At 43.7% G+C, this 519,864-nt stretch overlaps 10 protein-coding genes and 2 long non-coding RNA genes across 40 annotated transcripts; 5 read left to right on the top strand and 7 right to left on the bottom strand.

The window, feature by feature from the left end:
- Positions 1-5,879: 5,879 nt before the first annotated feature.
- On the bottom strand, positions 5,880-135,410 carry dnah9 (dynein, axonemal, heavy chain 9). The gene is made up of 79 exons (XM_035612880.2): positions 135,267-135,410; positions 133,920-134,388; positions 132,488-132,684; positions 132,239-132,400; positions 130,796-130,926; positions 130,422-130,633; positions 128,848-129,081; positions 128,536-128,703; positions 127,950-128,066; positions 127,706-127,856; positions 125,642-125,756; positions 125,362-125,430; positions 123,137-123,263; positions 122,460-122,606; positions 121,384-121,492; positions 116,522-116,763; positions 116,228-116,363; positions 113,778-113,974; positions 113,388-113,650; positions 113,037-113,198; positions 112,222-112,444; positions 111,818-111,984; positions 110,106-110,249; positions 109,619-109,778; positions 108,605-108,760; positions 107,234-107,366; positions 106,881-107,158; positions 106,405-106,535; positions 106,202-106,328; positions 105,578-105,730; positions 104,916-105,041; positions 103,093-103,332; positions 102,741-102,901; positions 96,883-97,039; positions 95,820-95,924; positions 91,130-91,287; positions 89,924-90,062; positions 85,625-85,912; positions 83,355-83,565; positions 83,143-83,270; positions 82,744-82,852; positions 81,044-81,191; positions 80,381-80,555; positions 79,363-79,536; positions 77,782-77,989; positions 76,224-76,389; positions 75,241-75,343; positions 73,309-73,548; positions 66,069-66,230; positions 64,494-64,690; positions 62,120-62,282; positions 61,717-61,840; positions 60,478-60,620; positions 57,901-58,062; positions 57,431-57,664; positions 50,624-50,704; positions 49,808-49,987; positions 49,021-49,251; positions 47,887-48,081; positions 46,699-46,818; positions 44,746-44,934; positions 43,964-44,199; positions 43,750-43,872; positions 42,729-42,933; positions 38,014-38,178; positions 36,706-36,846; positions 34,273-34,443; positions 33,971-34,093; positions 31,446-31,639; positions 28,823-28,971; positions 25,747-25,874; positions 21,571-21,798; positions 18,713-18,904; positions 18,389-18,580; positions 15,845-16,015; positions 12,465-12,647; positions 8,635-8,888; positions 8,401-8,536; positions 5,880-6,772 (listed from the first exon to the last, which is right to left on the bottom strand). The coding sequence occupies exons 2-79, from the start codon at positions 134,265-134,267 to the stop codon at positions 6,545-6,547; spliced, it is 13,395 nt and encodes a 4,464-aa protein (XP_035468773.2). The 5' UTR covers positions 134,268-134,388; positions 135,267-135,410; the 3' UTR covers positions 5,880-6,544.
- A 12,693-nt stretch (positions 135,411-148,103) lies between these two features.
- On the top strand, positions 148,104-153,508 carry LOC118286966. The gene is made up of 4 exons (XR_007029807.1): positions 148,104-148,308; positions 148,718-148,828; positions 150,540-151,440; positions 152,160-153,508. It is a non-coding gene; the product is annotated as an uncharacterized LOC118286966 (long non-coding RNA).
- Positions 153,509-164,149: 10,641 nt separating this feature from the next.
- On the top strand, positions 164,150-270,571 carry myocd (myocardin). Of its 10 annotated transcripts, none has more exons than XM_035611614.2 (15): positions 164,150-164,361; positions 179,339-179,394; positions 218,291-218,512; positions 251,797-251,862; positions 258,182-258,337; positions 261,273-261,457; positions 262,031-262,135; positions 262,253-262,572; positions 263,678-263,834; positions 263,926-264,450; positions 264,820-265,320; positions 266,068-266,214; positions 266,628-266,756; positions 267,565-267,622; positions 267,827-270,571. In XM_035611614.2, exons 3-15 carry the CDS (start codon positions 218,347-218,349, stop codon positions 268,420-268,422), a joined length of 3,111 nt encoding a protein of 1,036 aa, XP_035467507.2. In that variant the 5' UTR covers positions 164,150-164,361; positions 179,339-179,394; positions 218,291-218,346; the 3' UTR covers positions 268,423-270,571. The 10 variants fall into 10 exon arrangements, with proteins under 10 accessions (XP_035467507.2, XP_035467509.2, XP_035467512.2 ...); XM_035611616.2 differs by having other exon boundaries at positions 267,905-270,571; XM_035611619.2 differs by lacking the exon at positions 266,628-266,756.
- Positions 270,572-270,615: 44 nt separating this feature from the next.
- On the bottom strand, positions 270,616-284,453 carry map2k4b (mitogen-activated protein kinase kinase 4b). 4 transcript variants are annotated; one of them, XM_035611626.2, is made up of 13 exons: positions 284,192-284,448; positions 282,406-282,441; positions 280,722-280,754; positions 279,394-279,499; positions 278,259-278,433; positions 277,643-277,762; positions 277,393-277,512; positions 277,241-277,292; positions 277,003-277,130; positions 275,902-275,979; positions 275,652-275,800; positions 274,436-274,481; positions 270,616-273,657 (listed from the first exon to the last, which is right to left on the bottom strand). In XM_035611626.2, exons 1-13 carry the CDS (start codon positions 284,301-284,303, stop codon positions 273,544-273,546), a joined length of 1,269 nt encoding a protein of 422 aa, XP_035467519.1. In that variant the 5' UTR covers positions 284,304-284,448; the 3' UTR covers positions 270,616-273,543. The 4 variants fall into 4 exon arrangements, with proteins under 4 accessions (XP_035467519.1, XP_035467522.1, XP_035467520.1 ...); XM_035611629.2 differs by lacking the exon at positions 282,406-282,441 and having other exon boundaries at positions 284,192-284,453; XM_035611627.2 differs by lacking the exon at positions 280,722-280,754.
- A 938-nt stretch (positions 284,454-285,391) lies between these two features.
- Positions 285,392-290,376, bottom strand: adprm (ADP-ribose/CDP-alcohol diphosphatase, manganese-dependent). Of its 2 annotated transcripts, XM_035611632.2 has the most exons (4): positions 290,358-290,376; positions 289,383-290,106; positions 286,618-286,740; positions 285,392-286,215 (listed from the first exon to the last, which is right to left on the bottom strand). In XM_035611632.2, the coding sequence occupies exons 2-4, from the start codon at positions 289,948-289,950 to the stop codon at positions 285,923-285,925; spliced, it is 984 nt and encodes a 327-aa protein (XP_035467525.1). In that variant the 5' UTR covers positions 289,951-290,106; positions 290,358-290,376; the 3' UTR covers positions 285,392-285,922. The 2 variants fall into 2 exon arrangements, with proteins under 2 accessions (XP_035467525.1, XP_035467524.1); XM_035611631.2 differs by lacking the exon at positions 290,358-290,376 and having other exon boundaries at positions 289,383-290,145.
- A 1,178-nt stretch (positions 290,377-291,554) lies between these two features.
- rsph1 (radial spoke head component 1) lies at positions 291,555-296,244 on the bottom strand. Its single transcript, XM_035613750.2, has 9 exons — positions 296,132-296,244; positions 295,378-295,601; positions 294,806-294,919; positions 294,516-294,621; positions 294,302-294,392; positions 293,501-293,636; positions 292,666-292,737; positions 291,860-291,968; positions 291,555-291,659 (listed from the first exon to the last, which is right to left on the bottom strand). The coding sequence occupies exons 2-9, from the start codon at positions 295,426-295,428 to the stop codon at positions 291,619-291,621; spliced, it is 720 nt and encodes a 239-aa protein (XP_035469643.1). The 5' UTR covers positions 295,429-295,601; positions 296,132-296,244; the 3' UTR covers positions 291,555-291,618.
- A 3,259-nt stretch (positions 296,245-299,503) lies between these two features.
- LOC118287826 (myosin heavy chain, fast skeletal muscle-like) lies at positions 299,504-312,059 on the top strand. Of its 11 annotated transcripts, none has more exons than XM_047327545.1 (37): positions 299,504-299,707; positions 300,454-300,597; positions 301,322-301,478; positions 301,600-301,627; positions 301,724-301,838; positions 301,965-302,057; positions 302,146-302,209; positions 302,289-302,387; positions 302,522-302,625; positions 302,709-302,847; positions 303,021-303,139; positions 303,335-303,484; positions 303,565-303,735; positions 303,815-304,130; positions 304,240-304,298; positions 304,429-304,516; positions 304,600-304,717; positions 304,786-304,909; positions 305,635-305,771; positions 305,900-306,155; positions 306,262-306,504; positions 306,588-306,764; positions 306,842-306,987; positions 307,076-307,166; positions 307,248-307,637; positions 307,720-307,846; positions 307,946-308,064; positions 308,589-308,785; positions 308,894-309,077; positions 309,286-309,451; positions 309,634-309,758; positions 309,849-310,157; positions 310,253-310,456; positions 310,673-310,798; positions 310,987-311,157; positions 311,256-311,456; positions 311,546-312,059. In XM_047327545.1, exons 1-37 carry the CDS (start codon positions 299,504-299,506, stop codon positions 311,864-311,866), a joined length of 5,982 nt encoding a protein of 1,993 aa, XP_047183501.1. In that variant the 3' UTR covers positions 311,867-312,059. The 11 variants fall into 11 exon arrangements, with proteins under 11 accessions (XP_047183501.1, XP_047183506.1, XP_047183497.1 ...); XM_047327550.1 differs by having other exon boundaries at positions 304,252-304,298; XM_047327541.1 differs by having other exon boundaries at positions 303,815-304,127; positions 304,213-304,298.
- A 6,635-nt stretch (positions 312,060-318,694) lies between these two features.
- gas7b (growth arrest-specific 7b) lies at positions 318,695-374,079 on the top strand. The gene is made up of 14 exons (XM_035612830.2): positions 318,695-319,094; positions 338,427-338,544; positions 347,386-347,463; positions 348,830-348,918; positions 350,801-350,854; positions 354,424-354,513; positions 357,513-357,628; positions 357,853-357,927; positions 362,023-362,101; positions 365,075-365,203; positions 365,864-365,987; positions 371,252-371,331; positions 371,749-371,847; positions 372,234-374,079. Exons 1-14 carry the CDS (start codon positions 318,915-318,917, stop codon positions 372,345-372,347), a joined length of 1,425 nt encoding a protein of 474 aa, XP_035468723.1. The 5' UTR covers positions 318,695-318,914; the 3' UTR covers positions 372,348-374,079.
- Positions 374,080-374,445: 366 nt separating this feature from the next.
- LOC118287535 (myosin-16) lies at positions 374,446-425,555 on the bottom strand. 6 transcript variants are annotated; one of them, XM_047327555.1, is made up of 23 exons: positions 425,407-425,555; positions 405,368-405,595; positions 403,787-403,891; positions 402,224-402,310; positions 400,409-400,554; positions 398,269-398,359; positions 388,895-388,951; positions 384,494-384,580; positions 383,193-383,438; positions 382,953-383,070; positions 381,873-382,000; positions 381,215-381,411; positions 380,982-381,114; positions 380,676-380,892; positions 379,837-379,973; positions 379,343-379,446; positions 378,946-379,138; positions 378,652-378,855; positions 378,424-378,549; positions 378,155-378,325; positions 377,053-377,253; positions 376,815-376,961; positions 374,446-375,933 (listed from the first exon to the last, which is right to left on the bottom strand). In XM_047327555.1, exons 1-23 carry the CDS (start codon positions 425,488-425,490, stop codon positions 375,784-375,786), a joined length of 3,357 nt encoding a protein of 1,118 aa, XP_047183511.1. In that variant the 5' UTR covers positions 425,491-425,555; the 3' UTR covers positions 374,446-375,783. The 6 variants fall into 6 exon arrangements, with proteins under 6 accessions (XP_047183511.1, XP_047183512.1, XP_035468722.2 ...); XM_047327556.1 differs by having other exon boundaries at positions 405,368-405,589; positions 425,407-425,549; XM_035612829.2 differs by lacking the exon at positions 425,407-425,555 and adding an exon at positions 416,150-416,303.
- Positions 425,556-431,254: 5,699 nt separating this feature from the next.
- pts (6-pyruvoyltetrahydropterin synthase) lies at positions 431,255-435,818 on the bottom strand. Its single transcript, XM_035613410.2, has 6 exons — positions 435,643-435,818; positions 433,746-433,825; positions 433,616-433,638; positions 433,159-433,215; positions 432,287-432,357; positions 431,255-432,196 (listed from the first exon to the last, which is right to left on the bottom strand). The coding sequence occupies exons 1-6, from the start codon at positions 435,726-435,728 to the stop codon at positions 432,073-432,075; spliced, it is 441 nt and encodes a 146-aa protein (XP_035469303.1). The 5' UTR covers positions 435,729-435,818; the 3' UTR covers positions 431,255-432,072.
- A 3,039-nt stretch (positions 435,819-438,857) lies between these two features.
- LOC118287838 (glucagon-like peptide 2 receptor) lies at positions 438,858-451,387 on the bottom strand. Its single transcript, XM_035613409.2, has 13 exons — positions 450,691-451,387; positions 448,045-448,144; positions 447,834-447,938; positions 446,059-446,180; positions 445,723-445,829; positions 445,059-445,215; positions 444,752-444,911; positions 443,597-443,657; positions 443,437-443,503; positions 443,008-443,096; positions 442,631-442,769; positions 442,493-442,534; positions 438,858-440,709 (listed from the first exon to the last, which is right to left on the bottom strand). The coding sequence occupies exons 1-13, from the start codon at positions 450,775-450,777 to the stop codon at positions 440,341-440,343; spliced, it is 1,605 nt and encodes a 534-aa protein (XP_035469302.2). The 5' UTR covers positions 450,778-451,387; the 3' UTR covers positions 438,858-440,340.
- A 7,158-nt stretch (positions 451,388-458,545) lies between these two features.
- LOC124849418 lies at positions 458,546-467,335 on the top strand. Its single transcript, XR_007029817.1, has 3 exons — positions 458,546-458,799; positions 458,910-463,182; positions 463,525-467,335. It is a non-coding gene; the product is annotated as an uncharacterized LOC124849418 (long non-coding RNA).
- The last annotated feature ends 52,529 nt before the right edge of the window (positions 467,336-519,864 follow it).

The following is a 519,864-nucleotide window of genomic DNA, read 5'->3' on the forward strand; positions in this document are numbered from 1 at the left end:
AAAAGAAAGAAGATTGGACAAGAAAAAAAAAAAGCGGAATAAGTTTGGGTTTCCAATTTGCACTCATCCTCTAGCCCATCACCATTTAAATGAAAATATGAGTCTGCAATCAAAAAGAATCTGTGGATGGGAGAGCAGCTGAAGCGTGAGAGCTGAGATGGCTACGGAAGCCTGGGACGAGCGCTGCAACTCAGGCGAAGGGAAGAAAGAGGAAACTTGAAAAAGAACTGCCACTTTTACATTCAACGATTAGCAGCTCTCGAACTGTCTTTCCAAATCACACCGGGCTTACATTTCGCCAACAACCGCATTCTATTTCTCGTCTCTTCTGCTTTGAATACAAACATGACCGGGGGACAGAAGGTTCCTGCGTCGGTTAAGAATTCGGCTTGCTCTCCCTGTACCTCCTCCGTTCGCCCCATTGCCTTCGCCGCCTCGGCTGGTCAGGAGTTTTTCGCTCCTCAGAGAGATTCGCAGTGACATTCAGAGGATGTAGTTTAAACAAACAGAGAGCGCGAGAGAGAGAGAGAGAGAGAGAGAGAGAGAGAGAGCTGTTAGCTCCATTCAGGATCTTGTCCTCCTCATTGAAAGCAACAATAACCGCCGTCCGGTGTGTCCGGGGAATTTCTTGTCCTGCTTTGTTGCCGTGCTCGAGGGGGAGTGTTCAATCTTCAGCGAGGTCGCCCCAATGGAGCCAGAAGCACGCGCTGCAAGGTCAAGACGACCCGTGGAGTAGATTGCATTGGGCAGAGACCATGAGAGAGCGAGACAGAGAGTTGGTATAGAGGTGGACGGGGAGCGACGCGTGGTTCGAATACACCCTGACTATTTGGGACAGGTGAGACTCTCGGGTTGCATTGCACTGTCCACCTGCGGTGGCTGTATCCATCTAGAAATCCCCTCGATATTGAGCTACTGCATAAACACCTCTGCACAAGACGTCCACGGTCTCCGTCCGCCCGATTCCCTGCATCAACTCCATCAATCTTTTTTTTCCCATTACATGGTGCTTCAGCAGAATAAAAGTATTTTCAAATGCAAAGCCGTTCTTTGGCGCTGCGGAACCTGCGTTGCTGAAGGTCGCGAGGACACGATCCACCACGTTGAGCAGACGGCACACTGCGTTGTTAAGTTCAACTGCGCTGCGTTCAAGTGCATCACTTGGGCACAACCAGGGTTTCCCGGGCCCCTCGAGAGTGTCTGGCAGCAAGGGGTCTTTTTTTAGTGCGCCACGCACCGAGCATGTAGCGTGCGGTGCCAATTGACATTGGCCGCATAAAAAAAAAAGGCAAGAGGTGCAGGACAGGCACCGGACACTCCTCCAGTCGCCTGTCGCACCGCTCACTGCTGCTGTTCAAGTTTCATCTGAGAGCACGGACAGAATGCTGGGTGCAGACAGTGCCCCGTGTTTTTTATGACAAAACACAGATATTGTATACAGACATGTTTGGTAGATGTCTCCTTCTGATGCAGCCCCTGTCATGGGTGTAGATTTATGTTACTGCCAGCGGGGGCTCGAAACGCCCAAAATGGGTCAAATGCACGCATTTCAGCGATTAACGCGGGTCACAAGTCGTGAAGCAACTTTCACCTCAGTGGACAGCTCCAAACAGATCTGATTGGAGATCGAAAGTTTGACCGACGGAACTTATGGAAAGTAATAATTAATGCAACCAGAGGATTTAGTGAAAAGGCTTACACGTACATAAATCACGTATAGGACGACGATGCAACTGGCATCCGACACCACTACAGTCCGCATCAACAGGCCACAACAAGTTAGAACGGGCCATCTAACATTGTGAAACACACAAAGAAGGCACACACATACATATTCAAACTGGTTCCTTTTTTTTACTCACCACCGTCGTTAATTATTTATGAGGCAAGCGTCGATTCCTTGACCCTGCTGGGTCCGGAGCAGTTTGGCAAATGCCTAATTGGATCGTCCGGAGCGTCGCTCTGATTGGTGGGTTACACACACACAGACACACACACACACACACAGTCTCTCCAGGTGATTCAATCTAGCATCAACCTCAAAGTTTAATATGAAATTAATGTAAATTTTAAAAGTTGCGTCCTTCAGAGCAGATGATCCTAAGACTGGCTAGCTCTGACACCCCACAGCTAAATACTGACGGTGAACGTGAACTTAATAAATGAAGCAGATTAGGAATGACCTTGAAATATGGGCGTCATCGCATTGACTGGATTTAAACTTTCAGTTGTGGCCCTTTTTAAGAGATGCCTGTGATGCTGTTCGCGTGCGCTTGTGTGTGTGTGTGTGTGTGTGGATTGTCTTATCGATCGCTGTCTCAGAGATCACCTGATTAGATAAAGATTATACAGAAACAGCTATAGATGGTCAAATACTTGCTGTTGTAAGCCCCCGAAAAATAAAAGGTCTTTCTTTTTTTGTATCAAAAACAATAATACTGGATAACTCACAGTTTTTCTCAAGAACTGTCATCTGTAAGAAATGGTCCATATAAAAAAACTAAACATAACAAAAATAACGATCAAACACACACGTTTTGCTGATCCTGAATTTCAAAGACTGGCTTTGATTACAGAATTTCAATTGGATTTCAGCAGATTAGAACTTCAAAACGGGACAGAAATGATAACTGCTACCGTGCGCCGCCGCAAAAAGAACTTCAGCGTGTGCTAGAACACAAGTGCCAGCTTGACTGTGGATGGAGATAATTATTGCCATTATGAGTCACAGCGAGCTCCTAACATGCGCACAGTGGGGGCCGTTGCCATGACTAGTTTCTGCCCGCGTGCTCCAAACGTGGCCCCGCACCACCGTCCATCTCCCGCCTTATCTCGCCGCATGCAGGGCCCAGCCCCAGTTATTTGCGATAATCCACAGATTGCAGGCGGCTAACCGGCGTTTGCTTTTTAACGACAGATGCCAGATTCAGATAAACATGTGATTAGCGACTCATCAGCTCTGTCAGAGCTAATTACCCCCAGTCTCCAGCCCGAGCCAAAAAAATCAACCAAGCGAACGTCTCCCCTCGCAGTCGGTGTGCACAGCGGCGGGATGCGCAGAGCCAGAGGCTGCGCGGGGCAGGGGGTCCTGGTGTCGTACCGGGACTGTGAGCAGCCCATCCAGCCACTCTGCCACAGACCGGCCTTCTGTCTTGAGACGTGCGTATGCACCAAGGCATCCCTATGGCGTTCACATTAGGAGCTTCTATGGACTGACCTGTAACCTAGCAACCGCCTGACGTACCACACAAGCAGATGATTAAAAGTGGCTATTATTTTTTCTTCAATCTGAGCATGAAGCCTTTCACAGAAACCCCCCCCCCCCCCCCCCCCCCCCCCCCCCCTCTTTTGACTCCAGCATTCTCTCCTCAGTAGCATACCAAACACGCTCACATCACCTACACACACTGCTTTGTAACTGCTGCAGTCGGCATACAGCTCCATCATTAACCGCCGACTGAAGAGCCGCTGAGCATCCGGCATTTCGACGTCACCATACAGTGGCTGATCTCCAGGGGCAGTCGGGAGGAATGTCTGGTCCAAAAGGGAAGCTCGTACTCCCGGGTCTGCGCTGCTTAATGAGCCAAAAAAGAACTGACGTATGCCGGTGCAAAAAAAAGTCTGGGAAATGATGTCTATTTTTTGGGGGGGGGGGCTTTGCAAAACCAAAAGCACAAGCGCACAACTGTAGGGAATAGGGCTAAAGCTACATTTTGTCCATTATAAAAATCGTTCAGCAGAGGTGGGGATATGAGGACCGGAAGGGGGGAAACCCCAGGCATCCTCCCTGCCCCGGCAAACCGCGCCCCTGATTGGCTTTCAGTAGTTACTTAGTATTACTTCCGAAGAGCATATCTTGAACGAACGGCAGTATTTCGTGGGATTGCACGCTGTAAAAATCCTGATTCTGGACGGCACCATCGAACGTGCACGAGACCCCGGATGCAACAGCATCAGAGTTAATGCAAACACAACGTGGCGTCAGCGACAACGAACCCTTCCCCTAAGCATCACCATAACTAAGCGCAGCGTCTAAATGCTTTCAAGGTGTGTGATACAAAAAAGAAAACGGAGACGTGATGTCATATCTTTGGAATTCCAGGAGACGTGACACACACACACAGTTCTGTGTCGCGCGTTTCATTAATCCTCAGTCAGCTGCCAGAGTCCAATCTAAACTAGCCCTACTCTCTTGATATATTATATGCCTAAACATTCTCACTTAGAAGTCCTACACCTAGAAATGAGAAGCTGCCTTTGTTGACTTCCCTGCGAGGTATCTGAGCCACTGTTCAAAAGTGAATGACAGCAGGGGCTTAACAAACGGCAAGTTGGGCAAGTTAGTGACATTTCATCACTTCAAGGCATCACATCTCCGCGGCAACACCCCTGCAGTAACAGCCGGGACATTCCTCCCGTGCCTGCGGCCGCGGCATGGGCCCTGTGTGTTTATGCAGCAGACGGGATCTGTTTTCCTAATAACACCTGAAGGTGTCATTTGGCAAATTCTACAAAATGTCTCAACCCTGCATCATTGCTGTCCTCCTCCTCCTCCTCCTCCGCTCTGTCTCTGGGGCGCATTGTTAAGGCTCACCAATAACCTGGAGAAGGAGACGCCGGGGAACCGGGCCTGAGGACCGCAAGAGAACAAGGAAGAGAGGACGAGGGCAGAGAGAACGAAGCCTTCTTTTTGGTCCGGTGTGTGCGTCTGCCCCTACAGTACACGCTGTCGATGAAACTCCGCACTTTCTGCTTCGGAGAGGGTTTATTTGATCTGAAATGGGGAGGAGGGGAGAAGAAAGGTGTGAAGTGGAAGGGAGAGGAGGGGGACAGAGTTGGTCTAAAGACTTGGAAAAGAAGAGGCAGGAGTGGGAGACTGGAGAAGGGAGATAGGGGAATGACTGCATACTGGCACTAAAATGGAAAATATTGAGTGCGTGAAAATAAACCACAATGCGCAATCTGGAATGACGAGATAAAACATCTTTATTCTGCACAAAGGTAAAAAGTGAACGCACAGTTACTTTTTACACGTGTGAAAAAATAATGTGTGGTGTTTATGATCAATTCAGACCCGATGGTGTTATTAATAATGCATGCACAGTGTAGGTCGTTTAACAGACCGCGAGTGAGTGAAAATGTGTGAAATCACCCATTAGGAACATTTATTCTGTGTTATTCCCCGACCAGCTACAGATTTAGAACACCTCCTCAAAAGAGTGACTCACAGATGCAGAGTGAAAAACAAAAAAAAAACATTACAGAAAATTTGTATTTTATTAACTTAGGAATAAAGTCTACAGACCAGCCGCGGATGAGTCAAACGGGCTCAGGCGTCTGCTTCAAAAGGCCTTTTGACGTCATGGGATTCTCAAAATAATAATTCCATCTTAAAACACAACACCCAGGAAGTCGGAACACAATGAGAGAGGGGGTCGGAGGGGTCTGCCGCTGCTGGTACCTTCTGTGGCCAGCGAGTGCAGCTCACTCACTGCTGTCATTGAGGGAACACTCTCGGAGATGAGACGTGCCACTTTGTGTGGGTGGAGAGAGATTTCCTGCCGATGGACGCGACACCAGGAATCCCACTGGGAAAACAGATGCACTTCAATGATCACATGATAATATACATGTCATTCGACCAGGCATTTGCCTCAATCACCGGATAATGGCACAGTCCAAGATTTACTCTTTAAATGTGATGTTCTGCATCTGAAAAAAAATGATTTTGCTTTGTGAAAGTAGATTAAATGAATAGTCAAGATATACAGGTCTTACCATACTTTTCCCTTGGCTGTAGTGATTGTTCCATGTGAGCTTTGCTGGCCGGACCCATTCAAAACGCTCCAAAGTGGAATGAGACTAGAAGTAGTCCACAATGTATACTGAGAATCTTTATTTGTTGTTTTACCACAAGGAATATGACATGTTGCTGGTAATAGTATGACAAGTAGAGAAGAGTAATTAAGGCATTAGACTGGCTCAGGGATGTCTGTCTTCAATTTGCTAACATAAGTGAACAACGTTAAGCTACTGGTCATGGTAAAACAAGTAAGGCTGTAACATATGGCGTTTATTTCGTTTCAAAACCGGAAACACCGCAGAACATTTTCCGTGAGCGTTAGACCATACTCGAGAGCGAGCATTTCCGCAACATGTATCATAGGCTTTTCGTGTGGACAGCAGCGGTTTATATGATCTGCGATGTTTGCAATTGCTACAGGAAAAAACTGACTCAGTGCATGAGCTAGTTATTTTCATTTTTCTTATTTACTTCGTGGATCATTATGCACACGCGCATGCTACGCTTGACCTGCATTCCCATATTATACGCGCATGTGCGAGTTTTCAAACTAAATAATAGCCATAGTCACACTTTTTTCAATTGAGACAGGGTGTGTTTTATGACTGACATATTCAAGTGTTTGATTTGTAAGATGAAGATTGTCACTTCTCGCTTTAAAATATTTGCTCCAAATGGGATTCTAACCCTCGACCCTGTTGGCATGAGCATCATTTTCATAATAAAGCATCCAGACTCGCGCTAGATCTGCAGAAGCAAGGCCACTCCAGCTAAGGCCCACTTGGAGGGGTTATCTTTGGTCTTCAGGTTGAAGGTCCACACATACGTAGGCCCCCTCTCACGGGTTTTGTAGACAGGACACTGGTACACGTTCCTGTTCTCCTGTTTGTCCACTGGGATGGCCCTGATGAACATGACTGGCATGGTCGGGGTGAGCTCTTTGAGGAGGGCATCTACAATCATGCCGGACTGAAAGAGAGAGAGGAAATACGTGAGGAGTGGGGGAGGAGAGGGAGGGAGGGAGGGAGGGAGGGGCCAGTCAACCACAGACAGAAACAATTCACAGGGCTAAACGGAAGTTATAAATTAGTTTGAGGTGCAGTGAAAACTTCATCCAAGCACCGTACTTGCCGTTGACACTCCAATGAATAATGTTCCTTTGTAGGAGGAAAAAAATGTGATGTTTGACTTATCATGGCTGGCACAATCGGTGCTAGACTTTCAGTTTGCCGTACACAATGTAGCGGCACCCTTGAAAAGTGGTGAAAGTCAGCAGAGTCTGAGTGGGAGTCAAGTCGCCCTGCGTGAGAACACACGCTCTCTAAAAACACCATGAAAAATAGTGGTCCGTCTCACTAATTAATCCGTCTGCACTCAGTGGCTGACAAATGCGGCTTTCTCCGTGAATGCACAGTGACTTTCAGGAGTGAATGTAAATCCTGATGACTTTGGAAAGCTCGGAGGACGGAGCCCTAATTGCATCTGCAATTACTATAAAACTTTAAAGACTTGTTAAATACCAATAACTTCATGTCTGTGTGTTTAAATACAAATAATGGGTTGGTTCAGGGAGGCAATGTGGGCTCATTGAGATTCATTGTAGATTTAGTTTACAGAGACTTAGGTATATATATAAATATATGTATATACTGCTACTGCTGTGACTGATATCTTTTTATTCTTTAATCTCTCAAGATATTGAGAGAATCGAAAGACGTTGGAGTATTCATCTGCGTTAAGCTGGAGTCCATCACACAAACAGACCAGCATTCCCTGTGCATTCCTATCACATCCATTCAGCACACAAGGTGTTTATCATACCCAGTATCTTTCTCTCTTGTCTGAAGCCATTCTGAATGGGGTCATTAATATAGATGAGTAGGCTTATCATAAATCTTTGACTTTTATTGCTGTACGGAGCTGTGTCCAGATGGAGTGCTGCTTACTCTTCTATTCACACTCGGCTACTCCCCGCCAGTGGCACAGAACTGGCCTTGGGGCTGAGAGAGGGACGTGAAGACAGGAGGAGGAGGAGGAGGGAAAGAGCGGAGGGGCTGTGAGGAGAAGAAGCTGCCCGGCCCGTCTGTCTGCCTGTCTATTTGCCTGCGTCTCCAACTTTAATGAAGAAAAAAGGAACCACTCCTCTAAAGGGTGTTCTAAGTGTTCCAAGTGCAAACTCTGCACATTTGCTAATTAAGAAGTCTACAGGGAGGCTCCTTGAAAGCTGGGTGCACATACAGTAGCGGTATGTATGCAGATAGATAGAGCCCTGGGAATCTGAGTAACGCGCTGTGAGCTGAACGCAAGCAGGATGCAAAGAAGAAAATTAAACCACAAAGGGAACGTGGCAGCCCCTTAGGGGGAGGAATATTAGAGTTGCTTTACTTGACTCAGTTTAAAGACACATTTTGAGGTTAGCTCAACCTGTGCTGCTCTATCATCCATCATCAGAAGTAGTGTGTCAAAGAAGAATTCTCTACAAGGTTCTTGTGAATCAAAGTGGGCGGTTTTTTGATTTTTCTCGCACACCCTCCCCAGAGAACACATGCCAACACAATTTTTTTTAGCCCGTGACAATCACAAAGCAATGGATGTACCTGTGTGTCCCAGCGAGCGCCCTCCATGTACAGCCCGTGTATATACGCCCCTTCGCGGGGCGGCGAAGTGAATTCCTCGCGATGCCTCTTGGTGACATCACTCTGCAGGCCCATGCTGTCCAGAGGCCACTCATTCCTGTCATCCACACACAGGGGGGACATTTGCGTCACACAAAGCGGTTTCCATCACAACCTTGGTGTATAAGGTCCTCGTGGAAAAAAAGCAAGCCCTACCTTCGTGCCATAGCCTGCATGATGGCTGTGAGGAAGGACTGGGGGTTGAAGAAGCCAGCTAGCCACACTACGGAGGGTAGGGCAAAGTCAGTGGACCAGGCCTCCAGCTCCTTGATCCTGACCAGGAGGTCAGTGAACCACAGGGCCATGGTGGACATCGAGGGATACGCCAGCTTGGTCCAGTTGTCAGGCACCGTGTCCAGGAAGATGGCATTCTGCAGGCTCTCCATGTCAGTGGTCATGGTTAACTCTCCCTTAAGGGTGGGGAATCACAGACAGAACGACAATTTAAGGCCAGTCGGAATCAGTCAAACAGAAACAAATCCAGATCTTTTGTGATCAGAAGGGCTCCTTTAAAGGGGCAGTAAGCAATTTTTGAGAAAGCTTGTTTCTCTCTTTTGTTGTTGTTGATTTTACTGTGCCGGCCAGGCCGCGGACCCGCAACCACCAGGCCAAATCCACAGAGTTGCAGCAGCAGCAGCTCCTAACGTGTCGATGAGCGGAGTTTACAAACTGCATTTGTAGTGTTGTGCGGTGCGACGCGAGCCATTTGTGTTGTTCGACTTACAGAGCCTGAACTGAGCCGAAGACCCAGATTTTGCGTCCGGCGCACACACAGGACCAACAGCTAACGGACTTTGAGGCAATATTCGCAGATTTTTCCGAAACGTTTATTACTTCAGCATCGTTTACTGCCCCCTGTAAGGCCAGGAGGGGTTCAAGTGGATTTTATCCATGCGTTTCTGTGCAGCAGCAGTGAGCAAAAGATCGCATTGCGGGACTAGTCGGTGAACAGCTGTAGCTGGAAAAGTAATTGGTCGAATGTGAGGAGCATGCAAGTGGACCGCACGAGCGCAAGTGGCTCACAACAGCTCTCTGAGCTGGCTGGTCTGCTAACTGAGAAGGCCCGAGTGTGAACATGAGTGTTTATTTAAGAGATGTTCTTGTGCCATTGACTCTGGTCTCAAGACAATGTGCAAACCCCCTTGTGAGACAATTTACACTCAGACAAGAGGAGCTTCACTAAAAGTGAGGCAACACAGCTAATTAACTATAATAGCATCTTCTTTTCCCACAGGCCAGCGCACTGCGTGGCAGCTGGCCTGCTTCTGGGAGAAACATGGCTTTGAACACTTCTGCGTACGGGTAGAAGAGCCAGGGATCAAACTGGCAACCCGGTTTGTCAGTGGGCCACCCGCTCCACCATGCTCGTTGAGCTGCAGTCGGCCCAACCATCAGATGTTATTCTTTTTTTCGAAACAATCTGGTTTTTAGAAGACACAAATCGAACATTTGTTTCTGTCTAATTGGCTTGGCTGAAGTTAAGGTTGAGGTTCTTCATTTTAAGGTGAAGCAGTTGACACTGTACAATAGCTCTGTCTCTGTGGGCTTTTTGCCACATGTAAATATAAATGAATATCATAGTCCATTGAATTTTTTTTTTTCAGTTTCAGCTGAACATAAATGTTATGACTTCTGGAATTGGACATTTCCTGAGTTTGCTGTACTTCCTTGAACAGGTTGAGTGTCGACATCAGTAAAATATGTTGTACATCTTTTGGCTCCATCCTCTTTCAGATCATGTGGATAATATCGGTTTTAATTAGGGCGACTGCTCTGAGAACAGATGCAGCCTCGTTCACGCAGGAGCTCTTCCCCGGGCTTGTGCATTTCCATTACAGGAAGGAACGAGGAGTTAAACGTGTCACTTCCTGTTTGCCTCGGCAGAGAAAACATTGGAGGTGACACCTTCCAGCAGCATAAGAAGTCGAACGGTAACAAACCCTCAGAAGCTACTGATGCATACATAAACATGAAGACAAGCATGCCATGCCAGATAAGGAGAGATGCTGTAAGATAGCTCCGAGACGATGGCACAAGAGTAATGAGACAACACAGTGAGTGAAACAGTGGTATCCTTCACCCGCTGATACTGGAGCTGATGTTTTGCCGATGTATAGATACCCATATTTGACAGTCATAACAATTCTTTATATGGGTGAATCAGATGTATCTACATGTGTAAGTTCGCCAAGCACTTTTCACCTTCGCAACACTCCTCAGTATAAGCCTGATCTCTCAGTTCAGCCGCAGTACACAGTATGAAGCTGCACCATCTCACCAAAGCTAGTATTCTGATTGTTCCAATTTATTCCACTATAAAGGCGAAATATGATTCCATTTGCGGGTACAATAGTCTACATGGCTTTTAAATCACTGAGCCGGTTTATTGAGGCTTGTAGTGTCAGGAGATCGAATCCTCATAACTCCTGACAAACGCTTTTACACATTTTTTTTCTACCCTCGTCTTTCTTTCCTTTCTTTGTTTGTTGTTAACACAGGAGACAGTCTGGCTTGACACACAGAGCGTAGACGTATCATTCCTTTGTGCTTCCCTGTAAGCCATATGTCTGAGTCACTCTTAAGAACTGGCTGCTGACAAAACAACAGATACAATGTTTACTTATGAAAGAATACTAATGCGGCAGCAGCCAAGCCGACGAGGTCGAGAATAACCGAGAGTCTGGTGGTGGAAGCAGGGGGATGGTTCACTTGAAGTTGATTTGTTTCGTGTTTGAGTTACTCGGCATTTCCCTGCAGGGAAATCGGTTCTCGAGATGCGATCTGTGGACAGCATAGGATGATCTATGTTTCCTGAGGTCCCCAAACAAATGAGAAATAAGCCCCTTTACGGGGGGACTTCTGGGACCTAGTACTCACTGTGCTCCTTAGTAATTCAACAAATTGTTCTGGATGGCATTTTAACAATCAGGAAATTACTGTTTATGGTCTGTGAAAAACATGGTCATTCCACAAGACAAAGCCAGCAGGGAACGCCAGAGGCCTCCCCCAGGGGGATGCAGGAGAGTTGAAATGGAGGCAAAGAACATAAGACGCGAGGCAGAGATACTGCATGAGTACGATCAAAATCACACTCCTTCTCGGGAGGTGTAACTCATTCAAATCTTAACACACAGACATGAAACACATATACAGTAGATTTCATTTGGTGTGATTTCTACTTCCCAAGGATATCTCTGATGTCTATCGCGACGAAGCGTCCATAAATCCCCACAGAATAAGAGGCCTCTGTGGTTTCCCGAGAATCATCATGTTCTCAGGTGTTCCACAGTATCAAAGTAACCCAATAACTGAGATATAATTCAGCACTTGCAAAGGTGTCAATGGGCCAAAAAACGGGGGCTGAGACTTGACATTACAACAGCAAAGGTCATAATGTTTCTGATGGCTTTAATTTTTTTCTGATGTCATATTTTGTTTCCAAATAGGTCTATATGCTAGTGTTCGCATGTTTCCATCTGTCCGTTCAGCAGAAACATTGTCGGCAGGACTGAGCTGAATAAAGGAACACGCAGCAACGGATGTAGCAACATTTAACTTTGCCTAATTTTCCTGTTTGTATCGAGTCTCAACCCACCGTGACGTCAGCAATTGGTTTGTGAACTGCCGTTATGAAGCACCGACTTTAGCATTTTGGCCAATGCAATGTTGGTTGTTTGAAACCAGAAATAACTATATTTGGAGGAGCGGGAGTTGGGCCTGACTGAGAGCTCATCCATCTACACCTGCACCTTTTGGACATCACAAGATGTCAATCAAAGGGCATCCATGACCCAAGGCATACAGTGCTTATCATCTATTTGCTGAATTGAAGAAGACATGAAACTGGAAATTGAGACCATAAACTCCTCAGGAAAATGTGGTGGAAGATTTACAAATACATTGCATAGAAAAATGATTTGACGATCATCATCATTATCACCACCGCCACCGTCTGACCTCCTCTGCCATCATCGCAGTCCCCTCACCTTCAATCCCAGGTTGAGCTCACGGAGGGAGCGTCTCATCTCCTGCGTGAGGAAGTTCATGCGCTCACACTCCTGCAGCGCCACCACCTGGTAGGGAGTCCTCTCCTCCGCTTTCTCCAGCAGCTCCACCATGTTGAACTCCTCCGGGAGTCTCTCCATGATGTCTTCTAACATCACACGCACCTGATAATGTGTGAAGGGATGGACAAGTGTGTCAGTGTGTGAAATAAATATCAATCTCACTGTTACAATTAAAGAAACTCTGGACCAGAAAAACAAATGGGGAGAGGACACAATAAAAGATAGATGAGCACATTGGGGCTATCTGTGTTGGATAAAGTCAGTGCTGCCAAAGCTGACAGCCTGAGAAACTAAGTGTTTTCAAATAGATGGCAGCATAAATATTCATGAAGATATATTTTGCAACAGCAGCTCTTTGTTTTCAATAACAGCCTAATCCCTGCAGAAAATCAATGCTCACATCATATTTTTGTGGGTAAGTGATGAAAGCTAATGTCTTGTGTCAACATTTTCCCAAGGCAACCAGCATTAGCGATCAATCAACGGATTAGGTGCCGAACAAAGGATATGAGGTCATCATATCTATGGATTTTTCAGTTCAAATATCTGATGTGGGTTTAGCAGCAACTAAGCCCGCTGAATAGCAAGTGAGCCTCATTGGTAAGCCCCGCATTGGTTGTCATCTGTTAGGACAGGAGTATCCAGGCTTCTGAGCCAGAAAGGTCACACATCATAATACATCAGGGAATGGACACACTCATACAGACTACACAATACATGCACTGGCTGAAACGTTTGAGACGACAGGGCTGTTTGATAAAGTACAATCACCGGTTATACACGCTTTACTTTGGTAAATCATCTTATTTTCTCACAAAGGGGGTTTAAATAAGCTAGACCTAAGTTACCATGGGATCTGTTCCTTCAAGATGCTCTTAGACTTTTTTTTAAACAATTGCTCCCATCAGTTGGATTTTGCTCCGTTTGTTCAGGTAACATATGGTGGGTTTGACTGGTAAGAGATTGCACATTAAAAAGAGCCATTTTTAGTGTAAATACACTTACTGTACACTTAAACAAAAAGAAAATGGTTCCTGGTTGGCAACTGGATCAGAAACACAGTCAAATTCATACCCTGCGCACATTATGTATATAGGCCACTACATATACACTATATATTCTATATTTGTCACGCCACTGTTTCATAATGAAACCAAAACTGGGGCTGACACTATGGAAATGCGGAAATTTGTTTTCACTTGTAATTTACAATGTTTTTGCACTCATCAAAATGCAATTATTAGGATTAGTAGTTTCTTCATTTATATTTGAGAACCACCTCATAATTAAGAAACTTCGGAGCACACGTGGTTATTTAAAATTAATTCAGAAGATAAGTTAGGGTGAAGGCAATATGTTTAATAAAGCAAATAACATAACTCACATTTTGCTGGTAGTACAGAGAGCATAAATGGCTTTTTAACAAAGCTAGCACTCAGACAACAAAGACCCATGTTTATTTATATTAAAACAGTGACGCTTGCTCCATTGGGGGAGTGTGCTAGGCTGAACTCTCTCTGACAGAATATTCGTTTGAGCTTTTACACTCAAATAAACTTTGTTTCAGGGTGCTGCTGAACCAGAAAACGCACCAGAAAAATCGCTGTAAAGAATCACCCTGGGTGCTGTCAGGCCCGAAACTGATGGTTTACAATTTATTCTAAATTCAGTGTGTAGAAAATGTCACCTGTTGTCATCATACATTTAAGATTTGGCACTCTTTCCCTGGGTTCAGTGAGACAGTGGCCTTCGTGAAAAAGCCCTGGCCTTACATATTTGCTCAGGATGTCTCCTGTGTATGGGGGCTTGACTGTTCAAGGCAGAATATCATATCAGAATCATAAGCTGGGTTCAGATGCTGCCATTACAGTATATGACTGACCTGCAAGTGATTTGCCATGACAAATTTATGCCCTGCAAAAAGTATTGTTCAAAACCGCAGAATCTGATTTTATATTCTAGTGCGGGTTCTACATAACACAAATGTCAAACTATATTTTGGGGAAAGTAGTATCAATATTCTTTGCTGACATATAGCAGCAATACGATAATATATAAATACTCCATTATAGGTGGAAGTCCTGCTTTCAAATTCCGGCTAATAGGGGCCGGTGTATTTCTAATTTAACAATGCAATGTATTTGAAAAAGGTTATCATATGTGTTGGATGTATAACATTGAAACATTAAAATAAATGTAATGCATTATGATACTTTCCACCACTGATAAAACGATGCACAAGACTAACAGAATATTTCCCATTGATGGATGAAAAAACATGGCTTAAATATTTACCTCTGTAAATATCACATAACCTGACATGTGACATAAATGCTGCAGCCAGATATAGTGGAATACGATTATTCTGACAATATTCAGTCTGCCTCACAATATTAATGGCTGAGAAAGCGTGACTTGAAAGCCATGCTCATCAGAGCATGCTCATTTGTGGATAAAAACCAACTGAAACAAGACTCTGATATTGGAACACTATGAGGAAAACAAGTAATCAAACATGCATCAGAGTTTTAAAGCGAATTGCGTGGTTTCACTTTACTTAGTTTGAATTAGTAGAGGAAATGTTAAAATATATTATTGAAATGTTTTGACTGTAAATATATGAAAAATGTATTAAACTTACTTAATGCTTCAGTATTGCAATGTATAGTGTACCTTTATTTTGAAGTAAACTGTTGTCTTTAGTAACGTTTTAGCTTCAGTGATGTTGTGTATGCTAGATGCAAAAATTGTTTTTTGTTTTTTGTCTGCTGCGTACTGGCAGGTCATAGGCTTCAACATCACAAAGTATTATGTATTTGATGTGTTTAAGCCATTGACAGTATGTAGCGTTTGGTGTGTCAGTCAAATCATATACAGGCTGCTTTTTAGGGTTTGGGTAAAGTGCATTATTTCCCCCCAAAAAACAAATACAACATGATAATGTCTGGTCCACAATGAAGTGGTTTCCCAGGGTGGACGAACGTGAGTTGCCTGCACAGAGTCAAGCCAGATGTTATCGCCCAACCCCAGTGACCAAATCCCTGCAGACCAAGTCCCAAAGTCGGGTGGAAAGCGTTCCCGGAGGAGGGGAAGCTGTCGTAGCAGCAGATTGACACTCTTGGTGTTGGACTGTGATTGCTGAACAGTCACATGTGAGTGTTAATGCTCTGGTGTCCGCATCCTCTGGTCCTGATTTGCACAATGAGCGACGAATAGAAAATACTGATATCAGGGGATACACATATCACCCCGTCTCCACACTGCACCTACAGATTTACTATATAAATCCCCCTTTTTACCTTCTCCTCGCGTGTCGCCCCGCCGCCCTCACCGGCTCCTCCGTCTCTGGGCTGCATCTCCAGCACTGTGCGGAAAAGCTTCTCTGAGGTTTGTGTGAGGAAGCCGATCTCTGCGTTGGGATGAAGGCCATACAGGTAGGGCGACTCAGGAGGTATGGTCTCGTCAATGTACTGAAGCAGAAGAAAAACAAAACAAACAGACAAACAAACTGTTGTATCGGTATGAATTTAACCCGAAAGTATTCTTGCTTTTGGAACGTTAACATAAGGATTTCACCAAAGGTTTGAAGCTTCATAAAAACGTTCACAAAATCATCTATAGAAGGGTTGCGTGGCTGTTTTTGATGATAGTTTTTCCTAATTCTCTCCCATGTTATTTTAAATGAACAGAATGAAGTTCGGAAACTCAAATGACTTTGTAGCTACAAACTACCAGTCAGGTGTTTCTTCTAAAGTACTGCTGACAAAGGACAATAATGGAACCATATAAATGATGAGATATTTCTGGGTGAGATTCAAACACTGTGGGATCAATTGACACTCTGCTAATGACCATAACCAGGGGGAGGGAAGTGTGGCATTTTCCATCTGCTGGTCCATAATGAATATCAATGCTTTTAAGTTAGCGTAGATGAAAGTGGAAGCTCAATTCAGACAGGCATGCTTTTTGCGGGGCACTTGAACAAAAACACAAAAGGAAAAAAAAAAACCCCTCTTCTAATCATAATGTCCTGATGAAAGTTTGGACGGAAAATATGTTGGCCTCTAATACAGAAACACTTTGTAGTCAGCTTGTTTGATCTCCCGTGTACTTGTCGACTAACTTTAGCCGACTGCACCTGAACATTGTTTAAAGAGGAGTCAAACTGCTGAGTCACTGGGTTTCTTCGTCACGTCTGTGCCACCTCTCTTCTTCCCCCCCCCCAGCCTGGGTGTGTGGTGACAGCCAAATGTAAAAAGCTCCAGCCCCTTCCCACCGGAGCCACTATGACAGGTCGTGCCCACTGAGCAGTGCCGCGACTGAGGGAAAATTACATACGAGTCGTACTCGCCACTCCCTGTGGCTCCCTGGGGACCACGGGGGGGTGGGGGGTGGAGGAATCTGGACTGTCTGTGAGAGCACATTTTCTGACCCACTGTTATTCATATAAATGTTGTCAGCTGTCAGTTTTTCTTAAGGGACACCGGTGAAGTGGTTTCCTGCTACCATAGAATGAAGTTAAAAAAAAAACACTAAATCGTGAAACGACATATGCTTGGTCTTGCTTGTTTATTCAAGGATGGCTTTCACGGTGCGCTGCAGCGGTTGACACAAAAAACCTGCCTCATTTCTGATTTCACCCTGTCAATCAATGCTCGAATGCTCAATGATGAATAACAATATATACGACAAGCAAGTTGAGACGGACTGAGGTGAGGCGGCGTTCCGATAACGCAGGAGCTGTCGCACGTTGTGTGTGTGTGTGTGTGTGTGTGTGGTGCTTTAAGGCAAAGTCATGCTCAATCATGTAAACATCATTAATGGTTATCACACAGGGGACGGAGCTGCAGGCATGCTGCAGCATGACGGAGCAGAAGGTGCCGGATTTGACCAAAAGTGGCATGGTAAAATTCATTCGGCATCCATGTGGACTTTATTACTCACATGTGAAAACAAATATTTGAGTAACAAATGAACAAAAAAAAACGAGAGCGAGAGATAGACCTTCGACCACGGCAACGTTGCTCTCCTTTTGCACAGCCGGCTCACCGAGGTGTGAAGAGGTTGTGAATGTCAGATTGTTCGTTTCACACACGGAAAACACGAATTCTACAGGGGAAAAATGTAGGGAACCTCTCCGACCATTTGACAAGCACTTAAGAGTCTAAAGCCGGTTTAAGGGTACGGAGGTTAGGATGGTGAACGGGTGTGTAGCATGTCCAGCTTCCCGTCCCATCACAGACTGGGATGACTATGAACAAACCATTAATAATTGTATTTTTATTAACCGTAACCACGATCGTTCCCTAAACCTAACCCGCCATCATTGTAGTGCGTAGTAATAAACTGTTGTGGTACATGACTCATCGAGTTCCACTTATTTTTGACTTTCATTCCTTTCCTGCTTTCCCGGCAAGACGACTTCATGATCTCAGCTTTCTAACGTTCGGGTTCACCAGCTGGAGTTACTGGCAAACTCTTTCGCCCCACCGAGCAGCTCCACCTCTGAGATGTGTTTATATAACGCAAACTACTAAATCTGTTATGTCCCAGGGACCCATATGGGAGGAGTTTTATTGTTATTGATATAGTAATGAATTGCAGAACTGTACACTGTACATGGGGAACGGTGATGGAAAAAGAAAAACCTTTTAATTATGGTGATTCATTTACAGCGGCATTAAACCGCCATTAATTTGGCCACAGAGAAGTTCCTCGGGGACCCCTGCTGGCCTAGGCGGGAGGAGTGATCCTAACATTTGCTTGTATTTCAACTCGGCATTCGTTGCCTGAACTCACTGAGTTTGTGTGGCCTCGTGCGGGTCGAACCTTGACTGCCTCACCTGGTGGTATGCGTTATAGTCCAAGTTCCCAGGCAGGGGGAAATCGGGCGCCAGGAAGAGCTCCCCGTCCATCATCTCAGGCTTGATATACTCCTCCAGGTAGGTCCGACACAGACGGCGGTCCCAGTCGTCCGTGATGTGACCGCCGTACATGATCTCGCCAAACAGGTAGCGCAGGTCGTCATACGGCACCTGGGGATTAAGGGACAGCGGGGTTCTTGCTTTTGCTAGATGTTGGGCCTGTGGTGTTCGGCTGAGCTCACGTGTTTTGATTCCCAACCGTCTCAAAAGCGCAGCACTCAAAGTCAAACAGAGACCGCGTACCTTCGGATTGGCCTCCAGGTAGTTGTAGAGGACGTTGATAGAAATGGTGAGGTCTCCGGTGTTAAAGGGGTACGATCTGTTCCAGCCTTGAGGACCGAACTTCCGCCTCTCTGCCACGACCGCGTGGAAGTAGCACAGAGAAAACAAAATACTCTTGAACTCGGACTCCTTCGAACACATTTCCAGCGTGTCCTGGAAAAAAAAGACCCACACAGACACAAAGTGACACATTTGACAAGGCGCAGGACTGATCAGCTGCTGAAGTGCAGCGCTGCACTAACCGAGCCACGCCGGTGTGTCACAGGTAAGAAGTTGTGGCAGGCAGCCCTGTGATCTCCTTTATTTTGCGAAGTCCCCAGCGGTGCAGTGCGCTAACAGACAGACGAGGAGATGACTCCATGGCAATAAACGCCACGGTGAGATTCCCTTTTAATTGTCACCACTTGTCAGACGCTTTCAGCCTCTAACCGTCTCCGGGGCTAATTATTCCAGACAAGGCAAATAATAAAACTGGACATAAATGGCATTGTAATCTCTGGGGGGAGAGACAGTTAAATAAGCATGCCAATAACCCCCCGATGGAAATAGGAAGGCAAAATTCTCTTTATTCCGGCATGTGTCATGGTGAGTGCCTCAGTGAAGGCCTCTCGCTCTCCCGGCTGCGGTGCCCTGGGGAGCTGACTCCTATGATGCACACGGACACACGCGCAAGTACAGTGCAGTGCTGACTACCACACACATACACACATATACACACGCACACGGCCATTTGGAGCTTTAGTTAATATTCTGCGCCGTACTCCTCTGCTCAAAACAGCTGAAAGAGACGCATAGCCTCTCTATTCATGACCCGTGGACTGGAGAGCAACGACGCGCGCAGTCAGATTGCAGAGGGAAAGACACATGGACACACACACAGGCGTGCACGTGCACTTCACATCTATGAGCGCACAGGCGGTTCAAGATTAGCATCCAGATGTGCACAAGTCTGAAAAAAAACCCAAAACGCGACAATTTGTTAAAGTAGATCGTTCAGTTTCCGCAAATCCCTACCTCATCTTATTTCACGACTGTTACAAAACTGTTATCTCAGTAAAAACTGAAACCGTTGCGCCAGACGTTAACATCGGCCCACTCAGACGGCTTCTTACGGGCTTCTGCGAATGGAAAATAGGCCGTGTGGCTGTACGCAACTCCCGGTGAAAAGGTCAAGAGGAAAGAGACTGTCATTTCTCCGGCTTAGCGCGGGCCTTGGCCGCGCGGGAGGGCTATTACCGAGAGTTAGCCTTACATTGATTAGCTTTCACTGAGCACACATGACTGGAATATTCGCCCCACTGTTGCCTCAGCAGACCTCCCTTGGGCTCCGCATGCAGCAAAGGCTCACAAGCACGTTGCACTTATCAGGGCAGATAGACATCGCCGGACGAAGGATCGTGGAAACGGACCGGGGGGGGGGGGGGGGGGGGGGGGGGGGGGTAGTCGAGCACTCAGGTGATGGCGCGGAGGAAGATGCGTTGGCAGAGAAGCAGTGGGATAATGATGTGGCTTAGATAGAGACGGACGACCGATAAGGTAAAGAAAAAGCCCGGAGAGGGCCACTGCAGCGGACTGGTGCAGTCCCACTGATACGAAGCCCGTAGAACGCCCCAGCAGCATGATCCTCTTTGGCCACTCACTTATATCGAACACAGAAAAAACTGTGACTTGTGATTTCTCACAATCACATGTACTGCCTCCATTTCCCCGCAGAATGGGACCGCACGAACTTTTTAACGAGAGCGTGCGTTACGTTTACGTCCGTCCTCTATGGGTCAGCGGCAATTCCAGGGCGAGCGAAAGGTGACTGCAACCATCTGCTACCGGCGACATTTCTGCAAATTGGCAACTTGATGAGAAATTTGGAGCGAAAATTGGCGTGTGTTGTCTCGACTGTTGCTCACAGCATGAAGGAAAATGAGTTCTTCATATATATATATATATATATATATATATATATACTGTATATATATATATTTATATATACATACAGTGCTTAACATACATCAGGTGGGAAGTGCATTACAGTTGTAATGCAGGTATGCATTATTATGATATAAAGTAGAAATACAGATATGTAATACTACTCCTTTACCATTACTGTACCAGTTCCAAACTTTACATGACATTACATTAACTCATTGGGGAGATGCAGCTTATCCAAATTGACTGTGGGACAACACTAAAGCTTCAGAAATGAAAATAAAAGATTTCCGTATACGGTATATTTTATCCATTTGCAAAAACTTCTTGAAAGAGGTTTTCACTTACTTATTGTGGATGACTGAGAATAAACAATGGAAATGTTATCAATTCATAATTGAATCTACCACACAGTAAAGTGTGCAAAAAGTGAAGGGGTCTGAATCATTTCTAAAGAGCAGCTTTTTTATAACATTTTTACAACTGAAATATTCTAAATACAGCGTTGACTTACCTGTAAAAGCAACATTGTCATATAATTACCCAATGAATAAACTGGCTTATAGATCCAGCAAACTAAATTCACATTTTTTTAGCTGTGTACTTGCCAATATTCTCGCTACTTTTAGCTCCGTTTGGTTTCCACCCACCACTTTGTGACAGCGTTCACATTTTTATACTGTTAGTTATTTTAATCAATAACCATCAATCTATTTTCATTTCCTCATGTTTTATTTCATATTTAAAATGTTGCACTTGTACTTAAGTATAAAATACTCAAGTATGATACCTCAAACTGTATGGAAGAAAATGTAGTGTTTAGTTGTTTCCCACCACTGATGAGTATATTATTCTTAGGTGATCACAAGCAGAAACATCGAACCTCAGTGTGTTACCTGGTTGAAGTTGTCCAGGGCCTTGTGCAGGTTGGCGTGCATGCCAGTGGGTGGTTCGTTTGTGATCTTGATGGAGTTCTCCAGGATGCCCTGTGGGATGATGTGGCCCTCACGGGTGGAGGAGGGCTCGGCACTGACAAACAACCGGAAGTCCTTGTTGCTTCCCTCCGCATGCTGCTCCAGAAGTTTCTCCAAATTGCCTAGCCAGCGACTCACCAAGTGGATGTTCTACGGGCGAAGGAACAGGAAAATGGGAATTACATGCATAGGTAGGCTAATTATTAGACAAAACTAAGTTTCCTTTGTGAGGGTAGAAAAACCTCGTCCGCACTTAGATCATGCTTTCTGTTGGATATCTGTGAAAATCTGCACTGTAATGGATAAACCACAATAGCTTAATCGGGTCCTTGATGCTGGTAATGCCCGTATGATTCATGTTTTCAAATGACAAACAGCAAAACGGAGCAATTAAAATGTTGCATATTCTCCTCTCTTCACTGTGACTTTGACATGGCACCAAATTAAATGGTACACAGCACTTGGAAAAACCCATTTGCAGGTTGCTGATATTAAGCGGCCATCCTCCAGCGTGACTTCAGCCCGACTTTTCTGCATATTCATCCGGGCGAAGACAGCAGAGCTGACTTGTACTATCACACAAGCATGGCTGAGCTCAATTTTCCATCTCAACTGTCCTGACACTTACAGGATATCCTGTGAATGATAAGGAGTCAGCCGAGCCCCCCACATCTCACCATGCAGCGCTGCCCATTCCCTAAATCTAATTACAGTACTAATAACTACAGTCATTAATTCATAAGCCTCTTTGCTTTCTCATTTCCCTTTGCTCTCCATATTTAATCTTCCTTATGATGGCTGAAGTTAGCCCTCTTTCCGAACGATAGGACACGACATGAAGAGTTACGTCAAATTTTTGGGAGAGTCATTGAAAAAAAAAAAAAAGGAGGAGAGAAAAGTTTTACATTCGGTGAGAGAGAGGTCCGGGAGGAGCTGTGGGAGTGAGAAGGGGATAATTTAAGTTTGCCTCTCGATGCCTTAGAGAATAATGAATGGTTTACAAATGAAAAGACTAAATTCAAGTGCTTTTTCATCAAGCCACAGTACAACCCTTCCTCTTGGCATGTAAATACTTTGGCAATAAAGGGAGCCCACAGAAGAAGTGAGAGACTGCCTCAGAACTTGTCACTGTAATGAAACCATTCATCCTCTGGCTGCAGGGGGAGAAGAGGGAGAAGAACAAACAGAGAGAGAGAGAGAGAGAGAGAGAGAGAGAGAGAGAGAGAGACACCAACAGGCTGACAGACAAACAAACAAGACAGAGGAGCAGCCCCTATTTTATGGTTTTTTAATTAACTTTCAGGTGCAACATTATTTTTGTTCCCTCAACGTCTTCTTGATAAGGGCCTTCCAGCCCCTGTGATGATGGTGCAGATACTACATCAAAGAGTCACCTATTTACATAATAATATAAAAGTTGAATCTAAAACCCATTAGAAGCCACCACTGGCAAGGTCTTTGATGCATCGCTATCACACACGACCTGAGGGAAAGCACAATGGCGCATCCAACCGCCTGTCACACACATGGCTCGAACAATGGCAAATATAAAAACGTGCAGGTGTGCGCACGCACGCACGCACGCACGCACGCACGCACGCACGCACGCACGCACGCACGCACGCACGCACGCACGCACGCACGCACGCACGCACGCACGCACGCACGCACGCACGCACGCACGCACGCACGCACGCACACACACACACACACACACACACACACACACACACACACACACACACACACACACACACACACACACACACACACACACACACACACACACACACACACACACACACACACACACACACAATCCATTTGTCAAGGAGCAGCACTGAGGACAGATGCACAGCTGGGCTCCAGCACAGAGGAGGCGGCCCTGCAGTGGAGAAGCCGTCCGACTCCAGACTGACACTGTGGATGGGACCGAGGCACCGTCAGCATCGCAGATGGCCCAACACAATATTAAATTGGTCAGGTTAAATATGTTGGATTCAGTTCACGTGCGTTTAAGATTTGGGAGGTAATGCTGGCCCCAAGCACAGGTGAGAAATAAGGAGGGTTAGGTGTAGGGCTAGCAACTGCTCCCTGTGTAAAAGCCAAAAAGTTAAGGAAAGAGAGCCACTGAACCACAGCCAAGAGACCAGCCAGCAGGCTTTTGGCCGAATAGCTCCTCGGTATCAAAGTCAAACAATCTCTGACATAACGTGAGGGGAAACATTTCCGTTTTTGTCATTAAAAACGTTTGAGGCGCAAGTCTGTGTACATGAAAACACAAGTCTCAAGGTGCATTTTGGTCAGAACCATCCAATGAGCACAGCTAACAACTGGTGGAAGCAAAACGTAACACTTCCTTCAAAATCAAAGTGAAATAGTTAAAAGCGTCATCTCTACATCAATAGTTAAAATGAACCTTGTCCAACTCTGAATGTAAGATTTCAAACAAGAGGAGTGTGCAAATCATTTACGTTTCAAAAGCCAACCAGAGGTATCTGGCTGAGTGAAGAGCGAGGACTTTTGTCAAACTGGTTCTGCTGCTCTCTCTTCTATCAGCATTCTCTCTGCCACCGGCTGCAAATGGGGCGGCTTGAGCAGTAAACATGCGGAGAAGCTGGTGAGTTCAGCCCACTCCATTGCCACTGCTTAGCCCGTGTGTGTCCAATGGGTCCGATTGATTGCCTCTGCAACCCCCCCCCCCCATCCCGATGGGCTGCTTTCGAAGTTTCTGCATCTCTGTCTCACAGGCCCTGTTCTGTAGTATAATTAAACGTCTGCGAAGGGGAATCGGCCATTGACCCGGCCCTCCACTGATGGAGCTGGGCTTGGCAGCAGGACAGTGAATGTGGACTGTGAGACAACGGGGGGGGGGGGTTAGGTAGATAGGTAGGAGGATGAGAAGGTAAGTAGGGGAGATGTAGCAGGTTAGCCAGAATCGTGGGAGGACGTGAGTATTGATAAGAAGGTAGCCGCAGTGCAGAAGTTGAGAACGCTAAAGTACTGTGGCGGAATGAACGGGTGGGAAGTGGTATAGGGGAGGCAAGATGGAGCATTTTAGCAGGAGAAAAATACTGTCGGTAAAACCAGGAGAGATGAGAATATGATACCTCCCCTCCCCTTTGGTTTCCTCTCCTTCCCCTGCCAGGGCCACGGGGGTGGCTCGCAGCAGGCACACAAACGGACAGCTGATGATGAAGCGAGTGGGAGGTTTGTTGCCAGGGGGACAAGGCCTTTTTAAGCCCATCGATCGGGATTCTTATGCAAAGGTAATTAAACAACTGCTTGTCTGTGCTACCCTGGGTGTTGAGGAGAGAGTGATGGCATCCCAATCGTTTTTTTTTTCCTTGGTTTTTTTCAGAATTTCTCTTAGCTGTGTAAATTAGAAGAAAAGGGTAGTGCCCAGTCTGCGGTTCATATCTGTCAATACGTCCTATTTAAATTCCACCAAGGTTTCCACTTAAAATGCAAAACGCCAGCCGTGCCCTCCAGATAAGAGAAGAACAGACACCCTGGCTGTTAGATATCGTACTGTATAATGGTGGAGCCCTCTGAGTTAGGAAAATTCTGCAGAAAATTAAATTCACTTTTCTATTGCAGACAAACCTGGGTGGAAAGCAAACATCCCATCAAGTATGCAGTGAAGAACAATGTGATAATACGACCGGACTCATTCACATCACACACACACACACAGATAAAGGAAATGCCACCTGAAACCATTCCTGAATAGAAAATCCTTTACATAAATAAACACTGTATTCATTTTCCAAAAGTGGTGTTTTCTTTAGTTTTTTTGCGTCACTTTTTATTGCAGAAATATTTTTGGATTTTGTGTACTTTATCACATAGGAAATTCTAGATCCAGAATGTTCAAACATTATATTCCAGTGTGACTTATACATTTTGGATTTTGTTCCAGTACCCTGAACCATAATTGGATATACTCTATATGATTGTTGAAACTGTGGGTTCTTAGTCCATGGGGAATTTATGTGGTACGTGTATTGATTGTGCACTAGATTAAATACCACAGTAAGATTGTTTTTGTCTGTTTTTGTTTACAGCATGTATAGCACGTGTATGGGTATACTGTACCTGCAATATGACCCAATGGCCGTGCTCAGCTGCCAAATTGATGGCTTGTTCCGCTATGATCTCCTGACCTTGACCCAGGGAAACATTATGGAAATTCTGGTTGTCGAATGTGAAGGCCAGCTTCTTTCCTGAAACAAAACAGATAAATATAATTTCAAACAAAAGCACCTTTTACCTAATTGGCAGTTGGAGCAGATACATATCAGTAATTTGACTGTGGTCACAGAAGCTGTTGGCTCTGAGCTCTGAGGCACGTTTATACATGTTTATCGTAGCTTAGCACAACAGCTAGAAGAAATGGTTAAGATCAAAGAAAAATAAAACATTAAAGTTAATAGGGCTGTTTATTACAATATATATAGAGAGTGATGAGAGAAAAGTGTATTGTTTCATTGTACTGTCAGAAATCACACAATGTGTCGACATTTATTTAATTCGTCATTTGGAGGGCACTTTAGGTTTTTCCACATGGCACAACACAGAACAGGGAAATTCTAACAGGATAAAGACTCCAACCAGGCAACACAAAACAAGGAGCTTGAAACCAAAAATATGAGTGACCAGAAAACTATTCTTAAATCATGTCACAAACTAGTCCCCACAACATACTCAAAACACCATTGACCTATTTCACAACCTGGGCAACAATCATGTCAAAAAGGAAGGAGAGTTATGGATGACAGTCTCAAAAGTAGTTGAGTGCTCAAAACAAACCCCAGACTCTGGCACTGCGAGAGGCTTTTGCCTGTGGCACACCATATGGCATCGAGTCAAGAAGCTGGAAGGAAGCAACATCTGCCATTGCTTACATCTTCAGAGACGTACCCCAATGTGCATGGTCAAAAAAGGTATATGAATTGCTATCTATATATCAAAACTCGGATATTGGATACGAGATTTGGGTCATATGGCAGAGCCCTATAATATTTAATATTTTTTGAAATTGTAACCACCGATATATATGTAGAACCAAATAATGTAATAATATCCAGATAATGTACTAACTACCAATAAAAAATACCTGCACTTAGCACCATCAAATTTCCAAAAATAAAATTCCAAAAACATTGGATAACATAATTAGTGGCATGCTACTCCAAAATCGGACCAGATATTACAATACTGGGAAATTATTACATTATTGAGCTCTGAAAAATAAGGTAAAGACATAATGTAACAACATCCCGATAATGTAATAATTTACAAATAATTTATTACATTATCAAGCCATTTTATTACATTATCGTAAAGTTACTCCATTATTGGGAAATTATTACATCATAAGGCTCGACAATATTTTGCACAGCCTTATAATATCCTTGGGTAATATCCTTTACCGTACAATACTTCTTTTCTGGTGGTACGTGTAAGATCGTTAATGGTCAGCAAAGCAATAATTCTGAGGGAATTCTATTGAAAATGCATAACTGCTGAGCTACTGACCCTCAAAACAGTGCAAGTACTGGCATAGCTTTGAACAGAACTTACGACATCACCAAAAATACTAATCTTACTACTGAACTAAAAACAGAAACCGCACCATTACTATTATGCTGCTAAGAGTGGTGAAAGTGATGCAATCTCTGACATGTATGAATGCTGATATGCATCTGAACATTTATCACCTAGTTTTTTATCATACGAACAAACTTCAACCACTTGTATTTAGATAACGGTGGTATTCATCTTTTCATCTCATTCTCAGGCAGAAATTAAACAAGGCAAATTTCCCCCAAATGTCACAGTGTGTGTTTAACTTCACAGCGAGCAGACGGTCAGTGACTCAGCCTCACTTGCTCACCTTGAGGTTTCATTCAAACGGTACAATTACATTTCATTAAAACTCCAACCTGAAACCAGGCAGATAGTGGAGGTCTGTCTCAGGGATATAAGTCCCCCGCAGAGCAAACAAAATCACATCATCTATCTAATGAATATCTAACTGAATTCTAATACCATTGTCACAGCTATAACCGAAAAGCACCTCTTTTCGGTGCAGGCTGCTGCTGCTGCTGTTCACCATCAACACACTCTCACATCTGCAGCGACTGGTTACTTAAAAGCTTTGATGTGATTGACTACGGTCAGAGTGAGGGTGCAGATAATCAATAATCACACCGCTCACAGGCAGTTCCAGTAGAAGTGTGCCCTATTATCAAATTAGGAGAGGATGGCATATTTCGGTAGGGGGTCGAAGGTCCGTCTACAGCAGGTCTACGGTTGATTTAACCACCTGCTGCTGCCTGCCTTCCATGTCTTTGTAAAGATTAGGCAACCCCCCCAAAAAATACCCCAAAGCGACAGTGCATACTGGTTAACAACAGCTGAGTCTGACTGTCATGTTGAAATGACTCTATGGTATAGATTAAGAAGCAGAAACAGAAATGCAAGTAAGTGAAAACCAAACATACGCAGTGCATTCATTTACGATAATTAACTACTTGAATACAGAAATGCAGACACCGGGAAATGCTCAGGGACTCGACTGAAATAGAAACTCTGGAAATCTCTCAGTTCCAGTAAACCGATACAATCCCCGCAATGTGAATATTTCATACAGCTGGCTTCAATTGCACACGTACTGAATTATTTGGCAGCAGATTCAAGTGTCAGGCTGCGTTCCAGGTCAGTACAAAAAGCTTTTGAATTTGGGCATATTTTTGGTCAAAAATCAAAACGCCACATCCCGCTGTCATCCGCATTATACATACGGAATGCAAAGTAACTTTAAAACCAATGACATTTACTTTCCACTGCCCTTAATACACCAGTGGCGTTGTCTCATATATTTGTGACCTTTAGTATAATCTCTTAAATCTAGCCGGAGCCTGGCAGTGATGGCTGATATCACAGCAGAGTCACATAGAAGAAACTATCGTGTGCCGTTAGAATCAGAGATGCAGGTATGCCAGCACTTAACTTCAATAGGCTTTTTCTGCTTAAAAACCCTGCATGTTCCCATGACATAAAGACATGACGGACGAACCAGCGATATGAAGGCTCTGATAAATGTGCAGAGCACAGTCTGAGGCGGGATCGCAAGGCTTATTGAAGATGAAACAAGTGAGAGTGTTACCGTGTTTCTCCACATCCTTCAAAGGGTCAACTCCAGGAGAGAGGATGAAGAACATGGGCGTAGCAGGACCGGACTCTTCAAAGGAGACGGCGAAGTCCAGCGATCTGCCAGCCACATACTTGGTTCCCAGTTTCTCCTCTACAAATTGTCTGTGGGGGAGAATATGACTCAGTTCTCCTCAACACTTTTCTGTTATGTTCGACCAACAGGCTGAATACTTTGAAGAATCCAATGCCTCTGTAGTGCAGTTGCATTGGATAGAAAGCTACTACATTAACTCCAGTCACAACTGTGTTGTCAGTCGCTCTTTTTAACCTCTAAATCTTAGGCCATTTCGAACATCACAGTTTTTTTTCTCCTCTTCTTTTTACTGTTATCCCGACCAAACCCGTATGTCTCAAAGAACTAGAGATAATACGCATTTTTCACATTTAAATCTTTGCCAGCAGATTTTATTTTGAAGATGCAAAGTTACATAAATGATATTTTGAGGGGTCCAGATGGGTGATGCGGGTTACTTTTAAGGGACTGCTATGACATAGTACTGCTATGACATGAAATGTCATAGCCCCTTCACACAGCCTCCTATGACATGAAATGGGAGGCTGTGCGATAGCCGTGCTAACTATGCTAGCCGTAGTGTTCTATAATGTAAGAAGCCAGTCACAGCCAGTCATTAGCAATAAATCAGCCAATTATTTGACTGATGAAATTACTTCACTGTCTTGTAATATTTTAGGTGTGGGGTATCAAGTACTCCCCTTTAGGAGCTGAAACCAAATCATTTTTGATATTCATGCTCAAACATATTGACTAAAACAAATATTTGATTAGTGAAACAGTTGCAGATTTATTTTCATTTATTGCTTCGTCAACTCATCATTGCAGCTCAGTGGTCCTTGAAAAGTTTCTTGGAGCAATGCTGCAATGTCAGGTACAACCTTTAAACCTCCGCCAAGGAGGTCATCTTTTCTCCCCTGTCCATTTGTTTCCATTTAATTTTTTTACTGAATGGATATCTACAAAACTTGGTGGGGCTAACATGAGTCAAGAAATAACTCAATTGATTTTGGCACAGATCAGGACAAGGAGGCGCATGAAGAAACAATTTTTCACTTTCTTCAAAATTGGAAGAAGCTTTTTGATTTTTTTTTCTAAGGGTGTTTGTTGACATTGTCAGATTTCCCTTGTAATAATACATGGATCTGAATGAAAATGAAAAATCTAGCGGATTTAAATGTGGGTTCATAAGGGGACTTTTGGGCCTTGGTGGAGGTATGCGCTCTAGTGTGTAACATTCTAGTTTGTTTTATTGTGTGCTTTTTCTTTGACCTACATTCGATTATTTATTGTATAACAAGTTCTTATCGCAACATATGTTAAACTTGAATAAAGTACACATATACAGTTGCCACATGGTAAATGGACTGTATTTATATGGCGCTTTTCTAATCTAATTGACCACTCAAAGCGCTTTATAGTAAACACGGCACTGCTATTTACTAGCTTTTTTTCTATCACGCTCACAAAGAGTGGCAATTTAGGGTTAAGTGTCTTGTCCAAGGACACGTCGGAACTGGGACTGGGCGAAGCTGGGAACGAAACGCCGACCTTCGGGTTGGTGGACGACCGTCTCTACCTTCTGAGCCACAGATCCCCACATCAATTAGACACAGCTGATTTTCAGTCCATCTGGTCAATAGGTGCTATATTTAATTCCTTTCTGCTTCTGAATTTTGGGGCTTTGCCTAAATTAATAATTTAGGCAACAAATATTGTAGCTGCTAAATCTATTAAAGTTTGCCTGTTGTTTGGTGCTAAGCAGGCAGCATGCTGTGGGTTTAGCAGAGAACTGCTGCCTGTTGTGGATGGGCAAGGGGCTGATGAGAGCCATAATAATAATAATAATAATAATAATAATAATAGATTTAATTTATAGAGCACTTTTCATTGTTCAGCAATCTCAACAGTAAAGCTGTTGGCTGGTAAAATCAAAAGCTGAAAGATATAAAAAGCTAAGAGGCACTATTACACATTATCAAGTGTTAACATAAAGATATTCATCAGTGCAGCTACAATATTTGTTGCCTATATTATAAATTTGAGCAAATGTTGCGATGGGATCACAATCGCTGCGAAACCCGTCAATATGTTTTTGTATTGACCTATGAGTACTCAGTCACCACAAACACACACACACACCCACACCAACGCACACACATACACATTCAGACAGATAGACAGACAGCCAAGGTGAAAACAATGTGAACAACACTGCAGTGCCTGATTAATATATGAGAATTTGCGTTGCCTTAAATTACTTTTTGATTTTCAATTTCAAATATAAGATATCCATGTAGAGCTTGTATGCACTGTAAATACCAGGTGGACATTGGAGGTCCAAGGATGTTATGATGACGTTCCCAGACAGGGGGTTAATGAGGCTCACCGATTGTATCTGTAAATCTGTGTTACTGCAGCTATTTCAGCAGTGAGCACAGGTGCTCGGACGATAGGCCAAAGGTTGAACTGTTTAACCTGTAACCTTTTACCAAACAGCACGGGTCAGTAAAATCCTTCACAGATCACAGAGCAAATGTCAAGCTACCATTCCACCTCTCACCTGATAGCGTACGTCATGCGGTCGGGCCTCAGAGCCCTCATCATGCAGAGCTTCTGCAGGGAATTTTTGTTCTTCCACTCCTGGGGGAATTTCTCTTTTTCCGGACACTTAGAGTCCACAAACTTCTTCCAGCTTGCGGCCGAACCTTCAATGTCTCGGTCCAGGTGTCCAAACTCCTCCATGGTGGACAGGGCCTTGTGGTAGAGGGAAGGAAAGTGATTTGCAAGGCAACAAACTGACGGCTCTTTTTTAAAGTGCTGCTAAGACTGTGATCAAGTTTTAGACCACTCTCGACCACCATTTTCGCACTACACAGCAAAAAAAGACTGACGATGTTTGCAAAAGTTGGAGGGAAAAAGAAAGAAACAAACAGACAGGAGTGCTTATCTTTCCTCACGCCTATATAAATAATATTTATTCAAACGGAAATGCTGAGTAAACACGATCCCTTTCAGAACGGGCCGGGGGGTGGGGAGGACTGAATATGCACCCGTCGCAGAACCAGTGGGGGTTTATTGTGATGCCCCAGCTGACAGACACCTTATCTCAGCTGCGGAGAACAGCAGTGTCACGCAGTGCCGCCTCGAGCAGGTATACGCCCTGACGAGTGCACACACACACACACACACACACACACACACACACACACACACACACACACACACACACACGGACACACACACACGGACACACACACACACACACACACACACACACACACACTCTCATGGCGTGCTGTCTGCTGCACTGTCTAAACTACGAGGAGGGTCCAGGACCCTTGCCACAGCAGACACATGGAGGACAAGGTGCCAAGGAAACAAAAATATCATGACACACAGGACCCGTGATTTTTCAGTCCTCCCACAACCGCACACCACTTCGAAAGGAGGTGGCGCGGTGGAGTGAGACGACAAGGGCTCAACAAACAGTCTGTCGCTTCAACTCAGTCTGCTTAATTACCGCGGGCGGCTGGTAACCTCTTGGTCCCGGTGAGGGGAGAACACACTTGGTCTCATGGGATTCCGGGCTCTGCTCGTATCATCAAGAGAGCCGAGCAATCAGACGATGGTATCCTTCCTTTCAAAGCTTTCCGACTGATTATGTTTCCAACTGCAATAAGGAAAATCGAGTGACACAATTTGATTAGCGGCGCTTTAAACATCCGCGGTGGGTTGGGAGCAGTTGGAGAAAGGGCCGTATGGGAATCCTCAGAGGGGTTTAGGTTAAGTTAATATTCTAGGCTGTGCAGATTGAAAAATTCATGAGCGCGAGAGGCTAAAAAAAAACATGCTACCGCTAGGGTTTAGTTTGCTGCTAAACTGATCTGACAGGCGAGGGAACCTCTGCTTGCTCGACGTCCGCAGCATTGCATCGCCAGACGGCCGTCCTTTAAGAGGAATTATCGGTATCGGGAGTTCCACTGCTGTTAAATTGAACCGGGGTCACGGAGCGAAGCCGGGCCCCAGAGAATCCCATGCCGTCAGACCGGAGGTTCGGGGTGAAACGGAGAAAATGGACTTCAATTATGCTGCCAACGCCTTAAGTGTGTTTTCAAGTTAAGGCAGAGTTGTTGCTGGGAGACAGGGCTGCACAAATTGCATCATAAGAGGCAACTCCACTCACTGGCTAGAGGAACTAAGTGCTAAAACAACTGGAGGGCAATCGTGGATTTTAGCCTCTCATGTATGACAGGGTGGACGAAAAGGCAAAAGAGTCAATTGATATTTTTTTAATACCAGAGACTATTTTTCCTGACAGTCAAGCATTGAGGGGCAGCTGGATGGGAGTCCAAAAATGGAGCTGATATACAATTTTAAGACTCTTTTCATGCATCTTTTTAATAAATCTCTATGACTGTCAGCAGTAGAGCTCTGTCTTTATAACATGTCATAGTATTTTGGGATGTAAGAGCAACCGGTCGCTGTGCTGTTGTGGCTGCCTTAGCTTTCCAGCTCAGGCTGTAACTCGTGGTTATTTTTATCACCAATGAATCTGCTGACTACTTGCATTGTCAGAAGAAAAAATTAAAGTTTTGAGAAAATATCCCAGGGTGACATCGTAAGTTCGAATTTCAGTCAAAAAATCAAGTTATTTCTCTCCGTCCACACCATGCACAGAGAACGTCCGCTCAAACTACTTCCTCTTTCGGACCTTTCAACATAAGCGTATCCTGCAATATATTGAACACCACACATTCTTTCTGACGTCCATCGTGAAAGTGACAATTCCGCGCGTGTATCGCGTATTTTCCTGTGTCACTTCTCGCGTGCGTTTTCGTGACAAAACGTACGTTGGAGACATTCTTCCTGGTGAAGACGGATCGTGTGGTGTGTGAACCCCCCGTCGCAGATGAGTCAAGTAGTGTGAACGGCACGACAGACAGTCTGCGGTTACAAGACAGCATGCGTCGCGTGGTATGACCGGTACAGCGATCTTACGACAAACCGTGTAGTGTGTCCGAGGCATAAGACAACATTTCATTTCAGTAGTGGCTAGAACATGGCCATCTCTGCCTCTTTCCATACCTTGATCCCTCCCCAGGAGTGGTGTGATAGGAAATCCACTGGTGATGTTAGACCCGGTTGGACTGGGTATCTCAGAAGGAAATCCAGCTCTGCAGGGTTTATCTCTTTATTCATCACAAGGATCTGGGGACACGACAAACATGGAAGACTTTGAAACGTTGCATTTTCAGCACACACCCCACTTCCTTTCCACCTGATTAGATCCCGACAGGTCCTCTGGTCTCAGGAACGGCCGGTTCGACGGCAAAGCATGCTCTCGAAAACAAACCACGCAGAAGATGAAACTGGCCTCGCTTTCCTACCTGGAAGGCGAGCTGAGCGATGTACGTGAGCTTGTCACACTCAAACAGGCCCCTGGTGGTGTACTGGAAGACTGAGGAGGTGATGTTGTCAATTAGGTTTAACACCCGCTGCTTCAGATCCTCGTCGGGCTCAGCCTTCCGAACGGCACTCTCGAAAACCACACTGAAGGCCTGGGGACACACAGCACACAGCTTTGAAAGTAACACGTTATGTACTGTAGAAACACTAACTGTTGTATTCGTGTGACTTATATTGACCTTCAGATATAAAAATGGATATCATCTGGTCAGTGTGACAGGATGGATATGATGTAGTTAGAACTGTGCACTCTCATGCATTTTTTTTCATTTCATGCACATTTGTATATATTGCTAACATATAGTATATTTTAATTTTTATATTTTTCATATTTTATCTTTATGCTGCTATTTATGCTGTTTCTTTTCTACTGCTGCACACTTCAGAGCTGGTAACAGACTTCCTTTGTTTTTTTTGTCAAAAACAATGACAAATAAGATCTATTCTATTCTGGTTAGTCGTAAAACATGAACAAATCAATACTACTTTGACTCTATGTGAAAAGCAATCCATACAAGTATGCATGACCATGTTATTGTACGTCAAAACGTTTGGATATCACACAGTGGACCAATACTGTATATTTCTAATTGTTAAATCTCATGAACAGTCAAAACCAACAATTAATGTGTCCTACCACCGCGTGCTGTGTTTGTATCACAGCTTGATATATAGCTCCATTGTTGTCCAGAGTCCATTAAAAATACATCAGTGAGCCGCACAGGGTGATATATATGTTTTCATTACCATGAACAGTCAAGCTGCATTTTATTTTGACTCACACACACACACACACACACACACACACACACTGTCCTTCTGCAAGAAATACTAAGTGGACGAACAAATGTGGAACGGCAGCAAACCTAGCAGACAGTGGACTGTAAGTCGTTGACACTTGGACGGTTTGAACTCTTCCTCAGTGTATGCCGTCGTGAGTATGCGCCATCTTCCTTTTTTAAAATCGGCCATTCATCAGGCCAGGAGAGTGTGTACATCACGAGGGGGCGTGTCCTCAAAAGGGCAACTTGCCACAGTGTGTCATATCATGCGTGTGTGTGGTGAAAAAAAAACGTATACAGGCCGTGCTCTGTAAATGGGGAGGGGAGGGAGCAGTAGAACCTTCCGCCGCCGGCCAGGCTGTGTGGAGTTTTGAACGGGACCGATTGGGCCTGCGGATGAGGGAGCGACGGTGACATTAAGGCCAGTGCATGGAGGGAATGTCTTCTGCCGGTGTGGGGCAAAGAGACTGACGGGGCTGGTAAAAACTTGGATGGATGTTTTGACGGCCCACGTCCCACTTGATGGCCAATCAGGATTTGTCCCAGCGGTAGTAGGAACTACCACTGAGGCGGTTTTGTCCCAAATTTGGCTGACTTTCTTACTAACTGCAGCTTCAGGTTCAAAACTTTTAGTGTGTTTGTCCTGACAGAGTTCTTTTACATTACAATTTGCCCCACTGCTAATATGAAGCCTTGATTAGTACAGCTTTGAAGCTTTACACCTTCAACAGGAATCAATGGGCTTGGGGCCGAGTGGCACGGGCGACACGAGGAAGTCGCAGTTTGGAGGGAAGGATTAACAAACTGTTGGTTTTGGTCTTTTCATGGGATTTTTTCTTACGAAGCCTGTCCTTGAAGCCTTGGCTAATGTACAGTGTGAGCAGTACATAGTCCGTTCACAGAGAAAGTTTAGCTCAATCACCCTTAAAATTGATGTTCTAAGATTCGACGTGTGACCAATCTCAGCTTGTGATTACTATGGTACAAATCAATTTCTTCAACATACCAAGCAGTGCAGGTATGAAGGCTTCCAAAACAACTAATCAAAGGTACTAATCAAACTTCTGGCCTAACTGTAATTCTTTGAAAAATGAGTGACTGTAACTTGAAATGTCACAACGGTGATAGAATTATCGTCTTTATCTTCTACTCTGAGTATTTCTGTCAATTTTCCAGTCACACTTTGCTCACGCTGGTTGTGGAGAACACATCCTGTAATGCATTTTAATTCATTCACAAGGTCAATGGTATATAAACTCTGAATGTGTTTTCATTTGATTACATTGGGAAATAACTCGGGTTGGGGCCGGCTACCTGCAGAGTCGGGAGTGATTGCAAACCATATCTCAGGCCGCCTCCTCTCGGCACTCGCCGGCTGACAATATGAAAGACATTATCCTCTACATAACCACATTAGGGAGCCACAAACGCAATAAGAGCAGGACAAAGAGCATAAAACATGGTGAGCAAACGAAGGAGTGAGGGGAGAAACAGAGGAGTGGGTGTAAAGAGGGGCCTCACTGGGGGCCCGGGAGGCAGGAAGGAAACATGGCAGGTCAATAGACAGTCTACCTTGAGAGAGAACTGGTACATGGGGTGGATTTTATCGAGGTCGTTCATTATGAAGTACAATAAGGAAGCCCGCGCTGCTGCCAGTCGGTAGTGCTCCCGAGCCTCATTGATGTTGGCCTCTGTCACCTTGGCGACTTTCACCTACAGTAAAGACAGAGCAAACACAAAGGGAATCACACTGGTGCACACCGCACAGATATTCATATGCCGAGGGTTCACCATTCAGCTAAATAATGAAATAACACGCTTTCCAGTAAAGAGCGGAGCTATTCCAATTTCACTGTGCCAGAGAAAATGTTCTCGTGTCGCGCGCAACGCGCCAATTATACGCCTTTTTCCTGGGGTTTTTTGCCAGCGAATGCCTGCCGCAATTATGCTTTAAGAAGGAACATCTGCGGCGGCAGCGCTCGTCTCCTCGCTGACAGGAGGCGCGCTCTTCCATCGTCGCACGGCACTTTCTCAGAAGTGCTCTGAAGTATCAGACACGTCGGTAATTCTTCCCCGTGGCAGAGATGATCTGCTAAGCTGACGTGATCTGATTTGCTGACCGCAGAAGGGGAAACAAAGCGAGGCAATCAGAGAGAAGGGAATGTGCTGCAGTTGTAGCTTCAGATTGCAGGCCACAAGAGACAGCGTTCATATTTTGTACATACAGGTAACTACTGAAATACTTACTGGATATATCTACTAGTAGGTACAAGGGAAGACATGCAGAGAAAACAGGAAACCAAGGACCTGGGTGTGCTAGTGCCATGCAAGTGGTACAAGGCTAGGGATCCATTTGTGTTATATTTGGCACAAAAAAAGAAACACCAACCTGCAGAGCCAGACAACTGCCAAACTTTACCATGAGGCATATATATATATTTTTTTTTTTGTGAACAAGAAAATGCTTTGCATATTATTTACTGTTCATATTTTGCCTTTTTTTTAAATGTCCAGGTGGATGGGTTTGTTTTCTGCTTGAACATATTTTTTGTTCTGATAGTCTAAACTGGGCTGAAGTATAGTATACGCTATACAAATTACAACCTTTCATACCCCAAATTTACATTGCAATAACTATAAAAAAAAATCTGATATCTTACCTACTATCAATAGTTAGTCAATCTGGCTATAGAGATTTTTAACGTCTCTATTAAACACAAATGTGTTACCCTCTAAGTATTATCCCCGTAAAGGTACCCACTTAGTATTGAACTGATCCAGTTATCTATTAGATACTTGCACTGAAATTTGTGGTCTTAAATCTAAAGTGTTGATGGAAAAGGATCTGTGGAAAGAACAAAGAAAAGAAAAGAGCAGGACCTGCTGTTCGATCTCGGCGGCGGTGCATTTTGTGGTCTCCAGGTTCTCCACCAGTTCTGTGTCGCCCAGGAAGTTCCCCGAAGCCGAGGACAAACGCGACAGCAGGTTGTCCTCCAGCGTTTTCAGAGTGATCTTGAAACTGTTCTGCTGCTTCGTCAGATTGGACTAAGGAACACAGAAACACACACAAAAAAACTTTTTTTCATTTGACGGATTCCGAGTTTCAGAGGATTCCTCAAGATACACCATGTGCAGGCCGTCAGGTTCTTTTCTGGCCCTATCATCATAGTCTGAAGCGTGGGGGGATGTTCAAGGTGTGGGTCAATATGAGGACGTGAATACTGAAGGGCAGCTCAAAGGCAGAACTAATCAATATGCTTTGCATCGGCTATCCGGACCCATAAAGGAAGCGCTCTGGGCTGGATTAGCCAGCTGCCGTCTGGTTGCCAACATCAAACCTGCCGAGCGACCCGACCCTTGGCGTGATGAGACCGCCGATTCGAGCAAGAGGCTGAAAGAGCTTTGATGGTGGAACCATACACACACACACACACACACACACACGCACACGCAGCGGATCATTTGATACATGACAATGTGGGTTTTAATTATGAACCAATGCAAGCATCACACAGAATATGCACACATGCACATGCAGCTCAGCCACAGGGCTTTACTCACACCTCACCGTATGGATTAGTGCATCCCGTCGTCTAATAAAGCTTAAACTCAAATTCACCGTTGTGGGTTTTTTTTTTCTGTCTTTGTTCTCCCTGAAAAAAAACCCAAAACAGAAGTCTCCGAGAGAAACTTTCACTTTTTTCAAAGGCTGCTGTTTGAGAGCCGATTGGAGAACAAAGCGGACGGGGCACGGTCGCTTCTCTTCACTGCCTCCTCCTGCTTTGTCCTTCATTATAGCCTGTTGCAGCTTCTTGTTTCTGCTCGATAATGACTCTGCTTTATTGAAGCTTCCCTTAATAGAAGCCTCCGCGACCTTTGAATTGTTGTAATTACGCGAGGGGTGGGCTGTTGTGAGATTTGCCCACACTCCAGTCAAGTCTGTGACTGATAATAGCTGAGGTTTTCTTTAATAATTTTTTCTTTTTTTGAGTGGTGTGATCCCAAACAGGCGCCGGTAATAACTTTCTGGCTGTGCCGTCCCGGCCCCCGTGCAATCCCCGGGGGAGCTGGTAGGTGGCTGCGGGGAGTGGGAGGTGGAGCTGTGCCTCGTCCCTGCGGCATAATGTTCCCGTGACAAAAGACATACTTAGTTCAGATCACGCTAGGGGAGCAAATAGTTGAAGAGATCACACTGCCTAATTGCTGTGCTTATGGCAGAAACTCCCATGTTGCGGTGAAGAGAGGTATTTCACACCATTGTTAAAACTAATTGAGCCTTTCCCTCGGTAAATCTTACATGCTTTGTGTTTGACCTCTTTTTCTCACTTCATAGCTTAAAAGTTCTCCCCTGCCAAAACGGCACGGCGGGGGGGGGGGGGGGGGGGGGGGGGGGGGGGGGGGGGGGGAATAGGTGTGATTCGTGGCACTTTGAGGCAAAGGCCTGACGCGCTCCGAGCACAGAGAAAAAAGTGCAGCAGCTGGTACGAGTGGTGGACATTTCACTGGAGACGTTTGCCTGTGTGACTCAGTCGTGACCTTCTGCTCGCCCAGACTCGGCGCTCCTGAGGGGGGGAACGCTCTCCGCGCTAAAACATTCCCAACTGGAGCCAGTAATGAGTCCGCTTTCTTTCTTTCTTTCTTTTTTTTTTTTTACAATTAGCTTTTCCGCCGGCACATTGTACTTGTAATTACCCTTTGCTTGCGAAAAACAAACAATTAACCAGTCAGCAGAACGCCCTAATTGGAATAAAAAACGAGATATTACATCTATCCTTTTTTTTTTTTTTTACCAGGCAAAAGACTACTTGAGTGCCACGGAGAAGCCCTGTTAAGGTACCTCGGGAGGTGGAGCCTTTTAACGCTCATTAAGGCCACATGCACGGGTAAGGATGGTTCCGGGGGAGCAGCCCGGGCTAGTTACTGTGGTAAAAAGGTTGTGGACCGATCCCTCCCCTGTGCGCTCCCCAAAAAGGCAATCTTGACATTTTAAGCTCCTTAGCCCGCCTTTCGCTCGGATAAATGAGAGCTCATTCACCCGGTACTCATCGTACGGCTCGGGAGCAGCGCTAACCTCATTAAGAGGTATAATGCCACCGAGTCATTCGGAGAATATGAACGGGTACGGGGCAATTTGCACTCCGCTATCAGTCTGGCGACTGTTATCGGTCCGGGTTGTTGACTGACAACAAAAAGACATTCAGGGCCTTGTACTCCGGGCCGTGTTTTGATAGCAGGGCGCTTGGAGTGTGTAACCCCCACCGGCACCCACCTTCAACTTTCACTGTTAATTAAAATGATAAGCGAGTTCCAGATCTTGTTTTTTTTCTCCCCCCCCCCCCCCCCCCTCGCCATCCGATCTCAGTGAAAAGCTAATTAAACAAGCTTCATTGAATCACATTTCACTTCTCCTCCATTGGAGTTTGCTGAGGGGACATTAGACTTAAAATAACTCCGGCGTTCCGGTGCTTTTTACTTCCTCCCCCTCTCACCGTTCATTAAAAATGCTGATTTGTGCATGGATTAAAGCCTACGGCGCTGAATAAAGTGTTGCCTACAGAGGCCCAACGCAAACAAGGGTGCCCTCCAGAAAAAGCCATAAAAATGCAAATGGTATTGTGCGAGCGTAAATCTGCCGGACCCATTAACAGAGTTCCCACATTATCTTCCGTTGTGATCTCTTAGAGACACCGCCGGCAGCCAGACGTGAGCCAAGAGGGGGTTTTCGGATTTTCCGTGGCCCCTCGACTAACAAGAGAAGCGTTTAAGGAAAACAGTGCAAGGTCCGTCAATGCGTTGTCTAATTGCCGCGGTACAGTAGCGCGCTGTTGGCCAGTCCATTTCAAACATCTTGACATGAAAAGAGCAGATTGCCGATGAGACGAACGGGAGGCATCGTTAGGCGCCGGAGCTCTGCTTAATTACGAACATTTACATTCACACCGCGCACCATGCTGCGGATATCCTAACTATCTGCTGCTCATTACTCCTTGAAAAAGTTGGCTGCCAGGGAACCTGCTGTACTGTACACAGTGTACCGGGCTGGCCATTAACTCTGACCAGCAGTGGCAGCGTTAAGCTCCTGCTGGTGACAGCGACACTGATCAAAGAGTGGAACAACAGCTTTCTTCTCCTCGCAGTCGAGGGGACAAGGGATGCGCAACAGAGGCAGCAACCATTTAAATAAAAAATAAAAAAAGGGGGGGGGGAACTTCACAAAGCGTCTAAAATCTGCCTCTGCTTTGATTTTGGAGAGGTGGATGTGTGAACATTAATGAATCTGGCAAAGTGATAAAAAAAAAAACAACCCAGCTGAACCTCCCTTGAGGACAGCGTCAAGACGCACATTCATGGAGCTTGATGATAAATGGAAAAGTGTCACAGGGGCATTCCCCCGGGGTGACGGAGACAGTGTTAAATTGTTAGTGCTTCAAAGTTAATTACATTTTTTGGGGGGGGATTATTAATGGATTATTGTCCGTATGGGTGATTCTTCGTGGCGGCCACAAGCCATGACAGTCAAATATGAATACTTTTTCTTTTGATAGTGTCTATTATCAGACGATTTAGGATGCTGGAATCTGAACCATCTCTTCGAAGCAACTCTTTTTTTTTTCATGTTTTTGCATACAACGTAATGTGTTCTTGTAACAGATACAGTAGTTTTGCTAAATGAAACAACATGGCTGGTGATAAAGACACGCATACAGATGACCACTTTCAAACATTATGTACAGCAATTAAAAAAATCCGTACTTTAGCTTAAGAGCAGTAAGTACATCTACAGTAATGTCCTGAATCTGCGCTGATATCTGCCACTGTCTGTGCAAGCGTTACACATGGTGTGAAAATGGGCACAAGTGTGTGCGCAGTAAAAGCGATGGGACACTGAACTGTAAATGCACCACGTGACCATGTCAGTGTGCCACGTGTAATGTGAAATACATCACCTGAAATGACAAACCCACAGAGAATCACGCAACTCTGCATCTCCATTTAGCTGCGTGGAGCGTTTTAGTGTCTTTCAGCTCATTGCCCGCAACTCTAACTTCACCGTTCGAGTTCACTCTCACTGTTCTTGTCGAGCCTTGATTTCAGCCTAAGCGGGGGAAGATGTTTTCAGTAATAAAGCTTTATGATAAAACCACGTGCCTCTGATCTAATGGCAGAAAGAGTTAGTGATCACACTGGAGTATGTAGCAGCTGTGTTTGATTCAACGGCACTAGCGAAAGCACGTGGAAGTCTAATTTCCAGAACATCTCACGTTCCACATGGACGTGTCACACTAACAAGGGCGCAGGCATCCGGGGTCCCAGTCTCCCTTAGGGCAGAATCCAAAGCCCCTTAATTATCACAAATCCACTTAGTTTGCCGTTAATCAAAGGCACAGGCTGACTGTTGTGGAATCAAAGGGCCTGAGCATGAAGCAACCTTTCGTGATTTTCAAAGAGAGAGTGTTTTCTAGCGCCCGGAGAGTGTGACAGGCACTTCCATGTCTGCTCAGGTTCACTTCGACAATTCCTGCGACACAGTGGTTGAATATCTCCGTCAGGTTAGTACCTCTCCCCGCCCTCCACTGACACTCTGACTGCCTCACCTTGAGCGTCTCCAGGTCTGGCCTCTCCATGCTGACCACGGCGGCGAGCAGTTGGTCCTCCAGGCCGTCTCTGGTCACGGTGAAATTGATCAGTGTGCACTGGGCCTGCAGTTCCGGCTGGTAATGAGGGTTGGCGAGCTTGGTGTGCAGGATGAGGCGGAAAGTGGGGTTGTACTCGCACTCCTTGTCGCCAATCTTTATGGACCTGTGCGGGTGAATGAGGAACGGAGATTTCTGAAGTAAAGATTCTGATGCCGCCGAAGCAGACACCAGTTAATGGGATTTCCTCCTTCACAGAAATCCTACAATGATCCGTCTCGTCTTTCAAAAGACTCCCCATACTTTCCTATTTCCATTCAATATTTTCCCCATTGTCAGCAAATCCAATTATAAGTGCTAAACCAAAAAGTCATTACTCCCTGACTACTTTCTGACTTCCCTGCTCTGTTTGTGGCTCTCAACCCCTGAGCACATCCACCATAAATCTTTACAGGGCCAGTGTGCAGGATTCAGTGGCGTCTAGCGGTGAGGTCGCAGATTGCAACCAACCCTTTCCAAGCGCGTATGAGAACTTTCAGGTACCGAAAACACACAAAACATCCCCTCTAGAGTCGGTGCTGGGTTTTTCCATCCTGGGCTACTGTAGAAACATGGCAGTGCAACCTGAAGGACTCTATGGAAGAGGAGCGACTCCCTATCTGGACATGTTTTGGACATGCTTCATCATACAATCATTATTTTCAATGGGTTTCATATTGGATTTTCTTTGTATGCATTTATAGACTTTGTTATTTGAAATCTAACCCCTGCAGTAACACGTCATTAAATTGAATGCAAAGGATTTTGTTTTTTATTTCACAACTGTCAACGGAAATGTAAAAAAGATGAAGAATCAGGGCAACGGTTTAATACTTGACAGTTTCAATAATGCAGACACATTTCAGCCAGTGCCAAAGCAATACTGAGATTGGATACGCAACACAATGTATATCCTTTTTGTAAAGCTCAGGATGTCTCTTACCTGCCCTTCTTTATGGTTTCTCTGCCCAGCAGAGGTCCAAGAACAGGATCCAGGTTTTCCTCCAAGTTCTCAATCAGAACCACGCTACCTGCTGCCAGTGCTCTTTCGATGGAATCCAGGTACCTTTCAGGGAAAAAAAAAGGAGGAATTCATCTGTCCAAAACCGTGTCCAACACAATAACGTTTTTTTGTATTCAACCATGAAGCCTCTTACCCTCTCTGTCCGATACGGATGACAAGCAGGTTCTCACTATATCTGTTTTTGATCCACTTGATGCCCTGCAGCTGGGGGTCCACCATGAGGGGCCAGCGCTGGCAGGAAGTGAGAATGGTGGCGTTCTCGGTGGACATTCTGTCAGCGGGCAGGCCCTCATTTTGCCAAACGGCAATGTCGGCATCGTCAGTTAGCATGGTCAAAGGGTCCAGGTCAGCGGTCACTGGGATGGGAACCTTACAGATGACATTGGCGAAGTTTGAATCATGTGTATCACTGTTATGGATTTACTTGAAAGTGAAACAAAGTGTTTAGTTAGCTTCAGAGATACATGAGCAGTTTCTTCTTCTTGTTCTTTCTTTTTCACCTTTTCTCCAAATACAATGTTATCCTTGACTTTGGCATTTACATTTACTGATCTGGCTTTTATTCAAAGCAACTCAGGGACCAGGCCAAAGTGTAGGAGATCAGCTAAAGTAGCCTTCAAGAGGTATTTCAAGACAGAGACGGGCGCCCCTGCTCTGACAGCATTTGCCAGCATGTTCCGCCATTGAGTTAGTACAACTGAAAACAGTCTGGACTGTGATTATCCTGGCAACTGATAAAAGGACTATTGTGATGCAATCAGACACTGAAGTAATCCTGTTTACATTCTTTCATTTGCCACGATTTCCTGGGTGTTTACAGAACACCGTGGGTGTTTATTTGAATGGTTGTCTCTGGAGTCTGTTTAAAACATGTCCGATCGTTCATCAATTTTTGATCTGTCCACTACTTCTGACCTGCAGCTGACTGAGATAAGGCCTCCAGGTGTCGTCCATGAGCTGCAGCCTGTAGCGTTTGGTGAAATATCCCAGGTAGGAGATGAAGGCAGTGATGAGGAGGACGTCCCCACACAGAGTCCTCTCCTGTATCTTGAAGTTTTCCACGGCCTCCGCCCAGCGAACTTTCTCGGATGCCAGACCTCCCACCTGAAACACAGCGACACAGACAAAAGAGATTTATTTTTCTTTTACTTCACAACACCAAATTCCCCTTGGAGTATCCTGTAAAATCAAATCTAAATTAATCCACGTCTGCCGTCGTCGATGCACAAACCCATGAACATCAGGAAATCTCCCGAACAACAACTCCCTGCTACCTTCAAGTCCTCTTTTTATTAGATTTTCATATCCTCTCATCACCTCTCTGCTCGTGTACCAACACCTCCAATCTTTACCGCAGCAATGATCCAATTTCCCCTCGGGGATCAATAAAGTTCACCTTAATATCTCATCTCTTCTAAACTTGGGAGGCCGCACACTTTGGTAGAGACTCAGAACGTGGAAGCACTGCTCACTTGAGCAAGTTCACTTTATTTACATCGATTCTTGTGATTGAGTGGCCAGAGTACAAGCCCTTGTTCTTGTTTTGCTCTCATCAGGCCCTTTGGAAGCTTCTTTTTGAATAATTGAGATCATCATCCCAACAGTGTCAACAACACCTAACTTAATTCTGCTGTGGTCAAAATTTGACTTTATGTGAGTGCATGTGTGTAAACATATGTATTTTGTACAACATACATCTATTTCAATTTTGACGAGGGAAGTTGTGAGAAATCCTCTAACTGCATGATGTTCTTTGTTTTCATTTATAATCATGTTTACTGTATATGTCAGTGCTTGGGAAGTTAAAGTCCTGCATTTAAAATGCTAATTCAGTAAAAGTACTGCAGTATCATCAACGAAAAATACAAATGGCACCTGTGAGTGTTATGTTGATAATATATCATATTGGATAATCATAGCTGCTGCATTTATGTGTAAGTTGCCTTTTTGATGTTGCTCACATTTAGTCAAGATGCAACATTTTATGTACTGTTGTGTGGTTAAAATTCAAAACGATGTAGCTATCAAATGCTGGTGACAAAGGTTGTATGTAAAAAACATATTATCGTCTAATGTGGCTTGGATTGTACCTCATTTGCTTCGGGACAAAAGCGAAAAAAGCTAAGTGAATAAATGTCAAATATTACTTTATAAAGAAGTTGTGAACAATATTATTTTTCTGAAATGTCGTGAAGTAATAATATGAGCAGCAGTACATAAGTAGAAGTAGCATAAAATGGACATACTGAAATAATGTACTTAGTTACTTTCCTCCACTGGTATATGGTCTTAGTTTAGTTGTTCACAAAATATACAAAACACAAAGAATACAACATTTACAGAATATTTTAACCATGTAGCTAAATTGATCAAATTATTTGATTCATTTTTCAAAAGCCTTTTTCAAAAGTCAATCTTGCACACAGTCCCTAATTTAAACTACTACAGTAGGTATTCAAGGTTCCAGGCTTCACAGTCAGATCATGAGATGCAACATCAGCAAAACTTTATCCTGCACTGCCCTGTGTTGTCTGTGTATTTTTGATTGGAGAGAGTTAGGACTGAAAGGACCTTGCGTGAAGATTGTGGCAAACTGTCAAATGGGTGGTCAGGGAGGGGCTGAACTTTAGTTTTAGATAGATAGATCGATCGATAGATATAGATCTGTATGTAGCGCATCTGTTTGTACCTAAATATCTTCAATACCCCTAAACAAGTAGAAAAAAAAGGAAGAAATAGCTAGGCCAACAAACAAATAACAATCTATATCGGAGGGAAAGAATGTGGCACAGCTCAGTAAGAAAGTGAGTTAGTGTGTGTTATAAGGAAGCTGATGCTCTGTGTGACCCCCCCTGTTGCCCTCCTCACCAGACGGTTGGCCAAGGAAATGGTGCTTGCGGTTGATTCTGCTTCCTGTTGGCACTTGAGCTTCTCACCAGTGGCTTTGTTGTACTGGGCTGTCAGCTTGGCCAGGTTCTCATCGAGGCGCTGATAGGCCACACACACACACACACACACACACACACACACACACACACGCAGAAATGGAGAAAAATTGGCACTTGTTTAAAATATGGCATGGTCGTGAAGAATCCTCAAAGACAGAAAAGAAAGATGACTAAAGTCTGCCTAAGAACGAAACTTGGGAGTGCGTGAGAAGTTGGCTCAAACCTATCATTCCTTCCGCTATGGATTTATTTGGCATATGGAAGCAATTAGCACAAGGACAAACAGGATTAATCGGTGGAGAGGCACACAGGTTCAGTAGATTAGTTTGAGGATTGCTAATTCCCCTTGGCTCCGAGCCCTGTCTCCGCTCGACCGATCTGACTGAGGGCTGAAAAATGACAGCGAGAAGCCATGCTGGGTCTTACCAACAGTCATCGCTCTGCACTCTGAGTGCCGACCACCGCTCTCTGGTGGGGCTCTCTCGTGCTCCGATGTGCTGAATGTCAACGCCACTGAGAAACAATTATTTACTGGCGCTTTTGTCAATGGCGTTTTTTAAGTCTGATGGATTTGGGTTTAGATTAATGAACAGTAAAATCCTTTAATAGCACTTACACCAGCTTTGTATTGATGGAATGCTGTTGGTATGTCATTACTGGCATTGCTCGTGTGTCAACTGTCACTCAAGCCTTGATAAAATAATTCATATCCTGAATTTTGGCTCCAGCTCATGGCGTCTGGTTGTTGTTTTTATTATGTTTTGATTTCTGTAGCATCAACTTTTTATTACACTGCATATCTTCAGGGTACGATTGATAGTGCAGTGGTGTCTCAGAAATCTTTTATTGCTAGGTGCTGAGACTGCCGGCTTTTAAAAGTCTTGTTTCAGCCACACAGTTTTTTTGTTGTGAGCACACTTTACTGTTATTCAGTGCATTTTTCTGTCAAAGAAATTACTAGAAGGCAAGAACTGTCATGCACCTATTTTAATGGCTATCATTTTTTTCAAGAAAATATCATCTGGACATTAGTTGTCTTACTTTGACATAGATAATTGGCATATAGCACATCAACGCCTCAACAACTCAGTCCAACACGATGGCTTACAGTGATCTTGCTCTTGATGGTGGCGAGCTTCTCCTGTGCAGCAGCCAGATCTGCATTGGCCTTGCTCAGAGCCTGGCGCTTGGGCTCCACCTCGCAGTACACCTCGTAGAATTTGACAATGTTCACAACCCAGGAACAGAGACCCGCCGCGGCCAACGACTTGGAAGCCACCAGTTCTGGTTCGAACTCTGGGTCCTGGAGAAGACCGAAAGGGACAAATGAAAAATAAAACATATAACAGTCCAGCAGGGGGCTGGAAATATATGTACTGCTATGCTCCCATGCAAAAGCATCAACTACATATTTGGACGTGAGTTAAGACCAGAATGTCTTTCTGACATTTGGTTCTAACCGTAACAGCCACCTAAGCCTCGACTTCACTTAATTAATTCACTAGTTAGCTGTGTTACCTAACCATAACATGTAAAGCACAGTATAGGTTTATCCATTAAGCATTTGTCGTGAAAATGTTAAAGGGAATGTGCAAGCAAAATGCAGTAGCTGCTGTAAACAAACAAAATGAGATCCTCTTAGGTTTGTTTACCTGAAACAGGAGCTAATGTGGCGAACATTACACTACTACTACAGGATTATATTAAAAAGCTAATATGTGCGATACTCGTCAGAAAAACTATTATCAGTTAGGCAGCAATGCCTGCCTATATCAAGTTTTCTATTATTTTTTATAGTTTTATATTAGGTAATATTATCATCCCCGAGTTACTTTATCTGCTGGAATGGGTGCCAATTAAAGTTTTTCATTTTAAAACCATAGTTAAAATCATAGGTGTTTATGACAAAATGTGAAGTCACGTTACATCAATCTGGAAACTGAATGTGGGTGGTGTACGCTGTGAATTTAGTCAGAAGTTTGGCTTTATCTGCTGCACTGACATACCTAGTTTCTGCTCCAGTGAACTTCATAATCAGGGGCGGCTGTTGAATTTGTAACGCTTAATTAACTGGTTGATTTTCTCTGGCTGTCATTTGGACACTCGGCAGCCATAATGTGTTACTGTCATTGCAATCACGCCCCTGCTCAATTTATGACTTATTAGTTGAACTTGCCTTGCAGAAGACATGGCGCACTGTTTGCGTTGACTTTAAAGAATTGGGGCTAATTGAAACGCTCACATTCAGGTAAGGCTGAATAGCTTTAAGGCAAGCCTCTGGGATGTTCTCTTTCTTGAAGTTTACAAGGGCATCCAGGAACGCGTCCACCTTGGCCATCATCGCCTTTGCAGCCTTCCAGCTGCGGTCCTTCGGGACTTTCCCACGCGGCGCCATCAGGACCATAACTGCCGCTGTGACGTTCGTCACCGCTAACACCGGAGAGCCAAACGACTTCAACTCCGTCAAGTTGTTCTGACATTGAAAAGACAGGGAAGCATGGATGAAAAATTAAAGGGTTATGATTTAACTGAGTTTGAACAACCGCATATTCCTGTGGTCTGCTTGGGGGGGGGGGGGGGGGGGGGGGGGGGGGATTAGAATAAAGGAAGAGGAACCTGTGCTGACTTTGAGAAGACAACAGAGAATACTAATTAGAGCATCTTTAGAGAGCTCCAAGCAGTGACTGAACTGTCTGTTCAGCTTGTTTGAGCAGAGAGCACCTTTTAAACACAGAGGGTGTTTTTTGAAATCCCCTAGGCTGCTCATAAACCTACACGGGATGAAAAGATGAAGTGAAATGCCCTCAGAGCATGGAGAATACATTATTTTCCGCAAAATCCCAGCTAAATCCTGTGATTCAATCATCAGGTCAAGGCCTGTGTGGACATAACTTATTCCGCTGAAGCTGGAAAAATGAAATCAAACAGAAAAAAGAACACAGACCCTCTTAAACTAGAACAGAACTAAAGAGAGAAAAGTATGATTGAGCAAATCAATAAGACACAGCAAGGGAGGGAGAGTAACCGACCTTATTAAGAGTATCAAGGGCACCCTGAGCAGCCAGGAGAGCTGGTTCGGCCTTGGCCAAGTCCCGCTCACAGTCTCTCTGTTTACCGGTGACCTCCACAGCGAAGACCGCCACCTTTTGCTCTTCCTCGTCAGCTACCGCCTTCTCCTTGGACACCTTGTCGGTTTCTACCCCGACCACCTGCGGACAGGACGCACCCAGTTATGGTTGGGTTAATGGTGCAAGTTCAGTCAGAGGCTGAGAGCTCTCACAGCATGGATGTACTGCGCAAAATATCCTTTCAAGCAAGCCATTCAGCAGCATTAACTAAGGAAGAGACAAAAAGAGGAATTGCAAGGGACTTATAATGTAACTACAAAATCTGCAGTAAGCAAAATTCAAATTTTGACAAACCCAGATCAGCAGTAAGAAAAGTTCAGTATGCTAATATTTACCCCTCCGACCTTACGGAGATCGATCTATAGGAAAAGCTAAAAGCAGATCAAAGGCTTAAGTCCACGTGTCCCTGGATTTCTCATCTTCTACTGAGCCGTTTCTACATCTAACACCAGAAATCTATCCAAGGGTTATCCAGGGACATCATTTCTGGAAGGACGAGCTGGTGCTGATTTTTTTAATTTTTAATGTCATTTCACGTCTTTGAGCACCAAATGTGAACTTGCATTCCCCTCCTTCGTTAAGCAGCCGAACTCTCTGAGACAGATATAGCGAAACCTGGGCAAATAAAACCAAACTCTAGACCACACCAGACGTAGTGTAAGTGGGAAAACACCAACACTAACTGATAGTTTGTGTAGTGGGAGAGCATGTTCTTGCCTGAATCAGTTCGTCTGCATCCTGGTTCTTCTGCGTGAGTTCCACTTCTTGGGCAGCCAGCTTGGCCTTGAGGTCATCCACCTAACAGAGAATGAGACATGGAGGACAGGAGGTCAGGGAGATGAGACGGGTCTGTAGGTCTGGATGAATGAACTCGAGATCATATCCAAAAGACCCTGTAGCAAAGAGACTTTACCTTTTGATTGTTATTAACTTTGCAAAAACTTCTAAAATCATATTTTCACTCGGTTATTATCCAAAATGGCATTTGCAATATAATTTACATAATTGTATCTATTTAACATTTATTTAAAATTAAGTTGTACTGTATGCGAACGTGTGTATGTAGTTGTACCCTTCAGACTTGAAGGTGTCTTCTGCACAGCAGTGGTGGTACTTATTGTCTATAGTTTTCCGGTATTTGCATGCTATTGTAACATGTTAATTGTTCATACATGTATAATGTTGTTATTGATTTTAGAGCCAGTGTGGAACTGAAGGATGTCATATTGTTCCATTTCAGTCACATCAGTCACATTGGGCAGTTTGAGTGCAGGGCTGTTTGTCATCTTTTTCATGTTTTGCTGCTTACACACCAGTGAGATACCTGCCCATTAAAACGTTTCTCGATCTCTACAGGTCAAAACATGTCCGATGTCAATCCTTTCCAAAAAGGAAATTGCCCATAAGTCCAACCGTCACTGCAATCAACTTTGTCCTCTACACACACACCATAGTTCTTTCACATCCAATAGATCGTGGGAAAAATCACAGCAATTAACAATGTATGTGTGCGCATTGGCTTATCACTTTATTGGCTCATACCTCAACATTTACTTAAGAATCAAAAGACTTTGATTTATTAAGTTATTTAGACTTTGGTGACAAAGAGGTTAACTTTGGCTCAGACAAGGACCAAATGTGGTTCTGATTGTGACCCAGGTGAAACAAAATATAATACATAAAAAATACATAATTATGCTAAACATGAAGCGATATGGCCAAACCGCACATGCACCGGACGGGGAGAATCTCCGCTGCACGCCCATATCAACCTGTTTCACCTATACAAAAATAAATTAAAAGCAACTTACATCAGCATATCGCCAAAGCACGATAACTGTACATGTCCACGATGTCCAAATTCATGTTAACAACTCAAGCTACATAACATGAGAAAGTTTTGAGTCCACAGATTCCCACGGTGCGTTTCTTATAACCCTACGACCCTAACCTTAACCGGCAGCTTTTTTTTTTTTTTAATGAATCATGACAAATATTATTTGTCATCTTGATGTAGGGAGGCCCCACATTTTTTTGGCAGCCTTACACTATTCTATCATGAGTCTCATCAATACAATTTAAGTATACTTCAGTCAATATTTCCAAACCCTTGACTGGTCTAACATAACCATGAATCAAATCTTAGATCAATTGTAGCTGTGACACGTCACAAAAACATCCTACAATAGCAGCACCTTCCATTGCATTAGCTTTTTTTCTCTTTTCATAAGCCTGCCATTGACTGCAAAGTATTTACTTTTGCTAATTATTTTTGAACGGGGAATATTAATAAACAGCACTGAAGTTTTTTTGGGGGGGTTTTGTTTTTATCAATGATCACTCCTGGGCATTTTTTTGTATGGTAGACACGATATTTACTCCGAAGATACTTTGTTGAAAAAACATTTTCTGCACGTGATAAGTTTGTGATTGGCCTCTCGACTCTAATGAGAAAGAAACTAGCTGAAGTGACTCGACTTTTTCGTGCCTATTTGGGGCGATTGGTTTGCTACCTTCTTTTGAGGGCAAAAGGCCAGAACACGTAAATTGCACCTATATTCAATTCAATTATATTTAATTTGTTTAGCGCCAAATCACAACATATCGTCTCAAGGCACTTTACATAGTGGGAACGAGGCATCATCAGATAACAGAGAAAACCCGACAGCTCCCCATAATTATGAACCCAATATTTATTTTCACTGTTTGTATTGTTGGATATTATGAGTGATACGACTGCTGATCAAGCTGAAAGGCAATAAGCTTCACACAGGTCCTGCGTTGCCCTGCAAAGCTGTGCCAGGACCATGCACATGACCTTTTAGCCATTATCGAAAAATACAGTCTGTCCAATAAGTTAAAGGGGCAGAAAAAGATGAATGGCATGCATATCTGTGGGGACAAAAATTTCAACTTTAGGATCAAGAACTGCTTTCAGCACACACACACACACATGCGCACAGACCAAGGACAGCCATAAAGAGAAATTAAAGCTGTTACAACCTCCTCATAACTCCCCGACAAATAGGGCTCTGCATCACCGTCCGACTCCATCAAAATGTTGCACTTGGGAAATAAAAACAGACTATTTTTCATGCCTGTCTTTCAGCTAATTAACAAACAGGAAATCAGGCCGGGGGGAAGACAGTCCTTTCGGGTTGCGACGATTCCACACAAAAGATTCAGTCGAACATTAGACGAGCACCAAGTGAGCCATCAACATGATGAATAGGTGGGGAGGGGGGAGGGGGGGGCGACTAATTGGTGGGAGACATGGGTGAGATTCAATACATCTGGGCCTCTGTGTTTATCTACTGCTGATGGAAATCAAGGCTGTCTCTCTGCTCCCTGACTGTCTTTATAAAACAGCCCACTACTGCTGCTACTGCTACTACTACTACTATTATCATTACAAGAACTACTACTATTACTACTATTACTAATATTACTACAACTGCTATCACTTCCTCTGCCTCTCTGCCCTCCTACTACTACCACTACAAATGCAAACACGACTACTACTACTACCACCACCACTATTACTACTTCTACCCCCACTACTGCTACTACTACAACCGCTAGTACTACTATAACTATTATTACCACAACAACTGTGGGTACGACTAATGTTATTATCACTACAACTGCTAACACTACTACTACTACTACTTCTACTACCACTACTACTATTACCAACACTACAACTGCTAGTACTACTACTATTTTTTACTTCAAGAGCCCAATACCACTTATGCTGCAACAAATACAACATTTAGGTGCACCAAAAAAAATCGGACCTATTATACCTTTTCTTGACAGTTCCCATATACATTGGTTATGTATTAATACATTATGGAAATAACTGTAAACAGGAATAAAAGGTGCTTTTTCAAGAGGATGATTTGAGACCAAAATTTAGCATATGCGACCAAAATGGTCACACTCTGAAGCCCTGATATTATTAGTTATATACTATCACTAGTCTTAACAGTACAGTACTACTACTACTACTACTACTGCAACTATTACTATTATTCACTTCTACTGGTACAGTTAGTCACTATCCCTTTACCACTCTTGATCTTGATCTGATTAATCCTACTACTACTAGTACGACTGCTATGATTACAATTTGTGGTTCTACAAATATTTTCAGTGGTAATACTTCTGCTACTATGAGCACAACATTGTCAAAAAGACTGCTAGTACTCTGTGTGTGCATGTGTGTATTCACACACACACACACACACACCACAGTACTAGCCAAGACTAAAGCAGCCTAAGGTAGGACACAACCTCCACAATGTTGAAGAGGGAAAAAAACACATGGAACTAATGTGTCCTCTGGGGAGCAGATGACTCATACACTTATACAGCATCTCTTACAGTCCACCCCAACACACGCGCACACGCGCACACATGCACACACGCACGCACACGCACACACACAAACAAACACACACACACACACACATACACACACACACACACACACAGACAGAGATCCATTGCTCCTGGTCCTTGTTTATCATGACCACAGCAGCCCCTGGTGAGCCATGGATCCTCTTGCACAGAATGTTAAATAACACTACTTATAGTTGTGTGGCCATCAGTGTGGATGCACTACCACACACAGGGCGCATTAACAGTGGCTTGCTGCTGTAAAGTGTGTGCTCTCTAATTAGAGGACTCCTCAATTACCATACAGCCTCTCTATTTGCGCGCGTGTGTGTGTGTGTGTGTCCTACAGGGAAAGGAGCGATATGGGTGCGATGGGAAACAGCAGAGGACACCGTGGCTTCCAATACATTGACGTCACCTACAGTGTCTGTGTACGAAGGTGTTTATGCATGTGCCATTTTGCGCGGGTGGCCGTGTGGGCATGTTTATGCAAAGCAGTGACTATGCATGGTATGTAAGAGGGAAACTGTAAGAGTGTGTGTTTTCACAGTCCGGTGTAGTCGACCATTTATAATGAGGGCCGCTTCCCATACAGACCCAGCGTTGCATTATTCATGGCTCTCATCGGCAAAATGTGCGTGGATGGTAAACATCCAAACAAATGGATCCGAGTGAAGATATTTGAGGTGGAAACATGAGATGATGCAAAGAAACATTTCACATAAAATAGAATAAAAAGGACAAAAAGTCAATCAGATATTTTTCTACTCTCCATGTACAGTAGCTCAGCAGGGATAATTGACGGTGTATGGCATAGCAAAGGAATGCTCCCTACTGATCTGTTTTCTCCGTCCTGTCATTTTGTTCACCGTCGTCCACCATTTGTCTAAGTCATCGAAGGGGGAAACACAAGCTCAGTGTTTACTCCAACAGATTTATCGCTACCATCGTTTCCCGTCTGATAACTTGTCTGCAAACTGCTGCTCTTTTGTCAAACAGGTTTTGCCCCGACAGAGGAGGTTAAATAGAAGTTAACGGTGCAAAGCATATAATAAGCTCCGTCATCATCCTCCAATTTGGACTCCGCAGCCCTCCATAGGTCAGCGCTGTCACGGCAGCTTGCTACTGGTCCACGGCTCACGTCTGACTGTTCACAGAAGTTGGACTAATCAAACATTCGCGCAAATTAATTTCCACTTCCTCCAATTAGATCCTCAGCGTGCAGCAATTCCATTTCACTCTCCAACTTCACATTTTCAAATGCTGGTGTGATCAGGCTTTAATACAAAGACGAGAACGGACTGTGACTACCACTATTGTTCAAACTATCTCCACGGCGACTTCTACGACTACTGTTACCTACATACGTATATTATCTACACTTCCTACCAATAATATATAGTATAATGGAAAGGAAATGATTTGCCATACTAAAATGAAACCATATGCGTAGCATTAAAGTCAAATAATAAAAAGAGAAAGAAAAAGAAAAAAGGTATCTGTAAAAACAAAACAAAAACAATTGAGGACTCTAAAGCTAAATATGATCATACTAAGCTCACATATAGAAAAGACAAACAAGGGAACGTTCACAAAGTAACATGCAGTCTGGTAGCAACATGACAGAGATATCTATTAGTCAGTTAGGACAGAGATTCTATAAACATTAAAGTGTCTAAATGCTCTGGAACAGATACGATGACTTTCCGCACAGAAGAGAGTTAAAACTTCACTGCAGGAAACAGGCTCTGGGTCCCTTAAAGCTTTGTACACAATTATCGAAGTGTAGAAATGGCTTGTCAAAGACGGTGACAACGGGCACAAAGAAGCCTGAGATCAGTTTGATGAGGGAAGCATTTGTTCGGTTTCGTGTCTGCAGAAATCTGCACAATTTAGTTGAGCTGCAGCTCGAGCATTACAGCAGGACAAGGTGATGAAGTAGCCCAGTGGGTCATTAAAGCATGTGCATTTGTTCTTACTCTATGTCAAAAGACGACAAAGCTTCAGCACACTGAGATGTAGAAACACTTCTGTCTACTGTACGATATTTCAATTTTGCATCCTAAATCAAGAAGTGCTGCCGTGATTCTGAACTGTCATTGTTTTTCACTTTGCCACTGTGTGAATCATCTAAAGTTTGGGCTATTTTTCAATCTGCTTCCTGTTATGTTCAGAATTGTGGTTATTGTGACGATGGGTCGCATTAACTTGACACTCCGACAAGTGCTTCTCCGACAAGTACACGCGCCGAACCAACAACGCACCATTCGCAGCGAGTTTGGTCACATCTCCCTTTCATTCAAACTCAAGTTGACAAGTAGATCTGAAAGGACTTCTGTAAAGCTGAGGTTCATTTGAAAAGCCTCGTGCCGCTTGCCCTGATGTGTACAGAGGTGATTGCAGAGTCAGCACAAACCCTTATCACAACAGATTATGAGAACCAGAGCCAGATGGAATAGTGCTGAAGTTTTTCTTAAATGTGAGAAAAATAGTTCAGTATAAGATAATTAAAAGTTTACGCACAGGACACACGCTTTCATTCATTTACCTCAAAGTCGTACAAGCTTTCGGGTTAATCTTTAGGGTTGATAGACAATCTATTTGGAGCTCCCTCCCTGTTCTTGAAAACAGAACAATTATACCATGGACAAATTTACAAGACCAGGTCTGGAGCTTTTGGTTATTCCAAATGATCTTCTTCAGCAGATGTTGGCCCCATTGTCATGTAATTGCACATGCTCAAATGTCCAGTGTTTTTATTTACGAAGAACATAAAGGATTCCCCACTCATGTCAGGTTAAAATATGCAACCAGATTAAAATTTGAACTTAATTAAAATAAGTCAGAATGTGAGCACAGCAGCTGCTAAATCAAGACCTGAGGTTGTAATGTCTAAACTAAGCTGCCCAACTGCTCAGGTCGTGAGTTCTGCGATGTAGAAGTATCGAGTCATTGGCCCCAAAATCAGAAAGTTAATTAGTTGCAAACATTTTTTCAACATTACAGATGTAGCTTGGTTCGATTTCCCTGCCTCTGATGGGTTGAGATACTGCTGTTTTTGAGGAGGTGAAGGGAAACGCATCTTTTGATGTCATCCATAAAGCGGATGCTGATGGGCGGTACCTGAGCGGAGGTGCTGTTGAGCTTCTGCAGGCCGTTTTCCAGCCGCTCAGTCTTGGTGGTGAGGTCTTTGCTCTTCTGACCCAGCAGACTTTGATACAGCTTGATCTGCTCCAGGAACGACTTGGGCGTGGTGTAGTTGTAGCGCCGCTCGTTGACCAGGTACTCCTTGGACGTCTGATTCACATTCATGTGCACGTACGCCATGAATTTACTCACCGACTCCTTCACTTGAGGCTGTGAGGAATTACAAGTCATGGAGATGGTTACTTTAGCATGAAAAGCCGACGAGTCTGCAGATTTAACGGGAAAGTAATATTCCCTGAGGCTTAGGCCGTGGATCTAATTTTGTAAGGTTTCCGGTCTTGCTCTTGAAATTAATATCGCATTCATTGTGTCACGGTGCCTGACATTTGAAATTATGTTTTCACAGAGCGGATAACGTTTTAGCGGCTGCTGTGAGCTGAACTCACGTCGATATTCTCCGTCTCCTCGAGGAACCTGAAGCTGACCGACTCCAGCGCCTCCTGTGGCCACTCGTGGAACCAGTCGATCGCCGTGCAGTTCACCACCGCAGGGAACTTCCTGCTGCGAACCCTCAGTTTATTACCCACTGGAGAGAAACACAGAGCCACCTGCAATATACACACACAAGATAGATACACACACACACACACACACACACACACACACACACACACACACACACACACACACACACACACACACACACACACACACACACACACACACACACACACACACACACACACACACACACACACACACACACACACACACACACACACACACACACACACACACACACACACGCGCGCGCCAAGGTCAAACAAAATTGAGAGTAAAGTCTGATACAGAAGCCAGATCGCGGCCGTTTCCTCTCAGTCAGATGGAGAAAAGAATTCTTGCGCTGATTGGCACTTCCTCAGGGTCAAGAGGGAGAACGGAAAACTGTGCATTAATTATTTGCAGCTACATCATTAAGCAAATAAAGCCCGCAGCAAGCATGTGGATTAAAAGTGCGTTGAGCTGCGGGCCGTGTCGGACTGATTTTCACCGTCGGAGACGAGCAGCTGGCTTGTTGAGACGCTCAGCCAGATGCTCAGGAGCATTAGACTGAAGAGGCAAACACACAGAGGGCCAGGGACACGACTAATGACAATCAACTGTGGGGAATTGGACAACAATGTTATTCTACATTTCCTGTTCTAATTTGTTGTGCACGCTGACTCACTTAGCTGCCTCCATCAGGAGGGGCTCTATGTTTCATTAAAATACCTTCAGGTTCAACTTGTACACACTGTAGAAACCAAAAACTTGACTTATTATGATCTTTTAATAAAGTGAATGGAAAATAATTGAATGGCTTTGTAAACTTCAGCGGAGTACTTGCTTCGACTAACTTCATGTGGCCTTCAATACTTAATTTAGCAGGGGGTTTCAAGACAAGTTGTTCCGGGCTCCTCCACTCTGTGGCCGAAGTGTCCTTGGGCAAGGCACTGAACCCTGACATTTTTAAGGTTCAGTGTCTTGCTCAAGGACACTTCAGCACACGAAAACTGAAGGAGCCGGGGATCGAACCATTGCTTCTTGTAAGTGGATGACCCCTCTCTACCTCCTGAGTCGCAGCCATCTGAGGAAAACCATCGAGGACCATATGGAAAACGTATGGAATATACTGGGTTAAATTCCCCCAGACCCTGGTGAGCAGTGGTACTAGAGTCCTTAGTATTTAGAGCTGAAAGGGTTATGTTTTAATAATTATGACAGATAAATGATCAGAACAAAAGAGGATTTGTTGATTTTCTTCAAAGCTTGAGCAAAGATTGCAAAATAAAAATAAAAATTGCTGTAAAGTGGTGCAGTAAGTATTTTTTCCCAACCATTTTTACAGTGTACACACATTTCACTCAACTTCTCCAAACACGGGGTTTCCTAACTTCGTTCAGCTTGTCAAAACAAAGCCGTGGCTACATGTGGCCCCTTGTCACAGGCTGCGTTACTGTGCATGCACGCGACCCTCAGGCCACATGAGCTGCCGGGCCCCAGAAAGTCAGATCCCTTTCACCCTGTTCTTTCCCCTCTCCACAATGCCTGACATGAAATATTACATAGCTCAAGGTTTTAAGGCGGAGCTGTATCTATTTTTATTATTTCCTGTGCCAGGAATTATCTGACACCCATTAAAAAGTGACAACTTCTGAGGTCCTGACCTCTACAATGGGAACCGCTGCTCCACTGATACTAGCCCTCATGCTTTTTCATTGTTGGCCTTTTGCCAACCGATTCTCAGCGCGCAGAGTTACACGCAGGGACACACCCTCGGCAAATTCCATGCCAACACAGAGAGTGACAACATCTTTCTAAGTGAGCGGCTCTTTCCTTCCAGACAGACTGATTTTGAGACAGAGAACCAAACAGTGAGAGATTTACTCTTTACAAGCCCGTGCCCATGGAAACGCCTTCCTCATTTATTCACTCTCAAACTCAGGCTTGAAAGCTGGGAGCCAGGCAGGGGTGGAGGATGTGGGCGGTGGTGGTGGTGGTGGTGCACACTGTAATAATGATAGGATGTGCAACCCCCTGGAATCCCTCTCTCCCCAGGGGGAACAAAGTGTCTTCACGTCGGTGAAAATTATCTACAACTACGCTGGCAGCTCTTCTGCTCACGCTGGTGATTTGTATTTTCTGCGTCTGCCGCTTCCCGACGCATTCAGGTTCATCTGAAAATGTCAGAAAAGACAATTGTCTGGGGAGAGACTTCATCATAGGACCAGATGTTTCTCCAAGTCTGAGGGTTGTTGTATTTTGGAACGGCAAATGAGAGTGTGGAGCAGCATGCTACTGCTACATTACGGGAGGATGGAGATCAAGTACAGACGCGGTTCTTTGAGAGAGATTAATGTCAAACTTCCCCCCCTGAGGAAAACCACTGAGAACGACTTTTTCTAGATGATCGGTAGCGAAATTCCACGGTAACAAACAAAAACCGCACATCTCTTTGTCCTGCACTTGTCAGACTGGTTCACCTTGAGTTGTCTGCGAACGCGGTCGATGAAGAACTTCCAGCAGTTCTCCCTCGAATCCATCAATCCCGAGGCGCGGACCTCTGCCCTCATGTTGCCAATGATGGTCTCCATCTCGTCGTCCGGGAACAGGTCCGGAATCTCTCCTTGAATGGATGAAGTGATGCACATTAACACAGGGAAGACGACCGCGACTGAAGGCCGCAACCCCGATGTTTTCTGTGAACGAACCTGTGAGAACTCTCTCAGTCTTTCTTATCCAGTCAGGATGTGAACCGACACTGAGACTATAGGTGTTTTAACAGAGCCGGGGGCAGCAAGGGTTCATACAGAGGGCTTGCTAAGCAGAGATGAGAAGAGCGTGGAATGTGTACGTCGACGTTCTACACCATAGTCTGAGTTCAGATGTTTGTACTTAAGTGCCCCCCCCCCCTTTTTTTTTATTCTTCCAGTTGCTTAATTTCAAATTGCTCAATTTTGGCCCTAATGCTTCCTCTCATCAGCACAAATGCTCCTCTGGATTGCTCAAACCTGCTCTGGCGTGAGATCGGAAAAAAACAACAACAAAAAACATGACAAAGTGAAAGCCATCGTGGCATTCAGACGGGATAGCCGTGTCATTTCACATCGTCACTCAGAACATTGAGTTCACGCAGCTGCCCGCCGAGCCAATGTCATTTTCTTACTTTCATCTGCAGGAGCAGTTTCAGGGAGGAGTTTGTGCTTTTCATGTTAAAATCTAAGAAATATGCTGATCCAAGTGACGACGGTCAAATTCAAAACAACCTCTGGCAAATGATGTCAACATTTCTAATCTTGAATCTTAGTTTGATGGTTGGTCAGTAGACAGTGAGAATATCCCCTCAAAAATATTCTAATACACAAGTGTGTAACTGTCTGCGCACGCCACTGTGTTTTATAGCTGCAGTCATTTTACAATGTCAGGACATATAACACATAACTCCAACACTGGATAGTGTGTATTAATTCTAAATGTGGGTTGAGTTTGTGTTACATTCACAAGGGATAAATAAAAAAATGCATACCTAAAAAATGTGTACCACAGAATCCAGAGCAAAACGAGGGAGCTGATGATGACCAGTTAAAAAAGGAAAGGATGCAAATGCATCACGTGGCACGGCGTGATTGCGGCTGATCAGTGATTTGTTGCCTAAGGCAAAGCAAAGGCATTTCTCCAGCTGCGAAGCGTGACGTGCAGTAATTAGCGAAGCTTGCTGTTACCCGATGCCAACAGATCGTTGACCAGAACGAGGAACTTCTCATCTGACACTTGGGCATCGGTCATCAGCAACACGGTGCCAATATTCTTCACGCCAGCTTTCATGTAAAGGGCTGCCAGGTCGGCCTGTGTGACGGGGGGAGAGAGAGAGAGAGAGAGAGAGAGAGAGAGAAAAAGATGGAGTGGGAGGGTGACACACGTAATGAGATTGGGCAGTGAGACCTGAATCTGTGAGGATGCTGTATGGATAACCTCCACTGTGTTTACATACCATATGGATTATGTCTCAAACTCACAGCCATGGTTAAGTTATCAACTTCTTAAGACATTATATGAGACTAACTGATTGGCTGCTGTTTTTTTTTGTTGCAGCGAGGCATGTTTGATGTGTAATCCCTCACACACCTTCAGGTCAGGGATGCCGTAGCCCTTCCTCAAGGTGATCTGGAAGACCTCCAGATTGGAGATGAAGGCGGCCAGTCGGGTCAGACTCTGCTTGCCGCTCCCGCCCACTCCGACCAGCAGCGCGTTGCCCCGCGGAGACTCCAGGATTCGGTTAACGCGGCAGCTGCATGTGGAGGTGCAGACAGCCGGGGGAGGGAGGAAGGAGAAATGTGAGGGAGACGATCTGACTCATAATGCAAACAGCGAGAGACCAACTACAGGTAGCCTCTGCCTCTCGCTGCTTGCTTACATACAGCCCACCTCCGTCACCAGCCCTCTTCATTAAGCTGCGACACAATGAGGCGTGTTAAACACTGGACTCAGTTGTACTGCGCTCCTGAGAATCCCCATGTCTCCTTGTTAAAACAAGATGAATCATCTCTTCATTTTGAACAGGTAAAATGATCTCCTTTTCGTTTCTGTTGCATCATTCTAAAAGGAACAAACTAACACACTTTCACTGATACTTCAACTGCTGCCACGTCTCACTTACACTGCTCACACTGCTTTGGTTGTATTAGTGTTTTCTTTTGATTTCTACTAATTTATGATAAAGTTTATGGTTGAACTAAAATATCAAGCCTCAATTACATTTCTTCGCCATGAAGGCTTGAAAACTACATTTTAGCAATTAATGACAGATAAAAATATATATATACATATATATATATGTATATATATACATATATACCAACCAATGTATCGGTATTGGAAATTTTGTGCTCCCCAATATCAATATCGGCATCGGCCCCCATAAATCCATATCGGTCGGGTTCCAGCAAATACTCCAGAATCTCTGACTGAACTGTATCTGCTTTCATCATTACCAGCTCAGCTGACATTCAACTGGCATGCTCTTCCGCCGCTTTCATCTCATACACCTCCAACGGCTTTCAGTCACGTGACGACGCATCTGCTTTCACTGAAATGTCAGTTTGCTCATCAACTTGCACTTCAGCTGCTTTCATTTCACTTTCACTGACGCCGACAGTTCAACCGCTTTCTCTTTAAATGCTATTTAAACTACATACATGCTGAGCGAACTGACCCCTAGACTTCCCACAAATCCTAAACCGCGCAGTTGCATGATCCCGCTCCGACACTGCAGCTGCACTACGCGTCACTTTTTACACTCTTAACTTCCGCTTCAGCTCAATTTAACTCCCTTAATATTTCACACACCTACAATTTCCAATGCAGGCCAGCACACTTTAAATTCCATTCAGAATAAATATTCAGCCTTTTGTACATTCATTCGATACCTTACTCAAGCTACATTCTACTGTATCTGCATTATGGAGTATTCTTCACCATGCCTACAAGTTACAAGAGTGCGGAGGAATAGATGAAAAGACCAAACTTTTCAAAAATAATTTGGTAGAGGTTTTCCTTACGTGACTTGTGAATGCTAATATATGGAATACATATTATCTGCTGTAGTCAGGTTTATCTTTAAAAGATCAAGCAAGCGTATATTCATGCAGACTGCAGGGATTTCTCCCTTAACCTTCCCTTTTCTAAAGAAACTAGTTCCATCTACGGAGGACCAAAAGTAATAGGGAAATATATGAATTTTACTCAATAAAATGATGAACTTATGGTGCTCCATATGCACCTAGTTCAACACAGCACATTATCTTTGATTTTATTAAAGCTCCTAAGGCTTTAGTAATTGTTCACATCACTTGTGGATTAAGGCTGGGTTATCCTATATTTTTATTTTAATCGATATCAACAAATCTCTTGAAAAGCCCGAAAACTAACAATGTGTAAATTTGTCTGTCACTACCATCTACCCTTAATGTTGCTTTCAGCCCCAAATCTTTCAAATCCGCTCACAAACACCTTCTTTCATTTTCTGTTTTATTTGACTTTAAACTGTGTATTTGGGGACTGTGGTTCAATGCATATTTGGGGCTCCGCTGTACGTGTACGTGTACGTGGGACTGGGTGAAAGTGTGAGTTTTCATTGTGATGAAAGAACGTCAGGCTCATTGACGTGTTGTTGTTTCTCTATGACACAGAGGAATAAGACACAGCTCCGGATCCTTGGATCTGGGCTTTGTTGACAGAACACGACCAGACCTTCCTACAGATTAAGTCACCTGTCGGTCAAACTCCACCTTCTGGCCCAAACGCATTTCTTCACTCAACCTGCACCATGCGCTTCTGTTAGCCTGTCACGATGCACAACCTGCATCGTGTTGTTTTATAGATTGTCCTGTCTGCTTTTGACAGTCTGTAAATGGAACTGTTCCTAAAACACCTTCCAGTTGACACCAGTTCCCCCCCCCCCCCCTCCCCCGGTCCCTGGCGTCTGAAACCTCCCACTCACATGTGAGCCATGGCGTCCTCAAACAGCACCAGGTTTAGCGTGGCATTGACGTCGTTGTAGTTGTCCAGCACCTCCAGCAGGGTTTTATTGAGGGTGCTCCACGATTCCACGGCCAAGTACCTGGGCTCCCCCTGCCCCTGGGAGAAGTGGCAGTACATGTTCATCTGCTTGGTCTGCTCCAGAGTCTCGTCCATGTCCTTAGGGAGGGACACACACACACACACACACACACACACACACACACACACACACACACACACACACACACACACACACACACACACACACACACACACACACACACACACAGACAGACAGACAGACAGACAGACAGACAGACAGACAGACAGACAGACAGACAGACAGACAGACAGACAGACAGACAGACAGACAGACAGACAGACAGACAGACAGACAGACAGACAGACAGACAGACACACACACACACAGACACAGACACAGACACAGACACAGACACAGACACAGACACAGACACAGACACACACACACAGACACAGACACAGACACAGACACAGACACAGACACAGACACACACACACACAGACACAGACACACACACACACACACACACACACAGACACACACACAGACACACACTCACACTCACACTCACACACACACATTGCAGTGGTAAACATACGAATAAACACGCTACCCCTTCAGCATAACATTAATGTTAAGCTTAAACCGTCTGGACAGGGACACAGCTGAATATCACAGCTGCGCCGCGGGTGACCTAGTTCATTTTCACCCAGGCCACTGTTGGGACCCCAATTATTTCACTGGAGAGATTCTGTGTGTCCCTTACGGATGCCCGCCCGCTCTGTTAAAGTTCCACTGGCGTGAAGCTGCAGTAGGTGTGATGAATGAGGCATTTTTCTACAAAATTCACGTATAATTCATGGTCCGGTGCAGTCTTCGCTTCCATTGGATCCAGAGCACTTGCTCAAAGTGCCGCGGGCTATAAAGATATTCTTGTTTGCGTGTAAAAAAAACATATAGCACGAAAACAGGCTGCACATTGCTCACTGGCACCGGCGCAAATTGTCATGAGTTTACAGAAGGTGCCAGCTTTAAGTAATGTATTCTAGGGTGGGCAGGATTATTATCCTCCTCCTCCTTCTCTTTCTGTGGGCGTCTGTACACATAGACTTGTCAGGTTCTTCATTGTGGCTTGACTGGTGTGCATGCAACGGAGCCAGAGAGGGGAGTGAGTGGAGCAGTGGACAGAAAACCATTAAAATGTTTTCCAATTTGCAGGGCTGACAGCACATACCCTGACAGCCAAACCCCCCATTCCATACTGATTAATATTCCCACTAACCCTCTCCTGGCCCTCGGTACCATCACCCCCCCCCCCCCCCCCCTCCCCCCAGCTCACACCCGAAAAAACACTCTTCTTTTCCTCCTCTCCTCTTTCCCCGCGCTGTGTTGACCACTGATTTCGAGGTCCAGACACAAGAGCAGGCAGTCTAATGATTTCCTCCAAGTCTTCTCCCTCCCCCCCTCCTCCTTCTCGTCTTCCTCCACTGAACTTTGCAAAAAAACTCTCACCTCATAGAACTTTTTCACTGTGTCCCTCTGCAGCTTATCAAAGGCCTGGAAGTCCTGCTCCTCCAGCAGCTTGTCTCTGTAGACCCGGTTGCTTTCGTGCAGGTAGATTTTCAGGAGGTCCGGGGGGACTTTCAGACATTCGGCGGTGCAGAAGAGAATCCCCTGAGCAGAGAGGGGGAAGTGGAAGGCTTAGAGTTTCATTCCAGAGGCTGATACCAACACAAGGAGGGAAATACAGCACAGTCACTGTGGCTAAATCAATGGATATTGAGTGGGCAAGCTGTTAGTCGGTGTGTCAGAGAAACACAGAACATAATGGCAGCGCTTTTCTTTCATCTCACTGTCTCAGAAGTGAGTTGCCGCATGTGGAAACAAGCTTTGCAGGTGTTGGACGGAAGACCTGAATTATGAAAAATCAAGGAACGGGTTTGCATGTGACTGCAATGCTTTCAAAGAGGGTTTGTTTTCAAACCATGTCTGGAGATTACTCCTTTTTAGTTGGAAGGCTATAGAAAAACTAAAAATAAAAACAAAATGTGACTATTTACAGAACATAAAATAGCACAAAGACATACCAAGCATTTAACACTGATATTTAATTTTCTATTTGTTTGAAAATGATATGCCCATTTTAAACTCGATGCCAGAAGCACGTTTCAAAAGAGTTTGAACTGTGGCAACAAAAAAAAACACAGGCAAAGTTCTGAAATACTAAACGCAAGACTTGGTGGAACATGTCACGATGAATTAGGTTAACTGGCATCGGATTAGTAACATGATTGGGTATAAAAAGAGCATCTCAGAGAGGCAATGTGTGGAGGGGTTTACCACTCTGACAGACCGCGCTGGAAAACAGTGCAACAATTTAGGAATGAAATTGCAAAGAATCTGGGGATTTCATTCTCTGCAATAAATAATATCATCAAAAGATACATCGTCTGAACACAGTTCATGGCTGCGTCCACAAATGCAAGCTGACACTCTACGATGCAAAGAAAGAAACCGTATATCAACCAGATCCACAAAAGGCCGCCGGCTTCTCTGGGCCAGAGCTCATTGAAGACGGATTGAGGCAAAATGGAAAACTGCCCTGTGGTCAAAATGTGAAATTCAGTTTGGAGATCACAGACGCTGCGTCCTCCTTGCTAAAGAGGAGAGGGACCCGTCGGCCGGCTGTCAGCGCAGTTCAAAAAGCCAGCATCTGCAGTGGTATGAGGCTGCATTAGAGCACACGGTATGGGTAACCTGCACATTTGTGGAAGCTCTGTTTAAGCTGAACGATACATACAGGTTGTGGAGCAACATATGCTGCCAAGATCAATAATTTTTTAATTATATTATTATATCTTTTTCAGGGAAGGCCTTGCTTATTTCAGCAAGACAGTGCCAAACCGCCACCCACTGAAAATGTTTGGCACATCATGAAATGCAAAATAAGACAAAGGAGACCCCGAACTGTTGAGCAGCTGAAAGCCAACATCAAGCAAGAATGGGAAAACGTTCCACTTTCAAAATGACAGAAGTTGATCTACTCAGTTCCCAAACGCTCACAGTGGGAGTGTTGTTAAAAGAAGAGGTGCTGCCGGAGAGTGGTGAACATGACCCTGTTCCAACAATTTTGAAAAGACTGCCCCCACCACCTAGGTCGTTTTTCAAGCAGCTCATCACGACCGCAGAGCTCTAGAGGCCGTCAAGTTTGTGTATTTAAATGGCTTTGCTTTCATTCTGCAAAGTAACGTGGATGATTCTCTGCCATGTAACCCTAACAATCACCTTCACCATGTCATTCAACGTGTTGGTAAAGCAAATAAAACCCCACAGCGCTCTCTGAGGCGAAACGTATTTGTGGCGTACCTCCTGTCACTGGTACAAAAAAAAAAGAAGGTCAATTTGTTTGAATTTTACACATACGACTTAGTTCGTCATATGAGTTGGAGGACTTGTTGCTTTTGGAATGCGTTACTCACACCAAATTCAAAATGGGCAGAACATTTTCACAAAATCAATCAAATTTCCTGTTTCGACATTTGATATGTTGCCTCGGAGCTATTTTCAATTAAATATGGAGTTTCAATATTTTGCAAAACGTCACATTGTTTTTATCTACATTTGACACAGCGCTCCAACCTTTTTGGAAGTGGGGTTTTATATATTGATGTGAAAAATACAACTCCATTGCATTTTGAAGATTTGAACATTACAGTTGTGTGACTTGTGTGACAGCTATTAATGACCATGCAAAGTGATGATTCATCAGCGTCTGATATCTGGATTCATTGCTCACTGCAGAGTCAATTACAGTGTCTGTTACATGGAGAGAAGTGAAGGAGGCACGGACCAGACTAAAGCCACGCTTAGCAGCTGGGTGAGGCTGCTGTGTTGACAGTCGTACAAAAATCTTTTTTTACATTAAGAATAAAGTCGAGAATGAACTTGAAAGTTCAAGCTATAAGTTGAACCTTTAAGAATATCTCAAACTAAAAATGACGGCCTCTACATACCTCTAAATGCCTCTAAATGCCTCGTGTAGATGAATTGGTGAAATTGAACCTCACAATGAGTTTTAGTAAAAAAGTGAATTCTCTCCTAGCACACTGCATGGCAATCTGTATTAGGTCTTTGAGCACATTTTCCTGAAAACTATCTGTTCAGAAGGAGCCTGGAAAGATGGAACACTGGCAGCTGGATATTTTGACTATATTCTCAAAGTGCAAATATTAAAAAACATATCTTCCCCTGATTTAGTTTGACTTTATTGTCAATGTTTCAACTTTATTCTCAACATTTCCACTTCATTCTCTTAATGCAAAAGGAGGAAAAAAAACTTCCTCCTATCAATATTCTATAATATTAGACAAATGGACATTTTTGCTGTGATGAAGGCACTAGATGGAAAATCAAGGGATCACCTCATTTATTGCAATTTATTAAATGGCGAGCTGAATGGCTGCTGCAAATTTCATCGCAATCCATTTAACAGTTGAGGAGACATTTTAATCAAAACCCAAATTTCAGCTTCGTGGTGGCACTAGAGGAGAAGAGATAAAGTCAGCAGCATTCCTCCTCTGGGCACCAGTTCTGTCAAAACATCTCACCAGAAAACAAATATGTCAGCCTCATGTATAAGACCCACAAACCCCACAACAACCCAAATCCACAGGATCGCGTTAATCTGTATCATATTTTATAGCAATATATACGATATTTGTTGTGTTATTTCATCAAAAACAGAAATGCCAAACTGATGGTGGCGCTAGAGGAATGGTCAGGGGTTCCTGAGCTCCATGAACGTCCGTACACATTTTCCCTCCAGTAGTCGTTGGGATATTTCCGTCTGAACTACATTGCGATTCAGAGGCCCACGACTTGCACGAAGATACATTTGCTTTTTTTCTGCTTGCAATTCATACTTCTCGTCCTCCCCGTTCAAAACAACAGAAATGAAAACAGAAAAAATCATGATTATCATCACGAGTCACGATCAAATGAGTGTTTATTGGAGGAGTGACGATTAATATGTCACTGGCGGTGGCTCGCGTGACATGTTGGCTTTCCCACACCGACCGTTCGTCAAGATAATCTAGGCGCCTCTCACGACAGGTGCCGTATAGGAGGAGGAAGGGGACGGACGGGCGCCCAGGCTCTGTTTGTTCCCCTCCGCGCACTGTCGCCCCGGAGGCTGAGGCGAGCAGATGCTGTGCGTTTCCCGCCCCAGAACTTATTCCAATCAACAGAATCATCTCCGGGGGTAGAGCCATGCTGAAACTGATCTGCCTTTATAACTGAGCCCACTGAATGTGACAATTGGCTGCTAAATCCACTGTGTAATGGTGCAGATGGGAGGTGTGCTGTGTGTGTGTGTGTGTGTGTGTGTGTGTGTGTGTATTTGCGCAGATGTGTGTACTGAACCAACATGACTGAACATTCAGACCGGGCCCGGATCGTCGCCGCTTCTCTACCGTAGATCTACAAACGTCAAGATGCTTTCCCCAAAGTAAAGCGTGAATGAACGGATCCTTTGACTTTTCCTATAGATCTCTCTTTCTACTCCATTTCGTTGCTTAATGGTGTCCATCATGACACCACGCATTTGTTTTGTGTGAAAGTGTGCCTGAGCAAAACAAAACACCATATGGCAAACTCTGCATAACAGTCATACTTGAGCCATCCGTCACGTCGTCGAACAGGCGGCAAAGTGCGAACACACCGAGAAGGGAGGACTTTTGTTTTCCCGCTCTCCAGCCGACTTTCTTCTCCCTGACTTTCCATTGCTTTGTTCAACTCAGATGAGAGGGATTAGAGAGTTCTGTGTGCCGGCATGTATCTGTCGGTCTGTCAGACGGTCTGCACTGGGCATGCTCTCCCTGTAGCCTGACAGCTGCTCAGAGCCCCAAACAATACTTCCAGCCTAACTAATGCACCCAGCTGACTATCCACACACCATCATGCAGACATATTGTGCAGTCAGTACAGTTCAGCTTCAGAGTCTCCCTGCACCGTGAGTCTCGTGTACTCCGCTTCTCTCTTTCCCTCGTCTCCGTCTCTCCTCTTTTGCTCTGTCCGTCTTTCCCCCCCTTCTTCTCACTCGCCTCTTGAGCATCAAGGAGCTCATTTGGGCTGACGTGCGGAGGACAGGCCCGCAGAAATGCCTGCTGGTCATGGCGGAGAATGAACACTGGCAAAACAGAGCTGCCTGACAACGCTCCCTGTCGGATGCGAAACTGTTTGTCTTGTCCTAACAGTGGAATTTGGCTACTGTACTTGACTTATAGTATGCATAATTTAAGATCCACAGGGCATGATGATTGCCCCAGTGCTTCATGTAGACAGAGTATGAATCACAAAGTCACGATAAGAAAGTAAGTGAGGGATCAGGGGACAAAGTAGAAAATGAAGTTGAGAAAAACAAGTTAAGGAGGAGAATTTCCTACAAAGCCCTAAACTGAGAATTTTGTCAGTTAATGACATTACCGACTCTCATAAAGATGCAACCTTGAGCGTTGTCTGTACCACTTCCTCGTGTCACATTTAAAAACACCTTTACTGTACAAAGAGAGTTGAAAACGGCGTCTCTGAGCGCATCTCTCTGCATCATTAGCGATGATCATAACGAGACGGTTACCTTTGGCCACATCTCCAACTCCCAAAGTTGTAGAAAAACAAAGTGAATCACCAAGAAGTACCCCAATTATTTCAGCTGAGGTAAACATCTGAGACGTCGAGCCGCAAAGCGCGGCGCGACAACTACTTAGGCCCGGCGCTCGGAATTAGAGGAGGCATTTGTTCTGTCGCACCGAATACTTCCAGACTTCTGTCAGGTGTTAAAGCACACACGTACGGTGGGGGAACTGCGGCTGAGACAGCTCTGTGAGCTGCCGCCGTCCTACGGTGCTCGAGTCAGCAGCTGATAGGTGGAAAAACTTCAAACGAGCTCCGGGAGTCCCTCTCTGAGGAGCGGCGGCAAAAGCTTTCATGCCGCTTCCTCTCTGTGGCTGTTGGACGTCCAGTCCACTGTGCAGGCTCTTGAAAACAAACAAAGACTTTGACAAAACCAGCAGAATAGTCTCTTGTGGCTGCGGTGTGGCTGAACTCTCCACTGCTTGAAGGCGGTGCTATGCGCGCTCTGAGTTCTGAAAGGTAAGTCTTTGGGTCATCGGGGGCCCGTGTTTTGGAATGGTAATTAGTGTAGGAGGCTTAAACCTGGTGCAGAGCAGCTCATCATAGTGGCTGAAATCCCGTCGTCACACAGGACTGCCTCAGAATGGTGGAAGCGGAGCGCTTGTTGGATGGCCTTACATCGTCTGAAACCCCTTCGCCAGTGGCGGAAATCATTCCCACATTATACGCAGTGACTCGCCCAGGTGTGGTGGCGGAGCTGTGAAACTGGGCGTCGTTGAATTTTCTTTCGCCAGCCCTTCAGTGTCATTATTCACACGGCTACTTCCATCACTCTGTGCGCATTCAACCGTGTCAAAAATGCGCAACGCCTCAAATAACACGTGTCGATGTCATGGGTGGCGGTACAGGATCTGATACATCATTGGGGCACTTTGCACTTTGCAATCAAAAGATTATACGTTGAGATATTTCACGTAGGTATTTTGAGTAAAATATCTCAACAATTGGACAGATTACCATGGAATTTGGCACAGCCAGTTATGCTCGTTCACACCGGACTGGATGTTAATTATTCGTGCGAGTAGATATCATACAAAGCAATTTTTTTGTGTCACCGACGCGATGTGACGCGAATCACACGGGGGGGGGGGGGGGGGGGGGGGGGGCACAGAATTCAGTCGAAATAGAAAATATTCTTGTGACGCGTTGTTGGATAGCCAGTTAGCGTTGAAATCCTCTCTCCTCCGTCACTGTTGTCAGACGTCCTGTCATTGTATCAGAAATGGAGGAAATACGCGAATAAGCACATATGTTCCAGCTACCAAACTCAGTTATTCCCATTGGTTCAAAAAGCTGCTGGCCTAGTGTTTGTCTTCTTTCAACACCGCCTGTTCACTGCATATTATACACAGAAATCTTGTGAGTCTAACCTATAAACAAGTCTAACAAGATACATTAATTTCATCCATTGTTAACTTTGAAAATACAAATTATTGCATATAAAGCATTTTGTCACATCTACAGTGGTAGATAATACTACATTGTAGTAGTATAGTGAGAGCCCATAGCTGCCTTTAAAAACTCATAAGACAGAATTATGAAAAATGAAGTTCCTATAGCTGAGTGGCTTAAAGCATTAATTATTACAACGGAGTGTGTTAAATGAGAGCCTGCCCTCCATGAAACCGTGGAGGATTTTGACAGAAATATTGCCCCAAAAGCTTCTCCCTTGACAGCCTGCGCACTTATATTCATTTAAATACATAAAATCACCACTAACACCCGTGGAAGTGCAAATCCATTCTATTTTCTGTTACACTTATCTCAGACTTATTTCTAGCTTTTCAGACTCGGCTCTTAAATCAATAATCATTTAGATGAGAAATTAGTGACAGAAGCCTGACTCTTTCCACATGAGAGGCAGAGCCACAGACACGGAGAGAGCCAGAGCTAAATACCTAACTCCTTGTTGGAAACGGTACAAGGGGGGGGGGGGGGGGGGGGGGGGGGGGGGCGGACTTCTGACATTTCATCGGGAAAAGATCAACCTGAGGTTGTTCTCTTTCTCATGGAACATCCACGTGGACAAGTCCCTCTAGTATATTCACTATCTGTGTGTCACCTGGAAGATGTTGGAGAGGTCTCGCAGGTTGAAGATGTAGTGGAACTTGACTGCGGTGGGGAGGAAGGAGGTGGAGATGCGCTGGTGCAGGGTCAGGGCCAACTGGACGAGGGTGGGACAGCTCTTCTGCAGGGCCGGGTGGAAGCCCTCTCCTTTCAGGTGCATGGTCAGGATGGAGGTGTAGATGGTGCTCAGGGCCTCGGCCCCGGGGAAGGACAAGGCAAAGACCGAGAAGTGGCGCTGTGGATGCAGGCGGAACACAAACGAGGCAACGTTAAAGGAGGAGTTCCTCAGCTGGTCGGTGTTTGCAGCAGTAAGCAGAGACTGAATAATGTCAGAATTAAAAGTCTTACACTTTCTGTGATCATTTCCGAGTATCCTCTACTCTCTGCAAAGCTAGTTCTACGTGTCGCTGTTTTTTCTTCCAGTCAACGCATGCTTTGCAAGTCAACCAAACTAATTTGAAGGAATCCATTTAAGTCTCTGTTCTGAATACAGTATCTTATGTTGTCACACAGAAACAGGTCCCATGAAGATGAAGATGCCTGAACGTCCTCTTCACGGAGACGAACTCAAAGGAAACGCATAGGAACTGAATCTGACATTTTTTTTTAAATAAAGGTGTTCTCTGGTGGACCAGCTATGTAATGGATACACTTTTTCAAAATAAACAAAAATATAAACATATATATTTTTTTAAATTTTCATCTTTGTACATGTTCACGCACATCAATATGATATATCAAAGTTAATTTGGCCAATGCCAATGCACAGTGGGCCTGAAATAGCTCCCCTGTCTGTAATTGAAGACAAGATTAACAGTCTGGCGTCTGTCTTTCACTTCACAACAGCAGTGCTTGTTTATTCTCCTAGCTCAAACCTATGATGTGTTTATGGCCTCTTGTGCTCTCGTTAATAATGACCGTCCTGTCCCAGCAGCACAGCCGGCAGTAATTATTATAGAGGAAACATAAAACTGCTTAAAAACAACAGACAGGTTGCACGCTACGGCATGTAAAACAATATAAAAACTTCAACACTGGTGACCAACAGTCAAAGTTGGTTCCTTTCAAGCATGCCGGCGATCGAACTTAATGATAAGTATTGCTTGTGTCACAAAAAACTAAATCAATGAGCCACACTGTTGAACTGGATGGCAATTCATCCACCACTGAGTGACGGTAAATGAAAACAATAGCGACCAGCTGTTCTTTGATTTCACCCAGCCATCTCAAAACATGGAACTACATATTTCTGATTCTTTATTAAAAATGTAGATCTTCAGAGGACACGCAAGGAAGTTTAAAAGCACTGAGAGACAGACTAACACATTCATGGATGTGGGCCTTTTGATGGGACTTGTTTTGACGGAAAGAAAAAAAGTAGAAATGAATCACAGCCTTTTCTTTATCATATTAACCCAAAAACCTGACAATAACCAGTATGCATGTGAACTTTATTTTGATCACTCTATTTTACTTTTGCTCCAAAGTTTTGATAAAAGTTTAATCTCAGATATTGCACAAACAAATGAATAAACAAATACAGTGTGTCACTGCCCCCAATGAAAAATGTCATTTATAAACGTAAATTATAATGTTGAGACGCAATTCACTATTCCTTAATGTTTAGTCAAAATCTAATCAGCTCTGCATGAATGCCTGGACAAATGAACAAACAAACATTTGTGCGGAAATATAAAAAAATATATAATTAAATAAAACTTAAAAAAAAACTAAAAATGTGGGTGTTGGAAATAAATCCCAATTTCATAAACAAATAGGAGTGGAAAGCATGACACCTAATTCAATAAAAAAGCCTTTCTATAACATGTGCAAGGGTAGTTGGTGCACATGTATCATCAGCAGTGTATTGCATAACCAGTGGAACACAATGTGCTGTAAGGATGTGTGTGCGTGCGTGTGTGTGTACCTGCAGTCGTGGATTGATGGTGAAGCTGCCAGCAGTGGGGTTCATGCAGGACACGTATTGAACGTTGTGTATATCCTTCAAAAGCAGTTTAGTACGGTCATACCTGAGAGTACACGCACAAAAAACAGGGAGAAAAAAAAACCCAGTATTTAACAGCCTTGCATGCACATTAAATGAACACAAACACACAGGCCGTGTCTCTCTCTCTCTCTCTCACACACACACACACACACACACACACACACACACACACACACACACACACACACACACACACACACACACACACACACACACACACACACACACACACACACACACACACACACACACTCACTCACTCACTCACTCACTCACTCACTCACACTCACTCACTCACTCACACTCACTCACACACTCACACACTCTGCCGGTAAGGCTCTCACTTAATCTGGCGTGGCTCAGTAGCATCCTCCTTCCTCTCAATTTCATACCTGAGATCCTCCCAGCATATCTCTAATGGGCTGACCATGTCTAAGACCAGTCGGCCTGTGTCTGACGCAGTGGAACCATGTTCAGAATGGCCTTGCTGTGTCCGAGAGATGAGCAGCAAAATCCTTTTAAGGTGAATCCCACTGACGCTGCTCTCACATTCGACTTTTGACTCTCATAAAAGTTGCAATCACATTGATACTGAAGCCAGGATCCGTGTGTGAATACTAAAGGGACGGCGCTTTTTCAGCAGAAAGGCTGTTCACGTGAATTATGAGGGTATTATACCTATCGGCTGCTGGCACTCCATTATCTGAATGATCCTCTTCTATGTTAATACATGGGGAAATTGTCTGAAACTGTCCATCATCTGAGCACTCACAATGAGGGACTGTGTTTTCTGAAAATCACCCAGAAAGACAGTCTTGCCATAATATTCCTCTTTTAAACAGCAACAGCATGTCCTCATTCCTCATACATGCAGTACATATCACATAGCTGCAGAGCCTTACCAGTGATTATAGTCAATGTGTTGGCGTATGAGTGTGTGAGGCTGCACCGTGCCGTATGGATCCACCTCGGGCATATTCATGTCATCTACGAAGTAGATAAGTTTCTTGCTGCCTGGAGGTCCGTAGTTACGCCCGGCTTTCTTCTCCAGGGGCTTTTCCAGCACCGCTGTGCAGGAGAGGAGTGACAGAGCAGACATGAGGGGGAAGAAAAAGAGCGAGAGATGAGAATTTCCCAAGTCATATTGTTGAGTGGTTGAGGTAAAGAGTTGGGGGAGCGGTGTCCAGACGTTTGATTTAAGAGTACATAAGGCCCTGGTCTCAAAAGGGGTCACAATGTGAAGCTAAGGCGTCAATTCTGCAACGTAAAATGTAGCTTTCATATCTTTCTTGCCTTTGAGGTTTGTATTTTGGAAAGTTTTACTACATGCAACGGGTTCACAGGCAAAGAGACTTTGGAACCACTGACACGGGTACCAATGCAGCCTAAGGTATGCCAACATAGTACGTACGTATAAAGTAATTTATTTATTATATTGTATTTTTCTTGCTTTACTAAAACACAATAGTGTTTTACAGTTACCTTGGTTCTGTATCTCTACAACATCCACATCTTCAACATGCAAATTCATTTCTGCCAGTTGAACAGTCAACAAATTAGAGATCTTAAAACCAGAGGTGTCCTCTTCCTATATTTCTAGCAATGTATAAATATATAACAGAAAAAAGGCTTTGAAAAACAAGGATGAGATGAAACCTATTCAACGACTTTAAAGCAACTTGGGGTCTAGCAGGCCCAACGCTGACTTGGAAGCCGTTGGAGGACCCAAATGGTGAAGAGCAGGTGGATTCAGTAGGGAGCCTGAAAGTCTGCTAGAGACGGTCCAAACAAACAAGTCCAAATGGGGAAAGGCCGGTAGATAGGGAAACAAACATGAAATGCAGACGTAAAGAAATAGGCTGGAAACCTAAAGTATACGTGCGCAGTGGGTTTTGAGCCGTTTTAAAGACGTCAACAGACGGGAGAATATGTTTTTTCTTTAGACTGCAGCAATAAAAAAACAACTAACAAGCACAAAATCATACTGATGATTTGCAGTAGCACGTGAGCATAGGCAGGTGCAGACATTACGGGAATTGGCTTCACATTGAACCACCTGTGCAGCGTCAGGTGCAGGTGGAAATGGCTGCAAGACGAGCACGATGTCACAAAGAGCGAGTGAAACTGAGCCTGTTTAAATGGAGGGAAACTAAGGGAAAGGCGAACAGGTGAGCAGGCAGGTGTAGAAAATACGGTGGTTAGGAAAGGTGGAGGAGTCCAAGGGCACCTGGTGAACAGGTGAGGAAAGCATGTCTGTAAAAGTTCTGTATACAGTATATGCAGGGGCATGGGGGACATCAGAAAGTGGCTGAGGGCGGGTACAGAGGACAGGATTACTGCACCAGTGTTATGAAAAGCTTAAATATAAATGCAGCACTCAACACTGTTCTTGAAGTAAAATCAATCAATCAGACTAATATTTCCTACAGCAGTTGCATTAAAAGCCTGAGTGGTTTCTACCTTGCAGCATAGCAGATGTGGTGTAATAGTTGAAGGGGACATTTTTAATAACATATTTATCCTGGTCCAAGGATCCCAGTTTGTCCCCCACCAGGACGGACTTCCCGTTCCCGGCATTCCCGACCAACATGACGGGCCGGCGATGCTCCAGGAGGCGATCCATGAAGTAACGAACTCGAATGGTCTCTGTCGTGTGGACCAAGCACGCCTGCAAATGGGAAACAAACACACACACAGACACACACACATTTGCACAATCCCCCAAGACCTCAAACAAATCTCTCATACATAAAAGCTGATACCTGTAATAAGCAGTTCACAATACTGACGATGCTGCAGTACTGGGGTTGGGAATCCCTGGTGTGAGGCGATACGATATGCATCTCGATACACTGTCAATGATTCGATGCATCAAAGGTACATATGGAGCAACTGCAGGTGCGATACGATACGATCTACAAACCGACCACGATGCGATTTAATGCAGTGATTCAACGCAGTGCGATTCGATACAATGTGTTTGGACGATACAAAGGAATGATGGGACTCAAATCAATGCATTGATTATTTATTAATCAACTGAAATGAAGACCTTTCACAGGGTTTTTTCACAAATTCTGTAAAAGTGTTGTCTGTCTGTTTTAAATTTAGAGTTCACACTTTGAATACGCCCTGCTCACACAATTAAGGACGCTCAAGATTAACAAGAACAATCAGGTGCAATATGAAAAACCATGCTTAACACTCAGCAGCAGGTAGGATGACTCTCCAGTGAGTAGCACAAACCAAATTTGATATTAAATTATTAAAACATGGAGGTGTTTGAAGCCTTTGTTCTATGCAACAGTGTAAGGCTTGATATCTTCACAAATAAAGAAGGCTATAGCCTCAGTTATTGTCTCTGATGGAAAAAACTCCATCACCACTAGTCTTGAAGGTAGTAGCCGTTAATGAATCCGATGCCAGTCAACTGACCGACGCCTCCACCGTGGACCGTTAACTCATCTGTTTACTCTAAACAAATGAGTTAAATACTACTAATCTAATGGATCGGATTTCACCAATGCAAGCATTTAATAAACAACGCATTTCGATTTTTTTTCCGAGATTGCTTCGATTCACAGCTGCTCTGCCGACACACTCCTGCTTGCCCGCGGGTGTTTGTGTATCGATACGAACCGGTTAATCTTCCCATCCCTATAATGTACTGGTAGGTCAGGCTATAAGTTACAGCTGCAATGATCTGGTCTAGTTTATTTTTTGTGATATGGGAGCTAAAAGCATAAAAATCACATTTTAAATATTAAGGTCGCACAGAGCTGGTATGGCTAAAACGTTAACAGACTTTGTCAGTGTGATGTTTGTCGCTGAACAGGTAGCGGATCTAACGAACACAGCCACAGCTGGAAACAATGCCGGTGACAGCTGTGGTACTGAACCACTGATGATTATATCCTCTCAAATGACAATTCCCCCCCCCCCCTGCATGACTGTATTTATAACGCAGTGGCATTTTCACGTGAGGATACGTCCTCATGCAACTGGGAGTGAAATCCTGGATGCAAGAACAAGCTGTTGTACCTGAAGTGGCGTATCCGCGTTCATCACAAACTTGGGCACCATTTTGGACCAGGGTTCAAACTTGTGGGTCTCGGGGTCGATGTAGTAATCGAACACAGTGCCGTGGACCGGGAACTTGATGTTTTTGAACTCGGTCACCCACCACTTGCTGAACTCCACTCGGTAGTCGACCAGCTACTCAAACAGAGCACACATGCAGAGACACAGACAATCAATACTCTAAAATGACTTCCTCTCTGCTCCCCCCACCCCCCACCTCCATACAGCAGCTATGGATCTGTGAGGTTCAGTCACACTGGTGTGAATACAAACCGGAGGACACATAAATGGCAACGACATAGAGACACAGGCGCAGCAGTTGAAGGGTAGAAAATGAGAGATGGCAGGCCTATCTATCCATCTGTCTGATTCAGACAGTGAAGTAGCCTCATCACCTGCTGGCTGGCAGTTCCTCGCCCTCCCCCCGCCTCTAGGTACCTGTGTCCTCTTTTCACTACCAGCTCTCCAGTCAATAAAACCACTTAGCATTTAAATGCATTTGTGATGGGAAAATAAAGTGGAGTACATTCGTACCAAGGGGAGAGCAGTTTTATCCCGTAACTTAGACGGACGCACTTACTGTACAGCGCTAACTGGATTGCTTAGCAACTGCTTGGCTCCCGTGCTCATTTAAATTCAGCCAGCCTGTGTTGAGCGGGAAGGGAGTCAGCTTCATTTTCAGATGGAGAACCCCCCCCCCCCCCCCACCACCTTTTTTAAAGTCTGCCATTTCCTCAACTGAGAAGAATTTTCAAATGACTTTTCATGAATAGAGTCACAAAGTTGAGTTCCATAAGCTTCATCGAGGCTTAAATAATACAAAGGAATACCCATAATGCAAGAAGAGAAAAAACTCTTTTAGGAAGGACTTATGAGGAGAGGGGGGAATCATTCAGCTGTTGCACTTGTGTCCCATTCTACTCTCTCTTTATGCAACCACTTAGTAAGCGCCTCACATGGCCAGAGGCCCACACAGTACCTGGTCCTGGAACATGGCTCCCCCAAAGGCCCAGACCGCAGCAAAGACAAAATAGAGCTCATAAAGTTCCTTGGCACAGTCGGGCGGGGTGTTTTCTGGAGTCAGGAGACACTCCAGCAAGTAGCACAGCATCTGGACCATGCTCTGCTCCGGGATAGGGATGATTTTCTTAAACCTGAGCAAAGACACACACATTAATCAATAGATTCGAAAAATGACCACTGTTGTGACTCATTTGGCAAGAAAAAGAGCTCAAACCAACGGTTAAATTAAGTTTTCACCTTATATAACCTAGAGTTGTATCACAAATGATAAATAGGGATAAAAAATACAGCTTCAAAGAAATCAGTACACAAATTTATAAGCTATGGCATAGTGATGCATTTTTCAGACAAAATATTCCTCCTCTGCTTCCTGTTTTTGTTGTCTGCTCCAATAGCAGTGGTGACAGAGGTGTTGGAGGAGGCGGGTGGTCCTGTACCACAGAATAGAATGCAAGACAGCATCCAGTTCTTCTGAGTCAGTCCCTGTTTGTTCCGATCTAAACCACCCACTTCTGCACCATCCCACCCCCCAAAGATATGTCACATCCTGCGTCAACTAGACAGGACTGCGAGCACGGCTGCTCATAGTGACACAGAGCAAACAGAGGAGATGCTTCACCTCGATCTGAGGACGTCCAGGCAAGGGGGGAGGTACTTGTCGAACAGTAATGCCAGGTTGGCCTTCTCTGATTGGACCTCCCTCTTGTCGATCCAGCTAAGTACCGGGGGGTTCCAGCCAAGGTCAGCTGGGTTTATGTACAGGATGCCTGGAGAGAAGAACACGGGCAAAAAATGTATTGTTGGGTCTTGTGGTTTGATTTTGACATGTTATTTATAAAATTACCACAGCAAATCCACACGTACAAAGAAAATACACATTATCTTGTGTGTTGTATATAACTTAGTTTCTATGTTAGAGTTGTTTTTAATCAAGACATTTTACACAGTCCAAAACCGATCATACTACAAACATGAAAAATGTTGGAATGCTGCTCAGTGTCCGGCGGTCTGAAGCCATTAGTTCAAACAGAATGTTTTTAGTCTTTAGACTTTTGAACAAATTACATCTTCCATGTAATTTTATTAGATTTATATGTCCACAATCCTAACTTATGTTGTAAAACTGAAGTGTACGACAAATCAATGTCAATTATTCATTGATCCATGAATATATCCATTAATCATTTAGAAAATAAAATGTCTACAAAATAGTGACAGGAGCCCGTTATACATTTACCAGACTAAGGTGAGTTCTGCTTCAGTTTGATATGAAACCGAACAAAACAATCCTTTAAGTTGAATCAGGGAATGTTAATGGGAAAATGCACTTAATGATTAATCAATTGTTTTCAATTTCAATTAGGAGAAAAGCTAAAAAGTAAAATTAGATTTTTGTTGATATCATTTGTTCAGGACGACTTTTCTAGTTTACTCCACGCTGCACTACAAGGGCAGTTATTGTGTAATTCATGACAAATTATTTTTGGGTTAGAACTAACTGATTAAACCTTTCACATTAGATGTCATTTTATACTTTATTTGTAAAAATACATGGTTGTAGCAGCTCTGTGGTCTTGATACTAGATGTTTATACAGAGCCTATAGCTAATTTACAGTCATGGTAGGGTAGTAACGGATTACATGTAATCTGGAATACGTAGATTTATTTGAATTTGTTTTTCGGTTAAATTGTCAAGGATATATATATATAAACATACATACATGTGAAGCAGCTCAGTCTGTATACACACTAGATATCGACTCATTTTCCTGTACATGTTAATACCCGCATCCTTTTGTGAGGTTAATTTGATTTTTAAATGCTGGATGTATAGTATAAGTATAACAGCAAAATATTTCTTAGTACATTACTCAACAATATATTAATTTGAACATTATTCCTCTCAGGTAGCCAGTTTGATTTTTTCTATGATTTATAGATAATGATATTGATAATTATTTACATTTAAAATTGAAGAAAGATTTTGGAGTGAGCTTTTTTGTTTTGTTTTGTTAATGCTGCGGTTGTGTCCATTTTTTTAGCAGGTTAGATTTTGATAGTTTGATTTTGAAATAATCCAAAAGTATTCAGATTAAATTACATTATTTTTGTAATACAATGCATTACGTTACTGATTACAAAGATTGGCAAAGATTGAACCAACCCTGTTAACAGTTAATGGAATTATGCATGAGCAAGATCCCTTTTGGACCTGAGGGTCTGTGGCAGTCGCCCACCTTGTCAACAGCAACACAACATTGTCCTAAGTGTCCCACTAGAGTGATGAGACAAAGACAGGAGGAAAAAAAGGGAACTACCTGCTCTGGATACTGTTGCAGGTGTTGCAGTGCGGAGGTGACTGATCTCGAACACCAGCCTCATGGTGGGGTTGAGAGGGATCCGCTCATTACTGGCCAGAGTCAGCACCTAGCAGGACAAAAAACACAGTGTGTGAAGACATCGCTGAGAGACAACGTGCTCCTCACTTAGTCCCAAGTCCGGACTGTGTTACCTGCTCGCCACCTGCTATCCTCCACTATTACTAACATTTACCCCGTGTCACGATGTGCACATAGTTGAACACACTCTTGCATCAGTGCCACTTGCCACATTCTCCCATTCTTATCTGACTGCTCATTTAGTGAACAGCAGACAGCTGAAGTGTTATTTTGATGCTGAATAAAAGACAACACACACACACTCCAATTCGCTCACACCTTGTTGTCATCCATGACTGTGTTGAGTGACTCGATCCACATCGGGTCAATGTCTCCGTCCAGAACGATCCACTTGGGCCCGCTGTGACTGACGATGGCCATGTCACGCATTATGCAGGAGAAAAGGCCTGTTGGGAGAGAGATCACACTCTGGTCACTCAGGTCAGGTGCCATTCAGTCAAACAGTGTTTCTGCACCACTCCTCTAATCACCATCTTTCCACTCTCTGGTCGACGGATTGATGATGCCGAAGAGCTCGTCGTTGGTAACGGACTTCGGATTGAGGTCGGCCCACACGGGCTTGCGCTTCATGTTCTGGTAGGTCCGCTGCAGTGATCTCATCACCTGACTCTTCCCAGTGCCGGCGTTCCCGATCACAAACACGGAGTGACGCACCGCCAGCAGCTCCTCCATTTGCACCACCTTACACATAAGCGGGATGAAACGTTTTTTGTTTTTTTTAGATAGGCCGATGACACAGTACACAGATTGTCAGTGAACCTTTTACACAGTGATGACGAATTCCGTGGGCCGCTACGCTGCAGCATTCGCTCCACTGTATCCTCTGTGTTATGGTTTTCAGTTCAATATAATGTGATGCAGACTGACAGGGCAGTGTGCTGTGCTACACTGCACTGCGGTGCGGTGCAGCAGTTTAGTACACTGTTCACACACTACAACAAATGACGGCAGTGGTCTTCTGGAAGGACGGATATCTGCACCTTCATTACTGTGTGACTGTGTGTGTGTGTGTGTGTGTGCGTGTGTTTGTGTGCACAACTAAAGGGGCATGGCACCGGTTTTACACAGGAAGACACATTTACATACTGTATCACAGAAAACAACAGTGCAAGCAAAGGATGTCGTCACATTTTGATTCAGGGAGGGTCTGAGGAGAGACACCTCTGTGTTGCATTACACAGCATCCATTAGAAAGGTTGAGCTATGCTCATGAACTCATCATACAAATGTATAAACATAGTCAAATGAGTTGTCTAAGAGGGAGATGGAAAAAAAAGCTGGTAAGCCTGAGGAAAAAGGAGAAAAAAACACTAATATGAATATTTCACACCTATAATTTACTGCATCAGTGCAATAACAGCAAAGTACGTACATTCTACTGAGCATTGACGAGAGGTTGGTTCGTCCCCTTCCTTTTTCTACATGGTGCTGTTCTTAATTCCAATCATCAGATTTTCAACTTTTTAGTTCATCTTTTCTCATCTTCAGTCATTTCAGTTGAGGTTTCCCCAGGATATTCTGCTCAGAATTCAAACAATCTCATTTCACACTGGTCTCCGTCATCCTCGACTCAGTGGGGTGACATTTTCTGTTAATTCAGGTATGCGAGGCTACACCACAGAGCAGGTAACAGAGAGCGACGGAAAGGGAAGGAGGGCAGAGGAGAGATTTCCTCCCCACCTCCCAGTCAAACATACAGATGGCGGAGCTCAATCAATGCCCATCGACCGGGCTCCTCGCTGCTCCCACTCCCCATCCATTCAGCCGGAGCTCAGGCGGCTCTACACTCTCAAAAGGCCCTGGCTGATTACCGCTTTGATGTGGGAAGGACTAACGCTAGCACAGGCTTACGTATAAAGGTATGCGGCCTCGCTCACCTCGTGCGCCCCCCCCCCCACAATCCGTTGTCTGAAATCAAAAGGTTGGCCACACAAACAAATACGGTAAAAGTTCAGGCTCTGCGTTTGGATGCTTGTTATTGACTGCCATGCCATTCTCTCTCCCCCTATGTTCCTCCCCTCGTTGTTTATTTCTGTGGCCGTCTTTCATAATGTCAGGGTTAAGTGGCGTGGTGCAGTGCCAGCCTGCGTTGATGGACTGTTATTATGTGGTTCCCGTGTCTATTTGACCGGAGGCAGATTGCACTTATTTCCCCTGGTCCTGCGTCCATGTCACACATAATGCCTGCATGTCTTTGTGTGTGTGTGTGTGTGTGTGTGTGTGTGTGTGTGGTGTGGGGGGGCTTGTCCTCATATCGTGGTGGAGACTTCAACATGAATACACACTAACCCATGGAGAACTGTGTCATTGTGGGAACAAAAATTGATGTCACCATGCGTAAGGAATGCTTGAGGGTCGGTGTTAGTGTTAGTGTCAGTGCATGTATGTGTGTGTGTGTGTGTGTGTGTGTGTGTGTGTGTGTGTGTGTATCTGTATACAATACAATGACTAGAATTAGGTCACAAGGTCAGCAGCTTGACAACTTGAGTGCCAGTTGTTGGTTTTATACAATATTTGCCCGATTCATCCAGATCCTGACCTTTTTTAAACTTGTCTGTATTTCACAGCAAGACGTCATGAAGCACAGTGCTACAACTGTAATATCCCTGTAAATAGCAACATTTTTGAGATTTACATCTTTTGAATCGTGGTCTACGTTAACAGAATTTTATAAACTGCAGCAGGCGAGCATGAGCTTGGACACTGTCAGCAGGCGATCGAGGAATCGTGTTTACTCTACCTTTAGTACAAAATTGTCCTCGGCCTGCAACCTCAAGTCCAGGATGGACTCCTTTACGTGCTGCTCAAAGTCGAAATCCCGCTTTCTGGGGACGTCCAGGGCAGGGAACAGATCTCCGATCAGCCCCATGAACACCGGCATGTCGTCGGTCACGATCTTGGGGATGTTGAAGTCTCTCAGCGCTCGCATCAGCACCTGGTCCTCCGCACGGCCGGGGTCCCCTCTCTTCAGGGAGCCAGCCACCACCAGGACTGACTTGATGGCTCGGAGGCCCCAATCATAGTGGTCCTTTGGTTAGGGGGCAAGGGGAAATATCAGTGAGCAGAAGAAAATACAAAAATACTCATGAACTTCATCTTTAAAATGTTATTTCATGACGGCATGTCATATAATTTCTTACAGGTTATTTTGAACAAATTTCTTTATGTGACTTCATCATCAGTATTGTATTCATACTAACCCAGTAGTTTTATGCATAAACATTTTACTAACCAAATAATGTAATAATCTTATAATAATGTAGAAAAAATCTCCACTTAGCTCATCAAAAAAGGTGCTGATGAGTTTTTGGTATTGGTGTATTGTACTAGGCCTAATACTCAAGACAGAAAAAAGATGTATGGTAACATATTAAGTATTATATGGAGATACAGCCGTAGATAAAAAAAAAAGACTGATCTATTTGGCTCTTCATGTTTAATATTATTACACAAACTCAAAACTTTTGAAAACAGTGACTCACTTTCCAAAGTATTAACACATAGTTGCTGCTACAAAATTGGCCCAGTTATTACACTATTGGGAAATTATAACATTATAGGCTGCTTCAAAAATAATAACAGGATAATTTTATACCTTCCTGTTAATGTAATAACTAACGTTGCATTATTGGTTAAGACATTTTATGACATTATGGGGAAATTATGACATTATTGGGTTCTACGGTCCCCACACCCTATCCTGCCTCTTTTCACTTTCTCTTTCCGGCCGACTGGAGGACATTTAGAGGATCCTGTTCTTCCCTCCATCTGTGCATTGTTCCCACTAAAACAAGCTTCACAACTGACAGGGTGCTCTTTCCATCAAATGCTGCTTGCTCCCCTCTCCACACACCTTTAATGGCTGTGGCAGAAGAACTGTTAACTTGACCTGTCAACTTGTTTTCCGAAACAACTCTGGAGGAAATGTCTGCGACCGAGAACACGGTACCAAGAACCAGATAAGAATGAGCTCGGTCATCGGTTCACCGCTTGCGCATGCACGTTGTCACTTCTCCCGGAATTCAAAAGATGCCGGGCAATGACGTAACATCTCACATATTTTCTTTGATTTGACACTTTTAAAAGCATTTTTAAAAATCCACTACATGTACCTCTCTTTTTTTCTCTTTTCCGCAACCTTTTTAACATCTGCCACTGAGGAAAGGGAAAACTCCTGAGCAGAAGGTGCCGATGATGCGCCTATTACGCTGGTTGCCAAACGCCATTAAAAACAATGAAGAAGAGTGTACAACCAATCACGTTGCAATCTCTTATCTGGCTGTTGCCCAAGAACACGGCCTCCACCATAGCTCCAGCTCTGTCTTACCCAGACGTTTCTGTTCTAACTGCGTCTGGAGGTCAGCGGTGGGATTTCAATCGGAGGCTTCTGCACAGTGGCTCGGTGCACCAGCCCTCCTGTGTCAGCTGACCCTTGCTGCAGCTCCTCTGCCGAAATATGTGGGGGGGTTTACTTATCCTTTCTACCCGGTAGACATTCAGTTCTATCTGAAAGTTTTCTTGCTCATCCAGATTTTGACTTGACTCCCATAGTTCCCCTTTAGTGCAATTTCCTATTGACCTATCCGACAGTGGCCATTTCTAGCTGGCAGCGCTTTGATATCTTTTCTTCTTTTTTTATCAATTAGCTGAATTTTCAGATCCCACCTTAGACGGTGAACAGATCTTTTCCAGTCCTAAAGCGTCAATTAAGGACTAAAGATGACCTTTTAATTACTTGTTATTTTTTATTTAATTAATTGTTTGTTAGGTTCATGAAATAAAAAAGTTAAAATAAAGTAGTTCATTAACATTTTGGAGATTTATAATCTCTGCATGCTGCTGGGGTTGTGTTTTATTTATTTTCACTGCATAAATCGACAACATCTGAATCTGCCCAGGGGTGGGCAAACCTTTGCAAACAACTCAATGTCTTAATATTAATTTATCATAGACTATCAGTGGATAGAAAGCACAAAGACTGCCCAGAGGCTCTCCGGATTAAGAGGGAGAGTGAGAGCAGAATACTCAAAAACCTCCATCCAACCCGGAATAAAAAAAAAACATGGGAGCACTAGTTCACTCATTATTTAAAGCGCTCTATAAAACCTCTTATAATATCCATTAGGAGACTCACAGTAAAAGTTATCGTCTGGTGGGGTTTAGTTTTCTCACAGCAGGCCTAACGTCCTTCCTGTTCTTTGATGTAACTTGCAGTAGCAGCAAAACATGTTCTCAACCAAGGCCGGGATCTTCAACCAAGGAAAGTGGTTAACTACCCCCAAAACCCCTATTTTACCTCCCTATCAATCAGCCGTATGCCATTGGATTATGTGTAAAATTGCATCACTAAGATACAGTATCAGCTTGGACATGATCTTCATGCCATAATCCTGTGGCCCTTGCGGTCCCAATGAGGGGCGTGGTATTAAAACCACGTTTTAGTTTTGTTTGTTTTTTTGTCGGAAACTGAGTTCACTATCATAGAACAAAAAAAAAATAAAAAATTAAGAAGCTGTAACAAGAGACGTATTGGGATGTTTTTGCTTAAATCAACTTCAACAATAACTCAATAATCCAGGCTTGATGTACAGTGGGAGAGTCAAATTCAAATTGTTTCAAGCGAGCCCCACAATGTAAATCTTCCCATCTACTACATGATGAGCTTATGTTATTTTCCTCCTCGTCTGTCAGTCTGTGCATCCTCGCCGCCTAACGGCAAAAAGATCTGTCTGCCAATCTGCAGCAATATATTGCTGTACAAAAGGCTAACTATTCATTATTGATTCAAGTCAGAGAAGGAAATCCTGACCCATAATAGTGTCAACTTGCTGCTGTGTTTCTACGCACACATAAATCTTCACGTCACGTCGATCCATCCTCTGTTCTCAGTTATTACACCGGGTCCAGACCTTTCTACAGTGTGGGAACACACCCAAGACTCATTTAGGCAGATTCGAGTGTAGCCAAATTCTTTTAGCAGCGTGAATGTGAACGTGTGCTGGGCCACGCCGACGTCCTCTGACCTGTTATTGTTTCTTAATGAACCAGAAATATTTTTTACACTCCTCAGCATTTCACAGCATTTCTTTTTTTACTCTGAAATTAGTAGGGAATTAACACATGGCCGACAAATATAGATTTTTCTATTTTCTTTGACATATCAAATGGGTTAAATCTTTTTTAATTGTGGTGCGCAGAGGATTGATTCACTTAGCCCCTCCTTGCCCCACTCCCCTACACTCACTTTCTTTCACTCACTGACAAAAAACCAACCAAATCAAAAACCGCGTTCAGTTTTCACAAACAGAAATGATGTGGCTACGCGTTTCCTGTATTTGCGTATAGAGCAGCACCTGGCCCGCTGGTGTGGGTCAGCCAACATATAACTACCTCCTTACCGTAAACTCGTGTCTACTCACCAGCAAGAAAAACAGCAGAGTCATACTGCACAGGACCCCACTGCAGGGCTTATATCATATTAAATCTACAATCATGAACCAGTTCTTTAACTTGAGACTGTAGCTCTCTGAATCACTTTCCAATCGATTTGCAGTTTCAGCCCTTGCGAATAGAGCTTAGAGAAGCAGTCGGTCCATTATCGCTTGATTTCATTACCACTAAGTTGCTAATGTTGGAAAACTTGCAATGAAACTCCGGCAAACAACTTTGAGAAATTAAGAAAAAGATGATATTTAAAGAGAGTTTCACAATTGCTTCTCTGTCATCTGAGCTCGATTATTTCTACTAGGCAGCACTATGGGTGTTTTTTTCTCTCCAAATAATTTAAATAATGTCCGGACATGTAAAACAGCACATGACTACAAAGAGATGGAATAACATCAAAACTCCCCGCAGCTTCTCATTCATATGCATGTAACACTTCACTCCGACAGTCAAGTTAGAAAGTCGCCTCTGATGTTGCTTCGGAGTCATTCCTTTATCAAATGCCTCAAATACGCAGAGAAGGAGCAGTGTGTCAGCTGTCGGGGCTCTTTTTTAACAACATCAGATGTGTAACATTGAAGAGATCAGATAGTACCTGTTTGGACAGCAGCTCTTTACACAGTGTGTAGAGCGTGATGAACTTCCTCGCAAGGACTCGGGCGCTAAGGAAGCCCTCAGCGACCAGCATGATTTCACAGATCAGCTCGAAGTCTGGCACCACCATGGCGCAGGGTCTGTGAAGAAGTTGGGAGAATTGCACTCAAACGAGCTCAGTTGTAGTTGCGAAATCATAACTTTGAGAATACACACAGATAAACACAACACAAATCTGCGAGATGGCAGCTTTAATGCACGTCACAATCCGTCACATTTAAATACCTCCTGTATATCATCGTATTAAACTGTATTAAACAAGCGACACAGCTCTGCTCCAATCATGCTACTCTTCCTCCCACAAACGTAATAATTACGAGATATTTTCTCGTAGATAAGGTGTCCAATTTTTTATTATTATTCAGTGCATGCAATGCGCTTCCGTAAGTGACATCACTTGAGCATATTTAGGAGATTCTGTGGCTCCACACAAAGTTTTGCTTAGTAGTACTCCCCAGTATCTGGAGATATACAGGGTTTGTAGATGTGTAAAATTTGGGACATTTCTCTTCAACAAAGTTTCTCTATGAAAGTGTGTATCAATCCATCTAGTTGATTTAGACATATTTTTAAAAAAAAATCTTTTATATACATAATCCTATAAAATCCTTGTGGGGGTAAGTGAAAAATTAGCCACCAAATCACCAAAGTCATTTTGATGCCTGGACCAACTTTAATTGCAATGCATCAAATGGCTGTTGAGACATTTCTGTCTCCAGTAATGTGGGATAATAATAGAACTGCTTTCTACTGAATTAAGAGACTGTTTCCCAATTTTTCATAATTTGGGTGTTACTCTTTAGGAGAGTGACATCATTTTGAGTACTGTTGTTTGAAAAACAAGCTTGAACAATTATGTAATTTGCTATTTCACACTGGAAAAAATTATTCAAGAATATTATGCAATTATAGAGGAAGTTTAAAAATAAATCCAATCCATTATTATACTGTGGCATTTGTATCCTTGTTCAGCAGTCGATCACATGGCAAGTTTAAAAACTGTACACTTATATTTTCAAGGGCCATTGTTTCCTTTCGTGTTATGTATTCATTAAAATGTAATGTAAATTGTATTTCTCTGGATAATCACAGGCGTCAAATACAGCATGAGACTAAATAATTGTTTGCTAATGGTCATTTTTCCCACCTGAACAGAGCCTTGAGGTTCTCAGGAAGCTCAGTCCTGCCAGCGTAGCCTGGATTCATTGTGATGAAGATGCCGACAGATGAACTGAGGTTCACATCCTCGCCCATGAAGTTGAATCTCGTCTTCTTATCTCGAATGGCATCCTGGATACTTTTGACCTATGAAACACACACACATCCAGAGCATAATGAACACAATCACTGCCGGGTATCGGACTTTTAATGTGTTTTTCCTTTCTGGTACAAAATACCGTGGCCATAGTGTAACAAGACTATGAGTCTACTGCCATCCAGCAGCTTTGTGATGCGTAAATCTGACACGCAAGTGTTTTGATCTAAAAGGTATCATCAGCATATGCAGCATCTACCCACAATGCAACTTGACCAAATGTGAGTATTGTCAGCATTATCAAAAAGTTCAAAAACCATACTCAGCACTCATCACTGACAATTAACACTCCCAAACGGTGCCGCCTACTAGAGCAGGTAAAGCCAGAAAAAGTCTGGTATCACTTATTAGCATGTCATTAACATTACACATAACGGAGTCTATTGGTAACAACCTGTCGGGGTAAATATGCAGCATGTTCACTCTCCTTGTAGCTCTGTTTTGTTCTAAACCCACTCCAGAGAAAAATACATTTAGCTGCTAAATGCTCTAATATTTTCACCTGTGGGTTTGTCACAGCTATTTTACTTTAAAAAAAAGATTTTATTCAACATTTTTTATGTTGGGATAAGTAGGAGCCAATTGGCAGACGGCGATTGAAAGGCAAGCAGAGCAGGGAATAATATTTAATCTGGGAAGAATATTTAACCATAAACAACATATAAACAAGTTCACAGTCCCTGAAAGGAAGGTAGGCATCCAAGCTAAAACCAAAACAGAAAATCAATAACTCAAAACGAAGGCAGCCCCATGCAAAAACTAAGGAACGGACCAGAAGCGAAGGGAAACGCTAGGGAACAAGCAAAAACAAAGACGGGCAGACTGAACATGACAGACATACAAACTTAAAGGAGAGACTATGGAGCACAGAGACTAAATACACAAGGGAGGCTGGGGAAATTGAACAAAGGTGAAACGCATCAGTGTGGGCCAGACATCAGGAGGGAACTCAGACAAATGCAGGAAGTAAAATAAGCAAAGACAAACAAGGAAATACATTTCAAATGCAAATCCCAGAACAACTCCAAACTAGATATCAAAAAGTCCACAAAGTTATTTAAAGTCCTGAACCATGAGCGGATCCCAACAAGTCAACGAGGCAATTTCCATTGGGTTTATCAGCATATCATTAACATCACTCAGCAATTACCAGTCTATTTTGTAACAGCCTGTCAAATTGTTATGCAGCATGCACCTGTTTTTCAGGGACGCAACTTTATTAATATGACAAAGCGATCAACCAGGGTTTACTGGATGGATAAACTGCCAAGGCTGGGTTGGCTACATCATGATTGAATGAGATATCAGAAATTAACTTGTGTGTGTGTGTGTGTGTGTGTGTTTACATGAGTTTTGGCCTAAAACTCTGACTCCCAGCCTGTAAGAGGCTTTATGAATTTCACATGCGTGTGGTAAAAGAGCGTAGCGAGTCGACATCTGGAAAGAGGAAGAACATCTCTTCATGGCTGAGTACTCGGCTACAGATCACTCATTCATACTAACACAACAGGGAGGGGAGGGGGAAATGCAAAATGCAAAAACAAACAGTGCAGCTGCGGCACAGAAAAACAGAAGAAAGTTTTCACGAGAACATCAGTGGGGCTTTTTATCGGAAGCGACAGCAGCCCACCACTGTTGTCCTACAGGGATGTGGAGGAAAGTAAAACAAGTGAAAGTTCAAGAACAGACATCGTTGTGAAAGGTGCGACCCAGTGGGATCTGGCGCATCTCGTTGCTGTCCTTTTTCCGAATGTACAGACTGGAACTAACATTGTCGCTCTGTTCCCAGTCCAGGCCTGTGCTGGCCGTGGCGGAGGCAGAACTTCGCCAATTCATCTCCATGTTGTTACGTCTGACGGCCTTCTGTTTGTATCTGCTTTATTTAACACGGAAATGGTCCCGCCACCTGTGTTAGAAGACCCAACCGGCGGTATGTCACCGTGCGACGCTAGCTGCTCCCTCTTTAAGAGGATGGATTAGGGATGTGTGCTGTGGGAAGAGATGGCTCCAGCGAAGCAGGCCGGCCACTGGAGCGGGCTGCCAGCTGTCACAGCAGGAGTCTGACGCGCCCCCCCCCCCCCCCCCGTTCTCAAGGTCTACTTCCCCATGTATTAGGCACGACAATTTATTATTCATTATGCCATGCAACACCAATTCATTCTCCTGGCACCTTGAAATTCTCTAGGCCCTGCGGAATTCCACAGCATACGGAAGGCGACTGCTTGAGAGGGAAGGGAGGATGGGAAAAGAAAGTGACTGGTAATTCTCGCGATGAATAACGGAACTTCGTCTCCATTATCATCACGGCCATAATCGGCCTTCTTCTACGCACATTCTGCTATGACAGCGTTGCCCATGCGTGGCAGCGATGTCTGGGGCTACGGCCTGCCGTTTTTGAATGCAGCTGAGGGAGTATCCGTTTGATCCGTGATGACTGGATGCAAGATAGCAGAAAAAGTAGCATCGGCTGAAACACAGAGAATATGTCTGATTTCTCAAAAGAGGCACATAATCAAAGAGGTGGCTTCCTGTGGGTTGCCCAGGGTATGCACTACTCCCCGTGTTGAGAATATGAAGCCTTTTGTGAGCCTTATCTGTCACTGTGCATGACGTGGACACAGAAAGAGGAGGGTGAAGGTGAAGATGCTGTCAGAATGAACTGTGCAGTTCACCCAGAGGTAATGATTCAAATTGAATGGAAGAAAGGGACTGAAACGCCTTCTTAACGTACTTTGCCACTCGTAAGTGCAAGAAACAGGCTGTAAATAGATGCATGGTAGCCTGACAGAGGAAAATATTTTGAGCCGCTAAACGCTCCGATGATTTCCGCAGCTTTTTTCTGCCTGTCGTTTGGTGCTAAGCAGGTCACCTACAGTTGGGTACGACGGCCGTTTCTCAATAAATCCCTTTTAGATAGAACGACACTAAAACCAAGTTAATAATGCTGTGAAGGCTTAAATAAGCTAAGATCGGAGAAAATCACAGAAACTATATTCTAACAGTAGATAATCCTCTAAGAATGCTGAGATGGGCTTGGCACAAGTGATAAAGGGAATTCATTTGAACTATCATTGGGACAATCACTTCACAAAAGAGATCCTTACTGCAGCTGGAAAATGAGAACCAATACTTATGTAGGTCCAAAAAGCAACCATAATGAGCTTCAAGACACTAAAGCGCTCAAACAAATTGCCAGGAACTGCAGAGGTGGGTGATTTTCTGTGCGTTTGTCACCATGAGCGACACCTTTGACATCACAAATAGTAATATGAGCCATAAAAGAAACATAACAGCTTTAAAGGCTTTAAAAAAAAAGGTTCTCAATTAACTCTTTCGCTGGGCAAGAATAGTTTTTATTTGATATCTGTTTCTGACAGGACATATTTCTCAATATAAAGTGGGTGAGTGTTTTTTCATATGTGTTGTTCAAAACGGTGAAAAGCAGAGATGTTTCTAATCGAACAGCAATCCACGAAAATCCTCCCTGTTGGTCTGGGTAATGCAACAGTTGGTAAAGTAGGAAACTGTTCACAGTCACTGCTGCCAGATTGGGTGGTGGGCTACTTCATATGTGATTGTGCAGCTGAAAATAATTTTAAAAAGGCTTGTGATCATCTGTCAGTCAACTCGGCACACAATCGCAGAAGACTGATGACAGACACATACGATTTCAGTTCATTACCGATGGACACTGAATTTCTTTGTTTCTTTTTACTTCCGTTTTTTCATAGCTGCTTGTGTGTAATTAATTAATAATAAAACAAACAAAACAACATAATTCCATGTGTAATTATGTGGAAAGGACAAAAACAAAACAAAACACTAGCACTAAATGAGATAAAATATTAAAAAACTGCCTATGTCTACGATAAGACGGCAGGTTCAAGGCTCTGTCTGGGCTATTTTTCTGTCAGCCAATTAAGACAAAGCTTGTTACTTCACCAACCCTATACATTTGAAAGCAAATAACGTCTTATTACAAGTGCAACTTATTTGTACACCACGAAAAAAATCAAGGTTGTGCTCAAAGCACTAACACTGAGCAAATATTAATTTGGCCAAATGATGGTAGCACCTCCTTTTAGAGTTTAAATCTGTCCATTCAGAGAGGCTGCTGTCGGTGCTGTGGAGATGTGAGTGTGATGCCCAGCACCACAGGCAAGCAGAGGAGGAGGGTCTCCATCCTCCGCTCTCAAATCAGATCAGAGGAGGCTCCAATTTTGAAGAAAGGCTCCGTGGTACAAAGGTGCCAGCTTTGGTGAATTAGTCTTATATCTGTGGCAATTTACACCTGCAATTGGTGATGAATAGGCTATTTACCTCTGCAGTCCTCTTTTCAAAGGCTTATTTCCACCACATCTTGATATGGATGAGACCATCACCAAAAGAAAATTAAATCTTTCACATTTAGGCTCTATCCACTCCGGGTGCAAACACACACCCACACAAGTGTCGCAACGGAGTATCAACCTGAATCGGATTTTGGTGGTACCCGGGGAAGAGGAACTGGACTCGTTCTCACCTGCACGGCCACCACAGACAGCACCTCCACTGAGATCCTGTTGAATTCGTCGAAGCAGCCCCATGCCCCCGTCTGAGCCAGGCCTTTGTAAATGTCCCCACAGGACTGGTGGACACAGAGAGAGAGAGAGAGAGAGAGAGAGAGAGAGAGAGAGAGAGAGATGTTCAGATGTCAGTTGGGCTCAACCTGGTCCAACTACAGTAAGTAATATGGCATGCGGTGAGGCAGACAGAGACGTTTTACCAATTAAGACAGAAGATATATGGAACAACAGGCTGAGGGTAGGCGAATCATAACAGGATGATATAGTGCAAAACAAGGTGCTGATGGCGAAAACATAAAATGACTACCACCCACATTCTAGCTTTCCTCTCAACTCGAGAGCAGGTGAACAGCCCTTTGGAGAGCAGCGAGACCAGGATGAGTCAGGCGGCTGACTTTTCTCTCCAATTACAGGGGCAAGGAAACCTTCTCTGACGCAAATCAGCGCTGACTGGAGGGTTGATCAAACTTGTGTGTGTGTGTGTGTGTGTGTGTGTGTTTGTGTGTGTGCCTGTGTGTGCGTGTGTGCGCTTAACTGAGCAAAAGTAACGGTGTGAGGCTCTGAAGCCGGCTACTACTGCCTGTGTTCCTCCTGGAGTGTATTAGCACTTCTCTCTGACACCTTGCTGCACAGTGTATAACCTGGGGTGCCGTACACCTCTGTATACGGTAATGATGCCCCCCGTCAGGGGGGGCAGGAGCAAGCTGCATCACAAGATTATGTTTATGTCTCCCTTGACCACTCTATATGCAGCAAGTGTTAGTGTAAGACTCTGCAAGTGTGCATAATGAGGCACAGAGGAGGGTGGATACAGAGGGCATTAAAAGAGAAATAGCAATCAGAGTTGAACTGATCATCAAAAGATGAGAAGGAGAGAGATGAGAAGAGAAGGACGCAAAGGTGGTTTGACAACTTCAATGGCAAATGCATACCGTACCGCCGACAGAGGCGAAGATGGTTAGGAACATCCTAGGTTAGGTTCAAATGCAAATGCGTGTGCACTTGTTTGCACCGGCTCACCTTGTAGTCCATCTGCTCGGAGCAGTTGAATACGTAGACCATGATGCCGAGGGCTCGGCCCAAGTCTTTGGTAGTCTCAGTCTTGCCTGTGCCGGCGGGCCCTGCTGGAGCTCCACTCATGATCAGATGTAGGGACTGGGTCAGAGTGATGTAGCATCTGAATATAGTAGAGACGTACGTACACACAAACACACACACACACAAACACACACACACACACACACACACACACTGTTGACGATTGCAGTCTGATGAAAAGGCCGGTTTATGACTGATTCAGCTGGCTTCTCGTCCATTTATAAAGATCAGGGCAAGGCCCCTACACTCATTCACCGTGGGGACCTTGTCTGTACAGGGAAATTTATGGTTGTGTTTTCTTTTAGCTATGTATTAGCATTGTTACCTCGGAGAAAGAAGATTGTGGGTGCAGTTCCTGGCAAAGACCTTTTGAGATTTTTTATGCCTGAAGTGTGCCAACACAATATTTTGTCAAGAAAGAATGACATTTGAAAGCAACATTAAATTGATAAAGACTAAAATGTTATAATAAAATCTTTAACATAATTTTGGGGAAATATGCTCGATGAAAGGACTGACACTTGTGTTTGCAAGTAAAGATAAGTAAGGATGTGATGAGCTTATTTTAGCATAAGGACTGGAAGAAGGATGTAGTTCACTGATTAGCACAACAAGTAACATGTGAAACTGACAATCTGTGCATTGAGGGACTGGTGCAGCATCGCTGCTGGTTGCTTGGCAACCACGCTATGACAGCTTGACTTACATGAAGTCACCATCTTCGGCTGTAGTGTGCCAAGATTATGCTAAGCATTACAGGAATGGGAACGGTATTGATCTTGCCATCTCATCTTGGAAATGATGTGGGGAAATGAACAATATAATGGCAGCTCCAAATTTTGAACTATTCTTTTAAAGACAGAAGAGGGGGGATTGAATAATAAATTGGCAAACCTAGATTTTTATTTAAAGCTTTTGATGAAAGTTTAATAAAATATTTCATAACCGCCTTTTAAACACTGACAAAGTGGCCCATCATTAGTGTGTTGGCACATTTACAAACTCCATGGTGTTTCCCTGTCTTCAGAAAAATGCATAATGGGAATAGAGGAACTGAGAGAACTATATGAATTACAGCATAACAAAGACTTTCATCCACAGTCCAAGTTCTGTAATACTAATCTGCAAAGATGGTTCAACAAGTGGTGGTGTGGTGCGGATCCGAATAAAAATCCGGATCGAGCGCATTTAAATGTGGTTTCATCAGGGGTCTGTTGAGTCTTGGCGGAGGTATGCGCTCTACTGACTGCCATTCCAGTTCCCTTCAAAATCTGTGAAAACGGCAAAAAATGTCTTATCTCGCAATGTTAAAAGGTCAGTAAGCATTTTTGGAGACGGCTTGTTTCTCTCTTTGTTGTTGTTGTTGTGATTTTACTGCTCCGACCAGGCCGAGAACCTGCGACCTCGCGTATGGGAGACCGACGCACTAACCACTAGGCCAAAAACCCCAGAGTCGCAGCGCCACCCGCTTGCACGTCTCTTGACGTGTGTTCAAGTGATGTTTACAAACTGCACTCGCAGTGTTGTGTGGTGCGGTGCGGTCCGCATCGTTTGTTTTGTTGTCGATTTACAGAGCCTGGGATGAGTTGAAAACCTGGATGTTTTTCAAGCGCACACAGAACTGACAGCTTACGGACGCTGGGGAAATATTTACAGATTTTGACAAAACATGTATTGCTTTAGAATCGCTTACTGCCCCTTTAAAGACAGTGATTCATTTAAAAAAAAAATCCTGGATCCACCCCTTTCTCTGGATCTGCGCCACATTTTAATGGGTTCTTTTTTTGGCCTCCCAGTTTTGCGGAAGGGTTCAGTAGTTTTTATGTAATCCTGCTGACAAACCTCCTTGGCTGAGGTTGTCATTTCAGGTCAGGTGTGTAAAGTTTGCCAGATGCTCCCATGTACCCAGTCAGATGTATTAAAACTAAAAGTAAATGCTGCCATATGCTGATGTTGAAAAGGCTCCAGAATCCGCGTAGCCCTCCATCAAGTTGCCCTGTTAAATTGCCCAGATTGACTTTAAAATAAATGCCCAATAGAATAAGATTTAATTTCTGTCGCTACATTACGAGAACTGCACACAATGAAAATGAGTTGACGGAGTCTTCTAACGAGCACTAACAATGTCTTGGTTTTGGCTCAGCCGTCATCATACATAACCTCATTATATGATAATATAATCTGCTCCTGTGCTTTGATTATCACGCGGGCTGATTAGTGACGCCAGTGATTGCTTCTCCCGCAGAAACTGTCAGCGCTAACAAACAGTCTGCCCATCGAGCATCAATAAAAAAGGAGCGGCACCATGGACGTGAACTGATGGAGACAATCAGGACTTTATTGATCGGGGCAATAAACACTATGGTTTCCCTTGCATATCAATACAGCAATGATTTTAATGAGCTGCTGGTTAATAGATGATGTATGGAAGAGGAAAATATTGGAAAGCAAAACGAGAGAGAGAGACGCTTCAGAGAAGACAAATGGTCCCATCTGTATACAGTGTATCATTCAGATACCAGTGCCAACAGGCTTTATGACTGTGCCTTGAAATATGGCCAAGAATCTCACAATCAGTCGTCGAGGAGGCTGGATGAGGATGTCTTGTGCGTAATAACTAAAGCCCGGTAGAAGACAAGAGAGTGAAACTAAACTAGGTGGTTGTGACAAGGTGACTTGTTTTATGACAGTGTTTTTGAAAGAAGCAGCTATATATCAGTCTATTGGTCTGACTCATTCTCCTTCCATTCTTCTCTCGCGGCCTGTATGAGTGTGTGTTCGTGCGTGTGTGTGGTTGTGCGTGTGTGTGTGTGTGTCTGTGTTTTGGTAGGGTAAAATATTCCTACCATTTTGCATAACGGTGCAGCTTCGGAGTTCCTGCTGTAAGTATTGAGCGAATGCTAACATGGTGCCGATAACACTTCCGCTGTTATAGATTAGCACAAGTGATTCCTCACACAACACTAAGTACAGTCAGCATGTAGTTAACAAACACATGCAGGTCTGTATTCATTATTACAGTATAATGTGTGGGAGCAGCATGTTTGGCTTCACACCACCTTTGTCTCCGCTGTCATTTACACCCATTTAGACTAGATTCATCATTTGAGCTGGTTTCCAGTGTAAAAAAATATTTTCACAAGTAGCTACCACAGTACATTTCAAACCAGCTCCCGATCGTCTGGGACACGTCCACTTACTGTATCAGGCATCAAAACGAAACATGGAGAATAATCGGTTTCTACACACCACATAATTTGAACAAACTCCCAGAACTCTGCTCCAACTGTTGGTTTATTTGAATGTTTTATTTCATATTAGCTGATGGTTAATTTTCTGTTATCTATTATTATTGATTTGAATCATATAATTATGTTTGTCTCTTTTTATTCCCTATGTAGTACATTGACATTTTATGTGCTATGTAAAAATGTCTGGTGGCATTATGTTGTCAGGTCGCCCATCCGTTCGTTTCGCGTGGGACAACTTGAGAGGATTTCCTCACATCTGGCAACATTTGCCAGATGTTTGGCAAACAGTTTACACACATTGAGATGTGATCACTCTGTCCAGCTCATGTTACCCGCCCCTCTCATTTGTGCAGGTCCAAAAACAACCCAACAAACAAAAGAAATGGTAGCCATCTTGCTTTTCGCTTGGTCTCGTACACACTCCATCCACAGGTGTGTCTGAGGATGTGTGTGAGGATTGAGCAGAGGACTGCTTCCTGTGTTTACTGGCCAGTTGCTGCTACCCAGGGAGAAAATGATTCCCTGGAATACAGTTACAACTTCAATTTCACCCAAAAAATAACTTACTCAATTCCTTCAAGTTGTTCAGCAGATAGTATATTATGAGTCTGGACAGACTCGTAAAATATATAGACAACTTGACAGGTTGGTCAAACATCCACAGTATCAGGCTTAAAAACAAGGCTTTCCTTTTCAAATACTGCGATGTTTGGTGTTGTCAGGTTCACGCTTGACAGCAGCAAGATGCATTCTTCTCCTGCCGACTGCAGTGCAAAGAGAGCAGTGCAGCGATATTGTGGGGCAAACATGTTTTTTATCTGTTTTCTCAAGTCATGGATTAAAGGATTTGACACCCAGCTCCCCCGATCCACGGTCCATTGTTGAAATGAAAGCCAGTGGCAAACTACGTGAGTCGTAGCGGGCCCCAGCGAGGGCACGCACCATATGGTGAAGTCTCGCTACGCGGCCGCTGATCCAGCCATCAAAGCCCATTGTCTCTGCTTTGTTCAGGCTTCAAAGGGAATACCGGTCAGTCTGGAAAGCCGCACAGTCAAACGCTGCGGTTTGCCAAAGGGCTCTGAGAGGCAGGTGTACATCTCTGTGTGGTTAAAACTTTATCAGGAATACTGCAGAAAGACACGAGTGTGAATAGACAACCTGCTGGAATGGAGCCCAGGCTGAGTTGCCCGAAAAGGTTTTGCTTGTGTTGGGTGGAATGTAATGATTCTATCTTCTACTCAGTTCTTCAGGTGAAAAGACATGTTTTAATTTAAAAAAATTGACTTTTGTAATGCACTTAGAATGGATTCTTGAGTACCTTGGTGCAAATTGGCAGCCTGGCAACTGCAGCCACAAACACTGCAGGCCTGTCCAGCCTGTTCATGGGACTGTAGTGAGAATGATACTTGCCATTTAAAGGGGCAGTGAGGAATTTTGGAGAAAGCTTGTCTGTCTCTTTGTTGTTGATGACGGTGATTTTACTGCACTAACGGGCCTCGAACCTGCAGCCTCAGTTAAGGGAGACGGACGCGCTAACCACGAGGCCAATTCAATCTACAGAGCCAGGGCTCACACAGACGCACGCACAGAGCCGACCGCCAGCAGACCTACCATGCCGGGTTAACTTACTAATTGAGCAACCTAACCCACTGTCACTTCAAGGACCCACAAAAACTACTGCTTCAGGTCAAGTTAGCTACTCTGTTCTGCTCTTTTCTATTGTGGGGAAAGTGTACACTCCAACAACAGAACCAAACATGCTGGTTAGTCCGTAGCTCAAAAGGCCTATACATTAAAAGTGAGAATATACTATAAAGCAAAGTCCAAATAATAATTGGAGGATCAAAAGTATGGTTTAGAAAGAATGACATTTCTATACTAGATCTATAATACTAGGACTAATATGCTAACCTGCAATACCAATGGCAAATGGTAAACGGACTGTATCTATAAAGCGTTCTTCTAGTCTTATCGACCACTCAAAGCGCTTCACAGTATAAGTCACATTCACCCATTCACACACATTCATACAGCGCTGCTTTCACCGCGCTTTTTTCTGTCACATTCATACACTGCCGGAAGAGGCGTCAGAGGCAATTTAGGGTTAAGTGTCTCGCCCAAGGACGCATCGGCATGCGAACTGGGGGAAGCTGGGGTCGAAACCGCCGACATTCGAGATAGTGGAAGGCCGACTCAACCTCCTGAGACACAGTCACCCAAGGACAACGGATGTTTTTTTTTTAATACATGGTCCTTTACATTGATCAAGTGGTGCGGTGAGGAGACAAAGGGCTTTGGCCTCATGAAGCCATCAAACACATATTTAAGACCTCAGCTGGAACCATTAAAATTTTGATGAACATACATTCATTGTAAACTGCCTATGTGACGTGTGGGAATGGACTCTTGGCGAAGCCACAGTAAGCTAACGGTCAATTGAAATCGCTTCCTCTGTCAGTCAGTTGACAGGCAATCGTTTTTGTTGTGTTCCCAGTGGGAACAACAGCACAAAGAAGGAAACCTCCATACCTGTCTGTCAGAGGGGTGATGACTAATCGCGGCGTGTTGCCCAGGTATTCATAGGAGTAGATAAACTGGGCATCGCAGATGTTGGAAAAACAATGCCCCTCCTCCTCGCCCCAGCGGTTTCTCAGCTGGGACAGCCACAGAAAGGCCTGGGAATTGTCCAACTTATAGAAAAAGAGAAGAGTTGTACAGATTGACAGGTTGATATTAAGCCCAAAATAAAGTGCTTGTCCTCCCTCAAAATGAGATACATTGCTTGATTATCTCAAAGGGAATTACTCACTGGAAATAACCTCTCTGTGTCTTTAAAAGGGCTTATGTACGTGGTCTTGGCCAGATTTTACCCCCTCCTCACCTTCTGAGTGATCATCTTGGCCACCACGTCTCTGGCATGGACGTCGATGGTACAGATGGTCATGATCTTCTGCCTGTCGCCCGTAGTGAGCTGGCCAATCAGCATGGAGATGAGGGTGTTGAGCTGGGTCACCTGTTTCTTGTAGCACTCCTTCATGGCGTTGTCATAGCCCTCCTCCAGACGGGCGAAAGCCATGCCAACATCAGACGTCCACCAGATCTGAGTGCAGGTCAATGCCACCTGAATCCGAGGTGAAGAAAGAAAAGAAAAATAGAGGTGATGGAATTGACGCGGACGGATTCCTGTATTTAAGTGGACTCGGATTCTCTTGAGATGTGTACTGGTATCCAAATTTAAAGCCAATGTAGGAACCAAGCCAATAAAGCATATGGTCTAAAAATATTCCCTAGTGTTTCATACATGAAATTGGCAACCCCTTGCCTTTAGAACCCAGAGTTTTCTCTGTAAGTGAGAGGACTTGGACTGAGATGCAAAGAAAAGTCTTGACAACCACGGCTCCTTTTTGCTGATCAGTGTGAAAAGTCAACTTCAGTGAACACGAGAGGTGCTGAGCAGGTTTTATGTGGTCTGACCATCAATCTGTCATGGGTGTAATTTCAACTGAGGGCCACTTCCTATTTTCAGCCCTCCTTTGATTTTCTTACTAAAATATTGCCAACAGTGTCCAGCTGTCATGATCCCCATGAGAGAAGATAAGAAATCTTGACATGCTAATTTATGTTACCTTATTCTATTAACGTGCTCTCACAGCAATAAGATTTTTTTGTGACCCATTTGAAGCCAGAGAAGAAGAGAAGGGTTGAACAAAGCACTGTGTCATTATCTGCATGTTTTTTTTCAGTGTGTGTGAGAAAAGAAACCATACTGTATCTATCTAATCGATGAAGAATTACGATGCACATCGGTCTAAAATGTGGCGGTAGAGAAAGGTGGTAAAAATATAAATACATTTTCATATAGTATTATTTTTCTATCAATGATTTGAATTAGGGTTAGTGTATTCAAATACAGGAATATACACAGCATGGCATTTTTATTATTTTTTTTGTATTAACATTAGTATGGAAAGCATGAATACCAACTTTGTCAATATGTGGTTAACTTATTTAAATGTATGTTTATTTTTTCGTCGAAGCATCCCCTGATTTAACGGCTTTGTTTCATTAATAGTTGCTTGTTGGAAAGATAGCTTTGAAAAAATGAATCCCTGTCTCAATCCTATAAACGCAGTCACAAATTCTGAACGCAATAATAGCAGAAACTGTACAGATTTACTGTCTCTACACAGTTTTTCTCACTTGATGCTCTAGTGGCACAGAAAATACGGACGGGTCACAGATTATGGTGCAACGTTGGATCATAAATGATTCGACAGGAAAGATTTGTTAAGGACATAGAATTTTTAAACATTTGATATATAACCAGCCTCAGAAATGAAGTGACTTGAAACTTTCAGCCATGTAGCGCTTGTAGACACACCCGAATCAGTGATGTCAGGCACGTGTTTCAGAGCATCAAATGCTTGCTTTCCCAAATTATAAGCATTTCCAAGTAGGGCTAGTTGTTCCATTATCACAGACACAAACCCATATTTGTAATCACTCCCTGTTACAACCTCTCTCACTGTTCAAAATACTGATACCTTGTGTACGCACTGGACTGAAATATCTACGAAAGACATGGATGTGAATTTGGTACCAATCCATTAGATGTTGGAAAAGGTGACTGATGGGCATAAATCCCCAAAGTGAGTATATTCAGTTAAATGGATGCATACAGTACATCCCACTGGGCCTGTTTACCTGAGCTGGATAATCAAACAGCCACTGCTCTCTGGGTTTTTCCTCATAGGCCACCACTGCCTCGGTCATCTCATGGCGAACTGTGGCACGCATGGTGTCCAGGACCCGGTTCAACCACATTTCCACCTTACACACACACACACACACACACACACACACACGCGCGCACACACGCACACACACACACACACACACACACACACACAAGCACAAAAACAGACCCATGAATACAAATGTAGAAACAATATTGCATTGTCTGTCACATAAGCACCAATGGGCTCTCTTATCAATGGACCCTAATGAGGTCATTAATAAGCATTAGAGTGGATGTGGAGTCAGGCAAATACTACGGGATGTAATGGAAAATTAATGGATTTATGGGCTTTGATATGCAAAAACCCTGAGGGGCGATGACAGACTAAATTTCATTTGTCTCCGTTGTTGCGGGTCATGATATCTGTATTTGCTACGTATTTTCCTCAATGTCTTCCCATTACAGAAGAGGGCAGGTGAGTGAATTTTCTCATCTATTAGATTCATCTACAGACAGCCACAGTGACACTGACAGCACCACGTCTGATGAAGACCAAGATTTATAAGTTATGGGAAGTTGTGGCTCCACAATTTTGAAGACATGACAATAGATTGCAGGTCTCCTTTACCTGTCCAGTGCAGTCACAGGGCTGATTAAAGGGGACATACTCGTCCTCTTTGCTGTACATGCCCAGTGCAATCTTCGAAGGATTCCCCTCGCCATCTGCTTCAAATTCCATCTTCGCCATGTTGTCAAACAGCTTAGACAGATGCTTTTGGACCTGAGCAAACAAATAGACACATTAAGCTCGGGCTCAATTTTACACTCAGCTCACGGTCTGGTATTTTCTCTGCCGCCGCACGAATAAATAACATTTCATTACTGTTTTTCCAGAGTTGTTAAGAGAAGGGCAGGACCCATGTTCTGCTGCATGCCTGCTAACTTCCTCTTAAAGAGATTTACTGGCAAGTTGTGCTTAACAGTGATTTATTTCCACGAGCTGGAAATGCATAGGACAATGTCCTGATGATGGAGGTTGGCGCAGGTGCAAAACTATGAGCGACATTGCCCCTGTGTGGGCACTGAGAGAACTACAGAAGTCAACAGAATTCATGAGTCAAATGGTGCAATAGAATATGGTTTTCCCAAACTATAGAGAAGTAACTTTTAGAAGGTGCTGCATAAAGACTATGTGAGCACATTGAACCATAAAAGTCATTGCTCTCCCTCAGGCAAAAATTTGTGAATCTACCTGGTGTGGGTTGGTCCCATTAGACAGGATGTCCAGCAGATCAACTGAGGAGACAAAGTAAAATCTCGGGAAGGCCAGACGCTTGGTGTCCAGGTATTCTGCCAGAGCTTTTTCACATAGAGACAGCCTGTACAGAAATACACAGAGTCAGTTTATTTGTCAGACTGCCCCTGGTAACAGACAGAAACAGAGAGCAACCTCACCTGCTCTGCATGCCCTCAAGTTTTTCAATCAGCCCTGGTTTGTTGGTGGCCTCAACCACGTTGGGCGTTTCATGCACGTTGCCTGCCATCTCTTTGAAATCGGTATCAATTTCCTCGAAGCGTTTGGAGTCCTGCAGAGGATTTCACAAGGGAACCCAGCCGGGGGATTTAGGTTCCACACAAGAGAGATGGGAGGTTTTCATAGCAAACATCTGCGTTAAGCACAGCTCGAACATTGTGGGAGCAATCAAAAAGTTGTGTAATCTCCGCTCCTAAACTGGGAGTATGGGCTAATTAATGCATTCCGAATTAACATATGGCAACAGCACAGGTGTACTGTAGGTTAAAGCCTGCATGCATATGAGCTTGTCACTGATGAATACCTGAAATATAGAGCTATAATTAACTCTATGTGCGCATGTGTGTGTGTGTGTGTGTGTGTGCGTGCATATTTGTGGAGGTGTTTGTCGAGTAACCTCAGGCAGCTGTGAGCGGATGTCCTCCGAGCCAATGAAGATGCTCTCGAGGTGGGTCCACGTCCGCTGCACGTCGAACCAGAGGGCGATGACCGAGTCGGCTACGGACAGCTTGCTCTGCCATGACGACACCTCATCCAGGAAGTGTGCAATGTACTTGGACGACATGAGGTTCTGCAGCTGGACTTGGTTGTCTTCCAGCGTCTCAATGAGCTCCTCGTCGGTGCGCAGCAGAGGCACCTGGGTGCGGTGGTGGGGCTCGTACTGGAACTGCATACCTGGACGGAATCAATAAACTCAGTCGACTGCTCACAAACTATGGTTGGCAAGACGGAAAAGTCCCCTTCCTGTACCTGTCCACGTGGTGTTGAGCTCAGAGAGGACTTTCTCCATCCCCATCTCTTTAACAGCCTTGTCCACGATCTCTCTAACCTCCTCTTCAAAGCTGTGCAGGTTGAGCTGCAGCAGGTCAGCCAGAGTTGTCTCCTGCTCACAGAAAACCACATCAGTACTTTACCCACACTTCATATAAGCTGCATTATATAATATGATACTAGTAGTAACATATCACAGGTGAGCAATGGCTGTGATTGCTGTTTTTTCAGCTTAATATGGACACACGCTGTCAGTAAGCAGTTTTAATCCAATACACTTTTTTGTAAAGAAACAGCACATATTTCCTCACAGTCCGCTAGCTGTCAGTTCTCAGCCCCGGTTCTGTCAATTGAAAACCCCAAACATTGTCCAGACTGCACCACACAACACTGTCTGCCGTAAACATCACTCCCTGACACCTTAACAGATGTTCTAGTGAATGACGCTACGTCACAGGGGCTTTGGCCTAGTGGTTAACGCGTTGGTCGAAATATTTTTTATATTTGATATAAAAAATTATTCATCATTCAGCTCTAAATAGTGCTATGTAAAGCAGAGAAGTCTGTCGTAAAAATCCTTAAGTCCCTACAAAAACAGACCAACAATGTCGTTAATCTTGGTAAGCGTCTAATGAAGTGAAAACAGTTCAACAGTCCCCTTTTACTTTTCTTTCCTTTAGCGAATTTTATAAGGTACTTTGCATTTGAAAAAAAAAACCTTGAGGGGAGAAAATAATTAAATAACTGGAGATAAATGCCTTGTGCATGTGTGTGAGTGTGTGAGTTTGCCCCCTATAAGCTCTCCCTTTAATTAGTTCACCCAAAACCATGAACAGAACTATAACAACAGTATGCTCTCATTGCATATCTTCAAAAGTGACATGTTATTCATATATCATATTGAGGTTCCTATTTATAATTTGGGTTACCTCTTGAAAAGGTTTACATGCTCTAATGTTCAGAAAAGGCATCAGTGTTCTCATATTGCCCATTCCCGCAGCTCCTCTTTTCACCCTCTGTCTAAAACGCCAGGATTGAATTTAGCCCCTACACCCGATAAAACCCCTGTCTGCTCTGATTGGCCAACTGGCCCAGTCTGTTGTGATTGGTCAACCGCCTTCTAAATGTGAAGGAAATGTCACACCCCTTCACCAGAAAAGTGGAGATTCTCAGATTGCAGGCGGGGTTACCCCAAAAGAGTCCCACTGTGACATCACAGTGGGAGAGAAATCTGAACCAGTGGTTAAGAGACAGGCTGTAGGGTTTAGCCAGCTCCACAGATACACACATGTATGTGCTCAAACACTGAAATAGTGACTTTTTGCATAATATGTCACCCAAATTGCAAACCTTGTCCATGGTGAAGCAGACTCCAGTGGCAGCCATTAGCTGATTCCAGTGCCGGGCTCGTATGGCTGGGTTTTGGAGCTCTGCCACAGCTCGGAGGGAGGTGAGGAGGTTTTTCACCTTGCTGTCCAAACCTGTGTAGGCCTCCCACCCTCTAACCTACAGGAGGCAAAGGCCAGGAATTACTACAAGGGTTTTTAGACAGATATTGAAGCAGCATTGCTCAAGGGTACGCGCAATAGGCAGAATATAAAGATAGGCGATACGTCTCCATTTCCTTCCGTTGAACAAAAAATGAATGCAAAGCATCCTGGATACGGGCGCAGAAATTTTGTGCTTTTGATGCAACCATGACCTAAAATGTGCACTTTGAATTTTTAGTTTTGTCCATGTCCCATCTGCTAAGACGGAGGAACTTGGGGTTTATGACTTATACAGCAGCCAGACACCAGGGGGCGATCAAGATGATTTGGTTTCACATTTTGGAGCTGTCAAGTCGTCTATCTTTCTTTAAAGTCTATGGTACACACTCCACTGACAAACAAACCCTTTTGCCTTCGGGCATTGCACTTAATTCCTAAACTTAATAACCTAAACTGTTACTAGCTGTTATAAGCAGTGTCATCCGACCATTCGTTCCAACATAACCATATTTAAATTATTATCTTACAGAGTATAGTTATACCTATTTTGAAACTATATTTTTACTTTTGCCATTACAAAAGTAAAGGCTATTAACATGACGACTAACCCATATGTTTAGAATTTTAATTCTATCCCGGGTGACATTGTCTGGGGTTGCTAGAGTTTAAACTTCCCCCAAATAAAACAAATTTCAGGACAGAGCTGTTAGTTTAAACTCTGAAATCATCCAGGATGAAGGGTAATTTACTGTTCGTGGAGAGTTTTACTGAATGCTCAAATGCTGAAAGTTAATTAGCCATCTCAGTTTTTCAAGATTAATTTCCCCATCCACCTTTGTATGTTAAATGTCCTACCACCATTCTCTCCCCTCACCTCTTTATCCAGGCTCCGTATATCTTTAGAGAGGCGTTTGCACTCCAGCTCCAGGTCCTCCACCTGGATCTCTCTCCAGGGAGTTGTCCTCCATGCAGCCATGTTAGCCTCCACCACAGTGATCATGTCCCACAGCTCCTTCAGCAGGCCCACCTCACGCCTTGGGAGATGAAGGAGAACCAAAGTGAATTCAAGTGAAATATGCAGACTGTGAATGTTAAATAATAACGCCGTAACAACCAATCACTAGCTTAGAATGGGTTCATCTTTATTATCATTGCACAGAGTGCAAGTACTTAGACGACGAAAAATGCAGTTAGTGTCTAACCAGAAGTGCAAAGAGAAGCAGTAACGTGCAGGGTATGTGCATGTATAGTAAAATATAAATCGGACATGTGCAGTATGAAGTACTGAAGTATTGGCAGGTATTAATACACTGAAGTTTGGCACAGGCTTGGTACTTTCTGCTTCCAGCTCTGGGCTTTACCTGCATTGTCGAAGCTGTTTGTACTCGGAGATGGTGACCTCGAACAGGTTGGCAGACTCCACCAGGGTGGCCATCACCGCCTCCCGCTCCTGGATCTGCAAGTGGAATTCGTCCAACAACTGGAAGGGGCTCTCGCTCTCAAACCTGGACGGATGGATGAGCGCACGCAAACACCCATCAAAACACACACACACACAGACACAAACACACACACACACACACACACACACACACACACACACACACACACACACACATTTGTACAAGACCAGTCATAAATCAGGCTGTGTTCATGAAAGGCTGCAGTTTTGCCAAGCCTGACTTGGCTGCGGCATAACCACAACCTAACTGCACACTGTGACGATTAACAATGACTGCAACGACATTAATGGGAAAATAATCACCAGGTTATTAAGGGACAAATTACACACATAACTAATCTGACAATTACGCATTATAACGGAGCATCTCTACCTATGAATTAATTACCATTATGTGAAGATTCAATTAGCCCTGTCGGATGCGAGAGCCCCAAGATAACGCTTCTCTATTATCGAGGGAGAAGGCGAGGCAAGGTGACATTCTTATCTCCTCAGAGCTTCTCTCTGAACTCGGTCAGTCACCAAGAAAAAGGCTATACTGTAAATTGTGTCGCCTTCACTGGCTGACTATGGAAAACTCCATTCAAACAGTTATTCTCTTCCTCCTATTGAGCATTTACAAGCAGAATATATTGTACATTAAACATTTATACAGTTCTCACAATACATAAAACATTAAGATAGGCAGACATGAGGTATTTTTTAACTGTGCATTAATGCAGTATTAGCACCTCTTATAATGCACATTATATTCCTTATTTAATACTGAAGTTTATTACTAATTCACATTAACTGTCAATGACTGACCATCTTCTAACAAAAGCCATACCCTTGAATGTAATCCTTCCCTAATAATACATGATTAGGAAACGTTTTTAATCAACAAATCTGTAAAATATTATTAGTATTTTGTTTTGAGGTTAAAGGGCAAGAGGTTAAGGGGCCACTTCAGGCACAGTGTTCTTTGACCCCAAATATGCTGATCTCCCTAACACACATTCAGCGGGATCATTTCTGATGAATGGAAAGTTGATAATATGAAGAAAATATGTACTGTAAAGAAAGTGAAAAAAAAAAAAGTTGTTTAATATACAGTATGTAGACAAAAAATAAATGTTGTATCTCTGCATTCCTGTAAATGTAATACAGGACATTGTAGAGAGCTTTATTAATGTCTAGGCTGCAAATTCACTGTTTTGGTTACCTCTCACTCAGCGCTCATAGCAGCGCTTTGTACAGTGCACGACCTTCTCAGTCAAAACAGTGAAACAATCATAGTTAAAGACTCGATGGTGAACACAATTGAGATTTAGGCAGATAAAGAGCCAGGTATCTCCTCCAGGTGCTGGCAGAGACTGAATACAGAGCTAAAATAGACCAAATATTCACCTTTCCATTCAGGTGACAAGAAATCCAGATGAATGATAATGTTGCTTCATGACGGCTGGGTGTGTATATTAGCAACTGTTCGTCAAATCAATTAAAAAAATGTCTGCTTGAAAAATAGTCTTATTAACCATTAATGAAGTGTTTATGTACTGCTCATAAATCCTCAGTATTTGGGGTTGAAGTAAGTGAATTGTTCCCTGTCAAACACAATATTTCTTTTACCTGAATGGCCCATTTTTGCGAAAGTGTTCCCTGAAAGTGTGCTGCTCCACGTCGAATGAAGCACATTTGCGACGCAGGCTCGCCACCTCAGTGGCCTGGAGCGGTGCCACCTGCTGCTTGACTATCACTGCATGCTTTTTCACGTGGTCCCACTTTTCTGGCAACTCCTACGGATGGACAGATAGATGAGATACAGAAAGAGGGAGAGAGGGGAGGAGAGAAAACAATGAGAGCAGGAGCAACAGATGATGAATGGACAGGAGAAGGGTGGTGCAACAGGGATGGAGAAATGGAGGACGCAAAGAAAAAAGTAAGAGGAATGGCTCTGTCTTCTGTGAAAGAAACAGAAGAAAGAATACACGCTGGTGAACGTGAATCTGAAACAACTGGTCATGAGTCCTTACCGTTAACTGTTTGTGGACCACATCAGGCAGTTTCTGGTCATACACCTTCAGCAGGGCAATGGTTTGTTGAAGAGGCTCAAACATGGCATCTGTGGAACTCTGTCTTTCTTTTAAAGCCAAAAGGTGACCCATGAGCCCCACCAGGCCACCGTAGTCACCCTCCTCGACCTTCTTGGCCAGGCCAGCATCAGCCACACTGATAAACTTCTCCAGGTCCGACAGACTGGGGAAAAACGGCTGTGATCATTATCGAGGTGCTTCATCAATTTCACAAGACCTTTACATGTCATGAGCAGTATTTCTCAAATTACTCATGATTCCATCCAGATGGTCTCAGTTTGTCCATGGAGATTACAGATTTTTTAACAACACTGCATCTGGTGACTTGCTTTCAGACATGCACCGAACTCTGGACATTGTCCCACACCACAGATGTCCACAGATGTTGCCCGGACATTCTCAACTCTGGAGAATGTCTGGAGCAACATCTGCGGACATTTGTAGTTTGGGACAATTCAGAGCGAGCGACTGGGCGTGTTGATATCTGCAAACAAAAACACTAATCTTCACAGTGGAATTATCGGAGCAGCCGCCTGCTGCTTCTACACAAAGGCCGCAGAATCTGCAGATTATCCTGCTGTTGAGAACGTATCTGATAATTTCCTGCTGCGCAATTTTTGCGGATATTGTTAGCTATAGTGAAAGCAAGCAGGGCAAGTGAGATACAATATCACACTAGCCAGAAGGGAACATGCTATCACACAAGTAAGGCTAAGTAGTACAAAAAAACCCAAGTGAATTGAATATTGCTTCACCTGTGGGTTACGTGGTCAATTAGATGCTGGATGAACATGAAGCTCCACTTTTTGATGATGTTGAGCAAGGCACTCTTCATGCTGCGGCCATCCACCCGCATCCAGCGTTGGAACACATGCACTGGCTCTAGACCCTGCGCCTCTTCGTAGATCTTCTCATACCTACAGTATGATTGACAAACAGATTTCAGTCAGGTAAATAGAAGGTAAACTTAGCCCTAAGGCTTTTCGCAACTAAAAAATGAATTTCTATTCCAACCCTTTAAAGCTAAGATGAACATAAAAATGACCAAAGATAGAAATCCAAGACCACACACATACATGCTTATACTCTGCTTGACCGATACCTACCTGTCAACCTGCTCCTTGAAGTTGTCCAGTGTTGGCGGGCTCTCTGGGACTCCATCATCACCATAAACCTCAATCTCCTCAGTGGTGAGAACATGGCCGTACAGGAGGAACTGACGCATGAATTCCTTCCTATCATCCACGTACAGGTAGCTGTAGGGCTCCAGAGAATCGCGAAACTCGCAGCACGTTGTCATGATGGTCCGCACGCGTTTCTTGAGCAGAGCAACCATTTCATCCAGATCGGCCATGTCCTCCATATCATCCTGAGGAAATGGGGCCACCAAACACAGCATTAAATCTGTGGTTATGAACATGCCGATGGAAGAGATATGCATTGAAGATTATACAACTCTATTGTAGATATTGGAGCTGCATCAGAACCAACAGTACCAGGTAGTGGGGGAATGGGCTGTGCTGGGCGAGGCGTGGCATCAGTGAGGACATTCTGAACACATCCGTGATGAGGCTGTCCACCAGCTCAGAGAAACTGCCCTTAACCCCAAACTCCAGAGAGGGAGTAAACACCATGTCAGGAACCTGCAGGCCCAGTTGAGCCTCAAAAAGAGGGGCCACAACAGATTCCTCGTCTGGACAGAAATGGAAAAATGGAAACTGTTGAAAAAACACTGGAAACACTTGTTAAAAAAAGACCATGACCAACAACAAACCCACTGGTTCACAGACATTGTGGAATCATCTCCACAGACATCTCCTCTCGGTACGCTCTGGTCTGTTGACATTTTCGCGTCGCTCAAGAGACGTCACATGATTTGTTGCTATCCAATTGAGTCCTGAGGCATTTTTACTCTGCGTCCGTTGGTAACGCCTCTTGGAAATCGAAAATGACCCAGAAGGTTCCAGACTAATACGCATTCGAGTATTCGTCTGGCTACGCCAGGCTAATGGAATTGGGGTTGACCCTGTACAATTCGTTCTTATTATTATTCATCTTGTGGGTTTCCGGTTCGAACATATGTGTCTGAATTACTCCCACGTTGCGACTTGCCGCTGTGTAGCGCAGAGTAGCCAGCACAACAGCAAACAAGCAGGGCTTGACGCTTAACCCTTAATTGCCCCCGATGGCTCTGCCAGACTGTATGAATGATGTGATGGAAAAAAACATTGTGAATAAAAACACTGCATGAATGTGTATGTAAATGGATGAATGGGACTTGTAGTGTGGAGGTCTTTGAGTGGTTGATAAGGCAAGAAAAGTGCTATATAAATACAGTACATTTACCATTTACATCGAGGCATTTTAAGGTCATGAAGGGATTTTTTCTATATATGTCATTTTGAGGAACAGAATATGTTATGAGGGGTTTCATAAGGATCTTTAAAAACTGTTTTATGTATTTATTTATTTATTTGTTTATGTGCAGCTTTAAATTTCTCTGGATGGATAAAAGATCTTGTGAAATTCCTTTCATTTAAATAAGCATAGTAATATATTTGTTAGCTCAGATACCGCACAGCATCTGCTCTTCATCGCAGCTTCCCCTGAGATATTTAAGGGTCAGTTCAGTGTTAAAAAGCTTCCTAATCATAAAAGACTCTCTGAACCCACACGAGGAGAGGGACAGGGGAGAGAGGATGATGAAGTAGAAGTGAACAGACAAGGAGGAGATGAATTGGATACAGTTACAGGCTGGCAACAATCCACCACATCTTGAACCGCTTCCCAGTTCATCTAAACTGGTTGACAAAACTCATGCCAGCAAACAAGTCCAGAAGTATTTCATGCCCACGGCCAATACAGGCGGACACTCAATTGACATCCAAAGCCCTGAGGACGTGTTGCTAAGAAGCTTTCCAAGTCAGTGCTGGCTGGGAAACAACGTTTTTAGTTTATAGTGGAATCAAAGTAGTGAGTAGTGCTTCATGTTCTGATATTACATTGATCGTTGGGGGCAACATCCTGGCTTTGAGATTGCAGTAGTAAGATCACTGACATCACTAAAGCGCAAAAAAAGCGCAAAATACTGTGGGCTCTAGTTTTTATCTTAGGAAATTGCACGAGTGCATTTAAGGAATGTTGAAATTCACTTTTGAAAGTTTAATGGGGTAGGAAAAAAAAAAAACGGTCACTGCGATGGGTCGGAATTGAATTAATCATGGGTGTGTTTTGGGTGTAGCATGCAATCGACCAATCAGAGTGCCATTCCCCATTCGCTTTAAAAGATGGTAGAAGATGCATTCCTATGTATCCACTCCCCTTTTAAAAAAAATATGGATGTGGGTATGTATGTATATGTATATGTGTTATGTTATTTTAAATTTGTATTTATCTATTTTTGGCAAATTTATTTTCATTATTACTTTGTGCATGTATATGTGTGTATATATGGATGTGCGTGTGTAATTATGTATTTATATAGTTTATAGTTTATGATGCTGGACATCTATTCATAGATATACCACAAGCTTATGTTGGGAATTTGTAAATATACGCACATATTTTTTTATGTATGTATATATAAATATATACAGTATATATGTTCTTTTATTTTTCCTTTTGCTCCTTTTTTTTCTTCTTTCTTAAAAATTGAAAACCTCAATAAACACAATGTGCTAGAAAGAGGTTGTAAGATAGAGTCTTTCTCTGTAGAAGAAAATGTTGTCACTTCATGCACAAGCAGAACACCTGTGTGAGTAACAAGCAGAGTGTACATGTGTTGTGTACCGACCTATGTAGCAAATGTATCCAGCAAAGACATTTGCCTCATGCCTCAACCCAGTGTAAAGCACTATTACACTGGCTGTAAGATAGAACCCTATAAGTGTCAGCGTTTCTTTTTGTGATGTCATTGTTGTGTACTTTTTGATCCTGAACACCCTACCTGTGTTATCCAGGAAGAACTTGAGAGAGCAATTGATGCTGTTGAAGAATCCGTCTATGATCATGTCGTCGATGTAATCCACATAGGCCATCCACATCTCAGAGGACGGCTCGGCTCTGAACAGCTCCAGATTGCTCTAAGACATAACAGAGAGTGACATCGGGACTGAATTACCATTTATACCACGTTTAAAAATGAATGTAAAACATCTCAAATAAGAATTCGCAGACTTTAGACATACAGAATGAGGAAATCAGTGTGACACACAAGCCCAGAGTATTGTCTTTTAACTACCTTAAGCAGGAAGTGGATCTTTTCTCCTGAGGACCGAATAAGACCATAAAAACTTTCCAGCCTCTCAGCCCTGTCTACCAGACAGAGCAGTGCATCGTGTTTGTCGTCCTTCCGGACAAACATGGGGTGGGCCCAGGACCTCATGCAGCTCTTGATCTCCTCCACGTTGTCTGTGGTTCTGTGCAGCCGGCTCTCCAGGTCACAGACGGAGTCTCGCACTTCCTGGATATACTCCCAAATACCTAAAGGGGGATGGATGACAGAGCAGTGTCGTTGAGAGGTCAAAAGGTTAGGAAATTAAAGGTGTGAAATACAGGAAGCCCCTAAAAAAGGGGTTCACCTTGTGTCTAATTTTCCTACATCATACAACCTACACTGCTCAATCATCCTGCAGTAAAATTAGCAAGTAATTAAGATTTGTTTGACTCCATTATGTCAACCTAACCAGAAATCCCACGCATCCCCCCCGGCAAATCGCACCCTGACGATATCCTTAAAGCAGGGGTGGTACCTCTGGAGTTTGATCTGGCCCACCAGACAATTCATAAATTATTAAAAAAAAAAGCAACTGAGAAATAACAAAAAAAATCTCATGACAGCTATTAATTCTTTCTGCAAAAGGGTGGTCCCTTCTGGGTGTATGCCTGTCAGGTCCCAGCCAGAGTGAACGAAACACACACGTAGCTGTTATGTGTCTTCACTGACAAACATCATGGCAGCTGTCAAGAAAAGTAGATGATGATGGAATGGAATGATGTGCTTTCCGAAAGAAACGAAAGATTACTTTTTTTTTGTCAAAGAGACGCCGGGTTGGCTGCGTTGCGTGGATGCACTCACGGTGATGAAAAAGTCAATCTCGGCGTCGTTACGGCTGGAAACGTACAGCTAAACTGGTTGAGCCGTGAAGACAAATGCTCTTGGATACAGTGAAAGCTGAGAGCTGATTCAGAAATACAATCTGTGAAGGAGCCTTGTTGCTGCTGCAGAGCAGCTTCAACAGGACAAAGTGCAATTGTTCCAAAGTGTCCCTTTGTGTGGACGAACTCTCGTGGAGCACATAACTGATATGGCACAAAGATAATGAAAAAACACTGAAGGACACCACAGGAAATTTCCAGCTGCAGATTCCTCTAAGACATGAGCAGAAACCACAGACTTCTTTATAAGCAAACAGAATGATGAAACTAGAGTGAAAGTTATTAGCCTATTCAAAATTTCACATTCAAATTTTTTTTTTGCATCCTTAAGCTTTCCTGTCTGGCCTGCGATGAAACAACAGACGACAAAAAACAAATGCTGCGCAAACATTTTTGTGTGTGGGATCCATGCTGAGTTTGAGACGAGGGTGAATTGCTGTCTGAACAAGCCACCATGGCTCTATCAAAGGTGAGGGTTTGTTTGAGCAAGATGTTTTGTTTAAAACCAGCTGTGAGTAGCATCTTCATCAACCTCATCACTACCAAAGATGCCTCGCCAAAGAGCAAAAGCAGTTCCAGTCATCTCATTAGAGAAGTTATAGTGTGATATGGTCAATACAGTAAGGGAGTAAGGTTTTTGTATCAGTGAAAGGTGTGATACAACGTGCTTCAAATCAATAATAAAAACAATATTAGGAAAAGCCAGAGGGCTATCAACGTTATGATAGGTAACTAATGAGGACAGAGACAAAAGCAAGTGCATAATATAATATATCTATATTTATAGTTCAAAATGGACAGATTTTGAACAGACTCTTCCATCTCTGTATGAATATTAAAGCTTTCAACCAAAATACAATCTGCCTACAGACTCATCTCAGCGTCACCTGTGCGAGCAGGGGGTGTATTAGACCAATCGACATCTGCGTGACTGAATTTTTAAAAACGCACTGGAAATAAATACAAAAACCTCTTCCTTGGTGACTGCCTCAAAACAACCCTGCATCTGACACATGGGGCACTTGGGGTACAGCGCTAACACACATGTGAAAATGATGTTATCGACCCGAAAATGGAACGAAGACTCTCGCTGTGACCAGATTCGGTAGCCGCATCCTTTCCGAGGCCGCAACTGACGACAGATGGCATCAAAGCTCCCTGACTAGGCTGACCCATTTTGAAGTCTCCTTCAAACGCAACGAAGGATCCAATGGGTGGGTCCCTCTTCTTGGGCCAAACCCATCTCGGGATTCGTAGTGTGCTGGCGATGGCGCTGACAAGGTAGCTATGCAGGGGAACCAGCAGTAGTGAGAGCAGCAGCTCAAAGCAGCTAAAGATGCAGAAGCAAGGGCAGGGCAAGCCGGTGAAGCAAACAGTAAATTATCCCTACGCCAGACCGTCTCACCATAGGCCTGCGGACCCTGAAATTGGACACAGCCTCTATTTTCCCACACATGGGAAATTTCAATTTTAATTTTTTTTTTTAACAGCATAATCAATTTTTTTCCTATAAAGGTACAGAGAAACTATTCATCCTATGCACTTACACCACATGAAACTAAAGTATCCACAAAATGCTCACACACTGCGCCGCATCAAGGAGACGGAGTGTGTGCTGCTACTGTGCGTTCTGCGCTGGGACTGTGAGTGTGTCCCCACAGACATCTGCATGCATTGGCTTTTACCGTACTCTTCTCATTTCCGCTACGTCCTCGTTCGGGGAATCCCGGGGCCGAAGGAACTAACAACACGCCAGCCTGCACAGTGTCAATCAAAGCTTATCAATGATTGAACACCTCTCCTTTCTGCTTATTTTATATGTTTTAAAATGCAAAGCCTCTCTGTCAATGTTTCATCTCTCAGCAGTCAGGCTCTGCCTCCAAATGACAAGGACAGAGGGAAATAAGGGGGGAACATTTCCATGATAATACGTGATTTTTCATACAAATAAATATTGGCTTGACCATTATGTATAGCTGTTTGTCCTCCTAGAGTCTACTGTAATACATAAACATTTTCAGATATGTTTACATTTGCTGCAGAGTTGGACTTCAATCTAACTGTCATTGTTCGGCATTCAGGATGACAAATGAAAAATCATAAAATTAAAATAATCCATAGTGCAGATTACCCCTTAACAGGATAGTTAAGCGTTTTGGGAAATTCCAGAGAGTGAGGTAAGAAGGTCAACGACATGGTTATCCTAGTTTAGCATTAAGCAGCATACCGACCAATTTATCGGTTGGCTGATAAATAGGCAGATGAAAGACTTTCACAGACATATCGGTTAAACTGCAAATATTAAGCCTCAAGTACATTTCTTTGTCATAAATAGGGCTGGGCGATATGGCTAAAAAACTGTATCACGATATAAGTGTTTCATATCGGTCGATAACCATAATTATTGATAATTTTTATGACCTAAGAAACACAAACACGAGCCAACGAGATGGCGCAACCAAACGTGATACTGTTACATGATTGGCTATTAGGCGTGTCACTCCATCCGTTGCTAGGTACCAGAGGACGAGTGCCGGCGTAGCAAGCGGCCGGCGTAGCTGGACTCTTTGCTCCGGTTTCTTCTAACGAGGAAAAAAAAATTATCGAAACATTCTATCCAACACATATTATATATTGATTACGTGTCTATCGCTATACATATCGTTATCATTTTATCGCCCAGCCCTAGTCATAAGGGTTTGACGACAACATTTCAGGGATCATTGCCAATCAAAGACCACAGACGACTGAAATCAGTGGAGAGGATGAAACAGAAGAAAACGAAATTGGACCTTTTTTCCCCGCAGTTTTTTTATAACCAACTTGGCAACCTAAGTGTGATGACAATACTGGTGAAGAAGGCACTGTGCCTGGGTGTTCTTCCCAAACAAATAGTATTAGTAACACCAGAGAAACCACAAACGATTGGAGATTGGATTAAACACGCAATAAAATGTGCATTAATGACATAGTGAGCTACAGAGATGTTGGCAGATGTTTGTTTTTTGTTTCACCACCTCCAATGTTGATGCTAAACTCCTCTAATCTAATGTCGTTATTGATTTTCCCGAGGAAAGGAAGTGAATAAGCATGTTAGCCAGAATGCTGCACTAATTATTCCTCAAAAGGATCCAAAACACTTTCCTCTTACAGGGAGTAAACGGTTACACATAGAGACATGGATTGTTTAGTAGCTGCCACAACACGGCCACACTGTGCGTAGCAACACATGAGTGGAGATATACCAAATTAACTATGACTGCTCACGTTTTCACAAACAAGTTTCTAATGTTGGTGAATATTGTAATTTGGGGGAAATAATGCTTTGAATGAATACATAAATAAGGCTTTTGGACGGCAGTAGCCTCCCTATCAGTGATCAAACCAAGCAAACCTTATCACTGTTGCACTACAGCCTTGTCTGAATAAAACAATGTAAATAGCCTGATCACATTAAAAACAACACTCGTCTAGTGTTGCAGAGGTGCTATCTGTGGTTGAAATCAAACTCGGAAGTAAAAAATCAAAACCTACACCATGTATCCTATTACCTCTCTCTGTCGACAACAACCTTGACGATCCACAAAAGAATCAATACATAAAAGCATTCTGTTAACGGTGCATGGGGACTATTGACGCTTTTCGGATTATGTTTCACTCTTTCTAGAAAGACACGTTGCAGCGGACTCGTTCACATGTAATTTGCCAACGCTGCGAGCACCACGCGTGAAATTCCCTCACCTCCATTGCACTGTGGTGCAGGCAGAAACTGTTCAACTTAATACCTGGACAGATAACACTAAAGCCACCGTCATGGCTGTAAGTGTGAAACAAATGTTTTCTGTGATATGGGTTTAACTGACCATTTAATAGTCAGAAAAAAAAAACGATTGAATGCATCATTTCTCAAGAGCTTCATCTGCTAGTGTGAGTGAGGGTCCAGACCTTGGCTGTTCCAGTTCAGACTCTTCTCGGCTTTTTTGAGCTGTGCGTCAATGTCCCTGAGGTCGCCCTGCACCAGCGGATGCTCCACGTCGAGCACAGAGTCCATCACCTGCAGTCGGGCAGTGGGAGAGGGGGTGGGGGAGGAAGAGAGAGATGTGATGTGATTTCCAGCTCCCATTAAGTGCTCACAGAAATATCATTTTAATAGAACTGCCAGTGGACGGCCAAACAGAAGCCCGGAGCACCAAGACGGGATGTTGTCCTCATTAAAGAATCTGTTTCTGGACCCGACCATGTTGCTGCGACTTAATTGGACTTGAAGTTTTCGCCACCTGAAGCCATGAAATGCTGAATTTTTAAAACTGAGGCAGCTGTGATACATGTGGCTGAGCTTTGCTGGAGCTGAGTTAATTCCATCAGAGATTGCTCCTATGTTGTTTTATGCTTCATTACTGCAATCGCCACTTTGGCCTACGCCCATTTCTCATTGCAAACCCTCTAACAGAATTATGTAGCCGCACATTTTATGTGCTAATTCTTCCGTTGAAGTCGTTGAGTGAATACACACACACAGGCCACATCCTCATTTGCATAATTTGAGGATCAAATTTAAAAAAATGTTGGTTTGTTTTCCCAGCGAGTGCACATGAATCACAGCAAGCGAGGGAGTTGCTGCAAATTTAGCACAAACTAAAATTTGGACTCATGAACTGATCAGATTTTGGTGGTCAAAGGTCAAACGGTAAAGCTAAGCATTCAAAGGTCAACATCCTTTATTAACACTTTTCTGGCCACTATTTAACTCCATAACTCAGGAACAATATGAGATATTGTGACCATATCTCCTTGACTTGATAGAACCATAGTGGAGATTTTTCTCACCTCAAGTCGAACCAACTACCGCACTAGTCAGGCACCGATGCTACCGTGGATAAAAGGCCTCAGGCTGCCATCTAGAGTATGACTTTTTATCCCTCCGGCTGCCAACTGTGAGTCCACCCCCATGCACTGATGTCACTGTATAATTCTCCATTCACACCGTTCCTTGTCTGCTTCCAGCTCTGATCTGCACCCACTTTGTTATATCTGCTCACTGCAAGCTCCAGGTTGGCCACATACTCCCACAGCTGCTTCCTGGTGGTGTAGATCTGCACTGCTGTTTCAGGGATGGCCTCAGTCTGTCTGGCCTCCAGGTACTTCACCTCCCGCAGCACCGACACCAGCTGAGGAGGGGGAAGACAGAGGCACTGAGCGACCCATCACCACATTCACAACTGGATAGTCAAATTGTGTTTTTGATCGGTACAGAATTCTAGATCTTTACATTGAAGCCCAATGTCACGGTAAAAAAAACAACACAAGGATTCAGAACTAGAGTTTTGGTGTTGGTGGGGGAAAACTTTCCGCTAATACTCAGATTAATGAGGGGCCAGTTTGAAACTCTTCAGGGCAACATGGCCCAGCATCACTGCCTTTAAATGAAAAATTGGAATACTGACTCGACTTCTTAAAAGGATGAATGTGCAGAGAAAACACAACTTTATTAAAGGATTTATGGAGCTGCGGGCAGGTGTATGACACTTAGTGGAAGATATTTAATGAGAGAGATCAGTTTGATATACGGTATAACCAAACTAATACATCACTCAGACCGTGTCCAGAGTTTCTCAGAGTAAAAAACTTTATAAGCAGTGGCACATCTAGCAGCATGCCTTGGATCAGCTTTTCAAGCATGGTGGCTCAGTGTAAAGACCTGTGGGCTGAAGTTGACTGAGATCAGCGCGGTGGCCGGGTCTCTGCTGATTAATGGCAGGCTGAGGTTGAACTGAGAACTCTCGTCCACGGCCTCCGTCCACGTCTCGTATAGGCTGGCGGAGTATCTGGAGGAAGCGATCACAGAGAACACAATGTGCGATCACAATCAAAGTTTTAAGTGTATATTTTACTACCAGGCCAAAAAGACAGGGGGGTTACATGTAGGCGAGGGTGTATGTGTGTGTGTGTGGGGGGCAATATGAGGATAAACGCTGATTCATCTGCAAGAGACTGGAAACAGACAATATGTCAGGGCTCTTTACAGCTATATCAATCTGTAAATAGCCAAGATTATGACGAGAGTTTAAGTGCGCACTGTGCGCTCCTTATTGGATTTCTGCTGTGAGCTTCATTTCCTGATAGTGGCACCGCAGACGCAGAGGCAATCAAATGCCTTGGTCATGGCCATAAATCACGCAGCATTTTGTCTGTGGGGGTAATGAGTGAGGATGCCCGTCCTGTCCCTGACTGGAATATGTATAATAATGGTGGCATTCACTCTCGGCAGCGGTGATGATTATTACAGCATAACAAGGGCTCTAATTTCTGATGGGAGTAAATTGAGGGCAAAGAACTGGTGTTGTTCATCATTCCAATACTCTGGGTTGGGTTTGTGGGGGGGAGAGAAGTGTAGGAGTTGTATTAAGTGTGTGTGTGTTCACAAATGACCCCCTCTCACGCTCACTGTGCGCACACTTTTTTTTTTACACACTTGCTATACTTGTAAGGACTCACTAATCCCTTTCCTAACCTTGTTCCCTATTGCGAATTCCATTTAAGTTAGCTGTAATCTAACTCTAATCCTTATCTCAGCTCTCAAACAATATAAAGGGCTGCAACTAATGACGACTGACATTATGAATTAATCTACTAATTATTAATGTTTTGGTAGATAGTCATTTGATCAATTATCCTATCCATTTTTTTGTCTGGCAGCAGTCCAAAACCTGAAGACATTCTCCTTACTATCATGTAACACTTTCGTCTGGGTCAGTGGAGACCTGGTTCCTTGGCCTGAGTCCGGCCCATGTACTGTACAGCGTGACTGTCCGATCCTACTTCCACATCTTGGCCAATTCTGGCACACATGGGCCATTTTCACACAAAAGGATAACAACCAGGGTTAACCCAGATGTAAATATTTTTATTATCCATTTGCTCTCGCAGATAGAGCCCCGAAAAGAGGGGTTTTGGCCAGTCACAACTATTTTTTTTGACGGACAGAAGAGTCATGCGGAAGCTTCTTCAATAACAACTAAGATGGCTGCCACTGATGGTAAAAAAAAAATTCTCAAATAACAAACCAAAAAGCATTTTTTGATACGATCCATCTCATCGCTCTGATTGGTTGCAGGTCTATCTAGTTGTGCCCAGAGGCGCTCTGGTCTGCAACTGTTGATAAGCTACCTTAGTCATCAAAAATAAACTGAGAGGACCCATTCGCTTATTCTAGCGATGTCAGAGTAGGGCCAGAATCAGGCTGAGGAGCTTGAGGGGTTTATTGGGCCAAAAGTTCCTGAGGTCCTGGAACCATGTTCCTGAGGAAATTAGGTTGGCTGAGCCAGTAACATTTCTTTTATTTTTTTTTGTCTTTTGGTGTTTATCTCTTCAAAAGTATAAAAACAGAGCAGCTCTTTCTCTCTGTAACGGAATTCAGTTTGATTCCTTACAAACAACATTTCCTACCCCATGGAATGCTTTATCTTGCAGGTTTTTGACGTTGGATGTGGTCTAAAAGGCCATTCCTCACTTGGCATCAGTGAGTAGCGACAGAACATATGGGATTATGGGAGTGCTGTGAAATAATCTGCAGAGCAGCGCCACAGTAATGAGAACATAAATCACACTCGGAGCTGCGTGTCTACATGCTATTCCACAGGGGCCGCGTTCATAAATGTTACACGCTCAACTATCAAAATCACAAATGTTCCGTTTGAAAACAGACTCTGTGTGAAATTACAGGAAGGAAGGGGGCCGGAGAGGGAGCTAATGTCTGATTCATGTGATCGGCTTTCACTGGAATTACCGTCCAGTAAAATGACGTCCCATTCTGTCACTGTCAATTCTGCTTAATCTTCCTTTCTGTTCTTTTATTCTGTCATACATACGTCTGAGCCTGATAACACATTGTGTAATACAGGGAGATAAGATCCACACACACACCTGTCCAAAAGTTGCATCAGCTCCTCATACTTCTTGATGACCTTGGCTCCTTTCGCAGACTCCAGGCACCTGCAGAGAAGATGAAATCCGACAACCCATGCAAAAGGTTTTATCCAATACCTATCCAGTGGCCGACATTCCACAATATAATTTTAATGAGGCTTAACATTATGCAAAAAAGGAGCCGTAAAAAAAGCGACGGATACACAATGAGACCGCTGGAAATGCACAACCACGTAAAAAATATGCATTCTTTTGTTGGCGATGAGAGGAGACTCACGGGAAGGAGATGTTTCCGAACTTGGAGAAGGGATTCTGGATCCGCTCCTGTAGCTCCTGGATCCATCTCAGCCCGCCAGCTACGAGTGGCATATTCTTACTCACCGGAGTCGAACCTGAGGTCGAGAGGGTTTGCCACACAGTCATTAAAGACTGTCCACATAGAGTCCACATAATGCACAAATGAAGGTTGCACCAGAGAAACGTAAAACCAAAGAACTTTACAGAGATGTCATAATTTCAACTCGCAGTACTGCTTTGATCAGACCTTGGGTTGGTATTATGATGGCATGGTCTGCGATTTCACTTGATTAGTATGATACATACTGTATAATATTGCAATGAACAAACATGTACTGATCCAGCACCAGCGAAAAACATGCCAGTGCAACTTCGACGGTTATGACACATATTTTTTTCATTCACGTGTGACGACGACTTTCACCTTGACCTCCTGGCAGTCAGATATCACCTCACTGTGGCGAGTGTTTTTTTAAAGCCATTTTCATATTGAAGCATTTTATCTTTATTTCAGTGAAAGTGCGACCCACAGGTCACTCAGCATCAACAGCTCTACTTTAGTCCGTCAATTAACTCCCGCTGACGCTGCTAAAATATAGACTTTCAGTTCAGAATCTGTGAACCGGGACTTCAATCTCTGATCTCATAAACTTCTCTTTACTATTTGATGCAGTTTTCATGAATGAACAGTTCCTGACATGGGGCAGGAGGCGTATCCTTATTTTGTCATTTTGGGGCGTTCATTATGCTAATTTGCTATCCTCATGTGCACTCGCTCAAGTACGCAAATGTGGCATTCATTGTGTTTACGCACCTAATTTACACACTTTTCCGAAAGTAGAAGTGTTTGATGAATCCATCGTGGCATGTTCGTACAAACTCACAGTACACTTCTACTTTCGGAAAAGTAAGAGAAATTTAGGACAAGAATACAAAAAATGTTCTTACATGAGGCCCAATGTATTTTTTCCCACTCACGTATTTTGGGGCAGTCTGAGTTCATGGTAGAGAGACAACAGGAAATGAGAGGAGAGAGATGGCGAACAGCATGCAACAAAGTTCCACTAGCTGGACCTGGGCTGGTTCACCTCTATCACCAAAAGAAATATATTTATCTACAGTGCTATCAAACCACAAAGATTGTTTTCATTTCATTTATCTTAGATTTGAGATATGTTTCTGACTTTTCTGCTGCCGCCCCAATACAATGAAATCAAAAAGCAATTTCTATCTGTCATAGGCAAAATATTTCAGCAGCCACAAAACCTCTCTCTCAAGCTGCTGGATTTTCTACTCCATGGCTGTGTCTGAAATCAGTGTGCTCATCCACTACTCCCTGTTTGTGGCCTATAGACACTCAGTGGTTTACTCAGAAGTGAGCAGCACTTGAGGTTTCAGGTACTTAGTGATCATCACTTAGCATCATCACTGGCAGCTACAGACAGATATGAGTATCATTTAAATATCCCTCTCTTTCATATCTAGAGAGTACATGGCAACGATGTTTGCTCCACTTTGGGAATTTTTGAGGCCAACATTAGAGTGGCCCTGAGAGCTCACAGGACTGCAACTTGAGAAAACACAGGCAAATAGACAAAACACAACCAATTAAGAAAAATTCTTCATCAATTTGACAACACATATCCAACGCAACATATTGAGAAAAAGCGCTCATAAGCCGCGACGAAACGGAAGTGTTTCTAGAGGACACTTGAAGGTGATGCGCACGCTTGTTTTTGACTCACAGCGCCATCAAGGTTCTCTTTCCGTCACTGGTGTTTGAAAATGAGATAAAAAGGAAGCCGCAGAATCAGCATTGTTCATTGTGACTATTATTGTTAAATAATAGTTTCCTATCAGTGCATATCTGCAAACATTAACGCGATACCAATATGCCTGGGCAAGGCTTATTAGACATCACACCCCAAAAAAATCAGTGGGGCTCTACTTCATACACAACATTAACAGTCTCAAGATTGATTTTTGACAATATTATCTGTTTGATCTCAATTGTAAAAAATAGAGGAATTGTACTGTATCTCACCCAGCTCCTCTGTACGTTGGATGTATCTGTCATAGAGGAGTTTACAGTCGTCCAGCTCCTTGTCAAACGCAGAGACAAGGAGAGGGTATCGGTCCAGAGCATCTGCTGCCACCAAGGGACGTTCCAGCAAGCCACCAAACATATCCATAACCTGCAGACAATAACAGATAAGTGAAATGATTTTGACACGTGTTTGTCACTATGTTTGTGTATTTATGAGAATTACAAAGATCAGTCCCCAGACCTTGAAGACGTGTTCCAGTCCGGAGGCATCCTCAAAGGCCTGACAGAAGATAGCTCCCAGTCGTCGCTCTGTGTCATCCACCTTCAGCTTGAACTCCCTCACATCTTCCTCAAACTCCTGCACAGACAGATAGCTCAGCTGACGCGGCAGCAAAAACCACAGACAGCAGGGCAAGCTAAGGCCGAGCCAGAACGGCATATTCCTTCACACATCTCACTGACTCAAAGGCATCCAGAGGGGGAACACTGGCTGGGTCTTACAAGCAAAATAAATTGCCTTTCTTTCTATTACTCAAAAACATCTTTGCTAAGCAAGTATGAACAGCATTGGGCCGAAAAATACTTTTTTGGTAGAAAAACAATTTGTTCCAAGTGACCAGGTCTTGTGGTGTTGTCTGCCTGAGACAAAAGGAGCATGAACTCAGAAGTAGGGGTAAAAATTACACTGAGCATGTGACCTGGGTTTTGTGTTTCATAAAATCATTGAAAAATGACTTTAAGAGTCACTCTACAAAATGACAGCTTATTTTCCCCTGCAGGCATTTGAGCAAAACCCTTGTGCACCCTGTGATCTTAACACTCCGTACCCTGTTGATCAGGTCCAAGCAGTCATAGGGCTTCTCTGTGAAAAGTTTGAAAATGTCCACAAACTCTTGGTAGAGCAGCTCGACCTGCTGGCTGAGTTCTCGGCCTCTGATACCTCCAATCTCCAATTTCTCAAGCTTCAGAATGTCCACAGCTGTTAACAGGATATCCTATAGGGAGAAAGTGATGGACAATTGAGGGAAATGAAGTTCAAAAGGCACAATCACTGCAGTGGCTGGTCTTATTTTCAAAAGTTTGAGTAGAGTATCTCAATCTGTACACCTTAAGTACTGACCTTTTGAAATATTACTCACCTCAATGGCCTTGAGTCTGTTGACAAAGCAGTCAATTCTAGAGAAAACCAAAAGAGGGGAAAAGTCCCATGGCAAAACCAAGCTCCCCTCCCTCTGGTACTGGCTCAAATTGGCCCTGCGGTCCTCGTAGGTGCCCTTGAAGAGTTGCAGGATCTCGACGGTCGTCCTCACCTTCAGAAGACTCTCAGCCATCTCTCCTGTCAGGATCTCCTCAGGAACTAGAAACACCAGGGCCTGGTGCAGGGCAGTAACATTTGTGCTTACAATACAAATGTGCAATAGTTACAGCGTAATGTTTGGCAAATAATCACTAGTTCCAGAAAACGTTAGCTCTTTGTTCTGAATTTTAAATGGACAAAAAGCAGGGCAACTCCCTGCAGATGACATTGAGCTACATCCAATGCACTTGGCTGCCATCCAATATCCAAGTGCCACAGGGTTCTCATTTCAAAACAATTAGCAAGTTAGCATGAAACCAAGAACCCATTGTTACAAAATTAATTGAGCGGTAAATCTGCCACCTCTTTTGAATTTTAGCATTGTGTGCAAGAATAAAAAGGTGGAAAGGTGTGGCAACAATAACTACGCAACTTAGGGAATAGACAGCTGTGGCACATAGTTATGGACATTAATAAGAGCAGTGGCAGTCCTCCTTGCTGCTGGTGTTGTGTTTTCATTAGAAACAATGGAGGCAATAGAGAATACTGCTTACAGTCAGTAAAGGGACTTCAAATGATCCATTAGCATGAGACAGGTCCCCGTAGATTATTGGAAATTCACAACACAAAAGCACATTTTTAAAATAAATTTAATGCTGAGGACCTTGAAGAAATTCTTCAACATTTCGGGAAATACATTAGGTTCCTTTCTTGACAAGAGCTGGATGAGAAGATCGATTCAAAGACAAGTAATCACACCCTGCCAAGAATAGTTCCAGCACATCACTCCCCATAACACTACAATCTACCCAAGCTTTATGCCAAAGCTAAGCCAATCATCCTCCTGGCACAAGCTAAATGGACAGCTTTTTGAATTTATATTATGTTTACATTATGAATATTCGATCAGGGGCTGTGTTAGATTTATTGCAAACTGACACGCAGAGATCATGGGTAGGATATGTATTCTAGGAGGGATTCAAGTAAATTGAAACAGCCCTCTATAGTCTGCTGTGTCACTGTGCCTGATGGGCACTTCAATGGAACAGGACACATACACACTCCAAAGACACAGGGAGGAACTTTGGAGAGGGTTGTGAATACTTTTGCTAAATGCCCCTCTAGAGGGTAGATCTAGCACCAGTGAGCTTGTTAGTCTTTCCCAAGAAAACTTTTCTGATGCACTGTACATTTCTGGTATCAAATTATTTTTGCTTCCAATAAAGTGAACTCAAAGGAACCGAACTGATCAGTGAGCCTTCATGGCTGAGAAGACAAAGAAAAATGGTCCACCCACAGACAGTGAACCTTCATCAACAAAAATCCAGCACAGTCAGAAACACAACGTTAGCAACAAAGATCGTTACTACAAAAAAAACTAAACAGGATTTGCACAGAGAAGAAACTGCTGCTGACCTGCTGTATGAGGAGGTTGCAAGTCTCCTGCAACAGAACAATGAGGCGCTGTGGGGTGTTGTAGTAACTGGAGTTGGCCCACACCAGGCATACTGTGTGCATCAGAGGGCCGATCTGACCTCTGATCTCAGGAAAGTCTGCACTCTCAATGTCCTCAAACAGCCGCTGCAGGGGGTTCAAATAGGTGCAGATGTCCTTGGCCTCCTTCAAGGCTGGCGAGTGAATGTGTGATCAAAGTCAGTTCAACCACAACATACCCCGTGTGAAAAAGAAGATGGTGATGAATCATCTTAAATCATGCCTCAACCAGACATGACGCACCTCAGAGAGCAAGTTTAATTTCTCTAATGTCCCAAAAAAATAGGATTGATTACCTGCCAGAATGTCCTGTTGCATGTTTGTAAAAGCAGGGGAATAACTGCTCTCCACAGCCTCCAACAGCTTCGCCATGTTATTCACCTTCGAGGATTTCAACTGGGAGTGGATACACTCCAAATCTGTATATCTTCAGGTGGGAAAAAGATGGAGGACAAAAAAGGTTTGTGTCACATTTGGGCCCGAGATAAACATTTTTTTTAATTCCTCCGTATGTCTGGAACAATATTCCAGGAATTGACAATAAAGTTGACTTGAATCTGATCTGACTACCTACTAAAGCATTTAGTCATCAAATGCTAGCAGTGTAGTATAATTTTGTAATTGTAACTGTTGTGAATTTTTCCAGTTTTCATTACTAAACAGCATTTCCATCAGGTTTAAATATGCTAACCATACTCATATTGGCAGCCGTTTATTCTTCATTCTAAACAGTTCATATATTAACATTAGCCTATACTGCAATCTAATGTTGTCATTGAGTTGGGTTAGTGAACAGTTCTACCTGGCAGCTATACTCGGTGTAATGCTGCCTTGAAATTGAACTTGTGAGCTCGTGGTTACGATGTGGGAAGTCGTATACACTGAGTGCCTGGCGAGATGTACGTGGTTACGTTTGGAGAAAACCACTGCTAGGCAACGGAAATGTGGTTGCTAATATTAACGTTACTGTTAGCGTCAGAGGCTAACGATTTAGCAAGCTTACGTTAGCGAAGGCAATCGACAGGGGGGAAATATGAGGCTGTTGGGAAAATAAAAGTTTCCAAAGGCGTACTGTCAACCATGGAGGAACACTTTGTGATTCAAATTGCAATCTTTTCACTTTCCATTTAACAAAACAATGTATCGCTATGGTCGCTGCCATTTGCCGTTTCTGAAAATGTCAGCAAACACGTCACCGCTCGTGACCTCTGAGCTTTAAGAAAATTCAGGGGTCCAAGCTCATGAATACCACTAGAGAGGAGTGTTCATATGGACTCAAAGGGTAGCATAAATATTGTGTATCAAACTTTTTTAAACCAGTGTATGAACTAGTAGGAGTAGTGAGCAATTTCTTTACAGCCAGGTTAAGTTTGAGCGTATCAAGAGTTCGCGCAGCCAAATTGGATGCACCCAATATCTCCCAAACAGAGAACAGATGGGAAAACAAACACCTTTGTCACATTTGTCCAAAGAAATAAACACATGGTGAAAGTGTAATTCTGCAGCGTTCGTCGAAAAAAGAAAGAAGAGAGCACTGGGCTCCAAATTGCTTTTCTCCCCTGTAAGCGCAATTGTTCCGAAAACCCAACAATTAGTAGCATCAGCAAAAGCCTGGAAGACAAACCAACTTTGAGGTCCTGCGGGGACTTTGTGTTATTTACACAGTCTCATCACTAGGACAAGTGTTTCTCGGGAGCTGCCAGTGGATACTTTGTGTCTGTAATAAGAGGGGCGCTGACCTGTTCTTCCAGAAGAGCAGCTCTGTGTGAGGTGTGGGGTTTTTGCCTTCCCTCAGAGCCTCGGAGGAGTCTTTCTTCAGGACGGCACAGATCTGATGGCTCCACTCAATCACCCCGGACTCCAAGGAGTGAATGATGTCGCCCTTATCCACTATTTCCCCCCTGTGTGGTCCCATAAAGCATTAGAATGTACAAGTAGGAGAAATGATGCATTGACACCAAACCTTTATGTCCCAGCTGTTTGTTTACCCTTTTTCCATCTCCAGGGCGGCCAGCTCCACTTTCTCGGAGCCCGCGGGGAGAGGCAGCAGGGTCTTGCCTTGGACTTGGCCTGACACCACAAACACATGGGTCTTGACTGAGTGGACGTGGCGCCCGATTTCTTGGGACAGTGCCGGTGGCCATTCGGTGTGGTTGCTGCTGTGGAAGAGCAGCGGGGCCATATCCTGGGGGAGCAATGAGAGTTTTTCAGTATAGAAAAGAGGTTTGCTTTTGAGTAAACTTTTAATCTATTCAGCGGTGGAGGAAACAGCCAGATCCTTTACTTGTGTAAAAGTAGTAGTGGATCCGAGGGCTCCAGGTCACTGTCGGAAAAACGTTTGCAGTAGTTCAATGAAGTACATTTAGACACCTAATATTGTACCGTGTGTTGCATAGAGACTTAGTTAAAATCTATCGTTTTAAAGCCTTAATAATTTGAGTTAACAGTGTCCACATACCGTGCAACCTTAGTTAGCGAACACTGAACCAACCACCAAGAGTGACTGGATAAATCTAATCCCATCAAGACATTTTTTGCATTTGATGAAGCAAATGTGCTTCCTCAAGTGAAATCTCAAATAAAAGTCAATAAAATAAAAGCCTCTTGGAATGAAAATATGTAACGAATAAAACAAGAAATGAACTAAGGTCACGCAGGTGTGAATGTGAGAGTGAATGGTTGTCCGTCTCTGTATGTGGCCCTGCGATAGGCTGGCGACCTGTCCAGGGTGTACCCCGCCTCTCGCCCAATGTCAGCTGGGATTGGCTCTAGCGACCCTTAAATGGATAAAGCGGTAGATGATGGATGGATGGATGGATCTCTATTTGGTAACCAACAGCAACATGGTAAAACTCTGGTACTGTCCCACCCATTGTGGGTCGATGGAGGGCGAAAGAACGTGGTTATGGGGAAAGTGGGAAGTGTTCGTGCGTGAGCAACGCTGTAGGTATCACGCGACTCAATGCGAGGAGATGGGACAGGACAGTAAGAGATAGCTGGATTCAAAACGAAAAATATACATATTGTAACATCCGGAAAGTGTTTGAAATTGTTCAATAAACATACAGTTGGACAAAAGAAGAAGTTGCCAGCCACAGTGTGCGAGAAGTAATGGCACAATCTAAAATATGGTCCGTCACAAGTAAGACTGGGGTTTTGGGTTTTTTTAATTTGTGAGGGTTATGGTGAAAGTTAGGGATGAGGGGGAGTTCAAAATTTTATTACTATTGTAAAAAAGAACATATGCAAAGTAGACTACAAGTCTCTATTTACTGTTGGAGTCTACTTGAATAACAGGGCTTGGGTGCGTGGACGACTGGATGCGCATTGGGTTGAGTTGGGGGCCCAAAACTTTTACTGTGGCCCCCACTCGGGGCCACTCGCAGCTCGGGCTCCTGCACACCTGCCAACTCCGCTCACCTGCACCAGGGTGGAACACTGCTCCAGCTGCGCGTAGCACATGTCGCCGTACACCAGGTTCTCCTCCATGCAGTCCGCGCCCAGCGGCGCGCTGCTCGGCTTCACGAAGAACACCCCTTTGCTCTTGCTGGCGGCGGAGAAGGCGGCGGCGGCCTGCAGCAGCCCGGCGCCGGTGACGAACACCACCAGGCTCCGCCGCTCGGGCTTCTCCAGGAACTCCTGCAGCACCTCGCGGTTCTCCGCGGCCGACACGCACTTCTGCCACTTGTCCTGCTTCAGCTTCAGGGTGCCCAGCACGACGTCGGCGATGAACAGGAGCCTCCGGTCGTCGTCGGGCAACTCCTCCATGTCGGCGGGGCCGGCCACGCGCGTCCCCCGCTCCCGACTCCAGGCAAAGTCCGACGCACTTCTGTGGAACTCCGGAAGCAAACGACCCGGGGTTCAGGGCCACACGTTCCCCCCGCTGCGCCTGCCCGCCAACACAGTCAAACAAAACAAACCGCTCTGTTGCTATGGTTACATGACGCCGCGCACACCGTCTCAATTAAGGGCGTGAATCATTCACAGCCAGGGCCGGCCCGAGGCATCAGGCGGACTAAGAGGCCGCTCGTGGGGGGCCCCCCGTGGCCACCAGGGGGCCCCCCCACGAGCACATGCAATGTTTTTGTTTTTTGAATTATGGATTTTACGTCGCCAGAGATTTTTCTTTCGCTGGTGCTATGGGTTTCCTCGGCGTTTCAGTGAGGGGGCTTTGAAAATTAGAGTTTCCCCTTGACACATGTACACATGTACACACACACACACACACGCACACGCGCAGATACGCACCCACTCCGCCGCGGTCTTCTAAGTTTGATTGTGTTTTTATTCCTTCCGACACACCCACGTCGCTTACTTTATTCTAAAACCCTTTTTTGTGCGTGTATTTTTTTTTTTTGGCCCTCTTTTCCTTCCATATTTTTCAACCTAGAAACTTTGTGAAAACATGGAAGCCTTCAGCTCAATTGGGACATTCTGGCTTCTATGCAAGTTTTCCTTACTGTCATATAAGAGAGAGGAGTGCCACCCAACTACTGCATTATACCAACATTTAAAGCAGGTAGGCAGTAACCAGCAATTAGTTGTCAACTAATCCTGAATACTCATAAGAACAATACATTTTAAAGGCCTTTATCATAACTCCATTTCTCCAGTGCTTGTGTCTGACTAAGACACATTATGCAAGGTGATGTTAATATATTTAAATATTGTCCTTCTTATGAGCTTTTTCTCTCCGAAAAGTCTGGACTAGAAAATCAAATCTGTTTCCTCTGCCATCGGTGGAAAGTTGGCAGATTTCTCCCTCACCTTCAGCTGCAGCTGATCGCTGACTCAATAGCTTTTTCTCCTTTTGGAGCAGATGGGGGACGTCCCCAGTTTTGTCTAGCACGCTGTACGTTTCTGCCAAGACTTCCTCGTGAAATTGCACTTGCCTTTCCCGGGTGGGCCGGTTATGTACTTTCAAATGTGGTCAAGTAACTCAGTGTCTCCTATAATTCAAAAGATGGGATTCTGAGAGGATTCACAAAATCATAGATCACAGGAGTGTGTGTGTGTGTGCGCCTGTGATCCTTTGAACATGGGACGACATCAATTTTTTCATCATAATGGAATGTTTTGAATTTTTTTATTTTTGTACATGACTCAAGTGATTAAATAAATCCATGGCATATCCTTTTAAAATATGAATGCTTAACCAAAATACCGCTTGATCATTTCCGTGAAAAGTGAAAAGGTTACTACAACATACGTTGTTTTTGTGGACACCTTGCCCCACTTCTAGTGGAACAGTAACTGGAAATACATCCCTAGTTGAAAAAAACACGTTCTTCACACATCCAAGGATGGCTTGTTCCTCGAATCTAATTTTAAAAAAGGTCACACAAAAGTTTACTATGTCTAACAGTCTAAGGTTACTGAGTGCACATTGAAGAGTTATGTATTCTTGTTAAAACAAACACTATACACATTTTATAGTACCTAGCTGCATTCAATGTTTTGCAGTTTCCGTCCACTGAATCCAGATCGAATCCGGTTCTACAATAACACTCCAGCCGTACATGTACTCATGGAAACGCAAGTTATGTTCCCGCTTGGTCCTGCCGAACACCAGTATGTCATCTACAATGAAATGTATTATTATTATTATTATTATTATTATTACTATGGCCGCCGAACAGTATGATAATGACCGAGAAGGGACGCAGGTCATCATGTAAGTTACCGTTGCCTGTGTATGAAAATGGTGGTCATGTGGATAAATATCAGTGGACAGGAGCGTGAGCAGACTCACAACTTGACAACCGTCCCATTCAGTTTCGTAGCTAATATTATAGTCTAATATGAATTCCAACCTTGGTTACATCAATCAACCCACTAAGAACACACAGGAGGAAGTAGCCTATGAGATGTGCTTTTTTGTAGTCCACCTTCAGAAATGTGTTGTTTCACCACAGCAGACACACCCCTCAATAACATCCGTCGCAACATCGCATAAGTACGTAGGGTATAGTGCAAGTGGAGTCGGATTCTCTTTGATTGATTTGAATGATTTCCACTGAGGTTAGGAAAAGGGCGATAGGATGGACTTTTTTCAATCTACCCCATGTTGGGCCGCTCTGCTGTCCTGAGTCAGTCCCGCTGAGTGAATGAACTGATTGTGTCTCCATGGCAACGCAGTGATTGCATTAATCAGGCTGTTGCCTAGCAGAAGTGGGCGACCTGGATCTGACCCAGGACCAGGGCATCCCTCTGACTGACAGCCATTGTTCCCGATCAGCCTTTTGTTCAAAGTGGAAGCTGTTGTGAAAGTGTGATCATTATAAGAATACAATTAACATCGCCTTTGTCCGACCTCCTCACAAAACAATGGTTTGCTCATTTTTACTTTAGTTGGATATTATGCATATAAACAAATTTGTATATATACTGTATATATACAATTTTGACATTGATGTACTAATCAGAGACACATATAGAGAAACAGATGAGATGAACCAACCCTTACTATTAAAAGTAGATTATTACCTCCACCAAGGAGGTTATGTGATTGGTTTGGTTTGTCTGTTTGTTTGTTTTTAGCAGAGCTTAAGTTATGGATAGATTTGTATGAAGTCTTGGCCATGGTAAGAGGTGATTACAATTTTTGGAGGGATGTGGATCTGGATCTGGATCTGGATCCAGGGCGATTCAGAAGGATTCTTCACCACTGCGAGGGGGGTTTGGCGGAGGTCTGCGCTCTCTGACCGCTCTTGTGGAGAAGTTCTTTACGGCAATTATGAAATTATGATGAGCTTCATAACTCTCCGGGAAAATGTTTGTGTTGATGTATCACATGCCAAGGAAACAGGAAGTTTGTTTCTCTAAAACCAACATCATCTTCACCATCATCACACTGGGCATGATTTCATTAGACAGATTAGGTTATTGATTTACCAGTAGCCTGAAATGGTTACAGACAGGCAGATAGAGAGATAGATAGATAGATGGAAAAATGATCAATGCAACCATTTGTTAATCTTTTAATCTTAGATGGTGGAGGTCCTGGTTGAGGATTGTTATTTTTTATCGCTGAGCTGGATTACTCAGAAAGATGTGATTGCCACAGTTGGTCACAAGGTGGCAGCACTGCATCTTACTCATGATAGAGGCACGTTTCAAACGATCAAAATCACTTCATACAACAAGTCTTGAAACATCATGCCCCCTGATTTGGCAGGTTCCTGGTTTACATCATGTATCCGGGAACCTCAATCACACAATCATCACACCAACTCAACTGACAGAAAGAGTTAAAAACAAAAAAAAAACCCAGTTCAACAGAATCCTACGGTATCGTGGCAGCTCTCGTCTGTGCCCCGTTGTCTCTGTGAACAGTTATGAAACCACACAGGTAACGTCTGATCTAATTTGTCTGCAGTGAACACAATGCGTGTGTATTCCGCCCAGTGCTCTGATGTGGGAGGCGAAACAGGATAATCGGTGACATCAAATGTTTTCCCCGCGACCTTTGTCTCGTGGAGGTGGATGTCACAGTGGAGCACATCAACAGACCTCCAAAGAAGATGTGACGTGCGTGTGCGTGTGTGCGTGCGTGTGTGTGTGTGTGTGTGTGTGTGTGTGTGTGTGAAATTAATGAGTATGCTTGTGTGCGTGTGTCTATATGTGTGCAGAGCAGAAGGTTTGAGTCACTCAGATTGTCCAGGAGTAGCAACTAAGGAGGTTCAGTTCCTCCGAATGGACTTTGAAGATTACGATGACAGACCAAAGAGAACCATCGCAGCCAGGCTTTCCATTTCAGAATCAAACGAGCCGCCTGCTCGCTGATATGATGGAGGCCACATCCGGCTGGGTGGCTGCCTGGACACTGGGATACATAAACCAGGAATGTCTGGCTCACCCCAAAAAATTGCGTTAGATCAGTCGGAAGAATTACAGTAAAACAGCTGGAGCACAAAATGGCAACGGGGATTTTCAAAGTCGTATATCGAGACTCGTGCACTGTGAGAATCTTTGGTTCGGCTCACAGGTTGCATGATTTATAAATATACAGTAGGTTTGTAATAATTTTTCCAAAAGAGGCCATCTAAAGAAGAATTAATGTGACAACAAATGCAGTCACACAAGTACCAAATTAAAACAAATGAAACCAGGGAATGTAGGAGTAGAGCCACCAACCAAGAGCGTTTAAAAAAATATCATAATAACACACACACAAACACACACACTTTACGTACATTCCTAATCACTGTCATTTGAAAAGGTTTTTATAAGCAGTCTACTGTAATTCCACTACTTTATGTTAAACTCTAATTATTGAATTCTCAGCACATGTCAGTGATGGTTTATTCATGTGTGAAACCTCATTCATTTCATTTCATTCAATCATCCATCCATCTATATCTAGATGGATATCTAAACATCTAGATATCCATTTAAATAGTTGGATGGATGATATAGAGCCCTAGTTTCCGTTTCAGCTAACGTGCATGTGGTTGGACTGAGGGAAGAAGCGGATGTACCTGGAGACACCGGGGAGAAGAACATTCCTGCTGTGAGTCGACAGTGCAAACCACTGCACCACCGTGCCGCCCTGCGTTCATCCATCGCTCTGGAAAACTTTGTAACCTTGTGTAAACCCTAATTCGACAGGGAGCAAACTATTAATTACCACCACCAGCCACAACCCTGTGTGTGCGTGTGTGTGTGCGTGCGTGCGTGCGTGTGTGCGTGTCTACATTTAGAAACCCATTTTAGACTAAACTAATTACTTGGGGACGGCTTGTCCACTTGAGTTCGAAGATGAGTCAGAAGGTCAACTGTCGGTCGTGGTGGTTGATCCCACGCACACACACACACACACACACACACACACACACACACACACAACGGTCTCTAGTTTGAGTTCAGTTCAGAGTGATGCAGCTGGTTGCAATTCTTACCAGCACATAATAACTTTCCAATGTTATGTCACAACTATCAAATATTTAGCGGGGTTTTATTTCAGCCTTAAAATACATTTTTCAGCAGGGCCCCACACATACTGAACATAAGGAGCAGTACTTATCCTGTCAAAAGTCTGAGAAAATAACAGGTTTGGGCTCGGAGACTAAAACTCGATAAAAGCCTGTATCACAAACTGGGGACATGGAGTTTAGAAAGACGTGTGCCCCGTTCCTTGTACGGCCGATCACACGATCTGGGAAACAGATTGTGTGCCGTCACACGTAGTAGGGATCTCAGCCCACCCGATGAGTGGCCATTAAACACAGTTGCCCCTTTAAACGCTGTCGCACTGCAACAAGCTAGTTCGTCTGAAGCCTGCTGAGGTGATAAGTGATGGAAAGTAAGTATGACAGGATTTTTCAGGAGGAGGATGAAAACGTTCTCAAAGTCGTCATTGGACAATGAATGACAGCAGGAAGGATGGAGTTTGACAACTTTGATGATCAAATGATGTGATTTATGAGCTTATGATGTGACATTTTGTTTAGATCTCTGTACAGGAAGCGTTTCCTCCTGTTGAGATTGGGAGACAGTTCCAAATTAACTGTGTGTAATTCACACCTCTTACCAGCAGGGGTCAGTAGAAGTTCTTAGATTATTTTTACGCTACTTTGAGGAATGAAATTAGGCAAAACACCTCATGATGTAGACTTAAATTTACTAAAAAGTAAAAAGAAACAAAAAAAAAACCCAGATTCTTCTTTTATTGTTGGTTAGGAGTGCTGTGTTCTTTGTACGTTCCACAGAGCCATGTGACCACAAATGTCTGAGTAGGTCAGATGTGGTCATCCTGTCCTCTGGTCATGCGGCACGTTCTCATAACATCTGCGTCTCTGTTAGTTTTAACTCGAAGCATGAATATTGATTATGACAACAGAAGTGGCATAACAGACGTATGGCAGTGACGCGTTCCTTTTTTCACGTCAATGCATCAGTTCACCTTTTCCTTTGAGCATTAGTTCACCGTGAACCAGCCTCAACTCGAGCCTTGTAAACAAGTTCAGTATAACATGGTATTTAGTACCTTGTTGAAATTATTTTTTCTTCGCAATTTGGAAGAAGGCTGTCTAGTTGGAACTTGAGATACTCTCTGTTGGCAAACCTGGCTCCCCATCTGTCTTCATGTGGTCTGAGTCAGGTAGGAAAAGAATTTCAGAAAATGTCTGCAGGTATAAGAACCTGAGTGATATGGAAGTTTGGGGACAGACGCTATTATTAGGGCCAAAGAAATCTCCAAAACTGGTATATCGGCCAAGATATATATCTTTTAATATTGGCAATGATTCCTAAGATTCGGTTATCAAACCCCTATGGCAAAGAAATGTTTTTAAGACATTTTATATAAACCATAAACTTTCCAAACAAATATACAAAACTTGAATTGAGAAAATAGACACTGTTTTCTTAACGTACAAATATTGATTTATTGTATTGATTTATCGGCCAACCGATATGTAAATCGCGATCCAGCATGTGTGCCGATTAAAACCTAATAATGCACTTTCGTTAGAAAGGTAATTGTGTTGTTGTCTACCCTGGGCTTTACTTTTGCAGTTTTGGCCATCATTCCTACAACTGTCACACTGACATTGAAACTACGATGCCACCATTGAGGACAATCGGACAGAACTCAAAATTCACAGTATGGAACTTTAAGAGGTCGTGCCTTATGTTGCGGTGCTCCCAGATTTCATCAGTTAGTACCAAATAAGAATAGTGATGCCCACCCTGTAGGCTTGATGCGTCTGTTCCGTACAAATGTACCGGAGCGAGATTTCACCCTGGAGCCCGCACACTGCATCCATGTACACTACGGTTCTGCATGTGGACCACCAGCGCAATGTCTTTCCAGGGAACGCGCACCAACACCGGCCCCACAAATAGCACTTTCAATTGCCACTGGGGGGGGCTGCAGTACAACACACCAACAGCGCCTTTTGACACACACACGTGCCCCTGCGAAAAAACCTCAAATACCCGCGGACGTTTCATGCCTGTGCGCCTCACAATGACCTCATACATGTGACGGTGAGGTGCCAGGGAAAACCGGCTCTCTCGGTGATGAGAGTTAAACACGCGGAGCCAACCGGGACTATTCCATTTCAAAGGAAGGCCTTTTTCGATGACCAGCAGTCGAAAACATTGGAAAACATTGAAACCACGTGCAGACCACAAGTGAACATAGAAATTGTGATTCATTTTGCATCCAGTTTCTCTCTCAGTGGCCTTTATCAGCTATTTAGGTGCACACACACACACACACACACACACACACACACACACACACCACACAACCACTAAACCAGTTCTGTAGCACGATAGCTATTAGACACCGATTCCAAGTCATTCCTGGCAAAGCGGGGTAACCGAGAAATGTGACACAGAGTCCAGCACTGAGGATATGCCACAATTCATGAAGGCGAGCATCTGTTCCAGTAGAAAGCGCTGTTCCTGGTGCGTCGCCAGTTGCCGCTCAAACCCCTCACACTCTGCCACGCCCGGCGTTCTTCGCGGGCCTGACCCCACACTGGCGGCACCTGACACCTGATTCTGTTTGCGCACGAGTGTGTTCGCGGGGGGGGGGCCTGGCGCGTGCCCCGGCCTCTCGGGGACGCCGGTAATCCTGCACGCCTCTGCGCGGTGCTTCGCGCCGTTGGTTTGGAGCGCGCCTGATTCATTTGCTCACTTCACGCGAGGAACAGCAGCATTAATCATACCCGACTCAGTCAGGAGTGAGGGGCGCAGAATCGGACGGGGGAACTATTCGTATCTTTGGCCCGTGCAGGGCTTTCTTTCTCGTATTCGTCAGATGTGAGGCGATGCTGCCTCTTCCCGAGAGCTGCACTGAAGTGCAGTGACAACGTGTCATTATGCAGCTCTCAAAGTGCGAGTGGTGCTCCCCGGACCGTCTGAGTTTACACACTTGGAAGGCAGCGCCACGGAGGCAACGCGACCCTACTTGCCCGTGGTGTCACAGCCTCGCGAGAAAGGAGAAGGGGGAGCACACCCGGGGGCAGCACGTCAGGCTATTTCTGAGCGCGACACCCCAGAGGGATGTGACACATTGAGCGAGGCGCGCGGGGGGGGGGGTAAAGTCCGGGCCAGCGAGTATGAGAGAAAGTGATAACAAGGCGAGAGGAAGCTGACGCTGTTTATCTGGGCTCGGTGCGTTGCTATAATCACCAGACCCTCGCGGTCGCGGAATTGTGCAGCCGTACAAATAACTCAAAATGACCCTGGTTACTTTGTTCCTCCGGGGAGAAGGAGGTGAGAGGTTTTTGTGGTCGGCGGTGGCGTTGGGCAGAGTTGTACAGTGCCAGTCGGGTCTGGCCTCTGAACGCTGATGGCTTTTAAAGAAGTGCGGGCCGTGAGTGGATGGGTAATTTTCATACTTTTGTGATTTGGTGGGGGGCCAAGAGCAACATGCTGGAGGCTCACTCTCTCTGAAACAGGATATTGGCTTAGTAATGGCTGTCAGGGGACCGGCAGGATGACATAAATGTGAGGCTTTTTCACACATATTATGGAGAGCTAATGGAAGTCTTAGCAAGTATGAAGCCAATTTTAGAGCAGGATAGGCAGGCACATGTTTGATCGGTGCGGCTCAGAGTTGAACAGTTAAATGTTGACCTCACACAACTCTGCTCGTTCCCCAATAATTAAGTGAGAGGATAGATTTTCAAAAGACACATTTACTGCTTTCAGAGTTGCATGCGCTGCCTCTGTAACGGCTGATGTAAGCGGCACAAATTGGCAGCCGCCAAGGGCAGATTCTGTGAGGATACCTTCGTGATGACAAACAAGACGTGCAGTCAAGCTGGAGGTAAGAGGGTGATACTCACTGGATGCGGGGACATAGGGAGGGGGGGGACGACGACGACGACACAGGATCACAAACAGGAACAAAAGAGAGGTCCGAGGAGAAAACATAGATGATCATTTTTATGATAATGATGCATCAAATGACAACACAATGCGTTTATACCTAAATTTGGCGAAAATGTTACCAAACTTCCTGAAAGTATTCAGAAGAAATGCAGTTGGAGGCGCAGCTCCTGCAGTCAGGCATCTTCAAGCGTCTGCAGAAGAAGAAAAGAAGATGACGCGAGCCAGTTCAACGTCATGAACTGATTTATCCCTTCATGTAATAACCAAGGAAAGGTTACACTCCTTCATCTTTTCATCTGCAACCATTACTCTTCTTGTCGCTGACAATTTGCGGCGGCGTGCTTAATGTGCGTCATGATTAATTTTCAGAAACGAACTATTAGGCCAAGCCTAATACCTTTTAACAGTATATTCGGTATAAAAATATATTTTTTCAACCGAATTTTGTAAATAGAGATGAAATGGGTTGCTTGTAGCGATGAACCTTGCAAACAATCTTCAGCCCTAACTGCAGCTCCCCTCTGCGGCCCAGTATGTAGCTGTAAGACACACACAGTTTCCTACGATTGTCATACTATCATTTCCAGCCGCAGCGGGCAGCTGTCATCATCAGAGAATAGAAGAAGAAAAACTAATAAGCCACCAGGCCAGAAACAGAGCTCAAAGAGAGTGAATATTGGACTTCACTTCATCAGGTGGCCAGAAACAAAAGGACTGCTTTATGTGTAAATAAGCAACTTATTGACAACATACATATGAAGACATATGAAGACATACAGTATCAAGTAGAAGTCATAGAAGTCAGTTGTTATTATTATGGTTAAAGTTAAAAGATAAAAGAATATAGTAATGACTGCCACCTCACTCAGTGGTAGAATTACAGAATTTTATGGTATTTTGTCAAATTGTTGAAAAAAAGAGGTTTCATGGAGTTTGATGAAGACACAGAGTCAAACATGCTCATGTATTATGGTACTAGCAACAAAATCGAAGAGGCTTATTTTAGTTTTATTCAAAAAATTGACTGCCCAAACTGTCCAAGAGGGAAAAAAAACATTTATCCATGCTTTCACTAAATCACGAGCTAGATACTGAGGATGGCATTCGTGTCTTTTAAACATACCTGATCTTTTTTCTAGATAACAGAAAGTGCAGGATACTTATTGTGATAAATTACTTTGCAAAAGAAATGTGGGTTGCTTTTTTTAAGAAAAAGTTATTCCTTGACAATTATCAAAAATGGTTTTACTTTTAGAGAGATTAACCCTGTAGAGGCTAAACTGTGGGTTCATTTCAGGAGGTTTCCAAGTCATGAGGATGAGATTTGTCCAAACGTGGACGGCTTGCTGACTTGTGCGGGCGGATTCTCTACCATGGTCCCTGGTTGACCGGAACGGAAGTTTTGATCTGGTGTAGGTGCTTTAATCATTTCAGTTTTTTCGACATGTTGATGTGAAAAAGGGTGAAGTGTGACCTAGTAAAAAGAAAGCCCCAAAAAAAGAAAGAAAGTCTGCATTGTTACAGACTACCGTTCTACAGCATGAGGTCGTTTTTAAATAACCACTCTGTAATCCTCTAAGAGCACTATTTATTAAGTGATTATCCCCCCCCCCCTCATTTTTAAATTGCATCAAATTGTACTCAATAGTAGTTACATAATAGCCTCAATTTTGCCGCTAACTGAAGGTCCACTGGGTCCTAGCCCTGCAGTGACACCCTTACCTGGGCTTCACAACAGCACATGGCATCGCTGTTAACCCGCCGTGAAGCGTGGCCCGGCCGGGTTCACGGATCTCTTCCTAATGGCCATGTAATGAGGCCCAATTAGGCGCAAATGAGAGGCAGGGTTTTCACCTATGAAGTCAGCGTCCACATCCAGATCTGGATGCTCCCCAGCTCATGGTTTTTTATAAATCATTTCTGAGGTTACGACAAGCGTGCGCTCGAGTAAGAGTGAAAACGATCCCCCCCCCCCCTTCAAGTTGAACTAAATGTAGAGATATAACTGGCAAGTCAAGCGTGCTGGAAATGGTGAAATAATATCTACTGTATTGCACACACACGCACACACATATATATATATATATATATATGCACTGACCTTTGAAGGTTTCGAAACAATTTAGGGATTTGGTTATGTCATGCAACGGCCGCATCTCAGCTCAGAGGCCACCAGGGCATACAGTAGTAAGTTTTTCTTACTACGAGTGGAAGGGCTTCACTGTTGATGAACAGATGTGACGTGACATTAAAAGATACTGTCTCTGGCGTGGCTGGTGAGTGTCCTTTAGCTCGCAGATTCCTGTGATACGGCTAAAGTAAATTTGGGCCTTGTTGTATATGCCTTACAGAAGTATACTGTTTATTTAACATCCCCAGTGTGCTGAGTTATGACTAGTAATGATTACTCAAATGCCCAGTGTTTGGGCTATTGTACCAGGAGTGCCTCCAAACAGGCCCACTGGTGTTTATTTGAATTTTCCATTTTATATTGCCACGTGTCATTAGGCTGTTTAGAGTTTACGCTGAGTGATGGATCATTTCCTTCACCCTTCTCCGCTCACTAAAAACCTGCTGGATGGCACGCGCTTGTCCTAAAGGTCGAGACTAACGTGTATGTGTGTGTGTGTGTGTGTGTGTGTGTGTTGTGTATTCATGGGTAGAGATAATGGCAGCCAGAGTGCATGACAGATGTCTTATTTCAATACACTGCAGACAACACAATCGTTACTATGTCTGGCCCCGAGAGGAACTTCTTCTCCAGTTTTCAACCTTTATCTATACAGAAGGTGGACAAAATAACATGAACACCAATGAAATCCTTACAATAAATGCTATACTTCTCAGAGAGGTGTGATTTGATCTAAAACCATAGTTTGTGGTGTTGGTGAATTGGATTGAATGAACTTTTTACATTTTAACAATGGATTTTGGAGGCTGCTCTGAGAAATATTACCAAACTCTGATTTCCTTTAGCTCTATGGAGTGTTTTCGCCTCAACTAGCTCAATGTTTTTGGTTTTATGGCCTACAATTTTAACATTCTTCTTCACTCTCAACATTACTGGTTGGTTAGGCAGATGCTTTCTACACAAAAAAGAAAAGAAGATCATGAAAGGTACCAGCCCACCAATATCCAAAATCCAAAACCAAAATCCCACTAAGGGATTAGCCAATCAGAAGCAGGACACGGGCTTTTGCCCTGATTGGACAATTTGACTGTCTGATTGGATGGTCAGTGGTCAATATGCTTATTGGCTAGTCGGCTTGCTTACCAGAACAGATGGGAAAAATTGAGTCTTCCTCTCAGTCTTTGTGTAGCCTCAAAGTTCAAAATATTCCGGCACAAATTTTAGTAACAAATGCACCAAAAAAAAATGTACAGTTTCAAAATATGTGTGGTCACAACTTATTTTTTTTTTTTTTACACGTGAACAAAATATGCCTACAGTGACACATCTTTATAAAACAACCACAAACTTGATTTCATTAGAACTTCTTTGTGTTGCAAATGCACACATTCAGATACGAGAGAGCAATTTTGTACACAGGCTGTGAAAAAGCCATGACCCTTATTTGACTCCATAGTTACTGTCGATACTGTCCAAACTTTGGAACATCCTTTAGCAAATCCATAGTATGCCGGACACCACGTGTAATGTTTCTTCCTTCACATAGGCCGAGAGAAATCCTGCCGCGACTCAGGCCACGCGTCATGCTGACGGCTGTGGCACGGGAGGTACAGCGGTCGGTGGTTGGATTCCCCGGCTCCTCTGGTCCACATGTGGAATTGTCCCTGGGCAAGACACTGAACCCCAAATGACTCATGGCGGTCAGTGTGCGAATGGATGAGTCATAGAGATGAGCAATATATAGTATGAATGTGGGCACGAATGGGTGAATATGACTCATAGTGTAGAGGGCTATACAGTATGAATGCAGTCTGTCATAGGTGTATGGATAGGTCGTGTATGTAAACCTGCCCCCGAGCATATTAACAAGTGTATATTTATGTATAATTGTAATGAAAATAGGTTTGAAAATCTGTAAAGTATTAAGTTACCATATGTTATTTGCAATATTAGAAAGGTTTTAAGACAACTGTAAAACTGTAACTACCTGCTGGCTCAAACACCGGGGGCTCAGCAGTGTTTCTCCTCAGCCCTGAAACTTCCACGTAAGACGAGAAAGGAATCCTAATTTAGTTCCCCCCCCCCCCCCCCCCCCCCCCCTGTAATCTCTACACCCCTGTCTGGCTGTCCCAAGATGTCCTCCGAGATTTAAAAGCAACCGCGCACTGTTTGTGTTGGCTGAGAAAGAGTATGCATCAAACTAAATTTGATGTATTAAAGACCCCGCTGGACGTTGCTTACACATGCAGGTGAAAGCTCGGCGGACGGAATCCTGTTCTCTCCCTGTGTGATGTCAACGCTTTTGAAGGCACAAAATCAATCTTAAGTCAAGATAAGAGGTTTGGGGGGGGGGGGGGGGGGGGGGGGGGGGGGGGGGGGGGGGGGGGGGGGGGGGGGGGGGGGGGGGGGGGGGGGGGGGGGGGGGGGCTTGGAATCACTGGATATCCATTGCGCGCTTTTTACGCATTGTTGGTGTTTTCAGTGGAAAATGGGCTCCCACTGTCCGACATCATGCGAATGAGTTCAAAGCGCGTCCTCCTTTGATTTCCCGACGAGCCGCGCGCGTGTCCCACGTTCATTTTTCAAGCAGAGGAAGACCAGAGAGCGTGTTGTCAAGCAGAACAATGCACTGTGTCTCTGGAGTTCTCGAGCACAACAAGTTTCATTTACTGGCAATTTGATCATTCTCTCGGACTTTGCCACATTATCAGGGACTCATTTGAATGAGTAATCGTTTGGCTGCCAGCGCTGCTCGAAAGATACGTTTCGAATCCTTCCACTGAATTGTGTTGGAGAACAAACTCTGTTTTGGAAGTCGTGCCTGATGTGAGGAGCACACTATGCCTCTCCTGTTTCATTTGCGACTCGGGTCGTTCAGTATGATGACATACATTTGGAGAAGCTCACTGTACAAGTTATGTCATGAAATATTCATGTCATTTGTGTAACGTAGGAACAGCGTGTTTGCTGTTGTTCTAAAAATAAAAAGGTTCTATTCTTGTGTTTCCTGAAATTCCGCCACAGGAACATGAGCAGCTTGAAATGAAGGGTGCTCAAAATGTGCACATTGCACGGGCTGCAGACAGAAATGCTCTTAACATAAACCCGGCTGCGCCGTACATGTTAGCGTTGAATTCTTTCACACGGTTTCAACAGTGAAACGCAGTAAATGTGATCGACATGAACCGTGAAGAACAACCACGCTCATTTTTCTTTTCTTTTTTTTTTTTGGCAGAACAAGACCTCATACGTTGCATATCATAGATGTGGACCATGCTCTGATTACACACCCATAAATCAAATTTCATGCCGCGGCGTGTGACACGTCTGTATCCTGAAAAGTCTGGTGAGGATGAAAGCCATTTCTGCATTGAACTGTGGGAGCGCTTTAGGAATTAACATACAGTGGGCTACTTACTATGCACCCTCGTCACATTATTAGAGCGGCGAGGAAGTCTGGGTCGTCCTGAAGGGGAAACTCAATGCAGCATTAATGCAACTTCATCAAACACATGTCAGCGCGGCGTTTGGATTTGATCGGTCTGTCTTTGAGTCAAACTGAAAAACAGAGAAGAGCATAGCACGATACGTAATTAATTAATTTTTTGCGCGGCCTTTGATTTGTTCCGTATCGTTTTGGATATTGAAAGAGTTTGGGTTTCAGGAATGTCCTTCCTTTTCCTCTGTCAGTGTCGTAAGGGTGCCGGTTTCAGGCCCCGCTGAAGGTATTAATACACACTGCGGGGAGACTCGGCATCTGTGTTTAGTTAGTGGGTTTGGGTTGAGTTTGTGGGAGGCGGCATGGTTCAGTCAGCGTAAGGAGGAACATCAGGGGTCCAAATCCACATAGTTAAAGAATAATTCTGATTCATGACGACGTTGGTCTTATTTAAATAGTGTTGGCCATCATTTCTATTTGTTATGATAACACTATACAAACCAAAGTAACTGCCGAGATATGGAATGCGGCCACATAACTATCATAAAGTTTGTCAGGGCAAAAAAACAACAAAAGAAGCCAGACATGTGAATGGGCTAAGATTGTAGCCAAATACATCTAAACCACTTCAAGTCTTCTCCTTGCACATTCAAAATTGTACACGCAAACGGCCACAGTTAGAATGGTATGACAAAGTTGAACGATCCACAGCAGCATGTGTAATAAACCTGACATCATATGGACACAGTGCATGTCCTCAGGCAGCAGGCCTCCAGTTTAACTCCTGGATGGTGGACCCAACCCCCCTCCTCTCTCCCTACGTGTCATTTCTCTCTCAGCTGTTACTGTCTAATAAAGGCAAAATATATACTTAAAACTGATAGAGAGGAAGGAAGGGCCCGGAAACAAAAGTACACCAGAATCATTCCCTAAACCGCAAGAATCAATATATGCCCTCTTGGGGCGGCACAAGCTGCGAGTACGACATTATCACATGAGAGGCGGGAGGAGGGATATTAACGTTCACTCTGAAATGTGTAAATATAAGGTTCAGCACCTGGTGAATGTACACTTAGTCCGACATTCACGCTCCTTTAAGCTAATGTTGGGTCTCCACCGCCTCCTGAGAAAATAAATAAGTCGTGTTGACCAGCTAGTCGCCAACTTTACTGTATCTTCATCGTCATTTGGTGCTAGGTAGTGTACATTAGGCGTACCAGTTGCCTGCTGTGACTAGAAACTGTAAAAAAACAAACAAAAAGAATGTGCTGAAATTTAACAAACGTGATTCAAACATTTAAAAGATTTGGGGGGTTTTTTCTTGTTCTTTGCAACAGGGCAGCTCTCTTCTCTGTCACGGTGAGACAAACACATATTTAATAATATTTTCAGGATATCCCATGCCAAGTGATTTTACTCCACGTTAAATGTGATCAACTGCTCTTGGGACTCAATATATGTAATAGTAATCCAGTGACGTACTCCTTTAACACCAATGAAATAGTATCCCAAGCTCAGTAAGGGCGTATGTCATCGTCTTTCCTTGCTTTTTTTCCCTCTATTAACATACAGCTACATGGATTCCCAACAATGCACTGTACTTTATTCACAAACGCAGGACGGAGTCAAAAAATGAAAATAAAGATGTACGGGTGTACGAGGGGCTCTGAGGAAACCCAGACCACCTGGCTCCCCTGGCTCTCTTGACTTCGCCGTGTGAACAGGCCCCGGCACGAACCCCAGTTTGTGTTTTCAGTTTGCTGCAGCGGCAGTAATGTATCTGGATGGGAACAATTGTGCTTGTTTTGCCATTACACTCCAGCCTGGGCCCGGTTCAACATACCGACGGCTGCTATTACGGCCGGATGACGGCGGCCCCTTCGCCCGCTCTTCAAGCACGCCGCGCTCACTCAAAGCTCCGCGGCTGAGGTAATGCCTGGGTCGCGGGCCAGAGCGCCGCGCTCGGAGGAGGGATACCAAATCAGACCTAAATTTAGAGGATTGTTAAGTAGACGCTGTAACAATTCCATCAATCAGGCAGGCTGACTTTCCCCTCTCATGTTTTACAAAAGCGGATTTTCGACATTTTGTTGCGGTGTGTCATGGGTTACGTCACGGCCGCAGCTCATGGGCAAAAGAGTTCTGCGGTGTCGCATGTTGGATGCCCGACTTCAACGTGATGTTGACGTCTCCGCGGTTTGAAGTCCACATGGCCGACAACTGAACCCCTCGTCGATAAGCGAAGGGAGCCATCACCCCCCCCCCCCCCCGGGAAAAGAGCCGAGGAGCAGGTCCATCGCTAATCCTCCGAACGTTTTGATGCTTTGGTCTCGATCTGGGGTGGACGGTACGAGCTCCTGGTAAATACCGAGCTGACTGTAAAATATTAGCCCTCCTCCTACAGGGTGTCACATGAGCCTGCCCCGGGGCATCGCTGAACGCTCTTAATGCCTTCCCGCCTGCTGCGATGCCACTTTTCCCAGGAGCTGGACTGTCTGTCAAACTGCTTCCTTTGAGAGGTAAAATCCTCGTGAAACTGTGTTGAAGAAAAGAAAATGGTGTTGATGTGGTAAAAACATTGGCTGTGATCGTACATTCATTCAAACAATTTTAATTTACACAGATTAATGGATACTTTTTTAATCCCAATGGGAAATTCTGTTCAAGTCACATGACAAATCAGTCAAGGACACTCAGGGACGATAAGCAGGGCCATAGCTATGATACTTTTATTTTTTTTTTTTACAGTTAAAAACTTTAATTTTAAAGGAGGATTCCAATCAAGAGAACTAACTACATAAATATGTCAAATCATTTTAAAACTTCACATAATGAAGAATCAACTACGATAAAATGACATTTATGAATATCAACTACTCTTGCAAACAGGACTGGACCGTGTTTTTCAATATACAGTACCCAGCAAAACACAGTACATGAGTTGTCCAGTATGGTGTTACTTCCAAAAACACATATGCACTAATTGATCATTTTATATTTCTAATGAGTGAAGTGACAAACCCTTTAGGGTTTTCCTCAATGCTATAGAGCATCAACCTTTTTTCTAATGCTTGTAGCCAAATGTGGTCAAAGTTCTCAGCATGTGCCTAGTGTTATAAAATGTGGGATTTATAGCCAGTCGCCTGGGGGTCTTTCGCTGTCGAACAGCTGAAGAAAATGAATTTTGTATTTGTATTTTAACGCACCTACTGACACTAACTATATATTCACGTTACAGATGAGGGAAAATTCTCAAAATGTCGAGTTGAACCTGCGCAGTAAATCCCTTGGATTGTCAACAGAGAGGTAGCCTATACCTTGAAAACGGTTCGGCAAGGAAAACAATAGGCGGACGGAGGCAAAGCATCTATCACTTGCGAGTGCAATTTTCCCCCACTTCGAACCTGAAATATTGTGGCCGGGTGAACAAACAGTCTGAGATCAAGGCAGATAGAAACGGAGGAGTGGTTGAGCCTGTCTGAACGATTACCAAGCCACTGAGCCACTGGAACTCATCCATTCCCAGTCGCTGCAATGCTCGTTTTATGGAAATCACTCTCCTGCGATGACCTCACTTCTCTATCAAATAACTCGGAGATAAGTGAGTGGAGGTAACATGCTGGGCTGCAAACAAAAACCCACATTATAAATAGCCTCACAGACTGCTTCAGACTGCTGGGAGGAGAGAACTCGTTGCTTTACACACACACACACACACACACACACACACACACACACACACACACACACACACTGACAGTTGTACATGTAGAGCAGCAACAGGGCTGGGTGAGGACACCCCCTTGCTGGATCAGGATTACCCCACTGCTGTATCACCGACCAGTCAGAGTGAGTTATGCAATATATCTATCTTCTCTCACTTTCCCCATCACAAGAAGACGAATGCTAATTCATAACCGAGCTAGAATTCTGGATGGTTCTGGCTTCCTTTTTATGCCGAACCTCTCATAAAGCGAAGCAATCTGGAAAAATAGAGCTAAAACATAAATAACAGTGAAATAATATTGTGCCGTGTCATTCGTAAAGGATTGCAAACCTCGCTTGTCCTCTGCTTGACGTCCAATTTTGAGTTCTTGTAACAGTTTCTGTGCTTCACTCCTACTTAGTGATCAAAGTGTGGTAGAAAAGGATGAAGATATTTCACTGAAGTATGCATTTGTGATACTGGCTTCAAAAGCATTGCAGTATTAAGATTCATAACGGCAGGCTTTGGATAGGTAACTTAAGATGATGATAATAGCCTGAGCAGATGTTTGGGGTGATGAGGCGAAGGTGAACTTGTTTGTCTAACTCGCGGGGAGAGGTGGCGATTAAAGCTTGTGTGGCGGAGAAAAGGCTCGTGGTGAAATTGAAAATGAGTTGGGGGGGGGGGGGGCAAGAAAATGGTGGGTGAAAGAGAGGTGAGATGAGGATGAAAGGTGAGAGACCCATTATGATGCAGGGTTTCTGGATTCCATCTCACACACCTGCTGCCTACTTCTACTCCACTGTTAATTTAGTCGACATAACTACGGGCAGAAATACCGCTGTACAGCTGGTTTTTTTTACAAAATAAAAAAGTTGACTCGACCATGACAAAATGTGTGACCTTTTTGGCAAATAAACAAAAATCGAACAATTATGTAAAAAGGAACTATGCACTAAATTCATCATTGTCTCCGGTAGTAAGACAATAATCAGAGGTGGCAACAAACAGCTTCGTCCAAACCATTCAAACAGACGAGCATGTGGTCGTTTACAAAAAGGTATGCTCACATTCCTCCAACTCAAACGACTAACTTTGTATGTGGTAAAAAAAACTCAGAGCATTGTGGGCCTTTATTTGCTTTACCAACGCACGGTTGATGAGCTTGTAAATGTAAGGGTGACGTGGCAGAGAATCAGCATGATTACTTTACTGAATATAAGGAAATCCATATAAAAACACAAACTAGACGGACTTACCAGGTCCACCGCTGACCTCTAGGGGCCACCCCTAGAGGTCAGCGCTCTTTAAAGCGACCACATACGTCCCAATGCGTCGCTTCACGAACGACCCTTTGGGTCGTCTTTTTGGTGGAGGACAATCTCAGGAAATACTGATGCAACTTTCGGTTCGCCACCTCTCGCACTGCTGTCAGTCGGGGAAAAGTGGAGGATTAATGTATTCAGTCAATCAATTGACTTGTTGCGCAGATGTCCGCTGCCTTCAAATGAGGTTGTTGTTAACCGTGTTCACGAGTCCATATGAATCCCTCCGGATTTCCTATAAGCTCAGATGTTCCAAGTGGTGGTGTGTTTGCTGACCATTTCAGAAATGGCGGAGGCCAGGGGAGTTGCAATATACTGCAATTCTAGTCAAGGCCGAGTTTGTTTTTGTAATTTTACAGCGTCAACATTATCAAAAGCCTCATCTTCTGACGCCATGCCTTTGCACTTCCTACATTTCGTTACCCACCTGCTCGCTTGCTAAATGACAAGCCTCAGCAGTAAAAAAAAAATGTTGTACTTGAACTGCAAGCATTCCGGCCACAAGACTTCCCATGTTGCGAACTTGCAAGGTCCATATGAAGACAGCAATTGTATTTTTGATATTACCCCAGATTTTAGCCGATAGCCCTCACATACCTATTGGAAATGCTAGGAAAGCTAGAATGACAGAGCGTAAGCAACTGTGTGCAAACAATCACAATCATAATCCGCAAACAACCTTGATGAGTTTGGGGTTGACGAGGGGATTTCTGAGGACAGTGTGTCCGTTGTGTTACCTGACAGCAGAGCAACATGGGCACTATTTGTGCCAGTCTAAAAAAAGGGGCAGCCCCGTCTTTTCCCGTTAACCTTGCGACACCTTGGAACACGGTAGCAGCACAAAACCAATATGGCAGCAGCTATATCCACAGAAATTCTTTTTTGGACAAAATGGGACCTCGATCTTACTGACCACGATCTAGTTTTTGACTAAAACTAAAACTACGTGTAAAAATTAAGTGGATGTGACCGACAGTTTCATCACGAGATTATGACTCGAGCGAAATCAAAGTCAGGCCCCAAAACTGAACGCCGATCTATTTTGGATAAAAATAAATTCTTAAATGTGAGGATTATTTTTTGTATGTCGACAAAAGAAGATTGCAGGTATGATTATCACTAGTCAAGAGTTCATCAAATATTGAGACCTACAGTTGACTTCTTGGCATTGGCAAGAATTGGGGGCCAGGTCGGAGGCCCCAGTCGGCTCAGGCACCGGAGGAGGGTTGTTTATAGAAGCGGAGACGTTCAGGAGGAGCGTATCTTCTGGGCTGATCCCAGGAGCCGGACCTAATTAGAAACAACTGCTCCAAATTCACTTCAATGGACTGCACGGATCTCTCTTTTTATGTTGCTTGGCCGCTCCTGCACGTTCATCAGCTGCACCTCGAGGCCCATCTCCATCTCTTAAGACTCCCCTGGCTGCGTGGTGTTTGTGGATTTCATGGATGGTAAAAAGAAATTCGAGGCCTGCCACCTAACTCCCCATTACTATCTCCTCTCTCTCTCTCTCTCTCTCTCTCTCTCTCTCTCTCTCTCTCTCTCTCTCACACACACACATATACAGGCCCTGTCTGGAAACAACGGGCTACAATCACACTTGTCTGGTCAAATCTGTTTCCAATTGGCCCTGGACTTTCATGTGTTTAGACCTCGCCCTGTTGCTTTTGAGAAACATTACATCATGGACCTGGTTTACTGTAGCTGCACTGTAGGTGCCTTGTAGCGTTTTAATCTCTCACCCCACTCATGTTTGGAGTTGAGTCAGTTATCGTTAGCGATGAGATCACGGAGGCTCCGCGCTTCGGAGAAAGATATGCCACCGCCGAGTTGTTCAAATCCGACGGCGTGGTGCTGACCGAGGGCACGCCATAAACTATGCCACAATGCAACATCCATACAGTGATTGCATGTCTGGCAAAATTGCGCTTTTGGCGCACACAAACCCAGACACGAACCCTTCCAAGCTTTCAAGTCAATCTAATCCTGTCATCGGACCGTCTCAATAAGCGGTTCGTCATTCGATTGGCATCCGAACGTTCTCTTTCAGACCAGCACTGGCAGAGGCAGGCTCTCATATTTGAACCAGGTGATGGAGTTTCACGTCATTATTTCTCGTGATATAGACTAAATAATCACAGAAGGTGCTGCCTCCGCGGCACAAGCTCGACCCTGCGTATGGTGTTGCTGCTCACAAAATGAGCTTTGTTTTTTCATCAGCCAACCTTTTTTAACGGGAGGTGTCTGCGGCTTTGTGTTCAGAGTGAAAATGAAAGAATTTGAGACAGGGCTGTTGTGAAATTGATGCGGGGATGTAGCGAGAGCGTGAAGGATGAGATTGCAGAAGATACATATACACTACAGAACAGTGCAGGGCAGTGCCGGTCCTGGAGCCGGACACTTGTTATTTGACTCGTTTGACATAACAAATGAAATCACAGCTGAAAATAAACTTTTCCCTGTTGACTACTGAAATAGTTTAACATTGTTATAACCATAGCACCTGGAATTGACTCTGTATTCCAGCCCAATCACGTACAAAATACATTAATACAGAGAAGTGCAGACTGCAGAGCTGGTCTGAATAGGTCAGACAATGGCAGAGCTGCACATTAATTCATACGAGTTTGCCAAGAGGTGGTTAGTAGTTCAGTATGCAAATACAGTTGTTATCAATAGGATAGGCAGTTGTACAGACAGACAACGGGACCAGTGTCATTTTACATTTTCAGAGAGTGATGAAAGTATAAAAAGTATGAGGAAGTATCAGGATGAGGTTGGAAGCTGTACTCAACTATTTCGGGGTGATTTGGTGAACTGTTGAAATCCGGGTTTGTATTTGGATACAGCAAAGTAGTATGCTTATTGAAGATTCTACAAACGGAAATTATTAATCATGAGATGTTTCCCCCACACCTACATTTATACCAGAGCCTTCCCGCTCCTCTTTCGGCTTGCCGGCCTGTAACTCTGCTGGCGTCAACTGTTTCCAGCAGCTTGTGGTGGAGACCAAAACAGAGCTGCACAGTATTGGATTGACATTTGTCAGTAAGCCAGAAAAAATGCTAACAATGTAAATAGGAAACTGCCAACACATCACAGCTACAAATCATGTGGAACATAGACCGTATAAAGATAAAGATAAAGTGACTAGATGCTGTATAAGTCATAAACCCCCTTCGTGTTAGTGGATGGGACATGGGCCACAGATAAAGATGATTTTTTTCTCAATTATGGTTTCTGTTATTTTAGGTACAGTTCTAATCTCACAGATGTAAAGTATGTTTAAGTGTTAACTTTTTCCGTTAAGTTCAAATCCAAATAGGGTGCATTGACGGGAGCTCAATACACACGCCGCACCACGCGGACTCTTGCTCTAAATGACGTCAAAAGCTCGCGCTGGGAGCGTCGTTATTTGTAAAACATGAGAAAGTGGAGACACGTTCATCTTTATATACAATCTACGATGTGTAACATCCTTAGGAAGGAAGGAAGGAAGACAAATTCACACTGACAGTAAAAAAATTGCAGATATTATATATTATATATATATATCAGTATCAGTATTATGTTTCATGCTCGGTATTAGAACATCATTTTTAGAAAACATGTCAACCAACATTCACATATGATGCAGGTGGACATTTTTTTCGAGCCGACCCGGTGGCTCTTGTTTGCTACAACATTATTACACATGCCACTGTGGGCTTGTCGTGTGCTGATGTCCTGCGTGGCAGATTCAGTCCAGTTTTCGTAAAACACACATTCCTCCGTCTGTGTTTGGGACAGAAACCGGCTTGAGGAAGTTGTTATAGCTGGGAGGCTTTTAAAAGCAAGTCAACCTAAACAGGGCTCCCTTTAAGCATCAGTGTGTGTGTGTGTGTGTGTGTGTGTGCGTGCGTGAGTGTGCGTGTGCGTGCGTGTGTGTGTGTGCGCGTGGTGATGGTGAATATCCGTGGTAAGCTGAAGAGGCTACACCGTGTCAGTTTAGGGAGAATGAGTAATATATTCACGCTGCCGTGATTCATAGCTCTCCATCTCCAGTTGGACCGCACAAAAAGAATTGGCGGTGAGAAATGATATGATTCTTGACCTCCGTCGTAATCACACAACGTGTTGGGGGCTAAGCCGTAAGCTTAGACCCAGTGTTCCCGGCTGAGGGGAGCCTTCCCAGACAAATGGTATCAATTTGCTTCCCGTCATTAGAGCACATTGTTGACTGGGATGACATAGTGTAGAGCCGAGCGAGCCGGGACCCCGAGCCCTAAATCAAAAAAACCAGCTTCCCTGCAAAAGAATGTACTCTGTGCCACTGCAAGAGGAGGCTGCGAGTTCAATGCTGTAGGCAACTGTGGGTAGTTTGCAGGGGATGATTGAAAAGGTTCCGGCTGCCAGATTTCCCCCCTCCATTTTCAAGGGGGGGGGGGATGAAAAACAAAACAACACATTCTCTCCTTTCCTCCTACCCTCCCCTGCTAACATGCACACCCCCGTAGAGAGCGCACCAGTGGCGTCCAACAGAAACACCCAACAGAAATAGAGCTGCTATTTCAGTCTGAACTGGCTGTTATTTTTAGAAAAAAAAAGTGACATGCTCTACGTTGAATTACAACATCATAAGGTCATTCCATACCTCCCTTCTCTTTTGGTTTCAGGCCCCAAGCCTTCAGCCTGTGACTCACCGCAAAGTATGTGGTGACGTTACCCCGAACTATCCAAACCCCATGTTCAGATCGAAAAATGTGATATTCAGCTCATTGACCTGATTCAATCAGAAATATGCTTCTAGTTTAAACACATGGTTTGATATTGCCGTCCCGCAGGTAAAACGGAGCAGTCCGATCGAGATGCTTATTATGTTTAGCTCAGATCGGTTTGTTTTATGCTTGCACATCGTGGACCGGCTCCACGACTTCACCCCCGCTTTTGACAGCACATCATAACATTTGTTTGCAGCATGTGAATGAAATGTAGTGCAAACATGTAACAGCATAAAGCGGCTGTTGTTGGTATGCCAGGCTGAGACATAATGAAACATGCAGAAAAAAACCCCCCGCCAACAACACATGCTTCCAATTTCTTACTCACTCTGGAGCTCCGGCCAACCATGATGTCGTCTGAAATGAAAAGGTAGGTAATATCCCAGACTTTTGGCGTTGATCACCAAGAGGCAAAGCAATCGCTGGTAAACCACAGGACGACCAAGGTTTGAATTTATCAGGAAATTATATTTGTAGACTATGAAAGATAGATTGAAAGGGGGATCAAAAGGAAATCGAACGGATTTCAAATATATATGTAAAATAAAATGAGGTATCAATCAAATGCAAGATGAAAAAAGGCGTTGGAAGAAGTGACCATAAAAGATGATAATGTATTCCCCGCTGGATGAAATTCCTCTGGCAGCACCTTTTATAGTCTATATGCCTTCAAGTCACTGTCTGGGCCAAAAGACACTAAGTGGTAATAAATATATCTCGAGACAGAAGAGCTTGTCGTTATTCAGAAAAATGTATTACCTATGCTAGCTGGATGGCTTTGTGAATGGTAGTTTGTTGGTCAACCACTCTGGTGAAGACTGAAATATCTCAACATGTTTTGATATATTCAAGACTAGCGCGAGAGGATGAAGCCCACTGACTTTGGTGATGCTCCGATATTTCATATGGCGCCACGAGAAGGTCATTACAAGGACGCTGGTGATCCCTACTTTACCGCGTGTGCAGCCCCCCTGAACACTAGAATGTCACATGAACGATTTTTCCTCTGTTTTCGTGTCTGATCTCCACCTGTGTCCTTGTATCTGCTTGTGTACCATGAATATTGAAAGGATGCAATCCTAAAAGCCTCGGAAAAGTGTACACGTTTTGTTTTTTTTTACAATGTACACCATGAGCTTCTTCCCCTAGTGCAGTGACATGCAGTTAAAGGGGCAGTAAGCGATTCTGGAGAAAGCTTGTTTTTCCTCTCCTCCTTTTTTGTGTTGTGATTTTTCCCGCTCTGGCCGGGCCGCAACTCGGGTCCTCGGCGCGGGAGTCCGACGCATTCACCGCCAGGTCAAAACCGCGGAGTCGCAGCGCCACCCGCCAGCACGTCTCTGCGCGCTTGCGGTGTTGTGCGGTGCGGTCCGCACCATTTTTTTGGTTTTCGATTTACAGAGCCTGGGCTGCGCCGAAAAAACCCGGATTTCTTGGCACACACGTAGAAACCGACAGCTAACAGAATGTGAGGAAATATTCGCTTTAAAATGACTTACTGCCCCTTTATGGCTAATTGGCAACTCTCAATTGCCGATAAGCGTGAACGTGAGTGTGGATGGTTGTTTGCTTCTATCTGTCAGTCCTGTGATGGACTGGTGACCTTTCCACGATGTACCCAGCCTCTCCTCCAATGTCAACTGGGATTGGCTCGAGCCCTCCTGCGCACCTCGAAGGATAAACAGTACAGATAATGGATGGATGAATCAAAACACCCTGACTTCATGTGGTTTGGACGCTCATTAGCTTTGCTCTCAAGTGTGTAGGAATTATTTTAAATTTTTTTTTGCAGTGATTGTTTACCCGTTGGCGAGAATCTTATTATCATAATTCAGTGGAATACAAACAACTTATCCAACTAATCCACTGCACCTCAGACCTTCCTGAGACGTGTGGAGACAACAGTGGAAACCGAAATACAAATTAGCTCATTAGAAATAAGCGGATGACAGTGTTACTCCATCTGGACAAACTCATTGACGTGGCCAGGGAGTCGTACCATTGACTGTAGATATGGTATACACCCTGAGAAAACTACGGATAATTCGTGAAGAAGAATACAAGATTCTTACAGATGGTAAAGCATTTGTAAGAATCATGTTTACAGTGGATTCAACACAACAATTCACATCAAATAGAGCAGAATCCGTTTCGTTTGGCTAAAAAAAAGTCTGTTAGCCTAATTGAGAGACCATGCGTTTGTGTTAAACCTTAAAAAGTCCCAATCTCAGCCAACCAGTCAAATATGTATGGGAGCAGCTACTGTAAATTCGCCCTCATGTTTAGCCAGGCGGGAAAAACCCTGACAGATGGAAGTAGGAATGCGTGGTGGCTATGTTCAAATTGATGCATCCCATGGGTCTCATGGCGGTGGCACTCCTAGGTGTCCTGCTGGGCATGGTACACTTTTATGGGAAATGATTTGGCCGGCTCCAATGACACATAAGCGTTCCAAGCATTTTCAAAACCAAGGACATTTTGCACCGTTACAGCAGCGTCCTGGTTGTGATATAGGGAAAGCTCTTGTGATGGATGACATCACATATGTCCATGCACGCAGACTGCGCAAACAATAAGGGATAAAAAAGCACAGATGAAAAACAGATGGAAGTGAGTGTAAATATATTTACAATAAGAGAGACAAAATACAACAAGAAGGGGGAAGAATTCATAAACGTGGCTGCGTTTTCCATTAGGTCGCTGACATGAATGCAACTCTTACGTTCAACATTTCTGACAACAGATGATGGGAACATATATGCATTCACATTCCCGCGCATGTTTTCCAATGAACTCACTGGCCACACGGGTCCACAACAGCGAAACGAATTGCTCTTTATAGTAATGTTATTCGCGAGTTAAAGGCAAACAAATGTCGAACAAAGTAGGACAGTGTGTCGTCCACAAACACCCGAATAACCCTGGTATGTGAGACAGAAACTGTGAAAGTTATTGATACGCGTTTGCACTCCTCCCATTTCTCCTCTGAAAGTACACCCCCTCTCAATCGCTCGGATTCATGGACCATGAGAAGAAGAAGGAGTATGGGATGAAGAAAAATGGTGACATCGTAACCCCATTTAACTTCAACCCGAATGGCTCGCAGTTGAGCGCATATATATTCTGCCAGCAGTCCCCTCAAATTCAATGAAGCTGCACTATATCACAGATTTCAGTCTCCTAAATATTTCAGATTTCCTTTTTCTCAAGATTCATGCATGAGAAAAAATGTTTTAAAAAAAAATCGCCTCGCATTGTTGAATCAAGTGTATCAATTCCTGAATCCGCCCCTTTTTCCAGAACCAGGCTAAAATGTAATTTTTTTTTTTTTCTTGATCCACGTCCCATCATTCATGGAAATCAGTTCAGTAGATTTAGCGTAGTCATGCTGACAAACCGACCAAGCAACAAAAGGACAGGGGTGAAAACATAACCCCTCCTCGGTGGAAGTGATTAAATGCACGTGCTCATCATGAGACAGTTGTTGGCCTGTTTTGCTGTTTCAGAATGTCTTGATAATCATGCACTTATTACCATAATGATTATAAAAAAATGCCCATATAAGTATACGATCAAATAATTCTCATACTTGGATTCATCGGTAGATAGGACTTCACAGTGAAATGGTGCTTTTTGAAAAGTATTTTTATATTCCACACACTGCCCCTTAGAAACCTTTAGTCTATAGCCGTGATTTGACTCTGAGAAAAAACACGAGTTTTCTAAGAATAACAATTTGACTTTTGCCATTTTTCACTATCTATAGATAGGATGTCAGTTTGGATTTTCATTTCTGTCAGCTTACGTTGTCTTGTTGCACATTTTCTTCGTGTTGACGACAATTGGGAAACTGCAGTATGTACAAAGAGACTAAACTGATACAAAGTCTGCAACCAACGACCGTGACAAAGCTGATTCCCAAATGTCCAGGTAACAGAGCATTACTGGGTTTAGTAACTGTAATGCCCCTCACACTACTATAAAATATAATCACATTACTGTATTGACCCAACACTGTTCTCAAGTACAAGTACCTGTCTCAAATGTTACTTGATGGGTGTTACATGCTTTTGCTAAAAGTAAGGGCCTTTTGTAGAGGTTTATATATACATATAAGGAATAAAAAAGTTATATATTGTTATATATTGCATCTCACTTGTGAGTTTTCTTTTAATTTGTTAGAAAACAGTCAAATAACAAAATTTTATATAAATCAACATAATTACGATTTTTAAAATGGCTGACAAATAAAATGAAAAAAACTGATAAACATATATTCTACAGTATTTACTTGAGTAATATGCTAGTTTACACTGCTACTACACAAAGTTTCAGAGGGAAATATGAGATCACTCATACTTAGATGCATCCTTCTGAGCTAACACAGATGAAGCCGCTTGCTCTCTGTTCAGTCTCACAACTCGAACACTGCCAGTTTATCTGTATTTGTTACTACAGTGTTTCTGACAACACTTGAATGCAGCATCCCTTGCCTCATTCCATTGGCATTATGTGTTTTCCAAAGAAAACCATTGGTCACTCAGGTCAACAATAGCAACGCAGATGACTATTTATAGTAAACCCTCTCATGACCTGAGCCACTCGCATCAGTTGAAATAGTTTCAGCGTGATCATTTCATAAAAGTTTTTCACAATAATAATAATGATCGGAAAATGGCAAGGGGATTCTCCTCTATTCCCTGTATTTTGAAACCATTCTCAATCTATATCTTTGTACACCAGTGTTTAGTGACCTGGGAAACAGCGATGTGAGTGGCCAAGTTGCAAACGTATTCACTTGCACTTGAAATGTCTGTAAACGTGTGTGAGTGCAATTTGGGCCAGAGAAACACATGCACTACTGTAAATGAAAAGAAACCCGGGTTAACGTTAAAATGAATGCTTCAATGATTATTCTTTTTGGGGGGATTACATGCCTTTATTAACTAGCTGACAGTTGAGACATGAGGGGAGGGGGTCAGGGAACCAGGGGCGTTGCAGGCCACCAGGACACTCCATCCATCCATCCATCGGATGCCGCTTTATCCATTTAAGGGTCACGGGGGGCTGGAGCCAATCCCAGCTGACATTGGGCGAGAGGCGGGGTTCACCAGGACACTCATGGACAGAATATTACTCAGGGATATGAATGACCATGTGGCTATGTTGCATGTAAAAATCATATCCCAAACATCAACGCTTAAGAACAGCATTGAACCCAGAACCAGGATACTAGCGTGCATGTCCAACTTTCTCAGGGATGAAATATTCTACAGTCCTTGGGTCCACACGATGATCACCCCCTCCCCCACGGCGTCATTATCAATATTCCAAGAGACTTCCACCAGCAGTGACTCTCGCAGCAGGAAGGAAGACACTGTCAGATGTGCATTATGCAAAGCGGCGTGGCGGCGGGCAGTGTGCTTTGCATGCTTAACAGTCGGTGGATGTGGGAGCGGTGCGGCACAGCGGCCGGTGTGAGGGGACAACTCTCTCCTCCTCCTGGGTAATTACTGCACAGGAAATTGGACATGAAACGCTCCTCACGTACCCGAAGTGAGTTATGGACGGAGCCTACAGTAGTGAAGCAAATTAAAACAAGTGAATCCAATTTCTGTTTATGGAAAGCAGCTGCCCAAGCAGCGCATGCCGGTGAGTCAAACTATGAGACTAATGTTGAGGCGGAGAGCTCTGCTTGTTTGAACAGTGCAATGGCTATTGGAGTCTTTGCGCAATGTAGGCCGACGAGCTGAAAGATGTCCGACGAACCTCATGTGTTGTGTTTTGAAGAATTCTAAAGTGTTCATGTGAAGAGCTGATGTCAGCTGTTTTCATTTTTCACGTCACGCTCCATGAGGGTGTTCTGATGTCATACTGATGCCATCACTCGCCTCTACGGATTTACAGAGAAACAAGGTTAGAGTGTGCTTTCGGTCGTGGACAGAGCCCTCTTATCCGGCGTGTTTATTTACTTACACCGAATCAATTCATCTGCGATACAGCCAACAGCCATGTACTGGATAAGCTTTCGTTTCAAAAACATTTGGATTTAATTATCACGGGGATATGATATCCAAACAATCTGGTTTCTTCCATTAATAACATGATTGCGGTGCGAGCCGAGGCCGTGGCCGTTTTCATATGTTTTCGTGGATTTGGAAAACTTGTTTACTTACTATTATGGGCATGGGGCAAAACTCAATTTAGCGTAATGACCCAGTTTACGTTTTGGAGTTTTAAAAGATCTCCGCGAGGAAGTGTCCTCGCTTCACAGCCTGCAGCCTCCCGACTGAAAAACAAACATTACCCGTGTGACTTTTCCAGAATCGAAAAAAGCAAGAAAAAAAGTCCCCACTTGCTTTGGCCATTTTGCAGGTCAGTGCAGTCGACATGGGGGAAAAGGAAACTGGCCAAAGCCTTTGTGTGACTGATAAGTGAAGTGCCGTACACTGAGGAAATACTAGGCCACAGCAGTGTGTCGCTCGGCAGATAGTGCACTGCAGAGCATGATGCTCTATTAATAGGCGTCATGGTGCAAAGTCTGAGGTGCAGGCTCTCCAGAAGTGTTTTTCTCCTCCTCCTTACTACAGTTTCAAACAGCAGGGCTGCACTGTTCCCTTTGGCAACGATTTTGATTTAGTCCAAGTCTTTTAAAGTAAATGCAGTTTTGTTTTTTTTTCCTTTTAGTTTTTGTCTGGCAGCGGAACGGAAGTGAGAGACATTGGAGTGTTTGTTATTTAAAATGTAGATCTTATTCTCATAATGCATTGTTAAAAAAAATATATATATATTTTTGCTCTAAGCACTCTACTGCTTTTGCCATCACTGATCTCAGCAGTTCAATCATTTTCACTGTAACGTTTACATTCATAGAGCCCGCGTCAGTCTGCTCTGCAGTAATGCAGTACAGTCATTTGACTTCGTAAACACAGTTGTCTTATCTCTGGCTCTTTAAACTGCATCTGCTCTCTCGAGGTCCCTCTTGCTAACGGGGCAGCCACTGCACCTATACCTGCGCTCTCCGCTGCCGAGCAATGTGATCGCTGAGGAGCTGTAACCACTTACTTGCTCATTTAGATAATGGCGCTCATGCAAGAACATGTTTATGTTCTTATCCTGAACTCTATGTTATCACCCTGGGCTCCAGTGCAGCCTGAAGCAGGGTAGTGTTCTGTGTGTGCTTGTGTGTGTGTGTGTGTATGTCCAAAAAACACATTTTCCAAGATATATCCGCAAATAGTGGAGACAATCTAAATCTAAAGCTTATTTTGATCCGATAATTATGACCTTATTAATATTATTATTACCATGTGATACCATGTGATAAGTGAGGTCATGAAGAAGTCACAAAGAAAATGTATTATGTATCAACAAGTCCTCCAACTCATATGATGAACTATGTCTTATGTGCAAAATACGACCAAATCGTCTGTTACCCTAAATTTGCACCTCACTGGCAACAGGAGGTACGCCACGAATACCGTTTATTATTATTATTTTTATTATATCATTATTTGCTTTAACATCGCATGTTTGATGAGCTTATACAGGTAAGGGTGATGGTTAGGGTTAGGGTGACATCGCCGGGAATCAGCACGATTACTGTACAGAATATAAGAAAATCCAATTACGTACACAAACTTGCCGGAGTAACCATGTTGACGGTACGTCCGCCGCTGACCTCTAGTGGCCGGTAGAGGTCTGCGCTCTTTAAGACGACCACATAGGTCGTAATAAGTTGCCTGGACATACAACCTATGTGGTCGTCTGTTGGCGGAGGGGGGGGCTCTTTTTGCGACACATCTTTTCATCCCGTGGGACTGTTGGCAGGAATAATCTGCTATCCTGCGGTAGGAATGATGTCATCACTTGGCCACCATGAAGTCAGAAAGTGACGTCGTCTGGTAGAATTAAAACATTCGCTTCTGCTACCAATAACATTAGATGCTGTCTATTTCTTATTAAGATTAACCAATCGTTTGGCATGAATGACGTCATGATGAGGGGCGATATGAAATGGCATTATTGGAGTTTAAAAATGGTGGCATTGCCTGATAGAATATGCTCTGCCCCTCCAGTTTCTTTTCACTTCCAGCCTGATGAAGTGGGTGAGCTGAGCAGTGGTGTGTGAGTAGTGGTGTTAGCAGGTTCAACACAATCAATGCAAATGACAATACATTTCAAACATTTTAATCTGTATTAGTTTTTAGTTTATTAAATACACGTTTTATGGCATAATTTTTGGTGACAAATCAGCGGTTTGGAGTACGGCACATGAGTTCTCAGACTACTGAATGTGTGTGTGTGTGTGTGTGTGTGTTTGCCTGTCTGTGATCTCAATAGGACACCGGTTGCTGAAGCACTCTGGCGAATGTTTGTCTCGTTGATTTAGTGTGAATTCCTCCGAGCTGAAGGAACAATATCGCGGTGCGTCATGTTTCCCTTCTGGGAGACTGAGGAGATAGCCGATATCTCACTTAGGTAAATCACTGCAAGTTGTTCAACTGAAGACACCGTGTATTCGACAACAGGCCACCAGTTGTGTTGGGCTCTGTAGATAGAAGCATGCAGCGGTCGGCGTCGGGTTTCACCGGGAGGCAGATCACTGAAATGGCAGGAGACAAATCATTTAGATAGTTCAGCTATATAATCGGTTGTCGGGGCTTAGGTTGAGTGCCGTGCTCGTATTTCAAAGAGCTCTCTTCTCGGATCTCAGTACACAGTGTCTATCTGGCCCGTTGGTCACCTTAACCCGCTAACTAACCTGCTAATTTCAGCATCTTGTGTAAGTCCCTGCTGGGTTTGAATGGCTCCCCTTGACCTGTCGAATTCGGAATTCACTTCACACATCATGTGTTGAGGTTTCCTCTCTTTTTCTGCGGAGTCACGTACACTATTCTGGCGTGCCGCTCGCTCGCTGTGGGTGGACATGCAAACAACATGCTGCTGATAAATGGGTTGAGGTGTAGTAAGTCAAAGTGTAGTCAGGATTACTCTGAGGATGATAAAAAATTAGAGCCCGACTGATATGGATTGTTGGGGGCCGATGCGGACACTGATATTAGACAGTAGAAACATTCCGCTAAAATATATATCAGCCGATGCAAAAAATGTCAATGATTCCTTAAAATGTCGCCATCAAACCAGAGTGAAGAAATGTACCTGAGGCTTGATATTACACAGTTTATAAACTTTACTATACATAATTAAGTAAAAAGAAAACAAAAATACAACAAAATATATAGAACTTGAAATTGATGTAGAAAATATACATAATTATTCCTCGTAAAATGTAAACATAAATAAATGCACATCTTGTCTCAATTGTTTATTCATGTCAGAATTGCTCATGAGTGATTTTGACTCATGGTCATAGTAGTATGGTACTAGTGTCATTAAGCCAAGTTTTTTTCCCACATCATTTCTATACCAGAGAAGTACATTTGTTTTGGGTCCCTGATATTGTGAGCGATCAATACAATTAAATCATTAAATCATTTTAAAGGTGAAATTATGAGGACATTGTATGAGACCACAAGTCAAGATACTTTCAATTCAAAATCACAACATTCATTGTCTCATTTTACATAGTGAGGTCAAGATTACAATATTACGGGGAAAGCCCAACAAATCCCACAATGAGCAAGCACTTGGCGACTGGAGGAGAAAAGCACTCCCTTTGCGTTTTGAATGTAAAAACAACATTTTTCATTACTAGTGATGATATCATCTTAATTATGTGTGAAGAGGTGAATCTTTGAAAAAATGTACATGAATTAGTTTGTCCCCCTCTTGCTTTAATGACAGCATATATGACACTCAAGCTGGCAATGACAAGTTTGTGTGAAACCTGCTGCCCATTGTTTCTCCAGCATGATCAGACAATGTTCCACAGAGGTTATGATGAAATCAGTAAGTAGAGATCTCTGTGGATTAACCAACCAATTCCGTGCACTTCTATGGGACCGGGGTGGCAGCAGGAAACAAAGAGACAAATCAAACCAAAACTACTGTGCGGCTAAATATCATTAAATATGAGGTGGGGAAAAAAATGTGGTCATTTGGTGAACTGGCGATTAAAGACTTACTGCATAGAGTACAGGTGGTCACCTGCGTACATGTAGTTCGTGAAACCGTGGTCAAGTGGGGGCCTTTGTGGGTTTTCACGCCCTCTCCCTCACCTCTCCCTGACAGCTCATGCAGCCGAATGCCACACAGACTGGCTGCATGTTACTGGGGGTTCCTCATGAATTAGCACTTGGACACATCTTACCACATGTGTCCAATTAGAGTTCCACTAAACTGAATTGGCACACGCACCCGAGATCTTTTGGGTTGCTGAAATGCAGCCTATGGCTTTCCCCTATGATGTCTAATTACATTGTAGGACACGAGTAATTGAAATAATAAGTAATGTTTTCAGGTTTTTGCAGAAGTCGGTCCAGATGTAAAACATCTGTTTTGATCCTGCAGTCGTGCTTTTGTTACTCTACATGGTATTGTGAGTGCTGCTGTCAGGTTTGTTCATATCTCCTATGTAAAGTTCAGGCTGTGAGAGCACGCGCGTGTGCCAATAGCCACATCTCTCCTCCACCTTCCGTACATATTGTAAATTCAAAGTGAAATGAATTGCATTGTCCAATTTAAAGCGGCGAGCACTTTTGGCTTGTGGGCAGGATGGAGGCACACAGTAGCATTATTGTACTGTATAATAGCCCAGAGGCTGTTAAAGGAGACGAGGGCTTTAGATCCCTTACGGAGTCAGCAGACTATAACTTACTTTATGGATTGTTTTTTGCTTTACATGTCACGCAACGTATGAGCTGACGCGTGGAGCGTATATTGGGCGAGAGGATGCCACCTGCCCAGTCAAGTAAAAACAACAGAGGGTGGGGGGATGACTCCCATGATCAGCAGCAGGGATACTAAAGTGAGGGAAAACGAAAACTACAGTATAAACGGATGTTTAGGGAGCCATCAGCAGGAAAGAGAGTGTAATGCTATCAGACTGCAGATAATCGACACAGGCCCCGCATCTGACCGGATCTCAGCTTCTACAACCATACGACCGTATGTCTCAAGTGAGGGCCAAAGTTGTTGTTTTCTTTTGTCGTTATTTATGTGTTTTCCGTTTCTAGTCACCGCTACGACAAAGCATGCATTCAAAGCTTTTCATATCCAAATTATTCCAAGGATGAGCAGGTGCATTCTTGTGCCTAATATGGGCACTGACCTTCAGTCGAAGAGGTCAGATGATGATGTTCCGAATAAAAAAACAAAGTTGGAACGGAGCATCAAAAAGCACCGGAGATAAAGGTAGAGACAGATCTGGCGTTTTAAGCAACACCTCTGCAAACTGTAATGATATTATTCTGCTGCTGTGCGCAAAATGGTTTTAAGATGTCATGATGAATTCTTGCAGCGGAATCTGTCTAACACTTTGCTGGGTTTGTGACATGGCTTAAAGGGATTGAGTTCATGAGACGTAATCCGCGTTCCGACCGGAGTCTTTCAACCTTTCGCTGAGTTCTCAATGTTTCCTGACCTTCACATTCATACCTGTGCAAAGTATTCGCTCCTGCGTTCGCGTCGACTTCAAAGGCTCAGATGTGGAATAATGTTGCTTTACATTTGCGCGGTAGATGACAGGATCCTGTTTGGTTTAGGAAACAGATTGGGTGAGCCTGCAGAGTATACACGAGAAGATCACTATTGTCAGCTCCATTTACTCTCCAAGCAATCAGGTTAACAAAAAACAGACACCACGCGTCTAAAGACTTGATAAGTTTGTGAATAAATCTGACTGTATTTTTGTTGTCAGGATCCCGCCACTGATCATCGCAAGCCATAAAATATGAACCTGACACTCTGAAATGTTGCCCGAGCTCCTGGCGACTTGGGACATGATATATTTTTTTTAATTTTTATTGATGGATCAGTCAACACAACACAAGTCAGTATTCTTTATGAAGTTATTCCAACTATTTGGAATATGTCAGTGATGAAACTACAACATGAAGCCCTGTGACGTGAAGATATTTCCTGGAAATGGAAAAGATATTTTTTCTTCCCCACTTGAAGTTTCAACTCATTGGATTCACATTGGCTCAGACTGCATTGTGATTCTATTTATAACTTCATATCGTTGACAGAAGCGTGTCACCGACTATTTTGCAACAGACATGAGTTTTCCCAAAAGTGAAGCCAAAACATTTCAACTGCCCCCTGGTGGCCGGCTGCAGTATATGTCATTAACCCTGCTTCCTGCATGTTAGTGGATGGGACATGAACTGAAAAAAAATCACAGTACAGTATCAAGTTTCTTTTTGAAACCTCTTATCACGCTGATTTCAAGCGTTAATTTTTCTTGTAAGTTTGGTTTTAATTAGCCAGTTGATGCCATGACAACAAGTTGAAACGTCACGACAGACAGCTCGAGACCGACTCACAATTGGTTCAGAAGCGTGTATCCGCGGGACCGCGATACCGTGGCTCTGCGCCTCAGTGAGAATTAGTGCTAATGCAAGCAGGCAAGGCCAACTAGCTTGCACTGGAAAAAAAAATGTAAGCGAGTTAGCAACCAGCAAACCACAGGCTGCCACGCAAAAATGCAATGTGTTTGTCCTCCAAGGTCAGCGGTGCTGTAGACACAAATGGGTCTGCAGAACGAGATGTGTCATGTCGTCCGGTATATTTTCTGGTGCTTTCGTGTAATTAGAGTATTAAATGCAAGGGAGGAATGGTAGAAAAAGCAAACAACAACCACAATGAGCTGTTAGACAAAGACCTCGAAACGATAGGCCCCGAAATGTGGTTTGTTCAAACCTACACATGTCCAAAACGTTAAGTTTGACAAAGATAAGAGAAAACTAAATCCAATACTGCGTCTGCTTCAGGCCCATTTTCGCCCCCAACTGTCAAAACATTACATTTTGACCAGAACTTTGGGATATAAACACTCAAACACAAGTGCTGTTACCACCGGTGACCACAAGTGTCGCCAAATCAACCAAGAGAAGCATTTGACCTCACCGAATTCCCTGAACATAAGAAAGGCATGCATCAAGATTTGAAGCTATTAAGTTGTGAAAGATAAACCTGCCTGTCATCCCTTGCAGCTACTTTGCTATTTAACAGACAGTGAGGCTGCTTTGACGGTGCTTTAAAAGCATATTTGGCATAACGATTAAATGGCGATGACTTTGATTTTTCTCTTAACATAAGAGTAGATCGATGTGATGATATTGGCTTCTCACTCGAATGAACATGTACTAAAATTTGCCGTTATAGGAATGTGCCCAACCATCTGGCCATAGTTACATTTATTACATTGATGACTATCCTATATGCTGCAATATACATATGTTTGCAATAGGATGCAGTGTTTATAGAACAGAGTTTAAGCGCCATAGTGACTTTGGACACGGATCTCGCTGATCAGATTCAGAGTTCCTAAGAAAAGTTGTGATGGAGTGACGAGCTCTTATTTTCTATAACTTGTGTTATTTTGCTCCTGGCTCGGCAGACCACCGCTTACTGTGCCTGATTAGACGTTGGTTGCTGTAATGCAACCTTTCCCTGAGGAATGTGATGACCTCACACATCAAGCAGATGTTCTCAATCAATATCTGTTGATGTGAAAACCCATTAGTTTGCTAATTACATTTGCATAAACATGTCACCATTTCATATTTACTACGCTAAATTGGTTTTCATACAGAGTTTACACACAGTGGCCCTCAAGTGCTTACACATGTTTGCTGTAAATACCGTTTGGCCCCGGGTAAGGTTGTATACACATACATGGAGCCAATCACATACTACAGTATGTGTGTGTATTCATGGCCACACACATACACAAACAAAGTATCGGCAGCGTCCTGCCCTAAACAGCTTGCATTCCCCACCAATGACTTACCTCAGGGTAAACAAACATTTATCTGCCTCTCTGGCAAACCAACAGTCCAGTGGTGTTGGGTGTTGGGTGGACACCCCGGTCAAGTGTAAACACGCTCTTGAACTTTGTTTAATGAAAGGTATGATTTGGACTTGTTAAGAGGGTTTTCTGCACTCGTCGCCATGTGCAGTCAAAGTTTGAAAACATCTCAATTGCATTGGTTTGGCTGGTCGTCATAGGGGAGACCCAGATAATGAATTGCTGGCAATAGGGGACTTCGTTCAGTGAAGGTCCTCATTTACAAGTTGCCCACATGTGGAATCAGGATGAACTGGCAAGCTGTGATTATAGTGAAAAGTACTTGATTTAATGACATATATATTGTCCGGTCAGACCATTTGAAAACAAAAGGGGGAAACAACACAGACAATAACTAACACAGCTCTTGGTCAGGCACATTTATTGGTCCTCTGCCACTTCTTTTGGCCAAACCGGTAAGGAGGACTGCTTCTGAGGGTACATGGTAACTCAAAGATAGGCTTAAGTAAAATTAATTTAGCGCACGCAGCTCATTTAGTAGTGTCACAATCAAGAGACGCCGGCCCTCTTTGAGGTAAATGCCACCGTCAGCAACGTGCTCCCATGTCAGCGGCGTGTGTTGGGTCTGCGTGATCCAGCAACGTATGAAAGGGGGAGGGCAGAACCTGGGGTCAGGTAAAAAAAGAGGAAGTAAAACACACAGACCCAACACAGCACTAAGGCCGTACTGCTATAGGGTACTGCATTGCCAACATTTGTCTTTTGGCGATAAAAAATGCTGTAAGGTCGTAGATCAGACGCAAACTGAAATTTTGACTCTGTGATTGGATTCAGGGATCCATCAAAACAGAGTGTCTGTAGAAAAATTTCATGGGAATACACCCAATAGTTCCAGAGCTATTTCAGGCTGAGTTGGTGGAATGAATAAAAAATGTTATGTGGCTGAAAACTACATGTTTCATCAGAAGTTCTTACAACACACCTCACCGCTATTTTGAGACTCTTCCTTAAATCATTGCTAAATTGAGGTGCAGATGTTCAGACCAGCTCATACCCACCGTCTCTTTTTTGGAGGTCTTTTTTAACATGGACACTTTAGCATGTCCTAGAAGGAGAAGTCCAGGTGCACTTTATAACAATAATAAACGATCGCTGCATTCCACTCAGGTACGTCGGTTCCAGCGCTCTGATTTTGCGCATGCTGTTTCACCGACATGTCTCTCTGGGACACAGAAATGGAACAGGGCCATTGTTAATGTAAGTAGTTACACCTGTCTCCGTGTCCGAATGCCTGCAGCATATTTCTGCAGCCCTTTTGAAAGGCTAATGCATCCAGTACAGTTTGTACTCGCTAAAAAAAAAATGGATACAATTTAATATCTCAAAGATTGCCTTATATCTTCAAAATAACTCAAAAGTCTGATGCTTCTTGTCTCAGCTACACTCTGAAAAGCTGGTTCATGCTTTTATTTCCAGCAGACTAGACCACTGTAATGCACTTTTTGCTGGACTGACAAGCGGGTATTAAGTAAAGTAAAGCTTATCCAGAGGCCTCCCAGACGGCAGAGATTTCTGTTAACAGCACACTTTATTCATTATTCATTGATTCAGTCATAGCTCATTCTCACTGTATGAAACTTTCCGCCATCACATACCTTCAGTGTACGGTGTAGGGAATGTTGTGATGTCAAGATACTATACCCTCCTCTGGTCTTCCTACCGCAAACACGCCTAATTCACTTGTCTGGTTGGCACATATTGCTTCATGATTTTTGCTCGGCCAGTTCTTTAGATGACCTCTGTGATGACGGGACACGTGGCTCCCAGTAGATTTGTGACCCAAGTGGTGTTTCTGCCATTATTCCGGCGGTGTACGGACTGAAGTGTGCTATGAGTCTCCTAGAAGTCTGGTTTCACTTCTTTTTCTTTTTTTTCATATGTCCGAGCCTTCATCGTTTGTCATATCACACATACCTTTAGAAAGTTTGCAAGATGTCAGGCTCCCTCCTTGTAACTGGTTTGTATTATTGGGTTCGCCATGTGACAGCAGTTCAGCAGTGTCAGGGACAGACAGTGGTGGAATGCTATGGAAAGTCTGCTTAAAGTATAAAAAGTAAATTTCACCAGTTGCAGGTCCTGGTGAAGTGGTGAATAAAGAAAAGAATGAACACCTTTCTGTGCCGTTTCACCACATGTTGTGAGGGACTGAACTAATGTGCCAGAAACCCATAACAAATGATCAATTCTTTTGTTTGCCATATCACATACGTCCTCCTTTGTCTGCCACCCTGTGAGTCCTCTCACCCTTGGCGGAGGCCTTGGAAGCTACACTAACCCTCTGTGTGCTCACCGCTCGGATTAATGGCTGTTTTGGCAACATATGAGCTCACGGGTAATTGGCCGAGGTGATGTTTCCTGTTGAATGCTACCTGGTTCTTTTGTGGCCGCCGTTACGGTCGGCCGATTCCCCCTGCCACTAAGACTGGTAATTGAGCGGCACTTTTGTGACCCCGCCTGTGATCCGTGATGAGGAAATGATGTGTTTCCTCTAAGTGTCATTGGAGAGAATGACAGGGAGGTATAGTTTTTTTGCACAGAGGCCATGTTGTGTCTATTTATACTGCAGCAGCTATATCCCTCACCATTTGATGACTGAGAAAATAATATGGCTTCAAATCCAGATACATTCTAATCACGGTATTTTTAGTACAACGCTATCGTTCATCAATGTCATGGCGACACCTGCACTGTTTCCCTGTCTTTCCATTCAACCTCACGGCTCTGTAAGAACACTTCCAGGCTTTGCTTTTCCCCACCTGTCCACCAGATGCCCTCAGAGTTTCTTACTCTTTGCCAGTCACCTGATCCTGCACACCTATCTCTGACCACCTCGCGGAGACAGCCTGTTCCTCTCTCTCTGTTCCGGTAGTTCCACCTCTTGCCTGTGTGTAGACCTGCTTCGTGTGTGTGACCGACCTGTGCCTCTGTGGAAGCAGAAAGGCTGGATTTATTTGGCTTTTTGATCTGCCCCCCTAGTTACGCTAAAAGGTGTCTGTCCCTTGGCTACACTAAAGCCCCCTAAATCACCTGCTCTGCTACAGATGACAGAGTTGAAACTGCACTTAATTTCTCTCCCCGAACCCCATCTGCTGATCGGCCTACACTGTTAGATGAAGTTTAAAGCCCTGAAAAATGGCCAGCAAGCAGACCCTGAGATAAACATGCCCTGTGGAGGTTTGGTTGTCTTTTTTTGAAAATGAACAAAAGCCAAATTTACATCAAGTGTTACTTGTGAATGTATCCTCAAGTTCTAACAAATGTGCTCTAAATCCAAGTGGTTTGAATCCAGCTTTGCCAACAGTTGTCTTTTCTGCCCCTGATGATGCATTGTTCCGCGAAATTTTGGAATAGTGTGAAACCATTGGCAGGAATGTGTATCGCATCACCTGCTTGTGTGCACACATACATGTGAGTTTTCATGTGCGTGCACAAGATAAACAAAACAGGGACCCACACAAAGAAAAAAAAGGTCTCCATAGTGCTACTAGAGGTCAAGAGGGAATCTTTAAGATTTCTTCTTTTTTTGTCTGACAACTTTTGTCAAAATAATGAATTCACCCAAATTCCAAGACCTTATTGTTCAAAAGTTGAGGACATTGTTTCCAGCATCAACAACAGTATGTTGTTTGTTTGACCATAACATATATCAAGCCTGTTTATTTTGTGTAAATCATATGCATTTGTTCACAATACAAGTCATCTTTTGAGAGTTAGTGCTGTAACTCTGTGATGCAACAGCTTGCTATCGGTCAACATCGCTAATTCACTCGAGTGTTCACCAAAGAACTCATTTTTGCTGATTAATTTCGCCTCCCTGTGTTGCTCGTCCCCAATGAACAATGGTTGAAGTCCTTGGTTGACCCTAAATGCTGACATCCCAGGAAGCTGGGTTCAACAACCTCTGTCAGTTCCTTAAACCTCTAAACTGACAATCATGCCCATTTTACATCGGCCATGTGTATGGAGGAGATAAAGGAGGCAGGATCTTATCTTCAGGGTCTCCTTTTTTCCCCCACATGCAGCTGTTTCATGACCTTTCATACACTATATACTAGAAAGTAAGACGCCATGAATTATTTTAATGAGAGATTGTCATATAGTGTGATTTGAAATAATAATTGAATTACCGCATCCACAAACACACAGCATATCCAATTAAGAAACTGACTGAGCTCAAGCAGAAATCTACTGGGCCAAAGTAGAAGAATGTGTTGTATTGTAATGAGAGGAGGCTCGGACTGGCAATCTGGCATTGCCAGATGGGCCGGCCCACTCTTGGGCCGCAGGGCCGATGTTGGGGGGAAAAAAATTGTCTGTGCCTGTTTTTCCTATGTCTATTGCAGCCAGAGCCCGTCTATAAAAAAAATAAAAAAATCTCTGTTGCGGGCAGCCCACTTGATGTTGGAACGGCCCATCTGACTTGGGTAACATGGTCCCAAATAGGCTAACTATATTGTATGGGCAGGTTGCCCGCCTCCTCCCATCCTTTCAAGTCCATCCAAAACAGAGCCGTCCATCCATGTGTAATGGAGGCAAGCCAGTCAAGTGCTGTGCAGTTTGTGTAAACCTCACTCCCCGACACCTTAAAGGGGCAGTGAGCGATTTTAATCCAATACACTTTTTTCTAAAATTCAGGACATATTTCCTCACGGTCCGCCAGCCAGTCAGCTCTGTAAATTGAAAACCAAAAAAATGGAGTTTGTGCAGTTTGTAAACATCACTCCCCGACACCTTGAGACACCTGCTGGCGACAAATGCTACGACTCAGAGGTTTCAGCCTCGTGGTTAGCGCGTCTGTCTCCCATACCCGAGACTGTAGGTTCGAACCCTGACCAGTGCCGTCAAAAAACCCCAAATATATATATATATATACATTCTCCAAAGTCGCTTACTGCCCTATAAGGGACGTGGTAGCGCTAATTGCCAGTGCCCATTGGTTTTAGACTCCTTGCTAGCACGTCCGTCTCCCAAGCCCGGCCTCCCCACATGATTATGACAACAACAGCAACGCTGCCAAGTTTAATAAAAATCTATTTAGCCTGTTAAATAGCCTAATACTGCAGTGCATAGGCGATGTTGGGGAAAAATTGCCAGGATCGAATTTTGTTCCCAGGCCGACCCTGAATGAGAGAGCTCTGATGTCTGGGTACACAATGTGCCTGTAATAACAATCTAGGTGGGATGAGGTCTTGGGTTCTCCTTGTTTGAATCCTCAGTCTAACTCTCCCTCAAGCAGCGTGCATACATAGATCAAAACAGGGCTGAAAAAGACCAAAGTAAAACTGTCAAGAATGGGCAATGGTCTGGATGAATGGGCATGGACAAGGCTGTGAATTCTTCCACTGGGTTATGGCCTTGTTGTCTGTATCCTGGAACAGATTATACACTAAATCCTTCACTCAAGGGGAAAAGGAAGTATGTGATGCCAAAAAAGACACAAATCTGTCCTTTCCAAATACATTCTGTGTCATTAGTCTTTCTCGGGTGTATTGACGATGGAGCAGAATACTTTCCTCCTGACCCTGAAGGTTAGAAGAGATGCTCCCGGTACTTGTACTCGTAGAGTATGAAAAGATCATGAAAACTGGAGGTTACTGCTGTTGCTGTTGGCCCTTTCTCCCGACAAAAATACTCAGTTCTGCCATTAGAGTAGCCGAGAGAAATGGCATGACTTCATGTCAGCGACATTTCCTTGGAAATGTTCTGTACTCCTTGTCCTCTTATCACATGGGAAAGAATTATGTTTACATGATCTATTAAACCATGCAGTCCAGAGTTGTTTCTTCAGTGATTCAGTAACGTAATAGATTACTATACATGAGGAAACATAGGTTTTTACTGTACCATTCAGTCAGGGTGATCTGAAATGACAAAGCTGAGGAAAAACACGAAATCTTGATTCATCTCAGTCTCTCGGGATATATATAAAAAAATGGCATCTGCTTCCATCTTCATTTTTCACGTGTCTCTGTGCTTTTTATTTCTGCTTGTGTAAGATAGTAAAATCAGATGGCTTGCACATCACCCAAACAATTAAGCTCCAAACTATGCCCTCCATTGTTTCCTCTCTTTAATTGACTGATATCACTCCGCCTCAGCATCAAACGTTAATGGATCCACATGGTTGCGCAATAAGCCGAGGCTTTCAGCACTGAGACGTAGAAATCAAGTCGTCTTCAATTAACTGGAATGTGGCCATTTCCCTGCCGCAGCCTCTCCCCGATCCTACTGGGACCGACAGAGCTGTTGGCGCTCTGTGAGATCAACATTAACTGTGTGAACATTCTTGTCGTGCTATTCTGGTGTATTTATTGGCTGCTTGATTACAGTACACGCATCTTGGCAGTTTGTTGCCCCACCAGAGAACAAACCGCAGGAGAACGCGCCCAGGCATCCTGGTCCACATCGGCTGGAGCCTTCAAGGGGTTGTGCTTCTTCGCTTTGATGCACTGTCAATCAACGGAAGACACTAAATGGATGGAGGCTTTTTTTCTCATCCCACTCCGCCACATCTCATGGGGAGCGTTGAGACTTATGATATTTTGTGCATGAAATATGACATAATACAGTAGACTTCTTGGCAAAGGTGAACCTAATAATGTTTATCATTACTCTATATCTTGTTTCTCACAGGTGGAGGACATTAAGCTGTGGCTCGACATAGGAATGCTCTGACAGCCAGTGAGCAGGTAAGACTTTTGTCCACTTCACACGAGCTTAATATCTTTTGGTCTTTGTCTGAATTATTAAAATCAAGAGACTCGCACAGCCAGAGCTGTGGCAGAGTTAGTTCAGTGGTTTTTTATGGTTGTGGATTAAAACAAAGCAAAAAAACCTTGGTCAATTTTTACTTGGGGCACAATGCCTGCTCCTACAACCAACTGCAATGACCAACTGAGAATTTACAAGCGTTGTGTTTGGACTTGGTCGTGGTTTCTTGGAGATGTTTCACCTTCATCCAACTTTTCCTCTGCCCATCATGGTCTGCTTTAGGGGAAAGGATTCATCAGTTTGACTTTGAAAATGAATGATTTTAATGCCTGAATAAATGTGTCATGAGGTGAGGAATCATGCACCATATACATAAAACCTAGTTGTAATGCGTGTCTGGGAGGTTATGTCATCAACTTAATCCCCGTCTATGTACCACATGGGTCTTAATCGATTTTCAGGCAGATGTTTTCCAGACTTCAATGTCACAGTAAAATTGAGCTTGTCAGTTGTAGTTTGGCTCCTCGTGTTGTGTTTTTTCCTACAACGTGATCAATAAAACCTCTTGTCAGCTCTCAGTCACTCCACCATAAGCCTTTAATATTCCTTGTTCTGCGATCCTCTCATTTTATACTTTATCCTTCCTCTAAGAACATAGATTGTCTTGTTTTCCCATAGTGACCTCTGTACTCAGGCCATTTGATCCCACGTGAAATCCAGAGTCATATACAGTAGAATAAAGCTCTGACACTCACAATGTCTCAGAATGATGATTTAATGGCTAGTTTGCAGGGATTTAACCAGTACTTGCCCCTCATGAAAAGTGACTATGTACATTTTTGCACCCCATAAAAGTTCACTCCCAAAATACCATAGTACATACTGTATCAATCTGCAGGAGCTGCTGTGTTTAGTCTGACTCCCAGTAGCAATTTTACAGACCTTCTGTGTGTTACCTGCTCGATGGTGTGCCTTTTGTCTGCATGAAAAACAGTTCATGAATGTGACATTTATTGCAGCCTGTCAAAAGGAACCTCAAGGGGCCTTTTTACTGTCACACCTAAGCAGCATGAGGCTTATTTCCAAACAGCCTTGCGTGTCAGGAGACCTGCAACATCAAACTAGTGTCACTGAAACATCCCTCTGGTTTTTGTGCATGTATTTTATGGTTTTTTTTCTTCATTTTCGTGGAATGATGCCTTACAGATAAGCAGCCTGTATGAGACCCTTTCTCGAAATAGACACGCATACTATATGACCACCCAACCTCATCTAATGGCACCTTGACGTTGTCAGGTTAGAGCCACTTCGGATCTCATGCCAGTGTTGTTTCATTACCTCACGACCGTTATTACCTTCAACTGACAGCAGATTACTTCCTATGGGTCGGAGTGGAAGGCAGGGGTCAAACAGAGGTCACGCTGTCGTTCCCAGAGCAATGTACCAAGTGCAACAGCTACACCGAGATTCTTTTGAATAAGACCTTCTGAAAACATCCAGTGCATGTCATGAGATCACACCATCTCTGAATCTTTTAAAAGGGATTAACATCTGAAGATATCTACTGTCTTTAATTCCACTGCTCGGGATGAATTGCTTGACCCATGACGGAGGGGAGAGCTTGCTGTCAGTGATGCCCATGTGCATAGCATTTTATGTCAGCATGGAATGGGTCAAAGGGATCAGAGAAAAGACTTAGAGGTAGCTGGTGGGGTTTAGGGTACTTTATCTTTACCAATTTATTGTCTGGTTAAAATTTTCTCTACGTCGGTCCATACATGGAGGTTTCAGCCACTTCTTTAACGCAGTCTGCTCAAGGACGAAATGTTGCACCTTTGTTGTACTGCCCTTTTGCCGAAAGCAAAAAGGCAGCAGGTATTCAGAGCCAAATGTCTGTGTTAAAGGGACAGGTAGAATGGCGGGACAAACGCTGGTGTTCCAGAATACCCTGATGCATTGTTAACGGTATGCCGGTGTGTTTGGTGGTATGTAAACAAGCAAAGGCAGCATAACAAGGATTATTCTGCACAATAAAGCGTTTTGAATGAAACGTGTTCATAAATTAAGGAACATTCATTTTACATATCTCATTCAACTATACCCGAAAAGAAAAACAATCCCCGTTTCAACCTTATCATGGGAACGTGTGCATAGCCTTTACTTTGAAAAATTGATTGAGCTGTGTAAAATAATTTTTGCTTGGAGGAATATAATATACAAGCTAATAAATAGTAATAATTTGTTCCCCCAATCGAAATATAAAATGCAAGTGGCCTTTAATAAATATTGTGGGCCGATTGGAAAACCATTCTAAGATATAGTCCTGGAATATTCTTGTTCGAGCAAAAATGTAATAAATAATAGAAATGCAGAGATGGAAGTATGTTTTGACATTATGTGAGAATATGTAAACCAGAACAATCCTGATTCCGGTTCAAGCCTGATTTTGTGACCCATGAATTATGTAAAAACACAAAAAAGACACAAGATGTACGTAGCCACAAAGGAGCGCAGTAATGAAGTGCAGGTGGCGGGGTAAAGCCCCGCTTCTTGTACCGCCTCCAGGCTGTGGGAGAAAACAGAGACGGGGCGCTGAGAGTGGAACAAAGTGTTTCAGTTTGATGCCCGTAAATTCCCTGTTGAAAGAAAAAGTCAAGCTGAGGTTCAGCTTAGTCAGAGCGAGGCTGCGCGAAGAGATAAGACGCGAGCAGCTCCGAATTCCTCTCAGTATGCAATCAAAGTGTTAAAAAACATTCATAAAGGCCTATAAAAAGCAAAACAACATCTGATTGAGCTAAATTCATTTTTGTTGTTGCCATAATTGACTGTTCATAGACCCACAGCCGAGAAAAGGGAGTAAAATATCATCCAAATCTAAATATTAACTGAACATGTCAATACAAAACAACTAAACTGGAGTGTTGTGAATAATTTATATAATAGAATGATCTAACTATTTGAACCCGAGGTGTCGGTGACACTACAGCTGTACGAATATAGAAATGATCCGTACTATGTGTGCTGGTGTACAATGGATAGGTGTAGCTCGCAGGGAAGGCCGGTGCTCAGTGAATTTAACACATGAGGTGAGCCACTTAGCCACATTGTCCTCTCACTGCTGCAGTTTGTTGCGCTCCATCTTGATGATCTAACTCACCGCATTATGCGCCGACGCATTCCCTTACATTTTGTCGGACAGTTTCAAACGGCCTTCGTATTATCACATTCCGGACTCTGTAGCAGTTAGACACACCGGGGCATTGGCTTTAGCCCGTGTAACTGTGGTTTAACCTCCCTCCATTTCATAACTAACTGCTGGCTATCGAGTGTCAACAGCCTCTTCATACCCATAAACCCCTTGCATTACAGGGCTGCTTCTTGTGGCTGATTGAGATTACCTTCTCACTCGGGGCAGACTGCGGGCTACTCTTCTTTAAAGACGGCCAAGAGCTGCATTCAGAGGCCTCAGGTGCATTTATCTGCAGCCATGCAAGTTTGAATGGAAATTGCTTTCCGATTCCGTTGCACCCCAGACTTTGGATAAACTGTGTGTTGGCCCTAAGAATACAAGCAAAAAAAAAACAAGTCGTGCATGAGGGTAAAAGGCAGTCTCATGAAGGTATATCCACGTTATCCGCGTGCCAGAGCTTTCTCACTTGTATTATCCAGGAATACACTCTGGGAATCACTACAGCTTGTGTTTTTGATTACTTAAAGCCAAGATAGCTGAGTGCAGTACAGGATCTGAGGCCCTGTCCCGTGACCTCTCAAATCAGTTTAATGCCTCGCCTCTGACCTCTGTCCTCCTGGTGCTGACCCGCACCCCAAATATCCCTGAAACTGCACAGATGAGATTAAAGGGGATTCCCCCCCCATCAACGACTCTCTGTTTCTGTTTTGCTCCTATTTCTGGGGATAATCTAGGTTCATATTTCAACTTTCCCACTGACAGTGACAGGCTTTAAAGGCAAGATAGTGTAGCTGAGAGGAGGGCTGTGTCATAAAACCGACTATTTGGTAGAGAATATTTCAATTCCTCTAAGAATTTCCTTCTGCTTGTGCTTCTCTGGGAATGATCTTGGAGCATGAGTGGGGGGGAAAGCTGCCCACCCAAGGAGGCCCCTCTTGTGGGGAGAAGCCAGCAGCGTTGTCTCCTCTCTGGATCACTGAGCTGTCCCCATGTAAACAGCCTCCCGGCAGTGGGAGGAGGCAGAGGCGGCAAACTGTGTTACTCCATCTGACAAAGCCATTCACTTCTGAAGAATGCAAATTTAGATTGTGAACGCTCCCTTTGCTTTATCACACTGGACAAACAGTGCTGAGTTATTGGGAGGATTATGAATAACTTTTTTCTGCAGTGGAAAAAGGCAGATGTGGCCAAGATGGAGTCATCAGAAGTCCCTAAAATAGAGTGCAGTCTGAGAAGGAAGCAGAGAAAGGTGAACAGCACTGGCTGGTGTGCTTCGGTTAAGCCGATACTGCTTCAGCGCCCCCAAAAAACCTGATTCATTTCAGTGGAATTCTCCCTTTTCTTTGGTGGATAGAGCCTGCTGGGGTTTTCAGAGATGCTTCAGCTTTGTAAGTTGCGTAGCATTATTGTTTTCTTTTAATAAATGGTCTTCTGTGTGGTGTTTAATGTAAATGTTTTTGTTGAAGTGTGCCGCGTGTGTGTGTGTGTTTGTGTGTGTGTGTGTGTGTGTGTGTGTTTACCTTGGCAATAATGGCTAGCATGCCCTTTTTTGTTTACAGGTCTTATTGGCTCTTCACTCCTTCACTTTTAATGCGATTTGCTTATTCCTCCTCTCACTCACCGCGTCTGAGTCAACAAGGCATCACCCTCAAGCACGAGCATGTGGCGAACCTGTGTGCAAGCCCTGGCACACGTGCAAACACACACACACACACACACACACACACACACTCGCACGCACATACAGGCATTTATATAAGCGATGTAAATAGAGATGCTGAGGGATGACGGTTTCAGTTATTCTGCTGAAATCTCCACAGACAGTGTAGCATGGTTCCCATGACAGGGTCGCACTAGTGCGGTGGGCGGCATCTGCCAGCCCCCCTCTTTTTTATTTTAAGACCAGAGGCTCATGGGAAAGCTATTTCGAGACCTTTTTTTTCCCCGTTGGCAATAGAAAACAGTGCCAGTGGTTTGTTAACAGGTGCAATGTGAGCAACAGGATTTTAAATATATAGCATTGTTTTGACTCTACTGCTTAAAATATGCTTGTAACTGGTCGGCTTTCACGTGTGCGTGCAGAAGAGAGGTTGGGGGGTTATATGGTTTCCTCGGTGGACTCATGGATCACATTTAGCTTTAATGTATGTTAGGGGACTTGGTGCGGCAGCATAACACTGTGATTTTACACTTCCTGTTGTATCAGCTGTAAAAAAGTCATCCGCAGTACCCCCATGCAAACGAATGACGTCTAAACATAGATGCTGTCAGAGGGTTGACGAATATGACCAAAATGAAATGTGAACCAATGGTGGGTTAAAACATAGACGTTGTCTCAACTTTTAAAGGTTATTCAATTTCTATATCCTGACCTGTTTTCTTAAAAACTGACTTTTATAAATATGTGACTGCAGTATAAATGATTCAATTAAAAAATAACATCTAAGAGAATGTCCGACTGTCTGCACTTCTGCTGCGGTCGAATACTTTTCGACCGCAACAACGAAGATATGATTATCACATTTCATGTGAGATGTTATTTGATATCAGGTAAAATAATGTTGGTATCATGCCCTGACTGCATTTATCACACAAATACAATGCACTGAGGGGTGTAAATGTATTGGTAGAGTTGGTACAGATGACACAAGTTTAATCATCTTTTTATGACAGTGAAAGTTTGCATATGAACGTATAATGTATAGTCTGTTTAGATGTTCTACATTAATAATTTAACAATAACTGTATAAGGACAATCAATCTATGTATACATACATGCACAAAAGCTAATATCCAGTTTGAATGATTTGTAAAATGAATAATATTCAGAGTGTTGCAATGAAGCTCTTTCAGTAAAACACTGAGCAAAGCTGGGAAAAGATGTGCCTACGGAATTATTCTAACGCTTGAAATGCAAACATAACTTTTAGGTTGCATGTAAAAGTATAACAGGTATAACACGATTTGAGAATAAATTTATCCTCAAATATTGAAATTTGTTTATGTTGTTCTGTGGTTTAGGTGCAACCTGCACCTCATTTCAACCAAGAGGTCGTGCCATAGACCAGCAATCATCTACCAGGTCCATCAAATGTTTTCAGGGATACTAATAAAACGCCCTTTATGCATAGTTTTTACGTTGTAAATATTGATTTAATAATGTAAAAAAACGAAATAATTCACAAATGTTTTGTAGATAGAGTGCATTCGGAACATTTTCACACCCTTTTACACATGTTGTTATGGTGCAGCCCCGTGCTAAAATCCTTTGAATGAATTGTTTCCCTCATCCATCTACACTCAGTAACCCATCGGTAGCCCATCAGTTTTATGATGGGGTACGATTAAATGATGATGCATCTTTTTTTCAAGTTTCAACCGAGGGTGCAAAATGATAAACTGAAGGCGCAATGCATGCTTTTGCACTCTGGTAAAGCTGTGGCACTAGCATCGAGGCAGTGTAATAAACAAAAGTGTGTGTGTGTGTGTGTGTGTGTGTGCGAACGAGAGGGTGGCCCTGCCGCTGAGGGGAAGGAATGAGTGAGAGATTGAGAGGACGGAGGGCCACATCTTTGGGAGCAGGACGACCCATGTGACTCGGCCTGCCCCTCTTTGTGATTCCCACACAGTCTGACATGACCGGAGCTTCGGCCACACCATCACATTCACAAGGACCTCTGTCTGCAAACTTCCCCCTACTTATGATTCATAGCCCAGTGAAAGGCATGATGTTTGCTTACGGTACTGCCAGCTGCACATGGCATCATCATTTTTTTAATACTCTCAAAATAAATCGGTCACTCCCTCCTTTTACTCGAGATCAAATAGCATTGAAGAGACTGTGTTGATATTTGTGCTAACATTCTCAGGATAATGGAGACATTTAATATTTCACTATGTCTGGTATATTTTAGGATCAGGAAGATGCTTTCCATCATTTTTGTTCTTCTATATGTTGTGTCTGCAGCCTGCGTTTCTGCACATGAGGGACTGTGGGAATTATCCGACAACACGCTCTCATATTTAGATACATCTCTTATTCTGGTTGTTGTTTCCATAGGAACAGGTGTACTTGTCTTTTCTACACAATCGGATAGAGCAAATTTTTCACTATATATGGCAGTTGATACAATATTTGCATAATTTCATGTTCAATTGAATCTATCTTTGTTGCTAAGGGTTCATTTTCACCCACTGCCTTCCACAGAGAATTCCGAGATGTTGAAGGTAACACAGATGCTAAAATAGTGCCTGAGCTATAGACTTAAAACCAGCTCAGTATACTGTACAAAATACAGTATCAGCAAGTGGAAACAGGCCTCGCTGGGAAGCATTTCTGCTCCGTGTGCACAGGCTCCAGATTACCTATGAGCTCGCAACTGCTCGACGCCCGCCTGCTTATCAGGTTGACTTTTAAGACGTTGAAGGCGAGAACAATTTGTCTCCGTTCTTTTGACGGGTCACTTTCAACACCAGATGCTCAGGTCCGGAGAGAGACCAAGATCCCATGTTTACCTAATGGATATATCCATAATAGAATATTCACTATCTTTACTTTTTCAGATATTTAAAATGGCAATATCTATTAGTAGAAATTCTACTGCAGATAGTCTTTAATATATAATTGTGTATACCAGAAATTGAAAAAAAGTGCCATCATTTGTCCGAAGAAGAATGAGGTTGTGGGTGTCTTAAACGTTGTTTTTCACCAGGAAGAAGTATGTATTTCATATCGAGTCATAATATATATATATATATATATATATTTTTTTTTAAATGGTATTGTGGTTTCATTTGTGTTGATCATGAATTAATTTGTGATGTTACAAGGAACTCACACAGGATACTCCTCAAGAATCCATTGTCGTCGTGCTCTTCAAGATCCCTAGTATGACACATGTAGGTACTACTAGACTACACTTTACAAATAATTTCTCACAATTTCCTTTTTAAAACACATGGCTTTCCTTTTTTATAAAGTCATGCAGTGTTATAGTTATGCACAATTTCTGTCTTTCACGTTTCTGTTTCCTCCACAAATATATGTTACTTTCATATATTGGATGTATTATAAGATCTTATTCAATGGTTAAGCTCCAAAAGTATTAAATTATTACAATGCTTCCCTCTGTGAAACACCATCTTCTCCTACAGTGACATGCAGTGTCCCTCCAATTGTTGCCTGTCTGGACTTAATTTGCCAGTAATAGTGGAGCATATCAAATGACACGTGGATTTTTGCCATTTATTACTCAGTGATATTTTGTCTCTGATCATTTGTTGAGTCTCACCGCTTTGTACCATCTAAGCTTTTCAGTTCATGACATGAATGTATAAGTATAATACATAAATACATTTTCGATGTTGAATTTTATTTAGAGAGGAACAATTTTTATATGGAAAACACCAAGAAGAAGAGACTGTAAAAACAAAAAAAAACAAAATTAAGCACAAACTCATGTCTCTAGATGCCGCTTTACTTGCTATGTTATGCTGCATACTTTATAAGCTGGGTATTGAGGGTGTTGTAGGTTCACCCTGATAATCAGCGTTGTAAATTAAAGACATGAAGATTGAAAGATGAAGGCATTCCAGAGGCAGGACTGGTCTAATAAATGATGCTGTTGCTTTGAGACTTATATAAGGGGCGGTAAATCAGGACGTCTCAATCAGTAATCCATGGGATTTTTAAATATATGTTACTCAGAAGTCATCCAACTTTCTGGTAATGCTCTTTTAAATCATTGGTTTAGCCCATCCATACAGCTGATGGTGAACAAGTCCTCCAACTCATACGACGAACTCTGTTACTTTACAGAATATAAGCAAAACCGTTTAAAACCTTGATGAACTTACCAGGTCCTCCGCAGAGGGAGGTAGAGGGCTGAATGAGTCCTTTGGAGAAGGAGCTCCGCTCTCTGTCCATTGTTTGGTGGAGAGGATGGTAATCCACCAAACCTGCTTTGTGGGATCTCTTGGAAATCTTGTGTAAAATTTGCCATCTGTTCAACAGAAACTGAAAGAGTCACTTTGTGTCAAAGGCAACATATTATGCTCATATTCAGGTTCCTAACGTTAATTTGGGTTATTAGTCGAAAAGGTTTACATCCTCGAATGTCCAGTAAACACGTCAGTTTCCTCAAACTGTCCATTCCTGCAGCTCCATTTTCCAGCTCTTCACACTTAAAGTGAAGCCACGAACACTTCTTACCCTCAGAGTCAGCTATCTTGGCTATGCATTAGAAGCGACATAGTTTCACGTTTTTGAAAATGGTGGCAGGACGAGGATATTTTGGTGAACGTCAATCAAAGTCAAACGTTGCCACCGTCAACTTCGGTGGAGGCACAGAAGCCATGTTTGATTCGGGCGCCTGTCGGAATACATCCACCAGGGGGTGCACTGAACCACATGTATACTCACTGGTGTAGTGGATGAAATACGGAGAGTGTGTGAGTGTGGTCACCGATTTGAAACGCAGCAAAAGCAATTGTCCTGCTTGAGCAGGAGCATGCCCAGAGCCATGGTCATAGTCGCCGACATTGGCACTTTGGCAGCATCCCCTCCCTCTGGTCCTCCACTCCCCCAGGGCCTCTCGAGAACATGGACCCAGCTTGTTTCCCATCTGCTGGGCTACAAACAGAACCAAACGAAATATGCTACCAAAGTGCTGCCAAAAGGCCCATCACTGAACGTCACTGCTACAACAAGCGCTGCTACTACAGCTGTGTGTCCATCGGGCCGGCCTGCAGTCACGGTCCCAGAATTTACAGGGGCTTTCCCCGCGGTCTGGGCAGCTATTTTCATCCACTGTCCTCAACCCCCCACCCCCACAAACACACACACACACACACCAGCGGCTCCTGGGAACGCCTCATTTTGGCCTCAAGCCAGAAGCATTTTGTTTAGCTTATTTTGAAATCCTTACTGGCCATCAAATAATCTTAAGCGAGATAATTGAATGATCCCGAGACTTCCCGGGCCAAGTAAACAGACAGTGTGAAAGTTCGCGTGGAGCCGCTGGACATCATATTGGATTTAGAGGGCTCATACTCACAGAAGTGATTTGTTGGTCCTCAGCCGCTCGGCCCTCATGACACAATCACTGTCTGCAGAGTTAGAAAGCATGGGATTTCCCATGCATCTGGCTGTGTTAGCAGCGGATCTGATAAGAGAGCAGTGATGTCCCTTATCAGCCATGGTGTCTCAATACCTTCTCCTCCTTTTCCAGATTTGTGTGAACTGGCTCAGTGGAGCGTGTAATCTATGATATATGTAGTCTCCCTCGTAATTAGAGGAATAATAGAACAGACATTTTGACTGGAGTGACGTATCAAGAGCCTCTCGCAGTGTTTGCTCTTGGCTTTAGCTAAATGTTGCAGCCGTGAGGCACCAGAGCTTCAGATTACGACATATATCAAAATTAAAATCACTCTGGGGAGCATTATTGCCATTCAACAATTTGTAGCACAAATCATAGTGTTATGTCATTGTGCTTGTGCAAATCAGTGAATCGGTGCCTAAACACGGGCCAGACCACAACCGCTGCTTCCAGCCAACCCCTACGAGACACAAACAGGCACCCCCACCCAAACACACAGCAAAGGGAGTGAGTGTGAGAGAATCAGAAAAACAAGAGGCGAGAACGAAGGCCAAGGCAGTGACCCAGACACAGAGCCAGGGGGTCAGACGGAGTCAGGAGAAGACATACAATCCAGCGGCAGAGAAGTTGCGGAGAAGAGCCAGCAGAGCAAAGTGGAGGTATTTGGAGTATAGGAACATGGCGTGATTCCCCCCGTCTGTCTCTCGTCCTCAGGGGGTCTGGGGATGGGAGAGGGATATGGGATACTGTGTTCCCAGCCCAGGATCCGGGCAGGAAACCTCCCCTGCATTTCTTGGCGGTCCTGGCTGCTCAGCTCATCCGGCATGCACCCACCTCAGCCCTCCACCCCACCTCTGCAAACCACAGACCTAGAGACCATCAGCATGTCTAGTCTCTGTAGGGGCGGGGGGGGGGGCCTCGAATCATGCATATACTCCACGAAACGAAACAGTGATTATGACTGAGAGGAGGGGGGGAAAAGTTATGAATTAAAAAAGAAAATTCGGAAAAAGAAACTGTCAGATTTTGCAGCAGGTATTTTAAAACAAAAGGTCTTTTAATTTCAAAGCATATACGAAGCTTCACTCCTCATTTGTATCCGTTGACAGCCCACTTAGCCAGGTCTAAGTGGCATTTGTCAGCTGTTCCTATAGCTCGCCGTAACCGCTCCCCTGAATTTTTTAAATATTATTATTAATGGTCTTATTCTTAGTATATTCAGTGAAACGAGATGAAAACCAACTGGTGAGTCTCACACACGTATTTTCAGAAAACTTCCCCGAATAGCACCGCAGAGAGACTTTCCCATGCAACGTATATGTGCTTCTTTTTAACAGTCCATGATTAATGAAACCCCAAAATGTATGTATTTAGCTAATAGTTTGCCGCCCCTTGACATTGGAAGTAACAAGTATGCTACTGGCTGCTATGTTACACTATTTTTACTTCTGTAGGCTATTGAACTGTCTGCTGCACTATTCTGTCTCACACTCTGTGCAAATCTTACGAGAGATGCTAAATCAGGGAAATGTGCTTGTCCAAATGGTGCTGAGGAGGAACGCAGACAGATGAAGTAAATTTTGAATGCGCAAGAACAGTTTCCACATGGTGGATGTGTTTGAAAAAAATGCAAGCAACATGCCTGATCTCAGTACAGTGGACGCAGAGACAAGGGTAACGTGTTAGATATAGTCAGTCCTCTGTCAGAGATCCCAGGTTTGTTCCTCAATGGGAAAAAGTCCAAAACAAGCTGCTGTCCTCTCTGCTCGGCCAAGGCCCCCGACTCCCATACGATAGATGCAAGGTCTAGGAGCGAAGCTAGCTTCCAGAGACAGTGGCCCAATCTCAGTGTCCACACTCACAAACTCACACACTTTGAGGCGCGTTCCCTCTAAGTCCCTTTGGAGCCCTTCATGCCGTAAGTCAGCATCGATGCAGACTTTGGCTGCGGGAATTACCCACAGTTCATAGCGTTGCGACGTGAAGCACGGGGTTACCAGGGGGAAACCCCAGAAACGTACCCAAAGAAAAGGTTAACCACCATGCTGGGAAAAAAGAGAAAAACGAATTAATTGTTAAATGGATTACTTAATTAGCAAATTGCCTCTCGTCCACTCTGTCAGGCAAAGACCCTGGAACATGTTTCGAATCCGGCCGGTTCCTCAAGTGCCTTGGTCGTGAATTTGGTCAAATACGGAAAATATAAAGTCCTCAACCCACCATAGTCAGCAACATGTTTTTTTCTTTTTCAGGGTATGTCCCATTCCTATTTATACCATTTCCGGCCTGTGCAGACTCTGCCACTCAGTCACTTACCAGGTGACGTTGAGTCTGTGAGGGTTCAGGGGTCAGAGGTCGGGGAGGAAAAAGAATCTTGGGCCATTAACCTGCTGCCGCCACAGATAGACAGCGTGAATTACAAAATGAATGCTAACAGGTAACAACAGATCCTGTAAGGAACACAACGCAGGTCTGAGATAAGATGTAAACAATCATATCGCTTCCTCTTGTATATTTTTAGCTTTAGCAGGTCAAGGACCGCTTGCCTTGATGGCACGCCACTGATTCGCAGCTTACAGTAGAGCAGCACCAACGCAGTGCATGCCTCTGCTCTTTGCGTCTTTGGTTTTGGACAAATAATGCAGCCATGTGGCCATCCATGCTGCCCAGCTATGTTAGCTCAGCTACAGTGTAATTGGATAGTTGCTGAGGGGGAGTGGTTTAGTGAAGCCCCACATTTTCGACGAACACCCGAATAAGCTATTTATTACTCTCCCCTACACAAAGTGCAAACCATAGGTTTCTAATCTAATCATATTTGGTTTTGACAGTATCAACAAGTGTTTTGACTGCCTCAGTCAGAGCCCATTACAATACGGTTGTGATCCTAATGGATGCCAACTGGATCTTCCTTTTTCGAAAATCAGCTGCACATGTTGACTTGAGAACCTTCTCATGCTCTGATTGTTAGAGATGTCGGGAGCAGCACACTGCCCAAAATATGTCAAATGGTTAATGGGGCTTTGGGACGTAACATGTGGTTTGCCACTCCCGCTGTCACTTGCAGTGACCTTCATCTCGGACCCTAATTCAGACAGAGCAGATCCAGGGTGGGAGGGGAGAGAGGGCTGAGAAGTGGTCGGGTGGGGGGGATAGTTCAGAAAATGGCCACGTAGCCTTGTTATACACTATATACAGTAGAAGAGTATATCTTTCGATCAGCCAGTATTACATAATTGGTATTGAGCATCACTTTCATAATTAGATTTCCTTTTCCTGGTTGCGGGTGGGAGAAATTTGCCTTTTGCAGCAGTTCCAGCTTCAACAGGAGGGAGTGCTTGCTTTCCCTTGATTAAGAGCAAGTTTTGTGTTTCACTCCTCGGCTCTGACTCCCTTTCGCTCGCCAAGATACCCAGAATTCCATTTGGCCCACAGCTCTGCTGGGTCTCCGCATGTGCTATGGGATATAATGTTTTAAATTTTAGTAGTCGTGATTTATTTTTTGACCCAGTAACATTGTCTGTCGCTGCGAACAAATGGTGACTTTTTTTTTGTGTGTGCGGTGCTTTCCACTGAAGCCTCAGAGCTCCTAATCAGACTTAACTGTTATTACTGCGACGATGTTCAGTGTTTTGCTGATTCAGTGTCTCCGTTGGCAATGCAACACTATTTGTCAGGGTCTTCCAAAACCAAGGCCACCACCATGTTGAGTCTCGGGGTTGGGGAAAGACTGCGGACTCCACTGTCATGGTTGAAAGAATCACTACTCAGAATAATGTTGGGGATGAAATGTTAACTGTTGGTAGGACACAGGAAACAATCAGCAGTCTCCCATGTTAACGTTTTGTTGACACATCCATTCGGCCTAACCTCCTTCCGCGCCTCGTCACAAAGTTTTAATGTTACAGAACAACATCCAGCGGCTTTCTGCCTTTGCTCCAAGATCTTTGTCGGGCGAACTTGTGTCTGATGCTGCCATTTTTTCTTGGGATTTCTTTTCCAGTGAATCCATTCACGTGAAAAAAAAGGCCGAGGAGGGATGTACAGGCAATACTCTAGGTCAGGCAAAGTCGAATATGCGGCAGAGCAAGGGGGCTGGTGAGGACCCAAAGGGTGGGAGCTTGTGAAAGTTCGACGTGGGCCATTGCAAGGCCAAAGAGGAAAATACAAAATGTGCAGGGCACGCAGAGGGCCAACACCAGTGAAACGGAGAACCCGGAGAAGAGGTCCAGCTGAAAGAGGCTGAGAATCCTTGAGGGCAAATGAGGGATTAAAGCGGACAGCTCTGGACGGGGCTGCGGAGCGTGTGCGCCGTAATTGAATTTCACGCTCGCTGCCTTCTTCTGAAGTCGTGTAGCAAAGCGATCATTTGAAAAGAAAGCTATTAGTCAAGCCCTCTGCTAAGCTGAGAGCTGTGCCATAGGAAATCTGGGATTACCCAGGCAGCCGGCTTCGGTGTACTCCGTCAAAACACAAGTGTCACGATGAGCCGCAGGAATGGAGGGACAGCAACACTGTATTATGGGCTGTAACGCAGTGATAAACACACACAGCACCCCCCCTCCTGCTCTGGTCAGAGTTCGCACAACTGACACAGTGTTTTTAACGTCCCTGCTGGGCTTGTATACAGAATGTGCAGGTGTTGAGAAGTATTCAAAAGCATCCAATTTAGATTCCTGAAAAAAGGAAAAGAAAAGGCCTTCGAACGTATTAACGAGCCTTAAAATTAAATCTCCAAAGTGTTTCAATATTTTCATTTGCGTCCTCGGTTGTGAAATGTTTTTGGAAAACATCGTGGGCTGTCGGGAGACGTTGCTGTTGTGACAGGATGTTGTTGCACACTAATTTGTGGCGCTTCAGTCTGCACTTTCAGAAAGTGATTTGATTTTTCATGGATATTTACATTTGGAAATTCAAGCCAAGTGTCATGAGCCTAGTCCCTCGCAAGTCTTTTTATTGCACCAGTATACTCACATATTTTCAGTGTCTCGTCCTATCAGGATTTTATGAGAGTGCTACATCAACAGTAAATGTTGTAATATTAATAATAATGATATAATTATGGTAGTAAGTTAGTAAACTTTGTGTAATAATGACAAGTACCTCAGTTGTACTGAAAGTACCATATGCCCTAAACACTGAGAATACGGTTTGAATCGTGAAGCAGATCTGATGAAGCTCAGAAATACAATCGAAGGAAACATGTCTGCTCACGTTTTCCAGGTACAGAAGAAAGAATGAATCGCTAAAACCTTGAGCTGATAGCGGGAATTAGTGTTAGTATTTTATCTTGGGCCCCGAGTAAACAGCGGTGAGGCTCAATAATCGTTTTTCATTAGTTTCCAGTCATTATCCACGTGATCGTTTTGTTTATCTGGGTTTGTTTTGTCGTAATTATTTTCTAAAACAACATTTTTATTGTTTCAGAAAACCCCTCAACATGTTGATTGGCAGGTATGGGAACAGAAATGCAGAATGGAGCAATTACTGGGCTATTTACGCGTGCTGAGAATCTCCTGTCGGGCAGCATGTTTAATTTTCTTCTGATCTGTGGAGTGATAAAGAGCTGCAGAACCGCATGCTTTCACCGCAATACTGACCGACATTGACGGAGCCCGGCCTCACTGGTATGATTACACTTTTATTTGGGGTTAATAAAATAATAACAAAAAGAAAATCCCGAGCTCTCATCGCGTGAAGTGGAGCGATGCTGTTTATTTGGTTGCGCAGAATCAGGGGAAAATAAACAATGTAACACACACACATTAATCAGAGACTGATCTGTTGCTTTTCACTTCCATTGTCCCAGAACCTGCAGCGGCAGAGCTACAGTGGATCACATCGTGACATGGCAGCTTTGGTCCTTTCATGTATTATTAGAATAGCTGGCTTCATTATTTGACACGTTTAAATTCCATACATGTTGAAAATCTTTTAACTTGAAATGTTTTAACCGTCGCAATTTTTATTTCTGTTAATTTTCTCTGAGTTAAAAAACCCTCAAATCTGGACATCAGACATTGTACCCCCTAAACCTTCTGCTCTGTCTCTTTGGGAGAAACACAGTCCTGTTGGTCATAGATAATTACAAACATAGTGTTGGTAATGAATGTTAATACATAATATATCTGTCCAATCCCAAAATGTTGATTGTATCTACTAATTGTCCACTGATACCATCTGTGCTTCCACATTATCCGCTCATACTGACTAAAACGTGATTGCCGTTGTAATGACAATGATTAGGCAACCCAGCTGTCTGTGCTCGGCAGACACACACACACACGCACACACGCACACACACACACACACACACACACACGCACACAGCAAATCACAAACACACCTGCACCTAAACTGACCCACACCGATTCTCCAGAAAAGCGGCAGTTTTATCACACGCGATCGGCACATCTCTGGTGGCAAGGTGTGTGTGTGTGTGTGTGTGTGCGTGTGCGTGTGTGTGTGTGTGTCGAGAGGAGGAGAGGAGGGAGTTGAGGAATAGTGAGTTGAAGAGGTAGGTGGTTAAGCGGAGACAGCCAGCACTTGACATTTTAATACAAAAAAGAAAATGAAAGATGATTGGGGCTGCAGATTTTTCATTTTCATAATCAAATAACAATAATAACATTATCATCGAGGCTTGATATTTTACAGTTCAACCATAAGCCTTGTGAGTAGCTAACAAAATATATTGATCTTCAAGAAAATGAACTTGATTCTTACATAAAATGTAAACCTAAATGCAAATCTTTTCTGCATTTTTTGTGCTGTAAATAAAAGTTCCTACCGGCAAACATAAAAACCAACGCCAATGTACCTGAGTGAGGCTATATCAGCCGATCATTATTATTATTTTATCAGCTAGCTATTAAGTCAGTCGGGCTCTAGACAGAAGTGAAGAATATCCTCCGTTATGTGCCTTCAAATGATGAGTATAGCATAGTGGAGGGGTGGAGCCGGGAGACATGGATAATACTGCAGGTTTGTCTAATTCATCTCACTATTTTCGTACTATGAACAGCTACATGCAAACATTCTCTTGCATCAAGGGTTCAGGCAAAAGTGGAGTTTAATTAACATCGGTTAATAATGTTGCACTTTGCAGTGTGGAGGAGTCTGGTGTGTGGGAAGCGTGGAGTGCACGCTGAAAGCTGTTTTTCTGACATTGCACAGCTAAGTTCACTGAACGTTGTCATGAATCACAGTTTCAGCAGATGCTTGATAATTGATATTCGCAAGTCCGTGTCACATCAAAACCCGGATTTTACCGCCACAGAATGTAGATGTGGCCTAAATAAATTTCTGTTTTCACAGTGAACGCGTCGCCTCGCCTCCCGCGCGTCCACAAGTCCGACTGTCAGAACCTGTTTAATTCGCAGCCGAACGGATTTAGGAACTGAACTTTCGAAAAATGCAGGAATGAGGCTGGATTACACTAAAGTCAACAGAGTTTGCTTTGGACGACGGTCTGAACCGTGTTTCAGAAGTGCTGCCGAGGGGCCAGGCCAGGCCGCTCAGAAAAAACGCGCCCCCCACACACGCGCGCGGGATCAGCGCGACGGCTCCTTTGCGGAGAGGAGCCTCCTGGTGAAATACAAGGTGACAGAGGGTGCTTTTGTCAGACTGTGTCGGCGGCGTCCTCGCACACTCCCGCCGCAGCTCCCACACCTCTCGGACACAAACACCTCCTTTGATCGGAATGTGTTACAGGCTCATTTTGCTGTTTCTCTACTTTAAACCTCTGATTGTGTGTGATCACATCGAGACCAATTATGTCCTGGCCCACATCAGAGTAATCTCAACACTACACTGTTATACACAATGTTCCCCCCCCACATCAAACTATGCGCATTATGATTTTGGCTGCAGTCTGGGACGGCAGCGCCAGATACTAGAGCATGACTTAAAATAACAAAGTTGTTGAAAAGCTCTGTCCCAAACAGCGACTTGGATTTTCCACTTTGGAAGTTTTCTGTTTGGAGCATTTAATACAAAAGTAATTGGGTGATTGGAGAATCTCCGGGAGGTCACATAATAAATCTGTGGACAGGTTCAGGTGTGGACATGTGAAGGATTATTATTATTTATTCTTTTCTTTTTTTCACAGTGCTCCTCCAGCCGAGTAAGAACCAGCAGGTCAGGCTCCGTTTCTAATTAGCGGCCAATTAGGAAGCGGAGGTTTCAGCGCGACACCCCAGTGTTTGTTTCCTGCGGCGGAGTGCGCGGCACCGACGTGACCCCGCGCCAGGGTCCGCGGTTGTGCCGCGGATCACTGCTCACATGGCCCTGTAACTACAGAGGGCCTTTCACATACACACACACACACACACACACACACGCGCGCGCACACGCACACGCACGGTGCTTTGTGTGTTGCTTCATACGCCCAGTGGCTTGAAATAGGATAAATCCGACAGGAAAGCTTCGACTTAACTTATTCCACTAAGGCTGGTGTTAGATGATTTTTTATTTCCGGACGATAATAATTTGTCTATTTATCTTGCGTCATATTTGCAAGTAACTCCGATTATAACATAATCAGATTATAACACAATCACTGAAATCGTGACCTTTAGTTTTGTTCAACTTTTGAACCGGTGTCTGAAGGACTTCTGAGGTCTCCTGTTGTCAACCACCGATGCCGCTCACGGCTTCTCCCACCTTCTGCCAGTGGTATTAAAACACGCTGAGGGTTTCTCCAGCAGCTCCGTTGGCACATGGAGGTCATGACTGACATTCCTTGGCAGCAACTGGTACGAGTCACCGACCGCCTGCGGAGAATCGACTAATAAACCAAACCTAGTGGAACTTATTAGCCTGCAGTGTTATGGTGCCGTGGTACAAGCACAGCAATGCTGACCCCGTGCTGGAACCAGCAACTGATATCATGAACCTCATCACAGTTTTACAGCTAATTAGTTTCATTTGGTGGCTCCGGTAACCAACTCCAATTCCTTTGCACTGAAAGTAATTACTCGTGAATGTGAAATTTGTGGTTAATTATTATATTCACTTGTCGTGAAGGACAGGGATGTGCTATTTAACTGAGCTGCACCTTATTAAGATGCAAGAGTCACCAGAGACAAAAGGGGAAAAAAGGTAACTTAGTTCATCGTCTGTCTACATATTAAAATATATCTTGTTGTTTTTTAGTGACTTCAGAGTGAGGTTAACATACATATACATATTCAACGGAATTCAGCTGAACATGTCACGTAGTAACATAGTATGTGTTGTCAAAAAAAATTGGGGGGGAGGGGCACAAAGGCCTCATGCCTGAGCTTAAAGGCCATCGGGTGAAATAAATGGATTTGAAGATTACAAAAAAAATATTACTTGACTTTCTGATGAAAAAAAAGGCAGGATATGAAAAACATTATTCACTCTCATAATAATAATAATAATAATAATACATATCATTTATAGAGCACTTTTCATTGCTAAAAGCAATCACAAAGTGCTACAACTTTAATAACTTGCGTCTGATTTTTTTTTCCCCACACCAAAACGTTTTAGTTACAATCCTTGAAACTGCATCTACTTCTCGCTCTTTCAAATTTTCAGAATCCATAAATGTGTAAGGGTTTGAAAGTGGAACCGCTGTAGGGCTGTCGTTCTGAGCTCACTGTCTCTGGTCTTGACACTAAAGGCACCATGAATCTCAAACCGGGCCATTGACGGTCGAAGCGGCATCGAAGATGATGTAGGAACCAGGTTCTTGCCCTCGGAAGTGGAACGTATGGAAGTAAAAACATAACCTGGATCTGCTGCTCAACTTTCATCGGTTTTTCCTAAGTTGGACACGGTCATTAGAGGGTGAAAAAATTGTTGAAGAGGACTTCAAAATTATTTAAAATGGTCACCATCAAGAGAAGATTGAGCCACAATAGTAAACCTGGTTGGATAACATGATGATGAAAAAAAATAATCTGAGTTGGGCTTTAGGAATCTTTATCGTGCCACTTTAGATTTGTGGGGTCTGGAACGGGAGACATGGTTTCTTTGTTTGGAATGAAACGTTATACGTTAGAATTTAGGTCTAATCTTTTTTTGGTGTCTTATGAATCCATGAGGACTGGGCACTTGAATGTACCTGACATAAACACATCCAGCCAAGACAAATGACAAAGTAGTATTATGGGGGGGGGGGGGGGGGGGGGACAAAGCATATAAGATTTCACGTTGTCTTTTCTAATGCAAATCTCAATCCCAATAAAAATTCTTGAACTGATCCTTGAAACGATGCTGTAATCTCAGAAACATTCCCCCTTGTATTTCTTCTCCTGTCAGACAACAATCGTAGAACCCCCGGTTGTGCTCCGGCCCGTTGATCCATTCAGGCCCATAACGGACAACTTTCTCACATCCCAAATATGATGGCCTCATCTCATTGCGGCCCAACGTGCCCAGATGACAGCTCCACCTTTACGTTCCCTTGTCTTCCTGTCTGCCTCCCCCTTCCACCCCGGGGCCAGACTCCTGCCACCCCGGGGCTCGGGGAGCTTACTCGGGTGCCGCCGCCCCCCCCCCCCCCCCCCCCCCCCCCCCCCCCCCGGGAGGGCCCGTCCAAGCCGCGTCGAATTCCACTGGCACTGGCTTTGCTTGTCTTGGAAATGCCAGAGAAAATCACAAAGGGAAAGAGCAAAGGAGATAAGATGGAGCACGCGTCAGAGCCCGTCTCTATTTTCCAAGTAGCGAGACCAGGCCCCGCCGTTGTTGTTTATGGCTTTCCTCCGTGAAGCCACACACTGGAACTTCACGGCATCTCCGTCTCGAAGGATGCGTTTCCTCGCGCGGCGCGGTACGACCGCTCCACAATTTGGCGAGACGTGGGAGCATTTTCTAAAGCGCACGGTGTGAGGCAACAGAGGGGAAAGAGGTCCATGTTGTACAGTCTGCGAGTCTTTGAGTCTTGGCTATTTATCATATTAGCAGCGTGCAGCCGAAAGAGCAGACTTCGATTTAGATGACATCATTCATTCGAAATTCCTGCCGCACTCATCTGCATTAGATCTCTCTAAACACTCATAGATGCGGAATTATTCCCTCTCCAATAAATATAACAAAGCGGCGCAGTTTGGGTTTTTTGGAACTATTTGGATATACGTGCAGTAAATACTAAGCACTCGCGCACCAGCTCACACACACACACACACACACACTCCGACATAACACATCTTTGACAAAAGACATTGTCCACATTCACTGTGCTTTCTGTGAAACAGTGAAAGTACACAGGGCTACATTGATCTGGGGCCTCGAGCTGCGGAAAAAAAAAGGAAAAGGAACCTTGGCCCGTCCGTTGCTAGTGTTTTGAAGCCGATGTGACACCTATTAAACAGAGCAGCCCGCTTGCAAGTCTCCTCTCGGCTTCCCGTGTCCGATGACGCCGGCACAGGCTCAGATCTCAGGGACGCCACAGTGCTCCGGGAACCAGCAGACACATCAGTCCTCCTTTTTTTTTCGACCGTTTGCTGATATACATCTATTCATAACCTCCTGGAAAAACAGGACATTTGGCAAAAAAAAAAAAGAAAAGCGGCTACACGGAGTTCGCGGCGAGGGTGCTTCTGCAGCGTGTCACGTTCAAATGTTTGATAAGAGGAATGCGCTGGTGTGCACCTCTGCTGCTCTGTGTCTCCACTGCTCCAGGGATGATAGAGAGTCACAGTGGGACGGGACATTTTGTCATAAAACGCAGTGTCCCAGCTCCGGCCGCCACGCCGCTGCCGGGAACTGGCCTCTCGAAGATACCGCCACGAGACGATCCAGCCTCTGCCGAGCTCCCTGGCCCTACGTGCGGGGCCTACCCTTATTGGCGAGCTCCTTCGCGTTCACCCGGCAACAATGAATTCAGTCCCCGCGGCGTACGCAATGTACACTCGAGTCGCATGTATCTCATCTCGTATGGACTGCAGGACTGGCCAGACTGCCTGAATAGGGATGTTATGGGGGACTCGTGCTTCCTCGGCCCCAACTCCCCAACATCTCCGGGCTCGGCCAGCTCGGACACATGGTTTCAGTTCTGGAGCGGCGGGGAGGTGTCCTCATGAAGAACCCGTGCTCGGGGCCACACGTCTCCGGAGCTGTGTCTTGACTGTGCTCTTGCGCTCCACTGGCGTCTCAGGTGCGCCGGCGCCAGTTGTCCACTAACAAGGGGACATAGCCCCGAGCCACGACCCAGGCCTTGCCTGTTAATGCACACACGGATGAACGAATAAATGAACCTGATTCAGATTAACGGTGTTATCTTTTACATAATCGATGCATACAAATGGGACCATGGTGGAGATGTGCGCCGGCCCGTCCTGGGCCCTAACGCCAGAAATGTGCCTGTGTCTGATTCCGTTTCTTTGTTGAGATTATATGCTACAAACACTCCCATCTGGTCCGCCGCACACATTTCTGATAGATATCGAGGGCTGCGTAACATCATTTTTATAACTTCACAACGCTAACAAGCCGACAAGTGCAGCCACTTCAGGCAGCGACTGGCCTGAAATCGGCGGAGGACTTGAACTCCCCACCCCTTGAGCTCTCGTTGCTCATTCTTTACACAACCACGTCTGTCACTCATCGCGTGTTTAAACAAGGCAGAGATCCTTTGGAGGACAGACTGTCCAAAAGCCTAAACCGTTTTCTCGTCCTGCCCTCGTCTCCGGTCCTATTTTTTATTGTTACCTTCGCAATGGGGGTTATGTTTTCATTGTTTGCTCGTGATTTCGGATCAGGAAAATGAATAATAATAAGTAGTTGGACCAATCAGGGTTGAACCTGTTAACCGAACAGGATCAACAGAAAAACAGAAGAAAAAAAAAGAATCCAAAAGAATTCAACAGTTTTGATTACAATGTCCATGTCTCATGTTGGATTGGGGGTGTAAGTGCTCCAGAAAATCTGGCTGAACTCTCGGCCCGCTAACAACCTCTGATGTCTCACCACTTCTGTCTCTTGCCGCGTCTGACTTTGTGGCAGTGTTCCCAGGTCTCAGCGATTACTGTGGCGGGGACCGTGTTTTCATACCTGCTACAAATTACGGTGGAAAAATACATATAAAGCAAGAGTCTTTAGACATGACATCTGTTGCCGTGTGTCATCCTTTGTGGCAGATTTCCCTAAATCGAACCAAAGTGTCGCGGGGCGTTTACTGCAGCGCGGAAGGTAGAAGCTTTTCCGCCTCGTTGTTTAGGATGTGCACATGTTTCAAAAGTTCACTAGTTTATGTTTTCAGAGAGAAAAGATCAACCCATTAAGAGTAAAGTGACCTGAGGAGAATGAGGTTTTCTTGGAGAGGACTTCTGAGAGCCGCGTAAAAGCGGTGAGGTAATGGCTGGCGGGCTTTGGCAGGTTTCATTCCGGAGCCCACCGTCACATGGGGAGACCCGGGCAGGCGGCAAATGTGTTCGCTGCCACTCATAATTACCGTCGGCCCCACCGCCGCCATTTCCTGGACCACTTCAGTTTGTTTTCCCGACTAAACGCATTTCAGAGGGGCGTTATTACATCAGCGCCGAGCGCCCCGAGGAATCTGCACGACGTGCGCTTTAACGTCGGAGGAGCGGGTGAACGAAAGCATCGGGGTCGGGGTGACATTTGAAGTTGGTCGCAGCTAAATGGAGTTCAGAGATGGTCATGGGGGGGGCTTTTTTCCCCCCTCTCTTCTTTCTACAACACACCAGGCGCTACCGTGTTCTTTTTCCCTTTTTTTATAAGGATGTCGCAAAGAAATCCACATGTGCTGAAGTGTCTACGTTACAGACTACAGTTGACATGGAGCAGATGTTTATATTATGTCTGGGATTTCAAGCTTTTTCCCCCCCCCCAACATCTTTCCATATTGGGGGGAAACCATATGAGCAGCACTTGTAATCCTCCACCCCCCACTATGAGTCAAAATGTTGCAATTTGATTTTCAGGAGGACGAATAGTCTTCAATATTAAGGGGACATTACGGTGTGGTACTGCAGGCTGTGTTTACAAGTGTGTGTGTGTGTGTGTGTGAGCTCCATAAATGCATATTACATAATCCAGGAGAGTGTGAGCAAGTAAATGTATGCAAACATATACAGCCTCATGAAATGTGGACGTTTGCAGCCAGGGGATATTTACATGTGTCTCTTCTTAAACCCCCTGACTGTTTTCCCGGCGCCGTCAAAGCAACAGTGAGCATTACCCAGAATACCTTTTTGACTCCCGAGCACCTAGTGTAATGTAAATATTGCTTCTGAGGGACGTGGCTTCCGAGAACTGACATCACGGAGACACATTATTATTAGCAATATCTGCAATGGGTTAAAATAACAGATCCGTGATGTGCTATCTTCTCTTTCCAGCTCATACTCGGAGCTATGTGCGCTCGCTCCGGTCACGGAGTGCACGCGGCGAGCATTTTGGGACTATTCCGCCTCCAAACACAAACAAAACAGCGATCACATTTGCTTCAGATGAAGTGAGTCGCTCCCATGAACACACCAGACTTTATTTGACTACCAAAATCTCGTTATTTTAATTCCTGAAGTAATACGAATGTAAAAGGAAATTTCCAAATGTCTCGGAATATGACAGTTGAGATGTTTTGGCGAACACTGCGCTCGCTTCAAATCAGAGCTGAGAGAGACAAGAAAAAAGAAACTGGAGCTTGAAAGGTGAGAGCCGGTGCTGCATTTCAAGTGATAAGACCCCGAGGTGAAGTTTCACTCCAGACCCGGCAGCAGCAGACTGACAGACATCAGAACAGAGCTGTGCATGTGCGTTATGGTATCGATGCAAGCAAAACATCCATATCGCCCTGTTTGACATTTTCATATCACATTCAGTTCCTCACAGGAGACGCGTCCTTTCGTCAGCAAGTGTCAAAGGAAAGTGGAAAGACCGAATCAGTTCACAAACATACAGTGGATATTGGTTTTGCTTTTGTGCATCAGCGCCATCCAAAGAAGTTCTACAGTCTGAGGAGGGACGTTATATGAGCAGAAAACATGCGTTTAACTAAGTTCAGCCAGTTTACTCCAAATCATGTTGTGCTATTGATGCTGGCCACTTTTAAAATCTGTCACAAATACACAGTTTTTATGGTCTTTCTGTGTTTTCCTATTTTAGAAGAAGAATAAAGGCAGACAGAAATGTTCACATTAACGGTGACATTTTATGCAAATATCACTTTTTCAGTGTTCTTGCATAGAAATGTGTAGATCCGTGGAGCCTGCCGGCCCACAACCTGTGAAAAAAGACCAACCCGTGTTTTTTTTTGTTAGCTGGCTAAATCCTGCAGCCTGAAGCTCCTAACCACTGGTTCAGATTTCTCTCCCACTGTGATGTCACAGTGGGACTCTTTTGGGGGGAACCCCACCTGCAATCTGAGAATCTCCACTTTTCCGGTGAAGGGCCGTTACATTTCCTACACATTTTGAAATCGGTTGACTAATCACAACAGCCTCGGCCAGCTGGCCAATCAGAGCAGACGGGGGTTTATTGGGAGGAGGGGCTAAAAGAAATCCAGGCGTTTTAGACAGAGGGTGAAAAGAGGAGCTGCAGGAATGGGCAGTATGAGAACACTGATGCCTTTTCTGAACACCAGAGCGTGTAAACCTTTTCAAGTGGTAACCCAGATTATAAATATGGACCTGAATATGAGCATAATGTCACCTTTAAAGAATCAACTGCAGCAAAAGTCACTGCGCTAAATACTTTCCCTTTATTTTCAATGACACATTCGATCCTCCCCCCCCCCCCCCCGGCCAAATCACGTGATTCTTTTCAACCGCTCTCGGCTGGAGGGGTTTTGTTGCTCGGCTGCTTTAAAATACCCCAAAGATGAGATGATATCATTTTAATCATTTTTGTTGTTGTTGTTCTTCGCTGGATGTGGCATCATTGTCGTGTTGAAAAAATCCCTCTCCAGCAACTTTGGTGCATGTTCTAAAGGGCATGGCGCAGGTGCATTTAGAGCGCCATCTCCCATTCCTTTTAGAGCCAGGTGCCTGTACAACATTTGGGCGCACGTGTAAACATGCATTCATAGAGCCATCTCTGTATGTCATCTCTCTTACACCTTTTGCCCTCAGGCGGCCCCATATCGACACACTCCCACCTCCATGTTTACTGGTTGGCACGGGGCCGTCACTGTGGGAGTCCTGGCCAGGTCCACTCCAAACATGCTGCACTTCGTCTGCTCCAAACAAATTTATTTTGGTTTTTGTCGGACCAACGAAATGTGCTGCCAGCAATCATCAGGCCTCTTTTCACGTTCTTCGGCAGAGTTTATTCTTTTGCAGTTTTGTATCTCTTGGGTTTTTCTCCTCGGTCTCCAGAGGTTAACGTCACGCAATGTCCTTTACACTGTCTGATTAATCACTGACACCGATGTCTACAGATAATCCCTTCAGTTTGTTTTTTTTATTAGACATACATAAGATCAAATACCCTGCACTCCAACTTACAAATACTACTGCACTGTACAATAACACAGTTTTCAATCATCGAACATTTAATGAAATTGCTCAGGAGTGTTCTTGTATTGAGTAAAGCAAGTGCGTTCAACAGATTTTTTGTCTTATAAGTCATTAGTAAGTATTCAGATTGCTCGTTCTGTGTGTCCACCTGTTCAAAATTTGCAAAACCATTACAATAAGCAACAGTAGAATACTTAAAGTTAAAATTGTTTTTTAGTTCGACTTTTCCTGTAGAATAAATTACCAGTGGGAAACACAAGACCGCGTTTGACCTTATGAATTGGAGAAACATATCCTCTTCACCTTCACGTTGCCTGGTTTACATTACGCGTCTTTAGTTGCCTGTTAATGGGTAACATGTCTTTACATACGTCAAAGCATATCCATAACAGACGTACATTAGGTATGTCACACCCACACTGTTGTGTCACCGTTATGTGAAGCTGGGTGGTTAAAGGGCCAGTTGCGCCACTTTTCTGCCTGGAAGACAGCGTGAATGAGATAATAACTTGCGTGGACCAAGCTTTTTTTTCAGAATGGAACATTTTCTGTTGCTTCGGAAGCAGTTTTTTCTCCTCCGACTTGGATCAGCCCAATTCTCGCTGGTGACACACGGCAGGACAAAAGCGAGGTAAACACACAGTAGCCTCTTACCTCGCAGCCTGACAAACAAAACGAGTATTAATGGTCAACGCGGGTTTTCTGACACGGGACACTAAAGGAAGCTGGGGAATGCATGGAAATGCATGAATGGAAAGTGGCAGAGTGGATTCCAGGGAGGTCTGTGGCTGTTTTGCTGCTGATGGGTATGGTGCGTTAAAGCTTGTCACACAAAGCCCGGCAGAAGTACACTCTCTGTAAACTTTCCGGGAGCTTTTTAAACACAGAGAGTGCCAGCCTACCCAGCCAGAGACGGAGCGGGAGGCACAGCCAAAATGTCACAGTCCGCACACACACACACACACACACACACACACACACACACACACACACAGTCAGAGTACCCGCGCGGCGTGTGAGATTATACCGTTCCTTTGTATTTATATTACCTTATGTATTTAGATTACATGGCTTCTTTGTGTTGAGCAAGTTAAACACACAGGCCATTATTCATGATGCCAGCGGTGAGTCTGGTCAGCAGCACCGGGCCTGCTGGGCCGAGGAGCAGTGATGTCAGAGAGGTTATTGCGGGACAGGTATGGGCCGACTTGTGTGCGAGCATCACTAGCTCCCTGATAGTCCCTTCAGCATCGCCTCTTGTCAAATGAGTAAATGAATATGTAATCAGAAGTCGACTGGCGATTTGTCCCAGAGCTGACACACTGCTACTTTAAATGATAAAACCGACTCATCTCAGGCTGCACTATCGCACAACATCTCTCTAAGCCACAGCTCCTCTCCTTATCTGTAGTCGTCATATAAACAGGCTGTACACACAACACGCTACCACCTCTAGATACACAACCACCTTCCGCGGAATAGCTTCATTGGAATAAACCAAACAAAATGAAAATCAAAAAGCCTGACACCAGCAGAGTAAAACCTCAAAGTCAGTCTTTGAGCTTTGTCCGCTGTCCTGCTTTGGTCCAACTGCTCATTCGCTCTCGTGGTGCGACTGGCCCTCCTTTCTCTTGTCCCCACTTCAAAGTAAGAATATACTTGGCATAAAACGCACAACAACATCAAGGCTCCTACATATCCACAGCTGCAATAGGCTACCAGTAGTGGAGAAAGCTTCAGTGCATCTAGGTCAGCCAAGCGACAACAACATTCAAATATCACTGCCCTGAAATATAATAAATTAAAAAACTACTGCAGGGATGCTAGGCTGACCATTATAAATCACCTTTACTTCAAACAATTAGCAGTGGTGGGCCACTTGCAGCAGCAACCCCCACGCTCCTCCAGTGTCAGGCCGTCTTAATAAAATTGCACGTCATACACTTTTCATAGTTGAACATGAAGTAAATAATTGAAATAAAAATGTGCCCAGTAAACACAAGGCCCAGACAGCAGACCACCATGTTATTTGGCCTGTTCATTTCATTGAAGACAAGTTCCAGTTTCTGGGTGCTGATTTTTATTGCTCTGAAAATTCTCACAGCTGGGTCAAGAGATGGATTTTCCTTCACGTCTTCATTTCTTTCTGAAAGCCTCAAACTTATTCAAATTGGTCCTCGGTGTTCCTGGAACTTAGATCGGTTCAGGCCCGGCTCACAAGAGGTCACGGTCACGGTCACTCCTCCTCGTACTTGTATTTTGTCCCTGTGTCTCTCATCTTGTTATCCTTTCTTTTTATTCTCTCACAGTTTGAGAAAGAATGTGATGAATTTGAATTATACTTTCCGCTGGTACTCGTGTGTTCGTGTGCGGCGGCAATACGATGTCTAAAACTTGTACATGGTTCGGTTGTAAATCCTCTGTCAACATGTGCGGTGGATGACGTAGAGGATGAGGCCTCGTGCACTCGGTCCCGAAGACTGAGGTGCAAATCATGCTCACTGCACTGTAGCTCTGACAAAACATTTCAAAACACGGACCGTTGAACTCCACTGCCTGTCTGTTTTTGTGTGTTGGTGTTTGTGTGGGAATTCCAATATTGGTATTTGGTATGTTTAGACCTTTGATCGCCTCCGGTTGTCTTCCTCTGCAGCAAAGTAGGCTGCCGCTGTAATGTTGCACCTTGTGGCACCAAGGCTGTCGCTAAAGAACATGCATTTCACTACGAGTACCTGATATTTTCAAATTTCGCCCATAAAAACGGCAACTCTCGTCCATACACATTGTGGAATCTCCTCTCTGCACGCTCTCGTCTGTTGACATTTTTTGCAACCGGAGGCCTTTTGGGTGCTATGCCTGAGGCCGAGAACAACATCAGGGTGAGCTTGTTCGTTGGTTCCCCGCCTGTGCATGTGTACTGTCACATCGCCTGGATTTCCAAAGATGGCTGGCAACGCCGCAACATCTCACATATCTTCTTTGATTTTACACGTTTAAAGCTTTTAAATGCTGCACCTCATTGGGTTAGGGTTGTGGATAGGGTAAGGGGTTTGTTCTCATGGTACATTCAATTTAACATCAAACGACAACTTTTTCGAACCTATCAAAATGAACAATATATCGGTTTTAAAAATAAATAAGCACTACAAAGTCATTACATCTACCGCTCTTCTTTCGCTTTTCCGCCACATTTGAATATCTGCCACTGTCAAAGGAAAGTAAAGGTAAAACTCCGGAGCAGAAGGTGCCGATAATTACGCTGGTTGCCAACCCCCATTAAAAAGGACGAAGACGAGTGTGCGACCAATCACGTTGCGATCTCTTAGCTGGTTGTGGCCCAAGAGCGCCGCCTCAACCATAGCTCCATTTTGGTTTGCGTCTGTTGCTAACGTCTAGTGGAAATCGAAAAATGAACAGAGAGGTCCCAGACTAATACACATTTGAGTATTAGTCTGGCCACGCCAGGCTAAGGTTGGAGGGACGTGAAAAGGAATCTGCTTAGCGTTGAAGAAAAAGTTCCTCATTCACCTCGTGCCACTGCCTCTGTATTTTCGTGAGCTCTGAGGGCCGGGCTGGATTGGAAGATGATGGATTCATAGAAAGCATGTTTTTCATAACACTGTGGTTACATCTGGCGAACCGTGAAATATTGACGGATCCCCTTCTCTGGAATATCTTAATCTCTCTTGACGTGCGCGACCAGACAGGACACCGCGCAAGCCCCCGGCCGCTGTGCGCCATTCCAGTTAATTTCAGTTGAATGTGCGCTTAAGTGGCTCTGGGACATCTCCCACTGTTTTCACTGTGAACAGTGTGGATGAAACGCCCATGGCTCGATTCCTCGCGTGATTGATGTGCATAAAGGCCGTCAAGCTAAACAATTTAAAGGAGGGGAATACTAGAAGCCCAGCTGCATTGACAAGAGTAGAAACATGTCGGAGCTGACTGCAGCTCCTCACTTACCCTCTCATACTAATCACTAAGTTCACACACTCGCTGCGGCCATTTGACAGAAGTTTGGAAGATGTAATGCAGCCACAATGCGCAACATCCCTTTAGGTAAAAATGAACACAAATCATTATCCGAATCTAGATGCAGTGCTGCAGCGAAGGGACACACTTCACCGAACTGAGACGCCGCAGATGCTGTCTTCGCTCAAATGTATCTCTGGTATCTACAGTTCTTCACATAAACAAACTAAATGAGACGAAACTTTGGAGCAAACTGCAGAAACTTTCTCCTGTACGAAAGGACAAGAGCCAGCCCCAGTGCACAAGAGGGAGGCATGACATGGGGTTGAGCCGTGATTTGGACTCAAAGGCCGCGCTCAGTCAAGAGAAGGTTTATCTCGGACTTGTAGTGGTGAGGGTTTGGGGAGCTGAGCCCGGGCAGACGGCAGAGCAGGGCAGACAAACAAACACGAGCAGCGACGGGCGATTGACTCGCGGCACAGGTTAATGTCGGATTAGGCTCAAGCCAGACAAACACATGGAAAACGTACTTGAGCTTGACTGTTCGTTAGTACCACCCGGCGAACAGCAACATCTGGTGAAGACTTGAGCACGACCATCTGAGAACTTTACGCTGCGAGCATTGATTGGTGGACGCATGGATTTCAGGTGGACAGGTGGATGGGTTGCAGAAGGGGAACCGGGGCAGCCTCGTCCAAACAGATAGAAAGAACATACTCATAAACATGGAAAAAACTGATCTGGGGACAAAGAAAACAGAGACTTTCTCAAGACTTTCCTCTTCCTAAATGTATGCAACCACAATGTGCTGCAGCAATAATGCACTACGACGCGATTTTCGCCTAAAAATCGACAACAACATCAAACACAGTTTTTGAAAAGGAGCAGAATTTAGTTTGATTATCAACTCAACCCCGTGCCTAAAACTTCCACTGCAAAAAGGCACAGCAAAGTAATTTTTTTCTATTTCTGTTTTTAAAGATTCAAAATAAAGAAATAAACTTCTGGCTTAAAACCAAAACTTACCAAATCAATGCCTCGATTCCACCGCGCAGTACTGTCATTGCGTCATATGGAAATACCTTAACAGATCAATTGAATCCGTTTTAAATAGTTAAGAGAAGTGTCCATGGCAAATACTGTTTATCTACCAAAAGTATTTTATGGTGCTTTTCTTTAAACGGTGTGCAAAAAAACCCAAACACTCCCCAAACCCCCGTCCCCCACCCCCCCGTCCCCCCAGTATTGTAGTCTTTCCTTGTTTATTTGAAACATTTGACCTTTCGACTTTCTGCAACGCTCTATCTGCCATAAGTTACAGCAGCTCTGTGTATGCATCGACTGTCACCCGCTGCTTTTAAGGGCCTTCTAGACTAAACCACATTGGCCATAAAATAGGTAAAAGTAACAAAAAAATGCTGGGCTTGTTTAATGCAGTTTCAAATGAATACGCTTAATAATCCCATGTTCTATAATAAATCCAATTGGAGTTGAGGCTGAGAAGGTGCAGCAACAGTGTGCGCCACTTTATCTTCATGTCTCATTGTTTTGTTTAAATTTTAAGGATTGCGGAGCAGCTAAGTTTTTTTTTTAGGTTTTTTTTAGTTTTTTTTACATCCTTTCCTTTGGTTTATTCTTTTTGTAGACATTTCTGATAATTCCTTCACTTGTTACCTACTTGAAATTGCAAGTCTGCACAGCACTGTAACACTGTCATAGTTTATAAATCCCGTAAATGGGGGATGAAAAAAAGGCCACTAGACCTTTTTTTTTTTCTTGGACAGTTCTTCAAAAGCAAGGCTCTGTGTTTACAGGTTGAGAAAGGGCTGGGCTCAGGGACGTGGAGCCTGCAGTCTTTTACAACGTTGTCTTGTCTGTCACTTGACAGTTGACTGCCGTACAGCTATCCCCCCGCTTAGCAAACAGTCCTGTTATATTTTCCATTCGAAAAATCCCAGGGGTCACCAGTGTGTCTGACTATGTTCGCCGAAGCCAGATGGGGGTTTTCCTATAAACAAGTGTACAGGCAGTATTTATACAGACTGTGGCACCTGACGCCATAACACTCATGACACTCTGTTTAGTGGCCAAAGTTGCCATAAGTCACTTTAGAGAATTAAGTAAATATTTTCACTATGGCCATGCTATTGTTTATTATAGAATGGCAAAAGATCTAAATCTTGCCAAATCCTCTGTTAAAAAATCATTGAATAACAACTTGTCGAAAGTGACCCGTCATGTACATAGAGCTGATTCCCTTTTTCACTATTCGCAGGTCTATTTACTTTCAAACAAATCCTGACACACCACCTGTTTCAACAGCGGTGTGAGCGCAGGCTCAGGTTGGACAGAGCGCCACACGAAGCGCGGACTGAAAACGTTGGCGCTTCCTCTGATTTTTGTCCACAGGAGGATAAAAGCATACCTCTGGCCTGTCGAGAGGTACATCGTCTCTTTCACATAGAATACTGTATGTCACCCATCGCAGATACAGGCTCGCATGCCTCTCTGCTAAGCATTATCATGCTGCTGGATTAAAGCGCTATGAGACATGAGGATGCGATGTACAGTATTGGATGTTGAAGTTATTGGAGATTACCATAGGGCTTGATAGTGGTGTGATTGTGGAAGAGGTCAGTCTTGGAGAAAAAGCCTTTGAGATTCCAGCAAAGAGCGTTGGTCAGTCTTACTTTTGGTGGAAGCCATAAACAAGAGGAGCTGCATTGTAAAGGCACTTAAGGGGATCTACAGTATGGTGCTCCCTTACAAAATGTGCAAAACAAATGTTATTAAGTTCATCTCAAGAAGGAATTATCATAATGGAGGATCCCCATATTGATTCCAGCATAAATTCACAATCAGTAGTTGGAAATCCTGGACTAACCCCAACATAAATATCGCAGGCCATGAAAGCCTCCTGTAAATTTGGCTCGCCTTCAGCTCAGCTGGTGGTCGCTCGCAAACCCCGGAGAGTGTGAGAGAAGTAGGAAAGAGACAAAAGGGAAGAAAACATATCAGATGTGACCACTCGAATGAATAATCTAGCAGTGAAAGACAACCAGTACCGATGAAGAGATTCCGTAAAGGCTAAACGTGTGAATCTTTGGCTCCAAGCATAGAAACCTAGAAATAAATAGAGTATAATTCATCATGAAATACTGCAATCTGCATCTTTAGTCCAAGTGAAATACAACAAATGCTTGATCACACTAAAGTCAGTCATGAAGGCCACAAGAAATCTTGTAATGATATTGTTTGTGCACAACTATACTATAATAGGAAGTAGACAACTGGTAACCAACAGGCCACCTTCGGTGTTGCTGTAATTTAAAAGCAGTTCCCACATAGTTCCACTAACTGTAACTGTCAAATGAATGAAGATGAGATAACCCCAGTGCTTTATGGCCCCACAAATACTTTTTGTCCTGTTTCATTCTGTAACTGAGCACAATGAGCAAGCATTTTGCGGCAGAGGAAACAACCCCCCCAACACACACAATTTAACAGGAAGAAACCTCCAACAGAACCAGACTCAAGGTGGGGGGATGATTGGGGGATGGGTTGCTATAATGGTAATAGTAATAGCAATAACCATAGATGTAATGGTGCCATCAATAATAACAGCAGCACTTATAATTACAACTAATACTACAACTAGAGAGGGAGAGATGCTTACTGCATCTTGGGAATTCTCCCAGCAGTCTAGGCCTAAGGCAGCATAACTAAGAGAGGGTTCACCTGAGCAGCACCAACTACAGTATAAGCTTATCTCACCTTCAATCAAGAGAGGAGTAGTGAACCCTAACTGGAAGCTAATTCCACAGGAGAGGTGCTTCCTTCTATTCCCGAGCAAGGTCTAACCTATGCCAGGATTTATTTGCACGCCGGTGACAAACTTTCTCATTGTGTGGGCAACTTCAGCTCCATTGCTAGGCGGTAACAGAAAGGGTGAAGTATGCTGGTGACGCAAATAAGAAATCTGCCATAGACCAGACTGTCTCATTTCAGTTTGGCCTTTGCGGTCTACTCAGCCAAAAAAGGCCACTCGCCTTTTTGTCGGCATGGTAGACTGCGTCTTCCAAATATATATATATATATATATATATATATATATATATATATATATATATATATTTATTTTTTTTGTGTCCTCCAAATAATGTGGCCCCTGAATTGGGACATAGAGTCTGCCATGTGGCACCACCATGTTTCTACAGTAGCCCAGAATGGACAAACCAAACAGCCACTCTAGAGAGGGCCTTTTGTCTTTATGTTACCTGAAGGTGACCGAAAGTATACAACTCCAAAAACAGATTTCTCAGCAAAATCAACTTTAACTGTGATTGAAAAGGTTACAGTGTCTCACCACAAATATTTTTACCTCACACCACTACATCACTGACTGAAACACGCGGTCTACAAGTGTGACATCACACAACCAAGTTCTGAGACTAATAACTTAAACACTGCCAGGTAATAAAGATTAGCATCCCACCATGCAGAAGATATGAGAGGGGTCGTAAACATCCTGAGGCAAGTGACAGTCTACCCCTCCAGTCACTCCTTAATCTGTGAGTCATTAGAGAGAAGGGCAGATAATACAGCAAAGCATTAGGCCTGGCCGAGGGAATCGATAAGCCGACAACTGTTAAGTGGGACCTACTATCAGCTCATCTCGATGGAGCTCCAAGGGCCACGTGTCTTGGCTCTTGTTGTGTTGACACAGACATGCAGGCCACCATTCACTCCACACCACGGCAGATAGCATCAGACTATAACCTGGCGCTTTTGAACACAGCCCTGTTTTCCCTCCCTCTTTTTTTCATCCACACTTTTGCCTTCAAGCGTCTCAGTGAATTGCCATCTTGCCTCAGTCAATCTTGTGTCGTAAAAAAGCAGATTCTCTGATAACTTCTTGTACCATGAGCTAATATGAAACATCAAGGTGAACTCGGGTGCCATTCTCGTCCACGCTTTGTCTTTGAGGCCGTGTTGTCCTCTGCCTAACTCCACCTTTTCCCAGTGGGGGTTGTCACTGTGGTATAAATTATCAGAGTGGGTCCTATCTGTCTCTGGGTGGGCTGTTAAGCCAGGCCCATCAGTTAAGGCTTCATTACAGAGGATCCTCCTGATGCTCCGTGGAGGAGTCCCAGTCTCCTCTAGCCTTTTAACAGAATATGATTTACTGTAGCTGTTGTCTTGTTTCTGGAGGTAAATGCACGGGTTTGTTATTATTTGCCCTGGCTGATGTTTATGCGCTGTATAGCGTGCAAACCTTTTTTGTTCCGTCATCCACACTACATGTAATCTGTGTGTCAAGATATGGTCTGAGTGGACGCAGTGTCGTCTGTATTTTTTCCTTAGAAGAGGAGACCCAAATCACAGAACAATGCCAGAGCACTAACATTTTTTTTAACAAGTGAACATGCCCACATAGATAAATTTGTTCAAATTCATGTCCTGTGCTTTTCAAAGATAGTGGGGCGGCTTTCAACTGATAACGCACCCCTTTTGCAGCATTGTTAGGGAGGTTTGGAAACAGGACACAACTAGCTGGTTGTATGGACACAGTTTAGCAGACTTCTCCACTTGTGTTGATCAAAGACTGTGGGGGAACATGGGCGTCACCCACAGATTTTCTCGAAGGAAGTTTTGAATCCTAGACTTGGGTTTTGGATTGACCATCATCTTGACTGGAGCCAGGCATTACACATGTGGGCTGATACCCAGGTAGCCTGCTGAGACGGGGCTGCCTTCGGCCCACATGTGGCTGCCAGATTTGGCTCGGTTTTCTGGTGGCCTGAGAATCACCTCGAGTTAGCAACACTTGGGCTAACTTTTTTGGCCTGTGAAATCAACTCAGTCTGGCAGATACTGGTCTATAATTCATCATGAGGCCTATCAGACTTGGGCTGCTGCTGGGCCATAACATTTTGGCTTCCTGCAAAGCAACTGGGGCCAGGCTAAAGAAGGGACGAGGAGGCAATAATCAGCATGGAGGTTTAGGGCCTGAGATATGTAACAGTCATGATAAAATGTACTGACTTTATCGCAGATATTAACTGTCCACCTTTAGTCATCTTAAGTCATTTCCCATTTGTTGGATGTGGTTGCCCATTCATTCCAACTTTACATGTGGCTTCATGATGGCCACAATGTTGGCTCCCGTTTTCATATGGAAATAAAAAATGATTTCACCACATGATCAATTTACTGCTAGCTTTTCAACCTTACAGCTAACAATCACCGTCCAGTCACTGCTGTTCATTATTAAAGGTTCCCTGTGGAGTAGTTCCCTATAATATAGTAGCGTCACAGAGGAGTCTATTTATTTATCCATTTAATTATTTCATGAGTGTGTCCCCCAGTTTGTATTGTACACATACACACAACGATGCACACACTCTTGTGGGTGAGGTAGTACAAGGTTTTTCCCGATGGTTTCACATTATTCCACCGATCTACAGGTGGTGATTATGGACCGGCAATGTCCGAATAGCAAACATGCATATAAGCAATGCGAAGGTTCCAGAAAATCCTCTTTGCAAATGTTTTATGAGGAAACACCATTCAACACAAAAGACAGACCTCAGCAATGCATGCAATGTGTCTGGAGAGAAGCGGTGAATATAGACAAAACTTTAGCGTCTTTGCAGGGATCTTCCACATGGCACCTTTAACTGAACATTTGCAGAAGCTGTTTGACACATTTTGCTCTGATAAAAAGTTTAGATTCTGAACAACAACAGTTTCTCATCTGAACTATATGCAAGTGGAGGAAGCAAAAATACCTGTACATTTGCAGATTGTTCATATTGAACAGCAGGAGGGATTGACTTCGATTTGATTAAGGTCAGTCGACCACAACCACTTGGTGTAGGTAATGAACTTGAAGGTTTTAACTCTGCTGTATGCCATCTACAGCAATGGTTTGTAGAAGATGTGGAATGTAACTGAAAGTTCTATGTTTGGCTGCTGACGATAAAGACAGAGGTGTAGTGCTATTTGTTTAAGTACCAGATCGCACCTATGACGTGTGCATTCACGCGGTTGAGCTGCAGCAGGTTATGTTATGACAGTTCACATCACACATTAGTCAACTACAACTGACCACATGATCAAATGTGAGACTGACTCTATGAATAGTTTGAGCTGTAGTAAACTATTAATTAGCAGTAGTAAGGATTGGATAGTCAAGCGATTCAAAAAAAGGGTCTCAGCGCCCCGACAGACCTGAACCTGTTGATATGAGGTTACTTATACTGTAGCCTTGATTCTCATTTGTTTTGCATCGGTAACGACTTTGCTGGGATCACATTTCTATAGTCAAAATGCTCGAGTGTAACTCTATGCTGTTTGATCTCAAATGACCATTTTTTTTTCCATTATAGCACAGATTCTGCAATAAAACTCTATCCCGAACTACTGAAGGAACCTGTCTAAATAATGTGCTATTTTTCCAAGCCCTTAGATACGCTCATGGGGGTTGTATTGTCGCGTAAGCATATGAGCGGTTCTCCAAACAGAGCTTATTAAAGAAAACAGAAATGTATGTTTGTGGGGCCGTATGGTGCAGGCCTCGGGAGGTGATGTAGTGTACGGGGCGCAGACGGGCTGCGTGGAAGTCTTTGGCTCGTCTGGGACACGAGCAAGAGGCTCATTTTTCACATCGACACCTTGTGGGGGCTCTCTGAGCTACTGAATCCACAGAGTAGATGTGTTTAATATTTGTTCAGGGGGTAGGAAGGCCTGCTCTTTGTAAATTGATGAATTGGCAGCAGCAGAGGATAGTGGCGGCTGACGGAGGGATGCATCCGTGAGGTTGAAAGTGGGTTTACAGCTCTGTAAACAAACAGACACGCGCTTGCCGTCCGCCCCGAGCCGAGATGGACCTCTGAAAGGAAACAATGCAGAATGTGGAACTTGTGTTGTATTCTGCAAATACTAACATGGCTCCGCTCCAGCCCCCGGCACCGCGGAGGAGTTCTCGAACGCAAACATTCAAGCGGCTGTTTGCTGTGTCTTTCGTGGGCTCGTTCAAACTCAATTAACTGGACTCTCTAACGGTTACAGCTGACTGAGAGTCAAGTGCTCTCACTGTGGTGTGCACAGAGCACGCTCTCTAATTGCCCTTCTTTCTTTTTTTCCTCTACGAAAGGGAAGCTGCGCTGACCCGAGGAGAGATGTTGTCCAGCGGGGAGTGACGCGTGAGCCATGAATGCGGTGATATGCCCCGAGATCCGCAGCAGCAGATCAGAGGACAGGCAGTGTCCCGGACACCCGCAGGGTTCCGCACAGGGTCATGCAGATACGCGACAGCTGACGGAGAGGAGAAACCACGTATTAAAGAAACAGCCTCCGTCAGCAGAGGGCAAGAATGGTGAGCTCCATTTGTTTTCCTTTCACTTGAAACCCAAGCTGTTCTTAAAACTTAACTAATCCAAGCTAATAGGATGTCAGCCAGTTTAAATGATCCTGCTGATTCTCATGCGATTGACATTACTCTTTAAACACACGTGAAGATTTGGGTACGTTCATCTATCTTAAATGTCAGTGTGCGTTTCTCTCACTAAAGGCAAAATGAGTGGAGAGTCAAAACAACGATTAGCACTGATATGATTGGCTGAGCGCTGATCATCTGATTAGATACTGTGTCAGATACTCGCACAGCTTTTTACTGCAGCTGCACAATAGTTCATCACTGAGATCCTGCATAAAGGCCCAGTCTAAACCGTTTTGGTTGCTTGACTCTTGAGAATTGTGTATTTTCTGTTGATTTATTTTTGTAATTGTGCTGGTATGTAGTGGGCAGGGCTCAGCAGGAAAAACGTGATGTCACACAACATTGTCACCTAAAAATGAGCAATCCATACACAACTAAACAGATTTCCCGGTTACATTGTGGTGGCGGTTTAATCATTGGCTGGATTATGTTTGGAGGCAACTTATAATTTTTTTTAATGAAGGAATGAATGAATGAATAAAATGTCAACAGTCACGTCTGTGGTTTCGGCGACAAAAGCACTTTGGTTAATATTAGGGACAGATGGACAACGATGTGTATGAGGTCAGTGTGAACTTTTTCAGTATTATACCTTCCCTACTTTCCCTAAATGCCTTAAAATGACATGTTCAGTCTCAACATATTTGTGACCTGACCAATGAACAACACATACTCAAATGTAATCCACTCGCCATTATGTTTCCTACACATTGCGCTCGCGCTTAAAGTTGCACATGAACATAACCTGCAGAGAACCGGCTTGTGTCACGTATTTTCATTTACCAATCAAGACATCTTCACATGAATCAATTTGTGTTGCTGCTGTAGCATTGGAGTATGTTGGCTTCTGTTGCTAGCCCTGGTTGTCAAATCTGGTGCAACCGCAACCACACAGTCCTGAGGTGTTAAGCTAAGTGTTAAACTCTTTATAATTGATGTACAAGAATAATTTTTTTTCTTAACTCTAAAAATAAATAAAAGTAGGATTTCTAAAAAACAAAATAAACATGGCACTGCCCTTAAAAAAATATTATGGAACGTGCAAGAAAACCCGAGCAAAATCTGTTGAAATGAAGCAGATGAACATTTAGCAATTACATGTATTCATTTTTTATTAGAATTTCAAACACATTTAGTTCATTAATAAATCCGACTTCATTTACCTGGGATTTAAGAAACAAACTCACATATAACTCAGATTTTTGTTTTGTATTATTCATGCATGTTCAGGATGATGTGCATAACTGTAGACACACAGCTGAACAGTGACAAAGGTGATAAACAGAAATAAGCAAACACCAAAGTAAAGCTATTATGTACAGGTAAGTTGGGTATGAAAATGATGCATATGTGCAACAACATTTACAGTAGGCTCTGTATAGTGAAAATAGTAAAGAAGTGACAGGGATGGCAGAGAGTGCCAGAGTGAACAGTGAAATAACTTCATATATGTCTTTGAACTGTAATGATTTTATTGTCTATGGAGAGTTTACACTGTTTTGGGAATTAGTATATAATCCAATTTTTTATGGTATCACATGTTCATCATCATCCGATCTCGTAGTTTTAGCAACATGTTTCTATCAGTACCCATAAGGAAAGTAGTAACTTGTGTGTGAGAATGAGTTATAGCTGTGAAAGAATTGCACTTTTGAAGGCTTGGCAGTAAGGACATGATGCCCTCACCAAAGCTTTGAAGGACCTAAAAGACCAACCTCATGTCTGGTCAACAGCAGTCAAATCCAGCGCTCCACATATGAACAACTTCCATTACCATGCCTATAAACAAGTGCTTATCTTTCCCTGCTGGCTCTGACCAAATAGCTAAACATTCACAGTTTCAGGGGCACTAATGGGATCCATCAAATGATTGATGAAGTTGTCTAGATCAATTAGAAAAGCAGAGAGTAAAACACAAACAAGCCCGCCTCAATTTAATATGCACATAATTGTTTATTATCTTTTGAAACTTTAGAAAATTACAGCCGTTTTTTGGGGTTTTTTTACGACAAAATCATGCGTACTAACTCAGCCAATGTACATACAGCAGGTGAATAGGTAAGTATGCAAGTCGCATGTGTTATCCAAGAAAGTCCCCGGGCCAGATAAAACAAGGTTGCTTGAACATTTTATTGAATCCATCTGATGATTAATCCGTGCTGAAATATCTCTGCTTTTCAGCTTCACAGTCCCAAATCAACCTGGCTTAAATGCCACTGGCATCACAGGGCCGAAGGTGGAAGCATCCGAGGAATCCTGTGATTTAAATCGTTATTTTTAGACCGATGTATCCCTGCCGACTCTCAGAATAGTGAGAGCAACATAGCGCTTCCCTCCGTGCGCTCCTAGACCTGACAAAGTTTTCCATGATGTCATGTGAGGCGCGGGAGTGAGGGTAATTGAAGAGGCAGATGAACATAAACTGGAATATCCTCCAATCCAGCCATTCATTTTTTATTCCCTTATTCTTCAAATCAGCCTGTAGACGGGAGGCGCAAGAGAAACAAAACAGCTCGTGTTCTTGCCAAAGACTGGACGACAGAGTCCAAACACGAGTGGATGATAAGACTGTAACTGACCCTTTCTCCACTCACTGGATACATGTATAGCAGAGCACAGTCTCCTGTTCACAGCCAGCAAACTGCTCCTTAATAGTCATAGTTTATCTGTTGTCTATTAAAGCCTAGATTTTTCAGACTGATGCAGAGTTTTGTTTCAAGAGTTAACAAAATATTCTTGTTATGATAACGCTGTATTTTATCAATGTTACTGTAAACACATAAGGGACTGCACAGAAATCCAGGTTTAGATAAGAACCCCCACCTTCAACACTTTTGAACCCTACATTCAGTTAGATTATTTTTATTTTCATATTTTGCAACACAATGCAATAAAAAAAATGAAGAAAAATAAATGAGTTGCCCACCCTGGCTGCCCTTTGCCCACCTTATCATTTTCATACGGTCTTCATCACAGATTTTTTTTCCCTCCTTTGGCAAGGACCCCTTAAATATGATAATTAAGAAACTATGACCAAGATAGGAAGTGAGATTATTTTTATAGATGAAAAATAAAAAAAATAAAACTATTTTTAACGACATTATTAATAATTATTAAAAAACAAATGTAACAATAAAAAATACATATTATGAATATATTCAATATTATTTTACTGTATTAATCAACTAAGTTGTAAAGTGTTATTATAGCAAATTAATGTTGAAATGTTTGCATATCAAATATACAGCAATAATATATTTGTAAATTCCTCCCTTGTTATTCTAATGCATCTGCGATTATACCAACCACAATGAACGGTACACCATAAACCAGGTATATATGTTTAAATTTACTGATAACAACAATGTTAATTTAAGAAACAAGAAAAACATATTCTTCATTGCATTTGGAACAGTTCAATATGTTCGGTTCTTTTTTATCCCAAACCCTTTGGTTTTGGTTTCTTGTCTGTATGCTTGTCTACTGTTGGAGCGGACCAACCTTGGGTGCACAGGGAAGACTTGGACTCATGTCCGCGGTCATGTCCCTATGTGGTTTTATTATGAGCAGGAATCAAATGAATGACTTCTTGATGGTCTAAATAGCATGTTACCAATCCTAGGCGCAGATTTTTCTGACTTTCAGCTGGGTGTTCTAAACAGTTCTGCAGGTCTACAAAAAAATTTGCCTTCCAAATCTTTCAAGTAGACAATTGCATGCATTTCAGCACCTTAGGAAATCAACTGTGAAGACCAACACGCATGCATGTTCATGGTGCTGAAAGTCACTAAGCCGCGAAGTTACTTCTAACTCAGTGGACAGTTCCACTCGTTCTCACAATCCATACAGTTTACCCCTCAGGGTCTGTTCGGGGACTGACAGCAACATAACTAATCACATGCCATAGTCCCGATACAAGCTACAGCAAAGACTTTCCAAATCCTTGTTTGCCGTCACAGCGTTGATATCTGGTGTCTAGGCTCCAACCTGCGCAGATGCAACAAACTCCGAAACACCCTGAGTGTGTGGTGCTGGGGCGGAAGCTGGGCTCACGGAATGATGTATTAAGAGCAGCAGTAGCAGCAAGGGGCAGCAGAGCCCTCGTGTGAGCGGTGCACCAGAGCACACAGTGCTCCGGCCACAATGGAAAGGATGCATTGGATGCACAATTTATTCGTTTCATATTTTACATCCTTGTATATTTTAGTTTGAGGAAAATGTCATGTGGAGTTATTTTCGACTGTTCTAAGAACAAAGTTATCATCAATAATTCATTGTGTGTGTGTGTGTGTGTGTGTGTGTGTGTGTGTGTTCGTGTGTGTGTGTGTGTGTGTGTGTAGTAAAAGAGAGAGCGAGATAAAAAGGACTTTGGGGCAGAAGCATTTCACAGTTCCTGGCTTGGCTCTTTGCCAGAGGTAAATGTTGAGAGTTGGTGTCTCATCACAGTGATGTTTTTGAATGAATGATCCTCATTTCAGTAGTCTTCACACATAAACTGGCCCCTGCCAGAGTCAGAAGGCAGAACACTGCAAAGCAGCACTAGAGATTCATATTTTGGCTCGTATTCTTTTGTGAAACATCTTTTTGTTGCTGACGACGAAGACCATTACGTCTCCCCTCTATGAGACCCTAAAGCTCTATAAGAGTTCACATGATGTCTTCATCAACACAACTCTGCCACGAGTGTTAAACGTGCTCTGCTGCCCGCTTGCACCTCCAACGGCAGCTCCTTCGGGAGTGGGCAATGTTGCTCAAAATCGTTTCATTCGTCCATGATCATATCCTGTTTCAGAGATTGAAAAAGGAAAGATTTAAACCGATCTTTATCGCACCTCTTACCATGAAATGGAAAGGCAGGAAAAGAGATACATATTTGATTCATTAACTATGGGGGCGGAGCCATTCCCAGCTGAACATCGGGTGAGAGGCAGGCTACAACTTGGACGGGTTACCAGCCTGTAACAGGGCTGCATGACCTTTAGAGAGAAACCACCAGTCACTTCACTATCTAGTTGCCAATCGACCGACCCTGCATGTCCTTGGACTGTGGTTGGAAGCTGGAGCACACAGTCCCACAATCCTCTTGCTGTAAGGTGACACACTGCACCATGAGCCCCCCCCTGACCTTTTGTCCTTGATATGAAATCCTGCTAAGGCGTGGTGATTGTTCAGTTTGTCCCTGCAACTACGTCCTCCCGTCCCGACTCTGACCTCACTCAACAGTCGACCCGTGTTTGCCTTTTGGCAGTACACGTTTTTCATGTGGAGGAGCGCAGTAAATATGTAATCATACTTCACTGGGCCCACATCAGAGACTCGACTTGGTAGTGTTCCGGTTACTCAGTTGAAGGTGGCCCAGCACCACTGTAATTCTTCACTTGGTTTGACATGAAAGCACGGGATTACCCGATACCCGTCTGGGCAATTCTCTCTTCATTTAGTCAAAGAAGAGGTCAGAGTGGGTAAGAAGGTTGTTTGGCAGCTCGGGAGTGTCTAACACCTGCGGCAAGAACAACTCTCATCGCTCCAGTCTGGCTTTTTCGTGGAGCACCTCTTCCCCCTGCAAGCCGACTGGATTCCACACTGATTTGATGGTGGCTGGAGTTGGGGAGATTACTCTCATCTGGAGGAGATTAGTCAGTAATACTGATAGACATGATCAGCCCAACACTTCATCATTTCATGCCGTTTAACATCGGCCATGTGCAGCTCGCCTGTTTATGCAGCGGCCGTGCCCCCAACCCGCATGATTCATTCTCATCAGAGGAAATTAACTTAGCTTTCTGATTATAGACAATCGTGCATTGTGCAACAGATTGAACTCCATGTCTGTAGTTAGAATTTTGAACCCTGCACCAGATCAGGTGGAAACAAGATTTTAAATGAACGTAATGAACAGATATTTCTTCGAACATGATAAGAACTGCCTGGTCTGTAAATACAACTAGCAAAAAAATGTTTACCTTCCTTTCCCCATTATCAAAAGTGTTCTGCGAACCTGCCAGGTATTTTATCTAAGCCGCCATCATCCATAAAATCTCAACACCATAGCAGAAACCAGTGGAGGGTTTTTTTTTGCGTTCGGCAACAGGTGGAATGTGTGCCGATGCATTTTTTTCCCCTGCTGTTGTTTTTAGCTCCTAATTCATGCATGAAATTACTCACATGTTCATTCATCATCCAAGTGGAAAGCCACAGAGCATCGAGACGAGAATCAGTTGATGGATAGAACATTTCTGAGGGCAAATATTACCTCAGTCCATACGGGCAGTAAACAGATTTATTATTTATCATACCAGTCTGTGTGAAAGAAAACAAAAACAAATGGGAGAGCATGAAATACTTGAATTCGAGGGGAAGGTTGGAGAGAAAAAAATGAACCCAGGGACTGTGTTTGTAGTGCCGACCCAAGTTTGTAATTGGTTTCATATTTAGTTATACTACAGTAAAACTTATTGAAAGGTATACAAGGGTTCTGTGAGCTCAGGCACATAAATAAATCTTTGTTACCTCTGCTGCAAACATGCAGCGTACCTCCTCATGCCAAGCGCTCTGTTGACTGGACATTGAGCGCTGTTTTTTTGTTTTTTCGTACACTTTGAAATATTCATCTGCCCGGGCCAAGTGCTGTTCACCTATCTGGAATGTACAGTTAAAATTGCTTTGCAGCTAATATAAATACAGGCCACGACTGTTGCAGTGCAGAGAGATGCCAGGCCCTTGTGTGGAGTGCGAGAAGCTCTCAGGCACGGGCTCTTCCAGTGATGTACAGTAAAAGGTGGTCATGTTCGCTTTTATGTTGATAAATCTGTAAGTGAGCGTGTGTGTTCTGCTCCTGCCCTCGATCACTGACAAGTAATTAAGGCAATGAGGTCACCGCTGAGAGCACGTCACTGTCTGTGATCCCCGGTGACAAACTGCTCCTTGGCCACTCGAAACCAAGAGCTTTTCATTGCACGCCGTTTCTCGAGTTGTGGTGTGGAGCTTAGTGTAAAAACGTAATTATGAAATCATTCATCACATGACTATATTGCATAAGATGTATTAAAACACAGGTCATATGGGAAGTGGCTTAAAACTGATTAAAACTCACCATATTCCTATTTTTATCAATATTCATGATAATGAGTTTTTATATTTTAGATTTTTTTGAACAGAAATTGTAATTTAACATTTTCCGTCGTCTGTTTTTATTTCATAGCGACTTTTCACTCATTGCCGTGATTAACTCAGTGAATAATAACAGACTGCGGTGACGTCCTCACCTCTGTCAATGCTTCATGTCAACTTTCAGCGTTTTTCCTTGACTCTCACCGCTCTTTTGGTCGCAGCAAGCCGCTTCTTTTCTTTGAAAAACCTCTCTAAACCACCCGTACGCCACCTGCCCCCAACAAAAGGGTTGGTTGGCTCCTTTTTGACAGTCTTTATGTGTTTTTACTTACTGAAGAACAAATTGCCCTACGGGGACACAAATAAATTTGAAGCTAATGTTAATAATGTAGCATTCAGCGGCTAAAGAGTCTTGGTGGAGACCAAAACATGAGCTATACAGACAGCGAAGTGTGGACTTGCATGCACCAGGCAGCCAAAAACCTAGCTCTGAATTTTTGTTTGGTATTTACTGCCATGAAGTTTGTCTTATCAACTTAGAAGGAGAGAATATGTCAGTGCCCATAGAGTGTCTAAAAAGCTATTGCAGGCTTAAGCAAGCAAGCTTATCAAATGTTAATACTTTTACTTACTGCTTAAATTGACCCTATTTCGCTGTACCTGTAACTAGTGCAGTAGATCTGAAACAACCCCTAGTCCACAGATACTTTACTGAGCTCTTTTAAAGGCCAAGGCTACAGATGCCAACAATGATATTACAACAGTAAGGAGAATTTAGGAGCGAATTAAAGAAACTGTCAGCAAATCATACATGGCAGCACATGATATTTCAAAAAACCAACACATAAAAACATCTTGACAAGCAGTGGAAGCTACCTGGTTAACAGTGTAGGGCAGTATCGCATGACTTGTTAATGCGTTACAGTGATGCGATTACTTTTTCTATAACTAGTAATTTAAGAGGGTATCATTTTTTTCGAATTCAGTTTTTCTGAAGATCGGGAATTCTGGGGAACTCTGTGCAGTCACTAACAAAACTGTTGTAATATAAAACTATAAAAAGAGTAGTTTTAATAATTCCTCAATAATTTGATAAATGACTATGATTTGCATATTACATACAATTTATTAAAGTTATTCAATTTTATGTTAAACACACCAGGCATCTATATTAGAGCTGCGGGAGAAATAACATTGTATAATCTTGTCAGCTGACTCACATGTGGACAGATTTTATAATAGATGTTATGATGATTTCATGGCTTCTGTTATTATGAAAAGGATTTTTGGATTTGAAGCTACTGTCCACTGGAAGTTGAATAAAACTCAGCCGGGAATAGCTGTCTAAACTTACCGCGATTGTCGCTAATGTGCGCTGGGGATATGAGCAAGGACAAATGTAATTTAGAGGGAATTAAAGGGGTTTAGCTCACAAGCCTCTCCTCAAAGTTTTCATTATTTCTTTGAATCGTCATGAAGGCAAGCAATTACAGGAGTGCCCTCTGTCCTCTGTCACCACAGATACCAGCCGTGTTTATTATACAAGCTATAAAAGCCTCTCTGGAATTAGTAGGACACGCTGAAGGAAAGGGAGGAAAAAAATCTCTCTATGAGGTTTATCACATGGACTATATGTTCTCAGAAGTACCGCATGATTTAGCACTTTGAGTTAAGAACAACATTGACAGCGATCTAATCTGCGGTCCTGTGTAATTATTCATTCATCAGCTGTTAGGCCGAGAGATAAAGTCTGTCCAGGATTAGCTATCTCTCCAAAACCCCGGAAAAGATTAGGTCATTGCATCCACTGGGCTATTTTTGGAGCCCTTTAACGGTGGCATATTAAACAAAACGCTTAGAAATTCAATTAAGAAACCACTCGTCCACAATGACCTGAAAATAACCCAGAGTTATTCTAAAACAAAAGGGGCTCTGCCGACCGGCCGCTGTGCCGCCTCACATGTGGTTTGGAAACAGGAGTGCTTAACACCACCGATTCTTAAGGGCTGCGGAGATTAATGAAGAGTTTCTTTTTCCAGGTGTTGTATTGTGGATACAAGAGCTTTGGGCGGTGAATTTCTACCAAGGGGAGAAATCCGCACGGTAGAAATGAAAACAGTAACACAATATACAGCTCAGGTCCAGCTCACGGCTCAGATGCAAGAGCAGGGGCGCATTCCAGACGAGAGGGAAGGGAAGGCGAGGGAAGACAGCCCGGGATCATTCTCAGATATCGATCACATACATTAATGTGAGTAGGGTCAATAAGGTCAATGCCATATATTCCCAAAGGAGCTATCTGAGTCCAGGGTAAAAGTCTTTTTCCCCCTTAAAACATTGTGTTTAACTTTAACTGTCTGACACCCTGACATAAATATCACTGAAAGAGACTTATCTTAGTCAGTCATGTAATCTTTTACATATTGGTCTGTCATCATCATCAGTGCTCCCCGTGGCTGTTAGTGATCTCCTGTTGCTTTCCTTGGCGCCACTCGCTGCAGCATGCCTTTTTGATTTGAAGTGTAAAACACTCACGTCTGACCGCCTTGTCACCGCGAAAGACAATCGGCGCTGCAACAGTGAAAAGTGGCTCGGCATATTGATTTGTCATGTTGGCTTTCATTTAATGACACTTGATGATTCGAACGCTGAAGGGCAAAGAAATAGATTTGATTTCATCAGCTGGACTCTGTCCGTAGTGGTAAAGCATTAAACCTGCTGCTCATCTATGACTTAACATTTTGCCATGGAATATACAGTATATATATATGTATATACATATATATACATATATATATATATCCATATATGTATTTACAATAGCTCCTATAATCTGAAACCTCTCTTCCTGAAGAGATCTCTGGACTTAACTGTCCGGGTATGGAACTTGATTTCTTGACTCGAGACCTCGTAGCAAACACTAGAGACTTACCTATCACTTGAAAAATAATATTTTCCCATCTTTAGTGTGCTGGATTGATTTATAAGGTTATGCTGTGTGCACTCCACATTACATTTCACTGGGTTGCCATTCAAATACCCCCCCCCCCCCCTCACAGCTGCTGATGTGCGAACACGCAGGCTGTCTCAAACTCATCTTGCATAACTGGAGTCACAAAACATGAAAGTATCAGATTAAAGCCTTTCTGCTCATGTGTTATTGTGCTCCGCGAACACAGGCCGAAAACCTAAATGATGAACAAATTAGAAGAAGAAGAAAAAGAACCCACACACCAAGATTTGGTTCAGCCAAGTACAACAGGTCCTGCTTCGAAATAGCTGTGATCCCAGTCACGTATGGAGGTACAAGAATACCGGCAAGAGGGGGGTTGCATGCAAGGTGATATCATTCTCAGCTCTGCTCCCACCTTGCTCTCCCGACCGTCCTCATGTGCTGCGAATAATAAAAGAGAAGAATTCATTTTACGGTTTTACCAGTCAGCAACCCAGGTATGCCTTTGTCAAAATAGGGGGAAAGTTAGAACCACATGTTAATTTGAATGGGAGGCACCTGGTTGCGATTAGGGCCATGCTGCGGATACTGGAAACACACAGTGGGCTGTGCTCGGGGGAGAGCACAATGGACAGCACAACACTGGCTCAAATCACAATGAGAACATTTATAAGATCTGAAAGGATTTGGTTTAATGAACGGGCTGACGGACGGGCGTGCCGAGGACACGCATGCCGCGTTTATGAGCAGATCAGAGCAGCGATGGACAGCAAAGCGTCCCCACACCAAAGGCAAATATTCCATAAATTATAATGTAATTTACTTTACTACTTCCCTCTCGGTATGTGGCCTTGATTGAGCACAGAGCTCTTTGCCGTCTCCGCCAGAGGCCTCGGAGGAGCCCGCGATGCCGCGTTTCTGAGACGTTATTCATTTGGGTTTTTTTCTCTCGAAATTTCGGTGAGAGCCAAACCCTTAGCAGGTGTTGGGAATAAAAGATGAGCAAAACACTGTTTCGTCACACATCCGCTTTTTGTTAAACCTTTCTGTTGTGTCGGAATCGGGGGCGATACAGAGCGCCAGCGGCTGAGAGGCAAAAAAAAGTAGATTGAAAAAGAGCAAGCATTCGGCGTAATGCAATAAGTTCACCATGACATAAAAGCAGGTATTTGAGGACGCCGCCAGATGTCGGGGATGGCGTGCTGGATAATGGGAACATAACAAAATCATCTGCTTGCATGCGTAATTAAATATGCGTTTTGGTGCTTATTGTAGCCGTCAGCCTAACTGTGATGGGAGAAGGTCAAAAGTGAGGAAAACCAAGTACAACCTGGGAGACCCCCTCCGAGAAAAGGATCGGAGGGGGCGAACGGCTGGAAATGAGGAACGATTAATGTGACTAAGTGTTGCTCCTCTGCCCAGTGGTGAAATGTGATCACCACAGCGGCCAATGCCAGTGAGGGCGCTCTGCCGCGTAGTGACATTTGACCAGGATGACAGTCAAGTTAGAGAAACTCCCAAAATAAGGTCTCACGCTGTCTCACACTGTCTGCACGGGGCAGCCGGCTGCCATGCTGCCCTCTGTGGCTGCTCTCATGTGCTGCGTGGAAAAAAGGAGGAGTTTCGATCAGTTCGATCATCATTCCACTTGTGCCTCAACTGACCATGAAATATGCATCAATATCTTTGAATAAAATACAAAGTAGAGTCCCCGTAACGCATCTTATTTTTTTTTTTTGTGTGTGAAAGCCTTTTATGGTATGATAGATATTTTTTTTGTTCATACAATTCAAATTTCTTTGCCCCTACCCCATAATTATGGCATCACTCCAAAAATAGCCCAGACAATTAGCTGTTGCCATATTCATCATTTTCATTTGTTGCTTAATTTTATATTTTAAAGTTGATTATTATCTATTTTTATTTTATTTATCTATTCAGCTTTAATAGCAAACTTCCAATTCAGTTAACTCTTTGTAAAACACTGTCTTTGTGTCTTGCCTTGCAGACAAAGGAAACGGGACAAATATGTGCTTTTCCTTTGTCCCAATGTTACAAAATTGGATCCCACCTTACAAAACACAACATACTATGTATTAATGTTCAGGTAGTGAGTCTTCTCACTTCTTTTTTGAAGAATATATATATGTACAGTATATTGAAGTATATATATATGGAAAATACACAGAGTACCTCAGTGTATGTGTGTACTGGGACACGAATGGGAACACTTCAGAACTTGCCTGAGAATCCACCTGGTTTTCTAAGATTCTTTTGAATATCACACTGGCAGTTGTCGGTGCGTCCATTGGTTCAAAGAAAACAGCAACATACATGTACAGTGTATGACATTTTACTTCCTGTTTTTTGTCAAATTGAATCTGTTCACATGTGAAACAACTTTTAACGTGACATTTTCTATCAGACAGATATAAACTGTCCTTCAACTTCCCTCATGCAGAACTTGTTCTCTCTGGTTGACTCATCCTTTCTCGCACACTTCTACAACTCGCTTTCGTCCGCTTCGACGCTTCCTACAAATGTCTCCTAAATGCAGCCTATCCCAAAGTCCAAGTATAACATAGCGCTGAGGGTCATATTTCTTTAGAGGTTTCAGCTACCTACTTTAATATTAAGATCAGGCTCAGGCCAGCGGTGTAGAGATTCCTATCAGGGTCATACAGATGTTCTTCAATTAACGCTCAGCGGAGCAATGTAGTTAGATCATGCTCTGGTTATGTACATTGTGCTTCATTTTCTGTACACCTTGGAAATTTCATTAAAATGAAGAAGAGCTAGAACAGGTATCTGGCTTTTGATCCACTGTTTGCTTTGGTCCGATGTAGACGGCTGTCGAATGATACTAATCACTGTGCTATCACTTGGCTTTGCTGTGAAATGATGAACTGGGAAGACTGGGCTGTAAGAAACCCCTTATTTTAAGGGAAGAAGGGGAGGCGAAATAAGTAAGTCCATATTTTATTTCATCTAAATGCATTAAAAATAGACATTTTTACATCTACAGGTTCCACAAAAAGACACATTTCAATATAGCCTTCCCACCATGCATCTCTTCTGGGAAGGCTCTACTGGTGTGACTCACACAAATCCAATATAAATGTCCAGCTTTCACAAAAGCGAGGGAAGTGAGGGAATGGACCGGTACATATACTGAAGGGCCGGTGAGCTGATGAGGAGAAGGTGAGTGTCGGGGCGTGGCAGGACAGGAGAATGGACTCAGCAGGTCATAAAGAGCGGGAGGGAGTGGCAGAGTCTGAAAAGAGTGTGAATTGAATGTTAGTGAGGCGAAAACAGGAAACAGATAATAAAGAAAAACTAAAGCCTGGCTGAAGTTGTGACAGTAAACGGATATTTCAGAGTAAAAAATGGCCGCTATGTTGGCAGACGCATTTGACGGGGCAGACGGGGCGCAGGAGGTAGAGCCGGTCGTCCGCGAACATTCAAGAGAAAAAGCGCGGTAATAGCGGCGCCGTTTGAATGTGTGTGAACGGGTGAGTGTGACTTGTCGTGTAAGACGCTCACGACTCCGCGATACGACTAGAAAAGTGCTTTATAAGTTACAGTCCATTAAAAAAAAAAATTGAATAGGCAACGATTCCTAAGAAGTCTCTATCGGACTCCTATGACAAAGAAATGTAATTGAGGCTTGATATTTTACAGTTTACCATGAATTTTAAGATGAATAACTATCAATAAAAAGATAACACAAATATATAGAACTTGGATTTGAGAAAAAAATTAACATAAATGCACATCTTTTCTGCATTGTTTTCATATCAGTGCATATAAGCGAACATAAACGCTGATATGTCTGTGAAAGGCTCGTATGGGCCATGTGCCTTAAAAGTGGACGTATAATGTTCCAGAGAGCTTTTCAGAATGTTTTGTTGTTTTTTTAAGTCCTAGACATTTTAAACCAACTGAATTTTCATCTGGATCACCTCTGGATTACTGTCTACACTATTTATTGTTAGTTTGTTTTACTGTGAACTATTATTAAAATGGTTTTGTTGGTGAGCTTTCTTGTTTTTGTCACAGTCACTCAGAAAATCTCAGATTTGAGCCACACAGGTTTAAACAACAATTGTGCCGCAAGCCTCAATGAGCTCTTTCGATTTGCATTCATTTCCACTCTCTTCAACAATGGACCTCTTAGTTTTTTAAATGTAAATAGACTTTTTCAAAAGAAAACAGCTTTCCTGACATCAACAGATACGGGTTCAACCTTTGCGTGACTCCAACCTAATCTGTGTTCCTCCGAATTTCTCTTGACAATATTCACCATGCATCATAGTGATTTGATCTTTGGCCAGTCCATGCCCACAGCCACAACCTTTACCATCCTGTCTTCTTGGTATGTGGCCGGTGGCCGACGTGATGTGAACTCTGACCCGCACTGTCTGAGCCAGCGGCGGAGCTCTCCGGAGAATTTCAGGCGGCCGTCCCCGCAGGCAGTGAGTGTTCCCGTCTCTGACAGGCGGGAATGATGAGAGTCGCTGGGCTGCACGTTCCCCATCGCCGTGAAGCCAAATCCCGCAGCGCGAAAACACAAGGTCGCGCTTGACAAAGGCAGAGTCGGTCCGCTCACTTCTCCCAGCAGGATCGTTGACATCCCGCACGTGTCAACCCATGGTCACATTGTGAAGCTTTTACGACAATAGGAATACTGTATTTGTCTGTCTTTATTGGAACAGAAAGGTTTCCCATGCAAGTGAAAAGGTGAAACGCTCAGCCAGAGGGAAAGAAAGTCTGTTTCATCTGCGCGCTAATGGGCTGATTAGGGGAAAAAAGGACACACTGATGGAGGGAACACCGGTGACCTGTCTGTTTCGTTCAGCCGTCTCCTGCCTCCTCGTCCGACGAGCCGGTTGCTGTCCGCTCCTGAGAGTTGTTTATCCGACAAGTTACGCCCTCGGACACGTCGAGGAGCCCAAACATTTCCCAGCCGTCAGTCAAGCTGATGAGCGGTCGAGGGGAGGGGGCGGACCGTTTGCAGGCCCGCGTGAAGTATGCGGCGAGTGAAAGTCCTCCTTGTCAACGCGGCGCTGAGGTGTCTCCAACCGCACACGAATACAGAGCGCGGGACCTGTGTGTGTGTCGGGGTCGGTGTCGGTGTGTGTGTGTGTGTGTGTGTGTGTGTGTGTGTGTGTGTGCGTAAACACATGTGCAGGCCTGTGTACGTCTGCGAGTTCAAGCCCGGCGTCGGTTTCTACTGCAGCCAGCTGTCAGCCGCAGCTGTCGTCTGAACTCTATTTGTGTCCGTTCAGTGTTTGTGTACAGTACGTGCCGTGTCATTTATATTTAACACGGCCGAGTGAGTCCGAAAACACGAGGCAAGGGACAGCAGAGCCGGCGGAAGACGAGGCGGATGACGGAGGGGACTTAAGAGAAGGGACTTAAATCCTCACGGTTTACACCTGTCGTCCCGGCCGTTTGCCAGCGAGATAATCAAAGAGTTTAACGTGGATTTGGAGATGACGTGGATTCGAGGGTCGTTTTAATGCCCAATCTTTGTCGGCTCAGGTTAAATGAACCACTGTCCCTTTTTTGTCTTCTGTTAGTTGGTTGGATGGTTGGTTAGTCAGAAGGATTGCACACAAACTGCTGAACAGATTTTTCCCCAAATATTTAGCGGACTGGTATCTATAAGTGTGGCCCCGGCAGAGTAATGCCAGGCTATTCCTGATGGAAGATATGCGACTTTATAGCGTAGCGTGTGCCAATCCTGGGAGGCGTTAAGTAAAGTTCTGTATTTGGTAACCATGGGAACACGTTCTTTGCATCAGAAAGTGGGCGCGGTCGATTTACCCTTGTCAATTTGATAGTGAGAAAGGGGGGTCAAACTGAAGTGCTGGAGTTTGGTTTCCGCACACAGATCTGCGGAGGTCAAAATGACTTTCACCACAACTGTCCAGTTTCCCGTCAGGATGGATGACACATCTCCACTTCCTATCGTTGTATAAAAATGAAGCTGAAATATCCTGGATATGGGTGCGGCCAATTTGCCTTTTTTGGTTTACATAATAATTTGGAAGATCAATAACTTAAGTAGCATACACACTAAGCACGCTTAACACATAGAAAGAAATTCTTTAAACTTAAAATCTAGTGTCCGTCCATTCTCTCTGGCAATTGTTTCCAAAAATCTTCCGTTTTTAATAATAAAAGAAAAAGTCTTATCATCCTTTTCACAGTTTGGATGTTTGTGTACCGTTTGTCTTCTTGGATTCAAATGTTCAGCAGTAATGTAATGAGCTGAGCTTGGAGTTAATGGGCTGCAAACTGCAGTTGCCAGGATGCTTGTTTAAACTCACAGGCGCTGGAATCACTGGCAGTCTCTCCGATTCCAGCACCGTGGCTGCGCGTCCCTGGACACTGTGGAGTTGTCTCGACTTTTTTCTTTTGCCATTTATTCTCCCTCCCTCCCCCGTGTCCCCTCCCCGGCTTGTGTGGAGCCCGTGAGTCCTCCAGCCTGTGATCATGGCTCTGGTCCACGACTCAGTGGACAGGCAGCCAATGACATCATAGTTCACTGTGGATATGTGTGTGTTTGCTGGGGGGGGGGCTGGGAGACAGAAAGTGACACCCCTGGTCACTGTGACACACTATCTGTCTCACCCACCGAGTTCTCGCTCTGAGTCAGATCTAATTGTGGCTATGAGTGTGTGTTGGTGTTGTGCTGGTAATCCACAGATCTGTGCCCTTTGGCTGCAAGACCTTTACGTTTCTGTACGTTTCCGCATTATGACCATACGGACGTAAGTACTCCCTCCACTAAGTACAGGGAGGAGTAGATTACAACTTCTCCCAGTGTGAGCATGTAAAAAAGCGAAGATGTTCAACGGCAATTGTCGGAAACATAATCTACACCTGATGCTCTGAGGTGAAACGGAATGTCAAATATGACAAACCACATTTCCGAAGACGACCCCTGCCATTCGGAGCATTTCGTTCCGTACCAGAGCCTGTGCACGCAGGAGCAAATGACCAAAAGAGCCAAACCTCTCATCTGTAATCTGTATGACATTTTAAATGGTTTGTAATAGAACCACTGTCACTTTCAACAACAGAGGCAATCCATAGAGGGTGTTCCGTGCAAACACTGTGGACACTGTGACCGTACACAGGGTGATCATCACTGCACGCGGAGGCATTTAGTGTCTCGAGGCTGTCGGCTCTGCAGTGAAATAAAGCTCCGTTGGATGTAAAGTCTCAAACCGACTTCCTCAGATGTCACAAAGTTAGCTGGCATTGACGATGAGGATTCCGTTCTTGTTTGTGCTGGTGCTTTTTTGTGTGTAATGCCACTGAATATGAAACTATCTTTATCATCTTTTTTGTTTGTCTTGATACCATACGGCATAATCCATGGAGAGAATGTTGGCTTTCTGGCTGCACTTAAAATGTTCTAATTTCCTGGCCATTAAAACACTAAACATTTACATTATAACAAAGCAATATCAATAACTAGTTCAGGCATCCATGTTGGCTTGCTTTTCAAGTCAAATCGAATAGATCAGAGCTTTTAGAAAAACCTCAGTGCCCCAGTGAGTTGGGAAATGGATGTTGGGGTGGACAAAGTTTACAAGTTAGAAGCTGGTAGCTGTGGCACCTCAATTTGACATGTCACCTGTGTTTTCCCAGCAGATGTCGGTTTGCTGCTGTGAATTCGCTGCTTAATTGTTGCAGTTGTGAATGAAAGATTGCACCACAGATGCTGAATTCATCCAAACGCCCTTCGGAATCAGAAAGCAACATTCATTTCAGCCGCAGATTGTTAAGAAGTCTCCGCCTGCTGCCAGTGCTGCAACGAACTAATGGGCAGTGCTAGAAAACAAGTCCTTGTTTACGAGCTATGGTCGACGCCGGCCGTGTTCTTGGGCCATTGGGCCTCTTGGAAACCGCAGACACACCGTGTGTAGTGCGCCGTATTTACTGTCAGCCATATTGTGACACACAAAAGCAGTGTCATGGCATGCAAACGTCTTTCTTGCCACCAGTTCTGTGATGTAGTAGTGCACATTTTATAGATGCAAACATTACAACTGTGTGAATCTACCATTGTCAGTCATCAGTGAGCGTTTGAGATCTCATTTCACTTGTCACTATAGGGTGAACTAATGATTTGATTCATTTGCGTTATAAAGACTGATGTTAGAGGAGACTGAGCCTTTGCTCTGACATCAGCCTGGTCTCTTTTGGTTTGGTCTAGTGCCCTCAGTGCAGACGGCCCACCGCGCTCCACAGCCGGGCTGCCTCCCGGGCAAGGAAATTGCCATAACCAATGAAGTAAAGGCAACAGTTTTTCACAGCTCACAATCCTGTTAGCTGAGTCAACAGCATCAGCTCCACTTTATCTTATTACTCGAAATCACGACAGTTTCCAACAAACCCACCAAGGCTGGAAAGGTGTGCTGGGGTTAAAACACACACACACACACACACACACACACACACACACACACACAAACAGCGAGAGACCACAAGAGAGCTAGATGTACATACACGTGTTCTCTTCCAGAACCCTAGAACAACATTTGATCATGACCCACTGAGCGTCCCTGGGGGGGTAAAAGCAGGCAGGACCGCGTAGCCGTCGGTGCCCCTTTGTTGTTTCAGCTTTCGGGATCGGGCAAGGAAGAAAAAAAGATGTCTGTCTGACTGAACTATACCTATCGCAGAAACAATAACAAAAAAAGGCAGCGTACCGAATCAATGGGTCGGTGTGATGATAGCGTAATATCTTACTGACGAGTCACATAAGTCAGGCCTCTCAACGTCCCGCAGACTTGAGGCAGTGCATGGACTGTGGACGTGTGTTTGGTTTGAGCGCGGAATGGCAGAAAATGTCACAACCTGATGAATGCCCCCGTGGTGCCGATAAGACGTACTCCCCTCTGGGTGAGCGTGCAAACACACATATGACACACGTGCACGCAATGGGCAGACAAACACACATACACACGGCGGCTATAAATAAATCTTCGGTCCTCAACGGTCAAGTGGAGCCCAGCCCGTGCAGATACCAGCCCCTTGTACCCAGGGATCAGTCTGTGGTCCATGGCAACCCCTGCGTCTGCTCTCCGTCTGTCAGCCAACTCCAGCGCCGCTCCTGGATCAGATTACACGGCAGCAGAACCTCCCCGGAGCTGTCCTCTGCGCAGGGACCCAAATCTGACCTGGAGTCGGTGTCTGGAGGAGCATGTTTTACTCTGTTGAACAGACGTCAGCGGGGGGGGGAAAGGAACGGTTATGGGGATGTAGAGAGGGGGGGGGGGGGGGGTCATACCAACAAAAACATGGCTCTGGTCGGTCCTCATTGAGAGAAAGAATGTGCTGGCTGACAGGCCATTTCAGCCAGGCCATTTGGAAGTGCTGGGCCGGCTCGGGGAGTTCCAGATAGCTAAATATTTGCACTATTGGGTCCTTTCTCTACGTCTCGTATCGGCTCTGTAACGATGCTGTGGTGGGTTTCCTTGTCAAAGTCATGCGATTGAAATTCAAATCTACTTTGACATTTTGTTTCATCACAGGATTAACCTGTTATGCAGTTTTCTGGCCGGGTGCCTATTTACTTCCACTGCACATGGCAGCTTGAATTTATGGTTTTTGACGCGGGCTCCCTCTGCAAGAGCAGGTGACGAAAGACCTCTCCTACCTGATTACTGAGCTACTTAACAAATCTGAAGTTAGTCAAAAGATGTACTGTACTCAAAACATTAGTGTAGATTCAACCTTTTTTTTTGGGGGGGGGGGGGGCTTGGATATCTGTAATGCAAATATACAGTGGAACCATGGTGATGGGACTTTCTGATCCTCAGTGCTGATACTGTAAGCTAATTGTCAATTGGCTTTTAAACAAGTGGGGTTTTGACATTTGTGTATTTGACACCAGCGACCAAATCATCTTTCAGGAGATGTAAATGGAGCGTAGCCGATGTGAGACTTTCACTACCAGGCCCGCAAGACCCCACATCACCAGCGCATGACCCCTTGACTGGTAGAGGAAATGTGTGGGGTGTCACCAATGGTTCTAATAAAATAAAATAAAAAATATATCCTCAAATAACCGTAGTGCATGTCACATGTGCACATACAGCACAGACAACAATCACAGGGTTTTATTTGTAAAAAGGAAGAAAGAAATCTAATAGGAAGAGATCTCTACTGTATGCAGAGGTGTGAACTCACTGGATGGACACAGCACAGTGTAGAAGAGGTCTTTTTTTTGTGTTTCAGTTTGGCAGATGCACTGGGGTTGTTCCATCCAAATTCAATCGATCGGGTCGAAAGGTCGAAGAAGGCGCAAGTGTCCCGGCCAGGTTGCTTCTGTGCTGCACGTTGACACAGCTGATCATCTCTCAGCCAGCTCTCTGGAACAAAAGCAGAGCTGTAGCACGCCACAGCTTCATCCGTTCTGTTTGGCCTGGAATTACTTCAACTATCGTCGAGTCTCTCCGCTTCAATTTTACAAATTTTGACTTAATTGGTTTCTCTTTATAACTCCGTCAGGCCAAATGAAAGACATTTGCTTGGCACGGACGGCGGTTGCTCTCGGTGCTCCTTTCATCTGGGCCCATTAGTCACGGACACACACATTAACAACAACAAAGTGGACTTTGAGTTATTAAATTTCTGATAGTGAAGTTTTGGGAATACCACATAAATCCTTGCCCGTAGCCCTTGGTAATAGGCAGGAGTTAAGAGCTAAGCTGTGGTGATGCGGGCCCGTCTCCGTGCTGAAGCCTCGCAGACATGCTCCCCTCCTTCCTGCCCACGCTGCGGTGGCCGCCCGCCAGCGCCTGCAGACTACAGCGGAGGCAAAGTCAATTGCCGAAATCTAAACAACCACAAAAACACAAAACAGTATCCCCCCCCCCCCCTCTGCGTTTTTGGAGGGGTTTTTACATGATGTGGAGGCAATCTATCTCCCTCGCACTCTTGTTGTGTTTTGGGATTCCATTCGGATTGGCGGCAGCGCCGGCGTCTCTCAAACGCGCTGACATTTCCAGCCCCGGCGGCAGACGTGCGCTCGGGCCCACGGGGCCCGCGGAGGCCCCGAGGAGAGAGAGCAAGAGTGAAGGTGACCGAGCCTCGGGGCAGATAGAGACGGGGAGAGGGAGCCGAAAGGAGGCATGTGAGAGGAGACAGGAGGGGAGGTTGCTGGCGCGGGCTCGTCTCTCTGTCACTTCTGGTTTGGACGCGGCCCGCTCCCCCTGGAACTTCTTCAGTGCGGACCGCAGCTCCGAGGCAGAGGGGGGGCGCGCCGAACCTGACTCCGCGTCTGGCCCGGTCCGCGTCTCCTTCTCGCTTTCCCACCCTCCTTCACCTCTCCTGCTCCTCTCACAGTATATTTCTGGCTCCCCTGCTCTCGCTCCTACACTGCGTGCCCTCGCTCCTTCGCTCCGTCCTCTTATATTCCTGTTTTACAGCTCGCCGTGTTTGTGTTCCCTGATCTCCCCGTCTTTTTGTTTTTAGCCGGTGTCGTGAGAAACCCCTCTGTCTTCTGATAAGACTGATTGGGGGCTGATAAAGGAGTGAATCACTCTCACGTCTCTCTATTGACTAATCCAGCTTCCGTCATCTGACCTCACGTCACCCTGTTAACTTCCTATGATTTTTTTCCCATCACAGTGGAGCTAAACGATAAATGATAGCTTACAAAAACACGGCGTCAAGTTCACTATATCACTGATTCAAAATACATCAAGGAAACTGACTGCGGGACGCCGGTGAACTCTGAAGACAAATCAAAGCCAAATGGAACTTGACTATCCGCACAGCCCCGCCCCCCTCGGACGAGGGCTGGACGTCCCAGGAAAAGAGTTTACATCCTCACCGGTGCATGATCGTGTCGGAGATTTTAGAAGTGTGATTTTACGATCAACATGTCTTCATTTGGCATGTATATGCTTTTATTCATGTATGTAGCTCTTTTTAACGTTGACCTTCGGCCCGAGATACAATGGAAGTTGTTGATGACCCTGAATGCGTCTCTCTCCAACTGGTGATTTAAACGCCGGCGTTCGCCTGAGAGCCACTGAACACACCGATAGTGAGCGGAGGAGAGCTGCAATCTAAACCGGAGCAGCATGATGGGCAGACTGATGCGACACAGCTGTTGCCGCTGGGGTCTGTCCCTTTACATAGACGCACACACGTGCAAACATACACACACTCGCCCTTGCGAGACCCCCCACCCATATCCTGTGCACTGCTGACCTGAGAGCCTCGGCTCTTGTCGACAAACTCTTTATCTGCACTCTATCAAACCTCTATCTCCCATCCTCCCCCTCGCCACACACACACACACACACACACACACACACACACACACACTGCTCCCTATCAGTTCTCCAGTCCATCCTTTTCTTCCAGTATCTATATGGTCCCCCACTACCCCCGGATTCAACTGTAGCAGAGCCTTGGGCAAAACATTTTCTGTTGCCTCAAATGACCACATACACTGAGCACACAGTAGACTACACACATTTCAGCTTCCATTACAGAGACCAAGAAACCAGCCAACACTCCCATGGCGGAATTTCAGTCTCTCTCTCTGTGTGTCACTCAGGTTCCGCCGTTATCCTGGACAATGGGGCGAGGCATAAACGCAAAACGATGAAAATATTCTACGTATATGTGACTGGCAACATATCCCACGAAAAAAACACGCCCAAAACACAATGAATGTATGCACCGAATGCGTATTAATCCTCTAAATGTAGTCTACCGTGGCTTATCGTAGCAGAACAGGAAGTCTGTCACTAATTTGCACCTTTCCCAAACTAAATGAAACACTGTTAACTCTCTGGAGGTCTCGGGGGCCCCGGGGCAGTTGGCCACTTTGCCCGTCGCAACCTCGCCCCTGCTCGGTCCGGTCTCCTCCGTCCTCCAATGGGAAGGAAGCGAGCAGGCAGGAGGAATGAGCCCGAGAGGAATGATGAAGACAGAGTGACGAAGGAGAGGTTTTTTCTCCCTTGCTGCAGGACAACAGCTGAGTACGTGCTCTTACTGGGCAGCTCCCTCAGTGTCCGGCACATGTTCCACGCACACTGCACCGGAGAGAGCATTCCTCGACACTTCCTCCTGCGACACTCGCTCCGGCGAATGGCTGAGGGAGTGCTGGATGCCAGGGATGGCACAACGAGCAGAGCTATTCAGAGCATTTACAAAACCCGTTCTTATCGGCAGCTCCGGCGAAGGGGACCTACATTCCAATGATTCATCATTTATTGGAACTGATCTGGGCGATCTTGTTAAAAAAAATTCCAGACACATCATATATAACAATTGTTTGCAATTCCCATGCTGGGAATTGTTTTGATGATATTTTGGGCATGTTTGGCCTTTTTTCACCAGTCACATCTGCTTTATTTTAAAACACAAGAAATCACACAAAACACTAACAGTCATTTTTTTGATCTAGACGTCTGCGCAGTCGGCCAATAAACACGTTCTGTTGCTCTGTGGAATGTGCGTTTTTTTGTTTTTTTTTAACATTGCTCTATACAAAGCCCCCTGATTCACGACATCACGTGACCATTGTTTTGAAATATGCATCATACAGCAAAGTAAAAAAAAAGAAAAAAGGGCCGGACCATGACACCCTGCTGCACGCGTACTGTATATATGATGTACAAAGTGTGCACTCAGATCTGTCTAATTGGTATATGAGCGCGACACACACACACACACACACACACACGCACACACTCGAGCACACACATGTACGGCTCCAGACAGTTCAGATGAGACTTGTCACGGCCATTGACATAGGGCCCAATTAAAGGGGAGGATTAAGCCAGGGCTGGGTGACCTCTTCAGGAATCTCTCCAAGACGCTGTGTGTACACTGTCAAACCCTCTGACAGACCTTCCCTTTAAGCGCTTTCACCTGCTAATTAAGACAACCATGCACAAACTTTCTGTGTCTGTGTGTGTGTGTGTGTGTGTGTGTGTGTGTGCGCCTCTGTAATTTGCGCGGGCACTGCACACACACACACACACACACACACACAAGACAAACGCACCAGCGAATGTCAGTGATAGATTTTCGGCCTGTGAAGCGTCTATGTAAATATTTGACTCGAGCATTGTGCGGGGCTTTTGCAGCTCGCTCCGGCACACGTCAGCGCGCCGGAGCGAGCTTGACAGCAAACAGAAAAGGGTGTGTCATTTATAACTTTAAATTGTCCGATGCTTTGGTTAGTGCATCTCGCCGGTGTGTGTAGTTGCCCGCGGCAACAAAAGCCGAGCAGTGTTTATGGTGTGAAGAGATTAAAATGGGACGGCGGCGGGGCAGAGGCAGTGAGCTGTTGCTGGACAGAGCTCTTGATGACTGATTAGCACTCTGCCACTGCGGTTTTTAGACAATGTGGAAGAAAAGGCCTGCGGTAATCACACTCTTCTCTTCGGTATTCTTTTTTATTTTGCAAACTGAGAAGGGCCAGGGTAGGAAGTCTGAACGCTTCAAGGGAATTACAACTTTTGGACAAAAGGCCAGATGGAGATGGGGCATATGGGAACACACAAATTAGACAAATAGATTACAATTAGAAAAATAAATAAATAAAGGTGCTAAAATCCTTTAAAGCTAGGACTGAACTGAAATATTGTGCCACAACCAAAATAATATTTAAAACAACACAACCTGTGAAACGTCAGAAATTCACAATAATGGTTCCATCAGATTAGTTCCTAAAATGTGAAATCCTCTTCTTCTTTACATTTAAAAGGAGGCTGGAACAGACAGAGAGGAGCCTAGTCACACATCCCTCTGTGGAGGCAATAGTCACCAGTGACTGGGATCTCTAGTGAAACCTGAAAACAGTAAAGATGCTATCCTCTTAAACTAAGCTTCACTAAACTTTCATAAATGTTGGACATAGTGTTTACACTACACCAGTACACAAAAAGAAAAAGAAAAACGAGTGATAAAATGAACTTGAATCAGTCCAGTGTTTTTTGTAAACAATGGTCTGATACTTTGAAGCTGCATTAATGGATTTTTTGGCAACTAATGGCAGAGCAACAAGCTGAAAATCCGCCACTGGAATATTATGACCTTATAAAGTTAACGTGGCAAATATTTTCGCAAACGTGTGCATCCACACATCAAGCAGACACAGAACCCATTGATTCTGAGGATTGTGAATGTGTTCGCCTAATGAGTGTAAGTCCTGTATTCACTCAGTTTTGGTCTCCACCATCGACCGTAGACAAATGAAGCCGAAATAACCAGGATCCTGGTGCCGCCCTTCTTGTGCAGCATCGTTGGTGGTGTGGAGCTGATGCACATGCTCGACATGCTGAATCGTGATGTTTCACCCTGTTTTCATAGCATCAAAATACTTATTAAAACCAAACTTTCCAGAAGCACCAACACTTGTACATACATCAGTGTGATAAGAACTACCTAAAATAACACTATCTTCGGTACTATGGCTTTTTAGTTTGGTCCATATCCCATCCACTAACGTGGTGGAGGCCGGGTTTATGAACTTCACTGCAGCCAGCCACCAGGGGGGCGATCAGGATGATTTGCCTTCACTTTTGGGGAGCTGTGATGCCGTCCATCTTCATAGGCAATCTATGGTGTCCACCAACTCCAAGGTATGTCCGAGGCCAACAACACAGTACCGACAAACATGAGAAGAATGAAGCTGTTCATTGGTTCCCCGCTTGCGCACGCGTATTGTCCCGTCTCCTGGAATTCAAAGATGGCGGACAATTGCCATAACATTGCATGCAATTTCTTTTACATTTTAAAATCATTTAAATGCTGCGTTTAACTTTGACCGGGACAGGGTAAGGGGCTGTTGTCGTTGCACACTAAAATATCAAACAACAACTTTTTTCATGACCTGTCAAAATGCCAAAACAAATCATCACTACATCTTTATAACCTCGACATAGTTACCTCTCTTCTGTCGCTTTTCCGACACGTTTGACTATCTGCCACTGTCGGAGGAAACGGAAATACAAACGTAGTGTCCAATCACGATGCGATCTCTTGTCGTGTTGCGGCCCTACAACCACAGCTCCAGAGCAAAACAACGGGCCCGCTCGTGACTAACTTTTTCGGTGGTGTGCGTCAGTTTTTTTTAACCAAAATCTGCTGCCTGCTGCTGCTGTGAATAGGTAGATGAGAGCAGTGAGACTGAACTGAAACGCTGAAGCTGTGGGCTGAATGAAACCAAAACAATGAGCTGAAAGGCGATAAAGGGCTCCATAGGGTTCAAGTTACTCTTGTTTTCAATTTTTCAAAGAGAAATGCGGTTGTTTGGTTTAATAACCCAAAGCAAACGGTGTTAGTCTATCATTTTTAAATAGGATAAGGAAAAAATGTCAGTATCCTAAAATAGACTATGATGACTGAATATCGAGTGGCCCATTGTGCTGAGTGTCAGGACAGAAGGCCCGACTGGTCCAGGGTTATGAACTTTATTTCCCTGTTTAGCCTCCCTTTTTTAGTTTCCATACTATGCTAACCCTTTATGAAGACTGGGTACAAACAACGGCAGACAAATCCTTGACGTGTCCAGCTGACGTCTCCCGTGTTGACGGACGTTTCGGAGGCTCTGCGGCGCACCGGAGCTGCAGTTGGCTAATGTCGTCCTCAGAGGAGAGTGGGCACAGAGCTGCGAGTTCAACTCGGACAAATGTTGGCCTGGTATGTGGGAGGTGGAGGAAGTGATGCCTCATTGAATCTAGGCTGGAGAATCTGGTGTCGTGCAGCTGATAAGATCAATCCTCCTGCCGGTCAGCTGCTGGGTGACCGACCCGGCTCAACTGATCGTTTATCGAACTGCACATCAGTGGACGAAAGTTTGGAAAGAGCACAACCAGCTGACAGAGGTTCATATAGAAGGTTTCCAAAAGCAGGACACCTTTTTGTTTTTTCACCATATGAATATTAACACAAACAAATCCTCCATATACTTCCTTTGTTCTAAATGCCCATTGTCCATCAGAGGCATTTCCGATACTGGTATATCGATATAGAAACATCTCTAATTTATGACCATATGGTACTTCATATCACTATGAATTTAGACAAATTATTGTATGGTGAAGTTGTAATGCATTAACTTTTGCAGACAATAACATTAGGCTGACATATAGCATATTACCACAAAGCTACCGTTTAGCTTCATGATTCTGCCTTGCGGATTAATCTCGGTCGCAGAAAATATCTGACTCCTTTTCCAAATCCTCCACCATGTTCGCCAGCTAGTTGCTCACTATGTCTTTCTGCCGTTCGGTGCTGGGGAGGTGGTGCGTGGTGGGTTATCTCAGCCCTTTCCGCCTGCTGCTGCTGCTGCTGCTGGGAACCGGGTGGATAAGAGAACGAACCGAGACGCTGAAGCACGTTTCACATTCAACGAAGTGATTTGTTTCACTGATTGCATAAAGGGATGTTGACAGTAGTTGGAAAAAGTACTTCGATCAGTTTCCAGATTTAGATCAGGGAGATGTGGTCACGGCAGAAGCTCGGCGTGCGATAATCTTACACAAAACCAAAGCGGCGAGATGAGGGCTGGCAGGTTTTCGTCCATCTGCTTTCAAAAGGCAAAAAGTGAAACTTGTTGCCATGCCTGACTTTTCCCACTTTCTCCCACCTGGCTGTACTCCTGCTCCACTAGCACTGTCTTTGTCTCTATGATCCCGCCCCCCCCCCCCCCAGTCAGTAGGGCAGATAGGCAGATATATTTATACTGGTGGCAGGGGAGGAAGAAGTCATCAGCCGAGCCCCGTCCAGCCTCCGGCTCGGGCAGGCGTGTCTTAGAGGAAACCCTGGCCGATTAGCCCCTCCCCAATCAGGGCATATCCCTGTGTGCTGTCCCTGGGCCGGCTCAGAGCCTCTCAGCTTGGATGGGACCAAAGCTTCACCGGCCCACAGACTCACTCCCTCCCACATCGGCCCCCAGGGGAGAGAGCAGAGACGAGGCAGCAGGAAGAGCCGGCAGCACGCAGAGAGAGTCGACCGCAGCTAGTGTGCACACTGGCTGAGCGAGATCCAACACTAGAGCCAGTGTGTGTGTTGTGTTTCTCCTCCTTACACTACTTTTTGCTTCTCAAGCCGTTGATGAGGCAGGCTCGGTCAGCTCCATCTCATCTCAGCCGGGGGTCCGGAGAGGTGGCTGGGGGGAGGTCAGAGTTCGCACCACTTCTCGAGTGACTTTATTTTGCAACTTTTGAACACTGGAACTCTACCGTAAGCATTATGACTCTTCTGGGCTCTGAGCACTCCATACTGATACGAAGCAAGTTTAGATCAGGTAAGTCCAGTGATGAGTGGACACGCACTCTCTATATGCACTTCCCTGTGTATGCATGTTGATTCGTGAGCAGCATCTGCCTACAGCTGCTTCTATTCCCAGGAAGTGTGCGAAACCGCTTGTGTGCCGACACCAGGGCATGTAGAGTCAACCCCCGTGTGCATCGTGTTGACACTCACGCTGTGCTCCTCAGTAACACCAGCAGGAGTGACAGGTGCGTGTAATGTACTGCGGCCGTGTGACGGCGCGATGAATGCCAAAGGGAGGCCAGCGTTAGTCCGAAAATCCCTTCTGGGTACCGAAATCTATCACAACGCGACCCCCGCCACGGTGTGATGGATTCACAGCGGGGGGCGCGCGTTCTTTGATGTTCACCCGCCAAAAACAAAAAACGCGACCTGCGAGGGGTGATGTCTCAGGCAGATCGGTGCACTTGCTCCGCGCTGCCGCTGAGGGAAGCCAGCGAGACGTTCTCGCTCTGTGGCTCGGTGCACGAGCTGGTGAAGGGGAGATAAGACGCTGGAGAGGGGTCAGAGGTTATCTGTGTATGGCTGAAGTGGAAGCTGATGGTGCTTGTGTATGTGTGTGTGTGTGTGTGTGTGTGCGCGTGTGTGTACCTAGGTATATCAAAGGAGGAAGGGGGTATGGACTACAGGACAGATTCCAACTCTCTCTTAACTTGCAGCAGCCGTTCGATCTCCATGTCATGTGTCTGTGAAGGTTCTCAGTCATCCGGCCTGGATGCGGATACTTGAAGGACGTTCCACCTTCATCCAACAGAACTGAAGACGCCTCTTGGATGAGAGGTGGAACGTCCTTAGGTATCAACAACCCAAGTCCCGTTGCTATCGATTCAACTCGTCCTGCATCTCCTTCACACACACACACACACACACACACACACACACACACACACACTGGAATGTCGTTCCTCTCCTTTCCTCTTCCCCTTAGTAACTGTCTTTAGTTTGAAGATACTTTCTGTGGGCCTAAGCATGTGTGTTTACGCTGCACTTACACAGCGTGTGTGTAGTCTGACCAACACTGCCACCTCCCTGAGGAAAACGTAACTGATGGTGGCAACATGGCTCAGATCCTGCTCTCTCTGTTGCAAAACTTGATGTGCACAACCCCACCCCCAAAACAACACAGCGCTTCACACTGCTGTGAATGTACCGTCTTGACGCCAGAGTGGCTTCCCTTCTTCCTCGTAGCTCTGCCTGTGAGATGTAATTGCGTTCCAGAAGGGGCAGGGGTAAATTGTGCTGTTCCTTTGAGTTGTTTAGAGCAGACCAGCCGGGTGGGAAATGAGTCCCGACCCCCCCAGGGAGCCCCGGGGAGGGTGGGTAGCTGCAACAAGCAGCAGGAGGCTTTTCCACCAAGGTTGCTCAGGTTCCGCGTCGCTCTGACGCGGCGTGATTTCTCGAGCTAGATAATGTGGCACAGACGCAGAGATACTGTCTTTATGATACATCTTGTTCAAAGTGTGCTTGACTTGCAGTTGCAGTTGGAGGGATTCATCCTGGGCGATACATGTTACAACCACCATGACCGCTTGAGCGAAAATTTATGAGCGCGTGAGTGAAATATTGCGCGTAAGTGAAGTGAAACTGCCCCGTAAATCTCGCTCTGATGAAAGCTGAGGACAGGCGGGGAGTCGCAGGCGATCTGGTTGTCGGAGATTTACAGTTTTCTTTAAGCCGCAGCGGCTCGGGTTACACTCGGTGCCCCCGTGGAAGGCGGCGAATGTTGCTGGGTTGTTTTTTTTGCACCACGCCGGAGCCACACTATCAAAGCCATGGGAACTGCGGCGGCACGACTGAAGTTAAAAGGAAAGATAAAGATCTCACTTAAGTGCTCCCCGCTGAGCGCCAAATGTTTTCGTGTTACCGACTAGTTCTCATGACGATTTCATTAACAGCTCCGTGGGCCAGCGGGCCCACGCTGTCAAGCTCACTGCAATTACATAACAGTATGACAGGCGGCCGGCGACCGTGACTCCGATCACTACTACGCGGTGTCAGCCACGTGGTGAATAGTAAACCCGGCGGCGCACACAGACGGCGCCCTCGCGGCACACCTGTGTTGGTGTCAGCTACCACACCCGCGTCCAGCATTTTTTGTGAAAAGGTATCTGTGTCTGTCCGACCCGCGGCGTCTGCCTTTCAGTGAACTGAGCTCACGCAAAATGGAGTAATCCAGCGAGCGGTGGGACATGGATAATCATGGCTGAAAAAAACTTGTGTGTTTTGATAAAAGGACGGACACTGTTGTGATCAGCGTATCCTCTCTAGTGAGCTTGTGAGGGCATGGGGGGTGGGGGGGGGGGGGGCCTGTGGCCCAAGGTCATCCACTAACCAGAAGGTCGGCAGTTTGGTCCCAGCTTCCCCCAGTTTGCATGCAATGTGTAAATGTGCGTGTGAATGGGTTAATGGGTTGAACAATAATTAAAGGAGATCCTGCAGCATATCTCTGGCAATATGTCTGACAAAGATAAGTAATAATATGGGAGGCAAAACTTCTACTGACAATAAATGCACTTTTTTTAGTTTTCCTGAAAATCCACAGCACCCCACAATAATCACCGTTCACCACAAGTCACCGTCGGCGGAGCAGCTCCAGAAACTGTATCTTCATGGTACAGTGTTGCCTCTTTGGCCCTTTTCACTGTCTGAGGCCACAGGGAGGAATTACACAAGGTCTGTTTCGAGGTGGACTTTCACCATTAGACCAGAATACACCTGACACGCCATCCGGGGAAATACCTGTGTGTCAGAAGTTACACAGTGGTGCTCGTACATCTGCAGCACTCGCCTTCCTTTTTGCCATGCGCCGCGGGAAAGTTCAGCGGGGAACCGCGCGACAGAAGCGGAGCGGCCGCGTGGGCGAAGTTGCCCGAGTTGGAGGGCGAGGGGCGCGCTGTTATTGTTAGCCTGTGTCTTGCTTTCTTGTGTGCGGTGGCTGGCGAATGTGTGAGGCACGCGGCAGGACGATAAATCAGCGGGTCGCTGCACATGGCTCGCGTGGTTGTCACCACTTCACCAAGTGCAAGCCGGGGCCAGACGATCATTTATTTACACCATCAGTCTGAAAACTTGTAAATGTGTCTGTGGGTTTGCACGTCCATTGTTGCAGAAGGGGGAGAAAGAAAAAGGAAAAAAAAAGCCAAAGTCAAAACAAATGTCTTCAGTTCGGAAAACAGCGAGAGAGGCAGAGCATCGCGTGGTCAGTGATCTGTGATTAGACCGGCCCGCTCGGGTCCTCGGCCTACAAGTCCGCAATCAGGGCAGACAACCCTCGGGTCTCACTGAAGCTCTTCAGGAGAAGGATCTGATTGGATGGCAGCGGCTGTGCCAAAAGCATTGATCAACTTTCAGGAAACAGAAGACAGGAGAATCGAGAATCGACCAACGCCGACGGTTCCGTTTCATCGCAGAGGAGGCTCACGCCACAACTGCCCGACTGCGACGTCGGCTCGTCCCGCGGTCATCGATCATTTGAACCACTTGCCTCGGTTCAGATTCATTCGGCCTTGATTTCCTTTTCATTTTTCATTTTTCATTTTTTTTCCTTTTCAAAGGTCGAGTCTTGACGGTGGGCCCGCGCGCGCGAGCAGAGCGGTCACAGTCACGAAGTGATCGCCGTTCCCGTAAACATGACACAGAGCAGTGTGGAGCCTCCAAATCAAAGCGGCTCCGCAGAATTAGCCAACACTAACAGTCACATTCCATCGCCACCTTGCTTTTTTCCATGACAGGACAGAGGGAACCTGCATGCATGTGAACACGGTTGGGTGTTCACTGTTGAAGGGAATCTGAAAAAAAAAAGAGGATGTATCATTCACACGTTTTGGCCATCTTTCAGTCAATGCCTACGTTTCCCCCCCTGTGATGCCGCGGCCAGCGGGTCACGACCCCGTCAGTGTAAACCAAAGCAGATGTCAGACGAAGGGAGGGGCCCGGTGTGACATAACGGAGGTGCTCTGCCGCGGGGCCGCCGGTGATGCGGCCGCCGAGCCCACTTGTTTCCGCGGAGTCATGACATCAAAGCAGGGGGGTTCGAGGGAATATCACGAAACGCTCGACACAAACCACCTGAGCGGCATGATTAACAATCGGGAAGACAGGCAGTAAGTAATTAGGGCCTCGCGGAAGAGGAGGAACATTTCATTCTTGTGTGTCAGACCCAGGGTCTCACGGAGAGACCTTCAGATAACAGCGGGGAGGGAAAACACACACGCACACACACACACACACACGCACACGCACGCACACGCAGACAAAGGGGGAAGAAGAAGGCAAAAAAGAGGCCACAGACATGGACAGACCAACAGACACGGGGGAGTCTCTATGTTTATGACCCCGCACTCCCACCTAGACCACGTCGACGCACACACGTACAGCACAGGCGGAATCGTGCACACGCGCCGCGGACCACACACTGCCGAGCAGATCTGTTTAAAAGCCAGGAGCTGTGTTTATCATTCCCTACATCCTGCTTGTGAGCAAGCAATGTTTTGTCCCCCCCCGTGTTTTCTGTATGCATATGTGTATATACCGTAGGACATGACACATGCGTAGCTTTTTCATTTCAGCCTGAGGGTGATGATTTAAAATGAATTTAATCTTCTGAATCCAACGGCATGTTAGAATGATGAAAACGAATTGAAGTTGGATTGAATTCTCAGACTCTCCTCCTGCTCTCTCTCTCTCTGTCCCTCACCTGTCCCACGGCACCTCTCCTTCATCTTTCCCCTTCTTCTTTTTTTACTCTCCCCCCTCCCTCCAACTTCAGTCCTACAGTTAAGACTTCAGCAGAGGAGGACACGAGAGCAGCTGGCAGACCAAGGCATCATGCCTCGTGAGTAGCACCTCCCAACACTGAGCTGCCGCACACGCAGGCGCACTCACTCACACACACTCACACACACACACACACACACACACACACACACACACAGGCACAGGGAAGCAGGACGAACAAGAAAGGGGACATGACACCTTGGTTTCACTTAGTAAAAAGAAGAAGGTGAAAGCTTAGTTCTACAAAAGAACCAAACTTTTCCCTCTACCGGGAAGTGATTTCCCCCGGCAGAAAACTTGCCGGTCCAATCACAACCGATTACATGATAATGGGCGGGGTCTATACCACGACGCAGAGGGAAGCGACTTCAACGAACAACCAAGGCTCATGAACTAGCACGTGACTAAGATTCTCTGATATTTTCCGATTTCTGCCACCATCACTCGTTGACGTCAACAGACATTCCGAGAGGTCCCAGACTAATACGCATTTGAGTATTAGTCTGGCTGATGTCTGAATGTTCCGCTTCCACCCAAAGACAATGAGAGTCAATGGAAATTTGTTCATGGCTCCTGAAAAAACTAGAACTAGAATGCCATTCAGTGCTGAGGCCCAACAGTCACAGACTCATAGTTGTCAGTCCCCTAGATATGCTTGGATCCAAGCATCCAGTTCCACCCGGTGGATGTAGGCTCAATATTCGCTCTCTTTTTACTCTGTGTTTGGTCTCCACCATCTCCTCAAGGAAAACTGCTTTCGCTGCCAAATTCTCCTCCACGTTCACAAACTAGTCACTATCTTTGTCTGCCTGGTGTGTGGTGCTGGGCAGGTAGTGGACAGTGAGTTTAGTAGAGCTTTTGTCACTAAAATGATGATGATGACGATGTTGACGATGATGATGATGATGATGATGATAATGATGATGATGATGATGAGAGCCGAGAGACTGAACCAAAACCTTAAAGTTGTGGTTTAGGTGATATTTCTGGGTAATTTGTTCCATAGCTGATGTAAATATATTGTCTTAGTGCAGCTTTGAATGTGCAAATAATGTAACCAACCACTGAGTGGACAAACAAACAGACAGTTTTGTCATGTCATTCAGCACCATAACGATCGTATAGACGTGTGTTGACAGTGCTGCAGAACAACATGAATGTGAAGGTTCAAACGTCCTGCCCAGTGTGGGAATTGTGAGCAGTTATTCCCTTTTCAGTTTTGCCCTTTAATCGCAGGTCCCCTTGGCTCAATCAGCATTACTTTGCAAATCTTGGAAGGCAGCCTCACTTTCCCCCCAAGTTTCACATGAATCGGATCATTGAGTCGGACGTATCGCATGACATGTAAAAGAATCCGACGTGTGATTGTCTTCTTGCAGTTTAGAATTGAAAAAACGATAAACTCCAGTGCCAGCTGCTTGTAAAGGAGCAAGGGAGGAAGAGAGAGGAAGAAGGATGCAGATTGAGGGTAGGATAGAGTGTTGCTGATCATTTCGCTGAACTTTAACCCCGAATCAGTGAAATCAGCTGCTGCGGTGTGTCTTTGGCGTCAAAGTTGCGGTGGAAACCCTGCACCTGAACCGTCTCCCACGCTTTGTAGAGTCAACGCCAGGCTACAGCAAAAAGGTAAAGGGAGAAAGGAAAACAAAACGAGACGATGGACGCCCTGCAGAGGAGCAGCTCCAGAAAAGCAGGCGACGGAGAAATCCACAGGGTAGTGACGGGTGAAGAGGTGGCGGGTATACGCGCCCTTGCAGGCAGCGAGACAGGCGGCCAAGCGGCTGCAGCCAGCGAGTAGGCAGACAGGTCGGTGAGTGACCGCCGAGGAATGCTCTCGAGCTGGAGGAGCCTCTCGGTCTCAGGAGAAACAAGAGTGCTCGGCCAGATTTACATAGAATGTACCTGTTTACAGCACCGCGGCTGCCGAGGCCTGCATCAAAGCAGGGGCGCACAACAAGGCGAGAGCACGAGCTGTTGCTTTCATGAAGGCCGAGGGTTCTTGTTGTTCGTGTGTCACACAAGACAATAGGGATGGCGCCGCGTGGACCCCGTCCGCACGGAGCGTACTCTTCAATCCGCGCCGTTGCTGCGATCCATGTCCCCGCGCGTCTTCTTCAGGTCAAGGTGGAGACTGCCGACGTGCCGCCCCAGTGCCGCGAATGTTCAAATGTCCGCGAGACGGCAGAGCGCTCCGTTTGTTTGGCGCGAGACGTCACGCAGCAGACGGCCACTTATAAACTGAGATCTTATCGGTTCCTCATACTTTAAAGCAGCGCTGCGTCGTCTTGGCAATCAACGGGGCAGTGAGTGATGCCAGGGAAGAATTCCTTTTTTTCTTTTTTTTTTGGGAGGGGGGGGGGTTGTCATTTGTAAGAACAAACAAGGGGACTGGGGACGTGGACTGCAGGCCAGGGATTTGTCGAATGATATCTCTGGCACCGTTTGCCATTTCACAGAGGCTCCAGCCTCCAGATAAACTTGCTTGGTAAGTGCCCGGGGGAACGGAATCCAGAGGCCCGACGAGGCCCTATCAGTTTCTGGGAGTCTGTCACAGATAAGGCGGCAAAGGTGAAACGCGATTGGCCAGCGCCTTTTTTAAAAAAAAAAAAAAAAAAAAAGGAACTTTCAATTGGCTGTTTATCTCGTGATTGCAGGCGGTGGCGCAGATGGAACGGCGCGGTTGGAAAAGACTTACTAGTAGTATTTGCCGGTGCACACTTTTTCTTACACCCGCACACTTGGTGTCTTATCGCTCTCCCAAACACCGTCTGTCCCCCCAGCCCTTCGCGTCTACTTGCCCCCCGACGCAGCATCCTCTCCCCTGTGCTGCCGTGGCCGCGATCCCTCAGATACTGGCGCGCTCCGCCTGGCTGTGTTATTCCTGCTGGGGGAGATGGACACGGCACAGGGTCTGTGTATATATTACCCTCTGAACATCTGGTGTTTATTAGGCTATTCAAGAATCCGCCCCAGCCTCTCAGGCCTGACTGGCGTGTGGCCTGCATAGGAGCACACTGTCTGCCTGCCGGCCGCGGGTCTGACTCTGGCGCGCGCGCACACACACACACACACACACACACACTCGCGTACGATCTAATATTTCCTCATAAAGATAATGGGGCCGTAGCTGCAGGTTTACGGTGCTTCTCCCTGTGCGCTCTCTTGTGCATAAAAACACCCCATTCTCATCTCCACGACAGGAGTCCTTTAATCCTGAGTGGATGGAAACACAAAGGGAATTATTCCGGGGCCTAATGCACTATACGTCTTGCCTCTTAGCGTGGTGTTTACATTCGACAGATACAGTCAGCAGGTACACGTACTGCGGTCGGTTTAAAGTGCGGGTATGTTTTTAGAACGGCCGCGGAGTGTTTAAACGTCCGTGAGCCGGCCTCAAGACTCGCCGGGTCGCCTTACATTACGCCAGCGCCGCCGCGCTCGGAACACGTCTTCAGGCACTTTGAGTCGCGTCGTCGGCTTAAGCACACGCGAAGCCCCCGCGTGTCTCCGCTGTGTCAAATCGGGCCTTGAATCAGGCCCCGCCGCTGACAGGCGAGGCGGGAGGGCGCTTCCGGGGGAAGCGGCTCAGCAGCCCGGTTCTGAACAGAAGATGAGGTCATCCCGCGGGGCTGGCAGCTGGCACTTCCCCTCCGAGGAAGGACACTGGATCCGCGGCTTCAGCCGCTGCCCTGCCACCTGTGTGGCCTTCGCTGCCTTGAGGTCTTTTTCCCTTTTTGTTTTGCTACACGGCTCAAGAGCTCTCCTCCGCTCCTCTCCTCATTTATCCTGAGTATCGTCTCCTTTCTTTTCTTCCCCTGTTTCCTTTCCTTCATCTGCCGCCCTCCCTGCAGCCCTGGTTTCTTCAAGTCTGGAGACTTTCTTTCTTCTGTTCCTTAGATCCAACATTCCTATTTCAATCCCCGTTTCTTTAAATGTTTTCACTTTCTTTCCTTCTTTCCTTCTTTCCTTCTTCCTCCATTGTGATTCACAGCCCTTTTCCACTTTAAACCCAACGTCTGCCTCCTTTACTTCTTCCCCTCTCCCCTGCCCTTCTGTGATTTTCATCACATCACTCTTTACTATCATTCATTTGTTTATTTCCGTTCTTCTTCTCTCTTATCTCATTTTGCCTCCATTATACCTCCCAAATATTGTTCTTTCAAATTTTCCATCCATTCATTTTCTACCCGCTTGTCATAAACCAAAAGACACCCCCCCCTCCCTTCTCATCCCTTTATCACATCTCTCAACTCTTTCTTCTTAGTTTTTCTCGACTCAGCCAAGTCGGATCTTTCCTTCATCCGTTCGTTCGTTCGTTCCCATTTCCCACCTCGACTTTCCTCCCTTGCTCCTTCAGTATTTTCAACCTTTCTTTCCTCTTTTCGAATCATCCGCTCCGTGTATCTATCTGATTGACCTCCCTCCCTCCCAGAGTCATGGCGAGAGAGAGATGTCAAATATGAAGGAGACATCCAGCCAAATATTTGCGGTATCATGGAGATTAAGAAAAGCCTAATGTTGGAGATTAATCTCAACTTAATTTTGAGGTTGAAATTATTGTTTTTTGAATTTCTTACGAGGCATTACATTTCCAGGCCGTTTTTCATCGGCAGTAATACTCTACCTGACTTGTCCAGCTCAAAAACCAGCATCGCTCCTTTTCACTCTGGCACCGTGTCCTGTTTCATCCCTCAGAAATATCCCACCAAAATCATATTTGACCAAATAAGTGCTGTTGCTCTTTCTCGCGCTCATATAATCAAACGAGCGCTCTTTCCCCGCTGCTCGGCAGTCAGTCCTGTGAGTGCTGCAGATGGATGGTAGGCCGGGCCAGGTTTCGCTCCGGCCCTGATTATTTGTTCTGGATTTGCCGGAGACAGATTGTGGAAGGTTGAAAATCTCACCTGCTGCGAGCGCTTTAATTACAGCCACCGCATTTATTTTTGCAGCGCTCAAGGTGTCTGACTGCGCTGGTAGCGGAGCGTCTGGACAGATATGACAACTAATCCAAAACAGAAGTAGTGATGATTGACGGCTGAGAGGAGCCGCGGGAATGGTTTTATTCTACAGCAGCTGGCTGGAGCAAGTGCATAAATGAACACAACAATGGCACATGTGACTTAAAAGATCAGATGGAGAAGAGAAAGTCCTCAACAGACGGGACTTTAGATATACGGTGTATGGAAAGATGAGCTTGATTTTACGAGGATGACTCAAGAGGAGGATATTAATAAGCGACTTCAGTCAAAATGTTAAGTTTGAAAATGCATTTATAAGACACTATATATATAGAGAATTCAATCTTCATGTTTAAGTGTTGCACAGCATCAATGTTACCAAAGTTTAGAATACAGTAAATGAAACATTTGTGTGAATTGATCATCCAGTACAGTTTATCTGAGTATTTGAATTCTTTCCCAAAGTAAAGGAAACCATTCCATGTTTCACATTTCTTTATTTCATTGTAAAAAAAAAAATACTACAACAAAAAGAAATATTCCACACTCACAGATTCACGATGTACCTAAAGCATCCAGGGCCATAACTGTTTGTTAAAAATTTGACCAGAAACCGAATTTGAAGGTGGGGAATATGAATTTAATCCTTTGGACGTTTGTTCTGTAAAAATGTTGTTTTGATCCAATGACCTCAGCAGCAGGGATCAGTCACTGTCGGCCATTCTAGTGACTTTTTGATGAAATGCAGCTACTGTGCCTTGTGATGTCTGTCAGGCAATTTAGGCACGGCGGATTTACACTACACACATTTTCGCCTGGTAAAATTGACTCTTGCACCGAGCAAAAAGCCGACAGAACAGGACAGATTTTATGACAACGTGGTCAGCAGGCCAACATCAACGGTGTTATTATCAGTCCCTGCTAACGTCCATTCACTTGCGCGGACCACTTCAACACTGACCTCTCTGCAAAGTGAATGAACCGAACATCCGGTCTGAGTGCAGCCACGACGTATTTCAGGATTAGGATTAGGGCCACGTGTGTCAAATCCAATGGATTAGCTGTAACTTTCCAATTTTCACAAAACTTCAAAACAGGTAGAGATCAGCAATTTGTCAGCGAATGCTCCCCGGCGCTGTTACATTGTTCTGTAGTGCACTGTATTATTACAAATGATACAATGTAAGGTAGCAACTTCGACTGACACATTGATGTTGTGGAGTCAAAATGAACGAGAAGAATAAAACTGCGTGAGTATGAAACGCTCTTTAGTTGAACTGTGAAGGTCAGAATGCAGTGTGCTCAGTCGCCCGTGCGAGCTGTGTTTTCCCTGGTGTTGTGCCGCGTCGCTGACGTCGTGGTCCCGCTGTGTGTGTGTGTGTGTGTGTGTGTGTGTGTGTGTTTGTGTGTGTCGCGCAGACCCGGCCTCGGCCGGCTCCTCTGTGGAGGCCCAGCTCAGGCTAAAGCGAGCCCGGCTCGCCGAGGAGCTGAATGAGAAGCTGGCCCTCAGGCCGGGGCCCCTGGAGCTGGTCCACAAGAATATCATTCCCCTCGACTCTGGCGACACAGTGACAGGTATCAGTAGAGAGACGCCGCTGCGTGGTTCTAACACACCATTAACACCCGCTGCGCCTCGTGCTGCGTGACTCCACGTGTGTGTGTGTGTGTGTGTGTGTGTGTGTTCGCTTGGAGGTCAGGTTTAGCCATAGAGGGTTTGTTTTAAGGTAAAAGGAGAGCATGTGTGTGTGTGTGTGTGTGTGTGTGTGTTAAAAAACTACTGTTCACTCACTAAATTGGAGATTGTAATCCACTCAAACACGCGTGCACTTTAGTGACTGCGCTGCCGACCCCTCATCATTTTGTCAAACGAGCACCGGTCTAAAGTATGAAAGTTGAGTGTATGAACGGCGTGTTACTGCGGCGGAGGGACACGACGTTCACGGACGTTCCCATTCATCCTGCGAATTGGCGTATAAAAGGGCCAGTGCAGACGAAGGTGCGACCGATTTTCCGGCCCGTGTCAAGTTTCGCTACTGCCTTTCTGGTGATGTAATGAAACCATCAAAAGTCACAAGGACAAAAGACATAACTGGGCACAATGATAATAATTTTTCCAGCTGGGATTTGAGCTTCCTCGCCCGTTTGTAATGGGTTTACAGGTTGTAAGTAGATTCAGGTTGGATGGACCACTTGATCCCTTTACTTAAAGCAAAGTCAGCAAACCTATGTAAACAAGGGGATGTTTCTCAACCTGGCAACCCATGTTTGTCGTGTTTATCATTCATCTGCTCTGTTACCAATATTGATAATCAATCAGTCACAACTTTAAACCGCCTTTGAATTGGATGTGACGCGGTGATTTCTGTCGTTGTCACGTCACGTGAATTGAACTTATTGGCAGTCCAAAAGATATATTTTATATATATATAATATTACATTTCTCGTCATCAGTCTGGATCGGCGAAAAATGTTAGGGCACTGAGAGGGCACGACTACTGTACGAATGTGGGTTGTGCTTTTGGGGAGCTCTCCCCCACTGTGCTTGATTTAAGGGTAATGCGCAGCATGCACGCCTGGACGCCATTGATTTAGTGCTGCATGAAGCGCCGGGGCTTTCGGCCGTCCCGCTGCGTCGCCCTGACCTCGCAGTGTTTGTCTTCCCGTGCCCTTCATGCTCCTCACGCTCTCCATAGCATTTCTTGGCAGCGCAGCCGGTGTTCCCTGAGACTGGTGTTTTAGCGGCTTTATGTTTGCCCCCTTGAGCTTCCCGTAAACATGTTGCGCAGAGGGGCCTGCGGGCTGCAGTCGGCGGGGTTTTACGCGACCTCTGCGGGAGGAGGGGAGCGCCATTTATTGAGAGCAACAGCAGCTGTATTTGGGCCCACCCTTCTTCTTTAGAAGTGCAGAGTGGACGTGTGTTTGAGCTTGAGTGCGCCCTTGTGTGTGTGTGTGTGTGTGTGTGTGTGCGTGTGTGTGTGGGCGTACCTGTGTGTATGTTTGTACCCATCTTCCTCCCCTGTTCTGTCTCTGCTTCGAACAGGCCTCTGCGGCCACAGTGAGCCACCTACAGAGCATCGTGACGGCACCAGGCTGTTGCGTTCCCCTCGCCTGCAGCATTAACCCCTCACCTTGAGGCTCTGTATCCCCTTGCACAATCGCTCCCGGCGATTGTTTCGACCTCTGCGCGGTGGTGTCGGACAACTATGCGACCCGCGCTGTCACTTCGGAACCAGCCACTTGAAAAGAGGAAATGTACGCGGCGCGCGGATTTCCTGCAATTCTGCCACCTCAATCTCCCGGTGACATCAAATTGGACACGTCGCGTACTGGACTGTGTGTAGCAGAGCAAGACTGGCAACTTCTGGCAACAGGAGCCTGTCAGTGTGTGTGTGTGTGTGTGTGTGTGTGTGTGTGTGTGAGAGCCTGCAGAGAGGGAAGAAGTTAAAATACGAACAGGTGGGAGGAAGTGGCATTTAGGACAATGCAGTGCACTGGTGTGTGTGTTAAGCTCTGTCAGTGTGTGTGTGTGTGTGTGTGTGTGTGTGTTTGTGTGTATTGTGGGGTCAGTGAGTTGCACAGAAAGAGCCTGGTGCTGTGATTGAAACCAGGGTCTGTTCCTGGCTGTCACATGTTTGGATACAAAAAGAGAATCTTATACCCCAGCACACACACACACACACACACACACACTCCAACCTTTACCACCCCCCCTCCCCCCCGGCGCTGTCCCTTCAGCTGCGTTAGATAGCCGCTCTCAGCTCCTCCAATGAAAGCTGCGTTCGCTATCAGCCCGGCCAATCGGGAGCGTGGCGGAGGTAAAGTGGGGGTGTCAGTCTCTCGCTCGCGCAGCGTAACACCTCCGTCCTGAGTGTGGTACGAGGTGTCAGTGACAGGGGACATACATTGTACACAACCAGCGGCGGTTTTGCAATTGTGCATCTCAGCTGCTTGTGAACAAACATGAGCAATCCCCTATTTCCCATTCATTGATTTTTTTTTTTTGAATACTGTAACTCAAAAAGACATGCATTCAAGAAATACATTATGATGTCGTTTTCTTGATCAAGACCTTACACCTTATGATTCATGCCGTCTTTGCAACAAATGTCACTGGCCGCTGTGGCCTTTACTTTAACTGTGGCAGCAGCAGCTGGACAGTAGGAGACCAACGAAAATGAAGAAGAAATTAGCCGAATTACTTGCGAGAGACAACAGCAGTGATCGGTTAAATCGATGGGAACCCCACTGTCTTTGCCAGAGTCCATCAGGTGGCTGCCGTCCTCGTTTCCGGCTCACTCTACTTACTCGTCCTGTACACGGCCTTCAACCAGAGCCACAACTGGGGTACGAGCATCTGTCACTAATTCACGTCAGGAGAAGGACACTTGCACACACTCCCGGGGAGCATCCCTCCGATCACCGCACGACCGTCTCCAAAAGCATGCTTTGTGTGATCCACCCCCACCCTCCTCACCTCCTCTGCGTCTCTGTCCGTCTGCCTCTCTTCCAGTAAACCATGGCAAGTTCCCCAAGCAGGAGGACTCGTACGCGTTCGAGGAGGACAGCAGCAGCGAGAGTCTGTCCCCAGAGCAGCACCACAGTGACGAGTCGCAGGGCTCAGCCTGCCCTTCGTCCGAGGCCGTGGGCAGCGCGCCCTCCTCCTCGTCCTCCCCTGCCCTCACCAGCCCGCGACAGGTAAGAACGCACAATGATGAATTCCGGCGCTCGTGTCACTTTGAAACGTCGGTCAAAGACACAAACCATGGTGTCGCCGCGCACCGAATGTCATCGAGAAGAAATCAGTTGTGCGGGTGAAGCAAGGAGATTCTATGCCATCGAAATACATCAAATTCGAGACGGTGAAATCACTATTCAGTGTATACCGTGATCTGTTTAGCGTCGTTTGGCACGAGGCGTTTGTTTCGCCGGGACATTATGAAATCAACCCGATGGATAAACCTGTGGGAGTGAAACTCAGTTCCTAAAAAGAGCAGTTTACTAAATCCATATGCATAACAAAGCGAGAGCATACTGTAAAATAGTAGGGAACAGCACTCTCAATATGCACATTAGTTGTATCTTCCTTGTATTCTTCATACGCAGTTGGAGCTGAACAAGGAGTCGTTCATAATGTATTGTTAGAATTCACAAAAGATGTGCTATTCCTGTGCCTGTGTTGTTCACTTCTCTCCCAGCTTTTGTGGTTTTGTATTATCTTATCTATATGACTTGACAGAATCAAATATCTTGTTTTCTATCTGTGGACAGGGCGGTGCAACCAGAGACCCACCTGACCAAAGCCACGATGAAGGGCTGTCCGGTGCCAACAACAGCCTGGCTACTCCTCCCATACCTGTTCCTGCTATTGTCAAGGTCAGTCCCCTCTCGAAACAGCAGCGAGCTTGTCCGGACCTAAAAACATTTGCACTGGCCCAGTGCCGTCGGCGCCGCATGCTCACACGGTCTCGCCCCTCTTCTCCCTCTGCACAGTCCAAGACGTCAGACAAGAACCGACACAAGAAACCCAAAGATGTGAAGCCCAAAGTGAAGAAGCTCAAGTACCACCAGTACATTCCCCCGGACCAGAAGGCGGAGAAGTCCCCTCCGCCCATGGACTCGGCCTACGCCCGACTCCTGCAGCAGCAGCAGCTCTTCCTGCAGCTGCAGATCCTGAGCCAGCAGAAACACTCGCACGCACACCCGCAGCAGCCGCAGCCGCCGCAGCAGCACGCACACACTCCGCAGGCCCCGGCCCAGCAGAGGCAGCCCGCGTTCAGCTACCAGCCTCACCCAACAGCCCAGCCCCATAAGTAAGTCCCACTCGCTCGAGGGCAAAGTGATGAGAAGAAAAAAAAATCGATCTTGACTCAAGGTTCGCTCAAAAGCTTTTTCCGGAGCTTTCGACTCGTCGCCACCGGTGCAGGGAGCTTGCCGAGGGCCGCGCTCAGATCACAATGACGTCGACTGCGGGGCAACTGGGCAAAAATTGCATTTACTGATGGAGACCGTGTGACGCTCTAGAAAGAGCTTGTGTGAGGACCCTTGAGTCAAGATGAGTTTGTCAAACGACTGTTGTCAAGGTAACGTTGTGAACTTTCGCAACCAAAGTAAACAACATTGAAGTACGACTAAGGTGTTTATGATACCACTTCTTTTTTTTTTTACTATGAAGCATTGATACTTTAAAACTAATGGCTTTAATTAATGATTTTCTGATGCTTCGTGGATCAGTAATGGGCAGAATTCATGGCTTATTAGACAGAACTATTCATATTTATAGTAAATATGAATAGTTCTGTCTATGTCTATGATATGATAATTATAATTAATATTATAATGATAAATAATAAGGGGCCGATACAACCATCCCTCATGTCTTGAGATGTAAACGTTGAATCTGCATTAACTGATGTTGACCACATGGGGGCAGCAGAAACACGCTGCAGACACAACACTGACACCCATATGACTTATTATTTTTCGGTAAACATTATAATTAATTTGGAGTCATGATGCTGCATGTTTTGCTCCCTTTTAGCTCTGTCGTCCAAGTCCTGAGAAAAAATGTGTCTCTTTAGTTGCAAAAGGCTCCACTGTGTTAACCAGTTAGTCCCCGGTGCCAGACTGACGTTGTACAGTGTTTTTTTTTTATTTTATTATACTGAAAAACTGGATACAACACAGATGGCCGTAAAACGAAAGCAGTGAGCTGAAAGACACACTCCGGAGCGCAGGGTTTCTTTAAAAAGGTTCAGATGGGTTGTCAACGCAAACCACGAAATGTATGTAGAAATAACAATTCTAACAGCTTTACTGAGTTGGTGAATTGATTTGTATGACATACACTCTGCAGGCCTTTTGAGAATGTGGTTGAGATGGCATATTGACTGTTCCACTTCGACTGTGTCATTCTAGAGGATCCAGTGAGCAGATATCAGCCTGTGGCTCCAGTGGCCCGTCCAGCACAGTCAACAGTAACTCCTCCTCTCCGGTCAAGAGCACATATGCCAACCAAAGTAACATCTCACCAGTCAAACCTGGGCCCCTGCCAGCCAATCTAGATGACCTGAAAGTAGGCGTTGATGGAAATGAAATTCAGTTGCCCAATCTGGACGTTGAAAGAAATCTAATCCCATCCGTATATTTTTCTTTGTCTCTTTGAGGTTTCGGAGCTCAGGCAGCACCTGCGCATTCGCGGCATGCCAGTCTCCGGTACGAAGACCGCCCTCATAGAGCGACTCCGGCCCTTCAAGGACTCCCACGCCGGCTCCTCGCCCTCAGGCTCCTCCGACATCACCACGGTGACCTTCCCTGTCACACCCACCGGGTCCCTGTCCTCCTACCAGTCCCCGTCTTCCTCCAGTGCCCTGTCTCAGGGAGGCTACTACCCTTACCCCAGCACCTCATCCACCCCGCCCATCTCCCCGGCCTCGTCGGAGCTCTCCCTCAGCGGCTCGCTCCCGGACAGCTTCAGCGACGTGCCCATGTCCTCGCCGACACAGTTCGCCCTGCAGCCGTCCCCGGCCCAGCTCGGCATGGAGGACGGCCTGGGAGGGGTCAACCCGGCCAGTGCAGGCCAGGAAGGTGGATTCATGGATGGCCTGGATGCTGAAAAGGATAAAATGCTGGTGGAAAAGCAGAAGGTGATTGAGGAGCTGACGTGGAAGCTGCACCAGGAGCAGAGACAGGTGGGTGTCAATCGGTGTATCGGGGCTACAAAGGTTCCACATTCAAATGACAATAACATGCAAAGATGAAACATAAAAAAAAGAAAAATTAAGTTAGAAACAGCTTTTGAAAGCAGTAGTTTGAATGGCTAAATTAATATTCCATAATTCATATAGTGTGACATCATGGAATCTGTCAGTGAGGTACTGTAACTGTAGCTCCAAAGCATAATCGAAAACAGTCCCTCTACTTCTTCTGATCTACCATTGGATGTGTGCTTGGAACAAATGAAAACACATTTTGCCACGCTGTTGTTTTGCTTGTAAAGATGTCACACATATCATTTCACAAGGCATTGCCATGTTCCCCTTTGTGACCATGCTTGTCAGGTGGAAGAGCTGAAGATGCAGCTCCACAAGAGGAAACGCTGCTACGGAGCGACACAGGACACCGTCCCTCCTCCATCTCACCCCTCCATGCACCACCAGCACACTCCCGCCATGATGGGACAGCCCTTCTTCGGGGTGACCATAAAGCAGGAGCCCATGTCCCTGTCCTCCAGCTGCCCTCTGTCCTCTCCCAAGCAGCTCAAGAGCCCTTCTGGCAGCTGCATGGAAGATATGGGGCAATGCAACGCTGCCGTCTCAAATCTGGGGGGCCCCGTTGGGCCACAATGCATGGACACAGCCGCTTCCTCTGGCAGCCCCTCCGCCATGTCCGCTTTCATCAGTGCACAGTGCTCACCGCAAGACTCTCCCAATGGGAAGCCCTCCAGTAGTCCCCAACCACCGTCTCCCAATAACCCCTACCTGCTCTCCCCACCTCCGCTGGGGAGGGACAGCTGCGGTCACCTCTTCACCACGGGCAACACCAGAGTGCGCAGCATGCAGGTACCAATCGCCATCCAAGACTGATCAGTGGAGGAGCGAGCAAATTCATCCTCTATGCAATTATGCTGGAGCAGCAGTGTTGCCTGACAACAAACAGCCCAATCCGAGTTGAAAAAAACAACATTTTTGTATATGTATTTGTAATACAAGCATGCAACTTAGTTAAAGTAAATATTCCACATTTATTATTTACCAGAAAATCAATGTAACATGCATGTAAGTAATGACTGTCTGTGGTGCTGAGAAGGAGCCTCTGCCCGTTATGCTTAGGGTCTCTTCATTAGCACAATTATAAAAGGCAAACCCCACATCACTGTACAGTAATAAAAAAAAAAAAATCTCCGCCAGTTCTTTTGAATTAAATATAAAGGGCAAAATTGATTGATTAGTCACTAGAAAAAATGCCAAATCATCCGGATCAAATAAAAAGGCAGCCAAATTGGGTGAGGAAACTTGGCGCAGCTTAAGCTGAACGCTAACGTGACGTTAGACTTGATGGTGCTGGATTGAAAAGAAGGGGATAATCATAATTATGTAACAAATTTCAAAAATATTTCAGTCTGGGTCAGAATGGTGGGTCTGCCATTGTTGAGTTTTTACCTTGACCTTATGGTTAGCCTCCCAATTGTGAGTCAGGTGACATACCCTCTGCTACACAGCAAAATAACTGTGACCACAGCATATGTCAGCGTGGCCTTCATGTAAACTCTCTCTCTTGTGTCCCATTTGATCGTTGGCTAACTCCAGATCCAGCAGAAGTGTGGTGGCCCGGCGGCGAACTGTTCCTACACCTCTGACCAAAGAGGCCTTCAGGCGGACTTTCCCAACTCGGTTGACTGCGGCCTCAACCACAGCAGCTCAGCCAAGGCCGGCAGCCAGAATGTGCCGCCAAAGGTAAATGGCATGTCTACCTCAAGTGGCTTTGCAGCGGCGTCACGTTGGTGACCGCTGTCCGGATCACCTCGCATTCACGCGGCCGCGTTTTTCTCTTTTCCATTAATTTGTGATCTGTCTGACTCCATATGATTGTCCTTGGTTCGTGAGGTTCATTGTCCCTCTTGTCATATCTCCACTCTTTGAAGAGTTCATCCGTTTCCATTGCATATTCCTTCACATCGGTGGCTCCTTCACAAGAACACAACGCCCCAAAAAAAGAAAAACGTTCAATATGATGGGATTATTTGAACAAGACGGCCTTATTTATAAATTGTTTTCTCTTTTTTTAAACTGAAATACGCTGATTTTTTGGTGAGCTCCCCTGTTCTCATTGGAGGGCTAATGTCACTTTTCACCTATTTCTCATATAGATGTCAGTATTGCCCTCTCCTCGCCATGTTGGCCAAAAAAGCCAGGTCGCTTCCCCTGCCTTCAGTAGCTCAGATTCAGATGCATCTGACTTAAGACAGCCCCCATGCTATGAGGATGCAGTGAAGCAGGTAAACTCAAATCCGTGATAAAATTCACTAGATAATGGCTGGCCAAAGATTTTTATTTTACCTATCGGCGTTGCTGTAACTCCACTTTTTCTCCTGTCTTCCTCTTTACTTGTCTCTCAAAGTACGTCACCTCTGTTGCACCCATTTCATTCATCCGTTTGCTTTGTTTACGGCACTAACTTTTCACCCTTTATCAAGTTTGACGCACACTGGTGTTTTGGTTGCATAAAAGAAAATTTGGCAGCAGATGTAACGCTTATTAGTTGCATTAAACAAGTTTTACAGTCCAACCAATACATTGAGCGGGCTGAGATTTTAGCGTATTACTGAATATCAGCAGCGAAACAAAAATGTCAAGTGTATGTTTGAAAAGCGTTTCCACCATTAATTTTTTCCATGAAAGCAATAGTTACATTTTTAGACTGTAAAATATCCTGTACAGGACATATCTCATCTCAGAATAGAAGAAAAAAATGGAAGAAACTGCTTCTAACAGTTGTTAATGTTATGAGTTTATTGCAAAAGATATTGGTCAATAAATTGTTATTAGATAACATATAGATTGGTCTATATTTTTGTTATTAAATCAAAAGAGCATTTAATAGCTACCTGGTCAAAATATCTCGCCCTTAATTAAAAGATACTTAGCACTTCAATTGTCTCCCAAAATAGACAAACTCTATTCTGCAAGTCTGAGTAAACTGCTTAAAAGCTTGCATCCCATGTGAAATCCTTGAATGCATAACTGGATTCAATTTCAACTGGTAAAACATTGTTCAGGCGATAAAAGGAATTTCTTTTTTTACAGCAACTGACCAGAAGTCAACAGATGGATGAACTTTTGGATGTGCTCATAGAGAGTGGAGGTAAGGTGAAGTCCATCGAATAGTCACCACGGTAGCAAACTGCAGCTGGCACTGCGAATGCATGTCACTGTAAAAGTCTATATGTAAATCAACCAAGTGCACTGGCTTTAAAATGCCACCTTTCAGTCAGAGTCTTAGCGCTCACATTGGTTTCAGATCCCACTGCCTGCTGTGATCCTCCCTCCTCTCCTCTTTCTCTTGAAGAGATGCCAGCTAACGCCAGGGAAGAGAGGGAGAGGTCCTCTGTAACCAAAGTTGTGCCTCACGTTACTGTGTCCCCAGGGTATCCCGGCCTACTCGTCCCGAGGTGCCACCGTCACTATGAGCACCTGTACCCCGCCCAGCCCCCCTACGGCCACTCGGCCAACCACATCACCGAGAGCCACTTGGAGACTCTGCTGGGGAGTCCGGCCGGCCGGGGCGGGGAGCTGGCCCTTCTTAAAATGGCTACGGAGGACGGGGGCCTGGACGACGAAGGATACCGAGAGGGCGAAGGGTACGGCAGCCCCCACAACCACCACCGCCACCCTCACCACCCCCCACAGGAGAAGCTTGTGCCCAACAGAGATCAGATGGACACGCCTCTGTCGCCCATCTGTGCCAAGGTGTCCGCCTTCCCCGAGGTGCAGGGGATGGTCAGCGAGACGCCGTGGGAGACGATGGAGTGGCTGGACCTGATGCCACCCAGCTCAGCCAGTGTCCCTCCGCCCAGTGGCCCCAGCATCTTTAACTCAGAGTTCCTGGATGACACAGACATTAACTTGAACTCGGCTATGGACCTCCCCCTAGAGCACTGGTGAGAGCAACAGCTCACGTGTGCTGGCGGACGAAAAAGCAAAGCCATTAGCCGTCACACACAAGACACCAGCTTAAGGGTATCTGTGTGGAGCGCTGATATCAGCTCAGAGCATACCAAAGAACAATCGAATTCAGCAAGTACTAGAATTTGCTTCTTGTTATAATACAGTGGGATGAGTAGACCATTAGCCTACAGCCAAAGATTGAGGGCTCAGTCAGAAGTTGAACTACATAATTATATTTTTGACCTGTTTTCTCAATTTCCTCGAAAATGAGATTCGTACGCTGTTGTCAGACCCAGAATCCAAAGACAAGATGCTTTTTGACATGATCGCTCCCCTTTTTGGACGCGATGTGCACAACTGCCAAGAAGGTATCACAGTGGGCACATGAAGGATTTTTCTAGATAATTGGGGGGAGTATGATTACAGTGCTTTATACCAACACTTTCTGCAATATCAGTGTTATGCCACCTAGACTTGAAGACACATTTTGACAATCATTGTATACTTTCTGAGTCTATGTTTGTATTACTGGAAAAAAAAAAATGCAAGGAATTACAAGGTGAATTAGATCGCTCGGTACGGCCATTTTGTAAATATCATAACTATCTGCACTGACAAGTTGACATCTGCATATTTTGTCAGCGGTGTGGAAAAAAGGATACAAACCACAAATCAAGTGTATGTTATTAATTCCTTATTTGATGTAAATATGACCAAAAGAAAATCTCACTGTGCACCTCTAGCTTTATACACATTTGTCACTGTTTGCTTGAATGTAGTATTTGTGTAGAAGTGTTTGTCATTCCTTTGAAGGTCCATTTTTTTTTATACAAGTTTCTTTTCACTATTTGGCCTATTTATCCACAGGACAACATGATGGAGAGAAATGAATGTCTTTGAAAACCTTTGGTCTTATCGCTTTAATCGGCAGACAAACTGTGCCTTATTTGCAACGGCTTTTTATTATATCATTTTTATACCTATTTCCCCTTTACAAATTTATATTCCCTGAAAACCATTGACAGATATTATTTTTATTATTATTGAAAGCTCCAACATAAGTCAGTTTTATTTTAGCTGCAAAATCCAAAGAATGTTAATGAAAAATACAACTTCATCTCTATTTTAAAGTACCTTTTTTTTTTTTTTTTAAATCACCCTTTCTATCTCCAGACCAATCACAGTTATTTATTTTGTGTTTTTATATTTATGCTACCTGTATTTATACTGGCATTCCTTTCTAATAGATCGGGGTTCTTTTACGATTTACCGGAAATCTCCAGTGCTACCAAACTGACCACAGGCGATTTTCTCCGTAAACCGACTCTCTTAAAAAATGTGATGCAAAGCCAAGGAACCACTTTGAAAAGCCATGCTTCCTGAAAAACACTTTTTTCCTTAAAGACTCATGTGAAGCAGAAAATGCCCATTATTAGCACTTGTGAATAGGAAAATGTAATATATTCAGACCTTTACTGTGAATACTGCATATAACACAGCACGAACATGTACCCGGGGGGGGGGGGGGGGGCTAAACACACAGTAGTTATTCAAATCACCTTAGTTAAACCTTAGTTCTGGTCAGTAATTGTCTATTTTTCACACGTGTAAAAGAACATGTAGTCAGTTTTACATTTTGAGATGTACACTTATGAGGCTGGGGTGAGTCTTCTCATCTAACTCTCCGCAAAGAAAAGTGAACTAGCGTCGTTTCCCAGAATGTCACACTATCTAACTGCATACATACATGTCTTTCATTTAGTCATGTCCTCTGTAAACATGGGTCTCACTTTGTGTTCTGTTTTGACCAATTATTGCTTTTTCCTCTGTTACTTGTTAAGTGTTGCACTTATTAAAATGGGTTATATGGTTACCTGTGGGCTTATTAATGCCCACCTTGAGTATAAGACAAAGCTGATTCTCTTCCTGTTGTAAGAATATCCACTGGCCTTTAAAAAAAAAAAATTTTTTTTTATCTGGGTTCATTTCACAATAATTTTCCCTAATCAACCAAATAAAAAGACACGTCTGACAGAAGCTTCCATGTTGCTTGGCCACTGACTTGCTTTAATATTGTAAAAGCAAATTGCCTGCATCTCTGTATACTACAGAAAGAAAAGCAATAAACTTATCACAGCAAAAATCATTTCTGCAGTTTTCTTTCATTCATGAAACAAGAGGCACACAGTACAGGTTTTGTAATCCTTCCCACGGGAACTTTATTTTTAACGCTCAATACAGATACAATATAATATCCATTGCCCTTAACATTATCTTCTAATCTAATATGAACATTCTGGTAAATTGCAATTTATACATCGTGTGCCCTGGAGATTCATGGTCACCAGTGGTAAGTTAGCTTCCTGGAAACCTCCCGTGAGAGAAGCACAGATCTGGAGACTGCATTGAAACAGCCTTTTTGGTAAAACGAGGCTGTCGTAGGGGTTTGCACCGTTTCACATGACGGATAGAAATGGACAGAGCGGAGTCCAACCGGTCTACAAAGCAACTCCACTATCTTTGTTTCAACGTGTCACCTTCCCGGGTGAGCCCCGAATATTCAACACGTTTGTTTTTTTTTAAACGGGCAATCACGACGCGCCCTAGAAATCGTTCTCCAACATGGCTGAGGTCTGTAGAGGCTCGTGCCATAGAAATGTAGGTAAAATGCAGGGGGCCACTGAATTCACACACGAAGCTCAGTTTACAGTCTTCTAGAAAGAAAAGGAAATAACCCTGACAATGTCTTGACTGTTACGGCAGAATATCTCAGCCTCTGCTTCATCAATTTTTACCATCCGCTTTTTTCCTGCTGTCTCTTTGCAAGACTCCAAACTTTATTTTAATGCAATGAGACATTTACATTAACGGTATTACAATGTAGCCAGCCTTATCCGTTAAACTAGCGATGTTGTGTTCGTGGGATTTCTTCACAATAGAGAAAATATAAAACAATACTTTATAGTAATTTATTACATGACAAGTCTGTACAGTGTCCCAGTGTTGAAGGATTACCATCAATACAGTCAGTTTGGTTATGTAGCTAACCGTCCACTGCCCCTGCCTGGTAGACGTGGCTTTCTAGGAGGGACTCGCGGAGGGTGGATCAATAAGTCTCAAATTCGCAGCTTCCCTTTCCCCTGGCCCATTAATGGTACATTTTAGAATACAAGCACCAGTGGACGAAGACAGGTGAGGGAGTGTGTGTGTGTTTTAGACCACGCAGACGCATCCCACGTGTAAATCATGGTTCGGAAACATTCCATCATCAGTGCGAGCCAGCGAGACATGCGGAGTCACCGGGGAACATGCTGAGGTCACGGTGACCTTAAGGGTCAAAGAGCAGCAACTACCCAGGGTGCGGCCTTCCCTCCTCTCCTGACAGTTTGTGTAGTTGGTGGACAGTATTGGCATTTAGCAGCATTTTCTCAACGGGAAACACTCGCCGGGACTTGTGAAGGGTAGTTAGTGCGGTTTGCCTCCGTGTGGCAGTACGGCGGATCTGTGATCAGTGTGGGTGAGCAGTTTAACTGTACAGTGCTATGACAGGCCGATGAAGAGCGCTAAGGCTCGCTCTCCAACTGGAGCATGCGGACGCGTTTGTCTTTCCGCAGCTCCATCTGATCATCTCTCGTGTTTCGGAAATGAGCCTTAGCGGTCAAGCAGAACTCTGCCAGGAACAGCAGATTAGATGCACTATATACATACACATTTACATCGAGGGACACGATGTCCCAAAGTTACTTTACATCAGGCAAAGTAGCATTGGCTTAGCCCCCGTTTGACTTTCTTCTATTATCATTGTTTAAATTATTATTATTATTGCAATTGAGTCTCAGAAATTAGCGTCTCTTTTTTCTGCAAGATAAATTGTTGATCTCCGGTAAAAGCCATTTAACGACACTTATTTAATATGAATTAATAAATCAGATCTGTTACCAGTGTAAAAACTGAAACACCATTTCAACTTCCAACAACTTAATGATCAAGCTCCCTGTAAGCCGAAGAACCAGATTTGCAAAGCACTGATTTTATTATTCATGGATCATTTTTTATTGGCAAAACATTGAGGGCAGCCTCTCATTTTAATATAGTGCTGACTGTTATTTTTAACAAAAGACACATTCAAGTTATTCGTAACTTAAATCTAATTTGGATTAGCTTTCACCTTTTGCAAATGATTGGACAAAAGGATTCGTATTCACTGAGTGGATTCAAGGTGATGCTCCTGAACAGCAACCAGACATTTCCGGATGACGTGTTTTTTTGGGGGTTGGGGAAACAAGAGTTACAACTAAATGGGTTGAAGTCGCAAGTGTTGTTCAATGACCTTTCGGGTCTATTAAAGCCCATCGAGGATTTATCTTTCACGAAAGCGGAGGCTTAACTCTTTGACGCCAATGTAATGATAACATATGAAAGGCACATGCTGGGGCTTGGCAGTGGATGTGAGAGACTGTCCCGATCACGTGCCGAGACAAGCTCTCACAGATTGCATATAGGATTAAAACACGGAGAAAGGGGTAAAGCCACACCACCGTATCCATGAGCTTTCAGAGAGAAACACTGATGCATACTCGTTTGTCTACCTTGAGTGCAGGTGCCGACAACAAACATTGTGTGTGTAGGTGCTAGTCGGCATAGATCTGTGCATGTCCACAATACAGAGGTGAACACACATTTGCATACATACAGTCCCCGATTTTGTTCATATGTCGTGTGTCACTGTTGAACATTTTATTTGGTAGATTCTATATTGGTGTACAAGTTCAAGTATGTGTGTATATATTTATATATATATATACACACACACACACACACACACACACACAAACAAACAAGCGCGCGCACACACACACACACGCCTGTATACTCTAACTCCTTTTTCATCACATAAAGATTCATTGCATTTTACTAAGACAATGTCCTCAGTTTTTATCTGAAGGCTGAAGATGGATGATAATATTTCAAGTTTCACTGACTCTAAATGAGATGATGGAAGGTGGAAGTGTTTGCTTTTAACAATATTCATCTTACTGCACTGGAGAATTTGGACTCAGTTCCTTCGAAGTTCTTTGGAACATGCGACTACACAAGCGATCCTCCGTAACTCTGAGGTCAGTCCACATACATAGGAGATGTAGGAGAGGCGGGTATCAGATCCAGGATGCGACATACGTAACTGGCGACGTCCACGAATCGCTCTTCGTACATCAGAATGAAGGGATCTTTCTAAAATGGTAAGAGACACAGAACGTTGAGGAAACATCACTGACGCCATCAGTCCATCATCCAGTCACAGCTGATGCTCCTGATAGGAAGCCTTTTTGACGCTAGATATGAATTCTAAAATATGTATTCAACGGAGTGCCAGGAGGACAAGATAAATCATAATGCATGTCCATCCTCCATCCATCGATTATCTATATCGCTTATCCTGTAACCTTAATCTGCATGTCTTTGGCATGTGGGAGGAATTCGGAGAACCCACACCATAATGCATGTACTTAAATGGGCAGTAAGTGATTTTGGAGAAAGCTTGTTTCTCTCTTTTTGTTGTTGTGAATTTACTGCTCTGGCTGGGCTGCGAACCTGCGCCTTCGGGTATGGGAGACCGACTCGCTAACCACTAGTCCAAAAGTTACAATATGCACTGGCAGTGTTGTTGGTGCGACCGGAGCCATTTGTTTTTATTTCGATGTACGGAGCCTAAACACTAACTCCCCCTTGAACATTTTTTAGAGGGAGCAACAATTTTGAAAAGCTAACAGTTCAGTTTGTAAAACATATTTACCAAAAATGGTAGACGTGTTCAGCAAACCATTTACACATCCAGCGAATCTGGTTACTAAAAAAAAATCAAGTGCTGAAAACTATGCTCTATCTAAATAATGCATTCCGTAGATGGGGGACGTGGCAGCAACTTTAAAACAATAACATGACTGTGTTCAATCTTAGGTACTAATTGGAGAGATAAGTGTTGAAACTGTAGAGCAGTGCAGGAACTTACCAGAAGCTCCCTGTACTTTGGCCTTTTTGATTCATCTTTTGTAAGGCTGGACAGAAAAGGAACAAGAGCGTCGAACACCGTCAGCACAAGTATTCGGCGGCAGGCCACGTTGCATTTTAAGACTTCCATGTAAAGAAGCAGCTAGAAACTCAACTCTCAGGGGTCTTAAGCTAATTATAGTCAAATGTATCTAAACTGTACATCCATGGTGAAAGTGTGAAATGGTAAAAGATACAGTAGGTAATGTACATCCTTTTTGTTCAATTCCAGTGAACACAGACCTGTCCACACACAAAAACAGTCCTTATATCTCTAAACAAACCAATAAATAACTACGTTCTCACGTCGTCATATTTCTAAATTTATTTTAAAATGATATGGGAAAACAATCTTAACTGAAAGGTCCACTTGCGTCTTCCAGCACTGTAAACTGCTTTAGAGCTAATGAGATATATACAGACAGATGACTTTGTTCCACACTTGAGAAAACCAAGCAGACTCAATCCACTAATGAAGACTGGGAGGTGTGGTTGAAAGCTGGAGAAAAGTAGCGAGTGGATCTTGAGTGAACTACGATTCCCAAGGCCAAACGTCCAAGTTCGCACATTTAGGCCAGTCACGATAAGTATAACAATATTATTGTAATTCTAAGACCATCTTTTGATCCTGAATCATGTGAGCTTGCAGTTTAGGTCTATTGGTCATTGCATGTGCAAGTCCTACACGATTTGTGTTGCTGCTGAGAGAAATGTTATCCAAAGTTTAGACTCGCATTTCGGCCTCAGACAAAACAAGCAATTTGATGACATGGTGCCTTTAGAAAAATACTAATACTAAAATATATTAATACTTACATTTTCTGACATTTTCTAGACCAAACCAGTAAATGATTAATCAAACGACGAGAACTGATGAGAGGATAGAAGCAGCGAGACTTGCTGGACTGTTAACTGTCGACATTTATCCTTATGGCAACAAATACGCATGTAGACACAATGGTTATTGTAGTCAATACAAATTATTGAGTTCATCTTCATGTATTGTACGATAAGTCGATACCGTAATTATTGTGACAGGCCTATGCACACTCAAGTTTTAAAATGTTATTCACCGATGGAGGATGTTGAATTGTTAATTTCATACACTACACTGATCAGAAGAAGCCTTTGTATATATTCCACAGATTGCAGGTGCGACTGAATGCGACGGTGCTTACCACAGGTTAACGAAGTTGATGAACTTAGGGGAGAACTGCCTCTCCTCCGAGTTGCTGAGGTGAGGAGGCTCTCCTTTCACCACTTGTGTCAGCTGGTCAAAAACACTGTTCCACTTGGGATAGGGAAACCTTCCCGTGGCCAACTCATACTGAAAGCAAACACAAACCAGGGTTTTTTCGACAGACCGACTGACAGACTCTTCTTAAACATAACAATGGTTCAATTTCCTGACAGCCCCACTTGTCTTACCAAGGTGATTCCCAAGCTCCACACATCCGACCGGACATCATAGCCTTGTCTGGAAGCACTGGGGTCTATCCTCTCGGGCTGAAAACATAGACAAGAAGAGGCTTTGACTCACTGAGATACTTCACTGACTCCCACTGGACAGTTTTTCACCGTACCTTCCTTTGGAACAGAGCCCTTAATGAGCTCAAGGCTCAAACTAGAATTGGCACTCGATGGAGCGCGTACCACCACTGAGGCCGGACAATGCCACACATGATTGTCTGGTTCTTATAGTTGAAATAGAAAAGAAAAAAGGAAATGGTCTTTCATAAGTGGCAACCCACCGCGACGTCACCCGTCGGTTTGTGAGCTGCCTTTCTGAAGCCTCGGGTGTCACATTTTGACTAGCGCCATGTAGTTGTTGTTGTTGAAACCAGATGTAGAATTTGGGATGGGGTCTGTCTGAGAGCGCGTCCACTGTGCGCCCACCTACGCCTGAAACATGCACTTTTTGGAGAGACAGGCTGTAAATCACGGTGTATCCACGCTACGGTGCTTTATCGTCCATTTTACTCCAAATGAGACTATAATTTACAAAGTGACCCTGATGTTGTATTGAAGAAGACTTGAAACTAGAGATTGAGACCATAAACTCCTCAGGAAAATGTTTACTGACGTTGTAAAGCAAGACAGAAGTAGAATCATTTTCTTATAGACTTCTATAGTGATGGACTTCTTTTTACAACCAGTGAGATGCCCTCTGCTGGTGATTCCAGAGAATACAGACTTCAGGCCATTTTTATATACAGTCTATAGTTGTTCCCATGCACAGACCCCAGCCCTCCACCGTGTTTTATGGAAATCGGTTTCAAAGGCTTTAAAATAAACCAAAAACCAAACCAACCAACAGTGTGTGTGTGTGATGTAAACATGTGTGCTTCTGTCTGATTTCTGCTTCTGCTGCATTCACACATCATGTGTGAAACATTTCTAGGCAACATGACAAATGCAGAAGAACAAAAGGAAACTCTGAACTGTGATGAAAGATCCTGACGTCTGAACGTGAGGATCCCTTTGAGAGTGAGCTCAGGGTCCTTCACACCTTGGTGGCTGTGGACTCACCGCCATGTAAGGCCTGCAGCCTGCGTCTCTGGTCTTGGCTATGGAGTCCACCAGCTGACCACTGATGCCAAAGTCGCACAGCTTGATGTTGCCCCTTCTGTCCATGAGAATGTTGGAAGGTTTGATGTCTACCATGACAGAAAACACACAAGGCGCACAACGTGAAATAAGTGGGATTTGTCCAATTTCAGGTTTTGGGTGAATCTAAATGATACAACATCCATCTATAAAAACTTACCTCTGTGAATTATTTTCAAGTTTTCTTTTAAGTGGTTCAGTGCTTTAACGGTCTGTGGAAGACAAAATGAAACACTTCTTGGTCATTGTTTTCTTGAATGATTAAGAAAATGGAATCAAAATAAATGAGGAAGAAGTGAATCGTCAACTAACCGCTAATGTTATTTTGCCTAATATTTCCTCTGGAATGACTTCATCTAATGCACAGTATACATATTTGTAGAATTTGTCTAATGAGGTAGCCATGAGTTCCATACAAATCCAACAGTCCCCCTGAAACACAGAGCCAAAGGTTAGTTTTCCGTTTCTGTGACCACCATGAAGTTTAGGACGACAATGAGAGGATAATCATTGCAACATTAGATTCCAGAATGTTGCTGCGGGATGGGGGGGTTAGTCGGACCTCTCTGAACAAAGCGCCGTAGAACTGAACAATGTAGACACAGTCACTGCTCCTCATCACCACGTCCAGATCCATCAGCAGCTGCTTCTGCTCCTTCACATCCACGGTGGAGCGAATCCTCTGAGGGACAAGACGACATGGACACACGTTTACACTTCTGACTCCACTCACACTGCCCACAGCCATTTTTAATGTGTTGCTATGGCTACACATTTTTGATTAATCTGATTTTATTGTCATGAATTAATGAATCTTTAGTCTGTCAAATGTCAAGAATAGGTGGAAGGGAAAAAAAAAAATGACAACTCCCCAGAGACTGAGTGAGGTGATGCCTTCAAGTGTCTTGTTTATGACCTCAGAAATACCTCAACTAGTGGAAAAGGACATTTTTGAATTAAAAAAAATACAATTAAAGGGGCAGTAAGCGATTTTTGGGAAAGCGTGTCTCTCTCTTTGTTGTTGTTGTTGTAGTGATTGAACTGCTCTGGTCGGGGCTCGAACCCGCAGCCTGGGATATGTGAGACCAACACGCTAACCACGAGGCCAAAACCCCTGAGCAAGAGTTTAGATTCAGGTATGGTGTGCCTATTGGAGTAAGAGTCGTTCAGCAGGTCACCTTGACAGCCATGATCTGGCCCGTGGGTTTGTGGACCATGTTGTTGACGGAGCCGTATGCGCCACGACCGATCTCCCCGAGGTCTCTCAGATCCTCCGCGGTGAAGTCACAGTGCTGCTCGGGGGAGATCTTCAGCTTCCCCGACGACTCGATGCTGTGTGTCAGTAGACGCTCTCTGGGCAGAGAGACAGAGACGAAACTGAGCTTTTTTACATCCGGTAGGGAAAGTCTAAAAAACAATAACAAACACGTGGATGAACACGTCCCGCCTCAGCCCCCCCAGAATTATGAAGGAGGTGACGATGGAGGTTGTGTGGCTCATGAAGGGAAGAACACAGGTGTCGTCTACTACAATTGACACAGTCGTCTTTGTACACTCAGAAGTCATAATCTCGATACTCTCTCTGTACATCTACATCGTCTCAACTCAACTGCTTTGTGACAGCGCCGCCTAGTGGTACAAAATAGCAGATAGAAATGATAAGAAGAAAAAGGATGCAGAGCAGGAAATCCACTGATTCTGTCCAGGGAAATTTTCATGTGTGTTTAAATCATAATTACCTCCACCAAGGAAATTATATTTTCACCCTGTCCGTTTGTCAGCAGGATTACACAAAAACTACGGACTACATTTCTACGAAACTCGGTGGAAGGATGGGACATGGGCCAATAAAGGACCAATAAAATTACGGTGCTGATTGTTAAGCATTTTCTTATTGTGAGATTGTGGATTTTTATAGAGGTTGCCGAGGAAATAACTAATGGATCTTGATGGAAAAAAACCCGGAAAAAAACATTCAGGCATATTTAGGGGACTGATTTTTTATGAGTGTGTGCCATTTGGTTTGGTTTGATTACATTTAGGGAGACTGTCGAGCCCTGGCAGAGGTATGTGCTCCACTGAGCGTCATTCTGGTTTTGTTTATTTACAAAAAAAAATCCACAGATTACTCTTAAACTTTTAAAGGCTTTCATAGTAAAAAAAAAAGACAGAAAGAAAGAATCAACATCAGTTTTCAGCCAGTTGCAACTTGCTCGTTCCTGGAACCTGCCGCAAAACAGGATACACTGCTCTAGATGGAACAGAGGCCGACGACAGAGATGTCGGGACGTCCCGTCCCTCGTCTGTACTCACATGTGAGGGTTTTGGAAAGACGGGGCTGGCGTTGGGGGGAGCGGGAGCCTGGAGGCCGGTTTCACAGGGGGGTTGGCGAAGTTCAGCTTCAGCGCCTTACGTTTACCTGGCAGGGCCGAGAGAGAAACAGATCCAGATCCCCACGACATGCACGCTACACTGTGTGTTCAACCAAGCAGGGGATAAAACGTCTCATCTCAGTAACGCCTGACTAAACACACTTGAGATAAGCCTTTGTTGTACATGTGCAACAAGCAATATTTAGCAATTGAATGCCATAAAACTCTGGTATGACCAAAGTACCAGCACATTATCGTTTTATTATTATAGTATTATTATACTAATAGGTCACATAGAGGAAAGTGTAACTGTTGTGGCGTCAACGTGGTTGAAAGATTCAGCCTGTTTTCATACAGGGACTGACGTCTAGGTTATCTCAAGTTCAGAGGAAGCACAAAATGCATTTCGAACACAAGCAAAGTGCCCAAAGTGCCCATGTGTACAGAGGTTCCCAATACTCACACTCTGCACCAGTTCTATTAGCTGTATACAAAGTGCTAACCACTACACCACCGTGCAGCCCTATCTGTATACATATATGTAATGTAATTATTTGTTTTGCTGCGGAGGCAAAAGAACTGGTGAATTGCTGCAGGCGACTGATATTGGGAATCCCAGTCCAAAATATTTCCATTAAGAACTTCTTTTTTTTTCAAACCTGAACACTTCCTGTCGGACATCAAAGTGACCCAACACCTGAGACAGCACTTGACTCAGATTTAAGATTGATTCAAATATAATCAAAGTCATATTTGTTACAGCTGAAGTGGACTGAAGTGCGTTCACAGATGGTGTAACCTGTGAGTCTCTTTAACATGATGGAGCTCCAGAATGTCACCGGTAACTAGTCTGAGTGCTGCGTTCAAGTGTTGAGCTCTCTTTGCCGTGCCCTGTTCAACCACCCCTCGAGCGCAAACAGATCCGTTAACCTTCGAGCCCCAGTGCACAGGAATCCCCCTCGACCATTGGCTGAATTTGACAGTTCATAGCAGTGAACAGTGGACAGACTCCCCAACTACCAGAGCACCACACAGGCCGCTTCAATAGCATACAGTGGTTTCCCTTCACCTGTTCCGTCCGACTAAATTTGAGCGTGATGAACACGTGAACTAAGAATGTGTGGAGTTGAACAGCAAAGCAGATCAGACTGAAGAGAAACATGGCTTTGGCTGAAAGGCAGCGAGGGAAGGAAACCACTTTAGACTACTGAGGTGTACCCACAAATAGCAGAGAGGTCGGTGTGCTTTGTGTGCGAGTCTAGTGCTTACTTTGGGATACTCCAGACAGGCTTATCTGAAACCCTGAAGTAAAGAAAAAACATTTTACTACATTTTCTCAGGGCCCCTTTATGTGCCAAGTGGGTCATACTTAGCAAGTGCCATCCCATCAAGAGTCAAAGCTGAAAGCAGAATACGGGGGCAGGTTACTTTCAGTGGGCTTCAGCCCATGTGAAAGAAGCATCGTTATTATGGAGGGTCCGGCTCAGTTGCACTGCCACCGACTTGATGTGGTTCCATTGTATTCCCATCAGAATGAGCATAAGCTCAGTTTTAACAGGTTCTTTCATCACTGTCACCCCCTCCCCCCTTGCAGTTATCACTTCATTGCTATCTCACATTACATGACAAAAGTGGCTTGTGGCGTGCCGCTCCTGTTTTAGTGGTATAGGCGTTTTCTGAGTGGTTATCATGCTGCTGCTCTACTGGCATATGGTGCTTGTGAGCAGCACTGCCCATCAGCCATGTTCCACTGGCAGACAACGATGCGGGCTATCAGCATGCCGCTGCTGTGTGCCACGCTACCCGTTCTTGTTTCATGGCCACTGCAGAAACTATCTACATTAGCGTGGCGTTATCTCTGTGGTGTGGTGATGTGGGACATTGATGCTCTGACCTGGCTCTACGTCCACATTGGTTATGTTCACTTCCATTTCTTTGGATAAAAGAGACATAGCGGCTTATTACTATGGAAGAAACTGATGGGGCTCGGAGCATTTCGGATTGTTCATCACTTCACCTCATTTTGGAAGCCCCAGAATCAATAAAGTAGCCAGCTCAAATATGCTACTGCTCGTTATCACAGGCCAACTTTTTTCCAATTGTCCTCTCCTACCTTGGTGGTAGAGGGCAGGTGTGTAACCATTTAATTTATTTTTTTCCAAAATCCCTAGGAAAATGGAGGAAACCCACAGCATACGTCTCCCTCTCACAGAAGCTGGCTCAGTGAAGGCCTGAACAGGAAGTGGCCCCCACAATTTACACATGGTTTGAATGGGAATACTAAAGCTAATCTGGGCATTGTCGACGCCAAAAAAAGACTCACAAATATCAGTCCTGGCATCGACCACCAAAACATCCGTATCGGTCGGGGACCCAGTAAGAACTGTCATTTGCCAGTGGAACAAGAGCAACATCCGATTTTTACATATGGCGTACCAGTCGGACAGCAGTGATTTACCACTAGTAATGAACCGGTGGCAATAAAACACGGGGGGCACAGCATTAGGAGAGTTGTGTCTATTGATAGCACACAAGTGATAATCTGTCAATGAGTGGCACACAAAAAAAAATGGCCACATTTTGATGTCTGTGCAGCTGACGGGACGGGGCGGGACGGGACGGGGGGCTGCTCGATGCAGTGTCTCATCAGATGGGGTCTGTCTACTGTGTCTACGTGGGGTCACTCTAACATGGACACTAGGTGAAAAACATGCACATGAGTTGATACAAATGGAGGTTTCCTTCTTTCTTTCTTTCTTTCTTTCTTTCTTCTTCCCCCGGAACAGAAAAAGGAAAGAAAAAAAGGAAGGGATCAACAGAAGAGGGGGGACAGGGAACATATTTCAAGGGACGCCTTCGCCAGGACGGGGGCCTCGGCAAACACGGTGTGACACGAAAACAATTACCTCCGACCGCAGACTACAAACCTAGTGAAGGAAAAGTGTGGAAATACCTGTTTCATTCTGACATCTCCAGCAGGTGTTGGGCTCTGTGAAGGGTTTAGATGAAACATTTGACACAACACATCTGGCACAGAGCAACAACATGCAGTACCACTGGACACGAGACTGCTCTGCTCCTCACTAGGTCCAATCAATGGGAATGCTGCCCATTGTCAACACATCCATTATCGGACACGACCCTGCCTGACCGTGCTCCCCCCTCCCCACCGGTGGAATTCTCTCTCTCTCTCTCTCTCTCTCTCTTCTCTCTCTCTCTCACTCACTCACTCACTCACACACACACACACACACACACCTCCACGGCTTGTTTAACGTGTGGATAAACAAAAAGGTGTGGTGTGCGAAACGCTGCTAATTCAACATTAGCTGAAGCTAACTTGACACGCGCCGAGCTGCAGCCAGGAGCCTCGTTAGCTTTACCAGTCCCCACCAGCCGGTATTTGTCGTAGCTTTTTTTTTCTTCTTTTTTTTTTTTACATTTTAACGGCTGTTACTTAAAATTCGAACGAACGACAACGAAATTTAGTGAAGTTAGCGCTTCTTTCGGCCGCGACCGGGCTCTGGGCTTCCCCCTGTCCGATAATGGATGCAGAGTGTGTACTCTGGGGCTAGGGTTCTAGCTTAGCTGGAAACGTCGTCCAGGCACGTGTGCATGTATATTGACGAGAGCGATACATAAATCGTGTTGGCGCACGAAAGGCGCGTTGTTTCGTCACAGACGAGTGGGCCGTTTGTGTTTTCATGTCCTCGCGTTGATGACACGGGGCTGACGTCTCGTTAGCCACATAGCAGGCGTCCGGCACCTCCGGGACGCCGACGGCTCTTTAACGTTTGGGTCTCAGCATTCGAACGCGGTGGCTTTAATCTACGTATCAAACTCAATGGTGAAGTTATCGAATCGTTGTTGGGTTTTTTTTCCAGCTCCGGGCAGAGCACGGGGGTCTGGGTGAGGACGGGCTTCTTCTTTTTTGTAAGTGTAGGCCTTGGTTGTACTTTGTAGCGCCAGCCTTGGTGTCGGGACGTCGCTGAATAGACATGTATTGAATTCCGCCCACAGAACGTCCAAACGTTGGGGTTTGGGTTCGGCGTCTTCGTGAGCAACATGGCAGACTCGGACCCATGAGAGAGGGGAGACTTCGCCGGGCCCGTCGGCTCAGCGGCGGGGCGGCTACGTCCCCTGCTAACCCGGGACACCAGCCTGTAGCGGCGTCACTTTATTTTTTCAAAGGAACGCAGGGCGATAGCGGATAAGGCGAATTTTCAGCCTTCAAAATAAAAGCGCAGCGCCGCAAACCGTTCACTACACTTGCTGCATGAACATGTCAAATTGACGGCTGTGAATTGATACTGAATTATGATTAGAGGCTGTGCATATTCCAATACTGGAACGAGTGCAATGCATCATATTACAAATAAAATGTGTAGGAGACACCCACCTATAGGATAGTTTTCTGTACAACCGGCCATAAGGCTTGGCAAACCTAAACCAAAGTCTGCAATTTGCTTAAAAAAAAAAAAAATTAGCAGCTCATTAAAACGTACGTTGAGTTTAAAAGCTATATTTACTGTACGAGCTCGATTTTGTTTTATTCATAAACGACGAGTGCGCCAGAACTTGAAGAATTTGATAGTTCTGACCGGAAGTACTCAATCATTGTGTCCGTCTTGACTGTGGTGTCGCTGCTCCTTGGTAAGCTACAAGCTACCTTTCCCTCCCAACCGCGGCGTCTCCAGTGGGAACGGAACAAACATGGAGTACAGGCCGGTGTCGCCCACCTTGCATGCTGCTGCTCTGTGTCTGCTGGTGGAGTTGGTGCGACGTGGATCCTACGACGCTGCCGCGGTTGCCGGAGCCCGTGGAGTTGCTGTCAGGACTGAGAGTCGCCATTGTTGTGTTGGACTCCGGCAGCGACGCTGCGCTGCGCTCGGTCTGCCGTGCAGAGAGTGAAACTTCGCCCCCTCTGTCCGCCTCCAGATGGGACAGTGCGCCGCTTGAACGCAGCAGCGGCACCACGGCCACGTCTGTGCCGCTGCTGCCTTCAGGGGCTATCGGAAATACAGCGAATCACTCTTCGCATAATGCCTTCCCTTTTTTTTTTATCTCATCACACTCCCACGTCGTATATTGTATATGAGGTATCATCTCAAATCCCCACTTATACTTGTTAGTCACCAACATAAACCAGTTAATCTATCTTGTTACAGTGGAGTAGCTCTTTGCATATTAGGTTTTTTCTTCTTCCTTTAATTTCATTTTGCTGTTGCATTATTATCACTGATAAATGTGCAATTGTGTCATCGTATGGTTAATCCAAGGTTCACATACAAGCGTGTCAAGAAAATCCACATCCGCATTTGCCTCGGAGATGGCTACAAATACGAAATTGCCCCCTACAACTGCCTGTCGTCAACTTTACTTGGGCAACTCCATGTGCTAGTCAAGACAATGTGATTCAGATGAAGCTCCCAGCAAAGGCTTGTAAATCAAATTGACCTTGAGTTAATATCATGTATAGTACCACCAATCGACCCAGTTCTTACTGTTTGATGTACTCCTTATGCAACTTTTTCTGTTTGTCATGTTTTGTATTAAGTTTTAGTTTTTGTCTTTATCTCTTTGTCTCTTTAGTTAGCACACAAAACAATTCGCTATGAAGTGACCAATGACCTATTATTACATTGTCATCTGGGACCAAAAAACCCCACAGTTCACTGATCAGAATTAACACTACAGAAGCTCCCTGTCATATTAATTATCTGTAACAGTGTCAAGAGACGTGTCATGTTCAGTGTATGTGCATGATCAAACCTGACTTGATATTTGTCTCCTCAGAACTCAAGTCAACTTTTTCCCCCCTTTATTTCAGGTAGAAACTTTGTATCTACCACGTTCCTGTGTAACCTGAATGCAACACAGAATGGCAGTGATAAGACAGAGACATTCAGCTGGACAGGAAGGTGCAACTACTGCTGATGTGAAGATTGAATTCATTTTTTATTCATTAGACAGTTCTACCTTATAAATACTGTTTTTCACTTATCTTGAGGGCATATATGTTTATCAGTTATAGTGAGCAGAACACTGCTCTTATAAAACGTCTTATTTGATAAGAGAGTCAGATTTGTGCAATAAACAAAACTTGCCAAGAGGCAGAAATAGAAAAATCAATTCCTCCTTAAAATACATAAATAAATATAAAGCTTTAATCTTTAATTCCCCACAGCAGCTAATGTATGGACAGATTCCAAGGTCTGTCAGCAAACATTAAAATCAAAACTCAAGTGCAATAAAATATTTTAGGTACTAGATTTGTTCTGCTGAGGTAAGTGCACATGACAGCATGTGTCTACAAAACACAGCAGATAGTCTGTGTCTGTGTTTTTGTAACTCTTAAGGCCTTTTAAATTTAACTAGAAGGGTGTAAAGTAATAGGAGATAAAGTCCAAGGCCTCTGCTATGGGATGGGATGTAGATGCAAGTCCTCTATGATCCAAGTTACTTTGGTGTCATGGAAATAGAAACACTCGATCTGCGATCCTCCCGCTCCCTTTCAGCACCATCCTGTCCTCGTACACAGACACCGTGCCGAAGGCGTTGCTGTCAGGCGGAGTCTCAATCACCCCCTCCAGCGTCAGGTGGTGCACGCCCGTTTCCTTGTCCTGGCAGTATCCGCCCTCATGGTCGTGTCCGGCCATGAAACACACCACACTGCTGTGAGACTGTATGATGGCCAGGAGCTCATCGTAGTTCCATGCCAGGCAGATGGGGTCCGTGGAGGACGGGTGGACAGGGAGGTGACCTGAGGAAAAACAAAGAAATACATATTGCTTTTTATTGAAATGTGGTAACATAACTGCACATATGACATCCACAGATTCAGTACTATTGTTGCCCAATAAAATTTACCTTTCAGACACAGTGGCATGAAACAAATTCAAACTCTAAGACCAGATGTTATCCTCCAAAAGGAATTTGAACCCGTTTCAAAAGGTGGACAACAAACAACTACTGTAGGGTCCCTACAAATTTCCAAACACACATTTGGTTTTCAAAAGTCTACTTGCTGATAATTAAATACAAACCAATTTGTTTCAGTTTTAATAGGTGTGTCTGTGTGAGTAAACTATTTACTGACTCAAATGGAGAGATGCCAGGAATAACAAATGATCAGATTTTTTTGAAAGTGACAGGTTTCACTTACTGACAATAGTGACTCTTTCCCGCTTCTCATCAGCCGAAGACAGCACAGAATCTAGCCAGTCCAGCTGCTCTTTACCGAACCCACCATTGAACATGGTAAACCTCCGCTGTAGGCCGTAAAGTTCTGCAACGAGAACAAGAAATTCATCATCTGCTTCCTCATACACTCTTTTGGTGTGTGCACACGCAAATTTTTCAAATGGCGAGAATGAAATATTTGAACTTGAGCAAAATATTTCCATGACGCGATGTCGTGAAAGCCAATTAACGATGAGATACTTTAGCGAGTAATGCGACGCTAAAATTCACTTTGCGTTTGGGGTGAACGCAGCATTAAGCTATGTCCTGATTAAAGGGCTTCCAGCTTTAAAGGCTGCATTCAAAGACTGATTGCGCCATAGCAACGCGACTTGGCTGTCCCATTTCTAATGCTGCGTCTTCGCGTTATATTGACTTTGTATGTGATCTCGTTGAGCAAACAAAGACAGCCGTCAAACACGTCCCTCCAGTCCCGACCAACAAAGGATCTAAGGGCTGGATCCTTCTCAGGCCAACCTATCACGGGATTCATTGAGCGCCACGGACAAAGCTAACGAGCTAGCTATGCTGGACAACCGAATTGTAGTAAGTGAAGCAGCTTAAAAAGCAGCTAACGTTGCAATGGTAAGGGCAGGACAAGCTGGTGACACAAATGGAAAATCCTCCACCAGTTCTTCTAAATATTACACACTGTAGCTTTAATGGTTAGATAACTTTTCTTTGATACATACAGTTTGTTATCTGAACTGTCCCTGGGGTCTCCATGTTACTCTAGTCTTTGGATCGTAATGTGGCGTGAATGAAGACAGTGAAATCACAATTTCGTCCCTCCGTTGTCACAAATCTGACACTGGTTTAAGCCAGGTTTGGCTGCTACTTTGATGCCTAGTACCAGTTTGTCAACGTTGAGCGGTGTAAAAACAGACAATCGGCAGATTGCACGTGGGTGAGGCAAATCCCATTCCTGCCTAAGATTATCATGTTGTTCCGATGAACGACTACTGGTGGCGGTAATGTGTAAGGAAACATAGTGATGGTCAAGCTTCAATTCAGGGGCCACATTCTTCGAAGAACTCGGTCTTCACAGAGTAGACCATGAAGGACAAACTGAAATAAGATGGTCTGGTCTTCAGAGGATTTCCTATTTGTGGCACCAGTTTGTCCTCCCCTTACTATGGCAATGTTGGCTGCTTTGAGCGGCTGCACAGGTAGCTCATTAGCTTCTACGTCCGCGTGCAATAAACCCTGGGACAGCTTCACCTAGGAGGGATTGGAACCCCGGTTTCTCGGGAATGGAAGGACACAATTCTGGGCCGCGTTTGAAGGAGCCATAGAGATGGACAGCCTAGTCACAACACTGTGAATGTGATCAGTCTTCAAATGCAGCCTCCGAAGGATGCGGGCCCCTGAATTGGAGACACAGCTACCGATGGAAGAAAAGCACTATTTAAAATAAATGATGATATGGTTCATGGTGGATAGTTTTCAAAGCACTGGATATAAACAAAGCAGTGTTTCTCAACTGGCCTAGCCTCAAGACCCACCTTTCACCTTAGACATGAAGTTGCGACGCAAATTTCTGAAAATTGTTACTCACCACAAAATCCGTATTTAATGTATTCTGTGTCATATTTTCATTTAGCTGGTTTAGCAATTTTTTCAAATTCTCTAGAAGCCCGTGTTACTCTGACCCATGCGCACTTGCTGGGAAACGTGTGATGCGCCACATCAAAAATGTTTTTTCTTTCATGTTATTCTGTAGATTTGTTGTGTTTTGTGGATCATATCATTTATGAGGATGTTTTTGTTGTGTGGTTAAATTTAATTAGAGATTAAAGGCATAAATGCACGACCCACTCAAAATGGCCCTCCGACCCACCAGTTGAGAATCACCGCTTTAGAGTGATTACAAGAGGTAACATGGTACATGTTCAACCACATGTGTAACAGGAGCCCAGATAAAGGAACTCTGAACTGTTTCAGTGACGTCAGGTACATATTCCTTTCCTGACATTGTGAAACCAAGCAACTGATCACACAAGACCAACGAGGAGGGCTGTAGCAACAAAAACCCTGGCTTTATCTGAATAAAGCAAGGTGCTTTAAAATGCTTATCTCCTTTTTATTTGAAAATAGGGGAGACAATGTTATAATTTCTCTTGAAAGCTAGTCTCCAAGGGCTGCACGGTGGTGTAATGGTTAGCGCTTTAGCCTCACTGCAAGAAGGTTCTGGGTTTGAATCCCGGTTCAAACCAACCAGGGCCTTTCTGTGTGGAGTTTGCATGTTCTCCCCGTGTATGCGTGGGTTCTCTCCGGGTTCTCCGGCTTCCTCCCACAGTCCAAAAACATGAAGAATGGGGTTAGGTTCATTGGAGACTCTAAAGTGACCGTAGGTGTGAATGTGAGAGTGAATGGTTGTTTGTCTCTGTATGTGGCCCTGGGATAGGCTGGCGACCTGTCAGGGGTGAACCCCGCCTCTCGCCCAATGTCAGCTGGGATTGGCTCCAGCGACCCCCCGTGACCCTTGAATGGATAAAGCGGTAGACGATGGATGGATGGAGATAGTCTCCAAAAGCCAACGTCAGCTCATTATTGGAATACTAATCAAAGCAGAATAGAAATACTTGTACTAATGTACCACACTGACCCTGTTTATTAATATGACGATGCGCTGTTTTGTATAGGCTATGAATAAAACGAAAGTTGGGAGTGATCGGACCAGCATACCCGGGGGGCAGTTGAGGTCCTCGTTGTTGTTGTGCTGTCTGATCAGCTCCATCGCGCTCCTGTACTGCTCGCTGGACTCCTCTCTTCCCAGCAGGCTCACGTCGTAGGCGTCCAGCACCACGAACGCGAAGCCGGGGAACGGGCTGAAGCGGTAGGCGTAGATGTCCGCGCCCGGGCCGCCGTCGGCGCGGGGCGGCGCCGTGTCGAGCCTCGAGCCCAGCAGCGCGCTGCGGCGGAAGTTATAGAGCTCGTGGTTGCCCCACACATGGTGGACCGCCGCGGCGCCGGGGCCGGAGCCGAACGCGCCCAGCACGGTGTCCAGCGCCCGCTCCGAGGCGCCGTGGCCCTTGTTGAAGCCGTCGACGATGTCGCCCAGCTGGAGGATGAAGTCGGGCTTGACGGCCGAGTCCGCCCAACTCCGCTGGGCGTTGCCGAGCAGCTGGAGGCTGCTGCGGTAGTGCCGCCGCCTCGAGCGGGTGTAGTTGTACCCGTCGTCGATGTCCGCGTACTGGATGTCCGCTATCACGCCGAACGTGAACAGCGGCGTTGGCCGAGCGCGGTCGTCCATTCTCGACGCGGTGTCCGAACTGAGTGTTCGGAGGGAGTCTGCTGCGACTTGGGAGACACTCACCACCACGAGCCGGTTGCCCGACAACCTGGCCGCATGATGAAGAGCTGCCAGGCCCGCTCACTTTTCACGTTCCTCTTTCGTCTTTCAGAGTGACTGTAATGTAGCCAACGCACAAGGGGAAGTAATGATTACACACACAATAAAAGCAACAACTTCCGGTCCTGTATCCTTCAAAATAATGCCGCTTCAAAAACCTGACGGTAAAAAAAAAAAAGTGGACGATGGTGTAGCAACACGGCCGCACACTTCATCAAAACAACTTTTATTTCTCCAGGTAGGTTTCGAAGAGTTTTTGTGGGGTGTCCTAACTATTACAGGAGTTTTGTCACCGTTGTTATTTTTACCTGCCCGCTGCGAAATGATCGTCGCAAATGTCACTTTACCCTTCACGTTTCCGGTTGATTTCTGCTCTGCGCACAGCAGAAAAAGTTGTCAAATATAGTGCACCTTAACCTTTAGTTTCTGTATTGGATCACCTCGTATTATCAGTTCATATTTAATTTGGGGCAACCTTGTGCCGTTCATTTCCCAGAACCCAATTATTAGACAGGAAGTGGATCCTGAGCCATACCAAAACCAGACATACCTGTATTTGGTTGAGCTGCAACAGTTGGTCGATTAATCGCTTTGTAATCGACTACTAAATGAATCGCCAACTATTTTGATAATCCATATAATTGGTTTGAAGTGTCTTTTTGACAGCATATGTAATGATAGTAGTTGATGAGGTCCACATCATTTGTTCTTTGGATGATTACTTCAGGGGCCTCTTGATAACCCTTTGACCTTTCCTTTGAAACGCCCTCTAATCTTCCTTTTTACCATGCATGACCAGATGTTGCATAATACCTTCTGAAGTCCTATATAAGTCTATGTTTTACGAAGTGTGGACAGAGTTGTCCCTTTGGCTGGATGCTCTCCCAGCTCTGCAGGGCTTGTATTGATGCTGGTGTTTTTGTAATAAACCTTTATGTACAATCAAGACGGTGTCGGCGGACTTCTCTTCAATACATCTTCACATCATCGCTACTTAATATACAACAAGTTCAAGTATGGAAAAAAGGCAAAATTCTTGGATTTCAGCTCCTTATATGTAAATATTTTCTGGTTTATTTTTTCCTCTATGACAGTAAACTAAATATCTTTGGTGTGTGGACAAAACAAAACATCATCTCTGGATTTGGGAAACATGATCGATATTTTCACCATTTTATGGACCTAACAATCGAGGAAAACAATCGACAGACTAATCGATTGTGAGAATAATCGTTAGACACAGCCCTAAACTGATGGTGTTTTCCTAATTTGCTTGTGTTTGTGCGTGTCCATGTTTAGATTTCTCTCCAGGTTTTACAGAATTAAGATCATGTTTCACCAAACCAATTAAATGTCACTGAGGAATAGTAATGTTATTCCGCACAGCGCCACAGGAGGCAGCATCTGCATTACACTGCACTTTTAAGACGGTGTGAAAAGTAGACTGTATGCCCAGGATAGTTGCAGTTTCTTATAAAAAGCATCAAAAACACAGGCTTGACAGATTGTATTTACATATGAATACATTTATTTAGGTGCAGGATAGTGGATTGATCACAGAGCTCAGTTCTATTCTCCCTCCAGTGCCGAAGATTTTTCTTTTTCCCCAGCTGAAAAAACAAACAAAAACGCATTGTCAGGAAATGCAAAATGCAGTTTAAAGAAAATTTGAATATAACAAAATGTTATTTATCTGATCTTTGAACTATTTTGAAAATATGGTTGCCGCGTAGGCTTCTGGGTAAGATTGGACACAGCATTTCAGTATGGCAGTGTTGCTGACTGCCATTTTTGGTTTGATAAAGTTCACCTGACATCTCTTTGCCCAGATTCCATGGCGACCGGTCTGTGATACACTTGGGAACCCACTTGAGGACAGTGGTGGAGGCCGTCTCACCCCAATCACCCTCAGCCCGGTCCTACCAAGATTGAGTTAGTAAAATCTTAAAATCTTGGCCTGTCATACACCCTCAAGCAAATAATGTTACGCTTTTGCAGGTCTTCAGTGTTGCTACACGGACTCCAGCTGAACAAAGGTGGGCCTGACAAAATTTTCAAACTTCAGGCTCGTCAACGATGAAACAACGTCGCGGCCTGCATCTCAAACACAAGTGTCAGATATCTTCATGCATCCTGAGGTTATAGTATAGTCAAAGATGACCCATCACACCATGCATTCAATGCTGAACGTGTCATCAGAACAGGCGCGTGTGCACACGGGGAAAAAAAAACATTCCAGTAGCAACAGCATGAATGCATTCATACACACGAAAATGCCACAAAGTCGTCATGCGAGACACTATTTTGACCAAGTGATCTATGCAACCGACGAAAGTCACAGCATCAGCACTAGTTCACTTCACAGGCACAGTGGCAGCACCTCCTCTGCTCCCCTTGAGGACCCTAATGTGACATAGGTCTTCCTGGGGTGCGGGTAGCGCGACTTCTGTGCTTTCGAGCTTTAACCGTTCTCCTCAGTGTCTGCTGGCTGGAGGTTCAGTGTCAGTTTAGTTGGAGTTTCACAGTGCAGCAGAAGTCAAATGTAAGGAGGAAATGAAATCAGTTGACACACTGAACCGAATACAATAGGGGGTGTGTGTGTTGATGTTGAATTACCTGCTCTATTTGGCGGTATTCACCGTGTTGCTCACACCCGATATCAAACACGTACTTCCCCGGGCCGTAGGGCTGCAAAAGGAGAACAGGATTACTGGAAACACTACCAATTCATTATTAAAAGTGGATGAAATTACTTTGTCATCCCCTGCAGTTTCCCTCAACTCTATGAAGCATATTGGCATCTTTCAGATGAAAGCTTTAGTTTATCCAGCCACTTGTTTCGCTCTGGATGAGTGAAAGAATACGAAACTGTTTGCTGTCTCATTTGCCACAGCATCTTTACAATGTGACATGTCAGCGTTGTGTTCTGCTGCCCCCGACTGGCCAAAATAATTAATTTATCCGGCTTTAAAGCTGCATCAATCAGTCTTTTTGCTTAAAATCACTAATGTGGCCTGGTAAGGTTGATAAAGCTAGCATGTTAGCAAACTAATGCCTATTTAAATATTGCCTGTCATTTGGAGACACCTGACGACCGCAAGTCCAATCATTACTAAAGGGTTTGGTCTCCATTAACTGAGATAAACATCTTTCTAAGTTTGCTCAATGCTTCACTATGTTCGCCAGCCAGTTGCTAATTTTGTCTGGTGTCCTATCTGGTGTGGGGAATGTAGCACAAAGGGGTTTATCAGAAATGATTGGAAGGCAAACTGCTAAATGCAGGCTGTTAAAAAACAACAACACTTTCATGGACATGAGGGGAACTGCAGAGTTGGGCGATAATGAGCTCCAACCTGCCTCGTGCCCCTCCACAGTCTGTGATTGGACCAAAATATCCCAAACAGTTCTAGTCACCACTGACTAAGCAACAAGTCATGAAAGTAGAACTTACATTATTGTTGGCAAAGTTACCGTCGTATCTGTGGTTAGAGTGGACGTACTCTCCAGCCGCATCCATGTTGCCGTGAGCCCATGAGCCCTTGTACTTGGAGCCAGAATCGCGGTACTGGTAAGTGCCCTGACCGTGCCTGGGAATCAGACAGAAAAAAAAGGAAATTAAAGCAATTTACTAGTTTTTAAAGTTCCATTTTATGCACCGATTTATAACCGTGCAGGTAAAAAACGTTCATCACACAGATATCGTTTGACCTGCACATCAAAAATCCACACATACTGGTTAGTTGTGGCCCACAGAAGTAAAACTACATGAGAGGAATCATATTTTCATGTATTAGTCTGTATTACTGCTACAGATGAAGGATTTACATATAGAAGACAAAGCGGAAAGTGGCTTCTGAAAACAGGATTAGAGCCCGACCGATATGGAATTTTTGGGGCGAGAGCTAAGTTATGGAGTACAAGATTCCCGATAAGAGATATATATATATAGAATTTTTTGATTCTAAGATGTCGTTATCAAACCTTCATGACTTTATCATAAATAACTATAAATTGAGAAAAAATTACAAATACTATCAGATAAATAGAATTAAGAAAATAAACATTTATTTAACCTAAAATGTTAACATAAATGCACACTTAAAGGCTTATATCTGTTGGCCAATAATATTGGTCGGGCTCTAAACAGGATCGGACCTCAGCCCAGCAGGAATGTGTGCTTACAGGAATGAAAACTGACAAAAAAAACGTCTCAACGCCATGCACTTTGTGTTTTCCAAAACTGTGGAAGAACCTCATATGTTGCAGCCACTCTCCGTCATACACGTCTCCGTTGGGGTAAGTGTAGATGCCGTGACCCTGCCTCAGGTCCTCAACCCACGACCCTGATGGACAAAAGAACGGCAACAACAAGTCAGCTTCTGTAGCTCTGCATCAGGACTTCAAGCTGAAGTTTATAGCTCAAAAAAAAAGGAATCTAAACTTTGATGAAACAATGTGGGATATACCTTCATATTTTGAGCCGTCTGGATAGTAGAAGGTGCCTTGTCCATGTTTCATGTTCTGGCTATAGTCTCCCACGTATCTCGCCCCGTTCTTGAAGCGGTATGTCCCCTGTTCCGACCGAACAGTCAACAAAGTTAACATCGTGAAAACTTCCTGGCAATAACCAGAATACTATTTTCACCTGCAGGCTGGATGCGGAACGAAGAATAAATATATCGAAAAACAATGTGAGTGAATTCAACGTGTACATTGAACTTATTGATGTAGTCTTGGATGTGGAGTTTTGTCACACCTGTCCATGTCTTTTGCCGCACTCGTACTGTCCCTGATAATTGTCCCCGTTGGGCAGAACAGCTTTACCGACTCCGTGCCTCTCTCCGGCTTCATTTCTGTCCCCTTCATATTCCTGTGCCGGTCAAAAAGACACCCATATATATATATATATATATATATATACACACACATATGATATATATATATATCATGGGCGGGGTAAGTGTTGCTGGTTAATTTTCTAAAATAATTTTCATAACAAAATCTTGGTGTTGCTTAGGTTGTTTGAGATATATATCTATATATAGATATATAGATATATATCTATATATTGATATATGTATCGATATATATATTGATATATATATATTGAAATACATATGTTGATATATATAGCAACACCAAGATTTAGATAAAGCAATAGCAAGATTTAACCATGTATATATATATATATATATACACACACACACACACAATGAACACATGCACGCGTGCGCGCGCACCGCTGTTACCTGGTGACGGTCAGCTAGTGTAAACAGAACAGACAACAGACCGCAAAGATCACCGAGCTAACTCAACACATTCGCTCACCCCGAGTTTGCTGCCTTCTTCCTCAAACTCTTCCGAACCCACGTCCGACATTGTTCTGTGTCAATTCAGGAACTTCGCCCGGGCGAAGTGTGAAGTTTTAGTTTGAAGCCAAGCGGTAGAAAAGATGCGCAGCTCAACACGCGCGTCTCGGCAAGAAGCTCTGGCTTTGATGTGGAGCGCCGCCGGAAATACGTCACCTCCACTTTGATAACATTAGATTCCGCCTGACATTCAAGGCACATTGGTGATAAGGATACATTCAATGAAGTAATAGAAAAAACATAGTAAAATTATATATGTGTGTGTGTTTGTGTAAAAATAACATGAATAGCAAAATAAATAAAGCATTAATGAGAAATGAGTCTCCCTAAATGTATTAGATATCATAGAGTTCAGTCATCAAACTGGCTTACAGGAAACATACTGTAGTTAATTCTAAAGTTCTTAATTTTGTGAGTCAGAAAACAATTGAATGATGGCATTTCAATTTGGTCACACTGGTTACAGCGTATCATTGGTGACTTAAGAGTTTGTTTGAAATTCCATCAGTTAGAAAGTCATTGTCATTCAATTGAATGCTGGGGTAAATCTGTCACATACAATTGTTTATCTATGTTTTGGACTAATAGTCTAACTGAGGCAGAGATCACTTTGATCACTTTATCAAATGGAGCATGTGTAATCTATGTCATATTTCCAGAAGTTTTCATAAGACAGCCAGTATCCCTGATCATTAACTACATGTGATACAGACCAGATATTTCTAAGCATCCACTGCTTTAGTGTGGCCGTGGATCAGCCAGAACCTTCTTGCTCTCTGTGGTCTATGGTTACCGTGACAGCAGTGCCTGGCATGTGGCCAAAAACCGGATACATGAAGTTTGACTGTTGAACTGTTGTGGTTTGGGTTTCTCAGCAGTGTCACTCGGGGGCGCTGTGGACCACTTTTCACTGGCAGGGAAAAGTTCTATTCATTATGATTCTCCTGTGGGATCATCATACAGGGACTTAACTTAGGAATTTATGAATATTTGTGATGGACAATTTTTTGTCATTTGTATTCATGAATATTTGTGTTGAAATCCCCTGGTAAACCCTCCCCATTAGGCAAGGCCCTAAATGCTACCTGCCTACCTCTGATATGTTACCGATTATTGTAAGTCGCTTAGGACAAAAGCGTCAGCAAAATTAGTGTAATGTAAAAGCTATGACCACCAGCAGAACACTTTGATATTACTCTTGCGTGATGGGAAAAACAAAACAAAAACAAAAACAGCAAATTTCTAAAAATAAATAAAAATAAATGTACATACGTATCACATCAATTCAGTTTATCAAAATGTATTGCTTTGATATGTATTATCAATGATAATTACTAAGTTCTAGTTCAGGCAGCACCAATTGTCAACAGCTGTCGATCAAATGATATCAAAGTGCATCTCTGAAAGATAATAGACGGACTAACCTCTGCTTAGCAGCCCTTTATTTAGACAACTTGAACTTCACTTGACATTAACTCATAAGCCATGAGATTTTACCATCTGTCGCATTAAAGATTAGAATGAACTCCGGTTGTAACCCCCTTGCATTCACTGTGGCTTTCTGAGACTCACGAGGAGGTGATGTTCAAAATGTCTGAAATGAGAGGCGGTTTGTGGCTTCAGCGATCATATGCATTGCATCATCATCCCCAAAACTGACTTACATTGTCCCTTGGAAGACAGTCCCTAAGAATATGTCACTTCTGATTAATTCCATAAAGAAGCCCACATTAAAGATGGAGGCAGTGTCAGTCCCAGGTTCATTGGTTGCTTGTTCATGATTTAGCACCCCCCTTGTCAGTTTACAGCCTTTAAATCTTCCTCTCATCACACTGACGGCAGTTTGAAGACCTCAGTTCACTCAAAGCTCCTTGAGTTGTTTATGTCCTGTCACCTAGTTCACACCTTACAGTATGTAACATGAGGTTGTTGGCATCTGTCTGCATGTAGATTCAATTTTCACCGATTATCAAGACAAAAATCATTCTGCGTGTTAAATATAGCTGGAGCCAGGACATAAAGACTGAAAGACGTTTAAAAAATTAAATTTATTCTAACCCTATAAGACCTCACTGACCCCTGACTATGCTAACCGGTGCTTAAAGGGGCAGTAAGCGATTTTACTGAAAATTACGTTAATGAACAGTTTATTTGTTTTTGTTTTTTTAAAAGAGATATTACACATAACTCTCCCTATGACCAACTCGTGTCTTTTTAACTTTGGACAGAACCATGCTAGCCTCTTTCCATTTCCTCCAGACTTTATGCTAAGCTAGGCTAACCACAGCCTGGCTCCAGCTCTGTGCTTGATGCACATGCATGACACTGGTATCGATCCTGTCGTCTCACACTTGGAGAGAATGGAAATACTTCCAAAAATGTTAAACAGTTTCTCTAAGCTAAGTCCTACAAGTATTACTGTGAATGATTTTATTTTCATTGTTCTCTTTATCCAACAAGCTTCTGTTGTTTTTATTTGTCACTGATTTTATGTATTTTAGGCGAAGTGTTTTCTTTTGCGTTATTTTTGACATTATTCTTAATTATTGTCCTGTTAAAAAATAAACAATTGAAATAGCAGCCCTCTCCCTGTGTCAGCTATGTTTTCCTAACATGTCACTTTCCCCCTGGTGAGTCTGGTGAGCCTCAGAGTTGATTCTTTGAGAGATGATGACAGGAGAAAAGAGAAAGCTCCAAATCTCTGACACGACCATTAGCCCACTTTAATCTCTGAAGGAATTTCTATTGAGGGATTCATCAGCAATGCCTTTATTTATAAGCCTGTCAAAGCAATTGCAAGGGTCATGGATATATTTTGTGTTAAACCATTAATAAGCCTCATAGGCAGTGGTATTGTGTGCTTTACTTCAACAATGAAATTTATTCATTTACAAACAAAACCATCCAGTTCAAAATAAATAAATAGAGAAAGCGACTTTGATTTTATCTGTTGTATTCGATTTTATGAAGTCAAAATTTTTGCCGTGACGCAGAAAGCAGTTTTGAAAGCAGAATTTGTCTCCGGTTATGTTTGAAAGTGATCATAATCATGCAATATATATGGGAAAAAACATATTATATAGAGTTGTGTCTGAAATGTCACACACAGTAAAAATGTATGTAATAGTTTAATAGAACTAATTGATTAGTACATTTGAGGCTGGGTTTGGTTAGCCTAGTCTACCAACACAAATAAACTGATTTAGTAGTTCAGTAGTTTAATCCATATACAAGAAGAAACATGAAAAATGATCATTGTTACTTATCAAAACCGTTTCTTGATGTGGTAGTTTCTTCTGCTGCACAGCAAACAAGATTGTAACTGGAATATTTTTAGCAGTGAACAGCCCTCTAGTAACGCTAAGCTAAGTTAAACACAACCTGACCTTACCCAGCAAATTTATTTAAACTTTGAGTAACTTCAGACCTATATTAAGGACTGAAATGGGTAATATGATTATGAATATATTACCCATATATTAATACATTGCTGTCCTTAATCAGGGATATGTTTTTGTAATCTCCCCAACACAAGCGATAGAGATGCTAAACAAATGTTGGGACGTGTCCCCATCCGAGTCAGTGATGTATCTCTGGCAGAGGTCACCCTCCCTTGGAATTCATTCTTTTCTTGAGCTGCAGTTGCTCCCCACCACCAATTTATAACAAAAGCTCAGCGACATCTCCATGATATATCGCATGCCAAACTAATCAGACTAATCAGACTTTTCTCCACCCACATTCATTAGAGGCTTTGACCTAAATATAGGTGTTTGCTGTCTCTCCTAATGCAACAAGAGGGGACCTTATAAAAGCAGTAAGGGTCAAAGCTGTCCACATTTTTCAGCGGGGACTTCTGCTGGTGAGGGCATTGATCTGTGATATACACGGACTCTTCTGGTGTAGGGCTCCATCTGGTTTCTGATCATACAGGTGTCTCTTGGTGGAGGATACAGGTCTGTAGCACACAGAGGTAAGAGTTTATATGGATTAGAATGACTGATATTAGTTTTAATGTTGGTAAGATCATTCCTCTAACCTCCAGCACTGGAACTTTTCAGTCCCTTCCAGGGTGTGGTCCAGAGATGAGTTCGGACGCTGAAATGAGTGTGTTTGGGGAGGCTGCCCCGTACCTGAGGAGGCCGGAACGAGAGAGAATCGAAGCCCAGAACAGGCCCTTTGATGCCAAAACTGCAGTGTTTGTAGTGGATCCAAAGGAGCTGTTTGTGAAAGGCACTCTGGACAACAAAGACGGTGGCAATGCAACCGTTAAAACTGAGGCAGGAAAGGTACAGTATGCAGATGTGCACGTGGGATTTTTAAGAAAAGGATTTTGCTTTTATAAGCCATATTACACATCCTTTCTTGTTTAAGTCTGTCCTTTCAACAGCTTTTATCAGGAAAAAATCAATTCTAATTTAAATTTTCTTTATCAGCTGTACTTGCAACTTGAAAATGAATGTATATCCCAACTCGCTCACTCAACTTAAAAGTTTTTTAATAAGTACACCGGATATGAAATAATGCAATACGTTTAGCATAACACTGCAGCCCCTATAATAATGTGTTTTTGTTGTGTAAATTAAACACAACTTTTTTAATTAAGTGAACAAGAAAGTGAGTACTGATCATATGCACAGAGAACCATTGAGTATGAACATTTACAACCATTTTGTTTTTTTAATTCAGCTATTAAAGTATATGCAAAGCACACAATGTATGGGTTGTCAATTGACTTTGAATTAATTGGGCTATATTGACGTCATATATTTAAGTAAAATGAGCTCAAAGAAAAATAATTGTTGACTTAACATAAACATTTTTTTTATGTCAAGCTCACTAGGAACAAGACTTTATGTCAAGTAAACATAAAGTTTTTACATCAATTTGACAGTCCAGAATATTTGTGTGGACTTAACAATACACTTTTATGTCATGGATGGATTGGGGTTTACAGTATACAATAGGTAAAGGAGTGCTGGCACACTCCATATTGTTTTGCTGATGAAGGGCAAGTCTCTCTTCCCCATCACAGGTTGTAACAGTGAAGGATGATGAAGTCTTCCCCATGAACCCGCCCAAGTACGACAAGATCGAGGACATGGCCATGATGACGCACCTCAATGAGGCTGCTGTGCTGTATAACCTCAAAGAGCGTTATGCTGCATGGATGATCTATGTGAGTCATGCAACATTCAGCTGCTGATGGTCATTCTCGCACAATGACAGAGGAGCTGCTGCTCAACAGAGACCATGTAGAGCAGCTTCAAATCTGGAATAGGTTTGTGATGTATGATATTGCAAATGCCTTATCTTGGCTGCCAGACAAAGGAAAACGGCAAGAGCAACATTTTCTGGCGTTTAAAGGTTACATAAAGTAGGTCCTTAACTGCATTGTTGATACTATCATCAGAACATCAGATTAACTGTTGTAGTCTTTACTGTTAATGTAGCCACTGTACTTGGCAGTGTTTGGGAAATGTATACCCTAGTAAGCATTGAATTGGGTATAAGTGGGTCAAAATATATCTACAATAAAAGATGGCAGTCTCTTTTTGTTAGATATCTCAGAGGCTCAAGAGTATAGAAACAGTCATAGTTGACCCACAGAAAGAAATGTATATAATACCCATGGTTCCATAGAAATCAAATCTTCTTGGCATGGTTTTGGTCCACACTTGTACTTGTTTTTAGTTCCTTTGGCTTGTCCTAAGCCATTCGTTTTGAACACATTAACACTTACAATAACAGATTTGAATATGTAAGGACATAACTTACCACAAGTTATTGCCTGACAACATGGATGAGAACATTTTAAGTTTAATCTCTTCCTTCTCTTCTTAACATACAGTATTTTATCTGTACTTTCCATGCTTACTCAAGTGTTTTCATTCCATTTGTAGACCTACTCAGGGCTCTTCTGCGTCACTGTGAACCCTTACAAGTGGCTCCCGGTGTACAACCAAGAAGTCGTGGTGGCCTACAGGGGGAAAAAGCGCCAAGAGGCTCCACCACACATCTTCTCCATCTCTGACAACGCCTACCAGTTCATGCTCACTGGTAAACTGAAATTAGGAAAAAAACAAACATTATATTGAGTTTCCTGTCAGACTCTGATGCAATGCATGGCACCTTTCTAATATGACTGTGTTGTTGTTGTTGTTGTTTTTGTTTTTTCTAGACAGAGAAAATCAGTCCATCCTTATCACGTAAGCAGAAGCTGCAAATAGATATAACTGCTGAACTTATCTTTGAAGCTTACTAAAGGACAAAGTAAGACATTTCTGGTGTGTGTTGTTCTGTAGTGGAGAATCTGGTGCAGGGAAGACTGTCAACACCAAACGTGTCATTCAGTACTTTGCGACAATCGCAGGGTCTGCGGACAGGAAGAAAGATGTTAGTGTCTCTGGAAAATTACAGGTGAGATTGTAATGTTTTTGTATATTTCAGTGAATCGAAACTGCTAACTACAAATGAACGTTAGCCAAAGGAATAATCAATGACTTCATTATCAGCATTTATAACATCCTCTTTCTGCTGCTGTAGGGCAATCTGGAGGACCAGATCATCTCCGCTAACCCTCTGCTAGAGGCTTTTGGAAATGCCAAGACTGTCAGAAATGACAACTCTTCACGATTTGTGAGCGAGGAGATTAAAACGTTGTTATTACCCATAACTGAGTTTGTTATTTTGAGTCCTAGATTATTAACTTGTTTTTCCCTTTCAGGGCAAATTCATAAGAATACACTTTGGAACCACAGGAAAACTCTCTTCCGCAGACATTGAAACTTGTGAGCTAGATTTCAATGAGACATGCAGTATTGTGTTGTGAGAGTTCCATGATGCAGGGAGTCTTGTTTCTTTTGGTAGATTTGTTGGAAAAATCCAGAGTTACGTTTCAGCTGGCTTCAGAGAGGAGTTACCATATTTTCTACCAGATCATGTCCAACAAGAAGCCTGAACTCATAGGTAACAGTTTGAGCAATTGTCTTGTTGATCTGCATTTTATTAAACCCGAAAATACATTTTTATAGGTAAATTTCTATTCACAGTGTGTTCATATTTCATGATTCAAACGTTTTTTTTGTTATATTTCCTTCCAGAGACTCTCCTCATCACCACCAACCCCTACGACTACCCATTTGTCAGCCAGGGGGAAATCAGTGTGGCCAGTATAAATGACAGTGAAGAACTGATGGCCACTGACGTAAGTCACATTTGCAATTTTCTCTTCTTTTCCATCACTGCTAACATGATAGTTACAGTACATCCGCTGCGATGTGCCTTCAGAGCGCTATTGAGACCCTCGGCTTCACTGGAGAGGAGAGGATTGGCATCTACAAGCTAACAGGTGCTGTGATGCATTATGGGAATATGAAATTCAAGCAGAAGCAGAGAGAGGAGCAGGCAGAGCCAGATGGAGCAGAGGGTAACTGTTATTCATAAAATGCCACTGTTATCTGTTGATTACTTTTTTTTTGCTTCTTATAATGATAGTCTTTTTTAATGTTCGGTATATGTGCAACTATTTTTCTTATCTAACTTTACATATTATCATGCTCTGCTTCATATTTCTCCTATTTTATATTTTTCTTTAAACAGTGGCTGACAAAGCAGCTTACCTGATGGGGCTGAACTCTGCAGACCTGCTGAAAGCACTGTGTTACCCAAGAGTGAAGGTTGGGAATGAGTATGTGACCAAAGGTCAGACTGTTCAGCAGGTATGTTTACGGATTTTATGTTACTCAATAATCACATTCACAACAATAGATCTATGCTGTATTTTTAGCTTTTAATGCAGGTTTAAGAGGAGATTTGACCCCATCGTGTACAATAGGTCACATCGTATTACAAATTGTTAAGAGTTTTTTCCCCCCAAATGCGTTGCAATCTCACCGGAGCATGCCATTGTGCAGGTCTACAACTCCATGGGTGCCTTGGCCAAATCAGTCTATGAGAAGATGTTTATGTGGATGGTCCTGCGAATTAATCAGATGCTGGACACCAAGCAACCCAGACAGTTCTTTATAGGAGTCCTGGACATTGCGGGGTTTGAAATCTTTGATGTAAGTTAGCATTGAGCAGTGCATTCTTTGGGAGTCATAATTAACAATGCGGTTGTACTCTAAAATTATTTGTTTTACAGTATAACAGTCTGGAACAGCTGTGTATCAATTTCACCAACGAGAAACTGCAACAGTTTTTCAACCATCACATGTTCGTGCTGGAGCAAGAGGAGTATAAGAAAGAAGGCATTGAATGGGAGTTCATTGACTTTGGGATGGACCTGGCTGCTTGTATAGAGCTTATTGAAAAGGTGGGTCTGTTCAAATAGCATATAACTACATGCATAGTGTTTTTGTGTAACTCATGTTTTTGTTTACCACCTTTAACAGCCAATGGGCATCTTTTCCATCCTTGAAGAAGAGTGTATGTTTCCCAAGGCATCAGACACCACCTTCAAAAACAAGCTGTATGACCAACATCTTGGAAAATCAGGCAACTTCCAGAAGCCAAAGCCTGTCAAAGGCAAGGTTGAGGCTCACTTCTCCCTGGTGCACTATGCTGGCACTGTGGACTACAGCATCACAGGCTGGTTGGACAAGAACAAGGACCCCTTGAACGAGACTGTAGTTCAGCTCTACCAAAAAGCTGGCCTCAAACTACTGGCGTTCCTCTATTCTACCTATTCTTCAACTGATGGTAGGGGCTGTTTAGATTCTAAACATTTATTTATTATGAAGGTCCTTCTTCAGCCTTACAATGTAAATAAAACCCTCTCTTTTTCTTTTAGAGAATACTGGTGGAGGAAGTGGTGGAGCTAAGAAAGCAGCAAAGAAGAAGGGCTCATCCTTCCAAACCGTGTCAGCCCTCTTCAGGGTAACTGCATACTAAAATAATATTGACTGGTCATAATTGCTCAAGAATAATTTTGCTACAAACTACAAAATATTACAACGTTGGTTGTGTTTGTCTGTAGCAAAGTAATGACAATGATTATCCCTTGCAGGAGAACCTAGGAAAGTTAATGACAAATCTCAAGAGCACCCATCCTCACTTTGTCAGGTGTCTGATTCCAAATGAAACAAAAACTCCAGGTATTTCACTTCATGTTGCAAACATTATCAGACTTAAATAGTTCAGCCAGTTTGATTATGACATTGCTCTGATGGACTTTTAGGGATTATGGAACACCATCTGGTTATCCATCAGCTGCGATGTAATGGTGTGCTCGAAGGAATTCGAATCTGCAGGAAGGGCTTCCCCAGTAGAATTCTGTATGGAGATTTCAAGCAAAGGTAAACAGCAAAGACTTGTTTTTATGAGAAATCAGAGAAATTTTGTCTCATTAGAGACTTTTTTGTAGGTACAAAGTGCTGAATGCGAGTGTAATTCCTGAGGGTCAATTCATTGACAACAAGAAAGCCGCTGAAAAGCTCTTGGGGTCTATTGATGTGGATCACACCCAGTACAAGTTTGGGCATACCAAGGTAAGTTATTCTTAATGTGACTAAAGGCCTGAATATTTAAAAACAGGACATATTCGACTGTCAAACAGCACCTTAAATTCTGAAAGTTAAAAAAAATTGGCATTTGGTAATACAATTTTGGTAACTCTTATAAACAGGCCACTTGACAATGACACACCAATTGTCCAGGTGTGTGGAGGTGAGAAAGTGGGTGGAGTTTAAACTTGACTCAAGCTTTCATCATCCTTGAAAGAACTGGCTGTACAACACAATGCAACACAGCAAATATCTTCCAGAAGAGTCTTCCTCAAACTGTGCACTGCTCTCCCCACATTTGAGCAATTTCTTTATTCTGTGATTATCTGATAATGAGTCATTCGACTACATTTGAGTGCAAAACCGTGAATGCCTTCCAGGAAAGACTTTTCCAAAAGTCTAAATTATTATTACTTCTTTCAAGATGAATTGCTTGAGATTATAAAGAAAACAAAAGACACACAAAGTTGAGGGGGTAGTGTGACGCATCGAGAAAAATCAATGGCACACTTTTTGCTGCAGCCTCTCGTGAAGCCATTCAGATTAGGTGTAAACACATTTGCAGATGACATGTCATACTAAGTAGTTTATTGTAAGGTTACTGAACACTTCTGGAAAAAAACTAATGTGAACTGACTTAGAGGTTTATTGATTTGAAGTACACTAATTGTAAGTATCTTATCGTATACCGAAATTTGTACTTTTTGTAGGTGTTCTTCAAAGCAGGACTCTTGGGTTTACTAGAGGAAATGAGGGATGAGAAACTGGCCGCCCTCATCACTATTACTCAAGCCTTGTGTCGTGGCTTCCTCAGAAGGAGGGAGATCAAGAATATGGTGGACAGGAGGTAATAAGAATTATGGTTTTTGATCACATATATTCAGGGACATGGACATCAAAGACTGTGGGTCTTTATCCATTGCATGTCGCTGAAACACGTTGAACCCAATAACTAAGAAAGACTTTCACTTCCAGAGAATCCATTTACATTATCCAGTACAACATTCGCTCTTTCATGAATGTAAAACACTGGCCATGGATGAAACTCTACTTCAAGATCAAACCACTCTTGAGGAGTGCTGAAACTGAGAAGGAGATGGCCATCATGAAAGTGGAGTTTGCCAAGTGTAAGGAGGATTTAGCCAAAGCTGAGGCCAAGAAGAAGGAGCTGGAAGCCAAAATGGTTTCCCTGCTTCAGGAGAAGAATGACTTGTGTCTGCACATTCAATCTGTGAGTTATTGCAAAACATATGGACAAGTCATTTGTGTTTAAGTAAGTCATATGTAAGAAGACCTGCATTCTACAAAAGTGAATATTGGGTTTTTTTATTGAATAGGAAAGTGAGAGTCTGGCAGATGCAGAAGAAAGGTGTGAAGGTCTGATAAAGAACAAGATCTTGCTAGAGGCAAAAGCCAAAGAACTCAGCGAGAGACTAGAGGACGAGGAGGAGGTGAATGCTGAGCTGACTGCCAGGAAGAGGAAACTGGAGGAAGAGTGCTCTGAGCTGAAGAAAGACATTGATGACTTAGAGCTCACCTTGGCTAAAGTAGAGAAGGAAAAACATGCTACTGAAAACAAGGTACCGTGTGTATTATTTGGATAGTTATCTGACCACCAAACAATCACATATATAAACACCTTTACATCGTCTTACACATTCAGGTGAAGAATCTGACTGAGGAAATGTCCTCTCTTGATGATACCATCGCCAAGTTATCCAAGGAGAAATTGGCCCTGCAGGAAGCCCATCGGCAGACACTGGATGACCTGCAAACAGAGGAGGACAAAGTCAACTCTCTGACCAAAGCCAAGATCAAGCTAGAGCAACAAGTTGATGATGTAGGTCTAAGGTCATTAGCTTTTGGAAATCATTGCATGCGGCTTGAGAATTTTGCTGAAAAATGTGTGCATGTTAGCTTGAGGGCTCTCTGGAACAAGAGAAGAAGGCCCGGATGGATGTCGAGAGGGCCAAAAGGAAGCTTGAAGGAGATCTTAAACTCACCCAGGAATCCATAATGGATTTGGAAAATGACAAGCATCAGCTGGAGGAACGCCTTAAAAAGTATGCATGGTTGCATCAGTGCTTTAAAAAAACCAATGTTATTTACTTAACACCTCTTCTAAACACATGCTATGGTTGTTTACAACAGTAAAGACTTCGAATTCAGTCAACTTGTAGCCAAAATTGAGGATGAGCAGAGTGTGATTGTACAATCTCAGAAGAGGATAAAGGAACTTCAGGTATTTCAAGAAATATAATTTTTATAATAGAAGTTTCAGCAGGTCAAATTATGATATTGACTTTGGTTGGTTTACCTACAGGCCCGCATTGAAGAGCTGGAAGAGGAGATCGAAGTGGAACGTGCTGCGAGAGTTAAAGTAGAAAAACAAAGATCTGATCTGTCCAGGGAGCTCGAGGAGATCAGTGAGAGGCTGGAGGAGGCCGGAGGAGCCACTGCTGCTCAGATAGAGATGAACAAGAAGCGAGATGTCGAGTTTCAGAAACTGAGACGAGACCTTGAAGAGTCAACACTCCACCACGAGGCAACTGCTACAGCTTTAAGAAAGAAACATACTGACAGTGTGGCTGAGCTGGGAGAGCAAATTGACAACCTGCAGAGAGTCAAACAGAAGCTAGAGAAGGAAAAGAGCGAATACAAGATGGAGATTGATGACCTCTCCAGCAACATAGAGGTCATAGTCAAGGCGAAGGTTAGCTGCACCAGTATCATCATAAGTTAATCAAAATGAAATGGTAAACAGTGTAATTTATTTATTTTCTCAATGATATTAGGTTAATTATGAGAAGCTGTGCCACTCTTTGGAAGATCAACTAAGTGAATACAGGACGAAACATGATGAGAACACTCGTCTGATCACTGAAATAAATGCTCAAATGGCAAGACTCCAGAATGAAAATGGTATGCACCTGGGAAAACTATATACCTCATTTGATAGATTTTTAGAGTCAAACACTTCTTTCTTTTCTAATTTTTTTCTACCTAATATCTCTTAACCAGGTGAGTTTTCTCGTCTTCTTGAGGAGAAAGAAGCTATACTTTCTCAGATGTCAAGGGCTAAGCTTGCCTTCACTCAGCAAAATGAGGAACTGAAAAGACAGGTTGAGGAAGAATCAAAGGTAATTGTTGCATTTCAACAGCCAATCGGTGCCTGTGATATCGATGATTTGTGGAGGTCGGTTGGCTAACTGGCTACCTTGTTTGAACCTGGTAGCTCTCATAGTCTAGAATAGATCTAACATTGTTGGAACTACATTGATTTGCTTTCACACAGATGACAAATTTGATATGCCTATCATAAATATGAATCTAGCGCCTGCAGGTCATTAGCTATTCCTCCGACAGCTCCTCAGCACTATGCGAATTGTAGTAAGACATGTTGTTTAATCTGTATACAAGCAGAAATGACAAGTTGTGGTTTTACAGGAAGTCACATACTGCAACTCTTTGCTGTACCGTTGCCAGTTGTATCTCCCTGCTTCCAGTGTTCATAATAAGCCAAGCCAATTGTCTGCCAGATGCTCAAACGATTCCTTGAAGGAGGAGATTCATAAGAACAAGATTATTTGAACTTGAAAAAATTATTTAAGATTTTTATACAACTATTTCTTCAATTAAAATCCATGTCTGCATTGCTGTTAAGGCTAAGAATGCCCTCGCCCATGCTCTCCAATCTGCCCGTCACGACTGTGATATGCTGAGGGAGCAGTTTGAGGAGGAGCAGGAGGCCAAGGTTGAGCTGCAGAGGGCAATGTCCAAGGCCAACAGCGAGGTCGCCCAGTGGAGAACCAAATATGAGACTGATGCCATCCAGCGCAATGATGAACTGGAAGAGGCCAAGTGAGAGTTGTTCTAACACAGTACACATATATACATATTTTGACCGTTGAGACATTTGAAATGTAAGAAATGACAACCATTATTGATAGTTCAATTCACGGCTCGCAGGAAAAAGCTGGCTCAACGATTGCAGGAGGCTGAGGAGACCATCGAGACTGTCAATGCAAAGTGCTCTTCTTCGGAGAAGACGAAGCAGAGGCTGCAAGCAGAGGTGGAGGACCTCATGATTGATGTGGAAAGGGCAAATGCTCAAGCAGCTAGCTTGGACAAAAAGCAGAGAAGTTTTGATAAGGTAACAAAGGCATCTAAGTTAATGCTGCTACATTATGCTAAACTGCATCAATTCACCAATAGTAACTTTTCTTTAAAACTGTCAAAAGCTATTGTTTATCTCATAACCTCCCAGTTTATAAAAGCCTTCATCATGTGGTTTGTCACAGCAAAATCGACGTTGGGCAACCATTTTTATCCAAACTAATATTTTTTTTTGTTTTCCTCAGATTCTGTCCGAGTGGAAGCAGAAGTATGAGGAGAGTCAGGCTGAGCTGGATGGATCCCAGAAGGAGTCTCGCTCGCTCAGCACCGAGCTCTTCAAGATGAAGAACTCTTATGAGGAAGCATTGGAACACCTTGAGGTCCTCAAACGAGAGAATAAAAACCTGCAACGTATGTATATTACTACAATAACATTGTTTTCTTAAAAGATAGGGGTTCATCCTTGTCCTTTACATGATTTGCAATGAATCATGATTATTGATAAATATCAACAGTGCCAGGGGTGATGCTTGTTCACACATCAAAAATGATAAAGTTTGTGTAAAGAGAAGAAAAATGATTCATTTTTTTAGAGGAAATCTTGGATCTGACTGAACAGCTTGGAGAGAATGGCAAAACCATCCATGAGCTGGAGAAGACGAAGAAACAAACCGAAACTGAGAAGGCAGAGATCCAGACTTCTCTGGAAGAGGCTGAAGTAAATCTATGTGATATAAGAAATTATCTATTTCTTGCAATCAGATTTTCTTTGGTACATTTAAAAAAAAAATCGTAATCTATTCTCCAGGCTTCTCTGGAGCATGAGGAGTCCAAAATTCTCCGCGTTCAGCTGGAGCTCACTCAGGTCAAGGGTGAGGTTGATCGCAGGCTGGCTGAGAAGGATGACGAGCTCGAGCTGAACAAACGCAACCACCAACGTATTGTGGAGACCATGCAGTCTGCCTTGGAGGCTGAGATACGCGGCAAGAATGACGCCATGAGAATCAGGAAGAAGATGGAGACTGATCTCAATGAGATGGAGACCCAGCTGAGCCACGCCAATCGGCAGGCTGCTGAAGCCCTCAAGCAGCTGAGAAACATGCAAGCCCACCTCAAGGTGAATTATTGCTCAGCACAAGGTCATTTCCACAATGGCTTTCGGAAGACATCCTGGATAGCCTACGGAGCTTTCACCATTATTTCTCCCCGCAGGAACAAACCCTTCACCTTGATGAGGCGCTGCGCAGCCAGGAGGAGCTGCGGGAGCAGGTGGCCATGGTGGAGCGCAGGAGCAGCCTGATGCAGGCGGAGGTGGAGGAGCTCACGGCTGCCCTGGAACAGTCAGAAAGAAGCCGCAAATTGGCCGAACAGGAGCTCGCTGATGCCTGCGAGAGAGTTGGGCTGCTGCACTCTCAGGTGAGGCAACGTTCCCAGAAGCAGGTTTCTAGCATTTCTCAGGAATCGGTGGAGAGAGAAAGAAGAAAAATGTGTAAATGGGCAAAAGATTGCGAATCGTTCAGCCAGAACAAGGCTACCACTGACTTGTCCTTGACTTGTGCTCTTCTGTTTAACGAGCTTAACTGTGAATTATGGGTAGATGTTGTTTTTCATCCTACTGTCATTTGGCTGCAGAACACCAGTCTCCTAAACTCCAAGAGGAAGCTGGATGCCGATGTCAGCCAGCTGCAGGGTGAGGTGGAGGATGTAATCCAAGAAGCCCGCAATGCAGAGGAAAAGGCCAAGAAAGCCATTACTGATGTAAATATCAAATGTTTTTTAAATATTTATTTAAATGGATGATTAGAGACGTGACAAAATGAAAATCATCAAGCAGCCCTTATCAATTCAGGCTCTTGTATTGTGAGATCCATCGTGACTGTGACCACAAGTTTTCTATTCGTAATGACCAAATGATATCATACTCTCCACTTGCTGCGTGAATGCAGGCAGCCATGATGGCGGAGGAGCTGAAGAAAGAGCAGGACACCAGCAGCCACCTGGAGAGGATGAGGAAGAACCTGGAGGCCTGCGTGAAGGACCTGCAGCACCGCCTGGTTGAAGCCGAGTGCATGGCTCTGAAGGGGGGCAAGAAGCAGCTGCAGAAACTGGAAGCCCGGGTATCACGCTCATCCAAGTGTGAGATTTGCGTAGCGTCGTCGAAAACAATGATTGCGGCTGACGTTGTGCTTGGGGTGTGTTGACTTCCCCCTTGTAGGTGCGCGAGCTGGAGGGCGAGGTGGAGAGCGAGCAGAAAAGAGCCACGGATGCCACCAAGGGAATCCGCAGGTACGAGAGGAGAGTCAAGGAGCTCACTTACCAGACCGAAGAGGACAAGAAGACCACTTTGAGACTTCAGGACCTGGTGGGCAAGCTGCAGCTCAAAGTCAAGGCATACAAGCGACAGAATGAGGAAGCCGTAAGATTCTTCTCATCAAATTAAGAAAGTTCGTCACTTTTTGAAAAGTCATGACGATACCGGAGCTTGTTCTGTTTTCCTTTGTACAGGAGGAGCAGGCCAATGTGCATCTGGCTAGGCTGAGGAAGGTGCAGCATGAGCTGGAGGAGGCACAGGAGCGGGCAGACATCGCCGAGTCCCAGGTCACCAAGATGAGAACCAAAAGCCGGGACTTTGGAAAGGTACGTTTGGTTTGGTTTGTTGGGATTCTTGTTGACTTCACACGATGCATCACCAGTGGATCAAAAACACCAACAAACTCTATTATTGTAAATAATGTAAATAGTGTATTGTTCTTCCCGAGCCGGCGTGGGTTCCCTCCGATTTCTCCGGCTTCCTCCCACATTCCAAAGACATGGAGTTACGCTTAATTTCAATTGGAGACCCTGAATTGCCTGTAGGTGTGGATGTGAGCGCGGATGGTTATTTGTCTCCGTACGTCAGCCCTGTGATGGACTGGTGACCTGTCCAGTGTGCATCCCAATGTCAGCTGGGATTGGCTCCAGCCCCTCATCCCACGCCCCTCAAAGGATAAGCGGTATAGATAATGGATGGGTGGATGGATTACAGTGCCCGAGCACAGTGGCAGCCCTCACATGGACGGGAACATTCTGTTGTACATCTCAGTGGCTGCAGAGGGAAATGTTTTGTGGCTCCGTCCGACCATACTGAAACTTCCAGGATTGATTGAGACAATAAAACAAAAGGATCAAATTCAAAATTCGATGAAGAACGGAGAAATATCTGATCCAGAAATCTAAATGGTTACAAACAATATTGTTAACTCTATGTACATTGCTATTTAATTTGTTTTATCTAAGGAAAAAAAAATGTTTCTAACACTAAAATATCTAAAACATATTTCCTTTCCTTTCCTTTCTCAGGCTGCTGAATCTGAGTAGACCTGTCAGTGATGGCACTTCCTCTATGCAAGTTGAAGCTCAATAAAGTTACCAAGCTCATTGATTTGCAGTGAAACTGTAGCAGAATAAAGTTGTGTGAAGCATATGCTTTGTTCTTGTTGTCTCCCCCCCCCCCGCCTTGCAATCTAATGACATCTGACGACAGCGTCCAAAATCGTGTTGTGATTTTCCAGCAGCCCGTGCAATAATCAGACCATTTCTCGTAGCGTGAACGGAAACTTTCATCATAGCCCTTGCTGTATTACCAAGCATGATTGTTCCAGTATTAGCTGTGTGGTGCTAATTAGTTTCTTAGAAGGAGTGTGCGCTTTATCTAAGTCTCGCTCGGTGGGTTCAGTTAGCGGAGATCAGGGCAGATCCCCGCAGAATGCCTGCTGACCTTTACAATCCCGAGTTGAAATAGCCGCCCCTGCTCCACTGTCACTTGTCCCGCACGAAAGCGGTGGATTAACCACGATCACACCAATTTAATCGAAAGGACCCTCGTGGACCAATCAGGAGATGAATTGAAGAGGGAGCGTGTCTCTCCGTCCCTGGAGCGGTCTGTTGAGCGCCTCGGGCCCTGTGCTGCTTTGTTTGTGTTTCTTTTTCAGGCTCCTAAAGTCCTCATCATCAGAGGAATTTCATTCGTCCGGGACCCGGATTAGGAGTTCAACGTGTGACATGGAAATACGCAAGAGTTTTCATTTGGCAAAATCAAAATCGCCCCCGCCAATCGCCTGCAGAATGTCCCTTCGTGTGGAAACTTGTCACTTGTTCTTACCGGTGAAAACTGAAGCGACTCGATGTCAGTTCAATGCGAGCCTGTTGCGTGTCACAGTGCCCTCAGTATTCTGATACCGTGTGACGCGCTGCAACACCTGCAGCTAGAGGGCTCCCTCCAACAAGAGAAGAGGCGCGGAGGAAGCAGAAATCCCCAGGATGAAGTGATCACCCTTCTCTGCTGGCATTTTGTTTGCAGAGAGTCATGAGGGATACATAAATGCACCATGAGCTCCAGGGCCAACAATGACAGCAGGCCCCTTTTGATACCCCAGGCCTTCCAACTCTCTGTGCATTGTGTGTGCATTAGTTATTAATTAGTCATTTGATTGTACAAACATAACATCAACATGGGGCATTTCATTGGACCATGATTTACTCATGCAAAAAGCTGCTTATGTATACATCCGGCAACCCGAAGCATTGATTTGGATTTGTCTCTGTGTCTAACATTCACTCTCCTTTAAACTCCGCTTTGCTTTCCTCAGATTGCCACTAAATGCGATATTCCGTCCACCAGCTACGCAGTATAGCTGTTTGCTTACAACAGCAGTTTGGGGGCAGTAAACCAGGTTGATGAGAGTGATAAGACGAAACCAAAACATTAAATGTGCAGCTCGCAATGTTGTGACGATTCTCTGGTTTGTGACCACAGGAGGCACCTTTCAAATGTAAATGGAATACAACTTGTCAATAGTCAATAAAATCAAATACGCAAACAAGAAATCCACAAAGAAAGTATAGAGGGTCTTTATACTCCTTACATTTTATAAGATGTATCCAATTTTCATGAGTACGATTTATTATAGATTTTATTATAGAGCTCATCTGATTTACTCCTCATTCATATTTTTTTTTACATTTTTTCATCCTCTTTTTCAAGAGCATTTAAAATATGACAGTCTCAAATGCAGTTGCAGGAAAGCCTTGTAAACTTTGAACAGTACCCTCAATTTACCAGTCGCCTTTGCGAGCCATCACAAAGCGCACATCTGGAGTTTAAAGGATGATATGTTAAAGAAAGGAATCATAAAAAAAAAAGCTTAACTAAACTACGACGTTTTGTAATGGGCAGCACCCAAGAGCAGACACAGGGGCAAGCCAGGTAAAGTAGATCGGGGCAGGCAGATGAACTGACAGTTCCAAAGAAACACCAAATGGAAAAGACAGAGACAGGGTGACAAGCGGGAGTAAAACGGAAACAGAAGAAGAATCAGAAGCACAAAGCCGACAAAGGGAAACACCGAGAGGATGCACTCAAAGGGAGGGGGGTGGTCCTACCAGCACAGGTGTGACACATCGGGGCAGGTGTGGAACAGTCCAGAGAGCGGGAAACAGGACAAAGGCAGGAAGTAAATTTACAGAGACACGCATGGTACATAGTCTCCTCATAAAACAGGAGATCATAAGCTATGGGACAACCTAAAGAACAAGTTCACGTGCTGCAAATTCAAAAATAAAGTCCAAACACAAGGGTTCACAAAGTGAAAAGAGTCCAGAAAGATTCATCAAAGTCTCGCAAACGTTCCAAACATTGGGCCGAATGGGGACATGGACAACATTAATGAAGCGCCTTTCGGATCGTAGGACTGGTATTTTTTTCAAAGTACAAATTGTTTAATAGTTCTATTAAAGCATCTGGAATGACCACGTGGTCCTCCTCAGCACACAGCTGATGGAGGGAGGTGGAGGGTCACGGAGCGGTCAAATAAATCCTTTGCGAATGACTTTCGCTGACGTGCAGATACTTGGGAGACGAGCCTTGGGGCAAAGACAGACGAGCAGCCGCCGTGTCGGCCGGCAGTTTGCCGATCTCAGAGCTGGCAGCTTTGGTCCTTTTCTCTCAGAGCAGAGGTTGAACCTGAATCCCTCGACGGACCCTCTGTTGCCAGAGGTTCTGTAGCCTTGTAAACCTGGGAGCCAGTAAAAAAAAAAAAAGAAAAGAAGCTGAGCAGCTTGTTGGACAGGTGGCAGAGGAAGTTCTGTACATCCGGCTTTGATTGAGGGCGGATCACTGGCAGAATTATTATTTGAGGGGCCCTCCATAGTGATGAGAGAGAAGGACAGTAGAATTTTGAAAATGTGACTCACAAAATGCTGGGCGTTATATGAAACTCCCGTCTGAGCTGCAGTGGAAGGCGTTTCTCTTCCTCAAGTTCCTCCATCTGATTTAGACAGAGGCGCCTCGCTGAAACCAAGGCCTGTGCACGTCATCGTCATCGAGTGTAGAAATAATGGACCTTTCTAATGAGTGATCAAAGGGGTTTTTTTCCCAATCAGAAAAATATTCTGAAAAGGTTCCCGCCGATACGCACGCTTGACCAATCACGAGTCGCACTCGCAAGCCAAACTCACCGAATAACGAACAGTTGATAAAAATGACATAAACCATTTTTTGAGAAAAATGTATTCAGAGTGTACTTTGACTTATTAGTTTGGTCAATGTGCCATCCACTAAAATGGAGGAGGCAGGGTTTATGACCTGTACTGCAGCCAGCCACCAGAGGGTGATGGAGAGGATTTGGCTTCCCTTTTGCGGAGCTGTCATGGTGTTATAGTAGAGAGCCACTGAGAATATGGTAGAAGACTCATCACGTTTTACTTTTAATGTTAAATTCATGGAGGATCATTCATTGCTTAAGGTCGTCAGTCTAATTATGTACCGTTTGTTGCGCATATTTATTTTACAGGTGACACTTGACTTGACACACACACACACGATGCAAATTTCAAACCTTATGGAAAGAAAACAAAGTCTTTTTATTTTCAGCAGAAGCTAAATAAAATATATTTGTCAGGATTCACAAAACTTCATTGCGGCCACATTAAGAGAACATTTTTCCGTGTCACTTGTGGCTTGAACTGATCATTTTAGTAACCGGCCAACGGTGTTGGGCAAGTTACTCAGGAAGGGTAATAAGTGACTTACTACTTATTACTCTTTCAAAAAGTAATTATATTACCTTACTTATTAATTGATTGAAGAAATTAGTTACGTAACTCGTTATATCACTTTATTACTTTTACGGGTTCTGTATATTCAGTCATGAGAGCTGCAGCGAGTATCTGATGGTTTTACAGAACATAAAACGTTGCATGACACCCGAGCTGATATTGTGTCCAGCTTCTTGTTCTGTTATTTCTGCCCTGGCATGTTAAGCAAGGTCCTGATGTTCAGAAGTGAAACAACGATTGTATGTCATCAGCAGAAGCTTCTCAAACAACTTATTTACGATACACCCAGTGACGAGCTTCTATGGATCTCTGTCATCCTCCATCCTTCGTTAAGCGTTTTGGCTCGTACTCATATAATAATATGTAATGCATCGTTACTTGGATCAGTAACTGTAATTTAATTATTATTTTGGAAATTGGAATCCCTTACACTCCTAGTTACTGGGGGAAGTAATTAGATTACAGTAATATATTACTTGTTTACTTTCCAACACAGTCGGCCAAACAATAAACAGTAAATGTGTCATAATGTTGAGCAACAGTACGAAAGGGGAACTCACCAGCTCCTGTGTTCTCAGAAAATTTCCTGTTCATGATCAAGTCAGTGTTGACTCACAGCAAAGTTTCTTTGTTTGAAATGAATTGGTGTAACGTAAAAATAATAAAACATTGTCAGTTGTTAGATGTAAAAGGACTTTAAAGAGCATCATCATCACTTTCTGCAGCTTCTCGTGTGCAGTTGAACAATTACAAAGCCCTCTATAAAAGAGTTATAGGCGACAGCATCAACATGAACAGAAGATAGATGAAAGTAGTAAAATATGTCCATTCAAGCGAATATGAATATTATATCATCATCATCATCATCATCCTCATCATCATATTGAGTGGGTGGACGAAAAAGTGGAGAGGCGACGAAGGGGAGGATCGCACCCGAGTGAAGTGTACAACAAGAGAAGGCAAGACTTCCGGTTAATCATTTCAAACTAAATCACGGTGAGTGTGCATAGAACCCACATGCCAAGTGGAAAATAAATAGTCTATTTTTCCACTAAAATCACCAAGAATCACCCACACACTGGTTATTGTGTGTAATAATAATGAGTCTTTAGTCATATTATACCAGGGCGAGTGTATTTACATGGCCTGTAGCACAAGTCATACTCTGAGGGAGGTTCATAGTGAGTTACATTCTCTTTAACTATGAAGGAAATGAACAACAAACTATACAATTACAACAATATATAAATAGTCCTTTTTTTGCTGCGCGACTACTTGAGTCACACAACCATTTACTGTTTCTGCAAATTGTTACTGCTACTTTTTAGAGCAATTTTAATAACTCCGATATTTTTGATAGCAGTATAGTAAAGGCCGTCGTAGCTGTCGACTGAAAATAAGTTTGAGCGTTGAGTTTAGCGTGAAAGTGCATTCATGATCCATGGAAAAATGGGCCTGATAAAGTAGACTAAGTAACCACAAAGAATGGATTCTTAGATAAGATTTTATTAATCACACGCCGGGGAAATTCACTTGTTATAGCAGCAGCAAGAGTCAAAGGCATCAGAGGTAGAATAACAGAATACAGCAAAATACACAATAAAATAGAAAAAAAGACTATAAAATGTTATATACTACATTATGTTCTAGGAGTGCAAGTATTGCCTTGTGGAAGAAGGCTAAACATATGCAGTGGATAGATTGAATGAAACACATGACTGATAAGCACAGTGTTGTGTACATATTTATGAATATATTGCACAGGATGAGAAAAAAATTGCACCAGTGGGGCGGATATAGACGGATATATAGATATAAACACGGAGGATGATGATGAGCGGTGACAGCATAACAGCAGCAACACAAATAATAATGGTAATAATATGACTACAAATATCAGAAACTAAAAATCATATTCATCCCCCCCCCCCCCCCCCCCCCCTTGGGCTACAATTGCTGGGGCTCAGAGAGGTTCGGGGAGTTTAGCAATGTACGACGCTTTGTGCCGATTCAGCTTCGCTGTCATGAGGACGGCTACAGGAAATCTTTCCTGCCACACGCCAGAAGTCTTTACAACTACTCACCTCTGACAGAAAGACTCTGGAGTCCATTTAATCTAAATTAGAAACATAAATCCCGGCACATTTGCACCTTCGTGTTACCATGTTCCTCTGCACACTACTGGTAACTTCTGCACTATTTCCACTATTGATATTCATGTCAATTCTTTATATTTATTATTCTTATTCTCCATATTTTGGCAATTCGCATATTTTCACATTTGTTTGAGTATATATTGTATGCATTTTTTTTTGGTGCTGTGTGAAACGTGCTGCTTGTTACAACGGAAATTGTCCCCAGCTTGGAATAAAGAAAGCAACTGTTCATGCAGAGCTATCTATCTTATTTTGAAGGGCACATCCATCTGACTTCCGGGCCCTCCCCCGTCTTGCTCCGTCGGGCTTCACGCAGGACGCAGGCTGGCGAGCAGCCCGGAGGAGCAGAGCGGTGAGGGCCGTCCTGACAGCAGCAGCAGCGGCAGCGGGAGGAGGAGAACCTGTCCACCAACTTCACACACACACACAAGTTTCACTCCGCTCCTCCACGAGCAGGGAGCCGCGGCAACGAGCTCCACACTCCGACTCACACTGTCTCCTGAGGTTGTTTTTGTTTTTTTTTGTGCGGATTTATCCTTTTTTTTTTTCTTTGTTTTTGTTTGGTTGCTCCCCCCCCCCCCCCACACCCCCTCCGGCCCACACTCCTCAGTTTCACGCCGGCGATGTCTGGATCGTACAGCAAAAGTTTGTACCCGTTCAGCGGCGAGCAGCACCAGCAGGGACTGACCTTCGAGGCCGGGGAGATCATCCAGGTGGTCCAGGCGGTGCCCGGAGGCTGGTGGGAGGGAGAGAAGGATGGAGTCCGAGGATGGTTCCCCTCCAGTTATGTCCAAGTGCTGGAGGTAAGGCTCTGAAGAAATATTACGAGTGTTATGATTCTGATTGTTATTGTTATTATTATTATTATTATTATTATTATTATTTCATCTTATTTCTCATTTGGACTCAATTGGATCTTAATTGGATGAAGACTTTATTTCAGGGAGTTTGACTTTCTCACACACACACACACACACACACACACACACACACACACACACACACACACACACACACACACACACACACACACACACACACACACACACACACACACACACACACACACAAAGAGGATATAAAGGGCAGTATTGATTGACGCACTAATAAATAGTTTTCCCGTGCTGTGTGCTTATCAGATTAACTCCAACCTTCCCAGCAGCCCGTGATGCCTGCTGCCCGCCGGCCCGAGCGGCCGCACACTTCCCCATTCCACACATTCCTCTGAAATACTCAGGTCTCCTGTCGGTGCGCCTGAATGCACTGGGCATTCTGCTCTCTCACCCCCTCTCTCTCCGTGGTCAGCTCCTCCCATCCCCACCCAGCGCCCAGCAGCCTCCCCCTTCTTCTTTCTAACGCCCAAGTGAATTCAGAAACTCACAGAATATCTCTCACATTTTTTTCTGTCTGTCTTTCTTTTGACTCCAGCATGTTTGGCTGTGGGAATTTAATATCGGGGGGGGGGGGGACGACATACATACATACAAGAGGCATGATTTGAGGCCCCGGTGACAGCAGAGTAACGTGTCCCCGGTTCTGGGCTCATGCTGATTTTTAGATGCCTCAGGTACCATTTAGACATTAAAATATGATGCGGGAAGTCCCGTTCAACAAACTTCTCTAGGAATCTGAAGGCTTTTGGAACACAGCGTGGTGGGTTGCTATGTGGCGTGGCAACTTCTCTATCTTTTGCCGTGGCGATCGCGAAGGCAAACAGTCGTAATAGTGTTCACGTCACAAGGTGATCTCCTCGGAATGGGAGCTTGCAAGTATTTGATCGGCCGCCGCCGCGTTCCCCGTAGTCCTATCACGACACTATGATACAATACCTGCCGGAATATCACAACACCAGCACTGAAACTGCAATATCTCAAATGTCAATATTGGCCTCCCAAAAAAATCAGGCGTTGTGGTTGTGCTATAATCTCCATGACAACGGAGTGAACTCCGTCAACTGAACTCACACTAATCCTTCCGATGGGTGCGATGCCTCCTTTCTTTTTCTTTGATGAGGCACAGATGCAAAGCTAGATAATTGGAGATAGACCAAAACAAGCAGCAGCAGCAGCAGCGTGCTGATCTGATCTTGGTGTCTGTTTTTATCACAAGTCGAGTCTCTGCGGTCTGCAGCTTGTTTGTGGTGTTGCGGGTTCAGATGCTAATTCGCAGCACCCACCTTTCCTGTTCCCTGGGTTTGTGTAAAAATAACCGGGGGGGGGGGGGGGAGAAGGAAATGACATAGTGGTGACTGTGGTTGCTCGTTGATTGAATTTGTCGGCATTGACCGGTCAGCTTTACCTGTTCCACCAGGCAAACCGCACGAGTCTTCATGAGCAAGTGGAAGCTCTAGGAAAAGCTAGTAAGAGAGGACCTTCAGTCAAGATTGTGTTGGCAAACTACTTTAGTAGACTTAAAGAGAGAAAAAGGAATTCCAAATATACATACAGAAAATATGCCCAAAAAATGAAAATAAAAAGTAATGCAGATTTTTACAACTTTTTCTGACTTGTTTTTGTCTCGTATGTCATACATGCCGATACAGCTGAAGACATCAGCTTTGATATATTGATAACCCTTCCTGGGTTGATGACGTTTTACTGTTTGACTTTGACAATTATCAGGAGTTAATCTGGAGTGGAAAGATCACATACTGTAGGCAAATCACACATAAGGAAACTGCAGTTTTCCTTGAGTGTGTAAATCGGAAGGTTGCTCAGACCTGTTGTGGAGGCTGCAGGAGGACTAAGTGGAACAAAAGGGCCACTTCTCCATTTCCTCATTCTGGTAATTCACTCGAAACTCCGAGCGGCTTTGCAAGGAAATCACCGTCGCTCTTTCGGGCTGTTGGGCAATAACTCAGTTGCCTCACTTCATATTATTACTGTACAAACGATGATAAATTCGGGCTGATGCGTTAATCACCAAGACAAGGGTTTGTATTGCTGGCCCATCTGACAATGGGGCTCTCGTCTGGCTCTGTTGTCATCCTCAGCGCTGTGGCTTTGTTCTACAAACAGCCTCATTCTTCCGAGCATAATGATTCATTCAGGACCTGTTGCTGCCTGGTGCTTCACCCTCCAGCTGATTCTCACAGACCAACGCTTGGTGCTGCTTTAAAGTTAGACTGTACTTTTTTTTCAAGGCACAATTAACAAGTTCTCCCACTTAAAAATGAAATTTTCAACTCACAAACCCCCTTGCTTAGTACACTCTTGGGTTTTGCTGCTAAAGATAATCCTTTATTCGTGGGGGCATTTGGGATGGTCCGGTAGCTTATGGTGGCTGATGTTAGCAAATTTATGATCGCGTATTAATGCGTAGCGGACATGGGTCGGTTCTCCAACTCTCTTCCACCTCTTCTTGACTTGTGCTCTCCTCACACTACGTAGGTGCGACACTGGCCCCCACCAAAATACGAGCCGATATGTCTATTTTTAAAGCAGCTTGTTAGGACGTATGTGGTCATTTTAAAGAGCGCAGACCTTCGTCGTAGTTCGTTGTATGAGTTGGAGGACTTGTTGGTAGGTGCATTATATCATATAAATTGTACCTCACTTGTGGCCATACAAGTTACACAAACTCATTTTAACGGAGGTCATTTGGTTTATTAAAATTTGAGTCTTTTTTGGAGTTGTCAGTTATGGTAACGTTGCCCTGGCCATTGCAATTGTGAAAATGTGAGACCACAATGTCATCGATATAACCTTGTCAGACTGAGTAAGAGACAAGCCATCAGACAATTGGACAGGCTGTAAACAAGCTCATATTTCATTCTAAAGCCCAAATGTTAATAATATTTGTGCTGTCTGATGACAAAATCTGGTAATACTCATGCTGTTCACCTTTGTTTTCTATTCTTCACTGACCAGGCTGGTGGCGACTGCTCAATTGATATTACGAACAAAACTATGAGAACAAGTCCAGAATTTGAAGAAATTCACTATTATCGTTTTGCAAAATAGTTAAACATTTTGGCATATACACTTAAACGGTCTTTAACGCCTAGCATAAAGACCAGAGGCAGCAGGAAATAGTCCTGCATGACTCTTAGAAATTCTCTTTGTTATCCTTGAGTTTGTGTACGCATTAAAGAAACAAGACATGAGCTGTCCATTGCTGAGCTTTGGCATCATTTTTAAACCTTTGGAGAGGCTAGTTTTCTCCCAATGCCTCCCACTAAGCTAGGTTAACCACTTTTTGACTCCAGCGCTGCACTTTAAGTTCCTCTCCTGGCATTGATTAACCTCCTAAATACTAATATTTGTTCCTCAAAATGACATATCCTATACACAATCTATTTTTTGTGAAAAAAAATCCCAGTATGGCCTTAAAATGGCTTGGATATAACTGTGTAAAAAAAAAGAAAAAGAAGTAGAGTTAAGTGTTAGAATATGAGGATTTTTGTAAGGCTGCAACTAACGTTTAGTTTCATTATCGATTAACGTGTGGATTATTTTCTCCAATCAATTGATATGTTGTTTGGTCCAAAAAATGATATAAAATGGTGAAAAATGTCAATCGTGTTTCCCAAAACCACAGGATGAGGTTTTGTTTTTGTCCCCACACCAAAGATATTTAGTTCGCTGTCATAGAAAAGCAAGGAAACCAGAAAATATTCAATTAAATATCCATTTATAAAGGCTGATATCATAGAATTTTTACTGTTTTTCATAAAAAAAACACTTAAACCGATTATCAAAATAGTTGGCGATTCATTTAGTGGTCGATTAACTGTTGCAGCTCTAGATTTTTGCGCAGTTATCGGCTGACGGGAGAGCTCGGTTCAGTCACCGTCCTTGGTGTCTCTTTCAAGGTATTTGAGAGAGAACCCCCTGCCTTTTTCTCAGTGGATAGTAGATGTAGAATGAGATTTTAAAAGTGAGACTCTACAGTTTGAACGGTTATCTCATGTCTCATATCTTGCTGAATATTGTATTCCTGTATGGATTAACCAACAGGGCCTGAGCACCATGAGTCATAAATGACAGCGAGTGATGTCGGTGTTTGGCTCATTAGTCCCTCACTGTTCACCTAATGAGGAGGAAATGAAAAGAAAAGCACTGAGAACAAAAGTGGGTAAAAGCATCATCATCATCGTCATCGTCATCACAGAGTCCTAAGTGATGGCTTGGTTACTATGGGTTTCTGCCCGATGACACCATGACGTCACCTAGAGCAGCTGAATGGAAGATATTGACCAAAACCGAGTGGAGTGCTTTTATTGGATTGATTTGGTCTTTTAATCAACCTGCTGGCTTGAAGACAATTTCTCAGCCACCCTGTGGTGTTTGGAGCTTGTCATCACTGTTACCTAACAGATGTTTAAATATATATTTTTTATGTCTGGCTCCGTGTTATTACTCCATCATTCCATGGAGTAATGTCTTACTGCCATTTTCCGTCTTTTAACACGTCAAAGAGGGCATTTTTTTTCTCTGAAAGAAGGATGCCTCAGATGTAATTGGATTTTCGTGAAATGTTGTCCTTGGACCGAAGGACAACTCTTTTTGCCATTCTTCAGCTTCTATTTTGAAGTAAGAACTCTGAAACAAATAGAAATTTGATACCATTGAAGGTTGTTTTGCTGGGTCAATAAATTACTGAGGATTTATGTGATAGGGCCGATGGTTTGGGTGCAGAGTTTTGTGCTCACTGACTGCCACCTGGTTGCTACTTTTCAGTGGATCAACCGTGGCAGGTTCCTCAAAGACACCTGGCATCATACAGTAATTATCTTATGGATTCTGCACTGTATGACTAAATCCACACGAGGCATAAAGCCTGTATTAGCTGATAAAGATAACTGCTTGTCTGCACGACCTTTGCCCAAAATGGATAGATGGAATTGGTCAAACGTTTGACATGCCAAGTCAGAAATATATGTTGCTGTTTGCTATTAGCCTGCCATCTCATAATAGTACTCACTGTCATAATTTGGAATTAACAAGTTGACTTAGTGAATACAATTTTTAAACAAATTTTTTCCCTGTAGGATTTTAAAACTTTTATTGTGAGCTGAAACTAGCAACTCTGATCATTCATAAAAGTCAATTTTATTCAGTGAATATTGTTATTTTCAGTCCTCTGTGATTGTACGTTGAATATCATTGGGTTTTGGACAGTTGGATGGACAAAGCAAACGATCTGTACACAACAAGTTGTGCTGTCAGAAATGGTGATATTTTCCTTCATTTCCTGACACTTAGCACACCAAATAATTCGTTTTTTTTATAAGTAAAAAATCATTTGCCAATTAATTAATAATGAAAATAATTTCGTACTATTTTTCAACTCAGTTTGGACTAAATACTTCTTGAAATTCTTTTAAGAGAAAAGTAAATCCCAGTTTGGCAGGTATAATTGATGGTATGTCAGATCATGATGTGAAAAGACGTGGCACCTTCAATTTAGATGTGAAATAGTAAAACATCAGCGAACCTTAAAATACCTCTTTTCCAAATATTCCATTTTGTTCAGATCCACGTGGCTCAGCAATACAGTTCACTCACAGCTCAGAGCAACACTCACAGCCGGGCTGTTACTACTCATTCTGAGAATGATTCATGCTACATATATTAACCTGCCAACACAATGGAAAAGGCTCCCAAATCACATGTAGGCCTACTTTTTAAAAAAAAATCATTGTTTCCAATTGAGTGAAAAGAGGTAGAGGTATGTTTTGCGTGGAATATCCTTTTTAATTTGGTAAAACTTGTATATTACAGTCTCCATAAAAAAAAAAATACCATAGATCATGTTGCCCACCCCTACATATTTTAGTAACATATACTAGTTGGAAATATCAACAGGGGCAGTTAACATGTTCTGTAAGGCCCTGCAGCTGGGCTTGCCTGGGGGCATCTGGAGGGGACCCCCCCCCCCCCATTCCTTCATATGGATAAAATATGCCAGTGCAAGTTGCTTTTATAGTACAATTTGCTGTGTGCCATTATGTCTCCGTGCAGCCAGGGGAACTACTGTAAGCAATTTGCAAATGGCTGCAGATTACTGAGACCCACTTTGTCTCCCTAATGCTTCTGCTGGTAGAGTGTCAGCTGTGTTTATTATGAAATTGTAGAAGTGAGAGTCAGTGTCGTGGAGTTTGGGTGTGGGGGGGGGTCTTCAAGCGGAGGTTGAGATTCTGATTTAGCCTGGTAAATCCCTGTAAGTGGAATTCGGGGGTCACACCGTCGCTGAGGTGTAGGCCTCCAACCCACAGCCAGGTGCTTCCCCTGCACGCTGGAAAACTAACGGCAGCCCTCCTGTGCTGACGTCATATATCAAAATGTAGTCATTTCTCTCAGTGTGTGTGGAGCTCTGAAATATCTGAATGACTGAGAATCACCCACTGTGCCATCTCTGACAGCACCTTGTTAACCACGATCTTGTGTTTGTTTTGACACTGAAGAATAGATTTGAGGTTTTCACACATCCACCAGCTGTGCTGTCACGGAGGGCCGTAGTTACTCGCTGTTTTGAGACTCACTACATAGCAACGGGTAATGGGAAGTAGAAATGCTCAAAAAAGTCTGCTGTAGCACCAGGTCAGTTTAGGGACGTTTGAAGTAAGTTAATATAATAAAGCAAATTTGTGACGATATATAGGTAAGAGTGGCAGAGGTTACTATTTTAAGCAAGGGGGAACAAAAAGAGACCTGATCAAGTGACAAAAAAATCCACAGCCTTCCACCCATTTGTATTAATCTCTGTTGGGCCGAGCTGAGCTGAGGACTTTGAGTAACAGCACTGTGTGAAATAAATTGGATCTGAGCAAATGATCATGCCTGCTAATTCAGGAGAGCGCCCGCATGGAAACCAGGCGTGGGTGGTGAGAGTGAGTAGTACATCAAGTGTGTGTCTCCCATCGTTGATTATTCGTTTTAAGGGCATGTCCAGGCCTCATTGGAGGCACTGCTTTTTTTTGTTGCGTTGGTCAATTGCTATATTTCTCTGGATCTTCAGTTGTTCATTCAGACACCGGGCTTGACTCTCGAATTCACTGCGTCTTTAATTAATATGTTTTGAATGCTTTGAACACAATTCTTGCTTAATGCCTTTTTCTTTGAGAAAATGTGCGCATCAATCCATCCATATTTCTGCGGGTCATGGTGGTATCAGGATAGGCATTCCCTGGGCAGATGGGTTATATATTATACCTCCAGAGTTTTTTCTGGGTATATCTCAGGATCTCCACCCAGTTGCAGCCGTCTGGAATACCTACAGTGCGACTCATGTGACTCTGTGATGCTTCCTGCTTAGCTACTAATTTACTTCAACTGACTCAATGAAATGCAATGGAGCAGTGGTTACACTTTAAGGCTGCTTACAGACCTGCGTTAAAACAGTGCAAGGGGTTGTGTAAGAGGATGTGTGTTGTTTTACCGGGGAGATCAAGGGAGTCAAATCTAAGTAACACATTAATGTGGTAAAAGGTTATATCCGAGAGCAAAACCCTCCACAACAATTTGTAATGCTCACAGACAGTATTTAATAACTCAGGGTGGCAACTTTTTAATTTTTCATAGCAATGATCTTGAGTTAAACAAACACTGACGAAATTCACGTTACAAAGCCGGTTGACACATTGCAGCAAAGGCTGATCCCGGTTTAACTTTTATCCCAGTTGACCCTGGGTTGTTCTGCAGGAGCCACCCACTTTGGCACCCCTGCTGCGTCGGCGAACTGGCTCAATTAAAACTAGAATGGCACTCAGTAGAGCGCATACCTCCGCCAAGGCCCAACAGTCCCCTTTAAAGTCCATCAAGCTGCACCAAACTGCAAAAACTCATAGATATCAGTGCCGTAAATGTGCCTGTTGTTCTTCATCAAGATGGATGGATTGATCCCTGGGTAGTTGGTGAGCATGAAAAAAAACAGGCCCATCTCTATCTCTCATATCTATGATAAAAGGGTGAAAACAAATGGATCCACGCCTTTGTCTGTATCTGTACCAATAGGTAAGGGGTTCCTCCTTAGCCCATGTAACATCCTTCCACTAAAGTTTTGTGGAATTCCGTTCAGCACTTTGTCTAATTGTGCTGAAACCCAACCAACCAACCGGCATGGGCGAAAATATAAACTCATTGGTTGAGTTGATTACTAAGGGACCTACATTTTTTTCACACATGCGTAAAGTAGGTCTGAATGTGGCCTAAGGGTGTGCGGAGACAACCCCAAAGGAAACCCATCTTCGTTGCCTGTATCTGCAATCTCATTCATTTGGTGAACAGTACGATACAACGCCCACATTATTGCCAAACGCTGCACCAAACCACCCTACCCTCACTTGTGAACAAGACCCCCGAGATCTCGTTGTGAAGTCTTTCGCTTTGGGCAGCTACTAGTTCCAAACTTCAGACTTGGAGGTGTTTTGGGCTCTGGTTCAAAAGTAGTTGGTTGCTGTTGGAAAGCCTACCGTCAGTGAACATTTGAACCATTGCCTGCTCACCTTATAATGCCCCTGTGTAGTAGAACACCACGCAGTTGTGCAGAAGCCTGCATGTTTCGCTCCTTCTTCCACCATGACCGTAGGACTCCCACATTACTTAAATTTGATCTTTAACATCTTTATTCCTGAGCCAAAGGGGAACAATCCACCATTTTCTGGCAGGGCAATGTGGCCTCACACTTGAAGATGCTGACTCTCATTTTGGCTGCTTCACACTCAGCTGTAAACTGGTCCAGGAGTTCACATGCAGATGAAACCAGGCAGAGCTAGAACATCTGCGAAAGCTGTGTGCTCATGTGTGAGTACTGTATCTATTAATCTGCAGATGAACAGCAATCCAAATATCAAATACATTAAAGCATGTGACTCATAACTTACACCAGGCTGGCTTTTTTTCTTCTCGAGAAGAATGGTTGCCACATGGGATGTTTGGAGGGGAAATCTAGATCAGGTGGTAAAAACCCAGATCAATCACAACCGCAGAAGTCTACCAGTTGGTATTTCACAACAGTGTATACACAGTCTTAACCACTGGCATGCACGTTCAAGAAAGGAAGCTGCATCTCTTTAAAATAGGCAGACATGTTTTGGGGGAAGGACTGTTTGCTTTAAGCTAAACCCTGAACTGACATAGATACAACTACGACTTTGGGTGTTGCAAAAGTGTGCTTAACTGGCCCTGTGAAGCCGTCATCCTTTACTGCTCTGTCCCACAATGTCTATTAAGTGCTCACAGCGAGAAACGTAAGATGCTGTGGAAAGAATCAGTGAGTTCAGTGCCCGAGTGGTTAAGCAGAACAGTGGATTGACAAGATGCAATATCGGATACTGAGAATATAAGCAGGCCTGGGGAAATCAGACCTGCACACTGGCGAGCACGCTCCGTCATATGCGCAGTGCATGTCACCGTGGTCCTGTCTTGGTCACGCCGTCTGTATGGCTGAAGTCGGAGCTCAGAGGAGAAACAAGGCCTCGAAATATTCACATAGTGGAGGGGGCGGGATGTGACAAAACATTCTTTGTTGGCCTGTGCGGGCCACTCCAGCCTGCTCATGCACACACAAAGACGCATGCAGCAAGTGCTCCGGCATCCAGCAGACAATAATGTCAGTTTGTGTGAGCAAAACGTCCATGCGCCATATCTATGTGTGACTGACTACATGCTTAAACACGCATGTGCATCCTTCCCCCTCCTCCTCGCCTGAGTGTCTGAAGTGTCTCTCCATCTGGGAATGTGGCTTCGCTTCAGGCTCCCACATCTGCCCAAACCAAAACAATGTCTCCCAAATAAAGATATGGTCCGCAGCCCCCGTCCCTCGCTTTCCCTCTCCCCTCGTCTCCCTCCGAGGACTACTTCATTCTAGCTCCTCCACTCACTGCCGCTCAGTTTTGCCACATCTTAACAAACATTCTGCTCATTTTGAGACATGTCTGCCCTGCTGTATTTCGCACACGAAGCCTAAACTATTGCTGAGTGATCCCAGAGGGTCGGCAGCTCAGAACTCTTGGGCAACAGGTCAGTGTCACCGTCTCCACTGGGGCATTTCAATAACAGTGTTGATGAGATTTACCTAGTCTCGAGTTTATGCGGGAGTCTATTTGTTAGCATGCCCTTGTTTTTGGACGGGTCACTGGAGGGATCTTGACACCAATACTGAGATATAGGACTGAAGCTGCTGAACAAATAAACCACACGTCAATAAATACAGCTCATAATCCAGAGGCAATAAGGTTTTTATTAAAGCTGAATAACCTAAACTGTTTTAACCGGACTTTTCTTATTCTCATCAAAACTTGCACCGTATCCTCTTAATTTATTAATCAACCAAATCAGGATGCACAGATGTAAAACACTTATATCATTACCAATTTCTCCTGAGACGTCCATCAGGTATAAAAGTCCATAAATGAGCTTAACCATCACATTAAAGATGTGACTTACATTAATATCATCTTAAATTCATTAGCCGTAGGCTTTATCACTATGTAAGTAAATTGGTAGACAGTGCTTATATATGAAATGTCTATCATTATGGGTTATGTATTTCTAGGACACAGATACTCTCCATACTGACAACCAAGAAAACCATCTTTCTTTAGTGACATACACCGAACCAATCACATGCCTAATGTAGTAATGCCACAGTCCAAAGTTCCCTTTTACTGACACCATGATGTTCCACATGCATTTCCATATTGAGCATATCTTAAACTGCATGTTATTTAAAGTTAAGGAAAAATAGGTTATATTTGCTATTTTGTTCTCATGTAAGACCATGTTGACTTTGGCTTTGTTTTTTTCTTAATAGGTTTTGTCAATTTTGCATTTGTGCGAGCATACTGTCACTGTGAGGGGGCCGGACCTGGATGCGTTTGACATTGCATTGCTCATATTTTGTTGTTGTTTATGGGCACAAGTCAATGCGTTGGTATTCACATGCAGCAAACAGTCATTTACTGCAGTGACTCTCAACCACATCAAATTTATGATTCAGATGGGGGAAAAAATAATTTAAAAAAAGAAAGGAATGAACATGGTTGTTCTTGTTTAGAAAATAGCACACATTTGTCATTGCTTAAATGAAATGTGCCTATTTAGAATACTACAGTCCAAAATGGAACAGACTGGTAAAAATTAAGTAAGTAAAATTAATTGTTTCGAAATAATTCATTGTTTGAGTAATCCATAGAGCTCCGTGCTTACTGGACAACCTGACCTCTCTCTCATAACTGGAGATTCAACAGGCCTCAGATATTTATTAAGCATTATTAGTTGTTGCGGCTGACACTTAGTTCTAAACCAGTGTTGCATTTGTGCATCACCATTTGCCCTTGGGTGTTGGTGATGATTGGGCATCTGCGTCCCCTTTTCGCTCAGGCACTAGCATCAGCAGTTGTGTGTGAACTTCCCAGTAACCCAGGTTGTGCAGCTATGACAGTGTTGCCCCAGAAAGGGAAGGTGGGGGCATTTACGAGTGAATAATAGGAAACAGACACTTCCCCTGTCCGTCGCACCTCTGTTCCTGACGACGAGGCAGCGAGCAGGGCGAGAACGTCACAGTATCCACTGTGTACCACCGCTGTTATTTCAGTAGAAGCTCCCGACAAGAGATGCCCCATGTTCTCTGTCTGCATCTCATCATGAACATGGCTGTGTGCTTATGGCTGTTTACAGCTCTGCTCCAGTATGTGTGCAGCTGGAATTTGTTATAGAGTATGAAATGTCTTCAAATTGCACAAACAGGGCACTTATATTTTTCAGGAAAGATCTAAATGGAGAGAGCGCATGATGAGGTTTGCACTGAGAACATATTGTGGTCAGCTCTTGGGCCTCATTTGTATTTTTTTTTATATCTTCGGTAGGGACTAAAGTAGAACCTAATCGATTAATTACTTGGGGAACTTCAAACTGGGAGGAATTAATATCCAGAACCAAAAGGTTTGAAACGGTTAAACCTTGCATATGTTTTCTGACTCATGTGTCATGCCCTCAGTAGGGGATCTTCACAAATTGCCAGGGACTGACCTTTGTTCCACATGACAGCACCAACATCATTCCTCTTTCACTTCACTAACAGCTGTCATTAGGACACAAGTATTTTTTTTTTTATCAGGTCCCAGATATCGCCACGTCGTGCTACACAGGAATACAGAACTGTCCTTCTTTAAAATGCAGGTGCCACTCAAACACTTTTTGCCTTGTTAAAACCCCCAAAAAAACCACCTCTTCCTCCATCAGCCCAACAGAAAACCATCTGAGAAGTGATGTGCGAAAGCATTTTTCCATTCAACACCACACAGTAAATAGTGGATGAAGTTAAGGCTGTTTATGACTTCATGGCAAGTGCCCTACGGTAATGCTTGGTTGCTGTTGAGCAGCAGAAGTGTTAATTTGTCAAAATAGTTTAAGGTCCGGTTTTGTGGGTTGCGTTCAATTTAATTTCAACAAATTACACGTTGGTTTGAATTTCACCTCTCAACTTGATTGAGAAGTGACAGCCCTTCGGCACAAAATGGCAAAATGTTGCACCCGGTGCTCATTTTTGTCCCTGACGATGTCAACAGTCAGAATCACGTCGTCAAATTCAACTTCATAGGCAATTCAAACTAGTACAGGTAGCATCTCTACGTCTGGATCCCCTCCATTGAGAAGTTTTAAACTGTTACCCCAACTGTACTTGCTTGATTGCATTGTCTCCCTGGTAGCTTAAAAATAAAATAATAAAAAGCCAAATATTAAAGGCAGGTCTGTGAGTTCATATGAAAAATCAGTTGCTCTACAACCTAAACCTCCACATTCTTACCTTCTGCTTCGCTCTGGGCTTAAATGACGGAGGATTCAATTTGTCAAATATGAATTAAATTCCTTGAGATATTGATATTTTTCACATTTTCACCTTGTGTTCAGGAAACGTTGTGTCTTTGGATTTCTCTATCTGGAAACTGAATAGATGCTCTGACAGACCTTGACCCCTTACTGACTGTCCCTCTTCCCAGATCCAGATGTTTCCACAGGGCTCAGCAGAGGTCAGGTTCACTTCACACACACTTGGCGAACGAGACGTGGCAAAAAACTTTTCACACAGTTACGGTGTACGACACACATATGCGCACACGCCCTGTCACAAGTCAGGAGGTACTGAGTCACTCAGGCATGTGTGAGGACAGCTCAGTGTTAGTCCTGGCCAATAATCCAGTCTGTTGAAACTCTGGACCACTGAGGCTGCACATTCGTCCTCCTCCACACAGCCAGTGTGTGGGTGACCAGTATTTCACAAGCCATGTGATCTCAGACGGCAACAGTTGCATCTGATGACTCACCTTTTCAGGACAATTATTGTCTGCGTTGCGACGGTGCAATCCTGCCGACAGCAGACGGAGGGATTTGTTACTCGGCCGGAAGATCTGTGCTAAAGACATCGTTGCTCAACGGTGGAAACTGCTCAGAATCTTTTCTGCCACAGACAATTGATTCTCTGGTGCCACTGGGAGATTGAACTTCATCGGTTCGTTCTCTATGTTACAGCAAGCCGAGGTTATCCCAGGGATTTGAAAAAAATAAATGACATGATACTCATGAGTTATGTTTATTTATAAACTCATTTAAATATCAGGATGCAGTCATAAAAAAAGAATAATTTCTCTTTTCCTGACATTTAAATTAAGCCAGTTTTTCAAAGTGAGCATCCTGTCTCAATCTTACGTCTCCCGATGTTAAGTAAATTACACATTTTCTTTAGAAGTTAAAAAGAAGCCTCAAGTTTAAACTTCTTTAAAAGTCTGTTAAGTAGGAACAAGCAGAATCTTTACTCCTGGTCTCAGCTGCGGCTGTTGAAAACAGGTGAAAAGTTCATTCCCAAGTTTACTACACTGTTATTCTCCAATGGACCTTAAGATGAAAAAAAAAAAGGCCTGGTTATTTATTTAAAGGCATTTTCCAAGGGAATTTAACATATTATTCTCCGTTTTCCAGGCAGCGAGCCAGTGTCACTGAAATAGAGAGACCATGAGGTATTTTGTTTTCCATAATAAGATGCTGCCTGCGTTTGAGGGTGTGTGGGAAATGTCTGTAATCTGGAAGAAATTGCTGGGATCTGTTTATTATACCAATGAAGACCAGTGTAGTATTTGGTTACTTCTTTTTTGTAGCATCACAAACATTTCACTCATCTCAGTTCTTCAGCTGCAAAATGTTTAAGTTTATGTAAAGCTACAGTGTGTCAAATTTAGAAGAACTTATTCACAGAAATTGAATATATTGTCCATAACTATGTTTTCATATATGTGTAATTACCTGCAACAAAGAACCAAGGTTTTTTTCGTCAACTTTGAATTTAAAGTATAAAATATATTTAAATATAGTTACATGAGGTGGACGCGACCTCCGTCTAAGTCACCATGTTTGCTACGTCCTGTTGAATACGGTTTGCACAAAACGGTCCACAATTTTCAGTGCTGTCGGAAACCGGTTCATATACAGTATATGTATACAATAGTAAAAGAACAAGTGTCGATGTCAAAATGGATGAAGGCTACGTTATACTGTATTTAGCTGCTTACATGTCAGCCTCCTGGTGATGTGCATGCTGGCTCACTGTCACGGTTTTAATTGGGACATTCAAACAGAACCAGGCCATCGCTGTGGGTCATTCTACGAAGTTGCTCGAAACTGCTTTCCCACAACCAAAACCCCAAATCTCGAAAACATATCGCAAATCTTAGATGTTCACTAAGCTCCACACATGCATGCACTCACGGACGCACACACTCTATCTTATTGCCTTTCTTGGCAAGAGTTGAGATGAGAAGATCTTTATCACTCTTGTGTCTGTGCAGAAAATAGATGGAGCTTGCAGCATATTGGCTTAGCTTTGCATAAAGCGTGGAAACGGGAGTGTGTAATATAGCCCCATAGCTGCCATGAGACTGTTCTCACCCGGGTGCAAACAGACACTTTCAGAATAAAAGCACAATTCACCAGCTCACAGGTCATTGGTAAAAACATTATTGCTCTTCATGTTATTTTAAAATGACAAAGGCCGTCAATTGAAACCGGAGCAATGACATGTTGGGATGATCTGCAGAGCAGCAGTGATTGTTGTGGGCTCTCTTCAGTCATCGCGGCCTGGGACGAGTCCTTGTGGTCTCTGCCAGGGGCTTTTTTGGCATGCTGTGAATGTGGAGCCAAAGGCAGTCTGGGGTTTAGAAGGTTAACCATCTGGAATGGTGCATTATTTAATGTTGCATATGCCGAGACAAGCTGGCTCAGAGATCCGTCACACTCCCCACCACCAAGGTGCTCCCATTCTCTCACTCATGTCTGATATATCCCGGTTTATGACAGGGCTGTCAGACATGTCAGAAACTTCAGCTGGGGAGGAGAGTTTTAACCCGGGCTCATGTTGCTCAGTCTTTAATTCGATGGGGTTTCCGAGCAGGGACGCGGACGTCTCGCGAGAAAGAAACGCAGGAGATTCAGAGGGAATGTGTGATTTTGCAGTGCTGGGAAATGAACCATGTCAACAACTTCAAGTGTTTTCATGTCCCAAGATTTTTGCATATTATTTGTTTCCTTCAACCATTGCAGCCCACTCCCATCTGTTTTCGCTTGCTTCGGTGATGCCATATCTGCTTAGCTCAGAGAAAAACAATACCGTGGTACTGTTTCATTGATGACGAACATGTGAGCAAACAACGGTGTGTCTTGAGGAAATCTGACAGTGAAGTGAGCAGGAAATGCAGAGAAGGTATCTGCGCTACATGGTAGCCCTGAATCGGGATTAACGTCTGATAGAAGTAAAACAATACACTCAGGTGTTCATAACAATTTTTTATGGTACAGTAGAATTTTTTTGGCCAATGAACACATGGGGATTTTTACATCAATGTGATGGATTACCTATAATTCCCGAGTAATACTACTTATGCAAAATCTATTTCTAGAAAATGTAGTTTGTAATTTAATTTTGCAATTTATAAAATTGATATACAGCAAATATCAGTTATGAAATTCACATCACCTAGACAGTGGATTGTAGGCAAGCTTCCTAAGATGAAGGAACAAATTTGAAAATCCTCTCTCCTGTCATGTTTTCACCCACTTGTACCATATAATAGCATATAATAAGCCATGTTGTTTGACTAAGGAACAACATGTGTGGGACAACTGAAAGGCCCCTTGCCTCTGCACACATCCATGTCCTGCAGCACTCAGCTCTACTGTAACTGTATCTGTGGTTTGGCAGTGGTATTGACTTTTATTTCTCCTTCCATTTCTTTTTGTTCAGTACATAAACATGTGATCCTGTGTCACCGATGTTATTGGAGATGGCTCAGATTCTCCTTTTAATGGCATGTTGTTTATCCATCGTTACACCCGTGGCTATTTTTCATTGCTGCAGGAAAATACTGGTGCATTTAAGCAAATGTGCCTCTCAAAGGCGCACAAAGGACAAATATAACAGTGACCACCAAGACCATCAAAGGGGAAAACATTGCTGCAATGCTGTCGGAGACTGTGTAATTACGTGCAGTCGTAAGTCGCTGACATGGATTCATACTGTCCGGCCCCGTGGAACCAATGAGCCCTGGGGGTTTCCTCCCTTTGCGTCCTCCAGGGAAGCAGTTACATATAATGACTTCATTCTCTTAGGTGTTGCAGCTTTTATGTCCAGGGAGTGTTTGTTCTTAAATCAATAGTTACTACTGTTTGATCAGCACTAAAAATGGTAGATGAGATAGTAAATATATATGAGGAAATGTTTGTGGCAGTATGTAATGATAATGAAAAGCGTTCATTATTTCCCCTCACCCACCGAGATGCAAACACATCTCCACATTGGCCTTCCAAGACTTTTGAGATGTCAGAGAGTAGCCAGTTACTAGTTTCTTCATTCCCCATCAGAGGTGTAGTGCTATGTCTTTAAGCACTGGAGCGGGTGCACAGTTAAGTTGTGGCTCGTTCGGAACCTGGAACCTCGTTATGTAACCTCTGTTCCTATGGAGGCAAGTAAACATAACTTAGTCAACTAACACTGACCACACAATCCAATGTTAGACTTCATGAATAGTTTCGTCATGCTTACAATTATTAACTTGGCAGGCATCTAGCTGAGTAATGAGATAATACCATGGATTTAGTAGGTTGTAATTAGCATTTAGCAACGTAGGTGATATCATGAACTTACCAATGGGGCCTCAATCAAAATGTCCAATCTGGTAACACTTATCAATCAATACACCATGAAGTCAATATGACAACTTTGACCATTCCATTTGATTTTGTTTGGCTCGTGCAGGACCTACGCTTTAGTGTTGACTAGATCTTCAAGCACTTATAAAAGATGTGAATGATTTTCAACCAGATAATACAAGCTGCGAATATTGTATTTTCCTAGTTATAGTTCTGTTGCGCTGTGACAGCACTAAACCTATGTTCCCCATCATTTCCATTTCGCCGTTCACATGCATACATACAGCTTAACTGACTCTGGGTTAGGGTTAGGGTTAGTAGTTCCATCACTACAGTTACTGATCCTATGCTCTGTCTATGCATTTCACACTGATAATGGAGACAAATTTATCACTTGAAAAACCAAAATTATTTTTGATGACTGATATGTCTGTTTCTGCCAGATTTATCAGCCATAGCAAGTTAGTTAATTAAGTTAACATTAGCTCCATTGGCTGCCTGAACTCTAACGTTAAAATGTTTCTAGCAGACTCGTTTTTAAATAAGAACCTTCTGAAAAGGGTCTTCAATAAATATTATATTACTATATAGCCACATATATGACACCATTTTAACAGACTGTGGCTAAGGTTTAATGTCACACGCAAAATGTAAGCACGCTCACCAAATGTGAGGGATTGGTATTTTGTATAGCAGGGTAGATCTACTCAGTACCAGTATTATCTGACGAATAACTGTCACGTCCCCGTTAACAAAGGCCTGAAGGACAGGGGTCGCAGGATGGGAAACTAAGAAAATACTGAACAATAACACAAATACGGGTCAACTAGTGGGTTTCGAAAAGGTGACTGGAGAAATAAAAACACACTCAGCCACTGATTCTATCAAAATGACAGATAAACAAATGAATTTGACCCAGAAACAAAAGATGAAGTGTGAGTCACTGGACAGGGGGAACAAAACGAATAAAACACACTAATGCCGGTCTTACATCTAATGACCTTCAAGCGATTTCACTGTCGTAGACCAATTTCCAATGTCTGTATAAAATCAAATGAGATTTACGCTAGAGTTGAGGCGCGCTCTCGTCATCTCGATCGTTTGGTGTAAGGTGGTGATCCGAGCTGTTTTAAGTCAGACTTTTTCTCGTCTTGACGTTCCGATAAAATCAACCGTGTTTGATATTGTCGTAAGTTTTTAGTATTCGCTCACGCAGATGGTGACGTGAACATTATCTACAACCAATAGGTGAGCTCTTTCCAGAACCAAACAGGAAGCAGAAAAAGCGTGAAGGGGAATACATGCTGCAACATCACAATAGCTAGGGTTTGGCGAACGGTCAGTCATGTCCATAATTGCTCCAAAGCCTTCACCTTCTCCTACTGTATTCTGTCGAATTCATATCCAGCCTAATCCTAACCCAGACAGCGTATATCCGGTTTCCATGCGGCTACCCAAAAGTAGCCTATTCTAGATGCGCTTGAACGACATTGGATGGACCCCAATAACCAAACTGTATCCGATTTGGAATTTCATCGGACTTTCTCAAATCTCCAAGCAGCATCTCCAGAGTGTGTCACAATGGTCCCAGTCTGTTATGTTCTTGCTAATCTTTAGCAGATGTGCACTGATGATTGCCTTCATGCTCTCAGACCCATGTTCTTCAGCTGTATGTTGTGTGCACATGCGATGGCTCCGGAGATCTTGGTCTCGGTCCAGCTGCATGGCCGTGCCAGTTTTCTTGTACGCAGCAATGCTCTGCTCCCATGTCTTTGGTTGCTGGTTGTGAAATACTCTAGGAAATGAGAACCTCACTGAAGCCAAGCTGAGCGCTGCCTATTTCTCCTGCATTGCTGGTTTTTATCTGATTGTATTTGTTAATCTGCAGCAATTAAGGTCAATTGTGACAGAATAAATCTTTTAGCGCGTTAATCAGCCATGATTATTGACACCAAATAATGTTTGTTAATGTAATCGCTATTTGTGTTTTGACAGAGGACGGCATCTTTGAGTCAACTCCCTGTGGAGGACCTCAGAGACCCCCTGCCTCCCCACTGGCGATGCTACATGTCTCCACAAGGGCGGCGATACTACGTCAACACCACAAGTAATGGTAAGGAGCTATTTTGCTCTCAATGAACATTTTACGTATCTGCTGTGAACAACGAATGAGTTCAATGAATGTGAAGATGGAAGTTGCCAAAATATCTCGGATACGGGTGCTGCCATCTTGCTATGCTGACATCATCTGCCATGATACGAGTCAAAAAAATTGTAAGTTGCTTTGGATAAAAAGCATGGGTGACCAATCATAAGGCTGTCTTCGCTGTCTTACATCAGCGTGATAAGAACTAAAATAACAGAAGCAACATTTGGAACAAAAGCTTTTTGATGCGTATTAAGATGATTTCCTTTCTGCTAACAGAGGGGGCAGGGTTTATGACCTTTAGTGCTGTCATGCTTTTATGGTTAACTGAATTGTCTCCTGAATCCACCCCCAATATTAACACACAGACAAAAGACTGATATTGTCTCATCCCACTCTCAGAATGACAGTGAATTAGCAAATGCCCCATATTGTTGAGCCACTACTTTAATGCAAATCATTCTGATACGAATATTCAGTGTCTGGCTGTCTTTTTTCTAACATGGGCCTTCATCTTTTGCCCACGTTCAAACAAAACAAGTCAAAAGCATGACATTGTGGGCCACAGGATGTACAATGCTGTCTTATGGATCATGTGATTTAAACTGTAGGCTTGTGACGAAGACACCTTCGCTGATTGAGGATGGCACACGGGGACACTAAATGGTCACACACACATTGTTCCCCTCTGTCGGTGTGGTGAGTGCACGCATCGCTACTTTACGTGCATCCACTGAATATGAAACGTGTCGAAGAAATGGAACACACTAACTAAATCATTATTCAGTAAGTCAGACTCATCTCACAAACAAGGAATTTGCCTGATGTTCCCCTCTTTCTAAGCCCCTGGGTCGGAACCAGAGCAGCTGAGAGCGCTGCCTTATATAGAGGTCCCACTGATCACACACAAGTGTGCTGATGGCGGAAGATACCATGTCCATCCTGGCCATGGGGTACATGAACTAATCGATGTTACTGTGTTCATGTTTTGGGGTTTATTCAAAGTGTTGTGTCTGGAAAGTAGTGATTTCTATAATGAGCAGTATTTTTTCGATGCGGGGACTGGCAGTTAAATTATCGAGAACTGACAGTTAAGTTATCAGAGCTAATTGATTCATCAGCACATGGTTGGACTGGGGGAGGGGCTTAACGGTTATAAGCCTCTGACCACCGTGCTACGCGAGAGTTAGTCTGAGAGTGGCTGTAAACCAGACTGGTGTTTTTTTTTTTTTTTGTTGTTGTTGGTTTTGCTGTTTTGTCGTTGTCGTCCCAGTTCTTAGTTTCCTCACTGCCTCAGCACCTCAACCCCAATTTTTGCAACTCGAGCCATCTTGTTATTTTTCCTTAGACTGTGGACCCACTGGTCTTCATAACAAGGGCCCAACTGTTGGAGTGTCATTGTGTATGCCATTGTCTGTGCATTCAGTTCCTACTGAGTTAGAAAGTCAGAGAAGGAGGGCCTTTTTTTGACGCAAATTTTAGCAGTCGCTTTCACCTCAAGCTGTACGCCAGGGTGCCTTCCCACCAACCTGGTTTGGTCGGAACATTTAGTTTACTCAGTTTGATCCAGACAGCAGATGTGAAAGGTGAAACTAAATAATGTTTTGGTTCTTTTGCTGTGTGCAAACAATTTTAGGGATGACTCAGACTATGTCGAAGCAGGCGTGTCGTCCAATTTCCCAATAAGAGAAGAAAAACATTTCTTATTAAAATAATAAGAGATGAACAGATTTGCTGCAGTAGCACACAAAGAGAGGAGGAGACCAAATATGTAATCGTACTAGTCAAACAACCAACTCAAAACCCATGGAAAATATGTGGTAAAGAAAAAATGATCTGTTCATTAATTTCTCTCCATTGATATTGAAAAGTCCATCCACCTAATTGACGCTCCGTCAGATGCATACCCGTCTATAAAACAACCAATCGAAAGCACAGGTCAATAGGGCCCAGGTGTCATGCGGAGTTTGTAATATTTTGCAAAACTGCAATGTGAAACCAAAACTAACTGGATCATTGTTCTTGTTGTGTACACAATGCAACAAGAACATTGGTCCAGACGGACAGGATCTCACTGAACAATCGTCTTTATCAGGTGGATCAGACCATCCTTTAGTGCAGGTCGACCTTTGTTATTTGAACAATTTTAAACACGTCATTTCTTTCCGATCAGATATTATGCAGTGCACGGACCAAAGAGCCAAATTATTTGATCATCAAAAAGTTAAAGTGTGTTATTGTCAGATTAATTTATACCTTATATTTTCCTCTCTCTCTATATATACATAGCCATATATATACATTACATATATTTTACAGTTTGAAGTCGTCACTTTGCACAGAAAAACATGACCCTGCCATGCAAATAGAAGTATGTGTATAAAAAAACATACAGCAATGATTTTCATTGAAAGTGGGGTTTTTTTTTATCATGGAGCTCTTGAAAAACGACACCTGAGCAATTTCACCGCTCTGTAGTGTGCAGAGTTAAACTCCCGCTCAGTGTCTGTACAGCAGTGATGGTACCAGAGAGAGACAGAGGGCGCAGGAGAACCGATACTGCTGATAGTGCCTTGTTTCTGTCAACACAATCACCACTCAGTGTCACCCCCCCGAGTGTGGACGCTCACACACACACACACACACACACACACACACGCGCGCACACGCGGAGAGTTTAGTACCCTTCCTCTGTTCCGCAGACAGCTTGCAACAGATAGATATCGGATAGCTACATAGCCTGCTTTTATTATCCCAGGGTGAACTCACTGTAAAAAAAAACCCCTGACTGATGGCACCAATATGTCTTGGCACTGTGGGCGACTCCCGTGAGCCCTTTGACTGGAGAATGTAATGAAGGCGAGAAAGTGCACTTTAGTCGGACACAATGTTCGCCTGTCACACAGACGGCAGGTGACATCGGTCTTTAGTCTCCCGGTCGACTGGTTGATTTGGTCGGTTGATATTCTCCTATACACGCCAAACTCTCACAGGTGTTATTTTCATAAGGAGAAGTGCCACATCCATAGTCTTTCAGGATCAGTCCATCATCCATCCCCCGCCCTTCTGGTTTCAATTAACCAAAATTCAATTTCATTTGTATAGCGCCAAATTACGACGTATATTATCCCAAGGGCACTTTACATAGTGACGATATATTGAACTACTGGGCACCTTTGTATATCTCTGACATGTACAGTCGTGCAACAGCACTTTTCACATCTGTGAAATGCAGCATGGGTGAAGTTAGTGCGGGAACACAACGGGGGAACTAACTTTTCACACTAGTTTTGGTCCGGCTGAGCACAGTGTTGGCGGTTGCCAAATGTAAAAAACAAGGTCTCGGGCTGCTGCGAAACTGTGGTGCAGTTCATTTTCGATTGGAGAGCAAACGCACCGACCACAAGATTTTATGACGGTAGATGTGTGATCTTGGCTTGAATTCTAAAGCTACCTAAAAACTACTATTACATCCATCAGCTGTCTCCTGGAAGAATGGATACATTGAACTAAATACGTTTGTAAGTGAAAGAGTGTCGTACTCCTGAATTTGAGGAGTCTCTCTTTAAAAGGGGGAGGGGGGAGTGGAATATGGCAACATCGCAGTATCCTCCCATCATAGTACAGTACAAACTACTTCTCTCTTTGTTTTTCACTATTTATATGCAGTGTGTGGTATGGGGTTTGGTTGGCCTTGATTCATAATGCCACAATTCATTGATTCTCCGTGGCCTCAGAGAGAATAAATGAACACATACAGCGCCGTCAGTCGCCAGTTTTACTTCAGTCCATGTGGCCCTGATGATGCAGCCATCCACTGAATGAGTCCACGGGACTCCAGGCCCACAGCTCTCGGATTGCTTGCGTTGTTAAATGTTCCTTTAAACATGAAATCTCTTCTTTTTTTTTAAAAAATGTTCTTACACGAGGCCAAGTGACGAAGGTGCACCTGTATCCCTCCTATGACTGTCAGTGTGGCTCAGCAGTCACTTGAAGAGAGTAGCCAGCTTCACATTAGAGCGGTTGACATCATGGTCGTCTCTGATCATGGTCGCAGTGGTCACGCTGCGGCCATGACAGGGGAGCTAAATTTAGCCGGGGGGCTCCACCCAGGCACAAGGCCGGGGGAGTCGCTCCACCTTTTCCTCTCTTTCTCTATTTAGATGAAAAGTAAAATGCTAAATATGCCAAATGTCAAAAGAGCTGAAAACAAACCAGGCTCTCTGGGCTACGTTCACCATCTTAAATGTGTTATTATGATATTCTTTAGATAACTTAAAACGTTCTCATTCCCCCCCCCCCCCCCCCCCCCCCCCCCCTAGTAGAATTTGGAATCTGGAGGCTTGTCTTCAGTTGTGAAACTGGGGATAGTCCAGATGGACACAGTCAGAAATGACAGGAGTGGCGTGCTGGAACGAATTTTCATTTTTTTTTATAACTTTCTGTATAAAATCAAACACATCGGCACCATCTGCATTCTGGTTCACAAAGAAAGCAGCGTTGTTGCTGTGTGGTGTGTCGGCGTTTGGCCTCTGGGGGCAGAGAAAAACCCCCCAGGACTTATTTTCTGTGTCTCTTCTGCTGCATGATCAGTAAATGAAAGCCGAGACAATGCTCAGTCGTCCCAACACACGCCGACTGTACCGCGGGCCTGTAGCTAACCTCAATCTCACCACGGCAGCAACTGTACCCAAACAAAGCCATCTGATAACATTTTTGTTGAAACAATTGGTATGTATAGCATCATCTGCTATTTTCGCTGCGCCTCCCTTTAGTTACGGCAAAGTTCAGCTAGATTAGATACTGTCCTGTGTGTGTGTGTGTGTGTGTGTGTGTGCATTTTGTGTTCCTGCATCGCCATAGAAACGGGGCAGTGTGCGTGGGTGAATGCTGAATGTCCTTGTGTCAGGGCTTGTTTTCGTTTTTTCCCTAAGAGTTTTTCCTTCCTGTGTTGCTGGGTGCAGCGGTGCTGGGTGCTGTGGTTTGTACCAGTCGTCTCCTTGGACACTGTTCTCATCCCAGCCTGACCAGGGGGCTGCTTTATGAACACACACCAATGCGAAGTGCTCCGACGGTTCCAGTACACTTACTTCATTTTTGAATTGAGTCTGTATCATGAACTTAAGTATTTAAAAAAAAAACAACGTTCCGAGCTGTGAATGAAATGGAGTCCGATCTGCCCTGTAAATTACTAAAAAATTAGCGTTCTTTTTCTAAAGAAGAAGAAAAACAGACATGAGCATATCCAAAAGGATGAATGTATATTCAGAATATATATATATATATAGCTAAAAAGCTAATGAACAAAGGTGTATTTGTCACAGAGATTACTGCAACAGCTTCTTCCCCCAAGATGTCACATTCCTAAACCCTCTGTTGCCATCATCAGCAGTAGATAACAGCACTGTCTGAATGTGTGTGAACGAGTGACTGTGACTCGTACTGTGAAGCACTCGATAAGACGAGAAAAAGCGCTCGTCCGTTTACCATTTGCACATTTGAGATTATTGTTCCATTTTCCTTCTTTATCCGTGATAGATTTATCAGCATCAATATGCTGTCTTCCACCGCTCGACCCTGCTTTGTTTTTAAAAAAACAAAATCTCTGTCCAGTCAAATGGGATGCACCACACAGCATACGGTTGAACGAGGTTGCGTCGGTGGATTCGGATATCGAATTTGGTCTCCTTATTTTTCCTACTGAGCAGCTTAAAAACTTTCAGAAAATGTTAACGTTGGTCAGTTTTGATACTGAATAGTGGCTCTTATTCGTTATTACCAGTGGTTAAAAAAAAAAGAGGTTCGTCCTCTGCTTGTAAGCTCCAGTGTCCACCAGACCTATTTGCACATTCTATCTTGGTGCCCCATGACAGCTCCGCTGTCAAACACTGACCTGCCCGCTCACTATTTTTGTGATTTTTTTTTTTTTGTGACTGCAAAATCCTTTCAGTGGTAACTTTTCTTCCTCAATAATCACAGTGTATCTCCTGCTTTTTTCCTTGTTTTTTCCTTTATTCATTTAAGCACCTGTCTGTCACAGGTCTTTGCTCTTCGGGATAATACAGAGTGAATGGGCTTTTGATTGATAAAAAAAAAAAAAAAAAGGTGACAGGAGGACGTTAATGCATCAGGGACCAGTGTCATGAATGAAATATAGCAGTGGCAGAGCTAACTGGGACATATCTTCCCCTCTCAGAATCAGGATGCCGCACATCACTCGCACCATGGTTGGTGCCACAGACACTCGGGGTGCAGGGTTATTTTTTGATTTTCGATCTGCCGTTTTTCGACGGTTTTCATTCATGCATTCACTTGTGCACATCCGCCACAACCACGGTCTCCTGTTGTCAGCCACTCTCTGCTGAGTGCAACACTCTGGTGAGCCGGAACCAGAGATGGATGCAGAGTGAAATTTGTGGTTGCAACAACCTTTGGGGAATCAGAAAAGCAATAATTTATGGTACTTAAAAGAACCCCGTCCTCACACTGTCATTAGATGCTACATACAATTATCGATAACAGGGATTCACATCGTTGAGATCGGTGAACAGGCCTGAAAAGAACAGATGCACCACTCTGCAAATGGGAAAGTGGCTAAACTGGGTTTATATTCCACAATCAAGACTATCAAAGCAATTTTAGGGGGACTTTTTAGACTTCAGCTCGTCTGTGACAAGGCGGTTGATGAAAATTACTCCTGCTGCGTCTACTATCTGGAGCTATGACTCTGGCAGGTGACAAGACTGATCTCTCATTTTGAGAAAACCGCGTTCGACGGAAACGATCAGCAATTTGCATTTCAAGAGCCGGTTGCCTAGAAACCCGAACATTGTAGTAAATTGGGAATATTTCACAAACTCATTCCCACAGTGACTTGTACAAAAGGTAAGAGTTGTGATATGATTTTTTTTTTTTTTTTTTTTCAAATTATGATTTTATTGTTATCCCTCTGGCAATGAAAGGCAGTCTCAATACAAGGCAATTTCCCTGAGCTAAGTACATTATGCTCCATGCTTCTGCATTAATAGCCCATATTTCTCGCAGTATTGATTTGTTTATGACATTCTAAGAGGGGGAAATCGAGGCATTTGGGGCCAGTGAGTAACGGACCAGTGCTGTTGTCGTACATCAAACCAGAAGGCGCAGCCTCCCTCCGTTAGCCTGCTGCCAGTTATCCTCTCCATGCGTGTCATTGGAGCTGATGGGCTTGGCTCAGTTGTCTCCTCTGCTGAGCACCACCACATAGAGCAGCGCGGGCCAAAGAGACCCAAATGAAATAAAAGCTCTTTAAATGCGTGTGCCTCTTCTCTCTATAGTGACAGTAAAGGGCAGATTGAGATCAGTGCCCTCGTGAAAAAAAAAAAGGTAATTTTTTTTTTGGATCAGTCATGCTTTTTGGATTCTCATTCTCCAGCATCTTTAGCAGTGGGAGTGAAATGGGGACAGATGATGGAAAAGTATCAATGGCTCTATGGAGCTCAATTACACTTTAGAGACCTAGACAAAATTGATTTTTACTTTTATTTGGTTAAAAGTTTTTACGTCTGCTGCATTAGGTTTACTGCAAAAGACAACATATTTTAGTCACTCAGAATGACTGAGGACGGGACTTTCTTCCTAACTGCTAGGCTACTTTTCCACCCACATCCAGTATTTCAGAATTGAAGGTTTTCCAGCATATATAAAATAGTTTGTTTAGTAGATACTGGAGCCACGAAAGCAAACCAACAAGCCACAAGCTCTGTGAGAATCACCTCAGGTGACTTATTGCCTGAGACACTAGTCAATCAAGTCTCGCGTATTTCAAAATACTTCAATCCTTAATATCTTACATGGAAATACATGAACAGCACCCAAAAGTACCCCAACAAATGAAGTGGAAAAACTCTATTACTACAAATGTTCGAGCATGAGGCGAATGCAAGAGTTTTATTAACATCCGTTGTTCATTCGTTCGTTACAAGGGGTTACTCATTTAAATTTGTTTTCACCAAAACACTAAATGATTAGAAATAGAAATACATCTATTGTAATCACCTGTTCAAAAACATTTATGCACTTAATGACTGATAAACTGAAGTAAAAATTATAATTTTTTTCCATCACACTTTTAGGGGAGAATTGATAAGAAATGTGGTGACCAAGAGTTTCCATGCATTATTATGGGGTTTATGTCTATGACTGTGTTTTCAATGACCTATGACCTTTGTTCCTGTTTTGAGGAACACACACACATACACAGACGAACAGTCTCCATGACTTCAGTGGACATTACATTGACTTACGTACATTCCCCATAGCGACTTACTCTAATTATAACTATGACTACTTGCCTAGCCCTAACCTCTACCCAACTGCATCTACAAATAACTTGCAGTATTTCACAAACAATTTTGCAATTATGAGGAATATTTAACTAACATTTTAGAATTTAAATTATGCAATTGTATAGATATGCAATTGATCATCAATAACAATAACCAACAATTTGTAATTAATAATTACTGTCATGAAGGGAGGCTTCAGCTTGACCTTCAGTTTGTGTGACCAAAGCTGTATTTTGACATAGCCAGATTGTATCCAGATCTGTGTCTGGACAGAAAAATCCACATGAAATGAATTTTTTGCTAATCTGTGAATTGTGATTCCAATTGGATCTCTACAGATACATCTCAGACCATATACCCTGGCTGTGTCTTTGCCTGGATCACTTCTTCAAATTGTTGTCCAGAAATAGTTCATATGACAGCTTATATTGCTCTCCTAATATCAATGTTTTTCTTCCTCTCCTTCTCAACACTTCATCAGAGACGACATGGGAGAGACCGTCCAGTGTACCTGGTACCCCCAAAGCCTCGATCCGGCACAAGAACTCCCTGCCAGCAGGTACTACAGCTCTATCTCCCAACATCTTCACTCTCCATCATTTCAACTTCCTCAAGTTCCTCTAGTGCCCTAGGGCTGTGAATTCTCCTCAACTTCCACGGTGGCACAAAGCACCCACTCATGGACACCACACAGTACCACAGCCACTTCCTGTGACTAATTTTATCTGAGGCCTTCTCTGTCTGTCTTTTGGCCCTGCTCCTAAAAGCCGACAAACGGAACAACCCAGTAAGGTTTGAGGGTTTCCCACTCTCTAATGGTCAAATGCTGGGAGCAGCTTTCATTGCATTTGCATCACTTCTATCATAAACAGTTACTTATTGGTTTCACGTTAAAACAAACAGCAAATTGCTAAATTTCGCTGAATTATATTCTGGTAATTGTCCTGTTGAGGATCTTCTTCTCAACTTTGCTTAGTTATAGCGTCAAAGTGATGTTTATGACTTAATTGATGTTGATAACACCACACAAACCAGATCTTATGTAGAGGGTAGTTGTCACTAATAACTGAACAAACTGGACAGAGAGAGAATAGTGAATATGGAATAGAGAATATGGAAAATGGTTAACATATCTGACCTGAAAATTTACAATTTTACATATTACAATATTGTTAAGCTTATTACCATAAACCAAATGACCGAATAAAGTGGGGCAGGTTATCTTAACTAGGCTTTCTTGTGGATGATAGAATCTATTGCAGCTGGTACAGCTTAGTGGGTTACACCGCTGGCTTTGGTACTGAGGGGTTGGGGTTTGATTCCAGGTCATCCCAGTGTGGGCCTTTAGGCAAGGCCCTTAATGCTACCGGCCTCAATGATTGTAAGTCTTTTTGGACAAAAACGTCGTCAAAAAAATGAATGATTAATGTATTGCACTGACTCTGGTCACATGGCCATTAGAAGTGAAGCTAATGTCTTTTCCTTATCTATCATCATAAACATGACCTGCTCCAAGGGGCTAAAGCGAAATGTTAGCGGAGCACGTAGACGCCACCAACTACAGAGTCAAAGTCTGCTGTTCCACAATGTTCTGTTTCAATCTCTATCTTAATAAAAATGTTTGCCGGGGTTTCACTTCCTAAATTGTACAAAGATAAAGGACTGTCTAAAACATTTGATCTTAGAATTGGTGTCCTTGGTGATCTTAACAAAGTCAGACCAGCTAGTGCAATCTCTGCTTTTCACTGTCAGTTAAGTAGTTAGAACATCAAGCTACAAAAAACAGAAAGTACAGAACTGCAGTTGCTCTTCTCATAGCGATGTAAAATTCTACTGGATCAGCACGACACACTTGAGAAATGATGTCATTAAATTTCTGTCCGTCTGTCTTTATCTCTCCCTCTCTTTCTCGTTTGTATTTCCAGTCAATGGATTTCACCCAGGTGGTAGTCCCGTGCATCACCTGGAGCATCCCCACAACAGTCTGGTTAGGAAGAGCAGTACAGAGCCACAGGTAAAGCTGTCTGACTATTCCTGAACAACATGCTCCACGCCCACCACTGCATTTTGTTGAGTGGGCGTAGAGTGAAATTTTCCATTGAGCCATGTTAACATCATCATACTCCTTTTTTTTTTTAATTGTAATTTTGGCCAGAGAATACACTATTCATTCATTTACTTAACAAAACGTGGGAAGGTGGTTCGTGGTGCTCTCACACTCTGTCACTTTGACTTCTGATCAGAGATTCATTAATAAATATTCAAATATTTGGTCTCTGGAAGGTCTACACACACACTGAAATTTCAGTTTTTATAAATTCTTACACGGAATATTATCAGTTGATTGTGGTTTGTTGTGAAGTAAAGTTACGGAAACCTTTACACAGCACATAGGTGTCCTAGCTGTCCACTGTACAGTCTTGGTGTTGTCAATATCTTTAGAGCTGAGACAGTTTCTTAATTCGTGGTTTGTTGAACAAAGCATAATTACATACTTGCAATTTTAGTAATCACCTCTTTTAATTGTCTCGTAAGAATCTAATGCAAGTACAACTGTGAAAATACTACTTTGCTCTGCTCGTCTGTCTTTTACATCACCATCATTACATCATGATCAGAAAATAATAATCACTGAATCAGTATATATAATAATCAGTAATAATGGTTGGATGCAGACTTTCACCAGCAGTCATTTAAATGGCCTAATTTCTTTATTTCTATTGATTCATTTCCCTTTAAATTCTCTTCTTTCTTTGTATGTTATACAGTCATGTCCGTGCAGCAGTCACATGTAAAGGCTTTTATTAGACAGAATAGCACTGCCAGGTGAAACTTGGGTCTCTGTTATTATCTGTTGTGGGTGATACAGTATTTCTCCGTGGTTTTGCCAGTACAAGCAATTCCTTTCATTTTACATGTGGTAGTTTAATTCATTGTTTGTATTAAAATGTTGATTAGTGCAGCTTTGATAAAGCCAGATAACAATGTAATGATTCAAAGTAAATCAACACATGAACAGTAGAAAAACAACTCTCTTAATAGCATCTGTATGCAGCTAAGATAAATGAGATATTATAACGATATATGATGAAGTCTATCCACATTTGGGATGATCAAAACCCCTCTTTCTTCCCCCTCTCATTATTAATGGAGAGGCTGATGGCAGTTATACCAGATTAATCCCTCCTACAGTATCTGCTCTCTTGATCATAATTAAGCAGGCAGCCATGGCACAGTTATACCGGATCCACCCACCACTTATCATCCTCATTTCTCTCCTTCCCTGCATCTTACAGTCCTGTGCTGACACACACACACACACACACACACACACACACACACACACACGCAACAACAACAAAAATTCATTCGGAAAATATAATCACACTTCTGCTGCTAAGTATCCATGGTCTTGTTCCCCCATTTCACCCAGGACAGCAGGTGTAATTCCCCTTAGCCTACTTCTCAGCCCACTTTAACTTACTGTATACGGATATCTTTTAATACACGCACGCACACACACAGTGTTGGTTTATGCAAGAGACAGGAAATTACTCTCCATTTTAAGCTCGAGTGTTCGAATTATCTTTCACACACACAAACCAACAAACACACCCATACACACAGAGAGAAAAGCCAACTATGCTTTGCTTTGCTCTGCAGAACTATGCTCCCTACGCTGCACAGCAACACACACACACACACACACACACACACACACACACGCGCTCACACACCGGCAGTAGCAAGAGCAGAGAGAGGACCAGACAGACGCTCGCAGCGCTCGTCCGGGAAACAACTGTTTTGTGTGCATGTTCCAGTGTCTGTATGTCGAGCAAATCATGTCGGACACAGAGGACGGTGGTTTTGACGGCGCGTCCGCCTTCTTTCTGCAGAGCCCGGGATCAACGTCTCCCACCAGGAAACAGAACAAGGAGACCACGGTCACGGTGAGTGGAGCAACTTAGGGGAACTCCTATTAACTAACTATGAACTCTTGGTTAAGAAATAATGATACGGAAAAATACAGCTTCCTAGACTACAGATTTCCTTTTTTTGTCAGATGCTCCTGCATCTTAAAATTCAAATCACCTGTGGGAGGATCGTCAAAACATATATTTTTGCTATTGGTTCATTTACATTGGGACAATATACAAACTAAAATCTCGATTGCATGACAGCTGTGTCCATTTTTCATTTTTTTTGTCTGTGTATTCTCTCATGTGAGAAGTGTTTGGTGCTTGTTTTCAGTTGCTAGCATACAGACAAACACAGTGACATCATCCTCTCTCGCATCCAGATCGTTTCTCTTCTGTTGTCAGACCGTTGCATCCTGTTTGGCCTCCTGCTTGGTGTACAGCAGAGGTTCTTTTTTTCTGTGACACTGTGGATTTGTCTCTGACTCTTATTTTCCTAGGACCTTGTTGTTCATTTTAAACCACTTAAGATTGGGGGGGTGTTGGGGTTGGGGGGCCGCTATGTCTCGGCATCCATAGCAACCAGGGTGATGCCATTGATAATCAGGTGGAAAACACGAAATCGAGTGAGTTGGGGAGAGTCACACACTGCTACTGATACTATAGGACTTAAAGAGGTTATTTGACCCTTTGTCTCGCCAAGAATATGCTGCATATTCTTTTTCTTCTGAGTATGGCAGATTTACACCTTGAAATTCTTAGAATCTTTTTCCAACTTGTTTTCAGACAGAATGAGTTTAAACGGAGCTTCTCTTTTTAAGGTGGTAACTTTTGATTTTACCCCCTGAAAATACAGCTATAACTCGCAGACTTTAACAATTTTAGCTTAAATAATATTGATTTTTGTTTTAATACTTGGCTGGAAACTGTAGTGTATGCGAGTTTGGCTAAAACAAAAGCTGATTTAGTCATTTCTAGACGTGGACCTTTGATTTTTCTTGCTGTCATGATGGAGTCATTCATATGTTCCAGGGATCCTATGTTCCCCAGGTTCATATGGCACATATCTGGAACGTGACTAAAGATCCTATGTTTTCCAGGGTCCCATGTTCACCACAGGTTTACACTGTAGCACATAACAGGGACCTATAAAAAAAGAGAAAAAAGTCCTCCAACCCCGAATTTGCTTAATTTGACTTGGGCTATTGTGGGAACTTGTCAAAGGGTTTCCTGTTCCCCAGTACTGCCATATGGCTCTCAGTGTAATAGGCCTACACTTGAGGAAACGTATCAAATGAATCCGGGATGTTGTGCTTGTATAGGAGTATAAAAGATTAAATATGTTAACCTAACAGAAGTCAAGTTTGACAGGACACAGGACCCGGTGAAAAAGGTATATAAGTCTATGTAAAACATACCTTGGCAAACAAATTGAACGTGTTATTTATCTTTTCCGGTTCACATTTTCAAATATTACGATTCATTAGTACAAGCGAATGGACTCTTGCTTACATAATAGCGTATCATGAAGTTTGGCTGAGCAACATCCAGTAACAAAGGAAGTTCCGGTCCTGAACAAGTTATTCTTCTTATTCAATTTTAACCGTACTAAATAGTGAAGCTAGCTACTGTAATGGCATGCTAACTTGACTTGGAAGTAATGTTGGTTATTTGTGTGTAGTAGTGTGCTAGCTACCCAGACGTGCTAATGTTTACAGCTTGGGTTAGGGCAAATAAAACACACCGTAAAACCATTACTTGCATATTAACTCTTGTGTTTTTGGTTTTTGAAAAAGAGTAAAACCATCCAAACCCGGGATGCTGAATTTCGTTTATGTCGTGCACTCTGCTTTAACATTCGAAGGAGTCCAGTTCTTTACTGAACTGCCATGCCATAGTATTAAGCCAAGACTGGAATTCAGGGTTTATTGAATTGTCAATTGTTGAGGTCACCAAAGGTCAGGAAAGAGAGAGCTGGAAGCCGTGTGTGTGTGTGTGTGTGAGATTGCAAACAAACAAAGCCCGTCGTTAGAGAGTGTTAAAAGTCATCTTTACCAACGGAAGCGGGGGTCAGCCTGCCTTTCTGTCAACCGCTGGACCTCAGCAGTGATTTCCATCCTCTGTTTTTGAAAAAATTAAAAATAAAAAGAGTTCGAATAAATAGGAAGCCATTCCCTCAAACAAATTATACACTTCGTAAGCCAAGATAAGGTTGAATTAAATGTCTCTTTCTTTTTCCTCCTGCCATTTAAATCTGAACATTGGACCTGGAAAAGTCATCAGTGAAGCCGTATTGGTCGATCTGCTCTGAAAGGCAAGGCTTTGGCATTCGATAAGGGTCGCTCTCTGGTGCCCCTGACAAAATAGAAACCGTGAATCCTCACTGCAGGCTGTTAACCTCCAGAGGTTAATTGGAATGAACGTGAGGGAAGATAAAGGTCCTTTTGTTTTTTCAAGGACGTTGGGTGTGTTTGTGTTTCTTTAATCTGAAGACGTGCCTCTTCATTTATTTTCTGTCCAAGAAGTCGGATTTCTCGCCTCTTCCCATTTTCCTTTGAATCGAATTGACGGCGGAATGATTTGCAGAGATAACTTTTCTCGTTTTTCATGGCGAAGCCAGAGTTTTTGTTCTGAAGACTTGTCGAACCCCTGACCCCTGCAGTATACAAAGCAGCTGGGATTTCAGACAGCTTTTTTCACAGCGTGTTCTACAAACTGAAGCGGTTAGAGGGGATTCAGTCGTCGCAGAGTTGCCTTCCACCCGTGGAGGTTTCAAGAAAAAAGGGACTAGCACCAAGCCCCTGATCACAGAGAGAGAACTAGAGTATCATGTACTGCGTACAGTCCTGTTGAGAATAACCCCAGTCCCTTTCAACATGACTCTATGAACTACAGGAGACAATTAATTGCAGCGGGATAATTAAAGGCAGTGTTTGGGAGTCCGTTTTTTTGCTGATTGCTCTGGGCCAGAGTTCAGAATGTTGGAATGTTGAATGTCGCAAAGCGGCTGGGAACCTCAGAGGCTCTGTATCGACAGTGGCGTCCACAAGGAAAAGTGAATGAACAATGGCGGGTCAGCTGGAGATGTCTTCTTCACTTTGTTGCGATCTCCGAGCTGCCAAGATGAGAGTGTTGCCAAAGCAACAGAGTGCAGACAACCTTGAATACCAGAGCAGAACTGTGTGTGTGTGTGTGTGTGTGTGTGTGTGTGTGTGTGTGTGTGTGTGTGTGTGTGTGTGTGTGTGTGTGTGTGTGTGTGTGTGTGTGTGTGTGTGTGTGTGTGTGTGTGTGTGTGTGTGTGTGTGTGTGTGTGTGTGTGTGTGTGTGTGTGTGTGTGTGTGTGTGTGTGTGTGTGTGTGACTCGAGTCATGGTTAAACTTAGTAAGTCTCCCCGAAATGATTTTCAGTCAATGTGATGTCCTCTGAAGTCATGGAGACACGACCGTGTGCGTCCATAAACGGTCTGTGAACACACGGAGCACTAATTGTGCTGCTGTGCTGTTGCATCAAAGTAAAGTTTTCTGTTCTTATTTTTTTTAACTGCCTCACTAAACTGCCCTCCCTGTGGTGCTGTCTCTCTCCCTCTCCTCTCTCTCTCTCAGATTAACTGTGTGACGTTCCCGTCGCCTGTATGCATGCCCGAACAACAGCTGCTGAAACCAAACGAATGGAGCTACTGTGACTACTTCTGGGTAAATACACCTCACCATTCAAGAGGCTGTAAATCTGTTGTCTGTCGCCCAACAGTTGTAAGATATATCTGGGTAGATCAAAACCAGGAATTCGACCTCGAAAAGTCGAAAATCAAAATGATCATTCCCCTTTTCTCTCCTACTGCTGGAGTCGGCAAAAATCCTTCTCTTTCTCAATGTTTGTTGAAGATTAAAAATGAATCTATAAATCTATAAAACCCTAATATTTTTCATTTTCAGACTTTAAATAAGTACCCTTTTTTGTTGTCTGATCACCAAAGTGATATCAGAGTGTAAATTGGAACATCTAACAGGTAATGACTGATTGATCACCCAAAGCATGATGGGAAATGTAGTCAATAAGAACCTTAACCCCGCTCATTATAAATGGACCAAAGGAAGCAACAACAAAGGTTAAACATGAGCCTCTTTTTTTGAGACTACTAATATGTCCAATGTGGCATCAACGTTGATCCTATATTCCTTTAACTGTGGAACACTAAGACACTTGTACAGTTTGCATTTGTCTTTCTCTGGTGTTAATAATTAATCAAAATGTCATTTTGTTGATTTTAAAAGTAAAATCCCGTTCAATTCCTGCCCCTTTTGAAGGATTAGCCTCGTGCAGCCACTGTAATGTCCAGGCGTTGCACTGCACCTTCCCAGTTGGGTTCAGCCTTTGTCCATCAGCTTAACTTTATTAACAATGTTAACAAAAATGTACATGTACATTTTCTAATGGGAATTGCAAGCAGACCATTTCTACTGATATGTCCTGTCTAGTTAAGAGATGTTGTGACTACCAAAAGCAACGTCTGACCTTCAGAACTCCCTTCTTAGTCTTTTCAGTATTTTGCTTGGTGACTGATGATGAGAACTTCACAATGCAGGGAGGAAAACACAGGCTATTTTGTATGAGACCGTGAGAGAGATGACTCGACAGTGGTGAATAAGAAGAAAAAGAATATCTACATGAGGACTACCTTGAATGAGAACATCTACAAACCACAGAAAGAAACCAAAGACTTGTTCTTTCCATGTCGACACCGCTGGTCTGCCCAGTATGTTATTAAATGAACATCCCCAAGAATCCATGTGGACAAAGAACAGCGCTGGATCCTTTTCATCTTTTAACGTGACTCCATATTTATCTCATGCTAGCTGCGCCGCACGCAGAGAATCAGCGTCGGCTTTAACAAGATCCAACTGACGGCCTAGTAGGATGATACATTACATGTAAGTGAGTGGAGCGGAGCCAGCCAGCTGGCCTCTGCTGCTCTGTTTGGACATCTCCCACCCCTGCAGTGTAATCTCTACCAGGTGTGGTGTGTGGGGGCTCACACACTGTAGTCACACACACACACAAAGTTGACAACACAGTGAAAAGAATGAGTGATGGGGGAAAGTTGAAACCAGAGTCAGGGGCACGTTTTGATGAAAACTAGTCCATTTTTTTATGAACCATGCAACTCCCTGACCTCCTAGTTCTGTCCTCCGTTCTATTGACTTTATGAGATTGTGTGTTTACATGCACTCGACGAAGCAGTTTACTGCAGTAATCTGTTTTCTTTAACCTCACATAAACAAGAACCCTGTAATCAGCACCAGGGAAACCTATTAGGGCAGAAGCACTGCATCCTGGGAATCCTGGGAGACGGACCCGTTTTCAAGGTTTGACCTCGGCTACCGTCAAAACAGGCTGGTCACATTTCCAACAATGTCAAATGCAACGAGGAGAAATATGCACAGACCTATGGATCTCCACATCTTTTGTGTATTCGTTTGTGGTATTATAGGGGCAGAAAGCGATTCGACAGCAATACACGTTTTGTAAAAATCAGCATCTGCAGTTTGTAAACATCACTCGTCGACACCTTAGGAGACCTGTCACGCTGCTACTCCGCGGTTTTGGCCCAGTGGTTAGTTTGTCAGTCCTTCCATACCCGAGGTTGCGGGGATAGCGGCCCAGCCAGAGCAGTAAAAATCCCAACAACAACAAAGAGAGAGACAAGCTTCTTCCAGAATCGCCTACTGCCCCTGTGAGGCAGAAGAACACAATTTATGTTTATGGGCGTGAGAATGAACAGGAGGAATATGGAGATTATGACTAAGTGCCACACTTCACCACACTGTTGAATGTAAATCACCCACATGCTGGCATCTCTGCCAGTAGTTCGGACACACTTTGTATCGCCATTATGAACATATTTCCATGCAAAGCTGTCGGCAGACATCGGGCTGTAAGTTAACTGAGGTGGCATAAACTCCGTCTGACACAGAGGCTCTGACACTGACAGGACTCTATAGGCAGCGACATGATGGATGGATGAGACACGACAGATCCATTTTGCAACCAGTCTGCATCGCAGCTCACACAAAGTGATAGTTTCCGCAGCACAAGTACAAGTAAAGTGTATGCACTCAACTAGATCATATTCATTGTATTAGAGCAGGACTTTCCTCACTGTCTGATCATACCTAAGTAAATGCAAAGCTTAAAGGGGCAGTAAGCCATTCTGAAGCAAAACACGTTTTGTAAAAACCAGTGAATATTTCCTCACGGTGTGCGTGCCGGAAAAAAAATCTGGGTTTTACGACTCAGCAATGGCTCTGTGAATTGAAAACAAATGAAATGGTGCGGACCGGGTTACCCTAACCACCACACGACACTGAGTGCAATTTGTGAACGTCACTCGTGGACATTCTAAGAGCCATGTTTTTGGCCAGGCGGTTTGCGCGTCGGTCTCCCATACCTGATGTCCCTTTGTTCGCGGCCCGGCCGGAGCAGGAAAATCACAATAACAACAAAGAGAGAGACAAGCTCTCTCCAAAATCGCTTGCTGCCCCTTTAAGTGATGTTGCTGCCAATTACTCTCTGTATGTGAGGGAGTAATTTATTTCCCCGAGCTGGTTGGTCAAGGTGCGATGTTCTCATGTTAGTTGCTAAGTATTTGTTTGTTCAGTGTGTTTCTCTCGTGTGCCTGCTGTGTTTATCTCAGACTGATAAGAAGGATCCCCAAGGCAACGGCTGCATCACAGGATTTGAGGTTCTGCTGCAGAAACAGCTGAAGGGGAAACAGATGCAGAAGGAGATGGCCGAGTTCATACGCGAAAGGTATCTGCTTTCGAATCGGATGTCTCCCCCTTTTCTGTTTTGTCACACTGGTCGGCCTCAGGTTACCATGAAAACCACGCAGTCCTCATTAAACAAACCATTTCCCCTTTTTTCATGCTCATTCATGCACATCGCTGAGTTGCACAACACAGAAAACGCACATGGAAACAGTCAGAGTTGCATAAAAGGCTATGTGGTAATGAAACTCTCTACTTCCCTCTCAGGATAAAGATAGAGGAGGAGTATGCCAAGAATCTCTCCAAGCTCTCGCAGATCCCCCTCGCGGGCCAAGAGGAAGGGTGAGTGTACTTCAGAAGAAAGGCAAACTCTTCCTTGTCATAGTGGAGCTTGACACACACACACACACACACATGGCTGTATATGGAAGATGTGAATTAATTTTTAAATTAAAAAACCCCCAAAAAAACTTGAAAGCAGTCTGCCAGACTTTGCACTATGCAGCTGCTTTGGAGATGCAGGGGCTGTAAATTATGCATATTTGGGCTCCTTCCTCCTCAGTATATTTTGTTTTAATAACAATGACGTGAGACGTTATTGTGCCATTGAGGGCATATTCCTTCATACAAAGGTCAAAGGCCAGGATGACATATAGAAGAACAGACGTGGCGCTGGGAGAATTATTAAAAAAATGATATAAAATGATTAATCAGCTAGTCGATCAGTTAAACGTCCAGTATTCACTGGTCCCAGCTTCTCAATCGTCAGAATGGTCTGCTTTCAACTTGAAAATGCTCTTTTGGACTCATCCCATCATATCTGGGAATTTTATGGACAACAAAATGAATTAGAAAAAATAATTGCAAATTCGATACACTGTCATAACAGTTTACAAAGTGAGTTGAGAGTTGTAGTGCAAACACACAGTAGCAGCAGTTTCGGCAGATATAATATTTTTAATAATATAAAAGTGAGCCTTTTAGGCTTTTGCCAGCAGTAAACCCTATGAACAAATTCCACACAGGACGATAGATTGATTAAGTTGCTCTGTCTTTGGTGTTTGTTGCTATATTCTCTTTTTGGGGGCACAGTGGTCCAGTGGGTAGCACTGTCACCGCACGGCAAGAAGCTTTTTGGTTCGAATTCCGGTTTCGGACCAACAGACAAGGGCCTCTCTGTGAGGAGTTTGCATGTTCTCTACGGGTACTCCGGCTTCCTCCGACAGTCCAAAGACATGCAGTTTTGGGTTTGGTTGCCTGCAGGTATGAATGGATATTTGTCTCTGTATGTTGGCCCAATGTCAGCTGGGATTGGCTCCAGTCCCCCCCCCGCAACCCTTAAAGTACAAAGGTATAGTTGACCGATGGATGGAATTGTCACCAGTGCGCTATGAATCCTGGGATAGGTTGGCCTGAGAAGGATCCAACCATTGGCTCCTTAATTGAGCAGGAATGGAGTTGAAGGAGTCTTCGAAATTGTACAACCTAGTCACGCCACTATGACGCAATCGGTTTCCAAATGCAGCCTCCGACAAAGGAAGAAGAACACATCCTGTTCTGTTTTACTTTGTGTTAAATAACAGCTAATATAGGAACGAGCCAGCCAGGCAGACTGCTCCTCGGTGAGCCAGCCAGTCAACTAACCATCCAGGCAAAACAGCCCAGTGTGAGTCTGGCTCTGGAGGCCCTGCCAGTGATGCTGGGAAACAATGTGGTCCTCCTGTAAATCACTGGATACTTTGATGTCAGTCCTGCAGGATACTTCAGAGTTTAAGAGAGAGTGGAGGAGAAGAGGGAGGGAGCAGGAGAGGGGTATTGAGGCAAAGGAGGGGTGGCAAGAGTGAAGATGAGGGCAATGAGATTTGAGGAGACAGATATTCAGTTGTGTGAGTGTGTGGGGTTGGAATGGAAGGAGGGAAGCCCTGCAGGGAGAAAGGGGTTTGCAGCCAGTCCTTTCTCCAGCCTGGCAGCAGAGGGGATATCATGCTGAGGGCAGCTCTTTGTCTAACTCGCCGAGGGGACGCAGGAACATGGAAAGTAGAGTAACAGGGAGCTGAGATGGGAAAGGCCAGCTTAAGAATTCCCCAATGCGAAGAAGCTGTGATTTGTACAGATCCCGCCTACAGTGTCGTTATTAAACTCATTTTTATTAAGAGATTCCTCGAGGGCACAGTGGGAGTGCATGGCCATGTGACTGAATGTATGTCAAAGTGTGAAAATCGTCAGTCTGAAAACACATTAAAAACATAATCTAGTATTTCCCTATCATGAGGAATGGGTGGGTTCTACTAGCTATTCATAAATCCTTTATGGAATTTATGTGTACAACTTTCAAGTTTTAAGAAGGGAAAGTAGAAAGGCCTTTTAAGCCTGGAACCAAGCCAATAAGCTACGAGATAAATCGTTACCATAAAACGTTTGATTCGGAGCAAAAAAATAATTGGAAAACGGAACAAAAGGCAAAGATACAAGACTGTGTACATAATTATTTTAAGAGATCAGAAACTATTCGTCCCATACGACAGTTTCCAACTGGTAACAGTGAACTCCACCAATCAGAGACGTCGGTTTTACACTTTAGAATTGTGGGGCGTGTAGGTAGTGTGATATTGCGAATATAACATGTTTTTCTTAAAAGAAGGTTGATTTCATGCAGACTTGTGGCTTCTACATGTGCATATACCGTCATTTCTCAACCTCTGAGCTCTTGCTAAGTCTACCTTGGATGGTTACGACATTATGGCTAATAATCAAAATGTCAATGGAGAATGTGAATGGGACTTTCACTCCCGGAACCTCACTGTTGCGCTCTACTACACACAATAAAGCAGTCACATTGCAGCTAGTCAGAGCTAGTATAAATATTGTATGCTGTACAACGGCTGCACAACAGGAACACCTGACAGTTGCTACCCTCTACATTAGATTCATCGTCTGTATCTAATTCTAATGTGACGTTTTACTTGCTTCACTACTGTTAAGCCAAATTTTACTGCTCATGTAAAAACCTCATTGAAATGGAGTGTAGACTTTATCTCGTTAAAAGGATTTACATTGGACCGGAGAAGTGGGCAAACTCAAATGTGCAAACGGGGTCTAGCTCGGGCTTGCCCTCCCCTGCGCTGTTTGCATGCACGATAACTCCTGTTCATATTTACGCGGCAATGGAGGGCTCGAGTGGGAAGGAATTGTCCCATATAGAATCCAGATTATGCCAGCCAGCTTAGTCTGCCCACACCCAGCAAAGTGCGGCACAATGCGTTCATTCTTCTCGGCCTCGGGCCGCTCTGTTGTCAGACAGCACAATCGCTGTTTTGTTGGTCAGTTCCTACCATCCGACCGGCCACAGCCCAGAACCAGCCGCCTATTTATTCCTGAATTTACCATTTGTTTGGTAGAGATGTAGCTGCGAGGCATGTGACCACTCTGTGCTGCTACCCATCGTGCACTCTGTCAGCTCTGTGGAATGGTGGGAGCACATGGAGGGGAGAGTCATTTTCCCCAAGATATCGCATTCAGTTGGATTGTCTGTCACTGGGGGACCGTACACGACATATGTAATTCATTACGTGTGTGTGACATTTGGATTTCGATGCAGCCTTTCGCAGCTTGGAATCATTGGAGATATGAACAGAGGCTACGTCTCCTCTAGTTTCTCATATGTTTTATACGAAACGCACTGTATGAGCTTTCAGTCTGGCCTGACTTGAACCACGTTCAATTCCTGTTGAAACAACATGTTTTGGTGCGACGGGAGAGAAAAAGCAGGAAACCGGGATGAATCATGCAGGGCACACTACAGCACGGCTACATCCAAACAGCCAATACCTTTCACAACCTGGACCGCACACGAATGATTCAGTCCAATGGGACTGTGAAACTCGCTCTTGGTATTTGCAGCAAAGGTTCGTCGTCGGCTGTAGGCTGTGGAGTTGTTCCTGAAGGGGAATCTTTGAGCCCCGCGGTTTGCTGCCGTAGAGCCGCAGGTGCCAGACTTTTACTCTGACAGCGTTGAGAATGTTTGGATGTCAGTCTGAGGGAATTCCACACGTGTCTCCATTCAAGAGCGGTGCTTTGAAGTGACCCGCTTACACACACACACACACACACACACACACACACACACACACACACACACACACACACAGCCAGCTCTAGACCCAGAGCCTCGCGGCCGTCACCCTCTGCTGGATGATGGTTTTACAGGCCGCATCTCGAGGAAATACGAAGAGGATTTTTCTGTCGCTTCTCTGCCATGGCCAATTGCGAATCATCAACGACATTGTCTGGCCTCGCAATTATCACTCTTCTCCCTGAGACTCTCTGCCCTTCCTCCATGTCTGTACCTAAAGTAAATGTGTGTGTGTGTGTGGTCCTTTCTGGTGTCAAGATATTAAACGCAGTCACACGCTCTCCCGCCTCCTTCTCTGTTCTCAGGACTCTGGGCGAGGCCTGGGCCCAGCTGAAGAAGAGCCTAGCAGACGAAGCTGAAGTTCACCTTAAGTTCTCCTCCAAGGTAATGCAGCACATTCTGCTTCATCTCTGAACACGTGCAACCGGCCTCACGAACCCACCTGAGGTCACGGTCACGACGAACGAATGCAAAGTGGATATCCTCCTTATTTTAGTGGCTGGAATCTGAAGGTTGAATCGGTTCACGTTTACTCACAGCTACAGTGCGGGTGTCACCAACGTGTGCATCTGCACCGTGTTGGTGCCACAGCGTAGCCTCTGGTCTCAGAGTTTACCAGGTACTCCAGATCTTTCTGAAACTCACATGACTCACATCTTCACCTCATTCATTTTATGCGCAGTTGTGCTGCCTCTAAATGTTTCATTCAGTCTGAACGCAACTTCATTGGATGTTTTGATTCAACGAAAAGAAAATTAGGGGTAGGGAGATTGGTGCTGTAATATTTAGCATATTTACCGTATTTTTGTTCAAATTCTTGCTCTTACATATACAATTAGTAAAACTGGAAAATGATGACTTTTCACAAAGTTAACACAAAATAGCGCAAATATTAAACAAACATTTAAGCATCATGTACAACATGAAACAAAAAAGGAGATGCCATCACGTCGCTTTACGTGTCGCATAGAAAGTTCTTATTATCTATGCACAGTGAAAACAAACAATCGCAGTCCGTCTTCCACATCAAATGATGCTGTTTCCTCACTATCAATGGAGGCAATCGAAAATGAGTAGTAATCGGAAAACAACTGAGGACGCCTACTTTTTTAAGGATTTTGGCATTATTCATATAAATAACATTGTACTCTTATACCTCACTGTTGGGATATGAGAACACAACAACACCACAAGACACACATGCGGTCGGATGTTCAGAGAGGCTGTGTCGGCTGAGGCACATACTGGTCGTTTGACACTGACACTCGGAGTTGGTATTTATCAGCCACCACCTTTCCTGTCATTCTAGTCGCGATGTCCTCCTCTTCTTGGGGCAAGGAGTACGAGGTCCTCTTTTTCTCACTCGTATCCCCGGCTTCTCTTCTCGGTGCATTGCACTTCGTCTGCGGCTGTGAAGATCAAGCATTGGACGAGTTTGTTTTGGGAGGGAAGACGAAGGCGGGGTTACAGCTGGACCGACGGGGGCAGTGGAGTCGGTGATGTTATCCCCCAGAGATGCACAGATGTGTGCCGCAGTTCCAGGTTTCTTGGAGGAGGAGGAGGAGGACGGAGTTGAATGGAAATGGGCTTCAGGAGGGAAATGTAGATCTCATACGAAACTGACAGCTGGGACCAGGATACCTGCTGGCTTTTTAGGATCATATAACCAATGACAATCTTTCTACTCACAAGTTCATCATTTGAAATAATAATATCATCCTATCGCATTCTTGGACCAGTGCGTGTTCATCCCGCTTGGCATTTTAGGTTACTTTAAGCCTCTTTTTTTTTTAACCTTCAGAGAGCTGTGTCTGAAATGGAAGATAATCATTGTTGACATCTTTTGTTCTGGTTGTTGTTCGGCTCCATAAAAGCAAACATTTCTCATCTAAACTAGCACAATATGGGAGGATGATGACATCATGTAGAAAGCGGCTGAAGGGAATGGAGCTAATTATGTGTTTTAGATAATTAAATCAGATATTTAGACGGGGAATTAAAGTGATTTCCCTTTTTTAAAATTCATTACTTTATCATCACTGACATTTTAAATCTTAATTCTTTTCATAACTTGCTGCCGGAAAAATGATGGGGCATTTTTGCTTCAACACTACTTTATATGGATGCGCGAGTTCCTGTTTCTGCACCTGGATTCATATCGTCACTCAGCACTTGAAGCTGCCAGACAGATTTATTCTTTTCAGTTATCAGGAATGGGAAAGTAATCAAAAGTTGCACATACTTTGGACAACCAACACCATACGGCATGGATCACTTACTGACACTGAATTGAAATTCAGCTTCACAATGCACTGAATAATACATTCCTTCTCTGTCCCACCACAGAGGAAACACAGTTGTATTAGAAAGAGTGAAAATGACTTTCCCAAGGCATTCTTCTTCTTCTTCTTCGTCTTCTTCCATATTTGTCCTGTTGCAAACTCGCTGTCCTCACACGACACTGTTTGAGTACTGCTCTGGCCTACTTTATTTCAGCTTCAGTATGACAGATGAGCATGTTGAGTCTGTTGTCGCCGCACAATGCGAAGGGTCCAACTGCAAACCTCACTCCTAGCGCAGGACTCACACGTACGCGTTTGGATGCTTCAATGGAAACGCTGCTCATTCACTTTGAATGGGGTGACATCATGCGTTGCCAAACTGCATTGTAGTCCTCCTGCTTTGCACACACACACATACACACACACACACACACACACACACACACACACACACACACACACACACACACACACACACACAAATGAAGCAAATGCAGCAGAGCCTGTAGTCTCTACAATCACCAGCAGAGGGCGACTACCTGGTTGTAAAAAACATCAGTGAACATTGTCCTGAGGAGTTCATGGTCTCAATCTGTAGTTTCTCCTTCAACACTGCATGATGTTCATTTAGTAAACAATGCCAATCCACCCCTGGTTGCAAAAGAAATAACCTTGGCGCCGGTCAAAATGCGTAAACGGTTTTGGTAGGGGTTTCAAGCAGCAGCGCAGGCAGCAGCCACTCCTGTTGGGTTTACACAAATACCCAAGCGCAGCCAATCAAATCACGTTAATGCCAATGCAGAGATCGTTCCTGACATGGAACATTAAAATGAGCCTGAAGAGGGGCGGCGGAAGCAACTGCTGAACGTGGTACGTGTTCTTCTGGCTGTCGAGGTCACTTGCAGTGTACTTGGACAGCTAGAAAATTGGCACGTTTGTCCCGAGCAGCAAAATGTGATTGGATGTCGTTGTGGCAATCATGCCAGCACCTGCGTCAGAGAAAAAGAGAACTAGCCGTTCATTGTCTTCTGCTGGCCGGCGTTGATAGGTTGTCGGTTGTGTTTTGCTTGAGCAGCTCCAGAGTGAAGTGGAGAAGCCTCTGCTGACCTTCAGGGAGAACTTCAAGAAGGACATGAAGCGGTTCGACCACCACATCGCAGACCTACGGAAGCAGCTGGTTGGACGTTACGCGGCAGTGGAGAAGGTACACACACACACACACTGGAACACAGAGTTAAGAACAACTGAAAGGACGTGCAATGTAACTCAGTCATTTGGCAGCGACAGAATTTCAGGAATCATCTTGCTGGTGATTAAAATTCCACAGCCCCTCCATGAGCAGGCGTCTGTTTCCTGTCGCTGGGAAGCTCTTTGCTTTTTTGTACATGTACAATGAAGAGCTCTTGGCTGAAGCCCTGAAGGCAACTGCGAAATCTGCCTCACATCATCTGTCATCTGAGCGACATTCGCCCCCCCGAGAAGCGACAGCGCACATTTTTTCACTGATAAAAACGCATCTGATAGACTACCGAGCATTTAAGGCTGCTCAGTAGTGTAAGACACGGGCCTTGTTGGCTTTAAAGAAGCAGCTTGAACAAAGGTTGTTGGATGAATGCCTCTACAGTGCGTCGCAGACTGCATCTGAGTGGACACTAACTAGACCAACATTAGAATAACTTTCATCACCTCAATTATAACGACGTTCATTTCCAGAGCAATGCAAAATTGCTAAAGAAGGCGTTTTCTGCTCTTACAGTAGTGTAAGTACAAGTTTTTGTAAAACGAAGCGTCGTGATTTTACACATTGGGGTGGTTGTCTGAGACCTGAGCTTGATTTGCCTTGGATACTCTTATCTGCCACCAGGCCCGCAAAGCTCTGGCTGACAGACAGAAGGAGCTGGAGTTGAAGACTCAGCAGCTGGAGATCAAACTCAGCAACAAGATCGAAGAAGATATCAAGAAGGCCCGCAGGAAATCCACACAAGCAGGTCAGAGGTCAAATGTCAAACCACAGGCAACAGTCTGTCATTTTTAGATGGGAGGGAGTGCTGGTCGGCGTTTTCGTTTCGTGTCGCCGTTTCGAAACTCCCGCTGGATAACGTCCTCGGCGAAAATGCTCAGCAGAGCCTGCACCTCGTCGTCGGCCCATCTGTCGTAGCTTCTCTTCTGCGTGTCCATGACGAAGCGCGGTGGGGAGACCAACAAACAGTAGCGGGCTTGCAGCTGCACGCCGGCTTTTAAACATGGCGGGTGAAATAAAATGTGACGAGTACTCGACCAATCACATTTCTTCAGCACTGCAGCCCCGCCCCCATACGTCCCGTACCTTCGGTTAGTACTACCTCCCGAGCAGGGTCTTCTTCCGAGGGTAAATAAGTTACCCAGGAACTAAATTTAGAGCCTGGTTCCTCCTTTATTTCCTAGTTCCTAGGCGTAGTTCCCTACGGAAAGAGCACATTGCGGCCACTTGTAGCCACAATCTCATTCTAGCGGTCACTACCAGGGGCTCGTGACCAGGCAGGTTAGGGCTGGGACGTACATTTACCGGTAAGTCGAAAGCTTTTGCCCTCTGGTTCGGCTCCCTGTTGGAACAAGGTCCCCAGAGAACCGTGGCCCTTAGACATTCCGGTCAGCGATAGCTGAAATATGTTCATTCTTGACCTAAGAGTTAGACAGGCCGTTGTTCAGTACTTGTAAAGCTTTGTGTTCTCTCGTGGTTCTGAATAAAAATGTGCAAAAAAAAGAAAGAAATACTTTTGAACACGGAGTCTCTCCATGCAGCAGACATGCGGATCTGGATTTCATCATTCACCCTGTTAAAGTCCCCACCCCCGACCCAAATGCAGGATTCTCGCCCGAGCGCGATCACCAGTGGTTTATGTCAGCGCTGCCCCGCAGCTACAAATCAGACTCCGCTGGCAGGCGGATCTCATGCAGCTCAGTAAATAGTTAACTTACTGCACAAAACTCGGTGTCCTCCTTCGGTGTTTCTCAAGCCCTTCGCTGGAGCGCCCCTACGAAGGGCCCGGCTGTGAACCGAGATGCTGTGTTTGTCTTTTTCACATGAGTCATGGGCTTTATCAGCACTTGGAGGCCAGACTGGGAGTTCTCTTTTTCATGAAGGGCTGGGAGCGGAGGGAAGAAGAGGGGTCAGAAACATTCTTCTCTCGACTAGTCTGTTCACACCAGACCGACAGAAAGGCGTGGGCGTGGACTAACGCCATAGCCCCTGGGAGCACCACACACACACACACACACACGCACGCACACGCACACAATGTGACTGCAAAAAACATCCATCCCCATAAAGTCACTTATCATAGAGATTAGACTGTGTTTTTACTGGTATATATGGAATTAATCGACTGAGATAATTTGACTAATTCCAAGGTTTCAGGATCTTGTGGTCGGATTGCTCTGTTCGAATGATAATAGAAACGCGAGAATGTGTTTTCTGTGAATCCATCAGATGAATATGAGACTGAGTGGCTGCTTATATCCACACTGCTGCTATAGCGTCATTTTCTCTGGTATAAGCATTAGCTTATGTTATCTAACTTTCACTGAGATATTTACTGAGACACTCTGTGGACTTTGTGAGTGTTCTCTACTTGTGCGACTGTTTTGTCGCAATAGCTATTGTACCACAATCGCCACTTGGCTCTGAATGAGGGAGTTTGAGTCAAACTTTGTTGGAGGCGTTAAGAATATGAGAGTCATATTGTTACGGTAGGGGGGGAAAAAAGGACACGGCTGCTAAAATACTAAATTGTCCTTATTGTCAACACGTGCACTCCGTCTTCTGGCAAATTAACATGAACGAGTATGAACTCATTGTTTACCTGCAGGCAGTGGAAAGTGCATGTTAACCAGCAGTTGTATCCCAAGCCGCTGCTCCGTGCTGATAAAATCTCTGTCTCATAATGAAGCCACGTCATCGGAGACGAAGCAACGTAAATCCAAGTTAATGACAACAGCCGGGCTGCGTATTTGGCTACAGCACGTAAAATAAATGATGATTTGATTGATGCACTCACAGAGGCTGCTTTGTCGGAGCCCGTTTTTTAGGGCGACACAAACGCTGTTTCAGTCTGAGCAGAGGTTTGGACTGGTGTGAAAGAGATTAGAAAAAGTTCTGTGGCTTAATGTGGATGTACTTATTGGAAAATGGTGTTGTCATGTCAGTCAAAGCACCCCCACACAATTCTAATTAAAGGAGATTAACTGGGTTTTTGCCTGTTGAAACCTAATTAAACAAATAATACTCAAATATTTGTATTCGTCACCTTAATGTTGTTGTCAGGAATATTATTGATGTAATGTTACAGAAAAGAAGAAGAAAAAAAATCAAATAAAAAGTGATTATATCAGCATAATATGATTATATCCTTTCAGTTTTTTAAAATAGCATTTTTCCTAAAGCAGTCTTTTCAGCAGTCCTCACTAAAACAAGAGAAAATGTATTTATTAGGGACTACTTTCACCGTGGGCTGATCTACATTTGGGGCTGTAGTGAGTATCTGGGGTATCTTGGAGTTGTGTGGGAGCGTGTGTTCATGGTAATGAAGGAACATGTGTAACAGTGTGTTTGACTGGCGGACGACAATGGAGCTCAGTGGCTCCGAGGAACTAGAGTGTGCACCACCGCAAAGACCCAGCAGTCTCCTTAAAGTGTGCAATATTTAGAAGAACTTATTCACAGAAATTGAATGTATTGTCCATAACTATGTGTTCATATATGTATGTTCACCTGCAACATTGGATGCAAGTCTCCATGTTTGCTACGATGTGTTGAGTACGCTTGTTGCACAAAACGGTCCAGAATATGTCGCATTCGCATTGAATTTTCACTGCAGCCGGAAACCGGGAATGGAATCAGCCTTGCGACACCATGAAGTGTCCGTGTCGGTCGCTCGGTTGGTTGCGGGTTGTGACTTTCCCATCAGATGCCGCCAGAAAATTACACACTTTGGCTTTAAATTCAATCAAGCCGCGGCACATTGCCGCACACTCACAGACATCAGTCCCCTAAATATGCCAGATTTTTTATTTTATTTATCAAGATCTATGAATTATTTCCTGGGAAATTGGTAAAAATGGCCAAAAAAAATTGGGGTTGTAGTTTTGTGAAAGTTTTGAATAGGTCACCGACCTGGAGTAAGTGACTGTCTAACAGTAAACAGATGTAGACTGTGATGTCATGACTCAACCAGGCATGACCACATGCTGTGTCACACACAAGTACTCCATCCACACTGGCTTTCCACACACACACACACACACACACACACACACACACACACACGAGAGTCCCCCGTCCCTGCGTGCTGCTTATGCAACTCCGGGGAGAAAAAACAGCAGCAGTTGTTGACGGTGCTGGTGGCGTCTGGCTGCCAGCGATGACGAGTGCAGTGTGAGGGAAGCGGAGACGACGCTGATGCCAAAACAACTAAAGCGCCGCATCTGTCTGCTCACAACAAAGGCTCATTATCGCTTTGAGCGCTCCCTGCATCGGACTAGACACGGCCCAGGCTCATCTATGTCTCCTTATTCCAGGGATGTCCTAATGTCACCTGAGGCCATGGTCCCCGTTCTACGGAGCCAATTACTTTTTCCTTCACAATAGAAACCTCTTTTGCTTTTTACAGTTGATGGCCTGAGATGAGGCGCTTATCTGCGGCACAACCAACAGCTCGTTTTTGCATTTTTCTCCCCATTTTCTCTTCGGTTTCTATTACTAGAGCTACAATCAGAGCTCCCTCTACTGTAAACTGGACTGCCCCAGCGAATACTGCTACTTGTTTTGCTGAGCTAGCTACAACATGACATCCCCATAAAAATCCAATTAACCAGATCTGTTCCTTTTTACTCCTTCAAGTCCGCAGACCCTCCAGTGGGTCAGTCATTATAAAGTCAAGCTGTTCAAACCCACAAAACTTTTACCAGATGTGTCAGGCTGAGTTTTGGGCACGCGTAAATGAAGCGATGCTCTGATAAGCTGATATAGAATATACTGCAGAATCTGTAGATAATAGAGATAATACTGTAGAGTGGGAAAAAAATATTTTCTAAAATTCATGATTCTTACGCCTGCTTGAATCAGTAACTTATTACAACCATGAAGGGGAAAATCTCTATATGTGATGTGAAAGGTGTCGACTGCAGTCATGCAGGAGTTGTTTGAGACAAAAGAAAGGAGCTAAAAGCAGATTTGGAATTACCAGGTGGCCAAAAATAAAAAAAGAACAACAACTCCAAAACAAATAATGTATTTTACAGTAACTACAGCAAACTGTCCGGCCTGACGTACAGCATACAGCTGCCAGCTGATCTGTGTCTGGAGGGGGTTATTTTGTTGGCTTTTGCCCTTGTGAAACCGCAGTGAGTGACGCGTCTGCGCAACAACATTTTCAGTCACTGTAGTAGCAGTTGCCAGGTTCAGCTGGCTTAAAGGTTTTTGTGATGATCGACCGAATAGGCTGTTTTAAGAGTTGTTCATTCTCTAACTGGATTCACAACAACCTGCGCAGCAGCACACCGCCTCATCTCATGGCTGTCACGTGGCGTTTCAGTGAGTCGCTGGAGGATTCAGATGTCAACCAACCAGGCAACAAACTATGAGCAATGTCTGTTATTTAGTTGTGGACGTGTTTGACGTCCCCATTAGGACCTCAGTTAGTCCCTATAGACTCCACACTAGAAACTGTCCTACACTAGCTGTGATCTGTTCAGCTGTCCTGATTAAAGTACAAATACAATATTAATATGCATATGTAACAGCAGATATAATAGTCAAAGATTGAGGCTCATCTGCTGAAGAGGGGGAACGATCAGCATCATTTCCCGCTCTGATCTAATCTCACGCATGATTAGTGTTTGTTTGTGTTGTCAGCAGGATGCAGGCGGCAACGTTAATGGCAGGACTGATGAGGCCCTCTCCTCTTATCGTGGATTATGTAATCATAATGACATCTATTATCGGTCCAGATCGTCTGCACTGTTTGGGATAATGGTGTCGGCCGGGTGAGGTGGAACAAATGCTGCACACTTGTGTTGTGGTGACCCGGTCGGCTGAGAGGGAACAGTTGGGCAGCAGCGCCATCTCGTGGAGACGGTGTGCACTACAAGCGCAGTACTGTATATCCCGGGGCAGACACTTTGTCAGGCCTCACAGCTGTTGCAGTCGCCAATCTGCGCATGTATTTCCAAAATAAAAGCCTCTGGTCACCGTGTTTTTACTCTTTTGCCACAGGAGACGATCTGATGCGCTGCGTCGACCTTTACAACCAGTCCCAGTCCAAATGGTTTGAGGAGATGGTCACCACAAGCCTGGTGAGAAATCCTGCGTTTGATGGTTGGATGTGTGCGAACTGTGGCTTTGCTGCAAAGGTCAATTACTTCAGGGCTTTTTTTTAAGTAAGTGATTGTAAAATACTGCATTGGATTTTGTGACAGGTGACAAACAATAAACAATGAGACATTTTTAATAAAAAGAATGAATTATATAATCTTAAAATGAATGAGGAGAAAATGAAAAGATCTTACACATGATAAAATTCAGTATAATATACTGTATATTAACCATTTTTGACTTAGAATGTGTTAATGTAAACACCTATATTTTATAGATTGCTTAATAGGGAATTTGCAACAGATTTTTGCAAGTCCCGTTATACCAATCGGCGTGGACAGATTGAAATGTGACTCGGGCGTTGACACACTGTTCTTCCTCCTCCTCCTCCTCCTCAGGAGCTGGAGCGGCTGGAGGTGGAGCGGGTGGAGATGATCCGACAGCACCTGTGTCAGTACACCACGCTTCGGCACGAGACAGACATGTTCAACCAAAGTGTGAGTGCAAGTTCAACTCATGTGCGAATGACGTATGTATGTCCGGCAGTGGCAGATAATGAAAGGCTTAAATGGTTGAATCAGGTGCGTAGTCTCACCGGTTCTTCTGGGAAATCGTTGAAATGACACCTCGCTGCATGCTTTTAGTTCAACGTTGTCCAAGAGGAATGACGATGACATGATTTGATGACCTTGCAGAATTATTTTTTTTAAAACAAAGAAAAACCGGTATGTCGATGTTAAGTTGAACATGTCCTAACTCCACCAGCAGAGGGACCCAGAGATGTACTGTACGAGAAGTGAGAACACGGGAGTGTGGCCCGAACGGTAGCAAAGAAAAGGCTTTTTGTGTGTAATTCCTCCGACGCTGTTCTCTGTCCGTCCAGACGATGGAGCCCGTGGACCAGCTCCTGCAGTGTGTGGACCCGGCCAGAGACCGAGAGCTGTGGGTGCTGGAGAACAAGACTGGAGAGACCAGGCCGGTGGACATAGAGATCTGATCTCAGTGCAGTCTGAGGACACTTTAACCCGAAGAGCACAGGCAGACACGCTGACCCAGAGCCCACATGCCTGAGGACTAACTGGGAGATGAACCCCCCCCCCCCGCCCCCGCCACTACTGACCCGTGTGACTCCCAACAGGCTGAGGGGATGAGCAGTCCCCGGCTCGTCACCTGCCGAGGACCATGTCAGTGTTTGGGCGACTTAGTGAGAGCCCCAAGGGATGAATGAAGCTGTCCAACGGGTCGTTATTTTCTCTTCTGAACCGGAGCCGTGAGAGTGAATTCTTTACAACGGGCCACTGATGAAGGAGCACCAACAGTTAACATGTGTAGACGTTGTACAGCTTCATGTCCCGGATGCTGCTAAGCAAAGTGTTACATTACTGTGTACCAGAATGAGGCAAATGTATTTCATTATAATATCAACCATGTGCAAGTATTGACCGTTCACTAACCCCCCCCCCCCCCCCCACAAAAAGATAAGGGTGCCAGATTTACCTCTCGGAATTTGAAGAAGTATTTTGATCTGTTTTGGATTTCACACAGAAAGTAAAGAAAAAAGTCTGTTTCTCATCTCCGTCTGTTGACTGTTGTCAGTCAAATGACGACTCTTTTATCTGCAGTTGACTTTTGAAAGTTTCCAATTTTGTCTTGAAGCGAGAACCCAGTGAATGGGTCTTAAATGTGCAAACGATGGCTTCATACATGATGTTAAAAGACTGAGATCGAGATCACGAAAAAAAAAGTCACAATGAAGTCAGAAAATGACATCATTCATATCTGCATTCTGTAGGAGTAAAGACACATCCTAAAGTTTATATAGAGTGAAAAATAATCTGTATCTTCGGATAACAATTAGGCATTATTATCAAATCATTTGCCATAAGGTATTAATGACGTAAATGACAGGAGGATTGGGTTATATACAGCGGGACCAGGTTATGCATGACTTATCTGATACTTTAAAATTTTTCCGACTATTAATTGTATTGCTCAAACGAGAGCAAAATTCAAAATGCAAAATTCAAAGCTCGACAGGCCCGGTGCATCGGGGGTTAGTGAACGGTCAGTTTCTCCGGGCTGACATAACAATTCCTGCTACACTTCTTATCATCGCTGAGAGAAAGTTTCATTTCCATCTGTTGCTTTTACTTCATTCCCAATAATAAGTCACACTCAGCCAATTGCACTTTATGCCCAAGTGATTTGTTTTTCAAAATAAACATACTGTAAGTCGCTGTTCGTGTGAAAAGTATTGTACAGAGAACTTCATTCTTTCACATTTTTATGACTAATGGAAGTGAGTGTTTTGGCTATGTGCAGCGTGGCCTGGTGTAAATATACGAGATGTGTGATTTGCTGGCGGACGGAGCGAAGGATGTAAAACACAACAAACGGGAGAATCTTACACAAAGACGTGATTATACAGACATTTGGTACTGATAATATATGAAATATACAAAGTGTTTTATATACAACAGAAAATGACAGACCCCCCGTGATTATTCTACAGCTTTGGGAAATATGAGTCAGTTTCTTTGGTTGGCTTCCGTGTGCTGCTGCCCGCAGAAGCTAAACGTTGTGCAAAGTGCTCTTTTACTACCACGTCTTATCCAGTATTACTGCCTAGTATTACTTGACCACTGAGAGACGGGGACCGGGAAGTTTTTGTACATTAACAGCTTAAAGTTGGCATATTTCATTAATAAAACATAAATATCACAATGTCATTATCCTTTCTCTGGTTTGTTTTGGCCGGAACCACAACGGCGGGGGCGGACCCATTCTCTCGCTGACTTCAGGGATGTGACGCTGTCGGCTGGACAGCCAAGTGTTGGAGTGTCCCCTGTTGGCGGTCGCTCTTTTGAAATAAATGTTCACATTGTGTGTTGCATCACGGGGGGGGGGGGTTCACAGGCGTTGTCGCCATCGTTGAAGCACCCTTGAATTGAAAGTAGTCCACAATTACAGTTTTCAAATGAGTCCAATTTTGCACATTGCGCATAAACTGCCATGTGCTAGGTCCTGACCTTGTGTTGTTGCTTTGTGTGACAATTGTGTGTGATTACAAAATGGGAGGAAAGACGGAGTACATATTATAAATGAAAAAAGTCTTTATTTCAAAAAAACAACCCAAAAAACAAAAACATTTTCACATTCAACAATGAATTGATTTGGTCAAGCCTTGTTACACATGTAGACAGTGGCAATTAAAACATGGTTAAAAGTTCAGAGATACACTTGCACATTATCGAACGGGTGAAATACACGGACAATGTATTTCATATTACTGACCTTAAAAAATACAGTAACCCCTGTATCGATGGCACCTTTTTGCATATTTTACTTGGTTACACTTTAATGACTGGTCATAAGTCATGTATAAACCGTTAGCTAATGATTGACAAATAATTTGTATATGAATTTTTAATTTACAGTAATTGATATTTTATCTGTGATATACTACACTGCACTTTACACAGTTGCCACTCCGGAACGTGATTGAACATTAAACATTGCAAGGGTCTCCAAATTGAACCCGGTTTGCCATAAGGGAGCTGGTACTGTAGCTAGCGGTATTGAGTATTGAAATATTGTCTACATAAAGTATTTTGTAATTACAAAGGTAGATAATTAAGTTGACGTGTATGCAGTTTATAGTTCTTCATGTTCTTCAAAATGACTCCTGGACAAACCTGCTAGCCTAGCCTTGTTTGCACCCATCACATTTGCTAGCCTCATTGTTCCGTCGTGCTAGCAGCCGGTATAAAATGCTATAAAAGTTATTAATTATTGATTGTTACAGAACGTGGTGCTTATCACATTACAAAGCCAAGCAGACCATAGTTGCTTGCAACAACAACAAAAAAGGAACTAGCTTGCTAGTGGACAGATGAGGTTAGCTAACTGCAGTTAGCTTCTCCAGGGTCCTAATTTCATTAAGTTATGTATATCTGAATAAATACATTTGCTTTTTTATTTCAGTGTGAGCAGAGACGACATTGTTTGGCCAATTTATTGTGTTGATTAAAAAGCTTCAAAATGTATATAAATGCAAATAAATGGATTTGTTCATTATGTCTGCCATAGTGGAATTCCAGAACACTTTTAGTACGGCTTTCCATATTCAGTCTGTTTTTTTACATACAAATATTACATTAATTGAGTGAATATAAAAGTGTTGGATTAAAGCTGGAGTGTAGTAATCGAAGCTGTGATCGTACAGACTGCAGTCATAAAACTCAGAGTACATATCAGATCAAATTTGATGGAAATGCTCAGTGATCATAAACGGGTGACGCGCGGATCGGTTGGTTCATGACCTGAAAGTGTAGTGAAACTGAAGTTTCAAGCCCACGTGATGTTTCAAATTTCATATACTACCTGCAATCTCTCTTGCATGACGTGTGATGACCACCATGACCATGATCTTACTAGTCAATCATGAGCTTCTTGAGGGAGTTGAGATACGCCGGGATGAGGGAGCTGACGGACTCGTTGTCATCGTGAAGGATCTTGTCGCCGACCTCTGAGCCCACGGAGCTGGGCGACCTGACCCGGCCGGGGTACGGCGTGCTGTAGCCCTGGTGGAGCACAGACATGCCTCGGTCATATATGCTAAGCAATCACACACATGTTGTACACTAAAAAGGAAACCTTGGGCTTTTTTAAATCGTCCTATTTCCTAGGATTTAAATTCAGCTATTTAGAGCAAAGATTTATGATACTATTCCTCAAATTCCAAATAAAATGAAAGTTATTTTGTTGTATAGTTAAAAATTGGCATGGATGTGAAAGAAACAAATAGCCATAAAGATTCAACATTTAACATTTAGATTTAACATTGAAATTATTAAAAGCTGTTTTATGAGAAAAAAGTAATTATGTTGAAGTTTACAAATGTAAATCTGTCTACAAAAAAATTCCCACCACTTTTTAAAAATGTATTGCGGGATATGAAGAAATGTTGCTGTTATTTTCGGTGAGGGCCACTTTACGAGCCACTTTACGTGTTTAATCCAAGAACCAATCCTGCGTGGGTCAATAATATTCACATCAAATCTCATAGCAGTCACGCTGGTAGAATATTTCTCTTTACCCAACTGTTACCCCCAAGACTGATTCAGTGACATGTTCTTATTATTTAAAAAAAAAATAGTATAATTTACTCTTTAAATCCATTAATTTTTTGGTCCTTCTGTCATTTAAAATCAAAGATTTGGCAAGCTATATTGGTTGCAGCAAAAGTATTAGGTCAGTTTGAATGGGCCATTTAAGGTGAATAAATACTTGCTTCCATCTCTATGGCAAAATAAAAAAGTTTTTTGTTTTTGTTTCTCTTAATCTGAATAATAACAGAATAACAAGTACAAACCTTATTTGTCACAAAATGCTAAAGCAGGACCTCTTTGATTTGACAGGATGTTGGATGAGATAAACCTTTGCGAAGTATTATGATACTCACAGAGGAGTATCCTTTGCCGAAGCTGCCTCTGTTCTTGGTCCGGATCTTGGTGAGTGCTGACTCGGCGATATCCGCCCGCTCCTCGGCATCATCCAGCTCATTGACCGTCTTCCTGTACTTCGCCAGGTTCATGTTGGCTTGTTCCTCCTGCGGCGACAACGGCGCGTTAGTGTGCGAGCAAAGGAACCTCACCGACAGATACATGGGTTAGCGTGGTTTTGGAACGAGAGTGTCGTACGGCCTCCTCCACTTGTCTCTTGTAGGCCCTCATCTTGTTCTGCAGCCTCTCCACCAGCTCCTGCATCCTCTGCTGGTTCTTCTGGTCCTCCTCCGACTGGAACAGCAGCTCTTTCAGCCGACGCTCGTTCTTGCGCAGCGTCTTCACCGTCTCAGCGTGCCGCTTCTGCTCCGTGTCCAGCTCCAGCTCCAGCTCCTTCACCTGCACGCAGACGCGCACCACTCACTGACTGTAGCTCTGAGTGGAACTGTCACTGAATGTGTGTTCATATTGACATTACATTGACATGTGTTCCTTCTACACTGTAAAATGTCAATCAACTAGTTCCAAATCAAATTCCACTACTCATAAAAGTTCACAATGCACTTAGTGTGCTATGTATATTGAAAACTGGTGGAATACCCCTTTAAAGATTCCTTGTATGTCACATATATTTCTCATACTTGAGAAACTCGGGCGAGTTTAAATGTTGAGTATAAACTTTGTCCTGAAGATGGCGCCAAATAAAAGCTCAGTCTTAAAGCAAGATGTACTGTTTTCAGACCCCGAGGCACCTCTCAGCCTCCACATTCACTTTGTGGCAAGATTTTTTTGTGGTAATTTGATTCATTGCTAATTCTATCTAATTTGATTAGATTCTTTTTTGGGGGGCAATTCACTTAAATACAACTTAAGGTGTGTTTTGCATTAAACAAGACATTCATCTCTCGGCCCGGTGGCCTTATTATTCAAAATCTCATCACTCGAATGATGTATGCTGCTAAGTGAATGTGTATTTAATTTTTTTAAAAAGTTTTTCTGTCAAAGTCACAGCATAGGATCAATGTTTTAGCCTAAAGCGAATGCATGGGAACGCACATATACATACACATACAACTGAAATGGTCTTTAGTTTAGTTCAGGATTGTATGAATAAATATTTGCACATGTTTGCACCAGTGATTATAAGCAGATGAACATGTGAGTGATATTATGGGGAGTGGTGCCAGTGGTGTTGTTATGTTTAAGGACCCACTTTTCTTTTTGTGCATTGTTTGTGTCTTGTCCTATTTTGGATGTATTATCTTGGGTTTGGAGTGGTCCTATGTTTGTGACTCTGTACCTTTGCCTCCAACTTCTGGATGATCTTCTTCCCTCCCTTCAGGGCCATCTGCTCGGCCTCCTCCAGCCTGCTGCTCATGTCTTTGATCTGGGCCTCCAGACCTTTCTTCACCCTCTCCAGGTGGAGTGTGTGCTCCTGCTCCAGACGCAGCTCCTCCCCTACTCGTGCCAACTGACACGATTACACCAATAATTGTGCGTTAGACTCTGCTGCTATAATATCTGTATGAATTACATGGTCTTAGTCGTCTTGACCGTGTGTTTTTTTACCTCACAGCTGGCCTTCTTGGCCTTGTCTGTGAATCCCCTCAGCTCCCCCTGTAGCTCCTCGTGCTCCTGCTGCAGAGTCTGCAGATCCACCTCCAGCTTCCTCCTCCCACTCAGAGCCGACTGGAACTGAGCAAACGGGGGGCAAACATACATAGTGTCACAACCCTGTGGGTCAAATTCGACTTTTAGAGCCTGCCGGGCATCAAAGCAGAAGACACTGTGTATTACCTGGTTGTTGAGGTCGCTGTACTTCTCGCTGGCTTCCTGAAGCTCCGTCTCCAGGGCCTTGCGCGACCTCTCGGCGCTCTCCAGGGCCGCGCGGGTCTCCTCCCCCTCGCTGACCAACAGACCGCAGCGGCGCTCCAAGGCCGCCTGCTCCTCCCTGCGCTCCTCGTGGCTCCGCACCTCCTCCTCCAGCTGAGCCTGCAGCTCCTGTGACACCAATTGGACACACCTTTTCTGTCAAGGCTGTCTAAAGCACAGCTGTAGAAGAAAAATCACACTCTTGTGTCCTGGTCAGACCTTGATCTGCTGCTGCATCTTCTTGCTGTTCTTGCTGAGCTCGGCGTTGTTCTTGGTGAGCACGTCCAACTGCAGCTCCAGCTCGTTGATGTCGGCCTCCAGTTTCTTCTTCAGCTTCAGTCCCTCTGCTCTGCCCTTCACCTCCACGTCCAGAGTGGCCTGCAGGGACTCCAACGCCCTCTGGTGGGTTTTCCTGACAGGGGGAGGAAATGGATGAACATGTGTTGCTGCACAGACAGTGTGGCAGAGTTTGAACGGAGGGGGCAGTTTAATGAAACAGGTCTTACCTCCGGAAATATTGTACTTTGTAAAAGGGAGTAAAAGGAGATAGAGGACAGGGTGAAAAAGAGCATGAGTGCTGAGGATGAGAAGACTGTCCGAAGGGCAGATGAGGTACCTCACAGCCTCGGTCTCTTCCTCCTTCTCCTGCAGTCTGCGCTCCAGGTCTCCTTTAGCCTGAGACAACTCCAGTTGCAACCTCAGCACCTTGGTCTCCTCCACCTGGGGGAAAGAGGATAAAATCGATATATTATAATACTGTATATGATAATTAGTGAGCAATATCTGGAGGAAATGGTCTTTATCTCAACTTAGCCCTAAGGACCTGCACTCCTAAGCTACCTCTAGTTCACAATACCTGTGATCACAATATTTATTCTGCTGATATGCTGATGATGCAATGATGTATTTGACCAGAAAACCATCATAACTGTAGAAATAGAAGAAAAAGCTATTATAAAACCAATTTTGACCATGTTTGATTGCTTTTGATTTTACATTTATATACCGTGCCGATGTTTGTTCTCTATTATTCATATCTACACAATGGACCTAGACACAGCACGTGATTTGATCATGCTGACGTAATCTGCAAAGCTGAAGTCTCCGTACCTCCAGTGCTGCCTCAGATTCCTCCAGGGAGCCCTGTAACTCTTCCTTCTCCATCTCGATCTTCTTCTTTGCCTTCTGAAGCTCGTGGACGCTCTTACCTCCGTCAGACAGCTGGTCTGTAAGGTCAGCTATCTCCTCTGTCACACAATAATAATAATAATTACTGAGTCTTTTAATACACCAACCAACACCAGCTAAGAGCAGGTTTCACGCATTTTTTCATCCCTACACAAACAGAAACGGGTCTCTCTGCGGAAACGTCCATTTTTTCCGTAGCCTTACCACCTCTTATAGTTTTTATTTGTATTTTAACAATGTTGTTTGGACAATCATACCTCCCTGAGTCATCAAGTTATTTTTTTTTTCCTTAGTTGTACTATTGTTAGCACCACAGAAGAAATAACTATCAATAATAAAATGCCAAATCTAAATCATAACATGTGTAATTAAAATTGTGATCCGTCCCCTGCTGTTGTGTCAGTGGTGTTATTACAATTGATGGCAACTCATTCCCTGAAGATCTATCAGAAAAGACCATAATACAACCGCTATCTTTTTTCAGTAATCAGAAATGTTCTCATTTATCGTACGAAGCTTTCAGTTGAACTCACTTCATTGTGATCACAACACACCACAACTCAACAAAACACGACACAAGGTCGATGTGTATCGTGCATTTTAAATCTTCCTGAATAAGATTCCGAGCCAGGCGTGTGTGTGCAATATGAAGCTGTGGATGTCAATGGTAACATGATTTTGATTTAACATAATTAGCCATATTTTTTTCTCATCTGACAATTGGCAGGAAGCGTATTTCCCGCCCATGTGTGTAGTCATACCCTGGTAGGCCTTGTTCTCCCTGCGTAGAGCCTCCAGCTGCTCCAGAGACTCTTCATGTGCCGTTTTGAGTTTGAAGAGCTCACTGGCGTGCTGCCTGCTCTCCTTCTGGCAGCCCTCCACCTCGGCCACCATCTCCTCACACTTCTGCTTCCAGTCTCCGAGCTGCTTCTCCAGGACCCGCTGCTTCTTATCCAGGGCCTGACCGCAGCTGCCGGCCTGGGACACGGAACATGTGTTCAAGGAAAAACAGCGCTGAATTGCGCGGCACCGCAGCGCACTCAGTGCGGCGTGTCCCCTGCTCTAACCTTCTCCAGGTCCATGCAGAGATCCTCCACCTCCCCCTGCAGCCTCTGTTTAGTCTTCTCCAGTGACGAGCATTTGGCCTGGGTGGCTTCCACGGCCTCCTCGGCCTCCTGGAGCCTGGTCGCCAGCTTCTTCCTGCGACACACACACACACACACATCGTTTTATCGCACTGCGGTGCATTGAATAAAAGTGCAAAACGTCACCAGGGACGGCCAGCATCAACACCACGCACTTGGTTTCCTCCAGCTCGTCGGCGTGCTGGATGGTGTCCGACTCGTGTTTGGTCTTCCAGTGCGTCACCTCGCTGTTGAGCTTGGAGACGAGGCGCTGCAGCTCCAGCTTGCTCTCCTGCTCCTCCTCCAGCTGCTCCTTCAGAACCTCGCACTCCTGCCGCACTGAGCCCAGACTGCTGCTGACCGCCTGCTTGCACTGGCAACAAGAACAACACAGGCGCAAGTCAATACACAAACACACTGCAGATGTTTTTTTGCTGCATTCATCCCTTTCAAATCAGGAACATATTCTGAGTTGGAAATACTTAATTTATACACTCATTTATGGGGCATTGTTTACATAATAACAGACCATATTTATAAAGTTTTATTCCTGTTGCACTATGACCTCATAAGGCACCACACTGAGCAAAGAATATTTAGATTGTGTTAAGTACACATCAACTTCCTTACTTGGTAATTAAAGGCTGTTGAGGGAAAATTCCAAGTTAATGGACAAGCGGTTGTTGAATAGGGTCATGCAGAACAATGTGTAGTGTTTTATGAAGACTAATAAAGAAACAATATGTTAATATGTGCATACTAATAATCAACTAGTTAGTTAACTGTATATTTGACGTATATTTGATGTTTCCATGCTGAGCTGAAAGCACCGACCTTGACCTCCTCTTCCAGTTGTTTCTTCAGCTCCTCCACTTGGGTTTGGAGCAGAGTTTTGGAGCGCGTCAGCTGACTGGCTCTGCCCTCCGCCTCCTCCATCTGTCGACTCACGTCCGCGTTGTCCGCTGACGGGACACACAAGAAATCAGTCAAAGCGCACGTCAGGTCCCGTGATGCTCACGCCCTTAATGCACGATTCATCAAATCTATAGTCTTCACACATCAGCACCGGATATCACAGAGGTCACATGTTCAAACGCAACAAGTTTGTCTTGAAAATTTCAAACGATCTCTGTTTGGCTACGAAAGCATTGCGCCATGTATGGTGCACTTACGCATGCATATGTAAAGATTTACATTGTAAATGACACATGTGCACTTTGACAATGCAAAGGATTTGATGTAGATTAAGAAGTTACAAAGAGAAGAAATATTCAGATTGGCATAAAAAGCATAGATTCTTCTACTTTCTTCTACTTCATAATTTCTGATATTGTGTGATCTCATGCAAGTGTTTACTTGTTTGTTTATTCATTAAACAAAATCCATGTTGGAATAATATCAACCTTTTTGTGTCTTTGTATGGACAGAGTAAGAAGCCAACATAATATCCTTCTGTAGTCTTTTTATTTACTATTAATGAGGTCCTTGTATCGGGACAGACAGCTTTCACAGCCGGTTCATATTAGACACCACGTGGTTGGTCTTTCAGTGAGCCTGCGAGCCTCGTCTCTGGAGAAACACTGAAAGCAGTATCTTGGTCTTCTACGGTAATTCTATTATCCAAAATAGTATTCTGGATCCGAATACTCATGGTACGAAGTATATTTTTTTTACAGCTATCTTATATACAACACCAAAAATGTCTCTCTTTTTTCAAATTTACAATACTTTATCTGTATCTGGCTCTAAGAAATATGAAGCCAATACCTTCTACGTCCCAGAAGTGTAGGCATGCTCGACTTGAAAAACCAATACTGACAAATGTGAATTAGTTTGAATGATGAGAGCAAATCTGAAGACCAACAGCCAGAACACTGGTGAGAACCCAGCCTCAGTGGGTCTAACACCAGCTACCTGTGAGTCTGTTCTTGGCCACGCTGAGCTCGGTGAGCGTCCTCTGCAGGTCGTCTCCTCTCCTGTTTGCCTCTGACAGCTGCTCCTCCAGCTTCTTCATCTGACTGTCGGAGGACATCTGCAGCACAAGCACACCAGCGGACATCATGCCACAGTCACAGGTCACACACACGGTGCACACGGTGTCGTTGGTTTGTTTTAAAAAATGATAACATCTCGACAGCAGATGCGCGTCGTGACCTTGGCTTTCTGCAGGCTGTCCAGCGACCCCGCCAGCTCATCCACCTCCATCCTCAGGTTCTGCTTCTCCTTCTCCAGTTTGGCCCTGGCCCGCTGCAGAGCCTCACACTGCTCGCTCAGCTCGGCCATGGCGTCGCCGTGCCGCTTCCTCAGGGACACGGCCAGGGCCTCGGACTGGACGGTCGTCTCCTCCAGGTCTCTCCTCAGGCGCTGCAGTTCAGCCTCTCGCTTCTTGTTCACCTCCATCTGTTCATGTGAAGGTCGACAGGATGTTTGTTAGCGGTGGCAATGCAGCATGGTCCACAATTGCATGTCGTAACTTGAGCAAGTTCTTTGGAGACTCAGTTTGGAGCAATTGATTCGAATATGTTGCTCAGAGTTTTAATTTTATGTGGTTATTACAATTCACAAATGGTGCCTGCCCCCCCCCCACCGCCACATATGCTTGATCGAATCACACAACTTCTGTAGATCTAACACACCTATTAGCAATTTAATTAGTTATAGCTGTGTTGCTTATATTATACCAATGTCAGTCTCTATGCTTCTATGTTTATTCATCTTCAAAAGTAGCCAACTCATAATGGTCCAGTGTTAATTTAAAGTGATACAGTACTGAGAGAAATCTAGCTATTATATATTCCTAGCCGGTGAATGTTTATGGTAAAACAGTGAAATTAGTCATGCATAGTCTTTTTTTATGACATTGTCTTTATCTTTAACTTTATGGGCGCCCTAGGGGGCCAGGGGGGCCCTTAGCAGCTGCTTAGTTCGCTTATGCCTTGGGCCGGCCCTGGTGCCTGGAATATTTAAAATAACATGTTGTGTTTGTGTGTCATTGGTGTCACTGAGACATCATGCCCCAGCTCCACTTTGGGATTAATATTGATACAGTATGATGGTTATATTTGAATCCACTATCAGATGGAGTACCATTAAACTAGATACAGTTGCTCAAGGTGACTTCAGCCTCAAACTTTTTACCTTCACGTGTGTAGCTTTAGTGAAATGTCTCAATGGGTGGACAGACATGTAAAAGTGGTTTAGACATCCAAGAACACCCCACACATTTTATATATTTATAAATACCTTAAAATATTTTTGGGCTTATGATCAAATACCTGCCAAACTACTGTTATTCCCATCAGACTGAGCTATACTCGTGTTTAGTTCTAATTAGCAAGGCCACTAGCATGGTGTCTTGTCTTTTCTTCTAGTATTGTGCAGACTTGTAATAACTTGTGAAATTGTAACAGTACAATGTGTGTGTGTGTGTGTGTGTGTGTGTGTATACAGTTTACCTGTGAGGCCGTGACCCCTCCTGCTTCCTCCAGCCGGTCAGTGAGATCGTCCAGTTCTCTGGTAAGATCTGCTCTCTGCTTCTCCACCTGACAAACACACAGGACAAAGGTAGTGGACAGGAAGAGTACAGTACATGTTAAAACGACAACTTGCTATAGTAAACCATGACGTTTTCTGTCATGGTAGACTGACGGTACACATGATAACATTTGATCCTCTCTGGAATCACAGTAATGTACATCCCCACTCCACTAGAAGGCAAGTTGTAGTAAATTGTTAAGTCTCTGAGTGATGACTGAGTAAAAGGCCTGTACCTAAATGTGTATTAACATACCGGAGTCCAGCAGCCTCCTTCTCAGTGAACCTCCAGTACATTAAACATCGGGATGAAGATGTACAGTATTCTGGCTCTAAAGCAGTCCCACCTGACAGGACAGTATATCCCCCCCCCCCCCCCCCCCCCTCAGGAAAGCGAGTGAGCTTTCCTGAGGTCAGAGGTCAGGAGAGTAGCTGGTATCCAATCAGAGCAATGGAGGGGAAAGTTGCCTAATATTGTATGCAGCAGACGTGGCGCAAAATTAGAATTGTTTCACTGAAAACGCTCAAAAAGGGAGGGTCGACCAACCAATTTCGAACTTTTGAAACTGTACGGACACGGCTTCGGGGGCAGATGGTGGCGGCTAATTCTATGTCGTGTGAAACAGGCGGCACGCACAAGCAAGTAAAAGGCAGACGAGCAGATCAGCTGGCAAATATTTCAGCTGGGCAACAGTCACAGTCAGGGCCAGATCCTGGTCCCGTGAGGCCCCGGGGAACATGTCTTTTGGAGCCCCCCCATGAATGACCAGCAGAGGGCGACTCACTGGCTGCAAAAAGGAGTCAGTTTCAATAGAAGTCTATGAGAAAATGACTCTACTTCTCACTTGATTGATAACCTCAGTAAAATTTCTCCTGAGGAGTTTATGGTCTCAATCTCTAGTATTAAGTCTTCTTCAATACACCATGATTTACATTTGTAAATTGTCCCCTCAAATAGAGTAAAAGAGACGATAAAGCACTGTATACATTGGAGCGTGGATACAGCTTGATTGACAGCTGGTACCGTCCAAGGTTGTGGGTGTAGGCGAGCGGGCAGTACGAGCTCTCGGGCAGACCCAGCTGCTCCTCATTCTGGTCGAAAAAACATAAAACCATCGCGCTGATTAAAATGCGAAATCGAGGCTTCAAAATGACAGTTCAGAATGGGTGGCGTCACGGCGCATTGCCTCTTGAGACACAACCAAGCACACTAGGCGCGAGCCGAGCCACTAAAGCAACGAGCTGAGTGATGCTTAAAACTCTGTGGGACCGAGGGGAACTGCGGGTTTGTCAGTTTGATAGGTCAGGAAGCCTTACAAATCAAAAATAAATATATATATATATATCATCACATGTATCATACTTAAAATCCACACTGGCTCCGCCAGTATCATAAAACTGGATACCAGTGTAACACGCAATGCAATAAAATGCGATACATCAAATGAAGTATAAAGTACACAACCGTGCAAAACAAATAAAGTATGGAAAGCTGCTGAAAGGCCCACAGTCCTTCTCACACTCCATCGTAGCCGAGCACACACATGGAGACGGTTTATGATGCGGGGGCCGTTACACGCACAAACAGCCAGCGCGCTGTGTAGTTAAAGGCACTTGTTGTTTTTATGTCGGCCTTTTACAGCTGGTTTAAAGACGGCCGTAGCTGTTGAGACTGGTCTGTAAAACGCTGCAGTCCCGGGCCTCCCTCGGAGCAGCAGTGAGCCACAGCCATCAACACACCTCAGGCAGAACAAGGGAAAACAGATGACACTCACTTGGGGCCTCCTGGGGCCCACCACCTCCCCCAGCCGGCCCCGCCCTCTGTGTCCACAACCTGGCGCTGTGTTCGGGGGTAACACCGAGCGCTCGGTTGACTCATCGCTCCCCTCCGCTCTGCTGACTGAGTCAACAGGCCCCCTGGGTCAGCACCACCCGACACCGCTCGCTCCCATTCGCATGCCGACGGGAAGGGTCAGCGCTCCCACAGAGCGTCCACCCGGAGGAGGAGGGAGATTCATCTTCGTTTGCAAAAGAGCGTGAAAGAGCAGGAGAGTGCCTCTGTTCACAGTCAGTGCCAATACATGCCGGTGTACATAACCAAAGTAGTTTATCAGTCCACCTATCAACTCCAACCTCCAGTGTGTTCAGGGTTCTTCTAATCTAATCTAAAACAACGTTGACACCCTAGTTGGACCCGTCCTGGATTTCTAAACATCTAAATCTAAAGGTGGTGTACAGGTGGTTGTCTTTCTGACATAAATGTTCATCTGTCTTCGCTTCCATGAACTTGTTGAATATAACTCAGGTTAAATAATGTAAATCATTGCCCCAATTAATCCAAAGGGCATCTCGCTGTAACTACACGAAGATAATCCACAAACTTTTTCACAAAAAAAAAGAAATGCATAGAAGAAGAAACAAGTCGGGTTGAGTTCGGCCCACGTCGACATTGATTGTGCACAGAGAGAAGCGCAGACAAGGTCGCAATAAAGTCCTGTCCGAGGGAAAATATAAGACTATTCTATTCTTCTTACAGGCAATAGAGCAGATGACTAGATTCAGAAGGCTATGAATAACTGCCATTGTGTGTGTATTGTTACACAGAGGTGGAAATAGGGAAACGTATTTGTTCACCCAAATCATAAAAAAACAAAACAAATGTTGTTGTTTTTTGAATGTAATTCTTCAATAGTCTGAGTACAACACATGAGATCCAACAAGTCCTCCCTAGTTGGAGCCAGAAACAAACACCGAAGCTGACGCCCCTAACCCCCTAACTATTTATTTCGAATGAGCCTGTGGTCACCGAGTGGCAGTATGTCACAGCAAACAATACACTGCCATGATATCAAGTTCATATAAGGAGTGTGACACACAGCAACCTGTGTGCTGTGGCTGAGAAGGATGCCGCTCACCCTGGATCGCGTCATTGTGCAACGATACGCCAGATAATATTTTTGATATTAAAAAATTGAATCAGGTGCTTCTTTAAAGCTCCTGTTCTTGATATAGTTATAGTGCAACCTAATGTAATGTTGTCCCATTCAACTAACCAGATATCTGCATTTTCCTTATAGATTACGGTCTCTGTGTGTGTGTGTGTGTGCGTGTGTGTGTGTGTGTGTGACAGACCGGCTGGCATTCCAGCTGGAGGAAGATCCCATGGAAAATAGTTGCTGTCTGTCAGCCTCTATCTCCTGATGATATCTCCCCTGTGTGACCTGAGGAGCAGAGCCTAACAATGGCGGGGGCCTGTCTGCAGCGGAGGTATGTCGGATCTGAGGTGCTCTGAAGACGCAGGGCTTGCGGAACAGATAAAGACCTGCGTGTCTCTGCCTGCCTCGCTCACCGCTCCGTGGCTTTGGGGACCAGTGGTGGTGGGGAGGGGAGACCCTGCTCCAGCACCATTAAGAGTACCACCCAGAGTGGGGAAGAGGTGTGCCAAACACACCCTGGGGCCGGCTGTCGCTCTCTATTCAACACTCGGGGTGAAATATGTTCCTTTTTGCATTTTTTTGCCTTCACCTACTGTAACATGGGAACTGGAGTCGGGGCTTAAAGAGGGACGACGTGGTCCTCGGGCTTAACTGCACTCACACACCCGCGCTTTAAGAGCGTCTCCGTTGAGTCAACAAGCACTTGAAGCGCCCACCATGGTAGATTAGCTTTACATGAACCAGGCGTGCTGTACGGAAATGCTTTTTGACATTACAGAGAAGATGTCTGGGAGACGGTGCTGCGTTAAAAAAAAACCCCAAAAAAACCAGACCCTTTCTTCCGATTTGCTTCTAAAGGAGCGAGGCGGGGGGGTTACAAGAAACAGAAGGTGCACTGGTGTGTGTGTGTGTGTGTGTGTGTGTGTGTGTGTGTGTGTGCGTGTGTGTGTGTGCGTGCAAAAAGGAAAGAGAAAGTTTAGGAAAGACCAAGAAATAAGGATGTTGGGGTCCCTCGACGCCTCTGGGGTTGCCCTGCATGTTAATCAGAAACACAAGGTCTCTCCCCTCACGTTTATTATCACAGGTGCAGATGGTTTGGGGGTGACCAACACACGTACCCCACCGGCTGCCAACACATCAGCGACCCCCCCCCCTTGTTTTTCCCTCCCTTGCAGCGTTCCCTTCAATCCACAAACTGCTCCTCCGCACACCAGGCCACAGGCCTGGAGGTCAGAGCCCCGCCAGTTCCGATTCCCCGAGCATCCTGTTGTCTGGCCTGCAGCCTGACGGACAGACAGATTTAAGCCTCGTGTGCTCTTTAGTGTTGCATTGTGGGAGAGGGGAGATGTTACGCAGGGCCTCATTGGTGGTGGAGATACACCATACCTTGGCTCGCATGGCCCGCTCCGCTTCCAGCTCCTCCTCCAGCTCCTCAATGCGGGCCTGAGAGAGAGAGAGAGAGAGAGAGAGAGAGAGAGAGAGAGAGGGGGAAAAAAGTGGATGTTGAAATGGACTCCTGTGAAAAATAACAGTCTGCTTTCACTAAAACTATGAAATACGACTAGGATATCTGAAGTTGAGCCGTTACCCTCTGCTTTCACAGTTCCTATATCATCCTGACAGAGAACAAATGGGGCGTCCCCTCCGCAGACCGTTTGCTATTTCAGGGCAACACTTGTGTGTGGTGAGGCCCGGCCGCCTCACACACTCGGCTCCCTCTGGGGATGTGGCACGCCCCCGGCTTTTTTTTCCTCAGGTAGCAATTTAGAGCAAGAATGTCTGCGGCCACCGTCATTATCTGTGCCGTGACCCAGGGCTGCGTCTTGCAGCGTCCAGGCAGCGCGACCGAAAGGCATCGCTGCCGCTTTCGACGACATTCGAGGAATTTTTTCGTTGCGTTCTCCGCTCCCTCTCGCTTTTACAGTCCTTCATGGGAGAAGAGTGACGCTTTTTGACTGAAGATGCACTCCAATCAGATTGTTCTTTCCTTGTTTTTTAATGTTCTTCTTTCCTTTGGCTTTGTTTTCATGAGTGATATAATTTTTTTTTTTTCTATTGCTCTGGGTTTTTTTCCTAAAGGGAGCGGAGGTCCATTGGATGAGCCTGGCATCTCCTAACAAATGTCTTATTTATTTATTTTTCATTATCTGAAGTTTTACATGTGCACATAAAAAAAATCATTTGATCTAATTCAGTGAGTCAAAGCTGCGTATTCCTTAAACAATGTTTTATGTGCGACGTGCTGCTTTAATTTTGGCTCGTAACACACTCCTGTAATATTTCAGTCCAAGTCAGGACACTCCCTGGATAAACAGACTCATATATTATACGCTCTATATTCAACATCAAACTATTTTGTAAGTAACAGAAAATAGTTTATATGTGCAAATCATCCACAAGGTATTTCTTAATGTGTTTGGAATATATTTTATTCCATAAAAAAGTGTTATACCATGCACATCTGTGTTATAGTGTGGTGTTAATGGTTGATATACATTCATAAGGAGTAAACGTTGTTGACAAATATGCTTATAAACAATGAATGCCCTTTTATCTGCCTCCAGCTAAAGTGTAAATAAAAAACGAATAATTTAGTATTATAACATGATTATATATGCTGAATAGATTAGTCTCGTAAATCCGGTCCCAAATGAGAAGTTAATTCGTTGCTTACTTGCAGATCTGATACTGTAAATCTCAACATTTTGATATTAAATTTTATTCAAACTGAACGAAAAGTGATGGAAAGTAACTTTGGATATTTACTCAAATACTCCACACATTTAAAATTAAGGTGTCTCCATTTCATGTTACTTTATATCTCTACGTGAGGAGCAAAACGGGTACTTTTATCTCCACTACTGTTACTCAACAACTATGATTTACATGACTTTCATCAGCAAAGCACCCCCGCCAAAATATCAGTCACAGTGACGCTTCACTATCTACTTTACAGATGAAGATTTTACATACAAAACATACGTTGCATCCCCATTAAATGTGATGCTTTATTGTAACCACAACAACAAAATGCTGCTTGCATGTCCATGCATTTTGGTTATTTTGAATGCTTTTGATATTTTCTTGACTGTAAAATGGTGATTGAAAAAGGTAAGCGATGTGAAGTCTTCCTCCACCACCATCTGTGTGCACTAAATTATCACGAATGCAATTTCATTTGATTCCGCTCCAACATTTAAAAAAAAATCTGCACAATCCAACGTAAATAAATCACCGGCAGCACATTTCTGTTCCGCTAATCCCGTGCCAGAGTGATGTTTTGTGCTGCTGGTTAAAATTTATTGCTATAGTTCCCCAACATGGCCACATCCTTCCAAGTTGTATCATGTTCTCCGCTATCTCCACTTTCTATCTGCGTCCCGGTGTCAGGAAGTGTGTCTGACATGGAGTGAAGCCCGGGGCCATTCGCAGCAGCAACACCTCCACGCACTGATGTGGTGAAAGCCGAAACGCCACTCACCGACTACGCAGCACCCCAAATCTCCCTGAGCGTGAAGCTGTCAGACATTATGGCTCACAATAAACACATGCACAAGGAATTACTGTATCTTATACAGTATTTAATTCATTATAACTCAATGGGAGCCAACCTAAACACAAATGTGCCAAAGGTGGGCTCAGACATATCGTAGACAAAAAAATAACACATGAAGACATCATGTAGCCTCGCCCTTTTTTTTAATAACTTTTCTTTATCAGCTTTTCAAAAGTGGAGCTTAGACAGAAGAGCAGAAAAAGTCAAAAATAAAAACTCACATGCCAGCGCAGCACCTCTGCAGAGAGAACAGCCATGGTGAGGCAGCAGCAGCCCAACTGACTGACTGGCCGTCCCACACACAGACACACACTCAAACGCACACACACACACACACACACACACACACACACACACGCACACACTGTGGATCCCCTCCGGCATTTCACTGTCCACACCCCCTTATGCATGCACAGCCTCTTTCTGTCTCCTAGTTCCCCACACACATGTCTGTTTCTTGTTAAATTCCTACTTTCCCCAGCCTCAAAATAAATATTGTGGCTCTAATACAATTGTGGAATAGCAGTGTACTAACAGTGTTAAGATGTCTGAGCCAGACGGCCTGGATAAACGCAATTTGGACCACTTATCCATGGCAGAAGGAGTTTATACATTGATTTTGTGCACTTTTTTCTAAATGAAATTTATTCTAAATTATCCCACATCAGCCTTTTCTACTGTTGGAACAATGTGGGGAAATAAGAAAATTAGCCCGTCGTTGCTGAGAATGGTTGGAGGGTTTGATCTCCGTAATTGTATGTGCTCGTAAGTTCTTGTTTTTTCCCCGCTGAACTCTGAAACTATAATAATTGTCCATGAATTGCAATCAGATGTGGCCTCTTAGCCGATGTCTCCTGGTTTGTGTGTCTGAGGGGATGTTCAGCAGCGTGGGCAGTTACATCCTGTCAGACCCCCCCAGCCCATGACAGTCGGAGCTATAGGCAAGAGCAAGGGCCAAACAATTTGGAAGCCCTGCCCCTGCACCCCCTGCCGAAGAGTCCACCATACTGTCCGCACATGCTCGCACAATTCAGGTCCCTGCACCGGTGCAGGAATCCGCATTGCTTTGTTCTTTTTAAACGCCTTCAGATGTCAGAGTGCGGCTTCCGGCGGGAGAGGTTGCAGTTTGTTGGACCGACAGGGGTGATGACAGGGCCCGTCGACCTGGTCAAAGCAACGCTCCGTAGGCGACGACCCGGCACAAGTCGGTAACATTGGAGCCGCCTGTTCAGCACAGGTGCCCATTGTGCAGCAGCCGTAGCTGTACCGCATAGTCAAATGAAGACATCATTGACCTCTGCTTGTGTTGGTGACTTTACAAAATCAAGGCGGCCACAGGAAATGCATCATTAAGATACACTCCCTGATTTTCTTGCAGTGCTCAGGACCGTTTTCAAATCCCACAATTCCCCTCTCAGCCTACTCCCCGCTGCTGTTGTAAAAGTCAGCTGTGAGCTGGGAGGAAAGTCGGTCGTTCGGGGACAGTGTCGGGGGTCATGTCATACCCAGGATAGGTTGTTGGTTTTTTTTCTTGTGTGAACACAGCCGAGTCTTTTTTTTTCTCATGTTAGAATTACAGTAATTGTGTACTGGACAATGAGCTTTGCCAAAATGCAGGCGATATGAAAAAGCAGCACTGTGCCTGAATGCGTCATGTGGGCACAGTGATGGAGGGCTGAAGATAATTCTGCTGTGTTATGTTTAATGTGAGTCTGTAACAGCCACCGTGTACATGAAATGTCGGGAGAGTTCCAGGGCCAGTCCATATTTGACTCAACACATCCTTCTGAAAGTCTCCTGCCATCTTAATAAGAGGAGCTGCTGATGGTCAGAGTCCAGTACAGTGTGAACACATTGGAGCTGAAAGAAACAGCTCATACAATCTTTTTTTTTGGGGGGGGGGGGGGGATTTACTTATTTGCTGCACCGATCATTCTGTCAATCTCCCGCTCATGAACACTCAGCACCTCCCGCTATAGTGCAGGTTGCCAGATGAGGTCAGTGAGTGCGGGTTTTAGTACGGGTCTTTGTACAGGCCCTATGTTCCAGAGCCTGGCAAATTCACTGAAATGAATACCTCCACATGACTCCGCCTAAATGTAGCAAGTTTTTTTTACTGTCACTTTATCTTTGGACAGAGCTTAATGCTAAACTAGACTAAAGTAACACCCTGACTCACAGATAAGAGATAACGACCTGTCCTTTCATCTTATTAATAGTTATATTTCCAAAAAGGTTGAACTATTTCGGCCAAAATGTTTAGTAGTTGCACACGAGTCAGCTTGTATCAGCCTGAAGGCAAATTGGACACTGGAAACTTCAAACTGATGCTTTAATGTTGATCTGTTTTGGTAGTTTAAACAGGCAAAAGCAAATGTCCAAAACTTTACAAAAAGATGTCAGTGTGTTTGTGTGTTTTCTGCCGACCCAAGCAGAAGAATCACTATAAAAATGTAGCAGTAACGCTAACAGAGACATGATTTTGTAAAACAGACGCCGTTGCTGTTGATTTCAATCAATGTATACTTTCAGTTCCCTCAGCACCTCGAACTAAAGACAGATTTTGCAAAAGGTGGACAAATGAGTGCACAATTACCTGCGTGACTAGACAGCACAGAGGTGAATGAGTAAATATGAAAAAGCACCACCTGGAGGTTCGACTGTCAGTACCACTGGGGGCACAGTCTGATGTAACATCTGGCATAAACCAAACAGACTGCAGGGTATGACTGAGCTCTAGCTCCTCACTTTATGATAACGTTTTACAGCACTGTTGCTAAGTATAACTGCTTTACGGCCATGCGATATAACCACTAAGGGGCACGGGGCTGTTGTAAGGAATCAGCACCGCAAGCCTGTGACCTCCAGTACCCTGCTTTCAAGCCAACAGCTTTGAATCGCGGCACGCTGAACACGGCGAGGTGTGTCAGTGTCATCATCACAGACAGACAAAGCTGTCTCTTTGATTCTACCACAGACTAAATGGACGTGTGGTCACTGGGTCCCAAAGTGAAGCCAATGCTGAAGTGCCTGTCGCATGTATTCTCTGGAATCACCAGCAGAGGGTTGCAAAAAGAAGGAAGTTTCTATAGAAGTCTATGTGAAAAATGACTTTACTTTTCATGCGATTTACATGTAAAAAGCATGATGTCCATTGGAGCAAGGATACAGCGCGATTGACAGCTGGTACCGTCCAACGGGTGCATGCTTGCAGGTCTTGGTGGACATGCCGTGGGCGACCTCTCAGTCAGACCCACCCCGCTATCCTCCAAATATGGTTGATTGAGGTCCCAAAAAATCAAGATGCCACCTGTCAAAATACTTAAAGGGGCAGTAAGCGATTTTAAACCAATACACGTTTTGTAAAAATCGTCATGATCCGCTAGCTGTCGGTTCTCTGTGTGCCCTGGCTCTGTAAATTGAAAACTAAAAAATGGTGCGGACCGCACCTCACAACACTGTTTGTGCAGTTGGTTAACATCACTCCCTGACCTTTTAGGAGACGTTTTAGCAAATGGTGCTATGACTTTAGGTTTTTAAGCCTAGTTGTAAGCGCGGCGGTCTCACATACCCTAGGCTGCGAGTTCGCTTCCCGGTCAGTGCAGAAAATTCACCATCATCAACAAAGAGGGAGACAAGCTTTCTCCAAAGTCGTTCAATGCCCCTTTAACTCAAGGCTTCAAAGCAGCAGGTCACGAATCAATGGGTTGGAAAGTGTGTTGCCACCTGGATTCTACTAAAACTCATGGATACATTCATGTGACCTTTACGTCAAAACCAGACTTAGAGGGTGACAGAAGTGGAGGACCATCCAGTCTATTGGCCAGCCACCTGCGTCACACACACACACACACACACACACACACACACACACTAATATAATGGTCTCATTGTGAGATAGGCAGAATGCCAAAGCTACAGTAAATGTGAAAACATGTCCAACCCCAAAGACACACAGATCCCCTTTCACTCCACAATGACGCTCTTTATTCTTCACCCGACAAACCTCTGGAGGAAAAATCAGGCTCCCGGAGGCCTCGGCAGAGCCACCTGAACTTTTAAATTGCCATCACCTATTGTCCTTCTTTCTCAGTGCCTCTCTCATTTGTTTTTGCTCTGAGGTCCATCACAAAGACCGACGCAGACAAAACACATCATCTACAGCGTGCACCGGTGAGATAACGTCTGTCCTGCTTGATTCTATCTGGATGGCAGGGTCAGATGCACAGAGAAAGTCTCAGTATAAACTTGACTGCCGTCTGTACAGAGGCAGACTAAACACCAGAGGAAATAGAGCACTAACACCAATTCAAGCCAATATCAAATGAAGCTATCCTGTGCCACAATGCCTTTCAGAACCAGAATAATTAAGATTGCTTTTTAAATAGCAACATCTTTAGTGGACTATCTCAGTGCTTATTGCTGTGGTGGTTTTCCACTACACACACCAAAATGATCTTGTTAATAACCGGTGTGCCCGCTACTGGAATGACTTTCTCCTTAACTTTGTTGCTCTTTGAGGTTCAGTTAAGTGGCACTGTTTAATTCCACATTTAAAGCCACAGCGCGGTTTTAGCCAAAGTGCCAGTCACAGTCACTGATGGGTTTTAAGATTTCCAAAACCAAACACACGTCAGGGAAAGTGTCTGGGGAACGTCTGTCTTGACATTACCATAGGCAACTTTAGCATACCTGGCTACCTAGCTTACTTTCTGCACAGGTAACTGGCGCTACTTCCAAGGCCAAGAGTTAGCATATCATTAGCCACCTACATTATTTTGTGAGATTACGTTTAAAAAGCTCTGACTCAAGCACTGAATATACATTTGATCCACGCCAGAAGTCAGAGCATAGGTTTGTAGATTATAGTCACTAGGAGTCATCCTCTGGGGACCATGAATGTCACCAAAATGTATCACCCCCTCCAATCCATACTTGATAAAATTGAGACAGTATTTCACTTTTAACGAAACTATGATTTCATTCACTTCAACACAAAATACTTGTATACTAGTATGAATACTATGTATGCCATCACCATATTTGTTCAGTATGGGCAAAGGCTTCCTTTTTTTGTATTGCGTTATTGTATAACACGTCTAAAAGTGCACCTTAGGTTCATTTCAGCAACCTGCAGTGCTTCCTTGACAGAAACATTAGTTAAATAAAAAAGTTGCCATTTTATCTTGGTCAAATATTGTCTCACTGTCTTATGAGGCAGCTGCGCTCTCCGTCTCTTGATCACTGACCCTCTAAACATGTGCTTTTGTTTCAGTTACACAACGCCAAGAAAACGTCGATGACATCATCACATTTTCACAACATTATGGCAGTTGTGGACGCTGGATAAAGCAGTGGTGATATGGATATCGGTCAGATAAAGTACACTAATCACACATTCAGTCACTTCTTCCCTTGTGATGGAAACAAACAGAAAAACACATATGAAAGTTATTTAGAGGCCTAAAAAGAGGGAATCTTTATACAACATCTGCACCTATAGTGACACCGTCATAGGGGAGCAGGAGATGGTTATCAGTTTGGGTGTAGGCGGTGTTTTTTAACCATCTCCTGACAGGCATGGAGCTGTGAAGTGACTGCTCCAATCACAGAGCAGAGCCCAGCAGCTCTGCTGAAAGACAGGTATGCGTCACTCCACTCTCCTATACGTACGCTACAGCTCAGGTCCCTGAATATGTCCCATAAGGAAACTGATTTCCTGACATTTACCAATCAACACCACAGGTTGTCATTACAACAAAATATTATTCATATTATATACTGATTTGTTCGTCTTTTCTAGTTAAAGGTGTTTTAAAGGAAAACCCAACCTTTAAAAATGATTTTATTGTCACTGCATATGCTACGTTATGCTTTTTCCTGGTGAACTTCCATGTAGCTGTGATTTCCAGTACTGTACTGTAAATCCTGAGAATGCTACAATCCGTGCTCCTGTGCTCTTTATGGACTGCAATGATTAGTCTTGGAATCCAGCTGCAGGTTGAGCAAGATTTTATCAAGGTACATAGCTTATATTGGATGAGACGTGTAATTTTGCAGCTCTTTGAAAAAATTTCATCACATCTTCTCAAATTACAGGCTGCAGATTGAAGACACATACCAGTCCTGCTGCCTGGCAGATGACTATCAACCAAAAAAGAGAAGGACTTCATATGCTCTACATGCTGCTGTGGTGCTTGGACTAACACTGACTCAACAGCATTTCATGCATAAGGAGACAGATACTGTAAATGTTCAACTCTGCAGGGAAATTGCATGATTCACAGTACAAAATAGTCCTTGTTTATCTAAAACTGCCTGTCACCCAGCCCCTCAGTTGGTCCTTTGACTAAAACAGTCAATATTGGCTTAGGCCAAATTTCGGAAGCCTGTTGAAGGGACAGTGCACCAACTCCTGCTTCATCCCTTTACCAGCGTGGAGGTTCTGAAAGCTAACTGTAAAACTACCAAGTAACACAAAAACCACTCAATTGCCTCCGTACATATTTGAGCCCAAATCCCAACCAACAATGAGCATGGACAGCAAGAACATCAACAGAAAATAAATTACAGCAGGACATCGGTAAACATTTCTTAAATATTATTGTATGAAATAACAGTGTTTAAACCTTTCTATATATGCCCCAAGTGATAGTTATACATGTGGGAAATGCAGGAAAATGCTGACTGAAGTGAAAAAAGCTGCTACAAAAGCTACAGTTTCCTTGTATTCTGCTGTCACCAAACGACTATTTGTTAAACCTGCACCATTTTAGTTGTGTACTGGAGAACATGAAGTGAATATGATACTATTCCAGTCGACAGAACAAGCTGCGCTTGGAGCAGATGACTGTATCGATGTAACAGTATATGACAAAAAAGAAAGAAAAATAAGGATATGTCCCCTTCAAGGAGTCTACTGAATTATAACATGTGCTAAGTTTTCCTGTTTTTGAAAAGAGGAAACCTGAAATAGCCATATTTGATTTTCTAGTGTTTGAATGGAACCATCTGCACCAACTAACAGCACAGTACAGAGCATGACTCCACGTTGTGCCAGATGAACTGGTGTGGCCACCTCAGCAAGATTTGCATACACGTGGCCTCCTCACGATCCATGCCTCTTGAAGAATTGAGTGCTGGAAAGCCTCCGCAATGCACCAAGCACCATCACACGCACGAGATGATTTCTGTGTATTCTTACCTGTAACTCTTTGCTCTTCCTCTGCAGTTCAATGTTAAGGGCCTCCTCTGCTTCGAGCTTGGAGCTGGTACTGCTGATGTCCAGATCCTTCCTTCACAGAGATAATGATATTTGAACCAAAATCAGTCCCATTCACGGAAATTCGGTCGGTTCAAAACTTCCATGTTATTAACCACTACAAAAAGACTATTTAATCGAGCCGCATAATTACTATTCTTTCCACAGCTTGCAGCTTACATTTCACTGTCTTCCTCAGGAAACAGAGTTTGCTAAAACTAAGTAAACTGGAGCAAACTTCCTCCAGTTAAGATTCATCCAAAATCAAACAAGCTATATCCATAGAGGTAAACCATGAGATGAGCTTGAACGCTCTGGAAAAAGCTGGAAAAGTGAACCTTGGGTTAAGATTATTTTCGTCTATCTAAAAACTCTGTACCCCAACAAATGTGACCTGAATAAGACTTTCATTGCAACATAAAAAAAAAAATTGTTTGTATCAATTGTTCATTTTATTGTACATGCCATGACAACATATTTTTAATCCATACATCCAATCATGCCAGAGAAGCTTTGTTGAAACTAAAAAGGAGTTTAAGTGAGTGAAAGATTCTCCCCCAATACAGAATGATAGAAAAATTCCACCCTAGCAACGAGGTGAGTCGCTCTCTGTATTGATGTTCAAGACTATTGATGCCCAAGACAACAAGTCTTCACTGCATATCTGTGGCAATGTTTGCCTTGCAGCAACATAAAAGACAATCATGGAAACGTGTGTGTGTGTGTGTGTGTGTGTGTGTGTGTGTGTTCTCTAACAAAAACAAGCTTTCTCCAAAATCGCTCACTGCCCCTTTAAGTAGCTCAACAACTTTTGAATGGATTACCATGAGATTTGACAAAGACATTAATGATGCCCCCAAGAATACATTTTATTATCTTTGGAGATCCCTCAATGGTGCATCTAGCAACAGCTCAACAGCTGAAATGTTCTATTTGTCTTAACTTTCTTTGGTTCATTAGAAATACCTGCAGGTAAAGTACAGTGGATGATTCAATTTACTCTCTTATTACTGAGGGGGGAAAAACAATCAAAGGGAAAATGTCATAGAGTTTTTGAGTGAAACAGTATTGTGAGTATTGCATGCTAACATGATCACAATGATTTTTTAAATCATTTTCATATATCTTTAAAAAAAATTTGCATGGCTTGGGAATGTCATTAGTCTTGCAGGTATTTGGCCATAAATCAAAGTATTAGACGCTGATGATGGTGCTAAATGAAAAGTTGTGGATCCCCAATGTGATTCAAAGTCATCTTGATGGAATCATGAATGTCTTCAACAAATTTTATGGCAATCCAATAGATTGACGTTGAGATACTGAAATGTTCAGTGTGCAGGATTTAGTGGCATCTAGGGGTGAGGTTGCAGATTGCAACCAACTGAATACCCCCTCGCCTCACCCTCCCTCTGAAAGCGTGTAGGAGAATCTATTGTGGCCTTAAGGCAACATGATAACAAAGGGAACTCCTTAGAGAAAGTGTTTGGTTTTTCCATTCTTGGCAATTGTAGAACTATTGTGGCGCAAATATGGCGAGCTCTGTGAAAGACAACTCATTCTCTATGTAGATATAAAGGGCTCATTCTATTTTCAGGTGTTACACTAATGAAAAATTAATCATGAATATTATGTTTGCACTAGATTACCAAAATCATTAGGTTTTATCCTCTGGGGACCATGAATGTCAAAACCAATTTCATAGTAGGTCAAATAGTTGTAAAGAGAGTTCATTAAATCTTCAAAATGTCAACCTTACGCTGTTGCTTGAGGAAAAGTCAGCAGATCACAAAATCAGACGGATTAACCCTCTAGGACTATGAAAAAAGAAAAAACTAATTCCCGGAAAGCCATCCAACAGCCGTTGAGATTTTCCAGACTGGACCAAGGCAGTGGTCTGTCAGACAGACCAAAATTGCAATACATAAAAGATATTCAAGATTGACTGACAGAAGAATATAACTTCTGCTTCAAAAAAAAGTATTTTCTGTCTTTTGCTGCTCAATTTTGTGATGCGGGCTGCAACACTTGGCTTTTTCCACACACTGTAAAATCCAAGATAGCAGTGGACGTGTTTTTGACCGACCTTCTGATGAGGTCTTCCAGACCACCCCTCATCCTCTCCATCTCTCCTAGACTATCCTGAGTGGATCGGCTGTCACCTTCCAGCTTCCTCCGGCTCTTCTCCAGCTCACTGCACTGACGGCGCTCCTGCTCCAGCTGGTACTCCAACTGAACGCAAGCGATGTTACAGGAAGGAGAAAACATGGGATTCTCTGATCATAATGTCATGCAGCTGTCGGATGTATAGTTCAAAGTTCAACTGAATTAAGGTTTTGAAGACTAAAATGAGTACTAATGCTTTATTTTATCGATAATTCCCAGTAGTTAAAATATTTTGTGCCAGCAATAAATATCTTTCATATTGACCATTTATTACATTTGACCATTTTTATGCGTAAAATAACATGTATTCAATGTTTCCACAGATTTGCCAAGGCCTGTTGGCTAACAGGGTTACAATTAAATTCAATAATCTCAAGTTTCCATTCCACATATCACTGTCAAATAGTCATTTCATAACCTTAATATTACTGCAGTATTTAACATGTGTGTTTCTATTGGATGCTCAAGTTTCAGCAATATGGTCTTACATTGATATTTAATCAAAAATCATGTATGATATGATATAAGTAGGTTTAATCAGCTGCTAAATTAGTGAAGTACTTATTCAGTAAAGACGAGATTAGCTGTTGAAGAACTTTGTGTTGTCACTTTTTCTTTGTCTCTGTGCTGTGTTGATTTTTGCAGTATAAATGAATGACTTCAAAGGTGACAAGATGTCACTGTTGTGGCAACAGCTTGTTCCAGCTGCCAAGTGTGCAAGACATCTGTCGACGAAACTAGTTTTCTGACTTTTTCACCTCTCTACTTTTGCTTCCAGTACGCTATGTTTTAGCAAGTCAAAACCAAACGTTTCAGTAAATATAAATATACCCTAAGTTATATCTTTATTGGCCATTGGGAACAGCATAATAAACGGAAATATTTACTATAGTATCCAGCATTGCCCCGAAAGAGCAGCATTCAGGAAGTTTCGTATTTGTGGCCATGAAAAAAAGGAGTACAATGTTCTTTTACCTTTTAGCTCTGTTTTGGTCTCCACCAATGTCAAGGAAACAAAAATTTCTTTTTAGGTGCTAAATCCTTAACTTTGTTCTTTAGCTATTTGCTGTTATTTGGGGCTAAGCAGGTTTTGAACAGTGGTTTTATGTTTTTTAAAATGTTAAAAACACGTGCGAAAAAGGAACATCACGAGACCATTTACGTACATTGGTCATGTCTCATTTGCATGCTAGTGTAAATAGGAAGCAGATTGTCTACTCTGCAGATGTTTGCTTAGTCACAGAAAAAAATGCTGAAGACAACAATGGCCAAAATTAAGACCAGGGATTTCTTTGGTTGGACTGACGACAAGGTGGAACTGATACCACTGATACTGACACAAAGGTTTAGCAACGCTTGTAATTTGTTATAAAGGTCGAAAGATACGTCAGGAAAAAGATACGTTGTGATTGATAAGTTTCTCCCTGTCCAGACTGAATCACAGTTTTCAAACTAAAATGATGCCAGCAGTGTGTACAAGAGTTTCTGTTTTAGGGGCTCTGAAGCTCCGGAGTAGTGTGGACACCAGGCATAGAGTAAATGTAGCAAAAGTGATGCATTTCAAAACAAAACACATTGGTGTAGATGCAGCCTTCGTTCTAAATACCACTCACATAACTATTTGTTTGAAAATGTTGAATTAAATGATAGACAATATGACCAAAAATATGACAATCTTCTGAGGACGCATTGTAGGTACAGTACTAGACCATAGAAAAACAAGATATGCACTCACACTCTCAGCTTGCATCTGGAGCTTGGTTTTCTCTTTGGTCAGCAGGTTCACTTTCTCCTCTTCGCTCTGTAGGTCCTCAATGGCCTGCTGTCGGGGTGAAACAAGATGTCTGAGCCTGGGCTGCACGTGTCCCTGAATCACAGATCCTCAATCACACTGCTTCACATCCATCTGCATGCCACATTGGCGCTTGGAAAGATGGGTGATGTTCGGTTGCAGAGAAAAATGTCAGAATCCATCTCCAGTTTGATCTGAGGGATCAGAGATTTTCTCTCCTTCCTCCCCAACGACTGGGAAGGAAAGCATCGGAACACCAAAGTCAAAGATCACTGAAACAGCTGCAAGAGGACGCAAGGAAAATCCATGTTATATGTTCTTCACAAGTTTCCCTTTGTATTCCAGGCTATCCATTACGTACTGTAAGACATGTTTAACAAACAGTAGTAGGAAGATAATGAGGGCTGATGCTAAACTGCTCCCACAGATTACACAATGAAGCAGGCTGCTACTGTTGGTGAAAAAGTGCCTGGGAGGAATTGGTGAAGCCTCGGCCTCTCACAGAGGCATGAGAGCATGATGGGGTTGTTAAAGGCTACAATTTCTCAAGATTTCAAAGCATCTGCTCTGCCTTTGAGAGTATAGTGTGTTGTATGTGATAGGCAGCACATTAATCACGAGAGCCACTTTTGGCAGGTCTTCAGGTCATATGGTTCCGTTTTCCTCAACGCATGTTTCACTCTGAGTCAAGCAGTAAGTGAGGTATCTCTGTGCACACTGACAAAGGAGACAAGGCCATTGACTGCACTAACAAACAATTCACAAATGAAGCCAAGCAGCAGGACACGCCGTCTAAGAACGGCTTTAGTTTACATAGTGAACACTGGGGCCTGACGAAAAACGTTATTGTAAGTGGTTTGTGGTATCATCGGTGGATGGTCATGCTTTGTTCTTGAATTTGAAAACAGTAGTATGACAAAAAAAACAAAAAACTCAAGGTCCACCTACCATCTTTTTCAATCACTTTTAGCTGCATGCCCTGGTCTTCATCAGTTTATAGAGTTTGTTCTGTTGTCATGGAACTTCGATGTTACGCATACTTAGGTAACGTGATGACAAGTGAGCTTTCTGAACCTGGGCTGCACGTGTGTGAATGCTATCTGCTGAGGGGACGCGTCTGAAAGCAAATAGGTAGACCATGAGTGAACTGTGTTCTTTTCTGTGTGCGTTTGTGTGAAAGATCTATGGTAAAATGTTGGTCCATGTCCACCTGCTAACATAGAGTAGGTGGGCTGCATGAGCTTTATTTCAGCCATCTTACGGGCGGCGGCTGGAGATGTTTTGGCTTCACTTTTTGCAAACTGTCATGTCGTCCAACTTTATATACTGTCATTGTTGTAGATATGATTAAAGTTATGTCTTGATTCAAGATAGCTAATCCTGCATCTATCTATTATCTATACCACTTATCCATTGGGGGGCGTGGGGGCCCTTTACAATTGTATTACTGCGCACAGTGCAGCAGCATGTTACCCCGACGCTCTACCACACCCGCTGCGCTCTCACCTGGCTGAGCTCCACCAGGTGCTCTTTCTCCTTCTGGAGCTTCTGCACCGCCTCGTCCTTGTGCAAAAGCTGCTCCGACAGCCTCCTCACCTCGCTGTCCATTGACTAGAAACAGAGATGACATGAAGAAAAAAAACAATGCAACATATTCTGAATCTGAATCACATATTGGACATATTAATGTATTCTCGGCGCACGTAAGATTTCTTGCTGATCTAGCTCTGCTAAAAACCCTTCTCTCTGTGGTTATGAATGTTTTCCTCTCGGGCGAGCAGCCATGACAGACACAGCATTCTCAATCTGCAGGGTCTGACTTTTCAGCCACGCCGTGAAAACGAGTATCTCCTTTCATGACAGAAACAAATGTCATTTGCCTCCTTATTATGAACATTATAGCTTGATATTTGCATGTGGAAATTCAAGCTGCTATTGAAGACATGAGGACCCTAACGAGACATGAGGGAGAGTTAAGACCGGGGGGAATGAGGGTGGCGCTTTGTATTCCTCCCCCTCAAAAAGGGTTTTACGACGAATTTCGGGATGAACAGATGGGCAAATTTCTTTCAAAGTTTTTGCTGCTTTGGATCAAACACATCGTGTCCAGCTGTTAATGACTGTTATGACAGCATACCACAAACGTTAGACAGGGTCACGTCATTTCTTTTTTCTTTTTTGTCAAAGCCTTGTGTCAACTCCGCTCTCAAACAGGCCTGGTCATGTTGCATGTACTGTGCCGGGGTCCTCTCACACCTCTCTCTTACAGTACCTTTCCCACGTGGGAGACCAATTAGCCAAGAAAACCCTCATACAACCAGAGGATCAAGATCTTAGCTTGGTGACCCATACCGAGTGAATAAGTGTAAATTTGCAGAGGCTAAATCAACAACATCTTGTGCCAGTTTTTTTTTTTTTCCATCTTCACATGCAGAGAGGAGAGTACAGTACATTCTTGTGACATTCCTGAACTGAGATAGCATCTTAATCCTTTAATACCCCTCAGTGGAACAGATAAAGGGGTTTGGTGAGGGGCTGTGATGGAGATGTCAAAGCAGCCCCCTGCCTGTTAGTGTCCACACAGAAGACACAGTGCGTCATCATTAAACATTTTGTGTGGTTTGTGTCTTGTTTACCACTTGATAATTATTCTGTTTCTGACTAGTACCAACAACTCATCTGTCCATCATCCATCTTCTCTCTCTCAGTGTCTACACTGCTCAGAGGCGACAGAGGCAGGGGAGCCTATCAGTCCAGTTGCTTTTAGTTAGCCTGAAGTTTGAAAAACAGGAAACAAAGCATATTTAAACTTAATTCTAATGCTGATCTAATGCTAATTCAGGGTAGGGTTGGTGGTGATGGGGGGTTGTGAAGTGAACTTCTAAAACACCCTTAAATCCGGTGCTATCCAACCTATATTCACAAATATCCATTGCTCTCTTTTTTTGAGTTAAGATCACCGTGCAACTTTAATTTATGGTCTTAAATTGACTAAAAACATGCCAGTGCAAACAAAATAAGTAAGTCTGTGTTGGCATCATGAGTGTGAGGAGTCTATCCTGTGGTGAAGATAACACAATGTTCTACCTGTTTAGTCTGCTCGGCCGCAGTCAGGGCGCTATCCAGTTCATCCACGTCTCGCCGCAGGCTGCCGCACTCGACCTCCAGCCTGTCCCTGTGGAGGACCAGCTGGGCTGAGCAGGATTCCTCCTCCTCCAGACGGTCCGACAGTCCCGACAGCTGCCGCTCCAGCTCCCGCCGGGCCTTCTCCAGCTGGACACACCGCTGCTCGGATGCCTGGGCACTCTCCTGCTCCTTAAAAACCCCCCACAGAGTTACGGTTAGTCTAGTTTGGTTGTTACGTACAGTACTACGCACACTTGCTTTGAACAAGTTTTTATCGTAGTGCACCATATAATTCAGATCTTGGATTGGATGGAGAAAAAAACTACAGTGAACATATCATACTTTTTTTCTTTCTAGTTTTAATGTTCTATTATTGTTGAGACCCTGAACCCTGGTCCTTGATTTTAAAGCAGTTAAACCTCAACAATAAGGACATTACATTTAAATCTGCTGCTTCATGCAGTAACATCAAAATTGTTCCATTTCATCTTGACATATTTCAAACTAAACTGTACTGTAGTTTTGCAGAGGATTTAAAAAAAGGAAAAGATTAAGTTCAAATGAGAAGAAAAAGACAGAGAGCATTAGTGGAAGATAAGGGAAAATGTAAATTGCAGGGGATTAGTTGAAGAGGCTAAAGAAAGACAATCAATTCATACAAAGAGGATCTTACCGCAAGTTATTCCAAAAGATGAAAATAATCTTCCCCAAAGTCAAAAGAAACCTTCCTTAGTTAGTTTGCACTTGTCTTTATATAGTAGAACAGAAAAGGCAACGCGGTGACGTACAGTGTTGACCAGATAAGCGAGTTCTACCAAACTCCAGATCGACAGCCATCCATAACAGGAGTGAAAAGACCTTACTGAGAGAGCCTGCTCTGGTTACTGTTACTCTCTTATGGACCAGTCATCATGGGCAAGGCATTTGGAACAAGCTAATAGCATACCCAAATATCTGGGCTTTTGTGACATGATCAGGAGACCACATTTCCATCTGCATTTATTTCCATAAAAGTACTTGGTTTGAGTTCCCTCCCTGCCTTTTTGAAATTCACATTATTTTCTCCCTTGTGCTAAGCTGTTTGCAACTTTAACAAATTGACCCTGATGACAACCCAACAGGTGGTAGGTAGGTATGAAAGTAAGACAAGATCATCACGGCTTCAACACACAGAGGATACTGTATGTACACACAAATGCACATGTCTGTACATTCAGGTTAGTGTTTCACAAACAGCACAGATTGTGTAATGTGAACATACTAGCAGCTCATTTCTTCCATTTGCGTCTAAACCATGAACTATATAAAAAAATGGACGAGGCATCTCCACATCGTCCTGCTGTGCAAAAATTAACCTGAAATATCTCTAATACAGGTGCCGCCATCTTGGTCTGGTGACGTAATTTGGAGTTGGGTCTGCTTAGCAGTGATCTGGTAATGGAGCTGTGGTATTGAGGTCCGGCCGATACACGCTGCACCAATCATTATGCAATTCATAACCTCACTATGGTGTTTCGGTGTAGCAACCAGTTTTCTAGAAGAAGTTCTGCATAGCAAAAAGCAAATCATAAAAAAAGCTAGTAGTCTCAAGCGGTTATATATTTCTTGTCTTCTTTGCAGTCTCAAGTTTGATTTGAGTTTAGTCCTAGACAAATATGACCAACATGCCTGAGAGGGGTCTGGCTGCAGACCGCTGGAGCTGTGGAGCTGGACGCCAGACCGGAAACACGTGACCTCCGTACAATAAGGAGTAGTTGGGTGATTTTCATTTTAAATTCTACAAAAGAACTCAATAGTGTTATTAAATCCCTTTTCACTATCTCAGATAAACGTATGTAATTGAGTAGATATGAGAGATTTTCTGTTTTCGTTTTTATTATTATCTTCATATAGTAAATGATAGCGAATGTAATCCACACTCCATACCAGTTGGTGGCAGTAATGCTCAAATTTGTTGTTTGCCAACCGTCAAAAAAAACTCAAGAAGATTTTAGTTTTTGAGAGATTTCAGAGCGCTGCATCTCACACATCAGTGAAGTTGTCGGTAATCGGTTACATGGAGAAAATCAAACAAACATGACAAATTTCAATACGTTTCAGTACATTATTTGCGCACTTCTGAGGGACGTGAAGGTCACGTGTTTCCGGTCAACTGTGGAGCTCCACAGCTACAATGGCCAGCAGCCAGACCCTCTTGACATGCCTTGCTACAGGGAGGCAAGTAACCCCATACCAAAATGTGAATCCCTTATCTAAATTTGATGTCTACGCTAGTAGGCCGAGATTCAGGAAGTAGGTTTTTGTTCAAAACTGGAGGGTATGTATGAACCCTGAAGCTTCACTGTGAGGATGGGATGTCAGAGGTCCTATACATCCACTAGAACTAAGCTAGCTGTTAATAGTCGTAAACAACTTCATATTGATACACATTAATTACCTGAGATTTGATTTGTGGGTGTGGATCCTATGGCGTTTGCGCGACTAATTGACAGCAATACAGTAGCAACTTGTAGTTTTTTTTTTATATGTGGTGTGAAAATGATCACATTTTTTTCAAGTAACTCACCCAACAGGCAAGTGACAGATGGTTCAACACCGAGTTGAGGCAGTTGAGTTGTTAACGCTAAATTTTGATACACGTTTGGTTTTGACACAAAGCAGAATAGCTAACCAAGTTTATGTTCCAAGTTAACGGTAGATGCATTAACCTACATCTACCTGTCTCCATTACATGCATGTTGACCTTCATGTAATGATCATCATTGTCCCAGGATTTTTCTCGTCCCAACAGTCAATCAACAATCAAACTTTTGGATTCACAATTCAACCACACAAACTGTGTTCACAAACCTACAAAGAGTTACCCACAGCTGCTAACCGGTGCTCCAGTGTTGTGCTAAAGCTATCCCAGTCCAGTTCTTCGGGTTCTGGTTCTGGTCCAGGATCTGCATGGTTCCCAGTGGGCTCCTCGGCCTCATCGGACAGGGAGTGGCAACGCTGACGCTGCCTCACAGACATCATGTTGAGGATATGCTTCCTTGAGAACTATGTTGCTGCACAGACCTCACCTCTTTTGGCAATGTAGCAACTTGCCCGCCTGCTCTTACAGCGCTTCTGTAGTACTGCAAAGAGGCTTGATCACTTCTTTTTCTCTTCCTTCACTTGGTGCACAGCTGTGCTGGTTGTTCCAGTTGGATTCCGACAGGAGGATTAGATCGCAGATCCTCTCTCTCATAACACGCTTTCGGCTCTGCTCACCTCTTCTTTGCCTTCCTCACACTACCCAATCTTTCAGACTTGTCTTTCTGTTTCCCTATCTCTCTTGCTCTGGTTGCGCTCAACCAGTCATCTTTACATTTTGAGGGTGAGCTGAGATAGGCTACTAAAATCCAAACATTCCTACGTACTTGCTTCCAGCCAGTCCACAGCCTGCGACTGCTACTACTAACCGTATGCAGGTAGCCACTGCTCAGTCCACTCTTTGACTGTGTTTTCCCACAACGAGATTTTCCACCGTCTGCTTTCCCCGCACAAGTCTCCTCCCCCAGAAACAGGTGCCTCCTCGGAGTTTCGGGGGGATCCAAAGGTGTCCCACAGGGACGGTGGTTGGTGTAGTATGTCAGTTGAGGAGAAAATCCTTTAGCGCTGTGCCGTCCTGATCCAGAGAAATGTAGCTCTCAGCTGTGTCATCAAAGCCCCACCACAGAAAGACCAGAGAACAAGGGCACTTTTCCAGAATCAAACATGCCTTTTCTCCTCACATTCTACATTATGATTGACATGAATGTCGTATGCGCCCACGCCCACATGGTCCCCCACAATGCCACGGCATTCATCTTTGCAAGAACAACGAGGTATATTGTGCTTTGGAATCAAGTGTGGATGTTTTTCTTGAATGAAGCCACCAAGACCCACAAAGAGTAGACTAAGTATCACCATATCTAGAGTTAACATCAGGCTGGGTTGCAAGATGGGGTGATGATTAAGATTCGATGAAACGAGGTGAGAAAAACAGACTATGAATACATTATAATTGTGAAAATAGGGGCATTCAATGGTTTATAATTAAGTCACAAAAAGAAGTAAACTTAAGAAAAAACAAAGAAGTGGACCTTGAGTTGATTTATTTTGTCCAAGTGTATAATTCGTGTATGGAGAATTTAAAGAGCTCTGGCGGTGTTAGGTCAAAACAGTGAATAATGCACCATAGGAGATAAAAAAATACATCCAATATATAACCATATAAAGTATTGGAATTAGAAGATAACTTACAGCTACTAGATTTGCAAAAATTGATTTCTTTAAAGATGAATTGTTCCACTGGGGGCCATACTGTGTACTCTACAGAGTGTCTACACATGTAGATGTGTACTTATATAGACCTTCAAGATGTATGCACTTTATTTTTAGTATGTGTACAGAATTAACAGATTTGTGGCAAAAATGTCAACCTGCAATGGTGTAAAAAAAATTTAAATAAAACTACATTAATGTTTGTATACAAACCAAGGCAAATTCCTGCACATTCATTGTACAGCAATAAGGTTTCTCACCAGGGTGTGTGGAAATATAACATTTCTAAATTATATAAAGCTGGAATAACACAGAATCTAAACCGGCCGACAAGTGGACACAGTTATATGAGCAAGGATAAGCACTCTGCCAATGCCACTGAGCCATGGACGACATCCAGCCACCAAAAAGACATGAAAATACAGGATTTCTGAGAATTCAATTGTTTTATTTTGACAATGTGGTCTGGGTTCTTTTGCAGAGAGGCAGCACAAGAGATCTTTTTCTGTGACTCCCACATACTCCCAGAGAGAATCAGCTCGCCCAGGCTGCCTCTTCAGACACCGCTCATGTCCAACACCAACACGCTCATGTCTGACAAGAAGGCTGCCACTGAATCAGATATGCAATTCAAACACGCACCAGGTTTCTCATCATCAAACACTCTATGGCTCGGAAGCAAGAAAGACGTAAAAGGAAAGCCAGTTTCCTGATTACACTGCTGTTTCGAGTCTTATTCATTCAATCATCAAGAGATCTGAATCACAGTTGATCATGATTACAGAGTCATAAGGTAATGTCAGGTGATGGTTACAGTAGATGAGAGCAGCACAGGGAGACGCTCTGGTTACACAGATGATCTTTGCCTATGTGCGTCTCCTTCCTGCTAAATCAAACCCATATTCTGACTGCGTCATTGTTCAAAACAGTGCCTCCATTAAGGTTGCCAGCTGCCTTTTGGCATCCCAGAGGCAAGATGAGCGATAACACCAAAGGGAAGAGGAGAATGTGGGTTCAGCTGCCGGATGCTTTTAACCTAAGATATATATCTGCCTTTTTAAAAAAAAAGAAAAGAAAAAAAGAATCTACCACCATGTTGGTGGCTCTTTGAGGACAGAATGATGTTTTGAGTCCATTCGAATTTCATGGCATCTGTAGTTGTTGAGATGTTAAACTAAAAGTTCAACCTCTTGGTGGCATTTGATGAAAAAGCAGGGCTTCACAAAAGTGTTTTGAATATATAAATATATACAGTGAATATATGTGGAAGTCATACATGTCTGTAGAATCTGGAACCAAACCATTTAGTGGTTGTTGAGACAGATAGACAGACAGAGAGACACTGCTGTTCCTAGAATTGTGCTGAAGCAAGATATGCAAATATGCATAATCTCCACAGAAAATCTAATAACAGAGTAAATCCAAGCTCAAAGCACACCGCACCGGAGTATTCAAACCTCAGAAACCATCATCAGCAGCGTCCTATTACCCATGCAGTCTACCTGACGGTCTCTTATGTAACTTGTTGGCCTCCACATTCACCTCAAAGTTCATCTCGCCTCACCAATTTGCTCATACTTTCATTTGCCTCCTCACCATTGCCTTTGAACGTCAAGTCAGTCCTCCATTCCCTATCCTCCCCTCACCCTCCTCTTTCCTCCTCTCTCCATGCTTATTCATCTCTCCCAGCCAGTCTTTTGTCCCACAGTTCGCCTTGGGCCCCAGAAACTTCCGAGCCAAAAGTTTTTCCACTTGCAGAACTGGGGCATCTGGATAGCTCTGCAGGAACACTCCACATTTATTTCCCATTAACAGTAATTAAGGGGTAAACAGTGGACTTTTTTTTCCCTGTTTATACCCATTTGTACCAAAATGGTCGGAACAACAGCAGAAGAAGCAAAGAAAATATTTTCTCCCCCCCTGGTCTTGCAGTGGTAACCCTCAAATCCTCATTTTGAGTCATTTGTTTTTATTGGTGTTTTTGTGTTTTCTGCACTTCTGAATGTGGCAGTGGGCTTGTCAGGTCTTTCAGGGGGTGGCACATTTTAGCTGTGCAATGGCTATGGAGGGCAATATCGGTCAGTAAACGGGACTAATGATGATAACTGAGGAATCTTTACTTACCCTGTGGTACCACCACGAGGCGGATAATTGTGGTATTTAGTGATATGTCTGAATAAATGTTAACTATAGGAATTGCCATTCAATTTAGTACATATATTCACGGTTCCCAGAATATGATCTGAACAAGTATTGTGATCACCTGAATCTTCATTCACTGTCGCTCCACCATCAGGTCCAAAAATGTTTACGTGTTCAATAATTTTGTTTTGTGAAATGTGATGAAACAAATGTGTGCATGCAAACGCACTAAACTAAGACGATGAATGTGGTAAACATGCTACCTGTTCATCACAAGCATATTAGCACTTTGCGAGGCTGTGCTTTTAGCTAAATGCTAATGTAAGTAAGACAATATTATCGCAGCAGAGCAGCTAAACGGGGCTCGATTAATGTTCAGTCATGATAACCGCCAAACTCCCATGTTATTGAATCGGGCTTAAGGAGCCATTATATACTCCATTAACTCTTCTGATTCCTGATGATACCCCCATAGCCAGCGAGGAGGTCTCTGGATATGTACCTATGGATTGAGTCAGTTTCCACGAGGTCTATATAATTAGAGTTGTGAAATATTTCCTAAAATAACTATTTTGGTGCTGCAAAGATGTTGTACAGCAACAAGATCACCGACTTTTTCATCTGATCACCGGCGCCATTGCTAGTGTGTGGGTGGTTGGAGCGAATTATCTAGTGATTAGTGAAGAAAAAACTTTACCCAACACAGTGTTTCTATCATCATGTCAACAAGCCGGAGAGGCAGATGAATCCGCCAAAGTAGTGTGATATAGCCAGAGAAGTTTATGAGCATGCTTCAGTGATCAAAGGTCTCAATTACATTCCAAAGTGTATATAAATCGGATTTTAACTTTCAGAACCGCCATCCAAGCACATAATTCATCTCTTCATTGAGATTTGTTGATCGTGGTTGTTCCTCTCATGCCTTTTGATGTCTTTGTTGTCAGTAGGCGGCAGTAATTAGCTGTAAATTCACTAGAAGCCAGAGCCATTCTGGCTCATAAAGCAAATTCAAACAAACTACACTGTCGCTAACTTTGTCTGTCTGCAATACCAGCAATGACCTCGCAGGACGGTGCAGCATTAAGGCTGGTTGAGAGGCAGGAGTTCATCTTCCCCCCTGACGACAGATGTGTGAGGGGTCCCTCCAGCCTTACCAAGCGATAACGGGGATAATGAGGAACGGGTTAAAACTTCCCTTGGAAAACTGGAAAGCTTCCTACAGGCAACAGCAGCAGCAGCAGCAGCACTAAATAGCTCTGACAAGGAGTCACATTTCTCACAGCAGTCCAATCAGACGGGCTCCAAGTTATGAATTATACTGGCTGATCTGTCTCCTTCACAGATTAACTTCATTAATTATGGTTGGATAATCTAAGCAGTGAAGAACAGGCGCAAATGGAGCCAGAGCACACCTGGTGATTTTGATAAAAATGATGAAAAATTGTCTCTAAAACTGCAATAAAAAGAAAAAGAGGGGCAACAGACCACAATTTATTTCAACTGAAATTTAATCTGTTAATTATTTTTAATAATATTGAAGAAGAAATAGACTTGCAGTGATCTACGACCCAATCTAACCCACTTTTTTTAAGCTGATTTGTATCAGTTAGGAAAAAAGATACAGTGAAAGATTTTCTGACAGTAATTGGATGATCGTCAGCTGTAAGTCACCTAACCCACTGGCTGTGCAGATGATCCCTGCTAAAGCCCGCTGCAATCAAACGCGGACGAACATCAGCCATGACACGTGAATGTGTCACATCGAGACAGCAGTAAAATGCAGAGCAACGAGAGCTGCAGTCCGACTCCGTGAGGCGGTTTACGATGTGTTCCACTGAAGTCGCCTGAAGAGTCTGCTAAGGCACTCAGCGCCGGTAATGACCGAATCCCGCGGGCAAGCCTGGAGCGTTTTCCACAAACATTGGCAACTGCACCACCGCTCCACACTCTCACACTCATTCCTCTGCCTCCGTGAGAGATTCACCCACACACTCACTTTCAGACAATATTCCACCCAACTCAACTCTCATCAAAATCATTTCTACTGTCAACGCTGAAAAGTTATCTAAAAGCAAAATAAACAAATCAGTGCTTCCTCACTGCCACAGAAAGCAACTTATTTTGCCACTAGGATTTAGTTTGTCATGTCCAGATATAACAAATATTTTTTACACTCAGTTCTGCGCACAAACAAATATGAATACAATTAGGATTGTGCTTTTATGCAGGAGGTCGAATTGTATTTCAGCATTAAGTTGTATTTCTCTTTTATATCATTCGATTTCCAAATAGGTTTGAAGGTTAAAGTCTGGCATGATTCTCTATTGTTGTGTATAATTCTTGACCTTTAGCAGTGTGTGATGAAATAATCTCAGCTGAAAGGACCTTTAACTAGCTTGCAGAGCTAGCCTGTTGAACTCTGGTCACGAGTTTGTCCCTGTGTGACCTAAGTTTCACCTGCAGGTCATGTGATGACACTCGAGCCATCTCCATTTGTTATACGAGGACAGTGACGTGCAGCTTGAAGCTCCAGAAAGTTGTTAACTAGTTGTGGACTAGTTCATTTCATTACATGTATTTTTCACCACCACACTAAATTGCAACCTGGCCCTAAACATACTGAACACCAGGTGTTTGACTAAATATCAGTCAAGGACTGGGATTAATAAGAGGAAAACTATTTCTCTTGTTTTCACATTGTTTTTGAACATTAAAAATTCAAGGCCCTTAATGCTACCTGCCTACCTCTAATATGAGTAAAAAATGTAAATGCAAAATGACTGTAGTGTAATGTAATATATCTTGAAATCCTCTTTACATCCTGATACCAATGGATACATTTAAAAGGACCAAGAATCCATCATCCGCTAAAGCCGAAATGACTTTAAAAGGCCCATTCATTCACGTTATTCATCCCAAATGTAATGATTGGACGGCCCATCTGCCTGTTAACCTAACCCAATCATTTTCGCCTACCTGCGAGCACTCTGCTTATGCACTCATCGCACGTGACCCGAGTCTTCAACAACGCCAGGCAGTCCTACCGTGTCTTTTTGGCAGAATCTAGTGATCCAGTTGCACAAGCTTTCAGTTGTGATGCTGTGCTCCTCCTCCCAGCACTCTCACCTGAGGAGGCCTCCAGTAGTCAGGCTTTGCATGTCACATGTAAATGTGAGTCCTCCAACTCATCAGACGAACTATGTCGCGTGTGGTAAATACGACCATATTGACCGTTTCCTAAAATAGCGCCTCTACTGGCGACAGGAGGGCTTGGATTTTTTTTTTCTGGTTGCCTACCGTGTCTTTATGGTTGTTTTATACAAGGTGGTTATTTGGTGCACACCAGACAAATTTAAGTTCAATATCTGGTCTCCATTTATCTCTGTTTTGGTCTCCACCAACTCCCAAAGGAAATATTTGGCTTAAGATGCTAGATGCTACTGTACACAATTCACACACTTGTGAATGACTTTGTACTTTGGTGCTGGTCAGGAAGTCACTGGATAACACTGCCTGCCACAGGTTCATAAGGAGAAGTAAAAAAAAATTAATACATTCAAGCTGTGGGCCAGAGTACTGAAAGTCTGCCAGAAATTGCAGAGTTGGTTGTTAGATCTTTGTCGGTTGATGACCACGATCAACAAATTATTTTTATATTACAACTAGTCATTTGGTCTATTGTTTACACAAAGATATTGTTCAGTGCAGTTTGAAGTCCTCATCATGATGCATAAACAATGTTATTTGCAATTTAATGGATTCCTGTAGCTCAAACTTTGATCTATTTGGCGAATCAAGTTACTTGTGCTCTGAGCAGGATCGCTGGTTTGTATTTCTCACAGTAAAAACTTGCGGTAACGCCGCCTCCCAAAAGCAGGGGACGTGCCACTCACCCGGTCCTCCTCGCAGTAAACCAATCAGTCATGCAAGCACGCCTCCGGCCAGGAAACGGCGCGGTGCCTCGCGGCACTGTGACAGCAGTGCTCTCTCAATAAAACGATCAGCTGGAAAATGGTCAACGCAGCAGTAAAAACCCGCAGCATTAAAACAAGCTCGAACACAGTGACTGCCGTGGTGGCTGCATCTCCCTCTCCCCCATCTGCCACAGGGTATCATTATCCACTTAATATCATCACTGGTATAATGACCACGTTCAAAATCCCTTATCGAGCAGAAATTCAGACCCTAATCACAAATCCTGTGAGTTCTAAAGTATCAAGTGAGTGAAACAAAAGAGGAAAGGCGAAAAAAAGAAAAAAAAAGGAGAAAAGAAAAGGAGAAGCAAAGAGGCAGATGCAGCAGACTTACAGCTTGGTATCTAGTGGCCACCTCATTCTTTTCCTTGTTGAGCTGAGCGTTGTGCTCCTCCAGCTCCCGCACTTTGGAGAGGAGTCGCTCGCTCTGCTCTATGGCTCTCCTCAGCTCCTCTCTCTCCCTCATCCCTGCCTCCTGTGCATGAATGTGCTGCTGCAAGGACAGATACTCGACCTGGAACCGCACGCACACACACACACACACACACACACGCGCGCGCGCGCGCAAAAGGTCTGATATTTCAGCTTGGATTGCTGGCTCTCCGACTGAGTCTCTCTCACTTTTATTCACTTCAGTCTGGAGTCTGAATTGTAACCCCCTCTCCCCCCCCTCCCCTTTCTCCTCCATCCACATAAACACACACACGCACGCACACACACACACACACACACACACACACTTTCTGTCAAAGAGCTTTGCCCTCTAAAAGACATCCACATGCATCTATGAATGCACGCACATGTGCCCCCATTTCCTCCCCTCTCTCCAGACTGCCCTCCTGCTGGTCTCGCACTAGAACAATATCAAACTAACAAAGACATTTGTCCCATCCAGCCCCGCGGGGCCAAGTAGAAGACAAATGATGAACAACATTTTTAAAGCTACGACTGGTAACCCTACAGTGTATCTGGTGCTGGTGGGCCTTTTGTTGGGTTGGGAGAGCTTCTCAAAGGGTTCTGAATCTTGATAAACTTGCTGACTCCAACTGACTGACAACAACCGGTCGACTGATTCAGGTGTCAGGGAAACATCCTGGTCGTGGTGAATAGTGTACATTATTATTGAGTTCAGGTTAAGGGAAACACAGGTATCCACGTCCTGGCTTCAGCGCTGTATCCTGCACCTATTTAATTACATGTCCTGATGTGCACATGCCTAGTATGCTGTATGAAAACTTTATGTTCAGGAGGCATTGAGTTCATTACTCACTGTCTGAGCTGTTTTGCTTAAAAACAGCTGTCGCTGGAAACAAGACTGAGGAGGGAGGTGAGAAAAGAGAAAAACGATGAGCTGAGAGACGCTAAAACGAACTCTGTAGGTTTCTCATTACAACATAGTCATACTGTATAATCTATGTTTAATCCAAATCTCTACAGTACATTTATAATCTCAAGGTACTTTACAGCGTAAGGTTATAGACAGAGAAGGGGGAAAAACTCCCTATACAAATGACCAACAGTGCAGGCTTAACAGGGGCCTGTAAAAAAAATGTCATATACCATTTGCAATCGGATTCAGGTTCGAACATGAATGGATTGATTTTGAAAATTGTAAATTCCGACCAATTACCTTCTGTTACTGACTTTTAGTTTCTAGTTACTTAGTTTTACAGTTTGCTTTCAGAACCTGCACACTGGTAAAATTATGAGGAAGTGCTCACAAGCAGGCCGCGCAATAATATCCCTCTGCAGTCCAAAAGACACGGCCACTGCATATAACACCTACAATATGTTTTTTGTTGTTTTGTTTTATGCCCAGTTTCATTCAAATGTATAACCCAATCTCTATTTTGTTTGGTGTTATCTGGTAAGGGGGTCGTGTTACAGTCAGGGTTACAATAAGAGAAGTACCAGATATGCGCCCTGTAACATTTTAGGCTTGCAGTCCACAGACAGCCGCCCCTCAGAAGGCTACCGGATGTTCAGCCAATAAAAAGAAAGTGGGCTTATAGTGAGCAAATATTGCCTGTTTCAGTCAGAGACTCATCTGGGCAGTTTTCATATAAATAAGGATATAAAAAAAAGAGAAAAAAGAAGAAAAAAAAGAAATTTAATTGTAAAATCATGCTTAGCAACTCTACTGGAGTCCCACAGAAAAAAATACAGAGCTGGAAATGAACACAATAGCAGCTCCCCTTTAAACAGCTCACTTCCACCGCCCTGGCACTCCGAGCCAGTTAAAACAAACACAAACCCGAACTGCCAACATTCTTTCACCCTGGCCAGATCACTGCATGGTACAGAGGCCAAAGGTCAGAGGCAGAGTTCAGCCAGCAGTGTTCAGTTGATCGGAGGCAGACAGTAATGTAGAAATATTGTCCGGACCTCCCCTGCACTTTACTGCAGGGGAGAACTGGCCCGAGACCTGTACGCCCCATCACCAACACACACTCACCTGTCCACCAGACCACATGGAACCAGACTCGCAGGCAACAGACGCCTGTCAAGCTCTTAAGACTGATGTAAACACCGGTAATGTTCCGCACACACTGTGACATGGACCAAATACAGTGGAATTCAGCTCAACATGATGCCTGCCCAGTCTCCCCATCATGATATCCAAAACAGCTGGTGGTTGTTTCATTTAAAAAAAAAAATTGAATTGTACTCAATATTATTCAGTAATAAGACTTGTTAGTGTCATAGTACTTAATGCGTTTTGCTATTTCGAGAAAACCGCAAACTGAGTGATGTCATGTAAAATAGGGTCCAAATAGTCTGAGATCACTTTCCCATTCATGCGAAGAAGGAGACGTTTTGGACCTCACTGTACATGCACTGTACCTTTTATTTAATCAGGCAGTCTCGCTGAAACCAAGATCTCACAAGAGAACTGAGATTGAGAAATATTCCACGTCAGGTAACCACACAACCAGCATTCAAGAGCAAAATGCAAGGCAACCAGCAATTAAATAACCAAAAATATCAATTAGATCAAAATATTAGGTAATTAACCTTTAAAGCGACAGTGTGTAATTTTTGTACTTTTCTGGTGGCATCTGGTAGTAAAGTTGCAAACCGCAACCAATTGAGCACCCGACAGGGGACACTTTACGGCGGCGCACCGCTGATTCAATTTCCGTTTCTTCCAGCAGCGCTGAAAAGTCAACGCGAATGCGACGTATTCTGGACCGTTTTGTGCAACAACCGTATTCAGCACGACGTGACAAACATGGCAACTTACACGGATGCGGGTCCACCACATGTAACTATATATAAGTCATTCAAAGTTGACGTTGAAAAACGATGTTAAAACCAGAAAAAATGACTGTCAGTGCTTAAAAGAGGTCATAATGCGTCACTTGTGGTGACAAACCAAAGATATATCAGCCATCTCTGCCGTTCCCCCACTGAGCGTTTAGCTAAAGTCCTTAGCTTAGCTTAGTCTTTCTGCTCATTGGCCTTGGTTTCATCCCCCACAAGTTTAATTCAGACTCGTCACTCTGGTCGGTGTCTGTTCCAGCCCGCAACATGAAGTTGTTTTTCAGCCACAACAAAAAAAGCTTGGACCCCAGCCGTGCAGCTCCACAAAGGAAGAAAGTCATCGTTAGCAGCTAAGCTGGTGAACATAACGTAGTAATTAGCGGCCAGAGAGCGAGATGGTTCCCTCGGGAGTCTTTCAAGTGGCCAGAAACATGACTCATGATAATGATCAACATGATAATTTGACCTGGTATAGTGATAAGGTCGCGGCTACTCTTCGCTGACAGGTTTGCTGTATCAACTTTGTAAGGTGCTAACAAGTCAGTGTTGAGTTTACAAATTATTTCTGCAGTTTCTTCATTTGGGGGGGGTAATGTTGAATATGAATCTTGAATGGAAGTCGTCTGTCAAGCCAAACGTAGAAGCTCGCGTAAATGTGGAGAAAAACACGTCTTAAGTTTGCTTGGCATAAAATTATTGATCAAGTATTGATGAGGAAGCATAATCTTATTTAATGAATAATAATATCATACTAAGAATAACTTTTTTCAACAACAGTATTTGCAAGGCCTTGTAAGCCAAAAACCCCAATTCACTGGATTCAAACAGACGTTTCCTCTATTCACAATCCAAAGCAACTGATGCATCTTGCAGTTAGGAGTTTACACCTCATGCAAAAGTGAGAGTCGGAATCAGTCTCTTATTTTTCTCTCCGCACCTAACAAGATTCTACAAGAAAATTTGGCTTTACTTCCAAAGCGCAGAAAAACAAAGTGCAGTTTCCGTCCCTGGAAAAACAGATGTGAGCGGATTTTTTTTTTTCCACTGTGAGATCTGAAGAAGAGGTTTAAAAAGGGAAATCTCTGTCATAGAAAGACGCGCGCACACGCACGCACACACACACACACACACACACACACACACACACACACACACACACACACAGCGTTGGTATCTGTGCCGTTGGAAAAGAGCTGTCATTAGCTCAGCTCTCCGAACCCTGACGGAGAGTTTACCTCTGGAAGCTGACAGGCCATACAGTTTGTCAGCGGGCCAAATTAGACGGGGAAATTTGGTGTCGTCTTTCTTAAGCGTACGTCGGTAATGGCCATGTTATCCAAATATGATTTAGGACAAGTGCGCTTTAAACTGCCTTGAGAATCTTGCCTGCTGACACACCTGAACTTCCTTTGCCTGCAGTCACGTTAAACACATGATATATTCGCCTGTCAGCGCAGGATTTACCGTCGCACTCAACATCATTCTCCACACTGACGCCAGGGAAGCGCAGGAAGATTCATTTGACACATCGACGGTTCACCCTTCGCATGATCACAGGGCTCAACCTCTCAAGCCGGCGCCATTGTTCCGAATGCATAAAAAAGCCCCGAAATGCTCGCTTTGTTGCCACCCAGTCCCTCCTTGCATGATGAACACGAGTTACACTCAAGCAAAGTTTTTCGTGTTTCGACTTGAAGGCCCGGAGACCTTTCCTCCGATCAAACATGCGGAGCGAAAAAAACACACACGCGCACATTAACGTTAGCGGCAAGGAAAAGACTGTTCTAGCTGTCTTCACAGCTCCGTGACAAGTTTTAAAATACGACTTTCTTTTCACATTTCCTCTAGACAATGCAGCAATTTTCCCAAATAACAACCTCCGATGCCTGACATTCCTAGTCTGAGGAGGTAACCGGGATATTAATCCCATGATCTCAACTCCTCTCTTTTATTTGCACAGCTGTCCGTGATCTGGACTCCTATTTGCACCTGCAGGTGGTTCACATGCTACTGGCTGCGGCCTCAGGCCCGGAGTGCGCGTTCTCCCCACACAACGTTCAAACGGCCCGGCTCCGAATCTTTGCACGGGCGACGCGCCGCTGCCGAGCTGCGAGGCCGCGCGTCGGACTTGGAGAAATTGCTATTTCCCGTGGCTGTGGATCACACATCCGCGCGTCCGCGTCCGCCAGGGTGCAAACGGCCGCTGTTGTCTTCCCTGTTTGCGGCAGAGGCCGGACCGTGGCTGCAGGGTCCAGAGATGTTCAAAGCGATTCTGTGACGCGAATCAGTTCATCAAAAAGATTCCCCCCCCCCCCCCCCCCAAAAAAAAATATAGTGCGTCAAATTGTTCAGTGCTTAGCTCAGACCACACGTAGTCCAGGTCACTGAGGTGAACTGAGGCGCTGCTGAACGGTGTGAATTCCTTTTGATTCCCGGCTCCCGGAACCAGAAATGCCGTTGCTTTGACGAACGCGCCAAACTTCCATGCATTATTTGTGTTCTCTTGAACATCTCCTCATTGAATATCGGAGATGAGCGCCGTTTTTTCAACGACCTGCAGGTAGATCTTTAACTGATCTACAGTTTGGCGTCACTCGTGACCTGGGTGAGTGTCTTGAGCGAAACAAATAGCTCGCAGTAACATGCTGTGAGCCCGGTCTCGTCGCAGCTGCGGCGGCACCGTTGGGTCTTTACATGCTCACGTGCGCCCGGGGAAATCTATTAAAACAACAGGGGAACTTGAAGGTGTGCGTTAATGTCCACGTGGCGTTGTCAGTGTAGCCACGTGAGGAACTAGGGCGTTCATTAACTTTTGCCGAATTTGCCGCTAGCTCGGAGACAACGATGGCCTCCATGTGTGCGACATACCTGCAAACGAAACGACTTGAATCTCCCTCACTCGGAGCGGGGGGGGGGGGGTCATTTCACCCAGATCATTCGTTCATGAACGACACAGGGTGAGGAGAGTTGTACTGGCTATGCATGCCTGGTTTTGGCTCCTATTTGTAAATCATACTGTTCCTGTGCTGCATTTGAGTAGGAGGTGATTGGGGCCGCAGGGTGAATGCCTGGCCTCTGGCTGAACTCGGGATCCAGGTCATGGCGGAAGGCACGGCCAAACTTTGATCACTGGAGCACCTCACATTTCACTCACACTCCTGTGGTCGACTGGCGCAAAGTCAGATACAATAATCACCAGCTTATAAATCATATCAATGACGCGATTGTTGTCGGGTAATTGCGCCAAAGAGATGACTGTTGACATTATAAACACAGTGGAGGGGTTGTTTTTGTCCTGATGCGGCCGATTGAAATACCTCGCGTGGTTGGACCTCAGTACCAGTTGATCGTAGCAAACATTAACTGTAGTTATGCTTATCAGAGAAGACCCAGACATACTGTTATCGATCCTTTGAATCTAGTACCTTTCAAATGTCTTACAGGTGTAATGATGACCCACATGAGACCTCATCAAAGGAGAAAAAAACATGCTTATCTCCGTGTCTTTCTTGGCTGAGCGAGCTGTGAATGTGTGTGTGTGTGTGTGGGGGGGGGGTGTGTGTGTGTGCGCCACATGTGTGTGGCGGTGAGAAGATACAAAGGGAGACAAGAACAAGAGATCAGACCAGCGTCCGTGCACTGAAAGAGCCATCATGGTCCGCTGTGGTAGACGTACATCAAAAAACCGACAGACAGTGAGCAAACGTGCCATTAACAGCAGTGGTTGGATAACATGCGGTGGTTTGTCACAGGATACTCGGCATGCATGAAATATGGGATGATCGTTCTCGTAACGGAGGTTACTGTCAAACTGGTTCCCACGAGTTCAAGGCGCGTGACCCCTCACGAAGAAATACTTGGGTGGAGGTGGCCACATGTGAAGCTACTGTATAGTCAGAGCAGAAATCCAATGCAGACTAAATTATACGATGTCAGCATTTCAATCCCTCTCTCTCTCCCTGTGTGTGTGTGTTGCTCTGAACGAGGGTAAGCGAAAATCATGCGACTCCGGTTAAAGCTCCTTACTTGTCGAACCGCTCATGAATGATGGATGGCACCAAACTCATCGTGGAGATGACTCACAGAAGCTGTATTTCTTTTTCCTTTTTTTTTGCAAGGGAAAAGGCCTGGGAGGACGTTTCCACAGCTGTTGTTGCAGACGGTAAATAAAATATTATTTTTTATCATTCCACCTTTTCCATTACAGAGGCCCGGTTGTCCCCCCTTCTCCTTAAATCATGTCCGTCACCCCAGAACTTTTCATTATTCAGTTCAAGTTTCAAGTCTTTTCTGTCATAAATAAAGGGCTTCACACACCAGCTGAGTGACGAATAAACAGCGCAAAAATGCCAAGTTCGCTCAGAAACTGTCTGTACCGACAGCGAGGCAAATTTTTGCGACAGCTGCAGCGCTTTTCCAATAAACTGTTGGATTGGATTTGCGCTAGATGCGAAAAAAAAACAATGACTTCAATATCTTGTCATCTTCGGGCGCCAAAATGAAGAAGAGGTAGAGAAGGAATGTTTGTCCCACTGCCTCATGCGGGAGCCGAAGCTCCGCCACAGCCCCCCCGGATGCGGGACATGTTTCAGGATTTCGGTGGGTGTGAGGTCCTGCTGGGGATTCTAGGGCAGCACCTGAGGAATCCGAGGACCCTACTGGGATCCTATAGCCTGGGACCTAGACCAATTGTGGGACCTCATTTAAATTTGCCCTGCCAGACCACAGTCTGGAGCCAATCACAACTGATTACCTGATTATGGGCGGGGTTTATACCACGACTCACGCGGAAGCGACTTCTGAAAACAACCAAGGCTGACGCTGACAGACGAGCATTTGACTTAAAGTACCCGATATTTTTGGATTTCTCCCACAAAAACGGTCGCACTCGTTCACAGACATTGAGGAATCATCATCACAGACATCTCCTCTCGGTACGCTCTACTCTGTTGACACTTTTCGCGTCGCTGAACAGCCGTCACGCGATTCGTCTGCGCCCGTGGGTAACGCCTCTTGGAAATCGAAAAAGAACCGAGAGGTCCCAGACTAATACGTGTTCGAGTATTAGTCCGACTGCGCCAGGCTAGGGATCCTAGTGACACAGTTGTGTTACCTTTTCTTGCGATGATGACAGTTATTGGTTGATGGCTAAGAAAAATCGACTTCCTGCTGAAAAAAAATGGCATTGCGTTTTCGGTGCGTACTCTTCACCTTCTGCTTGAAAGTACTTAGGGCGAAAACAACAACAATTCGCAAAAAATATATTGACTATAATATATATTGCACAAAAGAAAAAACACTGACACTGTATGAAAACCTATATTCAGAAATGTATATATGTGACGTAAATGTTCAGTATAAATTGTATATAAAGATGGACGACATGACATTGGCTTCCCCAAAGGTGAAGCCAAATAATTTGGGTCGCCCTCTGGTGGCTGGCTGCAGTACAGGTCATAAACCCCGCCTATTCCATGTTTGCGATTAATGCACGGGCCCAAACCAAAAAGTCAGACTTACGCGGCAAAATATTTTTTCGATGGTTAAAGATGTCGTTTTTCACACTGATGTATGTCCAAGTGTTTTTTTTTTTTTTCAAAAGTTTGGTTCTAATACGTTACCTGATGCTAAAAAAAAAAACGGAATGAAATATCACGATGGACAGCTGAGAATCTTACGGGACCTTGGTACCGAGGCTGCGCTCCACGGTCACTTCTGCGCTTCTGAATCTGGCAGCTAATTATGTCACGAGTGCAAGATGGCCCGGCACCTGAATCTGGAACATCTCGGCTTCATTTCTGTTCAATTTTAGAAAGTGAAGACGCATCCTCCATCCTTATAATAATAATAATAAATGCTAATGTTTAGCAGGTGTAATGTTTACCTTGTTCAGCATCTTAGTTTAGTGAAACCTAATGGAGGGATATTCTTTTGCTTTAGGGTTGCACGGGAGTGTGTGTGTGTGTGTGTGTGTGTGTGAGAGAGAGAAAGAGAGAGGCTAGTTTATGGCATGAGCAACCCTTTAAAGCTGTTCAGCTGGAATTGGATGAGTAATCAGATTCATTTTAACCACTAACATGTTCACCACAAACAGTATCCACACACAAACAATCCTATACCCTCTGACGCCCCCTGTTGAATGGAGCGCTCCTCTTTTTACAGAGGTGCGGGCCTGTGATGAGGAGGAGCCCCGGCTAATGTAACAGTAATGCAGCGTGGTGGAGAACACAGTGACGGACAGAGAGCAGGCTCGGAGAACGAAGGAGAGGGAATCAGGCAGAAAGCACTTGGCTGCAGACTAAAGATGAGCGAAAGGAGGTTTCTTACATGTGCCAGGGGTCTGCTGTGCAGAGCGATGGTGGGTCTGTACTGGTGGAAGTCAGTCTGGATCACACACACTCTCTTCTCCATCCTCACAGCTCAAAGCCGCCCATGCTGTCTTCACCCGAGCGGGCTCTGGGGAGGAAGTGAAGCATGTGCGTGTGTGTGTGCTGTCTTAAGGCTCTGGGAGTGTGTGTGTGTGTGTGTGTGTTTGTGAGCGTGTATGTGTGAGAGAGAGAGAAAGAGTGTGTGGGGGGGTGTAAGTGTGTGTGTGTGTGTTGCTTACGCCTGTGTGTGTGTTACGCCTGCTACCTGACCCTGAGACAAGCAGGAGGGAGGCACAGGGAGGGAGGTGACGAGCAAAAAGAAAACACGAACGAGCTGGAACAGACCCCCCCATCCCACACACACACACACACACACACATTCTCCTCCCTCCTGCCTTAAGCCACACCACGCTCTGACAGCAGTACAACACAGGGAAACAGCCTTCAGCAGAACAGTATGAAAGACATGCACACACACACACACACACACACACACACACACATTCCTGTGCAGAGAAATAACACTCTAATTTGCAACTAAAATATGTGAGACATTATTCATAAAAAAAACATCAGTATATTCAGAATCACCAAAATCTACTTGCGTTTAATAATTGACTATGGTATCCAAAATCAATAAAAGTTTTTGCAGATTTTGTACAAAAATAGGACACTTACATATAACCACTACCGGTTACTGTATAAAACCCACTCCATTACAAGTTAAAGTCCTGAATTCAAAATTTTACTTACAGTGAATAAAAGTTTTTCTAATCATTTTTTTGGATTTGTGAAAATTACATTTTTAACGATTCTTTTTTTTTTTTATCTGAATCTGCACGGTTATTTCGAGTATACATCAGCTGGAAACTTTTCCTGAAGTGAGTGCCGAAAACTGAAGATGGCAATACACCTTGAACAGAAAACGTCTTTTTTCAAATAATAAGCTATGTGCATGGGAAAGGGGAACGACTCAGTGAGGGTGCTGCAGTGGCTTTAGAGAATGTAACATCTCTGCAGCATCATAAAAGCCCTGTGTAACAACCAAGCGGAGAGAAGTTGCGCAACCAGAAGAGGAGTCTTGCTGAGGCAGTGTTTTGCTAAACCCTGTGAAATCAAATTATTCATGTGGAAGTAGCGGGTCTCACAAAGGATTCCTCGAATAATGAGCTGCTCTTAATTCTCAACCGCTGACAGTGCTTTTCAGTTCCCCCGCCTGGCTGCCTGCATGTGTCAATGTGTCAGTCCCTCACCTTCTCACCAAGGATCGTGGCATCAACTGGCTGCAGGCGGGGGGGGAGGGGGGGATCATGCACAAAATTATATGTTTACCTGGCAACAGAGGGGAAAATGACAGCGGAGGACAATTGATCTCGTTTCATCTTTTGCAACGGGTCGGTGAAGATTGTAATCGGGCTGCCAGTGGAGACTTGGGTGATTCGTTGTCGGTTTCTGGCTTGTGCTTTCGCAGATTGCCAAGTGGAGCAGAATGTGTGCAGAGGTCAAGAATTTGATCCGGTGCTCATGAAAAATGCGCATTTCTGACTTCAAGATGCTCCTTTCATAGATGTGATGGGTAAATGCATTCATTTTCTGACAGTAGTCCTAGCATTTGATGATGCTGTATTTTTTTCGATGAGCTTTAGGTCAGTGTCTGTAGTCCTGTCGGATGCAGAGATACCTTCTTTAACCATTCATGATGCCACTTATCATATGATGGGGAATATGTTTCTGATCAATATCACCTTTAGATCTGTTTTTCTCACCATATTTTTGTTAACCATCACTTTGACCTTTGACCAATCAGCTCCAAAAGCTAATCATCTGGAGGTACCCCCCCACTTGATAATCCCACTAAGATTGGTGGAAATGTGTGTGCTGTGGAGTTATTTGGCACACACAAACACACACACACGCACACACACACACACACACACACACACACACACACACACTGAGAGCTCGTCCATTGCACGTCCACCCATTGGAGAGTACTAGCTGTCGATGACGCTCTAAGCCCCAGTCCATCTGATGCTTTATCGTCTATTTTTTTCACAAAATGAACATCATGCTGTATTGAAGGAGACTTGAAACTACAGACTGAGACCATAAACTTCTTTGGAAAATGTTTACTGACGTTATAAATCCAGTGAGGAGTGGAGTCATTTTCTCACTTCTCTAGAGACTCTTTGCAACCAGTGAGTCGCCCTCTGCTGGTGATTCCCAAAAAGAATAAAGGGATTCAGGCATTTCTGCTTTAGCCTCGTTTTCCGGACCCGGTGACTAAGTCCAATTTGTGTATACAAATTAATAGAACAGGACGAGCTATTAATGACGCGAGGGTCACATTAAAGCTGCCGCATCCATCACTTTTTATGCAAACAATGGATAGAAGGATTTGATTTTTTTAATGCGAGAGGGGTTGCTCGTGCTGACAAACAACTTCTGCTCCATTTCCCCTATGATTATGAGAACTTTAATTCCAGATGTGCTCTGTCATCTTTGACCACGCACCCCCCAAATACATACTCTCGCCTTCTATTTAAATATCGTGTTGAGTCGGTACTGGAGGAAAAAACAGGTGTACTTAAAACAAGCAGACAGTTATTTATTTTTCCTCCAAAACCAATTCAGCAAAAGAAATCGGTCGTTTAAATCAAGCCATTCTTTCCTAACCCTTTTGCGGAGCACGTTGCTTTTCAGATTTGAGAGGAACTACTGTGTCACAGCCTCAGCGTTCTTATAGGAACTCTGGGAAATTCCGGTGGCTTTCTCGGAAACATGCCAGTTTGGGATTAATAGAGTACATCTATCTGTCTACCTACCTAACCTACCTTCCCACTTTTGTATGTACGAAGCAGTTGGGTGGTCGTCAATCCATATGTAAATCCATAAATCTTAGCTCGTGAAAACTCAGAGTACGCATTGTGTTGGAGACGGCAGATATATATCTATGGCCACATTTGCCAAGACAATTAGGGGATGTAATCTGACTCATCTGCCTTGCTATGGGCTAAACACGCACACACGAAGACGCACAAAGTAGAGCACAGAGTCGCTGCTGTCAGAACATGAAAGCAAATTTAATTCTGGATCAGGAGGTACAGTGAGAAATACTTTTCCATGAAGCAGCCGGATAATCACCGGCTTTTACCTGTTGATTGCAGTAATCCCACTGCCTCCTATCAGATGGTAATTATAGAGGTTGATTCCTCGTGCATCTACCCACCGCCGCATGAAGTCTCCGTCCACATGGCTGGATCTGGGTGCAGATCCGGGATCGGCTAACCTGTGCTGGGATCCGAGGAGGAGACAAAGAAGAAAGGAGGGCTGATTCTGATCTGGAATCAGAGTATTGAGGAGGGGGCGGGGGGGTTATCTCTACTCGCTCTGTCTTGCTGCGGCTTGCCCGCGGCAGGACGTCTGCCCGTGTGTGACACACGTTTATGGAATTTGATTAATTGAAGGTGTGAGTTGACGGCAGAGTCTTGACATTAAGATTACATATTTGGCACCAAAAAGGAGACCCCCCCCCCCCCCCCCCCACTACCCTGTTATCAGTCGTGTATGTGCATACAGTGACAGTTCACACGTTGCGGTCTAATTTAACACAGGTATTAAAGGGATCACACACGTCAAGCGTCAATACGTCAAGGACGGTGGTTTCTGGTGTGATAATGTCGAGAAGACTGACTGACAGACTCAGAACCACTGTGTTAAATACAACAACAACAACAACAAAAACACCAGCAACACTTGAAGTATAAAGAGCAACTTTATTGTCTGACCAACTTGTTTCAGCTTGTTGATCAGGGTCCTGATGAAGGACCCTCAAGGGCCCTGATGCAAAGATACAGCCTGCAGCCATTCTGGAAAAAGGGAAAATGCAAGCCTGGCACTGCGTGAGGGTAACAAAACCCACCTACCAACATCTCTAAGGCTCAATTAAATTTAAATTTTTAAGTCTATACAATTTTATTTTTTTTTGAAGGACAAGCTGTCATAGGGTCGTAGGGTCACTGTGTTCCAAAAAGTCCAACTATTCATTCATGGGCCTGAAAAAAAAGAATGTAATTTAGTGGAATGAGGCAAAAATAATATGCATGACCGGAAATCTGAGAATTACATGTTATCGTAGGGCTGAGAAATGGCTCGTGCCAACGGATCAGTAGTAACACTGCTCGCAATGCATCAGATTCTCCATGATGAGTTGTATTTACACTGTGATTTGTCACTGGTGTTTTTCAAATCCCCACAGAGACAGCGGCGGGGTTACGCGTCTGCTACAGCGAACCCCGGGCAATGAATCAGATTGCACATGTTATCCTATGTCTGGAAGACGGAGTGTCTGCCTGCTGCTACCGACTGCTCTGCTACGACTTTACATAGTGGTGAGAATTTTCTCCATAAATTATGTGGCTCTGTTCTGTGGGATGGGAATATGTATGTGTGGAAACAGCTGGGACAAATAGAAAATGACATTAACACATCTGTGGAGGGGTTTTTTTTATTGATAAAGTATGTAAAAATATCTGTTCAGTCAGTATTGCTACAAAAGAGTCAATACTTATCTGACCTTATCAACTTATATATGGACATTTTGTAGACACACTACTTTGTCATAATGCCTGGATCCCAAACGCAAACTCGGTTTATCTCGAGGTAATATGTCGCCATCTAGTGGCTAAATATCTCTGATACTACTCTCTAAAACAATTTGTCACCTGCAAGTCCGTTTAGCAGCTCCTCCAAAGCTTTTGAGCATTGGACATGTAACATTTTATATATTCTTTTCAACCATCATTCATTCATTCATTCATCGTCTACCGCTTTATCCATTTAAGGGTCGCGGGGGGTTGCTGGAGCCAATCCCAGCTAACATTGGGCGAGAGGCGGGGTACACCCTGGACAGGTCGCCAGCCTATCGCAGGGCCACATACAGATACGGACAACCATTCACTCTCACATTCACACCTACGGTCAATTTAGAGTCTCCAATGAACCTAACCCCATTCTGCATGTCTCTGGAGTGTGGGAGGAAGCCAGAGAACCCGGAGAGAACCCACGCATACACGAGGAGAACATGCAAACTCCACACAGAAAGGCCCTGGTTGATCTTTTCAACCATAATAAAGATTAAACAAATAATCTGGGATAAAAGGAATGAAAACTTATTCAAACCATATTTTATACCACTATCTTTTTTGACATCAAGAGGAACATCAGATCGTTTGAAGTGCTCTTTGGATGGGCTACAAGTAGACATCAAAATCCATGTAAACCCAAGGACCTTTAATAAAAAATAAAAAATGAATTACCTTTATTATCATGGCAGGCTTGTATTGAACCTCTTTAAACAGACTGATGAGTTTTTTATATTAAGAATAGAGCTCTCTTGGATTTTAACAAAGTACATATTAATATTTGTGTATTAAATTATTTTTAGTTTTAAATGCATCAGAGCTGCCTCAGTTGGACTTAAAATTGAAAGCAGAAGGCCTCTGAGCATAAGTCAAATTGATATAAAGCAGAGAGGGTCCAACAAATGATGGAATCATGTTGCATCATGGGAACTGCGGGATTCAGTGTTATTTGAGCTCAATCCATTCAACGGACTTAAAATCAATATATCTTGGCCTACAGTTCATCTTGATTGTCTGTTCTACGCCCACCCAAGTTTGTGGAAGTGCAATATAAAACGGAGTACCCTTAAATGTGTTGGAATAAAGGATGGGTCATGTACATGACCTGACACAAAAACAAAACCGTCCATCAACTGATTTGGAATTGCAGAACAAACACAAAAACTATCTTCAGATTTTATTGTGAGGAACCATTGCAGCAACTAGTCAGCACTACTTCACAGTCTTGTTTTATTACCACAACCTGAAACATGTACAGTTTCGTACCACTAGATGTCAGTGTGACTGCTTGGTGAGATGAGATGATGAAATTCATGGTCCCCTTTAAACATTTTGGTGAGTCAGTCTTTACAGTAACAGCTGGAATACTCCACAGGAAAAAAGAATACTATCAAAAGGTGTAATTGTGTGTATTGAAAAGGCACCATTGTGATAATAATGGGGACTTATTCACTAAAAATTGGATGAATGCAAATGTAAAAATGTTATAATATCCTGCACGTATAAAATCTGTCTGAATTATTAGAAGTTTGAACTTCAGTGGGAGGCCTCAATAAGGCGTCCCGTGCATGTGGCACACTATGCATGGGACGTTTCTCCCGAGCTTTTGAAAGCAATTCAAATAAAATTTAAAACAAGAAATAAAATGATCTTTGGTTACAATCTGTAGACAAATGCACAAATGTTTTTTTGCGTAGGCAACGAGACATTGCTACGTTTCAGGGGGTCATGAGCCAGAAGGTTGGGAGTGACCTCGCCTTAACAAGAATACAAATTCGACAAGCACACTTAACATTTGGATTTGCGACATCTTGAGTGTATAAAGTGCAAGAGTATCAATATCATCTCTTTCTCATCTTAAACCTGAATCAGTCTTACTAACCGGAGTCTGCTCGGTCATCCTTAAGCAAACAGTGAAGCTGAACACACTGTAACTAATGGCACTTTCACACAGTCAACGCATTACTTCTCCACTCTGACGTCTACTCTCCTCGATATACGATGATGTTCTTGTCCGTCTCGTGTATCTTTATCTCGTAGAGCACGTTGGACTGGACGGCCTTCGCCATGTTGTCCCAGATGTAAACAGCCAGGTTCTCAGTCGTGCTGACAGAGGGAAGAAAAAACAAACGAGTTTTCGGAAGAACAAATGCGCACATACGGTCCGTAGAAACTGACGTTAACAAGCATATTCACCTGACAACGTTGGCAAAGTATGGGACGTCCTTATCCAGGTTTTTATGGTCCAGTGGAGTCATGATGACGTCCTGCAGCACAGGATCGATCAGTCAGCCGTTAAACTTTTCAGAATAACACTTGCAATAAAACATTACATGCAGCACATGCAGCACAGACACAAACATAAACACACGTAAACATGAACTGTTGAAAGGCAGACAAGAATGTCGACGGGAAAGCCACTGAGGCTAAAGCTAGTGTCCAACTTCCTCGCTCTCTTCCTGCCGCGCCCTCTCCTACCTCGCCCGGTCACGATACAAATAGCAACTCGTGTCAAAAAGCTGAGGCTGCCCACACACAGCGACAATTGTTTCATCCTCCACGTCTGATACAAGGTCGGGACGTCTGACGGCAGTGAAGTGGGGAGGATCTCAGCGCTGATTGGCTTTGGCGACAACGCGTCACGCAATTCGCTTGAGTTCAAACGTTTCAATATTTGTTAGCAGTTGGCTGGCGAACATACAGGAACATTCGGCAGCAAAAGAGCCAGATACGTCAGGCGACCAAAATAAAGCATCTGCTAAATGTGTAATTAGGCTACTGTTTGCTGATGTGACCCTATTGCCACCCCCCGCCCCTTGTTTGTGCCAAGAGAGAACCGAGATGCACACATATGGTTAAGATACATGACCGCAGTCCCTTGTTCTCAAGAAAACGATTCATGCTACTGAAAGAGACGGTTGTGGGAAAGAGAGCGTGACAAGCTTTTCCGCTCAGATGACTGCATTGACAGCGCGACAGTCTCCGACCACAGAACGGAAATGCTTTTGCGTGAAATTTCTCGCTCTAAGATATTAGAGGAGAAGACTGTGTTGTTGGGAAGATCTCACCTCAATGCACCGCTTCAGGTCAGTCAGGTTCATGACCATGCCGGTGACACGATCGATCTGTGGACACACGCGGGACGAAGGTTAACCTTCTGCTTGGGGGGGGGTGTGTGTGTGTGTGTGTGTGTGTGTGTGAGAGAGACGGAGAGAGAAAATTATGGAGGGGAAATACAGAATTCTACAGAATGCTGAATTCTTGATTTGTTTGTTTTTTCAATCTCATGTACAAAATCTTAAACATATCAGCATCACAGGCTAAGGAAATCCAAAACTATGTATAAAGTGCATATCAGGTTACATTCAGATTCAGTAGGAGGGAAGAAGAAAAAAAAAAAGAACTCGCTGTTGATGAAGTTATGAAATCTCTTGAGTTAAATGTCTTTAGGGCTAAAACACAAACTCCTCTCATGTATGACGCGGTGCATGTGGATATGACCTGGAGTGGCCGATAGACACTGACCTTTCCACGCACTGTAACCTCCACTGTGGACAGAAAGGAGAGCACTGAATGAATAGGAGATGTACGGCAAAAAGCATTTCACACTATTATGTGTCACATAGCAGAGGGTGAATCAAAGGGCCTGACGAACCTTTGTAGTTGTGTCCATGACCATTGGGATTGTTGCATTTTCCATAGACTTGTTTATTCTCCTCATCACTCAGGTGAACGCTGAAACAGATCAGAGTGAATGTTTCTGTGTGAGAAAATTGTGCTGCTCTGATTGTCTTGTTTTGGACCCAGACTTATTATTTTGAGTTTTCTCGGATTAAACATAATAAATCTTGTGGCTTAGAAATATACCAATCACAGAGTAATAATGGATTATTTGTATAGCTGGCGGTGATGGCTACTTACATTACATATGCCCATAAATAATAAGATGCCGCATTTGCTGTTGGATCATATATCAATGTTCCGGCCTGTAAACACGTACAAGTTTTGTGATATAAATAGAAGAAAAAAAAAGCTCAGTATCCTGTTACTTTGAATCAATTGTTAGGTTATTACCCCTGCTAGATGCTAAAGAGAGTGTTATGTCAAAAGAAATAGTAAAAACTTGTGAAATAATTAAAGAGTGAAATATTGTCTGCTTTCTACAAAACATTAATGTAGACATAAAGATATGTGTTCACCAGTGGGACACCTGGATTTCCCACTGGTGAACACATATCTTTATGTCTACCGCAGTCTAAGATACGAGACCCACCACCTTGTCTTTTTCCTAAATATTAAAATACATAATAACAAAGTTACCAGGTCAATGTTAATAGGACATGATCAAATACCTGATCATTGATGCTGTGAAATAATTTCCGATACATAATCCTCCTCAAGAGTCAGAGCACAAAGAGCAGCAGAATACTCAATACTCTGCACAATTCATTATCGGGAATCCTTTAGAAAACATATGTTCTGTAGGACTGCTACTTTGCATATTAAAAATAGACTGGATCTTGCGATCTTATAAAAAGTTCTATTGATCGTGAAATTATGTCCGGGGAACACTACTTACGCATTCCCGCCTCCATCATACAGTTTTATGATATGTTATATATAATATTTGATCACATGATCAGTATAACCGATGGAAAAACATAAAAGTAAAATACCACAAAGCAGGACACAGTGAGAGGCATCACTCCGCCGAGTGGCATCAGAGACCTCTGGAACTGAAAGTTGTCAAAGACGATGAATGATATCTTTCATAAAGAACATCATCGGTTTGTCCTGGTGGATTCTGACGGTCTCTAAACTCCTCTCTTATTCCCTCCACCTTGAGTTTTTGTGCGCATGGGTGTGGCTTATACAGTTAAACACAGAGGGTGAGGCCCAATTGTCAAATTGGCTTATGGAGTTTCCTAAATCTTGACGTGACCCGGAAGTAGTTGATCGGCAGCCATGGTAAGAGCTGTTCAGACTCTAAATGCGCAGGAAAGGAGCTTCAATGCTTCCTTGCCTATCTCCTTTAGCATGGGGTACACTGGAGCTTCCTATGAGAGAGTAAGGAGATATAGACGCCCCACAATTCATTGCGGCAGCGATATGTAACGTGACGTCATCTGAGAAAGAAGTTGAAGAGGATGAATATGAATATGACCCAGAAGAGACGCACGTCATCGTGTCAGTTCCTGTTACATATGAATCATTTACATCTGATGTCACACGGTGGCAATACACACGCCTGATGACGCAGCCAATGCATTTTATGACGTTTATGAACCCGAAGGATACAGTAGTACTGTTGGTCACACCACGCTACTTCGTGGACCCGGCGGTAACACGTCTCCGCTCGACTGCGCGGGTCCGCACATTCGACACATTTTTCTTTTCTCTTTCACGCGCAAATTTAATTATTTAAAGATAAAACACACACACTCTCGCCACCAGTTGGCTGCCGGTGCTCTCATTCGGCAGACGTTCTATATTCGTATTATTTTAGCTACGGTAACGGCTGCTCCAACCGCGGAGGGCGTCTGCCACCGTACCTGTGGAGCCGGTGACAGGCGCTGAAGCTCTGGACGCGGGTGATGTATCCGATGCGCTCTATGGAGTTCCCAGCGGATCCGGCCATGGTCAGCTGCAGCACCCGGGGGGAGGAGGAGGCTCAGGCTGGGGGGTGGGGTGACGTGCTGTGCACAGAGAGTCACTTTAAGGCGAGACGCGGCCAAAGCTCCGCCCCCCCGTGACTCGGAGCGGCGCGTGATTGGCTCGGACCCGAGCGTCAAAATACGCGTCACGTTTGCACGAGATGCGGATCAAACCACCTCGGGCGCAATTGACAAGAAAACAACAGAACACACAGTATCGCATAGAAAAAAAAAGAAAAAAAGCTCCACACAAGGCTACACATTGTGCAAGATCACAGTATCCTACCGAGGGAAGAAGGGGTCAGACACATCCTGTCAAGTTACCTGAACATACTTGGGTCATTGTAGCAGCAATTTCATTATTGATTATTCACACTTGTAAGAGCAAAAACCAATTCAACACACTTGAATCAGTGGTGATGGGGACATTTGAGGGCATTTTACATGGTCCGAGGAAAGCACGGTGCCGCTGAAGGTTCTGGCACATCATGAATGCACAAATGTATTGTATGAACAACGTGTCAATAATAGTGGCGTCGGAACTACTGCTCTAAAGCAGTGGTGTGTATAGATTGTTTATTATTATCATTATTATTATTATTATTATTATGTCAATGATGCGTAAATGTGTAAGTAGCATTTCAAGGTTTTGTCGTCAGCAGTTAATTTGAGCAAAGCGTTTGTGTAGTTCACCTTGAGAGGAATGCAACGTGTTTCCGTAAGATCGTCATGTGTTTAAAACTGTCATCAGTATTCATTTTTTTGGTTGGATAACGTCCAACATCTGGACACCTTATGTTTCCTCCCCACATCCAAAACCATGGCCTGTCGGCCCTTGTGGTCAACACTATACCTGATAAACAAGTATTGTCGGTGTGAACATGCTGCTTTAGCTCCCGCTGTGTGCGTCGAGTGCAGCCTGAGCTGGCCTGGCTGGAGACTCTTCTAAGTACTCTCTGTAAAACGAGGGGAATTGCAGTTGGGCATCTTATTTATTCTCATTCAAATAATGGTATTCTTTCCTGAAGGCCTTTTTGTGAAAAATTGTACTTGTGCTCTGTTAAAATGTCAAAGGTCCTTCAGTATTGTCTGTTCTGTTCCCCGTCTTCTCGGCTCACACACACACCCCTGCTTAAATGAACAAGAGGCCATTTAAATAGATTGTGCTGCTTGTGGAAGGTGCAATAAACCATGATGTGGTGTGCGTGTGTGTGTGTGTGTGTGTGTGTGTGGGTGCCTGTGTGTGTGTGTGTTCAGGAGAGCACTTCTCTTGGCACACTGAAGATGAGCCAGACTTTAGAGTAAACAAAGTTGTGGTCACGGACTACAGTCAATCGTCATGATTGGGAAAAAAAAGGGAAAATATAGCTGCGATGGGGGCAATCTGGAGTGACTGAGATGAAGAGGGCAGAGAGCATGGGGATTCTGGCAGCTGTGTAAGCGTTGGTTCATCGCTGCATAAAACATGGTGGAAATTGGATTCTGTGCCGAGAGCAATGCAATTAAGAGCTGGTTCTCCCCAAAAGAAAGAGATATAGACTGTGAGCCAAAACATACAATACTTTGCTGAAGTGCCCCTTAGAAGGCTGCTGTGTGCAGACAGTGTGCGCACAAGGCAGAGCAGAAGGGGCATGCACGTCTGCTCCAATCATCCTTCTTTGAAACCTTGAAAAGTATTCTAATGGGGCACTTCCATGCTTCATTTGAGACCTATCACATCAGAAGGGTATGCTAGGGGCCCTTTGAGCAGGCCGGGTAACGCAAGTACCACTCCAACCCTTATCCCAAATCCTGCAGAAGACAGAGGTGCCTCTTTTTTAAATATTGCCCCTAACCTCTTAAGAGAGTTCACTGTTCACAGTACTACTACAGAGGGAATTCACTTGATCTGAAAAACGTAGTATTCAAAAAGTCAAGTTGCTCTCATGTTGTGTTTCCAGTTTTAATGTGATGGTTAAAATTTTACAAGGAGTCACACCAAAACACCAAAACAAACCACGGGTCTCTTATTTGTGTCTTTGAAAACATTTAATCTGTTTCAAAAGTGATGAGTGTTTTCCAATCTTCCACCTGTGTCGTTGAGATTTGTTAGGGATTAGGCAACTAACACTGTGGTTATTGTGAGAAAGAGATTGCAGTCATTGTCAAAAGAAGGCCAGTGTTTCCTGTCGATGGAGACTGCCGCCTCTGGGGTCAAACACTCTTATCCACCATGACTTCAGTCTGTACTTTCACCACCTTCGCTTCTGAGAAGCTACGATTGTATTCGAGGAAAATGTGAGAACCGTTTGTATTTGACAAATTAAATGTGCCTTCTGGTGAAAGGGGGGCTCAAAAGGTGTTAGATACAGAAAATATATCATTTTTTGCCATTTGTGCAAAGTTTTGTGAGTTTTTCGAGTATGTTCAGGCCCTCAAATATGCGTCGTCGTAAGAGAGGAAATAACCGCTCAATGCTCGAGCTCTAATTATATGCAAGCGGCAAAGATGTAAGAGCTCCAAAATACTTTCATCCACGAATTCCTGATTTAGAAATGCAACATCTGGAGCCCAGAGAGCAAATGTTAATGATGTTAATGGTTTTTCTCTGACCTCCAGGGATTTAACTTTGCGGCATCACTGACATCACTGGGTTGGGGTTTTTCCAAAGAGCACACTTGGGACCATGAAAAAACAATCAAAGAAGACAGTGACACACTGCTTTTCCTTCTGGTGTTAAACATTTGATAAAACGTGTAACTACATTTGATTTCATAGTGCTTTTCTAATTGACTGTCTTTCATTTACCCAATCACATGCACACACCAATGGTGGCAGAGCTGCTATGCAAGGAACTGGCCTGCTTGTAATGTGGGGTTCACTGTCCCCCCCACTGACAATTCAGGTGGGAAATGTCGGCCTAGATTGCAGTACATTGTACATTGTACATTTTTGCAAAATTGCTGTGGCATTGGAAACAGTCTATGCATGTTTCAGGAGATACAGCATTTTTTTTGAACAGTTGTGGGCTGTTTCATTGGGACAGTTGGAATAACCGTATCAACCCATATGGAAAGCTCATGGAACGTTTGGTCTGTCGGATCCCAGGCCATATTTAGTAGGAGCAGGATAAGTGTACGACACCAACAGTAACCACGGGTTTATTTGTGAACAAACAATATTGTGAGACTACATGTGCAAATCATGTGATCATTTTAACTGTACAACAATTTCTTTGATACATTTAAAGCATCATAAGGGTAGAAAACATGTAAAGCCTGTAAAAACTTGCTGCACATAGAGCCTCAGTATTCACATTCAGACAAACAAATATACATTGTATTTACATGCACTTTTTAATCCAGATCCTGTGTCATATGAATATTTAGAACTGGCCTGAATTTGGAAGATGTTATATTTTTATGGTAAAAAAAACAAACAAACAAAAACACAAATCTATGAAAAAAATGCTCAACACTGTAATTCCATTTGTATAGAAGGAGATTCACTGTGTACGTACAAATACCAAAAGAACATCATATGCCTGCATGAAGAATGAAGAGAGTACTCAAGAATACTTGTTTATAAGCTCTGAATAAAGACTCTGTGGATGAATGACGTGAACTGCAGCGAAAAAGATATGATTAAATCATAAATAGTAGAAAATGCCTTAACTTTTCATTCCTCCGAATCATCCATCTGGTTTCTGATAAAATGCAATTCATATGTACACACAGTTGTAAAAATTCATTCTGGTAAATTCATGCAAATAAACTCACTTGCCAAAATGTCTCACACTGCCTCAAATTCCCAGATCATAATTAGAATTCACAACATTCCTAGCTTGGTTTATGAGTCACCAAATTGCATGGTGTTTCAGAAATGCCCGCTCGCGTGGAACAAAAATCATCTCAATTCCATAGAATCTCCACCTTTGGTCATTTGCGTTGACAAAGTAAATCTGCACTAGCAGAAATATATCAAATCCAGCTTTGATGAACGTTGACTGATAGCAAATGACAATTCCAACATTGCTCCTCTCGGCCCTGTAGGGAATCAGAGAACCCACAATGGAGAAGGGTTTCATGGCCAATCAGCCGTACAGCATTATCCACTTTTATTTCTATTGAACCTCCTTCTTTGCTGGACAACAGAGCCATGTTTTTTTAAGGAGTCAATGGTAGAAATACATTCATTTGGACGGTACTTGAGTTCAATAAGACAAAGCAGCCCAGCTAACAAGACAACAAATGACCTACAGTCACGAGAACAAGATGCAAAGAGAGAGTACCGCTCTGCTAACATGTTAGCCCTTTGCTCGCCCTTGCCCTGCATTCACCACATCACCCAGACTCCATCCATCGCTGCCTATTTTACCAGAATGTGTGGATGAACTTGCCTCTATGATATGACCATATGGCTCTCTGTGTGTCTGTGTGTAAACTACTTTGAGGTAGTTTATTTGGGAATAAACGCCCAGATGCCATTTGTGCCCGGTTTGTAATCCATATTGGAAGAATAGTGTTTCTTAATCACTACTTCAGTCTCGCACCACGTGCATGCCGGTATGGGGGCCAACCGTTCTAGTTGACAAAGTACCGGGAGGCTAACGGGGGATCAGAATTCGCTCTCCTCCAGAATCTCCTCCAGGGTTTCGCCGTGCGTCATCTCCCCGTCACTGCTCGACAGGCTCTTCCTGGTGAGAAAGTCGAGACCCGCCACATCGCAGTCCTTCAGCCCCTGGCCTTTGACCTCTCCGAGGCCGAGCACTCCGCTCCCCCCGTGCACGGCCACCTGATGCAGGCGCGGGCGAGTGGCGCTGGTGCCGCCCTCGTCGTACGAGTCATTCTGCCGAGCGCGCTGCGGGCGGTGCCCTCGAGTGCACTTCCACAGGTGCTTGAGAGTCGCGCCCCGGAAACAGCCCCTGACCTGGTAGTGGTTGGTGAACAGGAAAAGCTGCCAGCGCTTCTTCAGTTCAGCTTGGACCTAAATGTAAACAAAGAAGGAAAATAGCGCCAGTTAACATATTACTTTAACCCTAGGTAGTAAACTGGCCATGTGGGAAGATTTTGTCACCAATCTTAATCCCACCAGCAAAGCTCACACTGTGGTTATGCCACACAACACAACATATACGGAACGTATACGCGTCGACAAAATGTTCCTTCAATTTACACATAATCAGCCATTCCCCAGTGAGGCCAATGCCCTGTTTGGAGCTGAGGTGAACTGCAGTATTGAGTGATAATATTGATCTGTGCAGCTTCAAATTCTCAAGCCAACAAGGGACAATGGTATGAAAATGGAGTTCTTAAGGCTTGTTTCTAAGCCTGCAGTTCATAGTCAACACAATTCCGATACAACAAGGTGTCACGGCTCACGTTGTGACTCTGTATTGATCTTCTTTTTCACGTTTGAGCTTTTTAATTTGTTGTGTGAGTGTGTGTGTGTGTGTGTGTGTGTGTGTGGCTGTAGGTGCGGCAGGGGGCGTGGCTTCCTCTCTGGGCACCTGGCTAATCGGCACAACTGCTCATAATCATCTCATCACCAGGCTGCCTAAAAGCCCAGGCTCTCCGTGATTTCATCGCCAGATTGTTCTGTCCGTCTCTGTTGGTTTCAATTGCCTTCCTTGTTCGCGGCCTGCATTTGAGTCCAAGGGTGAGGTCCAATTGTCAAATTGACCTAGGAAGTTTCCTAAATCTTGAAGTGACCCGGAAGCAGTTGATCAGCAACCATGATAAGAGCTGTTCGGATTCTCTAAATGCATAGGAAAGGAGCTTCAATGCTTCCTTTCCTATCTCCTTTAGCATAGGGTACACTGGACCTTCCTATGTGATAGTAAGAAGATATAGTTGCATCATACTATTCATTGCGGCAGCGATATGTAACGTGACGCGCCATGCACGAACGTAAAGATTAAATCCGAAGTAGGAGAAGAAGAAGAGTATCAATATGACCCAGAAGAGACGCACGTCATCATGTCAGTTACTGTTACATATGAATCATGTACATCTGATGTCACACGGTGATGAAACACACTGAAACATGCTGATGGAGCCACTGCGTTTTTCATAGTTCATCTTCGGAAATTTGTAGTTTCACCACGGCAGACACGTGTAAATAAAACACCCTCCGTCGCGTGATGACGTAGTTTAGCTTAGGTCGAGTCGGATTCTCTAAGCAACGCTGTCGGGTTTTCCTATGTCCCATCAGTCCTCCTTTACACCTTTCCTTGACCTCATGACGTTTTCCACTGAGGTCAAGGAATAGTAGATAGGAATAGTAGATAGGAAGGACAATTCGACCGCACCCTGGACCTTCCTATGCGAAAGGAAGGGGGCTTTAGACGCCCCACAATTCATTGCGGCAACAATATTTAACGTGACGCACCATGCACGAGCGTGAACAATTCAATCTGAAGTAGAAGCAGAAGAAGAGTACGAATATGACCCGGAAGTGACGCACGTCATCATTTAAGTTAACGTTGCGTATGAATCATTTACATCAGTCTGAAACGTGCTGGATGGAGTCGCTGTGATTTTTGAAGATCATCTTTGAAAATTTGTACTTGCACCACGACGACGCCGTCGCATGTCATATAGTGAAAAACGTCCTCCTTTGCACCTTTCCTTGACCTCATGACGTTTTCCACTGACGTCAAGGAATAGTAGATAGGAAGGACATTTCGACCACACCCTAAAACTAGTTCAAAAGAAGAAACGTAAAGATAAAGTTCATCCATCCAGTGCATACAAAGTTAGATGCATACCTCTCCGTTAGCAAAACAGTACAGCACGGCCACCAGGAGCCCCTGCAAAGGTTACACATCACAAGTGAGGGGTTCAGTGTGGATCCGGACCAAAAAACGAACTCCTGTCAGGCACGCCGTTAACCTTACAGCCGTTACCTGGAAGGAGCTGAGGGTGAGGTTGAGGAAGTTCCTGGCGTAGCGGCTGCTGCCCTCCACACATTCATCGATCAGCACGGTGAAGACCACTTCGTGGATTCCAAGCAGAGGGATCAGGACCAGTGTTGCTCTTGCCAAGCTTGAGGTGCATAAACAAACAGAAAACGTGCGGCGGGTCATGATCCATGTATGGCTGCCGTTCTTAATGAACAAGACAAGAAGCCAGAAAAAGAGGGCTTGTAAATCTTGCACGGTATTTGCACGCAGCTTGCACTCTGGAGCTCTGCACTCGGCACTCAGCACTTCAGGACAAAGTCATTGCAGTATGGGGGGGGGGGGGGGGGGGGGGCGCGGGGGGGGGGGGGGGGGGGGGGTACCTGTATCTGTAGTCTGTAAACTTCACTTGATCAGCTTTCAGCTTGGACAGCAGCAGCATCAGGATTTTGATGAATATGAAGAAAATGACCTGCAACACACATCCAAGGCAGACCTCAAATTTAACCCCAAAATGCGGGGGGACTTTAAAGGCTGATCAGTTAAACTTTTCACGAAAACTTACATCTGAGTATAATCAGTGTGTTTGTGTACCGAGAAATTAGCGGTCAGCCATCCTTGTGACTGCTTCACTATTCAATATCACATGCAGTCACAAGACAGGAGCAGTTTACACAGTTTGAAATCAGAGTGACATTTAATGAGGTCTGGTACCAGAGGAACAAGACTCAAAGCAACAGAACATATCCGTATCTAAGGAACTGTAAGTTCATAGAAAGACTTCCAAGGACTGGTTCAGAAACGTAACTTACAAGCACTGACAAAGTAATCGGGCCCCTTATTATCCACCAGAACCATCTGTTCACGATCGACCAGCATCTTAGGAGTCAAAGACGTTTTCATAGTCAAGCGATGGAGAACATTTGAATGAGTTCATGGATTTTATTGTTGAGTGTGTAAAGGAACACTCACTCTGTGTTTTCATATATAATCTTGACCACTGTCCATGGTGTCACAAACAAGATGGGAGTCCCTGGAAAGTAAGAAAAGCACAAGATGCACCGCTAAGTGTAACACTTTCAGCTAGTTATTCTTACAGCCACAACACGTGTGCAGACTTCTTGTACGATAACATTTGGTTTCAATTTTCAATTGTTGTAATCTAAACTAATTTCCAGCCAAATCATCGTGCTTTTCCCAGGAACTGGAGGTCCGGAGGCTGAGAATGTCCCATGGCATGATTTGCGTCAGTGGCTTTTTGCCTACTGCCACCAGGGGTCCCCAAAGTCTTGGAAATAAAAGTTTTCACATACACATGTAATAAATGAATGTGTATATTCTTTAATTACCACGTATTGCTCCAAATCCAACACTTCCTGACCTCTCCAGTCAGTCTATGATGTTAGGCTTCAAGCCCACTGGTTCATAAGAAGTCAAATTGAATACATAGAATGAAGTAGAATAACATACTGTATAGTAATCCCCTGAAACTATCAGAGATTTTTCTGTTGTAAATGTTACTCAAATAGGAGTAAATAGTGAATTTCTCCCCTGTTTCTTAGTTTGGCCCACATGTCTTCTATTCAAGCATTATGAAGGCCACTGTGGCTACTTGGGACCTGAAAGCAGCATTTATTTTTCATTTTTCCGTCTATAATCCAGATATGTCTCTGCTCTGCAGCAAGCTCCTTCAACCTCATGGCGTGGTGTTCACTCTGATATGCATCGTCGGCTGTGAGATCTAATACATTATCATCTCAAAGATGATGAAGAGCAAAGGGTTTGAAAACTTTTGTCAGTCTGATATTTATTTTTGGTTTCTTTTAATAAGTTTGCTTAAATTGGTGACGGTAAGAAAATGTTTTTACTTTTATCCATATTAGATTTTTTTAGTCAATAAGAGAAACTTTTTATAATAAGAATATAAGAATATCAACATCCTGACCCTTTGTAAGGATGCCATTTTGTTTTACTCAACTCATTTCTTGTCAAGAAAATTGGGCATTCATTATTTACTTTTGCCTTACAAAGGTTAGCATTTAAATAATTTTCAAGCTGCAGAAACGTTACATTCCTCACATTGATCAAATAAATACACACGGTTAAAAGTTTCTATTCCCCACGTACCCCATCCTAGCAGCATGTACTTCTTCAGCAGTCGTCTCTTAGTCAGCACAGCAGTGAAGAGCAGTGTGTGGAGGAAAATGGCCTCCACCAAGAGCCAGAAGTAGTTACAGGCCACAAAGTATTCCATGCACACTTTGGAGAATTTGCACATGAAAGCCATCTGTTGAGGAACACACGGGGACAAATCAGTCCAGGCTGATCCAAACTGCTTTTGGAAATCCCCAGGTAATGTACTGTAACTAGTTGAACTACTACTAAAGCTGTCTTCTCAAGTATCTGCTCATGATAGGGTGGTGATTTTTCCTACCGCAGAGCTCGAGTAGGAGTTCCATCCGAGGTCGTCCCTGGGTAGGTTGGAATACATGACGTATAATATGATTTCCTTCGAAATGACGGCCACGGCTCTCAGGATGAACGACACAAACAGATTCATGTGGATGTAGTTCCTGGTGCAGTGGAGCTTCCTGGCAAGGCAGACACGGGAACAGTTGGATCAATAGCTCCTGTGCATCTGTAAAAGCCCTGCTGAGGCCATGTGTAATGACGTAAGACGGGGAAGACGAATGAACAAGGCACTGCATATGCATCTATATGGAAATGCTACTTGGGTTTTTAAAGAGCAATTCATAATGATTGATCTTCTCCATTGTCATGTAAATAGCCCCTTCATGTCTCCTCTTCCAAGTGGCCCACCTATTAGGTACAGTGCAACCATGCACAACATTAGAGTGGAGGGAGCTGGTAAATATGTGTCTTAGGCCTTACAACATGTCTAGAACGAAGAATGAAACTGCGTCATGTCACAGACTCTCTGTCATACACATAAAATCATCTTACTGCTTGTGTTTCCGGCCCCCTACTGGACGTCAGTGATGCCCCAGTGTTCTCGGATCTCAGCAATTACCACACGTAGCAATGAAAATGAGACCAAAGTTGAAATAAAGAAAAGCCCACTCCCCGCGGCCACTGACCTCAGCATGCCCATCAGGAGAGTGGCCAGCGTGAGTGAGGTCAGCGACAGGGAATAGCCAATGACAGAGATGAGCCTGAGGGCTGTCTGGCGAAGCATTTCATCCTCCTGGACACAGAAACACACACACATACAAAAGGAAATGGATGGAGACATCACAGCATCTCTTTTAGATCTTCTGAATGAAGGCAGACGTTATGAGACAAAACACTGCCTGACGGTTTTTGTAGAATGGATATGACCAAGACAAAGGGTGGAACAGAAACCACTAATTCTGGCTTTCAGCTCCAACACTTAAATAAAACTACTCACTGTGTTTCACTACCTTGCTCCTCACCTTGTCTTTAAAGTACTGGTCCTCCTGACATTCTGAGTCATCTCTCCAGGGCTCAGAGGAATTCTCCCGCTGTCGCCATCTCCCATTTTCTAAGCATTCTCTGTGTGCCCTTCTGAAGCCATCTGCAGGTAGATGACATTGACATGCACGGATTCGTCAAAGTGAAGGATATCATGTCGTCCTGTGCTAGGAGGGATTTTCTCTAAACATTACACTGTTAAAAACCCAAATTGAACGTATATTGCTAATCATATTATCATGGGATGTGTGGTGACCAGCAGTCAGAGAAGTTATCTAACAAGTCCTCCAACTCATACGACGAACTATGTCGTATGTGTTTCATGCGTCATCATCATCATCATCATCATCATTTGACATCAGGCGCCTTTTCAAAAGAGATGGGGTTCTAACCATGGTCTAGTGTGACATCCAATATATCTGCTCAATTATTTAGTATGGCCTTTGATGGATGCTATAAAAACTTTAAATGACCCTTGATAGAAAAAGATTTCCCCACCCCTGCTCTACATGAAATCTATATTTAACTTTTACCTGGCAAAAACATAATGTTAACACCACTACTCTTGAGCAGAGAAACCAGACAGATTCTAAATCTGACATCTGCTCTCTTCCCATCAACTCACGGACGTTTCCAATGTTTATGTTTATCACACCTTACCATCTTAGTTTAATGTGTAAAGCATGCTAACATTTGACACAGCCGAGGCTTTCCCCCGTCATATATTTGATCATTAAACAAAAAATTCTGACCTGATAATTTGCAATGTTAATATAATTCATATATAGGGGGCGTGGAAGTCACAAATTTCACACAAAGCCACTCGTTTTTTCCTCTGATGTCAGCCCTGTGGTGTCACTAGATAAAAAGTCAGGGGATCATCAAAGTCAGCAGACTTCATTTTCTGGGGACCATGAAAATCGGAATTTTTTGGAATTCCATAGTTGTTGAGATATTTAAGTCTGGATCAAAATGGTGGACTGACATTGCCGTCCTTACACCTGCACAGCTAGTGTGCCAGAAAAAACAATTAGAGGCTGCAGATTAAATGTTCTTCTAAATAGTTTCAGTTGTTTACCACTTAAAGCCTGACTGTATTGTTGAATCATTTAACTACACCATTACACACTCAATCCTTTGACTAGCCACTACAACGGTCTTGTGATTCACTCGAGGGAAAGAAGTGACAAAGGAAGGCCGAGGAGCACAAAGGGCCATTCATGAAAAAAAGGTAGCCTAATGTAGTCGGACTGGTACTCAAATGCGTTTTAGTCTGGGACCTCTCGGTTCATTTTCAATTTCCAAGAGGCGTTACCAACGCACGCAGGTCAAAACGCCTCCAGACATAATTGGATAGACCTACAACCAGTGAGAGAAAAGAACCATGTGACGTCTGTTGAGCATTACGGATGTGTCAATAGAGAGAGGAGATGTCAGTGATGATGATTCCACAATGTCTGTGAACGAGTGCTGCCGTTTTTGTGGGAGATATTTACTGATGAAAAGGCGGATTTGCAAAGAAGTCGCTTCTCTCCGGGTCATGGTAAAAACCCCGCCCATTATCAGATAAACGTTTGTTATTGGACTTCCCAATGGAGGGGATCCAGACGCAACATTGCTGAGCAAATGAAATGAGCTCCCAAAATCTGTCTGGGTCCCTGGCTAGAAAAAAGGTTAGAGCTACAGTGTAGACGATTTGAATTTGTGACCTAACACATTAGTTGCGGTATTAGTAAGTGGTAAAATGTAACATTACCGTCGCTGATCCATGGTAAGTAAGAGGGACATGGGACCGACACATTCCCAGGAGATGAATGGGGCCAACACACAAACGTGTCAAATGTTCCTTTACAGTAGTTTCCTGCAAGGAAAAGTAAAGTCTGAGGATCTCACGAAGGCTGGTACATGAAGTGTCAGTTGGAGGTAGATAGAGCAGACATGTAATCAACCTTTGGCAGATGGCTCACCAGTTTTAGAGAGTGCTCCTGAGTGCACCAGAGTTCTGTTGCAGTTCTCCCGGTACTCGGTCCGTTTGGCTATGAGACTTTCCAGCACGGAGCCCGTCACCTTCCATGAGGATTCCGAAAGTGGGAGCAAGGTTATCATCAGGGGACTTGTGTTAAAGTGCACGTCAAGAGTTAGATAGAGGGAGTTATCAATATATACAAAATCAATGAATCAGCGAAGCCATGAAGTCCTCAGTCTTCAAAATCCTCAAAATTTCAAAACACAGACACACACACACACACACAGACGCAATGTGTAGCACACGCACTTGCACTCTGTATATATGTACATATCTTTTTGAAAACAGTTTTGGTTTTGTTTGTTGTATTTTTAATTGTATTTCTGATACCCTGTGTGATACTGTGCTGCTTTGACATGTGAATTTCCCCGAGCGGGATCAATAAAGTTGTCTATGCTATATATATATTCTACAAGGTGGTATGTCGCACATACCACTGAGCATTTTGGGATGTAAACAGTTCAATTTTGCCATGCAGTCCACCTGTGTGGAAGCTTCGGTATTTGTTATGTTTCTCCAACATTCACCGGAATTGGAAAGTGGTGCAATTGCTACGGTGGGCTTGCCCATGTCACCACTCGGCACCTACCTGATCATTACATAGGTATAAATTACACTGTAATTCATGGCAGACACAAATGTGTTTGGGGCGCACTTATCTTTATAGATAGTTTTCATTTTGATTAAAGATTAATGTGACACATACATTAGCCATTGATTGTAAATTAAGATGGTGAAATGACATCTGGATCGCTCGCCCCTGCTGCCCGCCTCCTCCACGCACGTTGGCCATACTAAGTATTAAGTCATGACCAATTTTTTTTCCAAGGATGGTTTCTGTCATTATGTTCTGTATGTGTGTGTGTTCATGTTACTGATAAGTTTGGTTTTTTAAATTTCTTATTTGATACAAAAAAAACAGGGTGAAAGGTCTTGATTGACAGCCGAGACTGACTTGCGATCGGTGGAGCAAGTGTATCGATGGAACCTCGATACCGCTGCTCCACACCACGATCACTATTCCTCGGACTCAGGGTTCCAAATGAGGTCGGCTGCGGCGCAAGATGGCGGCACCTGTATCCCGCATACTTCGTGGGAACTGTTGGGTTTCTCTGTAATATTGTGAGGTCTCAACCGTACTATATTATTAGTGCTATTAATGTATTATTATTAGTGCTATCAGGATAATGAAGTGATACTGCATTGATTAGTTGCTATACAGATGAAACTGAATTGTATAATTCGACAGTGTTTTCTAAACAACATCATTGAATGAGGCGCATTCAGTTAAACGATCACTGTAAGGTTCAAGACTGAAGTCATGCTTGTGACTTCTAAATGATGGTGACTGGATTCAAACAATGTGAGAAGGACCATCTTATCGATATTAAACTAAATAACCCACCCCATTAACCAAGCCCATTTCCCAGCATCTGCAGCCCGCATATGGACGTGGCGTGCAGTGGATGCTGCAGTGTTTGTATTTACCCACTTGATGGGAGTATTTAATCAGGACCACCTTCTGTTACTGGGGAAAACATTTTTTCACCTGAGTGTGATCTGCAATTGATGCCGGCCGATTTATCAGCCCGGCTTTCTTGCATTAGTGTCATGCTTGCAGCAATGCAAACACACCTCCCTGTTTATTCTTAAAAGAATATAAACAGCATGTGTGTTTGTGTCCTGGACTCAAGGTTATTGTATTTGACAGCCACCCTATTAGTGCTCAGTAATAAATTATGATTTCTAGCCCGATTTGCTCGTATTTGGTGGAACAAATTAGCATTTCCTTTATTTGCGAGGCAAACTGCAGACCCCAGCTGCCATCTCGGCCATTTATAAATCAGAGTCAGGGCTGAGGACAGTGGCGTTCCAATCTTCACGCCCCATCGAGAAAGCGGACGAATTCTGCAACCTCTGTGTGTCTGTCCGGCCCCTCACCTGCGCCATAAAAGATTTCTCATGTGAGCCGGCAGACAGAGGACATTTCAATTCACCTGGACTCGCCTTGTCAAGATGCTGTCCACCGGTGAAGGGAGGACAAGAGCAGCTGTCTCCCTGTCCTCTGTGTCGTCTCACATGGGACTAAGCCTGCCTCAAATCCAGCAGCAGGATATCGGCTTCCTGAATAATTGCCTCTATTATAATGTTGAAGATGAAAGTGAAAAAAGTACGAAGAGCTCTTTGATCTTATTTGTTTTTTTATTTTAATTTTTAAGTCTGTTTTTTCTTTTCTTTTCTTTTACATCTCTTGAGAGAAAAAAAATCTCCCTCATTTGATTTTCAAAACAGATACCAAGTTGTTTTTTCCACGTTGCTAGACTGGTATTTTCAGGCAGCAGAAAATACATATGAGCAGTGGGACCTCCTCTAGCCCAAACTCTACATGAAAAAAATACAGCATGAAGTCTTGAGTCATACAGCAAATCAAATGAATATTATTCACAATAAAAAAAATTAAGATTTAGTGAATTTTGAACTTGGAGTCTAAGTGCAGAATAAGATTGGCTCAATGCTAAAACTGAATGTGAACTAACTGAAAGGTCTTGCATCTGTGCATGCACGTGTCCAACAAGTATCTACTTACCTGGTGGTTGAACAAGTCAACAGGGAGGAGTAAGAGCAGGAGTGTGGTCCAGGTCCTCTCGTGCCAGGTTGGCATCAGCGTTGCCATGGTGATATGTGTTTACATTGAAAGCAATTCTTTTCCCATACATCACCCCTGGACTCACCAGGCCCTGCGCTCGACCCCGCTTCAGCTCCCCACTTCCACTCAGCACCGCTCTCCTCGCCTTTCATTGGATGAGGTTGGCAGATGATTGGCTGCTTTCTCTAGTTGGGGAGACTAAAGTTGTTGGCAAAATCCCTGCGCTCGTTCCCGACAGTCTCCAAAGATTCCGAGCTACTTTGTGCTTCCGTCAATTAACTGAGCTTTGACCTGTCAAAAAAAAGGGTTCACGAGGGTTATCCTGGGTGAAGAAGTCCTCATCGGCAGCACCAGCCTTCCTGTCCATCCGGACCTCTGAGGCTGTGAAAGGAGGTCGACCGGTCTGTGCTCCCTGTAGACACAGTGCAACTGGGAGCGCATGTGGATCGTCAAACGACGGATCGCCTCTCCCACCCCGTCCTCCCCCTAATCCAATCAAGATAAGGCCCGGGGAGAGCTGGCTAACTTTGTCGAGCAGGAAACTGGTAACACTAGAGCAACTGGGCAAACTAATAGACCAACAGCCACTGTGAGCACACACACACATTTAAACAAAAAAACAGGCATCAAAATCACAACACACACACACACACACACACACACACGCAGCAGCAAGTACCACCTCTACTGTAGGCAAAGAGGGAAGACACCGACTCCCCCGCCCCTTCTGTTTAGCTCTCTCACACAGTAAATGGGCAACACCCGGCATTTCTGACACTAATGGGGATCTAGTGTAAACCAAGCGCACCGAAGCCAAACACACGCAAGGAAACGGGAGAGCAGAGGAGTCGGTTAAGTCACCTGCACAAGCCTCCTCGTGCCCTGCACGGATCCCCTCTCACTACGTGTTTCAAGAAAAATGATTTCATTCAAAAGTATCTCATACGTTATTAACACATATATCATCCAGTGAACAATCATGGCACCATTGGCATTCTTTGAAGCTGTGTCTCTGGCCTGGTTCGGAAGGTCCAGTCTGGCTTTTAAGATGCTGAAAGTCTCACTTTGTGAGCTAATTGGTAAATTAGTTTGAAGCGGTCGCAGGTATCACACAGTTTTCTCCTGTGAAAGATGATGGTTGAGTTAGCTAGGCCCAAAACTAGCTGGAAACGAGAAGATCTAGCTAGCCAGAAAAACCAAAACAATGACGTATAAGAGGCTCAAAAACCCTTTATTTGTAGGATCATCACCATGCAACATATTTCACATCACACGTGTCATCTGATTCAACATTTTGATTGGTGCAGCGCTTTGAGTCTAAGAGTTGTATATAAGCAAAGATACAAACACAATCATCAGCAAACAGGAGATAATATTCACTATATTAAATATCTTTATCCCCACATTAACCCGTAGGGGCAGGCGATGAAGACGAGACGCGCTTACCATATTTCCAAGTGAAGAAACAATCCTCAGTGATGCCTCATGTAGAATTCTAATTGTGTTTTTATTACACGGTGATAGAGCTTTCAAATGTCTCTGTGGTGCGGATGTGACAGAATCCATTGCAGAGAAAATATATGAAATATTATTTCATTTCTGGACCTCGCCGTGCACCAGCCATGGCATTATTTGTGACTGTGATAAGATACAGTGAAATCTAATTTTTCCAGCTCCATAAGCATGGTAATATACCGCTGTGTCAGGGCCATATGTCCACATTGTACTTCTAAGAAACAGAGAGTCGGGGTGATGTTAAGAGCAGAAGAAAAACACATAAATCAAAAAGATTTCATTGTAATTTGAAACGATTTCAATGCGCCAAAGTTGTTTGAAGCAGACATGGCCTTGGGGTGCTGGTATTGTGGGAATCTCATTTAAAGCCGTACTCAGGAACAAGGGAAGAGGCAGAGGAGGCTGTCCAGGAGGTAAGAGTTCAGGTGTCCACATTTGAAAGCCTACAGAATGGTTTTAATGGTCGAAAGCTCTCCCAAGTTTCATGGTTGGTAAGGACAGATAATGTTCAAGAAAGTTTGATTAGATGTAAAAAAAAATTAAAAAGTCTATAGCTGTGAAATTCTTGTATTGGAAGACCAAGCATTTCAACCTCCATTGTTGAATCTAAAGGAATATGTTTTCATATCACCAAAGGATTGTGTAATGTGAAAGGGTTCACTTGGGTACTGAATCCACAAGAGAAGTGCACTCAGAGAGATGATGATGATGATGATGACGACAACATGATGAAATTACTATAACATAACAACTATAAGAGGGATTTGGGTCAGTACACGCATTGAGAATTGAGCTGTGACTTTCAGCGTCTTCCTGTTTAGATCTAGGGGCTCTGCTTTAACAATCTAAGCCCACGGTCTAAAACACATGGTGCAAGTGCATGTCCATATCCACTTATGTTAGTTTAACAACAGAAAAAAAAAATGCAGCCGCACCAGGCGCATGATTCAAGAGGTTATACTTGTACATGGGGTTTAAGTTTTACATTGTTTAAGGCTTAATATGCAATCAACCAATTAGATTACCATCTCCCATTCCTTTTAAAATCCCAGGTGCGCTCGCACCTTGGCGGATTGCTATCATAAGGGCAAATTTGCCAGGTAGGAAACAGTTCCACCTCCCTCATGGGCGGATGCGTTTATGCAACGGGCAAAGTGTCTGCACATTGTTCGCCTGCCTATATGTAGGCGCATATTGCTATCTTGATAATGCACCTTGAAAAAATGGTGAAATACTGCGCCACCATCTCCACACTTCAGGTTTTTATTGCTCAAAAGTGAAATCACTTTAACCTCCCTAACGTGATATCAATGAGCCAGACTACACCTTACCCTTGCAAGTGCATTTGCTATTTGACCAACATGGGTGCTGGATGAGTAACATGGTCTAATAAATAGAAAAGACAGTTGCATTGTGCTTGGCGCCACTTGGTCGCCGGTAGTATTTTTTTTTTTTAATAATTCATGACCACAGTAGCTGAAAAGGAATGATTGAAGGAGTGGATGCTGATTCAGGGAGACGGAAACTGTGGATGTCTTAAGCAGAAGTATTTATCATAAGAGCTCAATATATATCAAGGAGATTTCTGGTTCGTTTACACAGATCAACAAGGGGGTCAGTGTATGGCGCCCAAAGACAATCTGCCTGTTCCCGGTCTCTGTAGTGTATTTAGTTCAGGGTAATGTCGTCATCTCCCCGCAACTATGACACCTCGAGAGAGAGAGACTTCAGCTGACCGATGATTGTTGTGGCTTGCCACAGACAGGTTGACCTTGCTTGGTGCCTGAAAAAACTTGTCTTAACAGTTTCTCCGGGGAGGATAGACAGAAGTCCGCGACAGTAGCCATTGGCAGTTCCATTGGACCGGTCCAGTAGATGGTGATGAAATGAAAGGAGGAGCGATGCCCAGTAGGGTGGTTGACTAAACTGTAGGCTGTAACTATTACACATGAGCGAGGTTTTTAAATTGTAAGCAATGCGGAATTTACATTCGGCAATTATGAGCAGTATACTATTATTACATAATATTCTGCGCGGTACCTAATGAGACGTGTAGATAAGTTGGCAATCTGGAGCGTGTTTTGTTTTCTGATTCAGCTGTTGCGTAAACGTAGCAGACCCTCTGCACCATGCCTGACAACAACCTTGCTCTTGTGCCTGTAGAAGCCCTCAGCGCTGTCGCCCGACTGAGGTGAAAAATTGTCTCATAAAAACAGTAGTAAAAAGGACATCTGTCTTGGCAAGACTGCGAAAGAATGAGGGGAGGCAGCAAAATGCGTCTCACTTCATTTTTAACCAGCTCAAGAGTTTGAGTTGAGTTACCAGAAAAAAAGGTCCCAATCTGCGTATTTTCACCAAAAATCCTAAATCAGTGCTTCGTCCACATACATGCTGCCAAATAAAGGGCGGACCCAGCTGGGAATGTCGTTTGTGCTAATACCCAATGTACAAAAGTAAATTTCACTTTCACGTAGTTTCACCTGGTTGTATATCATCTTAGTTAGAGACATTTACTGCATTCCAAGGATCACGGCCATGTGTCATGAGTTACCTCATCTTCCTTGATTAAGTGCTATTTCTCAGAAAGTGTTTTGACAACCCCCACAAGAGTTTGAAATATAATAGCTGGACGTATGGGCACATAAATAAAGCTAGTTATCGAGCTAGTTTCTCAACTCGTACAGAATGGTATTCATCATCTGGCCGCACTGTGCTCCGGTCTATCGGGGGCACACTGACCTTTGGTGAAAATGTAAGGGTGAAGTTGAGGCTGAAATACAATTATGTAATAACTTCTGTTTTTCATCTGTTATCAACATGTTAGATAGATTTCACGCTCAGCCCACACAAATAGCCATAAATCAAGGGAAGTCAAGGGAAGTTGAAAGAGGTCAGCCACACTTAACATACCTGCCTGCATCTCCTCGGTGCAGGTCCGTCCTCAGCAAGCGTAGGGGGTGGTGTTCTGACACGTAATAGGTAAACACAGCGCTGCAAATGTTTATGACCTCCTACAAATTGGGTTCGGAAGTGTTTAGCGGACAGGACAGGTGCTATGTGGATGGTTAAACAGGTTGTGGTTGCGGTGCCGGTGCGTAAACTGTTTGGGTCTCTGATGCCTGCAGGCCTGCCTTGCGGTGTTTGGGATTCGGAGTTGGATCTCTGTCCGTTTTTCACGTGAAGAGGACAAACATTTCTTGATAATGAGGCGGCCTGGTGTGATGATGCTGTAAAGGCATTAGGCCGCCCTTCTTATTTTATGGTCAAAGAAAAAAGAAGAGGCAGATAATATTTGTGAATGAAGGAGAGTATAACCAGGTTTAGGTTGTAGGTTATGAAGTTATAGGTTTATATAATAGTCAATATTACAGCAACATAGTTCCTGTAATTTCCATCAAGGTGCAGGGGGACATTAAGAAATCATTTTTTAAACACTGGCACTCGTGTTGTGCAAACTTTACAGTGTGCATTTGCCTGTGCATGAACCAATGCATACACAGCTCATACAGAACACATGCACATGTGTTTACATTCTTGCTGAGACACAGTGATGGCGGGGGGGAGAGGATGGCCCATGGCGGCTCACAGCCCGGAAAAACAAACAAGCTGAGGGCAGAGGAGAGAGCCCGGAGCCCAGGGACGCTCAGGAACATCCTGTTCAACGGTCTGCCTGGGTCAACATCAGACGCAGCTACAGGCAACGCATCGTTTCGTAGCCAAATAACAGCATCAGAACCACGTTGAGGTGGTCAACGACCCCGGGGGCCAAGGTTGTGCAAGAAGGAAATTGTTGTTTTCTTCCATGGTTCCAAGGAAAAGAACACGTCAGAGTGGCCTGATCTATAACAGTTAACCAAGGCTGTGTATTTATTAATTTTTTTTTATTTAACACTTTGTCAGGTCCGGATGAAATGAATTTGCAACCATCAATTCAATACCAAATATGTTGTCTTCACAAAAAAAAATCTTTCCTAATGACACTAGTAATATGGAGGATAGAAAATACATTTAACGTTAAGGTTATGGCTAACACAAACTCAAATAACTTGAAATTTTTGTGTTGACAGCATAAACAATTAAAGGTGCGTTCTAAAGCGCCTAAATAGGCTTTTTTTTCCACATTAGGGAAAAGAACCAGTGCAGATTATGAAATGAATGAGGACTGAATTCCATTTAGCTGCTTCAGTTTCAGGGTCCAGGTTAAGTACACTTGAATTGAGTCGAGCCCTAGTAAATGTTAATGGAAACAGTCAAAAAGTCTGCTGTGAACTGTAGCTCTGTGATACAATCTACATGGAAACATTGTCACCAAGCATCCAGCGCTGACCATGAACTCCGGACCAGGATCCGCATTTACACTTAGAGCGAGATCATTACAATATTTGGATCTCGACACCTCAGCTCCACAGTCTACTGTGCACAGTAGCAGCCTTCTTAAAAAAGTTTAAAAAAAGATTTAAATTCATTTTGATAGCAGCAACATGAAAGAAAATAGCTAATTAGAAAGTTGGTTCGAAATAGAGATTCTTTAGTCACAATTTTCCTCTTTTCATACAAAAGGCAGGACAGACTGATGGTTTGTCGGCTAACTTCTGGTTCTGTAATGTAGTTAAGAAGGCTACTATTTGACCAGTGGATCTGGCAGTCAAAAAAGCACTTTCAATAATGGACATTAGCATATAACCTATGTTATTGCGCATGCTCAAGCTACTGAGAATACATATATTTATATAATATATGTCTTACAAATGAATTTCTAATACTAATCATTTTGCATTCCACCTGTGACTAACGGCGGCTATTGCTAGCTAGTGTTAGCAATCTAGGTCTAGGTGTTGTGTTTAAAGCCCCAGTGTGTAATTTTCTGGTGACATCTGGTGGTAAAGTTGCAAACCGCAACCAACTGAGCAACTGACAGGGGACGCTTCATGGTGGCTCACCGCTGATTCCATTTCCGGTTTCCTGTAGCGATGAAAATTCAACGCGGATGCAACGTATTCTGGACCATTTTGTGTAAACCTATTCAAGACGACTAAGCAAACATGGCGATTCACACGGAGGTCAGGTCCACCTCATGTAACTATATTTAACTCATTCAAAGTTGATGCAAAAAACATTGGTTCTTTGTTGCAGGTGATATGAAGACATAGTTATGGACAATATATTACATTTCTGTGAATAAGTTCTGCTAAATATTACACACTGTAGCTTTAAGTTACATTATTTAGTCAGTTTTTTTATCATTATAACCTTTGTATAATTGTGTTACTGCTACTCTTTACTGAAGCTGCTTTCAGACATGCACTGAAATCCAGACAGTGTCCTGAACTTCTTTGTAGGGGATGTATGTGAGAAGGCAACTGTCCACAGTTGTTGCTGTGAACATTCTGCAGAGTTTCTCCTGCCATGCCACCTAGTATAATCTCTGGAGAATGTCCCAGTGAGCCCATGTGAGAATACAGCAAATGAATCTCCGGAGAATTCGCCGTGAGCGAGTGGGTGCGCTGCTCGTAAACAGAAACTTTCCACAGCGGAGTTATCGCAGCTTTGTGCTGCTCTGCAAAGACGTCGTAGAATCCGAAGGTTATCCTGCTGTCGTGAACGCGTCCGACTCGGACAATCTCCTGCTGCGTTCTTTTTATGTGAACGGCAAACGCTGCAGAGTGTTCGTGCGAAAATTCTGCGGACATTGTTTGGAGGTCATGCACTTAAACCGACCAATATTATAGCACTTATGACGTGTCCCACACTTGCCCCACCATGACCTATTACTTTTATTTCGTAGGCTACAAGAGGATATAGAGGCTACAGCCACTACGTGGGCTTATTGAACCAGCTTGATGCTGGGAGACTGACAGGACATGATGCATCAAATTTAGAATTTTAATATATCTAGAGTGGACATGACATTGACTTGATATGGTGTTTTGGGATCATTTATAAACTAATTTAATTCTGGTGGTCTACTGTTAGTTTTTGCTTTTGTACTGCTATTATACTGCAGTGATACTATTCTATGAAATCATGACAGTAGAACAAGAAGCAAACACTCTGTATGTGTTGTTATGAAACCCACGACATGCAAAAATGTGATGTAACAGAAACACGAGCTATGAAACACGCTCTACTTAGAGCTTGCTAAACTTAGCTGCAATAACAGACCAAGTGTGACCCCTGTGAATTTTGTTCTTTAAAAGTTACGGTCTCTGATGCAACTAAACGGGCGCCGCAGTTTTTTACGCAACACATTGAAGGCTACTTTGGCAACAGACGCAAAAGAATTCACTTTCTATGACGTCTCGGGGCCTAACATAGAAACGTGTAGACTACTGCTGCCGGCCCACGGACTGTGCGTTTCATTGGAATGAGCTGAGGGAGATGAAAGGCTAAGCAAACAGAGAAATCCTTGACTTCAGTAGTCATGACACCACATTTCCTGGTCTGACTCATTAGTGACACAGGATAAGTAAATATAAAGCATGCTGAGGACATCGTAGGAGGAACAAAGATGGTGTAAATATACACCACAGATAGGTGAGTACTTTTCCTACACCGCTGTCGCATTTCAGTATCATACAGTAGTAATTTGTTTTGATGGTTTAAACAGTTTCTCTACAGCCTTGGCCCCTTTTTCTGACTTATAGACAAACCATCTAGCCGAAGGCGCTTTTCAATTGTACCCGGGCTTCTGTGGTGAGACATTACATCGGCCATTGAGCAGGTTAACAGGGCTGTGACACAGGACTCAACCCCCTAATTCCCTTTCAACAGCTTTATATGTCCTTGGGCTTTGATGAAGCAAAATGATAAATGCTCTCTATCCCGCACATTGACCACCTTCCTCTCCTGCTTACTCCTTCTATGCCAGATATTTAATTGAATTTTATCTTTGTGTGTGTGTGTGTGTTTTACAGGTCTACATATGATGCAGATTTGTGTTATTAACATGTTTTCATGGGAGGCCCGCTAGGGAAAGAGAGAGAGAGTTTAGCTCGAGTATAGGAAAACAAAAAGGGGTGGGGGATTAGAGGTATGTCAGACCAGCCATGCAAGATTTATCATCCATTTATATTCTCCCAAACACACACTCAGCACCATAATCTAAACACAGGGCAAAGACTCCTAAATAACCCCACATGGTCACATTCACAATAAAACTTTTCCACAATAGTTTAGGCACACATGACTGAGTTTGAGAAAAAAGAAAGGACAAAAAGTTTTTTGTTGTTGTTATTATTTTAAAGGTATTTGTAGACTAAAAACCATTAATGGTAATTTATTAGCATTGACAGCGATTGTAATCAAACATGTTTATTCGTCTGGGTAGTTTATATTAAGGAGAGAGGTCATGAAAAGTTGGTGACATGTTTATTTAGACAAAAGATAACTAGGACATGTTAAAACAGGTGGATAAGTAGAAAAGAAAAAGTGTTCCAATGAGTTTTTTTGAAATATGAAGTAATTCAAATATTCTTCCTACTTTGATACTGGAAATTATGGTAAAATGTTTTAAATATCATTTATTACCTTTATTATTTTTTTAGATGTTGCTTTGTGTACTTCCAGTTTCGCTAAAATATTTCTCCCTCCATTCGCATGCTTTTGCGCTCGTAGCCTGAGATTGTTTTGCTCGGGCCAACAGATAAAGATCATGATAATTAATATTTCAAACAGTTATCTATTCCTCGTGGCAGCTCTGTATACACAGAGGCATCCGTGCCGGACCTTTTTTGGCCGCTGTTTCCTCACAGAAAAAGTTGCTCTGTTTTGTTTGTTCTTAAAGGCGAGGCACAGTTGTGCGAGAGTCCGAGTGCATGACGCAGCACTGCCGCGGGAGGAGAGCGTCGGACACACACAGAGCAAACAAGATATTAAGTCATAATTGATTGTGCTGGTGCAAGGTCACCATGGGCCAACATTTGCTCGAACATTAGTTATGTTCTATATTTATCGTTCTATGAACGCAGGTATTAATCTGCTCAGGGCCTGATGTGCCCACCAAGTGGACCAGGGGCAACAATACGCTGTGGTCCCCTATACTGACCATCCAGTTTCTCCAGCTCTCTTAGCTCTGTTTATGTAACAGGCACACAAGTATTTAGAAAAATGTGGAAATTCGAGCGATTTAGCACATCCTTGAGAATCTTTTTTTTTCATATTAACAATGAGTCACAAATATTGACCAAGCAAACTCGCAGCTCGGCAAAGCGCCATATTGACTTTAAGTTCATTGTTCTTTCACTCACACCGTTCTCGTGATGTTGTTTTTGGCTGAACTGCAGCTTATTTTTTTTGTGAAACTTTCTAAAAAACCCAGTGCAGTGCAAAATGGCAAAGTTAGAGACTAGCTAGTGAGCACAGCAGATCATGTAGCTGCTGAAGAGCCAGATGTGGCCCTCAAACCCAGCCCCAGTTAGCTCTGGCCCAATCCAACCCATACCCATAAGGCTCTACAATGTGTATAGTAATTGTGGTATGGTGTCAAAAACATATTCGTTTAACCAAAATACCAAAATTGCCTGTAGGAGCCTAAAGGTTTTGGGGAAATCTAGACCAGTTCTGGCCTTGGTAGTCCGGCCTCCATTAGAATGAGCGGTTAGGGGATAAGTACATCTCATATCCTATGTGCTTTATGTGTTTCATACAGCAAATACACAAACTCACACACCAGTGAACTCACAGTCACAATGTCACAAAACAGAGTCTTTTTGTGTTGGAGGGAAGAAGCAAAAAAGTCTTTGGCTTTAGAAGAAGCCACCTTGGCAAGTTAAAACTCTTGCGTTCCTATAACATAAATAATCATGCTGGAGTTTCTGTCCTGCATGGAGCGGCCCAGTGGTGGACATGCACACGGGGCCCCAGCGACTGCTTCCATGCTGATGATTAAAACCATTCCAGGCTCCTCCATGTCCACGGCCAACGAACTCCAGGACTACTGCAGGGAGCGTGTCAGCTGCGGTAGGTTTAGAGCAGAGAGCGATTGGCGGAGGGTACCGTCTGGTCTGGAGTCTCATTTTAACAATGAGCGGGACCAGCAGCTCTGTCAAACACAGGGATCAGAGAGGAATGGACCATAACGTCAACTCCGACGAGTCCAAGGTTTGGATGCTATTGTAGAGAAAAGGTGTTGGGTATGTGCTGCTTTGCCAAGTTTACTCGGTCTGGCTTTCTTTTATTAGCTTGGCAGTTCGCAGAGGCTCGGGCATTAAAGCTGCACAAGGTAATGTCTCATACGGACGGTGCCAAACGGCAGTGAAAAGTGAGGCAATCACTGCCCGCTGATCGGGACAGCAATACAATAAACATCATCTTTGAAATGGGCTGGTGACTTTGGAAGTGCTGAGGAGTTGCAGGCATTGTTTGCTTGTCCAAATTTTTTTTCTGAATGGAGAATTTTGTATTTCACTCACCTTTTAAGATTCAGTAGTCTGATATATTACTCATTCATTTGGAGTTATGTTTGATTCCATCTATCAAAAAATTCCTTCTCCTTAACTTTTAAAAGTTAGAGAGAAGGAAGAATCTGAACCAAAACAACAAGCTGAAAGCTGCTTAAACACTCCAAAGAGTGAAGGGGATATTGAGAGTTGGGTAATAATCACCTTGTTTTCTCCCATTAGTTTTTTGTTTGTCTGTTCATGAGCAGGATTACACAAAAACTACTGAACAAATGTCCATGAAACTTGGTGGAAGGATTGCACATGGGCCAGGAAGCCTTAAATTTTGGCGCACAATTGGACAAAGGGGCGGATGCAGGAATAAATAGGATCTTAGGAACCTGTAACTACCACCAATGTGTAGCTGAGATAATGTGAATTCAGTAGAGAATCAGTGGTTTCTTAAAAAATGTTGTAGTGTTTTTTTAGGTTGCAAATAGATTCTTAATCGTCATGTAATTTTAAATAGGAATTTTCCATATTTTTACCCACTTGTCCTCATTGCTGTCTAACAAAGGGACTATTTCCAATTGAAAAGGTTAATGGTGAGGTCTGTGGACCATCTAGAGTAACGAGGATGTTTTTTGGAAAGGCAAAAGGAAGTTGAATTTAGTAAATGTCATTTTTCAATGATGTAAGTGCAACAAATACAAAATTCCATTCACATCCATTGTATTGGGCTTGCAGCAAAAACCCCGAAACATTGGTAGGTGCTTTAGCTCATGGGATAGGTGAGAAAATGTGTTGAACTGACCTTCCAATTAAAAAAGTATATTCACATATATAAGCTCAACAACACGCTCTAATTAAAGATGTAGTGATCAAGTTGGACTTTTGGCCCCTGTGTGTCAGTGTTCTCCTTTGATTAGCTCTCCAACTCTGTGTCTGGAGACAGTCCTGTGAAAAACACTGTAGGAAAAAATGTTGATAGAAATCAACACACATCCTGCATCCCCTCAGAATGAGTTCCCCAACATAAACACTATCAATTTTCTCCCTGTGTTAGGGCCAGGCTCCAAACTCTGCCGTCTAATTCTGTTTGTGCCGTTTCTCCCATCCTGCCCAGATTTGGCCACAAGTGTCTCCTACTTGGAAACAGGACTGCCTCTTTTTCTCCCTCTCCATCCCTCTTACTAACCCCAGTTTGTCCCAGAACATGACCCCGACTACACACATGACTAAGGACGTGTCTGCTCGCAGGAATCCCTCCATTTAGACTGGAAGGTGGGGCCGAGCTCAAGCTAAGCCCACATTCCTTGTCCTAGAAGGATTACAGAGCTGAGGATGAAGTGAAGGACCTTTTTCCCATTACATAATGGCAGTTTTTTTCTTCTTCTTTTCCGAAGAAGATACGATCCCACGCTAACAGAGATGATGTGCAGACCTGCGGTGGTGTCGAGTGTCAGCATTAAACCCTCCCAAACCGCTGCGCTCCACCAGCCAACATCACCACCGTTTCAATTTGGCCCAGAGCTGTGTGGTAGGTCGCCCAGTTTGTTCCACCTGTTCTTGTGTTTTTCTGTCATTGCTCAAGAGGAAAAATAAATCCCTGACTTCAAAGAAAAAACTTTACAGGAAGCTGTGAATGCTTCACAATTGAGAGGACTCAAGTTAAAGGTCAGCGAGACGGCTCGTATTTACTCCGCGCCGCTGTCCAACGCTCTGCGATGAAGTCGATCTTAGTCATAACAGGGGACACAGTACCACCTACTGTACTTGTTTCCGAGGAGCTGTGACTAAACAAATGTGTCACTATGGATAATTGAAGTGTTTGAAAAAAAAAAAAAAAAGCCTTATCATTTGAAGCTTTGATGTTTTGCAGAAAGACGCGAGTTCCACCATTTTTGCTCCAGCTGTGGTGACCTGTGAGTAACCTGTTGAGGTCGACGAGCGTCCTGCTTCCACTTTTGCGTCAGCAGTTTTGTGTTTCAACGTGGCATTGTCCCCTCAAACAAAACCAGGTCCAGAAAGAAGTGTTTTCCTACTTTCTTGAACTTGACTGACCTGCACAGAACACTAACCCATCAACCCCATTCAACTCAATTAAGTATTTGCTTTTTTGTTCTGTGTAGTCAGTAATTAGTCTGTGGGCCAAATCTTTGATGGAATATAACTTAATATACCCTTTTGGGTTATTGCAATATAGCATCTTTACTAATATATCATCATTTTTGTATATAAAGTATATGGATTTTTAAAAAATATATAGGCTTGAACATAAATGTCTTAATATATATATTTTTCTAATATTTTCATTTTTTTGGAATATTTTTTTCTTCATAGTCTAAGTTATAGCAACTGATAACGGGGGAAAAAAACCCTCAATAAAATATCGTTCATAACAGAATGACCTTGTAGAAAATAGCAAGTATGACTAGATGAATAGATGGCAAATACAATTCTTTGTGTATGTGTCCCAAAATCTGTTGGAGAAATGCAAATGTGCTCTCTGTGTATCCGTCTCCGTTTTCTCTCTATTCTTTTTTTCCTATTGAAAATGCAAGACAAACAACTTGATGTGACAAAAGAAAGAAAAATTGAGAAAAAATTTATCAAACTGATGCAACCACAAACAATCCATCCGGAGAGATATGATCTGAAGGGGGCAGTGTTGCGCCTTATGGCTTCAGTCTGAATAGAGGACTAAGAGTGTGCAACTGTGATGATCACCACGTGTAGCTATGGAACACCTAAAACTGTCAGTTTGTCGGAAAAATAAAATTATAATTTCACCCCCCCACACACCTCTCTCCTTCATTTTTGATGTCTAAATTACCAGCATTTGATTATGTCCTAATTAGCCACTTTGCATTGATTCAGAAATCTGACACAGTCTTTATGAGTTTACTGACGCTGTGGCGCGACGCCCTCACTGCATTCACTTTAACCATTACGATCTTAAGTACTCCTTCAAATAGACACAATGACTCAGTAAACACACACACACACAGTCGGTAGTAAAGTGTTATACGAGGATGCTGATTAAACAGAGTGAATGTCTGCGTTGTTGTGTGTTAGTAGGAAGTCGGTGATTATCTCTCCCATGTGGGCACGTTGGCTTTGCACATTGAGTCGTGCACCTGATGAAAGGTTAAAGGTGGACACTTGAATACACCGAGGTTGAGGTATGGTGTGTAGGACGGGGTGTTAAGCATGCTGCTCTGAGGATGTGATTACTTGATCTCCGGGCGGCTGAGAGGATTGAAAGGATGACGGATGAGACAAAGGAGGTGGCAGGATGTGAAGATGTGTGGGTGTAGTTCGTCGTTTTGAGAGAAGTATAGGTATTCTTCCAGTGTATCAGCATGTGTCCACTTTTATCTCATGTTAGCGGCGTGATGTAAACACTGGTACATGCTTCGTCACTGTGCACAAATCAATGCTGTGTTGACTTTATGGTGGAAATTTAAATTCAAGGCTTGAGCTCAAAAACACATAAAGAGCTTGGAAGTGGATATTAAGTGCAAGGATACGGGGGGAAGGGAAAGGTCTGTTGAAATTTGAAAACCTTGAGAAGGAGCTGGGAGAAGATCCTCCAAGGAAACGTCATTACAATGTTTATCAGTTGAAGAGGACTGGTTCAAGTGTGTGTCACTGACGGAGGTAGAGGTAATGTAAAATTTGAAGATGTCCAAATACAGTCGTAGTGTTTTTCTTTTCTCTAACCATATACATTTCAATAGTTGCATTCATTTTTCGTAACAATTTTGCCATGCAAAACAGTTCAATGTCAGAATGAAATACAATGAAAAACAACACTAATCATTTGCCATCGGCAGTGAGTGTGATTGCAGCACACGCATGCAGTTGAACTGAGGTACGAGTCCAGGATTCTCCAGACATGCAAAGCACAGATGAGAGGAATAAATCTTGTCACAAATTCATTTCCTGTCTCTGAAATCATTCCTGATTACAGGTGTCTCCTTGGCCATTATCCTTTCAATCATCGTGCACAATGAGAGCGGGTGGAAATGAAATCAGACCACATTGTGCTGAAGGCAGAGAGACAATCACGGAACTGAAGTCGGACTGGAAAATGGGTCATTCATTCAAACATCATCCAGCTTTTTCGTATACAAAACCATAACTATCTGTGCAATCATTCTTCAACCCCCCCGCTCCTTCCCCTTCCCCAACAGTTCCACTGACATCTGAAGGTTTATGAATCGGACAAGACGAGTCTGAACTGAGTCTCCATGAATGTGTCTGGTCTTGACATTCGAAACAGAAAATCACATCTTCTGAGATACTTCACATCTGCAGTCTTTGAACAGGACATTATAAAATGTTATGCAGATAAGATACGGCATTCTCCGAGTGAAAACCTCCTGAAACTCCCCTCAGTATTGCATCATTTCGCCGACGCGTTTGCTTCATGAGATTTAAGGCAGAGAATGTGAATTATGGAGCATGAGTTCTACCCCAGCATTTGTTAGTTTAAATGAGTTCCCTTATTCCTGCCTCTGTATTTGACATTATCCATTTTGCATGGTAATGCTGGGTGTAGGCGTACAACCAAGAATGAAGCAACTTCCATAAGAGAAGAACAGTTCTTCATAAGAATGTGGAGTATAATTCAAGATTACCTCATCAAATATTAATATTCTGTGTAGAGGCAGTTTAACTGCATAACTTTTACATTAACACCAATTATCGCACCAATTATGGTTTGAATTTGAATGAGCAACTTTGACCAGTAAGTCTGCAAACACCAGAGGATTATTTTTTTCTTTAAAGAATCCTGATCCTGACGTGTAAATTTAAAGATCAGTAAAGTCAGTAAAGCTTGTTTCTTTTTTTTTTTCTGGAGAAGTTTGAATTTAGGTTTCAAAGACACAATTGAATGCATGAGATAAACAAATCCATTTACTTTGGTGCAACACCTTATGCTTCTACGTTGATGACATTAAAACATATAAGTACATTTTGTCAAACTGTTAAATGTCTCTTAATGTACACTTTTTGAACCATCTTAAACTTGGGGACATATAAATGTTGGGAAGAGCTAGTAGTTTAATATCACATTAGGAGGTGTGCTTTGTTATATCAGCTGTGATTGGGTTTCCAAAGAACGTGGTTAAAGGATTATTGAAAAGGATATGGATTAGACCATTTCTCTGTACTAAAAAACTGAAAATTGTTATTGATTCATAACAGTGGATATTTACTACTGTAATTAGCTGCTCTCTGGCATCAGCGGATTAATCTCTTTCCTCCCTCCAGATCATCCAAAACAGGATATTACCTCGGACCAGCGAACATGACAACATTTCTCTGATCCTGGCTTCTCTTCACTGGCTACCTGTTGCCGCTATTGATTTCAAGATTGTATTGATTGCTTACAAAGCCCTGAGAGGCCTTGTCCCAAGCTACTTGTCAGATTTGCTATTGCCCTTTGTCCTATATCTTCCCGCTCCCTCAGATCAGAGCATCGATCCTTCTTGTTCCAAGGTGTAGATTTATAAACAAAGGTGACAGGGGCTTTGCAATCAGGGTCTCTAGACTTTGGAATGAGGTAAGGGCAGCAAACTTTTCCACATCTTTTAAGTCACTGTTAAAAAAAACCATTTGTTTAAAATTGCTTCTCTGTGATTTAACTCTCTGGCACCATAATTGATTTTGCTTTATTTGTGTTTACAATGTCATCAGTTTTTATTGCTCTTCATTTGTTTTATTCTCTTTACTTTTAATGTGTTCTGTTCCATTAAAAAGTACATTATGTTCTATATTAAAAAAAACTCATTATCATAATTATAATATATTCCTTTCTCCTTTATCCTCTACCGAATCTAACACCTCAGGTTAGGATGGGAGTGAGGGGAGGCATCGACTGCTCCATACCTCACTGAAGTTCTGCATCAAGCAATTACCAAGCCATAGACACGTTGGACTGACTCAATCAAATGAGAGGGATTAAATTTAATGGTGACATATTATGCTCATATTCAGGTTCACATTTTTAATTTGGGTGACCACTTGAAATGGTTTACATGCTCTAATGTTCACCAAAGGCATCACTGTCCTCACACGGCCGATTCCTGCAGCTCCTCTTTTCACCATCTGTCTAAAACGCCTGGATTTCTTTAAGCCCCCCCCCCCGATAAACCAGCTGGTCCAGTCTATTGTGATTGGTCAACTGCTTTCAAAGCATTTAAAAAACGTGTAGGAAATGTCACGCCAGAAAAATGGAGATTATCAGATTGCAACCAGTTGTTCAGGGTGGACTGTAGGGTTTAGCCAGCTGACAAAAAAAACACAGTTTTTTTCAGTTTGTAGGCTGGCACGCTCCACAAATTACCCCCATTACTGCCTGAGTATATAGTGCTACTGGAATGAGGAACAACTTGTTCTTATGAGATAAAATTTATAGTAAAACTATACTACATCTTAAATAAACCATGCTAATTGATTTCCGTTGGTGAGGGAGCTAACAGTTGGACAGATTGACTAGTCCCTGTGTTCCCAGATGGATCACACATGAACAGCTAGCTTACTAGCTACAGTAAATTACCAATTAGCTCTTTAAGTAGTTGACATTTGACCTTGTTTCCAAGTTGTCACCAAGTTGCTATTCTATGAGGATGTGTGGATTATGCTGTATCACTTTAAGATGTGATCCTTAAACCGACATCTCACAGAAGACTGGAAGTTCAAAGTCAAATTAAGTTTAATACCTCACAATTACTTCCAAAAACCTCTAACCAAATGCATTTCAAGAACTTGTGTCTTACCATTCGTTTCATCATTAATTTTCGAGCAGTTCACATCATGAAAGAGAGGATGAGAGAGTTGAGAATAAGAAAAGAGATTAGGTTATAACGAGACACGCAAAGGGGAAAGAAACAAAAAGCGGAGGACTGGAAGCGGTGAGACATTATACGGACTGTCTAAAAACCACAACATGCAAACCTCTTCATCAGCCTCACTTATCGTCCAGCTCCTCACTGAGGCCCGTTTCTAAGGCTTCAGATGAACCAAGCCGCCGCCTCGGAGATAAGAGGCACAGCTTCCATAAACTGATGGGAAATGCCTCTACACGTATCTTATCATTTCATTTTAAAGGTTAGGACTTAGGTCATGTGATTGTGATTTGAATCAGTCTCACATCAAACAAAGATAAGGGGTAATTTTCCATTTATTTCTCCCCCTATTATTTTCAAAATGAAAAATCCATTGGTCGCCAAGAACACAGACCCAACATCAGAGGAAATTAAACTTAGAGATATGAATGAAAGAAGCATTTTAATCTGTGTCTCCAACCAGGCAGTTCACGCTCTTGTTTAAAACTCTCTAAATCATGCTTTCATTTCCTCTGAGTAAGTCACACGAACAACAGGAGCCGGCGCAGGTTGTAGGGAGCTTTTATGTGTGCGTTGCTGTTCTCCAATGCATTGCTTCTGGGTGTGTATTGTCCTCTCTTGGGATCTTGGGATTGCCTGGCTGGAGGATTAGCATAAAGATGGGAGTCTGTTTCGGGGGCAGAGAGACAGAGAATGAGCTGTACGCCCACACAGTGTCAAGGTGCATCAGAGGAGGTGTTTTACTCAAACTCACCAGCTGGAGCCACAGAGGTAGAGATAGGCTGTAAGGAGCCAGCTGATTGAAGACACAATACAGGCCAGCAATCATTTAACCTTTTTCTATCTCATTTCTGTGGCGAGCCCACACACAATTTTATTTCCCTCATTATATCCCAGCTATTTCGGTGTGGTAGAAGTAATGAATGTCTGACATTTGTCTGATCCTGACGTGTCAATTTAAAGATCAGTAAACTCAATAATGCTTGTTTCAACTTTTTTTTTGAGAAGTTTGAATTTAGGTTTAAAAGACCCAATTGAATGCATGAGATAAACAAATCCATTTTTCTTTGGTATAACACGTTATGCCTCTACGTTGATGACATTAGAACTTATAAGAACAAATGGTCATAGTACAGGAAAGAATGCTACAAGCCAAACCCCCATTATTTTCCTTACAGCAGCGGCACACAAATATTTTATTTTTATTCATATTCATACTCCTGAGATGACTGAGGTATTTTTTGTCAATATTATGCCACATCATAAGCCGTGCGAGCTTGAACGCACTCTCACCACATCACTGTAACAGTGACAGCAACTGGACCTTGATGAATACAGATACAAGTGGGCTGCAGGCTTTTAATCAACCCTCTGCCAACTTGCAGTGTTCTCTGTATTCTCTTTATACCTGTGGCAAGCTGATTAATGGACCTTTGTCTACTTTCTCTAGTAAGCACTCTAGGCTTTTTTCTATTCCGAAAATATCTGTTAACATATCCTTAATGGGGAAGTTACACTGAGAAATTTCTTTAAGTCGGAGAAAGATACAGGGTTAAAAATTGAACTTATGAGGAAAAGGAACCCTAGTTTAGCTGGATAGGCTGTTTAAATATGTGTGAACAAAGTTTTCATGTTACCAGTGAAGAGGGGAAACTCGAGGGTATTGCGTTACCGGGGAAGAAGACATTTAACACAATACAGTACTGTTCAGTTTGTGCAACGCAGCTCCAGAGTGTGACTGTGTTGGGTGAAATGTGGTGCTGCTTGATAACAGCAAATACGCCTCAATTCAGGATCAGTCTCCTTCAAAAGAGAAACTTCAATTAAGAATTATAATGACTACTTAGTCTCGGATTGAGTTTGTGAATTCCAGTATTTTGAATTAAAGGTTTGTAAAATGATGAAACTGTTTCCAAGAAGTGGAAGGACCCATGGGTCCTAGAAGTAAGTCTTATCCCTTTAAATCGTGTTTTTAAATTGTCTCTGCAATGATATATTCAGTGTATCCCAGCAAAGACATGCACGATTGTCCTGGTGATTTAACCAATACCATCCATTCATATCATATGGACATCTTGGTCTCTTCATTGACTCTAAATAATAAGATTGAAATTAGTAGTATTAGTATTCTAAGAAGAATCTAGAAACATAATAAGAAGTGTGAACATTCACTGCTCCTTTTAGCTCTATTTTATTAGAGATTTGAATAATCAGTTGGAGACAGTGTGAAGCTACTACTGGAGTCCCCAGAAGTAGCAGCAGTAGTGTGTCCGTCTCTATCACACTTTACCACAGGGGTAAATTAATCATTCCATCATGTCACGCTGTCCTTGTCTGCTCGGGGATAAGATGTCTGCAACGGGTACAAGCAGACCCAGGCCCAGGGTGAGACCGAGAGAGCAACTTAACATATCGATATTAGTCTCTGGCTTTTGTTTGAGCAGGAAATTAAAGTTGTTGAGCACAGTGAGAACCGAAACAGTAAAGTTGCAGGCCGTAAAAAACAAAACAATGAGCTCGGCAGAGCTGAGGGAATGTGCACAGTGGGATCATAATACTCTGCGGCTTTGTCACTACAATCAACACTGTTCACATTGCGCATAGTCGTTTCATTCCATTGTTAACATAAAACAATATTTTTTTCAATTAAAACTCATTGCACACTGGGAGTAGCGGTTGGTTTTACCCAGGCTTGTATGTTTGATTTTATTATTACTCATCAATCAAAGAACAAGTTGCCCTTCTTTTGGTCTGTTACAATAAACACAAATTTTATGTTTTGGTGTACTAACTCTTTGTGTCGGTACACCGCATGTGCACTACAGCATGTGGATGGCGGCGCCGCAGACGTACGGGATCTTCCTGTTCGGTGATGTAAGACCCTCTGACTGTATAAATCTACACTCGTATGAAGTCATATGTTGTGGTTTTCAACGCTTCAAAAGAAATCACAAACGCCCACACAGACCTGACCGCAACGTTACATCTCAGCAGATAGAAAAAGTTAAGCAGCCAAGAAAACCACAGACTGGGGAGGGTGAGTAACTGAGAGCGAGGGAGGACTGCAGTAAGAAATTGAGTGATCATTGATTTGCACCCATGCTCCCCCATAGAGTACTTAGTTCTCTCCCATATGAACACCATCTCTGTTTCGTCTGTTTTGTCTTTCATCTGTTTTGGCCAACAGACCTTAAAAACGAACTAAGGCCTAATAAGCCCCAAGAGCTCAAGTCAGGCACTTTGAAATTACAAATCAACAAAGAGAGTCGTCTTTTTCCTTTATTTCCTTCATCCCGTTTGATAACCTCAAGCCCTGAACTGTGATAAACTAGCTGAACAGCTTTCCCTTTTTGTTTAGCTCCCTTGGGTCCATTGGTAGGTGTGTTTAAATTATGCATGTGTTTTTTTCCCCCCATTCTTTAATTTTATCGGTGAATGTGTTGAAATGTGTGTAAGAATGTGCTGAATATAGCCTAATGATTGAGTCTGTGGTCCTGTGGGGAACTGTGTCTCGCTGTGTGCAAGAACAAATGTGTGTCTGTCTGTGGCCTTGTGTGTTGCCAACATGTTACCCTGCATAAAATGATGAATGGCTACGCTGGATGTAATCTTTATGTTGTTAGTGTGTTGGCTTTTGTTGATCTGTCAGCTTTCAGCATTGTAGATAACATTGAGAACTTACTGAACATAATCCTGGCGCACTATGTATACAGTAAATTATGACTGTGACTAAATCAATCACTTGCTTTTTGCGTTTGAGGTCCTCTCACCGGTGCCACTGGCAGCTGAACTGTGACAATTCCTGTTTAAAGTTTACTGAAAGACGAGGAAATCCACATCAACAATGCCAGGGGTCTGTATTCCGATGCTAGCTCAGTAGTGTGACCATCAAGTCCTCCAACAAGTCTTCCGACCTTAACATTCACATGGGTTGTTTGTCCCAAATTTTTCTGAATTAGCTCTCAGCAGGAGATATGCCACAGATAAGCTGTTGAAAAGCAAATAATTAACCCTTTAATGGTGCCACAGTGCGACTGAATGGCAACGCTTTCCCTATCCCTAACCAAACTATATGGTGATATATATTTTCACTCTGGCCAAAATAATTAATTGTACGAAATTATCACAATATGTATTAGTAAATTTAATTTTATATGGTTTATTGTGTGTTTAATATCATCTACACTCTAACCCTAATGAATTTAGCTCATAATACTATAAAAGACAGATACCTACTAGGGTTGTGCGGATAGACCAGTGAAATTTTAGATAGAGCAATGTCAAGACGATATTTGCCTTGTTCCTCATTCTAACATCTAGAAGATATACTGTATATCTTATGCTATAGGTGCATCATCTGCAATCTGATCGGTGTCTGTTGTTTATTCTCCCCTGGCCTTATTGGTTGGTCATATGACTGTTATTGGCTGGAAGGCTGCTCAGTCAGTCTTCAGTAACTTGACCAATGGGTTTTCATGTATTGGGATCTCATCTTTGTGTCAATTATACCCCAGTAAGAAGTTTGGAAAATGTGTCACCTACTTATTGATTCAAATTTGTACAATTCTAAGTGCAGTAAATGTATTTTTGTCTCCTGTGCTGTAATAGCAAACATCGCTGTGCTTTGCAGTGCATACCAGCATGAAACCATTCAGTCAACCCAGCAGATCCTTCAGCAGCTGATGAAGACCACCAGGGAGGCTCTTTCTGAGGGCCATAACTAGCTCCCCCTGCCCGGCGTACCACAGCAAGAGGAAGAGACAGGGCCAAGCACCACACACAGACGTCTTCTTCAGAGGAGAGGACCATCAAAAGTTGAGTCGCCAGACTGGAGGTCTGCACTCTCTCTACATGAGAGTGAAGATTATGTAATGCTCTGTCCCAATTTTAGCCATATGTTACTGTTTTTGCCTGCTGAGAACAATTGTTCATTAAGACACCCCCAAAAAATCCAGAATTAACGATAGACAAAATGTGTTTTTATGAATGAACTTCCCCAAGTTCCAGACAATGGTTGTAATATATTGTGTGCCTTTAACTCTTTCACTATACAATATTATTATAAGAAAAAGAGAAACACTTTTTCCCCAGCACGTTGCACTGCAGTTACCCAGTACCAACAAAAATACTTCTCTTTTTTTTTTGCATGTTCTGCCACGCGAGTGAAGCCTCGGAGATCTGCAGCTCAGAGCTTTCGTAAGCCCTGTGTGTTGTTAGAATAAATCAGTTTGTGCAGACGCCTAATGAATGAATATTTCCATGGCTCTACATCTAAGTGATTACCATTCTCTGTAATGGCACAGAACAAGGGGACCTCAGGGAGAGCTTAAGCAGCTCAGGCACTCAGTCCCCCATTTGCCTCAGATGATAACCCCCCCCCCCATCGTCCAACACACAGGCATTTACGCACCTTAAGTTGTTCTGGTTCCAGTGGAGCTGCTTGGCCTCTACTCCTCTCACGAGTCCTCATTAGGGATCTAGGGCTTGCTAACATTGAACTCCAAATGGACGCTGACCAGATGAATCAATTCAAGTTCAAAAACGGATGATCCAATTAGCGTTTATTTGTAAAGCATCATGTCTTGGCTTGACCATGAGGAAAACACCAATTTGGCCCCCAAAATTTGAAAACTTGAATTCAACTCTACAATTATGAAATTGTCCAATTCCCATGCATACATATGGAAATATGCATAGCTCATTTGGAACTTTAGTTGGCTCGTGACATGAACATCAATCAGCAAGCCCGGATTATCCTTATCCAGAATCGGGTGAGTGCCCTGGGGCACCAGCCAATGGGGGGGCACCAAATGATTAAGACAATGAGACCAGAGTTCCCCTCCAAATTAAGCAAGGCCCCACCTCCCCCTCAGATCAAGGAAGTCAATCAGTATGGGATACTTGCACAACCATTTCCGGGTTCTTCTTAGTACTGCTCAACTGTTTCCGGTCCGTTTGGCTCTATAAGCTGACCGGCAATGAAGTGTTTGGTGCAGAACCTTCGTGTGAGAGGTGATGGAGAAATGACCCCGGCGTATATTTACCAGCCGTCGTCTTCTCAGGTCGGGACCGGTCGGAAAACTTAGTACGCAATAAAATTCCGATGAGGCTCGTGACAAATCTCTGAATGATGTGTCGTGAGCAAACACGGCAGCGGTAAAGAGACCGGAAAAAAGGACGAGCAGCATTATTTCGCAACGGAAGTTCGTCACGAAGCCTAAGGTGCATGTAGTCCATTGTGAGAGGATGTTTACCAGCCGTCGGCTCGGAAAAAGGGTAACATATCATGCGCTTATATTAATTCACATTCGCGTGCACTTGAAGTTTCAAGCAGCGAGGACCAGTCCAGACATTATATGGATGTGATGACGGCTCTCCTCATTGGTGCACATCAATTTAAAATGGACTAATGCGGGATGAAAATCTGTTGTTTGAGATTGACTAACGAGGAAACATTGAATGAGAAGTGTTGACTATCAAAATGTCTTTGAGGAAATCTGGGGGAGCCAGTTTAAATGGGGCTGATGGAGCTGATAACATTTATAATAAATATTATCTATAACTAACAGTTGCAATGCTTAAATTTGTCAGTAGAGGAGATGCTTGAATGTCAGTAAATATAGTTTGTTCATACCTCATTTTTTTTCTGTATGTATCTATTTATTCTTAGACTGACAGATGGAGCAAACTGTTGTAAAGGAAGGAGGACTGTGGTGGAGCGCTGGGGTGTCGGGTGTAACTGTGTGGCTCGTGCACCAGGTAGGAGGGCCCCCTCAGCAGAATTTTGCTTGTCATATATATATATAAAACAAGATACAACACAATAATTACTAAGTTTTTAAGTTGATAATTCATTTTTTTAAATTTGGGGACAGCCACGCAAGCTCTTTTTCCTGACTACATTCTTTATGCTAAGCTAATTGCCTGTTGGCTGTTGTTTTTTTCAAATCTTTTATCTAACTCCCTGAGCATAGTTTTCAAAATTCTAAACTATTTTTTTTGAGCAGCATGCACTTTGAGTCAGGGCGACTGTTCAGTGATGCAGCTGTGTACACATCTTTTTTTTTCTTCCTCTGTTGGCCTCTTCGCAGCAGGCAACCCTTTGATATACCCCCTGTTCCTTCTTCGGCATTTCAAATTCAGCATTTGAATGTTGATATCTTTCATTCAATCAATAAGGGTGAAGCGACCACTGTAATACACAGATCTCTTCCCCTACTTCTGAAGCTGATGCCAAACCGCCACCATCCAGATTAAGGTTAAAGATTACAAAGGCTGGGTAACATGTAACCAATAGACCCAGATGAGAGGAACAGTCCACCGCTCTGTGTGAAAGTAAAGTTGACACAGAATTTGCAACTTGAAGAATCCCCAGCAGCTCAGAGCTGTATGGAGGGTTGGCGTTCATTACAGTAGAATCACAAGGACGCAAGTTCTTTTGTGCTGGGAGTGTGAAGGCTGTCTGCGACGCTGCCTCAATGAGCCCGATGTTTGAACCAGCACAAGTCATTCTCCACACACCCACAGGGGCTCAGTGGCTTTAAAGAATCATTTCCACAGTGGAGTCCACACTCATGAAAAAAGAATGATTGCGATGGATTTTGGCTGGAGCCAAAATTCTGAATTTTTTCCGCAGAGGCGATTTGAATGCGTGCGGCAAAATCTGCCTGACCTAATTCACAAATCTGATTAAAGACATTATCAGAATGTTAATTTATTGTCAATCCTAGATAGGGGAAAGTAGCATGCAGTAGATTGTGTTTTCATCGATGTCGCACAAGCAGTCAAAATTTCTAAATTTTATCATGTTCAGCTTGAGAGGACATAACAAGCTCCTCTTCCAATTAAACACGCTGTGCACAGCCCCCAGCCCTCGGCATCAAACAAAATTAAATGAAAATCCGACTTTTTTTTCCGTCAAACGCGTAGGGTGACATTTCTTCTGTGTGCTACAGTGTGAGGCTCCTCTAGATCAAGAACAAACGAAATGCACAGCAGCACACAGCAGGCTCTTGTGTTCCAAATCTGTGTCTCATGAAAGATGAGAGTGATCAGAGAGTTTCTAAGGGGAAATGAACCAACCCCTGCATGTACTGCAACCCCCTGTATGATTCTGCATAAGAGCTCTTTGAGCGCATTGCACGCTTTCTATTCCAATATTGTACATAATATATTGTTGTACATAGAATAAGTGTGAACACTTTGCAATGTAGTCTGAGAGCTATAGCTGGTGAACCGCTGTCAATGACAAGCTAACTGTTAACTTGCTAGCCAGCCTGAATGGGCTAGTGCTATTTTCTCTCAACTACTGTTCCATTTACTTTATGAGGAAAGTCACAAATTCTGTTTAAAGACCAACCGCACACTTATTTAATAATGGCAATGTGTGTAGCATTCCATACATTGTGCACTTGAAGCGCCATCATTTATCTTCTGTTCATCACGTGATGGAAATTTGAGGTGTTCGGGAAGGTTCAGGTTTGGTATTTGTGGCACCCCCTATGGGTCTGACAAAAATAATGCTTCCATTGACCTAACCCCAACCAGGGCCTGAAGATACCTACCGAGATTTTAGATGATAGGGGAAATTCTCAAGGCGATGTGGCCAAGATTAGCTGAGCCCAGCCCTTCGCCAAGATGTTTTTTTTTTAATGGCGGCCATGTTTAACTTGCTGCATGCTACGTTTGGTCATGTTTTACTTGCTGCATGCTATGTTTGGTCAAAATCCAAAAGGTTCTATTAATTTTACTGTTGTCATTAGGCTGAAACTTTAATTCACGTGCTGTGACCTCGACTATTGATGGCTTTGAAAAAAAGAAGAAAAACCTTAATTATTCCATATGGGCTGACAGTCACACAACACAGCTACACTGTCGGATGCCTGCTACACAACAATATTAATTATTTAGTCAATGCAGTGTGATCAGTGGATTGTGTAGAGCTTCCATAACATAATTTAACCGTATCCCGTCGTAGGTCCTCTTGTACTTTCAAGCCTATCTCTCTCTTTCTCACTCTTTCTCGAAGCCATTAACCTTGTTGATCTATCTCTTCTGTCAAACACTGGTTTTTCCTTGGAATGGTCTTATCTATGGTGAGTTATATAGTGTAGGTATAACCACATTTAAAACTGTTCAATTGTAACACTGAACATCCACTGCACCTAATCACAAAATAGGTAACTGCTTTTTTACAATTAAAACCTTTAGTCAAGGTAAACACTGTACATTGTATTTATACACATTCTATCATGTCCTACTACCTTGTGTATACTACAACTTAATTGTTCTCCTATATATATATATATATATATATATATATATATATATAAATATATATATGACCATAGATCGTGTCTGCTGCTACAGTACAGCAACAGGAGGTAACTCTTCCTCCACCCGCCTCAAACGTCACCTGCACCTGCTGTTTTTTTGTGCCTTCCCTTTTTGAAGAAGCGTCTTACATCCATATCCTTCCAAGTCCTGCCTCGGTGAAATATTTACCGCCAGATGCGACAATGAAAATGAATAGCCCTCTCGCTCTCTCTCTCTCTCTTTCTAGCTCATACAAAATGTGCATCTAGTAGAGTGAAGTAGATCAGCATTTTGAATGACAAACAGATGACCTAAAATCTAGGCTTGGTTAGGGCTTTAATGCATGTTTTCCTTTTTTTCTTGTATACATCTTTGTGTATGTGTATATATATGACAGAGAGAGATTAGGTGCTATTGTGCTGTGCCTATATTATTTCTTATTGAATGCTAGAACGCATCTCGCTTGTGCCACATTACTGCAAGATCAGTGTAATATACAGGCTGCAATCTTAAATGTTACCAAATAACCTTGCATGAAGCAAATTTCAAGGCAGGTCAGTGAAGTCTTTCACTTACTTAACTAACTTCTGAGAAAAAAATCCGTTGTAACAGTCCTGGACAAAAACATCCGACCATTATGTATTATTAATATACTGTATGATCATTGATGTTAATACTGTATAGTGCAGTGAAAAGTAACAGCCCGAAGGTCAGGGTGTTGAGAAGGTCTGTCGGGGTTTCACTTCAACTTAGGTTGAAGCTCTGCAGTTGCAGTTATGTTTCTTGACCATGGCTGTGATCTTTCCCTACATCTACAAATAACAGTGAAAAAATCAGGGCTTCCGAATGGCCCAGAGAGAAATAACACTAAGCCTTTAATGGTCACACCCAGTAAACAGAATTGCAAACAGGTTAACACAGTAAGGGTTCCGGTTAGCTGAGCACCCTTTTTAATTTTTTTTAATTTGAAATATTAAGCCAACGGAGGGTCATTATGATTTTATCTCTGCAGCCACAGTGAGAAAATACAACGACCCTGTCACATTGTGAATTACAGCCCAGGCTTAAAAGCCTGACATGAAGCGCATATCTCAGGACATGATGGAGTGTTGTGGATCTGCCGCCGTGTCTCTTTCACGTGCGCTGCAGGATGGAGCGGATTGAAGAAGCCTTTTGTCTTCCCTGTCTGATTCCAGATGAGATGCCACACACGGCATGTCTCCCCGCTCTCAGTGAATATGCATCACAAACAGAAGAAAGCTCCTCAAAGAGCAGCGAACTCGAGGCCTATTGAGCAACATGAAGAAAACACTGTATGTCGTGCTACTGGCCTCTCAGATGGGTTGTGCTTCTACTCATCTAAAGAATCCAAGCGCATGATGGTGGTCCCCGGGAACGGTCACGGTCACCGGCAGCTGGGGCACCGTGTCAGAACCAATTTGGACTCCGATCCATCACAAAGCTCTGCAAGTGACACGGAGCATTACTTTCCGTAATTGGACCCAACATGTTTCCATTCAGTCACATCATTTAGTTTTTACATTTAGTGAGTGTCAAGCCACTCACATGCCCACTTTCCCAATCCCAACCACTGATAAGGGGGGTCTCACAGCGACGACGCGACGCAACGTGGACGAGTGAGCGGGCGAACATCAGGTTGTTTCTCAATGAAGACTGGCAAAGTTGGTGAACTAGCTGAGCTACGTACTGCTTGTTTGAAAAAAAAACCTCGCTTTGGCTCCATTTCTGCTAATTGAAACCGGACTAGTAGGCGGAATCTATCTCCATATTCATCAGTATCCTAACCTAACTGACAGAGTTGAGTCTATATCAGTATTCATTACAGCCTATATAAGGAGGCTACATAAATATAACATATACAAATATACAAATCCCAAAATATAATCATGATAGCTGAGGAAATGATGAAATGTTACTAATGTAGCGTGCCAAAACACATCTGGATCTGGATAATTTCTTTTTGCCCTCCAGCCACAAGAGTTCACTGACTCGCTGTATGTTAGGGGGTCACATTTTTGGACCACGCTGTGTAGACTATACTGTGTATGTACACCAATCAGCCACAACATTACAACTGGTAAGTGGTTTTAATGTTTTCGCTGAACAGCGTATAACAACTTATAGATTAACATACAGTAGTACAGGTATATATTGTATTTTGGGAGAAATATTCACTGTGCTGAATTTTCTTCCGGTGGGCATGCATGTCATTAGCATTATTGACTCATCCCTCTGCTTTTGGTGTTTTTCCACTTCCTGGTTTCCTGCTGTGCGTGCCTGTCCTTGTTTGGTCCCTGACCCCTGTCCGTGTGTGCTGCTGGCTGGGCGTGGCTTTCCTGGTTCCAGGTCATTCGCCCAATCCATCCACACACACCTAATAAACTCCACAAGCTCCTGCAGTAATAAGGACTCTGCCAGGTCGTCGTGTAGCGTCGAGGTAGAAATGCTATGTCACACTTCTCCGCATTTTTCTATTTTTCTACTTTGTCTCCATTCCTGTGTTCTGCTTTTGGAGTCAAAGTTTAGTCATTCCTAGCGTGTATAATGATTATATGTATATGTATGTGTATAATGGCTCAGAGCATTTCTAAACCTTCCTCTACTTAACAGTCAAAAAAAGCAATCTGTCTTAACTCGGCGCCGCTGCATTTTTCTCCACTGAACCAAACGGCTCCGGAAACAGCCAGGGGTTCCAGAAGAGTCCACTTCCCTTAACCTCCTCTCCAGAAGCAGAGGCTCCCCAGACAAATGGAGGATCGTCTGATGCATACCGAATGTGGACTTACCTGTGGCTTTTTCTGCTTCCCCATCCTCTCCTCGGGCTGTCTTTGGCATTTTGACCCTCATTAGGATGCCTGGCCGGTGACTGTTAAGACAGTACACTCCAAAGGTGCTCTAGGTCGGATTTAGGACTGAACAATGCACCCTGTCTCGCCTGTAGCCTACTTCCTCTGATTTATTTATGTAGTTATAATTCAGCATGTACGCTGGGTCCCGACTGCAGCCGAGCCGGCACACTGACTTATTAATATACAAGTGTTCTTAAGGCCAGTCGAGCCCTAATCCCCTTAAACACAACGGAGGGTTTTCCAAAGAGGAAGTGACAGTAAACTAATCCATAAAGCTCTGGCACACAGTGGCTCTAAGGGCGAGTTTACGCATGCAATTAATATGACAGAGCAGCAGCAGCCTCGTAGATCCTTCTGATCCAGTCAATTTCTGCCGACGTGCGGAGAAATAAGCTCAATCTGCAACCCCCCCCCCCCCCGAATCGAAAAACAGCCTCACTCGTGCGGTTTTTTTTTTCTATTTGATTGTTTTAAAAGGACAAAGGGTTTTCTGGGGACATCGTAGAATAAATACTTAAAACTAAAGCCAGTGCTGTTGGCACAGCAAACACTCTCTACAGTTAAATTCAGGAAACACTGTTAGGAAACAAACAGATAATCTTCTCAGTGCGTGATTAAATTCAGGTCAGAAACAGGATCCCTCGCTTAATCCTGCTAAATAACTTGCTCTCCCCAACAGCAGGGCCTCTCCGTCCCTCCGTCCAGTGAATTGTCAGACGCCCGGTCACAAATGGTATAAAGCAAGAGATTCCCCATTAAAGCTGTATGTCTGGTGTGTGACTCCCCGGTGCAACGCGGGGGTTGATTTGTCGCCGGGAATGACACAGACATCTCGCTGTCGCTGGTAAACATGACCTCTCCATCTGCTGGCGGATTAATGATGTTGCCTTGGCCACTCGGAGCAGCCAAATTAAACTTGACCACAGGAGCTGACCCGCGGCGGCAGCAAGGGAATGGAATGATGAACAGTTTTTTGGACAATGTATATTCTAAATGATTACTCTCAGACTAAATTCACATGTGTTTATAAAAAAAAAACAACGCAACTTTACACCACTTGAACCTGCATTCATTTATTTTCTTAGCTCCCCGGGCTAAAAAAGATTCCTCATCGTACAACCACTCTGTAGTACAAACGAAATATTGATTATAGCATCTCTAAGTGGTGGATTGTATGAACAGCGAGCGAAAAATCACATGCGTTGCATTGTTTGAAGTTGTATGGAAAAAATATTCATTATTGCAGCTTTAAAGTTGTTGTTGTTGTTGATTGTAGCGTAGGTGATTAAGATAAAGAGATACAGATTTTTACAGATACAGCTATGCAAGTTATTCCATAGTTAACTGACAGAAATTGGATTACTTTGCCGTATTTGATCAGCTCAGTGGATTACGTTGCTAAGCGGATGACAGACTACATTGTGCCGGTAATTCTCCCCAAACATTACCTGCCAGAGGCGAGCCACCCGCCGCCGCGGACGGAAACGCAGGCCCCGAGCCGCCATTCCCACAAGCTTCCATAACCAAAGCACTTCATTCACCAGGAGTCTTGGAAGGCTCTTGATTTCCAGCTCTTGCAAGGGCTCCCGCTTTTTACTTGTTATCCATATTTTATTTCCGATGAACCTAACTGTTGTGTGTTCCTATTTTTAGTTGTTTTTGTTTTTTTCTATTTTTAAAAGGCTTTTGCACAGCATGCCATTTCACACAAAAAAATTGTTCTCATACCTGGCTGATATCTGTCAGGTAGAGCAGTTCATCTGTGGGTGGCAGCTCATGCCAGCCTTGTAAGTGCTTGGATTTTTGCTTCAATCAATCAGGGAGGTTTTTTTCCCCCCCATTTAGTTGTCATGGGAAAATCATGAAAACAATCCACCGCCAGCTACGCCCGATCATTCTGTCGGAGAGCGGGTAGAGTCAGCAGAATCAGAATGCAAGAGGCATCGGCCGTTCCTCGGAAATGTGAAACATGTCACCACAGTGGGATGTGGCGGGATATTGCCTCCAAAAGCCCAATGCATCAATTACTAGGCAGACTCCAGGGTGGGGCAGAATTTATATACACATTTTACGTATTGTACATCTCTCGTTCCTGATGGATTACGCCATCACCGTGGTCCACATACCGTGCTGCAGTTGTGTCATCGAATTAGACCCGGGGTCTATTCTACAGAATACTTCATCATGGGACGGGACAGAGGAAATTAAAAGCTATTCTTATGCACTCGTCTGCATGTCTCCGTCGCTAATCCTGACTCTAACAGGGTGGTAATCACAGTAAGTCGATGATTTATAGATGTGTTAAAGGGTCACTTCATCAACTTTATAAATAAAGGTCAGTTTGTTAGTCATTAGGCAAACTATTCAGCAAGGGACAATAATACATCATAATGTCATCTATTGCTCTAGAGGAGCTTTGTCAAATCAGAGAAAAAAATAAGTGCTGAATATCAAAGACATAGACATTTTCCATGTAGGGGGGACCTAAAGAAAATAATTTATCGGTTACAATATTCTGAACCAATCTTATCTCCTAAAAATGGCATTTTCATACTTAAAAGAGCAAACATGTTCATCATGAAACATAATTCTGCCCACCTCACATTGCTTTTGAATCAACAAATTAGCCATTCTTAACAATTACGTCTGCAAAATCACTAAATGATCAGGTTAAATGCATCTGAAAAGCATTCACTATTTTTTTGACTGACAATGTTGTGGCAACTGAAGCATGATGAACATATTCACGGTTATGTTTAGCCAACTCCGAACATGTAGACACGGTCAATATATTCATGGCTAATTGTTACGTATAACTGTGTCTGTCTTGGTTTGATTCAGGAAAATGTCTTCTCTGACTGGAAGCCAAAAAGTCCTCCAACAAAATAGGTTGATTTTAAACAATCTAAACTTGTCTTATGCCATTATGGTAAAGACTTGGTTGGAAACATGTGCTGGTTAGGGTTGGAAAATGCTGCTTGAATTCAGATTTAGTGGTGGTTAGGGGACCTACGTCATCACGGTGACACCAGTAATGACTTGGTCAAGGTGAAGGTCGTGGTCATGGTTAAAAGGAACCAGGACTGTCAGTAGGAAAAAAAGGGAAGCAAACTGCCATGTCCTTTGTCCAGTGACACATCCAACCTCCTCACTCTTTGGCTTCAGTGACTCTATAAGAGCATCACACCACTTCTCAATTATTCCCAATGGAGGAGATCTTCACTACGGGCCTTTGTCAGAGAAGAATAGAGGACAGATGATTCAACAGTGTCTTCATAACCAAAGTGTTATGAGGCCGGACCTACTCGCACATGGGGTGTGTGATGCGAACTCAGATTTCCAGAGGCAGTCCTGCACTTAGTACAGCAGTCCACCCTGATCATCTCTGTGCAGTCCAAGAACAGACCACTGACTGGACTGAGGAAATACATGCTGCAATCCAGGTGTCAGTTACATTATTGAAATGTCAGAGGCAAAAATAATGCAGTTGTTTACAGAAGTGTAGGAGACAGGGTTTTTCGAAGATGTAGGATTTATTTTGTTTAGTTTGACAAGAAGTGACTAAAAGTGAGGATACGTTTTTAATTTAAATTTTCTAAATGTCTTTTGTGAATCCCTCAAAATGTAAACAATTGCATTGATAAATGGCTGAATCAAACATATTTGGCAACTGTATCAGCAATTCTTTCAAATATGTAATTATATTCAGTGACTTCTTTTCTTTAAAAAAAGGATAAGATTTATAGACAATGGATGGATGGATACCAGTGTTTTTAAAATTCTTCTCCACCACCCCGAACCCACATATTTGTGTGTAATTTTTGTACTTTTCTGGCGGCATTCGGTGGTAAAGTTGCAAACCACAACCGACTAAGCACCCGACAAGGGACAATTTATGGTGGCACACCGCTGATTCCATTTCTGGTTTCATAGAGCGCTAAAAATTCTAAGCGAATGCGACGTATTTGGACCGTTTTGTGCAATCATATTCAACACGACGTAGCAAACATGGCGACTTACACGGAGGTCGGGTCCACCTCATGTGACTATATTTAACTCATTCAAAGTTGAAGAAAAAACCTTGGTTCTTTGTTGCAGGTGATTATACATATATGAACACATAGTTAGTGTCATGATCTTGTGTTTTTATTTCCTGATTTATTTGGAATTAGTTCCTTGTGTTGTTTCACTTCCTATCCTGTGTTTTTAGTTTCTGGTGTCTTGTTTTTCCTGTGTCTCCTGCCCCTGTGATTGTCTGCACCTGTTCCTAATGTGTCTCACCTGTGTTCAATTTGCCCCGCCCACCTTGAGTCTATTTAGTCTCTGTGCTTCCCTTGGTCTGTGTTGGATCGTCTGTTTTTCTTGTTGTCTGGCCCGGTCTGTTCCTGCCTGTTGTGTTTTCCCCAGTCTGTCCTGAGACGTCTGTTCCTGTCGTCTTCCTGGTCGTCTTCCCCCAGTCTGTGTCTGCATTTTTCCCCAGTCTGTTTCTGTGCTTTTCCCCCTGGCTCCAGTATTTGGATTATCGTTTTTTGCTACATCTCGTAGACACCCTTGGTTTGACTCTGTTTTTGTTTTATTATTAAATATCTTTTTTCATCACCTCTGCATTTGGGTCCTGCTTCCTGCTCATCCTTGACAGTTATGGACAATATATTAAATTTCTGTGAATAAGTTCTTCTAAATATTACACACTGTAGCTTTAACTTTCTGCATTAGCCCACGAGACGGACAATGTGAGACGCCCAGAAAAACTGTAATACTGATTTCTAAGGCCTCTTGATAGAGGGAGAGGTGGAACCCCTTTGTAATTTTCTTTTTTTTTTTTTTGCAGGAAAATAAGATTGGGGTTACAATTACAACAAACTGGCCCTTAATAAAAACACATTGAGTCTACAGCTGCCATATGAAATGTGCTTTATAAATAAACCTGACTTAATTAAGTAGAGTAAATGAGAAATGTGGGGCATAAAACCAGTAAAAGGGGGAACTGTCGGACTCCAAAGGGCACTGATCAAGAGCTGGAACAACATTAGCATTCCACGCCGACGCTGGAGCATTACTGAATAAGCCAGGGCCAATTGATTTTTGCTGCCATTCTCTTATTTCGCCCTTACGGGTGAAATATGCAGCACTATGTGCTCGCTCATCTACAAAGTATAAGCTGTTGATGAGCGCAGTCAAGCCGAAGGAACAGAACTCTAACCAAGAGATGATGGAAATTGGAAATGCACCTCTTAATGCATTACATTAAATAGTGAGTGACAATGCCACACTGATTTTTCATTCGTATTGATGGTACCATCTCATTTTTTTTTACCACATGCGTACAGTTCTAATATTCAGGCGGAGGGGGCAGGGGAGAGGGTGGATTTGTGCATTTCTGTATGGTGAGCCGACAGAAGCTGGGTAAATAGGAGCATCGAAGCAATCTGCCGCTGGGAGCCAGGAGCACAGGCTCATTGCCTTGGCCCAGGGAGTCGCCGGGGGGGACATGCCAAGTTAGACTCCCGTTGTGACAGACAGTGCTCTTTGGCTATTAATCAACAGGCCGGGAAATTGAAAGGACAGCGAGTCGCTAATGGAACAATTTGTCTCACTGTGAGGGATTGAATTTCCCTGCACGGTGGCTCCCGGCATCATCTTATCCACTGCCTTGAGTCATTCTCTGTCCAGCCCTTATGTTTTTCTTCTGCGTATTTCCTCGAAAGAGTACACTACTCTACATCCACGTCATTAAAAGACACTATGTATTATTGTACCGATTACCAAGCATCTCCACGGCCTTTTAATTTGTGTGCCACAAGGTCAAATTTTATTAGAATGCCAAATTATTTTATGACATAAGGAAAATGAATCATGGCATTAATAACCAACTTTTTTTTTTAATTTGGCAACTAATAAGTGAGTGCACTACATCAATCCGCATTCTCCAATGATTGTAAAGTGAAACCCAGGTTGTGGTCTTCAGCGAATTAATGGAATTTAAGGTGAACTGAACCTCTCGGGCTGTGCCAGAGCCACCAGTGGGTCCGTCGTCAAGGATTCATGCCATGCACCCGAGCACTCAAACAAACAAACCCGTTGAAGCTGTAGTATAAAGAGATGGGATATCTGTTTGGGTTATTTCAGCTCTTTAGCATTCAGAGGTAGACATCCAGTTCACTCTATTTTTTCCCGATCTACTCGCTCATTGTTGAAACCTGATTAAACTTTCGGCAGTTTAAAATCAATTTGATTCTGGGTCATTTCAACTGCTGTTGTTTTTCTCACCTGCTCTGAAGAAGCGTGCTGGTCTTATGGTTCACAGGGAGATTATCCCTACGATGTGTTACAGTTAAAAATAGAATAAAGTAGAATAAAGTCCTGTAGTCTGGACCCAGTCGTGCAGTGACTATTTGTATACTGCATCTACTGGCTCTAATGCGTCACCATGGAGATGGTTCGCCTTATCTCTGACTCTCATGGTAACAGGAGCTTGTTTAATACAATGTCTGAACAAAGCATCCTGTCCAATCTGTGGGTGGATGTTTTCTATGGACCGGCCAGGGAGCCAATCAGTGAACTTTGTGTTTTGTCATAGTACAAAAATGGGTCGTCCAGCCCTGCTGAGAAAAAAAATGACAACTTTCTTTTTATATTCCAATGGCTTTAAGATGCTACACAGCCTCACAATTTGGGTGGATCAGTTAAAGCCGAGTGAAAAAGGATCTGGACTCAAACACAGAACTCATGTGACATGTGGCCTCCAATAGTTTGAAAAACAGTTTTATTGCCAATGAAGTTTGTCACGGGCAGGGGGAAGGGATGCAGGATTTGCGAGGGCATTTCTGGGGAATTGTGACCAGGGCTGGCGATGATTCAAGGTCGATGGAGCTGGTTGAGACCTCAGCAGAACCAGCAGACAATGTAGGGGTTCAAGTAGGCACTTACTTGACAATGATCATCTTTATAGTCCTAAGATCCTCCTGTGTCACAGCTCTTTAATTTCTTTTATTGTCTGTTTAATGTTTCTGCCACACTAATGCCGGCCTTGCACCTAACGACTTTCAAGCGATTTCACTGTCCTAGAAAAAATTTCCAATGTCGGCATAACATCATGAGAGTTTTGCTCGAGTTGAGGCGCGCTCCCGTCATCTCGATCGTTTGGTGTAAGGTGGTGATCCGAGCTGTTTGGAGTTGGTCTTTTTCTCGTCTTGACGTTCCGATAAAATCATCCGTGTTTGATATTATCGTAAGTTTTTAGTCTTCGCTCACGCACATTGTGATGTGAACATTATCCACAACCAATAGGTGAGCTCTTTCCAGAACCAAACAGGAAGCAGAAAAGCGTGTAGGTACATGCTGCAACATCGCATGGAGCGACGGAGCCTCGAACGGCGCGGTTTCAAAACTACATGGTTCCCACTCGTCTTCTCTTTTTATTGTTGGCCTCATATTTTCTGTACAAACCATTGCACACACGAGGACACCTAGTGGCTAAAAGCTGCTGGTTCTTCTCCAATGTTCAACAATTTCTCCCCCTGTAAACTTCCACCAGGAGCACGGTGGGAAATAATCTACAAAGGAATCTAGTTGCAGTCTTTTAGATAGTGACCCTGCAAGGTCCCCAGTCTTTGCAAAATCCTAGACTGCGACTAAAAACTCTGCGACTAATGACACATTGTCTTTAGATGTGAGAGTGTGTCAGACTGAAGTCTTTTAAAAGTCGTTTCAGTGTCCTCTCAAAGTCGTTAAGTGTATGGGAGGCATAACTCTCAAGTCATTCCAGACGCTGCCACTCCCTCCCTTCAGTATATGTACCGGTCAGTTCCCTCACTTCTTCACCACCTATAGCTCTCCAGCATTCTGGCATCCTGAGCCTGTACGTACGTATGTGTTTTGACCTGCTGCCTTTTTGGACCTTCCTTTTATGCCTCCCCCTACTGGATTTGCTTGCTATGTTTATTGACCTCTGCTTGTTCATCTAACCCTGTTTCTGCACCTGAACTGTTCTTTTGTGTCGTGCTATCGGGTTCTTGCCTGCCATTTCGTGAAAGCCTGACATCCGGCCTCACAGGGAGACTCCATGTCCTAAACAACAATGCTCATTTCTTGATTGCTTAAAATCGACTTGTAACTCCACTGTGCAAAATGAAATACAGTGTTGGGTTTGAATGTTTTAGTTTGTTAGAATCAGCGAATGAAGGGCCACAAAGCAGACTGAGGATATGTAACAGTTGTAAATAGCTTTACATATACCTACCTGTCTCTTTGACATGCTGTTGACAGGAGAGGTGAAACTTTCGACACAGCCTCTTTGGCAGCCCCTCTGACTGACACACCACTAATATTTATCCCCACTGCCAGTTTGATACCAAGTAATGATGTATGATGAGAGGAGGAGCCAAGTTTGTAACCCTCCTGGCCTACATTTATCTCTGCATTTTCTCTCATTCCATCCCTGCGCTCTCTTTACGGCTGTCAGAAAGAGACCGATCATCGATCCTGCTGCTCCTGAACAGCAGAGCTGCACCATTATCTCGTGTCAGGCGCTGTGCGGCTTGTCGTCAGGCATATAAACAGCAGCCTGCCATTATGGGACTCATTAGGTGGCAGCCCGAGTCCTCCTGCAAAGAGCATCAACGCATGCTGCCGGACAGTCCGGTCCAAAGGACGATCATTATTAGTGAGGCAAGGAGACAGCTGGCAGAATGGGATGACTTTCACTGTCACATCAACAGACTGATCGGGACAGACTGAAGCTGGGGAATGGACTAGGATTCTTCAAACCTACAAAGACTATACACACACCACACATACCAATTATTCCCACCAACATACATAGACATAATAATTCTTGACAGTAGGAAAGGGGCAGCATACTGTATGACTGAGAACACACACAAAACAACACACTGGATGACAGTTATACACGTCCCTACCCTTAGGCAAGACTGTCAATATTGGACGATCCTGGGGTCGTGAAGGTCTACATTATTTTTCATCCGGTGCCAATGTTTTTTTTAAATTCTAGCTTTAGGCAACATCTGCAAATGGCAAATTAATGTACAATTAAGTTTTTATGATAAAATAAAACTATGTATGCTCGAAATGACTGCGTGACATTTTGGGAAAACATTCCTGTTTGCTGCGGGTTAGATGAGGAAACCGATACCACATTAATTGTCCATTAAATATGAAGCTACTGCCAAGAGCTGGTGGAAGAATAAAACTTGAGAATAAAATTATAACCTCCCAAAATTCTGAAAGGTTCTTTACGGTAAGGGACAGGCAACTAAATCATTTACTTAAGGTTGGGGGGGGGGGGTCAGGCTAATAAAAGGATGAAAGTTTTTTGCAGGTCTGAGAAGGGATATAAAGTTTTATTTTCCGCTACTAACACCTCCACCATGTGACTTTCACACCCTTACTTTCTGCCTCAACATAAAAAAGGAAGTGGATGAATCGCCAGATGCGCCAGATGATGGGTAGCTGCTTGCAGAATGAGAAACGAATGGGGATGTGTTGTTTTGCACGTCACTGGAGGGAACCTGCGCAGGTCCAGGGAACGGCAGTTAAAATGGTTCACTTCATAAAATCCCAGCCAGTGTCTGGTTGTAGGTCTATCCAATTGCGTCCAGAGGCATTTTGGTCTGCGTACGTCGGTAACACCTCTTGGAAATCGAAAATGAACTGAGAGGTTCCAGATTGATACGCACCTGAGTATGAGTCTGGCAATGCCAGGCTACAACTGTTTCACACAGAGGTCAGATGGCTTTTTCGGCGTATAGCATTGACCAGACTGCTTGAACTGCACAAGGACGTCCATTTCTTTCTGTCAAATTGTGGTTCTTCCCTCACTCATCTGAGTGACCAGAGCCTTTACTTGCAAGCCTTTGGGAGGCGTTATTTGATGAACTGAACTGTCTAAACCTGCCTGTCCAAGGCCTAAACACAAACGTCCTTGCTCTTTCTGACATACAACAACATACAAAAAAATACAGCTCATGGCTCATCAGATTCTAAGATGATCTACGTGTGGCAGCCTCCAACAAAAAACCGAGAACACAATTATTTCTTTGTTCAAAAAAGCAGCTAAGTGAACTAAAAGGTGTGAGACAAAGCGAATGATGACAACAACAAAAGGAACTGATTCTTCACAGAACTCCTTGATCTGCCTTGCCGGTATGTCTATTGATCTCCTCCGCTCAGTTTTAGTACAATGGACACCTACACACACACCTACACAGACACATTTTGCCCTTTTCATTTCAACATTTCACAGCTCAAATGCTCACTTGGTTAGCTACGGAGGGGTATTTAGGCCAAGCAATCTTCAATAATAATTCTCCAGTTAGAGAAGTAACTGACAGCTCTGCAAGCTGCCTTATTTCATTGTTACTGAAACCGGCTCAGTGGGGAAGAATTTGAATCCCAGTCCTATGTGGAGTTTGCATGTTCTTCCCCTGTCTGCTCCGGCTTCCTCCCACAGTCCGACTCTAAATTGACCTTATATAATAATGAGGATTTGACAGCACCGTTGTCAAAAGACAAGGCAAAGAAAAAAAACCAACTCACCGGGGTCCTTCACCTTATCACACCTTGGGTGTTAAATCTGCTCCAAACTGTGTGTCCCAGAACCAAGGCCGTCACAGGGCCAATAAAACACCAACTCCCCTTCACAATCGCTCTCTTTACTCTTCCGCCCTTCGGGGAGGCCAAGTGCTTGTCAAAACGTTGCTCTCTAGAGGATCCTGACCTCATGCCGGGCCTGCCTGAAGCAGACTGCTGCAACTTCCAAAAGGCAGCGATGTGGGAGCTTGAAGGACCAACCGAGGCTGTAAAGTTTAATCACAACATATTAATAGTTACCCCGTGCGTGAGGCTGGGTACTACTGTCAATTACGGCTCACAACTCCAACAGCATGAATGGTTCACCATCGAAATGAAAAATTGATGGGGAAAACTTCCTCTTATCATTTTCTGTCTTATGCCTCGGCCATAATTACTATTTTGTGCTCAGCTTTGAGGCTAATGATATGCCGGAAATATTGAACTGCTTAATGTGACGATAGGTGTTGTAGACAGTTTTGGGAGCAACCTGTGTGTTTGTGTCAGGGTGTTCCTCCAAAAGGTTGAGAACCAGTGAACTAAAGGAGTGGACTGTTGATGCAGTCTCCATTTATTTCCCCACAAACATCCAATACACAGACATCAACTGTAACTGGCCAATGGCATTCGTTACGAAAAAAAAATGGTGGATGTGCAGAGTTAGCCTGTGCGAGTGTCAGTGGGAATCCGGCATCACCCTGACATCTCGTTTTCTGCTATGCATTTTACCCAGTTTCTCTTTTATCTACTTCATTAAACTTCAGGAAGAGAACAAGTTTGGTTAAAGTTGAAAACGTTTGACTTGTGTAGATGCGTCTTGCCATCTGCTTGCATCACCTAGAGGAAAGTCACTGTTCTTCATATGTCCACTTCTTCATTCTTTGTTAAAAAAAAATATATTTTTTAGGGGCTTGAGTAAATAAAACGACCGAAATTGAAGGGTGAGGCAGTGGAGAGGAGCAGAGGGGATCAGTGAAGGAAGGCGAGTGGAGAATGTATTAACAGCCTGGCAAGTTATGGAGGGGTTGTTTTTAATCCCTTTTGCCTGCGTGCCGTCATTCGTCATCGATCACTGGTTGTCATGGAGGATATGTGGCAGCCTCGAGCTCATCGGCTCTCTGTGCTGTTCCGCAGCATGCTGGGATCTTAATGGAATGCTTCACTCTGAGAGAGACAGGCAGGAAGGGAGGAGGGGGGGGGGGGGGGGCGAGCGAGTGTCACACAGACGGAGAAAGGTCGCAGAACTCTTTAACCCCTCGGGCTGACAGTGAGATAGTAAGATGGGAGCTTGGTATCGCAGCGTGCCCATAATGGCTCCGACTGTTGCAGAATGTGCGATCGGACAGAGTTGAGTGCGTTTCCTTCATGGGCCACGAAGCACGACGTGAGAAATTCATTTCAAGTGCATATAGGTTTTTTCTCGAATCCGATCGTTTGCGTTCTGATGATGCTGCACCCCATCACACTCATTAATATTTTGTTTTCACGACAATGTAAAAAAAAAAGGATGTTCTTTGAAAGATAACAATCAAGTTCATAAGGCTTTAGTGCAAAACCACAGCTGACTCGAGTTTAGGGTCCTCGTTGCCCTCGCGTCTCCATGAACCAAATATATCCAAACGTTATGTTTTTCCTTGCAGGGTTGCTGCTAGTTGCAACTTGTTTGTCGTGCGTCTATCAAGCCACATAGCTACATAAAACTGATGACATCGAGGTGCGTCTCTGCTTGTGTCACTGCTATCACACTTGAATTGAAATGTGCACTTTTTAAAAGTTGGGGCACCACCTTCAAATGGAGGAGAATCCAATCAAATGATTTATTTAGAGTTTAATGTCTGTGAGCAAATGACCATAGAGCCTTCCATAAGAAACACCACAGAGGTCAGAAACAATGAAGTTGATCTTGGATTGATTACTTAGTTTGGCGACAGTGAAGCATGAGGTCCAGAGTTACTAGAGACTTAAAATAAAAATTCAAAGCACTAGCCCACATCAGCTCTTGTCACAGATAGCAGTGTCTCAAAGCTGGTTGGACTTGGTGAGCACTTAAAAGAAAACCTTCAATCATGAAGAAGGGACTAAAGCAAAGTAAAAAGTAAAAGAAGATGACAAGGAAGTCAGGTCATTTTTTTTCAATATAACTAATTGCGATTATTGAAATCATTTAATTTTGACTATATGGTCCTGACTCAACTTCTCTTTCATGAATAATGTGAATAAATAGCATAATGCATGGTTTTTAACTCATGAAGAAACTAACAGATCATGCGTTACACACTCTGAACAGGAACGTTTATTCCTTGATAATTCCCTGCCTTCATTAGGTAGGTGATAAAGTACCCAGTTTGCCGTTTTTACAATTCATACACAATAAATAAAAAAATAAAAATAGGCATATCAAGGGAAGAAAAGACAACATTGTCGCCGTCCCCCGCAAAAAAAAAAGAATAGAGGAAAGCTCTTTTTGACAGATATGTGGGTGGAGGGTGAAAGAGTGATGGGGTGAGATGAAGGGGATGGTTGAGATGAAGGAGGAACACGGGCCCAGCTGCTCAGATAAATTATTCACTTCATTCTTCAATACTGTCCCACCAGCTCCCTGTCACTGTGTCAGGGTGCCCACTAAGGCTGGCATGGGAGGAGAAGTGTCACTGACGCCAGGGGGTGAAGAAAAGAGTGCTGGATAGGGCTACTAACACATATTCCCCAAAAAAAGACATTCAATTGTGAAAATCAATATTCAATTATGGGCAAAATAAACTGCATTACTGGGGCTGTGTGCGTTGCAAGTTCTCTCGTGGGTTCAGAGTCAAACAACTTCATTTTCATCGTAAATAAATTCTTAATTCGTTCATCAGTTTCCTTCATCTCTTTTTTTCTTTCCAAAGTTAAAATTTGCCTCAGTTTTGCCTCGCTCACTCCCTGGTATTTTCAGGGGCGTAACAATTGAGAAAACAAATTAAATGTAGCAACCTAAAAAGGCACCTATGGAAATACTATAGAATTTGGTCTGTAGACCACGAAATTGAGGAACTTAAACTATTCCAGCACCAACAACCTGAGGGCTCATATCGTAACTATGCACCCAAATAAACACAAAGACATGTTTATGTCTTGATATATATATATATATACCTATAAAATGAGCTATGTTTTTGTTGTTTTTCTGAATCTTAATATGTTCGGCAAGTTTGGACACTATTACTGGGTGTAAATACTTTGTAACCAGACATCTCCACATAACATGACTGTTTGTCTGGTACAATTTGTACAGCAGCAAAAGCGCTCATTGCAATTAACCTCTCCGACACGTATCACCAGTCAAAAATTGACTTTCAGCTCATTGTGCAGCCCGCAACTTTACTGTTTTGGTTGACTCTCACCGCTCTCGTTGCGTAGTTTTCAGCTGCTAAGCAGTTGGTAGAGACCAAAAATAGAAATGAAGAGACTGAATATTGTACTAAAAACATCCCTTGGGATAACTTGTTTCTGCAGCCCCCAAGTGGCCAAAAACAAAATGAATGATTGTATTTATTGATGTATAAATATCCACTACGACAGAATTTGCAAGCGACTACAGGTCTGGGATGTCGTAGAGATACATGAATCGAGGTGATTTCCTCCCTGTCATCAGAAATAATGCATTCATTTACTGTTGTTTGTCAAGCAGTAATGTACGGTACAGCCCCTGCTGAGCTGTACTCACTGCCACCCGAACTTTTCTTGTTCTTGTGCTGTGTGCAGTGCGAGAGAAACCTTCGCTGACGAAGCAGTCTTAACACAAAAACACTCCAAACTTTCTCTAAAGTCCCTGAGCCAGCCTGCGTCTCCCTTCAAGCCCACAGCCTGCTGCTTTAATGTGCTTCTCTATATCCATCCGACAGGCGGCCCCGTTTCATCAGACTGTAGCACTTCTACTCATATAGGGCCAGAAAAAAACGGCAGTCGTCCCGTTGTTGCCTGGATGCACAGGAATTACATCCATTCCACTTGTGACAGTGGAATCGGAAAACTTTGTCCGTTACACAAGTAATGCATTGAAAAAAATGTCCGGATAAGCACAGCCTCACTTGTGCACACAGACGTACAAGGACTTCATTGAATATACGGTCTGCAGTGGACTCTTTTTTTAGGTAAACACCCTTTATACAGTAAAGCTTATCCAGCTTCATGGGTTGGGTGTTACACACAGTATTTGTCAAATAAGACAAGGATACCATGTTTAGACCTAAGGGAACATTCATAAAAGCTGTTATAATGAACAAATACTAAAATATGAGAAAATGTGTTGGGTCTTTTTATTTGACTGAACTGTGGCTACAACTTCTACACATAGTTGTACACCTCACCCAGATTACCCGAGACAGATGTTAATACCCGGGGCCTATACTTTGAAGCCGGATTTGTGGTTATCACAACTCAGTTGTGTTTTTTTAAATTCTATGAAGCTGGTTCACTTCTTATCTGTGTAAATCACCACGGTACTTATGCTAAACCACTAACCTGCTTCTGATGAACAGAGTAAGACTTTATCTATTTGTATTCAATAGTTTGATCATCAGACAAAAGGGAAACAAATGCTCGCCTCAGTAATAAACCTAATAAAGCATGGCTATTTTCTATTCTAGTTATTCAATCATATTTTAAACGTCACTTTGTTGAATGTGTCTTTTGTTTGTCTCTTTGTTGGTCTTGAACTTGCTCCGTAGTACAGGCCCTGGGTCTGAACAGATCTTAGACTGTTGTCTGTCGACATGCCTTCTCAACATCCGACAAACCTACTGCAGCTACCTTGCTTAAATACAACAAGCGATTAGCATTCGCTTTGGCAGCTGATGAGTGATTGACCAGGGATTAAGACAAAATGAGCTGAAACCTCCTGTTGAACCCTCCCTGAAATCTAAGAGACGAGTCCCACAAGAACAAACCCGTGATCTACTCAACTGACCTCAGATTCCCTGTTAAGCCCGACAAATCTCTGACAGCAACGGTAAAACCCTCGGCGGGAACCCCCGCTGTCGTCCACAAATAGTTACACTCCTCCAGGTAATCTCAGCTGATTGTTGATCTTTGTCATCGCACTCTCAGAAATCTCAAAGCACGGGCATGGGATTATAGGGCGTGGCGCGCTTTTTATCAGTCGCGCATGGTAAAATTGATTCTCAGTCATTTGGAGCTCCGTTCTCAGCTGCTGTTCCGCTCATTTAATTCATAATGACTCAGTGGGACTCGTTATGGTTTCGTTTACGGCAATAGGGCTATATTCGAATTAGAAATACTGAGGAGACATAACAGCATGCAAGCATGTACTGCACTGTATATGAACTACACACACAGTTTTAAACACACTTTGGTCTAGCGTGGCAGTTTGTCTACAGGCTGATGGGTGCTAATTGCGGCACAGACATGGGTTTGGTGTTTGAAGGCTGGGGGGGGTAGTCTATCGGTCACCCGGGGGCCATACTCACACACACAGGGGATGCAACTGAACCCCCTAACAGGCTGGCCCAGCCAATTACGGAGCGGCTCTGCCTCTCTGCAACACCACATCACACCCTTCACATACCCATGGCTCGCGCGCGTGTGTGTGCGTGTGCGCGCGTGCGTGTGCGTGTGCGCGCGTGTGTGTGTGTGTGTGTGTTGTGACACACACTCAGTTGTTCAGCCTTGCTTGACAGCAGCGACGGACAAAAACGGCATCCTGATCTGAGCTGACTGGAACGAACGTCAGTGGTGCAAAGTATAGCAAACTTCAAATCGCTCCCACAAAAATTGAGCATGAAAACTTCATCAAGTAGATCCCCAAGACCATCTCCAGTTCATGAAAACATAACGTAACACTTTTCATTGGCCGGGGCGGCTGCTTGAGTCTGATTCGCAGATTATGACATGGGCGTAGATTTGTGTACTATACATCCTACCAGTATCAAGGATTTTAGGATGATTTTAATCATCTCAAATGATGATGACAAAGAAATGGGGAATGACAAATGTCATTTTAGCTCCACATAGGGATAATGAGCCAGGTTTGTGTGTTTACTGTAAAAACCGGGCTATCTTAATACATAGAGAAAAGAGTGAGATATGGGGTATACCTGACTTGATAATCTGTTCTATTTGAGCCTGAACAGTTACCTTACAACACTGACAGTATGTCTGTGAGATGAACGAACATCGCCGCAGCAGATGGTATAGTTTAAAAGATTTAAAAAGAAGAGTCAATATATGCATGGTGTAACTGACACCGCACTTTATTTTACAATTAAAATGAACTTAAAAGTTACAAGGTGTTGGCTGGTTTGCTTTCATTGCGCCAATCTTCTAATTTCAACCCAATTCATTGTTGCAGGGGAAAATATCCTAATTGACAGTACAAACAGTACAGGAACGGAGGGGAGAGAAATGTGGGCTCGAGGCAGCGGGAACAAGGAACATGACACTACATGGGCGGCTGGTTTACATCTCTTCAGATTGGTTGCCATTGGTGCATTTGTAAACACCATTAATTACTAACAATTTGTCATGTTTGTAAAAAAATTAATATTTTTAGATGAAAAAACACAATATTGAGACCAAGTTCTCTCCATATTAAAATGAGTGGAGTTTTCTTTGCATTTGTGTTTATTTTCATGCTGTACCTTAAAGACCCCCTACAGTCACATTTTAAAATACATAAAAATAATCTGCCAAGCCTAATATTTTGTTTAACATTGTTTAACCCAAAAAAAGTTTTAAAAAAAAACAAAAAAAACCTCTGAAATGGGGCTGGAGACCATTCACTCTCTCTCCCTCATTGAGGAATTCTGAGACTATGAATATTCATGATATACAAATAACAGACCACGCCCCGCTCACCACAGCTGCTACCAGTGGAAGAATTTGCGCAACGAGACAACTATGTTGAGATTCAGCCATACAACTTTCACAAACTGCTTAGCCGACTGTCTTTGCCGACATTTGCATATTCAACAGCGATTGGTTTTCTTTATTTGGGATGTACCAAATGTGCATGTAGCTTGCCCAGGATTTGGTTGAATTTCAAAAATGTCAGAGAAGTGCACAGGAATGTGAAACAATTTGCTCAGATACTAGTCCCTATAGTCAATGTCAGACATTTTAGAGGACAAAACAGAAGAAAAACACTTTTTAGAGTGGAGGGGGGCTTTCTGTGGCTTTGTCATGGTTCATGTGCCATTTTATTCTTCAGACGCCTGCAGCCCAAAACAACCGACTGAAGTCTCTCACAAGGCTTCAAAATGGCACAGAAGATTAATAATAAAAAAATAAGGCAATTGTGCAATAGCAGAATCAAAAATATGCCGATTTGTTGCTGCTTCATGAATCACTGCAAAGAAACTTCAAAAAAGGCTTTTGATTCTTATTCAATTCAAGGTCATTCTGCTGTAATTATTCTTCTAATTGAGTCAGTCTTCCTTCAGTTTCCTTCTTTTTCTGAATCTGCTCATGAATCAGGCTAACTGAGGACAACTTAATTATTCTGCATAGAAAAATAATGTCATGTACAGTTGATTTAGTCGAATTAAGCAAAGTCCTGCCATCTGGTGAGGAAAAGACATACATCTCAGGACTTTATGATGTTCGAAAATGGACTGGCGAGCAGACTGCACAGGCTTCGGATTACAGGATTTAATGTCGCTATTTATTTGTAACTGGGCCTTCATTAAAATGGAGGATAGGCGTCCCTGGAGGTCAGGAGGCTCCGGATGGAGGAGGACAGGAGGATGAGACCAATTTTCTTCCATTACCTGCGATTAGGATGCCAGGGATGTTTCAGCCTGTTCCGTTACAAGTCTAGGGACAGACGCGATACAGATGGGCCGCCGAGCAGACAGGCAGCGTAGAAGTGCCGAGGAAAAAAGAAGAGGCCCGACAATAAATAAAGCCACACATCAAACCGATGAATCGCCTCCCACCAGACTGTGCCTTGAAAGGGAACGTTAAAATGTTTGTTCTCCATCACCTAAGTTGTGTTTTTAATGGGTCAAACACGAGTACATGGAGGGTTGTTGAACATTACCTCCTGCTTAAATTTGATTTGTATGTGGGAGGAAAAAAATAATCTGATATTGTACATTAAGCTTCTATTTTTGAAGAGAAGATACAACAGTTTGGCATACTTTTGGAAACGGTGTCTAAGCTTCAGGTCTCAGCAACGTCCCAACGATTGCTTAAAGAGGGTCATCGCTTCCATGGAGCGCTACAGACTGAAGCATATCATGCTTCTGCAGCCTACAAGCATTGATACGTGACCTTCTCCCCATTCTTCAACAAGCCCATATGGTTAGATTAATATGCTTTTCATGATTTATCCCTTTACAACATTCAACATGTAGGGGAATCCATCAAGATGTTAAGTTTTTACTTCACTCGAGCTGAATGTGAATGTTCGAGGTGATTCCCACTTTCCAAGTAATTCCCATTCAGCATCACTATCTTCAGCCGGCACGGGTGACCACCGTGTTCACCGAGAGGGGTTGAACAACAACTAGGAGAACTAATTCATGCACTGTGATACTGGGCTTCTGGCTTAACCACAGCCTCGTGTTATTTTAGTTTTTTTCAAATCATGTTTGCCTTTTAACCTTTTTTTTTTGTAGAATTTGACAATTTCACTGTAACGACGGAGCAAGAAACGGTGAACACGGTACAGATTTATTTTCTGTCGTTTTAGGCTCCTGTGGGTATTACTTCTTCTAAATTAGATTTCTCTCTGCATGGCCATGAATCTCGGTACAAAGTGCCAAGAACAATGGCTTCCAAACCGAGTGTTTCATATTCCAGGCCTGTCTCCAACAAATAATATGTTGCTCTTAACTTGGTCCCCCAATACAGATCTATTGATTTCCAATAGAAAGTGTGATATTTGTTGGATAGTTGATTATATACAACACAAAGGGTTTCAACTCAAAAGAACAAAGGTGAAACTATAAGGTTTTGTAGTGACTGCATCATTACAACTTTTCATGTTTTGGTTCAATACACAAAAAGTTCACAGTGACTTGCAGACACGTTCAATTAAATTGAACCTAAACCACAGTCTTTCCCAAACCTTCACAGTCCTATTGTTGCCTTAACCAAGCCACAGACAGGACTGTGGAAGTGAACCTGGTCTCTGATGGGATGGGAGGAGGCCGGAGTATGCTTGCATGGGGTGAACATGCAAACTCCACACAGAAATGCCTTAGCTGGTTGATAGGTCAAAACCGGGATTCAAACCGAGAACCTTCAGTGCAGTGCTAACCACATCTCCACCGTGCCGCCCATCAAGAGACACATTAATGCAAATAATAGTTATAGAATAATGACAAATAATAAGAATTGGCATGACATGAACATTGGGCAGCTCTAGTCAAGTGTCCCAGTAAACCATGAGCGTGGCAGTGAGCCAGCATCAACACCTGGACCCTGAAACTGGAGCAGAAAAGTGTAATTCCGCCATGATTCATTTGATTTTTCACACTTTACGTTTTCCTCCTGTGGCATGTCAAAATGACCGCTGTGAAAAAAAGGAGTAACAAGCGACAAAGCTTACAAAATCAACCCCTTTTAGACAATTCGGCAGGTCTGACAGTTGCACAAAACAGACACTTTTACAGGTTTGCAATTGAAAACTTACTTACACTTTAAAAATCACTATAGATTTCAATGTCAAGCAGAACATACAGTATCTGTTGAAATGGCCAATCATAAAACTGTTTGGTGTTTTCACCTGCAAATCACCAAATGATTGCTTTGCTGCGAAGGCTGTCCTCAATAGCACCCACTCGCAAGTGTCTAAAAGAGATGTACAAAGCTGTATTTTTGTAATAATGACATGCAATGAGGAAAAGGGGGTGAAGTGGAGAATTGTGAGAAAGTACTAATCGGTATTCTTTTCTGCTACTGCTTCACTTATCTCCATTTTCCCTCATGTCCTTTCAACTGTGAAATGTAAAAGGGCTGGAGTGAATGGAGTTTAATGTGAGGTTATATAACTTTTGTTAGATGAATCGGCACAGAAAAATGGAAAGTAGAGCCCGTCAGACACTGAGCATCAGACACAAACGCCCAGGAGACACGGGTTTAGGTCAAAGGACGCAGTCTCACAGTGCTCACAGGCCAAATGATCACACGCGGGTCAGTCCAGAGAAGGCAACTAAAACTAAAAGTATGCAAGAGGCAGGCGAAGGTCAGATAGAGGCAACTCTAGGAAAGACCCTGGAATGCATGTACATGAGGGTAACAAGACAACAAAGGGAAGGGCAGACTATTCTAAGACGTTTCAAGGCGGGACATGCAGGTAATCTAATCAGGTGACAGGAAGTAATGGTAAAGTGAAGGAACATGCAAAGACAGGAAGTGTTAGTAACCACAACTGGAATGTGCAGAAACTTAATGGGATGTTACACCGTCACTTACATTCGTACTCACATTAGAAGACGATTACTACTACAACCTTACTTGGTTTGGTACGACCAGTTGCTTGATTTTAAAAGGGTTTTTTAAACATTACCCAACGTCTTTTTATTAATTTAGTTAGTTAATGCTATGTCAGTTCAAAGATGTAATGGGTATTTTCTACTAGTGTTAGATTGTATATGAAAGAAAGTAAACACACGTGTTTGTTGTTTCCTGCTGGTGGCGTCTCAACCCACGCCTCTTCAGTTGGATCATATCTAAAGCATCTGCAGAGAAATTGAATTGGCCTTCCGCTGCCCCATTGCCGCACCTTTAGTTTTACTTAGACTGTGAGAAGCTTTTTTACGGCAACAAAAAAAATGCGCCCAGAATTCACACAAAACGGTTCTACTTACTTTCACATTTTCAAACAGCTTTGTGCAAATTAGATCTAGCATTCAAGTGTTCAGTGTGTGTATATGCACTTGAGCACACTCTTTGGCTTTCTCCTGTGGTGGATGATAGGGCATTATCTCACTTTCACACAAACACACTTACATGCCATGCGGCATCTATGCGTGGCACAGAAAACAAAGCATCAGAACAAATAAAGAATTATCAAAGCATGTCCTCGAAATTAACACCTCACTTCCACTTCCACTTCTCTACAAAAAACAATGCCAAACATCAAAAGTATGTTTTTTAATGAAGCAGCGCTATGAAGTGAAGCAATAGTTTGGTGTTGTTTACCGAGTTCCCGTTTTTAATTAAGCGAGCCCGACGCAGTGTAGGGTGGAGAATGGGCTCTATTCAGTGGAACGGATACCTCGGCCGTGATGAATGAGCTGTCATCTCCAATTGTTGCTGAACCTCTGTCTCCTTGACACCTGGCAATTCCCATCACGGCTAGTCTGAGCTACAGCGCCACATGGCTGGGAGGTCGAAGGTCACGCCAGTATCCTAATGTGAGCATGGGCACAAAGCCAAACAATTTCTATTGTATTGTAAACTGAGGTGTGGAGAAACAGATTATTCAGCTGTCCAATAAAAAAATAAATAACAGGAGAATTTTTCATTTGAATCAATATGCTGATAGAGCTGCTTTTACATGAACAAAGTGAAGGCGAGATGTAGAGGTAGAGGTCCGTCAGACAGCAGGGTAATAGCCTTGAGTGTGTGCACATTTCAGGAACAGAATGCACTGAAGAAAAGTCACTGAGGACAAGTTTGGCTGTGCAGGGCCGTGACAAGTGGCATTTCTGTAACACCGGCCAGTGTCTGCAGGGAGCAATCCTACTTCTGCCTCCGTGCCATCAAACACCACGTCGCTCGGATCTCACAGTTAAAGTGACAGCAGACGATATGCTCAGACCTGAGATGGTCCAGGGAACCATTGAGAAATAGCTTGGAACGCAGCAATAACTGCTCCCAATTGTTAATATCGGTCATAAACTACCTGTCACGGCAGACAGTGAGAGCACGGGCAGATTAACCACATTTCTTGCATTCTGGATTAGACAGACCTAGACGAAAGCAAACGTCTTCTTTCCATCCAGCAATTATTGATTTTTTATGCTTTTTCTCTTGTTGAATAACTTTAAAACCGTAACCCTGTAAACATGTTTTAATATTCTCTTGATGGTTACATACCCTGTAACATTTTAACATAAACATGGGAATAATCAGAAAGGATTCAGAAACAATTAAAGGAGACATATTGTGCTCATATTCAGGTTCATCATTTTAATTTGGGTTATTACTTGAAAAGGTGTAAATGCTCAGAAATGTTCAGAAAAAACATCAGTTTCCTCAGACTGTCCATTCATGCCACTCCTCTGTTTGAAACACTTGGTTTTAGCGAGACTAAAGGGGTGTGCACGCGGAACTGTAAAACACTTTGCAGAAACTTGATCAGTTGCATCCAAAGCACGATCATGCAGACCAAAAGTGACCACACCGTTAAAAGATCAATACATCTAGCATCCCTGAGAGATAGAAAAGCAACTTCATTACAAATACAGAATTTGATTAAAAAAAAGAACACAGGAGTCTAATCAGCAAATGTATTGTCCAAAGAAGTAGTGGTCCTAGAGGTTTGAACTACTTCTCAGGAGGGTAAATGAGGCCAAATGAGAAGGGCTAAGAAATACCAGCATTTCACAGCAGATGACGGCAAAAAGTGCTATTTACTGATAAATAAATAAAACCTGAACCCCTCTGCATTTCATCCTTGCAGAGAAGGACTCGTACTGCAGGACACTGACCCTTAACACACCTCAGAGCTTTGCAAAAAACCTCTTGAAAACCAAAGACCAATGGAGTCGCTGTCATGGACTTTCCTCCACAGTCTCCTGACCTCAAACCCCATTAAGCATGTATGGGGGGGCACTTGAGAAAGACAAGTTTCCTGCTACAGCACAAAAATCTCTGTGGAACATTGTCGGATCGTGCTGGGACACACACGGGTCAGCAGGTTTTGCACAAACTTGTCCATGCCAACTCGGGCGTCATGCGAGAAGGACAAACCAGATACAAAGAGAATTCTGAAACACAAGTACATTTTTCAAAGATTCCCCTTTTCACACAAATTGTTATGCTGATCTTTGCACTTGTTACGAAAATATTACAATCGCAATCAAATACAAAATAAAAGTACTGTCAAGTCCAGACTAATGACTTTGGTAAACAACACAATCTCTGGGAATCTGGGGAGGACCATGGATTCACTTCATTGACCTTAGAACCTGGGCATTTAACATATAAAAATCATTCACAGCTTGTGTTTTTTTTTTTACATACCCCTGGTTCGCTACATAATCAAGCTTTTTTTTCTTCATTATTATGTTAATCATTTTTGATCAGATGTTACTTTGTAACTCCTTGTTGGTATTACTCTTGTTGTTGATTCACAAGAGGCACATTTCCAGTACGAAGCCAAGCAGCGCCTGAAAAATACCTGGGTGAGCTCCGACATCAATCTCACAGTGATCTTTGCAGAACAGCCTCTCTGTGGCGAGGAGCAGCACTGCCAAAATGTTATCCCACTGTTCCATTTATCTTTGTGAGTGTTGACTGATTGAGGTCTCCGTTTAAATAAATGCCTCAGCAGCCCTTCCTGCTCTTTCCTGCCCTCATCGTTTCAACAGATCTCTGCTAAGAGCAAACGCTGCTGGTAATAACAAGTTGAGGATATTTGTTGGTTATCTCAGGAAATGTGATGACGCTGTAATATGGGCTAGTGTCCATACACCTTTGCCGTTGCTTCATCGTAGAGCTGTGTGCAGTGCTCTTTGCCTCGCCGTTGCTCTCTCTCTCTCTCTCTCTCTCGCTCTCACTCAAACACACTGACCATCAGCAGCACCTGGAGAAATCCCGCTGTGTTGTTAGCCTGTTAAAACATTCATTCAGTTTTTTTTTATTGTCCTCTGTAGGCAGGCATGATTCAGCACAAACTTGATAACATACTGCTTTCACAGTGCGCTTTCGCCTACCGCCCCCCCAACAATCGAACAGACCAAAAGTTAATCATCTGGAGTTACCCTCCCAAGTAATATTTCCATAAATTTTTGTGAAAATATGTGTTTTTTCAGTTATTTTATATACACACACACACACACACACAATGATAATGAAACGTATACAGTGTGCAACTGTGTGTTAGGGAACCCAAATGCAGAACCCAGACTCAAAGGTTAGGTGAACAAATCATCAAAGAGATACGAACAAACAAGTGTTGAAGTTTTTTTAGCAGAATTATAATGGGTGCTAATGATTCTCCCGCACTGACGCATGTTGTGGAGAGAGCTCTGGCTGTGTGGGACTAGTTATCCAGAGGTCAGTGTGATCACGACAAAACCACAGTAGCGTTTGGCCTTGAGCTCATCTTTTCTCCATCTGGCACCGTCATAACCATTAAATGGCAGCATCAGTCATTGATGGAATGTTGTCTTGTGATCGTGAAAATAAAGGCTGCCCTCTCACAAACACAAAGGCGGAAATAGGGTGATGTTATATAAAGAGATGCAATGATTAGTCAATTGACTGATGAGTCCATTGACGGAAAATTAACAATTCAAAATCTAAAGCTTGTTTTCACCTGCTGTGTCATTTTCCAAACATGAATGCTGTGTTCTCTATGACAAAAGCCCACGTGTACACAGTACTTGTAGTTTGTCACCATAAATACTGACAGAACTGGAAAAATCTTGTGCAAAGTATTGTTGGGTTGTCATGTTCACAGTGAATATCAGTTTATCCCAATTAAACCAATTAGCTGACCGGTGTCGATTTCAACTTGTGATCTGAAAGTGTTCAGGAGGAATATTGTTTTGCGTAAAGTGTAAGGCTGTAACATCAATTTGTGGAAAACAGTATCCACTCATTAATATGCAAAGCTATGCAGCAGGTAGCTCCAAATCTTCATCAGAGTGTGTTTACTCCGTCTGGGGAACCTGTGGCGTGAGCACAACATCTCTGCTTGTATTGTTCTTGAGGTGTCATGTTCCCAACAAGAATGTGTCCATAGAGTAACACGAGCACAGATGCCAGCATAATGCCCCCAATATCACGGTGGCAAAATCAGCAGGTCACTCCACTATATATAAAGCACACGGCCATACAAACAGGTGCGAGTGCGTTCCCTGGTGAAAATGGAGAAATGACGGAACTTCCAGCACGTGGACCCTGGTCGCCCCGGGGATGTGGAAATCATAAATTGGTCCTGGGGGAAATCAAATCGGCGGGGTTTTTTCTTTCATCCATGATTACGTTCTTCCTCAACATGAACCAAGTTGTTTTATCAGCGCAAGCTTGGACATTCACAAACAGAGAAACCTCTCGCGACGTACCCAAGTCTGTTCCAAAACGGTCCGAAAACAGTGTCGTCGATCAGAGTAAGAAGTGAGAAAATATCAGACAAAAACAAAAACAAATGGTGATTATGAGATTCATTTTGGAAGCTACTCGGAAGAGACCTATTTTGTTGTTTATGAAAAACTTGCCCATATACACTCATAGCACATCACAGCACATCCTGATGAAGTCAAAGGCCATAGCCTATACTTAAGTGTGATTAGGGGGGATGTTTTTCACAGAAAGCAGCACTTCAGAATTTTCTCACATCTCGCTTCCGCTGGACATTAGCACGCAGAAAGCAAAAAGCAATTTTAGACTCATCTTGATTGACCTCAAAGAATGCGAAAGAAAGGAAAGATAAATTTCCCTTTGCCAAAGTGCACTTCATTAAAATGCATCGGGACCGCTTCACTTGCAGACTCGACGGAGCAACTCGGGAGCTGGAGCAGTGCCCAACCCCTGATAACACGGATACGATCTGCGAACCTTCGATTAACCTCCTTCAGCTTCGCCTTTTGGCTGACCACACTGTCGTGCACAGGGGCGACGCTGGGGTGGAAGCAGCTCTGCTCTGAGGGTGTAGGGCTTTATTCTTTTGACGTGACAATGCCTCTCATCTCGTGACACGCCAGAGCAGAAGCACGCAGGTGGTGGGCTGCAGCTGGAAAGTGGCTCTTATCCTCCTGATTACACTATATTTAAATACTGTAATAAGCACACAGGAACTGGAATGGATGTGACATCGAGGGCAAAATAAGTAGTTAGGGCATTTAAAGTGTTTTTCTTTTCTTTTTAAATAAGGTAATCTCAACAGGCAAGGTGCAATGGTGCAAGTCTTTATAAGGGAACGGAAAATTTAGATAAATGGTGTCGTGATGCTACAGGGTCGCCTTCTAACGAGATGAAAGGTCGTCCGGAGTTACATTAATCAGCTCGGCACAGCGGACAGTGTTTGTTGCGTAGCTTAGCACGAGAGCTAGGTTGAAAAATTGCCTCACACTGGTCCACCGACCTCCCTGAGGATGATGAAAGATCTCCGCTAAAAGGATAACTAGCCAGTACTCAGCACTCACTGAATTCCAGTGCAAGAAGCCACAGCTTGTGTTTTTTATTTATTATTATAATTTTTTTTACAAACCCCTTAATAATTCATTGCCTGAAAGCCTGGAGAAAGTATTCATCGGTATAATCTGCTTTTTTCCCCTTATCCCCTATCTTATCTTTAAAGTCTCATGGGAAATTAATGTTTGCCCATTAATACTAAGCACAAGGCACTAACCATATCCTGTATGTAGCGTCGATCCGCGAGCCCAGTGTTGCCTGTGGGTGAATGTGCTGACTGGACACTGACACCATTTTGCTGATTAAATCATGCAGCCGTCTGGTTACGTCTAATGGCAGGAAGACAGAGCAAGGACAGGATGTGATTAGGGTCATACAAGCTATATCAGCCAAACGGATACATGAAAAGAAAACTGATGGTGACAGTTTTTTTTTTAATTCACCAATATCTACTAAAAATGACATACTGAGTCTAAATTATCGGGGGTAGGAAGATGAAATGTTCTACTGGAAACACGATCAATGGAAATGACTAAAGTGAAACAAAAAATAACGACTTCAATGTGACATTCACGCTTCATGAAAATAAATTTAAAAAAACAGGGAAATTCCTTGCGGAATCATTCTGTAAAACCTTTAGTCTCCGTTAAACAGTTTGAAGCTGTTGTATTTTGAGAAAAGACTCCAGACAAACTGCTTTTACTGGGGACAGCTGCGTACAACGTGAACATGTTTGTTCAATGTCATCAAATCAGACATTTTTACAGTTAGGTTTCGGTTAGAGTGAGGTTGGGTTTAGGTTGGGGTTAGAGTAAGTCTCCAGGAATGTGAGTCAAAGTCATGTCTTCTCAAGACATGGAAGAAAGAAATCGGTCAAATAATTGTACAGGCAACAAAACACGCATGATCAAAAAAAATAAAATGATGAAATGGTCCAGGTTGCAAGTCAAATTCAATCACTTGAAGGTTATGCTGTGTTATTTACAAGGACATGCTGCAGTGCAGAGTGAGTTTAGATGGATGACACTGACTCTGAAAGCGAGCCAAACAATGTCGAGTGGAAATATCAGACTTCCTGAGAACTGGCGGAAAAAGTGACCGTATATCACTGCTCCGGTTAAATATCGTTGGTGTGGCACATAGTAATGGTCTGGGGGGGTATTTGACTTGGATAGAAAATAATAACATGCTACATCTAAATGTCCAGAGACGGGTGCACATCCCTAATAGTCATCCAATTACACTGATCTACTAATTCACCTTTTTACTATCATGAATCTTATTTTTTCATCAATCCAGTCTCACTCCCCCTGTGCGCCTCGTTTCAAATGACGTCAGTCCATTGCCACAAGGCCGTCTGAAGGACACTTTGTTCCCTCACCTATTTCTCCGAGCACAGGATTGCACTGTTCATACAGACATCCTCTCCCCAGAACATGGAAATACATACGGCATGAGTGAAGCAGACCATGCAGTGTATGGACCGTACATCTTTTTGCATGAAATGCAATGAAAAATATATGAAAGGGACTGAATGTGCTCCAGCTGGTCTGGCGTCACCTCTTATTGGTGATGATTTGTTGTTTTTATTTGAGAAAGAATATGGTATTCAGGTTGCATATTGAAATATTCACAGCTGCTCTATTCCAATATGAACAAATGTATGATGTGAAACTCTCAGTGATGAACATACAGAGGATTATCTGACGATGTTCCCCTCAGCTCTTGCGGAGCGCTGTAGAATCTTTTGGTTGTTTTGCCGCTTGCCAATGAACGATTTTGATTCATGCCCTCATCAACCTCATCCCTCGCGGCAGCAGGCAGCTGTTTGCGGCAAAAAGAAAAAAAAATGCAGCCACTGTACACTATCTGCCTGGTGGAGTGTGGTGGAGCATTTCGCAGTGAAATGTCCAGACAGGTTTCTCAGACAAATCAGTGCAACATTGCTTAGTAGAAATCTTATAGGGACCAAAGACAAGTAGTCAGACGATCATAATATGTTTAAGAGACATATATCATATTGCTTACTGTAATTGTATGCACAGTGTTCCTGTGCAATGAGGGACTTTACTTCCAAATAATTTAGCTTTTATAATCAGGCTAAACCACTGGCTTGGTTTATATATCTGTCTGATCAACTAATTGCTTGTTTCTTGCTCCATTGGACATCGTTGTCGAGATGTTTCCACACTTCCAGACCTCTGCAATTAATTTTGGTGAGCACCAAGCTATTATGATTTACAGCGATGGTGTCCAAACCTATGGAAATAATTCCCTTTTTACGCAGTAATTGACTCTAATATCACGCATTCTCCCGCAAGAATGATGTCTTCGGTCTGAAAATACCACACTGGTTCTTATTTCTCCCATACCGTATCTTCCAAATGGCTGCGCGCATTGCTTGTCGCCGTCACCTACTGCAAGGAGATAATGTCGGCGCAGGCTGTGGGTTCCTCCTCTTGGAGGATGTGTGCAATCAGAGTAAGAGCCCGGCTGCTCCGCGGATAAGTTTGGAGGACAGACGTCCCTCCAGAATGACAATGAGGTAGCAACAGAGGGCCACAGCTGGATGTGACAGAGAGAGATGAATGAGGCCAGAGAAGGGGAGATCAAACCCCCACGGCACACCTGCTCCGGGAACCGAGCGCGCGGAGGGAGGCAGGAGGGGCAGGGCGCGCGTGTACAGACGCGTATTAAGAGTGCATCCGTGACAGGGCTATACTTGATCACAGCATCTGTCAAAAAGGCCTGTGCTCTTATTATTGCCAATCAACGATTTGCCACGTCAATTCATAACCTTCCATTTGCCTTGCTTATTCATTTTTAATTTAGTTTGTCATACCTCGGTGGGTGGTGCCCCCCCCCCGTTAAAATGAAGTTACGTTTAATTCATTCAGCCAACTCCTGTTTGAACACCATCTATGGGCATCGAAAGTCTGACTTTATCACTCCGCACGAGGAGACACTCAACCTCAGCACGGCGAACAGTGATGAGAATAAACTGTCTGACCGAGGGAACCCCGGGGGATTCAGGGATGAAGATTGGAATTTTCAAAAGCCGTACGAACAAGCTGTATAGCAACAGTAGAGAAAATGTAACTTTTGCAGCACCATGCAAGTGCAGTGGCAGACTGGAGTTTAGGAGTCTGACTTGAACTAGCTTGCAGGCTTCGCTTCATTTATGATGCCCGCAACACAGGTTTTAGCATCCCTGCAGCCATGAGTCATGTCCAGTATTTTACAAGAAGAATAAACAAAATAAATATAATGAAAATGACTTGGACTTTAGAAGATGTTGGTTCCTGTTTTATTTTGAAATGGTGTACTCCATGTGTACTTTGACCAGCGCTATGTTGGTTTTTTTGCAACTGGAGGTAGAATTTGGGGAGGGTCTGACTAAGAGCTCGTCCACTGTGCGCCCCCATGCACCAATTGTACGGACCAGCTTTATCGTCTATTTTACTTTAATTGCTACCATAATTTACAAAATGAACATCATGCTGTATTGAAGAAGACTTGAAACTAGAGATTGAGACCATAAACCCCCCAGGAAAATGTCTTTCAAGTATGAAGTAGAGTCATTTTCTCATATACTTCTATAGAAACTGACTTCTTTTTGCAACCAGTGAGTCGCCCCCTGCTGGTCATTCCAAAGAATTGGAAACAAACAGCATTGGCTTCCTTTTCCACACGCGGTGACAATTTCCATTTTTTCCCTTCTCTCTTGAACAGACCGACTGTGTGTGTATATCAAGCAGACGTGACACTCTTTGTGCACCCGCCTATAGAGTTTCATACTTCTATCTTGATAATGCACCTTAAATAACTCAGATGGGCGCGAGGGATTTTGCCATTCAAGCAAAATAGCTCGCTTTTCACCGGATCAGTCAATAAATGTCTTCAAACTGTCTTAAACTATGCTCTCAAATAAAACCCACGCCTTTATTGTGTTATGTCTTATTATTATGTCTGGAATTGAATGGGATTGGTTCAAATGACTGTGGCCACAGCACAACATCTTATATGAAGGGAGCTAATTCAAAGAGACGAGTGGCGGCCCTAGACGGTACAAGCAACCATCTTGACCTACTTCCCGCTCACAAATACTTGTTGCCTGTTTTTCAGCTGGTATGGTTGATGAAAAATAAAGAGGGATGTGCGAAGCACATGAGTAATACATTTTAGATACCCTGGTGTAACAAGGGTACTCACAGCAATGCTGAAAAACACCCAATGTAACCTGCATCCAAGAAATCACACAGGTGAATTTTCAGGCGAATCTTATCATTTTGTTTGGCAGAGCCGCTGTGAAATTTACATGAAGCAACAGAGATATTTTCCCCTGACAACTTTGCTTCTCATAGCTTTTAATCTTCGAACTTTCTCTCACTACTCAAGCCCATTCTCTATTCTGATTAATTTTCACCAGTATCAGCATTTGAAACCGCATGTCTAATTGAGGCATTGTGCCCGTGGAATCTTCTTTTCAGTAATTGCCCCACTGCTCCCCGAGCTTGCGTGGTGTATCTAGGTCAGAGCAGCCGTTAACCCTGGGGTACAGTGTGCTGCGTGGTTCCAGGGTGTGTGCATGCCTTTCTGATCGTACTGCGATTCCCGAGATCTTTTTCAACGCCCCTCTCTCCATCTCCCCTTCTCCACGCCATGCGGTCAATGGGAGCATGCTCTAATCTGCTCTGGTCTTATTAAATACCACGCAGGGCAATCAGCCACTAAGCCCCCGTGCTGAGTGAGGGATGTGTCTAACAAAACTTGCGGCTCGTTCCGCTCCTCTGGGATGTGCTACGGGCGCCCATGTTTTGGGTGCTCACATTTTAAGGGGCTGCTAATGAGCTGCGTTCTATGTAATAAAGCAGTATCTGAGCCATTCAAATTGAATGCAATCCACTCCGTACAATACACAATTTCGTACTGGTATTAAGAGTTTCTACGTTTCTGCATCTTCTTCCCATGGGAGCCAGGTGTGAAGAGTGGGTCCAGGCAATCATCCAGGAGCCCCACTCCAGCTCAGTCAGCTGGGGGAGTCAGCGTGGGCTCGCATGAAGGAGCAGCCAGCCTAACTAATACAGCCTGCCAACCCTGCGCTGTAGACCATAATACCCCCTGCTGCTCCCATGCATACTGTAGCAAAATGTGATTGAGTGCACTCGCCACCGCGCCCAGCCATGGTGCTGTATGTGTCCGTCACAGCCGCTTCTGTTTGATCAGCGGAGGCTGAATCTGTGTGAAATGGGATTCCGTTGAATCATCCCTGTTTGCCATCTGCTTCGTTTTTCGCATCCACCATGGGAGGGATTCGAATGAAAATGTATTGTAATGTAGCAACAAGTCTCGAGTCATTAGTAAAAAAAAAATGTTTTTGCCCACAAACAATGATGAATGTCCCCGCAGTGGCTGAGGTGCAGGCTGAGCATTCACTACCTGATACTGTGCCATGCGTGTTTGATACAGTAAAGACTGAAGCACAACAAGGGGACAACAGGTAAAGTGTTGTCAGACGAAGGCCTCACACTTAATGTTGCTGCTGAATCCTTTTGGCCATTTAGCTTACAGAATTCCGACAGTAGATCTTACTTGAAACTAAAGAAAGGGCTGAAAGGATGACTCACTTTCAGAGCATCAAGGACCAGCTTCCTCACAGTGAATGTGGTATTTATGAGCAAGATCATTTCTTTCCTCTTTTGTTTTTGGTTTAGGAAGACGCCGCCCTCCAAACTCTCTAAACGTTGAGTACATCCGAACACACACAAAAGAAATCCAAAAAGCTTAACAAGTCTATTTGCCTGGTTGTCGGTTGCTGAGCTCTGATCGGACAATCACTGTCCAGGGGGAGGCTTTGGCGAAAGGTCAGCTGCCAGTTTAATGCACCATAGGGCTGCGGCCGCAGTGTGTGGAAGCAAACGACTCGGGGGATTGACATGAGACCCTTGTCCTCAGCATGGATCAGCATGCCGACTGTGTCCAAACAACATTCCCGTCCCAACGCGGTCGCTGAGCTTTCACCTTGTTGTCGACAGAGCCTGATTGCTTTCTTGCCGTTGTCTAGACCACATGATCTTGGCTTGGCCAACCCACGCCGCTCCCGACAGGCTGATGGAAAACCGTGGTCTCGTCAGGTTCCATACTTTTTCAAATTTCTCTTCCAGTTGATCTTTTTCTGGTCATGAAGTGAGAAACTGCACTTCACCTCAGTTTTTCCGTTGTAGGAAGCAGTAGGAAGGGTTCCTGTCATTTTATGTACCATTATCTTTTTCGCGCATATATATGAAGAAATTCTGTAGAATAATTCCCTTACTTTACAATATTGCAAAAGTTTGGAACTAAAAGCAATTTAGCAGAGAAATCATTGCTAATGTTCGAGACAGGCACTGTTGAACCAAAGATTCTTAGAATATAAATGTTGATGAAGGATGATTCCAGTTTATCACAATTTTTCCCTTATTTTTCTAGGTTTGTCCATAATTCCTACTGATACCAATTACATTATCTTAACAATGTTGATTTTCTTAAATAACACCTATTATATAAAAAAAGTCAGAATTCAAAATAAAAAAACGGTTGGTCAGATGATCAAGCATTCGGCTTTGTATAAACCCACTGAAGCAAGAAAGAGTTTAAGGACATTTTTGGAAATATGTTTTTACCTCTCTTTGAATAGATCTGTGCTGTCTATGAAACAACAAGTATAATTATGTTTGTAATTCCTGCTGATGAACAGGCATCTTCTTTGGTTAGCTTAGCATTACTGGTTTATATAAAATCAAAGTTTATGCTAAAAGCTTTAGCAGGATTACGCTGCTTGTCCTACAGAAAGTGTTCTTGCCTGAGGCTGCATTTCCCAGTTCCACATTTCCCTGCTGAGTGATACCGTGTTCCCAGATCGAAGGCATGGCTTTGTTCCATTTTTATAATAGCTGTTTCAAACAACGGCCCAAACTATGAGCATGTTGTAGTTATCACTTATATTTTGGAGTCAAACATTGAAGGGGGTGTCATTTTGATTCCTTGTAAAATGTAGCCCAACTAATCAAAAAAACAACGAATGAAGGCAAAACGTGCAATTATAGTCTACATATTATTATATTAGGTTGTATAGAATATAAGTTTACCTGTGCAAATACACACTTATCCCCAGTTGGACCACCAGTTAACCTTCCCCAATAGTATTTTGTGTGTTTCACATGACTCCGATCTGTCCTGTTGAAATGTTAAGAAAGGAATATGTGTTGAGGGATGAGAAGAGCGGTCTGCACAGTCCCTTGACATGCATCATCGCTCGTCCTGTGACTGACACGGTCCGCACACATGTTCGTGCCCAACAGGGGGAAGCTATCTGCCAGTGACCCTTGGCTTATTGCATAACTGTTGTCAATCACACCTACGACACACAAATGTCTTAATCCCTCTCACTTGATCTGCTTTTGCACTGAAACACTCTTATCAGGGACCTGTCCCGCCGGGATGGATCCCAGGCCACATATCAGGCATCGTGACACATGCCTGATATGCAGCGGTGCTTCATTAATCCAGAGAGATCTCAGACCTGATATCAACCTTTAGCCTGTCTGACGGACGAGACACAGGGCCAGGGCCGGACACGGAGGCAGCCCAGTTATGTAGTGTCAAAATGAGGATCGACTGATGTAGCTTTTTGAGGTCAGATGAGACTTCTCACATTTCATCATTTTCAGGCGATCAGCTGAGTTTCCCAAGGCATGTTTTATTCTTGTTAGGACTGACAATAGCTTCAAAAACCAGATGGATTAGTGTGTTTAGCAGACTGAGAGATACAATTTGCTCAGCATTATTTACTGCTGAAACTGATCACAACATTCACCTACAACATTACTGTTAAACAGTCATTCATAGCTTTGAACAAGGTTTTGTGCAAATAAGATAGAAGAAAACAGCAGATGCAGTTAAAAAGTTCCTGTTTAAAGGTACAACATGTAGGGGAAGGGAGTGACACTTAAAGGATAGGTTCCACAGTTTGGGAGAACTTCCATTCGTGTTCCTGCAAAGACATGAGAAGATTGATGCCACACTCATACAGTATTTGTACTCATTCAATGTGCACTTGTAAAGAGGGCACCGGTTCCTACTGGAGCAAATTTTGTTAGTTGTGAATCAATTGATGAATCTCAGTTAAGAGGCCATAACTTCCAAATAAATGGATCTAAGTTCTCTACTTAGAGAAACACACACAGGTTACAACTAAGGGCCTTTTTTACACCTGAATGGCCGGACCAAGGTGTTGTCTTTGTTACATGTTCTGCGTTTGAGCTGATTAGTTTTGGTTTCACATAGCAATTGAGGGAGTGCAATAAATAATATTGTATGACATATGTACATCCTGTCGTCATCACCTGCGTGAGCTGTGTCTGCCTGTGCTTGTCATTAATTGGTTCGTAGTCAGGCTTGCGTCTTACATTATCATATCGTATTTGGCAAGTAGTAGGTAGTCTTTCCGTTTGACTGGAGAAAATGAATGAACTGATTCAAAACTGAAAAGTCAGCAGATCCGGTCCAAGCATGGTGGGTGTGAAAGAGCCATAAGTGGTGTGATAACTTGAGTGGAAGATAATTGTGGTGAATGATGCTTGCAAATAATAAGAAGACTATGAAGGAAAATTCTAAGGATTCAAATTCTTCTACAACATTAACCCAGTCATTAATAGCGGCACAGAAATAATTGGCTTAGCCTACTTGGATTAGTGCTAATATGCTGTAGAGACATCCCTGGCAGGAAACCAAAGCAGTAGTTGGTAGACCTTCGAATCTAATGGAGGTTCTGCCAACTGTATCAGCTGTTTCAGGGTTTACAGCCTGGCAGGTTGCTCTTCCTTTGGCACTGTAGATTTCTTGTTTAGATGGTTGACTGCAGACCAAGGGCCTAACAGACCATGATTTTTGTGCTCAACTTTGATAAGGATGCGGAGAAGGATTACAACAAGAAAAAGTTACAAAACAAAATATAAGGCGCTCTTCTAATGGATCAGCTTGTTGATATAACTCATGACCATCTGGTCACTGGAGATATTGTGATAACAAAGCAAATGTTGGCCTAATTTTTGTGTCGTGTAGTAGTGAATATTCTTGGACAGGCCAGATTCCACCGGGGTAAATAGAAAACAAGAAAAGAAGTCCATTCCCTTTTAGCTGCCTCGAAAGGCTACAATTACACAGCAGTAGTGTGAATTAAATACTGACGTCAGCATTCTCACAATGACAATGTATCATGCTGTAGTTTAGCATGTACAATGTTAATCATGTTCACTGATGTTAGCATGTTTAAATGCTTACATTTGCTAATTAGCATTAAAGGAGACATATTGTGCTTTTTCAGTTTTTCCCTTTCCTCTAGTGTGTTATATAGGATCTTTGTGTACGTAAAAGATCTGAAAGGTTAGAGAGCCCAAAGTCTGGCCAATCACAGCGGAGTGGTCTTCACTGGGAGGGAGGGGCCTTAAAGAGACAGGAGCTAAAACCAAGTGTTTCAGACAGACTCTGGATAGAGGAGCTGCACGAATGGACAGTCTGAGGAAACTGATGTGTTTACTGAACATTAGAGCTTGTAAACCTTTTCAAGTGAGAACCCAAATTAAAATCCTGAACCTGAATATAAGCATGATATGTCTCCTTAAAACACAGTACATTTGAGGCTGATGGGAATATAGTTAGTTCTATTTGGTCATAAACTAAATTAGTGGACAAATTGAGCTGATGATGGTACTAGATTAAAAGTCAGAGAATTGCCAGAGACCATGAACCTGGGTAATACATTTCATGCAAATTAATTTATTTTCAAGCAGTCCAAATTGTGGCGATGGATCAAAGCAGCGGGACATTCTCTTCTTTATTTATATTTTTTAAATATTGTACCAGGTGGACCACTTGAGAATGTTGTCTTGCCTGAGTGATGGAATTGTCTAATTGCACAATGAGGTCCCTCTACTTAGCTTGGCTACCGGCCAGCTATTCACCTATTGCATCTCGGCTCCAGGAACATTGCCTTATCACTGTCAGAAACAATCTTCACAGCATCAAAATTCACTTCACATTTCTCCTGAGGCCGAGTTAAAATTTCTCACCCTTCATGCATGCATACGTGCCTTCTCTTGATTGCACTACATTCAAATCAGCCTGTCCTATATGAGACAAAGCAGTACAATACTCATTATGACTTGAGAGGCGCTAAGCTTCTGATGAGTAGCCCATCACAATTCCAAAAGGTGTCCACCTTTTGTCACAGCCTGCTGTTGCTGTCTTCACCTATCTTTTCCAGCGGTCTCTAGATCTATCACTTCATCGCTCACGTGTCTCCCTCAGTCCCCATCTTACTTAAGAATCCAGACTACAAGTGCTTTACTTACAACTCTTTTTACACGCAGTGATGTCTGTCTTTCTCCTCTCGGCCAAATCATTTACTTTTTCCCTATAGACTCCACCTCACAATACAAGACCCTCCTATCAGCTCACTCCTCCATTGTCCTCTGGAACGTAACGCACCATTGTAATTGAGGGTGACTTACAACCCAGCGTATTTTCTGTCCTGAAAGTCGTCTGCAGCCACTCTATTCATTTCCAGGCGAGACACGGCGTCTTTGAGAAGGACGTAACGGAGGACTGAGACAGTGTCCTTGTTTGACAACAGGCCGACTGTGTTCTGAAAACTGGGGGTAATTAAAAAGGGGTGATAAAAAAGACACCTCCAGACACATGCAAGTAAGCGGGCGGGTTATTGAGCATTAGTGTGGAGGTGGAGACAGACATCACACAACAAAAATCTTGTCTGATGCAAGAATGGTATGAAACCTTGAGCACTGCAATACTTTCATTTTGAGGTACACCCTCAAATCCTCCAGGCAGCAAAGGAGAAGTCAGAGCTAACCAGCGAAGAAAAGCTTTCTCTGCAGGAGGGTGGTGGAGACTGGTTGAGCTTTGACAGTAGCTTGAAAGCACATTTTTAGCGCGGTGCGAGAGTCATTGTGTTGGTACCTGGGCTGTAACTGGGCTATCAGCTCTCTGGTGTGTGTGTGTCTGCGGGGGATGTCAGTGAGTGCAGAGCCGTAGCCCTGCTGTTAATTGCGCTTCACGTTTGTGAGCCCTGAATATCTTGTCCAGCTCTGGTTCCGGGGCAGTTATTGAGGGCCCATGTGCTGTGTTTACTGCCACGGCAGAGAACTGAATTGTGTTTATTAACATCCGACGCCAACAAGACTCTAAAAGTTTATGAAAATCCAATAGTAAATCCCTGGAGTTGCCCTCTCACATAATTGTATCTAGGAATTTAAAGGAACAGTTCAACTAAAAATGGATTCAGACCTTAGAATTAATCAGTGATTTACACTTGAAAGGTGTCGTGTTGCTGGCTATTGGATGGTGATGGATTTTTTCCACTGGTGAGTGAAATAAGTAACCAATCAAGCCTTGTGGCAGGATTCGCTGCAAGTGAAACATATCGGGGGGTTCCTGGTGGCCTATAATTCCCTGATAAATGTCCCCAGGAGACCTTTGTTACATGTCATTTTCCATCTCTATCTGCAGTTTACCCCCCTCATACCCAAATGACAAACAGAATACAAAGGTCAGGTGAAATGCATTTGCTTTTCATTCTGGTTACCAGGATAATTCCCCTAAATTACAAACACTTATATTCTCATCACTTTTAACGTCCAAAAGTGTTAATTTTGATTTGCTTATTAAAAAAATTATTCATAGACTTACCCCTGAGGTAAAATGACATTTAGTTCACCTCACCCTCTTTGTTTTAAACTCTAGACATTTTAGTCATACTTCAGCAATCTGCTTTCAAGTAAGTTTCCATCCAACAATTACGCCTAGAGCAAGATGCAACAACACAATCAAACATAATTATGTACATCAGCCCCTGCAATAAATCAGCTTTGTCAGGACTGTGACAGAAGATTTTTTATTTTATTCTGAAATTTTGTCGCCATAGTGGTCGTGTATACTACACTATGTTATACAGTGACTGTGTAAAATTACCATTTGAATATAAATGTAAAGTAAGTATTTGGAAATTTCTCTGCACACAAATCAAAGTAAGAACCAGAGCCAACAGACTTAGTCCACATGAATCCTATACTAATTATATGCCGTGCATTTCATAAAACAGTAGATGTCACAAATAGAAGTTTAGCTGAAACAGACACATTCCTGAAATATTTATATGGCACGTCTTGTGTGCTTTAGATAGCATATTTCGTGCACAATGATTAAATTCTTTTTGTT

This window comes from Scophthalmus maximus, chromosome 16 (genome assembly GCF_022379125.1).
Source record: "Scophthalmus maximus strain ysfricsl-2021 chromosome 16, ASM2237912v1, whole genome shotgun sequence".
Lineage (NCBI taxonomy): Eukaryota > Metazoa > Chordata > Actinopteri > Pleuronectiformes > Scophthalmidae > Scophthalmus > Scophthalmus maximus.

Coding starts and splice junctions, on each gene's coding strand:
- map2k4b (XM_035611626.2), bottom strand. CDS start 284,303: ATGGCGACTCTCAGTCCTGACAGCAACTCCACGGGCTCCGGCAACCGC. Junction 275,980..277,002: donor GCTGCAGGCCTTACATGGCG/GTGAGTCCACAG, acceptor CTATGTTTTCAG/CCCGAGAGGATAGACCCCAG. Junction 274,482..275,651: donor ATCAACTTCGTTAACCTGTG/GTAAGCACCGTC, acceptor TTTTCTGTCCAG/CCTTACAAAAGATGAATCAA.
- adprm (XM_035611632.2), bottom strand. CDS start 289,950: ATGGACGACCGCGCTCGGCCAACGCCGCTGTTCACGTTCGGCGTGATA. Junction 286,741..289,382: donor GGACCTCAACTGCCCCCCGG/GTATGCTGGTCC, acceptor TTCTCGTTGCAG/AACTTTACGGCCTACAGCGG. Junction 286,216..286,617: donor GGAAAGAGTCACTATTGTCA/GTAAGTGAAACC, acceptor GTTTTTCCTCAG/GTCACCTCCCTGTCCACCCG.
- LOC118287826 (XM_047327541.1), top strand. CDS start 299,504: ATGAGTTCGGACGCTGAAATGAGTGTGTTTGGGGAGGCTGCCCCGTAC. Junction 302,388..302,521: donor CAAGAAGCCTGAACTCATAG/GTAACAGTTTGA, acceptor ATTTCCTTCCAG/AGACTCTCCTCATCACCACC. Junction 306,988..307,075: donor CTGGAGGAACGCCTTAAAAA/GTATGCATGGTT, acceptor TGTTTACAACAG/TAAAGACTTCGAATTCAGTC.
- LOC118287838 (XM_035613409.2), bottom strand. CDS start 450,777: ATGGCAACGCTGATGCCAACCTGGCACGAGAGGACCTGGACCACACTC. Junction 448,145..450,690: donor TTGACTTGTTCAACCACCAG/GTAAGTAGATAC, acceptor TCCTCATGGAAG/GTGACGGGCTCCGTGCTGGA. Junction 446,181..447,833: donor CTTACCATGGATCAGCGACG/GTAATGTTACAT, acceptor ATCTACCTGCAG/ATGGCTTCAGAAGGGCACAC.
- LOC118287535 (XM_047327553.1), bottom strand. CDS start 408,427: ATGATGTCTGTGAGGCAGCGTCAGCGTTGCCACTCCCTGTCCGATGAG. Junction 379,447..379,836: donor AATCTGAGGCAGCACTGGAG/GTACGGAGACTT, acceptor TCTTTCCCCCAG/GTGGAGGAGACCAAGGTGCT. Junction 378,550..378,651: donor ACAGCGACCTCAACAACCAG/GTAATACACAGT, acceptor CCGTTTGCTCAG/TTCCAGTCGGCTCTGAGTGG.
- gas7b (XM_035612830.2), top strand. CDS start 318,915: ATGTCTGGATCGTACAGCAAAAGTTTGTACCCGTTCAGCGGCGAGCAG. Junction 319,095..338,426: donor GTTATGTCCAAGTGCTGGAG/GTAAGGCTCTGA, acceptor GTGTTTTGACAG/AGGACGGCATCTTTGAGTCA. Junction 362,102..365,074: donor ACCTTAAGTTCTCCTCCAAG/GTAATGCAGCAC, acceptor TTGCTTGAGCAG/CTCCAGAGTGAAGTGGAGAA.
- rsph1 (XM_035613750.2), bottom strand. CDS start 295,428: ATGTCGGACGTGGGTTCGGAAGAGTTTGAGGAAGAAGGCAGCAAACTC. Junction 294,393..294,515: donor AGACGGCTCAAAATATGAAG/GTATATCCCACA, acceptor TTTGTCCATCAG/GGTCGTGGGTTGAGGACCTG. Junction 291,660..291,859: donor TCTGGGCAAAGAGATGTCAG/GTGAACTTTATC, acceptor TTGTTTTTTCAG/CTGGGGAAAAAGAAAAATCT.
- myocd (XM_035611614.2), top strand. CDS start 218,347: ATGAATGCGGTGATATGCCCCGAGATCCGCAGCAGCAGATCAGAGGAC. Junction 251,863..258,181: donor AGACCAAGGCATCATGCCTC/GTGAGTAGCACC, acceptor TGTGTCGCGCAG/ACCCGGCCTCGGCCGGCTCC. Junction 267,623..267,826: donor TGTGCTCATAGAGAGTGGAG/GTAAGGTGAAGT, acceptor TTTCTCTTGAAG/AGATGCCAGCTAACGCCAGG.
- pts (XM_035613410.2), bottom strand. CDS start 435,728: ATGGCCGGATCCGCTGGGAACTCCATAGAGCGCATCGGATACATCACC. Junction 432,358..433,158: donor ACCTGAAGCGGTGCATTGAG/GTGAGATCTTCC, acceptor CCTGTGCTGCAG/GACGTCATCATGACTCCACT. Junction 432,197..432,286: donor TACTTTGCCAACGTTGTCAG/GTGAATATGCTT, acceptor TCCCTCTGTCAG/CACGACTGAGAACCTGGCTG.
- dnah9 (XM_035612880.2), bottom strand. CDS start 134,267: ATGGAGGAGTTGCCCGACGACGACCGGAGGCTCCTGTTCATCGCCGAC. Junction 61,841..62,119: donor ACGGCATCCCTGACCTGAAG/GTGTGTGAGGGA, acceptor CCCGTCACACAG/GCCGACCTGGCAGCCCTTTA. Junction 50,705..57,430: donor TCAACAGCACCTCCGCTCAG/GTACCGCCCATC, acceptor ATTCTCTGTTAG/GTGGATGACCTCAAGGCCAA.